Raw genomic sequence first — 576,716 nt, forward strand, 5'->3', positions numbered from 1 at the left:
GGTTTGTTTCTTTGTTGCTTGCCTGGAGGACAAGCATATTGGTCAGTTTGTCTGTCTGTCTGTCTGTAAGCTGTATTGTGGTCACATTTCAAGCATTATTGATATCAAACCATGACCAAATTATTTGCCATGGTCTCTAGTCGACTTAATCAGTTTTTGACAATAGTAGGCCAAAGTACAGCTGAGATTTAGGCCAAAGTTGGGATCAAGCGCCTAATTTGCATATTCAGAAAACGGCTTCTATCTTGAAAACTAAGATGGATATCGACTAACTTTGTATAATCGACTTATAGGAAGTCAGATATGACCTTTCATTTGGTACCAATATTGTTGACCTTGGATGACCTAGAAAGGTCAAATGCAAGGGTATGATTTTCATGATACTCAGTTTTTGCCCATAAATCTCCCAGTTTTGCAGACAGAGAAAAGTGACTAGTACCATGTTATAAAGCGTGAAAAAGTAGGACATAATGTATTTTTTTGTTTTTCCATACCATTTCCTGTTTCAGAGTTGTCGCAGACACAATCGCTATTTCCGGCACTTTTTCTGTATGTAAAATAATGTAAAAATGTAAAAATAATGATGAACAAAAACAAGAAATGTATTGGTTTATAATAGGCTCAAAATGAAACGTGAGTGTTTTACTTTCTGTATGTAAAGTTGGATTAGCTGCAACAGTTACAGCCTCAATATGTACAACATTAATTTACTATATTGTCTGTTAAAAGTAGGCTTGAGTCCCATGCTTTGTTTAAATTCCTACAATTTCACCAAGGGACAATAGTCCATATACATAAATGGAAAGAACCTGAGCAAGGAAGGTGATGTAAATAAAGTAAAAAAATAAATTATAATATACAAAAAAAAAAAAAAAAATCAATACAATTCCGGAAATACAAAATACATTTTAAAAATGTCACAGTTTCACTCATTTTCTTCACTGGTATCCATATACCGCATTGGAAATAATTACTGTTCCTTTGTTAGAAAGTGAAAAGTCAATGTTTGTCTTTGATGTAAAATATGAGACAACAGTCAAGCAAAAGACACGTAAGATGTTTGCTTTAGGAATCTTACCCAAAAAAAACAAACAAACTGTATTTTAATTACAACAAAAATCAAAGAACACCTGATGAAAAGCAATCTAAAAACAAATAATATTCCAAGAACAAGTGGTCTACTAATATTTTCAAAAGTTTAACCAATAACAAAAATTAAGATATTTCCAGTTAGTATATGTTAATAACAATATACAGTGTATACAGTATACACATACAGTTAATATTTATTTATTTATGGATGTACAGAACTGTCTTGTGCTCTGTTTTTGTGTCTTCTGCAATTTGTCATCTTTATTTTTCTGTTGTGAACACTGCACTTTCCTTACGGTGGGATCAATTAAGTTATATCTTTATATTTCATATCTTTGGGAGTTATGTGTATGTATGAATATGTTTGCTCATAATAAATTATATGTATACTTGTATTTATGAAAATGTAACCTTTAAAACGGTCTATTATTGAAACAAGAGAGATATTAACTATTCAAAATATATATTTATTTACATCTATTTTTCTGTTTTTGGGTTTTTTTTTTTTTGGGGGGGGGGGGGTTGTGTGTGTGTGTTTTTTAGTCTTTCCAAATATTTCTGTTTTCTATTTTTTATTCAGTGTTGTGTCTGTAGGTGTGGTTCCATCGTATCGATGCAGAATTTGCCGGTTTCCATAACGTCACTGTCGCAAAGCTCGACTGTCGTGAAACCTGGCCGCCCACTGAAGATGGCGGCGGAGCTGCATCCGCGGAGCGGAAAGCTGATCGGCCTGTCCAACTCGAACCGAACCGCCCGGCGCAACCAGCCAGTCCAGGAGTTCAACCATGGCCTGGTGCTTAGCAAGGAGCCGCTGAGGGACCGGGATGTCTTCACTGTCCGCATCGACAAGAAGGTAAACAACGGCAGCCGGGCCCGCCGCTGCCGCCGCTCGGAGCGGGATGAGGGCAGCGGGAATGCGGGCGCAGCGGCGGTGGGCCGGGCAGGGGGTCTCCGCTCCGTCCGCAGTCAGGGGCTTGTAGCTCCGGGACGGCTCGTGTGTGTTGACAGCGGGTACGGTGTCTGCTGGTCCGGGGAGGTCTGAGAGCGCTGTCAGATGTGTAATGTCACCGTGAACACGAGGGTTTGTTGGACACTGTTGGGTGCAGAAACCGTAAATTGGACACTTAGCTCAACCTGCCCCGGTGCCTCCGTTAGCCGCTACCGGGGCTAACCAGCCGGGCTAGCAGTTCTGGAAGGTGCTGTGTGTGCCTCTGTCGTGTGTTGACCAGAACTGTGTGTTTTTATAGTGTGACAGGAGCTCCGTGAGGCTGGTGGAAGTGTCACAGTGAGTCTTTTGTGTTTCCTTTCTGCTGATGTGTTAATAACACTGCAGTGGCCACACACCAGACAAACACAATACACTGAACTGGGGCGCAGGATGTATTCAAACATATCTGTCGGTCTGGTTGTCTTTTTAAACATCACCACATAGCAGACCTTAGAACAGTCCTATTAGTGTTTGTAATGTGTTAGAAGTTCAACCAGTGACTTATCTCTTCCTATTATCTGTAAACAAGTGGCTTTTGTTGCACTGTGGACTCACTTCACTAGAGGCATTTTAGAAGGAACATGCTTTGGTCTTAGAAGTATTCAGTTCATGTCCTTCTCCAATGCAACTTAACTGTTTGAGTCTATTTATTTTTAGTGTGAGGTGTATTAAATATAACCAAATAACTGCCTAGAATATGCACTTTTTGCCTCATGTTAACAAGCAAGTCCATTAGTGACTGTTGTTTTTCTGGGCTGAATGGCTACACCTCCTCCATATCATATCAGTGCATATGCACAGTGTGATCAGAATCAGACATCCTGCTGACATGTTTTCTCTGCAGTCTGTCACTGACTTTGGGTCCTGTCCTGGTGCCAGTTCCATCACACACCCTCTAAAGGGCCACATGTCAAGTCAAGATAGACACCTGGATTATTTAGAAACTGGAAATGCATGTGTGTACCAGGAAAGCTGGTTTAATAGCACTGTGCCGCTGTATGTTGAAAGCGATTATCCTTATGGGTCTCTCATAAACAGCCTCATCCTCTGTCATGACATGCATTGTCTGTCTGAAAATCAATACCATTCCATCGCAGAGTGCCCAGTTTGGCATGGTTGCCCATCCTGTGTCCTCACATCCACTGAGCTGCAAAGGAGGCCTGGAAATTAAGCCAGTTTATGCAGAGAGCTTCCTGATCTTAAGGGTTATATGCAGGAAATTAATCATTTGCAACTAGTTATAGTTTCAAAGATGATCTGGTGTAGGACTGTGTGATATGAGGATGATGATAGTATGTTCCATGGTTTATTTTGTCATGTCACAAATTTTTCTTTGCTACAACACTTTTGGAGGATGTGACACATTGTAATTTCATTTGCCATTTTGTATAGTAGTTCACCAGTCCTGTGTTTATTACAGTGGCTGCAATTAACAATTATTTGCATTGTTGATTAATCTGTTGACTAATCTTGTCTTGTTGGTTAATGGAGTCATTGTTTCGTTGGTGAAATATAAGAAAATGCTGAAAAAGTATTTTCCAAAGGCTAAGACAAATGTCTCGTTTGAGCACATCCCAAAGATATTCCTGTCACAGAAGAGAAAAGAAATCAGAAAATATTCACATTTAAATGCATCATATTATATGTCATTAGTAACTATTTGCAATATGGGGAAGTTTTGAACCAGAACACATCACCAGCAAAAAAACACACCAAACAGCAAAGTTGCATCACCATCTTAAGAGTATATCCACAAAGTATTTATGGCCAGATTTTAATTCTTTCTGTAGATGCACACTATATCGGGTCCAAATATCGGTTAGATGCTGGTTAATTGATATTATCAGCCGTGTAAAAAAACACACAAACAAAAAAAAAAAATACAAAAAAATTGTGGTTGAGCCTTAACTGTTACAGTTTTCTAAACATCCTTCTTCTTTCAGTGGCATCAAAATAAGGATTAATGTCATCATTCATTCTTTCATTTAACTTTCATTCAATCTCAGACTATATTGAAACTAAGACAGGAAAAAATAAAAACAACGGAAAACAGTGGGGGTAAGAAGAATACATTCAGAAATATTACTAATTTCACTAAAAACAATAGAATTAATGATAATAATGAAAATAATACACTATCATTGAGAATGTAATTGGGCCTCGGCACAAAGGTAGTAGCCTATACTGTGTTTCTTCGCTGTCTGCTGTTTTATCAGCATCAGCTCAAAGCGTATAACAATCATCTTCTTCTACTGTCTCTGTAACGGCAGTTCAGAAGCTGCACAGACAACAACAAAAAGTCAGTGTTAAACCATTTAGCAGAAATTAAATCAACCAAACATTATGCCTAAATAGACTTAAATAGACTAAAAGTACCGTCATACATAAATATTACTCACACTCATGCTTCTAACATAATTTTTATCAGAACACATTTACTCCGCTGTTGTTGAAAAGTGTTTTTTCTTTACCCTTTTGTGTCAGTTCCCTTTTTTTTATATATATGTATTTTTAAGTTACAGGGCTGTGTTGTGATGGAAAAACTGACACTGCAATACATATTTTTTCATTGCAATATTAAAAAATACAGGAAGTTTCATCAGAGGACAGGAAAGAAATGAATTGTTGTATAATCATTAGGATGAGTTGCATGTGCATAAGTGAACCTGCATAGAAAATCTAAAATAATGTCAGTAACATATTAAAAATGAATTGACCTTCCTTAAGAGATTTTGGTCATATCAAACAGCATTATTCACCATTATCTGTTTGATATTATCTGCTGAAGTTACGTTTGTTCTAATTCTAGCTAACATATGACAACCATGAGTTAGTTATTACATTTACTGGCCATGGAATTAGATGTTGTCAGCTGTTTTTATGGTACCTGGGTGGTGTTTTTTTTTTTAATTGTCACTTGAGAAATCAGAATCAGTTTATTTGGCATTTGCAGAAAAGCAGAAAAATGTCACCATTTTAGCTGCCTGCTTATGCAAACCCTCCAATACACAGCTTCTGGAAAAAAAAAAAAAACAGGTGAAATAGAGCAGGTGAGATTGTTAATTTAGTTGCTCCATTATGGAAATGTGCAATAAAAATATGCAATTCTCTGCAAATAAGATGATGTCTGCAGGATTTGGTGCAAAGGCTCCATTATGGCTTGATTTGTTCAGTTATTGATGAAAATGCACGACACTACGTAGAGACTTTCATTTTGCATCTTTTATACATCACTGATTCCTGGTTTCTGCAAATTTAGAGTGACATTTTGGGATGGTAGTTCGATTAGCTGTGCAGCTCCAGTTATTATCAGGATATGAAGTGATTTCCACCACAGTGTGAGGCTTCTCAGGGTGTATGCGGATCCTTAAAATGTCATTAAGGCTTAAATTATCCTTCAAATTGATCATTAATCCTTAAATCTGACACTCATAGGTCTTAAAAATCCCCCAGACACAATAAATAATATTTATGTATTTCTGTATTTGTAAAATTTGTACAGAATTAACCACATATGTAATTAGTCATCATTTTATTGTAACTGAGATGGGAATAAGCGGAGCCTCCAACAATCATATATTTTAGAGTATTTCAGTGTATTTTAGCCTATTTTTTTGTATATATTTAGTGTATTTTTGTATACTTTGGTGCATTTTTTGTGGTTTTTAGTGTAACTATACTATATATGAGAGTCTAGCGCAATATGGGTATGTGCAGTATGTGTGGGTTATGTGATTCCATCTTTGTCTGGTCTGATGCTTCTGTGTTAATTGGCTGCTTCATCTGTGCAGCTCTTGGAGTCAAAGAAAAATTTTCCTAAGAGGGACAATAAAGTGTATCGTATCATATTGTATCATAACTTACTGAAGTGTATTTTTTAATGCATGATGGTACCTCCCACAGTCAGTCATGGGTGGAGTGGTTTAGGTTTGAGCTTTAGCAGCTTGGACGTCAGTAACACAAACATTAGTCATGGACAAATGGAAATGGAATGGTAGTTGGATTGAAACCTGATTAAGACTGGTTCAACACAATAACTATGAGGCCTGTTGGACTGATACTTATGTGAATGGAAGGACTGAAATTTACCAAAAACGACGAGGAAAATGTCTTAAAATGTCAGAAATTTGGCTTCATGGAACCTGCACATGTATTTACTGTATTTTGGTGCATTGTAGTGTATCTTTTGTCTATTTTAGCACATTTTTGTGTATTGTAGCATGTTTTAGTGTATTTTTTGTGTATTTCAGTGTATTGTAAGATATTTTATCGTATTTTAGCTGGATTGAAACAAGGTTAAGACTGGTTCAACACAATAACTGTTGGACTGTTTTGAAAAAACATGAAAGGAAAGGATAATCTGTAAATATATACATATTCATATAATTTAACTTTTTTTTTTTTTTTACACTAAAACAAGGAAAAAATGTGGAATTGTTATTATTTATAGGTTATTATGTTATTATTTTAGAGCTGTGGTCCACTTTAGATCATATGGGTCTGTTTATGGAACCTGAACTAAAATGGTTTTAACACCACTGATTATTAATATCTTCAGTGTAAGTTTTTTATTTAACAAATTCATCCCCCCGCCTGGATTGGATGCTTTGACGGGCCACTTTTTCCCACGGGCAGCATGTTTGACACCTCTGTCTTAAACAGTCATAGATTTGGCTTCTGTAAACCTGCGGATATCCTGGGTTGTGTTTCCGATCATGCTGCCATAGTGGAATATTTCCATGCTGTTATTCAGTAACTTCTGTCCACAGTGGGTGTCAGACGCCCACCTGCAGATGTAACAGAAGTGAATGAGCAGAAGGAGGATGTCTGGCTTCCACACAGCGACCCGGTCAGGCTGAGCTACTACTCAGTCTGTTAACCCAGATCCTCGGACGGTTGTAGCACACTGCCTTACAAAGCAGGGACCAGGAGGGATGGCGCCAGCGAGGGAGGGTTAAAAAATACTTATTGATCTGAGGACGAGGTGTTTTTTAATCTCCTTGGCACAGAGTTAAAACTGCAGAGCCTCATCCAGGATCTGGACAGGCTTCAATGTGACGCTCAAGGTCACTTCAACAGGGTGGACGAGTGCCAACTTCAGCTCCTGAGCGTCAAGGGAGAAAGGAAAACAAAAGTCACTGAAGGTTGAGCTTATTTTTACCAGAGGAGACTGTCAGGTTTTGTTGGATGGGTTCATCAGGGGGCGGCAGGTGGAGGGCGGCAAGCCCAGCGATCACCCCTCAGCGGGATGACGTCGCCCGAGCGATTCCGCGCCGACTGCAGAGGCGGCGCCGTTACAGCTGACACGGCGGAGGTGAAACCAATATGAACAAAATTTAATTTATACCCCAGATGATCAATAAGGTGTCGCATTATTGAGAGCTGATATCCAGGTTAGTGTTTCTGGGAAGAAACTGATATCTGAGGATGGAAGTTATGTGATATGAGCCCAATGTCAGGCAAAGACGTGAGGTTCTGCAGAGAGACAGTTATGGAGCTGAACAAATATGAGGCTTAGTTAAGGCTGTGAGGCGGAAGGGACGACAAACGGAGACAGAGTGGAAGGTGATACAGGACAGAATTAGTATGAACCAGAGGTGAATAATGAGTTAAAATAATGAAGTGATGATGTGGTTTAAACAGGTGATTGTAACAGCAGCATCTAGGAAAAGTCTGGTCCTGAAGAGCTGAGGAGCATCAGTTTGTCAACAAATACAGCATGAAAGAAACTGTACTGAAATGCTAAACACAATGTTCCTCAAAAAAGACTAGAAACTCTGCATTTTTGCATCACTTTGACCTGTGATTATTACAATATTAACAAGAACCAGATGATGTAAGCACTAGTCCACATTTTCCTGTACATACAGCTCCAGTATTTTGATTAATAACCTCAATCGTTGATTCATTTTTGCTGCTGGACTTTTATACCGAACATAAAACATCAGAGTTCAGAAGCTGACGTGACATTTACTCTGAATTTACTCTGAGCTTTTATGAACATCTATGTGATCAGTGAATTAAATGAAGGAAAATGCTGGAATTTCACTGAAAAATGCAAAATGTAAAGGATAATATTATAATGAATTGTGATAAATCCCATGGAGAAAGTTAAATATAGAGAGAAACTCATTTGGAAGTGAGTTCAAAAATAGGTAATTAAGGGTTAAACACAATCGACATGAATCGCAGTTATTTATCATCGACTCATATTTCAGTATTATGATCGCTCTAAACTCTGTGTCTTCATTTCCATTGTCACAAACCCTCCTGTACGTATTTATTTAAGTGTCTCCTGTGCGTTCACTCTGTCCTGTTTTATTTCCAAAGACCAACTATAAATAACACGACGGATCACAGAACAAGGCCCGCTTTGTTTCCGTAGACATGTACCTGCTGTTTTTAGCGCCGTGCTTCACCCTTTTATCACAAACATCTCATCTGAGCTCAGATCTGTCCAAACTCAGTCGACTAACACTCATTTACATGTGTATTTGTTGTTATTGCGGCTGCCGGTGTCTCTGAATTTATGATCTGATTTATGAGTGTAAAATCCAGTTCATTTCATTACAAACTCTGGGCTTTGAGGGTTTGGACTCTTATCAGCTCCTCTGGAGTTTTTATTTAGAACTTCTATCAGTTTGTGAAATGTCATTAATCTCCTATTTCAGCTGTTTATTTGTACAGTTTATTATTTATCTTTGCTTCCCATGTTTCCACCCTGATTAGCTTGTGTCTGGTTCTTTTAGCCCAGTAGTGCCAGTATAATTGTGGTATTTTCAAGGATTATTACAACTCTCTTTTAAGTGTATTTATAGTGATTCTGTCAGTGCTGAAAGAGTTCTGTTGTTACTGGAGTTTCCGGTGTCTCTGAATTTATCATCATCAGTATAAAACCCATTTCATGCCTTTTAAGAGCTGATGGTTTTAGCAAATAACTTTTTCTAGAAGCTGTCAGAAGTCTTTATTTAGGACCTCAAACAGTTTGTTGAATGATGAAGTTTCATATTCAGAGGATTATTAATAGATTCATGTGACTGGTATTTGAATAATTTGGTTAAATGATATAATTGTTCATTTTATGCTGTTAGTGAAGTATAACTTATATTTATACACTAATGTAAACTTAATGAAGAAGCAGTGACATTATTGGCAGTGAGCACAAATAAAAATTGCATTTTCATTTTTTATTTTTAGGTTTTGTATAGTAAGTTCAATATAAAAAACCTATTAGACAGGATTTTATGTTGTCTGGGTTTCAGAAGTTGTTTTATGTTCAATTATCTTTGCTTTTAACCTGCTTTACCCTTATTTTATTTTGGAAGAAACTTGGCAACATTATTCCTATAAATATGGACCCTTCTGCATGTTTTTCAATAATTTGTTTTTCAGACCATTATTAGTGTTGCATATCCAGATCTATGTTCAGCTCTGTTCCAGTGCTGTAGATACAGGATGTCTGCAGATCCTTACAAAGTCTGAAATTAAGGCCTTAATTGTCCTTAAAATTGCAATACATTGTTGGGATTATGTCCACAACGTCTGACGTCTTACTTCTGTTCTATCTTCTATACATCAGGGTTTGTACGGGTGCTTGAAATCCTTGAAAACGCTTGAATTTCAATGTTGTGTTTTCAAGGTCAGAAAAGTGCTTGAATTTTAGTTTAAGTGCTTGAAAGTGCTTGCAATTATAACTCTGTGATGTGATTTATTTGTTTATTTTTAATATTAACTCTGCCAGGTTAGATGCCAAGCCAGAGCTACTTACAGAGAGGTGATACATTTTGAAAAATAAAACTTTGTGTTAAAAGAAAAAAAAGAAGAAGAAAATTGCCAGGGGCTCTCAGCTTGACTCCAGGTACATTTTTATCTTGATCTCTGGCTTGGTGCAAATGTGTCTGAAAAACAGCAAGTGGCTTCCCTGTTTGCTCCAAAAGAAATCTAATAATGGACTGAAACATCTAAACATGGATTTTCATTGCTTTTTGAAAGTGCATTTAAACGCATCAGATCTGATTACTACAGTCATTTAATTACTCCCAATTATCAGATTTTTATGGTCATGTAAACGGGTTCACTGATATTGTAATTCTGATAGTAACTGTGGCACACCTAGTTCGAAGTATTAAGCGCTGTTTGTTCTTTATGACCTCAGGTGAACTCGTGGAGCGGTTCCATCGAGATCGGCGTGACGGCCCTGGACCCCGCGGCGCTGGACTTCCCCAGCAGCGCCACAGGCCTTAAAGGCGGCTCCTGGATTGTGTCGGGCTGCTCGGTGCTCCGGGACGGGCGCTCGGTCCTGGAGGAGTACGGACGCGACCTGGACCAGCTGGCGGAAGGCGACCGGGTGGGCATCCAGCGCAGCTCCAGGGGGGAGCTCCACCTCTGGGTCAACGGCCAGGACTGTGGCGCGGCGGCCAGCGGTCTGCCGCCGAAGCTCTGGGCCGTGGTCGACCTGTACGGAAAGTGCACTCAAGTGACGGTGGTGAGCTGCGAGCCGCCGCCAGCCTCCACTGAAAGAGACACTGTAGAACGGGATGAGGAGGAGGAAGAGGAGGAGGAGGAAGAGGAAGAGGAGGAGGAAGAGGAGGTGGTGGTGTGCGGCGGTCGGGACGACACAGGAATCGCAGCGCTCATGAATGTGGCAGCAATGAATGGAATGATGAACGGAGATGAAGGTAGAGGCTGGTTTGGGTTTGTTTAGCAGGATGTTTTTTGGGTGGTTTTGTGTGTTTTCATCCACTGGGTCTCGTCTTCCTCTCAGTGCCTGAGCTCAGCTGCAGCCACAGCAGACCCGACAAGTTCCCCAACAACCTGGAGACCGACACAGGTGAGTCCACAGCATCCCACCCCTCAGATAAACCAGGGACCCCTTCACTGAGCCTGTTAGTTTAAGACTGAACACTGACACATATTTGAATCTGTGGGTCTGGATATAATAAATGAATCCATTTAATGTAGTTTTCTCCAAAGCCAAATCTTTTCAGAGTTTCAAAGAGGTTAGAAAATCTTTGTTCAACATCAACGTAAATGAAACAACAGACAGCAGAAAATGGACACTGCAAAAATACAATTATTAAAACAGTGGTGGATCCAGAAAAAAATGGAAGGGGGGGGCGGGGTGCAGGAGAATAGTGGGGGGTTCAAGGGGGCGAAGCAAAGCAAAATTAACATTATAAATGCTTCAAATCACATAAAACTGCATATATTTTTTTCAGTCATATACTAATAAAATGAATACAATTTAACCTCACTTATGTGACCACTTTTGGAACCAAAGTAAAAGAGCTGTCTTTAATAAGGACTCAGTAATGGCATTGAATTTCATTGCTTTCCAAATAATTTAAAACTAGAAACAACAGGATAAAGTAAAGGTCTAGGCCTATGTTTGACAACTTTGTGTGATTGACTCAATCACTGGCTGTGTTCAAAGATATTTAATATTCAGTCCATGCAGTTCCTTCTGTGGCTGCCTGTTTGTTTTTCATGCAGACCCAAATGCTGCTTCAATAGACACTTGTCTCTTCATGATTAGACTTTAGTCTAGTTTAGATTTAACTCCCTTTACCATATAGACTGTCATCATAAATGGCACATACCCAGTAGAACCCCCTCCAACACAAGAGATAGGTGAACCTTGGGGCGCATAAATTTGCACTTCAAAGTACATATGGATGGATAGCTCAGTAAGTAACACTACAGTCTACGATCCAGGAGACCAGGGTTTGAATCCCGGCAAGAGGGCTCATATTATTTTCAACATTTTACATTTTTGAAAGGGGGGGCGCAGTGCCGGTAGGTAAATCCGCCATTGTTATACTATAGAAATAAATCGCATTAGCTGTAATTATCAAAACCAAAAGCAAAGCACGGCTTCATTTACAGTTTGAAAATATACAGCTGTAAAACATTCTACAGGTGATGTCCTAATGTTGTAGTGATGTCAGTCTTTTCCAGAGCCCTCATTCCTCTGAAAATCAGTCACTGTTAATTTTTCAAGCAAAATGGAAATGAAAAATAATGGAGATCTTAAATAGGGGTTTGGAGATCCTCCTGCAAGAAATGATTTTCTCTAAAAGCTATAGTTCACACAGTCGAAGACCAGTTCAGTGACCATATATCTATTTTCAAAACTTTAGAAAATCTAAAAGAACATCCAAACAAAATCATAATTAAGTCTTCTGTGGATTTATTGGCTCTGGAAAAAGTTATATAGTTGGTTCTGATTCTTTTCATGTTGATTTTATTTTAATTTGCCTCCTTAAAATGCTCCATCTAAATCTTACAACAGTGGGAAAAACCCACAAAATGCTGCACATTAAGAAAGAATCAGAAGATGAAATGAGACAGAACAGAATCAGACACAGATCAAATAATCTGATCTATTGAAACATTAATGTGTACATGTTGAATCTTTTCAGTACTGACGGAGCACCAGCTCTTCGACGTGTTCAACAATGCCATAGTATCTTTTTATCGCTCTGAGGATGAGGGCGGAGGGGAGGATGGAGGAGGTGGAGGAGGAGAGGGAGGTGGTGGTGGCGGCGGCAGAGGTGGTACAGGAGGAGGCAACGCTGGACCTGAGTCCTCCTCCAGAAACGACAGAGGCAGCAGCAGTGGAGGAGGAGGTGCGGTGAGCAGCGATGGGGGGTCGACAGGAGGAGGGGGCGGAGGACCAGGTGGTGGAGGGGGCGGGGACAGTAGCAGTACTAATAACAGCCCCGCGGGGAACGGAGGGCTGGGGCCTGGAGCCATGACTGGAGCAATGACCACCAATGATGCGCTGCTGTTCCACGAGAAATGTGGAACGCTGATCAAACTGAGCAACAACAACAAGACGGCAGAGCGGCGGAGACCCCTGGACGAGTTCAACAACGGCGTGGTGATGACGAACCGGCCGCTACGACACAACGAGATGTTCGAGGTGATTCATCAACAAGGATTTAACGATGAAATAATGATAATAATAAATAAATAAATAGATAAAAAAGTAATTACGATAAATAAAAGATACATGGGAAAAGAGTGAAGAGGTGCAGTACAAGATAGAATAGAATAGAATAGGCTTTATTGTCATTACATCAGTTGTGCAACAAAATTGCTGGGAAGATGAAGAATAATAATTATGGTGGTGGTTAGATGAGTCTTCAGTCTGGTTTCGAATATGGGGAGAAAGTCACTGTTTTGGATGGATGGTGGAAGGGAGTTCCAAAGCTGGAAGCAGAGCGGCTGAAGGCTCTGCCCCCCATGGTGCTGAGGTGGACAGGGGCAACAGTGAGATGGATGGAGGAGGAAGACCTGAGGGAACAGGCTGGAGTGGGGATATGGAGGAGGTCTGACAGGTACTGAGGAGCAAGATTGTGGATGGTTTTGAAGGTATACAGGAGGAGTTTGAATTCAGTTCTTCATTTATCTGGGAGCCAATTTAGTTCCTGGACGATGGGTGTGATGTGGTGTTAGGAGGGGGTTTTGGTAATGATGTGGGCAGCTGAGTTATGAACTAGTTGCAGCTTATGGAGGGACTTCTGAGGTACACCGAAAAGAAGAGTGTTGCAATAATCAATACAGGAGCTTACTAGACTATGAACAAGAATAGAGGTGGTATGGGTAGAGGCAGTTGGTGTTACGCAAGTGAAAGTATGCAGACTGAGTGACGTTATTAATGTGGGCTTTGAAAGATAGTAGGTCATCGAGGATGACACCCAGACTCTTAACCTGAGGGGAGGGGGAGACTGAGGAGCTGTTGATTTTGAGGGAATAATAGTCGGCTTTGGATAGGATAGAGTGGATTTACTACCAATGAGAAGCATTTCTGTTTTATCACTATTAAGTTTCAGGAAGTTGGAGGTGAACCAGGATTTAATTTTATAGAGGTAGGAGGTGAGTGAGGAGGGCAGGAGTGTGGAGCAAGGTTTGGTGGAGAGGTAGAACTGGGTGTCATCCGTGAGGCAGTGGAAATGGATGTTAAATTTTCTGAAGATATTGCCGACATGGAGGAGGTAGATGATGAATAGAAGGAGCCCCAGGATAGAGCCCCAGGATAGAGCCCCGGGGCGCACCTGAGGTAACTGGGGACGGATCTGACCTGAAGGATTTAAACTGAATGAACTGAGTGCATCCTGATGGACATGAATGAAATGAAACTTCTTAAGAAAAATAAAATTAACAATATTGTGCCTCAGTTTATCTTTTACACATGTACATTACCTTTCTAAAGTGGATGAAATGGGTTCTGTTTGCAGATTCGTATCGATAAGCTGGTGGACAAATGGTCTGGGTCCATAGAGATCGGAGTGACGACACACAACCCTAACAATCTGGACTATCCTGCAACGATGACCAATCTGCGCTCAGGTAAAACACACTCTATGTTTAATGAAGTAACCGGTAAACAAAACAAGAGTGGGTGGTTTTAACAGGGTTCATACGGGTGCTTGAAATCCTTGAAACTGCTTGAATTTCAGTGTTGTGTTTTCAAGGTCTGAAAAGTGCTTGGGTTTTAGTTTAAGTGTTTGAAAATGCTTGCAATTAAAACTCTGTGATGTGATTTATTTATTTATTTTTAATATTAACTCTGCCAGGTTAGAAGCCAAGCCAAAGCTAGTTACAGAGGTGATACATTTAGAAAAATAAAACTTTATGTCAAAAAAGAAAATTAGCAGGTGTTCTCAGGTTGACTCCAGGTACATTTTTATCTTGATCTTTGTCTCGTTGCAGGTGTGTTTGAAGAACGCCAAGTGGCTTCCACTTTTTCGGATAAAACTTTGTGTTCTCCTTTAATTTCTAAACTTTTCGCTATTATGAAACAATTTTAGATTACAATGTACATCATTGTGATAAGTAAAAAAAAAAAAAAAAAATTATGAGTATATGTATTCCTGTAGATATGGATTTTACCCCAGCGACAAGGTGCTGTGCTGGAAAAATGTGAAAATGAGCCTTAAAAGTGCTTGAATTTGACCCTGAATGATGTGTACGAACCCTGTTTTTAAAGTAAATGACACCGCTGTGGTCTGTTCTGCAGGTACAATCATGATGAGTGGCTGTGGGATACTGACCAATGGGAAAGGAACCCGAAGGGAATACTGTGAATTCAGCCTCGACGAACTTCAGGTTTGTGGCCACAGATGTTTGTCTTTCTATGTAGGTTTCAAAGACAGTGCTCAGCTGTGTTTCAATGTTATTATCAAGTTGATAAAGAAAGATGGAGGAGAATTTGTGAATTCAGTGAATAATCTTTGATGTATCATCAGAGGGTGGTGGTACAAATTATAATAAACAAAATATAAGAAGTAGAGATAATGAATCACAGACAAAACTACACTGTTGACCATAAAGTTGGAATACAATATTTTCACCTCCTCTGATGAAATTATTGTGACAATGTGATTTGTTCTTGATAAAGCATAAATGGGACTCTATATAATCATTGCACCAGGTCAAAGGTCATTAAATAGTAGTAAAAAGAGGAATGTATCTGAAAATAAAGATATTCAAACCAATTTCAAACATCAGTCCACATGTACCGGACATCTTTTTACACTTTCTAGGAATATATAGGCAAATGAAGGAATTAGCTGTTTCTTCTTTTCTTTCTCCAGAAGTAGATAGAGCTCATCAGGCAATGTGAAATAAAATCTCTCTGTCAGAATTAATGGAAAAGGTGTTTCCATGTTCCGCGCATTAATTGTTTTTCATGAAACACAAAACCCACCTCAAACTAGAGGTGAGAAACTTCCACCGGCCTTTTCTAACATGACACTAGTCTGGCATATCCAGATGTTTCTCCACACATCAGAGCTGTGATAGTTCTGAAGATCAGGCTGGAACAGTTACTAAACTCTCTGGATCGTCTAGTTTGTATTTCATTAACTGAATCATCATCATCTTTGGCAGCGTGAAGCAACAGGAGCTGCAGGAGCAGTGTAGAGTAGAGTCAGGCGAGGTGTGTTGGTGAGAAATTTTCACTGTGAAAAGTGACTCCTGCTTTTAGAAAAGACTAAATCTCTGCAAAAGGAAAGTATCACTATGAAATGTTTAACTTGAACCCTGTCCTTAAGTAACATACTCTAAAACGTACATTTCACTATGTATGGGATGAGTAATGAAAACTCTCTCTAAATTGGCTCTAAACAGGCCCCAGGGCTAAATAATGGAAAAATAGGACCAATGGCCCTGTAGCTCACCAGCATGTTCTATCAAAAATCAATAAGTTGAATTTGTGAGGTTGCCAGGTTCTGTTCTATGTTAGAGTCCTGTGGTCTTGATGCAAGAGATCAATCTTCCAACAAAAGTGGGTGGTACTTTCACTGAAGGAAACTCAACTAAATAAATGAAATTCCATATGTGACTTCCTATCAGTGCTCAATAGTAACAATATTGATATTTCTAACCATTTACATGTTATAACCCATCAAAATATGGCCTATTATAAGTAGTTTTTCAAAAATGCATCTAAAATTTCAAAAATTTACATTTCTGAAAAGTGTAAACAAACCTTGTGGACATTGTCCCAAAGAAGCTACATAAAAAAATTGAACTTAATCTGACTAGTAGTTTCGGAGAAGATGATTGTTGAAATCTAGACATTGGTGACCTTGAGTTTGACCATTCAAGGTCACTCAAGGTCAAAGGTCATGGACCCAAATGAAAGTCCACATATGACTTCCTGTCAGTGCTCAATAGTTGCTATATTGATATCTGTAACCATTTCTATGTTATAAGCCATGGCCCATTATAAGTAAAGGCAATTTTTTTTAATTTCAAAAATTAATCAAAAAAATCTAAATTTGTCCAAACTGTGAACAAAGTTTGTAGACATTGTCCTAAGAAAGCTACATATAACATGTGAAATTAACCTGACCAGTAGTTTTGTTGGAGAAGATGTTGAAATTGCTAATGAAGATGATGACAGACACAGCGCCTTCATAATAGTTCATGGCCTATCAGCTGGTGAGCTACAAACCACAACACTGACAAGCTCCAAAGTCATCAGTTTTCCAAACAGTACTGGAAACAGAAAAATAGAATAGAATCAGTTTGTGATATGTTCAAAACAATACTTCTAAGATTCTTTACTACTAGATTATTAATGTCATAAATTGGGGGAAAAAAACCACAGCAAATAATTCTGTTTTAATTGGACCTATGACCCTATACCCTATACCCTGAAAAAGAACTGATAAGAACACTGTTAAAATATCGTGTCAGTAAAATGTAAATGACATCTGTCCCGACATTTTCTATTATTGTCACATTTTCAGGAAGGAGATCACATCGGGTTGATGCGTAAAGCAAGTGGAGCGCTACATTTCTACATCAATGGCATTGACCAAGGTGAGACCCCCATGGTGGCAGAGGAGACCCACTGTATGTGTGTGTGTGTGTGTGGGGGGGGGGGTCTGGAGAACATGAGGCTGATTTAATGTCTTCCAACTGACCTTCAAATACTCAGGTTGAATTCTAAAACTTGGCTAACAATCATCTTCTGTCTGTCCCAGGGGTGGCAGCAGCGCAGACTCCTGGTGTGGTCTACGGCGTGGTCGACCTCTACGGTATGGCCGTCAAAGTCACCATCGTCCACAACCACAACCACAGCGACCGCCTCCGACGCAACAACGCCATCATGAGGGCACTGTCTCCTGACGTGGGCCGGCCCAGACCGGCGCTGTCCCTCACGCCGGACCCGGACGGACCCGACCGCCTGCTCTTCCACCCAAACTGTGGACAGAAAGCCGCCATCATCAGCGACGGCAGGACGGCGTTGCGACCACAGTGAGTCAGACGAGATCACAGTCACTTTGGCAGCGGTTTACTTTTGAATCTCAGTGTTCAGCTCCTGATGCCTGGATCAAGCTTCAGTCTGAGCTCCATCTACAAACACTGATTCCTCTCAATGGTTTTGAAGGGTGAAATACTTGGAGTCAAGGCTGTTAGTCTGTAAATGTTTTAATTAATTGTTTTGTGTGTTTCCAAATGCTTTTATTATAAAGTGTAATAATATGACTGTATTACTGCTGTCTTGGCCAGGGCTCCTTTGAAAAAGAAAACAACCATCTCAATAAGACCAACCTGGTTAAATAAACAGGGTTCCCACGGGGTCTGAAAAAGTCTTAAAAGCCTTGAATTTGCAAATCTGCATTTAGAACCTTAAAAAAAGTCTTTAAAAAGTATTAAATTTGATATGGTAGGTCTTCAGTTATGGTGTCATAAACTTGTTGACTGTGTTGTGTTTAAATGTCTGTTAAATGTCCAAGCTGCAAAGAAAGTAACGTTAGTCGACTCAGTTCCACCTGTTCCAACCCGACAATTTATATTGAACTTAGGAACCAATTATCGCTAACTTTGCAGAACATTCAGCCCAACACACGAGTTTCCCTAAATTCTAGGAGTCATTTTTGCCATTATGGCCGTGGAATATGCTGTGAAATGGGCATTAAATCTTTTTCTAAGCAGTCTCAAAAAGGGCTTAAAAAGTCTTAAATTTAACTTGTAGAAACCTGTAGGAACCCTCAATAAAAATTAACTAAAAAATGTTATGGAAAGGTTTAGGGAACAAATAAAATCCTCTCTGTTTTCTAAGCAGCATCGTCCTCATAAAACTGTCTGTTCCCAGTGCGACCGATGACTTTAACCATGGCGTGGTCCTGAGCAGTCGACCGCTGCGCTCCAACGAGGTGTTCCAGGTCCGCATCGACAAAATGGTCGACAAGTGGGCGGGATCCATTGAAATCGGAGTCACAACACACAACCCCGCCTACCTGCAGCTGCCCTCCACCATGACCAACCTGCGCTCAGGTAGAACACAACACAACAAAAGGAAACTGCTGAAAGCTAAGTCGTAAAAGGTAACAGAGGGGGCGTGCACAAGGTTAAAAAATGGTCTATACTGTTCCTGTTTCCAGGGACGTGGATGATGACAGGGAACGGGGTGATGCACAACGGGACGACGATACTGGACGAGTATGGACACAACCTGGACAGACTCAAAGTGAGTGATGGGTCTGTTTAACTTACTCTTATCTTACACTGTATATTTGTGGGTATTGTATGAGTTTCATCAATTCCAAAATGTTGAACCATGGTGAAAGCTAAAAAGGTTTAGCTAAAAAAAATCTGTTTTTGTTTTTCTATGCATTTTAATATTTTTTTTATTCTTTGCCCTTATTAGAAATTCATGTGTTAGCTTGTTTTCTTCCATAAACCACTTATTTATTGGCATTAATTAACTCAATTTTTAAGCTAACGGTAGCTGATGTCTCAAACTGTTGCTGCTGTAGAAGAGAAGATGTTAGGCTTCAGAGAATTTGGGGGTGAACATAGAGTTTTATCCTGTTAAACCGTGGACCGTTACTGGTCGGAATCATTTCAATGTAACACAACATAATGGATTAGCTGATAGCTGAAGCTTCATTTATATAAAACCAAGTTATGATCAGGAAATAGTAAAGGTAAGACAACATTCATGATCATGTCTTTATAATATGACCTTTATTTTTGTTATTCTTTGTTTCCTTCAGTGACTTTTAGTGGTAGCGAAATAATCCTTGTACTGTTGGATCTACTTAGCTTAGCACTGCAACGTTTATCTCATTGGTCTGTTGTTGTATTCAATTATTCATGACATACGTTGGTCTCAGACTGATCGACTGGTTTACATATTTGAGTTGTTTTCTGAAAATAGTTTTTTTTTTTTTTTTTAATTTTAAAAATGTTTTTTTTTAGCATTTAGTTGATCATCTGGGTGCATGGATGTATAGCATGTGTACATTCCTATAAGTGTCATATAGCATTACCATGGCAACACATATGGAACTGGTACTGTAAGAGGCTACAGGAAAAACCAATGCAAGGCCTTAACATAAGTTATTTACTGGGAACCAGGGTTGTCTTGAGGTGTTTTTAGGTGCTGTTTAGGTTTTTCCAATTAATAAACCATTTTAATAAATTTACACAACATCTCCAACAACTAGATTAGATGAAAAAAGCATTCAGAATGTAAAAAAAAATAGAATATGCTGAGGACTGGGGTTTATTTAGCTTCATTAGTTAAGTTTTGATGTTCTCCTTTTATTTCAGTATGTTTAAGTGTTGTGGGGAAAACTCTAGTAACGAAACAACCTCCTCTGATTCATCGTCAATCTGTTGCTTTTCCTTCAAAAGATGAAACCTCAGACTTGACTTTTGAGTCTTGTTTTTTTCCAGTACAGATTAATAAAAGTCATTGTCCTCTTCCCTGCTTCTGTAAAACCTTAAACCTTTCCCTTTTCGTTGCAGGCGGGTGATACAGTGGGCGTTGTGCGGAAAGAAGATGGCAGCCTCCACTTCTTTGTGAACGGCGTGGCTCAGGGCCCGGCGGCGTGGAATGTCCCCCCCAGTGTGTACGCCGTGGTCGACCTCTATGGCCAGGCGGCTCAGGCCACCATCATGGACGACATGGGTGAGACATGGCAGGATAAACAGCTGAATCTGTACATGAGGATCTGTGGGCAGGGCCTAACGGTTTCCCCTTCTCTCCCCAGTCGACCTTCCTCCTCTCCCTGAGGACAGCTCTGAGGGCCCCACGGCCATGTCCCCCGGCAGCCCCTGCTCCATCACTGGGGCCACCTCCACCAACGACCTGCGCTTCCACCACCTGCACGGCACCAACGCCGTCATCACCAACGGGGGGCGCACCGCTCTGCGCCAGAACAGCCGCAGCGAGTTCAACGACGCCATCGTCATTTCCAACAGGTGATGAAACCACATGAACACGTCGTCTGAAACCCCCTCGGCGTAGAGGATCAAACGTAAAACCTGCCTCCATCTTCTTTGTTCGTAGGTGCCTTCGAGACGGAGAACTTTTTGAGATTGTTATTCAGAAGATGGTGGACCGCTGGTCGGGTTCAATAGAAGCAGGTGAGATACTATATCCACATTTACCTCCTTGATTTGTCTATTTCTACTCCTTTTTCTGTCGTATTTTTCACCTAAAAGGCAGAATATCAGTGAATAACAGACGTACTGAGCCTGTTTACGTTCACTGTGAATGTGAGAGCGAATGAATAATGGATCATTAATGTAAAGCACTTTGGGTGTCTTGAAAAGTGCTATAGAAATCTAATCCATTATTATTATTATTATTATTATTATTATTATTATTATTATTACTACTAATACTCTGATCATTATCTTAACAGTATAATCTGATATGTTAGATCGACAACAGCAGTAATTTGATTATGAGAAATCAGATTAACGCATGTTGATTTCTCCCCAATGCTCTGTATTAGTGTAAATTATAGGGACGGTTCTATATAATTAGTAATTATAGCCAATTGTATTTATGGGTTTATATTTAACATATATGTAGAGGAATAAATATATATTGATTTATATATATTGAGTTTGTGTGTTGTTTTGTGATAAAGGGGTTGATTAAATAAGTGTTTACTTCTTCACTCCTTTTCAGATGTGGAAATAACACTACAATTGTATTAAGTATTTGTTTTGTATAATAATAGTATAATTTTCTTGTGCTGTAAATTTGCTTTGGGCATTTGTTGATTTTGTTAGTGCTTGTATTGTCCTTTTTATTTGCCCGAAACAAAACATTCATTCATTCATAAATATTGTATCTGGAATAGGAGAATGAAATCCTCTACAATGTCAATTGGGGATTCTTTTTCTTTGATCCCTCTGAGCTCCTTGGTTTGTCTCTGTTTTTTTAAAAATCTGTTTTCAGTATTCATCTATATGTGTGTTTTTTATATGAAAACACATCGGCCCTGGTGGGAATAGCAAAGTTATTGAAGTCGGATATTCCATTATGAAATGAATGAAAGTGATTGTTGATCTTTTTCTGTTTGCGTCCAGGGGTGACGGCCATCAGACCAGAGGAGCTGGAGTTTCCCAACACTATGACTGACATCGACTATGACACTTGGATGCTCAGGTATTGGACTAAAACAACATGAGCCCTTGTTGTGATATACATTTTGTTGATTTCCACCTTTAAGACAGAAATTCAGGTCCCTCTTCTCGGTTCACTGTCCACAGTGGGACGGCCATCATGCAGGACGGGAACACGATGCGCAACAACTACGGCTGCGACCTGGACTCTCTGACCACGGGGTCTCGGATCGGCATGATGCGCTCGGCCACCGGAGACCTCCACTATTACATCAACGGAGTGGATCAGGGGGTTGCGTGTTCTGGTCTCCCCCCGGGTACGAAAACTGAAACCAGAGCAGGAATGACATCAGTAGAAACCTAAAAAAAAAAAAAAAAAAAAAAAGAAAGGCATAGAGTCTGAGATTGATAATTGTCTGGTCTCACACCCTTTATTTAGATCAGTAAATGTTATTTCTCCTTTACTGGGCTTCAATTGGCTGGAGTGATCAACAGCTTTGAGTTCTGGATCCAAAAAAACAAGATAATAATGTTCACCAAGCAACAAACCATCAGCACATCTACATGACTCAAAAATTTGAAAATAACCCTTAAAAGTGCTTGAATTTGATTTTGAAAAATGTGTTCAAACCCTGTATATAGTACATATTTAGCATGTCCTTTGTGCCTGTTCTTCTCAGAGGTGTACGCCGTCATCGACCTGTATGGACAGTGTGTTCAGGTGTCCATCACCAGCTCCTCAGGACCGTTGGACAACAGCCTCTGTACGAGCAACATCACCGAGAAGAGCTTCCCCATCCAGTCTCCAGGTACACACAAAGGTCTGAGAAACCGCCAACATGCAGCATAGTGGTCGTTTGTAGACACGAGGCTCAATTCAGATCATAGATGTACACTCAAGGGATTTAAAACAGCACCACTCAATTTTGAACTTAAAACATCATAAGAATTATTTTGGGACCAGTTTTTCAATACTCTCACAGTGAGTAAACACAGTGTGCAGATCTTCAACACCAGAAGTTATGTCACGCTTCACTGGTTTTTGGATATAGTCATGAGTGTAAAAACAACAAATGGTGCCAGGCACAACAAACCCTGCTCCTCACACGTATTGTAGTGTATTTTGGCATCGATCCAGCTGATGTCATCATGTCTATGCATGTGCTAATGTCGGCATATCAATTGCCTCTAATATATTCTATATATGTGCCAAGTTTGAAGTAAATTGAAACAAAATTGATGTTTTTATAATCTCACCCATTATAACTAAATGGGAGAAAAAGAGGTAAAAAACTAATACAAAATTTGAACTCTGACCTACTTTCCCCAAAATGTAGTGACAGTTTTTTCCTAGTCACTGGCAATCTATAAACCCAATTTGGTATGAATTCAAGCAATAGTTTTGGTGCGACAGACATTTGAAATTTTGCCCATTATTAGTAAATGGGGAAAAAAAAGATTTGAAAAAGTCATAAAAAATTTGAACTTTGACCTACTGTTCCCAAAATGTAATGACATCTATTCTGGGTCTCTGGCAATCTATAGACCAAATTTGGTATGTATTCAACCAATAGTTTTGCTGCTAGAGTGTTAACAAACAAATAAACTGAACCAAAAACAATACCTTCTGCCTCCTGTTCAGCGGTCAGAGTAATAACTGGACCAGCAGTCAGATTACTGTAATCCAATTGAGTTCAAATGAGCACTGCTGTGTCAAACTGACCCTTCTATCGAAAGGACATGAAATCTTGGTTTAAAATGACTTCTGCAAAAATGCCATGACTGGCACAACAAGACTAAAATGGGGCTGTCGGTCTTCTGGAGGCAGAGCAAACCACCAGACAAGCCACCTTTACTCTGAATGTTCATCATCGCACAGTGGTCCGACTTTGGCAGCACTATGGAGCATATGGAACCACAACAGACCACCCTTGCCCTGGCCAACCACATGTCACCACCTGTTTGTTGTTATTTTATTACATCTTAAATTGGTCCTGGAAAAGTTACAAAAATTTTGCTGGTGCATTTTTAAATCCCTCGAGTTTTTGGTTTTAGTTTTACTCCCATTTGAAGTGAAACGGCGTTCAACAAAGCATCTGTCGTTGTGTTTAGTAGCAGGTGTCGCCCATCGCCTCCACAGTAAACATGGGAAGAATGTGGTGCTGCTTGGTGAAGGTTGGCAGGCCGTCAGGGTCGGAGGTTACTCCCATGGAATCGTGTTCAGCGGCAAAGAGCTGAAAGCAGACGAGCTGTTTGAGGTAAAACCACAGACTCAAGCGTGGGCGTGTCCTAGTGTGTTTAGTCTTTTGTTTTATGTTGACCTCCGCCCCATGTCCGTCTCTGCAGGTGCGCATCGACGTGGTGGACGAGCAGTGGTGCGGTTCGCTGCACATTGGCCTGACCACGCTGGCGCCGCCAGAGCTGCCGTCCTGCCCGCTCTCCGGCCTCTCCCCCTCCCTCCCCCAGCTTCGCACCAAGGTCACCTGGCTGCTGAGCGGCTCCGAAGTCCGTCGGAACGGCGTCCTGCAGCGGCAGAACTACGGCTGTTCATTGGACCGGCTCACGGTAAGCAGCAACCACTCATCCTCCACCGAGCTGTGAAATGAGCTTCACAACAGGCAAACCCACCGTCTGGCAGGTGTTGGAGGAAATCTGTCCATGTTCCAGAGCCTCTTAAACCCTCTGTTCTGATCACAGCTGAACATCTATTGACTGGGTTTCACTGATGCATCACAGTCAGTGTCTCACCATCAAATCAGAATCACTGAACCCATTTATATGACCATAAAAATCCAATAACTGTTTAATTTATTTATAAAATTACTTTAATATTAATATGTTTCTTTTATTAATCATATCTGACACGTTTACATGCACTTCAGAAATGTGATAATCCAAAAATCCTGGTTTGGACATCTAGGCATCTAGGCCACAGCTGACCCCCATACTGATTATACTGTTTACATGATCACTACTAATTGAATAACTCCAGAAATCAGATAATGATCAGAGTATTAGTGTGAATGTCAACTGGATCATCGTGTTAATCTGTGATCTTCTCTTTATGTTGTAATTAATGATAAATAAGACGGTGGTTTTTAATGTATTTGTTGTTCAGGTTGGGAACAGAGTGGGTGTGAAGCGCTGCAGCGACGACACCATGCACATCTTTATTGATGGAGAAGACATGGGACCTGCTGCAACGGCAGTGGCAAAGGTGAAGGCAGATTCAGATGCATATTAAACCTGTAATACCGCCGACGGCCACTAGATGCTGCTCCAAAAAGCCCTGACTACCGTAGACTTACGCTGAACTTCTCTCATAAAAACTAACTTTCCCAGACTCATCCTTCTGGTCTCATTTGTTTAATCTGAAACCTCTAAAAAGTGATCTGATCCATATTTAAGTCATTGCTCTTTTAATCAGATCTAAAGTTGAATAGAAGCGTTGATCTCTGCCATGTCGACCTTTGATTAACAGGAGTGATTGACAGCTTGTTCATGTCACATTTTTTTCCCGACAGTCATCTCCACTGTAGTTGTGATTATTTTTGCTACACAACAACACTGTAAAATGATGATATTATGTCATTTAATGAGGGGTCAGGGTTCAGAGGCTCCATAGTTACCATGGAAACACAGTCATCTTCTACAACATCAATTCACTAGTAAAACCTGTGAAGTTTGATAAATGACAGTGGATGGAGACACTTAGTTTATCTTCAGTTAATGATATATTTTACTAAAAAAAAAATCACGTTTTCTTGAGTTTTTAGGGTTGTTTTTTTTCAGTTTATGCTGTGTACCTGAAGAATCTAGTTCAAGTTTATTTATATACCACATTTACAACAACGCAAAGTGCCCAAAATGCTGTATAACGATATAGGTAAAAAAAAAAAGGTATATTAAAACTAATAAAAATATATAGATATAGAAGATATGATATACCAAATCAGATACACAATAATAGAATAAATATCTACTAGAATATTCATACTTTTACCTACAGTACATCTGTACTTCCTACGAGGTTTACGATTCAATGCATTTGAGGGGATTTATATTTTGTATTTATTTATATTTATAGTTTTACATCATTGTGCATCTTTACATCAAAACCAACTTCTGCCCAAATGGATCAAACAACAAAATGACAAATGACAGTGGTTTTAGACGCTTGTTTTTATGTTCAGTTCATGATATGTTTTACAGAAAAAGTCACTTTTTTTCACTTTTCTCGGTTTTGATATAATAACCTTTGAATTTACTCTGAGCTTTAATGAACATCTACATGATCAGTGACTTAAATATAGAAAAATACATGATTTACACTGAAAAATGTAAAATAGTTAATGGTGATAAATGGATTACAAAGGTTAAATGTGGAGAAATGTTCATTTGAACATCTGACTGCTCTGATCTACAAGAAAAATGTTTCCAGAGTGAAAGCAGTGAAACTTTAAGTCTCTAATGAAAAAAAAAGTTAATTTGCGATTGTTTTCAACATACAGAAATGGGTCAAAATGTGAAATTCTACAAAAAAAAAAAATCACTTTTTCCTTTGTTCGGGTGTAATAACCTTTGAATTTACTCTAAGCTTTTATGAGCATTGACATGATTAGTGAATTAAATATAGGAAAACACATGATTTACACTGAAAAATGCAAAATCCAGAGGATGTTATAATAAAATGGTGATGAATCACTGAGGAAAGGTTGAAAGTAGAGGAGGGTTCATTTGGAGCCACCACATACTGACCTCCAGGTGTTCAAGTGTTAAACCTCATACCTGTGGGCGTGTCCTTCCTCTGGTAGAACGTTTACGCTGTGTTGGACCTGTACGGGAGGATCACGGCCGTGTCCATCGTCAGCTCGTCTTTGATGGAGGACACCGAGAGCGTCAAGGCTCCGTCTCTGTCCTCCGACAGCTGCAGCGAAGGAGAGGACGATCCCAGCCCTGTCCGAGAGGTACTGGTCCGTTTGGATCCCACCGCACATCCATGGGCGGAGTCTGCAGGGTCACGTGACTTGTCTCTGTGTCTGCAGGTGGAGACAGAACCATGTGCTCCGGTTCCCACCGCCATGGCCTTCCTGGAGAACCACGGAAAGAACATCCAGCTGTCCAATCAGAACCTGACGGCAGCCAGGGTGTCCAGTTACAACCAGGGTTTACTGGTCACCGCCCAGCCCCTGGCCCGACAGCAGCTGTACCAGGTCAGAACCAGAACTAGAACTCAAACCAGACTCAGCCCCTAGTCCAACAGTAGCTGTACCAGGTCGGAACCAGAACTTGAACCAGAATCAGCCCCTGACCCAACAGCAGCTGTACCAGGTCAGAACCAGAACTAGAACTCAAACCAGAACCAGGCCCTGGCCCGACAGCAGCTGGACCAGGCATTAAATGTAACGTGCAGGTGGATCCTGTATTTAATATAATACTCACTCTGTTCTGTATTTGCTGATCCGTTTTCTTCTCCTCTGAGTTAATGGATGTTGTTAATTATTTTCTGTGGATTCTTCGTTCATATGAACATATTAAATGTGTAAAATGTTCGGTGTTCCTATCGTTGCCTGCTCCGTCATCATCCTCTGTTGGTTTCCCAGTTTCAGATCGACCGTCTGAACCCGTCGTGGACGTCGTCGCTGTCGTTAGGGGTGATAGGCCACGGCCCCGACCGGCTGAACTTCCCGTCGACGGCGTGCTGTCTGAAGCGGTCCACCTGGCTGCTGCAGAGGGACTCAGTCTTCCACAACTCCCTGAAGGTTGGACCCATCTGAACCATTTCCTGTCGCCTTTTCCTTCCATCGTCTGCTCCCGTAACCGCTCTTCTACTTCCTGTCTTTGTCAGATTTGTGAGAATTACGGTCCGAACCTGGACACGTGTCCGGAGGGGACGGTGTTGGGTCTGCTGGTGGATGCCAACAGCTGCCTCCACCTGTACGTGAATGGCATGGACCAGGGGGTGGCTGCGCAGGACATCCCCTCGCCGTGTTATCCCATCATTGACCTCTACGGCCAGTGTGAACAGGTCCGAGATCACGAAACCCGGAGCACGTTGGAGAGGTGGACGCAAAATGACGCCAAGCGTTAACCGACGTCATGTCATCCCAACAGGTTACCATAGTAGCGAACAACGTGCCGGCTGTGGGCGGGGAGAGTGGAGAGACGCGCTGTCAGGGCGACATGGAGAAGGCGGACATGGTTGACGGTAAACACAATACAGAACAACCAATCCGATCCTGAACAGAAGTCTGGAAAGAGTCTCCAGATGAGTGGGTTCTGATCCAGTCTGAGATGAACCCTCAATACTCAAACAAAAAGCTCATCTGCAAAATGACAAAGAGTTTTCACCTAACTTACCCGGTTAAATAAAGGTTAGATAAATAAAATAAAGAAATCTGCAGCTGAAAACATATGAGGGTCAATATGACTATGAGGTGCCTTTGGTGCCCCCCCCCCCCAGCAGAATTGAACTGTCACCTTGAACACATCTGGGGTTTTATTATAAATGGACAAACACTTGCACATATATCAGTACAATTTTAAACCTCTCGAAATGTGATTTTATTTCTTTATACAATTTTTTGGGGGGAATGTACATGGTTTGTGCATATCCCTCACACTGCCCTTCTAACTTTAGTGAGATTGATAAGTGTTTAAATGGGAAAAAAAAAAAAAGTATATACTTTTTAGATGTCATTATACTCAGCAAGTTTTTCAATAAAACAAGTCATTTTCATAATTTATATTTTATTTTCACAATAATATTTAATATTCTACACACCTTCTTTTAATTGTTGTCCACCCTGTCACTTTAAGGGAACCGCCCCTTTAATAATCTGGTTGATGACATCAATGATGACATCATCCTTATTTTGAGTGTTGAGCTTTGAAACTTGGTAAATAATAGAAAATTAACACAGATTGCGTGGAAGAAACAGGTGTTAACCACTTTGCTGTGGTTCTGTAGTATTGATATTCTAAACTCTGACCAGCAGGGGTCAGTCTGGTACTGGAACACAATTAAAATCAAGACCATCAATGAATCAACTCTATGTATTCTGAATCAGTCAGTGCATAAAGTCTAAACCTCACTGTTTCCACACATCTGTGTTATGGTATCATCAAGTTTTCTTCTTCAGACTCACAGATGTTCCAAATAACACTGTGTCTTATAATGTTCATGTGCTGCATCAGCTGATAGTTTACATTATAGGTCTGTTAGCTTAGCTTTGTTTTCAGACTGAAAACAGCTACAGTAAAACCATAAATCACCTGTTTTCTGTATGGTCTGTGTTGTCAGTAGATGAATTTAAGATCTGTTTGGAATCAAACAAACAAGGTCAGAACTGTCACAGTTTAGTCTGTACCAAAGATGAAAGATAATAACATCCCACAATAACTTTATACTTTCATAAGCCTCAGAATCAAACTCACCTGTGTAGAAGAAACGCTGACATTTCAGCATCAAACTCCATTTGTTACATTTACAGCTGTGTCCAGTGGAGAAAATAACAACTTCTATTTATATCACTTCTTTTCTTTGACTCTAAAAGTTGTTTCTTTCTAGTTCTCATCCTCAACTTGGTCTTGGCTGCCAGAATGACTTACTACCCCCTCTAGTGGTCACATGAATTCACTTCATATCTGCACAATCCAATCACTGGCGTCTTTGGCAGAACTTCACAGCTCTTTATTCTAAACTCTGAGAATTTTAGCTCATTTTTTAAATATTTTAAGGTACAAATACTACATATAGACCTATAAATGCTTCTGGTACATTTTGATGTAAGGTCTTTTTAAGAGTTTTTTTGGTGTGAAGATGCCTGATCTTCTAAACCAGGGGTGTCAAACTCATTTTAGTTCAGGGGGCACATTCAGCCTAATTTGATCTGGAGTGGGCCAGACCAGTAAAATAATAACCTATAAATAATGGCTCCAAATTTTCTTCTTGGTTCAATGTGAAAAAAAAATTACATTCTGCCAATTGATAATCTTTGTTTTAGTGCAAAAAATAACATTAAATTCTGAAAATATTTACATTAACAACCTATTATTTAACAATAAAATGTGAATAACCTGAACAAATATGACCAACACGAAATGTCTAAAGAAAATTTAGTGCATTTTGAACAATATTCTGCCTGTTACTAAATGTTTTGTGCTTTTATAGATCCAATCTGTAATGCACATGTGTAAATGATAAGTTGCATAATATTGTTAAAAGTGCACTTATATTTCTTAAGAAATTTCAGTTTTGTCAGATTATTCACGTTTGTTTGTTTTTTTTGATAATTTGTAAATGTAAATATTTTCAATTTCATTTGTTTTTTTTTAACATTTGTAGGCATAATATAAAGTAATATTTTTTTCACATTACACCAAGAGGAAAATGTGAAGTTATTATGCTATTTTTTATTTTTTTTTGCTAGAGATTGCATTTGGTCTGTATGTAGAACCTGAACTGACACGAGTTCCACATCCTTGACTGTTAATATCTTCAGTGTAATTTTTGCACTTTGTAAATTCATTCTGTGGGCCGGATTGGAACCTTTAGTGGGCCGGTTTTGGCCTATGGGTCGCATGTTTGACACCCCTGTTCTAAACCTTGTTTTTTGTGTTTTTATTCAGGAATTAAAGAGAGTGTGTGCTGGACGCCGCCTCCAGAGGTCAACCCCAACAAGACCTGTGAATACCAGGCACTGTGTTCACGCTTCAAGGACCTGCTCACGTTACCGGGTCAGTTTAAACTCAGCCAGGTTTTCATCTGTCCTCTGGTTTTCGTGCTAAACTGATGTTTGTCTCCTCTGTCAGACGGATACTTCAGTGAAGATGTGAAATACAACCTGTGTTACTGCGAGTCCTGCCATAAGCTCCGAGGTGACGAGGCCTATTATAAGCGAGGGGAACCGCCGCGGGACTACGCCCTGCCGTTCGGATGGTGTCGCTTCGCCCTCAGGTCAGAACACTAGTCATTACAACTAGGGTCAAAGTTCATGAAATCACAGAACAGCACTTTAACATTAACAGATTCCTGGAAAAACCCCTGGTTTACTTTAGTCAACGGTGGATTGAAAACATGACATGGTCTGTAAATATGTAGTGGAAAGAAAGAAAGAACAGCCTGAATAATCTCATATAAAATCAAACTATCTGTTCATTTCCTAAAGATTAACCCTTAAAGACCTGTACCTATTTATGTGGCAACAATTTAACCTAAGTGATTTATTCCCATTTATTATTTTATCCTCTGTATTTTGCATTTTTCAGTGTGAATCATGTATTTTCTTTTTATTTAATTCACTGATCATGTAGATGCTCATTAAAGCTCAGAGTAAATTCAAAGGTTATGATATCAAAACAGAGAAAATTGATTATTTCACATTTTGACCCATTCCTGTATCTTAAAAACAATCACTTTTTTTTTTTTTTTTTTAACTTTTTTTTATTCATTAGACCTAAATTTGCTACTTTCAGTCTTGTAGACCAGAGTAGTAAAACTTCCAACTGAATGTTTCTCTTCATTTAACCTTTTTAATCGGTTTATCACCATTCATTATTTTGCATTTTTCAGTGTAAATCATGTATTTTCCGATATTTAATTCACTGATAATGTAGATGTTTATAAAAGCTCAGAGTAAATTCAAAGGTCATTATATCAAAACAGAGGAAACTGAGGAAAAAGTGACTTTTTCAGTAAAACATACATTAATTGAATATAAAGCATCTAAAACTTTTGTCATTTGTCAAGACTATATCAAACTGAGGTGAAGAACTAGATTAAACCAAAAACAGACATATTTTTCCAACTTTTACTACAATTTCTTTTAAAAATCATCTCTAAAACACTGCAATCTTACCTACAAGTTAAATGGACCATGACTTTTTTTTTTAAGTATTCAATTGAAATCCTAACCTGTAAATACCTACAACTATTTTTGTGGCAAATTCCAAACTATATTTTTCTCTAACATTTAACATTTGTAAGAGATTTTTCACTATGTACTATAATACCTCCTTAATTTAGTTTTTTAGTTTAAATCATGTATTTTCCTATATCTAATTCACTGATCATGTAGATGTTCATAAAAACTAAAAAGTAAATTCAAAGGTTGCTTTATCAGAAACAGAGAAAACGCAAGAAAAAGTGACTTTTTCAGTCAAATCTATCATTAACTGAACATAAAAACAAGTGTCTCCATCCACTGTCATTGATCCAACTCCATGGGTTTTACTGGTGAATTAATGTTGTAGAAGATGACGGTGTTTCCATGGTAACTATGGAGCCTCTGAAAGTCCAAATGGGTCATATCTGATGACCATGATGACAACAACCTGTATTTTACGTATATTGGTTGGATTAGTGGATCAACAGGTATTAAACACAAATATGCACATTAGGGATGTAACGATTACTGGTATAACGATAAACCGCGGTAAAATTGCAGACGGTTAGTATTAACTTTTAAATTCTAATTATCATGATAACTGTGTTTGATTACCGCACTTTTCCAGAGAAAACGCCTATGTAAAGATATGATTTTATGTCAAATATTTGGGTATAGTTTTAAATTATTACAATTAAAATTTTCTATACCTAATATTTGGAACCAATATTCACTTTTAAAGTCTTTGAAAAGGTTCGTTAAGCATCTGTGTGTTATTTATGCAATCAATTATATACATTTTTCATATCGGATTTTATATATATTTTTTGTGTGTTTTCTGTCCTTTTATGTTGATATAGTAGGTTAAAGTGAAAAAATAATAGACAGATGATATAGATGAAGTTGTGCTGAAAAAAAAAAACATCCCAAAAATGGGTATAGTAAACATTTGTTTATATAGTATATAAAGGCAAAATCAAAGGGACTGAAAAACAGACAAAATAGGCTCAGACCACTAAGGGTTAATATTTGAATGTTTCTGCCAACAGAAGGTACATTATGCCATTTATTTTATTTGTTTGTTTTTTTTTAAATACAACTTGGTTACATTATTTCAGTGTGTGTATTAGTACTTTTTGAACATTTTGACTACAATTTCAACAATACCGCAATAATAATGATAACCGTGATAATTTTAGTCACAATAACCGTGATATGAAATTTTCATATCGTTACATCCCTAATGCACATATTCAGTTCCGTAAGTTTTTGGACTTTAATCAAAATATTGCATCAACCGTTGAATTACAACCATTTTAACATAAGTCCTTGAATTAAAGCTGAAAGTGCACACTGCAATCACATTTGGATTGTTTTATTTTGGATCCACTGTGGTTGATAACAGAGGAAAGCCACAAAACGAATGCCATGATGTGACATTCAGTAGCTCAGACGGTAGAAATGTAGAAATAACTGAGCCAAACCTTCTCCCAGAGTCGTACTGATGTGTGTTTGTCCTGGACTAAAGACTGTGTGGACCTGTTGGTTTGTGCAGGATCAAGCCCCACTGTGAGGTTTCCAATGCACTGAAGAAGTGGCACATCGCCTACCACGGCACCAGCGTCGGATCCCTGAGGCGAACACTGGACCACAACCAGCTGCTTCCTGGTACCAGTACATCACAGCCGCAGATATCCATTATTTATGTCATCGATTATTTTGTTCGATTCAATTCAATGATTATTTGAATAGGTGAAAAAAACTAGTGAAAAAGACATGTCTGAAAATGACAGCTTTATTCCAGGACCAGCTGAAACAACAACCACAAAATGAACAGAGGTCAAAGGATATGGGAAAAATATCTATATAGAAATGACAACAGTATTAAAGTATATATAAAAAGTATCTATAAACAAACAAGTTAAATGACAGCTACAAACTATATGTTCACTGGAGTCTTCACCACATTTGGATCCAACTTACAAACAACTTAAGATACAATTTACATACAACTGACAAAAATAAGCCAAATATTTTTAATGTGTGAAAGTGATGGGTCCAATGAAAAAGTGAACATAGACATTTTCTGCTTTTTTTGTCCTCGTCTCTTCTTTTTGTGTTCATCCTGGTGTCATGTGCGTCACAATAAGCGTCTGTGTGAAACACAACTGTGGAACCAATGTTTAGCAGCAGCAAAATTAAGGACAAGAAGCTTCAATTCAGAAAAACTGTAATCAATTTTTTTTTTTTAAACCACTTCTTGTCAATTAATCGATTATTCGTTTGAGCACTAGACTCTAGAGCAGTGGTTCTCAACTGGTCTGGCTTCAGGACCCGCTATCACCCCTCAATGACAAGCCCAGACCCAAATTAATAAAAGCTGAACTTCTCAAAAGTATTTAATCAAAACATGGTTATGGAAGTAAATCTGTCCCATCAGATTTTGAATTATAGAAGCCATTGAATTTCTAGCGCTGATTTTTTTTTTGCATCGAAATTAAGTATCTGAATTTTTTTTTTTTGCACTAAAATTAAGTATCTGAATTTTTTGTCTCTGAATTCAACTATGTACATACATTTAGAATAAAAAAAAATTCAGATGCAAAAAATTCAGATCACACATCCACGCTGACTGTCTTCCTGCATTGGCGTCACTTGACCAACGTAATGTAACTCGACTTGCTGGCTGTCAGTTCGACTTAAGATAGAATCGATTGCTAATGAAATTCTTTTTTTTTTTTTTTTATTTAAAAAATAAAAATAAAATAAATGAAAAAATAAATAAATTAAAAAAAATAAATAAATAAAGAAGAATTGATTGCTTATCCTTGGTGTCCCGGATGTGTGACCTGAATTTTTTGCATCTGATTTTTTTTTACTCTAAATTTATGAATAGTTAAATTGAGAGACAAAAAATTCAGATGCTTAATTTCAGTGCAAAAAAATTTTCAATGCTAGAAATTCAATGGCTTTTATAATTCAAAATCTGATGAGACAGATGTACTTCCATACGTGGTGAGTTTTGAACCTGAGATAATACAGAATATCACAGTATGAAAACACAGAAGATAAGTTTAAGGATAAACCAAACTGACCAGCAGGTGGCGATGCTAAAGAGGGAAATATTCCCTTTAACACTAAATTAGGTGCATTTGAACAAAAACTAAAATGTGTACGGTTAAAAATTATGAGTACATTCAGTCACTTATTCAAGAATTAAACACTGAGGTTTTTGTCCTCAGTGTAAGTAAAATCATATCTGATGTGGTTGTTGTCGTACCTGAGTTTCACCATGATTTTAATTGAAATTTCTGGGTCTGTTATGCTATGAAATGTATGGTGTTAATTAGCTTTACCGCCACCTACTGTTGGGGAGTGTGAATGGAGGGCGCTTCACTCCATTAAAAAAATAAAGCACAGGATTGGTTTATTAACATTATTTTTTACCCAAACAAAGGCCTGCGACCCACGGAAAACAGGTTTATGACCCACTTTTGGGTTGCGACCCACCAGTTGAGAATGCTCTAGAGAAGAGCCAACGCTCACACGTTTATGACTCTTGGGTTGAATATATGAAGGTCAGATCATCTAATCCACGTGTCCACCTGCAGGGACATCGTCCGTCTTCTCAGTGTCTCCCCTGAAGGCCGAGGGACCCAACGGATACAGTGAACCGGAGGAGAACAGCGCCCCCGGCAGGGAGGTCCCCAGGGTGCGGCTGTCACCCACCATGCGCTACTCCGGCCTGGAGACCTTCGCCCCCAAAGTGCAGTAAGTTCATGTGACGCAGAGAAACGCTGACACTGAACAGCCAGATGGGATCAAAAAGTAGAATTCACACACTATCACAGTTCATGTGTTTAGATTATGGTTTGTAGATTCGACAACATTTTATAGAGCTGCATAAGTTTATTGAGTAAGTCATAAGAAACTATATGTCAAAAACTACACTTACCTTAAATTTCACCTCATTTCTAGACACTATTTAGAGACGCAGTGCCCTCTAGTGGAGAGAAGAAGAACTGCTTTTAGAATCAGATCAGTGACTCCAAACATCAGAGCAGAGAATGAAAGGGTTAAAACCTGAGGAGTTTTCATTGTTGATTAATCAGACAGTTGTTTGACTCATAAAATGTCTGAAAATAGAGAAAAGTGTCTTCTCCCAAACAAAATAAACAAAATAAAGATGACGTCCTGAAATTTCAAAAAGGAAAGAACGTTGGAAATAATGACATTCAGGAGGCTGCAATTTATTCACTATTTTAAAAATTGATGAATTTGTTAGAGTGAGTAACTTTTTAGTTGATTAATTTAGTATCAACAAGTAATTGATTAATCATTAAAGTAATGAACCAACTGTTCGGATGTGAAGTGAATAGAAAAAATGTCAGAGGATGTGAAAACCCAATAATTAACTGTTCCCACATTCATGAAAAACTGAAAAAATTAAATTTTCCAAATCAGGAAAAGTCATGAAGTGAAGTTTAATGTAATGAAACGAACAAAATAAGAGATGTTTTTATTTGACTAAAACTATTCATTTTTGAAGTTTTTCAAGTCAAATGTATCAAAGTTATCTCATGACACTTTACATTTAGAGCTGGTCTAAACCAGACGCTTATGCCATGCAGTGTTTTTTAATCAGTGCTAATTAGCTAGCAAGCTAAGCTAATTGTCTTTAATTTTAAGTATCTTTGTAACAGAAGCAAACATTAGCATTAATGACGTAAAAGAAGCAAAAAATATTTAGTGAGTGACCTAGTCACTGGTTTCAGATATACTGAAAATTTTTAAATAGTAATAAAATATTTCTTAGTCAAATTAGCAAACATTAATTAATGAGCTACATGTAGATACTGTAGACGCTAACACTGGTTAGGTAGTTAAGTTTAGTTAATGTGGACTTAAAAGAAGTAAAGATGTAATAAATAGTTGTAAATAAATATTTTTGTACTTTTTTTTCAATCTAATTATACAACATTAGCTACTGAGTTAAATTTAGGTGATGTTAGTTAATGATGCAACACAATTCACAAAATAAAAAAGCCAGTAATTTTCATTTATGGCTAAAATAATTTCATTTTTGCGTAATTTTAAATTATTTTAACAGTTACATCTTATAAAGCTACATGAATTTAGGTTAAAATATTTATATTTTATAAAAAAGATTAAATTGTCTTTTTGACGCTTGTTTGAGGGTTGAACAGAATTTTCATACAATAATTTACTAGAATAAACAAAGAACTTTTGTTATTGATCAATGAAAAGCTGGGTTTTCTTTGTAAATGTGAATTAAAACTCTAAAACTGTAACTGAACGTTTCTTTGTCCGGTGCAGATTTCGAGACCCCCGTTCTCATCGCTGCCACCAGGCCCAGGTGGGCTTCCAGGTCTGTGTACGTCCGGGCTCCTATAAGGTGGGACCCCAGACCCTGGGCCCCAGCGAGACTCTGGACCCTCGCTTCAGCAACTCGGAGATCGAGTGGATCACCAAGGAGCAGGGGGGGACGCTGCTGTACGGGCTGCTGATCCGGGTCGAGTGACGCCGACCGGGGGCAGGGGGTGGGGTGGGGGGGACACCCTTTTACTGAACAAACTCAACCAAATCCAACCCCTGCCTTGAGCGACAGACTCCTCTGGATCAGCTGATCCCACTGTGGATTGTCGAGCATTAATCTTCTTGTTGTTTTGGTTCTTTTTTGTCGTTTGCTCTCAGACTCTGATCGGGCGAAGCTCCGGCAGTTTCAAAGAAGAACAGACAAACAGACACTGCCTGCACTTTATGTTTTGGACACTCGTGGGCGATTTTTAACCTTCTAATCGACACGACACGTTTGTTCATTAGCTACAGTTTTTGGGTTTTTTGTCTCCAGCTTCTTTTCTGGACCTTTTTGGCATTTCTTATTTTAACACTTCTCACCTCGGCTTTTTGTTTTGTTTTTGTTTTTAGGAGGGGGGGTAACTTTTGTTCCACCCCCTGCCAACCTGCACGTTAGCTCACTGATAAAGACTGAAACGCGGGTCAAAAAAAAAAAAAAGTGGTAATGTTTTCACAAAACTATAAAGACACTTGAAGAATGAATCCCAGAGTGTCTTGTGATCGTAAAACTGGAGGAAGAGAAATGTTTACACATGTTCCACTGTTTGTCCTGTTGGTGTCACCGCTTCCACATCGTCAGTCCTGTTGGCATTTTTGTTCAGCCGACGTCTGATCCAAAAGAATAACACTCAGCAAGATGAAGCTGGAACCATTTACAAACACGCACCTTTTCGTTCATTTCCCACCACAAATGGGATGTTTCGGATATGTTCTGTTCTCCTTGTGGGTTGTTGATCCACCTCCTGCTTCTGGTTGAGCATTTACAGCGTCAGGTTTTTTTAAGTGGGATTGTACGAGGTTTTTATCTATTGTTACCGTTTCAACACTTGATTTAATCATGGGTGAAAATGAGGCTTCTTTCAGTTTGACTTTAATCCTATCAGTATTTATAATTATTTATAAGATTTACAGGAAATGGATTTAGTTGCAACAAAAAATGATTCATGTTTATTTTTTAATCAGTGAAATCAACCTCCTGAGCTACTTAGCAGCAAGATAGACTTTGGTTTTAGTAATAAAATATGATCCATTTGTTTTACATCAAATGTTAGCCCACAATAACCGGTGAATAAATTTAGCTCCAGTTGGCTAGCAACACAACAGCCGCTAACAGTAGCTTGCTGTTTAAATTTAGCAAATGTTAGCTTTGGTTGAAAATAAGCAAACATGTTTTTGAGCCAACTATTGGTTTTAGTATTTCCAAAAAACATTTTTTTGGTATTGAGAAATGTTTTTTTCCCCAGTCACATCAGCTAACATTAAACAATGGGCTAAATTTACCTAAAGTAGTGAAGTAACAGCAGATAGTACGTTCACTTTGGCTGATGTTAGTTAAGGATGTAATGCGCTGGCTAATATTTGCTAGCACGTTAAATTTAGCTGACGTTAGCTAAAGATGTACAAGAAACAAACATTATGTAGTGAGTTAATCTTTGGATTTAGCTGTAACAATTCTTTTTTTTTTTTTTTTAAAGTCCAATCATTAGCTAACCAGCTACATTTAATTTTATGATGAACCATACCTGGTGACAAAACCTAAAAGCAGCTGATGTTAGCTAGGGAGTTAAAAATGTTACTTTTGGTTTTAGTCGGAACAGAATGTATTTGATGAAAAGGAATCATGTTTTTAGACAAACTGTTTTGAGGGAAAGTTTACATTAAAATATCAAGAGTTGAGACTTTTGAATGGTGTTACTGTCCAGAGTTTTACTTAAGGAAAACGTGACTAATGTTTCATTAGTGCCACATATTTGACTTTAAACTTTTACATCAGATGTTTCTACTGATACTAAATTTGCTTGTGTTGAACTGCATCTGACGATCCACCTCCAAAAACAAAACTGTATCTGTTCAAGTGTCTAAACTACAGTTCTGTCCTCAGTTTTCCAACTGACTGTGGATCAGTGCCTCATAATCCCACTTAAATAACCCAGACCGTCTTTTCCAGTGTTCTTCCCCATACACTCGTGTCTCCTCCGTCGTTTACGGTCCATCCGTCAGTTTGTCGCCTGGCGCCGGCGTTTACATGTGAATGTTCTTTACTTAGGGCTCTGCTCTTTTACTTTGGACGGACGTCATCGGTTTACATCGACCACCTTTATACAAAAGCTTTTATTTCATCCAAAAACATCCACAGTGATTGATTGTACATGAACAGCTTTCCAAAGCTTTTTTTTTTGTTTTTTCTTGTTGATCCTGTTGCCAATCTGACAAACCCACAACCGTAAAGGAAACCCCCACATTTTTCAACCGCTGTGATCAAACCGACTTGCGGTTTGGCGAAGGAAAACTTCCAATCAAAAAATGTGAAAAATAAACTCTCAATGGGTTATTTACAGCCCAGTGCTGCTTTGTACTATTTAATTTGTACTGTTTGTTTTTTTTTTCTTTCTGTATGTTGCATTGTACAGGCTGTTACATAACAAATCATATCGTCCTGATTTATAAAAAATACAAATAAACTGACAGACAGTATGCACAGAAGGACGGCTGACATTTGGCTTTTTTCAAGTGGTTTCAGATTTTATTTAAAGTAGGAAAAAAGTCCGGTCACTGACATGTTATTGCAGTGTTGCATACTTCCTCAGTCACACCTCAAAACGCTGTAGACTAATATTTACTTATTAAGGCCAATAGTGGGTGTTTTCAGAGTTTGTATAGAAATATCGGCTCCGTCCTGCCATTTAACAGTAAACACATGAATGAACTCAGAAATGCAGTGGCGAACAAAGAGTTACATGAACGACTGTTGGACGAAACAGAAATCTGCTGGATGATCTTTTTTTTTTGTTGCATAGTCAGGTTTCGATATAATTTCATTACTAAGCTTTAAAGCGACGTTTCTGCTTCAGCTTTTAGACCCTGAGTTTCCTCTTTTTGTCTTTTTCTAACATCTGGATTCTAATTGTTTGTTTCCCAGTCGAGTGTCAATTAAACTGAATCTGGGCCACGTTTTGGTTCAACATCATCATCTAAAAAGGTCTGACTTATCTGAATAAATGTCCAAAATTAACATGGTGTAAGCTACAAACTGAAAACCAAAGTGCAGATGGTCAAGGAGTTTGTTTTTACGGGGTCGTATTTAAAGCAGCATCGTGTTCATGTCAACACAAATCAAGTGTTTTTCAAAGAGACTCAGTTAACGACGGTACATTGCGACGTTTTAGGTGAAACTTTTTCTTTTAACGATGTAGGGAAGGACGACGATGGTTCTGAAGGAAAAAAAAACTCAATTTACAAGATAAATGTCAAATTAAAAAGAAATTAGTTATTTACTTTGTAAATGTATGACTAGTCTCAGAATCAGTTTTTTCTCCTTAATTTTTACATTTTGTTTCATTAATTTTCACAGTGTTTCTTAGAAATTTATGATATACTTTTTTACCTGAAAATTTATCACATTAAGTTTTATTTTTTTCACTGGAAAATACAAGATGATCTGAATGTAAATCTATGATGTTTTATCACATTAACCAGTGAGAATCAGCTTTTTCTTGTAGATTTGTGGCTTTAATCTTGAGATACTTTTTTTTCTCAAATTTACAACTTAAATCTCAGATCATTTCAGAGTTTTTTTTAAAATTCATTTTAGATTTTTGTTTCAAATATGACTAACTTAGATTTTTTTTTAATCTACAAGGTTTTTTTCAAAGCACATTTCTAAGTTTAATTTCAGAATATTTAAGTTTTGTTGTAAATTTATCTCTCATCTCAGTATATTTTTCTGAGATGATTTCTGAGAGATTTCAATTTCTTAAAATTTGTCAGTGTCTCAAATTTACTTTAAATTAGTATCAAATATACTATTTTTTTTTCATAAATACATAAAATTTGCAACTTGAAAACTTAATTTTTTCTCTGATCTTAATTGATGACTTTATTCTCAGTATGTCCAAGTTGTCTCAAATTTAATGTGTATATATATATATATATATATATATATATATATATATATATATATATATATATATATATATATATATATTTTTTTTTTTTTTAAGTGCATACATAACTTAAACCTCAGAATGAAAGATTTTTTTTGTTATTTCTTGCTGTATTCCGAACATCGCCTGTAAAAACCTGTTTTGTTTCACCTTACGTCTCGATGCGCCATCGTTTGCCTGAGCTCAGATCAGCTGAAAACAGAAACAAACGGACAAAGACGATGGAAAAGTTTGGTTCAGCTTCATTCAGATATACATTTTAACTTCCACACACACTCACGCATACGTACAGTCTTCCAAGTATGCCCGAAACCAACAAAAAAATCCCACACAATTTAAAAAAATAGCGAAAAGTTCTTTGTACACGTACACATTACAACTGGTAACATGTTTGTCAAACCCTGACGAACAGCATTCACTCCCAACGTAAGGTTGAAGCATCAAGCTACAGTGAGTGCTTTTATAAAAACGCATGATCACAGTAGTTCAAATAAAATATCTCCTTCTGGAATAAATAAATAGTTGAGACAAAACGACCTTCGTTACAAACACTCGGCGCAGGACTTCCACATGTTTTGATTCATCGGAATTAAGAAAAGAAAACGAAAAAGCCTCCAGAAAAGTCGACTACAGCAGCTGTTTTACTTCCAGCTCCGAAATAAATAAAACGGGGATCTACAAACGGACACGGCGAGCCCAGGGAAACCTTAGAAAAGCACGAAGAAGAACCGAAAAACAGGTCGACGCACTCTTCTCTCACAGTAAAACACAAGGATCCCGTGTGGGAAAGTCCTGCGAGCTACCGTACCTTGAATACACGACCCCCACCTCCCTGGAAACCCCGTCCTCCGTGCTCTCTGTCCACTTCTTGACTCGTAAGCGTTGAAACATTTCCCACGTACCGCGGCGATGGGATAATTGGGGAGGGTTTGGCAGTCAGCGAGGAGAAGGACAGTTTGTGAAATGTTTCGGGACGGTGACGATGATGAAGAGAGCACTCGGCGTCCTTTTATTTTCTCAGGGAAACGGAGGCAGAGGTACTAAGTAGAGACAGATGAGGAAAAAAGAAGGGACAGTTCTCCCAGAATTCATTGCGGCTGATCGTGGGAGGAAGGTCGAGGGAGTTTTACAGAGAAAGAGACGAAAGGAGGTCGCGAAGGAGGAAGAAGGAAGGAAGGCGAGCAGCAATTTGATTCGAGATGTTTTTTCTCGTCGTCTACATTACAGAAGTTCTGGTTTGTCCTCCAGTTGAGTGACTTCAGAACTTCTTGGGGCCCCAGGCCGACGTCTGCTTCGGGGCCACGCCCGTCCCGAATGTGGGGAAGTCCTCGGCACTGCTCATGTCTGGAGCCTGAACCAGAAAAACACTTCGATTAACCCATACATACTCAAACAGCAACCAAAAGCAACTACTCATGTAAACTGTTTAATATCTGTTGATCCATTAATCCTATCAAAACATGAAAATAACTGGTGCAAAATGAAGTTTATCCTTTTTTCATAGACATCAGATATGACCCATTTGGACGTTCAGAGGCTCATTAGTGAATGTGACATGAATGTGTCTTGTTTTTCTGTCATTTGTGCAGAACTTTACTTTTATCCATTGACTGTGGAAACCAGTGCAGAGTCATGAGCAGGAACCATCTTTTATCAGTTGTATCTTGTTAATACAGTGAAACTTCTAAGTCATAAGACCAGCATCACTTCTCTGCATCATCAAGGTTTTCCACTGCGAGTAACTAAATATTTGGTGGATCTGATGAAATGTCCTAGAATTATTTTTTATCTATACAGGTTCAATGAGGAACACTGGGTCCCACCTTATTCCCTGCTGCGTTCCAGGGTGCGTCCCGGACCACAAAGCCCTTTGCTGGACCGCCGCTGTCGTCAGCTCCGCCCACTCCACCCGGCCCTCCTCCGTACCGCGACGGAGGCTTCATATAAGCTGCCAACGTCTCCGTCTCTGTCACACTGAGCATCTGAGGAAAAGAAAAGGAAACCAGAAAGCCAAGATTATGACCTCGCTTTCTGCTTTTTCAGAAGGGTCTCATCTATATTCAAGGTCAAGTTTGTTTATATAATACATTTAAAACAACGCAAAGTGCTGAACAAAATAAGTGCAATACGTGCAATTTTAACAGTATTATGCCTCAGTTTGTCATTTACACATGTGCATTACAACTGACAATAGATACACAAAACATTTAGTAAAAGGCTTACACTTCTCTCAAGACATTTCATCTTATTCACATTTTTTATGAAAGAATAGTTTGTAAATATAAAATTTTCATGTAATTTTACTTTTTTACAGCAAAACAAAGAGAACATATTTTTAGTTTAGTTTTACTTTGTAAATGTAAACATTTTCATCATAATTTTTACAAACTATCCTTTGACAATAAAATGTGAATAATCTAATCAACCTGTAATGTCTTAAGAAAAATAAGTGCAATTTTAACAATATTCTGACTGTTCCTAAATGCTTTGTGTATTTGTAGATCCACAATTCTAATGTACGTGTAAATGATAAACACATATTGTTAAAATTGCACATTTACTTTTTTGCACTAAAACAACAAAAAAGCTGTATTTATGTCTTTGTTATGATGCTGTTCTGTTTTTTACTGATCTAAAATGAGTTTGTCTGTGCTCTATATTTGCATGGATGAATGGAGGAGGTTTTATTACAGACTGATACTTATGGCGCGTTTCCACAACGTGGTATCGGCTCGACTCGACCTTTTTGCATTTCCATTACGAAAAAAAGGACCTGGAATCTGGTACCCAGTACTAGTTTTTTGGTGTCACCCCCGCCGAGGTTCCAGCATGGGGGACCAGACACTAAAATGTGACATGTAAACACTGCAGACCACTGATTGGTCAGAGTTGTCTCTGTGACCCGCTGTTTTACAAAAAAACAGATGAGAAAGTTTACAGTAAATATAGCGGTAGGTTAATCCACATGAGGACAGCCTGAAAAACTACACCATTCAGTCAGGAGATTCAGTCTTTGGTGGCCGACGTAAAAATTCAGCATGAGCTTGATGAGACAACATGCAACGAGTGTGTTTATCAGCAACTCTCTGAGCAGGCGACACGGAAGTAACGCACCACATCGCTATGACGTCCAGGTACTGTAAAGTGGGTAGTATTCTGTAATGGAAATGGTCTCCAGGAATAGGACCTGGTACCCAAGTTGAGTCGAGCGGGTTACACTTAGTGGAAATGCGGCAATAGATGAGGGTTATAGACTGACATATTCCTCTTCCAGGTTGAGCAGGTGGTCGATGGCGTTGTCCACGGTCTCTGGAAGCCCCGTCACTGTCACCTTGTCGGGTTCGTCGGAGCCCGGCTGAGGGAACCTGATGTCCACCTGAACCAGAACAGACACCACAACAGGCTGATCAGACAAAGGTCAAATGATGTGACATGATAAACCTGCACTGGGTGTTCCGGTCTGACCTTGAACTCCTCCATCAGTTTGCGGATGGCCTTCCCGCGGGCACCGATGATGCGGGCGTGGGTCCGAGGATCGAGGTGGACGTCCTGGCTCACCATCTCCTGGAGCTCGGCCACCAGCTGCTGGATGGACTGACGCGCCTCCTCCACGTTACGTTCATACCCCGAAATCACGATCAGGTCCTGGAGGAGGTTAAAGAGGGACCACAGTGGGAGGATGTGCATGAAAGTAAAACAGACGATTCTTAGGCAAACTTTATTATTCCACAAGGAAAATTACTGGGTCACAATAGCTCAGCTGCATACAGAAGCGTATTGCATTCACTTGAGAAAAAAAAAAGAAAAAAAAAAGAAAAAAATCGGCTCTTTTTCTCAATTATCTCATTAAGACAGAAAAACAGCCGATTTTTTATTTTTTCATGTCAATGCAATACGCTTCTGTAGTTGCATACTAGCAAAAAAGCAAAAAAAAAAAAAAGAAATTAAGTGTGAAGAGATAAAAGCAATAAATAATATAAATAGAACACACTAATAAGACAGAAAAAAATACAAGATTTGCATATGTACAAATCCACAGGAAATGGAAGTAAATATACACTATATACATGTTTTAAAAAATTCACTGTAACGCCTGAAATGTAAACGTTCATGTATCAGGTGCAGTGTCCGAATATATACAATTATTAAGCCTTCGGGAACCCTGGGGATATTTTTGTCCATTTTTGACATTTTTCTGCTTTCATTTTCTGATCATGATGTCTGTGTTACAGTTTGGTATGAACTTCTGCAGAATGTTTTTTTTTGTTTTTTACATATGTTTTAATCTAATGTCAGTTACTCTTACAGGTCCATTACGTACACGCAAAAAAATGCTATAAAATCATCAACTTTTTTTCTGCTTTGTTTGTGCATAAATATCATAAACTGCTCAAAACAGGATTTTAACCCTTGGATTTAACCCTTGGATATGTGATGCCACTTGTTCTATTAAAAAAAAAAAAAAAAAACAACACAAATATGATATTTTCCACATAATACATGTTGGACGGATGTGTCATTGTTTTATATCTTGGACGTATCAAATATTAATTAATAACACTGATTTCACTGTATCACTAGTTTTTATGTGAGATTAAAAAATGTGGTTTCAATGTAAGTCAATTAGTCTTTTTTTGACATGGGGGTCCTGCACTGAACAAAAACTACTAATGCAATGAAATCAGTGTTATTGTTCATCTTTGACATGTCCAATATCTCCCCACCATGTATTATATGGAAAATCTCATAGTTTGTGGGTTTTTTTTTTTTTTTTTTAATTAAACAAGTGGCATCATGTATTCATACTGGCATTTAAAGTAATAAAATCTTGAAAATTATTGAGCAATTGGTAGTTTTGAGCAGAGCTGAAGTGGTTTAAGAGATTAAGAGTAGAATATTGTTAAAACAAGCGAACTATGCTTTTAGAAAAAATGTGAATAATGGAAACAAATATGAACAACCTGAAGTCTTCAGAGAAATAAGAACAATTTAATAATATTCTGCCTGTTCCTAAATGTTTTGTGTATTTGTAGATCCACTGTGATCTGTAAGTGATAAACTGAGGTAGAATATTGTTACAATTGCACTTATTTTTCTTTTAAAATTTCAGGTTGTTCATATTATTCACTTTTTTTTTAAAGGACAGGAAGTAAATATAAACATCTTCATTCTGTAATTTTACTTTTTCCACTAAAACAGACAAAAGTTTAATGTTGACATTATTTATGGGTCATTATGTTATTATTTTTCTGGTCTGACTCACTTTAGATCATACTAGTCTGAATGTGGAACCTGAATTAATATGATTTTGACACCCATAGTTTAGACGATCAGCCACTTTTCTCATGCTTGTGACACATCATAAAACTGAACCAGACCAGACAGTTTCAGACATAAACTCTGGTCCTGATGTGTGAATGGAATAAAGGATGAGTTCAGTCCAAAGCTCTGACCTGCTGCTCGTCTCCTTTGTCGGGGAACTGGATGCTGACGTCGTGGTCTTTTCTGATCTGAGAAATAACCGCTCCTTTACGACCGATGATCTTCGGATGAAACTTTGGATCCACGGACATGGTCACCTTGAAGCTGCGTAGAGCCTGAGAGGAGACGATGGAGACATGATTATTATGGAACACATCTATACATTGATCTGAAACAAAGGAGGTGATGAGGAGGGACAGGAAATAATACGAATTTAGCGATTCTCATTGGATTATTGAATAAACTGTTGTACAAATAGCTTTGTTTGTATGAACTCTTTAATGTCAAACATCCACTAACATTTATGACTGGAACTAAACCCTGCTTGTCTCTGTCTCATCTTGTCTTTATGTAATGCTAGTATGTTGTCCTTCACTTGTCATGTTCTGTTTTGCATTACTCAATTTAAAAAAAAAAAAAAAAGAAAGAAAAAAGTAAATTACATATAGAAAAATAACAAAAAAAAAGGATTGGAACTAGGGTTATAAAGGGGTAGTTAAAGGAGTGAAATATGAGTAACAGAAAACTAGTTCTTTTATAGTATTCAAGTTAAATATGTTTAAAGTGTACTTAAATTCAGGACTGAAAATGTGTTGTGGAACTATTTCTATTAATGTCAAATATCGTTAGCCTCATGGCATATTTGCCTAAGTCATATTTTTTCAGGTCGTAGCCAATGATGAAAAATGAAGTAGCAGTGTTAGGTAATGTTACATAGATATCACAATTTGGCCAAAAATATGACTTGCTATGAGGCTAATGATATATAGAAATAATATGACATGTAAATTCAGTCCTGATTAATAAAGACAGAAATAAAATAATAAAGACATAAGAAAATGTGAAAAAATAAATGTTTAGCTCAACAAAACACAGAGAAATAAAAAGAAGAGTGGTTAAATGCTTGTGCATGTTGGAGGTATTTAACCCTTTGTCGTAATGGAAGCTCTGCCACTGTCCTAAATGGTCCTAGTGTTGTCGTTACTGGTCAAATACAACCAGACTTTAGAGGAAAAAAAACAAAATACACAAATGACCTGAAGACGCATTTGATTTGGAATCGTTAACCAAACAGACTGACGCTTCCAAGGAACTGGGCTACTAGGATCTTCTGGATTTTCTTGAAAAAAATTATCTATCGTGCATGAGCACTGTATTTGCTTAGAAACTTTAATAGGCATGATTTAGCCTCATTAAAACTATGAAGAGAAAAAAAAGACATCAGTATTTGCAACCAACTGCCAGACAGAGGGAACAGTGAGACAAGGGGGAGGAGATCTAGACAAAAATTTATCAGAAATAGAATATAGACTGAGGGGAGAGATGAGGATTAAAGTAGAGACAGTCAGTTATAATACAGGTCAGATGAGAGGGTGATATTTAATTCCATCAGCGTACCCGGTCCTCCTGCTCGGCCTGCAGCTCCTTAACCCGGTCCAGTAGACCCTGTTTGGCCCGTTCCACGTTGGCCACCAAACCCGTCACCTTTATCACATCCAGCTGCCTCTCAGGCTGCGGAACCCAGATGTTCACCTGCAGGTACGAGACATGAGCCGTTAACTTTTAACAAAGGAAACCATTCATCTACAGCCCGATTCATACAGGTCTAGTACAACCTGAGGAGATCTTGTGGTTTAGACATTAACCCCCCTGGCTGATTCATGAGGTGAAGTGAGTCTGATTTACTGTTATTATTCCACAGTTCATCCTCTTATATTGACAGATGTGATCACCGTCATCGGTTTCCTGTGAATCTGTTGTTGGGTTTAGTTTGAAGTTATGCTGCTGAACTTCAAATCAGTCTTTTTCTGGTGTTTCTGTCTCTTCTCTGAACTCGATGCTTTAAATTTAACCTGTGACTAGTCATTTCTAATTAGAAAGAGGAGGAACAGAAGAAGGAGAGGAGGAAGGAAAGGAAGGAGAAAGCTAAAGAACAAGAGGACTTACGAGGAGGATATCTCCAATGTTGTGTAAAAGTCAGTGCCTACTCTGTGAACCTGGCCTTGGTCCCAGTTGTAGGTTTAACTACAGCGTTAGTCTGTAGACACTGTTCACTCTACAATAACACACCTCCATCTGATGTCTCTGGTCATAAACTTAGTTGTACTTAAATGTCATTTTGCACCTTCTCATTCTGAATATTACAGCTGTTAATATTGCTAATATATAGTCAGGGAAAAAGTTATTAGACCATCAAAAGTCATCAAAAACAATGGTTATGCAATCAGCTACTAATGCCTGTGTGTATTATGTGACTAAAACAGACAGAAAAAAAAATGGAATGTCTAAAAGCACTGTTTTTGTCAGTACAATGCCATAGATACTGAAGTAACAACTTGAGTGATTTTGGTTATTATCAAGAAAACCATGGAAAATGGATAGGTATCAGCTTTGAAATTAAACTATTATGAGCTATTTTTGTTATCATTATATTTGTCCAAACAAATGTACCTTTAGTTGTACCAGGCATTAAAATGAACAAGAAACTGAAGAAAACAAGGGGTGGTTTAATAATTTTTTCCACGACAGTACATAGATATACATACTGTTAATATTGTAAATATAGTGTCTATTCATATTTTATTTTATTCTACCTTTAGTTCTATTGCTATTTTACTTTGTTAAATTCTATATTCTATTTTCTCATTTTACTTTTAGTTTTTCTTTTTTTTTTTTTGGGGGGGGGGGGGTAATACCTGCTCTATTCTTATTTTCTGATGTATTAGGTTTTTTATTGATTGTTTGCACTGACTCAAGACCATAAAGTCTATTCTATTGTTTTGTACTTTACAGTTTTATTCTGCAGCATTACAGTTATTATCTAGGTTCTTTACCCAGATCTTTATTATACTTCTAATTTACTTTGTATAGTGTTTGTTCTTGTGTTCTGTTTTTCACTCTTGTATTCCATTTACAGTACATTGTGTGTCCTGCTGCTACACTGTAATTTCCCAGTTTTGGGATAAATAAAGTCTGTCCGTACGTCTATCTATCCATCTATCTAGTGTCCATGGACTGACCTCGTACTCCTCCATCATCTTCCTGATTCCACTGCCTTTCTGTCCGATGATGTAGCGATGCAGCTCGTACGACACCTTCACGTCCTCCGTTATGGGAACCAGCGCCTGAAGGAGGGACACACAGATCCAGGATCAGTGGAGCAGTGATGCACAAATCCCAAATACTCAACAGACACACGTAGTTAAAGTCACACATATCCATACCAGCAGCGCAGCTTTAGCCACTTCACACTTCTCCGCCCGTCCAGAGATGGTGATGATGTCACACTTGCGGGGGACGAATTCCGCCTCTGGACTGACTTCACCGTTCTCCTGTGGAGGAGCCTCCTGACCTGGAATTTAACCACAGAAGAAGCATGAACATACTAGCATGGTTATAACATCCATGTACACATTCATACAATAGACACTGAAACACTTTAATGACAAGGTATGACGTTTAGTTTTTCTGTTCAATTCCAATGAGTCATTTACAGAGAAAACAGTGTTCACTTCGTATTTTTACTAAACATTTTTTAACATCATGCACATTTTTCTATCTTTAGTGTTTATTTGCCTCACATGATCAAATAAAATCCTAAATATTTCAGCGTTTTGTTGTTTAGAAGAGTTAAAAACCACAAATAACAGTCATTATTTTAATTTTGTTGAAGAAGATCTCTGAATAAAAACTTTTTTTTTTTTTTAATTTAGACAAAACAAGCACAAAATCACATAAGTGTTGTTTTTGTCATATTTTTCTATGTTTTCCTCTTATACAAATAATATAACTGCCTGGTTTCTTAAGTCATCATATTAGAAAGCGAAAAATATTCATTATCTGCTGACGCATCCAAGTTTGATCTTGATGGAACTGAGCATGTGCAGAAGGAGCATGTGGGTTTGGAGAATGGAACAATACTGGGAACAGTTCAGTGACTTCAGATTAAGATTCTTTATTCAATATATCACAAATGCATGTGGTCAATAATCACTGTATTTATTACTTTGACTCAGACCCTGTTTCTAATAAAGTGAACAGTTGATTTCTGTGAGTTTTTCTGTGGATGATACTGGTAGTTTAATGAACACTTCCTGTCTGTCATTAGTTAAACCTCATGCTCTGTTGTGTCGTTTCTCACCTGCGGCGCTGTCGTCTCTCTCGGGGAACTTGATCTGGACCTCGTGTTCTCTGGTGATATGCTGGATCCGACAGCCTTTCGGTCCCATCACAGCGCGGTGGTAACGCTGAGGAATCGCCACCTCCACGCTCACCTGAGACTCCTGATCAATAATAAACAGTCAAAGGAGAGGAGACTGCTAGGTAACCGGGTTCAGGATCACAGCGTCACTAATGCTGATTCTCTAACGCTACATTCACACTGAAGGTTTTAATGCTCAATTCAGATTTTTTGCTGAAATTCAGTATTTTTTTTGCGTGGTTGTTCACATTATGATGCAAATGTGATGCCATCAGACTGCAAATACACTGTGTTTACAGAATTTCATCATTTTTGAAAAAAACAGCTTTTTTGCCCAAATCATCAAATACTCAATTTCCGGTTAAGTTTTTTGTGTTTCCTGAAAAATCTGAAAAAAATGACAATATTTTAGGAAGGTGATGATTTTTTGTTAATTCTTGTTCATTTTATTGAGGCTTTAATACTTAATTTAAAGCTAACTTTGTTTTTCAGTTTATTTTGCTGATTTAATGCTCATTTTGTTTGTTTACAGATTGGATGGTACTTTTAATTCCTACTTGTTACAATGACAAAAGATATTTTATTCTATGCTATTTTAATCTGTAGATTTACTGCTTATTTTGATCACTTTTGTTGATTTAATGGTCACTTTGCTCCATTTTAATAATTTATTTTGTTGATTTAATGCTCATTTTATTTGTTTACTTGCTTATTCCGTGACTTTTTTGCTTAGTTTGGTCATTTTAGTTTGCTTATTTTGTTGATTTAATGCTTATTTAGCTCCTTTTAAATAAGTTGTTTTATTGATTTATTGTTTATTTTGTTGTTTATCAGTGTACATTTTTGTTAATTCTTCAGTTTATTGAGGCTTTAATGCTTCATTTAATACTGACTCTACTGGACCATATGGATCTTCCCAGGTTCCGCCTCCTTCAGTGCAGAATCGTGACATCTGATGAAATGTGACATGACCGTTCAGACTGAAGGACTGAAGACACGTTGCAGAACATCAGATATGAATCTGATTTAGGACCAGATATCAAAGTGTTCTGGGTCTGATTTGTACTGTTCAAACCATCATAAACGTATCAGACATGGGTTACATATGGGTAAAAAGTCAGATTTGCCCATTTTTACCTGCAGTGTGAACGTAAAGTAAGTGTCCATAATTCCTCTGTTTTTCTAACATAATACATGTAAAAACAGCTAAACCTGAGACACATCTAGACCAGTTGCCCGTCTCATTACCAGGTCCTCGATGATCTCCTGGATGCGTTTCTTCGCTGCCTCCACACAGTCCTTGGCTCCCTTCAGAGTCACTTTCTGGCTGTTGGCTCCGGTTCGGGGGAAACTCACGGCCACACCGCCGTATTCCTCTGCCAGCTCCCGCAGCACCTGGCCTCGCCGGCAAACGAAGTGTCGGTGATGACGGACATCTACCACCATGCTGTCCTCCACCACGTCGTCCTGGAGAAACAGTGAGATGAGGATGAGGTTAGAGTCAGGGGTCAAAATGTTTTCAGTGTTGTCACCTATTCCTTTTGTGCAGTTTTGTCCATTTTCTTGTTTAGTTTGTTGTTTATTTTTCCATTTAGTGGTTGTTTTGCTCATTTTATTTTATTAATTTTAACTTTAGCCTTAAAGATCTAAAATTTTTTATGGGGCAACTTCCAAATTAATTTCTCTACATCTAACCAATTACAACTGACTTATCGCCTTTTATTCTAGTATTATTCCAGAGTCATGGTTCATGAAATCACTGAATAACACTGTAATGGTGGCTTTTTTCAGTCAACAATGGATTCCAAACATACATGACCCAGCTGACAAATACGTTGTGGAAAGCAAAAAGTAACAGGCAACTAGAGAGAACCCAAATATTCACATTAAAAACCAAACTGTCACATCATTTCCCAAAGATTAAGGCTTAAAAACCTAGAACTAGTTTTACTGTGACTCCCAAATGACTTTTTCTTGACATTTAACTTTCCCTTAGTGATCCGCCACCATTTATTATATTATCCTCTGTATTTTGCATTTTTCAGTGAAAATCAGGTATTTTCCTATATTTAACTCACTGATCATGTAGATGTTTATTGAAGCTAAGAGTAAATTCAAAGGTTATTTCAAGACAGAGTAAACTGAAGAAAAAGTGACTTTTTCAGCAAAATCTGTCATTAACTGAACATAAACCCAGTGTGTCCATCCACTGTCACTGATCTAACTCCATGGGTTTTACTGGTGAATCAATCAATGTTGTAGAAGATGACGGTGTTTCCACGTTTACTACGGAGCCTCTGAACATTCAGAGAGGTCATATCTGATGACCATGAAAAGATGAGAAACTGCTTTTTACACTAATTATTTACATATATTAATATTATTAGAGGATCAACTGGTATCAAATATTTTATATCAGTAGTTACTTTTGTTTGATGGTGGATGTTTACATCTTTAAGGGTTAATATTCTAAGAGTCAACAAATCCAAATGAAGAAAATAAGTTAAATCTTCATTCTTATATTAAAGGAAACATAAACTGCTCTGATATGTTGGGAAAATGTCTATGTTATGGTAGTTAAAGCAGAATTGTATCATATTTCTCTTTTGCATGATGAGCTGAAGCATCAGAGTTACAATAGATGAGGTTTGTCATTCTTGGACAAAAACTGAAGGTTCTTACCAGGTTTTTGACCAGACTCTCCAGCTCCTTCTGAGCCTGACGAACAGCCTCCTCTTTCCCTACGATGGTGATGAGCTCCTGCTCCGTGTCGTCAGGTGATGGGAAAATGATGCGAGCCCCCGTCCGGTCTCGTACACGGCGGATGTTGGCTCCTCCGCGGCCGATCAGGAACTTATGGTACTCAGGTTTGGCCTGAAGCTCGGCTGTGAAGTTACTGACTTGCTGAAAAGGGAAAAGACAGAAGGAGAGAACGAAAGAGGTAGAGGAAGAAGGAGTGATGAAGTTAAACACCACCTCCTTAGATCATGGTATATGCATTTCAGACACTAAAAGTTAACACTTTTAGGCATGATTTTAACTAAACTGAAGCTTAAAGTTTAGATGAATCCTCATTTTCTTATTCAAGCACAAGTAAGAAACATAAATGTAGTCCTGTGTGATTATTAGAACAACTTAAATCAATATAAATAAAGTATAAGGCAGGGTGTCAAACATACGGCCCATGAGCCAAAACTAGCCCACCAAAAGGTCCGATCCAGCCTGTGGGATGAATTTGTGAAATGCAAAAATTACACTGAAGATGTTAACAATCAAAGATGTTAAAATCATTTTAGTTCAGCTTCCACATACAGACTAATATGACCTAAAGAGGGTCAGACAGGTAAAACACTATCACAACAACCTATAAACAATGATAACTACAATATTTTCTCTTTGTTTTACTTTAAAAACAGTTAAATTACATGAAAATGTTTATAGTTACAAACTATTCTTTCATGAAAAAAAATGTGAGAAACATGAGCAAATCTGAACATGAAACGTCTTAAGAGAAATAAGTGTAATTTTAACAATATTCTGCCTGTTACTAAATGTTTTGTGTATTTATAGATCTACTGTGATCTGTAAGTTGTAATGAACATGTATAAATGACAAACTGAGGCAGAATATTGTTAAAGTTGCACTTATTTTTCTTAAGAAACTGGAAGTTTAATTCAAGAGTGATGGTGAGAAATGGAAATAAATGCTTCATGTTACGTCATGTTCATGTTATTCACATTTTTTAAAGGATAGTTTGTAGATGAAAACATTTTCATAATGTAATTGAACTTTTTTCACTCTAAAACAGAGAAAAGTTTGGAGTTGACATTATTTATGGGTTATTATAATATTATTTTTCTAGTCTGACCCATTTGAGATCATATTGGGTTGAATGTGGAAGCTGAACTAAAATGAGTTTGGCACACCTGGTTTAAAGTATTAGGTTCAGTGGCAGATTGAAGACTAGTATCAGCAACGTGGATTCACACGAACAGAAACAAAATAAATATAACAGGGTTAAATAAAGTCATTCTATGGAACATTCTCCTGTTTACCTTTTCTTCAGCCAGCTGCAGCAGCTGTTTCTTGGCCTTCTCCACCTCCCCCACTGGCCCTCGGATGGTGACCTTATCTGACCCCGAACCCTCTGACGGAAAATGGATGTGGACACCGCCGCAGTCCTCCATGATGGAGCGGACGAGACAACCCTTGGACCCGATCAGAGAGTTGTGGAGCTTGGCTGGGATCGTCACCTCCATCTCCTTAATGTTGGCCTGAGAGGAGAGAAGACGTTTCAGTGGGTTTTTGTCTTTTCATTGATCCATCTGATTATGACGCTCAGTGTTTCTACGTGGTTTTTCTCACCAGTTCTCTCTGGATGGCCAAGATTCGATCTCTTGCTGCCTCACAGTTGCTTTTTTTGCCAGTGATGACGATCATCTCGGAGTTACTGTTTTCTGTAGGTAGGTCAATCTTAGTGTTGGTCTCTTCACGGATCTAGCATCAAAAACAACATATGTCAATTTCTTCTGATGACACCGAAGTACAGCTGTGGCCAAATCATTAGAACACCCGACAGATCTGAAAATAATAACCTTTTTTTGCCTCCAAAACATGATTTTATTTAATAATGTTGACGAAACATGCAGATGGATGCTCTGATGAAGTGAGTCTGACTGTTTTATCCACTTCTACCTTTAATATTAGCTTAATGAGCTGGATACATTCAGCAGTATCACGGCTATGTCCTAAGACTCACCAGCATCAATTGAATCATCACACCTGACAATGATTACACAATCATGTTCCCTCACAGAAGAAGCCAAATTCTAAATAGGCAGAGCTTGTCTTTGGTAGGAAAAAGACCAAAATCTCCTTATTCTATGATCCATGGAGCATAATGATGACTTTGTTGATATTTCATTGTTTAACACTTTCAGTGCCATGGGCCGATTAAATCGGCTTTACGAAAACAACCTGTAAAGTGCCACGGGCCGATCAGATCGGCTTTGGAGAACACGCCATATTTGTGTACAAACAAACCATCCACCCCCATTTCTTTCTCACATTTCGATGACGTTCTTTCTGTGTCCCCCTTTTGAGACCAAGCAGACGGGAATTTGAGGTCACGCGACCGAATAATATTTTTATATCTTTTTAATGTTTCTTATTCTCCGGTGTTTCAACAGAGGGAGCCCTCCATGCCGGGGGGCGGCTGTGGACTCCGGGGGCTGTGGCGCCTTCTCTCACTGGGGTCCGCTCCTTTCTGGTGGGTGGGGGTCCCAGTTGGCCCTCTCCCACTAGTTGGGATGCGGGGCTGTGTTGCTGGTGCCTGGTCGCCGGGGTCGGCGGCTGCCTCCTGGTGCGGATGGCTCCCTGAGACAGCGCCTCCTAAATTGATGTTTTACTTTCACTTGTACATTTTTGTTCTGGTCTACCCGTGCTCAGTCAGTCTTCTTAAGTATGTGTGAGCTTGTGGGTTTGCATGTATATGTGTGTGTGTGTGTGTATGTGTGTGTGTGCGGGTGAGTGGGTGGGTGTGGGTGGGGGGCGGTACTGATTTTTAAACTGATATGTAAAGCACTTTGTGCTACAGTTTTTAATGTATGAAAAGTGCTATATAAATAAAGATTATTATTATTATTATTATTATTATTATTATAAATTATGCAAATTACGATCAATAATGAATCGGCTGCGTCCGGTGCGTTTTGGATCTAATCAGCAATCGGTCGGATGTTACCGAGCGGTTTCCTGCAGGATTCTTCAAATATTATAAAAACGACGCGAAATACTGAAACACAGCCAAATTCTGTGGCACTTTTAAGGCTTATTAGCCCCTTAACTGTCTGGCGCTTAAAGAGTTAATGTAATGGCCAATTTAAAAAACAAAACACAGATACGTTGGGAAAAATGGCCCGTTTACATAACCTGTAAGACAAATTTGTAAACCATTAATTGTAAAAATTGTGTTGTTTGTCTAAGCAATGTGATCTTTGTAACCCTTGGCCTACACAACCTCTTAAATATGTCTTAAATAAGTGCTCTAATATTACAAATGATACTCAACAGCACAAACAAACTGGTAAAATCAGCTTTGTTTTAATTGTCTTCCTTGATTTACTCAGTGGTTATTGTACCAATTCTAATAACATGGCTTTGCAGTATTATATATATTTATTCCTTCCTATTTATATTATCCATAAGTCTTAGTGAAATAGCTTGCACAATATGGGAGCTTTACTAATAAATGTTTTATAAATCATAATTTTTTGTTCAACATTTTTCAGCTTCTATAAAATGTTCATCCTTAACACCTGAAAATTAAAAAAACAAAAATAAACCAAAACTAGTTAATCACTGGAATTAAAATAAAACTGAAACTACTTGTAGCACTTGTAAAACTAATGAAATGAAAATTTAAACAAAAAATGTAACGGAAATTGTAAAACTATAATAACACTGGTTCGTAAGTAAAAAAGCAAACTTTACCAAGTCTGAGTCACTAGTAAATATAAATTCAGTCTAAATGCTGGTTTTCTGTTGTTTCCAAGATACAGTCTTGGGTCAAAAGGTTCAAAGGAGTGTTTGGATAAATGGACATAAACCAATATATATGTGTAATAATACTTTACCACATACATTGAAAATGTCAGATAACCAGCACTTTGGTCTTTGTCTCCAATTCATCTTATTAAAGTATGTAAGATTTAGCATATTTAATCTCCAACGAAGATAATTTGTAAAATATTGTCGACCAGTGTAATTGATTCAAATTATTTTGTGCAACATCTCCTATAATCAAAGCATCTTCCTGTGTTTTTCTTCAAACTCTCACCTTTTTGATGTTAGCGCCACCTTTACCGATGATGTTTTTGTGGAACTGCTTGAAGATGGGAACGGAGAGCGAAAAGCTGTTCTCGATCTACAGGAAAGAAAACAAACCGATGCTGTGAAGTCGTTGGTAATCATATGAATGAGCGAGACATGAAACAAAGAGTTGGGTCCCACCAGGTCAGCGATGATCTTCTGCAGGAACTTGGCACATTTCTCCACCTCGTTCTTGGGGCCTCTGAGCTGGACGATGTCACTCTTCTGCGATGGGTCGGGGAAGTTGATAATGACCTGAGATAAGACCAGGGAATTCGATTAGAACAGATTCAGAACCAATGATACGACAGTAATGACTGTGTTTGATGAAGTAGATTCCAGGGTCACCTCGGGGAACTTGTCTCGAACCTCCTTGATCTTCTCTCCCTTCTGGCCGATGATTGTCCGATGGAACTTCTGCTCCACGATCAGGTCTTTGGTTCGCTCGTTTTCCTGGAAACAGGTAAAATGTGAGTGACGACAGCAACGGGGTTTATCATCGTTTGAAAGCATCAGCTCGAATCCCGTTCTCACCATTCTCTGAACCATCTCGATGAGTTCCCTTCGCGCCAGCTGGACTCCTTTAGGGTCGCCCTCGATCCGGACCAGGCCGCTTCGCTCTGAGTCCTGGGGGATTCGAACTGACACCTTGTACTGCTCCTTAATTCTGTTGACTGAAGGAAGGGGGATGAGGAGGTGAGGAGGAAAATAAGTTCAAAGAAAATCAACATAATAAAATAAACATCTTCATATCAAAATCTAATTGTTAAATGCATCCAGTTTAATGGAAATGTACATTTTTCTGCACAAAACACTTTTATTAGAGTTCATTTTTTTCTGAAGTGCAGCAGCACGCATGTGTGATACCAAAGACATGACTTCCTGTTTCAGTGTCACATGGTTTCTTTAAGCCCCACCCCTTTAGGAGAGGACCTGCAGATCCTTTCCCGGTCATTCCAAAGGCAGATGTGAATGTGATTTACAGATTTCAACTGATTCTTTCACCTTAAAGTAATAATCAGACCCACTTTCCCACAATTTCATCTTTGACATAAAAATGAAATTTTAAAGACACAGATGAGCAGAAAATTAGTTTGAGGTCTGCCTCTGTGCCACCAAATCTCATTAGAAGGAAGTAAAAACAAGCAGGAAGATAAAACAAATGATGATCAATAATGTCAGATATTAATAAATAAAAATGTGATATTAGTGTATTACTATTTTAATCAGACCTCATTAATGTGTTTTCCTCAAGTGACACTTCTAACAACCATCTTTGTAATAAACTATTTATGTGAGGGCTGTATTCTTTTTTTTATCTGTTTACCTGTTAAAGTGATGTTTGGTTTTGATTATATGTTTTCATTTTCTGTCCATATTTTACATTTTATACTCTAATATTTTACATAGAAATCAAAGAAAACTCAATGATCATATTAAAGACTGTAAATGAACTCCAATCTGAGAGGAATCCAATCATATACAAACTGTTACTTAAATTTCTCCAAACTGCTGAATCGTGGTGTGAATAATAAATGTCCAACACCAACATATTGTGTTTTTCATTTTACTCACTGTTTGTTCCGTTCTTTCCGATGAGGTGTCTGTGGAAACGCTGGTCGATGAAGACTTCAGTGTAATCCATCCTCACCAGCTGGACAAATGGAAAAAAACAGAAAATCGTTGGTATCTCAGGGAATAAATGTCTCTAAAAATGGACATCACAGATTTTTCCATGACCTCTCAGAAACAATTTTCAGTCTGTAATTGCAAGTTATTTTTATTTGTCAGAAGAACTAATAAACCAATGAGCTTCTTTCTTTGCAGCTTGGACATTTAACAGACACATTTAAACAACACAGCCAACAAGTTTATGGCAATGTAATCGAAGGCCTACCATATCAAATTGAATACCTTTTAAAGACTTTTTTAAGGTATTAAATGCAGATTTGTAAATTCGAGACTTTTAAGACCCCGCAGGAACCCTGTGTATGTCATACATGTGTGTACTGACCAGGTCTTTGATGATCTCCTGTATCTGGGCCTGAGCTTGTTCCACCTCCTCCGTCGGTCCTTCCAGACTGATGCGCTCCTCCCCATCTGTGAACTCTATGTGAACCTACACACATTGATGAAGATAAAGGAGAATGAAAACACATTTCTGTAAGTCTATTTATGTAGTTTACAACTGTCTGGCAGCCTCTATGTTTGACTGTTTATTTGTTGTGGCATGTTTTGTAAAGTTAAAAAAAAAGTATTAAAAAAAAGGAGTATGAAAACACCCACTGGAGCTAAACTAGTGTTTTTTGCGCTGATGCCATTATTACATTTGTTTGTTTCTGGTACTCAGGGTTATATCAGCGCCCACCCTGAGCCTCTGCTGAACAGCCTTCAACCCAGTGACTCCAATCACCCTGCCACAGTGGGACAGATTTGTGTAGTGTTTTACGTCTCTGACGACTCCACCTTCTCCTCATTCTTACCCGTGGCAGCTGCTGTGTGATCCGGCCGATGTTCTGTCCTTTCTTGCCGATGATGAAGCGATGCAGCCAAGCCGGAGCGGTCACCTCCACCACCATCACACTCTTAGCCTGAATGCACAAAACAGGCCAAGGTGAGCATACTTTATACAAAAACACAGATAGACGACAGAAGGAAAGGCTTAACTTAAAGATACTGACTAAATACTACATGTCATATTCCCACACATTTTAGAACGACCCATAATATAAACTCAATGACTCTTCACAACATTTAAGTACAACTACTTAAGTGAAGTTGTAAAGACTGACAGGCCATTTCCCATATTTGATGTCATTCGAATATGCATCATATTTAAGACCTCCAGCAGGGGCAAAATAACTTTTTGGTCAAGCCCTTGATGTGAACAACTTGGACACGAGGAGGATTTATTATTTGTTGTATTTAGTTAAATATGTAATATTGAGTATGCACGTCACAAGATAAAAAGGTGTGGATATGATGCACGTGGACAGACGCTCATGGGAGTGGGACGTCACGCTGCGTTGGAAGCGTGCCAGAACAGGAGATCCAGTGGAACTGAATCGGTGGATTTAACCTTTTGTTTTTTGGATTAAACTTTTTCCCCATTCCATGTGGATTACTGACTTTCAAGGAGCACTGGAACCAACATGGGCCAAAACCGTGGTGGTGTTGCACAGAGCCGTAAGTAGAGCCTGCGGCTATGCTACTACTGCTTTGCGTTGACTGTTGGCGTGCGTGGACCTTTGGGAACTAAGGGGGGAGGTGTTGAGGGAGGGGTTGAACAGTTTATGATGAAAGCATTATAGTAATTGATTTTTGTTTAATGTGGTGTGTTGGCGAAAAACTTTATATGACTGCCTTGTGGTGTGTTCGTGGTATTTCGGTTTAATTGTGGATGTGCACGAGTGCGGTGTGTGTGTGTGGGTGTGTGTGGGTCGGGGATTCACCTGTTGAAATTAAAAGGCACGTACAGAGCCAAACAAATTTTTGTCTTTGTCTTATTTTCCCCTGCTGACGGTTAATCCACCCGCGTCCTTTAATGCGTGGTAGTGGAGGCGCTTTAGAAATAAGTGAACTGTTACAAAGTTAAGTTAATAACTGTATTAAAAAGAAAAACCATTTTCATTTTCTTCTCAGGGAAACTGTGAAACTAATGAGCCATTGTAATGATGTAGATAAAAACAAAAAAATAGGCCAAAATGCAGTGTGTTTAGTCAGCAAAAAGCCCCTGAGCCCTCATAACACTAAAGAAAACCCTCAGGTCAACCATATTTTTAATATTTCTCTAAAGTGTCTTCATCCAAAGCCAACAGATTCTTCATTATTGGCAAAATTCACAAAATACTTTCAAAATATCTGCTTTAAAATATGGACTTACAGTTGATTTTTACATCGACATAAATGGAATAAAAACAAAACACAATAATTCCGAAATAATTGATTTTCCAAGTAATACAGTTAATTTCATTGCGACATTTGACTTAAACTGACTTTTTCATCTGAATTTCCCTGTTTTGCTGTTTAATCGCTTTTTTTTTTTTTTTTTACATTTATCTCAACTTAGTCACATAGGGGAGTATGCATTATGTAAAAATTTCCATCGGTTTTCTGAATCTGAAAAAAAAAAAAAAACCTTCACAAAAGTCATGCAAGTCAGGTACAGTCATAGTAATAAATAAATGTTTGATGTGTTCATCTCCACCTCTTTAACTGCTTTCATGAAAGTCCAGCGTCACTGTGGACAAAAAAACACCAATTTCATTCATTGTCTGAGACCAGCTTTCTACATGACGTCCACTGCACCAACTTCTAAATGAAACGTTCAAACACAAACACTTCCCTCCTACTGAGGTAAAAGTAGAAAATGAGCTCCAAACTGGTGCGATCTGGACAAAAAAACCTGTGCGTATGTGTGCATTCTGCTGTGAGATGAGTTTGTACAACTCTACAAAGAACAACACTTAAAAAGAGAGATACAGCAAAAGCAATCAATAACCTTCCTCCTATACACTGTGAAATCACTTCACACATCAATGGAAGAGGTTTTCTACTTTATAAGACTCAAACAAACTGAAGACCCAGGAAAACTGATTTCACTGTAGACAGAAAAGGACAGTGTATTAACCTGAACAGACTAAGGATGTGTATCTCCATTACTGAGGGTAACGCAATACGCTTTACAATGTATTGCCAACGGCCCAACGCATTAAATATACATATACAAACGTGATGTAATTCACCTCTACTGAGATGCAGAAAAAGTTGACAGGATTTAAGTCAACACAAAGTGATGCGATGCAGCACAGGAAGAATATGATGCAGTGCAGGTCAATAGATAATTAATAAATCAGATTTTTCTGATTCTTCTGATGATGACAATACATACTAAATGAAATAAAAAGCTTCAGTTTTACTTCACATGTTTGCTTCGCTGGTTCAGCAGCTCAGTTAATCTTATTTCACTTTCAATGCTCTCTAGTCAGTGTTTCTTATTAATGATCCAGACTGTGGTAGACCACTATAGTCCATTTTGATCCACCATGCTCTTATTTAAAGCTGCGTATGACATTTGTCACCAATTTTTCATCAAATCTGTAAAACCCAAGTGATAGGCTAAGTATCACCAATCCGTTAGCCTTTCCGTGATTACACACCTGAATCACTCCCCTCACAGTAAACAACTTGTACTCCATCACAAACAATCCATTTGTTTACATACCAATCTGAAACCTAAACGAAACAGTCACTCAGGTTTTTTCAGAATTTCACACAGCCGCAATAACAAGAGGCAATGAAGCAGCTGTGGCCATAATGTGGCTGTGTGGAATTCTGAAAAAACCCGAGTGAAGGTTTTGTTTAGGTTTTGGTTTGGTATATAAATATAAATTACATTTTACAATATTCACATGTGCATGCATGTACACAAAATGTACAACCAAACCACATCCAGAACCAGCAGCGCCTGAAACCACCAGACCCTTTACCACCAGCATTTGAAACCACCAGAACAGAACCAGACCCTGAACCAGCAACCTCTGAAACCACAAAAGAACCAGATGTCTCTCTGTTTTAGAACAAACAATCCTGTCACAAAAAAATGTGACTAATCTAAAAAAACCTGAAATTGCTTAAGAAAAATAAGTGGAATTTTAAAAATTTTATGTCTCAGTTTACACCTGTGCATTACAACTTACAGATCACAGTGGACCTACAAATACACATTTAATAACATCATATTATTAACATTTTGGAGTTCAGAACTAAAATGATTTTGACACCCTTGATTGTTAATGTTTTCAGTGTCATTTTTGCACTTTGCAAATTCATCCCACGGGCTGGATTGGACACTTTGGTGGGCTGGTTTTGGCCCACAGCCTGTATGATTGACAACCCTGGTCTACAATGTTCTTGCTATGTTTTTTTATGCGAATTGGATTATATGATGTCTTCTTCTACTTTACTGCAGATGGGAAGAGCTGTTTATGTTTTAATAGTGTTAGATTTATGAGTAACTGATCTGAGAAAATTTGTGAGTACTGTTTTGGCTAAAGATGGGAATCGTGTGACTCAGTTCCCTGGAATCGTTAGTCTGCTGCTTAACGATTCCACTTTGTGGTTACACAACGTCATCACATTATCTCCATATTTTGGTTGAGAAGCCTGAAAAGTGTGGTTGCAGGGGGAAATACCTCCAGCTTGCGCGAACATTTAACCACAGCATCCAATTAATCTGGATCTGCATGTCTCTGATTGGCTGCTTAGCAAAGGGGGTGATGACTCAGCAAGAGGTCTTCTGTCTCAGCCGCTAACATTAAACTCCTCCGGGTTCTATTGATGCTGTTAATATTAGCGTCATTTCACTGTGCCAACCTGCTTTACTATTGTTTATGAATAATCTCCATGTCCTAAAATTACATTTAGACAACGACCAGGCTGAGACCTTGGCCTTTTAACCCTTTATGAGGTTTGTTCGATTCGCATGGAAAAACGTTAGTGCATATTTGACATTAAAGAGTTGATGCAAACAAAGCCATTTGTACTATATTTTACTCCCTCTCCAATGATAGAGAATCAAATTGATATCAATAATGGAACTGCAATCACTAAATTCTTATCAATTCCCATCCCTAATTCCAGCTGTGAATCAGGTGCAGTCTTGTGGCAGAACACTGGTCTGTTCTTCCTCTCAAGGCCATGATTTATCCAAGCTCTGTTTTTTTTTCTGTGCATCGTCGCTCTGGGGCTCTATTTATTTAATGCCTGCACCATGGATGTGACCTGTACCGGACTCACCTTGGCGTAGACCTGTGTGAGCGCCGGACCCAGCTTGTCGGGTTCCCCTCTGAGGATGATGGTCTCTGAGCCCGAGTCCAGCGGAGGCATCTCCACCGACACCCCTGTGGCCTCCAGGATCTCCTGCAGGGTGTTGCCTTTGGGACCGATGATGTACTTGTGCTGCGATTTCTTCACTTCTACCGAGATCGTCGTGGTCTTCCTCTTCTGCAGGGTTGGAGAAGAGTCAGCGGTTAAAAAGACGTCCAGTGAGGAAGGAGTACGGGGAAGCGGTGGTGTTGAGGGATAGATATGGACACAACAGGAGACAGAAAGGAATGAAAGGCAGGAAATATGAAGTAGATAAGATTTAACAGAGTGAATAGACGGGTCCAAAAGGTGAGAGGAAAGTAATTGAAGGTGATTGAAAGCAAGAAGGAAGCAGCAAAACAGAAAAGGGAGAAAAAGATATTTGTTTTTGCCTCTTGACAGATATACGCCAAATGACATTAGCATTCTCATCCTGTTGTTCTCTACTCAAATCCAATTTTCTTTCCGCATTATCTCCGGTTCGCCTATCACTAGCGTCAATCAGATGCACACACACTTCTTTTCCATTGTGTTTCACCCATCCACATTTTATTGTTATTTTGTACCTATAAACTTCAATATTTAGAGCTTATTTTGGGCTCTTCATTCGAAATAGAGGAGAGAGCAGAGGACAAGAGAATGACATGAAGTTAAAGGTCAAAGCGAGTAGGAAATCTAGTATCTGATGTGGATATTTTTGGTGTTTTACAGCTGCACCTGAATATTAAATGACCAGAATTAGTTGGTTTTAAGATTAGAAATAAAACTGTACGATGACAGAATAAGGTATTTATGTCTCGATTTCTACCTTAACTGTGTGTATATTTATGTATACAGTTATATAATGTTTACCTGCCAAGTAAAATACACTGCTGAAACACCAAATCATGATCATTAATTTTTTTTTATTTCATTATTAACCCATAAAGGCCCAAAGAGTCACTGGCAACCAAAAGCATCTACTGACCTAAATTGTTTAATACCTGTTGATCCACTAATCCTATAAATACATGTAAATAATTGTTGTATAATACAGTTTGTTGTCTTTTCATGGTCATCAGGTCTGATCCATTTGGATGTTCAGAGGCTCCATCGTGAACGTGGAAACACCGTCATGTTCTACAACATTGATTCACCAGTAAAACCCATGGAGTTGGATCAGTGACAGTAGATGGAGACACTTGGTTTATGTTCAGTTAACGATACTAAACTAAAGAGGATAATAATATAATAAATGGTGATAAATCACTTAAAAAAGGTTAAACATAGAGACAAATTAATTTGGGAACTGCCACAAAAGTAGTACTGGGTCTTTATGGGTTAGTTTAAGACAATTACATTTAAGACTTCACAGACACAGACACCGGACATCAGTCTGTTTGTGACATTGGTTCTGATCAAAGGTTAATCAACTCAGCAATAGTTTTGACCAACTTGTACCTAAATAATGGAGGAAACTTGTGAATCTGTATCCTTTGTAGAGGTGGTCTTCTGGTTTAGTCTAGTTAAATGTACGAGCTTAAACTACACAGAAAAGTGAGCTATATCAGCAACTTTATGCACAGCGTCACAAGACTAAATTCATCAACAACAGTTATATGCAGCATGGTAACATGAGCATAGTATTATATTCTTATGTGTTATATTGTCATAAACAGAAACACAGAGCTGTGTGTAATGTACTGCTGAACCGAGGCCAGTAACACAAACAAGATCGCATTTCAGCCAAGGGTTGGAAGATGCTCACAGCGCATGTCACATCTGTTTACTATCAAGTCCACAAGTGATGACCAGAGGAGATGTAGTGACTTAAGTGTCAAAGAAAACCAAAGCGGCACCAACGTCACCATGATAAAGCTGAAACCATAGACGAGGCAACACGAAAACTCTGCATAACGTTGTGCTGAAACTGATGAAGGCGCTGCTTAATATTTGCATATCCAGACCGATTTCTGCTCTTTATTAGAGCTGGACCAATACAGCGTCTCCTTCTTATTCATTTGTGTTTGTTGTTGTCAAAACACGTTAGAGATGCATTTGTGATACCAAGTGGAGTGGAAGTGTGAAACCCAGTTGGTACTGGTTCAGTCCAGTGTTCGGCTTCATCTCAAATCAAATCAAATTTATTTATACAGCATCACATCATAACAAAACTTATCTCATGACATTTTACATTTAGAGCTGAACTAAACCAGACTCTCAGGCCAATTTAAAGAAACAGAACAGAATCCTCCAGGAGCAAACACTTGGTGACAGTGTCGAGGAAAAATGTCCTTTTAACTTCCCTTTGTCCCCTCTTAGGATGGACAGACAGAGATGGAGGAAGATGGAGAGACACATAGATAGACAGACAGACAGATAGTCTGTGAGTGAGTGAGTGAGAGAGAGAGAGAGAGAGAGAGAGAGAGCGAGAGAGAAAGAGAGAGAGAAAACTGCAAATCACTTTTATTTGCTACAGTTTGTTTTTTCACGTTTTAAAGCAGAGTTTAAAGTCATTGTTTCTTAATACATAGAACAGTGATACTCAAAGTGTGGTCCGCGGACCACCAGTGGTCCATCAGTGCCTCCAAGTGGTCCGCGAAAGAACGTCATAAAAAGTCAAATTTATATCAGTGTTTCTAAAATCATACTCATCTGACTTCCAAAGCAAAGTGATGTTGTTGTTTTCTAAATTAAAAGTGAATCAAATGTAGCCTAAATAAGCCTAAGAGTCAACTTTTATTGAATGTGTCTTTGCAAACCCACATTTTGCGTCACTGTCTCTATACAGTTAGGTTACCTAGGTTGCCTATTGTCATATCAAAGACCTCACGTGACTTGTGAATTGTGGTGGAAATGAAGCAGAATAGCTAACTATTCAGAAACGAAGAGTGAAATGAAGAGTGACTTGAACAGTTCTAAAATACGACAATGGATCGGTGACTGAAGAGAAAAGCTAGAGAAGCAACGAACAATATCAGCAACAACGTGCAAAGACATTCTGTTAGCATTGAGCTGTTAGCGCCATTTGTAATATACTGCAGGGTTAATTTGTAATATACAAAATATAATGATATTGTAATATAGGCTGTTTAAATAGTTGTGGGGGGTTTTTTAGGGTGGGAGTTCAAAACTGGCTGGCTGGTTGTGGTCTGTGATTTTTTTTTTTTTTTTTATGATAAAGTGGTCCTTGGTGTGAAAAAGTTTGAGAATCCCTGACATAGAAAAATGATCCAGTCTCTTCCTACAGAGGGAGGTGTACTGGTTATTGATTAAACACTGGTGCCAGATCAGTGCTCTGGATCGATCAATACCCACAACTATGGAATAAGTATCAGAACTGAAAAAGTCCGATCTCTGCATCCCAAGTCCCCCATTAAACTCAAACGTCTGTCTTTAGAGTCAGCATTTATTTAGTTCTAGGGCCTTTTAGTAGAAACTGAGTCTAATACTGTGCAGTTAAACCCCACACACACTACACACTGGAAAATCAAATACCCAGCAACGGAAAACATTAGTGATGCTGTAAACGTTGTGCCTGCAGAGGAATGCACAGTAACTGAAATTTAAAGAGCACTTAATGTTGACAACTGGAGGAGGAGGAATCACAAGTGGACCCGAGAATTCACAAAATGACTGGAGTCGTGGTTCTGACACCAACAGTATAATCCAAGGGTTTTATGGTCTTAACTGGTATCGACGGACATGGATAAAACAGTCAAATAATAGCTCTAAAACATACAATAATCAAAGATATGAGGTTTGTGTTTTCTATGTTCCTCAAATGTAAAAAAAAATATGTTTCCCTGCAGTGGAGAAATGACATACAGACAGTGAAAACAAAATTAAATTTTCTAGTATTTGTTAAAAATGTTTTTGATCATTCGTAAATTTCTGTCCAACATGATGAAGGCGATGATGAATTTCATTTCGTGACGCCTGCGACAAAGTTGCTGATGTAGTGGAATACATGTATATATTAAACATTTTATATATTGCATTTATATAAACTTATATAGCTGTTATGTATTAAAAAAACAGAATCATATATCGTATATATACAAATTTCCTTATAATTTAAATATAAATTATAGTAGATTGCATATTATATTTACATTGGTTTATATTTAACATATATTTAGTGGATTATGTAGAATTATACATATGATAATTATTCTGATTGATATACAGGGTGGGGAAGCAAAATTTACAATGAACATTTAGTTGTTTTTTCTCAGCAGGCACTATGTCAATTGTTTTGAAACCAAACATATATTGATGTCATAATCATACCTAACACTATTATCCATACCTTTTCAGAAACTTTTGCCCATATGAGTAATCAGGAAAGCAAACGTCAAAGAGTGTGTGATTTGCTGAATGCACTCATCACACCAAAGGAGGTTTCAAAAATAGTTGGAGTGTCCATAAAGACTGTTTATAATAGAAAGAAGAGAATGACTATGAGCAAAACTATTACGAGAAAGTCTGGAAGATACTATTAAAGAAGAATGGGAGAAGTCGTCACCCGAATATTTGAGGAACACTTGCGCAAGTTTCAGGAAGCGTGTGAAGGCAGTTATTGAGAAAGGAGGACACATAGAATAAAAACATTTTCTATTATGTAAATTTTCTTGTGGCAAATAAATTCTCATGACTTTCAATAAACTAATTGGTCATACACTGTCTTTCAATCCCTGCCTCAAAATATTGTAAATTTTGCTTCCCCACCCTGTAGATGTATATACTGTACACGTTGTAAAGTGTGTGTGTGTTGTATTGTAGTAAGGAGTGGATTAAATGAGTGCTTACTTCTTCACACTCCTTTTCAATAAATAACAGTGAATTGTAATAAGCATTTCTTTTGTATTTTTTTTTCTTTTATAGTTATTTTGATTTGGGCATTTGTTGCTTTTGTCAGTGGCTGTATTATGCTTTTCATTATATGTCAGAAATAAAACACTGATTCATTCAATTTGGATTATTCCAAGTTTGAGTTTTGATCCCAGTTAAAACCATGAAACCTGTCATTTACGTGTCAGATTTTGTCACACCGGCGACAAAGTGAAGTAGCTTTGGAGAGAAGCGAAAATAAGGCGAAATGTGTTTTTGTCTGCTCCTACATGAGCCTGTTTGTAAATCAGATATTATTTACTTGTATCAAGAGACTTTGTCAACCCAGAAGAATCTGCAACTCCTAAATCCTTACGATAACGAGAATACACTAGAGAAGAAACAACTCTAAGTGTGAATAGACAAAGAACAGAGTGTATAAGAATGTGAACAAACGAGTGAGACAACAGACAGCGCTGCATGTCTGACTGACGAGTCGGTGTAAAAGAATATGACATCTGTTCATCTTTGGAAATAAAGTCATGAGGACAAAAAGTGAACAATCACGTCTGCAAGTTCCCTCGTTCTTACTCACTTTATTTGATCACCTTTGTTCATTTTTTTTTTTATGTTTCTTGGTTATACATTATTCATTCTTGTTCAATATTCTTGACCATTATATTCATTTTTGCACATTTTCTTGATTATTTTGTTTATTTTATTCATTTTTGTTCATGTTCTTGATCATTTGAACAGTTTCGTTCAATTTCTTCCTCATTCTTTTCATTTTGTCAAATTTTCTTCGATTGTTTTTCATTTTTGTTCATTTTCTTCAGTATTTTGTTCATTTTAGATCATTTTCTAGGTCATTTTGTTCATTCTTGTTCACTTATGTGATTACCTTTGTTCATTTTCTTGATTATTTTCTTTATTTATTGTTAATTTTCTTGGTTATTTTATTCATTCTTGTTCACACAATCGATTTCTTGATTTTATTCATTTTTCATCATTTTCTTGGTCTTTTTGTTCATTTGTGTTCTTTTTCTTAATAATTTGATCAGTCTTGTCTTGACTGTTTGATAGTCTTGATTATTTTGTTTATTTTATTCATTGTTGTTCACTTTCTTGATTATTTGACCAGTTTCGTTCATTTTCTTGATCATTCTTTTCCTTTTTGGCTCATTTTCTTTGGTTATATTCATTTTTGTTCATTTTAGATCACATTCTTGGTCATTTTGTTCATTGTTGTTCACTTATGGGATTATTTGATCACTTTTGTTCATTTCATTATTTTCTTAATTTACTGTTAATTTTCTTAGTTACAATATTCATTCTTGTTCATATTATTTTTTTTATTGATTTTTGTTGATTTTCTTGATCATTTTATTATTTTCATTTTTTATTCTATCCATTTTGTTAAATTTTCTTTGGTTATATTACTCATTTTTGTTCATTTTCGTCATTATTTTGTTCAGTTTAGACTGTTTTCTTGGTCACTTTGTTCATTCTTGTTTATGCTGGTGACCATGATGGACAGGCTCTTGTCTCACCTTGTCGTCGTAAATGGCTCGGATGCGACTGAGTGCCAGTGCCACCGCTTCCTTCTCCCCCGTGATGACGATCTCGTCCTTGGGCAGGCTCGGTGGAGGGATGCTGATGCGAGCGCCGGTCTCCTGGCTCAGCTCCTGCACCAGCCGGTTGTGGGCACCAGCTATGAAGGGGTGAAAGGCCTTCTCCAGGGACAGACGCTCCACGGCTCGCTTGTCCTGGTGGGTGGGTGTCAATGAGGAGGAAGGACAGGGATTCAGCAAACTACAGAAAATCAGAATCAACCCCAGTTTCTGTCTTTTTGACCCTGGGCTGACCTGTTCGGCAGAGATGAGGAGGATCTCGTGGCGAGCCTTCTCGATGCCCTCCTTGGTGCCCGTGATGCGGATGTTGGCGCTGGGGTCATCCGGCCGTGGGATGGCGATCTTTGTGGCCGTTTTCAGCTCCAGCTCCTGCAGTTTCTCCCCGTTTTTACCGATGACAAAACGGTGGTGCTCCTTTGGGATAGCGACCGTCGCTGAAGCCTGTGGGGAAAAGGAGGAAATCTGTGTTAATAAATCTTTGGACAAGTGTGAGCATTTCTTTTCCTCGATCTGTCCATAATTAAATCCAAAATCCAACTTCTGAGCTGCAACTACACACTGAAGATGCAAAGACACACACTATTTTCTTTTATAGGGATTTACTCATGATGTGCTTTCTTATGTTCACACGTTCCACCAAAGCCTCTCGATTTACACCATTTTACCTGAGACCTCACCAAAATAAAAAGCAAAATGTAACCCTTAATCCAGAACGACAGTGGATGGTATCAGACTTACAGCAGAGGAAAACATATTGGGACACCCTTAAACTTTTACACAGTCTCAAATATTATCTTGTAATGTTTGTGGGAAAATCTTTTATGTGTTTCAAAAGGTGCAGCTGCATCAGACACAAACAAATACCAGAGATTTTTTTTTCTTATTGTTAACAAGAAAAAAATGACAGTTTCATCATGTCAAGTCCTGGATGTGTTTCATTATCTTCAGAAACATCCAGTTTTGACCTCAATGAGACTGAGCATGTGCAGAAGAAGCATGTAGGTTTGGAGAATGGAACAATGCTTGGCACAGTTCAATGATTTAAGACTGATGCTTAATGTAATATATCACAAATGCATGGAGTGAAGAAAACTTTTGTCCACCACTGTAGGAACAGACCTGCGACAGTGTTGACAAAGTGTAGACAAAGGTCTTGACAGTGCAGATTACCTCCCCTGAGACAATTTAACCTGTTTAGTGTTAAATTTTCAACATATTCACACAAATCCACGGTTAATGACAGAGTTGCTGCAGTTTCTCATTTACACGACATCAGTGATGAATTTACATTTGCAGCTCTTCACATTTCTAGTTCTTTACCATAAAAAGCAACTATAGCGAAGACTGAGATATCTAAAAGCTCCATTTCCATTCAGTATGTGAACAAAAACATAAGTATTCGACCTTGCGAACAGGACAAAGTGTCTCTCTGCGCTATTGTATCAATAACTGCAGCTCAGCTAAACAGGTGGACCTCAGTGCTCCAGCGGAGGTGGAAATCAGCATGTTTGCTGCTGAAGCTCAGAGGGGCCGCCCTTGGGAGCTGACGGTCATTTTTCAGCTGAACTTTTTGTCCCAAACTGACCTGCTGACACAGCTGTTTATATTTTCTAACAGCACATAATACTAACTTTTCTTTGGGTACATTTAGATTGAGTTTAGATCTAAAATGCTTTTCAAATGCAGATAAAAGTAACAGGATGCAACGATAATGAAACAGTGACAATGTGTTTGACCTGAGGAGTAAAAACTCAAGTGAGTGACCAGTCCAAGTCACTGTTACAGAATAATACCAATGCTATTAATTTAATTAGTACATTTTTAGAGCAGTTATATTATTTGTAGTCCAATGTAAAAGACTATTTCATTTTATTTTTTTCTTATCAAACTCTATGCAACCAAAAACACAACAGAATGTTACTTGTAATCTGACAAAGACAATCTAAGTCCAGGTTTTACGCATTTGTTTTTCCTCAGGTATCAATACAGTAATGCAGACCTAAAAAAGGCACTTTATGAAGATGTTTACTGAGTTAGAACTGCAGAAATGGAACAAGTTCAACAAAACACAAAGTGTACAGAAACTGCACGTTTTGAATGCCACAGCAGGTAAACTAACAAGAAAGACACACGTGTGGATTACATTATTCTTATATAATTATGAGCTACGATTATAGGTTTATAAACCAACATCATTAGGAAATCTGGCGTTAAGCTGCATATTTCATGTATCTGTTTAGTTGATGTGATGGATGACACGAAGTCTTGTGACTCTTACATGGAAGTTAATAATTAGAGAAAATACAGGTGAAAATTCAGACTTGCCTTGATTATTTATTTCATTTTTGATCAATACATTAGTCATTTTATTCATTCTTGTTCATTTCTTGATTATTTGATCAGTTTTGTTCATTGTATTCATTTTTAAATTTTCTTTGGCTGTATTATTGTTTTTTGTTCACATTCTTCAGTATTTTATGTTTTTTATAATTTTCTTGGTCATTTTGCTCATTCTTCTTGAATTTCTTAAATTTATTAATCAGTTTTGTTCATTTTCTTGATTATTTTATTCCTTTTTTGATAATTATCCTGGTTATACAATTAATTTGGGTTCATTTTCTTCTGTATTTTTCATTCATTCACTTGATTATTTTATTCATTTTCTTACAATCACTCCATGTGCATTCAGTATCTGATGAGTGTGTATTCTTCTATCTAGTGATCTGCAGTTAATTTACCTGTGTCTGCAGACGAGCTACTATTTCCTTGCGAGCCTTCATGACAGAGTCCAGTTTTCCGGTGACCATGATAGACAGGCCCTGGTCTTTGGCCAGGGACAGCTCGATGTGGGCTCCTGTTCGCTGCATGATGTCTAAGCACACCTTGGCCTCCTCGCCCTCCCCGAACTGGCTGTTGTCCTTGTATCGACGTTCCTCCAGGGGGACGTGGAACACCTGGACATAGAGAGGGTTAGAGAACGGAGGAGGAGGGAGGTTCACATTCAAGGAAACAGGTTGCAAATCCATCCAAAAACTGACCATATTTACCTGCATCTACAGCGGCCTTACCTGGGTGATGACAGAGGCTTTGATGGGCCTGATCTTGCTCCCCCACGCCGAAGCCGGTTCCCCAGTCTTCTCCCCTGGCGTCCCTTTCTCCGGCAGCGGGGGGAAGGCCTCCAGGTAGGTGGGGATGTAGGCTTCATCCTCCGGGACACACCCTGCTCCAGAGAGGCCGAGATAAAAAAAGGCAACAACATCAGTGTCTCTAATGTGTGATAGGTGTGACAGTGGGGAAGGCTCACTGTCACATTTATAGTTGCAGAAAAAATTATTAGACCACCCTTGTTTTCTTCAATTTCTTGTTCATTTAAATGACATTTCATTCAGTTCATTTAAAAACAACAAAAATAGCTCATAAGAGTTTACTTTCAGAGCTGATATCTGTCCATTTTCCATGGTTTTCTTGATAATAACCAAAATCACTCAAGTTCTTGCATCAATAGCTATGGCATTGTATGGCAAAAACAGTGCTTTTAGGCATTCCATGTTTTCTTTTCTATCTGTTTTAGTCACATGATACACACAGGAGTTAGTACTTGATTCCATTGTTTTTGATGACTTTTGATGGTCTAATAATTATTCCCATGACTGTATTTTGGTGGTGCCCAGTATTAGAATATATTCAAATGGTTCTAAAAAGAATCTAAAATAAAGATCTAACCAGATTATAATGTGTTGCTATTTGTCTATATGGGCAGGACAACAACCCTTCCCTCCCATTGTAAACAGGCCTCAAAACAGGCATAGATAAAACTTTAAAAAAATAAATAAATAAATAAATAAGAATACTGGTTAACTGGAAGTCTTCCTCACCACCTTGTTTTCAGAGATGGCTTAAAGGAATAGTTTCTGTTGACAGGGTGGAAGAAATTTGTTTTGACAAGCAGGTGTCACAAAAGTATTGTAAAAAAAAAAATAAATAAATAAAAAAATCTACAGACCTAAAATGTGTAGTTAGTGCAACCTTTGCTTGACTGTAATAAATGATTTACTTAATTTCCCCCCCAGATTTCTTTGTTTCTTGGTATATATGTTTTTATCTGACAATCTTGTGAGCTGGAAGTACCAAACTGGAATGATAAGGATTATTTGTAGCTCTACAAATTTTTATCCTTCTTTTTTGTTCCTTAATCCAATGTAACAATGTCAGGTACAGTACTTTTAGTGTTCTAGGGTTTTGTATATAAAATTTTTTTTGAATAAAATATATAAATAAATATATAAAAAAGGTAACAACAACCACAGATAAGCAATATTCAAATATGAATGAAGAGAAGAGAATTTAAATGACAGAGTTCTGTAGAAATGAGTCTGAAACCAGGAAATTAATTTTCATGTTACACTTCCAGTTTTTCCAGGGTTTTAAGCCAATGTGTTTCTGTTGAGATGTCTGAAATAAAAATGTCTGATCCATACAACAGGGCTAAAAATGCGCCTTATGACATGTGACACAATAATGACATTGCAGGTGATGATTTATTAGCATAGAAATAACTGTGAATAATGATATAATTGTCATTTTATGCTACTAATATAAAACTAACAATAGTTTATTCATAAATATACAGTTCACATCATGAAGACCCATTTATTGGCACTGAACACATGTACTGCATTTCTGTTTGCTGTTTGGGTTTTGTACAGTGTATTTTACTGAAATTTACAACAACATAACTGACTCCAAAAATAATGAGGAAATAATGATGGAAATGTGATATTTTTGCTATTTCTGAATAGAGACTACTGTTACAAATATGCAAAATCATTGTGGTTAAGTACAATAAGTGCTTGAGATGATTATGTAATAACTGTAACAGGCCATGTTGCACAAACTGTTCTACTCAAAAGCTCAGTGTTTGCCGTTTAATTCTGGGTAATAATTCTACTGTTGTCTCATATCTGTTGCTGTTTGGGTCTTTGAAAGCTGACGTTACAATGTTAAAAGTGTTTTCAAACATTATATAATCACTGCATCTAAAAACATCTTAGTTAAGTTATAGATCAAAAATACGGAGGCACCAACTGTGAAATTTTGGGTTATGTTTAAAATATCAAATTAGCCAACACAGATACCGATGTTATTTTCTGTTCTGCCATTTTCTTTCTCCATTTTATACCAGAGACAGACACCTCCAGGGTTCCCACTCTTTCCCTGAAATTATTTTGCAGGACTTTTCCAGGACATTTTCAGCCACTACAGAGACAAGTTATCACGTCATACACTCATCCATTCCCCCTCATTCTTTGGAAGTGTTCTTTTCTACAGTTGTAACTTGCATTTACCCAGATTGTTTCTATGTTTATTACTCAAACATTTGATGTGCAGTCTATAGCAATAATTTATCTATGAAAAATAACTGTGACAAATGTATCATAGAATAATACAAACACACCCACAGATTACAGCGTAGCACTTGATTAGCCTGACAAACTGGAGTTACAATGTTCAACTGGACAATTCCCAGCTCAAGTTTCTCTTCTCTCTTACTTTCTCTCCTGCATTTCCTCTAAAAATATTTGTATATTTTCTATAAAACACTGAAAAACAACTTCCTTTGTTACATCCCAGTTTAGGCACACAAGGTCACAAGGCAGGTGGAGGATAAATAATTTTCCAGGATAACTTAACCATTTCCAGGACATTTGACCTTTTCTCTAATTTTCCATATGTTTTTCCTGACTGGAAAATTGGTCAATCATTTTCCAGGTTTTCCAGGGTGTGTGGGAACCCTAATCATGAAATCTTTATTAAGAAAAAAGTAATCAAACTGTTGACAGTATTTAAGGCCTTCATCACAATATGAATGAGAACAAACGCATTCATACAAACTTGTTTCCCATTTGGTGAAAGCTGATACTGCCATTGTTTTAGGCAAACTTATTGTATATAGTGTCTACAACCAGCACAAATGTTTTAAAATCAATGTACTTTGAGATTTCAGATATCTATATGATTCATGAAAATGACAATGATCAAATTAATCAAACTAAGTAAAATCAGGGAGTGTCAAAGCTAACGTGGTTGCATATTTTATTCAATCACCAATTGCAACGCGTAATAGAAATCTGAAGTGGCATAAAGGTAGATGGATGTGGCTGCCTCTTATTTGTCAATGCATAAAACTCTGCATAATCTGCATTTAGAAATGTCAACTCAAACATACAAACACTACAAAAACTTTTTAGTTAATACAATATTGGCGTATGACTTTTTCTTTGTATGTTTTAATTAACAATGCAAGTGTCACTAAATCCAAGATATCAAGATATAACAGAAGTTGTGTTTATCTTTTTCCATTTCCAAAAAGAAAAGACACTATTTGGTGGAGCAATAGAGTCGCCTCTGACTGAATCTGATCAGTGATTGGTAGTTACACCTGTCAATCACATATTCAACACTCCCACCTGTCTACAAACAGCTGTGATAACACACGTCTTTGCCATTACAGAGAAGATTTTCACCTCCAGAATTTTTTTTTTCTTCTTAGCAGAATTAATCAATTAACAGATTATGAAAAAGTTGATGTCTACTCAATTAATCATTAGGCTTAAGTCAAAATCCTGTGATTTTTAACCTAATGTCAGTATTTTGGTTATTGTTGACTACATTTAGCTTTAACATCTGTCATTTTCATTTGTGGAGCCTATCATTCTGAACAAAACTTGTAGGTATCATAAACATTTGTTCACCGTGGAGTGTATTTTCTGCTTTAACTGAAAAGCCAACAGTTTTTTTGTTGAAAGAAATAAGAAAAAATAAATAGAACAATAGTAACTTCTGGGTTCATCTACTAAAAAATGTATCATCTCTACAACCAAAGAAATCCTGCACCTCAGAAAGAGGTCTAAAAAAAGAACACTAACAATAATAAAACCAGCTAAGCAGAGAACAGACCAGTATTACCTGTAATCTCCTGGTCCTTGAGGCCACTGCGATGCTCCGCAAAGCTCTCCGGGGTCAACACTGCCACTGAGCTCATGGTTCAAGACTTATTCCGCTATTCCACTGCAAATGAGAGCACACAATTACAGACCACATCAAGCCGTGTAATGTCTGTGAAGGTTATTAGCTGATGTATAAAACTGGGTGACACAACATCTGACAGGATCATTGAGCTGCAAATCAGAAATACAAAAGCTCATTTCAGAGCGTGTCTCCCAATTGTTCTTCTTCTTCTTCTCCCCTGACTGCGCTGTGTGTTTTCTAGATCTGTTTCCAGAAACCCCAGAAGATGGAGCAGCCTCTGTGGCCTCGCTGCACATTACACCTGAGATGCTCCAATTAACACTTTACAAGTCTCAGACAAACACAAGGCGCTACCACGCCTAGGGGGGAGGGTTATGACAAGTCAAACACCGAGGGCTGTCTCCGGCTAAAAACCGAGGCTGACATTCATAGCGCTCGGGAATCACAGGACGAAGCAGAAATCCAAAGGAATACAAGCTCCACCTGAGATGAAAGAACATCCTTGTGGACATAGAGGCAGTTTGGATTTTTTTTTCTCTCTGGTTTTACCATCAAGACACATTCCAAAATAATATAATTATTATGTTTGACAGTCACGATGTTTTCTCATTCCTAAACATGCAAATGCAACCCTCGCCCCACTGTGATGCTTCTGGCTGAGACTGTAATCACCAAATAACAGTGAAATGTTTTGATATGTTCCTACTGCTGAAATGTTTCTCCATCCTCCTGATATGTTTTTTTAAAATCTGTTTCTGTTACTAAAAACACCTACAAGCTCAAGAAATGCATCTCAAAGAATCACACACAGCAAAGTAACATAAAGGAAGCAGCCAGAGATCATCAAACTACAGACTTACCTGCAAAAGGTCAATTGCCAGAGAGTCCGTCCAGTTAGCGGCTACCGTAAGCGCTTCAGTGTGAGTGTGTTTTTCAGCTCCTGGGTGCACAAGAGGGAAAAAAGAAATGCCTGAAAGTGAACACTAAGTCAAAGAGCTTTACTGCACGGAGGCTGGGTTAATACTGTTAACACCCACACTGCACTGCACCTTTTACTGTCTGGATCTGATTCACACCCCCACCCCCCTCCACATCCCTCTGCCCATCCGTCCTCTTTTATCAGACCGAGAATAAAACAGACCAGGAAGTTTCCCATAAACGGGGGAAATACTGGTTTTTTAACGTCTCCCTCTTCAGGAGAGATGTGCAGCGATGAGTAAAATATTTATTTTATTCATTGAAGTGACAATTAAGGCTGCAACTAATGACTATTTTAATAGTTGACTAGTCAGATTATAAAGTGTAAAAAAAAAAATAAAGGGCCTTATTTATATTCACTGCACCAATAAAATACATTTTCTTTCCTTTAACAAGAACATTTGGTGCACAACAATTACAATGGATATTAGAAGCAGCTATAAAATACTTTTTTCCCTTAAACTAAAGTGCATTTTGTGCATAACAATTACAGTACCTAATAAAGTTTGTCTAACAAACAAGTAAATACTCAAGAGTTGTAAACAGCAATAAAATAAATATTTTTCCTTGAACCAAAGTGCATGATGTGACTACTAAATTAGTCATTGACTAATTTTGACATCAATTATTTGTCAACTAGTCATTGCAGCCCTACTGACTATGCGTTCTCTCTTTTTTGTTATTTTGTTGAAGCTGCCAAAGAATAAGGCTGCAATGAACAGAATTTTAAACATCAATCAATCCATTAACTAATTTATAGTTTTGTGTATAACTGCCTTCAGGACATAAAATGAACTATGAAATTGTTTTTATTGAGTCACCAACTGACAAAATATATTACAATACGTGTAATATGTGAATGAATTTTCATTAATAAAATCAAAGAAAAGTATTTGTAAATATTGACATCACCAAAAATGTAAAGGAGACACCTCAGGAGTAATGACAAAACAAGGCAAAACAACAAGTAAAAGATGCAAATGATGGAAAAAAGGACAAACACACACACGTAATAAATCAAAAGCAATGTGAAAGACACAAGATTAAAAAAAAGACAAAGAAAAAAAATACATGTAAATGACAGAAAAGATGCAATATGATGCACACACAGTGAAGCAACATAAAAGACAAAACTGTTGTAAAAGGCACAAAAAGAAGTAAGTGACATAAAGAAAGAAAATATGTTAAAAAAAAAAAAAAAAAAAAAAAAAGCAATAAAACAAAAACACTGTATAAGACAAAAAGATGCAAACAAAATAAAAGACACTAGATGAAAACAGCAGAAAAAGACAAAAAAGATCCAACGTAAATGACATAAAAGACAAAATGAGACAAAAACATACATTTAGTTCAGCAGTGTTTAAGTGACTGATGAATAAAAATGTAGATATCATGGCAACATGCAATACTATTGCGCAAATTTGGTTCCCCAAGAGACATGAAACTATTTTTCGGGACTCTAACTGTAAAATTTTGAAAATCACTGATATATAAAGGCCACAAAAGTATAATTTTTTATTTATTTATTTATTTTTTTTAAATCTGTTCTATTCAGTTTAAAGTCACTGAAAACAGAAAAATACCTAATAAAGAGACATTTCTTTCATTAAAATTTACTCAAACTGTCAATGGAGCAGTGCCACATGGCCCAAAATATTGATATTAATTTTTTTTCTAGTGTTACAGATCAATTTCTATTCATTTATCCCTGTATATGAGGTCATGACACACAAATTGTTTCCTTTACTAAAACTATACAACCAGAGACATATGTTCATACTTGATATGAACTAAGTAAACATGTTCCTTTTGGATTTCTATGTAGCTGCACAAGTTTCCAGAGGAATAATCTCTTGTTTGCGGTTTACTCTATTTTCCTAAATAAAAGGCTTGAGAAGCTCTACAGCCTACTAATGCATGAACTGATTAAGCATTAGATCCCCTGGTTTGTGTCTATGTGTTTATCCATATATTACAGATGTTCTGGGTTCACAAAGGAAACATTGTTCAACTCCACACAGCTTCATTTACATACTAGGAATAAAAGGTGTGTACCATAAAGCTCCTGACTGGGGAAATGACTGCACTTTCATTTCCATCTCAAATAAAAGTCCAGTCATGAAAAGAATGAAGAGCAGTGGCAGCTGAGTTTACTCCCTAAAGTACTGGGCTCAAGTGCAATTTTAAGCCACTCAAACTTTGGTTATTTCCATTTTACGCTACTTTACACTTACACTACACATTTTTGGGGGGGCAAATATTCATCCTCATCTCTGTTTTTATTTATTTCACAATGTGCTGCATTCCCTTACAGATGGAAACTAACTTCATCAACTAAAAAATTAAGACATTAACAATGAAACGACCAATAAATACACAATAGTAAAAAGAACTGCTTAGATACAAGTTAAATTTTGCAAAGAGAGGACAATGATTTATTAATGATATTAAAGCATAATTCAAATATAATGAAAACTATGATATTTTATTTAAGACTGGACATCAAAAGAATAATGAACTATATACCTTTATAATTTGCTAACATAATACTTATCATGCATGTTTAATATACATGCTTCCTTTGGCCTTACTTTATTTTTATTCTCATCTCTTATTAATTTTCTTAATGAATATTTTGATACTGTAACATGCTGAATGAATACCTCTAGAATACTAAGACTACCTAATATTATGTTGAATGAATACCTCTAGATTTGTCAAATATTCACAAACATTTGTCATGTTTTAACCATAAAGAATAATTGAAAGACAAAAAAAACCCAGAGGTTACTTCAACTTTTACTCTCAAATCAATCTTTAAACTTAAAGAAACAATTTATCAGTTATTGTTATACTAATTTCTATGAATTGATATGAATTTATTTATTTTTTTAATCTTTAAGTCCTTATTTCATCAAGTACATGCTCATCATGATTGTTTTATTATCGCCCAACTTGCAGGTCTTCTTTTAATAGACGATGAATGAAATAATGACTTTAATTACATGGTGTACAAGTTAAATATATCTAATTAGTGTGCCTTTTCTCCATATTAAAGAAGCATGGATGAAGTACAGCGGTGAGGAGATTTCAGAAAAATTATGGGCTAAAGACATGCTTTAATATCACTTCAACTTACTCTGTTTAAAGTCATTCTTTGGTTGCATTTTTTATGATCAAACTTCAAACTTAATGAAATCTTCATGTGATACATGTAAGTGAAGTAATGCAACCTTAGAACACCTTCACTGTTCTGGATCCAAAATCAGGAGCTTCTGGTGCAAGATTTTTCATTTGTACAGCAACATAAACAGCTGAACACTGAGTCCTGACAGCTTCAAATACTCTTTAAATCTTTCTCCACCGATGCAACAAACCACTATGTTGTCTTACCCAGAGAGGGGAAATCACTTTCTACTCCATGCTCTAAAAATTGACTGATTATATGGTTTCTTGTCTGTAACTACAAGAAATTCTGTTTACTGATGCCACCATAGCTTTCTCAAGTTCTGCATGGAAAAGGACTGAACATTATGGCTAAAGTATGCAATCAATATAGATAGTTATCCCAGTGAATGTCAAATTATCATTTTTCTCTTGAGGCTGATTTTAGATCTTCAGTTGGTGGTGCAAAAACTAAAAAGATAGCAGTGGATTTAAAATAATTGGAAAAAAAAAGCAACACAACTAAAATTTGTTATTATTGGTTTTATAAACTGATATTTACAGTATGTTCAACACCAAACGGCAAAACATTTCAGGAATCTAGAGGTAGAACATTTCAAATAATCACTATGATTATCAAAAAAGAATTTATTAATTGTTATTTTAAAAGTTAGTAAAGCAACAAAACATTTAAAGATGCACCTAGCAATTATATTCAAGTAATTTTGTTTTTCCACACATCTACTGGTTAATTGTTTGGTTTATAAAATGTAGATCATGATGTCCTCATATGCATTTTAGGTCTTAAACCCAAAAATATTTCGTTTAGTGTCATAGAGAAGGAAACAAATCAGATAGTATGTAGAACAGTCATATTTAAGAAGCTGGGATCTGAAAATTTTGAGTTTCTTCATGAAAAAAAATCATCAGAAGAATTATTGACAACTAAATAGTTTTTGATCAATGTAATAGCTGACAGCTATTTGCTGAATGATTAGAGCATCTTTATTTGGCACAGAAAACAAGGTAAACCCTGTCGTGATTATAGCAATAGTAGCAATTATTAAGGATTTATACCTCCGCAAATATGTGTATTTTTGTACTTAAAGTATTTCCTATTTGTCTTTTTTGTTTGTTTCATTGCCTTCCTCTCTCGTAGAAGAAAAAAAATAATGAAATATATTTTAAAGATATGAATTGTATGGATCTCTGTAGATAATGATCTCTGATAGCCGATAGCCTCCTATTGTTTATCATTACATGCTAACTAATTTAACTAATGCTATCTGCTAACCTCATACTATGAACCGAGAAGCATCAGTGCTTGGAGACAAAATAGAAACAAAGACTTGCAACATGTATTTGAGCTTTAGGCCGTTATCCCGCGGGTGTTATATTGAAGGATGTGAATTATAGACAGATAACGCTTGGATTAATCCCACCGGTCGCCGTACAGGCTAACATCTCGGGTATCCGCATCTCTTTCTGCCCGTCCAGTGTCTGTGTTGCTAGCTTAAGGATGCACTGCATGGTTGGTCCTGCTAGCATCACGGCTACGTTCACCTCTACAAACGCTGGCGACCACAACCTCAGGGTTTCACGAATTTGTTAGCCGGTTGCTGGGCTAGCACACGTTAGCTGTGCTCCGACCTCAGCCAGGGATGATTAGGCGCAAGGACTCTGGTAATCGGCTAAAAAACAAGCCAGGCGGATAGATAACCAGCTCCTGCTCGCTAGCAAAGGGACGCTAACCTCGCTATAACCCTGGCGCTTACTCCTCACGCGCGAACCGGCTTTCACACCTCAACAAATGTATAATAATTTCACCCGCTATGCGCACACTTAGGTGATTAGGTGGGAAATAATAAAAGCATAATTCCTACCTTACAGAGAGAAAATACAGCAGAGGGTGTGTGTTTGACAGGTGATGGTGTAAACACAGATATGATTGGTCTAGGAGCATTTCCTCTACCTGCGGAGGTATACAGACATGCACTGCGACTCACTAAGTATAAAGGAAATGCCGCAGTATCTTTACGCAGCGAGAGCATCCAAGTTAAATAGACCCACCAACTTGACGCTACATCTAACACTGAGCTTATAGTATGCATTCGCTAGAATTTTAAAAACACCATATCAACTAATAAAAGTACTCAACTCGTGTGTTCCGGCTTGTTTCAGAAGATAATGGTTTGACGTGCAAGCCCTCTCACGTCCATCAAACTGACCGGGTCTACTTCTCATTCATAATGGCCTCTTGTATCTGGAGTCAAATCCACATAGAACTTTTACCCAACATGCGTCTCAGGAAAGTTTTAACCAAATGCTCATAATCACAGGCTATTGACTTCAAAAGCAGTAAGAAAACTGGTCTGTTCCAATCTAGGGCACTAGGTGGAAGTAAGAGACAGAAATGAGGAAGATCAGAATCAGAGAATCAGAATCTCTTTATTGTCATTGTACAAGTACAACAAAATTGAGGTAGAGCTCTCCAATTTAGTGCAAGAAAATACAAGGCAAAACAAAAGACAGTAGAAGGCACACTTATTTACATTAGGAAAAATAAAAGATAGAGGTGTAATTAGGAATATTTGTGAAAAAAAAAAAAAGATATATAGAATTTAATAGTGCAAAATATTTTGACAGTAGTGCAAATGGAATTGGAAAAGTGCAAATGACATGGGAATTTAACCCTTTCATGCATGAATTATGAGAAACTTAGTCAATATTTTTTTTTGAGTGTTTTTATTCTTCTTTAGGCATGTAAAAAGCAATGCAATTGAAATTTTTTTTATGAACCTGTTTTTCATTGAGTTACAAAAATGCCCACTCAGCTGGACACCATGCGTTTAATTGTTGAAGCAAGAAATATGTATTTAAAAGTCATCATCAGAAAGTGATAAACTGTGTGAAAACTATGAAATAAAAACATTTTTAACACCGCTAATATGATGTTTTCTCACTTTTTATCATACTCAAATACTAGTTATTACTCATTTCATGGAGATATCCTCCTGAGACCTAGGAAGTTGTCAATTGTAGCTTTTTCACATTAAAAATTTGTCTTGATTGGAAACTGCATAATGCAACAGTTTTTTCAGATACATTTTAAAAAATATTTTTATTTATTGATTGTTTTTTTTTTTTTTTTTTAATGGAATGTCCTTTGTAATGGACAGTATTTTTTTTTAAGTTAAACTGTCCCCTACAGAGGACAAAATGCATTACTGGGTCTCAGGAGGATATGCAAAAAAAAAAAAAAAAAAAAAAAAAAAAAAACTTTTTATTTCAGAAAACTGTTAATTACAGTCTAATAACAATTAGCAATTAATTTACACTAAAATATATTACTAAAGATCAGGTTTATCAAGAGCAGCAATGTTACAGTAATTGTATGAATTGCAGTGTTTGTGATGGTGCATAAGTGTCCACTGTGTTGACTGATATGGAACTAAAACAACAAAACCCCTGAATATATAAGAGAACAGCTGGAGAATAGTTGTCCACTGTAGTGACCAGTATGTATGAAAGGGTTAAATACTGTAGGATGGGAAGAGGAGGATTTATTTCCATCTGTGATCAGGTGTAAATAAATAAATGTGGATCAATGAGAATGAATGTGTGGGCCCATGTGGGACAAGATGACAGTGCTGAAAAACAGACTTACATTTTGATTTTTTTTTTTTTTTTTTTTTTTTTTTAACATTTTCTACATTTTATATTGTCTGAAATGTGTTTTTCAGTCCTTGATCTGTTCATCTTTCATTCCAGTTATACATTAAACCCAGCGTATTTACACAATATTAAATCATCATGCATGAAATAAGCAGTGAAATGACCAAATGAACACTAACTCAATCAAGTAAAGAGAAATAGTTTGAAATCAACAAAAAGAAGGAAAAAGAAATTCAGGTTTCAGAAAATGAATGTAGTAGTCTTTGAAAGGAATAAACTTAAAAAGTGGGCAAACAAAATGGGCAGCAAAATGAACAAAAAAGAAAACAAAAATCAATAAAATTTACCAAAAATGATATAATGAGTTCAAAATCAACAAAGGAATAAATTAACATATAAAATAAAAAAAGAAATTGATTACTAAAATGAACAAAATATTTCATAAACTTAACAAGAAGAAAAGATGAAGAGTTGAATAGCTTGAAATCAACAAAAATTTTAGAAATTACTTTAAAAATTATTTAAATGAATAAACTGATCAATGAAATTAACAAACTACAACAAAGCAATTAACAAAATCGGCAAAGTTGAATAAAATGAGCAAGAAATGAATGAAAATTACCCCAAAAAGAAATAAAATGACCATAAATTGGACTAAATCAACAAAAAAAGAATGAAACAATCAATAAAATAGCTCAGCGTAAACTAAACTAGCAAACTAGTGAACTAGCTCAAAACAAAACAAAAATATGACAAATAGTGAATGAAATAAACAAAAATGTATTAAATTACCCCTAATATCAACAAATATAAACAAATGAACAATTAGAGAAAATGAACAAAATTAACAACATGTGCAAAAAATGACCAAAAATGACCCAAAATTAATAAATTGAGCAAAAACACCAAAATATTCAATAAAATGAACGGAATAAATATTAAATCAATAAAAAGGAAAGAGGTAATCAATGAAATCAGGAAAAAATAACAAATTAGTCACATTTACATATTACATTTTTTGCACAGTAACAAATTAATCTGTAAACTTTAGTTTTTAATATAACCTTCACAGGGCTGACACTAACATTTATATGACAGCAGTGAATGGAAACACATTCTCATTGCAATTTTTGTCGAAATTTCAAAAATATTTGGATGTAAATCTGGTTTTAATCTGCTTGAGCTCATACATTCACTTCAAAATCAGAATATAAAGTATATAAGTAGGTACAGTAGCTACTTAAATAAGAGTAACCTTCTGTTTTTCATCTATTGTATTTTATGGCAGTCATTTGGTTGTAAAATGTAAACACATTTATCGTTCATTATTCCCTGTTGCACATACAGTTTATAATTTCAATGTGGTCAAAACAACCTCAGACCAATTAAACATGATAGTTAAGGAATCATTAACTATATATTGCACTTTAATTTATGGATCTCTTAGTTTCAGGGGTATTATTACCAGTCTGGGAAAGGAAACCATAGATGTGTGAAGTTTACAATAAAACACTGGAAGCCACACACAGCAGCCTTCACAATAAAAGACACAAAATACACAGCAACAACACAAAATACAACCGCTGCGATACATCATACTTCAGTAAATTAATGCATATAGATAACAGTGTCAAATGTATATTTCTCTCATGGGTTTGATGATTTTCACTTATATTCATGGTGGATGATTATGTGAACTCATAAATCAACATGCATGTTTAGAAGCGTTATATTCACATACAGTTAAACTGAAAATAATAGAAATGACGCCTGTCTGATGGCATCACTCACACCTTAAAAAAGCACTATTTACTTATTTGCAGAGCTTCACTCATTGTTGTCTTCTTATTATTTATTATTATCAAGATAAATCCAAAGATTAGGCAGCAGGAGAAGCAAAACACTAAAATACTGCATCATAGATCTTTATGTTGATGTCAACTTTCTCCTCTTTTCTCCTCACAGCTGCCAGCAGTCACAAGCATCTATTGATCTAAACTGTTTAATACCTGTTGATCCACTAATCCTATCAATACATGTAAATATTTGGTGTAAAATGCAGTTTGTCATCTTTTCATGGTCATCAAATATGACCCATTTGGACATTCAAAGGCTCCGTAGCGAACATGGAAACACCATCATCTTCTACAACATTGATTCACCAGTAAAACCCATTGGGTTCGATCAGTGACAGTAGATGAAGACATTTGATTTATGTCCAGTTTTGCTGAAAAAAGTCACATTTTCTTAATTTTTCTGTTTTCATGCAATAATAACTGCTGAATTTACACAGAGCATATGAACATATACATGATCAGAAAATTTAATATTAGGGTTAGGGTTAAGATTAGGAAAATATCTGATTTTCAATGAAAAATTCTGAGGATAATATCGCAAAAAATGAAGTTAGAATTGTTCTAGATCTTTAACACTTTAAAGAGCTAAGTGTCATCTTTCATTTCTTTAATGATTTCTTGGGTATGAATCATGGTACACAATCCAAGGGTCCTTGAGAGTTTTGTACTCAAATTTTTTCTTCAAGGTCTGAATAATACTGTCCCAAAATATTAGCATTTTCATTCATGATCAAAACATATGAGTTAATCATTTATTAAGCCCCTGCAGAGCTACTTTTCATGGATTTTCATCCTTAAACACATATGTCTACAGAAACAACATTCTCTTAGATGTTTCTCAGAAAAATGCAGCAAATAAAAAGAAAGCATTTAGAAAACATTAGATGCTACAGTGTGTTCACAATAGTCACTGAAATGAAAAAAATGTAGACAAAATGGGCATAAAATGAACCAAAAAGAAAACAAAAATCAATAAAAATGGGGAAAAAAAGTATATATATATAAGTACTACATTAACAAAAAAGGAAGAAATTAATTTAGAGAATAAATAAATATATATATATATATATATATATATATATATATATATATATATATATATAAGTACTACATTAACAAAAAAGGGAGAAATTAATTTAGAGAATAAATAAAAATTAAGAAGTTAATAAAGAATTTGGACACATTTGTTTGTGAGTAATGATCCAACTCAGTTTTATTTCAATGTTTAATAATTTATGTTGTGTTTTACAGATATTCCCATCTCTGTGCAAGAACATGGAGAAAAAATAACACAAAATGAAGAAATTTATCAACAAAATTAATGGAAATGAATTAGAAAAATTAAGAAAATTAGCAAAATTACTGAATAGTGCAAAAAATATGGATTAATGAAGAAAATCAATCAACACAAGAGCAAAAATGAAGAAAATAATCAAAATACGACACTGAAGAAATAAATGCATTAAATAATTAAATTAATGGAAATTATCAAAATAATAATAAAAATAAATAAATAAATAAATAAATAAATAAATAAATAAATAAAAGGAAGAAATTTCTCAACAAAGGAGACAAAAATCTACAAAATAATCCACCTCTCGCCTGGTATTTTATTTTGAAAAGCTCATACCGGAAGTGGTCTCCCCAGCCAGTGGCAGTCTGCCGGCTCGGTCCTCCGGGGGCACTGAGCTCCTACCTCCCGTCTTCTCTCCTCTCACAAGCCGCTGGTAACAAAGAACACAACAACAGGGGGATGATGGGCGCACACAGCTCCGTCCTATCACAGAAACAATAAGAAACTCAACCGGCGGCGTACGTTGTGGATTCTATCTGAGGCTCAGTTTATTTTTTTTTACGATAGTTTTAATCTTGTTTCGTCTTCGTGGGTCGATTTAAAAGTTAATGTTAAAACACCAGTTCAGCGTTTGGAACCTGAAGCTTTTTTTTTATTTCTTCATTTTTTGGTCTAAGCTGACGATGCTGGACTGAAAAAGTAAAACCGAAACAACTGAGAGAAACGTCTGAAAAACACAGGTAAGTTTACTTTAATGTAACGTTTTGAAATTAGCTGAATTAGCTCCTTTTTGTCAGTTTAGCCGCTGCGGTTTGGTGCACTCCGGTCTGTACACCTGTTCCCCTGGAAAACCTAAACATGGACATTTAAACCTCTTATAAGACGTATTTATATGTTAAAATAGGCATTTTAACTGTATAATATCATTGCTCTCACATTTTGACACTTATTAACAGTTGATTAAAGTAAAATGCTGGGCTTAAGTAGTAAAAACGGGCACCAGTAATCACTGTAACATCTAAATATGGACATTTACACATTTAATAAGACATATTTATAGAATACAGTATGAATGAAATAACTTCTCTCATATTTAGTAGCAAATCAATATGTAAAAGCAGCAGATTATTGGGCATATATAGTAAAATAGGGCACCAACAATCACTATAAAACCTAAGTATGAGCATTGACTCCTTTTATTTAGATGTATTTACATGTGGAAATGTTTATTTTAACTGTAAGATATCAGTGCGCTCACATTTAGTCACTTATTAGCATGTAAAAGCAGTAGATTAAAGCAAAACATTGGGCTTAAGTGGTAAAATAGGACACCAAGAACCTGCCTGTTCACTGACATCATCCCTATAGGCTATACCATAATCTTAATTTATCACTATTCACATTTAATACCCTAAAAGCATATACTCAGACACATCTATCTATAGATAAGATGCTCCTCTGTCATTAATTTGCTCAATCCATTCCTATATTCCTCTCCCTCCACCTCCTTCAGTGTTTATATGCGTTTTCCTCCCCGACACACCTTTTCCGTCCCCTCTTCCTGGCCAGCGTGGAGCTTCCACACTCACCATCACATGTGCACTGGTTGATTCAAGTGTCAAACGCAGAGTCTTAAAGCACCCCCTACCCATTTGTACCCCAAATACAACTCCGACTGACCCATTAGTCTCCAGAGCAGATGGGATCTAGAGCATGGTGTTAATAGAAGAGGATTGTTCCATCAAGCTGGTCAGATTTAGGGGATCACACTATATCTGACGGGTTTTGGATTGGCCAGGACAAACACGGCGGCGGTGGATGAATGAGTGGCCCACTGACCCAGCCGAGGTCCAGCAGACTGGAGGATGGAGCTATTGAACTAACCAGGTCAATAAAGCAAAAGGGAGACAAAAGAGGTGATGGCGGTGGGGGCCGGTTGAAAGAAAGTTGAGGGTTAAACCTATAATGGTATGTGGGCACAATAACAACGTGTTACCCCCACCGTCCACATGAGTGAACACACCCAACTATTAGTGGTTTATATATCACCCTGTGGACAATGATAATAACCAGGGGGCAAAACTGGAACCTGGAGAGCCCACATTATACCATTACACACCCACTCATGCACACAAAACAATGGTATGATGTCATTATATTAGAACCTGAAGTACTGTGTGATGAAAGCAGTTTGTGGTATATACTGTATCTTTGATATACACTTTTTTTTTTATCTTAATTGTTTATTTTGTCCTCATTGAAAGCTGAAAAACTGAAGAAAAATATTCTAGGATGTTGTTTTACATCATTTTGCTCATTTTTGGTCACGTTCTGACCAAAAATAGTACTTTAAACCACAATGTGTGTCTTGTATTTAGTTTTCATCTCATTGAAAATAAGTCATATTACGCACACTTTATTTATTTTGATGTAATGTTCACTACAGGACTGTTTGTTTTGATCTGTCTGGTTATGTCCTCTATTGTTCATCATACATTGTTTTTGTCTATTTGTATCTTTTATGTCATTTTCCTCTTGTATTTTTTTGTTTGTTTTCATGTTGTTTCATCATTTGTCTTTTACGTCATTTCCATCTTGTTACGCCTTTTTTGTGTTATTGCATCTTTTATACAATTTTTTTTACTTTTTATGTCTTTTTGTGTGTTGTAGAAATTTTTTTAACTTGTTCTGTGTTTTGCATCTGTTACATATTTAATCTTTTTATATAATCCTTGTGTTTTGTGCCTTTTACATCATGTTCATCTTCTTTTGCCTTGTCTATCACGTTGCATCTTACATTGTTTTCATCTTGTTTTGTGTTTTACATTGTTTTCATCCTTTTGTGTCTTTTATGTCATTCCATCTTTTTACATAATTTCATCTTGTTACGTCATCGTTAAGTTTTTGTGCCTTTTACATCACTTTCTTCTTGTTTTGAAGTCACTAAATATAGATGTGACCAAAAGTTTTGGCAGTGGCATAAATTTACTCATTGTATAAATGTGATTTATTTGCCTAAAAAGTCATAAAAATTAATGCCATGCTTATACTTAACTATTCTTCAACGTACCTCAGAAACACAAAGGGGAAAGATGAGTAAAATAAAATCAGTGCCAAAGCCAAAACTTTTGGCCATGACTTCAGGTTAAATTGAGTAACAATCGAAAATGTTTCTGAGAAGTCTTGCTCTAAGAGATAAAAACCAAACACTTTCAATCTAAAGTAGACGGCAAATTTTAGAGGAAAAAGGATGTTTTCGTTGTGATTACAAAAAAAAAAAAAACAGTTTTCATGCAGCGCAGTTTGACTTTATTGAAACATTGTGTAACTCTTTTAATGCAGTGTATTTTTCACCTCTTGTACTCTTTTCCAGTCAGAATGAAACCTGAAACTCTGTCTTTATTATGAGCTTATTGGCAAAGCGACGGGTACATGTGGCTCAAACTGGTCTGACTCGCCGGTGTGCTTTCTCTAACAACCAGCTATCAGCTCTGTGTTATTGACTTTAGTCACAAAAAGTCTCACATGCATCAGAGCTGATGGCTGTTTGGAATACTTTTGGTATTAGGCACTATGGATGATTAAATCCAGTAAAATGTGGTCATTCTGGACAATATGTCAGATTACCGGCACTTCAAAATGAAAGAGGCTCTAATCTTTCAATATGTCACCTTGAAAGTGTACTGTTCAGAATGTCATAAAGATTACACACTTAGAACAGGTTTCACTTTCATATTAATAGTCAAACGCTTGTGTCAAATACCCGTCAGGTTTCAGATCTAATGAGACGAGTTCTGGTTCTTCTAACACTTAACAACCTCACAAATAATAATTTTAGACCCAGTATTTTCCTTTTATGGTTGCACTTTCATCTGTTTTTGCACGTGAAATAAAAAAGAAGAAACTTTGATAGGATTTCTACACCACATTTGTCATCATTACTAACAATATAATTAATTTACCAGACACTTCAGAGTTGTTTTCTGTGAAATGAGGGAAGTTACAATACGGGGCAAAAGTCCTTGTCCAACATTTTATTTGTTGGTTTAGCAAAGCTCTAATGTCCACAGATATGCATTTGTCTGTCTCTGCATTAAATCTGAATATGTGTGAAGTATGTTCAGCAGGAAAAACAAAATGTGTAGTAGTTGTGCAAGTATTTGGTGTAACAAATTGTAAAGAAGAAATCCACATGAAGCAGAAAGGAACAGAAAAAACAACATGATCAAAATAATAAAAATAACAAATTTATCACAAAATTAGTAAAAATGACCAAATAATCAACAAAAACAACAAAATAATCAACAAAGGGAACAAAAAGAAACAAAATAGGTAAAAATTACAGAAGTATTTAACAAAAAAAATGAAAAAAACAAGGTTCAAGGTCACACTAAATAGTGACTTGAACCTTTACAACACATTTAGTTCAGTTTTTTGTGTGTCTTTTAAGGCTATGCACATATTTTCTTGTTGTATCTCAAAAAAAAAGAGAATAAGAAATAAATAGGTGTTATCATGTTAACCCTGCAAAAACAACAAACATAGTTCGATGAAGACAGTACTGTATATTAAATATATGTCAGTTCAGATTTTTGTATTAGTGCAGTCGCCTATTTTAAAAGGTCAAGGGTTAATTTGGACATCAAACTTTTTAATTATAGTTTTTTAAAATGATGTGAAAATGCAGTCTTTGGCAACGTTCAGACAGCAGGTCATAATGCACAATTCGTTTTTTTGGGTGAAATCAGATTTTTTTATGTGCTTGTTCATATTACACATTAAATACGACTTCTGTCAGTTTTGAGTATGAACTGAATGCGACCCTGAAGTGACCTGCATGCACAAGAGGTCCTGATGTGATATGTGACCAGAGATTTGGTTTTAATAATTTTCCAAAAAGCTTCCAAAAACCAAAAGCATAATTCATAATGCCTTTATCAGTCATACCAGTGTGTCCTCATTGCTCCCTGTCGCTGCTGTGCATAATTCAAATTACATGCCACTACATGCTAAATTTACTCCTCGGCTGCACCCGGTCGTGCAGTGACCTCTTCTTCTGGAAGTCTGGTTTCTTCTCTGCATGACTCAGAAGATGACTAACCCTGGTTTGGTTTGGTGTTGCATCAGCTGTCACGGACACAGTTAAAAAAAGAAAAAATAAAACATATGGGCAGCATGATCTGCAGCAGGAACATTTGGTCACAGAACAGAAGTTAGATTTCACGATGTCATCACAAGTCTTTTTATAGAGTTTTACTGTATCGGCAGAAAGAGTCACAGATCCAGTTTTTTCTGTTTGTTTTTTTCATTTGAATACAGTTTGACTTGGAAATTCTCCCATGTCGAATGTCTTTGTGCACAATATTTGCATTGTCAGGCCATTATATTATGGTTTTTATTCAATAAGTGTAATTTTTCAGTGTACAACTGAAATAATAAATGCTTTGGGGTGGTAATTAAACATTAGCTGATTAATGTTATTTTGGGATAATTATCATTGACTGATTATTTCACAGCACTGATCCAACAATACATGAATACAGACACATTCCAAAACACTGGATCAGGAATTTACTTGGACCTTTAAAGCATTTTAACAAAGCCTCTAGAAGAAGCATGTTTTAACAGCAGTGAGGTTCGTATTGGTCCAATTATTGTAGTTTTCTCATGTTGGTTAAAAAAAAATATAGTAAAATCTACCTGTTTTTCTAATGAGAGGGAACAATTTAAAATATACTATGATAATTCCATTTATGAAGTATTTAGAATATGTTGTTTTACTAAAGAGAGGAAATAAAAAGAGTAAGATAATCTGTTACCTCATACATTATTTCATTGCTGTAATGAGTATATAGATTTATTTCTCCATCTCTTTATGAAGATACAGAAATGAAATCTGTACCAAATATATATTAACCCTTATGGATCCCTCTAATGTACTACCCTCAAGCCAAAAAATGTGCATGTAAAAAAACTGCTGTAAAATCATCATATATAAATAATTTTTTCTAATTTTTCTTTTTTTTTCAGCATAAATTTCTTAAACTGATTCAGCTAAATAATTTTAAATAAGTAAATGCCAGTTTGAATACATGATGACACCTGTTTTATTTAAAAAAACAAAAACAAAACACAAATATGAGATATTTGCTATATAATATATGGTGGGGGGATGTGTCATTGTTTTCTATCAGAGTCGTGGACATGTCAAAGATTATCAATAACACTGATTACATTGCAGTAGTATTTTTTTTTTTCAAGCATCTTCTCTAACAAAACTGCTGTTGGATTCATGTAAAATTTTATATGTAGCTTCCTTGGGACAATGTCTGCAAAGTTTGTTCACAGTTTTGAGAAATTTTGATTTTTTAATTTTTGACGAATTTTTGAAATATAACACATTTGCCTTTACTTATAATGGGCCATATTTTGCAGGCTTATAACATGGAAATGGTTACAGATATCAGTATAGTTACTATTGAGCACTGATAGGAAGTCATATATGGACTTTCATTTAATTAGTTGAGTTATCCTGCAGTGAAAGTACCACCCACTTCTATTTAGAGATTGATCTCCTGCATCAAGACCACAGGACTCATCATAGTGGCAGAACTTTACTGATAGAACATGCCGTTGAGCTACAGGGCCGTTGGTCTTATTTTTCAGATATTGACTTACATTGAAAGCACATTTTTGAATCTCACATAAAAACTACCAGTGCTTTGACATCATTGTTAAAACTTGCAGAAATTCATGCCATAAGTCATAAACACTACTATCATCACATCAAAAAACAAAAATGACCGGTCACTTGGGGTTAAACCACACACACACCAAAAAAAAAAAATCAGAACTGAATGGCTTCTATAGCTAAAAATGAATACTAAGTGTGACCTACATTCCCATGAATCACCAAAACAATAAGGAATCCTGGCATGTGTTGAATCAAACCTGCACAACATGAAACAGGAGATTAGTACAGTAAGATAAAATAAACTTAAGCGCTACATTAAACGAAGTGCACACAAGTTACCAAAGTGGAGGGTAGCGTACATTGTTAACAGCATACAAACAGAAATGTGACAGACATGATGCAAATATGGAAGTGCTTAGTGTCTATACATAGATCACATGTTGTTTCTGCACAAAGAAGGCTGGAACTAATGACAACTTCAGGTAATCTCATTCACACTGTGGTGCCCTGAGTCTTCAACCTGAAGGCATAGATGTTCATGGGAGCGTCACACTCATTATTGTAGACTTATAATTCCACCCTATGAATTCCATATCTGTCTCGTTGTGCATGCTGGCTAACTTGTTCTTCAGCTGCTCTCTTAGGTTTCCAAACCACGCTATAATGCTGTATCTGATTATACTTTCCAGGATCGACCAATAAAACATCTAGCTTCTCCACACAGCCTCAGTCGTCTGAGAAAGTGGAGCCTCTGCTGCAGTCTGTACATGTATCATTAGTAAATCTATTATCATCTGCATAGAAGAATTGAAAACGTGTTGAGTGAAAACGGAGATCACACTGAGTCTTGTTACAGAGATTAAGAAAAACCTATGTATAGACCATTTCGATGTTGGTAAACAGTGATAATGTATTTTGTGGGTGGGGCCTAATTGGTGGCAGAAAGTGACAGTTGTGGTGTCAACAGTATATGTTAGGAGCGCGAAAATCAGGAAAGAAACAAAGTAATGGAAGATAGAGAGGCCTCCTTCGATTATTTTAATGGTCTGTCAACAAGAGACAAGGTGTCTTACAAAGATAAGTTGACCATTAGCAGCGGGGTGAGGTTTCCTGAATCGTGATGGTTGGCTCCGATCAAATGGCATAAGCTACAGTGGCTGGACATCTGTTTATATGCTGTTGAAAAACCCAGCGTTTACACAAAAGAAAAGCTCAAGGCAGAGAAACCCCTCCATGCCTATAACTTTAGTGCACTGGACATTTTAAGGGTATGAATACCGTGGTAAGTCGCACAATTCATGGGAGAAAAATCAGATACACAGCCCGTGTCACTCTTTATTAGTGAACGTCCTGTTTGACCCTTTCAGTTTAAGAGTGCAAAGAACACATAACAGGTTGTAATATATAACAAATTTGAACTTTGAGGTCATGTCTAGGATACTGAATACCGAGATTTGTGTGAAGGTATTGGTGTGTTGAGGTCTGACATGCTGCCTAGTCACCAACAAGGGCATAAAATGCAGTTTTACAAGATGTGGCCGATCATGGACAAGTCGTCCAACTCTACACTGACAGCCAACTGCACTTGCATGGCTGGGTAAATGTCGTTTAATGTACATACTGATATGAAATGGGCACTGCAGAGCCCAGAATTCCAGATGATTTCATCAGTCCAGTCCATCCATTTAATGGCTTACAACCATAAGCGTCTACGGTTTGCCTAAAAGGGTGTCTTCATCGGTGGTATTTGGTAAAAGTGAAGGTTGCTTTTTTTTTAGCATTTCTATTCTGACAACCTACAGCACATCAGGACATTTTCCTCCTCTTTTCTCTCTATTCTCTCAGATCTCTCAATTTACCTCTGTTGATATACAGTGTTTTTCTGCCACCAGATTGCGTGTGCAACTGTGGTGACGTAGACTGTGACGTCGACTCCGAAATGGGTTATAGTTGTAACCGACTGCTGTCGATGTCCTAAAACCTGCAGAAAATGCTGTGATTTATGACCTATCTGGCTTATCTATTGAAGAGAATATTGTAAAGTGATACAGACACAGCAATAAAAGGAGCAGTTTAGGTAACTTTTAAGTTTGTCATCCCTATAAAAAGTTTCAGAAACAGTAGTGTAGGCTTTGTTACCTCTCCTTTATTTTAGTTTATACCCCAGTGTAAAATAAGTCAACTTCACACAGAGAGCACAGAATAGATATGAGACAAAGCAGACATAATAGTCCTAAATAAAGGCTCGGGGAAAGTCTATTTAGTTTCACTTTTCAGCATCTCTGTAAAAGTGCTCACATTATCTTGTTTCACACATGAAAGACTATTCGACCTGTAGGGATGGACAGGGTGGAGTGAATATAAATGGTATTTAAACAGTGGTTAACTATTAATTGGATCAAAGCAGCACGTTACGAAACATGTTAATGTCAGCTTTCTGTGCAGCTATAATACAGAAAAGTTTAGTGGATATTACTGATATTACTCTTGTCACTTGCACTGACAATTAAGCTGTAATTCTATAAAAGTTCCACATAGTCTCGTAACCATTCTACAGGTTATTTTCCATGTATGAAATGGAAACCGACACATTCTAGTCTTAAAAGCAGCACATGGATAAACAGTTTGATGAGCTGTTGGTTTCAGAGAAACTCACTATAATAAAATCAGCTGAACCGCAGGATTTCACTTTACTATGTGACTGTAAAATGTGACGGTTGTGGATTCCAGTATCTCAACTGTTTTCTTTCATTACAGTATCGTCTGGTTCTCTAATCCTGTGTTCTCACCAGGAGGGAGTGGGTCCTTACAGCGCAAAGTTCATTGTCCTTCTAAGGCCGTACATGGGAAGTTGGGGGGGTTTGGGTTTAGCAGGGAGCTCAAAGTCTGAGCTGAGGATTATACTGTAATGGAAGTACGAGAATATTTATTACTTTGTTGTAAATCTTTATTGCAGGTATGCACAAGGAAAGATGGGAAATATAATGAATGTATGACCCAGGTAAAGGTGTGTCTTGTGGGGAGATCGATCTCAGTACTTCATTGGAGTATTTCCACTTTTTTTTTTTCTTTCTTCTTTTTATTAGGATTTTCCATGGTTCACATGTTTATTTACATAACAATTCACTATTCTCATCCATTCATCTGTAAATTACAACTGAATTGCACAGCGATACACCCGTGACTCAACAGACAATATAGATAAGGATGATTGGTCCTCCCTCAGCAATACAAAAGATGAAATTTATACAATACAAAATTAAGAACAGGAACCTCCCTAGAACAGGAATGCTGGGTTGCACCTTTGTGATGTTAAAAAATAAAAAAAAATCAATACAAAAGGGTTAAAAAAGGAAAAAAGGGGTGAAATAGACATAAGACATGGTCTTAGATAAACAATGGTTAGATTATTTCCACTTTATACTGTTTGATACTTATATTTCACTACATCTCAGAGGCAAATATTGTTACAGATAAAGTTTTTCATCCCCTTCTACAGGGTGTCCCATAAGTCTCCATACATAGGAGACATAATACATTCCATACATATATGGTTCTAACATGTATTTCTTTATATTTCTTCTTTATAGTTCTTCAGCAGTGGAGGACACGCATTGAAATGTGCTCCCGACAAAATGGCAGTCATATAGAGCATATTATATAAATAAAAATGGTTTATGTCAAGAAACGTTTATTTTTCCTATGTATGGAGACTTATGGGACACCCTGTATTTATCTCCAGTATCTTTGTGATAAATTAAAGGATGAAATATTTCTTTCTCTTCCTTCTGAAGCTAAATCAACCCTTTTAACACCCTCTTGTATTCACCCTAACAAAGCTGGAAACAGGCCTAATTTGAAAATTTGGCAATGTCTTTAATGTAATTAATAAAAATTATGTCATCTTCTGAGCATCGGACATGTCTAGTGAGCTCCACAGCCATAATGATTTGGTTCAGTTTGTTTGTAGACATTAGTACAGATTTATTTAAAGAAGTCAAGCAACCGAAAAAAAAAAAAAAAATTATTTTGTCACCTTTTTATGTCAAAAGATGAATTGGATTGGGTGTCTTAACTTTCATTATCACTTATAAAGTTGTTTCTGTTTTAAAATTTAAGTGAATAACTAAAGTTGAAAGCCAGATTATCATTCAGCTGCAGTTACTAGCATGGCTTTTAAAATTAAAAAACAAAATTGTCCATCAAATATTGTCATTGAAGGTGTATTAACAATTGAATTATCTAAGTTGTGACCATAAATCTTCCTATACTCATACTTCAATGTGTTTTTCTTTTGTTTTCTAAAATATCAGAAGTTTTAACCTCCTGTTTCTGTTCACTCTACTTTCAGGGGAAGATGACATGTTTACACTGACCTTTGCTCTTAAAGCCTGACCACCGATTGGTCAGCGCAAGGATTAAAACACATCATAGTTGAGGACCTGCCATTGCCGCCATGTCTGTTCAGGAAGTATCTCAACGGCCCACGTCGCCTTCATCAGTCAAATCCGAATGCAAACTCAAACCAGAGATCCCCCCGAAGCCGTCACACCAACCAGGCTCCCCTCCTTTGGGGGAGAGAGGCAGCACTTTGAGGCTCTCTGGAGGGAAGGTCAAGAGTATTGTGAACAAGTTTAGCAAACAGGAGGCTGGAAAGAATACAAATGAGGAACAACCAGCCAACGGTACCACAAAACACACCTCAAATAAACGGTTCAAAAGGCCACCCACGATAAAGCCCAAACCAGGCCGCTTCAGTCTGCAGCTCCAGCTTCAGACGGGGGGAGAACAAGCACCTCCGCTGCCCATGAAGAGGAGTCGGATGCTGCAGAAGCAGAGGGAGACCCTTGCGGGAGAGGACGGAGACAGCATCACTGTGGAAGGAGGTCGATCAGGTACAGTCCATATGCATCAGTGGAAACCAGTTTCAGCAAACTCAGGTTCCAAATTCCAGTGGACCAAGAACAGAGCCCTGAGGTACTCCAAACTGAGTTTTACCGGAGAATGTGAAATTGTATATCTTTGATTAAGAAATGTTCAGTTTTGTTGTGGGAGGACCCCTAAACCCCCCAGCGGTGTGGCCTTGATAAACTTAAAATACATGAGAAACAATATGTAGTTTTTATTCAGATTCTATATTATCACATTTTCTTTGGGGATAATAATAAAGCATGTTCAGGCGGTAAATCTAATGCCTGTACATTTTAATATGATTGAAGATGGACCAACAATACACAAAGCAGGACAAGGTTGACTCTAAATATAACTCTTCTATTGGTAAATATTACCCGGCTTGGTCATGTGACATTCAGGAAACAGTGTTAATATGGGTCAGACTTTTACCTTTGGCTTTCATTTAGAACTGGTAGCTCAGTAATTATAGTTCTTTATTACAGCTTCAAGTCAGATGATCAGAAGTTAATCCCATTAAAGGGTAATTCAGGCCAAATTTATAAAGTGCTAAACGGATCCTTTTACATTAAAACATTTGTTAATGGATGTGGCGTCACAGTCTTGTGTGAAGCTGTACAGGTGACTCCACAGTGCATTCTGGGTGTTGTTCAGAGCTCTCCAACAGACAGGTGTGGTGCCGCTGGCGCATGGTAAACAGGTTCTGTAGGTCAGCTGATCACCTGTGTACGTCTCTGTTAGCATAAGGTAGGGTGTTATATGAGTGTGCACAGTCATAAAAGTAAAGTCAATGAAAGCAGGAAGTGAGACACCACATTCTCCTGCAGTGAGATAAAATAAAGTGTAGATACTCCAACGTGTCGAGATTTCAGTGTTGGTATTGATTCCATTGTTGTGTCACGATGATGAGTCAACAACAGAGGAAACGGGGGAAGTGACGCGGTATTGGATATTTGTCACCATATAAATGTTGTTTGTTGCCTCCACAGTTACGCTGAGATCCACTTCTTTGTTTTGGTTCCTGTCAGAACTAAAAGATTATACTCATACTGTCCATACTAATCCAGTGAATGAGAAAAACCTCTTTACCCCTGCAAGTAGTGATAATTTTATATACTATCAGTCAGTCTGTCATACATTTTTTTGTGTGACAGCTGCATTATTATAAGTTTTACAAAGAGATTTCATTAATTAAGTTGTAATGTTATGAATTATGTTGTAAGCCTATAAGAAGTTTCATATAAAGAAAAAGTCGCAATGATACAGAGCAAAATCCAATGGAAAGTCTTAATATGTTGCAATATTAAAAGAAATAGTGTATTATGACTTTATTCCTTCCTTCCTTCATTTTCTAAACCACTAAACATAGCATCTCTTTATCTATTACTAGAGTTGTCAGAATTACAGTCAGATTGACATGCAGCAGTGAGTTGAGCAGAAGATTTAATATTATGTCTTTTTTCTGCAAAATTGCCAGTTTTCCTTGCACATCATAGCATATTCAATATTTCTTTGAACCTACTGAGCTGATTGGAAGCCATCAGAAGGACTGCTCAGGTGATTTTTGTCCTTTTCCGTCATTTTTCTTTTTCGGTTTGCTGATCATTATTTTTGCGTCACAGCTTTTGGAAAATTAATGAACATTTGGTTGTTTTAAGCAGAGGTGAAGTTGCTTGTTAGATTTATGCAGGAAAAACACTCAAAAAATTGATATATGATGATTTTATAGCAGTTTTTTGTGCAAGTAAATTTTTTGGCTTGAGGGTCCTGAGAGGATAGTAAATTAGAAAGATCTGCAAAGACTTTTTAAAAATAATTGTCATCCAAATACTTTGTTGAATGCTACAAAAAAGCCAATAATCTCAATTTTCCTAATAACACATACTAGTATAGAGCTGCGCCTCATTTTGAGCAGGAACTATTATATTTTTCAGTTGTCTGATCAGAACCTTATGAGATTTATTTTCAGTTGCTCCACTAAATTATTTTGGATTCTTATGTAGCATTAATATAATTACAAAATGTGAGTTGTTTTCTGTTTTTTTAAATCTATTTTTTTAGGTGAAACTTTTAATGAAAAACACAGGAATAAAAAAATGTGTTTCTCCCAAAAGTTTTATCGAATTACCAAAATGTAATATATGAATCTGGATACAGACAATTTTCTTTTTTGGCTTTGAAACTTTTTCCAAAACCCACTGAGCCATTAACCTTCAGTTGAGATCCTCCTGTTTTTCTTGCGCTCATTCGATTTCCTTTGGTCAATATTGGATTTTTCTCAATGCAAACCCCCCCGAAAACTTTCCATGAATATTTGAAACCGCACTTAACGCCGTGCAGACGTGCTGTATTTGCATAGTGCTGACTCAGCGCCGGTCCAGTCAGTCCAGTGCAGAGATGTTATGAGGAGGGCAGATGGGAAAAAAAAAGCTTTTAGTGATGGAGTGCTGCCATATCTGGGGATACACATGGAGGAAAGAACTGGACAGGAAATGGCAGGTTCACACCCCGGAGCCTCGTGTTTTAGCCTGAAGGGAAAATTAGCATCAATCTCAAACAACAGGGTTCACTAGTGGTAATTCACATCCTTATGTTAAACAGGCAATCACTTAACCTGAAAATGTTATTTATGACACATATTCCTTCAACTGACTGTGACATATGTTAGCTGCTAAGGCAATTATATTTCTTTCTTTCTATTTATTTGTTTCGAGCAGAAGAAAAGACTAAACTTTTTTGTGCACAAGGAACTAATAGCAGAGCAAATAAATTAATAAATCAAGAACAATAAATAAAGACAATATAGCAATTGCCATGAACACTTGTAATAACAAAATAAATTCAATATGTATTGCTTGAAAAGGAGTGGGAAGAAGAAAACTTATGTCATATATGAAATAAACACACTGAAATGCATAGATGTATTTTTATTTAGCCTTTCACTTTGTCTTTGGATTTCAGTTCAGGTTTAATTTGAGGAATTAACTAGTTTTAGTTTACTTTTTTTATTACGTTTTAGTTTCTCTTGCATTATGAGGAAAATGTTCAGTTACAGAAGATGAAGAAGTGAGATAAAATAATGCATGATATCACTTTTTTTAAAAATGATTTTCCATTTCATAGCTGGTGGCATCTAGCATTAAGGTGCACTACAGTCTGCTACTCTGTTTTGCCATGGACCAGAGTTAATATGTCTTTACTGAAAAGCCCAGAATGGACAAAACAAACACTGGATGTAATGAGCACATTTCAAGTTAGATTCAGTTTTAGTCCTGGTTGTTGTTCATTACAAATAATCTTGAAATGTAATTAGATCAGGACTATTAAATGTCATTTGAGGTAGACATATGTGTAAGTATCTGAAATTGTTTCAGTTTCTAATCCATTTCCTGTATTATTTGCATATTACAGCATGTGTTTGAAAGTAATTGCAAAATTCTTAGCAGATGTGATATTAAAAATTGCTTTTTGTCCAATACCTGATGCCGGTACTGATATTACTTCCTGTTTCTATATATGTTTTGTTTTTTTTGTTTTTTTAATTTATCCTCCTTAACAAAAAAATATTCGTTATAAATATGAAAATAGTTACTGTTTTAAGGCTTTAAGTCCTTCATCACCTTATCTATGAATGAACACAGATTCAGATATACGCATTTAAGAAAAAAACTTTCTGACACTGGCATCAGTGAAAATACATCTTATGTCAATATGAGATGAACAAGTACCAACTGATACCAATTTCCAGCCAATATACTACTGCATTCTTAAATATATGTATTTCTCATGCTTTGTTTTAATCCTCTACCAGTACTAAAAGAAGGTCTGGCTCATTATCATTCTGGACTAAAGGGAGAAAAATTGTCTAGTTTAATGATGTATGTCTTTAAAGAAGTCACAGTTGTGTTAGATGGAGCTAAAGCATGTATGTAGAGACTGAAACCTGGCAAAAAACATGGCAAAATCATGTAAAAGAAAAGGCTGCAAAGATACAGGTTGCCTTATTCTGTGATCCAAAGTCTCAAAACTAGTAGTTAGTCTCCCCGAGAAAAGGCGGCATTAAAAATGGACATGTACATGAAATGGGAGGACAAAGACAGTCCTCCAACATTACATACAGTAGCCAATGTGTTATGTAAGGAAATTCATCGTACTGTATGTGTATTTCATGGTTGTGTGTTTTTGATGCAGCACCTGATGGAAAAGAGGTGGACATCCAGCTGATTGGAGGAGGAGAAGCAGAGGCGGAGCACAGCCCGGACACGCCCCTCAGCCCATGTTGCGACCCCGCCTGCAGCTGTGTGTGTCACCTCCAACGACCTGGCATGAAGCTGATCTGGGTCCCTGTGGACGCCGAGGAGGAGGAGGACAGTCCAGATGAGGATGAGAGCGATGTGGGGGAGGACAAAGGGGAGGACTGGGAGGAGGAGGATGTGGAGGTGGAGAGGGGAGGGGAAGGGGAGAGTGAGGCCGGGGACGAAACAGACAGGACGTCAGTGATGGATGACACTGAGACGCTGAAACAAGAGAAAGCAAAGTTCCACCACTCGTTGGATGTTCTGATTGCTGAGGGTCACAGGAGGAGGTCGGACCCGGGGCCTCACTCTGTCCTCTCGTCCCTCTCTGCCGCTCGCTCCCAGTCTCCGCCCATTCCACCAAAGCGCACTCAGTCACCGCCAAGTCACATGAAACCCACACAAGACGAAGAAGAAAACATCTATGAGGCCACTCTTCCAGTGATTGACCCCACTCCAAAGAGGAGCACGTCTGAGTGTAAGGAACTGGACATACCTTTAATCAGAGTCAAGAAGCCCCCCCGCCGCTCTAAACTGTCCTACAGCACTTCAGACCCTACGTCAGAGTTCCAGACCGATGCGGGTTTGTCCCTAAGCCCAGAGGACGTCCCACCTGCCATCCCACCCCGCGTCCCCTTGAACCCGGACAGCCGCAACCTGACGCCAGTGCACCGAGCCGGCATCCCCCTCCCTCAGCCCACCATGGACGAGTGGCGCTGCCTTCGGCCCCCGTCCCCCAGCAGCTCCACAGCCAGCGGCCTAAGTCCCCAGCGAACCATCACTCCACCTCCCAACAGCCCCCAGCCTCTCAGGCCCCCTCCTCCACCGCCAAAGACAGACCCCCGGAGGCTCAGCAGCGCCTCCCTACAGTCCCTCACACAGAAAAAAGGTTTGTACTCAACAAAGTCAGCCTGTTTTTACTTCACCTGCGGTCTCATCTGACATGTATGTGTATGGTGTTCCATGATTCTTTAACCTGTTGAGCTGTTGTTCTGTTTGTGTTGCCATGGTAATGCTGTGTAACACTTGTAGCAATATGCACATCTCATACATCCAAGTAACCAGAAGAACATCAACTAAAGGCTCAACAAAACCAATCATCAGAAAATAAAACACAATCCAAACAACAAGCACTTTAATGGACAAACCAAACAGTTAAAAGTTAAGTAGAAGTTGTGTGTTTGCCTGTACATTCATTACAGAATTTTATGTTCTTTTAAGGAATTTATAAGGGAATATAATGTAATTTAGCTGTTCTGTGTGTGAGAGTAGCCTATTTGAAATGGGAACTACAACTGTAATGTCAGTTTGTCTATTGAGATTATTGTCGTATCTGAAACATTTACTGTGTTTTCAGAAGAAGAGGAGAATGGAAGGAACGAAGACGAGAAAGAAGACACAGTAGACGAACCGTACGTTTTCCCTTTACATCTCCTCTTCCCTCCTTTACCTCACCATGCACATCATTGTTGGACAGTTTGTGTATTTCATTCTGATCCATTCTTGTCTCTCCTTTGTCATTCTTTACTATTTTAGACGCCCAGTCAGGAGTGGGTCTTTGAAGAGAGAGTCTTCGATCGAGTGGGAGTCCCGGCTGCAGGATGGTGAGTCTTTACATCAGAGTATGTGGAAGGGATTAATGTCGTACTGTCATAAATGTTGCATAAGTTGGATCAGTTTGTAGAGTTTTGGGAATGACACAAATCTTTGTTTAAATGTGATTTAGTTTTCAATAAAAGTCTTTGAAATCTATTTAATGCTTCTGTTGGTCAGTATAAAACTTAGGCAGCAAATGTTGTGAAAAGAAAAACTAGTGTCATTCCCAAAACTTCCGGACACAACTCAGTCTAGTTCAGTTCATAGAAATAATTTCAATTTTATTCTCAGCTGACACCCTCAAATGGTAGAAATATGTCACCAGACATGCCTTCATATATACTTCTGTATTAATCTGCAACATTCTACCTCCACATTTAATCCAGATGTGCTATCAAGTCATCTTCAAGAAGAAACTGAAATTAACACAGATTCAGATTGAAATCAGTGTTGAACACATATGACGTTGAAAGTGAATTTATTGTGAAATTTTGTAATCAATGAAAACCTCACAACATTTATTGTTTATAGCCAACTTAGAATTTGTTATTTGCTAAAACATTTTTTTTTTTGTTTGATGTGAGTACAGTTGCAGGGATTAATGGATAAATCGATTTGTTGAATAAATAATAATTAGTTAAATAAATCAACAGATATTTTGGCTGTTTGATGGAGAAAAAAAAAAACCTTCTTGAATTTGTATTATTTTCAAGTAAATATAATTAACAGTATCTTTGGGTGATGGATTAAAGAAGTTATTTGAGGATGTCAGTTTTGGGTTTTTGAGACAGTCTTTACCAAACAGTTAAATAAGTGATTGAGGAAGTAATTTACAGATTAATGAACAATCCAAATAATGTTGATAGTAATTTCAGTATTAATAAATATCTCTCTTTTGTTTTTTTTGTTTAGTTGCTTTTGTGAATAATGTTATGCTTGAGTGCTTGGTTTTGTCTTCCATGTGGAGTAATATTTAATGAACCAATCATAAATACATTAAGAAAGTGTAATTTCAGTGTTAACGTCAATCACACCAGCAATAATTCTGTTTTTACTTTTAGTAGTACTCCAGTTAACCTTCCTCTTGACTTGTTTGTCCTCAGAGCCTCTGTACCAAACGTACCGGGCCACCGTCATCACCAAGGAGATCCGGCGGCAGACAGTTTGCCGTAACATCAGCAAGACCAGTGTTGACTTCTCCATGGACTGGACCGCCCGCCGCTCTGGTGGTGGGACACCGAGCGTTACCGGGACCGGAAATGGGACGAATAGGAGCAGCCCAGTGCCCACGCCGGGCCAGAGCACCCTGTGGCAGGACCTCCAGGTCATCCGGGACAGCAGAGTACTGGAGAACCTCAGTCCCGAACAGTGCAAGTACCAGGAGGTGAGGGGACTGATGGGACGAGACGAGAGGCGGGAAAGGCTAATGTGTGGAAGAGACATCCCATAAAGACAGATCAATAAGAGCAGGAGAAAGGGGAGATGCTGTATCAAGTGTTAAATCATGTCTTAAAATGATAATGTGACGTCCATTCTGCTTCAGTGCATCACTCACTGCTGTAACGTAATATTAATTCAGCTCAGCCTCAGTTCATGAAAGCTTTTACAGTCAAAATGACTGTGCAGAGAACAAACCACCGAGGGCAGACACTGATGCAGCAGCACAGTGGACCATTTATGCAACAGCAGCTTACATAGAGCCCATTTATATGACCATAAAAATACAGTAACTGTTAGTAATCAGATTATTGTAATAATCTGATCCGACGCGTTTATATACACTTCAGAAATATGATAATCGAAAAACCCTGGTTTAGACATTTTAGTCCATTATTGGATTTCTTTCCGAGTATGTACGTAGGTAACGATGGTAGAACCAAACTGTCATTGTCTTCCACTCACGTTTAACTCACTACAAATACTACTACTACTCACGACTGTGACTCACAACTTTCTCTAGTGGTCACATAAATCCACCGACCCATCACTGGACATACATTTACTTCATATCTGAACAATCCAATACATTGGCATCTTTGGCAGAACTTCACCGCTCTTTATTCTAAACACTAATGATAATTTTAGGTGATGTTTTAATATTTGAGAATAGAAATACCACATATAGCCAGTTTAACAAATTTACCACAAACTATGACTTCACTTGTGACTCTATCTTTTAAAAGACAAATTTGTAAATGATGGAATAATGCAAAACGGATTCTAATTACTTTAATTTCTGTACAATTACGAGTTGTGTGTTTTCACATTTCACACATTTCTGTGATTCCAATGACTCCAACCAACAGGGAATTGTACAGTTTCACTCTAATAAATGCTTATATGATCTAATATCACACCACAAATTTAAGATGAGAGAATCAGTCCAAACATTGAGCCCATTTACATTACCATAAAAATCTAGATAACTGTTAGTAATCAGATAATTGTAATAATCAGATCTGATGCGTTTACATGCACTTCAGAAATGTGATATTTGAAAAACCCTGGTTCAGACGTTTCAGTCCATTATTGGATTTCTTTTGGAGTATGTACATATGTAGTGACGGTAGAATCAAACTCCCTGTTATTGTCTTCCATTTATTATTGGCTGCATCCCCTCTGTTCTTTTTTTTTTTCACATGTGCAGACATCAGAGTATTGGGGAGAAATCACATAATCAGATTACTGCTGTTATCTGATAAAACATATCAGATTATACTGTTTAAATGAATAATCTGATAACTCCATAAATCAAATAATGATCTGAATATTAGTGTGAATGTAAATGGGCTCCTAGACTATTATATATAATATATGTTAAATGAAGTGGGATTTGATTAGGTACTCCATACACCCTGTTCAGATGTGGCTTTAACATGCATTTATCGTCATTTGAACACTATTGTACAGTTCCAAGTACGTGACCCGGCATCAGAATACATCTCCATATCTCTCACTTTCGATCACATCCGAGTCTCCTACAATTTAAGCAAAATAAACATAGTCTAAATAGTTTAAAACATAGCACAAACTTTCATATCCTGCAGGCACAGTGAATGCAGCACATCTGGCAAGTTTAACAGGTTGGGGTTGTAACATTTCTTTGCAACACAAATAAAGACTGTCAGACAAAAGAGCAGTGAATGAAAGGATGGTTTTAGTAGTTAACCTTGTGAGGGGAAGAAAATTTACTGGTAAAAGGCAGCATTTAAGGTGGAATCTTTCTCTTGACTGTTGACATATGAGTTGATCGATGCACCTTAAAAGTCAACGTCAACTTTGACCGTTCCATTTGTTTTATTTGTTTCCCTGATTTTATCTTCAAGCCCTGCATATAATCCAAGCTACCTCTTAAATGGGACCATGAAGGGATATTTTTGTAATAATAACTTTTGTAATATCTGGCTTGAACTTCATCTGACTTTGTCTCACAGAGCATGTTTGAGGTCCTCACGTCGGAGACCTCTTACCTTCGATCTCTGCGAGTTCTGACCGAACATTTCCTGGACAGTCGGGATCTGGTGGAGACGCTGATCATCAGGGACAAGAAGACTCTGTTCTCCAACATCCTGAGAGTCCGCGAGGTCAGCGAGAGGTGAGATCCGGAGAGAAAAAGGGGAAATGGAGATGTGGTTTATGAGCTGAACTGGAACATGAGGTCGGAAGATGAAAGGGAAACACAGGCCGAGAGCTGAACGTAAAGGGTCACGTCTAATATTGAGGAAAACCTTTGCTGTCTGACTCTGCAGGTTCTTAATGGACCTGGAGGACCGCATATTTGAGAACCTGGTCTTCTCAGACATCTGTGACATAATCCACTACCACGCCCAACATAATTTCCCTGCATACATCGACTACGTCCGCAACCAGATCTACCAGGAGAAAACCTACACATCGCTCATGTAAAGAACATCGCTCATTTTCTGTCACTGTTATTGTTCCCTTTGCTGTCTTTAATATCACATTTCAAAGGTTAATAATGAAGTACGTGCTAGAAATGCTCTTTATAATAGTTCAGAACATTGCAGAAGTTAAGTACCAGAGGAAGTATGGATATTCTATTTTTGGAGAAGTAGAATTCATGGCCAAACAATGCCATCTAAACCACCTTTGTTCTTCAAGAGCACCACAGCGTCATCGGTTTTATTCCATTCTTCTGTGCATTTACCGTACTTCACCTGTATTTTCACAGGAAGAACAATGTGCAGTTTGCCACAGTCATTGCTCGTCTGCAGGAGTCTCCTCAGTGTCAGCGGCTGCCCTTCATGTCCTTCTTGCTGCTGCCGTTTCAAAGAATAACACGAATCAAGATGCTCATCGAGGTGAGCACCATTAACGCCTCCTAAAACAGCACTGTGTGATACGACCAGATGTATCATGAGTCCAGTTTTCACACATCACATTCTTTGCAACATTTAAAAGTCTTCCGCCTGGTAATAGTTACTTGTTAAACTTGATATATTTCTGTTATGGACCTTATGTTGCTGCTGTAGATTAACATTAAAGGTTCAGTATGTAAGGTTTAGCATGGGGTTGGTTTTCATTGACGTTCTAAATCAGTGGTTACCAGCCTTTTTTGGCTCATGACCCCATTTTAACATCACAAATTTCTGGCAACCCCGGACATTCAAAACGGAGACATTTTTGCTAAAATTAAATTATTTTTGATCATTTAATAGTTTGGTTTACTATGTTTCAAATAAACGTTAATTTTTTATGATATTTAGTCTATATAATATATATTATTATGGATGGAGGCAGAAAAGCCAGGTGTAGATTACTGCACAAAGTGAGAAGTTTATTTTCCTTGGTCAGGATATGTACAGTCAGTCCAGCTTGGATTTACAAGGCTGACAATTAATACTGAACAAACAATAACTCAAACTATGAAACCAGCCACAATGAACATTTGAAAGAGACCGAAATGGGGGCGTTAGTCTGTATAAGTATCAATATTAAGCAGTAAACTATGTCAATGGTGAATTTCTGTGACCTGCCCCCCGCTCCTCCACAATAACATCACAGCACCCCCCTGTCGTCACCGGTAATGTTTGTCGGGTCTGAGCACAATGACATACCCCCACCCCCCCACCCCACCCCCCGTCGCAAATATTTGTGAGGGGGGGGCAGCAGGAGGCTCAGGATGATGAAAAGGGGCGTTTGCTCAAAAAAGTTTGAGAACATTGTTCTAGTGAAAGACCTTATTCTTCCTCCCGATTCCTTCAGTGCATCTTTTCTGTTCCTCTGCAGTACCAACAGTGAACAGCACTAGATAGTGTAAAAATGGAATTAGCTACTGTCAACATACATACATCTCCCACTACACAACAGACTAAAATATACAAACCACACAATATTCCATATTAAACCTTTAACATGTTCCATTTCTGCATGAATTGTTTTTCTGGATTCACTTTTTGCTACAGTTCAGACTTGCATGTGTTTGGTTTTCTATATCAGGTCTATATTTATATTGTTTATAGTTGCAGTCCCTTAAACCCACCACAGTTCTGTTTGTGTTGCCATGGTAATGCTACACAACACCTGTAGCAAAATACATTACACATTCTAAACATCCACGTAACCAGAAGAACATAAGCTGAAAACTCAACAAAACCAACTGTCAGAAAACCAAACACAACCAAACAACGAGCATTTACATGTAGACAAACATCTAAACCAGTTTAACAGCATTTGTCTTGAATAATTTCATAAAACAACTGAACAATGAGACAAACTTTGCAGCGCTAAGCTAACACTAAGCACATCCAGCAGTACGAGTATTATTTCTCTACTGATAAAACTCACTGAACAAGATAAGGAAGAGCAAACGTAGGGGTGATTTTATGAATATTGTCTTACCATTACTGTTGTCTGATCATAACTTGGTTTTCTATGACTAAAGCTTCTGCTGTCGGCTAATCCATTGTCTTGTGTTACAATAAATGTTCCAAAACAAATGGACCGGGGTTTAACAGGTTAAAGTTTTCTATTATATGCATTAACATTTTATATTTCATCACAAGCTTAGTCAAAAAAAAGCTCAAAGGTTCTTCATAAAATGAGAAAAAGAATCAAATATGAGATCATTCTACCTTTTTTAGCGTAAGTAATCTAAATTTCATCAGAATTTTTATACATAAATGTATGTGTCTGTGTGTATAAACAGTAAAAGAAGAATAAATGTATAAGCTATTCATTGAATTCACATTAAATGTGTGTTACAGTGTGACTTTAGGATGTGAGGATGTTTGGATCATACAGTTGTAAGAATCTGAGTCCAATGGATTCACAGTTCTGACCTGATTTACTGAGAGTCAGATTTCATTCAGGTTTTGTGGTTTGAGGTCTGTGTAGTTTTACTTTTGTTTTCAAGAAGAGAAAAAAAAAAAAAAGTCTCATAAACCCAATCTTCAGTTTGACTACAATACACTTAGTTCTTGTAACCCTTAAATTTTTCCATCCGTGTTTAAACAAAAAATAACACACAAGTCCACGTCCTCATTCCAGACTAATCTTCCTCAGTCAAACTTATCAACACATCTTGACCTACAAGTAAACATACCTCTCCTCAACCTCCTGACCGTTTGCCTTTTAACGGAAAAATGCATCCTGTTGATGCTGTTTGTCCGTTTTAAAAATAGAAAGTTGTGTATTGTTTCAGAACATCCTGAAGAGGACAAAGGAGGGGACAAAAGAGGAGCAGACGGCCTCCAAGGCTTTGGCCTCTGTGTCGAAGGTAAACGTCCTTCACTCATCATCCCCAATCTGCTGACAAATCATCAAAAAAACAAAACAAAAAAAACAAAAAAAACCCAAATAAAAATCACATATATGTCATGTTTTGTCTGAGTGAGACTTTAATGAACTTAAACATACAATATGTTGAATGTCTGTATAAAAACATCTACTAATAAATAGACCCATGTTATGTTCTATTAGTGAAATCCATCTTTTTATTCACTGTCCTGCTTCTTGCATTTGCTTGTCAATGGCGTCATGTTGCCTCTAAGTGCTAACGGTTGAATATTCACATGCAGATCATCGACGAGTGCAACACACAGGTGGGGAAGATGAGGCAAATGGAGGAGCTCATTCATGTCTCTCAGACACTGGAGTTTGACAAACTCAAGGTTGGATTTCAGTCCCTTGGACACTTCTCGTTGTCTTCCATATTCATTCATTTATTTGACCTTTTTCTCTCCGACATCCGCAGGCCATTCCCATCATTTCCCAGACGCGTTATCTAGAGAAGAAGGGCGAGCTCCAGGAAATGTCCAAAGGAGGAACTCTGTTTAACATGAGGGCAAAGTTCACCCCCGTAAACCTCTTCCTCTTCAACGACCTTCTTGTCATTGCTGCCAAGAAGGGGTTAGTCCGAAGTTTTAGCACCGTAATGATTTAAAAAAAAAACAGTAGCACAGCGATAATACACTCGATAACACCAAAGTGCAAAGAGCTGCTACTGGATCTGTACTTTTTATTGACACTGTAAAAGATGGATCGCAGCAGGTTTTATTCCAGATGTGTCAAAATGCCTCCGTAACAAAACAGACTGAACATGTGACTCAATACTTCCTCAAATGTAGTAGGAAGTCGTTTCAAATAAGTCACATTGTATTCAGCACAAGAGTTAATTTTTTACATATGTCACATAAGGGAACTGATGAGAGTGTCACTTTTTTTTTTTTAGGTCAAACCGATTTGCTGCTTGACTTTAGTGTCCATATGCTTTTGTTCTCAACAGGGCAGAGCGTTTCGTGGTACTCGACCATGCTCATCGTTCTCTGGTGCAGGTGCAGGCGGTGGATGAAGGTGGTGCCAGCGGCGGTCCATACGAGCACTGCTTTAACCTCACCCTGCTGGAAAACCACCAGGGACGCATGATGGAGCGACTGATCAAAGCTCCGTCTCAGTACGTACTCGTTAATGATGTTCAGATCAATATGAGGCCATCTTGTTTTTTTATGATGTGCTCACATCGTCTTAAATCATAATGAACCATCCATTCTGGGAACACGATGTCTGAAACCTTGAGGAAACATTGTCCAATTTCACAAACAACAAATGATTAGAGTTGAGTTAGCCTCCTCTGGTTATGTTCCTCTGCAAAAAAAAAAGAAAAAAAGAAAAAAAGATGCATTTCTACCCAAAGAAATACAACTTGGACAGCTGATCGTCTGCGTTTCCACTGTGATGATTACAATTATGTGACTGCTATATATCATGTTTTCATGATGAGAACACACTGACCAGTCCGTACAACTCAGGACAGAGTTTTTTGGGATTAAAATAGCATCCTTAGACCTAAATACCAAAATTCCAATAATTCTTAGTTGCTATTGGAAGTTTCTGTGGTGGACATGTACCTCTTATATATAATTGAAGACAACATGTTTCTCATCTCAGTGAGGGCCTTGATTTCAACAAAACATGCACTTCAATTACAGTCTTCACGACATATGATCTCAACAGACATGGACATAAACTTGATTGGATGGTAGAGTTCTCAAACTGACAGTAACTCTAGTTTAAGATGCAAAAGGTAAGATTTAGGGAGATCTAATTAAACAAATGCAACATTATATGCATAATTATGTTTTCATGAATGTGTACTTAGCACCATTAAAAACACACGGTCCAAACATGTGGCGTAATTTCCAGAAAATGATTTGCTCAGGTGCCTATTTTGTATATGTTGCTCACGAGATGAGTAACACAGTTGACAGCTGTATTTTTTTCATTTCCGACGCGCGCGACATCAGCATTTGGACTAATCCCTTAATTTTGGACGTTGATTTGAATCTCTTGTACAGAGTCACGCTTGACTGGTAACTTTAGGTGTGGTCAATAGCCGATATAAAGGCAGTAAAAGAAAACGCCCAAATGTTTTTGCCAGCTCAAAATACCACCATTTACGATACAACAGAGAGAACGTGCCATTGGCATGTTACAAGCAGGTCTGAGCCATGGTGAGGTTGCTCGTCGTCTGCACTGTCATCGCAGTACAATCAACCGTCTGAGTGCCAGAGAACATGAGACAGGTTTGGACCCCTCAGAACAGGATCATGAGACTTAGTTCCATGCGTCGTCGCTGCACTGCCTGTTTGGAAGCCAGAGGTGGACACACCTAATATTGAATGATGATACTTACAATTTCTGAGGACCTGTATTCAGTGACTGAATAAACATGTTAAGTTGATCACAATTTGTCCACAATTCATTCTGTAATGGCTAATGCTTCCCTCTTTAATATGAAGCTAACCCCAGACCAATTAATTTATCTCCAGATATACAAATTATTCTGACCCGTGCATTTTTTATGGCGCCAAGTATATAATCACCTACAAAAACTCTATTTATCCACCTTCTACCACAGTCGACAGTTACATTTTACACTGAAATGATGAGTTCTCTTAAATTAGTGTTGTGTTCTCCTTATGGAAAGAGCTTTATGTGGGTCAGACCAATACAATGATAACATAATAACCTATAAATGATGACAAATCCCAACTTTTCACTGTTTTAGAGTGAAAAAGTAAAATTACATTATGAAAATGTTTACATTTTCACATTTACATCTTCAGTATAATTATTGCATATCACAAATTCATCCCATGTGCCAGACTGGACCCTTTAGCGGGCCAGTTTTAGCCCAAAGGTCATATATTGTAGTACTCCTGGTATAGAGCACAGAGAAACCAGGATGTCACCATTTGGTTTCTGCTGTATTTGTTATTTAGCCATAGGTATGTAGGGTTTTTGGAGCAAAAAGGGGCGGAGCTACAGAGACGCAAGGAACCATGGTTGAGCTAATGCTAATCGCTAACTTACTGACTCAGAACAATTGTAACTTCATAAAGCGTTATGTAACAGTGTTGTAAATAGAACTTATTAACCACAACTAGAGTCAATCTGACGATCAGGAAATAAAGTGTTTTATGAGATCTGGGGAAACATTATTGACTTGGTTTTTTGGAGACAAGTGCAGTTTAAGTCCATGAAAGTCAGGGCTGTTGGAGCAGCATCTAGTGGCTGTAGGTGGTATTACAACATTAAAGTACTTCCACAAGTAGTTGCCTCTTGTTTGACATCGAACTTTTTGATGTTGCTTTCAACAGGTCTGACATGCACAGGTGGATGGCGGCATTCCCCAACCCGACCAACCCTGATAGAGATGAAGACGAAGTGATTTACGAGGACTGGGGTGAGGACGCAGACATCGTACTGCTTCGTACTTCATAGGGTATTAACAGGTGTAGTGTGTAACGGTCATGTGTTTGTGTAACAGACTGTCCTCAGGTGCAGTGTGTGGAGCAGTACTTGGCTCAGCAGGCAGACGAACTCACCCTGGAGCCCACTGATATCATCAATGTCATCCGCAAAACCAATGAGGGTAAGAACGGTCCCGAGGTTACTACAGTTTATCCTCTGTCGTAGAAACTGGACTAAATGATGAGTCAGCTAATAGGGTTTTTCCACGTTAATCAAAGAGACTGATGACTGATAATCGGAATAATATATAGTTTAGATAAATCATAATAACTCCACAATAATATTTCATTAAATTAATAAATCCTCTTTGCTGATTCACTTATTAAACTTACTCCTAATGTGTAAATCAGACACCAGTTACTCTCACTTCTACTGGTTTTATCATGTCAAATACTCCATCCACATCACATTACCTTTTGATTCAACTTAAAGATCTAGTGTGTGAGATATAGGAAGTTTAGGAAGATATGCAGAATTTTATATTCATTAGAGTCAAATAAAAAATGTAAGGTTATAGAGCCTAAGTCCTGCTCCTACTGGGCACAGTTCAATGACTTAAAGCTATACCTACCGATGTGGCATTTCTCACAGCACTTAGTAAAAGTTTGAACATGAACAACCCGCCTCCCTCCAAAGCCCCGCCCCCTTCCCTCTGCCTGAGCTCTGAGGCTCCTCCTCCTCTCTCCTCCTCTCATCTGATGCGCGATGGAAACGGAGGAGGAAGCAGAGGCGGAGGTCCGGTCCATTTTGGCGTGTCCGCGGACCCCTCCCTCAGTAATCAGATGCATCATCCACCTGCCGCGGGCCCGCAGCTCCTGTTCCATCAGTAGACCTGGTCTGTGCAGTACTGGGTCAGTGTTTTCACTGCAGTGCCCAGGGGATGGGCGCGCACACTGTGAATGTGCGGCCTTCGCGAATTTTCTGTGGACATTTGAAGTTTCATAGTCCATACAATTATCATCCTACATCATCCTACATAGTGTGACACCATGTACATGAACCTGTATGAGTCCCACCGTCATAAAAGCTGAGCTTTATGCAGACCTGTTCAGTCCAGTACAGCTGACTTCTGGACTTTTATCTCCATCCTTCATTCATCAGACTCCCGTTTGTGCCCCTCAGTTGTTGTTTCTGTTCATAAATCTGTTTAATCCCTTCCACATGTGCATGTCAGTTCTATCCAAACACATCCTAGACAGTAGACTGTGGTCAGTGACAGGAGGGGCAGAGCCAGTGAAGTGTCAGATTCAGAGGGACACATATCGGATGTGAGACAGCGATAATGGATTGGATGGTGGACAGCCGTAATGGATGATTGACAGGAGGCTCAGTCAGGTTCGGCCAATTATTTCATTCGGACCGACTAAAATGATTGGTCAGACTTTTATTAGAAATATATGAGAATTAAACATTTTTGAGTTTCAATACCTGGCGGATTTCTTTTACATTTTAGTTTGACACACGCTTATTAGGAGCATTTTAAGATGACAAAAGAAAAGTGTAAAAATGCCACATCATACGGTATAGCTTTAAGAGTGATTCTTAATGTAATATATCACAAATACCAAATAAAAACCTGTGTCCACCACTGGGGTTTCAGACGGTAACAATGATTATGATGAATTTTTTTCTGTTTAGTGTTAATTTGCTTCACACTATCAAGTGAAACTCAAAATATCTCAATGTTTTGTTGTTTAAACCCACAAATAACCATCATTGTTTTCATTTTGTTGAGGGAGATCTCAGACTAAACTTATTTTCTTCATCAAAATTTAGACAAAACAAACATGAAATCACAAAATCAGAAACAACACGTTATATTCATGATAAGTGTAAGTTTTTGACACTTTTTTTCTTTTCTTATGCAAATAATGTAACTGTCTTGTTTCTTAATTCATCATAAGTAAAAAATAGAAGGACCATGTGAATTTGGAGAATTGAAAAATACTGGGAACAGTTCAATGACTTAATGCAAAGTATCACAATTACATGGAGTGTCCAAAACTTTTTTTTCTCTACCTCTGTATGTCTGAATGTGGAGCAGAGTCAATGTGTCCTCACACTGATGAAAAACACCAGAGTAGACAAACAAACCCTAACTCTGGGTGGAGTTTATAGTTGGAAACAATGTGTTGCTTCAGTTATTACTGTAGATGTCACTTGAGTTGTTGGTTCACAGAATTGCATGGAATAACAGAGTGATAAATAAAAATATGAATATCTGATCTGATAATTGGTTGACCTTTATCACTAAAACTCCAAAAACTCTTATCAGTCTCTTCTTTTGTGATATCACTACCTCATTTTTCCATGCGAGTTATCAGAGGACCTAGGCAGACTTTAGAATGTGGTGCAGACAGGATTCCTAATACAACACACTGACATGACTTTGCATTATTAACACACTCCCCCCCTTTGACTCTTGTTTATACACCCTGATCCTCATGACTGCCCCCTCCACCTTAGCAGTTTATTAATTTATTTTGACTTTTCTTGCATGAACGATACAGAAACCTCCCCCTCCCTGTTTGCTCTCCACCCTTCCCCCCGTCCCTCCTCGTCTGTCTTTCTCCTCTGTTCCTCAGGCTGGTACGAGGGGATCCGCCTCCATGACGGACAGAAGGGCTGGTTCCCCATCTGCAACGTCATAGAGATCACCAATGAGCACGTGCGGAGGAGAAACCTACGGGAACGCTACAGGGTTATGCAAGCGGCGAGCGTTGTCGCCAACAGCAAAAGCCGTACTCTTAATTAGAATCAATGGTGTTTACATGTAAAAACTACTAAACTGAGTCAAACACTGCCTAAAGAAACACTGGACGGGGCTCATTCTGGGTGTTGGTTTCTATAAAGAAGGAAATGAAAGACAAAAGGAGAAGGATGACGATCGTGAGGGCCATCATAAAAGACTTGGTCGTTCTACACCATAGGTAAACCACTGGAATGTGTGACACGCTGTCAGTGAACATGACATGAATCTTTAACTACCTGTGCTGCAACATACCTGGTTTGCATGCATGTGTTTACTAAAAGAGGAAAGCACTCTGCAGCTGAAAACTGTTATCCTGCATGGCTCCACTGCCGCAAACCTGCCAATCTGAAATGAAATACCACTTGTTCCAGTCAACACAGGACCTGACTATAAAAATGTCAGACGTGTCAGAGAAAAGACCTGGGTGTTCCCATGTACAGCCTCTTCTGATGCGTTAAATCTCATTCCTTCACGCACAGAAACCTGATATGTGTTATTAAAGCAACAACAATAGATACAACTCCTTTTGTGAAAGAAGAAAAATCACACTTTGACTGAAAGATTGGGCAGTGTTACCATTTATGGAGGAAGTGCCTTTAAATGAACTGAAAAATGAGGTAACACTTGACCCAGATCCCATCGATCAACTTTCTGAACATGCATGTCGGTGTCTAAGCTCCTCTGTAATTGACTACCTTGATAGCTCGTGTCATTAGTCAGTGTAGAACCGCTCCCCCTGCAGGTTAAAGTCAATGTGTGTAAATGTAAATACACTGTAAATAAGGAGTTTTCGAACAGTAGTGATGTTTTTAATTAAAATTTTGTGTTGTTTTAGGTGTTTGTTTTAAAGAGACTCAAATGTGAATCATTTTTAATGAAAACTTACAGTAAAAAAAATACAAGGTGCAATATTCAAAGGCAAACATGTAAAATACTTTGTTTTTCAATGGGAAATAAAGTCTCTCTTAGAAAATATGGCTGTGAATTAGAACTGTGTGCTCTGTCAGAACAATTAGTGCAAAATAAAGAACACAGTGCAAGGAAACATTCACTGAAAAAAACAGTTCCCAACCTCATGTGGTCTAAAAAAAAAAAAAAGTTAACTATTATAATTTACCTGCAGTTATATGCTTCACATTTAGGTTTCTATTACATGTACATGTTGAATGTTAGCTTAAACAATAATCTATATATCCATTTATTAATTTATCATTTTTGCACTTATACAAGGCATTTAGCAGTTTTATCCAAATGTGGATCCTAACACCTTACACCTTGAATAACAAATAATTGGCATTTATTTGTTACTTTTAGCATGTCGTATTTGCTGTTTTTGCATACATATTAAATGCTGCTAATGGTTGGCTAAATTTAACTATACATCTAGCTAAAGTAGCAAATACTACCAAGTGCTGATTATTCAAAGTATAAACTAATTTACATTTTGATAAAACAGTTAAATGTACATGCATATGAGCTGGAATGATAAATGCTAAGATAATTTAAAGTGTGAGCAAACATTTAGCTTTTAAAACTGTTAGCTAACAGTACTGTAGTGCATATGCAAGCTAAAAGTAATGCTAAAAAGTGTTAAAATGGTAAATTCTGTGATTGTAAATGTAAGATATTAGCTACATATTAGCTTGCATCCTGAAATTAGTCTAATCCTTTATTTTAAGATTTCTCTATTACTAATAGCTTAATATATGCACTTACATTTAGCTTATTATTTTTATTTAAATGCTACCATATACCTAACTGAATATTTCAACTTCTTAATTGCTCATGTCTCACATTGGGTGTTATTTACTGGACGTTTACAAAAAATCAGCAGGACATCAGTTTGTAATCCAATTTACTTATTTTTTTAGTCCTGATAATTGCATACGTTTATCGAATGTCTTGTATATAAACCATCAGTAACTGCAGAAGTGTTGGTACGTGTATCTGTGGTTGGGAATCATTTCTCTAAATACACATAAATGAACAAATCAGTGTAGTGTATTCTAACTTCCTGTTCTTCCCAGGCTCAGTAATGCAAACACAGCATGTTTCTCCACCTGTGAGAGCTTCCTTTCCTCCATTAATGACAAATCTCCAAGGTTCCAGATTCCAGCTGGTAAAGATGAATCTAGATGCTGCATGTCTGAAGGATCCACGTAATATTTAACAGGCACATGGTTGAGTTTTGCTGCGTCCTCTTTTCGACTAAAGCAAGATAACAGGGTGTCGGCTGCTTCCATTTCTGTGTCGGACCAGTGTCTTTCCAGCTGGATCTGACTCCTCAAACCACGGTCCAATTCCTCAGAGTCTGCAGGTTCTTGTCGAGGTTCCTCATGATGCAGCTTCAGGAGGTTGGTGATGGCCTGATCCTCCTCCTCAGAAAGCTGGACCACGATCTGATGTGGCCTGGGGTCCCATCCCAGACCGGCGGCGCTGCCCAGGTCTATAGCCGGGTGAAAGCCGGACCTAAACGGGTCTGGACGAGCCGGCGGGGCGACACAGGCAGACATGATCGGCGGCGGAGTGTTGAGCTGGAAGTAATCGAAAACCTGTGGAGATAATTCAGATTAAAAGGACAATAATGGAAGCAATCCTAGAACGAATGTGGGATCAGATCTATGAACCTGGGTCAAAATCTTTAAAGGAATTATATTCTAATTTTTTTAAATGGAATTATGCACTTTAAAACATTTCCCTGTGCTCTATATAAATTGTAAATGCTCTGCTTGGGTCTGAATTCTTCATTAATTCAACTCCACAGGTCCATCTTCAACCCTATTTCTGAGTAATGACACCAGAAAGGTCATTTTGAGCGCTGGCCCTTTAAATGCTCATGAGCCACTTCAGGCCCCGCCCCCTCCAGGTTGTGGACCGAGCTTCTCTGTCCCGTTCAGCCACTTGTGTTCGTTAATACAACCAATAACTGAACATTTTAGGTAATCGGCTCAAAGTTTGGACATATTTTAGGTTATTTTATCAGAAACAGGGAAAACTAATGAAAAGGTTACTTCTTTAGTAAAATCTCTCATTAACTGAACATAAACCAAGTGTGTCCATCCACTGTCATTGATCAAACTCCATGAGTTTTAATGGTGAAGCAATGTTGTAGAAGATGACGAAAAATACGGCACATTATAGACAGAAAATTAACATTTTAGTAAATAAAAAAAACCCAAAAAAACATAAAAACATACATAGAAAATAAAGAATTAAGTAAACTACTAGCTACTTTTATAACTATTCCCAAATGAATTTTCCTCTATTTTTAACTTTTCTTAACTGATTTATCACTATTTATTCTAATATTATGTTCTGTATTTTGCATTTTTAAGTATAACTCATGTATTTTCCTATATTTAATTTACTGATCATGTAGATGTCCATAAAAGTTCAGATTAAAATTGAAGATTATTACATCAAAAACAGAGAAAACTAAAGAAAACGTTACTTTTTTTTTTTGTAAAATCTCTCATTAACTGAGCTTAAAACAAATGTCTCCATCCACTGTCTATGATCTGACTCCATGGGTTTTAATGGTGAATAATGTTATAGAAGATGACAGCGTTACCACGGTAACTATGGAGTCTCTGAACGTCCAAACGTTCTCTTTGTAAATGTATCTGATGACCATGAAAAGATGACAAACTGTATTTTACACCAATTATTTACATGTATTGGTAGAATTAGTGAATCAACAAATATAAAACATTTTAGATCAGTAGATGCTTCTGGGTCTTTAGGGGTTAAATGGAGAACATTAGGATGCATGAACAGACGACACATCTGCTTGAGTTCCAGTTCACGTGCTTTAAAAATGTGGTTTACACAGATACAACCACAAAAATGTGGCTCAACCACCCATTAAAACATCCTCTTCCTTTACTTTCTTTCCGCTCCTTGTTTATTTGGTCAATTGGTTTGTTGGACAAGACCAAGAGAGATGAAGGTCGGAGCTGATGATGACTGACCTCTTGTGCCCTCATGCCTCAATTTCCTCTGAGCCCCCCCTGGTTTAGGGTCTTAACTGTCTGACAGGGCTGAGCCAGTCTCATTAAAGTGGGCTCTCGGTGGTCTGAGCGCCTCCTTACACTTTACAGAATGGAGACTGAGCAGAGTTAGAGGTGATTTATAAAAATACAGGCTTGTGCAAAAGTCTCAGGTTACGGAGATCCAACCAGGACACTGTCACTAGTGATGTACTGATCAATACTGAAATATCGATACCTCCAATATCAGATCTTCACACTCTAGAGCACAGGTGTCAAACATGCGGCCCGGGGGCCAAATTCAGCCCGCTAAAGGATCCAATCCGGCCCACGGGATGAATTTGTGAAATGCAAAAATTACACTAAGATATTAACAATCCTTTTAGTTCAGGTTCCACATTCAGACCAATTCACTCTCAAGTGGGCGGGACCAGTAAAATACTATCATAATAACATATAAATAATGACAAGTCCAAATTTTTCTCTTTGTAAATGTAAATATTTTCAGGTATTTACACTCAAAGTATAATTTTGCAAAAAATATGAATAACCTGAACAAATATGAACAACCTGAAATGCCTTAAGAGTTTTTTTTTGTTTGTTTGTTTTTCCAATTTTAACAATATTCTGTCTGTTATTAAATGTTTTGCATGTTTGTAGATACACTGTGATCTGTAAGTTATAAAGTACATGTGTAAATGATAAACTGAGGCAGAGTATTGTTAAAATTACACTTATTTTTTTCAGTTTGTTCATGTTATTCACGTCTTTTGAAAGGATAGTTTGTAGATGTAAGTCTTTTCATAATGTAAATTTACTTTTTTCACTCTAAAACAGAGAAAAGTTTGGAGTTGACATTATTTATATATTATTTTGTTATTATTTTACTGGTCCAGCCCACTGCAGATCAAATTTAGCTGAATGTGGCCCCTGAACTAAAATGAGTTTGACACCCCTGCTCTAGAGTTTTTCTTTGCTGAGAAGGAGGGTCTAAGGACGAGGGATGCCCGGGACATTAATCCATTTCCTTCATCTACTGTTTCTTGATTGTTGTTTGTTTTCATATCCATCTAATTCTGTAAAGCCCTGTGAGGCAACCTTGTTGTGATATAGGGCTCTACAAATAAAATTGAATTGAATAGAATCGATCCACAAATCAAAATATCAATACTTTTGATACTTTGGTGTTCCCATGGTAACTATAGAGCCCCTGAATGTCCAAATGGGTCATTTATGATGACCATGAAAAGATGACAAACTGTATTTTACACCAATTATTTACACATATTGATAGTTAAATTGAGGAACGCTGTCATCTTCTACAACACTGATTCACCAGTAAAACCCATGGAGTTGGATCAATGACAGTGGATGGACACACTGGATTTATGTTCAGTTAATGATAGATTTGACTGAAAAAGTCCGTTTTTCTTCCCTTTTCTCTGTTTCTGATATAATCCCATAACAAGTAAAAGTCAGGCTGCTATTGGTGATATCAATCCGATACTGATACTTTGTACACATACACTTAATGTCTGGGGGAAAAAAAGTGTATTTCAAATCATAACTTCATCAAGAATACTAGACACGAGAGTATTCATAGTCAAAGAAACCAAGTAAAAACCAACTGAGGATTTTTGGAAGCAAAGATAACAATTTAAACAAAACTACCCTGTGCAATGTAATATTTATCAGAATAATGCATTATTTATTAATTCTGGATGATTGAAATGGCAGGAGCTAGTTAAATTACAGACATTACTTGTTATGTTCAAGGCCAAAAGTAAAGCACTACCAGCTAAATTACAAGAACTGTTTGTCTTTACTTCACAGAAAGAAGAGCATAGAAGGAAAGGTCATTTCAAACACCAGTGTGCACGGACAATTTGGAAGCAGATGTGTGTATCAGTGGTGGGTGTTAAACTCTGGAATTCTCTTTATAATGAGCTGAAGGACTGTAAAAACATATTCCAACTGAAAAAAAGTGTATAAAGACAGAACAATGAGATTATATGAACAGTTACAGTATTTGTTTTGCATCTTGTGACATATTTATTTACTTATTTTGGACTGGTATAATGTTTTTGCATCATTTCATCAGGTATATATTCACCTATATTTTGTACTTTCTGGACATGTAGTTTTGCACTTGGTTTCGTATTCATTTTGGATTATCTTTAGATGTATTTAGTTGGGTTGTCTGACTTTATACAGTATGATTTTATAGCTAACCATTAAGGCTATTATTATTTAGAAGGGGGCAGGAAATATAAGATTTTCTTCATCCTGCTCCTTTTCAAGCATGGGGGTGTACATGTTTGTTTACTTGATGATTATTGAATGTTTACTGACCCCCCACCCCCACCCCCCATAGCCATATTAATTTAAATTGATTCATATAAACTCAAAACAGATAGTAACTGATACAAATACATTGTTACAAATATTCAATTATTTAACTAGTAGTGTTGTGACTGCCTCCGCCGCTACCGCTGCCACAATAATTCAAGCAAATTAGGCTACTGGTACAGGGTGACACAAAAAAACGGGAACTTTTAAACAATCCAATAAAACCAAGAGTGATGGAAGAAAAATATTTTATTCATAGTAATTAAAACCTTAAAACATGCCATTTAAGAAACAATGATGGAATTTTCATTTTTTTTAAATTACAGGGTGACCCAAAAAAATGGGAATTTTTGAAGTGCGTATTCGCAGACATGAGCAAGTGGCAGCACTGCGAGACAGTGACCTTGAGCAAGTAAACACACCCCCATTTTAGTAACCATTGGCGGCTGTGCGAGAATTGTTCGGTAACCGTGTGATCTCAAGATTCGGTAACATTCCCTGGCCCCCTAGATCGCCAGATTTGTCCATTTGTGATTTTTTCTTGTGGGGCTATCTCAAGAGTAAAGTGTACACGACTGGACCAAGAACTCTGGATGAGTTAAAACAGAGAATTCAGGATGAAATTCACAGTATCTCAGCTGAGATGTTGCAGCGGTCAATGAGGAATCTCAACAGCAGATTTCAAGAATGCATTCGTACAGGAGGACGCCATCTACAGGAAGTAATTTTTAAAAAAATGAAAATTCCATCATTGTTTCTTAAATGGCATGGTTTAAGGTTTCAGTTACTATGAATAAAATATTTTTCTTCCATCACTCTTGGTTTTATTGGATTGTTATAAAGTTCCCGTTTTTTTTGTGTCACCCTGTATTATTAAATATTTTTGAATTATTACAACAATTATTATTTTCCCCCTCACTCCCCTCTCTCTTTCTCACTTTCATTTACACCCCCCTCATCCCCTTTTCCCTATCGCCCCTAACCAAGCTATATGGTTTAGTTGCTATTTACATTTATGATCTTTTTCTTTGTAATATGATGTTGCTGTTGTTGTTGTTTGTCAATACTCTGTCATTGTTGTTGTTTTTGGTTTGTTTGTTTATTTGTTTGAGTTTCCCTTTGTTTACGTGTTGTTTTTCTGTCCACATTGTCTTGTTAACCATCACTAATAAAAAAAAAAAAGAATGTTTACTCATGAAATGCACAACCATGAATGAAATAAATAAATGAAATGAAGAATATAAAACTATATTATGAGATTTGTGATTACTGTTTTGTATCCCAGACCCCTGTTACAAAAGGAACACCTGAATTCAACGTGTCCCAATACTTTTGTCCATGTAGTGAACTTCTTTGAGGGCTTGTTTCTCCATCTTACCCTCAGCTCTGTCACCTGGTTCTGGATCCTCCTCCCAGGACCCATGGTGGGGTCACTGTAGAAGAACTCTTCAGGGATGATGGGATGGACTGGGGAGGGAAAGGCATGGGTTTGTCCCTGAAGCTGCTCAGGTGGATGGATGTGGACCTCAGGTGTGTTCAGTACCTGGTTGGCAGTGACAGTCTCTGCCGGTCTCTGTAAACCCCGCGGCCTTGTACAAAGGCATGAAGGAGGGGTGGTGCAGGGTCCGGGTGGAGAAAGGCTGGAGCACCGACACCGTCCGCCTGGGCTTCTGGAAGAGGAAAGAGGAGCACAGGTGTGTTCACAACCTCAGCTGCCTCACAGGTGAGTTTAGGAGAGAACATACGACTGAACACTCACTGAAACACATCCTGCACTGGGGTTCATGCTTCTGGAATTCACTTCTGCAGCCCTGCTGGTCCAAATCGGCCTTTCTTACATGTTTTGGACACAGGAAACAGGTCGAAAACAAATGCACGAGGCTCTGTGCAGCAATACCTGCAGGTGTTGACAACGAGCGCCCCCTGCTGGTCGACCACCTGCATTACTTCCAAAACCAGGCTTCTTTTTATTTATTTTATTTTATTTTATTTTATTTTATTTTATTTTATTTTATTTTATTTTATTTTATTTTATTTTATTTTTTAGTTATTTTTTTGTTTGTTTGTTTGTTTTTTACCTACGTACTGAAGTTATTTAACCCTTTCATGCATAGTGGTCACTACAGTGGACAGCTATTCTACAGCTGTTCTCTTATATATTCATGGATTTTTTTTCTTTTCGCTCCATATCAGCTGACACAGTGGACGGTTATGCACCATCCCATCCACTGCAATTCATACCATTCCTGTAACTTTGCTGTTCTTGATAAACCTGATCTGCAGTAACATATTTGAGTGTAAATCAATTGATAATTGTTATTAAACTGTAAATGACATTTTTTTTCAACTTTTTTTTTCTTTTTGCATATTATCTCCATGAAGTGAGTAATAACTAGTATCAGAATATGTTAAAATGTGAGAAAACATCAGATTAGCAGCATTAAAAATATTTTTATTTCATAGTTTTCACACTTTATATCAGTAAATACATGTTTCTTTGCTTCAAAAATTAAATGCGTGGTGTCCAGCTGAGTGAAATTTTTGCAACTCTATGAAAAATAGGTTCATAAAAAAATTTCAATCACATTGTTTTTTTTTTTGTTTTGTTTTGGTTTTTTTTTTTAGCTTTTTACCTATGTACTGAAGGTATTTAACCCTTTCATGCATAGTGGTCACTACAGTGGACTGCTATTCTACAGCTGTTCTCTTATATATTCATGGATTTTTTTTTTGTTTTAGCTCCATATCAGCTGACACAGTGGACGGTTATGCATCATCCCATACACTGCAGTTCATACCATTCCTGTAACTTTGCTGTTCTTGATTAACCTGATCTGCAGTACCATGTTTGAGAGTAAATCAACTGATAATTGTTATTAGACTGTAAATTACATTTTTTAAAACTTTTTCTTTTTTCTTTTTGCGTATTATCTCCATGAAGTGAGTAATAACTAGTATTAGAGTGTGTTAAAATGTGAGAAAACAGCAGATTAGCAGCATTAAAAATATTTTTGTCATAGTTTTCACACTTTATATCAGTAAATACATTTTTCTTTGCTTCAAAAATTAAATGCATGGTGTCCAGGTGAGTGAAATTTTTGCAACTCTTTGAAAAATAGGTTCATAAAAAAATTTCAATCACATTGTTTTTTGTTTTTTTTTTTTTTCTATGCCTAAAGAGGAATAAAAGCACTCAGGGAAAAATTCTTGATTAAGGTTCTCATAATTCATGCATGAAAGGGTTAAGTACAAATTACTTGCAATCTATTTGAGTATTTTTTTTATTTCTTACAACTTTACTCCTAAATTTCAGAGAAAAAAAGTTGTACATTTAACCTTTCATTTAAATGTCAAGCAAATTGTCATGTTTTTATATTGATAAGTAATGACAGACAGACAGACAGACAGACAGACAGATAGACAGATAGATAGATAGATAGATAGATAGATAGATAGATAGATAGATAGATAGATAGATAGATAGATAGATAGATAGATAGATAGATAGATAGATAGATACTTTATTAATCCAGAGGGAAATTCAAGTATTCAGCAGCTTTGCATACAGCACATGAAGACAAAAAACAGAAAAAACAAAACAGGCGGGTTAGTAACCAGGCTGACATTAAGTTTAGTATATACTCTAGAAAACTTGCAAAAGAACTTACTCTAAAAAACTTCCTGTACAATACTGTCAAGGAAGACTTCCAATTTAAAAATCTGTAGAAAAACTAAATGTCAGTGTACAGTATTTACACATTTACATTTAAAGTGATCATGTTGTTTTTATAACAAATCTTAAATTTGTAATCAATAAGGAAAAAATGCTAAATTAATGTAACTATGTTTTTTTCTATGTGCTTTGTAAATGTATAAATTGTAACACTTTAATATTGGGAATGGACCCCAGGAAGAATAGTTTCTACTTTGGAAGAGACTAATGGGGATCCTGAAATAAATAAATAGTCTGTCAACTTCAGTCCTTTTCAGAAACAGCAGTGGGAAAAATGCTTTGAAATGTTTACACAATGTCAAATGTTATCATGAAATATTTGCTGAAAACTCTTTTTTTGTATGTTTAAAAAAGTGTGGCTGCTTCAGACAGGCACAAACAAATGCAAATGATGTTTTTAATGTTGACAAAAATTTACTAAATAGTTGACAGTTTCAATATGTCATGTCCTGGATGTGTTTCATTATCTGCTGAAACATCCAGTTTTGGCCGTGATGGAACTGAGCACGTGCAGAAGGAGCATGTGGGTTTGGAGAACAATACTTGGCACAGTTCAATGGCTTAACAGTAATTCTTAATGTAGTATAAATGTATGTGGTGAACAAAAAGTTATTTCTACCACTGTACATTTTGCCCCTTCCTGTCCAGCAAAACACTTTGACCTTCAAAGTCCTAAACAACCACCAGCGAAAAAAAATCATCTGCTGATATGAAGTGTTTAATACCTGTTGATCCACTAATCCAGGGGTGGCCAACCCTGGTCCTGAAGAGCTACAGTCCTCCATGTTTTAGATGTTTCCCTCTTCCAACACACCTGGCAGTCGTTATCAGGCTTCTGCAGAGCTTGATGATAGGCTTATCATTTGAATCAGGTATGTTGGAAGAGGGACACATCTAAAACATGCAGGATTGTGGCTCTCCAGGACCAGAGTTGGCCACCCCTGCACTAAGCCTATCAATTCATGTAAATAATTGGTGTAAAATGCAGTGTCATCTCTTCATGGTCATCAGATATGACCCATTTGGACATTCAGAGGCTCCGTAGTTACCATGGAAACACCATCATCTTCTACAACACTGATTCACCAGTAAAACCCATAGTTGGATCAATGACAGTGGATGGACACACTTGGTTTTATGTTTCGTTAATCATATATTTCACTGAAAATATAACATTTTCATCAGTTTTGATATTTTTACTTTTTGAAGTTCAGAATTTACTCTGAACAAAGTTGGTTTATTTACTGAACTAATCTGTTGTTTTACACCAGGTTTCATTAATACACGAGATGTTTCTTATTGTTTGAGCCACTTTTTCTCATGGTAACAGAAACCACTTTGGGAATTTTTAAGATTGTGCACAACATTTCCCTCAATTTTTGTTCTATTTAAAAAAAAGGGGGATTAATGAATAGATATAATGCTCATTGCAACCATGTCAAAACATAACTAAGGTTGACTTCTGCACCGTACTGTACATGTAGCTAAAATAATCTTAATTGCTAACATCCCATTAGATAAGCCTACAATATGGAGTTAGGATTCATATCATAAATTAAAGGCTAATGTATCATTCACAAAGCTGTATAATCTAATGCTGTGCACAATATTCCCTCAATTTTTTCTTGTATTCTAATAGAGACTGAATTGTAGATATTATGGTAATTTCAACAGTGTAAAAACAACATTGCTAAGGGTTGCCTAAAACTTCTGCACAGCATAATACTTTATCTTTGTGTTAAATGAGTTTAACAGGAATATACATGTATGCAACGCAGCACTTTAAGAAAGGTTTATTACATTTAAAATCTAAAACATCATCTTTGCTCAGTTTCTGTGTCATCTTCAGAAGATCCATCAGCTCCTGTGAAAGGACGACACAGTTTAAACAGACTGAAGTCCATGTATTTTTAAAATATGTAATCACACTGAGGTTTTTACCCATGTGATGCCTCTGGATGAAGGATCTGAGCCCTGGATGGACCTTGACGTAGCGAACCGATGAAGGGTGGGCTGGTTTATATGGACCAGCTGTTCTGATTGGTCTGTTGGTTGTTAATACAGTGGGTGTGATGGTGGGACTGTTCAGACCTAAAGCACAGATAGAGCAGGCAGTGCATTATGAAGACTGACTGGGATTTATTTCCAATAGGTTAAGATACTGCACCTGCTTCAGGCTGTAAAGTATGAGTGATGCTGCCAAATCCAGCTGAGTCCGACTCGAAAATCAACGTAGAAAAGAGTCGATGGAGCCCAGACAGAGGGTACGTACACTGTACTATCACCCTGCAGAAGCAGTAGCAACATTTCCACAAAAAGACAAGTGAATTTAAAAGGAAATAAAAGACATGCATTTCCATAATCAGGTTTGGAGCAAATCAACTAGACAAAGTGTTACAAATGACTGACCATTGTTTAGAACAGGGGTGTTAAAATCAATTTAGGTCAGGGGTCAGATCAGTATAATAATAACATAATAACCTATAAATAATATCAACTCCAAACTTGTCTGTGTTTTAAAGTGAAAAAAAAAAAGTAAAATTACATAATGAAAATGTCCACAAACTATCTTTTTAAAAAAATGTGCATAAACAACCTGAAATTTCTTAACAAAAACTAGAAGCACTCGGAGAGCGCAGACCTCTGCCAAGGCTGATCAGTGGCCCCCCCACCCCCGATCACCACCAAAATTTAATCATTTCTTCCTCATCCCATTTCCAACAAACCCTGAAAATTTCATCCAAATCTGTCCATAACTTTTTGTGTTATGTTTCACACTAACGATCAGTGGCCCCCCCCCCGTGGGCCCCCCCACCCCCGATCACCACCAAAATTTAATCATTTCTTCCTCATCCCATTTCCAACAAACCCTGAAAATTTCATCCAAATCTGTCCATAACTTTTTGAGTTATGTTGCACACTAACGGACAGAGAAACAAACAAACAGACAGACAGACAAACAAACAAACAAACAAACAAACCCTGGCAAAAACATAACCTCCTTGGCGGAGGTAATTAAGAGCAATTTTAACAGTATTATGCTTCAGTTTAGCATTTACACATGTACATTAAAACTTACAGATCATAATGGATCTACAAGTACACAAAACCTTTAGTAACAGGCAAAATATTGTTAAAGTTCCACTTCTCTTCAGACATTTCATGTTCATATTTGTGGAAAGAGTTTGTAAATATAAACATTTTCATGTAATACATACAATTTTTACACTAAAACAAAAAGAGAAATCTGTAGTTGTCATTATTTATAGGTATTATGATCCATCTGAGATCAGATTGGTCTGTATATGGAACCTGAACCTGAAATTCATCCCTCGGGCCGAATTACACCATTTGGTGCCTTTTTTTGGCCGACGGGGCCCTTTGTTCGATACCCCTGATTTAGACTATTGAAGAAACATAAGTTGCTTCATATGCATCAGTTGCTGTAAGCACATCTGATTGGTTTACATCAGGGCTTTGTCAAAACACATTTCATTCTTCTCATCACCAATACAATTCACAGTTACATTTTCACTACACCAGAATTTATTCAGAAGAGGTGTTTCCATCTCCAATTATGCAAATTAAACAATCTCAAACAATCATAGCCTTTTTTTGTATAATATTGTATGTTTTCTTAGTTTTCCTAGTTCCGAGTTCAAAATTCACATTATACATTTAGGTTTCCATCCAAATGTATTTCAAATTTTAATGAAAGTTTCTGGAAAAAAACAAACAAACTATAAAAGTAAATACTAATTATTAGGTCTGCATCAGGAGTTGTGGGTGGACTTCTAATATTATTCATCCAGCTAATGAATGGGTGTATTTTAATTGTAGGTCCTCATCCTACAGGAGCCCAGAGTCATCATGATCACAGATATTTGACCCATTCTGTCATAAAAACCTGTTTGTTAAAATCCTGGTAAAATAATAGTTTCTGCAGCTGTTTATTTATTGCATTAATTCAAGTAACATCACAGGCTCCACATTGGCCAGAACATAAATACAAGCATAATTACATTTAGTCATTTATTTGCTGAATCTGATTTCATAGCAGTTATTCACATTCACTTTTATCAATAAAATCATTTTTTCACATTGTTAGCATAAAAACTTTGCTTGCAACATTCTGAGATATTTTCACATTTTTGTAGTTTCCACTCTTTTTTTAATGCAAAAATTGATAACATGAATGAAAATGTACTAAATGAAAGATGAACTGAAGGAACACACCTGTCAGTAGATTCATCAGGAGCAGCTTCACTGTAAAAAATTTCATTTTCATACGTCACGTTTTCGTTATCAAGCTGAAAAGAAGAACAAGACACATCAGCAGCTAATCTGACATGTGAAATACGTCTTGTGTTGTAGATTGGATCCAGTGTTACCTTCACTACGGATCCACAGCTTGAAACTGTAAAAGAGAACAGAGCCCTGGTGTCGTCTGCTTCTCTGGGTCCACAGTTTTTGTCCAGGAGGTTGGTTCTGGCCGGGACCCCTCCACTTGGAATGGCCGAAGACAGGTCAGCGACCACAGTCATCATCCCATCAGTCGAACACACTGCAGAGACATGAGTGGAATGATTACACCAAACCCACCCACACCCCTGTGACACCAACACACAACAGGTTTTACCCACAGTACTGAATTAAATTGGGTCAGAACCCAGAGAACTGATTCCCAAAAAATGGATGGACAAGATGATGAAAAAGTCTGAGAAACATGCAGTAGCACTTTGTGGAAAAATTAAAGTATGCTGGACAGTGAACTAGACCAACAGTTGGTTTGGGCTTTTTTACCCAAATCCAAGAACAGGTAGTGAACAGTCAAAAATGAAAAATTACAGCTGGAAATAAAAACACATCCTTCATCACAATGTTTCTGCCCAAAACTGGTCCAAATCTGAATCATCTTTATTTGCCAAGTACATGAACACATACAAGGAATTCTTTGATGGTAGTTGTCTCTAGTAAATTATAAACACAAGGTTAAATTAAAAAAAGTCAGAAAAGTAAAATAATAATAAAAAAACTATATACATATAAACTGTATTCATAAAGACAGTATGAACTTGTATACAGTAACAGTGCTATTTGTAGAAAATAAGGGAGTAATGCAGGTTCCCATGATACTAAACTGAACTTCCTGTTTATTCTCACCAATGAGCTCTTGTGCAGTGAATGGACACGTCTTGACAGTCGAACTCTGGATATTTGATGTTTCTCGATCTCGCACATGAATCTCAAATGTGCCGTTGAATCCTTCCAAAGTCATATTCTGGAAACAGACACCACAGTTTTATTATGTTCACCTTCACTCATTCCTCAGATCTAACTCTTGTTTTCAGTCGTTCGCCTGTTCTGACCTTGTATTCGTAGCCCTGAGTGAAGAGCGGCGCCTCCAGCAGCAGATCGTTGCTGTCGTTGCTCATGATGTAGCTGTACTGGTTGGCCAGGTCTGATGTCAGAGGGTCTGAGCCAATGACCACCTCCCACTTGTGGTCCAGAGACCGGCGGTCCAGTCTGAAGACAATGCCGGTCTCAGAACAGAATGCATCGAAGGTCGGAGGAGCTGCAAAAGACAGCACCGTGGTCACCTGTGCTCAGCTTAAGACATGTACAGGAACAGTCTGATGTTGAATACTTACTCAAATCAGTCCAAACAGCCACGAAAGAGGCCACGTGGTAAAACGGTTCATCGTCAGGTACAATAGTCAGTGTGTAGTTCACATCCAGCTGATACTGAACAACTGCATCTTCTGTAGAAAACTGAGACACAAAGGAGTTTAGGATCGACTGCATTAAAAAGAGAACCTGTTGACCTCAAACACCGCTCTGTACCTGTTGAATGACACAGGGGTCGTCAAAAGACACCTTCAGGGTGAAGCCATGAGTAGTGTCAGGATGAACCTCTTCTTCCATTTTGCAGGTGCTCGTATTTGTAAAAGGCGCCGTAAACCATTGTCCGTTCAGTTCAAGACCAACCAAATTTACATCTTCAGGGATGTCACCGAGGTAGACGGTGAAGATGCGATCCTCTACAACAGTTCCTGAGATTAGGAGGCATTTACACTATGTTCACACTGCAGGTTAAAGCGGAACAAATCAGACTTTTTACCCATATGTGACCCTTACCAGATTTTTTTTAAGACACTGAGCCTGTTTACATTCACACTAGAACTCCACCCATTATCTAATATCTGGAAGTGTAATGTAAACAGTATAATCTGATATGTTTTGTCAGATAACAGCAGTAATCCTATTATGTGAAATCAGATTAACAACTGAATTTCTCCCCAATACTCCAGTGTCTTCATGCACGTATACCTGTTAATCTGATTTATTTCATTCTTCTGCATGTTAAAAAAAAAAAAAAAAAAAAAAAAAAATTGTAGAAAAAGTAGTGATGTAGTCAAATGTGAGAAGACAATAACAGGAGGTTTAACTCAACCATCACTATGTACATACGTACTCTGAAAGAAATCCAATAATGGACTGAAACATCTAAACCAGGATTTTTTGATTTTCATGTTTCTTAAGTGCACTTAAACACATCAGATCTGATTATTACAATTATCTGACTACTTCCAGTTATTTGATTTTTATAGTCATGTAAACTGACTTAGTCTTAACAGCACAAATCTGACACAGGACACTCATATTTGGTCCTAAATCTGATTTATATCTGATGTTTTTCCAATGTGACCAGTCCGAATGGTCACGTCACATTTGTCACATTTTATATAATTGAAATGCAACAGGCATCACAATTCTGTGCTGGAGGAGGCGGGACCCGGAAAGATCCATATGCACTTCCATAAACACAGTGTGATGTCACAACCATGCAAAAAACCCCAAACAGATTTCAGCAAAAAAAAAAAAATTAAAAATTAGAATTGAGCATTAAGACCTGCAGTGTGATTGTAGCATTAGATTGTGATGAGTGTCCGGATAAAATCAGATATGACTGGACGTACGGTTGTCAGTGACGACAGGGTGCCTCAACAGGTCAGTAGTCAATGTCCTGTGGAGGCGGAGTCTGGTCTCAGCTTCAACCTCATCCACCAAGATTTGCTCCAAATAGAGATGAAAGATGAAGAACTCGAAGAGGTCACCCATCACAACACTCTGCAAAAATAATTGGTTTATGGGTAAATATCAGGGATGTCAAACTCATTTTAGTTCAAAGCCACAAAGAGCTCAATATGGGGCCAGACCAGTAAAATAATAGCATAACTCAATTTTTTTTCTTTTCAAAAGAAAAATTACAGTATGAACATCCCTAAACAAAAAAAGAGTCAATAAGTGGTGCCAGGCACAACAAACCCCACCTCTTGCACGTATTGTAGCTTGTTTTGGCATTGATCCAGCTGATGTCACATGTGCTAATGTAAGCCTATCAGTTGCCTCTAAATATGTGCCAAATTTGAAGTGAATTGAAACAAAATTGATGTTTTTAATAGACATTAGAAATTTCAGCCACTATAACAAAATGGGAGAAGAAAAAAGATTTTAAAAAGTCATAAAAAAATTTAACTTTGACCTACTTTTCCCAAAATGTAACCACATCTATTCTGGGTCACTGGCAATCTATAAACTAAATTTGGTATGAATTTAACCAATAGTTTTGCTGCTACAGACATTTGAAATTTTGCCCATTATAAGTGAATGGGGAAAAAAAAAAAAAAAAAAGATTTAAAAATTCATAAAAAATGTGAACTTTGACCTACTGTTCCCAAAATGTAATGACATCTATTCTCGGTCACTGGCAATTTCCAAACCCAATTTGGTATGAATTCAGCCAATACTTTTGTTACTAGAGTATTAACAAACAAACAAACAAACCGAACCAAAAACAACACCCCTTGTCTCCCCTTCGGGCGGCAGGGTAAGAAACTGAACAAATATGAAGAACTACAAATTTCTTTAAAAAAGTAAGTCAAACTTTAACAATATTACGGCGCAGTTTATCATTCAGACATGTATGTTTGTTACAACTTACAGATGACAGTGGATCTGCAAATACACAAAACATTTAGTAACAGGCATCTGGAACTGAAAAATACAGCATTTAACAGTCGATGTCTTCTGGGTAATTTTTGGACTTTGCAAATTCCAATCTGTGGGCCGAATTGGACCCTTTGGAGGGCTGGTTTTGGCCCACACCCCTGGTACATATGGTCAATCTAAACTGCCCAGAGGTGTCCACAGTCAGCCTCTTACCGTCCTGTGACGTCCTTCTGCGTTGTAGGGGATGCTGATCTGGACTGTGTTGTTGTGTTTCCTTATGATGTAACCCCTGTCCTCTGCAACAGGCTGCTCCATAAGTTCACCACTGAGTCCAACGCTGATCTGTTGGGTGTTCAGTCCAGGGTTTACCGTCTCAGGAGTCTCCCATATCATGTATCCTCCATCCCCATATGAACCTTCATCTGTTTGAGATGATGCAAGGATTATAGGGTCAAATGGTTGATTAAAAAAACAAAACTATGAAAGTAAATAAGGTTTTAATACTGACGCCTTGAACAGGTGAGGACCAGGTCAACCATGAGGACGACCCAGCTCTGTCTGGAGAACATAGAGGCCTGGATGACCTCTACTGGAACATCATTCACCTGCAGAGACGATCAGGTCTAAAATACTCCAAAATGAGGCTATGAAGTTCAGGAGTGGAGACGTGGTTTTACCGTAGTGTTGAAGGCGTCAGGTTGTCCATACGCCGTTCGGAATACAAGCCTTCTATTGGTCACATCAAAAACATAACCCCGCCTCCGGGCTTCCTTTATCGTTATGGGCATCAACCTCTCACCTGCTTTTTGGAACATCACCTGCCAGTCAGAAGTGGTGGATCTGTGAGCCTGCAAGCAGAATATGATGTTTTATTAGCGTTAATCTGGAACATCCCATTTAAATTTTGATTTCCAAAAGTGTTATCCACACCGAAACACCTCCAGATGTAATTAGACAGATTAGACAATTATTGTTGTTAATAATAATAATAATAATAATAAACCATGTCATGTATGAAATCAATGTCTAATCAACGCTTGGGTTTGGAATAGAATAGAATAGAACAGAATATCTTTATTGTCATTGTAACAAGTACAACGAAATTTAAAAGTGCCATCCAATCTGTACATCGTATAAAAATCTACTATAAACATACAAATAAAATCAGCTAAAACAAATAGGATTCAGAGGTTTGTTGTGTTTTGGAGAAAATATACTATCCAGTTTTTTACTCAAAGACTACCCCATATCCGTGGATCAGTGTTTTTTGGGTTCTTTTTTTTTTTTTTTTTTTTTTAAAGAAAAGTAACTCAATTTTCCCCAGTGAAAATATTATGGCACCAACAAACCGGCTAAGATGCAGCATATCGAGTACTGAAAAATACGTGGTATCATTTCATAACAAACTATGCGAAGTGAATCTTGTATCAATATATGTAATACAAAAACAGCTTTTATACATTAGTAATAGGTCAACACCTTCAATTTGTGGTAAACAGACTTTTTTTTGCCTACTTTGAATCTATAAAAATGCACAAAAGTAAACAACGAAAACCTTAATATTTATACAATGATAATCATTATGTTTTAAATGTGAAACTGGAAATCTGCTGATGTAAAATGAAACATATGAGTTCAGATTTGTTTGGTGATAAATTTATGGCTTTAATTTTTTATTCATTTTTTTATCTGGGTAGTTTAACAGTCTTGGTAGTGGACTAATACATCCTGTCATCGTCATCTACATGGGCTGAGTCTGATGTTGGTTTGTTGTTAATTCATCTCATTTTTAAATCTTTGATTTTTAACGTCTTCCATTTGTATTTCTTCTTCTGTTTTAGGTAATTTCCTGTGATTACTCCAAAAGTACACGACCATTAAAAATCCAATAACTGTGATAATCAGATTGTAATGATAGGAGCTGACATGTTAACATGCACTTCAGAAATGCAATCACTGAAAAATCCTAGTTTAGACATTTCAGTCTATTAAGGGGATTTCTTTCGGAGTACGTACACACACAGTGACGGTAGAATCCAATGTCCTGTTATTGTCTTCCACTCACTTTTAACTACGTCACATTCATTTTCTATTATTTCAGTTGTTTTACACTTGTAAAAGAATTAAATAAATCTGATTAATAGGTATACATGCATGAAAACATTGGAGGACTGGGGAGGAATCCAGGTGTGTTAGTCTGATCTGTCATAGGATAATCAGATTATGTTGTTTACAGGATCACTTAAATAATCTGATAACTCCAGAAACCAGAAAATGATCAGTTTTAGTGTGCATGTAAACGGGCTCATTCTCAAAAGTCCTTGGGTTTGATCCGGATTGAGACCTCTGCTTTTAGTCAAATTTAGTCTGTTTGGTCTGAGGGAATCTGATTCTAAATAAAACAGAGTAAATGAGGCAAAGAGATTGAAAACGTACAACTGTAAGAGTGTCCCAGTCGGCCATATTCGCCCCAAATCGACAGGTGAGTTCACTCTGCATAGACACCTGTAGAGAAACCTTATTAGTTACCATAACTAAAAACAGATATTTAACTCTATAAACAAATGTGTACAACCAGACTGACTTCCATGTAGTTTTCCTCACAGGTGACCTCTCTAGGAGACCAGGGCAGAGATGGGGAACAGGTCTTATTCAAAGCATACGTAACTTCCTTTCCATCACGTGTCGCAATGAGGTTGAAGTTGAACGTGAACTCTTTGTCATCCTGAAAGATCCAGTATTACATCATGTTTAAGAGAAACAACATTCCTGTGTTTGTACTTACTTTGTTTTGAGTGTGACAGCTGAAGTAAGATGCTCGTAGCTGTGAAAGGTGCAAACTGATGCTGTATCCACATTTTGCAGCGTATGGCTCAGTGATGGGGAACATGCCTGATTCATCTAGAAGACCAGTCACAATACAAAGACAATCAACTATAAGCATAAAAATCCGTAAAAAATAAATAAGTAAATTAAATTAAATTAAATTATCGACACACTCACGCACACTCACCGACAGCTTCAAAGCGAGGTTCCTCCCCAGATAACAAGAGGTCAAACGCTATCATGAAAAACCGATCACGACACTCCATATGAACTCCTGCACAGATAAAGACTCATATAATGAGGATATATACAATGGATCACCTGTAAATCAATGAAAACATGTGAGCAAACTGTGAGTTACCACTGGGAAGGTCTGCACATTTTGACGTATCCCACAGAAACAGGAGGAAAAACACACTAGAAGAAGTGCAAAAAGTACAAAAAAATCTGAGGACAAATGCAAAAGCTGGTTATAGTTACGGAAAACTAAGGCTAAAAGTAAAGCACAATAGTTTTTGTGGATGAAATAACTGTAAAAATAAATAATAATAATGAACAATGCAACTGCAGGATTAGCAGCTTTGTTGAGAGATTATGGTAAAAATTAAATAGTTGGTTTCATTTGTTCATCCTACCTTTTGTAGCTTCTATAAATCAAGGCTTTCCTGAATAAATCACAACCATTACTAAATCCAAACAAAAGGAAAATCAAGTAACTTAAACCACAGCTTTGGAAATGATTCTTGTTCCATTGTGAGAATGTGACTTAAAAACAATTTAGTTTCTTTGCTGTGCACAACTATGAAACACAAATCTGGCAGAAGACACATGAAAGCAGTGAAAAATAACTTTTCTCAATAACATGTAACATGAATAATTCCAAAAACACAATGCAAAAGCCATGTTGAAGGGCTGTTACATTGAACGAATGCAGAAAATAACAAGTAGTCATAATTTCCAAAGCTGTAAAAGCTAAAAATCTTCCAAATGAACCACTAATAAAACTAACTAAAACTAGGCTTAAATAAATAAATCAATCAATCAACTTAAACACTGAACAAAATTCAATCTAATAACATTTTTAGCCCTTTGGCCCTCACCAGAATGTCTTAACACAGCTTACCCAAGACAGAGCCCTAAAAACATTATGTTTTGGCAGCGTCTAAAGCTAATCTAAAGTAAACTACAACTGCTAAACCTCACAAACACTTATTTTTGGACTTTGTTGCTGTGTCTTTCCTCACTTTCTTCAGCCATTAGGTTAAAATGGTCATGTTCAGCCTGGACGCCTGAGGCCCAGTGATTTGGGTTAATTACTAACAAGCTTCACCTGTGCATTTAACACTAGAGGACTTTTCATTGGTCGTGGAAGACGACGTGTGAGGTTATAAAAGAAAAAGAGAAAAAACCTTTATCAAACATTAGTGTCAGTAGGTTTGGGCAGGAAATAAGCAGTAGTAAAAGTTAGCTTGTTTTGTTTAGCAGCTGTAGTTTGCTAGCACGTAGGGCTAGATTTAGACGCTGCTAAACACGTTATGGCTTTCGGTTTCTGTTTTAGGTATGAAGTGTTGGCAAGATATCACAGCATGTTGCGGTTGCAGCTGAAATAATTACAACATTTTGCCTTTTTTTGTTTCAACAGTGTGGTCTTATATATGTTGTTGGTTGCAACATCAAGTTCATCAACAACCAACGAACCACTTCAACTTCCTGATGGTAAGAACAGAAATACAAGTTGACTTCTTGAGGTTAAATGAAGGTAATGCTGAAGTTAAGCTTTATTATCCCCATAGGGAATTCCAGTCTGCAGTTTACCCATCCCAACACACACAGTATTTGGCAATTAGCATTAGCGATTAGCCATTAGCATTTAGCATTAGCGATTAGCAATTAACATTGCATTAGGAGCAGTGAGCTGCCATTGAAGGTGCTCAGGGACCACATCCAGATCTTCATCAGCACGGTGGTCAAAGCCACTGATAGAACTGATGCATAAAGACATATAGCTACTTTTGTTTCAGCTCCTGAATGATTTTTTTTCTCTGCATATAACATTTCCTCAGTGGTTTATCACCACCTATTGTTATCCTCCTGTATTTTGCACTTTTCAGCGACAAACAAGTATTTTCCTGTTTATTTTAGTAAGTATGTAGATTTTCATAAAAGCTAAGTAAAGTTGAGTCACATAAAAGAACACTCAAGGAAAAAGTTACCTTTTCAGCAAAATATATCAATAATTGAATGTTCTACACTCTCCCAGTATGGGCTCAATAAAGTATATGTATCTAAAACAAAGTGTCTCCATCCACTGTCATTGATCAAACTCCATGGGTTTCACTGGTGAAGCAATGTTGTAGAAGATGACTGTGCTTCCATGTTCATTACGGAGCCTCTGAATGTCTAAATGGATCATATCTGATGACCATGAAAAATGACAAACTGCAGTTTACACCAGTAATTTACATGCATTTATGGGATTAGTGGGTCAACGGGTATTAAACATTTTAGATCAGTAGATGCTTTTGGTTGCCAGTAGTTGTTTGTCTTTGAGGGTTAACCTATATGTACCTGTTTTCTGTTGAGAACCATACTGAAGTCAAATCTGTGTGTCCATGCAGGAGTTTTCCATATGGAGTGTCGTGACCGTTATTTCATGACTGCTGTCGATCTGTCCTTCACTGGGCGGGATCCTCAGTTTGGTGCTGTTGGTAAGCTTTGCGTATCATCATGGCCTGAATAGAAATCTGCAACAACGTGAGACCAAAATTTGAGAAGCTATAGCTTATTTTCAACAGTGTCTGTTCACCCTATTTACATCTAGAGATGCACAATATGTTTGTCAAATGTCCAAAATTTTTTTTTTTGTTCTTTAAAGGTTCAAATTGTGATTTATTTGTGATATTGGCACTGTAACCCTGGGCTCAAATGGTCATTGCAGCTACATGGGTGTCTTTTCCATCTCTTGTTTTCCTTCAGACGGGACAGGTGCGTTTCCTGTCGTTGGACAGTACGCATCAGAATGTGGATACACAGTCACTGTTCTTCCTCTGCAGAACCGTGTGGAGCTCCGAGCCTCGTACTTCAGCTGTCACACCCACAACAAAGTACGCAACTGTTGGTTTACCTACTGTACAACACAAAAACAGGACATTAGGGACAAAGTCATCACACCTGTGTAACACCAAATGATCCATTAAAAACAAACAGATCAGAGATGGTGAACTGAACACAAATGAGTCTCATGAAAATCTACCTAAAAAGAAGCCCCATTGAAAAAATATTGAAGATGATTTAGGCACTATACTGAAGCTCACCCCCAGGGGAAATGGTGATGCTTTACTTCATTTTATGGGGCTATCAATAGCAGGGTTTCTGTGGGTTATTAAAAAACATTAACAATAGTTAAATAGATTTGGTGAAAATTAAGGCCTTAAATGGCATTAAAAAGCATTAAATTTGATGTCCAAAGGCATTAAAAAAATAAATACACTTGATTGGGGGTGGGGGGGCATTGTTCACAATATATTTTGATTACATTCCTGTACAGTTGCTTTGGTGGAAATGAACTATAGACCCAAGTAGACATTCAGTTACTGCGGATTTTCACTTTGGTGTTACTTTTAAGCCCTAGAGCTTAGTCTTTAGGGCTGTCATGGAGTTCATCTATATATACAGTCTATATTGAGGTTTCATTCCTGTAAATTTGGCTTGGCTCGAACTGAAAGGCAAGTATTTCACTGATCAGTGATAAAACTCTCCAGAAGACTGCAATTTGAACTTGGTTTTCCTATTGAATATTTCAGGATGACAAAGTATTCACGTTCAGCTTCTACCTCATTGCGACACACGGACGAAAAAGGGGACAGGAAGTCACTTACACTTTCACCAAAACCTGTTCTCCAGCTCTGCCCTGGTCTCCCAGAGAGGTCACTTGTGAAGAAAACTACATGGAAGTAAGGATGTTGACGGTGGCTCTTTTTATTCAATCATTATCTCTTGTGAGATGCTGACTTGATTGTGTGGGTTTTGTTTTTTTTTTTTCTTGTAGGTGTCTGTGAAGAGTGACGTGACTTGTGGGTTAAAGACAGACTTCTGGAGTACAACTGTCCAATCTGTACGTTTGATTAACTGGAGGACATGGACTCTGACAGAGTCTAGACCATTATTTAGTTCAGGGGCCACATTCAGCCAATATATGAAATGGATTGGACTAGTAGAATAACAGTGTTAAATTGCATCTTGAAAATGTTTAAATCTACAAACTATTCTTTTAAAAAATGTGAATAACATGAACAAACTGAAACTTAAAAAAAAACTTTAACTACTTTATGCCTCTGTTTATCATTTACACATGTGCATTACAGATCAATGGATCCACAAATGCACAAAACATTTAGTAACAGGTAGAATATTGTTAAAATTGCACCAACTTCTCAAGACATTTGAAAGGATGGCTTGTAAATGTAAACATGTTCATGCAATTTTGCCTTTTTACACTAAAATGGTGACAAATTTGGAGTTATTATTTCTAGGTTATTCTATTACTGGTCAGACCCACTTGAGGTCATATTGGTATGAATGTGGAACCTGAGCAAAAATGATTTTGATGCCATAATTTTTTAATGTTTGTGTAATTTTTACATTTTATAAATTCATCCTGTGGTTTATCTTCCAGGCGTATAGATCAGCTTCAGTCTGGACAGTGAGATTCCAGAAGGCAGGGCAGCAGGCGACAACCATGAACCTACAGGAAGCTCGTACCCAGGGTTATGTGTTCAACGTGGCACATGGAAGGATTGTGTTTCGAACGCCCTATGGACAACCTGACTCGGACAGCATCATGGTACACCAGAATCCATTGCAGTTTCAGTTCCAGTCTGTACTGTTGCTTTTAATTGTGAGGCTTTTTTCTGGACCTGATTGTCTCTGCAGGTGAATGATGTTCCAGTAGAGGTCATCCAGGCTACTCTATTCTCCAGACAAAGCTGGGTCGTTCTAATGGTCGACCTGGTCATCGCCTGCTCAATGTGTCAGTATTGACATCTAATTTTCTGTAGTTTGTTGAAGCGATTTGACCCTGTTATTCTGTTTAACCACAAACAGATCAAGGTTCATATGAGGACGGAGGATACATGACATGGGAGACTCCTGAGACACCGTTCCCTGGACTGAATGCCAAACAGATCAGTGTTGGACTCAGTGGTGAACTTATGGAGCAGCCAGTCGCAGAGAGCAGGGGTTACATCATAGAGAAACGCAACAACACAGTCCGGATCGTCATCCCCTACAGCGCAGAAGGACGTCACAGGACGGTAAGAAGGAAACTGAGGTTGACCAGTGTGTAGAAGAAATATGAACAAACAAAATATGAGCTCATACAACCATGGAGTCTTTGTCAAAAACCATGGGCCACACAGCAAGTCGAGCAGTGTTAATTTAAAAGTTAAATTTGAGTCTTGATTTGGCTGTTTGTACACTCCTGTGGTGTTACAGGTCTGGGGGTGGAGCTAATTGCACAGTGTCACTGTTTGAAGTATAGAATAATCATATCTACCTGTAAACCATTATTTCTGCAGAGCGTTATGATCGGTGACCTCTTTGAGTTCTTCATCTTTCATCTCTATATGGAGCAAATCTCAGTGGACAAGGATAAAGTGGAGACCAGACTCCGCCACCACAGGGCATTGACTACTGGCCTGTTGAGACACCCTGTCATCACTGACAACCGTAGGTCCAATCATCCGGACACTCATCACAATCCAACACTGCTCTCACACTACAGGTCTTAATGCTCAACTCGGATTTTTATTTATTTTTTGCTGAATTTTTTTTTTTTTTTTACATGGTTGATCACATAATGTAAACGCGATGCCGTGAGACTCATGTGAACAGTCTACGGTCCTGAAGTGACATTCCACAGTTTATGGAAGTACTGGTACATATGGATCTTTCCAGGTCTGACCGCCTCCAGCGCAGAATGTGACCTTTGTTGCATTTCAATAATGGAAAAGTCTGATGCATATCAGGTTATGCTGATGAAATGAATAGAAATAAATTAGATTGACAGGTATACATGGATGAAGACATTGGAGTATTGGGGAGAAATTGAGTTATGTTAATGTGATTTCACATAATCGGATTACTGCTGTTATCTGATAAAACATATCAGATTATACTGTTTACATTGTAACTCAAGAAATCAGATAATGGGTGGAGGTCTGGTGTGAATGTAAATGGACTCAATGTCATAAAAAAATTAGATATGGGTCACATACGGGTAAAAAATCTGATTTGTTCTGCTTTTACCTGAAGTGTGAACATAGTGTAAATGCCTCTTAATTTCAGGAACTGTTGTAGAGGATCGCATCTTCACCATCTACCTCGGTGACATCCCTGAAGATGTAAATTTGGTTGGTCTTGAACTGAACGGACAACTGTTTACGGCGCCTTTTACAAATACGAGCACCTGTGAAGTGGGAGAAGAGGTTCATCCTGACACCACCCACGGCTTCACTCTGAAGGTGTCGTTTGACGACCCCTGTGTCATTCAACAGGTACAGAACTGTTTGAGGTCAACAGGTTCCCTTTTTAACACTTTCAGTGCCATGGGCCGATTAAATCGGCTTTGGAGAACACGCCACATTTGTGTACAAACAAACCATCCACCCCCATTTCTTTCTCACATTTCGATGACGTTCTTTCTGTGTCCCCCTTTTGAGACCAAGCAGACGGGAATTTGAGGTCACGCGACCGAATAATATTTTTATATCTTTTTAATGTTTCTTATTCTCCGGTGTTTCATCAGAGGGAGCCCTCCATGCCGGGGGGCGGCTGTGGACTCCGGGGGCTGTGGCGCCTTCTCTCACTGGGGTCCGCTCCTTTCTGGTGGGTGGGGGTCCCAGTTGGCCCTCTCCCACTAGTTGGGGTGCGGGGCTGTGTTGCTGGTGCCTGGTCGCCGGGGTCGGCGGCTGCATCCTGGTGCGGATGGCTCCCTGAGACAGCGCCTCCTAAATTAATGTTTTACTTTTACTTGTACATTTTTGTTCTGGTCTACCCGTGCTCAGTCAGTCTTCTTAAGTATGTGTGAGCTTGTGGGTTTGCATGTATATGTGGGTTTGCATGTATATGTGTGGGTGGGGAGCGGTACTGATTTTTAAACTGATATGTAAAGCACTTTGTGCTACAGTTTTTAATGTATGAAAAGTGTTATATAAATAAAGATTATTATTATTATTATTATGAATTATGCAAATTACGATCAATAATGAATCGGCTGCGTCCGGTGCGTTTTGGATCTAATCAGCAATCGGTCGGATGTTACCGAGTGGTTTCCTGCAGGATTCTTCAAATATTATGAAAACGACGTGAAATACTGAAACGGCCAAATTCTTTGGCACTTTTAAGGCTTATTATCCCCTTAACTGTCTGGCACTTAAAGAGTTAATGCAGTTGATCCTAAACTCCTTTGTGTCCCAGTTTTCCACAGAAGATGCAGTTGTTCAGTATCAGCTGGATGTGAACTACACACTGACTATTGTACCTGACGATGAACCGTTTTACCACGTGGCCTCTTTCGTGGCTGTTTGGACTGATTTGAGTAAGTCTTCAACATCAGACTGTTCTTGTACATGTCTGAAGCTGAGCACAGGTGAACCACGGTGCTGTCTTTTGCAGCTCCTCCGGCCTTCGATGCGTTCTGTTCTGAGACCGGCATCGTCTTCAGACTGGACCGCCGGTCTCTGGACCACAAGTGGGAGGTGGTCATCGGCTCAGACCCTCTGACGTCGGACCTGGCCAACCAGTACGGCTACATCATGAGCAACGACGGCAACGATCTGCTGCTGGAGGCGCCGCTCTTCACTCAGGGCTACGAATACAAGGTCAGAACAGACGAATGACTGAAAACAAGAGTTAGATCTGAGGAATGAGTGAAGTTGAACTTAATAAAACTGTGGTGTCTGTTTCCAGAATATAACTTTGGAAGGATTCAATGGCACATTTGAGATTTATGTGCGAGATCGAGAAACGTCAAATATCCAGAGTTCGACTGTCAAGACGTGTCCATTCACTGCAGAAGAGCTCATTGGTGAGAATAAACAGAAGTTAACTTCAGTATCATGGGAACCTGCATTATTCCCTTATTTTCCATAAATGTACACAAATGACACTATTACTGTATATAAGTTGGTACTGTGTCTTGAATATAGCATTTACATGTGTAATTTTCGCCGCAGGGTATAGTCATCAGTTCATCGTCTGTCTGTCCGTATGTGCAAAAACTTTGGTGTGTGCCAGTAGTTCTCAACTGGGGAGGGGGCAATAGATAGTCAATGATAAGGAAACCCTGGCGTGGACTGAAGGCCAAGGGTTTTCAAGTGCGTACATGTTATGTTTTTATCTTACTTTCCTTACATTATATATAATCATATGTTTATAATTTACTAGAGACAACTACTATCAAAGAATTCCTTTTTGTTCACGTACTTGGCAAATAAAGATGATTCTGATTGGACCAGTTTTGGGCAGAAACATTGTGATGAAGGTTGTTTCCATTTCCACCTGTTAATTTTTCATTTTTAACTGTTTACCATCTGTTCTTGGATTTGGTTGAAAAAGCCCAAGCCAACTATTGGTCTAGTTCACTGTCCGGCATTCCCTTTATCCTACTTTAATTTTTCCACAAAGCGCTACTGCAGGTTTCTCAGACTTTTCCATCATCTTGTCCATCAATCTGTTCTCTGGGTTCTGACCCAATTTAGTTTTGGTGTAAATACTTCTGAATGGTTCAGTATTAGAGGTCAAACCTGTTGTGTGGGTAGGTTTGGTGTAATAATTAGACCTATGCCTCTGCAGTGTGTTCAACTGATGGGATGATGACCGTGGTCGCTGACCTGTCTTTGGCCGTTCCAAGTGGAGGGGTCCCGGCCAGTACCAACCTCCTGGACAAAAACTGTGGACCCAGAGAGGCAGACGACACCAGGGCTCTGTTCTCTTTTCCGGTCAACACCTGTGGATCTGTAGTGAAGGTAATAAACATCACCTCAAAGGTTCGCTATGGATTATTTGCTTGTGCTCTTCTACTTGTGTGGTGAACGGTCACTTTCACATTTTGTTAATGTTTTTTTTTTTTTTTTTATTCCATGTCCAAAGAAAAAAGCTATAAAAAATTTGTTCCTGTGGCTATAACATACTTTAATCAGTGGACATATCCAGCTCCAAATAGTGTAATACTTCAACACATTGTAGTTTTTATTGGACAAATTCACAACTCATCATGAATTATACCTGGAACCACTTCATAATTTAGTGTTATGCGAAATTCATTATAGTCAGTTTAGTAGGGACATGACATGTTAACACCCTTGTTTTTCATCTTTTTGAGTTTGTGGAAAAACTTGCCTCTCAAAGACAAAGCATTTCTACTCAATTTACATTTCTAATCCAATGGAGGCTGTCTTAGAAAAGCTGTAAACTCTGAAGTGAGCATAAGGATTGTAGTGGAAAAGCCAAGATGAGTTCTCAACATGGAAATTGGTGTATTGTGGATGTAGAAAACAGACATTCCATAGTAATTAAGTTACTTTCATTGGTGATTGGTTTATTGATTATATTCCTGATGAATTATTTGTTCTAAAAAAGGTGAACGATTGTTTCCCAAAGCCTGAGATGTTGTCTTCAAATGTCCTGTTTGAAGAGCCTTGGGTTTTAGACCAGTTTAGATCGGAGGAGGAAAAACCAGAAAATATTCAAATTTGAGAAGATGGAATCTGAATTTTAACTCAAGCCAGTTGCTGAGTATAAAAAAATTGTTGACTCAGGTAGTTGATGAACAGTTGATCATTGCAGATCTAATAGAATTGCTTAAGTCAATAACAAACACAAAACGAACACAAACTTCACAAACGCAGAATGAATCGCTGCTTCTGTCTGAAATTTCATGCTTTTGTTTTCTCCAGCTCAGCCACGGACATGTGACCTATGAAAATAGGATTCTGTTCGACCCAGAGTTATTGCCTGTTACAACCAACACTAGCACTGATATTGACAGGTGAGTACATGCATATTTATTCAGTTATTCTTTATCTTTATTCTGTCGACTATCAAAAACATGTCTCTCCTGTTTGATAGGGTGACGGTCCAGTGCGCATATCCCATTGCTGATCTTCATCGCCTCTTCTCAATGTTCCGGTTTGAGGCTGATACAACTGTAGTTGGACAAATCAGTCATTCAGCAAAATTGAAAGGTAGGCCTTCAACCATTTCATAAAGCATGTTAGTGTTTTCTATGTAGTATTGATGTTCCAAACTCTGACCAGTAGGGCTCAGTCTGGTACCAGAACACACTTGGGACCAAAACCAACAAAGAATCACCCCCATGTACCCACAGTATCGTTACTGAATAAAGTGTGAAGCTCATTGTTTCTACACGTCTGTATTATGTATCATCGAGTTTTCTTCAAATTAAAACTCCAGTTATTTTAACAGTCGCTCAAAAGGACACTCTTATGTTCATGGGCTGCATCAGCTGATAGTTTACATTATAGCTGTTAGCTTAGCTCTATTTTCAGACAGAAAACTGCCACAGTGAAACCACAAATCACCTCTTCGATTCCAAACAGATCTTTAGTTCAGCTATTGGCAACACAAACCGTACAGAAAAGTCAGAACTGTCAGTTTAGTCTGAACCATGAATCAGCAAATGGCAACTTAGTAAAGCTAATATCCCATAATAACTTTATACCCTCATAAGCCTCATAATCAAACTCACCCAAGCTCCATTCTTTTCATTTACAGCTGAGTCCAGTGGAGAAAACTGCTTCTATTTTTTTCACTACTTTTCTGCTCAGACACTAATAGTTGTTTCTTACTGGTTCTCATCCTCAACTTGGCCTTAGCTGACAGAGGGATTTGCTACTCCCTCTAGTAGTCATATAAATCCCTGGCCATCACTGGAAATAAATGAAAATAAATAAATATATAAAAAAATAAATGGAAGTTCTCATCTCTACAGAAATTCACAGCTTATTTGAAATATTAATGATAATTTGATGTAATTTGTAAAAAATATCCAAAGTTAAATAATTTATTAATATCTGTTTACTCTAATGTAGAGCGAGAGACGACAACAATTGAAGCAGCCATCGAACCAACCACAGCGCTTCATACTCCACTCCCTGCTACTCCACAGACTACAGGACTCATTGCAGTACGAGCTGCTCGTCATCCTCCTGTCCGTTACGTCAAAGTGCTCAGCTCTTTACATAACACTGCAAAGAAAAGTCAGTACTTCAATCGTCAAATAAAAGGTTTTGATTAAAGAGATTTTAATTATTTTCTCTCTTCACAGGGCCAGCAGTCCAGGAAATGCCACTACACTTAGATTCATTTTAGAATAAAATTAATCAAACTTGCAGAAATACAACTAATAGTATCCATAACCAGTGTTGAAACACTAATGTTCAGTCAGGTTGAGGTGTGATCTTCATTACCTGCTTCTGAGAGAAAGTTTATTAGGATTTAACACTTTATGAAGTAGGGGGAAAAAAAAGAACTTGGGAAATGTGCAATTATAGTTGAACTCTAAATGTATTATATATTGTAAAGTCAATTAGCTATTATAAGGCTATAATATATCAAGTGCCTATTTAAAATTTTTTGTTGTCTTGTTAAACTGAAATAAAGGAACAAATGCAATGTTTTTATCCTTCAGTTTGAGTGTTATTTGTTTTCTGATGGGAAATGTGTCCAACAACAATGTCCTTCAACATCAGCTCCTGTAATAAAAGTATTCATTTTCTATGAACCTTCATAATTTCATCTTAAGTGGTCGATCTGACTAATGAGATTTTATGGAAACACAAGGCCTTTTAATGTAAGATTTCTTAATCTTTAATTTACTCAAAGCAAATGTACTGGATCAAACTCAGATAGTAAATGCATGATTCAATTAGATGGCAATTAAGATCTAGTTGAGTAAATGGGTGATTAAAAGGAAAATCTAATTAAATGAAAGACCTTAATATCAGATGAGGTTTTGAGAGACAGAACCATGAAACGCCAAGGAAATACAGGTACAGTGAGGCTATTTACATTTGATAAACAGTGTAATTAAGTCAGTGTGAGAAGTTACTTTTGTTGTGACAGTGAGGTGGTCATCTTATTCCTCATCCCCTCCAGGTTCAGCTCAAAGGATGAACTCCCAATGGGCCCCTTGATGCAGCTGCATGAGCAGGCTGCCCTCCAGAGTTCCCTCCAGTACAAACAGTGGAAATGCCACAGTCTGGATTATCAGGGGATGCTTCTGCAACTCATAGTATTACAGTGACATCTAGTGGTGAAGATAAAACTTTTCCTTAAGTTCTTTTTGCACAATCTTTTTTTTTAAGCAGCAAGTTGAGGTTTTAATTTAAGAGGCAAATGTGTGTGTATGTGGGGGGTGACTGTCATAACTTAATACCAAATTATTAAACCTGTTAAATGGTGAAATTATCTGATTTGGCAGATTCTTTCTGCATCCCGATAGGACACATCTATCAGGTTGATGGAATGTCACGGCAAAGGAGAAGGGCTTGGTAATGCTGATTAAAATTAATGAATGAACAAAATAGACAAATGGATTTGTTGTGCAGTTTTAAATCAGTAATTTGATCCAACAAAAACTAGAATCAAAAAAATATTACATTTTTGTCCATTGTATAGAATAAATAAGCTGTATTTATTTTAATATTTTCCTGATCACTTAAAGCAGGGATCACCAATCCTGGTCCTCGAGGGCCGGTATCCTGCATGTTTTGGATGTATCCCTCTTCCAACACACCTGATTCAAATGATAAGCCTATCATCAAGCTCTGCAGAAGCTTGATAACGACTGTCAGTTGTTCTGGAAGAGGGAAACATTTAAAACACGCAGGATACCAGCCCTCAAGGACCAGATTTGGTGACCCCTGACTTAAAGCGTGTCTAGACCTTGCTCAGTTAATTAACAGAACTACTGACCTCATATACTTAGATTGGACCCCTCTTGGTCAGGCCAACCTGCCTGTTGAAATAAGACATGCAGACTAGGTAACCTCTTTTAAATCAGTTCTTAAAATGCACTTTTATAGGCTGGCTTTCATGTGATTTTAGCATCATATTCTTTTGTTTTTATTTTGCATCAGCACTTTGCATTCCAGTTATTTTATTTACTTGTATATTTCTCATATTTAAGTTTCTTCATTCTAGCTCTTTGTACCTTCCATCGCCTCTATGGTTTTTAACTCCTTCCTTTTCCTGATTTTTATTCCTGTAGTTGTGTAACCACTTCTACTGTTTTCATGTGATGTCATCTCTCTTGTTCCCATTTTCTTTTGTTGCACCCTTATTGGGATTGGGTATTGATTTATTTTCTTAACTTTTAACCGTTTTAAATATTTGTATATTTGCCTATTTTTCTTTGCTGTTGGTATGTGGTAACACATCTTTGAAAGCAATTTGAAAATTGCTGTTTTTAAGTGGCATATAAATAGATTATTAAAATTTTTCTGTTAAGAATTTATAAATTAAGAATGTGACATCAAAAAACAATCTAGAAACATTAACAGAATATCAAAAATCCTCTTCTGGGCTTATTACATTGAATTTCAGGAGATGTAGTAATAGCTTTCAACATTGATAGACCAGGGAGTCCTGGTTTAATTTATTACTAATTAAGTAACAATAAATAAAAGGCATGGTCATGTTCATTAAGCCTCATCTCACTCAGATCTTAGATCTTATGGAGATACAAGATTTAATCCCAACAGGACAGATTTACATTTGTTCCCTCACGGGTTAAGAAGACCGCTGGGTCAAGACGTTTAATGGACACTGACAGTATTTAATGTGTTTACAGCAGGTGGAGGAGGTCGGTGATGAATATGGTCAGAGTAGACGCCGCTGGACGCCTCAGGTCACGACACCAACCTTCACTTAGACCGTGGACCCTGATGTGGGCTGATTAGATAGACTCCTGTGGAGAAGGGGGAAGAGGAAGGGGTACCGCAGTGGAAAAGGTCACCACTATTTAAAACATCAAATGAGTGATTAAATTAGCGGTGGATGAGGTTAAGTCTGATGTATTGAGGTCTATGGAGTCATACAGTACAGTTATTAACAAAAACTACAACGTTCCCTTGTGGCTCAATCTTAAGGGGATCCATGAGGTCACGATATGGAAGCCTATTTATGTCATAATAACATCTTTAACATTCCAAATACATTAACACAATTTTAGGTAATTCTCTTCTACCACCTACTCTCTGTTCTTGGCAAAAGATGTTTTAAGTAATGGTGCAAACGGACAGTAAATTAACTGAAACTTTTAATGTTATGTTTTTCCAAATACTTTAAATATGCTCTTTCCTGAAATATGTACTCTGAAATAGAAACTCCTGCAAAAACACTTGCAGTAAATCCTGAATGTTGAAGCTTTTTCAATATGTGCATCTTCAATAAATATCAAAAGTAGTTTTTATTTATTTTTCTTTTAATGGTTTAAGGTTCAAGGTGACTTTATTGATGCCTGCAGGTAGATTTGTTCTTCAGTTTGGAGAGGGCATCTCAAACATTATACACAAAAAACATTAAAACCACAGGACACATACAGGGCGCAGATTAAAAACGGCACAGACGAAAGACATGGACAGGTACTGCCAGCAGCTCACTGATCCTGGTTAAAACAGACAAAAAATCAATAGACTAAAATGAATAAAAGTAATCAGATATCACTAAAAATGTCATTATAAAACCTGTTAAGAGCATGATTAAAAACATGATATAATACAAGGGACAATGAGTAATAAATGATAAACAATGGTGAAACTTGAGTAATTAAAATAACATTTCAAACCAAATTATTTTAGGTCCTTATTGATTGACTCATTACTGATCGATCCATGTGAAATGACCAGAGGCCTCCAGACTAACCATGTCCAATATTGTTCATACTTCGAAAAAATGTTAATGTACAGAATTTGAGCCCTAGACCTTAATTGTTTTTTGTGTAATTGGGGCTTAATATTAAGTAAAGTATCACATACACCAAAAAAACTTGTAATGTTGCCCAAAATAACACTCTCTTATAATCCTCGTGTTGTATGAGCTGATAGTTTATATTACAGCTCTGTTAGCTTAGCTCTGTTTTTAGACTGAAAACGGCCACAGTAAAACCACAAATCACCTCTGTTTTCTGTATGGTTTGTGTTGTCAATAGCTGAACTAAAGATCTGTTTGGAATTGAACAAACAAGGTCAGAACTGTCACAGTTTAGTCTGAACTGTGGATCAACAAATGGCAACTTAGCAAAGATAAGAACATCCCATAATAACTCTATACCTTCATAAGTCTCATAATCAAACTCACCTAAGCGCCATTCTTTTCATTTACAGCTGTGTACAGTGGAGAAAACAATGACTTTTATTTTTAGCATTTCTTTTCTTTGATGCTATAAGTTGTTGCTTCTTGGTTCTCATCCTCAATTCGGCCTTGGCCTGCAGATTGACTCACCACTCCCTCTAGTGGTCACATAAATCCCCTAGTCCATTGCTGGAAATAAATTTGCTTTATATCTGTAAAATCCAATACATTGGCAGAACTTCAGCTCTTTATTTTAAACACTACTGATAATTTTAAGTCATTTTTGAATATTTGAAAATGGACAATAGCTCTTTAGTCATTATATTTACAATGCTGGTGTCTATATAAAAGCAGAAGAAGCAGTCAGTTTGTGCTTTTTGACCAAACTCTTCTCCAGCCTGTGAAGTAGTCATTTGCTGTAGGTGACATTTCGATGTTATTTTCTTTGTTCATTTTGCACTGACTCAGCCTCATTAACATTTGAGTCACTTTGTGTCATTAACAGCTCTGCCCAGCGTGAGGACGTCCTGCTGAGGCTTCTTCAAAGCAAAGACATGGATGATCTGGACGGACACGAACAAAGCCAGAAGTCATGATTTAGGTTTGAATTTATTATCACATATTTACAATCAGCTGAGTGCACAACAACCATCTGAATAGAAAAATGGGAATTTTTTTTTTGTTGTTGTTGTAGATATCGATAGTTTAATCTGTGTCATGGAGGCAAACATTGACCTTATCTCGTCCACACACACACACACGTCTGTTCACAACCTCCACCACACACCACCTCATCCTTCGCTGCCGACCAATCACATCCTCCTGTCCGCTGGATGATGATGATGATGATGAGGAGGGTCTAAAGTTGAAGAGGCCTATTTATCCACTCCACACACCTCATGTTCATTCCAAACCAACAGTGGCCGTCATCAGTGGATCTGAACTCTGTTTGGGTTTTATGTGGAGATGCTTCAGGTGCAGGTGTTGGCGTTGGCTCTGGTTTCATCTGTTGTTCTGATGGTCAGCGCTGCTCCTCACAGAGCAGACCTCATCTACGACAAAGTAAGTGAACGCCTCATTCTGTCCATATTCACCAAAAGGTAACAGAACATCTCATTCTGTCCATATTCATGAAAAAGTGAGTAAATGCCTAATTTCTGTCTGTTCACAAGAAAGTGAACGCCTCATTCTGTCCATATTCACAAAAAGGTAAGAGAACGCCTCATTCTGTCCATTTTCACAAGAAAGTAAGTGAACGCCTCATTCTGTCCATTTTCACAAAAAAGTAAGAGAACGCCATTCTGTCCATTTTCACAAGAAAGTAAGTGAACGCCTCATTCTGTCCATATTCTCAAAAAGGTAAGAGAACGCCATTATGTCCATTTTCACAAGAAAGTAAGTGAACGTCTCATTCTGTCCATATTCACAAAAAGGTAAGAGAGCGCCTCATTCTGTCCATTTTCACAAGAAAATAAGTGAATGCATCAGTCTGTCCATATTCCTAAGAAACTGAATGCTCCACTGTCCATATTCATGAGAAAGTAAGTGAACGCCTCATTCTGTCCATATTCACAAGAAAGTAAGTGAATGCATCAGCCTGTCTATATTCATAAGAAAGTAAGTGAACACCTCATTCTGTCCATATTCACAAGTAAGTGAACCCCTCATTCTGTCCATATTCACTTACTTTCTTATGAATATGGATCGACTGAGGCATTCTCTTACCTTTTTGTGAACGCCTCATTTCTGTCCTTATTCATGACAAGTTCAGTAAATGCCTCATTCTGTATTTGCTCAGGACATTTAAAGGAGAATTTAAAGGTCTTCTTACAGCACCGGTTTCATGCACTATGATGAATAATACAATACAAAAAACAGGAAGCTCAGAAGATAATGCACAGAAAGTTTAAAACTGAAAGAACAAGGACAAATTAAGTGAAAATATGACGTCTGGATGATCAAATATTGTTAATTTCCAAAGTTCAACAGATGACCTCCACATGTTTTCTGCTCTGTAAAAATAATTTTCATTTTGTGAGGCTTCATATCCCACAATGCAACTGGCTCAGAAATATTTGTGATGGAAGAAATCTGCCCTAAAATCATCTTAAAATGAAAAGTTTCAGAAACGACAATCCTTGCTGCAAAAAAAAAAAGTGAAAAGAATTAAGAGGATAAAGTCTTAAAGGAGTATGTTGCACTTCAACAGTATCTTTTCAGCAGAATGACAAATTCAAAAGCAAATACTTCAAAAAATTAAAAAGGAAATCAACTTGAAAATTGATTCAGAAATTAATGATCTGCTGCTACTTTTAATTTTTGGAGTAAAAACTTGTTTCACAGAAATTTGTAATTTTTTTTCTTTTATGAAAAATACTTGACAGGATTATTTTTTTTCTAAGTAGGCTCATTTTAAGACAATAAATTAACTTTGTCTCTTTAAAACATTCCAGCTTATGTTTTGGTACTGATTTAACCAATAAAACATTAAAACAATGCATTGTAGAAAATGCTGGCAGAGGAACAAGACTGTTTTTCTTATTTTGAGTCACACATCTTTTCAGTTTGAGAACATTAAGTCTGCCTTTGATAAATCTGTTGCTTGTGGTAAGAACTTATTTAACCTTTGAGCATTTTTACAGTTTTGTGTTAATTTATTGTGACTTGAAATTTATTCTAGTTTTAATGAATGTAGCCGTGAAAAATGTTGTCTTGATGGTTTAATCTAACAATTTGCACATATTTGACAATAACTGGGCTTTCTGTAGTTAGTCTGTTTACTGCAGATTTTAAGGGAAAAGAACATTGATATCATTCTCTGTAACTGTTGAACACAGTGAATTTTATTGTCCGAGCTTCATCGTGAAATCACAAACTATCTGCTGTGGAAAACTGTTAAAATGGTCAAAAGCATCACTGTTCTCAAAAACAAAATGTTCAGTATCAGCAGTAAAAGCCTTCTTTCTGGGAAATGAACTATTATTAAACTAGATTTTGCCAGGAATCGACACAACTTGCTTTCATTCTTCAGATTTCTATTGATGTCACTTGAATTTTTCTTTTTCCTGGTACAAGACTATTTACATTTAAGAATACTGTTTTTATGATGCATTAAATTTGTTGTGTATGGCAGCGCTCATCAGTTTTGGGTGGGATTTTCTTTCTCTTTTTGTAGGTGTTTTCATTTGTTGCTCTTTCTATTGTTCATGTTCATAAAATCTGAAAAACAAATTAAAAAAAAAAAATTTGTTGCATAGAGGGAGAGTTTAACATTTCAGCAGCTACAAACAATCATCTATTGCAGTGAAGTGTCTATAAAAGCATCACTGAACTTTCTGAAAACCAGTAAACTACCTCTTGATTACCTTTTTTTTTCTGTCTTTCAGGATCTTGCCCACCGGCTGCTGGTGTCGTTTTTGTCTGAGCTGATGGCATCCAGAGGAGACGAGGTGATGCTGTTGCCAGAGCTGGAGGAGCAGCTGGGAGTCAGGGAGGAGCTGATACGTCGACATGTACCCTTCTCACAACGGGAACGCAAAGCCGGCTGCCGCAACTTCTTCTGGAAGACCTTCACCTCCTGTTAAGACTCCCTAAAAATGACCAAAGCAGCTCTGGTGTCGTCTGGTATTTGACTTTAAAATGCAGTAATATTAAAAACTGACAGGCTGGGATGTACAGAGTGTATAAAATAAATCACTTTAAAGGGAAGTCTGCGCCTTTGTTTGTGTCTTTAAGGAGTATTCAGATCCAAATGATACAAGAATTATTTAAGAAGTATTTAACCTTTTTAAGTGTTTTATCACCATTTATTTTAATATTCTTTATTCAGTGCTTTTTCAGTGTAAATCAAGCATTTTCCTATAATTAATTTACTGATCATGTAGATGTTCATAAAAGCTCAAAGTTGAGGGTTATTATATTAGAAACAGAGAAAACTGAAGAAAAAAATGACTTTTTCAGCATCTGAAGATAAAAACAAGTGTCTCCATCCACTGTCATTGATCCAACTCCATGGGTTTCACTGGTGAATCAGTGTAGAAGATGGTGTTTATACATTCACAACGGAGCCTCTGAATGTCCAAATGGATCATATCTGATGACCATGAAAAGATGACAAATTATTTAACACCAAGTATTTAAATGTATTGATAGGATTAATGGATCAACAGGTATTAAACATTTTAGTATCAGTAGATAGTTTTGGTCAACAGTGGATGTTTGGGTCTTTATGGGGTAAGTATTTGAGATGTGAGAGTAATTAACAATAAAAATCTTCAAAAACCCTAAATTATTTATTTGATCCATATGAGCATGTATTGTCTGTCTAATCAGTCTGGTGAAATAACTGTTCACATCCTTTAAAACTAATACAGCAATGCAAGAACAATCCATTCCAAGTCAAACCCCTGCATGAAAATCACATTACAGTCCAAGTATTAGCAGTGACAGCCCTGGTGTGACTGATATTATTAATGCATCTTCAGATTATTAATAGTGTCTCTGTGTTTTAACTGATTCTCTCTTCTTTGATTTGGAGTGAGACTGGATCATATGAGCATTTATTCAAGTGAACTCAACTGTAAAAACTCCTTTTTGGAGTTGAAAGAAACTCAGATGTGTGAAATGTGAAGTCAACACACACTTTCAGTAATTTGGACAGAAGTTAAAGTAATTTTAATCATGTTGGAAGAACTTTGACACATGTGTTTGTCAGTTTCAAATTTCACTTCACAAGTGAAGAAAGTCACAGGTGAGTTTAATTCTGAGGCTTATAAAGGTATAAAGTTATTATGGGATATTCTCTTTGCTAAGTTGGTGTTTGTTGATCCATAGTCCAGACTAAACTGTGACAGATCTGACTTTGTTTGACTCCAGTCAGGTCTTTAGTTCAGTTACTGACAACACAAACTGTACAGAAAACTGAGGTGATTTGTGGTTTTACTGTGGCTGTTTTCAGTCTAAAAACAGAGCTGAGCGAACAGATCTATAATGTAAACTATCAGCTGATGCAGCACATGAAGATTACAGGACACAGTGTTATTTTGAGTGACTGTTAAAATAAGCTTCTATGAGTTTTAGTTTGAAGAAAACTTGATATCATAATACGGATGTGTGGAAACAATTAGCTTTATACTTAATTAACTGATATAGTCTGTAGATACATAGGGTTGATTCATTGGAGGTTCTGTTCTGGTACCAGACTGACCTCTGCTGGTCAGAGTTTGGAATATCAATATAACAGAACCATTTTAACACAAAACTATCTTTGCTTGAAACCACGACTCTCTTGATTTTTAAAGTTCTCTTTTAAATTTACAAACGTGTAAATGGTGACATTATTAAAACAACAATTAAATGATTTGTTTCTCTCCATTGACTGTTGTTCATGTTTGGACTCATGGGGCACAGCGGAAGGGGCCAGACTCTTAACCCTTTCATGCACGAATAATGAAAACCTTAGTCAAAATTTTTTTTTTTTTTTTAAGTGATTTTATTCCCCTATAGGCATGAAAAAAACAATGCAACTGGAATTTGTTTTTTTATATGAACCTTTTTTTTTTCATGGAGTTACAAAAATATCCACACAGCTGGACACCATACATTTAATTTTTGAAGCAAAGAAAAATGTACTTAAAACCCATCATCAGAAAGTGAAAACTACTCACTTCATGGTGATAATATGCAAAAAAAAAAAAAAAAAAAAAAAAAAAAAAACCTTCTTATTAAAAAAAAACTGTTAATTACAGTCTAATAACAATTAGTGATTGATTTACACTAAAACATGTTTGTGCAGATCAGGTTTATCAAGAACAGCAAGGTTACAGTAATGGTATAAATTGCAGTGTTTGGGATGGTGCATAAGCGTCCACTGTGTTGGCTGATATGCAATTAAAACTACAAAATGCATGAATATATAAGAACAGCTGTAGAATAGCTGACCACTGTAGTGACCACTGTGCATGAAAGGATTAAAAGGCTCAAGGTTCAACTCTTTTCTTCTAATTTAGGGTTCGCCAATTCAGCAAAGCTTTTTTTTTTTTTTTTTTTTTACATCAAGTAATAATTTTTAGAAAATTAAAGATGCTAAAATTTAATATTTCCTTCATCATTATCAGTAACTTTTTAACAGGCATAGTGTGGCCACCTCAGTAGATTTATCTGGGTCCTTCAAAAAGGCGGGCTATTACCGCTACATAAATATGAATATGACTAGCTAGGCTTGGGCTTAATATGTAAATAATGAAGAATGTGGCTGTCACTGAACTGTAGTTTCCAGACAATTAATTATTAATTAATCTAGATCCAGTTTGTGTTCTTTGAGCTCACCTGTGGACACCAGGTAAACTCCACCCCCACGGAGACTCCACACCTGCGGGACACGGGGCTCCACACCCACGGTAAAAGCAAAGAATGAGCTAGCATCTTTTCTTTTTTTTTGTGCTAGCATCTTTTTTACCCTCTGTTCGTGTAATTTTGACGTCATCCTGGTGTCTTTTAGAGAACTTCATTCCATTTTATCTCAGCTAATATGTTAAATACTGTTAAATGTAAGGAAAAAAATGACAAAAATGTCTGAAATCTTTAAATGTGTATTCTTTATTCATGCCCACAAAAATACCATCTGTTCTCGAAAACTAAACAAGGACCTGAATAATCACTGAATGGCATAAACAGAAATGTAAGAAATTATGTCACAAGTCACATTCATCAAACAAATTTTTATTTTGTTTATTTTATTGTATTTTATTTTCTTCGTAGTCTTCTTCATCTTTATTATTTAAATATTTCTCTACATTCTTTATTCTGACACAGACCTGGTTTTGTATCTGATCTTAATTGTGTTTCCAAACTTCAGAACTCAATGTTTTTTATTGGGTCACTCAGTTTGTTATTTTGTTCCTATTTGTCTTTTTTATTTGCCAATATTACCTTTTTTGTCTTTTTTTTTTTAATTTCTTGATCATTTTATTAATTTCTTCATTTTTTTAAAATTCATTTTCATCTGTATTTTGTTAGTTTCATGTTATTTATTTATTTTTTCTTTATTTTGGGTTCATCTTGATTATTTTGTTCATATTATCAATGACTTCATTTTTTTTTTAAATTGTCTTGATTATAATTTTTGTTTCTTTTCATAATTACTTTGCCCATTTTTATATTCTCAATGGCTAATTTGCTACTTTTCACTCATATTAATCCCTTTAGTTGTTAATGTCATGAGTATTTTCTTTTTTTTTTTGTCATTGAGAAAATTTTGTTCATTTTTCTGTGTATTTTCTCAAGTTTTTGTTAATTTTCTTCATTATTTTGTAAATTTTTTTATTCACTTTATTTTCTTGATTCTTATGTTTATTGTTGTCTAACTGAAGTTCAGTCGTCATACTAATAAGTCTTATCTTTTACATTTAAATAGACGTCCAATGTTTGGGAGCTGCAGATCTAGACCCAAATCCAATGGTTCGTTTCCTCGACGTCAGCTGAGCTTCACCTCTGCCATATTGGCGTGAAAGCAGTAGGGACGTATTTGTTCTGCTGCAGGTAATTAAAGCGACTTTTAATATATGTATTGATGTCAAAAGTCCAACATTTGCTGTTGAAATGTAGTGTAGTGAAAGTTAAAAAAAAAATTTATAGGGGATGGAATACTCGGAATACTCATGTACGAGAACAAAGTGACAAACACACCAATGGACATATGGACATTTTAATAATTATATCACTACAACCTGTATTTAGAGAAAATACACCCTTATGTGCACAGTCTCGTTAAAAACCTGTTTGTTCGGTACAAAACAGTGTTGTCTTTCCTTCTTCATGCGCTGCAGAACCACATTCTTCGATTCACAGCAATTTCAATGTAACATATATTTAACAATGAGTAACTGAAAACTGATATGACACAGCGTGGGGTCAGGAGTAAAAAAAAAAAAAAGACATCTGAGCGTGAATTAAATGATTGAGTCGATGAAAAGCAGCTATCACAGTATTTACACCATGAGATAAATTAACAAATGGAGTAGATCGTGGTAAGGTTCACAATTTGACATCTTTGAGGTAAGGCTTTAACATTTCTAGCCCTTGAGAAGTTACACATATACAGGAATCAGGACGGAAAAAGACGGAGGTTAAACTCAAAACAAATACTGGAGTCGAGTGCAAGAATCGATAAAGATAAACTCTGCAGAGATGAGCTTCTTTTGCCCAAAATTTGCAAACTTAACATGTTTTACCTCTAATAAATCATTTCAATCAAGTAAAATCAGTACCCAGTATGGTGTTATAATTAAATTTCACATTATATCATCATTTTGCATGTGCAGGTGTCACTTTTCCCCTTTAAAAATGGCACATAAATCGTACAAAGTCTTCATATGAGGCGAGGCTCAAGCTTTACACATAAGGATGGTTTCAAGCTTTGGAAGTGGCCCAACACCCTGTTTTCCTTTAGACAGAAAGAAAGAAAAGCATTTGACTTCATTGCACCTTCTTCGACGTAACAGTCAAGTATTGACCAACGACAATCATTAAAACAAAAACAAGAAAAGTCAAACAGCAGATTGTTTTTCAGACATTCAAACATGTTATTTTGGACGACTAAAGAGAGAAGAACTGTTGAGAATTGTGCTACAGACGTGAAAAAGCATAACGTGATATTGAGATGGAGTTGAGAGATTTGTTCTAATATTAAAGAAAAGCTAAAGGAAAAAAAAAAAAAGTTGTTTGGATTAAGTCACTACACATTCGGTCTGTCTACATTTCTGGTTCTATGATGCTATTTCACTGCAAAACAGAAAAACTGCACTAAAGGGTACATGTGCCTCACATAGTTTCATCAGTCGAACTAAACCTGCCCATTATGTACACTAACAGTTGCATTATGTGCTTTAAAAGTTCGCATTTTGAGGCAGTTCAACACTTGGATGTTGGTGTTTTATAAACCTATAGCTCCTGTTGTATTACCATCAGATATCCTCAACCTTTGTTCATTATTATCACACCTCATAGTGCTTTACTACGGCATGGTACCAACTCGACCTAACTCCTTTTAATTTTATATTATTAGATATCGTACTTCCCAGTATAGATAAGACAACAAACAAAATTTTTCAACACAACGTAAATGTATGTAACATCTACACCTCCTCATTTTGCAGGTCATATAATATGCAATATAGTTCAATAAATGAATGTAACAGAAATATAATGTAGGTAAGGTAGTTTTGGGAGTGACTGGAAACCAACCTATGCTTATGCCTAGGTGCAAGGTTGTGTTTAGCATGTTTTTGTTGTTACTTCCAGTACATTTCTGTATAGTTATAGTATTTGGCGAGTGTTTATCATGTTCTGATCATAAATAACCACAAATAACCATCTTCAACTTTTACTAAGGACCAAAAACAAGCCTTTTGACAAGACCTGTTACGTAAATGATATCACAATCATCTGAACAAGGTGATTATTTTACAGTATCATGATTACTCTCTCCATTAACTTGTGTTAAAACACATTTTGTCATTGCTTCCACACTGACTCATTGCATACAATTCTGCTGCATTTGAACTGCACTGTTATTTTCATGTTGAATATTGCAGCATTGACTTTGCATATTTGAGTCTGAGTTTTTATCAAATATAAAGAATTTAGCTATTTCAAAATGCTATGTTGATAATGTGTAATATGCATGATTATAATAATGATTTGACATTTATTGTAGTAATTATTGCTATTCTAAAATAAGTATTTTTATTGTAACTTTTTTGTGTAGTCTTGGTTGGTTCAATTTCGTTTCATACAATGACAACACCGTAAGTGTGATTTTGTATGACCTGGCAGTAATCATGTTTTGGTATCGTCTAAACTCATTTGGAGCCTTGACTGAGCGGATACAAAAAAAAAATTAAAAAAAAATCTACATATCAGGTATTCTAAGTACAACTCTTGCCTGATTGGAAAACCAAATAAGGTTGGGTGGAGTGGTCTTGGTACCATGCAGTCCATTACTAACTGTTTTCGCTGGTGGTTTCACCAGTACCGATGTTGGTGAATGGACCCTGAGCTGCCTACAGATCACCCTACTGTCATACTAATACTGAAGTGAAAATGACAAACGGTGAAGCTGAATACCAAAAAAGGACAGATACAGTAGAAAATCTGACTGAAAGCAGACAGAATGAATTACCTCTCTTCTTGCTTTTAGTTGAACCAGTATCAAAGAAAATATCTCCTCTACAGATGAAGTTACTGTTGCAAACCAACAGAGGGAGCTACAGCGATGGTTACCATAGATTGTAGCTCACAACAGAATAAAGCATTGTTTCTTAGGAGCTGAAAGATATGGAAGGTGTTCACCGTTACATTATGAGTCAGATGTTTTCATCACTGAACCCTGTGCTGGTAAAGTGAGGACGATGGGAAGGGGAAGCTTTAGATTCAGAGCTTTGTTAGCAATCGGTGGAGATTTTGGCTGAAAGATCCTGGATTCGACGGGCGCTGCAGCTCTTGCACAAGATGTGGCCGTCCAGCGGGTAACAGCCCCGCCCCTCACCCTCGGACGACAGCAGGAGACCACATTCCTGGGCCACAAACACAGTCCAGTCAGATAAATGCAACACTGGAGCTACGTAGACAATGAATAGGTTTACATCCACAAACAATGAGCTTCTGTTACCATGAAGCTGTTGACTCACCTCACAGACGTAACAGTTGACATGGAAGCTGCGATCCAGAGCAACTATTCTTACTGTTTCCTCTTGTCCCAGTTCAGGCATGATGGGTTCGCCGCACACTGAGCAGCGAGGCGCGTACTTCCTGTCAGGGACAACAAACAACGGGACTGACCAGTTAGTGGATATGACTTGGTAAGGCTCGTTCCTATCGTTCCTTTCAGGATATGAGTCGTACCTGTGGAAGTCCTCTATGCAGTGTATCTGAGAGGTGGCATCCACGGTGAAGGGCACACCGTCCAAGCAACAGTTACACACCACACATGTGAAGCAGCGTGGATGGTAGGCCTTCCCCATGGCACGTAGGATTCGGTCCAGGATTGGCTTGGAACATTTTGAACAACGCTCTAGTGTACTCTGAAAAGGATATGTGAGCAGCACAAGAGGACAACATGACTTCAGCTGTCATAAATAGTATCCGTCACCAAAGAAAAGAAAGTAGGGGTGGTAGATTTGCAGAAACATGGGCTTCACACTGGACCACAACCTCAGAAAACAATCAACTTCAGACAGTTGTAGGTCCAACCATATCTTCCTCTACATGCAAACATCAAGAATAAACGCCTGAGGATAACTCAATCTGCAACAAGCAGCAAAATCAACTCATCATATGCAATTATATCAAATCATCCGATATCCTCAAGACACAATCATCTCCCAAATCACCTACTTTACAAGCACACAACACACAAACTACCTTTATGTGACAGGGCTTGCTAAGAAAAGAGATTCTGCTAATTTGAAAAAGTTAAATTCAAGGCTTTCTAACTAATATCAGTGTAACTTGTGTTCTGTTGTTCTGGAGCTGGACTCTGTTGAGGCTCTTGATATGAATACATTATATTACATAATGGCGCTGTTTACTGGAGGCTTTTACAGCTGTATTTCTAATGTCTTAATTCCTAGGATTCTAAATTGCACAAGCTGCGTCCGGCTTCAACTTCGTCATTTTCAACAGGCTTCAACCAAGCATTTTTCGAGACCTGTCAAACACCACTGAAGACAATTTAAGGCACTGTAGTCAGTAAAGCTGTAAGATATTCAGTCTTCTTCGAGTGTTAATCCTTGTGTTTGTGATTGCTACTTGGCTTCTTTAAGTGTGTAAAAGTGTTGGTTTGTTATGTATGTGTCTAATCTGGCTTTTTTTCTTTTCTTTTCTTTTTTTCCTGTCATCGCAACCAGTCAATGTAGAAGACTGTCCACTGCTAGAAGTTTTAAGGGATTATTCCTTCCCTCTATTGTCAGAATCTTTGTTTTGGGGATTTGTTGTTTTTTTTCCTTTGTATAATATTGTTAAGTCTTGACCGCCTTTTGTAAAATGCCTTCACATAACTCTGAATTGAAGCTATGTCAATAAGACTGATCTGAATTCAACTAAATGATCAATCAATGACAATAAACTAATTGATTCTTAGACTGATCTGAATTCAACTAAATGATCAATCAATGACAATAAACTAATTGATTCTTTCTCAATGGAAACACTTACAATGTAACAGCTCTCACAGTAACTCTTCTTGTCCAGGGCGTAGAACGGTTGCCCTCGGAGACGGGCGTGACAGGTGATGCATGTGAAACACTCCACATGGAAAACCTGCTCCATCGCAATGCACCCGCTGCCGTCACCAACCACATTGTCACCGCAACGAGCACAGCGTCCTAAAAAGTCAGCATAGAGAAAGCATTCAGGTACATTATTTACATTCGCAAACACTAGAACAGTCAGAATTCAGGGTGGCGTCTGTACCGAAGTAGTCCTCGGCAGGTGGGTGGTTCATGTCGTAGACCAGCTTCTTGGTGAGGCGATCCAACTCCTCCTCAGGTCTGGTTGTTACTGCCCCCTAGTGGAGGAAAGAATTCATGAAACACACAAGCCCCTTTTCCACCATAAGAGCTTTACCAGGAACTTTGAAAAACCTGTGTTTTTCCACCAAAATTGCTGGGGTAAAAAAAAAAAAACGTTCCCATGACCCCAAACTTTCTCTGAAAAAAGTTTGAAGTACGGAGGGTGGGACTTTTCAGATTCCCTGGAATTCTTGAGGGGTGGGGCTGTGTGTGTCCTTTTCTACAAGATTCACTTCATTTGTGTTTTGATCATTTCGAAAATGGAGCAAAAGAAGAGAAGCTATGAGAAATGGATAACAACAATCTCCTCTAACCAAATATACTGTTTTGAGTGACAGATGACCGCAACGCAATTGAACAAGCAAGACAAATCTGCTGTAATATGTGGCACAGTATGTTTATATTCAGTAAATTTGCTTAAAAGAGCCTGGACCACATTGAACACATTTGCCAAAAATGCTCTAAAGAAATGACTGGCAACGACCAAGTCTAATTTGAATAAGTTGCCAGGAACTTTGAAGTGGAAACACAATGCATGCATATTACCAGGAATTCTTTAACCCAGGTAAATAAGTTCCTGGTGATAAAAATTCCTGGGTATGTTGGTGGAAGTGGTCTACGAAGATTGACTCAACAGATGTAGGTTTGGGCTGTTACCTTGCTGGTCTGATAAGCCGGACTCTGTGTAGACCCTGATGCATTGCTGTCCAGCCCCCTCTTTGACATAGGGACCTGGTTTACTCTGCCTGCAGACCCTGAGCCGTATCCTGTCTCAATGTGGACCTCCTGAGCTTGCGAGCTGGGATGAGAGGAGTACCAGCCCTGTGGACCCGCCTGAGTCTGGGCTGGGGGGCGGGACACATGCTGGCGTGGAGGGGGCGGGGTGTAGGCCTGCTCAGCCTGCCTCCCCGTCTGAGAGTAGGTGACGGGCTGGGCTGTCTTGACCTGGACACTGAAGCGGGGCCCGGTGGGGGTGGAGGCGGTGGTGTAGGATGCAGGGACCGGCTGAGGGTACGGTTTAGGGGTGGAGGAGGACGATGGGGAGTAGTAGTCCTGCTGGTGCGAGGTGGGGTACTGAGGTGTCTGGTGCTCGCTGGGGTAGGGGGGCGCTGGGTGGTATTGGCTCTGTGGATGGGGGGGGTAGCCCATGGATGTCCGACCCTGAGGAGGGGCTCCGCTGTGGTGTGCAGGCTTATAGTGATCCCCTGAGAGGTACTTGTTGTAAGGCACATTGTCGTATAGCTGTGAAGAGCCAGAGAAGACAAAGTTACACATGAAAAAAATAGTCAAAGTCTGTAGAAATGCAGAATATTAACAGTCATACTTGTGAGCTGGAGTCATGATGGCTGTCAAGATCAGCTAACATACTGGTGAGGGAGTCAATTTCAGCGTCGATTTTGGAGTGATGGCTTGTTGATTTTTCAGGACCACGGTGCTGAAAACACAACACAATTAATTCGTACGCTGCCTCTTGTCCAGTCCAAACAACGGGAAGTGAATCTTTTCAATTATCAACAAATTATTGACCCACCATCAGCTCATAACTGTCCATGTGGGGGCTCCAGTTGCGGTCTTCTTTGGGACCATGGGGAGGGGTGTAATAATGATCGCTAGACGAATGGTGAATGGGACCACCTGCATTAGAAGCATTTGTCAAAGGCCAGTTACACAAAGTTAATCAAAGTCGTGTTAGATATATGTGTGCTGACAGAAGTTTGTGTTGAAGTCTGTAGTCCCTTTTCCACCAACATTCCCAGGAACTTTTATACCAGGAAATTTTCTGACCTGAAAGCTCTACACAGAAATCACTGTAACTAAAACAGTCGCTAGCTTAGAAACTGAGTTATTTACTGTCAATACATGGACAAAACAGACTCCAACACACCTTTAACAAAACTACAAAAGCACATGTGAATCTTCTATTGTGCAAAATGCAAGTGACTCCATGAAATGACTATGTGATTGTCTTACCTGTAGGTCCAGTAGCCAAGTACCGGTTGGCCATCCCCCCTGCTCCTCCTCCTCCACCGTTCTGGTCATATGGACCGACATACTTTGGCCGGAAATCAGAAGTGCCCTTCTTGTTGGGGGCCCGGTAAATTGCTGATGCTGCAGAGTGGGACATCTGGGGGATGGCTCGCTCTGGACTGTCCAGAGTCCTTGGTGGAAGCCAAGTGGGACCGGACATAGCAGGCCTCCGAATCTAAAACCACACAAGGTGAGTCACAAAAAGGGTCTTTACTTGCAGTAACAAAAAGATAATACTGAACTACAAATGCACTACAGCACAAGTATGATGACATCCTCAGTAAAAGTCAGGTAGTATTAACTCTGAAACAGTTCATTGATTGTGCAGGATTATGTTTTCAGCTTTTAATTTGGATTGTATTGACCAGAACTGTAAATGTTTTGTGTATTTATGTCCCAGGTAACCATTGGAAACTAAGGGATGCTTCAGACTTTGTTTTCTATGGCAACGGGGGACACACAGATGGAACAATAGGCCTCTAGTTGTGGAGCAGGAAGAAAACCGCCATTCTGACTCGGGGATTTCCAGCAGGGTCACGCAGCGTCCTGAAGTCAGTGAGTTCGAGACACAAACAGTCCAAGCACACATGCATCACACAGATACACAAACAGGTGCAAATGCGATGCTATGCCACAATAGTCATTGTCTTTGGGTGTTTACATGTTAGGAGCACTAATGATGTAGAGACAAAACAAGGCAGGAAATGTTATGTAATGATATGTGTCTGTACACGTGAACACCTGGGTCATAACAATATATTATCTATTCTCTGTGGGATATATACCAACACTAGAACACACAGCTGAGCTGACAAACTGCTGACTTGCATTTGAAGGGTTTTATCAGGCTACAATACTGGCCCTCTTTAAGGGCGTTATACAAACCCTAATTTGAGAAGAGTTGAGAAATTTTCAAAAATGACATAAAAACTAAAATTGATTGGCTTATTCGTTTATTCTAACAAAACTATTATGAGACAATATTTTCTCTGACCATCTTGATCAAAGGTTGTAAATGTAAACAACTTATAGATTTTGATGCCTGGAACACACTCAGTAAAATTTGGGGCACCAACCTTTAACATTTCTTATACTTTAACTTTATTCCACTGATCTAACTCCACCCACTGAATGATTCTAAAAATGGTTAAAAAGTGGCAAAGAGGCTCAGATGGAGGTGATCAGAGCCTGAATGCCCAGGTGGATGTGAGACAGGAGTAGTTCAAGTACAACATGGCAGCAGAGAATCACAAAACACATTGAACTGTAAGAGGCCATAAGAGAGGCCCACAGAAAAAGTGTGCACTGTATTCAGAATGTGTCTTGCCTGTGTCCAATGAGGTGCTGACTGGGTCTTTATAATATATTGGCCCCATGGGATAAATAAAACTGAATTGATTTGAATACAGTCTGATGCCCTAAAGCCTCTGAATGTACCAGACTCACTGACAAAAAGACCAACTCTGCAGCTTTTAGATTCTACAGCATGTGTTGTAGAGTTACTGTGGCATTTGAATGTTATTTTGGACTTAAACTTAAAAAAATAATTCATACTAGCTCCATGAGGTGAAAATCACTGCTTTTTTGTGACTCTGGGGGTTCAGAATATAGCACTTGTTGGACAATGAGCAAGGTGTGTTAGACTGATTGAACACCTCTGATTGGAAGCTATAACATTCCTTTTTTTTTTTTTAATAAATAAAAATGTCATGACCAACGCTTGTACTCAATATCATAACTTCCAAAAATGAAGTGCTGAGTTGAGCCATTTCCACCTATAAAATTGCAGATTTTTAAATATTTTGTAATTTTTTATGTTTATTATCACCAGTTTTGATGTTTCATCACAATTAAGCCTCATGATTCCATTTACAGCTCAAAATCTTGGACCTAGAAGAGAAAGCTGCACAAATAAGGAGTACATTATCAAATTCTAGTGATTATTTCCTTAAGAATACAACAAAACACACATGAAAACTCAGGCTGAAAGAAAAATGGCTATGACCACTATACCTATCATTTAGTGTTTGTTTTCTGACCTACTGTGCTCAAAATGTGAACATGACTTTGTGCTGCTGTAACCTTGGACCAGACAGATTGCGTACAAATCATCAGAATAGAAAAATTAACAGACCACTCAGACTGATTGTATGTGGGCCGGCGTGTCAGTCACAAATCCCTGTTGTAAGAGGATTATAACCATGATGTAAACAGAGATGAATATAAGTATTTTATCATCCAATACTCTTTTATCATTTTTGTTAATGTGGTTTTTTAGGTATCATTCTAGTATGCACTAGTATGTAGTATCTGTATATACCTCTGGGACATCATACTGAAAGACCACCATCATTAGTGTGACCTGTTTTAATCCCCCTGTCTGATTCCGGATGAATAAAGACTCAAATCCGAGGATGATAGACCAGGAAATTAATCTAAATGCTGTTATCACTCTTTTTTAAGCCAATTGTCGAGTTGTAAGAAAAGCACATGATTATTTGCTTTTTTGTGACTTTCATCTTAAGATTTTTAACTATTACATCTTATGTTTATGCCTTATGCTGTGGTATTTTGTGCTTTTGGTGTTATGTTTCTTGCTTTATTAGTAATATTAGTGTTCTTCATATTATAAGGAACATTTTTCTTACTTTTTTATACTTCTCAGCAAAGCACTTAGTAAAGCTAAGGTGCTGCATTATTAAAATTAACAATATTATCATAATTTCTTCTGTCCGAAGTGCTGACAGTGACATGTGTCAAAACAACGGGTTTTACCTAGAGTGAATATCCGGTCGGATGACATTCAAAATAAGAGCTCACAATATAATTTATTTCTCAAAATTAAAAAAAGTTACGATAGAAAAACGCTCTACCAAGTAGTATATAGAAAACTTTACGTTTTAAATTACATAAATGCGAACTTCGTCAATATTTTCGGATCATGTGTGAGACTTTTGAAAGGCGAGGCTTTTATTTTGAAGGTAACAGTTCGGCTATCCAAAAACGTGTTTGACACATTAGCAAAACTGGGCGATATACTGTTAAATTACTAATTACAAAATGAAAAATATGAGTTATTTGAGTGAATACAAGGTATAAAACATCCATGAATAGTATCGCTGATGAATACTGATAACATGTTGGTATTTCCTACCTTTTGCAGTAGATTTACAGTGACTCTGTTCTTCCTTTGGGTTTCATCTGCAAATAAAGAACAACGTAAAACTGGTTACACGGACATATTCTGAGTTATCACGACTTTAGCGACATTTTTTAGTATTTATAACTGTGGTTGTCTCTCTTTCGGCCACATTCACGTCTCGTACGGATGAATAAAGGCTGAAACTATCCTCTCGTTGTCCAAATGTGCCCTCTGTGTGTAAAACCGTTCCGTTCCGTGCTATAATATCCTATGATGACGGTTGAATCTCTGTGATTAACTTTAATGATCGCCTTGTTTACTTGTTTGTTGGGCTGCTGTGAACTCGAGTAAAGCTCGTGTTTTGCCTGTGGGCTAACTTCAACACAAACACATACACACAAAACCACCGCACACGGACCAACAACCGACACCACGGACCGACAGACACCTACCGCCCGAAGCCGCCGCTCGGTCTGGACCCTCGGCCTCCAGCGGACGAACCGGAGGTCAGTGAAAGTTAACCCGGGACCACTTTCCTTTAGCTTAGCGTCGTTTACTCACTTTGTAGCAAGGCCTTCAGCAGCTCCGCACCGCATTCCCTACGCGTGACGTAGCTGCCGCTTCTGCGCGTGAGCTCAGCGCGTGTCCGTGGACCTCCGCGTGTGTGTGGTCTGTCTGAATAAAGACACAAAATATCATCTGTCCTATTTGTAGAAACGCATGTAGGGTTAGGGATTAGGGTTAAGAGCTTTTTAATTGTAATTTTAATTTTTTATCATGTTATTTTGAAAGAACTCAATAATCACAATAACAAAAGTACAAAAACCAATGAAACGACAAGAATTTCATGAATAAGCTTGTAATGAGGAAATGGTTTTAGTGGTGAACAATAAAAAAGAGAAATTTCACAATTTTTCTCAAAAATTAAACCATAGAATTATAGAGGGCATGATGATATTTGTAATGGCTGTGACATTAACAATGTGCTTATAATGAGATGTTAAATCTGAAGCTACACAAAAAGTAATTATGCACCAAAGTCAGTATTTTGGCAAATTTTGAAATATCCAAGACTGATTAAACAAAACAAACAAAACAGCCCCAAACATTTGCTATATGGAAAATAATTAGTTTTTTGTGTATTTTTCATAACTGATGCCTTCAAGTAATCAAACTGGAAGTTAAAGGGTCAAAAAGTTTTTAAATGCTTGAGTGTTTGGTAGTTCTGAGCAGGGCTGAAGTTGTTTATGCAGAAAAAAATATTAAACTGTTAAGTTTTTATAGCAGTTTTTTGGGAAATGAACATTTTTGTCCTGAATGACCCAAGAGAGTAGTCATTCTTTCTAGTGTTCTGATGATCTATTAGAAAAATTAAAATTAGAAGTTTAACGTTGCCAAGAGAGAGACTTTGGTATAAAAAACTGTGCCATATGCACTAACACAGACTGAATGTTGCAGATGAAGAGGAAAAAAAATGGACATAACTGTCAATAATGATGAATGAGGATTAATTTGATTTGTTTTTCTTTGTTTCTTTCTTAGATCTCTATATTTGGAGCTGCTGTAATGGTGAACTGTCTCTATTGTGGAATCAATAAAGTTTATCTTATAGTTTTTTCAAGACCGGAGAAAAAGATAAAACCTGTTAACTTTCATGTCCCAGGTGAGTGATTGTTCCAAACTGTTCCTGATTTAAGGATCAATAATCCTTAAATCAGACACTTAAAGGTCTTGAAAGTCACACAGACACAATAAATAATATCGCTATATATACTTTGGAAAAAATACCCACAAAATGTGATTTGTAGGAACGCAAGTTGTTTCTTCAGGACCAGAGAAAAAAAATCAAAAATATTCAACTGCAATCCAATCCAATCCAACTTTATTGGTAAAGCACTTTAAAACAACCGCAGTGGACCAAAGTGCTGTGCAGAAGAATAAATAAAACCAGAATAAAAGAATAAAATACGAGAATTGATTAAAAGACATAGAACTGTACAAAAAAAGAAAATAGTGCTTTACAGAAGAATAAATAAAACCTAAATAAAAGAATGAAATACAAAAACATCATGCATCATCAATGAACTTCCATAATGATCCTAGTTAATGATTGACCATCTTAAAATATTAAAAACAAGATTTAACAAGATTTGTCTTGACAAAAATGTGAAAATGAAACAATAAGATGACAATGATGTAAAATATGAAAAAATTAAACGACATGCACATCCAAAAATAGGAGGTGTGCAGGATCCCAAAAAAATTAACCATGAAAAAATAAAGGAACCATAAAAAATATAAAGTAAAAATATAAAAAATAAAGGCACAACCTGTGAGCTCCCAAACCATTTATTCTGTTCCTTTATTTTTTCAATGATGTAAAATATAACATGAAAATGACTCAAAAGACACAAAAAAAATGACATGAGACGAAAAGGTGGCAACTAGATGAGACCAATGTAATTAATACAATAAGAGAAAAAGTATAAGAAAATAAAAATTATGTGGAAAAAAAACAAAACAAAAATGACACAAGATGAACACAAAAATATCATAAAAGATGCAACCAGATGAAAATGTGCATTAAATTCAACACTGTTCCAACAATGGAAATGATGAGTCGACATAGAGCTGATAGTAGTTAGTTTTTTTTTCTGCCAGTGTACAGACGTTGTTTTCGTTGTTGCTTACTGAGGATGAAGGTCATTTTAATATTTTGCGGTTCATTAAATCAGGTCAACTGTCTCCTCCACCCTGTGTTCGCTTTCCCCTGGTGTTTCTTCTTTTGCTGGAGCTGTTTTATGACTTTTTATTTAGCTTGATTTCCCTGTCTCTCGCTGCCAGTGAGCGGATAAACAACGGTGGGCGCTCTCGGGGATATCCCCACTTCCTCCGGCTTCCTCCCATGTCTTTGTCCATATATGTCCATAGCCCTGCGCTCTGCGGAAGGGCCGCTGCAGGCCAGATCTGTGTTATTGTTATAAGAACCATCAACACTTTGGCGGCGACCAAGGGTTGAAGCCAAAGCCACTGCCCATACGTTATCAGATAAACAATGTGTAAGTCTGTCCAGGAAACCGCCCAGCAGGGGAATCCCTGGTTTTCAGAGACTGACAGCTGATAAGAGGGTGTTTATTAGATTAGAGTTCATGTATTCCTTTTTATGTGAAGCATGTAGAGATCAGGCGGGTTTTAATCCTCGTCTGCACTTTATCACATATGTTTAGATATGGAAGAAAAAACATGAGCTCAGCAGATTCAAGTCAGTTTAACCAAGTTTTAAGATTTAACCAATATTTCTGTGGAAATCTGCCAAAAAAAGTTCATTTTTTGTTAGCTATTTTTTTTCATTTGGTTGATTATTGTGCTAATTTCTGTCTATTTTGTTGCTTTTTTTGTTCAATTTATTGATTTTTGTTCAATTTTCTGTTAATGTGTTATAATGAGTTAGTTACTTATTTCTTTCATTGCGTGACTTATTTTCTTCCTTTTACTAATTATATTGGTCATTTTTCTTCATTTTGTTGCTTATGTTATCCATTTTATTGATCATTTTATTATTTTGTGTCTTTATTTTATTGCATAGTCTTTCCATTTTAGCAATTATTTTTCAAATTTTGTTCCTGTTGGTTATTTTGTTAATTTTTCCTCATGTTGTTGCTTATTCTTTTCATTTTGTTATTGATTTTTTTCATTTTGTTGCCTATCTTGCTATTTCTTCTTGCTTATTTTGTGTATTTCTTTTCATTTCTTGATCATTTTGTTGCTCCCTTTTTTCACGTTATTCTTTTTAGTTTCCACAGCAGAGGGAGAAAATACAATGTCCTGTGATGTCAATCTGAGAAGACAAAATTGTATTGAATTATATTGATTAATAACATTATGTATTTACTTTTTTATGTACGCTAGACATTATATGTAAATATGTACGTATCAGATTGTTGGAGATAAATCGTGCCTGTTAACAGAGCCAGTTCTGCATAGTTTTATCACATGTGGAGGCTGATGGACGCCGTCTACGGGTTAACATACAGGAAGTCACTATGAGCGTTGCCCAGCCTCACCAACGGGATAGACTCAATGGCTTCCGCCCATTGCTGAACCTGTTTAGTAATGTTCTCACTTTTCCTCAACCGCCCCCCTCATCCGTTCTTCTCACAATGCCTGGAAGTAGCCGAGACCCACATCTTGCTCTGTTTTTTTACTCGTTGTTTTCCTTTATGCTTTTGTCTTTTTTTTTTTTTTCAGGTTGAGAACAGCACACAATCGATGCGCTCTCCATCCAAACAAATACAAACACAAGGACACACGCACTCTACATCCCAAGCAAACATTTACTTCCGATTCATATTTTCAAAGGACTGATATCCAAACATGGGCATTTTATTTCATGTTTCACCCATAACACATTTGTTTAGTTCCTGCAAACACCATTTTACTGTTTTACTAACTGTAATTAAATATGCAATGAGTAAAACTTAGGAAGATATCTGCATAAATGGACTTTGATATTTGCAATTATATATTATTTAGGTGTATAATCACCTGAAAATAAGAACAGTTGTGTTTTCGTTACCTTTAAATGATCTGTTTAGTTTTACCTACCATGTATGGTGCTACATTACATTATCTACATTCATAATCACTTTTTTCACTTTTTTTTTAAAGTCAGATCAATATCTAACTTGGTAATTAGTTTTAATGCTAATGCAGTAATGCAAATCTGTGTATATACTGATAGCATATAAGGAAAAAAAGTCATGGAGAAAATTTAGATAAATATTGAACTTCTTTTCTTGTTTTCTTCTGCTTTCTTTCAAGTCGGTAGTTTGGGAATTAGCTGTTGACTGTGCTGCCTTTTTGGAATAGGAAGTGATCATATTTGGACAAAAGGTGCTGAGCTGCAGGAGTGTGAGGGATCATGGGTGAGCAAATGCTAAATGCTAGCTTACTGACTTGATATAATGGTAAACTTCATCAGGTGATGAAACCAGCATTTTTCTTAAAATAAAGAGCTTGGAGCATTCACTAAAAATGCAGACAGTAGCACCTATGAAATTATTTTACATTTCTAGCGGCCACCAAAGGGAGGGTGAAGCATGGTGTATTCAGCCGATAGAATTCTGCAGCTTCACAACTAGATATCATTGAGAGATACTGAGATTTTAAGGATCTAGTACGAAAAATTTAGTGTGCATCTGTGCTTTCACCAAGTTTGTGTGTTAGGCTGGTTGTTGACATTAGCCGACTGCATTTCAATGCTAACTGCAACTTTTACACAATGTAGCTGCTATAGAAGAGCAAAAGACTCATTGAAAAACCCAAGAACGAGCGTTAAGATTATAACAAAATTTGCATGAATTTTAGAGATTAGAGGCAGTTGTTAGATTAGAAATGGAAATAGCCGACATCAAAACAGAATCCAACACAAACTTCATATATATACATGAACACACCCATGAGCATGCAGTGTTTCTGACTTTGCTTCCGTTCGCAGCCTTATCAGTGAAAATGAAAAGCCTGTTCACTTCCAGCTTTCTGAAGATCCCTCTCCTCCTTCTTCACGCTCCCCTTCTGTGAAATACTTTGATGTGAAGGAAACACAGTTCATATTTTTCACCTTTTCACTACCTCAATTAACTGTCCAGTGCCTTGTCGCTGAACCAAAGCCTGTCCAGAGGATGAGGTAACTTTCCGCTTGTTTTTTAGTTAATTGTGACCTCCAAGCCCTTCTCTCCTCACTCCTCAACCCCCTCCTTGTCCCCCCTCCCTATCCATTTCTCTCTCCTGCTTGCTTTATTATTGACGGATGTCCTGCGCAGGCGTTTTCATCCTCGTCTCTGAGCAGCTTTGCAGGATGCATTCGACACCGTGTATGTGGGTGTGTAGGGCAGTTCCTGCACATCTGTCGGCTGCATTTCTCTCACTGAGGGAGGGAGGGAGGGGGGTTGTTTTTCACTACCAGTGAGTGGTGTCTCCCATCTCGAACCATCGATTTTGTCTTGCTTCCTTCCTTTCTGGTCCTCATAACACATCCCCTTTGCTCTCCGGCATTGAGCCAGAAGCTTCCGGATAATGTTGTGGAGCGTTTATTAATCCCAGTGTATGTGAACCAGTCAACTCAGCACTGACACAGTTTCTCTTTGCATAGAGCTGCTGTATATCTATGTTTTCATTCAGTGAATTATGGTGAAATTATACATCACAATATGAGAGAGGTATGTTTTTTATGGGGTGCTCATTAAATAATGGACCATGTTGGTTTGATTTGAGACAGAATTGACTGAATATCATTTGTATACTGGATGTTTAGTCTTGTATATCTAGACCTATTGACATGCTTCACATGTCTGGCACTGTAGAACATCATGTTGCAGTAGAGGCAAAAAAACATTTTTAAGAAAACTCATGCTCGTCTTTTGCTGTGCTAGCCACAGGATGTAGTTGTTTTGCAAACAAAAAAGATGTTGGGGGACAATGTGTTTTGATGGAACATTTGCACGTGTTAAAATGACAAAATCGATAGAAAAGAAAACAGCACACAAAAAATCATCCTTAGGCAGGGTACACACATAAGGATTTTCTAAATCTGAAGAGATTCTTTATCTGTTACAGACCCCACACATGAAGATAGAAAAATCAGGCATTGAACAGTTTTGATCGTACTGTGTGTGGTGTGCTTTGTTGAGATTATCGGAGCACGCCATGCAGAGTACGATCAAAACTGTTCAATGCCTGATAACAATTCTGTTCCACCACTGATCTAGAATCTAGTCCTCCAAGCCAGAAATCTCATGTGATCAAACGTGATCTAACAAAAATGAAGAAGATGCATAGCAACAACTGAAAAACACAACATGCAACATGGAAGAGGACATACGAGAGGCGGGAATGATGGTGTTCTTGGGACTATTTTTGACGTGAAAATCCCAAACTCAAAAAAAGAAACAGGTCAGGTTGCCCATGCTTGTTTTTATTTATGCCTGCTTCCTTGTTCCTCAGTCAGCTCGCGTCTTAATTGGCTGCATTCTGTTCCAAGTCACAATTCATGGAGTCATGACTTGGGAGTCATTGGCATTCCTCAAACACGTGAAGATTTTTGGTCGTAAATATTGAAAAAGTTTAATATTTATGATTTTCAGCCCTGACCCGTTTTGGAGCTGATTATTGGGACAAATTCACTCTTAACATACCTCAGACCGTAGGATAATCTTATAGGATAATCTTATAAGACATAAAATAATCTGGCATTTGCTGTCCTTGGTTGGGAAGAGGGAAAATTGGGACAAAAAGCGCGATTATCTTTATATGTGTACACTGCTTTAGTTGTTTTTCTGTCATGGTGCACTGGTGCGTTACTGCTGACCCCTCCTTCAGACTAATTACCATTATCACCTGCTGGCACCGCACCTGGAGCAGGTCTCCATCAGGGCCCCATATACGAAGCTCCTCTGCGCCAGTGCGGTGCCAGATCATTGTCACTCCTCCATAGACTGACCCGGACTCTCATATCATTCCTCACTGCCATTACTTGGACATTCTCACCATCACCCTGATCCTCATCACCCTGTGGACTCTGCAATATCTTCCTATAGGTGTTGTGTTGTTTCTTTATTTTATTTTCTGTTAATAAAACACCTTAGTCCCTTCAGTGCTGTTCATATGAGTCCAGTCATTCACTCTGTAATGATAGTTTTTAAAGTTCAGTTGGACTGGTTTTGTTCTTGAACACATTTTGTCTCATCCAAAAGACTTCATCACTTCTCTGAAGAGTTTTTACTTCTGTTGCAACATGATGTTATATGATAAGTGCTAACTGACTACGTAAAATGGTAAATTTCATCAAGCATTATATAACAAAGTTATTTTAAGTCTTGTTAGTGGAGCTTAGGAACCACAACTACAGTGGAGATGTATGTCAGGAAAAAAATGTGTTTTATCAAGTAAAAAGAAAGTAAACGTCTGGATCAGCAGCGGAGTGAGGTGTTAGTCAAAGCCCAACACAGCAGACATCAAACCTTCTATTGGACCTGAGATCTGATTAATATAAGAAAAAACTAAAGGATTTATTAGATGTTTCAAATAAATCAGCTGAGACCAGAAGGAGTCATGGAAAAAATATAATTATAGTATTAGATCATTATGTATTATCGTATTTTTAAAGAAAAGTCAAAGAACAGTCTATTGGAGCCAGGGCTTTTTGGAGAAGCATTTAGTGCAGGGGTGCCCAACCCTGGTCCTTGAGAGCTACCATCCTGCATGTTTTAGATCAGGGGTGTCCAATCCTGGTCTTGGAGGGCTGGTATCCTTCATGTTTTAGATGTTTCCCTCTTCCAGCACACCTGGCAGTCGTTATCAGGCTTCTGCAGAGCTTGATGATAGGCTTATCATTTGAATCAGGTGTGTTGGAAGAGGGATACATCTAAAACATGCAGGATAGTAGCTCTCGAGGACCAGGGTTGGACACACCTGATTGTGGTATTGTAACTGTAACATTTTCCCAGATTGGTTTCATTTTAGATCTGAGATCCTTGGCCCTTGGTAACAATGTCCCTAAAAACAACCAACCAACGTCCAGTGCAAAACCGACTCTTAACACAAACTTAATTTACACACAAGAACATCTTTACCTTTTAATTGGTGTTATTATTAACAATGGTTGTTAGAATATTATATATTCTATTTTAATTGTATAGACTATAATTTGAATATGGTGAAAAAGAAGTTAGATGACTGACAATCTGCATAGAAAATCAGAATAAAAAGCTTATTTTCAGAATTTGGTAAAACAGACCAACAGATACATTGTATGTATTGTAATTGCATATGAAATTTTTGTGTATTTGAAAGTTTTGTCCTGGTTTCATGTGGGTCATTTGTTACCAATGGCTAACATGTCCAAGCTAACAGTATTTAGTGTTGTTATTGTAAAGGAGCAGAAGAGACATACTAAGGAACAGAAATAACTTTTGGAAAAACAACCCGTTTCCTTCATAGAAATCAGTGAACAGGCTGCTAAAATACTAAGTTAACCAAGGCTGCTGTTAGCTTTGAAACTTAAACATATGCAAATTTTACATATTGAACCTTTAACTTACACAAATTTAACATTACCAAACTAATAAACTATCCTGAGTGCATGATAATTCATAAATTAAACAAATATGAATGTGATATCACAAATAAAATAAACTTAGTGACTTTAAATTGTATGATTTGTCTCAGATTCATATTTGTTTCATGTGTATGTGAATTACCTTAAATGTAGTTTAAGTTAAAATTGTGTAATCCATAAGCTTAATTTTACAACAAAAAGCTAGCTATAAGTGTAGCACAGTTTGTTTATCCAACAATTAGTCTTCTAGCTTCCTCTCAGACAGTTTCCTCTGTCCTGGAGGGTTTAAGGGTAGGAAAGCGTTGGTGGCGGGAGGTTGATGTTCTCTGTACAACCAGGCGTGGACCACGTCTCCCCAAGGGTCCTCATATATATTTTTTCAACACAGCCCAGAGACACACTTTGCTTTCCTGCCATTACTTTACTTCGATCTATGGGGGTTTAGAAAAACTAATAGCCCACTAAAAATACTAGGAGCCCAGGCCAGGGTCTTTCCTGCGCTGCTTCCAGTGTACGCGTGGGCCATTGAGGAAAGAGGAAACAAGCAGCCCTGGTCGAATGGGGGCTTCCTGCACAACATTATAAAGAGGCGTCTTCCTCCTGCTTGGATCACAGTCTGATCGGAGTCACAGGAGGCTGATGGTACAGGCTCTGAACCTTCAGAGGAGACTGAGACCAGGGCTTTGACGCCACTTTGGTGAACGTTACATCTCGTCCCTGCTGGTCGGGGTAAGTTGGGACACGATTTTCTAAGTGTAACGCCTCTAAATGACATGGGATCTTTGATAAGAACTTTGCAAATGGGAGGTGATTTGGTTATTTTTAAGCAGAAATTCTTAAACTTGAACCTCCGCCCTTTTCATAGAATTTAGGATTAGGATTCTAAAAGAAGAAAATGCATGTATTAGACTTAATGTGAAAGGGAACATCTTCAATTTTCTGTTAACGTGGCTAAAAAACAAACTAAACTACTAATGTAACCTGAATCCTTAAATGTGTCCTTGTGGATGTTAAAATGTAAAGATATAACAGTTACATTATAATTCTAGTTAAAAGATTCAAATAAAGGTTAGATTTTTTAAAATATAATTTAGGTTATGTAGCTATTAAATGTCCATAAATACACAAGTGGTTCAATTTATTTCATATCTCGAATATTTTATGTCTTTGTTGTAACTTAGTTTTCTTTCAGATAAAGTTAATAATTCAGTTTTTTTCTTTACACAGGTACGAGTAGGGAGCTGGTCTCACCTAATAGTGTCTGGGACACTCCATCTATTTATTCTACCAGTTACACACAGGTAGGTCACTACTGGACATCAGTAGAAAAATGTCTGTTCATGCAAACATAACATGCAAGTGTATGATCTGTGTGCAAAATGTTATATCTGTTCCCAAGATTTTATTTGTTGAGCCAAGAGAATTAGCATAAAAACCCTCCAATAAGCAGCTTGAGGGGAAAAAGACCTTGTTAGTTCCATCTAAGTGCATTTAATTCATTTCATTAAGTATCTGAACAGTGTATTTTTTTGCAATAATGTGCACAATATGAAGCTGTGATTTATACCTTCTTAAATGGATGGTTTATCTCCTCAAAAATACCTATAATATAATGAGGAACTGGCAGTAAAAGTGGACAGGAAGGTTATTTATGTGCAACTTCACTCTTCTCATGATGCACTATAGGTTATATCTATTGAAACAATGGAAAATACTGGTTTATGAGCATTACTCACCTCTTTTTATCATATTTTTTAATAGTTCTTTCTGTTTGTGCTGACTTAAGATAGCTAATTCTGTTGATTTATTTTATTATTTTTTATCTTGTATTCCTTTCTTGATCCTATTGTAACAAGTTTGCATTTATAATGTATTTTATCTCACTCTTTTGCTGTTTGTTCAGTCTGATTATTGGCTCATCATGCACTTTGACCTGCATGAAGCACTTTATGAAAAAACACAGATCGATAACACTTTTCTCCTTCTCAGATGAGCCTAATGGAGGCAGTGGAAGGATACAGGGTGAGAGCTGGAGCACCGGCTGAAGGATACATAAAGGAGTTCACTCGCCATTCCAATGACGTCCTACTGAACCTGAATGAACTCCGACACAGAAACATCCTGACCGACACCACCCTGCTCATCAGGAACCAACGGCTGCAGGCGCACTGTGCTGTGCTGGTGGCCTGCAGGTTGGTATTCACACAAAGTCTAGACTCTCTAATCGCTCTAATGATCCAACTCATTTTGGTTTCTGATGCAATTTCCACTTGAGATAAGCAGCAGAGGTAGGTGGGAACTAACAGAATAGGACACACAGTTTATACTTTTACTCATTTAACTTTTACTTTCTGCTCCTTATGTTTGCCAAAAAAGTCTCATTGATTTAGTTTTAATGTATTTGAGAGTAATTTTATATTGTGCAAGATACAAATTACATTAAAGACATAACAAAAAAAAAAGATGAAACAAGATGAAAATGAAACAAAAAGATCCAACAAAACTAAAATAACTAACAGAAAAATGACATAATAGATATAACAAGATAAAAAGAATTTGAAACAAGATGAAAATGAAAGTAAAACATGCAACAAAGCTAAAATAAAATCACAAGATGTAAAAAGACAGAAGGGACATAAAATTTCAGCACAACAAAAACAAAATGACCCAAAAGGAGCAACAAAATGCAAACAGGAAATTAAAAAAAACCAGCAAGATGAAAACAAAACAACCTGAAAGATGTAAAACAATGTAAAAGATATGAGTAAAAACTGAAAACACTCTGAAGCAAAGTTAGTATGCATTATTTTCATTGGTTTGCTTCTTATTTGATTTAACATAAGAATAATTTATTTGTCTTCACTTTTTATTAATATGATGGGACATTCAGTTCATCTGCACAAAAACACTAGAAATATTCTCCAAATGACAAATAATGTATGGACTTGTACCACTTCATATTCATATCTTCTTGGTCTCGTCTCTAGTGGGTTCTTCTACTCGCTCTACTCCCGCCATGCTCTGCTTCACGGTGGCGGCAGCAGCGTTGACCAGCCAATGACCGTGTCCCTCCCCAACACCTTGGACCCGTCTAGCGTCTCCCTGCTGCTGGACTTCATGTACACCGCCCGCCTCCCACTGACTCCCAGCATCGTCCCAGGTGTCCTCGCCGTCGCCACCTATCTGCAGATGGACCATGTGGCTGACACCTGCCGGGACTTCATGCAGATGCACTGGTGAGAGAGAAGAAAACCTGCATCAGAGGACGCAGATTAAAACGAAAAGGAATGTGTTTTACAGAGAGGTTTTGTGTTTGATAACTTTGATAACTGGCGATTTTCTTATTTTTTCAGCAGCGACAACATAAACATTAGACGTCCACAGGTGGAGCTGGACTCCAGGGTCTCTGTTTCCTTTGTCGCCCCCAAAGAAGGGGATCTGCCCAAACCAGGACTGAAGGTTTTACTCCCAGTGCCAGGGACGACCAGGTAAAACACAATTCTGTTTACTGAAAACTGTCTTATGAGTGTTTTACTGTCCCTGTGTTGAACATCTGGTAAAAATATTTATATATAATAGCAAATATATTATCAGTCAACATGCATTTTGTATTATGGTCCAGTTCATTTATTTAGAAACACACTGGTAGATGGACAGTTCATTTAAAGGTGATAAATATGTGAGGTTTCCTGATCAATATTGTTATATATATGTGTGTGTGTGTGTGTGTGTGTGAAAAAGGCTAAATATGCAATTTGTTTTTGCATATTTATGTTTCTTCTTCTAAAAAAAAAAAAAAAAAAAGGATCTAGAGACAGTGCCTCCCACCCAAAACGTTCAGTCTGTTCTGATTAGTTGATAATGACATATAGGAAAGTGAAGTCCCACCCCTTCAGCTGTGCACCATATTATCTACAGGAATCAATGGCAATGGCAATGGCGAGAAATGAATAATTTTTGATTCCGCTTTAATTATGCTATCAGTTTGATGAATTTAGAAGATAAGTTTACAAGTCAAGAAAGTCAGTTTGTTATAAAACTGTTGGAGTATCAGACTGTGAAAGTATGCAAATATAAAGTCTACGCATCCAGATGTTTCATAAATGGTGTCATTTTAACTGTCTCTGTCCATGAACTGTTCTGAGTTGCTGAAGATTTCACCACAGCTTCATCATCATGACCAGACTTTTAGTAATTTTCACTTCCTGTAATTCTGTTAAATTTATTGAGGTAATTTCCATTTTGATGTTTGTGGTGTTACTTGAATCACATGCAGTTCAGTATTATTACCACAAAATATGACTTTCATGACTCATAAAATGATCTTTTAAAGTGTCAGATGAATATCATATAACATGAACACATCATAAATCCCCATGGGTCACAACAGAAGAAGTAGGACTTCACTGTGGTATAGGTCCTCATCAGGGGACATAAGAATCTGAGAAACACCTCTGAGTGCAGGATAGTTAAAATAGGTTTTATGGTTTCCAGTAAACTAGGAAAATCATTATATTTACATGTCACCTCTTTGTCATGTTTGAGCCAGAACTTTGGAATTGGTGATAAGTGGCACAAGATATATAAAAACTCTAGAATTTTATTTCATGTGTCTTTAAATAACACACACTAACACACTGAACTGCCTCGACTGCTGTAGTTCTGCTTGTTCTGAATTTATTTCACCGTTTACAGCCTCGGTTTGCGTGTTTGTTTGCTGACAGGTTTAGCTCATTACAGCACTTCCTCTGTTTTTCCTGCAGGGTCCCTGTGGAGGGTGGGGGCTCTCTGAAGCCAGGGGCTTTCCCGACCTGCCAGCCTGGGTCAAAGGAGCTAAAAGGAGAGCCTGACTCCCCCCTCCTGGGCCCCCCCACACCGTCTCCGGACAGTCCTGCTCGCTCCAGCTGCCAACCCAACTCTCCAGCCGAATCCAACACCTGCAACAAGAACCTTATGGTGTGTTTAAGGGCCAGTGGGAACATTAAAAACCAACAGTTAAGTCAAAGTTGTGTTGTTTTTTATGAATCCAAACTCAGTGACCGGGTTTTGTTTGTTTTTTTCAGAGTGAGACCAAACCGACTTTGGACCCAAAAGCCTGCAACTGGAAAAAGTACAAGTACATCGTCCTGAATCCTCTGTTTGCTGCGACTACGGTGAAGGAAGAGGAGGCAGAGGAACCCCAGCGTCACACTGTGACCCCAAAAACTCCCCCAGAGGCGTGGTCTGGAGAAGTGCCTGGTCAGATTGATAGGTAACGTCACATCATGTTTTATAAAACCAGATGATCTCAAACAGCACAGAGTGTTTTCCAACCATTGTGCCTCCATCAGACAGGGGCAGGCCTCCTGCTACGAGGGTTCTGGCCGAGCCCCTCCCCTCGGGCCACCTCCCTCTGTGGACCAACCAACAGTGCCCCCCACTCAGGAGGGAACAGGTAGGTCCAGCCCCGAACCACAGACATTGTATTATTCCAAAGAGGCATGTTCCCATGAGCTAGATATGATTAATTTTTGCTTTTTTACCTCCTTCCTCAGTCTCACCATGCTCCATTTTCCCCAAACTGCTCCCAGCTGATCCAGAAACTCACCTTCAGAACCAGCACATCATCAAAAGAGAAAACTACTTTGTACCGTTTTGCTATTCAGGAAACTCTGGAGGAACCAAGACAGTCTGTTCAGGTGAAACAAAAACTCTCTACTCTCCACTCTAAATAAATACCTTATTACAGTTATTCTCTTGCATGAAAACGGACTAAAATGAAACTCGTGAAAAAATGGTTTCATTTACTGAATAAAACCAAAAACAGGGAACATTTGTTGTTGGCATGTTCCCTTTAAATCAAGATTTTTCTTATAAAACCTGAAAAATGAAAACAATCAGTATCATCTTTCTTTGCCAAGTATGTAAACACATACAAGGAATCCTTTGTCAGTAGATTTTGACTCTTTAGTAAAATGTAATAAAGTAAAATAAGAAAGAAAGACACAGTATCAACTTATGTAAAGTTGTTGTGCAATTGTGGATAATAAAGCAGAGTGGTAACTATGCATTAATGAGACTGCTGTGGGGAAGAAACTAGACAAACAAAAAAAAGTCAATTCTTCAAAATAAGTAACACATCTTATGCATATGCAAAAATAACCAAAAGTAAACTTAAATTTATAAAATAAGTAAATAAGGACCAAAGCTAGTGGGAGCATCAAAAGTATAATTAGAACTATAGTGGCTCCCTTTGTAACTGTGACCTTTGACCTTTCAGGTGACAAACCATACCGCTGTAATGTCTGCGGCGCCCAGTTCAACCGACCGGCAAACCTGAAGACTCACTCTCGCATCCACTCTGGAGAGAAACCCTATCGCTGTGACACTTGTGGAGCCCGGTTTGTTCAGGTGAGATCAAACTCTGGTTTATGGTTAAATGAAACAAACAGCTCTGGATGCAGTAATTAACGCAGGAGAGCTACAATTAGGATTACAGTACACAATTTACCGTGTAATTACCCTTCACAGTAGATGTTTTAGCAGGAAAAACACAATCTATCCTAACAACATTACTGAAAGTTTTCCTTCAGCACACCACAAATGTAAACCTGGAACTGATGCACATACATTAAATGCATCCATTGTGACTCAAAATCATTATTGAGTGTAAATCTCCGTGGTGACAGAGGTTTACCGAGGCCAATGTGTCCAACCTCATCCTGTTTTCTTGCTTTAGGTTGCCCACCTCAGGGCCCACGTCCTGATCCACACTGGGGAGAAACCCTACCCCTGTCACACCTGTGGAACCCGCTTCCGCCACCTGCAGACCCTGAAGAGTCACCTACGCATCCACACTGGAGAAAAGCCATACACCGTGAGTCCACATCGGGTTTAAACCTTTTAACATGCATCATTTACTTGAGGGTCATAAGAGGAGAATAACAATAGTAATATTTAGTATAATGGTAAAAATTCTGACTACGATAACAATAACAACAATGACAAAGCAAACAATTGTTTGCTTGTTGTTAAAAATATTAAAGATAACATCAGTAATAACAATTATGTTGTGAGGCATGATAATAACAATATTATATTAATAATGTTAAAGGTAACAATAATGCTAACAGTTGCGATTATAATAACAATAGTAAGAAAGATTAAAATCTTAATGATAATGAGAAGTTATGTTGATTTTAAACACAAACACTAATGATAGCAATAATAACAAGTAGTTCCAGGCACAACAAACCCCGCCCCTCGCATGTATTGTAGCTTATTTTGGCATCGATCCAGCTGATGTCATCATGTCTATGCATGTGGTGATGTCAGCATATCAGTTGCCTCTATATATGTGCCAAGTTTGAAGTAAATTGAAACAAAATTGATGTTTTCATAGACATTTGAAATTTCGCACATTATAAGTAAATGGGAGGAAAAAAAGATGAAAAAAATTCATTAAAAATGTGAACTTTGACCTACTGTTCCCAAAATGTAATGACATCTATTCTGGGTCACTGGCAATCTATAACCCCAATTTAGTATGAATTCAACCAATAGTTTTGCTGCTACATACATTTGAAATGTCGTCCATTATAAGTAAACGGGGGGGTTAATTCATAAAAAATTTAAACTTTGACCTATTTTTCCCAAAATGTATCGACATTTATTCAAAAACTATCTCTTAGGCATTTTGGAAGCAAAGATAACAATTTAAATCAAATGATCCGATGCAATGCAAAGATATTTATCACTTTATAAAACTACATTATAACATTAGTCATTATTGTTTTATAGCCCAGACCCCTGTTAGAAAAGAAACACCTGAATTCATCCTGTCCCAATACTTTTGTCCACATAGTGTATGTCTGAAAGTGGCTGGTGTCATTATCGTGGTGATGTGGCCTTTAGCAATTTTAAAAATATGTCTTGGTGTGGAGAGGTGAAGTCCTTCAGATGCTACATTCTAGTTCCTGTGTCTGAAATGTTACCTAAACCAGGCTGAACTGTGACCCCAGCCTTTAAATAAGTCAGAACTAAAGCCTCATGTAAAACTCCTAAACTTTGATCCATATTTTCCTCCGTCGGTTCCTCTCTTCTCACCGGTCGTGTCTTTGTTTTTCAGTGTGAGAAGTGTGACCTCCACTTCCGCCATAAGAGCCAGCTGCGTCTCCACCTCCGGCAGAAACACGGGGCCATCACTAACACCAAGATCCGATACAAGATCCTGACCGAGCCCTACCAGCCCCTTCTGCAGGCCTGTTGAGGATGCCTGACCTTTGACCCCTAGGCTGCCACTGGTCTCAGTCATGACAGATGAAAACATGTTGAATGAAGTAGAAATTAACCATGCATTTTCAGTATGAGGGTATTTTAGGAGTTGGTTTAACGGAAGGTTATATAAAAAGTTAAAATGGACGTAAGTTAGATTCAGTATTCTTGAATGATGATGATGAACTGGGTGCAGATTATGTTAAAGGATGTGATTTTAAAGGTTTGTGAAGTGAAAGAAAAGAGGAATGTGAGACATGAGAGACCTTTTAATGTGAGATGTTAGATGGAAATAGAGAATGTGAACATTTTAAAGAAGGATTATGCAGGTTTTATAACGAAGGAGTAGTGGATTTAGAAATAAAGACAGAGGAAGCACTTAACCGGAGTGTAGATTCTAAAGATTGTGTGTAAAGTTTATTTAACTCAGATGTAGTTTAACCTTTGGGCCTGGGGCCTGATTCTGCTTTGACAAACTGAAGATATTTGTGCTTTTAATCCAAGCAGGTGAAGAACTTGGTTGTCTAATACAGAACACAAATGAACATTGTTTCCTGATAAATAAAGCTGTAAGCAATTGGATGGTTGTTAATAATATAAAAAAAAAAAATAGTTGGAGTTAATTTGCTGGACAAAGATGTTTTTCTACATTTTAAATTAAATCTTTTATAATCAATTGGAGTTTGGTGTTTGTTGTGTGGTTTCATTTCATTTTCTGTGTTAAAACGAGGTGAAATTATCCGTAAAAGTCTGTGTTTGCAGATTATCTGATGTTTAGAATCCCGACGCTCCTGCCTCCCTTCCCTCCTCCGGCTTTTCTCTTCCCTCAACTTCCTTCCTGTCATTAACACGATCTTTACCCATGAATCACGTCTTCAGTCAAATTTATCCCGCCGTTTTTTTTTTTTTTTAAAGGTTCTTATTTTTTTTGGAGTTGAAACAATGAGGCGTAGGGCACCTGTTTCCTCGTTAATGGTACGTTCACCACCCGCCGTCAACACGTGCTCCTGCCTCCTGGTGCTTCCTGAGGGGACGAGGTGACTTAATGGGGGGGTGGCAGACCCTGGTGAACTCTCCCACCCTCTGTCGTCCCCTCTTCCTGCTCCCTGAACACTTATTGAGTATTGTCCACACTCTGCAGACAAACGTTGAAAGGTTGACGGGACTTTCCAACATCTTCCACTAAATAAACCTGTGACATAGATCACTGGGTTCAAACATACGGCCCATGGACCAAAACCAGCCCACCAAAGAGTTCAGTCTGGCCTGTGGGATGAATTTGTGAAATGCAAGAAACACTCTGAAGATATTAACAGTCACTGGTGTCAGTTGTAGTCCAGGTTCCACATACAGACCAATATGATCTAAAGTGGGTCAGACCAGTAACATAATAACAATAACTATAAATTTTTCTCTTTGTTTTAGTATAAAAAAAGCAAAATTACATGATGAAAATGTTTACATCTATACACTATCCTTTAAAAAAAATGTGAATTATCTCAACAACCGTAAACAATCTGAAATTTCTTAAGAAAAATGTGGAATTTTAATAATATTCTGCCTGTTGTGTGTAGTTAACTGACCTTCCTCAAATAAGTTCCAATATTATTTTTTCTGCTTTTTTAGGAAACAAAAAAAAACTTAACCAGAAACTGAGTAGATGATTTAGGGAAAAAAAATAATTTTTGTCCAAAAAAATCACTCCAGCAAATGTTTTAGGAAGGTGATGATATTGATGAAACTGCACTTTTTTTTTTTTTAAAGAAATTTCAGGTTTATTTTATTCTTGTTTTTTAAAGGATAGGTTGTTTTCATAATGTAATTTGACTTTTTTCACTCTAAAACGAAGAGAAAAGTTTGGAGTTGACATTATTTACAGATGATTAGATTAGATTAGATTAGATTAAATTAAATTAGATTAAATTAGATTAGATTAGACTTTATTGATCCCACAACAGGGAAATTCAACGGTTAATGTAGCAATAGAATAAAGCGCAAGAAGAAAAGTGTACATGCATAAAGAGAGTGAATAAAAACAAAGAATATAAGATCAAAATTGTAACCAAAAAACGATACAGACTATATACATGTATACAATAGAGTGGAATTATTATTATTATGTTATTATTATTATACTGGTCTGACCCATTTGAGATCATATTGGTCTGAATGTAATCTCTGAACTATGATACAGATGTTTGTACTTCCATTCTGCTCAGAAGTCGTTTCAGGTTTGTCAGAACTGAGGGTTTTCTGGGGAACAGTTTTTAGGAAGTGAATATGACATAGTTATGTCATGAAGTGGATGTTACTGGAAACTTTGCATTTATTCTATAGGAAGTTCAAGAAGTCCTTGACAGCAGCTCAATTCCTTCCGTAAACTGAACTCTCAGGTTGTTTTGAAGAATTATCCCCGTCTTCGTAATGCAGAAAATGAGGAAACCAAACTGTCGTAGAACCAGAAGACACAAGAAACATTTGACCCACTTTCCGGATGACAAAAATAACAGTGGTTTGATCTAATTTTATTGCATATTTTAGTCTTTAATAACATTTTAAACACACAAATGAAAGCAAAAATAATGTACAATACATACAGTCCAGTGTAACAGTCCTATTCAATCTGTATGTTTGTTGTTTTTTAAGGGTTGAAGTGATTATACATATTTATTTCTCTATCTTTTCTTCACATACATCAAGATAATACAGGAAATATGTTCACAGCCTTAAAGGACGCACAAAAAACTGAACTAAATGTGGTGTAAAGGTTAAAATTTATCCTATCTTATCTTGTCCTTTCTAAAAAAAATTAATAGAGCGTCACATTAATGACTAAAAAAATGCATTATTATAAATAGAATAATATATAATTAAAAAAAACATGAGTCACAGTAGTTAATTGAATGTATGAATCTGGATAAAATAGAGAGGAACTAAGAAACTGTTTTACTAAATGAGTGACTGAAAAGATGATGCAGATGTCAGTGTAATGATAAACACTAGATTATACAATCTCTCAATTAATAAAGAATTGTAAAAAAAAAAAAAAAAGACGTTGACCTTTGACCACTAAATCCGTATTAGTTCATCATTGTCCAAATAAATGTCAAATTAGAAAATTCCTATAAGGTATCACTGGGAAAGAAACCATAGATTTTATTTAATTAGTGAACCCTAATTGTGATTGCCATTGTGGTTTGGAAGTGACCATATATGGACAAAAGGGGCGGAGTTGCAATAAGGCAAAGGGTCACAGGCGAGCTAATGCTACATGCTAGCTTACAAGCATTTACATTACAATGTCACTTTATGGTCTTCAAATAATAGGAATATTAACATCCACACAGCTACAGTTGAGTGGTCATTCAGGAATGAAACATGTTTTATTAAATAAACAGAAGCTCAGAAAGCCGATCACACCTGTCAGTCAAATCTCCCATTCCTTTTTGAGCTGATATATGAAGGGTATGTTTATGTATGTTTATGTGTAAATCTTTATATAGACATCTACTCTCACTTGTAATTATTGTACATTCATTATGTTCTTTCGTGTTTTTTCCTTTTTGTGCGTGTGCAAAATAAATGGTCAATTAATCAACCAATCAATCAATTAAAGCCTGTATTCACCTGGAAATTATTATGTATGGAGGAAAAATATACAGATGGACCTGATCACTAATTAGACGACTAGAATAAAAGGAACAAAACCCGAAATGACTCATTGGAAATGACCCGGGGCTGTTTGGAGCAGCACCTAGTGGTCGTCAGCAGTATTACAATTTAAGTGTCTGAGTGAACATAAGGGCCAAAAGTAAACATGTTCCCTGGACGTCACAGCATCCATGACCTTTGACCTTTGATCATCCAAATCATATCAGATAAACCTCAGAAATTACAGTTTAAAGGCAGAATTGTTCTGGAATCATTCAGGTTTCATTTGTTTTATTTTAACTCTTCATTAAGTGATTTTTTTGTCCATCTTTTAATTATTCTCGGAGCAAATTAAAACTGTGCAGTTTCCATTGTGCATTGGTGTTTATTCCAGTTCAATGTTTATTTGGTTTTGTTAATTTAGTCTTTTTTTAATTGCTATTTATTATTATTTCCATTGTTAATCACTTATATATCCTTATTACGACACCTATTACCATATTATTATTTTTTTTTTTTTTTTTTTTTAACTTATTTTATTTACTACTACTATTGTTATTATTTTTTTTTATAATTATTTATTATTGCTGTATTATTTGTTACTACTAGTACTTCTAATGTGTAATTGGAATCTTGAATTTCCCCTTATTGGACAAACAAGGACATATCTTATCTTATCTTATCTTATCTTATCTTATCTTATCTTATCTTAATTGCCTGTTTTTATTGCTGTTTTTATTATTCATTATAGTTATTGTCATGCTTTTTTTCCTTTTTTATTTTCCAATACATCTTTTACCTATATATTCAGTGTTGTGCTGTAAATGGAACCTTAATTTCTTGGAGTGATCAGTAAAGCTCTATCTAATCTAATCTAATCTAATCTAATCTAATCTAAAGCTTCTTTTTATTGACTTAAACATACTTACATACTTTTTATACCCATGTGGCTGTCAGGCCTCGATATAGTCCCAGTTCTGTCCAAAAAGAGTTTAATTCCCTCTACATAAACCTCCTGAAAACTCCATTTCTACTCTTAAATCCTTCCTTCAAATGTGGAAAACATTTACAAGTAGATGGAAAGTCGTGACCCCAGTCTGTGCAGATCCCGAGGCCTCTCACCGTGACCTACAAACCTCTGAAATATTTCCAGTCATTTGACACTTTCAGACCTAGTTTTGGACTCCCTCTAGTGTCCATTTATCTCATGATGCTGCGCATGGTCTGAATAGTTACTGAGCTGTTGAACAAGTTTTAATTAAAGTCATTTGGGTGTGGTGTGGTTGTCGTATTAAATTCATGGTTACACAAGGTTTACGAGTGAATGGTTTCCTCTGGTTGTTTCAGTTTGGGGATTTTGCCAGGATATGTTGTCCAGAAAATAAAGTAAGTGAGAAAGAAAGAAAGAAAGTAAGTAAGTATGTTTATCTATTTATGAGTATATTTGATGGTTTAACCTGTTTTAGCAGCAAATTTTGAGTAATTTACCTAAACCTATCTGTCCCTCTTTAAATATTTTCTATCATTAATGACAATAAACAGCACAAAATGACCTTCTCTTGATATATTTTCAATGCTAAGCTGATTCTAACCTGAATATTTGAAAACTCTACTTAATTTTTGCCCACCTCTGCTCTGTACACATGATAATTAAATGTCCGAACAGTTCAAGGCAGATACGAAATGATTTCTTGTGCGTGAAAGGGAATGATCCTGCAGCAAAAATGACATCCGTAGTGTAGAACAAGGAAGCAGGAAAAGATTTTTTTATATAACAAGTGCATGAGCAACAAGTTACTGCTGAAACTGAGCTTAAAGTAACTTAAAACCTTTAGAAGTGAGAATAAAACCTGTTGAAATAGCACCGTTAACATGAAAATGTGAAAATGAAGACCCTCACTAATGAATGGTATTGTGTTTTTATGTTTTATTTAATATTTGATGTAACTTTTCATTTCTAAAATAACCAATGAATTGAAACCCAGCCTTGCTAGAGCTTTAGTCCAGTTAAACAGAAATTAATTAATAATACAAGCAATAAGATCAAAACCTGGCAATGATAAATGTATATTATTAACTCTGCATTCTTTACTTCTCCTACAACTTCTTTCTTTCTGCACAAAACCTTTTGTCCTCATTAAATCATAAAAAAAAAACAAGACACTCATCAGTCAAAGCCAAATCTCAACAGTGGACCAAACCTTTTCACTTAATTTATTCTTCGAAACATCTATAAATCAACAAGTCAGGTATATTTGGCAACTTTTAGTAAAAGTTATGAGCTTGGACGCTGCTAATTAGGAAAGTTGTGGCCATTAGCCAAATAATCCGAAGGATGTAAATTGTACTAAAAAAAAAAAAAAAAAACCCTCTGTGATGCAGAGAAAACTAGAAGCACTCGGAGAGCGCAGACCTCCGCCAAGGCTGATCAGTGGGCCCCCCCACCCCCGATCACCACCAAAATTTAATCATTTCTTCCTTATCCCATTTTCAACAAACCCTGAAAATTTCATCAAAATCTGTCCATAACTTTTTGAGTTATGTTGCACACTAACGGACAGACAAACAAACCCTGGCAAAAACATAACCTCCTTGGCGGAGGTAAAAATACCAAAGAAGAAGTAAAGATGCTTTGCTACTGATTCTGAAATGTACTTTAACAGAAAAACTAAAACTTTGGACTTTCTCATCTTTGGGCTTTCGTGTTGTTGTTCATATCAATATTGAATTAAAATAAAATATATACAGTTTATCTATAGCAAACACTAAATCGTTAAATCAGAGGATACAACTGTTTTTTGTTTTCTGTCTCTTACATTTTTTTTTTTTTTAACATTTTCTTTTACTTCATTGTATCCAGATTTTTGATTATTTTTGTCTGATATAATTTTTTGTTTTGATGTTTTTACATCATCTACATCCCGTTACATCTTTTATATTATTTTGGACCTCCTTTTATTGTTATTTTGTCTTGTTCTGACTATGGTCAACAGATTGTTTTTTTGTTGTTGTTTTGTTGTTGTTGTTTTTTTTACCTTTTTCATGATTTTTGTGTTATGTCATCTTTTATTTTTTGTAAATCAGCTCTTACATCATTAAATCAAGATGAACAAAAGAAGAAATAACTGGTTTGATTTTGTATTATATATTTTACCCCTTTATTGTGTTTTTATATTTTAGTTACCCTTGTTGTTCATTCTTTTACTTTATTCTTGTAGCTTTTATTTATTTTGTCGTATTATGTCTTTTTTTCTATTATTTTAATTCAATGTTATTATTATCATTATCATCATGCTCTGGTGAACTGCTGCTCCTCCGTGATCTGCGCCTGCGCAGTAGGCTCAGTGTAGATGAACTTTTGCCCCGGTCTCCGAGAACCGGGGCCGCTGTCATCCGCCGTCTACCGCCTTCCAAAGCTCTGAACACCATGTGCTGCTCCACGTAGACCCGAGGTGAGTCCATAACACTTCTATCAGCCGGTGAACCGTTAAAATACCACAGTTTGGTTAAAAGAACCGCCTGTTTTAATCATGTTTTCACTTTGTCTTTATGAAACTGTTAATTTTTCACACATGAATTAACGTTTTACTGCAACGACCACAACGCAAACGCTTTGATGTCATGTACACAGACGCTGTTCTCCGTTCTCTGTTGATATTCGTTAAAATAATCGGTAAAATGTTAGATATGTGCGGCCTTTCGCATATAATGTCCCAGTTTCTGTCATTACAGCTGTGCTCGGCTCCATTGCGCAGGCGCAGTACGCAGCCGACGCCAGGTTCCAGACGGAGCGCGGGCACAACCCTTTGGTGCGCGCTCCCGCCTCTTCGCCTGTCCGGGACCGGTCCGTACAGGTGTGTGGATCCGGGTCAGGTTCTGGGCGGACTGGAGACCATGAGTCCAACTAGGCGGATAAGGGGTTAGACTGGTAAGAGACACGGAAGGGTTAATGCTAATATCATGTATTCTATGCTAGTTTTCACAACATTGAATCAGAATAATGACAATTATTTAACAATGATTGAACACAATTAGGACTAAATCACAGTCAGGCTCTACAGGTGTGTTTCATCTTGTTTTGTCATTTATGTTGTTTTCATCTCATTTTGTTATTCACATTTTAGCCTAATTTTTATATAATTTTAGTCTCATTTTGTCTAATACAATTTTTTTCTCTTATCTTTGCATTGTTTTTGTCTCATTCCATGTTTTATGTTGTTTTTTGCTCATAAGATCTATTATGTTATTTTTAATTCATTTTCTCATTTACGGTTTCATCAATTTTTTTTTTTTTTTTTGTTATTTTTGTCTGATTTTGTCTAATATGAGATTTTCTTTTCATCTTTCAGTGTTTTTGTGTCATTGTCTTTTATTTTAATTTCTTTTTTCTGTCTTTTATGACATTTTCTTCTAATTTTTCTTCTCATTTTTACTTTATGTTGGTTTTGTCTCATTTTTATGTTTTTTATTATTTCATGTGACTGTCTTGAAACAACATTTTTGTCTCATTCTTTGAAATAATTTTCAGCTCTTTTTGTCTTTTCCATCATTTTTGTCTCATTTCGCCTTTTATGTCATTTTCAATTTATTTCATTTCTATGTCATTTTCATGTCGTTACATCTTTTGTCTTATTTTTCTTTTGTCTTTTACACAGTTTCCTTTTCTTGCATCTTTATGAAAAATTGTAAACCAAGTTATCATCTGCTTTCTTCAACTTTTCACTCAGGACCAAAAATCAGCTTTAAAGAAATAGTGATTTAACATTTATTGTGATAAGTTTACACATCAACTTGTATGAAGACATGTATCACAATAACATTTTTTGCTGCTGAGATCAGTGTCATGAAAAGAAAATATAAGACAGTTTTAATGGTCACAAACCAGCTTTTATTGAAATATAAATCAAGTCTTACAACATCTTCTGGTTTGTTTTATGAGAATATAATGACCTACATATGCATTTTACTACATAACAAAATACAACTTGAATGTACAGGAAATATGTGTGACCTTTATATATTATGAATTTGTGCACTAAATCGCATATTTACTGCACTAATAATATGCTATTTTAGACCAAAACATGTCAAACGTTTGATAATGTTTGGCTAAATACTGACTTTTACTGCAGAAGCCATTTAGTTCTTTTTTTTTTTTTTTTTAAATACATATTTAATACATGTTTCCTGTTCTTTCTTGTTGTTGATTGAGTGATTGAGAAATAAATGACATACTTAACTCACTGTCAATCTAAAGTTGTAGACAACCTCGATTAGTCCAAATGTGTCTGTATTTTTATTTTCAGTAAATAATATTTCTGTGAAAAATGGTCTCAGTAGAGCTTCAAACTGTGGACACAGCTGAAGAGCTATAAATATATTGATCATTAAACTGATTTGGTGTCAAATAAAACCTTGTTTGTTCAGGTTTTCATCCTCAGATAGTTGCTTTCTTTGCCTCTAGTAAATTATTGTGTGTTTCAGAGGGTGTTGCAGGGTGCAAATTCCTGTAATTCCTACATGAACAGCATTAGGTTAGAAGTGGATTAGTCAGTCAGTCGTCTTACTTCAGTTCACTATAACTACCTCAGTTTAACCTGCTGTAAATACACAAGAGAAGGAAAAAATCCAATCAGACGCACAGATATTTCACTGATTAACACATTATCAATTTGATCTGAGAAGTTCATAGCTACAGCATAACAAAACCGGACAATATTTAGTTTGGTTTCACAGAAAACCAGCCACATTAGAGTGAACACGCTGAATTTATCGAGCACTGGTTTGTAAATAACACAACAAAAAGCAGAAGTTGGAAGTGTGATGAAGCAGATGATCGAAAGTCAATGAAATAATGGTTTCATTTCTAATGTTGAGAGTGGTTTGTGTCAGTGGAGGAACGGAACATGACATTACCAAAAATCACATGATCACATTTTCATCAATAACCCAACAAAACTGGTGGAGGACTCGCATTTCAACAACAAGCTCAGTAAGAAGTATGTTGGAGTATTTTATTCAGCATATTCTTCTTGTAGTTATGGTTGTTTTTTAGTTTATTTTTTTCTTTCACTTTTTTGTTTAAATCTTTTTCTGTGACTGGAGTCTTATCATGTCTCCACACTGACATACATATTTTTCGTAACAGATATTTTCTTTCTCCATTTTACTAAATATCTCTACACAGTAACACAAAATTAATTCCAAACTGGTCCAAAGTCTCAGACAAACCATAGTTATTGTTGTCCAACCTGTGAACACTATGGATAATACTAGACACAGAGTCTTTAATCCAGGATTCGAATTATATTTTTTCCTCTAAGGGGGTCTCTATCTCCAAAAAAAAAAAAAAAAAGTTTTGCAAGTAGCCTAAATATAATTATACCGACAACTATTAAATTTGGATTTTATAACAAATATGAATTTCTGGTATATGGTTAACATCAAAATAGCTCTTTCCAGCATTAAAATTAAATACAACCAAAGTATTACCCAAAGGTTTTTATAATGTTTTATAACATAACCAACAACATTTATTTATTTTTTTAACAAACCTACACTGTTAGGTCATATAAAGAACCAAGTCCAATCCAATCCAGTATTTGTGGTATGTTATACCTCTTATAAAAAATTAAAAAAAAACTTTTAAAATAAGATTTTAGATATAAAAAAAAGAATAATCAAGCAATTGGGTAACTTAGATTTTACATAGAAAAAAATCAGGTAAGAACTAAAACTTTTATTCTTTGGGCTCTACATTCAGTGTCCATTCAGCTTTCATTCAGCATTCACTCTACATTCAGCTTCACTGCAGGCTGAGTTGTTGTTGAGACTAATTTATTTGAGTTTAGAGAAAACCAGGCACGTTTATATTAGAAGGATGCATTATTTATTTATTTTTCAGATATTTCACTTGATTGTTAATAGTAAAAGATAGTCATAACAAAGCTGATAATTAAGAGAAAATGCTTTAATTTATTTCAGGAAGTTCTTTTATTTTGAAGTCTGTCAAAACAGGAAGTACCTTTAGATTGTGTTGATAAAAAGAAAAAACTTTACATTCAAGATGTGGAGAGCTAGTTACCTGTTCTGTAAGCTGCAGCATGTTTTGTAAATGCTCAGTTTGAGAAGAACCACACTGATGACTCGTGTGAAAACTGGATCAGCCCGATCAGAGTCAACATTTGTGTTTTCTTTTTGTAGTCTTTTATGTCTCATTCATAAATTTGTTAAAAGTTTTTTTTTCTTACTGCTGGGAAAAGCTTCCTGCACACTTCTGTAAAACAACAAAAAAATTATGTTGTCGTATTAGATGCATCTTTTATACCAATATTGTCTTGTTTTGACTTTTACATCATTTAGCATTTAATCAAAACAAACCAAATTAGCAAAGTACACTATAAAATCAGTTTTATTTTCATTTATCATGTACATTTTGCAGCTAAACAGATCAATTACAGACTGTTTTTCTTATTCTTTATTTGTTTTGTTTCACACAATTCTGCACGTTTTTTTTTTTTACTTGTATTCCATTCTTAGTTTTGCAGACATCATTTCGTATCTGAAACATATCAGGAACTCTTCTCAGCTGTTTGTCACTTCTCACCGTTATCTTTTCCCAAATGAAGGTCAACTAGTTAAACAGTCTGGTCATATTACTTGGCAGAAAAAGGCAAATTTACTCTCCTGTGTGAAGTTAATGATTACATCTGTTGACAACCACACAAATGATCTTGTGGACTGAGTCTCCTTTCCTTGAACCTCCTCACTTTGCTCTGATTCACGCTGACTTTGTGTTTTATCACTGACTCTGTTTCAGACATGACCACCCTGAAGGCCAAAGCACAGACCCGGGATGGGTCCGAGGGTCCCGATGGGGGCTGGGGGTGGGTTCTGGTCGGGGCCCTGTTCGTCAGCAGCAGCCTGGTCTTTGGCCTCATGCGGAGTCTGGGGATCTTCTTCGTGGAGTTTGTTCAGTATTTTGGGGAAAGCGCTCAGGCCATTTCCTGGATCTCGTCCACGGGCCTCGCAGCTCAGCAGTTCTTCAGTGAGTCCATATTTGTTCTCAAGTGTTTAATAACCCCTGGAGATCTAATCGTATCTGTATGCTTTAAAAAGTCCAGTAAAGAGGAGTTTCTAAGCGCTACAGTGATATCAGTCCTATCTTATTTGAACATTATCAGTGTTCAAATAAGAGTCGTAAACATGGAAACTCCATCACATTCTGCAGCATTGATTTGTCCTAGTTTCTTTCTTTTAGGCAATAAATTGTTGTAATTTGATTGATAAAAGTTAGATGAAGACAGTACTATTTCTTTTTTTTTTTTTTTTAACTTTATTGCTGTTAGAAAACTTGCAGGCAATTATATAACCACAATAAAGGAAATAAAAGAAAGACACAAACAATCAGTGTTCCCACACGTCCTGGAAAACCTGGAAAATAATTGACCAATTTTCCAGTTTTGGAAAACATATGGAAGATGAGAAAAAAGGTCAGATGTCTTGGAAACGGTTAAGTTATCCTGGAAAATTATTTATCCTCCCCCTGCCTTCTTACCTTGTGTGTCTAAACTGAGATGAAACAAAGGAAATTTTTTTTCAGTGATTTATTGAAAATATACAAATATTTTTAGAGGAAGTACAGGAGAGAAAGTAAGAGAGAAGAGGAAGTTGAGGGCTGCACGATATTAGAAAAAAACTGACATTGCATTTTTTTTTTTAACCCTGCGATATACAGGGGTTGGACAAAATAATGGAAACAGCTTAAAAAATCAACAAAATATAATTTAATATGGTGTAGGTCCGCCTTTTGCGGCAATTACAGCCTCAATTCTCCGAGGTATTGATTCATACAACTTGTGAATTGTTTCCAAAGGAATTTTAAGCCATTCTTCAGTTAGAATACCCTCCAACTCTTTTAGAGACGATGGCGGTGGAAATCGACGTCTTACTTGAATCTCTAAAACTGACCATAAATGCTCAATAATGTTGAGGTCTGGGGACTATGCCGGCCATACGAGATGCTCAACTTCATTAGAATGTTCCTCATGCCATTCTTTAACAATTCTAGCTGTATGGATTGGGGCATTATCATCTTGAGGTGAACGTGTTTCCATTATTTTGTCCAACCCCTGTATATTGTGATATGAAAAACTACTCGGGAGGATACAATAGCTGTGTGGTGCCGATGTAAATGGTCAAACAGATTAGTTGTGTTTCATCTCGTGGCGACACAGAACATGTGCTTCAGTATCATCCTTTTTGTAGCTGAAATAATTCCAGATAACTGAAGTTGCTTTTCTTTTTGGCACCAAGTCTTTGTTTTCAGTGATTTTCTCTTGTTCGTTGCTCATTTTTCAATGTTGTTACCAGCGACTCACTCCATGTGCAGAGGCGTAGTCCGCTTCGGCAAACTGATTAAGAAGGATTGTGATTGGTGGATCGCTGTGTGTGGTGTGAGTCAGGTACCCGGGTTGAAATTAGATGAGAACACATTGAGCTCATTTGCCTCCTACATTGCATGACCTGCGATGTGACTATTGCGCACATGTACATTGCCATGATGGTGAAAGGTTAAAGGTTAAGTAACTTTATCATCCCTGTAGTGTCTGCATTTTACTCTGAATACACACAGTACCTAGCATCAGCATTAGCATGTAGCTGCCACTGAAGGCGCTCAGGGACGAACTCCATCCAGATCTTCATCAGTACATGTTCAAGGACACTATCAGGAGAATAAACTTACATATACCTGTTTTTGATGGTGGGAGGAATTGGAGCTACTCAGAGAAAACAGGAAGCACTGAAAATCTAACTGTCTAGCTGTGAGGTGGAAGTGTAAACCACAACTAGAAACCTGAAACTCACCATGTTGCCTTTGCCTCTGGTTTGACTGCAGATCATTTGTAAAACCCAGACTGACGGTGAGGTGTGTTTCCGTTGCAGGTCCTCTGGGGGCAGCGTTGTGTAATGCCTACGACGCCCGGGCGGTGGTGATGACGGGCGGTTTCCTGGCTGGACTCGGCTTCATTCTGGCGTCTCAGGCCACATGTCTTGTCCACCTCTACCTCACCATGGGAGTCATTTCAGGTAAAAACTGCTGAGATTCATAAAAGTTCATTATCCTGATGAGAAACATCACGTGTCTAGTAAATAATCAGATTTAAACAGATCAGTTATTCATTGATCAAAGAGAATAAAAAGTGAGAATTAATATATGTAATATATTTTTTTAAATTTAGTCCATCACTTTTCTTTTAATTTTAGAGTTTTAGTTAGTTTTGCAAATGTACAAATTTGACCTTTATTTTTAGATTTTAGTGTTACTTTTACTTTTTCAGATTTCATAATTAATATAATTTTAATGTATGATTCGCAAAACCATTATGTATGAAAATTGCATATGTTGCAAAGCAGGTAAAAAATGATTTCAAGCACAATTCTGTTTCATTTCAGTTTGTGTTGATAACTGAAGATCTTTTGTTGTTTTTATGTCACCTTTTAGTTAAATTATTTTTCATTGTTGGTCTTAGTTTTTCTAAGTCCAACATGTGAATTTATGACTATTACCTTTAATAATGTATTAAAAAGAGCGTTTCAACATTAATAACCTAAAGTGCAAGGAACTCGCAATGTTTCTTATTAAGTTAAATAAAATATCTCCAAGATGTTCTATAAAGTATGTACAGTTAATGCTTAAATTTGTAACAAAATTTGATCTAAGCTAAGCAGCAGGTTATGGTGAAAACAACTGATTAAATATAAGATAAAAACATCCAAATGATACAGAAAAATGTAAGGATGCTGAATATCAGATCAGGTCATCTCCTGAGCTGACATTCTGTGGGTCTGTAGTTTAAGTGGAAGTCCCCCCCCACCCCCCCACCCCGTCCTCAGGTTTGGGCTGGGGTCTCATTTTCACCCCCATGGTTGCCACTGTCATGGCCCACTTCACTCGCCGGCGAACCCTGGCACTGGGACTGGCCTTCTCCAGCATCGGCCTGTCGTCTTTTGCCTTCAACCCTCTGTTCCAGCTGCTAGTTGAGATGTACGCCTGGAGGGGGGCCTTGCTCATCCTGGGGGGGCTCAGTCTCAACATCATACCCTGTGGCGCTCTGATCCGTCCTCGGAAACGCTCTGAAAATCCAGCAAAGGTGGGACGTTTTACAGGCAGGTTTAGACGTGGTTATACGTCTCATATAATAATGTTTATTCAAGTGTGATATTACTGCAAATAATGACATATGTGAAGTATTTATCTACTTAAATGTATTTATACTTAGCAGCAGTAAAGCCTAAAGAATCAAAATCACTGACTCGTTCATTTTCATATTTGTTCCATGAAGTTATATTGAATTATTCCCAATAATTTATTCTTTTTATTCAATATCTTTTCTTTTGGTCATTGCTCCCAGTAGTTTATGTTTATGTTAAAGTGTTCGTCCAATCATATTTCACCATCATGTGTTGCCGGGTAAAATAAATTGCCCTCAAGGCTCAGAATCAACAGTGCAACATCTGGAGCAAAAAAATAAATGAAGTTAATATGGTAATTTAACCAATCAGATTTCAAGTGGCCACATGGGGGCGATCTAGCAGGTGTGCAATTACATGGTCATTTTCCCGTCATTTGATTGGACGGTCAAAGAATATAGCAGCTTCAAACCACATCTGTAGTTGTAGGATAAAACATTAGTTTAGATTAGGTTCAGATTTAATATTTGTTTTCAACCTACAATGGTCGACATAAGAAGAAATGGATTGGGTTCAGACTAAAATATAAGCGGTAGTTTTGTTGAGTATGATGTATTTGATGAATATATGTATGTTTTTAAAAAAATTAATTAGACCACCAAAAATTATTAGACCAGCCTTGTTTTCTTCAGTTTCTTGTTGATTTTAATGCCTGGTACAATTAGAGGTACATTTGTTTGGATAAATATAATGATAACAACAATAACTGCTCATAAGAGTTTAATTTCAGAGCTGATATCTATCCATTTTCCATGGTTTTCTTGATAATAACCAAAATCACTTCAGTTCTTACATCAATATCTATGGCATTGTACTGACAAAAACAGTGCTTTTAGGCATTCCATGTTTTCTTTTCTGTCTGTTTTAGTCACATGATACACACAGGAGTTAGTACTGGATTGCAAAACCATTATTTTTGATGACTTTTGATGGTCTAGTAATATTTTCTGCGATTGTACATTTACATGTGTACTAAAAGATTACTACTACCTGTTAAGTATTCTTAAATGTGTACTTTCATAAACTAAAAGTCATACTATGTATTGAACCAGTAAATGTACAAGTACTCTATTACTATTAGTGTTTGTACAACATGAACCCATGACAAATTATCTGGAACACTGAAGCTGCGACAAAGGGGCAATATGTAGTTTTTTTTACTTTCAAATATTTAAAAAATGACCTAAAATTCTCATGAGTATTTAGAATACTGATCAGTGAAGTTCTGCCAAAGATGCCAATGTACTGGACTGTACAGATATGAAGTGGACACTGTATTTATGCGACCACTAGAGGGAGTAGTGAGTCACTCTGCCGGTCTGTGTTGAGATGCAGATGTGTGTTTTGCGTCTTCCAGGTGGACTCAGGGACCAGGTCGTCCTGTTCTTCAGTCCTCCACCGGGTGGCGTCCTACCTGGAGCTGTCTCTGCTCTGTGAGCGTCCTTACCTGACCTACGTCACCGCTGTCAGCCTCCTCAACGTGGGATACTTCGTGCCGTACTTCCACCTGGTGGCCCACAGCCGTCAGGTGGGCTTCTCCGAGTACCAGGCCGCCTTCGTCATGTCAGCCACCGGCGTCACCGACATCCTGGGCCGCGTGGCGTCAGGCTGGTTCTCGGACCTGGGTCGGTTCCGGCTCGTGCACCTGCTGAGCCTGTGGTCGCTGTTGGCCGGGTTCTTCATCATGCTGCTCCCCGTCAGTTCGTTGTCAGGGTCATACCCGGCGCTGATGGCGGTCAGTCTTCTCTACGGGTTCTGCTCCGGAGCGCTGACCTCCGTCGTGTTCTCTGTGGTTCCGATGATCGTGGGTGTAAGCCGCATGATGGGGGCGTTAGGGCTCCTGCAGCTGATCGAGAGCGGGGCTGGGCTCCTGGGAACGCCCCTGTCAGGTACGACCTTTAATATGTTCACACCTTAGTGAATCTCCAACCCCTTTTCCACCAACATTCCCAGGAACTTTCATTACCTGGAATTTATTAACCTGGTAAAAGAATTCCTACTAATCTGTGTGGTTTGCATTTCCACCTCAAAGTTTGGGAAAATTCATTCTAATGGTTGTTTCTTATCAGTGTCTCAAAGTCCTGAATTTCTTTCAAATATGTTCAACAAGGTTCAGGCCGAGCATATTTTCAGAATGGTGGTTGTTCACCTTATAATGTAAATGTGATTGCATCAGACTCATGTCAACAGTCTACGGTCCTGAAGTGGCATCACTGTGTTTATGGAAGTCTGTCACATTTCAGTAACATAAACTCTGATTAAATATGACATGATCACTCAGACTGATCACATATGAATCTGATGTAGGACCAGATTTAAAAGTGTTTCAGTCTTTTCAGACCTTCCTGAAAATCTGATATTGGCAAAAAGTGAGATTTGAGCCACTTTTACCTGCATCAGTTCAATGTTGTTGCAACTTTTATGTTGTTTTCATCTTGTTTTTTCTTAGCATTTTATACTTTACAGATCATTTTAACCCAAAATAACCGTCTTGTTTCATGTCTTAAACTTCACAGGAACAATGATCTTACCGTTACTGATATTAACTTTATTCTCCAGGTTCATGTGTTTGAGTGTTAACACAGACTGCTGCTGAGCTGTTTTTACCTTGTGCAGGAGTATAAGCACTAATTCTGTGAAATATACATAACATACACATGCAAAACATTTAAAATATATTTTTCGTATATTTATATACTTGTCTAGTGTTTTTATATTTTTGTATGACTCGAAGCCAAGGCGATATTTCGTTGAGTCCTGAACGGTAAATGTAAGTGACATATCAAGTCTGAGTGACTGTTTCATTTTTCATTTTTTCCTCAGGACTGCTGAAGGACGTCACCGGCTCCTACGTTGCCTCCTTCGCAGTCGCCGGCTGCTTCGTCGTCCTCGGCTCCTTGACTTTGGCGACTCTGCCGAACTACTTCTCCTGCACGGATCCACCACCACTTCTCAACAAACACCGGGATCCGCAGTCGGAGCTGGGACAGATGAGTAGTTCACCTTCAGACTCTAGTAAGGGGGCGGAAATCGCTCAACTCAACAGTTCACCTTAACCTAAACCTCCATGAGGACGTTGACACAGATCCAGGCCAGTGAGTCCACGTCAGTTACTCAGTACCTGATGTAAAGACTAAACTTTACATTCACCGTGTGCAGAAGGTCAGACTGATGTGACTGATTTACCTGCACATATGAGGAACACCTACATCCTGTAGTTTTATTACATAGGACTCACATCTGTACAAAGAAACTTAAGGCTCTTATTTTAACCCTTTCATACATAGTGGTCACTCCAGTGGACAGCTATTCAGATGCTGTTTTCTTGTATATTCATGGTTTTTGTTGTTTTAATTGCATATCAGCCAACACAGTGGACGCTTGTGCATCATCCCATACATGCCACCTACTGGCCAGTTGTGGAAAGTGCTTTTTTTTTTTTTTTTTTTTTTACTCTTAACCAAGATGGCTGACAGGAAGTCAGAAATGCTGAACATCCCCTGAAGGTCGAAAAATATAGAGGCATCAAGTAACATCTAAGGATTAATATCATTGTTAAAAATTCCAGATATTTATTTTATATCGGAAGACGTTTACAATTAATCGCACGTCCACTAAATTGGATGGCATGCATCACTGGCTGTATTTCAACTGCAATTCATACCAATACTGCAACTTTGCTGTTGTTGATAGATTTCATCTGCAGTAACATGTTTTAGTATAAATCAGTCGGTAGTTGTTATCAGACTGTTTTTTTTTTTTTTTTTTTTTTTAAAAAGGTTGTTTTGTTTCATTTTTATTTTTATTTTGCATATGTCCATAAAGTGAGTAACAACTAATATTCGAATATATTAAAATGTGAGAAAACATCAGATTAGAAGCATTAAAAGTGTTTTTATTTCATAGTTTTCACACAGTATATCACTTTCTGATATTGGTTTGTTAACTACATATTTCTATATTTCAAAAATTATATTCATGGTGTCCAGCTGAGTGGACATTTTTGTAAAAATAGATTCATAAAAAAAAAGAAAAATCAATCACAAGTGGGTTTTTTAATGCCTAAATAGGAATAAAAACACTCAGGAAATAAATCTGGACCAAGGTTCTCATTATTTATACAAAGAAGGGTTAATATAAAAGTAAAACATGGACCCAATTCTGTTTTTTTTATGAGACTTGACTTTAAGCATATCTATAAATGATTATAAACTCCAAAGTTCACAAATGAAGTGTTTTGAGAGCTGGATGATAAGAACAGGTACTGATAAACTCTTCAGATCAGTCGATGTGAATAATTATCAAGATAAATGCCAAATTTCTGTCCAGAGGTTGATTTAAATGATAATTTTTAGTCCTAAGTGAAAAAATTAGGAAGTCAGATGGTTATTTGTGGGATTAAATTATTAGTAAAAGATGCAATAAGATGAAAATTATGTTAAAGATAAAATAAGATGAAAGAAATATGTGGAAACAATTATTTATGCAAAAGACCAGACCAGATGAGAATAAAAGACAAAACAAGTCAAAATACCATGAAAATAATGTAAAAGATGCAACAAGAGGAAAAGAATATAAAAGATGAAAATTACATGAAAAAAGACAAAACGAGATGAAACAAGATGAGTGACGTAAAAGATAAAATAAGATGAAATGACATGAAAAATGGAACAAAAAATGAAAATGGTATAAAAGACAAAACGAGTCAAAATACAATAAAAACAACCTTAGAGATATAAGATGAAAAGAATGTAAAAGATGAAAATTAACAGTGAAAAATGTGACAAGAATGCGATGTAAAAAGATAAATATTACGTGAAAGACGCAACAAGATGAAACGAGGTGAAAACTGTAGGAGATATAAATTTACGGATTTATCGAGATGAAAATGATGTAAAAGAAAATAAGATGAAAAATTTACAGAAAAACTGTAAATTACGTAAAACAAATAAGATAAAAACAGATGTAAAAGATGAAGATGATGAAAATGTACCTGGGGTTTTTGATTTTGTGATTTTATGCTCATGTTTTATGTTTTATTTTTAATGTATTTAAATCGGGTAAATGTTGCCGCAAAAGCCAAAGACAGAAGAAATTTTATATCATAATGACTATAAATATCTGGATATAAACATAGATCCTAATAATGATACTTTTGGTTTTATCAGTGGCCTTCTTTTTCAGGTGATTTAGTCCCTGAATCTTTAAATTATCGTAGGTTTTTTCTGTTATAGTTTTATATCTGTGTTTCATTCAGTCTGTTTTATTTCTGTTGAAGCCAAAATGACGTCAGACTCGGGAATCTCTCTGTCCGTTAAACCTTCATCAGTTATTTGTCTTGTGTTTTTTTCTGATGACAGAGGAGTTGGTTGTCGGACTTTGTACTTAAACCTTAACCCAGTTCTGTCTTTTTGTCCAATGAGCAGCAGGTTTTACTGTTTCACTGTGAAATGTCAGGTTTTAGTTTCATTTAGTTCAGTTAAGCCTTGTTTTAACTGAATATTCCTTTGGATCAAACTGAGTCTTAACATGTTTAGGATTCAACTGGTGAAAAATGGAAGGATAATCTGTGATGCTGAATTCTCAGTCTTGATTAAAAAATTCTGTATTTTGTCTTAATGTGTTTCTAAGTGTTTTAGTTTGTGACAATATTACACAGGTCGATGAAATTTGACTGAAAACACCAGCATTTACTCTGTAAAAACTGAAACTGAGGTGAATTAACACAAATAAATACGACATTTATTTAATAAAACAGACTAAAAGTAGTCTCAGCTAATATTAAATCATTAGTTTTTAAAACAAACTGTAATATTAATTTACATAATTACATGGTAAGAACATTTTCAATTTCTTATGTTGTTGCTATATTTATTAAAGTATTATTACATTTATTTAATTATCATAGTTTACTATATTTCCACACATTTGTTTATTTGTTTTAAATTGATTTACCAAGATGACAGCTACAACAAGATAACAAAATTGGTGTTATTTATATTATTGAATGAATTTAAGTTTCTTCAAAAATGATTAAAATCTGCTATAATTTCTTAACTAAATGAAACTAAAATGTACATTGTCTTTTAAGAAATGTAATATTAGGACATAACATACATTATTTTTGTGAATTATTTTAGTAAATTTAAATTTTTGGACAAATATTTAACAGGTTTGACTCTACTTTCCTTTAAGTTTAGTCAAATATTTAGTTTGCATTAAGTATATTTTGCAACATTTATTTTAATTAATATTTTTTTCTTTATATCTACTCAACAATATCACATATTGCTGTATTTTTTATCCTAAATAAGAAATAACCCGATGTTTTACAGTGTAGGTTGGAATGAGAAATATCTGGCGCCCTCTACTGGACATTCATAAATTTCTGTTAATGCTGAACATTATAAAAACACACCAACACTTTGTTACGCTGGTCTTTTTCTGTTTATTTGATCTTGAAGATGTAACGTACCTCACACACAGTTCAACAGAATAAAAAAGAACAGAATCCAAATGAAACATCAAACCTTTGACATTTGACTCTTTGCTGCAGTTACAAGCATTGTTCTCAAGCGACAAGTAAAAATAAACACTAAAAAAGAACATTAAAACAGCCTGCACTGATTTAAAAAAAAGAAAAAAAAAGGGAGATTTACTGGATTTAATCAGGATGTGTAGACGCCTCACGCTGGTCTCATAAAGATGCTTCACTGTTTCCTATTGTTCTGGTTTGACACGTTCACACAAAGAATTCACTGTTTACAGCCTTCGGCCTTTTCTGAAGTCGACACCAGCTGAGCCATGACACAACACGAGGCAGGAGGCCAAGGAAAACACCCGTCTGTCTGTCTATCTGTCTGATTAACGTTACATTTTGGGGTCTGCGCTTCGGCGTTTCAGCTTCTCCGGGTTGTTTGAAGCCATGTGTGAAAAGTCTCTGAAGATGTCGTGATATGTGTCATCACCTGTAGGAGAACAAAAACAAACCGTCAGCCCGTTGAAGAACCATCTGAGCATGTACAGTCGCGGAAAAAATTATTAGACCATCAAAAGTCATCAAAAACAACGGTTATGCAATCAAGTACTAACTCCTGAGTGTATCATGTGACTAAAACAGACAGAAAAGAAAACATTGAAAGCCTAAAAGCACTGTTTTTGTCAGTACAATGCCATAGATATTGATGTAAGAACTGAATGATTTTGGTTTTTATCAAGAAAACAATGAAAAATGGATAGATATCAGCTCTGCAATTAAACTATTATGAGCTATTTTTGTTGTTTTCATTATATTTGTACAAACAAATGGACCTTTAGTTGGACCAGGCATTAAAACGAATAAGAAATTGAAGAAAACAAGGGTGGTCTAATATTTTTTTCTGCGACTGTATGTACAAATTAAAGCCATCTTTTGTGGATTTCAGTGCATTTTATTGAAAGTCCCTGGTGGGCAGGGTTCGGGCAATGAACATCCTGTTCTAACGTCGCACAGATGTCCATTACAGCCGTAAAATTAATGGGAGTAGAATCACCAGAGGCTGCATTTAACATCCAGAGCATCGGTGGTGATGTTATGGATTCAATGACAATGATTAATGTCTGTCCTCAAATAAAATCCAGGGTTCTAATAAATGAACAAATAAAGGCCTGTTTTTAAATAAAGGCTAAATTGCAAATAACATGGATATAACATCGTCGGTAAAGGTGGACAAATTTTGTTTTCAGCCACATTCTGCTTTTTCTTCCTATTTAATCACCTTTGACCTGGTTGATGATCCTATACTAAGTCCCAGTTACACTTTACGTTTCAAGATTAAATCACATTGTCACCATCATTACATGAGAAGAGGTAAAAAATATTGTTAAATAGTGTTAAATGTGCTGATATTTAATGCATGTCTACTACTTTCTTGAGGAAAAATAAGTGCAATTTTAAAAATATTATGCCTCAGTTTATTATTTACGCATGTGCATTACAACTTACAGATCAGAGGATCTACAAATACACAAAACATTTATTAACAGGCAGAATATTGGTAAAATTATACTTCTCTTAACATTTCGGGTTGTTCATATTTGTTCAGGTTATTTACATTTTTTGCAAAACCATAGTTTATAAATAAACAACTTCATGTATTTTACTTTTTTCCACTAAAAGAGTAAAATTTAGAGTTGTCATTATTATCAGTTATTATGTTATTATTTTACTGGTCTGATCTGCTTTAGGTCGTATTAGTCTGAATGTGGAACCTAAACTAAAATGATTTAACATCCTTGATTGTTAATATCTTAAATGTAATTTTTCCAGTTCACATATTCATCCCACGAGCTGGATTGGACCCTTTCACTCCATATGTTTGACACCCCTGGTCTAGATCATTGGACCACTGCAGGTGTGTGTCATTTGAAGAAATTTACAAGCATCACAGGAAGTGTTTACACAACAAAAGTCTGTTCAATATTCTCTGGTTTCAATCCACTGAAACACTAAAGGTTTTTGTAATTTTATCCTAGTTTCTGTGTTGAAAATTTTAACTGATAAATAATCTGTGAATTCTAATCAATAGCCAAACAAATAGAGTCAAATCACAATTTCATCCACAGTAATTGCAATCAGATTTAAAATGTGTTTTTCTTTTAATTTATTTTTTTATTTTGGTTTTAAATTTCAGCAAAGATTTAGTCTGTTTTACGACAGCAAATGTAATTTTAGTTTTTATTTTATTTGTTTGTTTTTATAACACCCTTGATTTTTGATGTTTTACAAAATCATCATCAAAATTTCATATTATTGAGATATGTAACTTAATTGACTGATTTTTTTTTATTTTTTTTTACTGCAGCTGATGAACTTATGCTAGTTTTAGTTTCAGTCTTAGGTTCAGCTTTAGATAATAACATGATTTGTATGGTGCAGGCTTTGTGTCGATAATTAAATGTTTACGTCAAAGCTGCATTACTTGCACAAACATGTCTCTGAACACATTTCTATTTGTTGCCCTAAAGCATAAAGCATGCACTTGAACAGATAAACACTGAGATGCACATGCACGTTACCTCTGGTTTAGCAGTAGGGGGCAGTAGAGACCAGCCGGACGTCTCAGCAGGCAGAAGGCAAACGCACAGAGACACACAGTGATAAAGCACAGCTCATCAGATACTGACCAGCAGTGATTAAAGCAGACAAAAGCATCACGTCTCCATTCCTTCACGAACGCAACGCACAGAGGCCGACAAAGGCCCGGAGGACGATCATGAAAGAATGGACTCTGCAGCTTGAGAATGAGCCAGATAACACAACGCAAACACAACCCACTTAACCTTAAGCTCAAGGGCTGTGGCACAGACTAATACATGGAACTGTGTAAAAACCATGAGTCACTATTCATAGAATAGGCGGAAAATTGTCCTTGAGAACCAAACCCATTACTGAATGTAGCTTACACAATCAGACTGAAAAAACAGTCCAGTACGAGATGAGATACAACAATGACACGCTATACAACTAACTGTACAAAAATATCCCAAATGTACAAGGGAACACAAGCAACTAGGTCTGTTGTGTTTAAACTGTACATGTTCTGATGCATCTGATATAAAACAGCAAAAACTGGAAACACTCTCTGGAATCGCCTGCTTCTGGACAGTGTTTGGACATTTTGTGGGTCTAAAAGTGCAGGATGGTGTGTGTTTTCATACAAAGTGCAGTGTTTGTCAGAACGTCCCTGCCCTCGATGACCCTTAAATCCATGTTTCTGAAAGTGTGAGACTCTGCTGTTACTGTTCCAACCTGCTCTGGCCGACAGCTCAGTCAACGGAAGCTATATTTTATGTTTCCACAATGAAGGCATTTTTGGAGTTTTTGCATTTTTCTACAGGGTTTGGATAATTTCTCTGCAAAAACCACAGACAAACATGACACAGCAGAACCATCTGAAAGGCTTTTACAATGCAGAGATGTCTTCACAAGCAACAAAACAGCAGAGGAAACCTGATTTGTTCTGTCCATGTGTCAGAATACAGACAGTCTGGGATTTGACTTTACAGCAGTTTATGGGATGGAAATAAAATGGTAAATAAAATCTGGAGTTTTATAGTTAAGAAATACCAGATTATTTTTTGTTTTTTGTAAAGAATGTCCCATATATGGCACTACTGAAACATGAGATTATATTTTTCCATATTAAATAAACACTTGATGTCAAAGCTAACATGGCTAACACTTAGTAACTTAGCATTCCCCGATTCACTGCCCAATCTGCAAACAATTAATATTACTTTAATAATACTTTTGAAATACAACTTTTGTCATACAGAATGTGTTATAAATGGTGATATTGAAACAGTGGATTTTCCTCATTAAATAAATAATCAATTGGGAGGATAACATTAGCTAATATTAGCCAAATAGTGTGACGCTAAGCAGCTAACATGGCTAATAGTCAACAGCAGGAGAAGTGACATTTGTGGATCCTGGTTCTCCGGTTGTGAATAGTTTAAAACACTGAATCTTTTAGGTTTTATAGTGTTTTACAGATAAGTTTAGCTTTGTACTATTTCTTGTGTGTCTCTGGTTTGGATTGGCAAACTGCAGTTAGCTTGCTAGCTAACCTTAACTGGTTTGGGCACAGATTCTCTACCAAATCCGCAAACAACTTGTATTTCTTTACTCATTTTAAATACAACTTTTCTAATAAATAATGTATGATAAATGGTGCTGAAGAAAAAAAAAAAGGTTTTTCCTTATTAAATAAATACTTAGAAGGCAGGTTATCATCAGCTAATATAGCCATAACCAGCCTGCAGGGCTAACTGTCAACAGCAGGAGAACCAATATTTGCAGTTCCTGGTTCTATTTGAGTTTTGTTTGGAATATTTTCTCGAAGTTCTGAATCTTTTAGGGTTTTAACGATTTGCAAATAAGTTCAACTTTGAATAATTTCCTTTAGATTTGCAAGCTGCAGTTAGCTCGCTAGCTAATGTAAACTGTTTTGACTGTATCTCTGCATAAATTTTCACTTCAGTCTATAAAAAAAAGCTTATTTATTTCATACGTATATGGTTGTTCTGGTTTTATAGCTTGAGTTTTATTTACAAACCCAGGATTATGAAGGTTTTTTAATGACACTGAATTTGCTTAATTTCTTATCAGTCTTTTTAGATGTGGTTAGCGTGCTAGCTCGCATTAGCTCCAACTAGCTTATTATCACAGTTTGAATCCAAAAAAAAAATTGATTAAAAAAACCCAAAACATTAAATTTATTAAATATTTAAAAAATGAATTAAAAATTAATCTTCTGTTTCATAACTAGTCAAACATTTTGTGTTTTTCTGCTCTGGGTTTTTTTTAGTTTAGAGGATATTAACTCTTACCAACAGTACAACTTTTAAGAAAGAAGATGTGTGTTACTATAGAAACATGGCAGTGCAACATGGCGGAAACATTACAGCTCTCAATCTTGTGTAATTATGCATTAATAGAAACATAACTGCATCTATTTTACTCTATTTCTATAACTGGATTCTCCTAAATCTCCATAAATTGTACACATTGACCCTTTTAAACCCAGAGTTTCCTGTAAATTTCTTTGCGATGCTGGTGCGTTAGTGTCTGCATTTTGTTCATGGTTCAGATCAGATCAGGTGTCCGATCAGGATCTAACTAATCATTCTGCCCCCCCAAAGCCCAGCCACTTATATGGTTCTTAATAGCCTGGAGGTTCTTCCTTGTGTTGCCCAGCCCACTTCCTGTCAAGCTCAGGAAACCCCCAGACCCCCCATGACCCCCTGATTGACCTGATTGGCCGAATGCTCCGTCCATCTCCCGCATCTCCTTGTTCATTTTGGCGATTCGCAGCCTGTAAGAGAGAAGATGTTTCAGAAATGTTGCCATTTTCCAGTTTACACATGCCGTCAGTGGTTGAAACACCCACAGAGTGACGATGTCGGCGTTGGCGTTGTCCACGGCGATCGTTATAGGGTCTTTCTGGTTCTTGTCTCGGGCGTTGTAGTCGGCTCCTCGCTTCAAGAAGAGACAAACCAACCTGAGGAGGAAAATAAAAGTATATCAAATGCCAGCTTCTCTCTTGCTCTAAGTTAAAACTGTAATTCCTCATTTAAGCCAGAGACCGGTGTGTGTTTGACATGTGTTATATGTTTAAAACAGCGTGTATGACTCTACCCTGTGTGACCCAGGATGGTGGCGTGGTGCAGGGGTCCTCTTCCATTACTGTCCGCTTGGTTGACGTTGGCGCCGTTTTGCAGAAGGAACTCGCAAGCAGCCAGTGCATTCTGGGTAGAAAAGATAAATACGTGAGCTTCTATGATTTTTTACAGTCAGACAACACATGTAACAGTAACAAAACGTCTACACATATGAAGATAAACTACAGTTCATATCTGAAAGTTTAGTCCTAGTTTTAGTCTCTGTTAAGTTATGTTAATATGACAGCCTTGGCGGTCAAAATATGTAATTTTTAGGAAAGAACAGCGTCTTAGAAAATGTTTTTTCATGTTGCTGAAATGTGAGAAATGTTTTAGACAAGGGGTGTCAAAATCAGTTTAGTTCCAAGGCCATATTTAGCCCAATATGATCTAAAGTAACCAGTAAAATAATAACATAACCTATAAATAAAGACAAATCCAAACTTTTCTCTATGTTTTAGAGTGAAAAAGTAAACTTACATGATGAAATATTTATATCTTCACATTTACCGTTACATTTACGTATGTTTGACACTGCTACAGAACTTTATTGAGTTGTGTGACATATTAATGTGTAATTATGAAGGACTCTAGTGAGAGAAGGTGAAAATACAGGAATGAAGCTTCCAAATTTGAACAAACTTGACATTTCATGGTTATTTCTCGTGTTGATGTTTACGTTGTGCGTTTCTGACATGTTAATCCTGATTGTCAGAGCTCTTCGTCTGGTCTGGGTCGATACTCACAGCTGAGACGGCCTGTATCAGCGGCGTGCTAGACTCCTCGGCCGTGTTGATCCAGTTGACGTCAGCTCCGTGGGCCAAAGCGTCGGCCATGACGGGGAAGTTCTGCAGAGCCGCTGATCGGTACAGCAGCGCCCCGGGATGAAGGCCGCTCAGATCCTCCTCTTCCTCCTCAACATCTGCGGACAACAGAGGGTTAAAGTGTCAGTTTGTAAAGGCATAGTGGGGTTTGATACATATTTCTTCTAAGCTCTAAACAGAGGTCTTTGTTTGTTTTAGTCAGCTGATCGGTGTGTACATGTTGGAGTGTTTTATCGTACCTTTATGGAAGACTGAGTTGTTCTTTTGGACAAGGTCACTGGGGCTCAGGCCTGAGTAAACAGAGACAGTGTGAGTGTTTGTGGTTACATGACAGAGGCACAATTACTGGTTTAACCTGCTGACTGACACAAACAGGACACACACATATAAATAAAGCAGCGCAGGCCTTCAGGATTATCCACTTCTGCTGCTTCACCATGTTCGGGGATTCAGTGAGTGTGTGTTCCTGTTTCATTGGTGTCAGCAGAAATAAGCGAATGAACACAACCATCTGAGTTATTAGCCCACAGCTGTTCTGACCAAAGACGACATAAAAGAAGTGGACGTAACCACGGTGACGTCACCTGCTGGTTTGTGGACTGACGTTGTGAAGCCTCGAGGGCATTTGGGACGTCACCACCTCTGTTTTTGGAACCAGATGTGACATTAGCTGTGTCTGAAATTAGTACTCATGGTGTAATTTGTAGCACTGTGTGAATGTACAGTGAACTTGATTACACCCTGTATAGTCTACTCAAAGTATCCCACAATGCAACCCTGTCCAATTTTACACATAGTCCACAGTTGTAAGAAGTGGGAGTGAAAATGGACACAACTGATCTGGACAAAGAGATTAAACCGGCATAGAATGAGTAGGTAAAACTCACTAAGCTAATGCTAACTTACTGAAAACACCAACCATGCTGCTGAACAACAGTGATATGTTAACGCTACTAAGTCTCTAATAAATGTTAACATAATCAGTTTAAGTTTGACAAGACTAATGTTAACTTCACAAAATGTATTAGAGCACAAATTAGTGCTAGCTGCCCTTATTAGCAGGTTGGCTAACAGACTACACAATACAGTACTGAATAAATGCTAACATTAGCTTATTTAGCTACCAAAAGGCCCATTTCTAATTAACAACATGAGGCATTTACTCAACAGTTTTTGTACTATAGAAACCAAAATGTAAATTGATACATGTTTACAAAATCAGTTTTACTTTGACAACTATTATTTTAACTTTACAAATGTATTAAGACACAAATTAGCACTAGCTGCCCTTATTAGCAGGCTGGCTAACAGACCAGATAATACAATAATGAATAAACACTAACATTAGCTAATGTAGCTATGTTTTACCAACAGGCCTGTTCGTAATTAATCAACAAAATAACTAGAGAGACTTTTTTTGTAACAGGCTGTAACCCTGTTTATTTCTACAGTAATGTTGGCTATTTTAACTTGATACTTATAGAGTTTACAATTGATGCAATACAGACTTGACACCAACCAGTAGCAACTTGCAGTACTACAATGAAAAGATCCATTGCAGCCCAAAAAACATTTTCTTCAAAGACTACGACAACAAAAAAGATGTCTGAAAAACTGCTGATGAGACCCAGAACTGAAAAAAAAAAAGATTTTCATCAAAATACCCCAAAATCATGTTGAAAGATCTGCAGGACGTTGTCTGAGCAGCCATTGGTCTGAGTGGGAAGATGTGGGTGGGGTCAGTGGGTGAAGCCCTAGTTCACATGTGCAATTAGCTACATAAGTAAATAAATGGGAGCCAGAAACTTCCTTTGGCTTTGAAACTATTGAGGGTCTTTGTGTTTCTGCATGAACAGGTGCTAGTGTGACATCCTAAATCCAACTCTAACTGCTGCATGCTTTGGACTGCCTCAGCTTTGGAGCCTCACACAGCAGGTTTTATCATTTCCATGTTTGTCATTTTTCAGTTGTTGGTGCATAGTCCTGACTCGTATTCGTCATTGTTTACCTGTGACTCGGGGCAGAGTGGCCCGGTTGGGTTTGGGTTTGAGCGGCGGCCGTTGAACCGTCCGTTCAGTCTGCGTGGTGGATCGGTTCCTCCTGGCGCTGGACCGTCGTAGTGGGGGGTTCCTCCCTGTCTCCGGCAGCTTTTGGATGAACTTTTTCTCCACATACTTGGACTTGATCCACGACTCTTTGTCTCCTCTGAGGCACAAAAATGATAGACCACAAAAGACAGTATGAGAGAAACATGGAGGGACAAAGGTTTGCTTTAAAAGCTTCGCATGCAAGGTTGTGTTTGTCGTTATTTCTGACTCTTCTTGTTCTCAGTTCGGTTGCACAACTTGCTTTTACAGCTGTGGGACAACAGTGTTCAACACATGGGCCTTAGACATTCAGTGTCCTTTAATGAAGCAATAAATTTGATTAGAGTACTTCCTGTCTTCACGATTAGTTATGTCCCAAATCTAAGCTCTGCATAGCTTAGAAAATTCCATTTACAGCAGGGGTGTCAAACAGGCGGCCTGGGGGCCAAAACCAGCCCACCAAAGGGTCCAGTCCGGCCCGCGGGATGGATTAGTGGAACACAAAAATCACACTGAAGATATTAACAATCAAGTATATCAAAATAATTTTAGGTCAATTCCATGTAAAGTGGGTCAGATCAGTAAAATACTATCATAATAAACTATAAATAATGAAAACCACAAATTTTTCTTTGTTTTAGTGTAAAAAAAAAAAAAAAAGTAAAGTTACACAAAAATGTTAACATTTACATACTAGCCTTTTACAAAAAATGCGAAAAACCTGAACAAATATGAACAACCTTAAATGTCTTAAGAGAATTAAGAGTAATTGTACCAATATTCTATCTGTTATTAAATGTTTTGTGTAATTGTAGATCCATTGTGATCTGTAAGTTGTAATGAACTTGTGAAAATGAGAAGCTGAGGCCAAATAATGGCTTAAATTGTTAAAATTGCCCTTTTTTTCTTAATAAATTTCATTTTGGTCATGGTTGTTCATGTTTTTCCACATTTTTTTACAGGATGTAAAAAATTTGATAATATAATTTTACTTTTTTCACTCTAAAACATAGAAATTAGACATACAAATTTTGGAATTGATATTATTTTTGTATTATTGTGTTATTATTTCAATCATCCGGCCCACTGCAGGTTATATTGGGTTGTATGTAGCCCCTGAACTAACATGAGTTTGACACCCCTGATTTAGAGCCACATTTATCAGACAGTTCAGAGGAACGAGAACTGGAGCATTGGAATAATGAGGTTCAGAGTAGAGTGCTGCAGATCACATGCAGCCTCATAACACGTTTCCGGAGAATACTTCATTTAACCAAGTGAATCTGTACCTGTAGCATTTCCTGTCTGCGGCGGTGTAACACAGAAGAGAGAAGAGGAAGTGCAAAAATAAGGTCTGCGATAAAACCATCTGTTCACTGTATAGATCTTTACAGAACCACATTTTATAACACTTAGCTACACAAACCTGTCGACACACAAGAGCTGAATGCAATCCCAGCATGCAGTGGTCAGAAACTCATTCTGAGAGCTATGAGGGCAGATTAGAGTCTTTTGTTGAGAGTATAAATGATGCTGACGTCGACCTGTGTGTAATGAAATAAGCCCCCAGCAGGAGGAGACGAGGCGTGAAGAGACTAGTGAAGAGACATTTACAACCCAGCAGTTTTTAGGAGAAGGTAAATGAACGACGTTAAAAAATGAAAATCAGACTCAATTTGAGGTTGTTTTGATCTACATACATGGTCTCGTCTAAATTCAAGCCAGAACAAAGGACATTTGATAAGTTAGTCAGTGTTTCCTGGTTAAAATGTGTTTTGTTTTGGGTTTTTTTAAGGTCTTTTCAGCTTTACTGCTCAGCTTAAAACACTTACTAGAAAGGTCATCAAATCTAATAAGTGATGTAACTTTGAATAATTCATTCAAATAATTAGATTTCTTACTTTTTTTTAAACACGGTAACTAGTTGTCTGTGTTGGTCTGATGATGATTTCATTGGCTATAATGTACTTCTGTCATACATTCATATATAATATCCTTTTGCTGTTATGTGTGCATATTGCAGTGTTGAGTATTTGTACCTGGGACTAGACGGGTGGGGCTTCTTGATGGTGATCTCATCAATCCGGGCCTCATAGATCCTGTTGATTACGGAGTTTCCTAATTCACACATCAACTAAAACACAAGAAAGCTGTGATTAGTTATTATTTTTCTTGTTGTGTCTTCATAAAGACAAAATAGTGGGTGTAATTTATTACCTTAATGAGCTCAGGTTCCCAGGAGTCCAGAGTAAGGGAGCGGACTTTGGAAAAATGGACACCCAGACTCCTGTAGAGAGGAAAAATCATTAAAGGTCCACAGTAATTAGCCAAGACGTCCACACAGACACAGACAGTGTATTTTGCCTCTTTTGTTTCTCTATAATTACCTCTGCCAAGGAGGTTATGTTTTTGCCAGCGATGGTTTGTCTGTCTGTCCGTGTGCAAGATAACTCAAAAAGTTATGGATGGATTTGGATGTAAATTTCAGGAAATGTTGATACTGAGGCAAGGAACAAATGATAAATTTTGGTGGTGATCGGGGGGGGGCGGCACTGATCTGCCTTGGCAGAGGTCTGCGCTCTACGAGTGCTTCTAGTTTCACATTTAAAGGTCAAAGGTCAACTAACTGTATTATCCCTGTAGGGAAATTCAGTCTCAGTATTTTACCCATAATGCACAAAGCAGCTAGCATTAGCGTAGTAATTAGCTTTAGCAATTCGCATTGGAACCAAAATTCCAAATGGAAAAAAAGTAAAATTACATTCTGAAAATGTTTACATCTACCAAGTGCAAATAACATGAACAACCTGAAAATTCTAAAGAAAAGAAGTCCAATTTTTACAATATTATGCCTTAGTTTATCATTTACTCATGTGCATTACAAGTTACAGGTCACAGTGGATCTACAAATACGCAAAACATTTAGCAACAGGGAGAATACTGGGAAAATCACACTTATGTCTTAAGACATTCCATGTTGTTCATATTTGTTCAGTTTATTCACATTTTGTGATAGGATGGTTTGTAAATGTAAACATTTTCATTTAATTTGACTTTTTTATGCTAAAACAAAGAGAAAAAATTGTATTTGTCATTATTTATAGGTTATTATGATAGTGTTTTATTGGTCTGACCCATTTCAGATCATATTGGTCTATACATGGAACCCTAACTAAAATGATTTTAATATCTTTCATTGTAAATATCACCAGGGTAACTTTTGCTTTTCATCCCATGGGCCAGTTTGGACCCTTTGGTTGGCCAGTTTTGGCCCATGGGCCATATATTTGACACCCCTTTTTTTGAGTTTTGAGCCTGCCTCTAGTGGACATCTTACAAACTACAGGTTTTGTCTCTCATGCTTCATGTTTCCACCTGAGTGGTGTTCACTGAGTGGTGTGTGTTTGTAGTGTTTGTACCTGTGTATTCCAGAACACACGATACACAGTGTGATGCCCAGGTTGATGGAGGCCCAGTCTGGACCGGCTTCTCCACAGTCACAGCACTGCCGGTTCCCCGGGATGGCCTGCACCTCCTCCAGTGCTTTGCAGCCGCTGTTCTCCTGATCCACACCTCCTTCTCCTCCTCCTCCACTACTACTACCTCCCAAACTGCTGACTGACACGGAGCTGCAGCGTTGTCTCTGGTAACAAATACACAAACACAGAAATGAGACCCACGACTTCCTCTGCATTAGTTCACCTGACAAAGGCACACAGTGGAACCCATCAGGAGTGTGTTCTCACCGGGCTGTGTGGGTCTTCTCGGCGCTCCTGGAAGGCTGAGGCGATGCTGTTTTGGACAGCGCTGATCCACGCCTTCTGCTGCCGCTCTGAGTCAGCCTGCAACAAACAGCACCTACACACACAACACAAACACAACAAAGCTCTAACATCAGATTTGCTGCTGCTCATGGAAATATTCACCACACTTCGCTCTATGCAGGTCAGTTTAATCCACAGTTCAACATTCACAGCACAAAAACACTTGTGCACAGATGCATGAACGCGTTGTGCATCCCCACGTATACTAACTTTGACGGAGACACCACTTCAAAGCAGAACCGCCGCTCATTTTCTGTGCTGGGCTTGACTGTGCAAAGACGCAAGTCCTCCACCACAACTGTGGGCTGGTCCTGAGACAGATGGGAAGAACATGAAGAACATGCAGGTCAGAATGTGTTACAGAGAACTGTTCGTTTATGCAGAGCTAAATATGTTTGGCTTATTTAATGACCTGCATATTTGTAACAAGCGCAGACTAAAAATAAAGACATTTTACCTTGAACTTCTTCTGATACACTAGCTGATTTTTCTGAATAGAAAACCAGCGTCTGAGGCAGAGAAAGAAAAAAGTGTCAGTGTGTGATATTTAGTGATATCTAGTGGTGGTTTCAGATTATAAGCAGAAAAATACAATCCCTTCCTCCACTACAAAAAGCCACCAAACATTTATTTATGACCTGAGTAATTTCTGTTGTTTGATGTTTATTGTTACTTTAGGTTTTTTTTTATTACCTCTGCCAAGGAGGTTATGTTTTTGCCAGGGTTTGTTTGTTTGTTTGTCTGTTTGTTTGTCTGTCCGTTAGTGTGCAACATAACTCAAAAAGTTATGGACAGATTTGGATGAAATTTTCAGGGTTTGTTGGAAATGGGATAAGGAAGAAATGATTAAATTTTGGTGGTGATCGGGGGTGGGGGGGCCCACGGGGGGCATCACTGATCAGCCTTGGCAGAGGTCTGCGCTCTCCGAGTGCTTCTAGTTGCTAATTATTATTGTTAATTTTATTATTCTTAGTAGTAGTAGTAGTAATGTAATTGCCTATTTTTACTACTGTTTTTATAGTTATTGTTGTTATTAATCTTATAACTGTACTGTACATACAGTGGTACAGTGCAACCGGAACCTTAATTTCCCAGAGGGATCAGTAAAGTTCTATCTAATCTACTCTAATATAATTTAATCTTATCTAATCTATAATTTTAAAGGTCTTGTGTGCAAGATTTGGGTGGGTTTAACTGCAGAAATCCAATCTAATATTCACAACTATGTTTCATTAATGTATAATCATATGACAACAAATATTAGCATATTTTTCTCACAAGAGAATGAGTCATTTTTATCTACATTAGCACCAAATACACAGAATAATCCTAGATGCCGCTCACTATAAAATGAAAAAAAGAAGAAAAGGAAGCGCGTTCAGAGCTAATGTAGATAAAAATGACTGGTGACAAAAACATGACAATACATTTTTGTGTGATTATACACTAATAAATGTGAATATTAGATTGGATTTCTACACTTATATCCAACTAAATATTTCACACAGGACCTTTAAAATGATCAAATAAACTAAAATAAAGAATTAAAGGTAGAAGTATAAGACAGATTTAGCTGCTGTAGTGCTGTGACAGAGCTCTAATGGGTTAAACTGTACCTGCTCCAGGTCTTGAAGGCGTTGCTTGCTCTCTTGTAGAGGTAACCCTCCATAGCAATTCCATTAGCAGCGTCTGCATTAAAGTCCATGATGGAGTCGTCATAGGACATGTCCTGGAAACGTTTTACAACATACATACATATATGGAGCATGTACAGTAAAGGTCGGTGGTACTTAAGGAGTGTTTGTTTGAGTTAAATTACCTTTTTCTTGATGGCAGCGTGTCTTTGCTCCATGTCCCTCTTCTCTCGGGCTGAGTTCAGGACCAGCTGAGTGTGCTGTGAAGGTCAGAGATACTGATTTTACACCAGATCTGCTGCAAAATTATTCCAACTCATAATAAATGTCACTATGACTTTTTTTCTCTGTCAAACTTTCTTTACACCAGAAAGCCACTGGAGCTCTTATGCACAATTTATGAGGCTTTTCAGTACATTAACTGATTACAGGTTTGTCGTTTTTATTTGGCAATTGCACCGACTGAATGCTTTAAAATAAAGTCTGGTGTTTAGATCGTATTTAACCCATTTCACAAACTTAAATGAAAAGTAAAAATGCCCATTAAAGATGTAGTGCTTGATAGTTTTGTCATTAGTAGCAAAAATTCCATTACCTTTCATTATATTATAATGCGAGTGATGTAACAGGAAACAAGGATTCTATCTAATTCCGTGGACTGTGTTCAAACTGTAAAAAATCTATTTTGTGACAGATTTTGGCCAATCACAGGCATTTTCAGGCAGGTAGGCGGGTTAAAGACATGACAGACAAGTGTAATTACCAATTGCTGATCAGATACATGAATAGAGTATGTTTTCTTTCCCACAGTGGCGTGAGATGATGTCTATCATTATATTTAGTCCTTTCATTTGGACGAAGAGGAGAAAGCTGCAGAAAGAAGGTGTGTGTTTTCAATGTCTGATGTTATTTCCTCATGATTTTTACTCCTGTTGTTTTAAGTTTCAAAACAAAATTTAAAAAATTCTAATTCTATGCAATGTGGCAGCCTGTCTTATTTATTTATTAAAAAGATGGACACAAACAATTTCTAACTAGGGATATATATTTTATTTCTATTTTATTTTAATTAATTAATTTTATTTTATGTATTCATTTTGGATGTGTACGTTTATATATTTTTGTTGGAGTATGAGGTGCATCAGGGTTGGGACTAGAGTGGGGGTACGTAACTATGTTGTTATATTTTATGTACATTCAATTGTATAGTTAGAATTGTTACAAAATAAAAATTCAATATAAAAAAAGTACTTTGTTCAAAACAGAGGACCAGATAAAGCATTCGTCTGGATGTTTGATTTACAATGATTCCAGTTTGTGCATGTGATGTACGTACTGAGGTTTTATTTCTCATTCTTCTGTGTTTGTTATTTAACATATTTAACAGAGGCAGACATAGATCAACAGCTTCAGGATCAGATATCATCCTGCAGACTCACTCCTCAGGAAACAGGATTAAGGAAGCGTAGAGGCCACATGTTGCTTCCTGTGTGGAACTGAGATTGAACGCCGGTGCTTTCTCTAAAACAGAACTCATCCTTGAGCGTCTCTGCAAGTTATCCTTCCCATCATTTCCTGTTGTGGTCTGATTCAGTGAAAGCTGACAAACGCGCTTCCTGTTTAACATTCTTGTCATTAAACAGTCACCGTTTAATGATGCTGACGTGCGCATTTTTTCCACGTTTCCATAGTAAAAGAACAAGAGGACGGACTCGCTGACACACAAACTCACTCAGACATGTGAAATATTTCCTGTTGTTGCTCACTTTTTCCTGTCACAATGTAACTGTGATGTCATCTTGAACTGCCAACTGAATGATACCAAGAAGCGGTCTGATGCAACAAACCAAACGACGTTGCCTGGTGATGTCTGTTTATACCAGTTCACTTATATTCCATCTTTATTCCTCATAATCCGCCTCAAGATGTGTTCTCTATCAGTGGCTCGCCCAAAACCACACACTTTATATGGATCACACAGAGACATGACAGTTGGTAAAAACAACCCGTTATATTTATGTATGTTTTTAGAATTGTTGCTCTTTCACAGCTGCACATTCTGGTCTAGTTACAGACTTACGTAAATCTCTGCAGCTGTGGTTCGGCCACTGCTACGACATGTGTTACTAATAATAATTACCTCGTCGCTCAGCTTTCGTCGATACTCGTCCAGTTCTGACAGAGACTGGTGTCCCTGCTGGAAGAACTGGGCCTGGGCCTCCATTAGTGACAGCATCTGACAGCAAAGAGGAGAAGAAGGAGAAGGAGGAGAAGAAAAAGAAGAGGGAGATGGAAGAGAAGAAGAAGGAGAAGAGGGAGGAGAAGAAAAAGAAGAGGGAGACGGAAGAGAAGAGGGAGGAGAAGAAGAAGGAGGAGAAGAAAAAGAAGGAGAGGGAGGAAAAGAAGGAGAAGGAGGAGAGGGAGGAGAAGAAGAGGGAGACAGAAGAGAAGGAGGAGAAGAAGAAGAAAAAAGAAGAGGGAGAGGGAGGAAAAGAGGGAGGAGAAAAAAAAGAACAGGGAGATGGAAGAAAAGAAGAAGGAGAAGAGGGAGGAGGAGAAGAAAAAAGAAGAGGGAGAAGGAGGAAAAGGAGAGGGAGGAGAAGGAGGAGAAGGAGAGGGAGGAGAAGAAAAAGAACAGGGAGATGGAAGAGAAGAGGGAGGAGAAGGAGGAGAAGAAAAAGAAGAGGAAGAAGGAGGAAAAGAAGGAGAAGGAGAGGGAGAGGGAGGAGAAGAAGAGGGAGAAGGAGGAGGAGAGGGAGGAGAAGAAAAAGAACAGGGAGATGGAAGAAGAATAAGGAGAAGAGGGAGGAGAAGAAGGAGAAGAAGGAGAAGAAAAAAGAAAAGGGCGAAGGAGAGGAAGAAGGAGAGGGAGGAGAAGAAAAAGGAGGAGGAGACAAAGAAGGAGGAGAAGGTGGAGGGAGGAAAAGAAGAAGAAAAAGAAGAGGAAGAAGGACAAGAAGGAGAGTAAAAGAAGAAAAGGACGAAGGAGAAGAAGAGGGAGGAGAAGAAAAAGGAGTTGAAGAAAGAGGAGATGGAGAGGGAGGAGACGAAGGAGGAGAAAAAGAAGGAGAAGGAGGAGATGGAGGACAAGGAGAAGAGGAGGAAGGAGAATAAAAAGAAGAGGGAGGAGAAGGAAAGGGAGAAGGAGAAGAAAAAGAAAAAGGAGAAGAGGAGGTAGGAGAAAAAGGAGAAGTAGAAGAAGAGGGAGGAGAAGAAGAAGGAGGAGAAGGAGAAGAAGTGATGATCAGAACTGTAAAGGTAAAGGCTTTTCCAGCTGCAGACGTCATGTATTTACACAAACAGGGACATAAAGTGTAAATAGGCCGTAGTGAACTCACTGCCATCAGGATGTCTGTCTTCCTCTTGGCCTCAATGACATTAATCTGAAACAAAGTAAAGCCGTGGTTGGAGAAAGTGGTTGTGTTTCCATAAGCAACAAAAAAAAAAGAAAACACTCAGTGGACAGCTAAGCCTCTAGGAGCCCACAACCACAGGGCTGGAGGGAAGCCCCGAGGCAGACCTGTTATCATTCCAAACAGCAGAAGCTCCTCCACAAGCCCAAACCCAGCTGTGCATCTCATCCAGTTTCAGCCACTGGTTTCAGGTCTTACTTTTCCTTCATCATTTCCAGTTTGACTTCTTTTCAGGCATCTTTTCTCACCTCCAGGACATAATCCAGGGCCTCAGACCTGAAGGTTTTGCGTGCGTTGAGTAAAGCGTTACTGGCCTCCTCCACTTCGTGCTGCTTCCCTCGAGGGGCCTGGGCGTTCCTCGCCAGCGCCCCCTCCAGGCCTTCGCTGCTGCGCTCAAACTCTTTGCGCACTTCCTTGAAACGACGCACGTCTCTGGAGGACACAATGAGAAGACATTTGAGGCAGTGGTAGCTTGAGTGTTTAACTTTCAATGTTCCTTAAAGTGTAAGAAACCTCATTTAAGAAGGTTGACTCTAAAACACAGGTGTCAAACAGGCGGCCCGGGGGCCAAATTCGGCCCGCCAAAGGGTCCAATCCGGCCCGCGGGATGAATTTGTGAAATGCAAAAATTACACTGAAGATATTAACAATCAATGGTGTCAAAATCATTTTAATTCAGGTTCCACATACAAAAACATACAGCCTAATTAGATTTCAAGTGGGTCAGACCAGTAAAATATTATCATAATAACCTATAAATAATGACAACCCCAAATTCTCTCTTCGTGTTTTTTGGTGTAAAAAAGTAAAATAACATGAAAATGTTTACATTAACAAATTATACTTTTACAAAAAAACATGAATAACCTGAACAAATATGAACAAACGGAAATGTCTTAAGAAAAGTAAATGCAATTTTGCCAATATTCTGCCTTTTACTAAATGTTTTGTGGAATTGTAATGCACGTGTAAATGATAAACTGATAAACCGAGGCAGAATATTGTTAAAATTGCACTTGTTTTTCTCAAGACAATCCAAGTTGTTCATGTTATTCAGATTTTTAAGGAAGCTATGTAGATGTAAACCTGATCATAATAGAATTTTACTTTTTTCACTGTTATTATTTTACTGGTCCGGCCCACTGGAGATCAAGTTGGGCTGAATGTGGCCCCTGAACTAAAATGAGTTTGACACCCCTGCTCTAAAAGAAAGGCAGTCTCCATAGACTTCAGGTTGAAAATGTCCAACTTTATTACAGAAAGATGCATATTTACAGTCTGTGAGCATAGAGTGAATACTTATGTAACCTAAACTATAATTGGACTAAGGCTTAAAGTTATGTATAGTTCACGTTTTGACACTTTTAGCACTTTAGTTGCTAGATTTATCAACTTTTTTCTAAAAGCATCTAGCAACAAATTTAGCTACTTTTAAAATTTGTTTGGAAACTTTTATTAAGTTTTGAAAAGAGACTCAAACTCTAAAACACACAAATTTCCTGTAAAAGTCAGTGTTTCCAATTCAACCACTTTGTTGGTATATTTAGAGATTTTTCAGACCCTTCTAGAGACTCTTTATCAAAAAAGCGACTTAACTTTTTCTGGTGTGATTGGAGTCTTTTGGAGACTCCGACATGAAAGTACGTATCTTTCTTTGTTTTCTCTATTGACTCTTTTTGGTCCATTTAGATTGTTAATGTAGACTGAATACTGAAAATGTTCTGGTTGAAAATGTTCGTGTTTTACTGTTACTTATTGTAGGCTCATGGGACATTAACTCTTTAAAACCTGATGTGTCATCTCTGACACACCCTGTGCATATACAGTTTGGATGGATGTAACGCTTTCACCGTTTGTGCGATTGGAAAAATTCCATTGGTTTCTGAAATTTGAGATGTTGGACTTTATAGGTTTTATTGGGTCATTACAGTAATTTCACTCACCCCTGTACTAAAAGCTGGAGAAGAAGCCGTTTTGGCAGTATTATAACATGCAGTAAATTGTAAATGACTGCTAGATTTTGAAAGTTCAAAGTACTCTGGAAAAATGGGCAAAAGGACCTTTTTATAGTCAAAATAAGAAAATAAGTCCAGACAGACCATTTCAGGCAGAGTTTAAATTATATAGATAGATATAGATATATAGATTATAGTTCATTTGTAGTTATACACATATTTAGGGTATTTTTATACTAACTTGGGACAATGTCAACAACGTTTGTTCACAGTTTTGAGAAATTTTGATGAATTAATTTCTGAAGTGTTAAAAAATTTCCTTTACTTAAAATGGACCATATTTTGATGGTTTATAACATGGAAATAGTCACAGATATCAATATAGTTACTATTGAGCACTGATAGGAAGTCATATATGGACTTTCATTTGGGTCCATGACCTTTGACCTTGGTTGACCTTGATGGGTCAAACTCAAGGTCACCAATGTCTGGATTTCAACAATCTTATTCTCCGAAACTACTGGTTGAATTAATTTCAAATTTTATATATAACTTCCTTGGGAGAATGTCTACAAAGTTGTTCACAATTTTGAGAAATTTAGATTTTTGAATTTTTGACAAATTTTTTGAAATGTTAAAAATATGCCTTTACTTATAATGGTCCATATTTTGATGGTTTATAACATGCAAATGATTAGAGATATCAATTTAGTTCATATTGAGCACTGATAGGAAGTCATATATGGACTTTCATTTAATTATTAGTTGTGTTCTCCTCCAGTGAAAGTACCACCCACTTCTGTTGGGAGACTGATATGCATCCAGACCACAGGACTCTAACATAGCGGCAGAACCTGACAATTTCACAAATTCAACTTGTTATTGATTCTTGATCAAGGTTATAAGAGTTTTGGATTTTTCATTATAGTTAAGTCTTATTTAGTTTTGACTTTTTTTCTCTAATTCAGTTAGTTTTAATTTGTTTTTAGAGCAGGTTTGCTAGTTTTTATTATTAGTTTTTGTTTTTCTCTAAATTTTTAGTTTTCGTTTAGTTTTAGTTTTTTCATATCTTTTCTCTTCTTTGCCATCGTATTCACATAAATCCATAGAGGACTCTCCTGCTTTAGTCTCCATGTTTCCAGGTACAGTGGGAACCAGAAGACGACTCTAAACCAGGTGACAGACCGTGAAGTACCGTATGGTGCCAACAGCTAAAACTGATGGAGTGAAATATATCAATTTCGTATCAATCTGCCATTGACAAAAACAAAAACAAAGGGAATTTTAGCTATAATTTTATACATTTTAGTTAGTTTTATAAGTACAAATTACAGTTTCAGTTAGTTATCGTTTTTTTTCTTTTAATTATAGTTTTTATTTATTTCAGTTAACGAAAATGTTTTTTCAATTCTAGTTTTCGTCATTTCGTTAGTTTTGGTTAATGATAATAACCTTGTTCTTGATAGAACATGCCAGTGAGATACAGGTCCATTGGTCTTATTTTTAGATGTTGTTCTAAAGCCAAAGAAGGGCAGATTCTATTATAATCCAATTCAAACCTGATGTCGACTCTTTTCATTACTGTTTAGCAGCTGATATCAATCTCAAAACTGGACACGAGTTCAGGCTCAGTTTGGTTCAAATTAAACTCATGCCAGTGTCACATGCCATCTAATATCCTGTTTAATCTACATCATACCCCAGAGTAGCTAAAAAGACAGATCCCTGTGAAAAGAGGGGGATGAGGATGTTTTTAATGTGGTGTGTTAATTGTTGGCAGAGATGTAGGATGGTGACTCTGAGTTTGAAGAATGTGACCAGCTACGTTATGAATTACTGAGAGAAATCTGATGCTTTCCACATAAGGAGATACAAAAGCAAAAGGATTAGACAAAAACGGTCAAAGTGGGTCACTCACTCTTTCACAAAGTTCTGCAGCTTGGATTTGACAGACTTCTGTGTGGTCTCGATCACTTCCTAAAAGGGACATGACAAGAAAAGACAGAGTAAGAGGGTGTGGGGAGGATGGGGGTGGGGGTGAGATCTATTCGAGTGAACACAGACAACTGTTAAATGTCAAATGCAATGTGTACAACAGTGAGCTGCAGCCCAGTATGACCACACACTGCAGAAGATAAGCATCACGACGGCTCTGCAAAGACAGTAAAAGCCCAGAACGATAAGGCAGCGAACACTCACCCCCTGGGCGTCCATGATGTCAGACAGCCTCTTGGAAAATTTGTCCAGACATTCCTGCAGGATAGACAAACCTTCCATGAGTTTTATCAAACACATCAGCGGCTTATATCCTCCACAGCTGTACCTCCTTAGTAGGTAGGAAACAGCCTGTGATCCTCAGTTCACTTCAATCCACTGAGTCTTAAACCTAAGCCTAAACATCCTGAAAATCAGATAAAACTGGCTAAAACAGGGCTAAAGTAGCTACACTTTCCACTTACTGTGGCATTATGACGGAATGAATGTGAAAATGACGGTTGGACTTTTATCTACATCAGAGATAACATGAGTGTATAAATAACTGGTGTCACCTCCATCAGGCTGTCTCTGGAGCAGTGGTGACCCAGCTCCCGGAGGCCGTTGATGAAGCTCTTGCTGGTCTGGCAGTAGACCCTGCCTGCCTCCAGCATGGCCTGGCATTGTTTTACAAGCTGCACGACACAAACAAGCAAAAAACAAGAAAAATAAAGTCACAATTAAACAGTGTTAACATTGAAACATAATGACCGTGCCTTTGCTGCTGCAGCTCCTAAACCTCTCCATATCAGACAGGCCTCCTCTGTTTTTAAATCCCTTCTTAAAAACCATCTTGTCTCCCTGGCTTTTGAAACCATGTGAGATGTTTGAAGGTACTATCTTTATTCTCTTGTTTTTATTTGCTAGTGGCTTATTGTTATTATTTATCCATTTTATTTATTTATTTATTTATTTTGTTGTTTTAATTGTATGGCTTTTAAATCTATTCTTGTATTTTATTATTTTTATTTGGGTTTTATTTATTCTTCTGTATAGCACTTTTTCGTTTTTGTACAGTTTCTATGTCTTTAAATCTATTGTGTTTTATTCCTCTATTTTGGTTTGAATTATTCTTCTGTACAGCACTTTGGTCCACTGCAGTTGTTTTAAAGTGCTTTACAAATAAAGCTGGATTGGATTGGATAATGAAAAGTTAGTATGAGAGGCTGCTTTTTTAAAATATTATTTTAAATGTGATGTTAATTCTTTACAGGTTAGTGGCAAGCAAGATGGCTCTTACATTTTTTAAAAAAATCTGAGTTTATGAGAACATGTAAACACTGGAAACTAAGTTTGTGTTAACCGAATATCCTCGGTAACGCAAAACTATTTTAATTGGATGAAATTCATTAACAAACATGCTACAAACAGAAGGATTTTTTAGATTAGATAAGATAAGACTTTATTTATCCCATCGTGGGGAAATTTCACAGTTACCAGCAGCAACAAACAACAAGAAAGTGCAGAGAAAACGACAGGTAAAAAAAAAAAAAAAAAGAAAGAAAGAAAATATAAATAGACACATTCAGCAAACAAAAGTCTAAGTTTCCTAATCTTTATTCTCCTTTCAGACTTCTCCCCTCTTTGGTTTCAAACAGCTCTTGAGACTTTTGTCAAATACCACATTGTGTTAGCTAGTTAATCAGTAGCTGCCTTTAGCAATCTGCCATTTAGTAATTAGTTAGCATTAGCTAGATGTTCATTCAGATTATGTTTCTATACATACCATATATAGATGCAAACAAGATTATAAGATTTAAATCATTGTAGAGTCAAATTATATCTTTCTAGGTCTTGGTTCTTTTGTTTCCATAAACTAGTGAGAAAAAAATTGGAGGATTTTATGCTGCTGAATGCCCCTGCTGTGTTAGCCCGCTAGTCACAAACTAACTTTAGCTCCCTCCCATTTAGTCATAAGACAGTATTAGCTAAAATGTCCTATTGGATTGAGTTTGTACACATTTAATAAACATACTAACATGTTAAATCATGTTGAAGGCTTGCTCTAGATCCGTTTTTGTTTTCCATGAACTTGTGTTATGCTGGAGATTTTTATGTTTCCAACTTAGCTTTCTAGTTGCTAGCTACATTTTACGATCTACTAACTGTTATGACACTTGACAGTCATTTACCATTATTGATATGATCTCTTGGATTGTGTTTTTCACATTCAATAGATAGGCTTTACATATACACATTAACCCTTGTAGTCATGTTTTAGACTTCACTATTGTACTTTCAGGTCTACTTTAATCTGTCAAATGCTCATACTTTGTTAGCCATGTTATTGATAGCTACCTTTAGCCACGAGGCATTTAGCATTAGTTAGACAGATGTCCTCTCAGATTGTCATTTTGATTAAAAACTGGCTAAAGTATGTATTTTCCAAACATAGAAGTAACACCTAAAGTCTTGCAGAATTAATTGTTGATTGTAAACAATAACGAAAATCATTCTTGATTATGCTAAGATGGTATATCTAGTTAGTAGATATGATGGCTAACAGCTCCAAATGTAAGGGAGATGTTGATACAAATACTCAGTTTTGAGAACTATAGTTTTTTTTTTTTCTAATAAGCTGCTTTTATGAACCAATGATGATTCTGCTCCTGTATATTCAGGTGTCTCACCAATAGGACCAACACTAGGACCCTTAAGAAGGTAACAACAACAACTCAGACAACATCCATTCTTATTATTTACAGCTGAACTTTAATTATTCTCTTAATGTGCCACTTAACTTTTGTCGTAACAAGGCCTGTTGCCACTTGTGAACACTGTTTTTTTAGTACTCCAAGTCTGATATCTCATGTAATCCCCAGCCTAGTGGGAATAAGTCAAAACATGCATGTGGACGTGCAGTTTCTTCTTGTTATGTCTCATGTCATTCCCTCCCACAGATACACCTCAGAATCCATGGCTGATTATAGGGTGTGGATTTATACACCACATATGTTGGACTTAAATAGCGACCATAAAACATGATTATGATGTAATCTTTGGGAATCCGAAAAGTTCCCTTCGTAGAGGAATACATCCTTATAATTTTTTGGTGTATTTTTGAGATACATGATTTAATATGAGTGTTAACATTTTATATATATCCAACTGCAATGTGTAAATGTTAAAATGTGCACATTTATGCACTAGTGAAACAGTACAATCCCTGCATTTTTTGATAGGTTAAGTTCATTTTTCAGATAATACTTGCACACTTTAAGATAAGCAACACAGTAATAGTAGACTGCTACTTGAGCCTTTATATTGTGATATTACTACTTTTACTCCACTAAAACAGTATCGAGGATTAATTTTGGTTGCCTCTTTCGTTAGAAAAAAAAAAAAACAATAGGACCAATGTCCCTGTATCTCACCAGCATGTTCTCTTAAGAATCAATAACAAGTTGAGTTTTCAAGGCTGTCAGGTTCTGCTGCTATGTTAGAGTCCTTTAGTCTTGGCGCAGGAGATCAATGTCCCAAAAGAAGTGGGTGGTACTTTCACTGGAGGATAACTCAACAAATTAAATGAAAGTCCATATATGACTTCTATCAGTGCTCAAGAGTAACAATATTGATATCTCAAACGATTTCCATGTTATAAGCCATGAAAATATGGCCCATTATAAGTAAAGGTTTCGTTGGAGAGGACGTTTGAAGAAATTGGTAATGAAGATGGCGCCGAAAATGATGCCGGACACAGAGCTTTCACGATAGCTCATGGCCTATCGGTTGAGGAGTTAAAAAGGACTTTGGAGTTGTGACACACTGTCATAAATAGAGATCTGTGGATATATGAGATGTCTGCCTTTGATTTAGAAAACATGTTGGCTGCAGAACAGACAAAGCCGGCTTATTTCACTGCATTTCATTTTAAATTCTTGCTCTGTGATTTGTTCTGTTGCTCAGTTTTCAAAGTTTGATGGTAAGAACTGATTGTTTTGCTCAGAGACACTTCAGTAAAAGATAAAAGTTGCCCTAAAGACTTGAAGCCTGCTCATCCAGTTCTTTTAACGTCACTGCTACCGTTGTACGTGACGCTCTGAAACCTGAATTACTGCCTGGTGGTTGCCTGCTTCCTCCAGCCAGAAGGCCTAATGTCACAGGTTAGTCTTCATCAACTGGATTGAATAAAAAGAAGTTCTGTATTGATTCCAGTGAAAAACTTTGTCTTCACCTGAGTCAAATTTGATATTTTATTTGTGACAGTGTTGCTTTGACCATTCATCATTCCAGAAACCCACCTGACATTTATTGTTTAAAGCAAACAACTTTTGTACCTGCACCAAATAAACTTGATAAGCCCACTCATGGACTGTCAGAGTGGGTTTTTAGCTTGTAAACGTGTAAACAGTAAATGTCAGTTGGGTGTTGACAATGATGAATGGTCGACGGTCAATGCAGCACTGCCTCGAATACAGTGTCAATCAAGTTTTCCCTTTTTATCACATGGTTTTTTAATCCACATTAATTTCTTATAATTATTTTGTGTTTCCCTCATCCTTACATTCACATTCACTGTTATGACTGATGAATATTAAATAAGAAAAATGATGAAACATGACTCATCATGACTGTTTTGGTCAGATTAATTTAGAATGAATCAAATTATTTAGTGATTTATCCCTCCATTTCACATTTCTCATTAGTTTTAACTGCTGCCTGCCTTTTAATACCTGTTAATTTTTGTATTTTTCCTCCAATAGAGCTGCACATTATAGCATCATCCAGCATCACCACTGCAATGTGCATGTGAGCAAATGTCCCATAGGATGTTGCGCAATGTCAAGTGAAGTGTTATGTTGCAACTTTTTTGCTGCTTGATACAAAAGGAAAACTGCATAATTTGCAAATTCCCATTTCTAAAATGTCTTTCTAATGGAACCTTATGTATCCATGCAACCTGATTCATGGGTCATGGACTAGTCATTATTAGACCATGACATAAAAGATATACAATCAGTTTATCTACAGTAAAAAACAAAGGCAGTAGTTGTCGATTGTAACCTGAGTAAACAAAGAAAACTCATTAAAGTAAATATGGTCACAAATGGATGAAAGAATCAATAAATTCAAAAATCACTTTACATTCAAGCGGATTTTTGAAGGTATAGTTGATAAAACCATGTGTTATTTGCTATTACATTACTCATAAAAGACACAATGAAATGAAAACTACTAACAGACAAAACAATGAGTATGATCAAAAGATGCAACAAGATTAAGAGACTTAAGAAGATATATCAATATAAAAACAAAGTGATTTTGTGTCTTGGTGCATATTTTAATGTTGAAAAATGTATGGGTTTCACAACACTGAATCAAAATGGATAAAAAGTTACATTAAATAGTTGAAAACATTATCTAACTTTATTACTCTTGTAGGAAAATTCAGTCTCTGCATTTTATCCATCATAACACACACAAGACCTAGCATTAGCATTAGCGATTAGATTACTACTTAGCACATTAGGAGCAGTGAGCTGCCATTAAGGAAACCTATGTACAACTGTTGTTGAGGGTGGGGAAAACCTCAAAACATCCTCATATCATCTTTTGTGAAGCGAGAACAAATAAATTCAACACAGAAGTGGTTTGACAGGGAATTAAACACACAACTGTCTGGTAAGTGCTAACCGCTACGCCACCGTACCGCCACAATGATTCAGTCAGTTCTTAAGATAATTTTTTGTTTTAAGCTGATTTGTATGATAAAAAATTGACAAATCCTTAACAAACATGTCAACAATGTAGAGGAAAAACATACAAAATAATTTTAATGACACAGTTCTTTTCAGAGCAAGTGTAAGATATAAATACATCCTAAAGGCAAACATTTTCATTGCATTATAAAATTAGAGTGTGATAACCGTAACTACTGATCTCTGAGGAAAATTATCACAATATAATATAATAAAAACAACAACATATTAAATATCATCATTGCTTCATCACTAATTGAAAAGCTTGGAAAACAGAGAGGATTATGCTGATTTTTCTTCCCTAAAATCCCTTCTTTAACATTTAACCCATAAAGACCTAAACATCCACCAGCGACCAAAATCATTGACTGGGATAAAATTTTAAATAACTGTTGATAGACTAATCCTATCAATACAAGTAAATAATTGGTGTAAAATACAGTTTGTCATCTTTTCATGGTCATCAGATATGACCCATTTGGACGTTCAGAGGCTCCGTAGTTACCGTGGAAACACCATCATCTTCTACAACACTGATTCACCAGTAAAACTCATGGAGTTGGATCAATGACAGTGGATGGAGATACTTAGTTTATGTTTAGTTAATGATATATTTTGCAGAAAAAAATATGTTTTTCTTCAGTTTTCTCTGTTTCTGATGTAATAACCCTCAACTTTAATCTGAGCATTAATGAACATCCACATAATTATTACATTAAATATAGGAAAATACCTGATTTACACTTCAAAATGCAAAATACAGAGGACAATATTAGAGTAAATAATGATAAATTACTCAAGAAATGTTAAAAATAGAGAAAAATTCATTTGGGAACTGACACAAAAGCAGCACTGGGTCTTTATGGGTTAACAGTCCCATGATTTTAACAAACTGGGGCTAAACTAGAAATACGTGCTTCCCAGAATCAAACGGTTTTCTGGCTCATTCAGTATCATGAAGGAACAGAAACACACTGTTCGAGCTGATGAATAGATCTGAAACTGTAACACCCAAACACAAACGCATGGGAATGACCATTATCGACCCGAAGCAGAACAAAGTGTTGTTCTCTGTGTGATGTGACAATATGATGGGGAAGCAGCACCTACAGATACTTCCTGTTCGACATCAGGTGATAAATACCTGAATGATCTCTCACACACAGGCCTAGGTGGGATGTCAGTGTGGAAACATCAGTGTGTGGTGTCATGTATGGGGGCGTTCACAGTATCTCACCTTTTCTAACCGGGTCTCAAGGTCGCTCACATCGTTTTGGACCACTTCGATCTCAGCTCTGCAGAAAGAAAACACTCACAAAGTCAAGCAGTGTCACTGAAAACAAAATTACAATGATAATAACATCTGTAAATATCCTCAGATCAATATTTGTAATCATAATACTACACATGTTTATGCATTGCAGGATCTTATTTTTAACATCTGCATATGTATGGGAAGAAAAAAAAATAAGGAAACCCTGATTTCTCGACACTGGTAATTATATTGTTTTATATTAATATTATATCGGCATAGGAGTAATAAATATATACCACAAAAACAAAATAAAAAACAGAAAGTAGCATTGGTAATGGCATTGGTTATCAGCCATAATGTCCTTTTGTTATTGGCCACAAAAATTTGGCAATTGGTGCAAAACTTATAAATAACAGATTAATTTCAGTCATTTTCAACTGTATTGACACGATAGATATCTATTTATAATCAATGTCAATGTTTTCTCCATTATAGCAAGGCTTAGGTGCAGCACCCAAGTCAAATACTACAACTATTACTACTACTACCTCTACTACTACTACTACTACTACTACTACCTCTAAACTACTACTACTACTACTACTAATAATAATAATAATAATGATAATTATTATTATTAGTAGCAGTAGTAGTAGTAGTAGTAGTAGTAGTAGTATAAATATGATGTAACAAAAATTCAATGAATTCTGATAACTCAGCGTTTGTTATTATCTTTCCTAGCTCTTCCAGTTCTTTTAATGTTAATTATATTATATTATGGTCTAAAACAAAGTGAAACAAGTGGTGCCAGGGACAACAAACCCCGCCCCTCGCATGTATTGCAACTTATTTTGGCATCGATCCAGCTGATGTTGTCATGTCTATGTGTATGCTGATGTCAGCATATTAATTGCCTCCACATATATGTGCCAAGTTTGAAGTAAATTTAAACTGTAATGGCAAAATTACTTATATCCATATATATTCATATATATTTTCATATATTTCATATCTCATACATACATAAAACTAATGTTTTTATTGACATTTGAAATTTCGTCCATTATAAGTAAATGGGAGAAAAAAAATTTTTAAATTCATAAAAAAATTTTAACTTTGAACTATTTTTCCCCAAATGTAATGACATCTTTTCTGGGTCACTGGCAATCTATAAACCAAATTTGGTATGAATGCAACCAATAGTTTTGCTGCTAGACACATATATTTATTTATTCATAAAGTAGAGATTGATCGATTGATTGATTTGGTTGATAAACCGGCATCAATTTTTTTCAGGGAGGAGGGTGGGTTGATATCGGTCAATTAATTACCCGGTCCTTTACAAATTCAGTATCATGTGGCCTCTCACAGTATATAGAATTAATCTGATTAATCAAGATTTCCTGAAAATGTTGAAAAATACCTAAATCCCGAAGGTAAAAATTGTTCCTCTGCAGACATTTCCTGCTCAACAAAAATTCCTAATTCAACCTGTTTGCTTCTTCTTATAGAGTATATTAAATGTAAATATGTTTCTCCAGCCATATATGACATTTAATGTTAGTAAAGAAAGAGTTAGTTTGAGTCCCAACATACTGAAAAAACATTAAATGTGAAAATACTGCAATTAGGCTGAAAAGCATAATAAAAGTACATCTTAAATACTGTATTATTAAACTCTCAAAGTACATGATATGGACAAAAACATTAGCATCTTGTGTTGGACTTATTATTGCTGTTGATTGGACATATTACCATGATAATAATATTCATGTCAAATCTGTATTTTTTTAAGCTTAAAGGCTGATTTTTCTTCCAGAATGAGAGCTGAAAAAACAGACGACAGATATTTATAGACAGAAGGTGATAAATATTTCAGAAATCTACAGGTAGAACATTGATAAGAGTTATAATGAAAACAAAACTTCAATAGGTAGGATAGTAGAATTGAGTAAAAACACAGAGGCTCTATGTTTTCATAGTTGACAATGTAAACAAAATAACCCTCAAAACAAAATAACGTTCATTGCACTGAAACACCTGAATTCAATCGGAATAATTACAATTTACATCTTATTTTCTTCTGTCCAGCAAAATACATATAACACATACATGCTCAAAAAGTAATTTAAGATGTATTTTACTTGACTGAAACACTGACTACTGTGCAATGTGATATTTGATGACCTGATTATTGCATCAACAGAAGCTTCCTGCATCTTTTTACACACTTAAATTCACTGTTTCTGTGAGTGGAAATGGAAACATGACGTGAGTCTGCAGAAGTAAGACTCTGTAGAAGATAGAGTGAATTTAACGACAGTCAGGTTTTGTTTTGGGTGATAACGGCGTCTCTTTCTGTTGAATGCACTTGAGTCTGTCAGTTTTTGTGACACTCAGTATCTCTTTTTGCCTCTTGTCTCGTTTCAAACCAACAGTTGGGGCATGTGGTTTCCGCTGCCTTCCACCAACAGTACAGAGATGGAGGAAGATGAACAGAGGCGAGACTGACAGAAGACAAGAGACAAGAGGAGGAGGAGGACGGACACAAGGACTGTTTGTGTCTGCGTTTGTTCGTGGACACGCATTTGAGGTCATGCCCTGAGGACCTCGGGTGACCTCTGTGCACTGCGGCCAAAAAACAGAAACAAGACTGTAGGATCATAAAACATCATGTATCTGTCTGAGATGTTGTACTCTCACGAGAAGAAAGTGCTCAAGCGGTTCATTCTCCCCACAGAAAACACACTTCCTGTCTCTTCTGTTGATCACCTCAACATATCTCAACTCACTTCCTGTTCTCCTCCTACCCTGCCGTTACCTAGCAACAGGAAGCAGTGCATTTAACTCACAGCGAAGAGCTGAGCAACTTTGCCGCCATTTTCAACGTAAATTGTTGCACATAAAGCACTACAGTTTGGTCTTTTTTGCTTAATTTTTTTTTGCCTATGCCCCTTGATACTGTCAAAAGGTATAAAATGTATTGTGTGTTCTGTCGTGGCATCAGGATATAAAATCAGAATCATCTTTATTCGCCAAAAAATTAATGCTAGTTGCATCAGTGTTCACCTCTGTATATTTAATTTACTGCTTCTAATATTAGAATCCAGTTGTTTCAAGTTTTGTTGTTCTAGTTTGGTCATCTGAAGTGTTATTGTCTTATTTCAGTCACTGCAGGTGTATGTCTTTCACAGCAAAACTGGTATTTGTAGAAACTGACAATTAGAATCATCTTTATTTGTATGTAAACACATACGAGGATTTCTTCCTTTGCTGGTAGATGTCTAATTAGTAAATTCTAAATACAAGATATAATAAAAAATTTAATAGGAAAATAAGAAAAAAATAAAGTCTACATACATAAGGACACAGTATCAGCGAATAGTTATAGTGCATTTTTTGTGCAATTGTGGATATTAAGGGTGAATTTGCAATAGACAGCAGAAAACTTCACCTCAGCCATGTTGGACTGAAAGGTGTGATCATAACTGCACTGCTTTCAGATCTGGTGTCCTTTCCAAAGCATCAGTTCAGTTCTATCTCCTGCTCTTTTCCTCCAGTTCCTCGGCTTATCTGTCTGATTGACTGTGTTTATACGAGCCTCCCCCTCCTCCTCCTTGCCCTCTTTCCTCTCGCTTCCTCCCCCCTGACACGAGCCCTCACCACTGCAGCTTCCACAACTCAAACTTTCCACCACTGTGCGAGACTCATAAATTTGCTGCACGGGCCACGGTGGGGGTGGGACTCATGGGTAAAATATGCCAAATCAGCTGGACGACACACCCAGCTATGCCAAACGCTCCACTTGCAAAACCCACATCTACTGACACTTCCCTTTTGATTACACCAGATGCTGCTTTTGTGTTGAAAGAAAAATGATCAGAGTTTATGGCTGACGGGCTGCAGAGCCACGTTCACACTTTAATTAGAAACTTTGTGGCATTTAATATAGTTAAATAGACTAGTGAGTAGCTGACAAATGTCTGTTACATAAAACCACAAATACCACAACCTTATACTACAAGTAACAGCTCTGAATATAAGACGATATTTAGTAAATGTATAAGGTACTTATTATGCAAAATGTTATTATTATTAAGTATGATAACATTCTTTATTTCTTAGAAAAACTGTAATTTGTTAATGTGGAGCCAGTTTTAGATCATTTCTGGAGGAAAGATTAGCAACATATATCTTATAATCTATAGAAATGTATGCCATATCATGATTTTCTTTAACGTAAAAAGTACTTACTGATATTACTTTGTGACAAAAATAATTATCATTATTGAAATATATGTTTTTCTTTTTTTCCTTTTGGGTTAAGTTTGTTCACATTCTCAGTCAGAACACTGATACATATTTTGTTGTTTTGCGTCATTTTACTTGTCCATACTTTGATGTTGAGCACACATTTTGACATTATAACTGTTTTAAATGTGCTGCTGCTTAATATTTGAAATGTTCTGCTGCTGAGATGGTTGTTTTGCATATATATATATATATATATATATATATATATATAGATAGATAGATAGATAGATAGATAGATAGATAGATAGATAGATAGATAGATAGATAGATAGATAGATATAGATAGATCATATGTGCTGACACAACCTTAACATTATGACTAAACCAGAGTTTAGATAAATGTGGCTGAATAAAAATTTTAATTCCCTACAATGTGGTGGAGTAGTTATGTTAATATAAGATTTTCTTTTTGGAAGCAGCAGATAGTCAATGGCTGTAATATAAGGTCCTAATGAGAACATTAGCAACAATTTCTTTATTAATTTAATAGACACTTGGCTTCTGGAGCAACGGCTACAAAATATAAAGACAAAAATCTTGTAAATTTTCAAATTAACTTAAACTTCGTGTAATTTCATCACATTTTCTGACTGAAGAGGCAAGTTATGGCTAGTTCACTAACCTAGTATCCTATATTATAAAAGGGAAGTGGACTCTGTCTGTGTGTGTGTGTCTCGGGCATCACACAAAATTCAGAAAGAGGCGACTGCTGCAGTTTGGCATACATATGTATTTTTGGTCAAGGATAAGACTAGTGAAAACGGCAAGTTGATAGGACCAATATTTTGGGAGACATTAGTAATTTTGGAATGCAATAGCCTCCCAATGGCGAATCATGTTGCTATGCCCAGAATCATAGAATCATCATTGAAGTGGGTTACCTAGCAACAGATAAACAATAGGGCCATGTTGCCATGGTGTCAAATTTCATGTGCAGAAACAGACATGCCAGCTGAGAGGTTATTCAACTGAAAATACCAGTGGAATTTACCAAGAAAGTAAAGAAAGTAAAGGGATGAACTGAACACGGATCAATGCGCTAGTTAGCTATGGTTATTCCATAAGCTAATGTTAGATCAGGGGTGGGCAACTCTGGTCCTCGAGGGCCGATATCCTGCATGTTTTAGATATTTCCCTCTTTCAGCACACCTGGTTCAATTAAGGATCAGCTCATCATCCAGCTCTGCAGAAGCTTGATAATGACGTAACGGCTTCCTGGTGTGATGGAAGAGGGAAATATCTGAAGCACACAGGATACCGGCCCTTGAGGACTGGAGGTGCCCACCCGTGTTAGATACTTATAGCTTACTATATTACATTAGCTGCTGTTATTCACTAAATATTTGCTGCAGTTAGTGCATCAGATAATGGTGGCTACAGTTGGACAACATTAGCTACAGTTAGCTCACAGCATGACATTAGCTGCTGTTTGTAACCTTAACAATAGCTGCAGGTAACAAACTACATAATGTTAGCTACAGTTAGATAACATTAGCTACAGTGAGCCTAAATGATATTAGCTACAGTTGGATTTCTAGATAAGCTTAGCTGCTATTAGTTAATTATGTAAAGTGAGCTACAATTAGTTAACTAGATACCTTCAGCGGCTTATTGTATAATCTTAGCTCTCTATAGCTAGTGTTACCAAGTGAGTTAAAGATTTCCAGACAATGTTAGCTATAGTTAGTTCACTGATAACCATAGCTACAGTTAGCTAGCTTTAGCTGCAGTTGGCTCACTAACTTTTGTTAGCAACTGCTAGCTCAATAAATAACACTAGTAATAGTTAGCTTCCTAGATTACATTAGCCACATTTAGCTCATTATATAAAAAAATATCTGTGGTTTGTTTACTGTTAGTTAAATACAAACGTCCTATGTATGTAACAAAAATGACATAATATATTTTTATTTTATTTTTTTTTAATAGCAAGATTATCTGCAGAATTATTATACTGAAAACCACAAAATTGCATTAAATGACATAACAGGAAGTAGCAGCATTTTTACACGTGTAAAAGAAATGAAGTTTTTTGGTGTGATCAGAAATAATAGTGGTTGCATCAGGTTTAACTTTGGTTATTTGTCAGTTCATGAACAGTTTGCATGCAGTTTTCTTACAGATGCTATTAGTTATTTCACCAACAGAGGACAGACAAAAGACAGCATGATGGACATGTGTCTTATTGAGCAGACACAGAGTAAACACCACTGTGTTTAGTCTGATGTATGTCATACATCATGGATGTGTTCATGAAGGGGTGGGTTCTGGTCTGGTCTCATTGGGGGGGGGGGGGGGGGGGGGGGGGGGCGAGGGGGGGGGGGGGCGAGGGGGGGGGGGGGGGGCGAGGGGGGAGGGGGTATCCAACAGGGTCCTCCTCACCCCCCAGGACCCAGAGTCTGTATTTACAGCCTTAGTGGGTTGTCTGTTTACAGTTCCTATCCCTGAATCCAGATCTGACCCCCTTTACAGCCTGTAAATTGGACCAGACACGTGTTGGAGCAGGTCCAGGTGTGAACAGGTGAGTCTTACCTGAACCTAGGGGAGTCTTTCAGACACTCCTCAAAGTCCAGTTTGACAGTCATCTCCTCCTCAGATACTTTCAGACTCTTGTGGATCCTCTGGACGGTAAACTGTGTAAATCCTGTGGGTTTTATGGCTCCACGTAGACAGCCTGGATCATGGTTCGTATCCCCGGTCTGTGGGGCTTGTCCTCGGGGGACACTCGGAGCCTGATCCGGGTCCTGTCACTCCGGATGAATGGATGTCAGCGGCGACAAAAACATGCTCATCCGACGAAGAAAACAACGACAAAGTCTTCCAGGAAAATCAGTATCCTTCACGGACCTAAACGGATCGATAATCCCAGATGAACTGGTCGGATCGGATGCGGATCGGAGTCCGGATGTTTCGTCCCCGGGTTGAGAACCGGACTGAGTGTGTGTGTCTGTGTTTCCGGGTTTTGACTGTGGTTCAGAAGAAGGAAACTGCACCAAATGACAGGTTAGAAACTCACAAATACAAGAAACACTCACATCCTTTACTTTCAACAGGGTCTTCAACTCAGTTTAGTCCAGGGCCCATATAATAATATATAAATAAAACTTTTCTCTATGCTTTAGTGTGAAAAAAGTAAAATTATATTATATTATATTGTATTATATTAACCCATAAAGACCCAGTGTTTCTTCTGTGGCAGTTTCCAAAGATTTTTATATCTATTTATTCATTCTGAATTGATTTATCACCATTTATTATGATATTATTCTCTGTATTTTATGTTTTTGCAGTATAAATAATATTTTTTCCCTATATTTAACCCTTTAATGCATGAATTATGAGCACCTTAGTAAAGATTTTTTCTTGAGTGTTTTTATTCCTCCTTACACATGAAAAAAAAAAAAAAAAAAAGTGATTTTTTTTTTTTTTTTTTTTTCTTGGAGTTACAAAAATGTCCATGCATTTAATTTTTAAAGTAAAGAAACGTGTTTAAAACCCAATATCAGAAATCAAATCAAATTTTATTTATATAGCGCCAAATCATAACAAAAGTTATCTCATGACACTTTACATCAGGGGTGTCAAACTCATTTTAGTTCAGGGGGCCACATTCAGCTAAATTTGATCTGAAGTGGGCCGAACCAGTAAAATAATAACATAATAATATATAAATAATGTCAACTACAAACTTTTCTCTGTTTTACAGTGAAAAAAGTAAATTTACAATATGAAAAGGTTTACATCTGCAAACTACCCTTTCAAAAGATGTGAATAACATGAACAAACTGAAAAAAAGAAGTGTAATTTTAACAGTATTCTGCCTCAGTTTATCATTTACACATGTACTTTATAACTTACAGATCACAGTGGATCTACAAACACACAAAACATTTAGTAACAGGCAGAATCTTGTTAAAATTGTACTTACTTCTCTTAAGATATTTCAGGTTGTTCATATTTGTTCAGGTTATTCACATTTTTTGCGAAATTCTACTTTGTTTTAGTGTAAATACATGAAAATATTAACATTTACAAAGAGACAAATTTGGAGTTGTCATTATTTATATGTTATTATGATAGTATTTACTGGTCCTGCCCACTGGAGATTGAACTGGTCTGAATGTGGAACCTCAAATAAAAGGATCGTTAATGTCTTAGCATAATTTTTGCAGTTCACAAATTCATCCCACGGGCTGGACTGGACCCTTTGACAGGCTGGATTTGGCCCCCGGGCCGCATGTTTGACACTTGTGATGTAGATGTTCATAAAAGCTCAGATTAAAGTTGTGCTTTATTATATCAGACACAGAGAAAACTGATGAAATTGTCACTTTTTCAACAACATATATCATTAATCGAACATAAAACAAGCATTTCCTTTTACTGTTATTGATCCAACTCCATGGGTTTTACTGGTGAGTCAATGTTGTAGAAGATGACGGTGTTTCCATTGTAACTGGAGCCTCTGAACGTCCAAATGGGTCATATCTGATGACCATGAAAAGATGAAAAACTGCATTTTACTCCAATTATTTTCATGTATTGATAGGATCAGTGGATCAACAAGTATTTAACATTTTAGATCAGTAGATGCTTTTGGTCACCAGTGGATGTTTGGGTCTTTATGGGTTATTCTATCATTTAAAAAAATGTGAATAACATGAACAACATGAAATGTTTTGAGAAAAATAAGTGCATTTTTACCAATATTATGCCTCAGTTTATCATTTACACATGTTCATTACAGCTTACAGATCACAGTGGATCTACAAATACACAAAATATTCAGTAACAGGCAGAATATTGGTAAAATTGCGCTTACTTCTCTTAAAACATTTCAGTTTGTTAATTTGTGCAGGCTATTCACACTTTATTGTGAAAGGATAATTTGTTAATGTAAGCATTTTCATGTAATTTGACTTTTTTCACATTAAACCAAGAAATTTGTGGTTGTCTTTTAAAGGTTATCATGATGGTATTTTACTGGTCTGACCAACTTTAGATCATATTGGTCTGAATATGAAACCTAAATGAAAACTATTTTAACATTCTTTATCGTTAATATATTCAGTGTAATTTTTGCATTCCACAAATTCATCCCAGGGGCCGGATTGGACCCTTTGATGAGCCAGTTTTGACACCCCTTAATCAAAGTTTTCACTCTTATGAAATACCATTAAACAAATTCAAATCAAGTGTTTTTTGTTTTTTTATATTGATTTATTTCTGTTTTACAAATCAGAATCAACACATGCACTTGTATTTCATTTATATATATATATATATATATATATATATATATTTTTTTTTTTTTTTTTTTTTTTTTTTTTTTTTTTCCCCCCCTCTATCTTCACCATATTGTCCTGCATGAAAAATCCATCTTAAGTAAAAGTACTTTGGTATAAGCAGCAAAATATTACAAGTAATAACACTCCTTATGCAGAAATACTCCTTTCAAAGCCTCCAGAATAAAAGTAGTGAAACTTCATCCAGTTTGAGTCACTAATAAATGTAAATTCAGTCCAAATGCTGGTTGGCTGTAGTTTCACAGATACAGTGTTGGGCCAAAATGTGAAATAGTGTGGATTAATGATAGAATGGGTTTTGATCCAAATGAATGTTTGTCTCAGAGTAAAACACTGTACATTACAATACATTCACTTTACAGGTTCTTTATACTTGAACATTTATATATCTATTGGATAAATGGACAGAAACTAATACACTATATGGGTTATACAGTAAAAACATCAGCACCAGCACATTGGTCATTTGTTTTCAATTCATCTTATTAAAGTAGGTCAGATTTAGTACATTTAATCTCCAAGGCAAATAATTTCTAAAACAGCATTGTAGACCACTGTTATTCTGTTGTTATCACTGATACGAGGTAGATTAAAGTAAGAGTAGCTTAGTTTTAGCTACAGATTTACATGATTTATCTCAAAATATGACGAGATAAAGACCATATAGGTGTGGGAACACACAAAACAGTGGTGATAAGAGTAATTCATCCAGCAAAAAATAAACACAGATTGGAGAACTACACAAAGAACCCTGGGTCAACAATAGTGATAAGATAATGATGTAATTTTATACTATCTGCATCTCAACATATGATAAACTATAACTGTCAAATGATTAGTTGTTATAAACAGCAACATACACTGAAGTTCCATTATTACTGAATATTCTGTTTTTCTTATTAACAAATATAGTTCAATACAACGTTTTTGTTTGTTTTGTTTGTTTTTTTTAATGAAAACCATACATTCAGTCACATGCATCATAATCTGTTCATACAGTTTCTTCATTTACTGGCATTTATGGACAAATGTGTCATGTGACATCACAGCTACCTTGACCTTTGACCTGTCCGAAATTCTGCATCACTCTGTGAATGATGCCTCTATGTGAACATTTCAAATCCCATCAGAGTGTTCCTGAGATATCTTTCTTTCATGCACATATGAATAAACAAACATGAGATCATGTTGGCCTTGACCTTTGACCCTTGAATCATTTTAGTTCACTCTTAAATTTAAGTGAATTTTTTTCCCCAATTTTGCGACTTTATTTCAAACCATCACAATGCTATCACCTTTTCAACAAAATGGTGCCTGATGGACTGACATTATAGACACATGTATTAAAAATTAGTCAGGATTCTTCATCAGTAGAAAATAATATTATGATGATTCTTTGTCCACAATTATAACGTTATGATGATACAGTGATTCTTGATCTATCATCTACATCATGATGTCTGTGGAGATGGAGAATTAAAAAGGAAAAAAAGAGAGTTATGGTGTTTAGAAGCTGTGTTGTGGTGTTAGTTTAATAGAATTTGACCCCTTTTCTCATATGTAAATGAAACAATTGTGCTGTTCCTCTGTTCTTCTGTATAAGATTGTCTTGACTGATGATTTTTGTGTTATTATTTATGTTTTGCTTGTTCACATATATGTTAAATTTCATTGCCTATTCAGAATAAATCACTAAATAAATCAGAATCACATAAAACAATGTACAAAAACTGTACAATTCAACATCTGTCTTAATGTACATGTGTGTCATCATTCCATCAAATGAGTAAAACGGCAAATGTAAATAAGTAAACTGACTGACCTGAAGCTTCAGCATTGTCACAGGACATCAGGAGGAGGTGAAGTTAATGTAAAAACCCTGAACACCGTGTTTTATTTACAGCAAATCCTCTAATCTGAGCCACAAATCTGTTTAGTTTGTGTTTGAGGGAACTACACACTGCTGTTAATAAAAACACAGTATTATCCACTGTGTCAAATCTGCATCTGAAAAGGAGTTACTTCTGAGATGTAGTGGAGTGAAAAAATAAAACAGCATGAAATTGAACTTAAAGAGTCAAACCGTTCTTTATTGGTTTATGTTAAAGCCCATTGTGCTCAGCTTGAGTTTCAGTCAACTTTACATACAGGCTAAAACTGGGTGTGTATTCCCGTCTGGCAACCTCGCCTGCTTTGTTTCTGTTGTGGTGTAAAAGCAGAGGGAGAGAGCCTCTGTGAAACAACACCCACTGTGGATAAACCCACTCACGCACTAAGGCAAAACAAACCCATTTTCGACGCGTTGGGCAACGTTAAATAAGCGATGTGCACTTTGTCATCACGGCCACAGACTGTAGTTGTCAGACACTCGGAGGCCTGTGGTTCACGACCGAGCCCAGATGTGTAATTACTGAGACTGAGAAGGCTTTAGTCTCATTCTGTCAACATCCATCCATCTGTCCATCTATACCAGGGCTGTCAAACACATTTACCTGTTTTACCTGGTGAAAAAAAGGTTCAACAAGTGGTGCCAGGCACAACAAACCCTGCCCCAGCTGATGTCATCATGTCTATGCATGTGCTGATGTCAGCATGCCAGTTGCCTCTATATATGTGGTCAAGTTTGAAGTAAATTGAAACAAAATTGATATTTTTAGGGACGTATGAAATTTTGCCCATTATAAGTAAATGGAAAAAAAAATATTTAAAAAATTCATAAAAAATTTGAACTTTGACCTACTTTTCCCAAAATGTAATCACGTCTGTTCTGGGTCACTGGCAATCTATAAACCCAATCTGGTATAAATTCAACCAACACTTTTGCTGCTATAGATATGTGAAATTTTGTCCATTATAAGTAAATGGGAAAAAAAAAAAAAAATTCATAAAAAATTTGAACTTTAACCTACTGTTCCCAAAATGTAATGAAATCTATTCTGCGTCACTGACAAATTGAACCAAAAAAAAAAAAAAAAAAAAATTCCTTGCCTTCCTTTCAGGGGGCGGGGTAAAAAAAAGAAAATTACATCCCAGAGGTAATACAGATATGAAAAAACAAACAGAAACATCAATAAGTTAAAAGGGCATCACTAAAAGAAGGTGGATGAGCATTAAAGTACTAAAAATTAAAACAATGTAAAAATTCATGGTTTAAGAAGGTCCAGTTGGTCAAGTAACATCCAGTTTTAATGTAAAATTCAAATTGATTTTATCCCTGAAGACTTCCTCAGATGTAATGTTTCTGTAAAAATAACAAAATCAGTGTTTTTTTCTGACCTTTTTCAATAAATACATAAAACTGCTTCATTTTCATAAACATTTCTTGCATCTCTGGTTCATATATTATATGTTCAAATCCAATTTTTATTCTTTTATAGAAATTATTAGAAATTAATTTTATCCCTGAAAACTTCCTCCGATGTAATGTTTCTGTAGAGGTTGAAAAAGTCTATCTATCTATCTATCTATCTATCTATCTATCTATCTATCTATCTATCTATCTATCTATCTATCTATCTATCTATCTATCTATCTATGATGTTGTATCTGGCTCCCCCTGCCGGTTATAACTAGTCACTGCATCCTCCATTTTTTTTTTTTTTTTTTTTTTTTTTTTTTTTAATATTTTGTCACTTTGCTGCTCTTATTTACTTTGGTCCATGTTTCTGTCTGTGATGCGTTCACTGACCTGCCTCCTTCTGCCTGTGCGTACTGTGGCTCATGTATTTTCTTAGTCTCAGGCTGTTGTTATTCCTAGATCTGCGGTTGCCAGGTTTCTACATCAACATAAACAGTGCAGAGATGTTATCTGATGAGGAAGACATGGGTTTGACATGATGTAACATGGAATAAAACTCTCCTCATGGAAAGAAAACTCCTCTGGTAAAAACACAAGCTGAGTAGAAGATAACTGATGTTTTTTGTTTTTTTTTCTTCAGGAGCGCCAAAAATACTGATAGTGTGTGCGCAAATAACGCAGGCAGAGAGCGCAAACAGTAGAGACAAACAGGCTAAATAGAAGAAGAGTAAAAGTCAACAGAGGACAGTGGTCGGCCGGTGTAGAACTTGGCAGATGTGTAGGTCTGTGTTTGTCTTTGACAGGAGATCCCCTCCGCGCCTGTCCAAGTGTCAAGGCGCACGAGCTCCGACGCAGTATTTCCGGTTCACAATAAAAGTCCAAATAAGAAAAGATGACAGCATACACAGCTCTGGAAAAAAAAAAACAGAGTAAGAGACCACTGCAAAAGGATGACATGCTCTGATTTTACTATTTATATGTATGTGTTTGAGTAAAATTAACGTTTTTGTTTTATTCTCTAAACTACCGACAACATTTCTCCCAAATTCCAAATAAAATCTTGTTATTTATTTCTGTCCTTATCTTTGCAGGGACCCTTGGTATCATGTAATTTTTAACCCTTTCATGTATACATGTCACTACATGGGACAGCTATTCTACAGCTGTTCTCTTGTATGTTCATGGATTTTGTTGTTCTTTTTTTTTTTTTTAAACACATATCTGTATTAAAGCTTTAAGTCACTGCATATCTTTTCTGACATGAATTGGTAACATTATGTAGATCTCCCCTGAGCATAAATCCCCAGAATCACAAGCCCTCCCCATAGTTTTCACACAATTTATCAGTCAATACATGTTTCTGTGGGTCAAAAATTAAATGTGTGGTGTCCAGCTGAGTGGACATTTTTGCAGCTTCATGAAAAATAGGTTCATAAGAATCTTTTTTTCATTATTATTTTTTTTAATGTATTTTTTATTTTATTTTATTTATTTTTATTTATTTTTCAGAAGAAAATTTTCAATCACATTATTTTTTTCATGCCTAAAGAGGAATAAAAACACTCTGGAAAAAATTTTGATTAAGGTTCTCATAATTCGTGCATGAAAGGGTTAATCTACTTTTAATTAAACTTTTAATTTAATTAAACTTTTAATGTTTTAATCTATTCTTGTATTTTGGTCTATTATTTTGCTGTTTATTCTTCTGAATGACACTGTTTTAATTGTACAGCTGTTTTATGTTTTTAATCTATTCTTGTATTTTTCTTTCATTTTTGTTTTCTCCCCTGTATTTTGCTTTGGAAAAAAGTGTCTGCCAAATGCATAAATGTAAATGTAAATAACTGTCTACAAAAAACAGACTATTAATGCAACCATTATGCATCAGACTGTAATCTTTATTTAAATGTCTTTCTTTTTACATGATAAAAGGCAGTCTGTGTGCCCCCTTTTCTTTTCTTTTCTTTTCTTTTTTCTTTTCTTTTCTTTTCTTTTCTGTGTATTTTGTATTATATATTTTTCCTTTTCTCTGAGCCTTTGGGTAGGGGGGTGAGATTTGATGTTTGTGTGTGTTGTTCTGCCTTGGACTAATTCATATGTCCTATGCTGATGTAGATGCTTATTTGAAAACTAAAAAATAAAGTCTTTAAAAAAAAAAAAAAAAAAAGTTATTTAGAGCATGTATTTGCAGAACACGACACATGGTCAAAATAACAAAAAGATGCATTGTTTTCAGACCTCAAATAATGCAAAAAAAAAAGAAAGAAAAAAAGTTCATTTCTAAACAACACAATATTAATGTTGTAACTTGGGAAAAGTTCAGACATCAATATTTGGTGGAATAACCTTGATTTTCAGTGACAACTTTCATGTGTCTTGTCTCTCCTCCATTGCTGTTGGATGACTTTATGCAGCTCCTGGCAGAGAAATTCAAGAAGCTCAGCTATGTTCCATGGCTTTGGACCTTCCATGTTCCTCCAGAAGTTTTGAAAGTGGGTTCAGGTCTGGAGATTGGACTGGCCATGATAGGGTCTTCATCTGGTGGTCCGTCATCCACACCTTTATGGACCTAGCTGAGTCCAGGAGCATTGTTCTGATAGAGTTTGGGAACATTGTCAGAGCAGAAGTCCAGTAGTTTTCAATAGTTATTTGTGGATTCCAACTACCTTTGTGGTACTAATAGCACTGTTTTTGCCTATTGTAAGAAGATAGTGATGGTCACAGTAGTGGTATTTATAATTCTCCTTCTTAAATTAAACATGGATCAGGTGTTTATTCAGCAGAATAAGGTGTGCTTGTGTTGGAATTCAACAGACACAGGAATGGCGTGGCTGTCATACATGCACACATGCTGATTTTACAGGAAATTGCAGCGGTCGCTTAATTTTTTTGCAGAGCTGTACCCATACACATGTAGCTATGGCAGAGCTGGAATAGTCATTTTAATAATAAACACACCAAAATAATTAACAAAGGAAACTACAGGTGCCACATTTAAAACTAATTCTACATAATTTCACCAATTTATCATCAGAATATGCTGAAAAATGTATGTAAAAAAATATCACAGTCTGATATCAGAAAAAAAAGACAAAACTTATAATATTTTCTCATTTATCTCAAGGATTTACTCTTTTAGTGCCATAAAATACATGCAAAATGACATGATTTGTTATATATACTGAGTATATTATAAACCAATTTTTAGTATGTTTTCTGGTCATGTTGAAAACTTATATTGTGTATAACTGCATATTTTGCTGATCATTTTAGGAATTTCAAAGCAAACAGAAGGTAACAATGGATTTTGGCCAAACTGATTAAAATATTGAACAAATCTAACAAAATAAAAGGCCAGTGTTGTAAATAATAAGAGAATGTGATACATGTATGAAAAATGTTAAATATTATTATCATATATCTGTACAGTTTCTTGTGTCTATAAGCAGTATAAAGGTAGAATGTGTTATTATTATTTTACATCTTCTGCATATGTGAATATTTGTTTAACATAACATGAATAAAATATTTAAAGACCTAAAAACCTATCTTAAAGACCTACCTACCTATCTTAAATGCTTCTTTCATTTCAGGTTCATATATTAAAGGTTATCACCACATATGTACAAAAAACTGAACATATGGGAAAAATCCAATCATGTTCAGCAGCATATTTTGATAACATCCAGATTAATTTTAGTTAAATAAGTCATTTAGGCTCCAAAGGAAAACACAAAGAGAAAAAAAAAAAAAAAAAAAAAAAAAAAGGAGAGAAAAGCAAAACTTAGAAACATAAAAATGGAATCAGATGTCCTTTCAAAAAAAAAAAAAAAATAGTGTCTTACATTTAACAATAAATAATAATAATAATAATAATAATAATAATAATAATAATAATAATAATAATAATAATAAAAACAAAAAAGAGAGAGAGAAGCAAAACTTAGAAAAATAAGTGGAAAAATGGTTTCTCAGGTATTATAGGTTCTTTTTTTAAATAATGTCTTAGATTTAACAATAATAAAAAAGAGTGAAAAATAGACAAAAAGAGGAAAAGAAAAGCAAAACTAAAAGAGAAAAATAAGTGAAAAAAGGTATCAGATGTTCTGTTTTATAGCATTAAAAAACAATTTAAAAATGGACAGAAAATGAAGAGAAGAAAAGAATAAGTTGGAGAGAAAATCAGTGTAAAACATTTTCCCATGTATCAGAGTTTCTGTTTTGTAATATCTTAGATTTAACAATAAATAATAAAAGGAAGTGAAAATAAAATGGAAATAGATAAATAAGTCCCAGATGTTGTTCTTGTGCAGGTGTAAAGGCCATGATGATGAAGGTCACCTCTAAAAGAGAAGAAGAGGAGGATGAAGAGGAGGATGAAGAGGAGGATGAAGAGGAGGATGAGGATGTGATGGACCCTGAGGTGGAGTGATTCAGTGAAAAATAGACAAAAGAGGGAGAGAAAAGAAAAACTAAAATAGAAAAATAAGTGAAAAATTGCATCAGATGTTTTGTTTTATAACAGCTTGGATTTATATATATTTTTTAAATGACAGAAAATTAAGTAAAGAAAAGAATAACTTGGAGAGAAAAAAAATGTAAAAACAGAAAAGAGGGAGAGAAAAGCAAAACTAAAATAGAAAAATAAGTGAAAAATGGTATCAGATGATTTGTTTTTTAACAGCTTAGATCTAAAAATAAAAAAGATTTAAAAAAAGGACACAAAATGAAGAGAATAAAAGAATAACTTGGAGAGAACAAATACTTGGAGAGATATAAAATGGAAATAGATAAATAAGTTCCAGATATTGTTCTTGTGCAGGTGTAAAGGCCATGATGATGAAGGTCACCTCTAAAAGAGAAGAAGAGGAGGATGATGATGAGGATGAAGCTGTGATGGACCCTGAGGTGAAGTGTTTTTAGTAAAAAATACACAAAAGAGGGAGAGAAAAGCAAAACTAAAATAGAAAAATGAGTGAAAAATGGTATCAGAGGTTCTGTTTTTTTAACAGCTTAGATCTAATAATAAAAAAGATTAAAAAAAAAAAAAGACAAAATGAAGAGAAAAAAGAAAAACTTGGAGAGAACAAATACTTGGAGAGATAAATTAGCATAAAACATTTTCCCATGTATCAGAGCTTCTCTTTTGTAATATCTTAGATTTAACAACAATAAAAAAGAAAGGAAGTGAAAACAAAATGGAAATAGATAAATAAGTTCCAGATGTTGTTCTTGTGCAGGTGTAAAGGCCATGATGATGAAGGTCACCTCTAAAAGAGAAGAAGAGGAGGATGAAGAGGAGGATGAAGCTGTGATGGACCCTGAGGTGGAGTGTTTTAATAAAAAATAGACTAAAGAGAGAGAGAAAAGCAAAACTAAAATAGAAAAATAAGTGAAAAATGGTATCAGATGTTCTGTTTTTTAACAGCTTAGATCTAATAATAAAAAAGATTAAAAAAAAAAAAAAAGACACAAAATGAAGAGAAAAAAGAAGAACTTGGAGGGAACAAATACTTGGAGAGATAAATCAGTGTAAAACATTTTCCCATGTATCAGAGCTTCTGTTTTGTGATGTCTTAGATTTAACAACAATAAATAAAAAAAGGAAGTGAAAATAAAATGGAAATAGATAAATAAGTTCCAGATGTTGTTCTTGTGCAGGTGTAAAGGCCATGATGATGAAGGTCACCTCTAAAAGAGAAGAAGAGGAGGATGATGAGGAGGATGAAGCTGTGATGGACCCTGAGGTGAAGTGTTTTAATAAAAAATAGACTAAAGAGAGAGAGAAAAGCAAAACTAAAATAGAAAAATAAGTGAAAAATGGTATCAGATGTTCTGTTTTTTTTAACAGCTTAGATCTAATAATAAAAAAGATTAAAAAAAAAAAAAAAAAAAGGACACAAAATGAAGAGAAAAAAAGAAGAACTTGGAGAGTAAAATAAGTGTAAAAACAGTTCCCCATGTATCAGAGCTTCTGTTTTGTAATGTCTTAGATTTAACAACAATAAAAAAGAAAGGAAGTGAAAATAAAATGGAAATAGATAAATAAGTTCCAGATGTTGTTCTTGTGCAGGTGTAAAGGCCATGATGATGAAGGTCACCTCTAAAAGAGAAGAAGAGGAGGATGATGATGAGGATGAAGCTGTGATGGACCCTGAGGTGGAGTGTTTTAATAAAAAATAGACTAAAGAGGGAGAGAAAAGCAAAACTAAAATAGAAAAATAAGTGAAAAATGGTATCAGATGTTCTGTTTTTTAACAGCTTAGATCTAATAATAAAAAAGATTAAAAAAAAAAAAAAAAGACACAAAATGAAGAGAAAAAAGAAGAACTTGGAGGGAACAAATACTTGGAGAGATAAATCAGTGTAAAACATTTTCCCATGTATCAGAGCTTCTGTTTTGTGATGTCTTAGATTTAACAACAATAAATAAAAAAAGGAAGTGAAAATAAAATGGAAATAGATAAATAAGTTCCAGATGTTGTTCTTGTGCAGGTGTAAAGGCCATGATGATGAAGGTCACCTCTAAAAGAGAAGAAGAGGAGGATGATGAGGAGGATGAAGCTGTGATGGACCCTGAGGTGGAGTGTTTTAGTAAAAAATAGACTAAAGAGAGAGAGAAAAGCAAAACTAAAATAGAAAAATAAGTGAAAAATGGTATCAGATGTTTTGTTTTTTTAACAGCTTAGATCTAAAAATAAAAAAGATTAAAAAAAAAAAAAAAAAGGACACAAAATGAAGAGAAAAAAAGAAGAACTTGGAGAGTAAAATAAGTGTAAAAACAGTTCCCCATGTATCAGAGCTTCTGTTTTGTGATGTCTTAGATTTAACAACAATAAATAAAAAAAGGAAGTGAAAATAAAATGGAAATAGATAAATAAGTTCCAGATGATGTTTTTTGTGCAGGTGTAAAGGCCATGATGATGAAGGTCACCTCTAAAAGAGAAGAAGAGGAGGATGAAGAGGAGGATGAAGCTGTGATGGACCCTGAGGTGGAGTGTTTTCTCAGTGTCCAAGGTCACGGCTGAACTTTCCATCAGTGGAAGTGTTGTTCTTTCATCAGTTGCTTGTGTCGGTGCTTTGGTGCCAAACCAAACCTAAAACCGCTGAATCACACATCACCGACGCACAAACTGGAAAATACCTTGACCTACTAACAGTTTGATGAGGTAACCGGGGGCTATACTGGAACAAATCTTTAAAGAAACAGGCCGTGTTTGGGAGGGGGTGGCCAGTGTTTGTCACGGGTCACCTGTTCCGTGCTTTTACGCTGAAGGAAAACCTCCGGCGTGTGCGCGCACACCATCCCGGTCCGCTTGACGCGCCTGGGCTCGGCGTAGTCTCACATCGGAGGTGGAAGCCGCAGAAAAAGCCTTTCCATAATGCGGGCGTGAGGTGGTCCCTGTAGTAAGCGGAGGGGGATCCATCCATCCATCCATCCTATCCGGGGTGGGGGGGAGGGAGGGAGGACACCCGGCTTTTACGCACACGGACAAACCGGAGACGCAGGAAAATGTCGAACCGAAAACACCGGGACAACCAAGAGATCTGCGCCCGCAAGGTCCGGGAGCTGGCCCAGTCTGGAGTAAACAAACACTGCTTCGAGTGTAACCAGCCCGGGGTGACTTACACCGACGTCACCGTGGGCAGCTTCGTGTGCACGTCGTGCTCCGGAATGCTGTGAGTAGAAATAAACCCAAATCAACCCCCCAAAAAAAAAGCACCGCGTCTGCGCTTTAAAGCTTTATTTACTGCAGATTTGACATCAGGAGAGTAAAAGTACCAGGCCTGAGATTGCACCATGCACCACCCAGACAGCATTCAGAGGATTTGTTTGATTGGAACAGGAAGATGTGGTGCAACAGCATCTGATTTTTGTGCGCAAATTAATTTACGCAGTCTCTCTCTTTGCTTCTCTCTCATGCGTATCTCCCCGACAGACCGCTAGTTGGTCATTTTCCAGCTCTGAGTTACGTTTCATTTCGTCATGGTGCAGGTTTGACACTACCTCTCTCTCTCTCCAGGCTCGTTCTCCGGTGTGGGCGTGTGTCTCCGTGTCACATTTTGTTCTGCATGTTCAGTCCCAACACTCCTCCTCCTCAGGAAAACACGGTTCCAGCTCTTAAACTGGCGCGTTATTGCGCAATCTTGCACATCTGACATCCAGTGTTCCCACATTGTGTCACCCCCCCCCCCCCCCTTGCCCACCATCCTTTTTCCCATGTTCCTCCTCTTCACCACCAGCATGGACAAAATAAAGAAGGGGTTCTAGTTACTGAAAACACTCTGTCACAAACGTTTTTTCCCAGATAGTAAATATTTTGGCAGTATTATGGCATACATTTGGCATTTTTGGCTTTCTTTCGGCATTATGACAACCTTTAGGCTTTACTGTGGTATCATTAAGGTTATCGATAATAGATATGGAGGCACCAGCAATATATGGCTGAGTTATGGCATATGTCCGGTTAACCAAAAGACTGAGCAAAGAGCGGGATTAAGTATAGGGATGGTATGGCATGTTCATGGCAAGCCAGAAGATTGACTAAAGAGCGGCAACGTCTTATTCCATATATGGATGTGTTTTGGTTGTGTTTTGGCATATTTCTGTAAAGCCAAAACACTGCACAAAGAGCGGGAATTTCTACCCAGAGGAAAAGCCCACTTCATGATAAACACAAATTTTGGTGAATTTTGGCCTCCTTTTGGCCTCTCCTTGGGTCAGTTTTGGCTACTTTTTGGCTGGATTATGGGGATTTGGGGCTTTTCTGGGACAATTATGGCTATATTTTGGAAGTCCGCAATTAGTTTTTGGTGAATTTTGGCTTCCTTCTGGTTTGATTTTGGCTTGCCTATTTTGGGCCATTTAGGGCCCATACACCCGCCCAGAACTTTGCCAAAATGACATGCCAGTTTTGGGTCAGATTTAAGCCATAATGATTTTGCTATCTGGGTTTTCTTTCTTGTGGCACCTTCCACAGCAGCTCTGTCCTTAATATCACCGTCACATGTCCAACACTGGTTCTCTGTCCCTTTGTGCTGTCCTGCAGGCAACAAAAGACTCCCCATCCCTTGTTTTTTCAGCCTCGTGTTTGCACTCAATTCTGTGTTGTTCTGTGTCCCAGGAGAGGCCTCAATCCTCCCCACAGAGTCAAGTCTATCTCCATGACAACCTTCTCGCAACAGGAAGTGGAGTTTCTCCAAAACCATGGCAATGAGGTGAGTGACGCACCGCTATGGGGTCTTTAGATGGTTTACGATTCAGGATTGGGTGCACCTGGTCATTGGTTTTACACAGGAAAATGGGAGATGAAGTGTGGAGGAAGCACATTTTCATTCTTGATACGAGCATGTGCATTAAACCCATGTGACATAAGGGAATCACATTAATATTACAGTGGATGTACTAAATATGTCCAAACATTGACTTTCATCAATTTTGGACACATAACGTTGTAAACCTTGATCTGACCAACTGAATCAACCCTAGATCATAACACTGCCCCCACATGCTTGTAGGGTAGGCATGAGGCATGATGGGTAATCCGGACCCATCAGACCACATGACCTTTTTCCACTGACACACAGTCCAAACTTTATTCTCTCCCATAAAGACCCAACTATCCATCACCGACCCAAAGCGTCTACTGATCTAAACTGTTTTAAACCTGTTGATCATCTAATCCTATCAATACATGCAAATAATTGGTGTAAAATACATTTTATCATCTTTTCATGGCCATCAAATATGACCCATTTGGACGTTCAGAGGCTCCGTAGTTACCATGAAAACACCGTCATCTCCTACAGCATTGATTCACCTTTAAAACCCATAGAGTTGGATCAATGACAGTGGATGGACACACTTGTTTTATGTTCAATTAATGATAGATTTTACTGAAAAAGTCACTTTTTCTGCAGTTTTCTCTGTTTTTGTTATAATATCCCTCAACATTAATCTGAGCTTTTATGAACATCTACATGATCGGTGAATTAAATATTGGAAAATACCTGATTTACACTGATAAAATACAAAATACACAGGATAACATTATAAACTAGAAAAGCACTTGGAGAGCGCAGACCTCCTCCAAGGCAGGTTGATGCCCCCCACCCCCACCCCCGATCACCACCAAAATTTAATGATTTGTTCCTTGTACCAGTATCAACATTTCCTGAAATTTTCATCCAAATCCGTCCATAACTTTTTGAGTTATCGTGCACACAGACAGACAGACAGACAAACAGACAGACAGACAAACCAACGCCGGCAAAAACATAACCTCCTTGGCGGTGGTAATAAATGGTGGTAAATCATTTAAGAAAGGTTAGATATAAAGTAAATGTCATTTGGGAACTATAAAAGTAGCACTGGGTCTTTATGGGTTCAGTAATGAGAAGCTCCTCATGCATCAATTAAAACAAGAATGTTAAACATACGACCCGTGGGCTAAAACCTGGGCTCCAACAGGGCCAATCCAGCCCACGGGTCTAAGAATTACATGGAAGGCATTAACAGTCAAGGATGGCACTGATAAATAGATAAACTGAGTTAAATACTATATTTTTCAGTTGCAGATGAATGGACAAAAAATGTTCAAGACTAAAAAGTTTCAGTATGGACATTTGTAGTTGTTTCTGATAATGAATATGCTAAATACTTCAAGTCCATTTTTTTCCTTTTTTTGTTCCTAAAACACACTGTTTTAAGCATTTATTATTTATAGTAATGATAATTAACAGCCACATATTGAAAGGTTTCTTCCTGAAAACAAAGATGCAAAAAAATTGATAAAACTAGAGGCACTCGGAGAGCGCAGACCTCTGCCAAGGCTGATCAGTGGGCCCCCCCCGATCACCCCCAAAAGTTAATCATTTCTTCCTTATCCCATTTCCAACAAACCCTGAAAATTTCATCCAAATCTGTCCATAACTTTTTGAGTTATGTTGCACACTAACGGACAGACAAACAAACAGACAGACAGACAGACAGACAGACAAACAAACCCTGGCAAAAACATAACCTCCTTGGCGGAGGTAAAAAGACCATTTCTGGCACTTTTATTGCAAAGAAAACGTGAAGACACCTAGGCGACCTGTTATAATGGTAGTCTTAAAAGGGTTAAAGAGCTGAAACATTATCACTGGTGTAATTATCCAATGGGAGGATCTGACCCTGGATCCATCTGCTCCAACCTGTTAAGTTTCATTGATACCAGTTTGTTTGTACCTGCAGGGTTATTGTTATCATAGTCCCCTGGTTGGGTGTTGGGGGTCATAACCCTCAGATTTGTGGCTGTTTGCTTCAGTTTGGCCTCTGTTTTTGGGTGCTGTGCTGAGAATAACCCAGCGTCGTATTCCCATTATGCATTTCCTCTTCCCTCCAGTCATTGCTAGCTGTGTTCCGTCCCCCAAACACAGGCCTGTCTGACTGCCTGTCGTAACCGGTGTCCCAGCCGTCACAGCTGGCGTACTCACACTGACTCCGACAGCAGCGTTTGATCGAATGTCTGCAGGAGGTCTGAGTGTGAAACATGAGCTCTGTGTGAGGTGTTATCCATGATGTCGTCCTCTGGAGACAGCAGGTCTTCTGTCGGGATCCAGACTCTGATCCATAGGGACGGGGTTATCTGGATCCCATTCAGACCCAAAGAGCTGGATCAGGTATCAGTGGAGATGGCTCTGATCCAAATATCGACCTGTTCCAACGTCCAACAAACAGAAAACAATACAAAGTACAACTCCTCAAATGTCTTACAAAATAAATCCTTATAAATATACTATAAATCTCCTCTAATTCCAGCAACAAAGCGTCTAAACTCTGGAGGGATTTCACACTTACTTAACCAAAAATATTTTTACTAAGTTGTTCATGTATAATTATTTCATTATTTTAATGCATAGTTAATTATGATTTTATTATTTACTGTCTTAAACATATTATCTTAAAAATAAGTAGGATACATTATCCAGTATATCTAATTATTTGTTAAAAGATGAGAAAGTCTGTGTTGGTGATGTATAATCTCAGTCTCTTCCAGAAATCAGTTGGATCAATACTAGCTATTGGTCGATACTCAGATCCTGGGAGTTGGTATCGATATCAGAACTGAAAAAGTCACATCCAAGCATCACTAGTTTATAGGTTGAAGGGTAACTCATTGTATTATTCTTGTAGGGAAATTAGGTCTCTGTATTTTATGCATCCTAATACACACATACAGTTTCTAGCATTAGCATTAGTAATTAACCTTAGCAATTAGCATAAAACTTTTATTTGCTCTTCTGAATTATAAAAAAACCCCTAAGTAGCTAGCTAACATTAGCAGCAACCTTTGTATGGAAAAATTAAAGGTTGATGGTTAACTTCCTTTATTATCCCTTTAAGGAAATTCTGTGCATTTTACTCAAACACACAGTTTCTAGCGTTAGCATTAGCACATTAGAAGCAGTGAGCTGCCTTTGGAGGCATTCAGGGATCCTCATTAGTATTTTCCTCAAGGGCACCAACAGCCTGTTGGCAACAGGAGAATTAATTTAATTAGTAGTAATTAGAATTAACCAGGATGTACCGGCTTTTAATGGTGAGGAGAGAACAGGTAAACTAGAATGTTCTAGTTGTGAGCTGGATGTTTGTTTGTTAAAGGATAGTTTGTAATTATAAACGTGTTCATAATGTTATTTTACTTTTGTGTACTAAACAAAGAGAAATATTTGGAGTTGTCATTATTTCTGGGTTAGTATGTTATTATTTTACTTGTCCAATTTAGATCATATTCATCTGAATGTGGAACCTGAACTAAAATGAGTTTGAAACTTCTGTGTTAAAGGAGTGATATTTTACCTTTTTAAATGGAATTATGCATTTTCAAACATTTCCCTGTGATCTACATAAAGTGTAAATGCTATGCTTGGGTCTGAATTCTTCGTTAATTCAACTCCACAGGTCCATCTTCAACCCTATTTCTGAGTAATGACACCAGAAAGGTTGTTTTGAGCAAATGACCCCACCCCCTCTAGGTTGTTGACTGTGCGCTTTGTCCCGTTCAGCCACTTGAGTTTGTTAATACAACCAACAACTGAACATTTTAGATAATCAGCTCAAAGTTTGGACATATTTTCAGTTTTTACTACAACCGCTGCTGCTGACAAACAATTATCTCATACTCGGAGAAATGTTAATCGGAAGTCTTGACCTTATATGTGCAAATGTCGCAATGTAACTAGTTATAGACATAACAAATTAAGAAGGAATTGAAGTGGGTTGTAGAAATCCATTCAATTTTTGCCAGAATTAATATAAAGATGGCTTTGCAGCACCTGGAGGGTTCAAATTCAAACTTTATGAACTATGAGGGTCCAGAAATACACAAATAAATGAACCAAAGACTAATAAAAGTGGGTTTAGCAAAATATGACCCCTTTAAACAGACACTAAACTGAGACTCTATACAACTTTTTTATTGTTTCATTCCAGTTTTATGAGAATGACATCATAGTGCAATGAATAAAGAAGAAATCCCAGGGTTTTTTTGTTTTGTTTTTTTTTTTGCATTTTTACAGCTATTTATTCTTGTTCATCTACACAGACATGATGTATCTCAGATGATTGTCTTTCAAATGTCACAGAATCCCTGTATCCTAATACCATTATTATCACAGGCAAAATGTCATGATTGTATTGTGAGTTGCTTTGTGATTCCAGTCCCAAATTTCAGATATAAAACTCACTGTATTTTGTGTCAACAGCCTTGGTTAAGAAGCTCCAGCAGCAGGTGTATAAGTAGTTCAGAATGCAGCTCGTCTCCAAATGAAGACAAAACATAGACAGGATCTTAACCAGTTTTTATCACTCTTTATCGTCCACTTGTGAAATATAGGTTATGTTTTAAGTCTTATTGTGTTGGTTTAGTGCTCAGAGCTCTTTTAATCTGGCCCAGTTTAGATTTTATTTCCATTTTTTTCACTCTTACATGCCTGTTTGTCTTTTTCTTGGTACTAGTTCGTTGTTTGAGCTGCTGACTCTGGTTCTGATATGCAATATGAAACGTCCCTTGTGACGACCAGTCGAACCAGTCTTTGTGGTCCGGAAGAATGCGACTTCCCGACTCACACTGTGCCAAAAAAACAAAAGGACCAGTTCTTGTCGTCCCACCCAAACTGCGATCTGTTTCCTCTGCTTTGGTGTAGGAGTTGCTCATATCAGAGGGCGTTGCAGCCTGTCAATATGAGTGGCTTTTTATTCGCATGTCTCTGGTAGGGACTGGTGTAAAGTGAGGAAGAGGCATCCAACTCCTCCTCTCTTATCATCATCATCATCATCATCCTCTCCAAAGTGATCTGGCTGCTCATGATTCATTTATTGGCGGTGATATCTGCAGCATCTGACTCTTACACCGGACATGAATCACTGAGGAGGAAATCTGTTTGTGTTTGTGTGAGATTTTCTTGAATTAATGTCAAATAAAAACCATGAGGGCTGCAACAATGAACTCATGACGACTTAGGTTTGAGACTCACAAAATAACAGTCAAACTCCTTGTATTTTATGCTATTTTAGGTTTTATACCTGCATCTCTTTCCTGGTAAAACAGAAGTTAGGCTAAATAAGAAAATGAGTAACGATATTTTGCATTTGTAATATTAGATTTTCCACCAAATCGTGCAGCTCTAAGCATTGATTGTGGTTTTATTTATTGTCATTTCTACATTTTCAGGTTGGGAGGAGGACTTGGTTATGTGTCTTCGACCCAAAGACAGACGGCTGCTCCGACATGAAGGACTCTCAGAAGTTCAAGGAGTTCCTCCAAGACAAATACGAAAAGAAAAAATGGTGAGGATTTGATCTTAGCTGCAACTTAACAAGGTTGCATAACCACAAGTATAGGCAATAATCGATACAAAACAACAAATATTTTTCGAAAATAAAATAATCTTGAGTATATGATAGCTGTGCCCAAGCTTAATAAATGTGAATTGAATCTCAAAAGGTGTATTTCTCGTTAAATGTATTGAAATTTTACGGAATTTTCAGAAATTTACTCATTTATCTGTCCACTACTGTTATGCAATTATTAAGAGCTGATTGTCTTTGTGGTTTTATTATTTTCCCATTAGATACTATTTCATATTTCAGCTGATAAATGTAAAGCACATGAGTCTTCTTTAGGTTTTGACCCTGAAATTAACCATTGGTCTGGATCATATAAAGGTTAAAGGTCAAAGGTTAACTTGCTATTTTATCCTTGTAGGGATAGTCGGTTTCTGCATTTTAATCATCCTAATACACACAAACGCACACATACTGCCTAGCATTAGCATTAGCAGTTAGCATCAGTACATGTCGCACACATGTGACAGGATTGTTTAATGCTACTTAACAAAGTTTTTATCTGACATTTGTTTCTGGAGCTCTTCACACATGGTGACATTTCACGGCTGTTTACATCTAACATGACATTTGTGGGGGTTTTTCTTGTATTTTTGTTGTAGCCTCACATTGCTCCACACATGCTGATGTATTATCAGCTAAATCTGTTTCCGTTGCACTTAATCTCTGTTACCTTTTATCTGTATACCAACTTTTCCACCATCTCCTAAGCATTAAAAGTGTTTTTGTAATATTTTTTTTAATGCAGTTTTTCCACAAATGGATGGCAACACACCTACTGGTGTTTGCTGCTGCTCTCCTGCCTTAAGCCTTTCATACATCCGTAAAAAGGGAAAACATTTCTTAGACAAAGATGGTTGCAACTAAACGTTATAGTAGTATTCAACAGTTACATGTTGGCTAACATTTACTTGCAGCTTAAGTGATATTTGCTAAAATAACAAATCTAATGCTGACAGTAGTGTAATATTTTTAGATTTTTTGACCCTGTTTTGACTTGAAATCACATATAACTACAACAAAATCAAAAAGTAAATGCATGAATTATTGAACTTTTTTTTTTTTTTTAAGTTGTCTGTCTTCCCACTCCTTTTTGGGCTTTTAGGTATCTACTTTCCTTTGTAAACATTGCACATTCATTATGTTCTTTTGTGGGGTTTTTTTCTTTTGCATATGCTCGAAACAAAAATGATCAATCAATCAATATATGATTGATAATGTGCATATAAGCCACTAAATTTAATGTGCATAAAGTTGGTAATACTTTACCGCATCTGTAAATTGTACAATTTCAACCATCCACAGTATGTCTAATTGTTTACATTCAGAAACCACTTGTTGCAGACATTAATTAAATTTTTCTTTTAGGCACTTTTCCAAAAGTAAGAACCGCAGGGATGTGGAGGGTCCTTGGAGTCCAGGGGTCCAGGCTATGCCCCCTTTAGCAAACCAGGCCCCCTCCCACAACCTGCCCCCCAACGCCAGATCCACGAGGACGCTGGTAAGATACAAACGGGTCTTAATTGTGTATATTTGATTGAGAAAGTGGTGTAGCTGGTGTGTTATAGAATGCCGATAAGAGAGTAGAGATTCGGGGGGGTAGAAGGAGAGTACTAGTTCAAAGTGAAGAGGAGGGGGAGTAGACAGTGAAGACATGACCTGAATTCCCTTCCTCATGGCAGCAGACAGACAGAGACTAATGGGATGGATGAACGGTGAGAGGTCCAGGTAGCCTCCGCATCAAAGCCCATACTTATGAATTATTAAGAAACCATGAAAGAGCTTGGCTTCTTCTGGCTTTGTGTCTGTTTTTCCGCCTCCCATCTGTTTCTTGGTTTTCTCGTCCTCCAGGCTCAGTCCCAGCTGCCGTCGTGGGACCGGGCTCCCGCCATCTCCCCGGCCGACATGAGGACAGACGTGTTCACTGCTCGGCCTTCGCGCTCCCAGAGCTTCAGAGACCCCCCTCTGAAAGGTCAGAGGTTGATTGTTATCGGAGGTGGTGGTATTTGTGGACGGAATCGGATCGATCCCTCACTTGATGTGTCCATTTTTTTCTCTCAGATCCAACGCTTTGTGGAATAGAAAGACAACGTCCAGGCTCCCTGTCATCAGCACTGGGAGCTCAAAGCCACACCCCTTCCTTCCCTGCCCTCCCTCGACCCTCAGGTGTGTTCACAGGTTTCACTTTTAGTCTCTAGATTCAACTTTAATCACACCAAAATCATAGTCTTACAATTGTGCACTATAGGTTAAAGCAGTGAAATGTTTTTGTGTAACAGAACTGATGCTGAAAAACAATATTTTACATGCAAAGATTCGCCACATCATAGTTTTGTATTATATTTAAGCAGTCACAAATAATACTGCAGTTTCATAATCTATCTTCAGCAAATATTAACTGAGACAGAATGTAGCTTATGAGCACACTGCTAATGTTTATATTAGCAACCTGTAGCTGCCTAGTGACGTTATACACCAGTGGCTGAATCTGAAGGACTTTGCACAGCGCTAACATGTGGCTTTCACAACAAAGAAGGCAATAAAGAGAATGAACGAGTAAAATATGCCACTAAAATCAAATACCAGGGGAGCATGACAAATCTGGGAGTGTGCAATATGCTGTTATAATACTGCTAAGCCAGTGTTTCCCAACCTTTTTGAGCCACGGCACATATTTTACGTTAGAAAAATCACAAGGCACACCACCGAAAAAAATGTCACAAAAAGTATATTTATTGAAGTATAATGCAAATCTTGTCTCAGTTTTCTTACTCAGTGTGAAACCTGGACCTGTTTAGTTGAACACAAAGCTGATATTCTTGCAGGAATTTAAGAAAGACACAAAGTTCTTCCTCAACAGCTCTGAGTCTCTCTCTTTTTTCGTCTTTACAGCAGACATGCTTGAACAGCCCACCTCACATAGATAGGTAGAAAAAGGGAACAGAACTGAAATAGCTTTGTTTGCCAGAATGGGGAACTCCGTTTGGAACGAGAAACCTGAGAGGGGTCCGACAGTGACCCCTCGGACGGACACCCCGGCTTACGGATTGAGGTCTGTCGTATCATAGTATAACAGAGGCATATCCCCCCACCCCGCCCCTATCTGTGGGTCCTGCAAGCAACCACTGATCCACGCAACACTAGTGAGGGGGGGCTTTATCAACAGAACGCAGCGCTTCGAGGCTGGTTCACTTTCACTTTCAAAAGGGAAACAGGGGACTGTTTTTGTAGAGTGGATCATTGGTGTATGCAGTCGTACGCATCTATATCTCACCTCTCGCTTATGTACCAATCAGGTGAAACTGGATAATCTTAAGTCATGATAAATGGGAGAAATGGACCATTTTCATTTCAACGTCACATTACTAAAACCAGTTGTTAGTCACAAAGGTTTTTTATGGTCAGTGTATCCCAAATGTCCCTTAAGTTTGTTTTGTATTATACAGAAATCAAACAATAAAAATAAAGTAAAAAGAGATTGGATAATCTTCCACGGCACACCTGATGATTTCTCATGGTACACTTTTGTGGTTGGGAAACACTATGCTAAGCTAGGGTGAACCAAACGGCTAATGGCAAACTGTAAACAAGTACATTATTTTTTATCTCTTTTTGGAAAGTTTGCACATTTTCAGGTGGATAGTTGGTGTGAAGAAGTTAAATGGCTGCTTTTTTAACTCTCAGATTCAACTGTTGAATATTAGCAAACCTAGCGGGCTATTAATGTTACACGCAATTTGCTGAATCTGAATAACTTAGACTCCCACTGCGTACAGAGCTGAAGTCTGGACTCATTTTGGAGAAAGCACCAAACAGATACCATTTAGAGCCAAATCAGACACTGTTTACACAAAGAATCTGTGAGCGGTTAGCAACACACCATTCTGATACTGTTCGGTTTAGAGTAGCTAAAGCTAACACAACAGCTAATGGCTAACTGTTAACATGAGCACACCTTTTAACTCACTCGTCAACAGTCTGTCACATTTTTGGATAGAAAGTTGGAGCTTGTTTGATTCTTTCAGCCATTAGTGTTAACGTCATCAGGCAGCTAAGTTGGTAATGCTAATGGTAGCTAATTCTCACTATTTTCTGAAGACAGAATTAAAATACTGGCAACAACTTATCCTCCACAATACAACAGAGTAAAGAGATCAACAAGTGTCATGCCATTTGCAAAACAGGTCAGGCCAAACCAGACACCTGTCAAACAGAGCAGACCCGTGTTCGCATCAAACACCATTCTGACATTGTTGTTACCTACAACAATAGCTAACAGATTGGATCGAAGTGGTTCAAGTTAAAGTCAAACATTTAAACTCAGTCTGGATCAACAAGTTCTCACACTTGAGGATAAGATAGATAGAGATGAAATGGATTCTGATACTTTTGGATTCAACCACTAGTGCTGATGATGCTAGCCACTTAGCTTGTGTAATGCTACAAGATAGTCCAAGTATTCAAGTAATCACCATTTATTAAGTAAATTGTGATTAATATATTAAGTTTGTATTTACCTTAAGAAATAAGAGCAGCCTATTTTATTAAATGTTCAGTGTGTAAGATTTTTTTTGCTTAAATTAAGCAAAAAATCTTGAATTTTCACTTGTTTCATTGGCATTTTTTTTTTTTTTTGCTTGAATTAAGCAAAAAACCTGCCAATGGAACAAGTGAAAATTATCTTGGTAAGATTTCTTGAAATAAGATTTTCAAGATCTATTATCTAAAAATAAGTTACTCTTTAGGTGATTATGTCATTTTTTAAGTGTAATGAGATATTTTGACTAGAAATGAGAAGAAAAACACTTGGTAAGATTTTAATTTTTGCAGTGTAGAGAGTGAGTGGAAGGATATTTGTGGAAACATCTTAGTTGTTTACATATAAATCAGTGTACAGGCTGACAATTGTCATAGATGTAGGAAATGGAGACGGCCATTAGTTTAGAAATAGAGTTAGCCAACATCAGCAAACATTTGACTTCAAGCACTAAACAGACTCTGACAAACTTCACCAACACATGCACATTTTACACAGTGACTTAATTGTACATCTTTGTTTTCTTAAAATTAGAGTTAAAAACCCCACATATATAATTTTGCTTGTCACAATCCTAACCACTGCCTAATCCTAATCCTAATCCTAAACCTGCCACATTCTTGACTATATGATTATTTGCACATTATTGAGTAGTTTTGTCGACAGAATCCAGTTTTTGCTGTTGATTGTTACTCTATTCGTTAACTCAAACACAAACAGCTTGCATATGAAACTCTCCTTGTTCTGATTTTAGCACATGGGCTGTTTTTTCATGAGTAGCACAAATTCAGCAGAGCGTCTGCAGATGACAGCGGGGAAAACAGTTTCATGTGACGTCAGTGACATTTTCTCCTCTCCTCTGTGTTTCTGTTTATTTCCTTCTCTTCCCGAACCTTGTAGCCAGTAGCTCCTTTAAAAACCACTTCACTTTAGGTAAGACACGGCGCCATCCCATGCATCTGTGTGTGTGCTGAATGCCTGAGATCAATACGCTCTTCTTCTGTGCTATATCATTCATAATAGATGGTTGATCTGTGGGCCGAGCTGCAGCCGACGGTACTTCACACGCATGCGAATTCAGCTTTGCAAGATGCAGAGGTTGAGGACAGACGCGGGTCTCTATAGTCCAGGGGTGTCAAAATCATTTTAGTTCAGGTTCCAGTTCCACATTCAGACCAATATGATCTCAAGTGGATCAGACCAGTAAAATAATAACCAATAAATAATAACAACTCCAAACTTTTGTCTATGTTTTAGAGTAAAAAAAGTAAAATTACATTGTGAAAATGTTTACATCCACAAACTATCTTTTAAAAAATGCGAATAATATGAATAACTACAAACAAGCTGAATTTTATTAAGATACATCAGTCTAATTTTAACAATATTCTGCCTGGTACTAAATGTTTTGTGTGTTTGTGGATCCACTGTGATCTGTAAGTTGTAATGAACATGTGTAAATGATAAACTGAGACATAAAATTGTTAAAATCTGACCTATTTTTTAATGAAATTTCAGGTTGTTCATGTTATTGACATTTTTTTTAAAGAATACTAAACATTTATAGGTTATAATGATAGTATTTTACTGGTCCGACCCACTTCATATTATATCGGTCTGTATGTGGCACATGAACTAAAATGAGTTTGATGAGTCACGGCTGTCGGGTAGCGGTGAGTCGGGTCGATATTTTCCTCCGTCAGTCAGGTTTTCCCACTTCAAAGCCTAGATCTGAAGGCGCTGAGGTCAAGGAGAGGCGTATGCCACCCGCTCCCTCCCAAGAAGAAGAACACGTTAAAAGTGAATCTATTTTTAGGCGTTAGTCGGCCCCGTCAGCAGAGGGCCACTGAGACTTCACAGCTCGCTGTCGTCGAAGCACTCACAACTATGTAGGGCACAGCTGTATTCCCACCACACACTTTAACATCCCAAACAAGTATTCTAGGAAGTCCAGGTATGTCTGCAAAGATAGGTTCACATCCATGAGCTCTGCAGACTCATGGTGTATGATGACACGCTAAAAACATGCACAGCAGCTCCACAAATGTCTCTGAAACTTCTAAAAACGTTCCATGAAAAAAAAAAAGTGAATAACATGAACAACCATGACTAACCTGCAATTTATTATGAAAATTTAAGTGCAATTTTTTACAATAGTATGGCTCAGTGGATCTACAAATACACATGTTGTTCATGGCTGTTTTGTTTATTTTAGTGCATTTTGGGGGATTTTTAGTCTACCATTGTGTATGTCTTGTGCATCTTCGTTTATAATAACTATGAGTCCTGTTGGGCTGTTATTTATGTGAATAGACTGTCTGAAATTTGACCAAAGACACACTGAAAAATGTCCTAAAAAGTCTTTGCCTTCATCAAACCTGCAGATACACTGATTGTATATTTAGCATTTTTTTTGTCTTTTTTTTTTAGTGCATTTTAGTATATTTTTTGTGTATTTTAGTGCATCTTTTTTGTATTTTAGCACATTTTGTGCTGTATTTTAGTGCAATTGTAGTACATTTTAGTGTGCATTTTGCAAAAAAAAATTGCAATTTTTTTCTTTAATTTCCATGAACAATTAGAAGTTTTATATAGGTTTCAAAGAAATTTACTGACAAATAAATCACATTGTGTCTGTCCCAAAACTTTTGGCTGTGAGTGTACATAATGAATGAATGAATGAATGTCTTTATTGTCATTGTACATGTACAATGAAATTGAGAATGCTGTCCCTTTTTTAAAGCACATGAAGAGAACGTAACGTAAATGTAAAAATACGATAAAACCATTAAAAATAAATAAATAAAACCTAAATCAAAATCGTAATAAACAAGGCAAATATACACACATAACACATGTAAGCAGTGATTTTTGTGCTTATTTTGATCATTTATTTATTTTGGTCTCATTTTGTTGGCTGTCGCTGGCTTTTGTGTCATTAAATCACAACAAATAAAATAAGTCCAGTTGTTAAAGAAGATGAAAATACTGAAACATCTTGTCAGGGTTTCAACTAACAATGTGAACAAAAGAAAAAATGCATGTTATAATTATATTTTTCACAGTATTAAATTATATTCTGAGTGAAGAGTGAAAAATCTTGAAAATATACACAAAGCTCCACAGTCTGGGCCGTACTTGAACGCACCATTACAGCTGGTGTCCTCTGTCTGGTCTCAGGTCGGACCGTCTCAGCCTTGGGGGTCACCGGACCCTTCAGAGCCTTCCCCAAATCTCTGAGTGTGGACTTTGGAGGCCTGAGCCACGCCCAGCCCCACTCCCAGCCCCACCCCCAGCTGCAGCAGCCGTCGGCCGGTGCTGGACAGACTCAGCTGCCCACCAGCGGCTCCAGCCAGGACCGCTACGCCGCCGTGTCCCAGCTGGACAGTGTCTTCTTGGAGACATCATCCACCGCAGGTATGAAGACAAGACTAGATACACAAGGGCATCATGGGAAGGCACTTTTATCTCAAATATTACAGATTATACGCAGTATGCACAATTAACCCTTAAAGACCCACAACTATTGTTTGTGGTGACGTCCAAATTCATTTTCCTCTATAATTCACCTTTGCTAAGTGATTTATCACCATTTATTCCAATGCAATCCTCTGCATTTTAAATTGTTTCAGTCAAAATCATGTATTTTCCCATATTTAATTCACTGATCGTGTAGATTTTCATAAAGCGCAGAGTAAATTCAAAGGTACTCATATCAAAATAGAGAAAACTGAAGAAAAAGTGACTTTTTCAGCAAAATATATCATTAAATGAACATAAACCCAGCGTCTCCATTAGGACTGTGTATCGGCAAGAATCTGGCATTACGATACAAATCACAATACTAGGATCATGATATGACATATCATGATATATCATGATACTGTTAAAAAGGCAATTTTTTTTATTTTTTTTTTTTTAAATGATTATTTCCTGGAAGGATTGAATTATACCAGAAATATGTACAAATACTAAACACATTTTTATTTCAGAACAGGATCTAATGCCATATCACAAAATTTTTCTAATTCTCCTAGTTTCCAAAGGAACTACCATCTGCCTCTCAGACAGTAAAAAGTGCTTTTAGGATGCGTAAAAAATAAGCATTATTTAATTAAACAGTGTTAAATAATAATAAATAAGATATAAACAATAAAGAAAACCAAAAAACAAAAATGAACCTCCGCCATATCTTCATTTGAATAAATACTTAAAAAATAACGATACAGTGCTTTTTAATATCAGTACAGTATTGTGAAATGAAATATCGCAATATATTGCAGAACTGATATTTTCTAACACCCCTAGTTTCCATCCACTGTCATTGATCCAACTTCATGGGTTTTACTGGTCAATCGATGTTGTAGAAGATGACGGTGTTTCCACGGTAACTACGGAGCCTCTGAACATCCAAATGGGTCATACCTGATGACCATGAAAAGATTTTACCCCAATTATTTACGTGTATTGACAGAATTAGTGGATCAATGGGTACTAAACATTTTATATCAGTAGATGGTAAATGGTCAGTACTTATATAGCGCTTTTCCACATTTTTATGGTGCCCAAAGCGCTTTACAAAGCCTCACATTCACCCATACACTGCCATGCAAGGCTCTGCCAGACTGTACTGGGAGCAATTTAGGGTTCAGTGTCTTGCCCAAGGACACTTCGACATGTGGACAGTTGGAGGCAGGATTTGAACTGCCGACCCTTTTGGTCATTGGACAACCCGCTCTACCAACTGAGCCATAGCCCAGATGGTTTTGGTCGACAGCGACTAATTAGACCAGGGGTTTTAAACATATGGCCCAGGAACCAAAACCGGCTGCCAGAAGGTCCAGTCTGGCCTGTGGGGTGAATTTGCAAAGTAAAGATATTAACAGTCAATTCAGGTACCACATGCAGACCAATATGAACTAAAGTGGATCAGACCAGTAAAATAATGACATAATAACTTATAAGTAATGACAACTCCAAACTTTTGTCTGTGTTTTAGAGTGAAAAAAGTAAAATTACATTGTGAAAATGTTTACATTTACAAATTATCTTTTAAAAAATGTGAATAATATGAATAACTACGAACAACCTGAAATGTCTCAAAAGAATTAGGTGCAATTTTACCAGTATTCTGCTTGTTACTAAATGTTGTGTGTATTTGTAGATCCACTGTGATCTGTAAGTTGTAATACACATGTGTAAATGATAAACTGAGGTATGATATTGTTAAAATGGCACTTGTTTTTCTTAAGAAATTTCAGGTTTTTGCACCAAAAAAAGACAAAACTATCACAGTTATTCACATTTTTTGTGAAAGGATAGTTTATAAAAAATTAACTTTTTCCTTTGTGTAATTTTACTTTTTACACTAAAACACAGAGAAACATTTGGAGTTGTTGTTATTTATAGGTTATTATTTTATTATTTTACTGGTCTGACCCACTTTAGATCATGTTGTTGTGAATGAGGAACCTGAACTAAAATGAGTTTGACACCTCTGGTTTAGTCTTTAAGGGTTCAGAGATGAAATTTCACTCATCAGCTTCATCCTCTTCTGCTTCTTTATCATCACACCTAAAGCGGTTGAGGTCGGTACACAGGAATGAACACAAATAGGAAATGACGTCAATACTTAACAAGCAAAATGTGTAAAATTGTTTTTTTTAAAGGTAACTAGAGCTGTCAGGTACATGTAGAGGAGTCAAGTACTCTGAGATATGGTCAACTAGACGTAAAAATGCAGCAGAAAATGGAAAAAGGTGAGTGAAAGTCCTTTTGTGTGCTGTTGATTTGTGGGTTTGCAGAGGCAGAAGTAGGTACAAGAGATAGAGGAGCAGTGAGAGTTAGAGTATGTGTGTGATCCAGATTGTCACGGCCGGCTCAGCGAGGTTGCATAACATCCTTACTGCAAATGCCAAGGCTTTTAGCAGCTGAATTATGCTCATTGTGTTTACGGCGGATCACGCATGGTCCGATTGAAAGGACCCTGTTGATACGGCGGGGCCTGATAATCATCAGCTGTGTTTGTCTAATAACCGGGGCGTTGTACGCTCTAATGCTGTAATATTCATGTGAGAAGCCCCTTTCCCCCTCCGTTACAGTCCCCCTCACCCCCACCCACCCACCCACCCAACAGAGTGAGCAGAGTATTGATTTCCTGCCCTGGCTCACTCTGACTCACATCGAGTCCAGCACTGATGCGATATTTTATTCATCTTGTTTGTAATTCCTTTTGTTCTGTGGTGACTTACAAGCTTAAGATCAGCTGTTCAGGCTCTGAGGGGTTCTGTTCACACTCCTGCAGAATAGTACCACTTGATCTATGAAATTAACCCCCATTAAGCCCCCAGGTGATGCTGTGATTTGTGTTAAACCAGAGGTGTCAAACATACGGCCGGTGGACTAAAACCAGCCCATTTAAGGGTCCAAACCGGCCCACGGGATGAATTTATGAAATGCAAAAATTACAAAATAACAAAAAATTATATAAATTATATAACATTTGCAATTGATCTTTTCACACAAATGTAAAAAACCCTGAACAAATATGAACAACTTCAAATCTCTTAATCGAAGAAAGTGTAATTTTATTAATATTCTCTCTGTTATTCAATGTTTTGTGTATTTGTAGATCCACTGTGATCTGTGCGTTGTAATACACATGTTTAAATGATAAACTAAGACATAAAATTGTTAAAATTGCACTTGTTTTTTCTTTTTCTTTTTTTTTTTTTTAAAGATTTGTTTTTATTAACAGATGCTCTTACAAGATGTTTATGGTGTTTAGGAAACATCTACAGTTCATTACAGTGAGATAAGGCTCATTTTACAGAAGGAACATACAGAAATGTATAAACTTACAGATACACCACACAGGCATGATTTTTTTTTTTTACTTTGCACTTGTTTTTCTAAGAAATTTCTGTTTTTTTGCTCCAAAAAAAGTCAAAACTATCACAGTTTAGTCTTAATTTATATGAGATAGTTCTATAAAAATCCACATCCCTGCAACTGCCACAAACTGTCAAGTTATAGAGACTAAAACTGTTTTAATACCAGGTTGTAAATATGTTTTAGATCAGGAATGTCAAACTCATTTAAGTTCAGGTTCCATATTCAGTCCAATGTGATCAAAAATAGATTAAACCTGTTGAATAATAACATAATATCTACAAATAATGTCAACTATAAACTTTTATCTGTGTTTCACCGTAAAAAAAAAAAGTTAAATTATGTTACGAAAATGTTTACAAACTATTCTTTAAAAACATGTGGATATTCTCTCTAGGGAAGTGAACAGCGTGATCCAAATCATAATCAAAGCGTATAAAACAAGAATAATTTCAGCAATCTATCATGGGTTCAACCCACATGACAAAAACTCAACCAGTTATATAAAAGAAAAATGGGAGAAGGAGCTCACTATGGAAATTACCGATCATGATTGGTTTAATATGTGGAAGATACACCAAACATCCACTAGTTCATAGATCTGGAGGGAGTTCTCCTGGAAAAATCTGGTGCGTTTCTTTATTGCATCTAAGAAGAAAAGTAAGCAGTTAAACAGACAGACAGCAGAAATGTTGTAGAATTTGATGTAGATCACACATGTCTTTTGGAAATGTGATAAAATAACTGTGTTTTGGGAGATGGTGTGTGGAGTGCTACAACAAATAATGGGGGATGAGATTCCAGTGTGCTGTGATCTACTGTATTTGTGTATCTTATCTGATGGAAATGTAGTGGGAAATGCCATATACTTGGTTAAGGTACTTTTAGTGGCTTGTAGAAAAGCTATTACAAGGAACTGGGGAAAGACAGAAGTACCAATAAAGGACCGATGGATCACAATTATTGAAGGAATATATACAATGGAAAAAATAACTCACAAACTGCGACTACAAGAAGCACAAATGAACAAAAAATGGAATAAATAGACTGATTACAGAACTCAAATGGTGGAAGGACTGAATAATGCGAATGTAGTGTCATGTAGCATACCCGAGCAAGGTCTGTTTGTTCGTTTTTTGTTGTTTTTGGCGACTGTGTTTATAAAACCTCAATAAAAACTGAAGTGAAAAAAAAACCCCTGGATAACATGAACAGCCTGAAATTTCTTAAGAAAAACAAGTGCAATTTTAACAACATTCTGCCTCAGTTTCATCATTTACACATGTGTGTTATAACATACAGATCACAGTGGATCTACAAATGTACAAATATACAAAACATTTAATAACAGGCAGAATATTGGTGAAATTGCACTTTTTTAAAAGACATTTCAGGTTCAAGTTATTCACATTTTTAAAGGATAGTTTCTAAATATAAACATTTTCATGTAATTGTATTTTTTTTTTTACTCTAAAACATAGACAAACATCTGTTGTTGTCATTATTTATAGGTTATTATGATAGTATTTAACTAGTCTGCTTCACTTTAGATCATATTGGTCTGAATGTGGAAACTGAACTGACGCCCCTGTGTTAAATGTTTGCTTGCAGCTCCCCCTACTGGTCCTCCACAGTACAGCACCATCTTTGGGAACAGGCTCTCGTCCAGTTCAACTCCTGCCAGGTAAGAATTAAAAAAAAAAAAAAAAAAAAAAACCCTCTTGTCAAACCAGCTTTTGAGAGGCACTGCAGTTTTGTTCAATTCCTGCTCTTGGAGGCCTTTAAAGGTCACGTTATGATCGATGCTGTGTTTTTCCGTTTTCCTTCAGCTCCCCTGGTGTCGATACCGTCTCCGGCTCCCAAACATTTACCAGTAGGTACCGAGCACGAACTGCATCGATCTACAGTTGACAGCTGGACTGTACTCACACCTCTCATTCTCAGGCTCACTTTTCCATCCCTTAGGTTACCTTCAGACTGCAGGCAAATGTGGCCCAAATCCCACATTTTTTTGCCCATGTGTGAACTGTATCTGATCTATTACAGACAGATTCAACAGCACAAATCCCATTTTTTCAAATTCCACCCAAGCCACTTTCCTAAGTCCTAAATCCAGTACATATCTGATATTTTGCAATTAGGGATGTAACGATTACCGGTATAATGATGAACCGCGGTAAAACTGCAGATGGTTAGTATTACCGTTTAAATTCTAATTATCATGATAACCATGTTTGATTACCGCACTTTTAGGGAAAAAAACCCTATGTAAAGATCTGCTTTTATGTCAAATAGTTTAGTGTAGTTTCAATTTTTTACAATCTTAATTTTCTGTACCTAATATTTGGAGCCGATATTCACTTTTAAAGTCTTTGAAAAGATTCATTAAGCATCTTTGCGTTATTTATGCAATAAAATATATACATTTTTCAAACCGGATTTCATATATATTTTTTGTGTTTTCTGTCCTTTTATGTTTTTATAGTAGGTTAAAGTGAAACAAATAATAGGCAGATGAGATAGATGAAGTTGTGCTGAAAAAAAAAGATACCAAACATGGGTATAGTAAACATTTGTTTATGTAGTATATAAAGGCAAAATCAAAAGGAGTGAAAAATGGACAAAATAGGCTCAGACCACTAAGGGTTAATATTTGAATGTTTCTGCCAACAGAAAGTACATTGTACCAATTATTGTTTTGTTTTTGTTTTTTTTTTCAAAATACAACTTGGTTAAATTATTTCAGTGTGTGTATTGGTGCTTTTTGAACATTTTGAGCACAATTTCAACAATACCGCGATAATAATGATAACCGTGATAATTTTGGTCACAGTAACCGTGATATGAAATTTTCATATCGTTACATCCCTATTTGCAATGTTACTTCAATCTTCTTCTTCTTCTTCTTCATGTTTTATGGCGGTTGGCATCCAGCTTATTAGTGCATTACCGCCACCTTTTGCTCCAGAGTGTGGGTCAGACAATAGATAACCATTCTTTATCCCTATAATATAAATAATAATTAAAAAAAAACAAACAAACCTGCATTTATTCACCTATAACAACTTCAGTCTGAATGGCCAGGTCGCATTTATCCGATCTTTACGTCTATGAAATGCTACCAACGTCACAATTCTGTGTCGCAGGAGGAGGAGCGGTGGGAAAAACATGTTTACTTCCATAAACACAGTGCGTGCCTACGTGGTCATGCATTACGTCAGGACTTCTTTTGCACATGCGGGTCACTTCAGGGTCGCATTCAATTCATACTCAAAACTGAAAGAAGTCGCATTTAATGTTTAATATGAACGAGCGCTCAAAAAAATCGGAATTCAGCAAAAAAATCCGAATTATGCATTTAGACCTGCTGTCTGAACGTAGCCTAAGTCACCAGTGCAGACAAACAGAATGTGTTCAACGTAAAACCACACAAATATTTAGATTATTTCATGTCTTTGTTGAACACAGTCAATAAACACTCACGTTATTTGCATGTGTATATTATTATTATCTTTATTCCTATTAATCGGATATTTCACCTCATCCTAACACTGGGACAAATTGAGTTAAATGCATATAAGTATTGGTCTGTATAATCAGTTCTAATCAGTTTGGTGGTCTTAAACACTACCCAACACCTCTAATTACCATGAGTGTGATTGAGAGCCCCGTTGCTCTGAATGGTGTGGAATGTACCCTGTTAACCCCCCCTCCCCTTCGCCCCCCTCCCTCCCTGTGTCTCAGATTTCCCCAACCCATTCACCTCCAGCTCCAGCTCCTCTTCCCAGCCGCCCGTCGCCCTCTCCCCCAGTAACCCCTTCAGCGGCGCCTCAGGAGGTGAGACCCTTCACACATAGACCCACCACGACTTCTACAACAGCTCCGACACAGATCAACAGGCCCAGAAAATCAGTTCACTCACAGTCTGGTGCAGATTTACACACTTCAAAATTATTAGACCATCAAAAGTTATCAGAAACAATGGTTATGTAATCAGGTACTAACTCCTGTGTGTATCATGTGAATAAAACAGACAGAAAAGAAAACATGGAATGTCTAAAAGCACTGTTTTTGTCAGTACAATGCCATAGATATTGATGTAAGAACTGGAGTGATTTTGGTTATTATCAAGAAAACCATGAAAAATGGATAGATATCAGCTCTGAAATTAAACTACTATGAGCTATTTTTGTTGTTATTATTATATTTATCCAAACAAATGTACCTTTAGTTGTACCAGGCATTAAAATGAACAAGAAATTGAAGAAAATAAGAGTGGTCTAATAATTTTTCCACGATTGTAGTTCAGATGACGAAGGCTTCACATCTTCATTAATAGGATTTTTTTTTACCATTAAAATGCATCTTTTTAAGCTTTTTTAAGTGTATTCTATCTTTGATTAACACTGAACCCCACAAATGAAGAATTTTCAATTCAGTTATTGCTATTAATGATTATTGATTCAGTTATTGGTCACACCACATGATGAGTTAATGATGTTAAACCTTCATGTTGTTTAGAATAGAATAGAATAGAATAGAATAGAATAGAATAGAATAGAATAGAATAGAATAGAATAGAATAGAATAGAATGCCCTTTATTGTCATTAAACTGAATGTAAAATGAAACTGGAGAGCTTCTCCTTTTTCAGTGCAAACAGATAATTATAGATAAAATATTAAGTGCAAAACATATACAAGATAAGTCCTACAAGACAGTGCAGTTAGCTCTTTATTAGGGGTGTAAGAAAATATCGATTCTGCAATTTATCGCAATATTTCATTTCACAATACTGTATCGATATTAAAAAGTACTGTATCGATATTTTTAGGTATTTATTCAAATGCAGATATTGTGGAGGTTCATTATTGGTTTTTTTTGTTAATATTTTATTTATTATTATTTAACACTCTTATTAAATAATGTTAGTTTCTTTTTTGGGATTGCACAAAAATAATGTCACGATGTTAGTTATGAACCGATAGAATATGAACATTTGAGCAGGATCTTAAACTGTAATGTCTGTAAAACATAATTTAAGTTTTAACACAGGAAAATTTTGTGATATAGCATTAGATCCTGTTGTGATCAAATAAAAATGTGTTTAGTATTTGCGAATATTTCTGGTGTAATTCAATTCTTCAAGGAAATAATCATTTAAAAAAAGAAACAAACAAAAAAATTGCATTTTTAACGGTATCATGATATATCGTGATATATTGTATTGTGATCCTAATATTGTGATTTGTATCGTATTGCCAGATTCTTGCCAAAACACACTCCTACTTTTTATGCAAATATGAAGATAAAAATTAAGAATGTAAAAATGTATCGCACAGGATGGTTGAAAATTGGATAATTATAGTGCACATGGTGATTAATACTCACAGATGAATACATGTTACGTATGATTATTATTATTGCAGCGGATGAATGAATATTGAGGTAGTATTTTGAGCAGCACCACAGCAGCAGTCACAGTGATAGGTATGTTGTACATTGTGTATTATATTAATGGCTGTGGTCGTTACATGTGAGAGTTGAGGGTGGGAACGGCCTTGATGTACCTGTAGCACCTGGCAGAGGGCAACAGGTCAAACAGCTGAGAACCAGGATGTGAAGTGTCCTTGATGATGATCTGAGCTCTGCTGAGGCACCAGGTGGTGTAAATGTAAATGTCCGTCAGGGAGGGGAGGGGGGGCAGCCGACACTCCTCCGACCGTCCTCTGAAGCCTCGCCTAAAAGGGTCATTAAACAATAGATTCTGCACAAAAATTGATTTGTATGCATGTAAACATGTAAAGAAATCTATGTTTATTCACATTTATGTTTTGAATTAAACTGTAATAGAATAGAACAGAACAGAATTAAAATAGAATCGAACACAATAGAACACAGTAAAATAGAACAGAATGATTCAAAATAGCATAGAATAAAATAGAGTAGAAAAGAACAGAATAAAACAGAATAGAACAATTCAAAATAGAATAGAATAAAATAGAGTAGAATAGAACAGAATAGCAGTATAGAATAGAACAGAATAAAACAGAATAGAACAATTCAATATAGAATAGAATACAGTGGAGTAGATCAGAATAGAACACAGTAGATAGAACAGAATAGAACACAATAGAATAGAACAGAATAAATCAGAACAGAATGATTCAAAATAGAATAGAGTACAGTAGAATAGAACAGAACATATTAGAACACAATAGAAAAGAACAGAATAAAAAAGAATAGAATAAAATGATTCAGAATAGAATAGAATAGAATAGAACAGTATAGAATAGAACAGAATAGAATAGAACAGAATAAAACAGAATGATTCAATATAGAATAGAATACAGTGGAATAGAACGCAAAAGAACACAATAGATAGAACAGAGCAGAATAGAACACAATAGAATAGAATAGAACAGATTAAAATAGTATATCTTTATTGTCATTGTAACAAGTACAGTGAAACTAAAAGTGCCGTCTAATCTGTGCATCAACCAAAACCTACTATAAAAATACAAAAGTAAATAAAAGCAGCTTAATTAAGTAGATTGCAGTTAAAATAAATAGGTGAAAAAAACAAGCAGAAACCCATCACTCACACAAGCAAAGATTCTGTCATTGCACCTATCCCTTTAAAACATATTGCACATCAGATGTGACGTGTGTATAATGATGGAAATGAGTGATTTATTGTGTTCACGTCACCTTCAGGCTCCATTAATGCAAAATAAAACACTGTAACAGCAGCGTTTCAGCTCTGTTTTCGTACTTCTTCTTTTCAGGTGACTCCAGTGCATTCGTCACTTCACCCACCTCCATTTTCCCTCCGTCCGTCTCTTTCCCAGCCCCTGCTACCCAGAATGCATTTCCTCATGAGTCAGCCAACAACCAGGAAGCCAATGGTGAGTAGTTACAAATAAAATAATGTCTTCATGAAAAATGTCCATCAAATATGTAAACTAGAAAACAGTCTTGTGTCTGAGAAGATTCATATAACACGCTGTGGCTTTGAGGGAATTTAATTGCACATATTAAGTGTTTTTTTTTTTTTTGGTGAAATGGAACTTATCTCTATAGTATTTTGTTCTTCAAACTAAAACTCAGAGACACTTATTTTAATAGTCGCTCATAATAACACGGTGTCTTAAATGTGCTGCTTCAGCTGATAGTTTACATTATAGCTCTGTTAGCTTAGCTCTGTTTTGACACTGAAAACAACCACAGTAAAACCACAAATCACATCCACTTTCTGTAGAGTTTGTGTTGTCATTAGCTGAACTAAAGATCTGTTTGGAATCAAAGAAACAAGGTCAGAACTGACACACCATGGATCAACAAACGGCAACTTACAAACGATAATAGCATCACATAAAAACTTTAACTTTCCTAAGCCTCAGAATCAAACTCAGCTGTGTAGAGGAAATGCTGACATTTCATCATCAAGCTCTATTTACAGCTGGGGAGAAAACAACGGCTTGTATTTGTATCATATATTTTCTTTGACTTTAAAGATTGTTTCTTAATGGTTCTCATCCACTCTGGTCACTTTCTGATGCTTTGGTTAAAGGGGTTGGTTTTCCACAGTGACTCACTACTCCCTCTAGTGGTCACATAAATCCCCCAGCCTGTAATGGAGATAAATCCACTTCATATTTGTACAACTCAATACATTGGCATTTTTGAAAGAACTTCACAGCTCTTTATTATAAACACTAATTTTAGCCTTTTTTTTAATATTCAAAAGTAGAAATGCTACATATAGACCATTTAAGGTTTGTTTTTCAATCGATAAATTTGTATGATTGAATTCGATCTCATTAAAATACTATGTAATGAAACAAATAAAGTGGAGATAAATAACATTATAGAAATATACATTAAGTGTCGTAATCAGTAATTTTGTCGAGTTTGATTCCAGTTAATTATTTCTAGTGAGAAACATATTTGCACTTACAAGCTATTTACAGAGAGGTGTGGAGTTGAAAAGTGTTTTTACAGTTGCAGAAAAAATTATTAGACCATCAAAAGTCATCAGAAACAATGGTTATGCAATCAAGTACTAACTCCTGTGTGTATCGTGAATAAAACAGACAGAAAAGAAAACATGGAATGTCTAAAAGCATTGTTTTTGTCAGTACAATGCCGTAGATATTGATGTAAGAAATTAAGTGATTTTGGTTATTATCAAGAAAACCATGGAAAATGGATAGATATCAGCTCTGAAATTAAACTACTATGAGCTATTTTTGTTGTTTTCATTATATTTATCCAAACAAATGTACCTTTAGTTGTACCAGGCATTAAAATGAACAAGAAATTGAAGAAAACAAGGGTGGTCTAATAATTTTTTCCGCAACTGTATTTAATATTAAATATCATAGTGATGCTGATCTTTGACTTTCTGGACATATGGTATCACATGAACATTATATCCTGTAACATATTTGTATGAAATATGCAATAGTGACCAAAAAACCTGTCAAAAATCAGTGACTTTCACCCTTTTTACCACCAACTATGATAAACACCCTCATTATGGGAACAAAAACAATGTTCGATAGTCAGTGACAATTACAGACATGATTTACACATGTTTTTTCAATATATGATATGATAAAACAGAAGTAAAAGACTGAAATCCTAACTTTTAAGTCCATCCTTTTTTTTCACCTTCAGAAATTTTCAACATGTGGTGACTTTCACCTCATTTAATGGTGGAACAGAACCAGGTCCATGTTATTGGAAAGTATGGCGAGTCCCTTTTCCACCAACATGGAACTGAAACGTCGTTCCGGTTCATGAACCTAATTTCTAACTGCTCTGAGCATTTCCAGCCAGAACACTGTGTCCCAGAAAGCAGAAACTAGAAGGATTTTCCACAACTTGAAGTGTGAATTGTCTTGTGTTATAGTGAGGATGGACATGAGAATGGAAGAAGAGAAATCAGCAGAATAGAATAGAATAGAACAGAATAGAATAGAAGACAATACAAGACAATACAATACAGTTTATTATCATTGTGTATGCATTGAAATTGAGTGCTCCTCCAATCAGTGCAAGTCGGTGAATAAAAACCCAATATGTAATAAAACAAGAATAGAGCAAATATAAAATTACAAAAACTAAAAAGCAAAATAAGAAATTAGAATATAAAATTTTGCAAAAAGTCAAATAAGAATAGAACTAAAGTAGAACAAAGTAAAGACAGACATTAAATATGAATAGACACAATATTAACAGTATGTATATCTATGAAAAGTCTACAAAAATAGTGCATTAATGTTTGAATATGACCCTTTTGGATGTTCAGAGGCTCCATAGTTACCATGGAAACACCATCATCTTCTACAGCATTGATTCACCAGTAAAACCTATGGAGTTGAATCAATGACAGTGGATGGACACACTTGTTTTTACATTCAGTTAATGATAGATTTGCTGAAAAAGTCACTTTTTCTTCAGTTTTCTTTGTTTTGATGTAATAACCTTTGAATTTCCTTTTTTTTTCATGAGCATCTGAATGAAATACAGGAAATTAAAGACAGAAAAATACACGATTTATAATGGAAACCACAAAGGACAGTGAATAATATAATAATTAATTGTGATAAATCACTTAAGAAAAGTTAAATAGCGAGAAAAATTCATTTGGGAACTGCCACACTTCATGGGTTCATTTTGAAAACGCTTAAACCCAAAATCCAGAATAATACCACTATGACTCTGTGTGTTTTCTTGTTGTTTAATAATTCAGAGTACATACCTGTATGTTCATTCTCATTCTGTACATATCTCTGTGCTCTGCTTGCGTGACTTGTACTGAATGTTCATTGGCTGCAGATCAAGCACACGCTTCTTTACTTCAGCCGTGGACGTCGACAGCACACGAATATCAATTCACAGAGTCCGTATACGTGAGCCGACGTTGGGCTCATCATCTGCCGTTTCTGGTTTCAGGTTTGAAAATGTCAGCTCTGTCCTCACCCAGTATTTTCTGTTTTTCTAAATGTGTGTTGCAGGTTTTGCCTCGTTCGCTGACTCTGACTCTCAGCCCAAAGTCCCTCGGCCGATGTCGGTGAATCCTTTTACCGTGAGTAACGTTTTCTGCCCGGCAACAAGCAGAGGTGGCAACAACACAAGTACAGATACTGTTTTAATGTGTTTAACCCATAAAGACCCAAACATCCACCGATATTAAAGTATTTAGTACCTTTTGATCCACGAATTGTATCAGTTACTGCTTAACATTAGAATTGTTTGGAGGATGTCGGCTGGTGGATGTTTGATCAGCCTTGAAAAAACAGACACCACATCAGAAACTGCATCTTTGATTTTATTAGAAACAGGAAAACTGTTGAATATTTATATCAAAGTAAGTAAATACACTGGATCAAAACAAGACAGTAGCCTTAAAAAGTGCTTAAAAGTCATTTTTTACCCCATCAAGACCCAAATATCCACTGGAGACCAAAACCATCTGCTGATCTAAACTGTTTAATACCTGTTTTGTTTGTTTTTTTCGCAGTTTTTTTTTTTTAATTGAGTTTTTTACAGCAGTAGTGCAAAAAATATCTAAACAATTGTGTTTTTATACAGAACAGAACATATACAAAACACTCATACAACAAAACAAACAAAAAACACAAACAAACAAACAAAAACATCACAAAGCAAGCCACCTATCATCCTGAACAAATGTAACAGTTTGTGAGACGCCAACTTATATTTAAACTGTTGAATATTTATATCAAGTAAGTAAATACACTGGATCAAAACACCATGGTAGCCTTAAAAATTGCTTAAAAGTCTTTTTTTTACCCCATCAAGACCCAAATATCCACTGGAGACCAAAACCATCTACTGATCTAAACTGTTTAATACCTGTTGATCCGCTAATCCTTTCAATACATGTAAATAACTGGTGTAAAATGCAGTTTGTCGTCTTTTCATGGTCATCAGATATGACCCATTTGGACATTCAGAGGTTCTGTAGTTACCATGGAAACACATCTGGAGAAAAATTTGTGTATTGCATCAAGGCTTTTTGACTTTGTCAGGAACCTTTATTTCAACAAAATAATACAAAAAAATTTTTTTTCTCTAAATTATGAAATGCTCCGGTTAAAATCATGACCTTTGTGTTGTTAGGGTCGGTTTCGACCCAGTTATAAAAATAAGATTTTAAAGCAATAATTAGAGCCCAAACTGGAATCATAAGTGCACTGTTAGCCAACACACTGACAGCCAACTCCTCTCCCAGTCATGTGAGCTTTTGGGGATTCTCATTTTGCCTTGTTATCTAGTTTTACCTGCACAAAAACAAAACAAGCACAGATGGGCATGTCCAGACATGTGAGGTCACTTCAGTATTGAGTTGGTGACTTGCAGAGTGCACGTCGAGGGGTATACTAACAAAAACAGGCCCAGAGGCCCACACCAAAAATATTACAACCAATAGTTTCATGGATAAGGAAGCCTAACAAGGTGACCAAGAGATGAGAAACAAATTAGATTATAGATAAATGTTTTTAGTGTATTTTACAGCGGATTTAAGACGTGGGTCAAAACTGACCCGTTAACATTAGAAATGATAACAGAAAACTAACACAAGAGGAAGGTTAAGTGATCATGTGAACAGGATAATCTGATATGCTTTATCAGATAACTACAGTAATCTGATTATGAGAAATCAGATTAAAACACCTGGATTTCTCCCCAGTACTCCGATGTCTTCCTGCATGTATACAGGTTAATCTGATGTAATTTCATTCCATCTGTGCATGCGTTATTAACACAATTAAAATAATACAGAATGGAAGTTACATAGTCAAATGTGAGTGGAAGACAATAACAGGAAGATGAATTCTACCAGCACTACATAGTACGTACTCTGAAAGAAATCCGATAATGGACTGTTGCCTCTAAACCAGAGTGTTTCAATTATTGCATTTCTTAAGTGCATGTAAACGTGTTAAATCTGATTTTTACAATTATCTGATTACTCCCAGTTATCAGACTTTTACAGTCATGTAAACAGGCTCAATGATTCACCAGTAAAACCCATGGAGTTTGATAAATGACAGTGGATAGAGACACTTGGTTTATGTTCAGTTAAACAAAGTCACTTTTTCTTCAGTTTTCTCTGTTTTTGGTATAATAACCCTCAAATGTAATCTCAGCATAATGATTAAAATATATGATCAGTGAATTAAATATGGGAAAATAAAAGATTTCTGGGGAGTCTTTACCCCAAGTGGAAGAGTTTAAGTATCTTGGGGTCTTGTTCACGAGTGAGGGAAGGATGGAGCGTGAGATTGACAGACGGATCGGTGCAGCGTCTGCAGTGATGCGGTTGTTGTATCGGTCTGTCGTGGTGAAGAAGGAGCTGAGCTGAGAGGCGAAGCTCTCGATTTACCGGTCAATCTACGTTCCTACCCTCACCTATGGTCATGAGCTTTGGGTCATGACCGAAAGGACAAGATCCCGGATACAAGCGGTCGAAATGAGTTTCCTCCGCAGGGTGGCTGGGCACACCCTTAGGGACAGGGTGAGGAGCTCAGTCATCAGGGAGGAGCTCGGAGTAGAACTGCTGTTCCTTCACATCGAGAGGGGTCATCTGAGGTGGCTCGGGCATCTGTTTCGGATGCCTCCTGGACACCTCCCTGGGGAGGTGTTCCAGGCATGTCCCGCTGGGAGGAGGCCTCAGGGAAAACCTAGGACACGCTGGAGAGACTATGTCTCTCGGCTGGGCTGGGAACGCCTCAGGGTCCCCCCAGAAGAGCTGGAGGAGGTGTGTGGGGAGAGGGAAGTCTGGGTATTCCTACTTAGACTGTTGCCCCTGGATAAGCAGAAGACAGTGCATAGATGGATAGAAGATTTTCATTAAAAAAAATGCAAAATAGGGAGGATACTACACAGATAAATGTTGATAAAATCACTTAAGAAAGGTTAAAAAGAGAGAAAAATTAATTTGGAAACTGACATAAAAGTAGCACTGGGTCTTTATGGGTTAAGCAGAGAGTGGATTCATGACTTTCACCGTGGATTCAGTCATTTCTTCTGATCAAAAAGACACGCCCTTAGTGAATCTAAGGTGAAGGCAACAAAAAATACATGACAAATTCAGTGCTTCATTTGTTTTTCTTTCTATATGTATATTTTAGGTACTAAACAGATGGGATGATGGGATGGGGAGGGTCCAGGAATTGAACCTCAGTCCTATGTGATCTATGTGTGTTACCACATTATCCACCAGATACTCTTATTTTCATTATTTTTATTGAATGACGGGAAAGTCATTGTGAACAAAACAATCTAATCTAATGTTCATCTTGTTGTTTTATTATTTAGATTAGATTAGATTAGATTAGATTAGATTAGATTAGATTAGATTGAACTTTACTGATCCCTTAGGTAAAACCCTCAGGAAATTAAAGTTCCAGTAACAGCGCAACACTGAATATACACATATAGCAAATATTACAAGAAAAAACACAACAAAAACTATAAAAACAGTCGTGAGAACACAGGCAATTGCACATTAGAAAGTACTAGTAGAGACAACAAATAACAAGTGGTGCCAGGCACAACAAACCCCGCCCCTCCCACATATTTGCCCATTATAAGTAAATGGGAAGATTTTAAAAATTCATAATGTTTTTTTTTACTTTGACCTACTTTTCGCAAAATGTAATGACATCTATTCTGGGTCACTGGTAATCTATAAAACCAATTTGGTATGAATTCAACCATTAGTTTTGCTGCTAGAGTGTTAACAAACAAACAAACAAACAAACAAACAAACCGAACCAGAAAAAATACCCCTTGCCTCCCCTTGGGGTGGTGGGATACAAAGTTTCTGTCTGTCTGTCTATCTGTCTATCTAGTTTAATAATCACAGGATAGAAGTTATAATAAAGTGATAACCGGCAAAAAGCTGTAATAATGATATATAAGTAATATGTAAGTAATAGTAACAACTAGAAAAGCACTCGGAGAGCACAGACCTCCGCCAAGGCAGATCACACCCCCCCCCCCCCAATCACCACCAAAATTTAGTCATTTGGTCTTTGCGCCAGTATCAACATTTCCGGAAAATTTCTTCAAAATCCGTCCATAATTTTTTGAGTTAATTTGCTAACAAACAGACAAACCCCGATGAAAACATAACCTTCTTGGTGGAGGTAAAAAAAATAAGCAGCAAGTGTTCAGAGAACGCAAACCTTCGCCAAGCACCCCGAACAGTGGGCATGTGTGGATCCCCTATTTCTTTTTGAATTGAACGGTTTCCAGGTTGTTCCATACAGCAGAAAAAGTTGACGCTTGGTACCAGTCATGTGTATGTCAAATTATATTAAATTCCAATCAATATTTGTTGAGTTATAATGAAAAATGTGTCATAAATGGGATTTTCAATGTTAAATGCAAATGTCCACAGAGTCCACAATCCACAGTGGATGTGGACAGTTTTGTTCCAGATACAAAATATTGTTATAAGCTACGGGTGGATCAAATTGGAGGCTAATCGGAGTTGTTTTGAATTTTTTAATGAATTTTCAAAAATTGCTCAATGATTAGAGATAGGAAAATTGTAGATTTTGTGACCTTGCTGTGACCTTGAACTTTGGCCTACTTGGTCCAAAATTTAATGGGTACATCCCAGGACCTAGGCCTATCTGTGGGTACAATTTGGTAAAGATGGTTGGAATAATTTTCCTGTAAAGTTGCTAACAAACAAACAAACAAACAAACAAACACACAAAGCAAAGTGATCACAATTAAGAAAAAGAAATTGATCACGACATCAAACAAACATTGCACACTGGGTTCAATAAACAACATATTTAATGGTTTATTCACCTTCACTCATTACCTGTGGTATCTGTTCTACTGCTGTAAAGAATGTGTGTAGTACTGAGTGCTCCTCAGTATCATGAAGGGGGGGGGGGGGGTTAAGGGGGGTCTAATTGGTAGTTTTAGCAGGTTCTGTTTTTTTCTGCAGAGGACAGGAAGTGGAAGTCCTCTGTACTTGTTCTCACTTTGCCTCTTCTGTCTTTTCTGTCTTTCAGGGGAATGTTTACCCGAGTCGAGGGACGTCACGGAATCCTTTTATCTGAACCCCCCCCCACCCCTACCCCCCCGTCCACCCGTCCATTTGGCTTCTCCTTACTTTACCACTCATCCGACTCTGGGAACTGAGGGTGAAGTGAACTTGAGGAGTCGCTGCCATTTCAATGCCCCCCCACCCCCACCCCCACCTGGTCTTTACCTGTTCCGTCTGTGTTTACGTGTCATTGAGGAGGATATTAAAAAAAAAAAGGCGTGAATGTAATTAGAGTTTGTGCGTGTGAGGGCGACGCCTGCCGTGTTTGTGTTCGTGTGCCAGTAGACGCCACCTCAGGGCTCTGTGGGAGTCGCGAGTAAATGACGCCTCTATGATTTTTTTTTTTTTTTGCAGAAAACACACCTAACACACACACACACACGTACGTATATTACACACGTCGCTGCTGCTGCTACTTTGCTTTCATCTCCTGCTTAAAAGTGCAAAAAAACCAGCCCGTCGGTAATCAGTGTTGTCTCCCGCTTTACAAACGATCGAGTTAGCTAGTTCACGAATCACCGGTTGGAGCGTTCATGGCGATGGAGGCGGGCTTTTGCATCGGTCACTGTTTTTTCGTGGAAGGATGATGTGTGTTTTCACTCTCAGGCTGCATGCGCTTCGAGGGCTAAAAGGAGATGCTACTGAATGTAAAAGCAATTACAGAAATACTTAGATGTGTATTAAACATCATCTCGCTTCATGTACCGGACCAAATGTTTCTCACTGTTTGTTTGTTTTTGTTTGTTTGTTTGTTTGTTTGTATTTGGTTCACATGGAGGCGGAGTTTATTTCCTGTTCTTTTGCCAAAAAAGATTCATGTAACAACGTCTTTGTAATGACAAGTATTCATGTTCATAAAATCAGTTTGTTGCTTCTTAAGGGAGTTTCTGTGTTTTCTTTGTGTTGTTTTACTGATGTTGCACTAACAAGAATAATATAAAATTTAAAAAAAAACTGCTTAAATTATCATTTCTATTGTGTTGAAGAAGGAAGATCACATTTAAGCCACTTTTAATCTAATTATATTTCATTCATTTGCTCCCACAGTGACCACAAGATTCAGTTTTTCATCACTTCTTTAATTTAGAAATGTTTCATTGGTTTTTGTTCATTGTGTTGATTATTATGTTTTTATTGTCTTTATTGTGCAAAAATTTTGCTAATTTGTTGATCTAGTGCATTTTTTTCATTTCATTCTTCACTTTAATTTTTTTTTGTTCTTTTTGCCGATTATTCTTTTGTTTTTGCTCATTTTGTCAACCGTTTTCCGAATTTTGTTGATTATATTTTATTTTCATTTTGTTTATTATTTCGCTCTTTTTTAAAAATATTTTTGCCGATTATTTTATTCATTTTATTGTTTACAGTATTCAAGTTTTAGTAATTTTGTCAACTTTTTTCATTTTGTAGTCATTGTCTTGACAACTCATTTTACTCATTTAAAAAATGGTTGATTATTTTGCTTATTTTTGCTGACTGTTGATTTTTTTTTTTTTCTAATTTATCCAACAAGTGTTTTTGTTTTTTGTTTTTTTGCTTACTTTGTTTGACTTCTTCCATTTTTGTGCATTTTCTGGATTTGTTTCTTTTTTGTCAATTTTCCTGACTTCTCTAAAAAAAAACATTCTCATTTTTTCTTATGCTATTGTTAATTTAGTTCATTATTTTTGGTTGTTTTTGCTTTAAAATTTGTTGATTATTTTGTTAATTTTTGTTCATTTGATTTTTTAAAAAAATTTAGGTTCATTGTGTTCTCATTTTTTTTTGCCTTTTATTGATTATTTTATTCTTATGATACTTACTGCCTGTTTTTTTTTTTTTTTTTTTTTTTTTCCTTTTCCATCTTGCTGATTTTGTGCTTATTTTATTCATTTGGATTTAAGGTTGTGAAAGCAATTTTTTGATTAATTAAATGAAAATGAACAAAAATAAGTACAATCTATGTTTTTAGTAAACTTATTTTTGTGTATTTTCTGTTGCAGGAAACACTAATGAGTTAGCAACATGTTTAGCAGAGTTTAGCAGATCTGAGACTTTAGTGATGTGAATAAAGTTAAACATTACATCTACATATATTGTAAATCTATATCCACATTATTTGTTGGGATCACACAAGATGCACCAAAACTTTATATTGTATCTTATTTTATTAATCTTAAAACTCCGATACAACATGTCCCTTTCCAAATGGCTGCCGTTTTAGCTCAACCTGCTCTGAAGCTAAACATGGTCCGAACCATAACTAATAATTATAATAAGTCTAATAATGTAAGAAGTTCAGCTGCACCAACAAAACTCCAACCACAGGTATTTCAGGGAATTATCAGGTAACCTCACTACATTAATTCAACTAACAGCAATTTCACAAAAGACAAGAAATTAGACTTTGTCTGTGGAGCGCTACAGCTAATTAGCTAAATAATGTTTCAGCTAACGCAAGCTAGCAAACAACTTTTACCGTAAATGACTTTAATTTCTCATTTATTGTTGTATTTTTTTTCATGATTGTAGGTTTCAGCTTTGGATACATCTCAAATTTGAGGGTCAAGCCCAATATATCAGGCATTTTGGTGAGTTTTTATGCAAAATGTTTTCCTTTTCAATATTAGTTTATTGTGTTAGGTCAGATTTTTAAAATGGTGAAAACACAAAATGTCTTGGTTTGAAGCCTATTCTTATCAGATACAATGATTCATTGTTTTGACCTAAAACTATTTCTGTGGTGACTTACTGAACCATTCTATTTGATTTCTCACCTATTATGTTATCTGTATTTTTTCCCCCAGTGAAAATCAGGGATTTTTCAATATCTATTTCACTGATCAAGTAGCTAGATGTTTTATTAAAGCTCCGAGTAAAGGTCAAAGGTCATTATATCGAAACAGAAAACTGAAGAAAAATGAATTAGTTATGTTCATTTTTGTCATTTTCTCATATTAAATTAGCCATTCTTTGCTTTACAAATTTTCTTGCAAAGAAGAATAGCTAATTTAATGAAGAAAAAAGTGACTTTTTCAGCAAAACATATATTTAAATGAACATACAACAAGTGTGTCACTGATCCAACTCCATGGGTTTTACTGGTGAATCAATGCTGTAGAAGATGATGGTGTTTCCACAGTAACTACGGGGCCTCTGAATGTCCAAATGGGTCATATCTGATGACCATGAAAAGATGACAAACTATATTTTAAACCAATTATTGACATGGATTGACAGGATTAGTGGATCAACAGGTATTAACCCTTTCATGCATGAATTATAACACACACACACAAAAAAGCTTCATTTCTTAAGGCAGATTTTATTACTCAAAATTAGGCTAAAGTTGAAATGCATTTTGAATTTTTATTTTCATTTTGCTTTATTTTAAATATGGTTTCATTAAGAAGATATTTAACCTCCTGAGACCCAGGAATATACAAGTTTTGGCTTTTTAAAAATTATACATCAGATGCATTTTTTACATTTTTTATGGATTGTCCCTTGCGGTGGACAGATTTTCTTTTTTTTTTTTTTTTGAATAAAGCAGGGAAACTCTTGTCCACGATGGGCTCTATGCACAGCCCCACTACTTCCTGATCTTCAGGTGGGTCCTTTATTTCCTGTCTTTCATTAATGGGCACACTGGTTAATCCAGGTGTGTCTGCTACTTCTTGTTGTGACTACTGTGGTCAGACACACCTGGATTAATTAGTGTGTCCAATAATGAAAGACAGGAAATAAAGGACCCACCTGAAGATCAGGAAGTAGTGGGGCTGTGCATAGAGCCCATTGTGGACAGAAAACCCATTGCTGGGTCTCAGGAGGTTAACTTTATGAGATCACAGAGCAGTCCAAATTCTAAAACTAAGATGATACTTTTTTTTCACTGTATTGTTTAGAGTCTATAGAAATTGCCCCCATGTGGTTTAGACAATATTGCTTTTATAACCCTTTGGAAAGTGAGCTTCAACTGTGTCCACAAATGTGGACGTCATGCATGAAAGGGTTAAACATTTTACATCACCAGATGTTTAGTCCGTTTAGGTCTTCAAGGGTTAAAATCACAGATTTTTTCAAAATCTCTGCATAAAATTTAATGCTTTAAGTATGTGTTTTGTTCAAATTTTGGAACACTTGTTGATATTAATGTCTGTTGCAACAGCAAAACGTACTGGAGTCTGAAGTTATTTTTTTCTGCTGGCTTTAGAATCACACTTTACTAATGCTCAGTTTGATTTCAGTTAATTTTACAAATACATAATGAATCTGGATTCATTATTTTTTTTAAACAATATATTTATTGACATTTTTTCTTATATACACACTTACACTTGTAAATATACACACAATTATAGCAAGTATGTAGACCTGGGCCTCACTAACACCTGCAGAATTACAAATGCTGTAAACAAAAACAACAACAAAAAATTACAAATCGGCTAAAATTTACTTAGGGGGTCAAATGAGTGGCCATTTTTGTCAACTGTAACCCTTATAAGTTGTAAGAAATGCATAGAACTGTGTTGAAATAATGCTAATCCATTTGTGCACAGACTACTGATATTATTTGACAGTGGAAACTATATTTTCAGAAATATAGGATTTGGAATAGCACGTGTATGTGAAAACTTTTGCTGGTGGACGGACGTGACATTACCCATGATGCTCTGGTCAGTACCAGTGCTTTATCAGGAATAAACTTATATACTTACTATTGCTAATTCTCCTCTTATTCATAAATGTTAGTATTGTGGATCTAAAACAATAACAGCTGACACAAAAACACAAAATGTGGCAGTGGACGGATGTGACATGGTTGTTACAGATCCCATCATACTGATGCTCTGCAGCCATGTCACCGTTTACACTAATGATCCCTGTGCAAAAACTAGGATCAGAATTATTTATTGTATAGTTTATCATCATATTAAAGAGTAAATAACAATATAGAATTGTTATTTCATTATAAAAATGCTTATCATTAGAAAACTGTTGATTTAAAAAGTGACGTGTGACATTCTTAATGTATGTATTGGCGTAACATAAGCAGGATGGATCAGCACCATACTCCATATTGAACCTGTAAAAATAAAATGTGATATGTAGGATATAATCTTGTTAGAAAAATTGGGGAATCTAAAAGAATAGAATATTTGTTTTTCAGGTAAATTCAGTTCAAATAGAACTTGGCCATTTGTGACATGAAAATATAGCATTAATTGTGATGAAATTGGACATTTTTGACCTGAAAATATAGTTGATATGACCATCAACATGTTGCAACAGAACTGAAATCCTGTCAATTTGCATAACATTTACCAACACAAAGTTCCTTTGGGGATTCACTTACATTGATTTCTTATGCACAAAGACAGAAATAAGACCTTTAAGCAAATTTTAGCCGAAATAAACAATACACATATAAATCACAAACTCCTCAGCCATAAACATAAATACAAAATTTAATGCCTCATTACAATTAGGGGTATTTGAACTCATTAACCCTGTTATAAGATAGGATTAATTCATTTTAACTCTAGTTTATATTGAACTCTGATTCAAACAAAATGAATCTTCTTTTCTTTCCTGTTTCCACTTCCTGCAGTATCTCTGATCACCAGCAGGTGGCAGGTGGTCTCCAGTTTGCTGTGACCTCGTGCAGAAGGTTACTTTTGGCAGCATATTGCATAACAACATGCATACTGCATAAGCACGCGTACAAAGATAGACATCCTTTGTAGCTATCACACACACTATATATAGATCAGTTTAAATGATTTATGATGGTTTTAAAGAATCCAAATCTATAGATGCAGGATAGAATGTCATTTATGTGATATTTTGTGTGATTTATTCCAGACTGACAGACTGTTCATCCAGACGGAACACCGTGTCATCATGTCTGAGGGTAAAAAAAAAGACAAGTCTGGACATGTTTCCGGATCAATAACAGCATCTTAACACACATTTATCTATCATCAGTCACTGCTTTACTATGTGACTCCATTAAATATAACCTTTAACCTTTTTCACGCTGCATTGAGGCATTTGAGGGTTTAACGCATCAGATAAAAGTGTTTAAATGTGAAACAGGCGCCTGTGGAGTCCGTCCTTTACGTACATATTGAAACGGGACAGAAGGGGATTTCTACAATAAATAGAACAGGATGGACTCATTGAGGAGCCAACACTGAAACAGTACTCCAGAACACTGGTAGTGGCGCCGCGTTCAAGAGCACTGGGGAAAATCGGAACTTACACGACTCACCTAAACATGATGGAAATGAATGAATGAGAAATAACATAAACACGAAAAATGACTCAAAAGTAAATGAATAGAATAATTTTGAAGTAAGACGTTGTTAAAATATTACGTATATGGTGTATGTCCTTGAAGATTTCTTTTGCTTCATGTATTTTTCAATTCTTATTTTTCCATTTATGCAGATCTAAATATGTTCTTTTACATATACACAAAAACAAGCATATCTAAACAGAGAAAATACTTAAACAGATATGAGCAGAGATGCTGAAAGTATGTAGTAAAAACAAAAAGTCCTTATTTTCGTTTTTTACTAAGTTTTAATAAAATAATAGTATAGGTAATTTATGAAGCACTTTTCATTTGCAGAATCTCAAAGGGCAACAGAAAAAAGTAAACAAGAATGAATAAGAATCAAGCATTTGATGATGATTTGATAAAATAGTAAATGGAATAAAATCAGTTGTTTAAACATCACGGTGAGTTTGGAAAAGCCTGTCTGAACAGGAACGTCGAGGTTATATTTTGTTGTTTGTCATGTGTTGTAGGTTGAAATTAGTTTTTATTTTGTGAGGGAATCGGTGGAAAATAGTAATGAACAAATACCCTTGCAATGTGCCAAAACTAAAGCTTATTTTGAGGATTTGAGGAGTACGAAGTATGGATATTAGTGTTAAAATACATAAGAAAAAAGTTAAGTTAAAATAAATGTTAATTAAAGTAGAGGCACTTTAACCCTTTCATGCATGAATTATGAGAACCTTAATCAAGATTTTTTTTCCTGAGTGTTTTTAATCCTTTTAAGGCATGAAAAAACAATGTTATTGAATTTTTTAATTTTTTTATAAAGCTATTTTTCATTGATTAACAAAAATATCCACTCAGCTGGATGCCATGCATTTAATTTTTGAAGCAAAGAAACATTCATTTACTGTCATACTGTATAAAAAATATGAAATAAATGTTTTTTTAATGTCGCTAATCTGATGTTTTCTCACATTTTAACATATTATAATAGTAGTTATTACTCACTCAAATAATATGCAAAAAACAACAAAACACAGCAACTTAAAAAAAACCTGTTAATTACAGTCTAATAACAATTAGCAGTTGATTTACACTCAAATATGTTACTGCAGATCTGGTTTCTCAAGAGCTGCAAAGTTACAGTAACGGTATGAATTGCAGTGTATTATGGGATGGTACATAAGTATCCACTATGTTGGCTGATGTGGAACTAAAACAACAAAACACATGAATACACAAGGGAACAGCTGTAGAATAACTGTCCTCTGCAGGGTTAAACTCTACTGATTTTGATGGGGGGGGGGGGGGGGGGGGGGGGTTAGTTTTATTTGACTGAAATGTGCGCTCAACTTGTTGGCAGCTACAAATTCCGAGCTCCGGCTTGGTCCTTGAACGCCCCATGTTCCGGAGTACTAGTCCAGGCTTGAGTGACAGTCCTGATCCACGGTGGGAGCTCCACGCTACAGACAGCAGCCTCACTTAGAACCCAGCACGGCACGGCACGGCCCGGTCAACAGGATGGTGCACAGTGGATGGAAGTAGCCCCGGCTGAAGCTCCGCGGACGGCCGTAGTGTGGGAGTGGAGGAGGCGGTGGTGGAGGTGGGGGGGAGCTCCGCGTCGATCTGCGCCGCATGTGCTCACCCCGGTGCGCCTGGAAAACTTGGACTGATCGGTGTGTGTGAGCGGAAAACACGCAGGACAGAAGCACGGACGTCTGCTGCACAAAAACAACCCCCCCTCCGGTCCGGTTCAGGCTTCGGATCACAGGGAGCCCGGGTCCGACCCCCACATGCCCGCGTTGAAGTGGGGCAGAAGAGCCGGGGCATGAGTGGACCAGCCACGGAGATACTACACAAACACGAGCGAGTGCAGAAGTTGCGTGTGTTGAAACGAGGAGAGCATGGAGGGCCAACCAGGGGAGCCCCACAGCTACGAGGACGTGCGTAAAAGCGGCTACCTCCGCAAGCAGAAGTCCATGCACCGGCGGTACTTTGTGCTCCGCGCCGCCTCGGAGCGCGGCCCGGCCCGGCTGGAGTACTACGAGAGCGAGAAGAAATTCCGCGGAAAGGCCCCCGTCCCGAAGAAAGCCGTGGCTCTGGAGACATGCTTTAACATCAACAAGCGGGCCGACTCCAAAAACAAGCACATGATCGTGCTCTACACCCGGGCTGAGAGTTTCGCCATCGCCGCTGAGAACGAGGCGGACCAGGACGAGTGGTACCAGGCCATGGTGGACCTGCAGTGCAAAAGTAAGCAGAAAAGTCCACAAACACACACATGCACATACATACATACATATACACACACACGTGCACGGACACAAACACACACTGAGTAGAAGGGGAAACGTGGCAATGCCTGCAGAGTGGAGGTTTTTGCAGCAGAAGCGCACTGCAGATCGGGACATGCCTCATTCCAGTGTTTTGGATCATATGCAGAAGTGATTAGAAAAGCCATTAGAGCAGGGGGGTCAAACGTGCGGCCCGGGGGCCAAATCCGGCTCCCCAAAGGGTTCAATCCGGCCCGTGGGATGAATTTGTGAAATACAAAAATTACACTGAAAATATTAACAGTCATTCATTCATTCATTTTCTGAACCCGCTTTATCCTCACCAGGGTCACGGGGGTCGCTTGGAGCCTATCCCAGCTACATAGGGATACAAAATTGATGTTTTTATAGCCATTTGAAATTTTACCCATTGTAAGTAGATGGAAGAAGAAAATAGTTTGTAAAAAAAAAAAAAAGTCATAAAAAATTGGATATTGGATAAATATCAACAATCAATCAAGGTCAATTAATTCTAAGGGCGGCTCAGGTGGTAGAGCGGGTCGTCCAATAACTGAAGGGTTGGCAGTTCGAATCCCGCTCTATCCTAGTCAGTCCGTTGTGTCCTTGGGCAAGACACTTAACCCTCCTTGCCTCCAGTGTCACTCACACTGGCGTATGAATGCGTATGAATGTGTGGTGGTGGTCAGAGGGGCCGTAGGCACAAATTGGCAGCCACACTTCTGTCAGTCTACCCCAGGGCAGCTGTGGCTACATATGTGGTTTACCACCACCAGAGGGAGAATGTGAGAGTGAATGAATCAATAATGTAAAGCACTTTGGGTGTCTAGAAAAGCGCTATATGAAATCCTATCCATTATTATTATTATTATTATTAATTTATTTATTAAGGTGGATCAGAACAGTAAAATACTATCATAATAAACTATAAATAATGAAAACTGCAAATATGTCTCTTTGTTTTAGTCTAAAAAAAATGTAAAATTACACAAAAATGTTCACATTTACAGACTAGTCTTTTACAAAAAAATGTGAGTATCTGAAATGTCTTAAGAGAAGTACATGGAATTTCAAGAATATTCTCCTTGTTATTTAATGTTTGGTGTATTTGTAGATCAACTGTGATCTCTAAGTTGTGATTCACGTGCATAAATGATAAACTAAGGTGTAATATTGATAACATTGCACTTATTTTACTAAAGAATTTTCAGGTTGTTCATATTTGTTCATGTTATGTTCACGTACAATTCGTAGATGTAAACATTTTAATTACGAAATTTTAAGTGTATTTTTGCATGTATTGTAGGATTTTTGAGCATAATTAAGTGTATTTTTGCGGGTATTGTAGCATATTTAAGCATATTTAAGTGTATTATTTATTTTACGGAATTTACTTTTTTCACTCAAAAGTTCTTATCCTATTGTTTATATTACTTTACTGGTCCGGCCCACTTTATTTCATATTAGGCTGGATGTGGCCCCTGAACTAAAATGAGTTTGACACCCCTGCATTAGAGCGCGCCAAGCCAAGTTTACATTGTGTTGGTGTTGCATGGTGCACTTTAATGACTTTTTTTTTTTTTTTTTTAAAGCTTAGTGACAGTGTGGAATCATCCTGGTTTCAGTCTGGACTGTGTGTGTAAATATGCGCCTGTAATTTGCACATAAAGGCTTATCCTCACCAACACCAGTCCTTATCACGCTGGTGTCAGGTCACATATTTGCCCTCAGTTAAACTCCAACTTTAGGTCTTTCTTTCTGGGGGGGTCTCAGCCTATAACTGTGCGCCTCTATCAGCGTCACCACTGTTTTTTTTTTTTTGCTTTTTTTGTGCCTCAAAAATGCCCTGCCCTCCTGTTTACTTAGCCAGTTTTTCTGCTGATTTTGCAATATCACTTCAGGCATTGATCCCAGAAAATAAAAAAAAACAAGTCAGAGGTGCACATTTGGATGGGTTTGAAGTCATGATTGAGTCACTAGGACAAGGGTGTCAAACTCATTTCAGTTCAGGGACCACATACAGCCTAATATGATATAAAGTGGGCCAGACCAGTAAAATGATATAAATAATAGAATAAGAACTTTAAATAATGTCAACTCCAAGGTTTTCTCTATGTTTTTGAGTGAGAAAAGTACAATTCCATTATGAAAATATTTAAACCTACTTGAACATAACATGAACGAATATGAACAACCTGAAAATTCTAAAGAAAAAAAGTGCAATGTTAACAATATTATGCCTAAGTTGATCATTTATACATGTGAATCAAAACTTAAAGATTTAGTAACAGGCAGAACATTGTTAAAATTCCACATACTTCTCTTAAGACATTTCAGATTGTTCATATTTGTTCAGGTTATTCATATATTTTTTGTAAAAGGATAGTCTGTGAATGTACCTTTTTTTTTAATTCTACTTTTTTTATTCTAAAACAAAGAGGAAAATTTGCACTTTTCATCATTTATAGGTTATTATGATAATATTTTACTGGTCTGATCCACTGTAGATTGAACTGACCTAAAATGATTTTAACATCCTTAACTATTAGTATCTTCAGTATAATTTTTGTATTTCACAAATTCATCCTAGGGGCCACACTGGACCCTTTGGCGGGGTGGTTTTTGGCCCCCAGGCCGCATGTTTGACACCTGTGCACTAGGAGATGCCTCATGGGAACATCCACTGTGGCCTAGACTCAGCTACCCAAAAATCACCATGTAAAATGTCTCAAATGGTGTCTATCAGTTGTGTAAACACAGCTGTCGGTGCAGGAGTGGTGAACACAGCCACTCTGGATCACCTGTTCAGCCTCCGCCAGAGTCCAGACGAGAGCCACAGGGGACGCATGACGCAATCTTGGCAAACGAAGATAGGAGTTCAAGGTGCTTGTCTCACATGACCCGCCACTCTGTTACATAAAGCAACTGATTAGCGGCAGGGCGGTGCTGGAATGAAACACCTGAAGGGGAGAAAACCAGGCCACAGGATGGGATAGGTTTGATTTATCCAAGTGACCATTGGTACAGTACTGCAGGACTAACTTTCTCATTTGTGCACTGCCACAGAACCAATCAGCACCCTGGTTCTATCCTGTGTAGACTGGTAACCTGTCACCCTGCTGCCTCAGTACTGTGCCAATAAGCGCCGCACATGCCATGTGTCTATCCGGTAACAGGAAAAGACTAGGGTAGCAGTGACTGGAGGCTGGTTTGTGCGCCTATTCACGCTTTCAGTTTCAGCATGCAGGCAAACAACATGAAACTGTTTTGGCTCATATGAGAAATTTGTCTGGGTTTTTGATGAATATAAATCAGCCACTGGAACAACCTTAAGAGCCTTCGCTGCAGCCGCCCCCACCCTACGGAACTCACTCCCACAAAACATCAGGAACTCAGACTCAATACAAAACTACAAATCACGACTCAAAACTCACCTGTTCAAACTTGCGTTTTCTTGAGCCCCTTTGTTTTCTTTGTTCTTTTTGTTTTGTTTGTTTGTGAAGCGTCTTTGAGTGTCCAAAAAAGCACTATATAAGTGTGGCGTATTATTATTATTATGATTATTATTAGAGCTGCAACTGATCAATCAACTAGGTGCTTGAAGTCAATGCAAAAAGTCCCAATTCGATTAATCGACTCACATTGATTGAAGGGAGATATTCTATTGCAGTTTTCCTGATTTGAAGCTTCTTTGTGCATCACAATAAGTGTCCGTGTGAAACACAACAGTGGAACCAATGTTTAACAGCAGAGAAATGAAGGAAACAAAGCTTTGATTCAGGAGAATTGTGGTTGAATGATTTTTTTGGATCACTTTGAGTCGATTAATCGGTTGCAGCTCTAATTATTATTATTATTATTATTATTATTATTATTATTATTATTATTATTATTATTATTATTAAGAGTGCAGAATTCAGATATTTGATTGGCTCTGTGGCAATAGACAAACTCATATTTTGTGCCACCGTACTGTGGCAGTAGCCATTGCTTTAAAGCTTTTTAAAAATGGAATTTTGCATTTTCAAACATTTCCCTGTGCTCTACATAAACTGCAAATGCTCTGCTTGGGTCTGAATTCATCATTAATTCAACTCCACAGGTCCATCTTCAACCCTATTTCTGAGTAATGACACCAGAAAGGTAGTTTTGAGCGCTGGCCCTTTAAATGCAAATGAGCCACTTCATGTCCCGCCCCGTCCAGGTTGTTGACCCTGCTTCTCTGTCCCTTTCAGCCACTTGTGTTCGTTAATACAACCAACAACTGAACATTTTAGGTAATCGGCTCGAAGTTTGGACATATTTTCAGTTTTTACTACAACCACTGCTCCTGATAAACAACTATGTTGTACTTGGAGAAATGCTCGTCAGAAGTCTTTACCTTTATATGTACAAATGTCGTGACCTAACTAGTTAAGCAGAAATTAAAACGGGTTGTAGAAATCCACTCTAAAATGAATATATATGCAGCACCTGGAGAGTTCAAATTCATACTTTTGGAACTATTAGGGTCCAAATACACAAATAAATATACCAAAGACTAATAAAAGTGGGTTTAGCTAAATATGACCCCTTTAATTTATTCTAGTTTTTATTTGGGATACATATCGGGCTGCTTCGTGAGCTGGGAGAAGTTGGCGTCTGCCTGTAGGTGCATTATGGGATTGAAGTGTAACCCAGTCAGATTGGAAATGGGTGTAGACATCAGTGCTTTCACACAACCAGGGTGTGTGTGTGTTTTGGTGTGTACAGCCCACTTTTCCCAAGTATTTGTCGAGTTTCTGCCAGACTGAAGAGAGACACCAAAGTGAATAGACAGATGTTGGAGTGGAGATGCAAGCATGGGGGAGTGGAAATCTGCAGACTTCTGACTATTTACCCAAACAGATGCTTGTAAGGCGGTGTTATCTCTGAAGTAAATATTGTACTTTGTACTTACCTCCACCATCTTGAAGAACATCACATCATTATTTGTGTAAAGTTTCAAAGCTGGTTCTTGGTCCTGAGGGAAAGTTGAAGAAATAAGGTGATTATTTGTGGTTTTAAAGCTTTATCAGCGCTTAATAAACACTGGAACATTTAGGAAATCTAGAAAAGAACATTAAAAAACAATTAGAATGATGTTATCTGTTTTCAACATGAAAATATGGACATGTAAAGTTCAGTAAAAACAGCAAGTTGTTGACAATATAATGATAATAATTGCAATTATGGGTCCAACTACTATTATTTGATTTAATTGGTTGATGAAATAGTGAAGAAGTATTCAAGATAATGTATTTTAATGGCTTGTTTGGTTTGTATCCCAAATTTCTTCAGTTTACTGCCTTAAAAGAGGGTAGGGGAGGAAATTATTCACATTTGTGAAGCTGGAATCGAATAACTTTAACTTTTTTCTTTTAAGAAGTTACAGGAACTGGTCATCAGTTCTCATTTCTAATAAAAGCAAATATAGTAACTGCTGATAGTGTCTATTTATTTCCAAGGATTTGTTTGGGTTGGGTGTTATTAGCTAAGTTATACGACCATCATCTTATTCCGCCTCCAAACTCCTGCCATTCTGTCACCTTAAACTGATCGCTGAAGTTTAATCCGGGCGTCCCCAACATTTCAGCCTCACGACGAATCACAAAGAGCTCAGTGTAATGGTTCACATCTCACATGTCTGAGTTATTAGTAACTCCACCAAACAGGGGATTTTCCCTCTGAACGTCTCATTAAATGCTCAAATCGTCTAATATGTCACCAGATATCAAAGATTAGACGAACAGCCCAGAAACTGAAAACAGATTTGGGTAAGGGATCTTTTCTTTTTCTTTTTAATTCAATCATCTCTTGAGCTTTTAGATGAATGTGTCACAAATGCGTAATATAACTGGATATAATAAAGTACGTCAGATGGGACCAAACTTTAACTACATTTTCCTGCTAATTCTGATGTTTTTAGAATTTTCCGTGGAAAACTTTTACTTGTAGTGGATTGGACTTTGCTGTATTGTTGTTTGGCATCTGAATACTTCTTCCGTCACTGGCGTCATGTACGGTTTTAAAAACTGAGGTTCAGCAGGTGAGGAAATAACCGAGACGACCGGCCGTGTCCGCTACCGTCACGCCGTCTTTGAAATTACAGGTTGGTTGTACAGTGCTGATGGCCGTTAGTCGCCCGCTTTTGTTGCTTCTGAGTGTTGGGTTTCTGGTGTAAATCACCCTCGCTGACAATGACAAAGGGCTGCGGCTTGGCTGCTGTGTAAACTCTAACGCTGGCTGGCGTTTTCTTGTGGTATGCGCTGCAGCTCATACACAGTCGCACTTCATATGTTGAGCAAAAAAAAAAAATGAGGCCACACAGACGCATAATCTCAGGCAGAGTTGTGTTCAAAGGGGAGTTGTACAGTAGGGTCACAGCCAATTGCTGCCCAAACCTGCTCGAGCGAAAATAGCTTAATATACACACACATACACACATGCACACACACAGAGTCGTGTTGGGATTCCAGTCTGTAATAAGCCTTCTCTGGTATGTGCAGCTCATACAGTTTCAAGTTTTCAGTGTCTCCGTGTTGATTGAACTCCCTGCCGTCTTCCTGCCTCGACTCCACACACTGTCACTAATCCACTTCAGCCTGTACAGAGGAGTGTTTGTCCCCCCCACTCGTCCCAGTGGGGAGATGGAAGAATTTCCACCCTGCAGCCTGAGAACATGAGGGGCCAGGGGCCAGAAGATGCTGCATTGTCGGTTTTCGCATAGTTTCCGTCCCACCACTCCCTCCACTTGATACCTGCATGGATATCACCTCTGTGGCTGCAGACTAAAGTGGGCCACATCCGCCTTTTTTTTTTTTTTTTTTTCCCCCAGATCCATTAACCTTGAAATATCACAAAGTTTTTACACCTGGGAGACAGTTTATTTTTCTGGAATGTCAATATACAGGGTTCCCACGCAGTCTTAAAAAGTCTTAAAAGTCTTATTTTATTAATTTATATATTTATTTTGAACATGCATGAAACAAAATAAAACAAAACAAAGCAGATTAAGACAAAAATAAAATGACATTTAAATGAACAGAATCTATCTTCATGTATGTGCAAGACTGAAATTTGCAAGGTCGAAAAGGAGTAGGAAGAAGTATAAACGTATAAACTTGAATTTACAAATCTGCATTTTATACCTTTTTAAAGAAGTCTTTAAAGGTATTAAATTTGATAAGTATTGTTGCCATATACTTGTTTGCTGTATGTGTTTGTTAAATGTCCAAGAAAGTAACGTTAGTTGACTCAGTTCTACCTGTTCCAACCTGACAATTTATACTGTAATTAGGAGCCAATTATTGTTAACTTTGCATCCCCCAATGAGAAATGACTCAGAACAATGGGAATCAAGATGTTGGAGTAAATCAATGTATTTTCCTAAATTCTAGTTGTCATGAATTTTTGCCAGTATGGCAGTGAAATGGGCATTAAATTCTGTTCTAAGTTGTCTTAAAAAGTCTTAAATTTAACTTGTAGAAACTTGAAGGAACCATGATATAGTTGTTTGTGTATATGTATGTGAAAATGATATGCAGGGTTAATTGTTTACAGTCTTATGCTGATAGGAAGCTAAAGGATAGACTAGTCATGTGGAGAAGGGGCAGAGTTAAATAAGTTACACTTCCTCCCACTCCTTTTCAAATATGCAAATGAAGTTATATTTTGTTTTCATGTACATGTATAGGTTTTTCATGTTTTCTTGCAATCTTCAACTTCAATTCAGTTTATTTCGAATATACAACAAAACTAACTAAGTAATCCTACCTCACAGTTGGGAGAGTTGGAAAAGTTTGTGTATCGTCATAAAAAGGTAAATACAAATGGAAGCAGACTTGCATTGGGATCGGTTATAATGTCTAATTGGAAGCCCATGACAATCACTTCTTATAAAATGTAGTTGAGTTCTGAGTTTTCTGTAGTTTCTGTAGGGTTTTGGCTGTGTAAAGGCTTTTTGTTGTCGTTATCTGACCAGGACCCCATTCATGACTCGCATTATTACAATATTTTGACATTCTCGAGATGAAGTAAACACAAGTCCACATTTTCATAACTGTACATAGATCTACAACAGCTGCACTGTTTCCATTAATTACACAGACTGTGGCCCTAACTTGTTCTTCAGGAATTTTACAATCAATCATAAATGTTTTTACAGTGTAACATACGTCTAAAACATCTGTATAAATCAGACTCATTGTAGGTCAGAGAAGCTAGACTTCCACTGTCAGAAGTTGATGTTTTTTTTTATCAGTCCGTAGTTCTTCAACGGCAGCAAAACAACAAATTACACCAACTTGTTAACATGGACTAAGACTTAAAGGAGTGATATTTTGCTTTTTTTTAAAAAAAAAAAATGGAATTATGCATTTTAAAACATTTCCCTGTGGTCTACATGAACTGTAAATGCTATACTTGGGTCTGAATTCTTCATTAATTCAACTCCTCAGGTCTATCTTTAACCGTATTTCTGAGTAATGACACCAGTAAGGTCATTTTGAGCGCTGCCCCTTTAAATGCACGTGAGCCACTTAATGCCCCACTCCTTCCAGGTTGTTGGCTGTGCTGCTCTGTCCTGTTCAACCAACAACTGAACATTTTAGGTAATCAGCTGCTGCTGGTAAACAATTATGTCGTACTCGGAGAAATGTTCGTTGGAAGTCTTGACCTTATATGTGCAAATGTTGTGATGTAATTAGTTATAGACGTAACAAATTAAGCAGGAATTACAACAGGTTGTAGAAATACACTCAATTTTTGCCAAAATGAATATATAAAGATAGCTTGGAGGGTTCAAATTCAAACTTTTGGAACTATTAGGGTCCAAATATACAAAAAAATAAATGAACCAAAGACTAATAAAAGTAGGTTTAGCAAAATATGACCCCTTTAAATTGTAAATCACCTACAACATTGGGGGGAAAAAAACTACAAAAACAATACAGATTTTTTTTGGGGAGGGGGCTTTTTTGGCCCATATCGCCCAGCTCTAAATCATGTTCCTTTTTATTGTTGTTCTGTGATTTTCAGCCAAGTGTTGGAAGACAGTGCATGAGAGACAGTAATAAAAAAAAAAAAAGCCTTTTAAAATGTCACTGCCAATGTTTTGGTTTGTTTGGACAAATTTTGAACTATTAGGGTCCCCAAATACACAAATAAATGTCCCAAAGACTAATCAAAGTGTGTTTAGCAAAATATGACCCCTTTGGTAAAGTATAATTTTAGTATTTCTATTCTCAATTATAAAAAAAAATGACCTAAAATTATCATTAGTGTTAAGAATAAAGAGCTGTAAAGTTCTGCCAAAGATGCCAATGTATTGGATTGTACAGATCTGAAGTGAATTTATTTCCAACGATGGGCTGGAGGATTTATGTGACCACTAGAGGGAGTAGTGAGTCACTCTGGAAAACTAACACCTCAGTGCCTTGGACCAAAACTTCAAAAAGTGACCCAATAGGATGAGAAACAACTTTTAGAGTTGAAGAAAAGAAGTGATAAAAATAGAAGCAGTTGTTTTCTCCACTGGATGAAGCTATAATGTAAACTATCAGCTGATGCAGCACCCTGAATTTTATAAGGCACAGTGATATTTTTGAGCAACTGTCAAAGTAAGCGTCTGAGTTTTAGTTTGAAGAAGAAAACTTGATGATTCCTTCATACATATGGAATCAATGAGCGCTATACTTTATTCAGTTCGTGAATACATAGGACTGATTTGTTGGTGGATTTGGTCGTAAATGTGTTTTCATACAAGATTTACCCCCTTTTGGTGAGAGTTTAGAATAACAATGCTACATAGAACCACTGTAAATAGTCACTAATCTAAATCGCATTAATGCAACCACAGTCCTATCCAAGTCATGCAACTTCCACATCGGAGTAAGCATCAACATCTGAATACAAACATGGAACATATCAGTGACAGAGGGAGTCAGTGTAGCCCAGGGAAGTGTTAGACGTCAGAATTATTTGGGGTGACAGTTGGTTTCGTAACCGGCCCGTGTTTTCAAAATGTGCCTCTGTTTGTAACTCGTAAATCAATCTGTAAAATCTGACCTCGGTGTTTACATCCCTTTGAAATAATGTGAACCTTATTACCAAAAAACCTGATCTGAGCGAGCAGTAAATCGGACGTGTCTTGCAGTGTGAACGTAGCCTTTGAGCCCTGCCAGTTGGGAGTGAAGTTCTCAGCTTCATGCCTCAGCTTGAAACAGTTTTGAAGTTTGTGATAATTGCGTTGCTGCGAGGCGGCACAGCAGGACTTCCTCTGCTTACAGAATAGTGAAGCGTACAGTATCCATACAGTGTGGATCCCCATGCCCCATACATCGTCCTTCTGAATCCGCCGTGCTGCGAAGGGAGCCTGGGAAACTCACCTAAAGCGGCCCAGGAACTGTCCAGTACCCCCCCTCTTCCCCCCTCCAGTCTCTCCCCTCAAGCTGGAGGTAATTACACAAACACGAGCCAGCTGCCGTGCGGGGCGATATTAAGATCACAGTTATTTATTCAGCTGAGTCCAGTTAGACCCTTATGGGCAGCGAGTACAGTATCAGGCTGGAGGGCAGCTGTTTGTTCAACGTTTAGGAGTTAGTCGAGTGTGTAAAGGCTTAACCTCAGCTAAAGGTTGAGGTGCGGCCCACAATCATTGTTTACCAGGAAATCTGCCCCGCTGTTCTGGCACCACCTCGGGAATGGTTGACCTCAATAAAACAATACACCAGAGTCCAGACGCTACCTGCAAACACACCCACAGATATGCAGTAGCACGTAGAGGGTTCGCTCAGTTACAGCAGCATCTCATGACTCATTTATTAAGACAGTATCGGCTTCAAACAGTGAGCATGGCATCCCTGAAACTGACAGTTTCCCAGACATGGATAAAAACTAATCTGGGAATTAATAAAAAATAAATAAAATCTCCACTGAAACAAGTTTTATTTCCAAGATTCAATCTGTTTCTGGGAACCTGAACCAGTCTGTGGTAGGGCTGTGATTAATGACTATTTCAGTAGTCAAATAGTTGGTACACAATTCAAAGACTAGTCAAATAGTCAGATTATGTCAGATTAAAAAAAACAAACAATGGCTCTTATTTGTATTTATTGTAGCAATTAACCCTCCGGTATTCCGTCCAGCAGGGCCCTTACTAAGCACCAAGTGTGCCTTTTTGGCACACTTGTGGAATAATGTCAAAAAAAATTTTCATACTGTTTGTTTTTAATTCTACTTTTTTCTATTTCATCAACTTGAGCCATAAATAAAAATACCAAATACTCAATAATTGTCACATTTTTTAACCCTTTAAATGCTGTGTTTGTAATGTAAACAAACCATTTTTTTTTTTGATGCAAAAAACACAAAAAATTATTTTTTTTAATAAACTACATAAAAAGTGGATCACATATTATTTGATTTTTGCAGCCTGGCATATGTCAATGATTAACTCCAACATTGGTTAATTTGCATGATTATTTTTGGCGCTAGGTTAAATGTACAAAAATACTAGCATCTGTCACCAAGCGTGCCAAGAAGGCACACCTATAAATCAAACTATTAAATATTATATATTGATTTAATTTTCTGCTCTAATTTGATTTTATTTTTGTAAATCAAGGTCAGCCCTAATCATACATATCAATCAGTCATTTTAGATTTTTTTAATCCTTTAAACAATCATTTTTCATCATGATGTCACTACATTTTTTGATGCAAAAAACACAAAATATGTTGGTTTTTTTTTTTCAAAATACTACATAAAAATTGGATTACATATTATTTGATTTTTGCAGCCTGGCATATGTCAATGATTAACAGCAACATTAACAACGTTAATAAATTAATTTAGAACCTCACCTCTCAAATGAAGCCCAGATATCAGTTAAAGCATGATTTATGCCTTAATGGCTTTCGGATCAAAAACAGTGGTTGTAATGGAAGAAATAGTGGGTTTTAGGCCCACTTGGGAGACAGATGCTAGTCTTGTAATTTTCTTTTGTTTACAATGTGCAAATTTTAGTTGGTGGCCAGAATTTAAAAGATCATGCACAAATGAACAACTTTTGAATTCTAACCTTATTTAAATTGTGAAAAATAATATGAAGTTTTTTAACACGAAGTGCAAAGTGTGCCTAAAAAGTGCACCCGGTTAACGGAGGGTTAAATACCTTTTTTTTTTTTTTAAGTGTTTTATTTTTGACGATTTTTGTTGATAACATACAAGTACAGACACGACACAGTAGACATGGTCCAAACATAGACCAAAACAAGACAACAAAAATAACCACAAAGACTGCCAGTTCATACAAGATTTCATTAAGTCAGTCCATCAGGTAGTGGAAGTGTTCATTAGGTGTCAGGAGCTGTCAGTGAGTGTCCGAAAGAAGGTTCTAAAGTGCCGTCTATATCCAGAGGCATATCCACAGACATAGCAAGAAAACGAACAGTGGACAGGTACAGTCCAGAATATTTTGATGTGCCTGGGCTTGACACTGTATCTTTGTCTGTGTTGACATAATGAGTAAAAGGACCCCAGATTTGAAGAAATTTGGTGTGGATGTCTGACATTGTGAATCTCAATTCTTCCAGGTATAGACAGGACACCATATCATTCAGCCATTTCTTAAAGCAAGGTGGAGAACTTGATTTCCATTCCCTCAAAATTACCCTTTTTCATAAAATCAAACCAAACATGAGAGTAGGGATGTAACAATTACCGGTATAACGATAAACCGTAGTAAAATTCCTGACGGTTACTATTACTGCTTAAATTCAAATTATCATGATAACCGTGTTTGATTACCACACTTTGAGAGAGAGAGAGAGAGAGAGAGAGAGAGAGAGAGAGAGAGAGAGAGAGAGAGAGAGAGAGAGAGAGAGAGAGAGAGAGAGAGAGAGAGAGAGAGAGAGAGAGAGAGAGAGAGAGAGAGAGAGAGAGAGAGACTATCTATTTATCTATGAAAAAGAAACTAAAACAACTCAAACTTGATATGGAAAATGGTTACACAATGGCTATAAGGTGCCACCTTTAATGCACATTTGTTTGTTTGATTGTTTACATGTTAATATTTGAATGTTTTTGCCAATAGAAAGTACATTATGCCTATTATTTTATTAGTTTTCTGTTTTGTTTTTTCAAAATACCACATGGTTAAATTATTTCAGTGCGTGTATTATTACTTTTTTTACATTTTCAACACATTTCAACAATACTGTGATAATAATGATAACCATGATAATTTTAGTCACAAGAACCGTGATATGAAATTTTCATATCGTTACATCCCTACATGACAGCTTCTTGTACAACTATCAGGAGAGTAATAGAGTAGATGGAGCAATGTAGTATTGCAAATATATCATCTGGCTGTAGTGGCTTATTATATATAACACTGCATGCAATGAAATACATACATATAACAATTACATGCATTATAATGATTGTTAACCAAATATTTAATTCAATATTCCACAAATATTACAGCAGCAATAAAAGACTTTTTTCCGTTTAAACAAAAGTGCATTTTGTACATAACAGTTATAGTGCCAACAAAGTTTGTTAAACAAACAAAATAAACATTTTCAGTTACACAAAAGTGCATAACATCACTAACGACTTGTTGACTAGTTTTGTCGTTGACTATTTCAACTAGTCGACTGGTTGTTGCAGTCTTAGTATTCAGAAATAGATGCTATTAGATTTGTTTTAAATTCATTTTCATGCTTGTGGCATTTGTAGACTAAATAATTAATTGATAAGGGAAGCTAGTGTGTGTTGTGTTGGATAGTTTTATTGTGAGGCATTATATTGTGATGCTTTGTTGCCTGAAACTTCCATCCAACAAAGCATCGAGTAATGGAATTGAACTGAGCTGCACTGCAATAAAATAAATGAACCCTCCAGGATGCTGACGAAAAGATGAAAACGATGTAAAAGACGCAACAATGAAAAAATATAAAAATGTATGATTATGATGTGATTATAAATGTTTAATGATTATTGAGCTTATAAAAATGTCAGTAAAAATAAAGGATGCCAGTCATAAGTCACTAAAACCAAGCTGATGTCAGTAATAATACTATAATATAATCAACATTTAAATATGAAGTAGTGATGATTGCTTGTATTTGGTTAGTTTTCTTTCTTTTTTTCTGAGCTGATGAAGACAGTGAATTTCTCCTTCGGGATCAGCAAAGTTAATCTGTATATTTTTATTTGTATAAATCACTTGTCTTACTTCACCAACTCTTCAAAACCCAAAATGTATGTCATCTACCATCACATATTTAAAAAAAAAACAAATACTAGATACTAGAAAGGGCTCAGCTGAAATGCAGATAGTTGACTGAAAACTCATTTGACCCCATGATTGTTTCAGGTCCAGTGAAAGGCAGTCAGTTAAGTCACTTTTATTTTCTTCAGAACAGTAAAGCTGCATTAAATTTAGTCTCTAAACATTACATCAGAGGCTCTTAGAAACAACATCTGCTTCCAAATAATGATACGCTTTTTCAGGCCAATTCACAAACCTCACTTTTGATTCTTTTCATTTCAATGTTGTGTTTTCGAGGTCTGAAAAGTGCTTTAATTTTAGTTTAAGTGCTTGCCATTATAACCCAGTGATGTGGTTTATTTTTATTTTTTTAAATATTAACTCTGCCAGGTTAGATGCCAAGCCAAAGCTACTCACAGAGAGGTGATACATTTAGAAAAATAAAACTTTTTGTCAAAAAAGTAAATTAGTGAGTGCTCTCAGGTCAGCTCCAGGCACATTTTTATCTTAATTTTTGGCTGTGTGAGTGTGTCTGAAGAACGCCAAGTGTCTTCCCTTTTTTTGGATAAAACTTTGTGTTCTCCTTTAATTTTTGCTATTATGAAACATCATTTTACATGTTTATTGCATAATACAATGTACATCATTGTGATAAAAAGGGAGAAAAATAATCCTGAGTATATGTATTCCTCTACAGTTGCGGAAAAAATTATTAGACCATAAAAAGTCATCAAAAACAATGGTTATGCAATCAAGTTCTGACTCCTGTGTGTATCATGTGACTAAAACAGACAGAAAAGAAAACATGGAATGCCTAAAAGCACTGTTTTTGTCAGTACGATGCCATAGATATTAGTGTAAGAACTGAAGTGATTTTGGTTATTATCAAGAAAACATGGAAAATGGATAGATATCAGCTCTGAAATTAAACTACTATGAGCTTTTTTTTGTTGTTATCATTATATTTGTCCAAACAAATGTACCTTTAGTTGAACCAGGCATTAAAATGAACAAGAAATTGAAGAAAACAAGAGTGGCCTAAGAATTTTTCCCGCGACTGTAGATAGATATGTGTTTTACCCCAGTGATAAGGTGCTGTGCTGAAAAAAATGTGAAAATAACCCTTAAAAGTGCTTGAATTTGACTTTGAAAAACATGTACAAACCCCATTAACTGTCAACTTCATGTAAGACTAAAAATATCTGCATTCATACTATTTATTCATTCATTTATTTATTTATTTATTTATTTATTTCGAACATGCAAAGAAACAAAATAAAACAAAGCAAATTTAAGACCAAAACAAAATAACATTTAAATGAACAGAATCTATCTTCAAGTACGCACAAGTCTGAATTTTCCATGGTCAAAAAGGACTACTATGCTATACTATACTAGCGGTGGTTTGGTGTATTCGCTGCTCCCGAGTCCCTCAGTCGAGTCTCTGTTGGGTATTTTTATCCTGCAGTGTCGTTTGGCAGGCTGCTCTGGCAAATGAGATCTGGATCTAACCAGCGGCCTCGTCCAGTCGCCCGATTAAACGTTAAGCCACATTTAAGCACTGCTCATCTCCCTAATTAGGCGGTAATTATTGTCTCGAGGGTCAGCCGCTGTTGACCCAGTAAAGACTGTATGTTAACGAAGACTACAGGGCTGTCGAGTGTAGAAGATCATCTACCACAGTGGTGTCAAACATACGGCCCGCGGGCTCAAACCGGCCCATCAAAGGGTCCGGTCCGGTCCGGTGAGCTTGCAGAATGCAGAAATTACACTGAAGATATTAGCGATCATTTTAGTTCAGGTTCCACATATAGACCGATATGCAGGGTTTGTACGGGTGCTTGAAATCCTTGAAAATACTTAAATTTAAAGGTCTGAAAAGTGCTTGAATTTTAGTTTAAGTGCTTGCAATTATAACTCAATGATGTGGTTTATTTATTTATTTTTAATATTAACTCTGCCACGTTAGATGCCAAGCCAAAGCTACTTACAGAGGTGATACATTTAGAAAAAATAAAACTTTATGTCAAAAAAGAAAATTACTAAGTGTTCTGAGGTTGACTCCGGGTACATTTTTATCTTAATTTTTGTCTCGGTGTGAGTGTGTCTGAAGAATGCCAAGTGGCTTCCCTTTTTTAATTTCAAGACTTTTTGCTGTTATAAAACATAATTTTAGATGGTTATAGCGTAAAACAATGTACATCGTTGTGATAAAAAGTGAAAAAAAAAAAAATCATGTGTATATTTATTCCTGTAGATATGTATTTTACCCCAGTGATAAGGCACCATGCTGGAAAAGTTTGAAAATGACCTCTAAAAATGCTTGAATTTGACCTTAAAAATTGTGTTCGAACCTTGAAAATGATGTCAAATGGGTCAGACCAGTAAAATAACAGTGCAAGAATTAAAATTACATTATGAAAGTGTTTACATCTACAGACTATCCTTAAAAAATGTTAAGAAGCATGAACAACCTGAAGACAAATACAAGTGCACAGTGTAATTTTAACAATGTTATGTCTCAGTTTATCATTAACACATAAATATACACTCCACAAATACACAAAACATTTAGTAACAGGCTGAATATTGTTAAAATTCTACGTATTTCTTCAGATTTTTCAGGTTGCTCGTAAAGTAAAATAATAGAGATTCAAGATCAAAATATTCAAAGATTATTAGAACCAAATGCAAAGGATATACAGCGTATGCAATTAAGAAAAATAAGTGGGATTTTATCAATATTCTGTTTGTAATGAAATGTTTTGTGTATTTGTAGATCCACTGCGATCTGTAAGGTGTAATATACATGTGTAAATGATAAACTGAAGCATAAGATTGTGAAAATTGCACTTATTTTTCAGGTTGTTAATGATTGTTCATGTTATTTACATTTTTCAAAGTATATTTTGTAGTTGTAAACATTTTCATAATGTAATTTTACTTTTTTCGCTGTTATTATTTTCCTGGTCTGGCCCCTTTGAGATCATATTGGAGTGAAGCTGTTTTTTCTCTATATTTGTGCTCTGGAGTCAGACTTGTTTAAGCTGCTGAAATGTGAGTTGCATGATTAGTTTGCAGTCATTAACATCCGGTCATTCCTCTTTACACGACAAGTGCCCAGCCTGACCTTATCACGAGCAGCTCTTGTTACTTTTTTTTCTTTTTTTTTTTTTTTTTTGCGATGCAGCAGCTGTTAGTATCAGAGTTATTGTAAAACACACTGGGCACGAGTCTGGAGTGCTATTGGCTTCAGCCTGTCAATTAAGAGCCTCACTTTGATTGACAGCAGAGTAAGGCCAGAGGCAACATGATCCATTTAGTCAATGAGCACCCATATGTTGACTGTGATAGAGCCGTGGGGCTTTAAATGCATAATAACCATTTACAGCAGACGCTATTGATTGATGCTGTTTGATCCCGGCCCATTACTGCTGTAGTAGTGAGGTCAGGAAGTTCATGAGCCGGGATTTATACGTTTTATAGGGTCTACATTAGAAATGAGTGCAAAGCCTGTCAGCACCTGCTGTATATTATTGTACTTCCTCTTGGGGGATGTGGTTCCAGCGGCTCCATCGATCAGGGTTTTTCCTGAGGTTTGTGAAGGGGTTAGGGCCTGTTTGACAAAAAAATTCAGGATTTTTAAAATTTGTTTATTAGTTGTTTTTTTTTCTAAAGCAATGTATGATTTTCGTCACCATTTTTTCATCAAATCTGTTAAACCCGAGTCATAGCCTAGGTCAGCGTTTCCCAACCTTTTTGAGCCGCAGCACATATTTTACATTAGAAAAATCACAAGGCACACCACCAAACAAAAATGTCACAAAAAGTGTAGGCTATTTATTGAAATATAACGCAAATCTAGTCTTTCTTTACTTACTCAGTGAGAAACCTGTGCCTGTTTAGTTGAACACAAAGCTGATATTCTTGCAGGAATTGAAGAAAGACGTGGGGCGCTTGGAATGACAAAGTTGACAGGGGTGCATCAGCGACTTCTTAGACAAACCCCAAGCTTACGAACTGAGATCCATATAATCCAGGCATATCCCCCCTGCCGATCCAAGCATCACTAGTGAGGGGGGTTTTATCAACAGAACACACCACATAGGGCCCGGTTCACTTTCATTTTCACTTTGAAAAGGGAAACTGTTGTTGTAAAGTTGATCATTGGCACATACAGTCATTTGTATCTATATCACACTGCTCGCTTACAGTACCAATCAGATAAAATTTATAATCTTCCACGGCACACCTGATGGTTTCCCACAGAACACTTATGTGCCACGGCACAGTGGTTAGGAAACACTGGCCTAGGTATCACGAATCCGTAAGTCTTTCCGTGATTACGCACCTGAATCTCTTCCCTCATGGTGAACAATTTCAAAATGCACTCCACCATTAACAATCCATTTTTTTACAAACGGCATTTTCGGAAATTTGTCCTGACGTGCACTGTGGGAATCTGAGTTCCACAGCGCTGCAGTTGCAACAGGCAATGAAGCCGTTTCCATGTTTGTTGCCGCTGTGGCCATAATGCAGCTGTGTGGAGCTCTGCTGGAATTCTGGAATTCCAGTTCTGGAATAAAGGACGAATTGTTTCTCATTTTCAGACATGTCTTTTTCAGATTTTTACTATTTTTTCCACCAATTCAAATAATCGAATCGAAGAAAATAATTGATAAAGTAATGGATCGATGCTACTCTTCAGCCCAGTTTGATCTTAAGAAGGCCAGACCAGTAAAGTAACAACATAATAACTTATAAATAAGGACAACTCCAAATTTTTCTCTTCATTTTCGTGCAAAGAAGGTAAAAACTAGGCGCACTTTTATGAATATTAATGTCACAGCTCGTTATTACAACTTACAGATTACAGTGGATCTACAAATACACAAAAACATTATTAACATTCACGTGGAGCTGAAAAATATAGCGTTTAATTTCCTGATCAATACAGCTTGTCAGGGCTCAGTGACAGTCTTGGCTTTCAGTGTCTTCAGGGCAAATTCATCCCATGGGCCAGATTGGATTCTCTGGAGGGCTGGTTTTGAGCCACGGGCCATATGTTGGACAGCCATGATTTAGAGCCGAGAAAATATCCAACGAAACACAAAACAGATCTCTGAAATTCATCTCATCTTCAATCTCATCTTCATGCTATGGTGCATTCACTCTGCAGAGTTTTAGTCAAATCTCCCCTTTCCTGCATCTTTGCTCTAGTTTTGGGTTTTATGATCATTGGAAAAACCCTGCATTTATTAAACCAGATGTAACAGTTGTGTCTAGACGGAGGATAATTGAGTAATCACTGCTTCAAGTGTAGGAATCCACTTAGATGTTTTGATCGCTGCATTTTGCTTCTAAGTCAAAGCCGTCAGTGCTTGTTGGAACAAACACTGTACATTTAAGGCGGTCCTTGTGTGTCGCATCACGTCAATATTTTAAATCCAACTCAATGTGGTCCTGGAGGTGGGGTTTTACTGCTGAACATTAAAATAGTTTGGTGGGGGGTGTTTGATCAACAATATGATCGACTCCTTGAAAAAACAGACGCCACATCAGAAACTGCATCTTTGATTTTATCAGAAACTGGAAAACTGTTGAATATTTATATCAGAGTAAGTCAATATACAGGATCAAAACATCAAAGTAGCCTTAAAAATTGCTTAAAAGCCTTTTTTTAACCCATAAAGATCCAAATATCCACCACTGACCAAAAGCATCTTCTGATCTAAAATGTGTAATACCTGTTGATCCACTAATTATATCAATACATTTCAATAATTGGTGTAAAATACAGTTTGTCGTCTTTTCATGGTCATCAGATATGACCCATTTGGACGTTCAGAGGCTCTGTAGTGAACGTGGAAACACTGTCATCTTCTACAACATTGATTCACCAGTAAAACCCATGGAGTTGGATCAATAGTCGCTTTTCCATTGACCCTCAAATTGCATAAATATAACTTGCACATAAAAATGTGCCTAATGAAAAAAACGAGCCAATTCGCCAAAACTCTCATGTTTCGATTAAAAGTTTTTGCGCTGGCAAGAGGTGGTTTTTCGGGCATAGCATGAATGGTAATGCCACAATGGAAAGACGTTTTTCCACAACTAGAGTCACATGAATAAAAACAAAAAAACGGCTGCTGATGTTGATGGACGTTACAACAAGCAAAGAAGAAGAATTTTAAAAGAAACATGTCGCGGTGTGTGTGGCCACACCAGGAAACCCAATCATTTTTTAATTTAGTACAGGATAGAGAGGTTATATATAATAATAATAATGAATATATCTGTAAATCAACACGATATTTACGTTCGTTGCCATGTTTATGGAATGACTTCTTGTGTCATCTTGTGATGATAAATAAATAAATCATTGCATTTGGGATTTAATGGAAAAACTGACATTACGCACTTCTGTTTTTTTGACATTTAGAATACATCAGTAAAGTTTTACGCATCCATCCAATGGAACAGCCACTCCTGACAGTGGATGGAGACACTTGGTTTATGATCAGTTAATGATAGATTTTGCTGAAAAGTCACTTTTTCGTAAGTTTTCTGTGTTTTTGATATAATAACCATCAACTTTAATCTGAGCTTTAATGAACATCTACATGATCAGTGAATTAAATATAGGAAAAATACATGAATTTCACTAAAAAAGGCTAAATACAGAGGATAGTATTATAATAAATGTTGATATATCAATTAAGAAAGGTTAAATAAAGAGAAAAAAAATCAAGTAACTCTGGGTCTTTATGGGTGAAGTTATTATTGTCCACAAATATCAGTAATTCCAGTTGAGAAGCCTGGTTTTAACAGGTGAGTTCTGCTGACACCAGTGGCTTATTCTGTGACTTGTCTTTAGTCAAAACTGAAACCCATTTTCAGGAATTTGATCGTAATCACATTTCAAACTACCCTTAGTTTTGGTCGATTTGTTAATCCACCTGGAGACCAACAAAAGCATTCTGAACCAGAGCTAATGTCTGCTAATCTGGTCTTTTTTTTCCTTGTAATTGCACTAATTTTGAGTTTATCTGATTTAAAGAAATTGCATTACTGTGTTTTTCAACCCCATTTTCACTTCTACAACTCATTTCTTTTTTTCTTTAGAGTTAAATACTATGTTTACTCCGGGAATGCTTCACCAGAACCTTCCACTCGGTTCAGATGATGAATTCAGACGTTGTTTAAGGACTTACCAGCGGCTCCGTGAGCCGCTTTTGCGAGTTCTTAAACTGAGTTTCATAGATTCTTCTCTTGTCCTGTCAGGGGATGGGGAACCTTGGGTGCGTCAGCAGTAATTTCATGCGAGTTTTGTGAGTGTGTGTGTATGTGTGTGTGTATGAATGCGAGTACACTGGAGGCTAACACGAACCACATGTGAAGTTTAACCTTAGGCGGGTGCTGGTGTTGGGGAAGCATTGTGTCCCTCAGTGTGGGCCCAGATGGGGGATTACAGATGTTAGATGGATGAACAGATAGGAAACGGAGGAGTTGAAGAGGAGGAAGATGGGTGCACATGGCAGCCAGAGATTAGACCAACTGTTTTCACTGCTCTCCTCAGCTGTCTCCTATCTGTAAACTGGTATGGCGGTGATAGACTGGACCCAGTAGCTGAAACAGGGGTGGAAACTGGATTTTAGCCCTCGGAGGTGTGTGCAGAGTGTGGGGTAATATGGCGTTACACGGTGTTCTAGGGCAGGGGTGTCAAACGTACAGCCCCTGGGCCAAAACAGAGGTTCCAGTCTGGCCTGCAGGAGGAATTAGCAAAGGGCAGAAATTACACTGAAGATCACTATATGGACAAAAGTATTGGGACATGTTGAATTCAGCTGTTTCTTTTCTAACAGAGGTCTGAGATACAAAACAATAACAAATGTCACAATATAGTTTTATATTGTGATAAGTATTGCATTGCATTGGCTAGTTTTGTGTAAATTAATATCCTTGAAAAATCTCTAATTAAACTTTAAGGAAATATTGATGTTTATAACCTATATGGACAAAAATATTGGGACACATCAAATATCATAACATAGTTTTATATTGTGATGTATATTCAATTCTGTTCTATTCTAGTTTGGTTTAAATTATCTTTGCTTCCAAAATGCCTCGGAGATCATTTTTACTTAATTTCTCTCAGCATTGATTCAGTTTTTTTTTTTCTAATCCATGGCTATGATTTTAAAAGTTCTCCTTCAGAATTTCTAAAATATTTTTTGTGCTCTGACTGTAAATAATAATTTTCTACCACAACTAACCATCTACTTTCTTCACATCTCACTTGGGAGGAAACATCTCCGATTAAAATTAAAGGAAATATTGATGTTTAAATCTCAAATCAGCATGGACAGGACATGTTAGGAGCTGTAGCCATGATGTGTCCCAATATTTTTGTCCCTATTGTTTTTAAACATCAATATTTCCTTAAACTTTAATGAGAGATTTTTCAAGGATAACAATTTATGCAAAACTAACCAATGCAATATTTATCACAATATTAAACTATATTACAATATTTGTTGTTGCTGTTTTGTATCCCAGACCCGTTAGAAAAGAAACACCTGAATTCGACGTGTCCCAATATTTATGTCCATATGGTGTATTAAGGGTGTGAAATTCATTTTTGTTCGAAACTCCAACATTTTAACAATGTTCTGCCTGTTACTAAATGTTTTGTACCTTTTGTAAATCCACTTTGATATGTAAATGATATGTTGAGATTGTTAAAATTGCCCTTTTTAAAAGAATTTTCACATTGTTCTGAAAGTTTTGGAGTTCTCATTATGTATAGGTTATTATTTTACTGGTCCGACCCTCTTGACTTATAACTGTGCTGAATGTGGCCCCTGAACCAAAATGAGTTTGACTCCACCGTTCAAGGGCAATGAGGCCAGAAACTTGAAACGGAACAGAGTACAAGCCAGTCGCTTTATTGCCAGAGGAGCTTTCCTTGATTTACAGGCTGCATTTGCTAACTAAGAAGGGGGATTTAAGTAGAGGAATCTCACTATAAATTAGAATAATTTAAGTTTCTTGTTTCTTTGGCTCTTTCCCAACACGTCTAAACACTTTTCCAGAAATGTATCTGATAATCACTGGCTCACAGCTCCAAGGTGGAAATGCAGAAACAGTAAAGAGCTGTAAGCCCTTATAAACGTTAAAACTAAGTCCTAAACCTACTATAATCTCTCCCAGCGACTCAGCGCTGCAGTAATAATACCCCCGTCATCCCCTTCTCGCTGTGGGTGAGTTGGTATCATCTAAAGGACCCTCTAGACCTCCGTGAAGACCTACTTAACCATAACCATAACAATAATCAGGCTGCTGCTGAGTGAATATCTGTCAATATCGCTGTAAGCATCTGAAAGCCCCAGGGCTAAACATATCATCCCTACCCACCCCCACCCCCCCAAAAAAAACCCAAAACACACACACACACACACACACACAAAAACACCCTCCCTCCTTTCAGTACAACAACATAGGGCTGATAGAACAGTAATATTTCATATGACCAAGTTTCATATCTGTAGACATTTTAACTACATTTAAATGTCATTTCTGCACCTTCATCAAACTGAACATTCCAGTTTATTTTTGCAGCTTAGTTTAAATATCTAGAATTTTTATCCAGGTCTGTTTTTATACATTTAACCCAGTTTTTTTTTTTCAAACAATATAACATTTTGATACTAAGGTTTCAAAAAGCTGGGGCTTAGAAGTAGAGATAAAGTCATACTGTAAATGAGAAAAATATTGGATATGACCCAAAGTTTTTAATGGGAGATAATCTAGTCATCAAATATGCATATTGTGATGTCACAGGGTGGTGGCCATATTGGATTGCATAACTTTTAGTAAAATTTAACTTTGAACATATTTACATGGAAGTTTTCTTTAAATTTTTTTTGTGTTTTGTTTTTTGTTGTCTTATCCTTAAAATGAATAAACTTATACATCTGTAGAAAGTAAAAAGCAGTAGTAGCTTTGTAGCCAAGCAGCAGAGTAGCCAAACTTATCTAGCCAAACTAAAACTAAATAAACTTTACTTACTTACTAAACCAGCTCAGGACCACACCTTTCAAACTGGATTTTCTTCTTCACTTTGAATAGAAACATATAAATAGTGTTAGGCTAGAAGGGGCACATGTCCGCCATCTATTGGTGGGAGGTGGTAACAAGATTTGGCAAAACTGGAGCTATGGTCTATTTCCTGCGGTTATGTTGCTTGTCGCAGTATTGTAACTTTGGCGCTTAAAGGGTTAAGTTAGTATCTATAGTGTATTTGCTCCTATGTGCTATTTTTTTTTTTTTTTTTACCGTTTATCATTTGTGTCTTTTGTGTTCATATTATTTTTTGTCTTGTTCCATCATGTACCTCATTTTGATGTACAATTTTTCCCAAACAACTAAAAACCTGTAGGGAACATCTTTTTCCTTCATCTCCTACATAATACACAATAATTTCTAATTTATTGTGACAGTTGTCTGTATTTCCTGATTTGAATGTTTTTGGCCACGTCGCCTATAGTCCTTCAGCCACAGTACGAAGGCGAGGAGATCCCGGCGCCGCCTCAGTGCCAATAACTCAACTCATATTTGAAATCCCAGCTGAGAAAATTGGGTTAGATTATGGCCTGTTAATATGCAGTCTGTCATCTCAAGGGAGGTAGCACAGGCACAGCAAACAAATTGGCATGAATAGACGGCAGTGTCGGCCGTGGAGGTTGTCATTCTCAAGCCACACATAACCCTGCGAGTCTCATGTGTGGTCGTGGTGAAAGTGGAGTAAACAACTGGTGTGTGAATACTCCAGTGTGACTTGTTTTCAGGTTGCTAAAAAAAGGAAGTAGTGTACAGAAAGTCTGGGATAAATAAAGTCACTTTGTACGAACTTGTCGGGCAGATACGCACATGCTGTCAAGGTTTTATCAAGGTTGACCCAATGTTGTTCTGACCACATCGCCCTTATTCAACCAGCAAGCGTCATTACCTCCAGGTGTGTTTTGCTTTCATGTGCATCCGGCTTTTCATCCTCAGATTCTGCTAATGGTTGTGTTGTGTTTTCTGAGGGTTCATTATGTTGTATAGGGGTTGTGCACAGAAGCTGACCGACTGATAACCTCTTTATGCAAAGTGGGGGGACAAAAAAAAAGATGAAATTACTGCTTTGTCAACAGCCATCCTCGCTCTCAAGAAGCCTAGGAAAGCCTAGGGCAATCTATAATTTATACCAGTCTGTGTAGGATCAACCCCAGCTTTATGTAACCTATGTGGGATACGCTAAGCCGGTGTGCTCCCCTGTACAGGAGGCTTCAGGGAAAACTAGTGTAAGCATTGAGGGCTTTGGAGAGCCCTGAGTGACCCTGAGATCAAGAGCTTTTAAGGGCATGGTCAAGGTTTAAGGCCTGCGGTGTACTCACAACAAACGGCACACTTTTACTCCCCTTAAAAGGGCTCTTGAAAAGGCAAGGATACTCTTCAAGGAATATGTTGCATGGCAATGTCAGTCAATCTCAAGAAGCAACTGATGAAATTTTAATGTAAGAATGAATGAATGATGAAACCTGCGTGTTCTCAACCTTTTGTACAGGAAGTTCTATCTTGACTTAGTTCCGCAAAGTCGACCCTAAGCTGCACGTTAAAACTAGTGGTCGGTAAAAGAACAAGTGAAAATATGGAATGTGATTATTAAGAAAATGAATTTGGAAAATGATAGTAAGATCCTGGTATGGCTTTCCCAGTCAGATAAATTCGCCCCCGCTAAATCTGGTAATAGATTTCTGAGGTGGAGAGAAAAGGGAATAATAATGAAAAATAATAATGAAAAAATAAAAACAACTATATAATTTGGAGGACAAGGATCAGTATGGATATTTACAGGTGAAACATTTTTTTGACGGGGAGATTAAGAGTAACTTACCAGAGGGCAGCGAACTGACTAAGGTCTTTACAGGAGCATACAAACAAACATCTACTAAGATTGTGTCTAAATTATATCAGGGTCTACAAGAATGTAATGGTGTGAATTCATTTTACATTAAATCGAAATGGGAATCAGAATTGAATATTACTCTGTCTGAAAGTGAGTGGCATTCTATGTGTAAAACGCAGCAAAAATCCACCAGCTCTAAAGGCTGGCGAGAATTTGGCTGGAAAAACCTCATTCGCTTTTTTATTACACCAAATATTAAAAGCAAACAATTGGGAGAACAGCAGCAATGCTGGAGAGGATGTGGTCACATGAATGCCAACCACTCGCATATCTTTTGGACATGTGTAAAAATGCAAATGTTTTGGAACCATGTTGTTCAGACAATGGAGAGCATTTAAAATTTTGACCCCCAGACTATCTACCTTGGTCTAATACCTGATGACATAAATAAAAGAGAAGACGCTTACTTATTTAAAATTTTAATTCTTGCCTGCAAAAAGTTAGTCACAAGGAACTGGTTAAAAAGTGACCCTCTTCGACCGCAAAAATGGCTGGACATTATAGAGGAAGTTTATACTATGGAAAAATTAACATTTCAATTAAGGATTAAGATGGGAACTTTTAAGCGAAGATGGGAGAAATGGATCATATTCAAGGACACTAATTCTTGATATCAGATCAGGTACGGAAAAGCAGTCGAATGCATGAGGAACAGCATCCCCCCCCTGTGTTATTGTGTGTGTGTGTTTTTTTTGGTTTTTTTTGCTTTGTTTTGTTACTGCACTGTAAAAGTGATTTAAAACATTAAAAAGTAAAAAAACTAAACAAAAACAAAACAAAAAAAAAACTAGCGGTCAGATATATTGAATGTTTGGGGCAGAAAACGGTGATAGATGGCTGATTAATCAGCCAATATCACTTCAGAGTCAAAGTAATAAAAACATCAAATTAACCATAAGTCTTTATTCTCTGTGAACCCATTATTTTCTCAGTTAATAATGACACTTAATAGCAGCTATTTGTCACAGTCAGAGTCTGGTTCTGCTTTTATTGATCGGTGGTAAAATGCCCCGTCAGAGTTGATTAATTCATCGCAGTCTTGTTGAGACTAGTTTACAGCTAAATCTATGTCAGTGTCTGGTTACCGTGGGGATGTGAGGTTCAGCTAAACTGCATCTGTCCAAACTAACCAAAACATTGAGATTTTGAAAGGCAATACTTTAGTACTGTTTTGTCTCTCATGCATTGTCTTCCAACACTTGGTGGACGTTAATCACAGAACAACAATAAAAAGGAACATGATTTAGAGCTGGGTGATATGGGCCAAAAAAGCCCCACCCCCACCCACCCAAAAAAAATCAATATTGTTTTTGTAGTTTTTTGTTTCCCAAGGTTGTAGGCGATTTACAATTTAAATTATTTTCAAGCCACATGAACTGAAAACAGAGATTGTTTCAAAAATACTCTTTCTTTCCTAAAACTATGCATCACTTATAGCTGGAGATAGCTGGTATTTCTATGACTTCACTTGTGACTTACATGACCTAAGCCATGACTTGACTTGACTCGACTCTAACAAAAATGACTCGGGACTTGCTTGAGACTCGAAGGCTAAGACTTGAGACTTACACATGTGTGACTTACTCCCATCTCTGCCAATTCCATAGTAACATAATGTCTGATTTCCTCAACTTTCACTATGGACTAAAAACCAGCCCTAAAACTGTAATTAATAGTGATCTAACATTTATTGCGATAATTATTGTTATTGACTAAAACAAACATTTTTATTGTGGTTGTATTTTTGCCCACATTGCTGAGTCCTTGTGTGTTGGTGTACTGATGTTAGTTTGTATTCTGTCATAAGGAATTAATGGTGTCATCTGTCACTGAGAATGCACAGCTGGTTTTAAACAGCCGGTATAATTCAGCCCTGCTCATCTGTTACAGAGGACTTTACACCTACTAAGGACTTGGTGTAAGATTTAAGGTGTAACTTAAGCATATATTAGGGCCGTTTCAGCTGGTGTAACCCATGTAAACTATGTCCTAATTTAGAAATTAAACTAGGCTACCGTGGACCTCAGCTGGTGCAACCCACTAGTGTTCTTTTTCTTCCCTAATGGTTGTCTGATATCTCTTACAATCTCCTGCATTCCCTCATTCCCTCATTCCCTCGGTCCACGCTGAAAAATCCCCAAACCATCCCTTCCTGTTGTAAATCTAAATCGAGGAGGCAAACAGGGCTTCTCGAACACACACACAAAAAAGCAGCACATGAAACAGCCATGCATGGCCTTGAATGAGTCATCTAATATAGGGGGAGTGCCTCCACACACACAGCCACTAAGCCACAGCCTCCACGGCGCTCAACAAAACATCTATTCTAAGTCTCTTTCAAGTCTCGAGCGTTCCTTAATTTTGGGGAAGCAAACTGGAAGAAGACTCGGCGAGACACGTCAGACGTCTCTGTCGTCTGCAATCACGAGTAAATGTTTTGGAAAAGGGATCCAGGGAAATGTTGGTCATAACGGAAGCTCTGTTAATATGGCGTCTGGCCTCGTTGTCTACATATGGTTGTCAATGTCAAACTCCGTGCATAATCATGGGAAAGGAGCAAATGCCTGCAGACGTACAAGCATATATCTGTAATGCTGTGGTCAGGGTGCACTGTGATTAGCCTGATTGGGCTGCATTCAATGCTCAAAGCAGAACGCCTCACAGGCCTTCTGAAAATACTCCCCGTCATTCATTTACTTGCCGAGAAAATCTTTCATCCCTTCATAAGTTCAATGTCACAGATGTGGGAGGCTAATGAAGCAGGTGCTAGGCCTCACTTTGCAAAGAACACTCTGTTCTCTTGGTGTGAACAGGTGAAAGCTCGTGCTGTTTGTTTCTTCTGTCTTTTCAGGATAAAGATAAGCGATTGTGTGTTTTTTGACTGATTGTTATCAAATCCAACCTGGCAAACCTAGAGGGGGAATTCTGAAATGTAGAACATGGGAGGAAAGGGTATTTAAGGCACTTTTTAGGGTGTTTCCTTAAAGAATAATGAGATATCCACCCTAAAACATGAGTCACATGATCGCATCATCATATTCCTAATCTTGGCCGTTCATTCAACAGATGTTAAGTCTCCTGTGACTGAAAGTAAAAGAGCTTAGAGTTAAATCTCTGATATGATCTGAAGCAGGCGGTGAGTTACACATAGTGATAGAATTAAGGTAATGGGTTAATGGACACATTTCCTGCTTCCATCTAATAGTTTTACTTCAAACTCTAAACAGGTGGTCACGTATTATGAAGTTAACTAAGTTTGTCATTGTGTGTTTACTATTACCAACAGCTTTTTATTGTTGCGCTCCAGTAATTTCCTAATACAGTGGGTGAATAGGCTGCTTGTACTCTGATAATAGGTGGTTCATCAGATTACAAAGTCAGTTTACTGTCACTTGAGCAGCTCGTTCCAGAAAGTGGCTCTACATGGCCTATGATTTCTGGCTATCTGTTGAAATAGTTTGTTTTGGTTTAGCAGAATATTCACTTGTTAAGCATTTTCCAAGTTGGTTCAAATTAGTTTTTCCACAACCGTTGCTCTTCCTAGGTCATCATCATTTTGTGTAGCGCATCAGTTGTCAACAGTGTTGTTTTTTTCCACACCGGTATGTGTCAGGATGTAGGTGAAGGTGACAAATGAGACCCCATATTTGCAGCCTGCAGGTACAGTTTACCAGTCTCACAAGCTGCTGCATGCTTTACTGGAACTCAGATCTGGTTTAAAATCTATGAAAAACTCAGATTCAGCAAAGCTTACATAATAATGGCACCTTGCCCTCTACAAACGGGTAAATAGTGGTGGTTTCACCTGGTGTTCTCTTGTCAAATGTCAGCACTTTGCTGTTGCAGAGGTTGCAGCCTCTCCTCATTTTTAGTGTCCCTTTTTTTTCTCCTATGCAGTTACATTTTCTGTTTTGTGTTTATTGAATCCACTTTTTCCTTTCCTTTCCTTCCAGGTAAAAACCCGACTGACAGTGGGACAGCAGGGGACTATGGAGTACCAAATCCTGGGCCGGCTTTTAAAGAAGTGTGGCAGGTGAAGGTATGGCCTAAGGGTCTGGGTCAAGCCAAAAACCTGGTGGGCATCTACCGCCTCTGCCTGACTGACAAGACCGTCAACTTTGTCAAGCTGAACTCTGATGCAGCTGCAGTGGTGCTCCAGCTGATGAATGTCAGACGCTGCGGCCACTCAGAAAACTTCTTCTTCGTTGAGGTGGGCCGCTCTGCAGTGACAGGCCCCGGCGAGTTTTGGATGCAGGTGAGTCTGTAATCTGGAGTCCCCTTTATGTTGACAGATTCACCCACCAGCCCATATGTATGTAGAAAGCCTGTAATCAAGACAGTGAAAGAAACTACAAACACCCTAATGCTATGGTTAAGAGCTGAGGTAACCCTATATTATGGACCAATTCGGGTTTTGCAAATGGCAGTCATAAATTGAAAAAAAGTGAGCAGCATCTGAAAAACACTCTTTAAATGTATAATCAAAACCAGATCATGGTTTGCTATGAGAATAAGATGCAATAAACCACAAGAGGTTTTACAGTGATGTGCAAGCTAAGCTTTTTTTTTTTTTTTTTTTTTAAACATTTACTACAAATACCTGGCAATGGTTCATAAAATGAACACTCAGCAACAAACAATGCAATCATTTATTGATGACAAATAATGGCTGAAGCTAAGATATTTACTGTAGCATCTCCCGTTGTTGTAGTTCACTAAAACTGTGGGCATAATTAATATTTATGTCACTGACATGGTTTGGAGTGTGGTCCTTCAGAAGCAGTGGTTGCATCCATGCAATACTCTACCCAGTAAATCACATTAGAATGATTAAAAGTCACATCAGACTGTTTGGTGCAGCAATACCAATGTAATGGTCTCAGGTCCATAAAGACTTCAACTTTGTGTTTTATAAGAGATGTTTTGTTGTAAATTATGTGTAAGTGTAGAATTTGAGTGAATTGTTAAAGGTTTTGTGTTGTTTCTCAGGTGGATGATTCAGTGGTGGCCCAGAACATGCATGAAACCTTGTTAGAAGCAATGAAGGCGCTGAGCGAGGAGTTCCGCCAACGCAGCAAGTCTCAGTCAAACTCTGGTCCTGGAGGAGGTGCCACTGCCTCAAACCCTATCAGTGTTCCATCCCGCCGCCACCACACCAACCCACCTCCCAGCCAGGTGGGATTCACCCGTCGACCCCGAACTGAACCCCCTGGGGGGGCTAACAGTGGAGCGGGGGTCAGCAGTGCCAATGCTTCTCCCACCCCAAGGCATAATTTCCCGAGATCTCGAACAGCGAGTGATGGCGGTAAAGGGGAGGAAAATGTAGCAGGGACCATGCCACACCCAGGACCAAGCTCCAGCCCATCCACTAATGGCTCCTGTTCCACCACCCCAATCCTCAGGTCAAAGTCGGCTCGTTCAGCCTCCACCACAGCAGCGAAGACTCCTGTTGGGCTGATGCGCTCTATCTCCACCCCGACACCATCCCAGACTCCAAACCTATCTTCGAGCTCAGGCCATGGCTCTGAATTTGCAGGTGTAGCATCTTGTTCTGCTCCTGGGCCTGGGTCTGGGGCCTACAGTCGTGTCCCCATGCATCGTGCCTCTGTCTCAGGCTCACCCAGCGACTACGGCTCCTCTGATGAGTATGGCTCTAGTCCTGGGGATCATGCACTCCTGCCCTCCCCTAGCCTCCCTGGAAGCTCTGTTGGAAGTGTTGGCAGCCAGTCGCTAGGGGAGGAGGGAGCCAATTATATCCTCATGGGGCAACGTAGTGGTGGAGGTGGTGGGGGCAACGGCAGCAATCAAGGAACCGTGACATCTAGCTCCATGCCAACACCAGGAACACCAGCTACTAGTTCCCAGTCTCAGACCAGGAGAGTGCTGCGCCGCTCCTCCAGTCGGGAATGTGAGGCTGAACGTAGGTTGCTTAGTAAGCGGGCTTCTTTACCTCCCATGGCCCTTGAGAGGCTGGCCCCACGACAGCGAAGAGGTGAGGAGCCCACCGAAGAAGACTCAGCTGATTATGCAATCATGTCAAGGAGCACCAGCAGGGAATCTTTTACTTCCACCTCCTCTTCCACACAGAGACAGTCTGTCGTGAGTGGTGGGTCTGCAGGTGGAGGTGGAGGAGGTTACTTGGAAGTGGCAGGAGAGTTAAAAAGTGAAGGGGCTGGAGGAGGAAGTGGTAGTATAGATATAGGTGTAGACAATGGGTATATGTCGATGCTGCCTGGCGTCACGCAGCCTCCAGTGTCCCTGTCTCAATCACTGGCCGTCTTTGTCCCGGACTCTGACTCTAAACCTGCTGATGACTACATGGCCATGACCCCTAACAACAGTGTATCCCCTCCACAGCAAATAAGACCTCCACCAACATCTGATGGCTATATGATTATGTCCCCCAACAGCAGCTGCTCCCCAGACCAGCGTGGAGGGACTTGGGTGGGCAGTGGTAGTGCAGATAGCAGGGCAGGCAGTGACTATATGAACATGTCTCCAATCAGTGCACGTTCTATGAATGGCAGCCCCCCACCCCCTGAACACACCGGCCATTTGGAAACCAGTTCTCAACAACAAGCACCCAAGATGGTGTACTCTTATTACTCTCTTCCTCGATCGTACAAACATAACCCCTCAGGACATTTCGATGATGGGCCCGGACGAGGCAGGAGGCCTAACGGGAGTTGTAGTAGGGGAATGGGTGGAGGAAGAACAATGGGAGGGCGTCAGGAGCAACCAGCAGCCGGAAACTCAGCCGTTGGACGCCACTTGTCGCTCTCATCATCTTCATATTCCTCCAGCTCAGCCAGCAGTGAGAGCCTTGGGGAGAGCGAAGACAGAGCTGTCCAGGGGGCCAGCAGCAAGGCTGGGGGGGGTCAGTCCAAAGATGGAAATAAGCTTCAACAGAGGCAGGGCTCTAGTGGATTGTCCAAGCAAGGTAGCCACACTAGAAGCAGACCTGTGAGCCTGTTTGTTGATGTTTCAAAGGCCAACACCCTTCCTCGCGTCCGGGAGAACCCCCTCCCACCAGAACCCAAGAGTCCTGGGGAGTATGTCAGCATTGAGTTCAAGGGGGAAAAGTGCAGCCAGGTTAGAGTGGGTGGAGGACGTGGCAGGGGTCTCAGGCATGGCTTATCCCTTCCTCATGGTTCAACCAGCCAGAATCCTCAAAGTCGGCCAGCATCTTGCTTGGGTAACTTCGTCCCGCTTTCCCGTAGCCCCTCTGCCCCAATTACCCCCCCAGCTGCTTCGGAGTATGTCAACATGGACTTGGGCCCTTGTCCGTCCCCCTCACCTCTTTCACTTACCCCTCTTGTTTTCCCCTCTTTCAACACTCCTCCCACACCTCCGACTCTGGTTCATGCCCCCAAAACCTGTCATGAGGGGACACCTACTTCTCGTGAAGAGGGCGTGGAGGTGACTGAAGCCCCAGTTCGGAAAAGCAGAGAAAGTGTACCCTCAGTGTCTGAATCGGAGTCCCCAACATCCTGTGGCGACTACACGGAGATGGCATTCAGCTTGAATAGCAACACCATCCCGAGGTCATCCTCATCCAGTGTCTCCCCTCAAGCCCCGTCCCCCACCAGGACTGATGCTTCTATTGCAGTTCTGTCTCGAGGTCTTGACTTCCCTCTGGCCAAAACAGGACCCAACCCAGACCACGGAGCGAAAGTTATCCGGGCCGACCCCCAAGGACGCCGACGGCACTGCTCAGAAACCTTTCTTGCTTCTCCCTCCCTCCCTACCTCTACCTCTACATCCTCTTCGTCAACTGCCTCCCTCTTCCCAGAGCACGCCCAGACTGTGGCCCGCCGCCTGGGCTTTGATAGCATGCTATGGGGCAATGGTGCTGTGACTGATACCCCCTCTCAGTTCCCTCTTTCTGGACAGCAGCCCCTTCCCACAAACACTTCATCCACAGAGCAAGGCCTTAACTATATAGACTTGGACTTGGCCAACAAGGAGAGCCCCCATCTAGGCCTGGATTGTCCCTCAGGTAGCCAGGCCCCCTCTCGCCTCTTCTCAGTACTGGGTGGAGGTTCTGGGGTGGGGGGAGTGGGTGCTGCAGTCAGCAACAGCAGCAGCAGCTCCAGCCTCAACACGTACGCCAGCATCGACTTCTACAAATCAGAGGAGCTGAGGACACATCAGAATGGAAACAAGGAGGGAACAGGTAAGAGTCTAAATCTGTCTCACTTGACTCTTTATTTTTCCACCCCTCTCCAAAAAAAAAAAAAAACCCTGTGATGTTTCTGTCATTTTCTCAGTTGTGTCATCTTTTTCCTGTCTTCTGTTCTACTGTCTGTCACTATGTTCACACGGAAGGCTTTCAGCATAATCCAACAGAGCATAACTTCTTGTTCTATCTTTGCTTGTAATCAGACATCACCTGGCGCCAGATTAAAAGACAGACCAGTCTAATTCATGTGACTGTCTGCATAATCCATAACAATAGATACAGATCAACTACTCTGACAATTCGTAAGCAGATCTACAATTCCAGGAGCTTTGTTTACCTCTCTTACCTCACCTGATGTGATTATGTAAGGTGTTGAAGGCCAGACATCCTATTGGAATATCAATGAATATCGGCCTCCTGCAACTGACTATTGATCCCTGTAAGGCGCCTCAAATGTTATGTAAGCATTCTCTGACAATTTAATTTTTGCTTTTGGTTTTGAATGTAAAATACTTACGTGAGTCAAAGGACTATTTCTGATCCAGGCGAGCTATTGTTTTCCATGTAAACATCTTACCACACTGCTGATCTAAAGAAACCATGCAGTCATTCCATTCTATTCCAAGTTTCAATAGGATGAACTCTGACCATTATTTCCAAATAACATGTGGAATTAGTCATATTTTACTCTTTAAGTTATGACTCTAAAATGAAAAAAAAAAAAAACTGAATTGTGTGCAGTGGTTTATGTATTCTTGCCTCCCGGAAAGCTGTGGTTTTTCCCCTTTAGACCACTACTTCTTTTCTTTGTGTATGTTAAGACTAAAATGCGTGTTGTGTATAATAAGGTGTAGGATTTCTACTGCAGCTAAAGGGGTCAAATTGCATATGCTGTATATTGAATACAGTAATTGTATGCTTTTCTACGCAGACGTTCTCTCGTAGGGAGGTCAGTAAGGCCAGATGATGAATTTTCATTGTATTTACATTTTTCCTACTGTGTGAGGCAATTTTGTAGCTGTGGGGGAGCCACCACAGCTAAACAATGCCTCAACTAGGTCACTGTGAGACGTTTCCTCATAGAATAACATTCTCTTTGAGCCACTGTCTGCACTAAATTGGCCCGTTAAGAAATAGACGCCTGCAGTTTTTGCAGCTCGAGCTGCATTTAAATGGAGATGTGGATTTATATGCAACAGTAAAACACTTAGTAGTCTTAACTTAGCCTTCCACAGTGGGGCTCTTGATGAATGCATCCTGCCAAGCGTCACTGTTTATGTAGCCCTGCTAGCTTCAACATGATTTGTACTGTAGGTTGTGTTAGGCTTAAACCTCCTGGGTTTCTGTGGTAAACATCTCATAGCTTGGCTCCACAGTTGGACTTAATGAAGAATTTAAGGCATTAGCAAAAATTCAGCATGGGATCTTGTGGTGAGTGAAGCACGGCTGAGCTCAACAGTTGGGTTTTATAGATTCCACAGATGGAAATGAAGCCTGCGTCCATACGTCGTCGTGTTGGTTTTATTGCGAAATGAAGGGTAGGTCGGTGGAAGCTGGCGGTGTATCTTAAATAGAAATGCTAGCAGGCTTCCACGGCGGGACCATATGGGCTCTGGCTGCCGAGTACGTCAGTGGGCCAGTGTGGGGGAGAATGTTACACATTGGCTGTGAATGTTGAGATGGGGCCAGTGTTTCACTCACACTGCTCTCAAATGCCTCTGTACAGTGTTCCCCCTCCTTTCATCCCTCCATTCGACCTCCCCCTCTTTCCTCCTCCAATAAATGATCCTTTTGTTCGAGTGTTTTTGCCGCGGTGGGCCGGCGGGCCTCAGCAGGGCTGAGCCCCAAGACTCTCCTCAAACTCTTTTCTCTTGCACTCTATAATTTGTGTCTTTTCTACGCCTCTTTCTTCATCCTTTTTCTCACCTTTTTTGGTCCTCATCACTGGCTTTGAATTGGTTCCACGCGATTGTTTTGTTGCTTTTGCACTTATTCATTCTTCTTCACAGTCTTCGTCCTCGTCTGACATGGAGGCTGACAGATTTTTGAAATTCCTCCCCTCCCTTCTGTTCACTACGCATTCTATTGTTAACATGTTTTTTAACTGAAACCTCATCTATAATCTTTGCAAAGACATTCTGCAGAGAAACATTTTTACTTAGAGACATTTTTGAGCACAATGCAGATATGACAAACTAAAAAAAAAAAATTCCAAAAATGCACAAGAACTGAAGTATCTGTTTAAAAAGCGACGGTCTTGTGTGATCGCAGGGAGTTTTCCTCAACAGGCAGTAACTTGTATAGGAACTGTGTGAGTATGTCTCAGGGGTGCTCGGTTTTGGCACAGAGAGCTGAAAGCTAAAACTGAACATCAGTAGTGGGACATGAGCCAAAAACAATCCTATTGGACACTGGTTATGTAATGTGTAATGTGTAAAAATAACCTCTCAGGATTTAGATAATGAGCACAGACACAGTGAGCTTTATTTCACAGAAAATAATGCCTTTTTGAGACTGACTATAATCACATTTGAAGATTGTGCGTGTCATTTTTATGCTTGAAAAAGTGTATTTCAGCATCAGGATGTTGCTTTTTAAGGCTACGAAGTTCAGCCAAAGTGTCACAGACAGTGTGTGTTACTGTTTCCAACATAATGGACAATTGTCATCATGATCTTTAACATGTAGTTTATGAAGCAGAGGTCGTCTTTAGGTCCAAATGTTAATTTATATTAACTCGGACACCGCTTCCACAACGTCATCCAAAAAAACCATGTGACAGGATTACACCGCTGTCCTGCACCAACCATTTGTTTTATTTCTTTACCATATGGCGGGAATGTTGTGCCATTCTCAAAATAACCTGTAGCTCTTTCACATTGCTTGACATTTCTTCATAGAAATACTTTAGAATTGCAACATCCTTCACATAAAATTAATCCAGAGTGTATTTCTTTAATTCTCAGTCATGTGTTGACACTATAATTTTACTTCTCCTTAAAACCAACAAAATTGTTGTGGTTTCAGAAATAAGGCAGCACCTAAAACTGTTAAAATGAGGTGAAATTGCACCAAACTAAGCATCTCAAACTCCACTGACACATTTTCCAGTTGTGTATGAAGGTAATTTTATTGGTAACACTGCAGGGTTCGTGGCCCAGTTGGCAGCTGGTTGGCACATTCCCACCTCCTCAAACTTCCATGTCATGTCGGCCGGGGAAGAAGTAAACATGCTTAAAGTCAGTCACATGGAGCGACCTGGAACACTCATGCTTTAGCGAATCCTGGAAAGCCGAGGCATTTGAGGGCACCGGGAGGAAAGGTCTTCTTTACACAGGGGACTGGAAAATTACCATATTGATCTTTGGATAATCTTAAAGCTGGTTCATCCGATCAATAACCTGACCTTTAGTCTAATATGATCATTTCTAGACAGTTTCTGTTTCCAGATACTGAATCATGATTTTCAGTAGTTGAATCTGTCTGGTGTTGTTTTCACTCGTAATAAGTGATTAAAAAGCATGAGTTTGTTGTCTTTGGTAATTGGTTTGTATTAGGGCTGTCAAAATTAACGCGTTAATGCAGATTAATCCATCATCATGATTAATCTGGTGAAAGTTTTTAACGCAATTAACCCATTTGCAGCAGGGAATGACTCTGAACATCTCTTGCAACGCATTTGGGTAAGTTTGTTCAAGTAGAGTTAGCATTACGCATGAACAAATGGGCAGTTGATCTGGTAGTGACAGGCAGCAGAACCAACCCATAAAGATGGAAGACACTAAACAGCACGTTGGTCCTCTAGATGGAAATATGAGGACAAAAAAACCCAAGACGGAACAGTCAACCAACATAAAGTATTATACACACTCTGCAGGAAGGAGTTGTCTTTTCACCGAAGCACTTCCAGTTTAAAATACAGCATTAACGCAAAGCATACCTTAGTCTGGGATTCTGCTAGCACTTCAGGCAACGCGTCACCCAGCTTGTGACAAACACATTAAGTGCACATATATTCATTTCTTGAGTCTGTTTGCTCATACAAAATGAAACATGATTAATATAGATTAAAAATGAATGATATTTAATCATGATTAATTGAAATTAATCCACAGCAACCCTGTGATTAATCGAATTAAAATTTTTAATCATTTAACAGCATTAGTTTGTATTTAATAACCCCAGAGGCACATGAGTGGCTCAAAAAAAAATCTATCAAATTATGTGTTTTCTTGAATAAATGAATGCGAGGAGACAGTTACAACCAAAACGCTTTGAATTCATATGAACACAAAAAGTAATTTAGCTTTGTAGTTATTGAATGAGAGACAAAACCACACAGAATCAACTGATCACTCTCATGACTATTGTAATCTGTTTTTAAAGTATGAATCAGGTTTGTAAAAATGTATGTTTTGCGTTTATATTACTGCCGCAATTTTAAATTAAAAAGTAAGACTGAATCCACCTGAAAATACCAGAAATATTCCACCATCATGACACTCCATGCTGACTGGACTGTTGAGATATACTGTGTTTTATTGAATATTTCAACCTGTTTTAAGCAGATTTAGTTATTGGTCCTTAAGGGTTGACTTGGCCGACGCATGATATAATACAAAATCATATACTTTATTTTTCCCTTGAAGAAATGTTCCGTGGCCATAGTGTATGCTGCAACCAATATAGGCTACATGAATAGTGTCAAGGTCATGGATAAAAAAAAAAAATACACCAAAAAACAACATCATTGTTGAGAGAAATTAATGTATCAATTTAAACAAAACTAACCAATGCAATGCAAAGATATTTATTACAATATAAACTATATTATGCCATTTGTCTTTATTGTTTTGTATCCCAAACCCGTTAGAAAAGAAAGTGTCCCAATACTTTTGTCCATATAGTGTATTTTACATCTGTTATTAGTCACAAATATGAGTAAAACAGAACCCTGAGTGTGCAATATGTCAGACTGAATAATGTAGTCAGATGACAAATTAAGTGTGCATCTTATGTCACTGAAGACGAATTGTAAAGGCCCACACACACAGTTTTGTGTCGTGCTGACAGGTTTGCTGTGTGTGTAATCCAGGCCGACAGTGCATCGTAGTGTTATGTAAAACACAACCACGTGGACGGGGCATGACCCCGAGGAGGGTGAAGCTCAGGGCAGCCGCTCGGTGTCGGTGTGTGTGTGTTTGTATGTGTGTGTTTTTGCCTTCAGTTGTTTATCGGTTGCGTTTTAACCTCGTTTGTGTGTCGCGCCGGAGGCAGACGGAGCTCCGACCGACTCATAACTCTGCTCATATTTATTCAGAGTGTAAACGCTCGCAGATGTGGAGCTGGAAAAACAGAAGAGACGAGCACGTGGAGGCCGTTTGGAGTCGATGTGAGGCTTATGAGAAGAAAGGCCAGGCCGTAAAACTCAGATGATTTGTGTCATGACACGCTTTTATATTATCTTAGACATCTGTATAGTGATGCGCTTTTATCTGTGTATTTAAGGATTCTTTTTTATACTTTTTAATTCACTGTCTATTTTATAATTTTGAGTTAATACCCTAAATTACACTTATTTATTCTGATTTTACGTTGTATAGTCTGCATCCAAAACAAGCAGTAACTCTTATGGCAATTTCCAAGTTAATTTTTACTACATCTATCCTTTCATAAGTGATTTATCATCATTTATTATAGTATTATCCTCTACGTTTCTCATTTGTCAGTGAAAATCAGGTGTTTGCTATATTTAATTGACTGATCAGGTAGATGTTCGTTAAAGCTCAGAGTAAATTCAAATGTTATAAGATCAATATGATATATTTTGGCAAAAAGTGACTTTTTCGTCAAAATATATCATTACCGGAACACAAACTAAGTGTCTCCATCCACTGTCACTGATCAAGCTCTATGGGTTTTACTGGTGAATCAATGTTGTAGAAGATGACACTGTTTCCATGGTAACTACAGAGCCTCTGAACGTCCAAATGGGTCATATTTGATGACCATGAAAAGATGACAAACTGTATTTTACGCCAATTATTTACATGTATTGATAGGATTAATGGATCAACAGGTATTAAATGTTTTAGATCAGTAGATGGTTTTGGCTGATGGTGGTTGTTTGGGTCTTTGAAGGATAATCAGAAACTACACGTGTGATTTTTATTGTCACATATTTTATTAGTGTTGTTTTTTACATTGTTTACATAGTTTTTGTCTTATGTCAAATATTGTCTATTGCATTTTCTCTTATGTTTTTTAATGTAATTCTGCTCTTCTTTTTTGCCTTTTTGACTTTCTTTGCATCGTGATTTTTCATCTTACTACCTGTTTTATATAATTTTTCTCTTGGTCCATCCTCTTATGTCTTTTTGTACAAATTTTATCATGTTAAATATTGTGGTGTCTGTAGCAAAATTTTCATCTCGTTTCACGTTTTTCGCGTTATATTGCATTTGTTATGCATTTCACAGTTTTTTATCATCTTGTTTCTTCATCTTCTTAATCTTATAGAATTTTATTACATCTTCTTGCGTCTTGTACACAATTTTTGTCTTGTTAAATGGTTTTAACAATAATTTAACCCATGAATAACCCTCTGGATTCTTTAACTTTTCACTTATGACTCAAAATAACCTGCAAAACTTGAAAGAAACAAAGATTTAACATTTATTTCAACTGATGTGAAAATATTACATATGAACTTCTCCTAATGGAAGTCTACTCCAAAGCTTATATTTCACATGCTTTTTTCTTGCCATCTTTTATATATATATGACTTTACATCCACGTTTCAAGGTTAAAGACCAACGGCAATCAATGTAAAAAAAAAAAAAAAAACATCCCAGTGTTAGACATTAACCTCTTTTGTGCTTTGCTGAATGTTGTGTAATGGTATGTTCGTATATGAAGACCAGGACAAGGTGGGAGGTACAGCTCTACATTTATGATTGCATAATCCATATTAAGATGGAAATTAGCCTGAATTTCTCCACACTGCAACCTCAGCTTTCATTCATTAGCCTAATTACTGTATTGCACAACAGATTTTCCCCCTCGGGAGATGCAGAATCTCTCGTCTGTATTCGCCGTCCAGTTTGACTAAACAAACACTGCATTTTTTGTTTTATCTCATAATTTCACCCATGTCCACATACATTTGAGTAAAACCAGAAAGGTCAGAAAGCACAAGGACCTTTTTTTTTTATTTTTGGGGTTTGTTTTTATTAGATTCGGGGACGTTTAGTTCTGTGAAGTCCGGTTTACTTTGTTTGGGTGGTCTGTTCTGGGAGTCACCGAACTCACACCGCACATAGCAACAACTCTGCTCTGTTTGGGTTTTTGTGGAAGTGTTGAAGGTTGTGTGTGTTGTGCGTCTGTCCCGATGTGTATATATTTGAGCTGGAAGGCTGAGGCGTTTTTTGTTTTTTCTCCCACTGACTTCAACCATGTGATGAGGTCATCTGCGTCCTCCACGGCAGCAGGATTTGTCTCATTACAGACCTCTGCTTCTGTCCAATTAGGTGAATCCGAGTTCAACACTAAATAAGCACAGCTCCTCATATACAGCGTCGGGGCGGATCATCACACCGGCGCCTCATTCTGCACAATTCAGCATGACACGGCTGCAAATGGGCAAAGTTTTTCTGCTGTGTTTGAAGCTTTCCACAGCGAAAAAAAAAAAAAAAAAAGAAGTGTGTGTTTTATTACGGGCAATAAAAGTCTGCCGCCTTAGAAAAGAGGACAGTAGCAGTCTGCACAGGCTTTGCAGTGGCATCACAAGTCTCTTTTTAGCCACATATGGAGCCAACATGCACAGCCATTTACTAAATATAAAACTACAAAAAGATACACACAAGGAAAACAGGTGTTTTAGAGCAGCCGTGTACGAGCTTAAATCACAGATGTCAAACATGCAGCCTGTGGACCAAAACCGGCCCGTCAAAGGGTCCAATCCAGCCCATGGGATGAATTTGTGAAATGCAAAAATTATACTAAAGACATTAACAATCAAGGGTTTCAAAATCATTTTACTTTTTTTGTCACTTAAGTTTTTATTGAAATTCACACATTTTTGACAAAACAGCAAAAAACGAAAAATGAGCAAACCAACATTGCTTGGTCGCATCACACATTCCTCAGCACAGCCCTATCCATTCTTTCCATCATTCCCAGCTCTGTAAACAGTCCATTTATTCCACTTTTTGTCCATTTGTGCTTCCTGTTGTCGCAGTCTATGAGTCACCCTTTCCATTGTATATACTCCATCAATAATTTCAATCCATTGGTCCTGTGTTGGTGCTTCTGTCCTTCCCCAGTTCCTTGTAATAACTTTTTTGCAAGCCACCAAAAGTATCTTAACCATGTATATGTTGTTTCCTACTACATTTCTGTCAGATAAGTTACACAAATACAGAACATCACAACACATTGGAATCTCATACCCCATTATTTGTTTTAGTACTTCACATACCATTTCTCAAAACACAGTTATTGTATCACATTTCCAAAAAACATGTGCGTGATCTACATCAAATTCACCACATTCCCTCCAACATTTCTGCTGTCTAACTGCTTACTTTTCTTCTTAGGTAGAAACGTACCAGATTTTTCCAGGAAAACTCCCTCCAGATCTGCGAACTAGTGGATGTTTGACAAAATCATTTTACTTTAGGGACCACAAACAGACCAACTGAATCTCAAGTGGGTCTTGTTTTAATATTAAAACGTAAAATTATATGAAAATTTTTTACATTTACAAACCAAAACATGAATAACTATTATGATATTCTGCCTGTTACTAAATGTTTTGTGTATTTGTAGATCCAGTGTGGTCTGTAAGTTGTAATGCACAAGTATAAATTATAAACTGAGGCATAATATTTTTACCCCACCCCCCAAAGGGGAGGCAAGGGGTATTGTTTTTGGTTCAGTTTGTTTGTTTGTTCACACTGTAGCAGCAAAACTATTGGTTGAATTCATACCAAATTGGGTTTATAAATTGCCAGTGACCCAGAATAGATGTCATTACATTTTGGTAAAAGTAGGTCAAAGTACACATTTTTAATGAATTTTTTAAAATCTTTTTTTTTCTCCCATTTACTTATCATGGGCGAAATTCCACATGTCTATAAAAACATCAATTTTGTTTTAATTTACTTCAGACTTGGCACATATATATATATATATATATATAGGCAATTTATATACTGACATCAGCACACACACAGACATGATATGAGCTGGATCGATGCCAAAATGTACAGTATGTGCGAAGGGCGGGGTTTGTTGTACCTGACACCACTTGTTAAATTTGCACTTTGTTTTCTTAGGAATTTTCATGATTGTGCATATTTGTTCATATAATGTTCAAGTACAGTTTGTAGTGTAAACAGTAGCAAATTGGATTCTTAATTTTTTCACTCTAAATCATAGAGAAAACTTTGGTGTTGACATTATTTACACTAGGTTCTTATCTTATTGTTTATAGTATTTTATTGGTCCGGCCCACTTGACATCATATTAGGCTGCAAGTGGCCCCTGAACTAAAATGAGTTTGACACCCGGGGCTTAAATACACAAAGATCCAGGTTTTTCACACTGACAGGGTGTGTCAGCATGATAAGTCGATTCAGGTGAAGAAACAGGCTTCTTTTCTTTGCTTCCAAGTATTTTGCAGGTGCATGACATGTTTAAAGAGCCTGATGTTCTTCTTGTACAATTTATGACACCCTGAAGGCCTTCACGCTGCAGGAAATTTCTGTGCATTTTTTACTTTAAATGCCAAGACGGTTTATTTATGGACACTAGTTAATTAAAGAGAAATGCAACACCAGTTAATGGTAGTAAATGAACTGCCCCTCTGACATAGTTTTGCAATTTTTCAGTCGTAAAGCCAGGTCACTCAGTTCTCAACTAACTTACGTCAAGGTCAAGTTTAATTCTATAGCACATTAACAACAATGCAAAGTGCTGTACAAGGATATAGGTTAGGTAAAAATACAAGATATAATACAACTAATAAAGAATATATAGATATAGAAGATATGATATACTAAAGCTGATAAAAAAAAAAAAAAATACACAAGATAAATAGTATCTAAAAATACATCATATCTGCTTAAATAAATGTGCAATGAAATAAATAAATAAGGCCTTCATACAGAACTCAAGTTTCACAAGTTGATAAAGTGATGAATAATGTCAGTTTTTCCTGAGTTTCGTGTGGACCTTTTGATTGTTTGTGTTTCTATTAACTACTGTCTTCATAGTTGCCTTGTCTGGTGCTTATTTTATTGGTAAATTGATTCATGGTTTGGTCTAGAGCTGAAACTATTAATCGATTAATCAACTCAAATTGATTAAGAAAATTATTTGTGTACAATTTTCCTGAATCAAAGCTTTGTTTTTTTTCCTGCTGCTGAATATTGGTTCCACTGTTGTTTCACACAGACGCTTATTGTGACGCACATAGTTCTACCTTAAGTTGTGCGTAAGTTGGATACAAATGTGTTGAAGACAATGCACATGTTGTTTGTAGATGTCATTACACTAGTTTGTTGTTATTCATACCTATAGATATTTTTTTCTGTCCTTTACTTTTACACCTTTTGTGGTTGTTTCGTTGGTTCTGAAGTAAAGGACAAATTGTCATTTTCAGACATGTCTGTTTGACATTTTTATTTGTTTTTTTTTGTTTTTTTTGCCCAATCAAATAATCGTTTACTTAAATTGACTTTAACAAAATAATGGACTAATTGATTGCTGCAGCTGTATTTCTTACCAGTTAACAGATACGGTCCAAAATGATAATAAATCTCAAAACTATTTTGGTTTTGATATTAATAAACGAAAAACGGAAAATGACTTGTTTTTTGTTTTAAAATCTAATAATAAGAAGATACTGGCGTTGTCAGCTCTCGGGCTTCTTCTTGTGGAAGAAGAAAGATGTCACAGGCGAAGGCTAAGGAGAAATTGCACTATGCTAACCATGCTAACAGTGTTCACTTCATGGAATAAATGAAGTTCATGGTGCGCAGACAAATGCCCACAAGACAATTGCCCACAACCTTAATGAAAAAAGAGACAAATGCCCACAACTTTATTTCATAATATTTTATTAGCAACAAAAATAACAAAATTATATACATTGTTAGGGTTAGGGTTAGGGGTTAGTATTTGCATACCTCATATACAGGGGTTGGACAAAATAATGGAAACACCTTAAAAAATCAACAAAATATAATTTAATATGGTGTAGGTCCGCCTTTTGCGGCAATTACAGCCTGAATTCTCCGAGGTATTGATTCATACAACTTGTGAATTGTTTCCAAAGGAATTTTAAGCCATTCTTCAGTTAGAATACCCTCCAACTCTTTTAGAGACGATGGCGGTGGAAATCGACATCTTACTTGAATCTCTAAAACTGACCATAAATGCTCAATAATGTTGAGGTCTGGGGACAGTGCCGGCCATACGAGATGCTCAACTTCATTAGAATGTTCCTCATGCCATTCTTTAACAATTCTAGCTGTATGGATTGGGGCATTATCATCTTGAGGTGAAGGTGTTTCCATTATTTTGTCCAACCCCTGTAGTTCCCCCATTGGAATAATACCATACTACAAATTGTGGGCATTTGTCTCTTTTTTCATTAAGGTTGTGGGCATTTGTCTGGTGGGCATTTGTCTTGTGGGCATTTGTCTGGTGGGCATTTGTCATGGAATCGAAGTCCATAGGCAACACTGACTGGCACTCATTCAGATACGATATGAGCAGTGAATGGTCTATTATAGAAGACAGTAATAGAGTGAAGTACCTTGGCATAGCTGTATTCACATGGAAACTTCTCGTTCACTAATTCACTAGTCAAGGGCTATCCCTCCACCAGTCAGACTGGTCCGACTGAACGACTGGTAGTGGCCGATTACACATATTGAATCAGCCGAAAAGCCTGGCGACGGCATTAACAATGGCCGATCGCATGGAACACACCAAACAGACTCATGTCACTGTCCTCGCCAGACTACCCTACAACGTCTGACCGCCGAAATCGGGTTGGTGTGTCTTCGCCTTTACAGATACATACCAGACTATAAATGTACAGTAGCCTACTTGGGACATATATTTTTACTTCCTGAAGGCATCAGGTTGTGTTCTACTGCTGTTGCTGAGGGTCTTTTTGATCCTCTGTTGCTGAAACACCACCGCTGTAAAACACCGCGGGCTGTTGGCATGTTGCTTCAGGTTCTGGTGAGACGAAAAACACAACCTTCTTTGTCTGTTTCACCCATTTAGACTGATCAGTTTACAGTACGACAGTGACGAATGATATAACCTCAACATATAGCACAAAATCAATCAACTGTATCCCCTGGGAAGATCTGTTTCCTGACACAAGATGTGCCTTTTAAGACAGGTCTGTTTTATGTTTGGTAATTTAATATGAAGTGCTTAAAGCCAAGCCACTCCACTGGGAAAGAAGGAACCTGCTTTATAACTTATTGATTAGTGGGATTTATTGGCGTCATTTTACCAAAAACTCGCTGTTTGTGAGTTGATTCAGATGTCGCTTCAGGCCTTTTTCTTCCCAGATTGAGCTTCCATTGACTAGAGGACGACCAGGAAATGGGAGGATTTGCTTTTTTTTTTAGCATGAATAGGGACTAAATCTCAGATATAGCCTACGAGAGTATCCAGGCTATTTTTAACACTTGTTGAACCTTGATCATAACTGAAGTATTACCCTGAACTCAAATCTGTCGGCTGTTTTTTTTTTTTTATCTTTTCAGCCTTAAATGGAAAATTTTCTGAGTTTGTGCATGAGTAATATTTACCATCACTCCTACATATTTGCTTTCATACTATTATTATTTGACATCAAAAGGCCTTTTCATTCTGCCGATCAAACACTGATGCTGTTCATAGCCTTATTTTATGTTTTACAAAAGGGTAAAAAAAAAAAAAGGGCGAGGCTTGGAAAAATGGCAATGGTGAACAAAAACCAAATGTACAGGACAACTGTCTCAAACAAGCAAAAGCTAAATGTATTTAAATACAGTCAATTTACCCTGAAGTGACAAATGTTCGCCTCTTTTACGTCTGATCGTAGGTGTATTTGCGTCATTTGCCTCATTGCCTCTTTCACTGTGAAGATGGTCATCCTTGGTCTGAAGAGCACTTGATTAGCTGAAAGATCAACTCGTCACTAAATCAGTAAATAGAGCTCATACAAGCTGCTGCAATAGCCTTGACTTGTGACGTACCTTGTTATAAACTGAAAGAAAATCTGAAGTGAAAAGCAAGTGCCAGTTGTTTGTTAATGGAACTTGAAAGAAGTGGACATAGCTTCATGACGAACCATTTATTGATGAGGTTGATATTTTGGGATTTTAGAGTTATTAATGATTATATTTAACTATATTTAACAGCAATATTTAACAGCTCCAACACAAAGCCAATTTAAAGTTGTAATACCATTCATGGCCAGTAGGTGCTGCTGCAACAAGCCCCGGTTCCCATAGACTAACAATGAACTTCTCAAAAAAATACAGAATCAGTCATTTTTTACAGGAGTCGTTATGGTTACGCTCATTTTATTTGGAACCGGTTGATAATTTTTCTTACATTGATAAAATCTCAGAGCATCATTTTTGTTGTTTTCACGTTGTTATTTTTGTTTTTAATGTTGTCATGTTATGTTTTGTTACATAATTCTATTTTTTCGTCTTACATTTTAGCAGATCTTCATTGTTTTCAGCTATTCAAAAATTTTTTTTGGCATTTTTGTAGAATATGTGTCTTGTGTTTTTTGTTATACAATTGTGGGTTTTTTTGGTCCTACGTTTTCTAAGATCATTTTTGTTTAATTACCTTTGATCATTTTTCTTCATTGTTCATTTCATTCATTCATCATCTCAGGGTGCAAAGATTGACACTTTCGGAGCTTCTTTTTATTCAATAAAATAATATTTTTCATGACGCACAACTGGACTGTTGCTATGGTTAGTAGGTTCCACTGTCAAGACTGTAAAATGACATTACTACTCAGTGTTAAATGCTAACAGTTTTAGCATTTAGCATAAGCTCACTCACGACATCTCAAAAAATGGCTGTGACACCTTGCAGAATTAGCATTTTCTAGACTTTTCTGTGTCAGAAGTGACCATATTTGGACATTTGGCTCATCACTGAATGATGTTCACCTGTACGTGGTGATCTTCTCTAAAAAAAAAAAAAAAAAGACCCAATGAAATTACTTCTCTTTACTTCCATCAGGTCATCAAACTTAAAATACAGAACTAATGAACTGAAAAACCCCTTGGTCTCTTAAAGGTTCTGTATTTGTTTATCTTTTTTTGTGTTATTGTTGGCGCTGGGTTTGGATTCTATTCTGCTGGCTACACAAAAACATGCCCCTTGGGGATAATAAAGATTTTTTTAACTTGATGGTTGAACTAATGCTAATAATAACTTACTGACATGGGAAAAAAATAAACACCAGATCTGCACAACTGAGCTTTTAGGAAAATAAATTGTTTTTGTTTGTTTTTTTTGTAATTGCTTTCTTGTTTAGTTGATTTTATCTTTTAATTTAGTGTTATTTGTTCGTTTTCTATTAACACGTATTGTTCTTTGCCATCGTTGTTCACCCATTGTTTTTAATCACTACTGTTTTCTCAGTTATTTTGCTAGCGATGTCTTTACTTTTGGGATTAAATTAAGACTGGAAGAATAAATACAACCATGGAAACTCAAAACTCAGTAGATGAAAACTGGTATCAAAATGACACCTGGAACAAAATGTTTGACCTTGTATATTAAGAGAGAAATGGTCAATTCAAGAAACATCTTTTAGTTGTTCGAGGTGTCACCCTTTTACTTAAAAACCACTTTCATTTTCAACTATAACCCAAAATAAAACACATTCATCACCTTTTTCTTGTTTTTGTTTTTTTTTATTTCCTTACTTGCTGACATTTGTTACCTTTTGTGAAACAACTTACGCAGGCGATGGCAGTACTAAACAAATTATTTGTGAGCTTCAATCATTGGAAATAGAAGAAAATGTGCGTCATGCGTTTGTTGCCGTGGTGAGGGGCGGTGAAGAAAACTTCTTCTCTTGTTGCCTCTCTTCTACACTCCCCCGCTCTAACTCTGCTTCACTCCCACCATGTTATCGCTGCCTGCGTTTGTTTTCATTCATCTTCCCGACACCTTGACCAGCCTTTGCTACGCATCTCCCACCACATGCCATTAGTGCACACACACACACAGACACACAACACGGACACACAACGCAGACACACAACCCGTGTCTGTGTCGCTGATGCAGGCAGGAAGTGTGACGTATGTGCACGACTTCACATCCACGAGGCGACAGTGACCTGAGTGGCTTCATTCCTGACATTGCCACGTGATACCACAAGGTATATGTGTGTGTGTGTGTGTGTGTGTGTGTGTGTGTGTGTGAGAGAGAGACGGAGGCGATTGTGTTTAATTCCAGTAATTCCAGACGCTGCATGAGGGTCGGATCTCATTTCCGGATCTACCTGTAACCGATAACAACCATTCTATCCTTAACTTTGTAACGTACAGTCATTCATACTCTTCACTTGTCTTTAATTTCTCCTCTCCTGGTGTTTCCAAAGACAAATACACACTTGTATACACTAAATAACAAAGGTTCATTCGGCAGTGTTTAATAATAAGACGTACTGGAAGGAAGGATTGAGGTTACTTTTTCTTCTCATCCACAGAGCAGGTCTGCTTCACATGTAAAAAAAACGTGAAATTTTCATTAAAGTTTCCTCAGGGTTCAGCATTTACTATTGACTCCCCAGAAATCAATAACGAACTCAATTAAAGCTGCAGGGACAATGATTTAGTTTCCTCGGTTTTCTTGAGATGTGTCAAAAACACAAAAATAGTCTTTATACAGGGTGTCCATAATGTGTTTTTACAGTTTAAAATATTTATTACAAAAGCAATTGATGAGTTATGTGAATTACATTTGTTCTATGTAAAGTTTTTAATCACATTGCATTATTCATCAGATGTTGAGAAAATAAGTTTTGTTAACAAACCCCTTTACAATAGCTGCTCAAGAAAAGGCACAATGTGTATATGTGGTTTATTGAAACTATAAATGTTTAACCCATAAAAACCCAAACACTCACTGACAACCAAAATCATTTACTGATATATTAAGTTAAAGGTAGGGTAGGAGATGTTTTCTTGGAGCATTTTTTACTAATATCCCCTTCACACCGCGATTGCAACCAATTAATTAAATGCTCTAACAAAGAAATAAAAAATGTTGGTCACTTGTGGAACAGACAGGACTGAAAAAACACCGTCCAATCATTTTAACCGGCCATTCGAAATGATTGAATGGTGATATGTCTATCAAACTCAACTGCAATTTGTCTCCCTCCCCCCCCCCCCTTCCTCTGCTAGTACAATCTGGTACTCTGGAGGCGTGGCTTTGGGGGTTTGTACTTTTGAATTGTGTATTTTCAAAATGTAGCTCGCTCGAACCATTTTTCCAGGATCTCCTTCCCTACCTTTAAACAACTGTTGATCCTATCAATACATGTAAATAATTGGTGTGAAATGTAGTTCATCATCTTTTCATGGTCATCAGATATGACCCATTTGGATGTTTAGAGGTTCTGTAGTTACCATGGAAACACCGTCACCTTCTACAACATTGATTCATCAGTAAAACCCATGGAGTTTGATAAGTAACAGTGGATGGCGACATTTGTTTTTATGTTCAGTTAAGGATATATTTACTGAAACAGTCACTTTTTCCATGAATTTCTGTTTTTGATATAATAACCCCCAACTTTAATTTGAGTTTTTATGGACATCGATCATGGTCAGTGAATTAAATGTAGAAAAATACCTGATTTTCACTTAAGAATGGAAAACACTGACCATATTATTAGAATAAATGTCGAAAAGAAAAGTTAAAAAATAGAGAAAAAATCATTTGGGAATGGCCATAAAAGTAGCACTGGGTCTTTATGGGTTAAGATATTGTGTATTGAACAAAATATGTGACATCAATGAATCAGTGACCCAAAGTAAAAGATCACTGATGCCATTGATACCATTGATGAGGCTATGATACAGCCAACATGACTCCAGTACTGTTTTCATGTGCTTCATGCAACTAATGGTGCCCATATAGAGGTGGATTAAATGATATCTGCTTTTCATTTTGTAAGAATTTCCATAGTTTTATCCATTCATTTGCTTTTGTAATAAATGTATTAAATTGTAAAGAGACTTTATGGACACCCTGTATTATTAATGGGAACCAAACCACAGGGAATCCTGTCGTAAATAAAGTAAATACTGCTGTAAAGGTGGCTCACTCAAACTGGTGTTGTACTTAAACAGGGATTCGAGGTATTTGTACTTGCTTTACTGTTGTCATCTTTGTATTACAGAGGTACATATTGTACTTCCTACTCCACTAAATCTATCTGACAGCTTTAGTTCCTCTTCTCATCAGTTTCATCTCCTTCCGTCCACTGAAAACCATGATTCTCTAAGTGTTGAGTAATAAATTATAAACTGAAGCATCAAGTGTTTCCTGTATGGGATGATAAAGTTCACTTCCTCCTTGAGCTAAATAAACTCCTTAAGAACCCTCTTGAACCCTATTTCCATGATATGGAAGAAGTTTTAATGCTCACACGAGTGTTTTTTTTACTCCCCCTTTAATGAAGACTAATGGGAGATGTTTTTTGGAATGAGTTGTGACATAATGAACATTTGAAGGTTAAATATGTAACAGTAGCACCTGTTTGTTGATGTTGGCGACCTCCATTTTTAGGCTAACAGTAGCTGGTGGTGGAGTTGAACAGAGTGAACATTTTTGGAGTTTTGGAGGATTTTTGCTGAAAAATATATGTTCTTCTCATGGAAATTGATAGCATAGGTAGTTAGCATGGATTAGCGTAGAAACAAAGTTGGCTAACCTCAACAAAAAAAGACGTTATACATATGATAATTATATAGATTATGACAATGAAGGGTAATGGGAGATGTTTTTTGGAATGAGTTGTGACATAGTGAACATTTAAAGGCTAAGTATGTAACAGTAGCACCTGTTTGTTGATGTTGGCGACCTCCGTTTTTAAGCTAACAGCAGCCAGTGCTGTTGGAGTTGAACAGAGCGAACATTTTGGAGTTTCAGAGGATTTTTGCTAAAACCAATGTGTTCTTCTCAAAGAAATTGATAGCATAGGCAGTTAGCACGGATTAGCATAGAAAAACATTACAGCTACTCTGACAGAAAACAGTAACAGCAGTTCAGTTTATTGGTTCCAAAACCATTGATTTAAACATCTTTAATTTGCATTTTCTTTAGTTTTATAGAACTGTATTGGATTCACTGGAAAATGCAGTCTGTTCATCTTAGCTCATGAGCAGTTGATTTTTTTAGATGCTGCAAACATATATAATGATCTTATAGATTATGATGATTGATGTAGATAAAGTATTTAACATGATTTCAACCTTTAACATGTAAAATGTAACGTACAGGGTTAAAAATTAACGTTATTGCCCTGTGGGTAAATTCAGTTTCTGCATTTAAGCCCATCCTAATACATACAGAACCTAGCATTAGCACTAGCATTAGCGATTAGCTATAGCACATTAGGAGTTCAAGTACTGCACTGCAAAATTCTGAATCTTACAAAGTGTATTTTTGTCATTTCTAGTCAAAATATCTCATCACACTTAAAATAAGACATAATCACCTAAAGAGTTACTTGTAAGTGAGATATAAGAACTTATTTTTAGTCAATAGATCTGGAAAATCTTATTTCAAGAAATCTTACCAAGGCAATTTTCACTTTTTCCATTGGCAGATTTTTTTGCTTGAATTAAGCAAAAAAAAAAAAAAAAAATCTATTAAGTTAATTATAAGTTACTCTTTAGGTGATTATGTCTTATTTTAAATGTGATGAGATATTTTGACTAGAAATGAGACAAATACACTTGGTAAGATTTAAATTTTTGCAGTGTACCCACTACTTGCCAATATCCAAATGTAAAATGACATTTTGGCCCATATCTGATGTGAACTGTGTCTTTATTTTGGTTTTATATTATTTATCCCCTGCTTAAAAGACAAGTAAAGAAAATTAGTCAAGTCTTTCAATCTTTGGTCAACTTATCTTTGAATAAAACAGACTCAAATATACACGTTTATGAAAAAACCTTTAATGCAACTGGCTAATCATGTAATACGATGACATATATATATGTGCCAATTTAGTCATGTATACAAGAATGGAGCAGTAAAATGAATCCAAAACATCAGTAAAACACTGATGTACTTTGCTTATACTTTTACTAAAGTTTGATTTTGACTGTTTTTCATGTGTTGTTGACTAAAGATCTGAATCCTTCTTCCACGGCCCCGATGCCCTCTAGTCTGGCCCTTTTGCTTTTACTTTGTGTGCGTTTCTGAAGCGCTGCCAGGCCGAGCGAATGGTAATTAGGTAGTAAAACCCTGGCTAATGGCTCAGTACTCTGGTCATGTTTTGACTGACTAGTGCCTTATTCACATGCATTTGGCACTCGCGCACACATAAAAGAACACAGCGGCAGGGGAGTGAATTGTATTGGCAGCCTGGTCAGTCAAAGAGGCGCCGCCGGACAGACTCGCTGTGTGATTGTGTGAATGTGTGTCCATTGAACCTGTCATTGGCAATGACAGGAACTCATTCGATTACAACACCTGTGTACTTTCCTTTCAATCGAGCTGTTTGGTTATGTCTGAAGTCTCCATTAATTTATTTTATCGCACGCACAAACCACACATAGTCTCATAAATCACACTCAAGGCTTGTGGTTGTGTCGCTCTGAATCAGTAAAGCCGACAGAGATCACCCAATCACCTTAGGAAGTGAGGATCAGCCAAAAGCTCCTCTGACGACAGTATTACACACAGTCCAGTTCAGGCTCGGTGTCTTTCTTCCCTTTTATTTTGTTTTAGGTTTTTTTTTCTCTGTCTTTGTGTGTTTTCATAATCACGTCACACAGATTAACCCATAAAGACCCAAACGCCCACATCGACCAAAAACATCTACAGATATAAACAGTTTAATACATGGGTGTCAAACTCGTTTTAGTTCAGGGGCCACATACAGCCTAATATGATCTAAAGTGGGCCAGACCAGTAAAATAATATAAATAACAGGATAAAAACTTATAAATAATGTAAACTCAAAAATATTCTCTGTTTTTGAGTTTAAAAAAAAAAGTCAAATTCCGTAATGAAAATATTTACATCTACGAACTGTACTCAAACATAACATGAACAAATATAAACAACGTGAAAATTCTAAAGAAAAATAAGTGCAATTTTAACAATATTCTGCCTCAGTTTATCATTTACACATATACATTATAACTCACAGATCACAGTGGATCTACAAATGCACCAAACATTTAATACCAGGTGGAATATTATTAAAATTCCACATACTTCTCTTAAGACATTTCAGGTTGTTCATATTTGTTCTGGTTGTTCACATTTTTTGTAAAAGGGACAGTCTAAATGTAAACATTTTTGTGTATTTGACTTTTTTTTTACATTAAAACAAAGAGGAAAATTTGTGTTTTTTATTTATAGGTTATTATGATAGTATTTTACTGGTCTGACCTGCTTTAGGTTGAATTGACCTAAAATGATTTTTATGTCCTTGATTGTTAATATCTGCAGTATAATTTTTGCATTTCACACATTCATCCCATGGGCCGGATTGGACCCTTCGGTAGGCCAGTTTTGGCCCCTGGGCCACATGTTTGACACCTGTGGTTTAATACCTGTTGATCCGCTAATCTTATCAATTCATGTAAATAATTGGTGTAAATTACAGTTTGTCATCTTTTCCTGGTCATCAGATATGACCCATTTGGATGTTCAGAGGCTCAGTTGTGAACATGTTGTCATTTCTCTATAAACTTAGAAGTTTTGGGTCATTTTGGACAGATTTTACTCCAGTATTTCCATTATTCATAGTACAGACTCGTGTAATTCTTCACCATCTGAAGTTGTCATTTCATTTTCATTATTTTCATGTAACTGTACAGGTTAAAGAGGACAAACTGAACACTTTTAATGTTGTGAGACAATAAAAAAAATGTACACGGAGTGAAATAAACTCACTAGCTTAATGATATCCCCCAAAATCATCTACTGATGTGAATTGTTTAATACCTGTTGATCCACTAATCCAATCAATCCATGTAAATAATTACTGTTAAATACAGTTTGTCATCTTTTCATGGTCATCAGATATGACCCATTTGGACGTTCAGAGGCTCTGGAAACACCGTCATCTTCTACAACATTGATTCACCACTAAAACCCATGAAGTTTGATAAATAACACTGTTTTTACATTCAATTCATGATATATTTTGTTTTAAAAAAGTCACTTTTTTTGGTGTTTTTCTGTTCCGATATAGTAACCTCTGAATTTACTCTGAGATTTCTTCAACATCTACATGATCAGTGAATTAAATAAAGATAAATACAATATTTTCACTGAAATATGCAAAATGCAAAGGGTATTATTATAATAAGTCATAATAAATATGATGAACAATAGTCCCCTGTGCCTTGCATTGCAAGCACACGGGGAATAAATGGTGGTAAATCACTTAGAAATGGTTAAATGTAGAGGAAAAATTCATTTGGAAGTGGACACAAGAATGGTTGTACTTTTTTTCCTTAGTAACTTCTGCACAACTGATCCTATCAATCCATGTAAATAATTGCTGTAAAATGTAGTTTGTCATCTTTTCATGGTCATCAGATATGACCCATTTGGACGCTGGAGATGTTTATTTTACATCAGATAATATGTTTGGCTTTTTATTGTTTTTTTTTCTGTTGTGATTTAGTAACCCTTGAATTTACTCTGAGCTATTATGAACATCTACATGATCAGTGAATTAAATGTAGGAAAATACCAGATATTTCACTGGAAAAATGCAAAATCCAGAAGATAATATGATAATAAATGGTGATCACTTAGAAAAGGTTAAATATAGAGGAAAAATTCATTTGAAAGTCACCATAAAAACAGTTGTATGTCTTTCAGGGTTGATGTAGAATCAGTTGAAGGAAGTGCAGTTAAATTGAGGAAGGAGGTTTCAGTTCTTCGACAACATTGATTCACCAGTAAAACCTGTTTAGTTTGATAAATGACAGTTTCTGAGGATAATATTGATGTACATACCGATAAATCACTTAGGAAAGGTTAATGTGGAGAGAAAGTCATTTGGGAGTCGCTACAAAAATAGTTACAGGTATTTAATGGTTAAGGCTTGCATTAAGATTTCAATTTAACCTCCTTAGACACAGCTTTGTGTTTTCTGTGCACGTTTGTGGACAAGAGTTTCACAGCTTGTTACAAAGAAAAACAAAACAAAAAAAGAAAACTGTCCACCACAAAGGCCATTCCATAAAAAAAAAGAAAATGCGTCTGAAAATACTGTTGCATTATGATATTTCAAATGTAGGAAATTATTTAATTAAAAAAAGCCATCACTTGTACTTTCCTAGGTCTCAGGAGGTAAATATTTTTTAAAGGGTGAATAAACAAAAAAAAGTCATGGTCCATTTATGTTGAAGGTAAGATCGCAGTGTTTTAGAGATAATTTAAAAATAAATTACACTAAAAGTTGCAAGAATATATGTCTTTGTTTTTGGGGTTTCCTACTTGTTTACTGTCACGACGGGGGTAAAAGAGAGGACTCAAATGCACGGAACTGAAGGGAAAAGATAAAAGTTTATTTAACAAAAAATGAAAACCCGACAACAAAAAAACCTAACACAAAAACTAAGGCAGAGTCCATAAATGAAAACCAGACAACATACAAAACCTGAATCAGAGTCTGTGGATGAAAATGGATAAATGTCCAGGCTATGGAAAAGAGTGAGGAGAAATGGACCAGCGCTGCATGGCTGCAAACCAAAGCCTTAAATAGGCTAAAGATAATTGGCTGCAGCCACGCAGCGCCAGCAGGTGTGTCTAATGATGATAATGATAAGGAGGAGCTGAGGGTCACACAGGCATGACCAAAAGGGAGGAGCTGAGAGTCACACAGGCACAGATCCTGACAGTTTACATGGGTTTCATGTAGTTTGGCAAATGATTGTGGATGGAGACGCATGTTTTATGTTCAGTCACTTTTTCTTCATTTTAAATTTTTTTATGTAAATCTTTTTATGGGATTTTTTCTACACACACGGCAATATCTGACATGTATAACGTTTCTATGTATTCTAGTTGAAAGGAAGTGGGAAGTTGTCTTTTTCTTCAGTTTTTGATGAAATAACCTTTGAATTCACTCTGATTTTTAATTAACCTCTAACTGATCAGTGAATTAAATGTAGGAAAATACCTGATTTACACTGAAAAATGTAACATGCAGAGGATAATATTATTAGAAATGAAGATAAGTCACTAAAGAAAGACTAAAAAACTGTGTCAAAAATGATTGAGGGTTTTTAAGGGTTAAGGCATGTTCGTCTTGGCCTGTGAGATGCAGAATGAATGCTTGTGGAGTCAAATTAGGTCAAATCCGTCCAATCAGATCTTAAATACAGTAGATGATTGAGTCGACACTGATCCCAGCACAGATTTCAGGTAACCTGCAGGCCATGGGTGTTGGAGATGTGATGGCTGATGGTGTTTTTTTAGGGTAACTGTCACCGCTCCAGTTAAGGCGAGGCCCCCTCTAAAGACATGTACCGAGTTGCATAATGTACCGTACATGATGTGAACATAGACGCCTTTGTGCTCTGATGGATGTACTTTGCGAAGTGTGTTTTCCTGTAGATTAAACAGATAAGTGAACATATACAGGGACTGTAAACGTACAGGTTCAGCGTCCTCAGTGTTCGTCTGTACATCTTGAACCGTTCTGTTTGTTTTGCTGGTTCTCTTGGATGACATACGCTTTAATCCTCAAGTGCGTAAAATAATACATGAATACACTTCTGTGCGATTATGTGAACTGTGAGGGTTACATTTTCTCACAGTGAAAGAAAAGGCAGAGGGTCGTACTGCTGCGTATCATCTTTGAAAATTACAGACATGACTAAAACACTGAGTTAAGTTTTTACTACCCTGACTGTAGAATACTGACTGAACTCCACATCGTAGGATATTTATTTTGTATTTTATGAGGCTCAAAGTATCCTTCAGGATGATAAAAACACACATAAATACAGTTTCCATGAAATACAGTTCAAGGCTGTTAAGATTTGACTTCATGTTGGGGAGTATTGAAGTCGTACAGTCATGAAGTTTTCATGTTTTTATTGTGTGTATTTTTGTGTTGCATTTTAATCTATATTTTTACTTGCCTTCTTTTGGTGGGTAGATCCAGAAGAGTGAGATCAGCACTTTAAAAAAAATTAAATGAGGTTTTATCTTTTATTTGTAAAGTACTTTTCACAAATATGTTGCGCCATAAAGATGATTGCATATTCTATTCTATTCTATTCTATTCTATTCTATTCTATTCTATTCTATTCTATTCTATTCTATTCTATTCTATTCTGTTCTGTTGTATTGTATTGTATTCTGTTGTATTCTATTCTGTTGTATTCTATTCTGTTGTATTCTTTTTTATTCTATTCTATTTTGTTCTCTTCTATTCTCTTCTATTCTATTCTATTCTATTCTATTCTATTCTATTCTATTCTATTCTATTCTATTCAGCTTCAAGTCATATACTACTGGAGGAACACAATCACATTTAATATACTACAATTAAGAACCAGGTTTTTTTTTTTTTAGGTAGAAAGTTCTCCAGTGCGATATTTTTCAAATTTCGTTTTGGAGCTAATTCGACATTTTTCAGGAGTTTCAGAAAGCAAAACCTTGATTAACCAGATTAATAGTAAATATTGCCCATTCCCATTCCTGTATTAAAATACAGTTAATTCACCTAAATATACATATTAAAACACATTTAGAACCATCTGCTTTAACACTGGTTAAATAATGAATGGAATGGCCAAATTGTTGTTTTAAACACTGGTATTGACCCATAATTGTCCCGCAATTCAGGATTCAGTCCAGTAAGTTTAGGGACAATCATTTGTGCACCAGCATCAATAGGACTTCATCACTTAAGCACAGTCACATACAACGATACAGTTGCATCCCCCTGGAAAAAAAATCACTTACTGTCTCAGAAAACAATATAACACCTACTTGAAAATTTGGCAGCCATATTTAGACCATATTGGTATATCTCTTACACCAAGTACTTAATGTATTGACCTTGTGCACTGACTGTTTTTTCCCCTCTTTTTTTTTTTTCTTTTTGTTAGAAGGTTATCCTTCTTGCCTTGTTTATTACCTCCGCCAAGTGAAACGGCGGAGATTATGTTTTCATCAGTATTTGTCTGCCTGTTTGTCTGTTAGGAAGATAACTCAAAAAGTTATAGACCAATTTTCATGAAATTTTCAGGAAATGTTGATACTGGTATATGGAACAAATACATTTTGGTGATTATGGTGGGGGGTGTGTGTGTGTGGGGGGGGGGCTGATCTGTCTTGGTGGAGGTCTGCACTCCCCGAGTGCTTTTCTAGTTACCTCCGCCAGGAAGTATTGTGATCACTTTGTTTTATGTGTTTGTTTGTTTGCGTGTTTGTTTGTTTGTTAGCAACTTTACGGGAAAACTATGACAACTATCTTTACCAAATTGTACTCACAGATAGGCCTAGGCCCTGGGACAAACCCATTAAATTTTGGGCCAAGTAGGCCAAAGTTCAAGGTCACAACCAGGTCACAAAATCTCAAATTTTCCTATCTCTCATCATTGAGCAATTTTCCATAATTCATAAAAAATTCAAAACAACTCTGATTAGCCACCAATTTGATCCACCCATAGCTTATAACAATATTTTGTATCTGGCACAAAATCGTCCACATCCACTGTGGAATGTGGACTCTGTGGACATTTCAATTTAACACTGAAAATCCCTTTTACAACACATTTTTCATTATAACCCAACAAATATTGATTGGAATTTAATATAATTTGACGTACACATGACTGGTACCAAGCTTCAACTTTTTCTGCTGTATGGAACAACCTGGAAACTGTTGAATTTAAAAAGAAATAGTCATGCACACCGTTCAGGGTGCTTGGCGGAGGTTTGCATTCTCTGAACACTTGTTGGTATATTTTATTTGTACATATGGCATACAAAAAAACTGAAAGTGGAATATTTAAAAAAAAAAAAAAAAAAGATACAGTTAGGACAATAAAAATACATTTCCAGGCCTGGTGACCAGATCTGAGCAGAGACAGAGTTTAGATGCATGAATAAAGTGTAAGTGTGTTCCTCCCTGACTCGTAAACAGCTGATCATACCCTTGATAACATACTCCGACTGATATTCAGCCTCACCATCACTATGTGGGTGAAATGCAGTAACTAACAGTGAAACACCAGTGACAAACCGTGTAGAAGTCACACACAGCTGTAGGCACCGTATGGAATCTACCCCAGAGGACTGACATGAGTGAGGCTGAGTTCTGCTCTAATCCCACCAGCGACGGCAGCCCTGGGTACCTCACCGACTAAAAGATCAACCAACCAATCAAAAGCGTAGCCTCGTCAACGTGAGCTCGACTCTTTGTATCATTTCGGTGATGTGTGTTGATGCACACACCTCTGGGCGAGTGTGTGTCCGCTTGGCACCATTCCACCCGTGTGTACAAGTGCGACCCGGGTTACAGAGCGCTGATTGTGCGCTGTGGTATGGGATGTATGCAGGGCCCGGGGATCGCAGAGGAGCCGCCGAAAAGAACCATGCAGCCGCCCACCAACCCACCGGGGTTACTGAGTACACAGGAGGGGGAGGAGGAGGAAGGGGGAGCGTTTCCCTCCTTTTCACACTCCGTCTTATTTGTCTGCTGTTTTTCACCCTCCCTCCTCCGACTCTCTCCCAGGAAAACTTCTCTTTTTGCTTCAAGCTGAGTTTTTTTCCCTGCGTTCTTCACTCCCCATATTTGTTACCCAGCCCCCCCCCTCTATCTATCCATCTCTCTCTCTTTTTTCTCCTCTTCATATAAATTTCCTTCTCCACTCTCTGCCGTCTCTCAGGTGATTGTCTACATGTCAACACCTCGGCCTCTGGGTTTGATCTGTGCGTCTGTCGGAGTCTCGTGGGTTTCTGGGCCGTGGCATCGCTCAGCTGCTCCTTCTCTAACCGGGTTTGTCTGTAAAGAGCTTAGCGCCGGTGGGCGTTGGAGAGCACTAAGCTGATTACCGTCTACTAACGAGCCACTTCTCACACGGAGGGCTTCTGTCGGTCTATTATTCTGTTTGTTTTTGCGACTGCGCGGGCTTTCGCTGCATAATTATCTGCTTTCGGTTGTGTGTTGCGTCCTCAGCTGTGACGAGGCCGGACGGATCAGGTGTGGACGGGGTCGGAGTTGATCCCGGGGTCAGTCAAAGCGCTGACGGTAACAACAGGGTGGGAATCCAGTTAAGACTCCAGCAGAGAGGGTCAAGTTATTCTCAGAGGAGCTGCCCTCAAACCTTTTTTCTCCTCAGCCTCTGACAGTAAATCCTTGATCAGCCTGGACGCAGTGAATTGAGCCCAATTAAGCCGTTTTAGAGCAGACGGATGTTTGAGAGGTGGCCACCGTCCAACTGGGGTTGATACTGATACTGATACTGATAGGGTTTGAAATAACACCTGGATGGAGCTGAGATACAGATACAGAAGTTTATTGAATCCCCAGGAAATTCACTATTTTACAGCAGCTCAATAAAAAGAACAACGGACTAGCAGCGACTAGCTAACAAATAGTCAACAGCAAAATTAGTCATTGACTAATTTAGTCGCTGACAGGTTGTTACTGATGTCATGCACTTTTGTTTCAGGAAAAAATGTTTATTTTATTGCTGATTGCAATGATTGAGTATAGTAATTGTTTAACAAACATTATACATTCTCATTGTTGTCATCCCTTTAACAACAGCAGTCTCACTGGCACTGCATTTTACAGCATTCAAATTACCATAACTCTTGAACTGTTTATGCTATCCACAAACTTCAAACGGCATCAGAAACCTGAGATCCTGAGCTTTCAGACACTATGTGGGTGGACTCATTACAAGTTGAAAGGAACTGTTTCAAAGACTTCCACACAGGCTAAAAACACAGGAAATAAAAAATATGAATTCATAATATGGATATTGAATGTTCAAGACCAAAAAGCATGATTTTTTTTCTCCAAAGTTTTTTTTATTGATTTTTTTTTTATATTGTAACAATCATAACTGTACAATTGAATGTGCATAAAATATAACAACATAGTTATGTACCCCTACTCTAACAGAGTCCCAACCCTGATGCACCTCATACTCCAACAAAAATATCAAAAAGCATCTTTGAGCAGATGTAAAATAGTTGAAAGCTTATTTTTGCAATCTCAAAAAGTTTCATTATGGACATTTGCAGTTGTTTCTGATAATAAATATGCTATAAACTTTAAGTCTGTTTTTTTTTCTTTTCTACTAAAACACACTGTTTTAAGCATTTATTATTTCTAATAATGTTAATTAATGCCCGGATATTGAAAGTTAAGTTCTTCCTGAAAACAAAGGTGCAAAAGAATTGGCAAAAAAGACATTTTCTGTCACTTTTATTGCAAAGAAAACATGAAGGCACCTAAGCGGCCTGTTATAATGGCAGTGTTAAAGGATGAAAAATGTATTTGATTGCTGCACTCAGTATTATATTTTTGCAGTTCATATTCTGATTGATCCACTATTGAAATAGTCATTAGGTGCAGTCCTACTCTATTTATGAGGAATAATGGGTGATGTAGTGTATAGCACCACCTCCTGATGACGCTCCACATCCTAGTTTGTCCTCTTCAGACCAGAGGATGGAAATGCTCATAATTTGCATTTTCCTTAAGTTCCCTTCAGATGGCCTTGGCAGTTTTATGGAAGCGCAGCTAGTAAAGGATGTGTAAAGAGTGAAGAAACAACAGACCGTAGTGGATTCTTTCAGGGTGCTTGCACAAGTTAAGTCTTGAAAAGTCTGGAATTTTGTGTGAAAGCTTTAATATAATATGAAAATATAGTATGGAGTTTGCTTAAAGGCACATAAGATGAGATAAGATAAATACATGAGGAAAACATATAAAAAAAAAACTTGCCGGGATTTCTCTAACTGGTTGGTACTGGAATGATTCGAGTCAAACTTGCTTGTGTGATATCCATGCACTTTTATGATTTTCATATGTTTTGAAAACGTTTCTGTCAGTAAAGTATAATTTACTGCGAATTATGCAGTCATTCATTCATACATTTATTAAAAACTTTTCTACTACACACAACAGGTACAATCTCAACCAAAAAAGTAGGCACGCAAGTATAAAAGTACATAAAGTCAAAGTCTTGGGGGAAAAAAATAAACCTTTTTAAAAAGTCGAAGAAGAATTTTTATTTGGATAAAGAACAAGCACCGTGTTCTCTTCATGTTCATGATTCACCTCAGAGGCTCAGACAGGTAGAAGGCTTGGACTTAAAGGGGTCATATTTATCTAAACCTACTTTTATTAGTCTTTGGTTCATTTATTTGTTTATTTGGACCCTAATAATTCAAAAAGTTTGAATTTGAACCCTCCAGGTGCTGCAAAGCTATCTTTGTATTCATTCCAGCAAAAATCAAGTGGATTTCTACAACCTGTTTTAATTCCTGCTTAATTTGTTACATCTATAACTAGTTACATCACGACATTTGCACATACAGTATAAGGTCAAGACTTCCGACAAATTTCTCCGAGTACAACATAATTGTTTTTCAGCAGCAGCGGTTGTAGTAAAAACTGAAAATATGTCCAAACTTCGAGCTGATTACCTAAAGTGTTCAGTTGTTGGTTGAACGGGACAGAGCAGCACAGCCAACAACCTGGAGGGGGCGGGGCTTGGAGTGGCTCATTTGTATTTAAAGGGCCAGCGCTCAAAAAGACCTTTCTGGTGTCATTACTCAGAAAAAGGTTTGAAGATGGACCTGTGGAGTTGAACTAATGAAGAATTCAGACCCAAGCAGAGCATTTCCAGTTTATGTAGGCCACAGAGAAATGTTTGAAAATGCAAAATTCCATTTAAAAAAGCCAAATATCACTCCTTTAAATCAGTTTAATCCAGTATAACCCAGTTTAAATGGTTCAATCCAATTTAAAACAGTTCAACCTATTTTAAACCTGTTTAACCCAGTTCAACCCAGTTTAAAGGGGTCATATTTTGCTAAACCCACTTTTATTAGTCTTTGGCTCATTTATTTGTTTATTTGGACCCTAATAGTTTTAAAAGTTTGAATTTGAACCCTTCAGGTGCTGCAAAGCTATCTTTATACTCATTTAGGCAAAAATCGAGTGGATTTCTACAGCCTGTTTTAATTCCTGCTTAATTTGTTACGTTTTATAACTAGTTGTGTCACAACATTTGCACATACAAGGTCAAGACTTCTGACAAACATTTCTCCGAGTACAATGTAATTGTTTGTCAGCAGCAGCAGCGGTTGGTGTAAAAACTGAAAATATGTCCAAACTTTGAGCCGATTACCTAAAATGTTCAGTTGTTGGTTGAATGGGATACAGCAGCACAGCCAACAACCAGGAGGGGGCGGGGCTTGGAGTGGCTCATGTACATTTAAAGGGCCAGCACTCAAAACGACCTTTCTGGTGTCATTACTCAGAAATAGGGTTGAAGGTGGACCAGTGGAGTTGAATTAATGAAGAATGCAGACCCAAACATAGCATTTACAGTTTATGTAGACCACAGGGGAATGTTTGAAAATGCAGAATTCCATTTAAAAAAGCTAAATATCACTCCTTTAGTGCAAATGGGCAGTTTTTGGAGATATTTGTGCAAAGGAGATGGGAAATTGTTGCTTCTGATGAGAAACAAAGAGCTATGTATTGTGAGACTGGTGGGTGGGGTGGGGTTTTGGGGAAGAGGGGGGTGGGGGGTGTCTTCAGCTTTATGCATGTTGCGTAACTGCCTGGAGGGAAGCTATAGCCCAAACACACATGGCGTGTTTCGGTTACCTAACCCTGACGCATCGACCGGTGGCTTCCAGAGTTAAAGCAGCCTTGCTCTGTGTTCTCTGGAAGCCTGATTGACAGAATACAGAGAAGAAGTGTGCAGCCCACCTTTGAAGCGCTCACAAAGACAGCTGAAATCTGAGGAAAGCAGAACAAACAGTCCTTCGACCTGCCTTATGTAACTCATCAGCGCAGATCGAATCAAGGAGGGATGTTTGCTCAACGCTGCCATTATTGGCTCGAAAACGGTCATTAACCTTTAGACTGCTGCCTCACCTCTGCGTCACCTCACCATCACCACCGTCACCGGCCTCCGACCGACGCCGTCCCGCACTCCGGAGGACGCTGATTATTAAATTGTCTAAATTGCTGTTGGTGGGTGAATAGGCGTTGTAAGTGGAAACGGTGTTCAAGTCAAACGGACAGCTCGCCTAAAAGAAACACCACTGAAGGTCTACATGTCAGCTGACACAAACCGTATCGAAGTTCAATCAGTTGTCAGTTCTTTTAAGTTTGAAGGCTCATTTTCTTCTTTTTCTGTTTGCAAATTCTTCTGTTTTTTCTGCTTTTACTTGTTGCTGTTTCTTCCTAATCTTTTTCTTCATCTTGTTCTTCTACTTCCACATGTTCTACTTCTCATTTATCTTCCACTTTTCTTTTCCTGTACTTCATCTTCTATTTTTCTACTTCTGCTTCTACTTCATCTATTTCTATACCGTCTGTTCTACTTTTTCTACATCTTCTACTGTTAATATATCGTATTCTACTACTTTTTCTACTTGCTCTTCTACCTAATCTTCATTTTCTCCTTGTTCTTCTAGGCAAGGCAAGGCAAGTTTATTTGTATAGCACATTTCAGCAACAAGGCAATTCAAGGTGCTTCACACAGGACATTGAAATAAAAGAAACACAAAGAAACACATTTAAAACATTATAAAAGAAACATGTAAAAGGTGATTAAAAACAGCAAGTAAGAAAATAACACATAAAATTAAAAATAAATAAATAAATAAATAATAATAATAATAAAATAAAAATAAAAACACACATATTAAAGTAAGAGTTGCTGTGCAGAGTTTCAAAGAGAATATAAAATTTAAAAAGTCAAATCCTTTTCGTCAAAGGCAGCAGTGAACACTACACTGCACTACACTTCTACACTATTTTCTTCTATTTTTTCTATTTGTACTTTTACTCCTCCCACATCTTCTTTTCTTCGTCTTCTTTTTGTTCTGTTTCTTCCTCATCTTTTTCTACATGTTTTTCTACTTCTACATTGTCTGCTTCTTTTACCAATTCTATTTCCATATATTCTACTTCTCATTTATCTTCATTTTTTACCTGTACATCATCATCTTCTATTTTTCTACTTCTGCTTGTGCCTATATTTCACTTCATCTATTTCTACACTTTCTTTACTACTTTTTCTACATGTTCTATTGTTACTATATCGTATTCTCCTACTTTTTCTACTTAATCTTCTACCTAATCTTCATCTTCTCCTTGTTCTTCTATTTCATATTCTATTTGTACTTTTACTCCTCCCGCATCTTCTTCTGTTTTTCTACTTCTACATCGTCTGCTTCTTTTATCACTTCTACTTCCACATGTTCTACTTCTCATTTATCTTTGTTTCTTTCCCTGTACTTCATCATCTTCTATTTTTCTACTTCTGCTAGTACTTCTACATCTATTTCTACACCTTCTGTTCTACTTTTTCTACATCTTCTACTGTTTCTATATCGTCTTCTGCTACTTTTTCTACTTGCTCTTCTACCTAATCATCTTCCTTTCCTTGTTTTTCTTCTATTTATTTTTCTATTTGTACTTTTACTCCTACATCATCTTCTTTTCTTCATCTTCTTGTTCTGGTTCTTCCTCATCTGTTTTCTCCTTTTACTTCCGCTGTTTCATCATCTTCATCAACCACAAAACAAGACAAAGAACATCTAAAAGAATTATAATGAAAAAGATACCTTTTCCTAACACCCATTAAAAAAACAACTGAAATTACTTACGTAGGTTGTGTTTTATTTAACAATATAAATATAGTAAACCTTAAAGACAAATACATTGCAATATGACCATATATCACATTGCCTATGATGGTAAATATTGCAGTACATTTGTCTTTTGGGAGTTTATTTTATTAACATTTAAAGCTAAAACACTTAATGTGTCAGGGTTGTTTTTTTATTCAAACTTTTTTATCATGTTTTGACCATAGATGATATGAGGGAGAGTCAAAAAGTTCTCAGACAAATGTAATAAAAAGTTTATCAAAATAACAAAATTATTTGTCTACATAAGCTCCATTAGATTCTAAACACTTTTGCGATCTGTTTCCATTGGTACATTCTTTCCACAGTTTTGTCTTTGACATTTGTCTGAGAAATTTTTGACTTTCGCTTGTATATGGGTTCTTCAACTTTTGTGTTTTGTCGAAAATCAGCCTTTAAACATAAAAAAAATAAAGATTTTATATTTTTATTATTATTACAATTATGAACATTTTTATCATGCTAATAAGATTTGACCAGACTTTTAACCCTAGGACCTTACAAGATTTTATTACTTTTGTGAAATTTTTCAGAATTGTTTATTATTATGTAGAAAATCATGGTAAATGAAGTTACCATATTTGGTTTCTTACCCATGAGTGGCAAAAAAAAAAAAATCCAAGAAGTATATATAAAACTTACAAGAAAACATATGTAAGATGAAAGGAACATATATTTTAGAACATTAGAACATTTTTAGAACATTAGACCAACGTAAGTGGCAAAAAAAAATAAACATAAAATAAAAAAACACAAGAATTAAGTTCAGTAATTACAAGAAAAACACATGGAAGTTGGAAGGAACATGACTTCTAGATCATTAGACCAACATAAGTGCTGATCCAGACCCTGTCCACATCCACATTATCCCTTTGAACATCATTCCTTACATTAGTACCATTACTTCATGGTACCTAACAAAGCAGGTACACTCACTGTTTGTTTGCTTCAAATATAACATTAAAACCAAACCACAAAAAGATTTATATAAAAAGAAAGGGAAATATTCTAATGCAGATGTGGACCTTGTAGACCCTAAAGACCACATTGGACCCGAGATTGTTGACTCACTGTAACTGCTGCTGTCACTGTCTTGTAATGTATGCGGGAACGACCGAAAACAGTCACTTGCTCGATAAAAGGTTAATTGGTTGTTTTTGATGCTACTCTTTAACACTGGTTTCAATTCTAATAATTTAACAGAACCATCCATTTAGACCAAGAAAACCATTAAGACCATTTCCCACCGCAAAATAAATAAAAGTGAGTCATGTCGATGAATTTACACCACAGTTGCTCGTCACATGTGGTGGATGATCGTTTACTCTGAACGCTGATCAGCTGATGTTCTGTCAAACACTGTCGGTAGTTTAGTAGATCGGTACAAACCTCAGCACACACAGCAGAAAAAAAACATATTCACTTCCTCTGACTGATTATATAAACCATCATTAATGCCAGAGTTAATTTCCTTTGTTTGACAAGCTTCGTGTTCAGGCAAAGGAAGTAAATTTTCATTTGGATTCGGCAGCGACGTTGAGCATTTCCAAGTCGAACCATTTGCCAGGACTTTTTTTTTTTTTTTCCTGATGCCTATGAATTGTGTTGAAACCGCACCCGTTCGGCAAAACCCGGCACTGTGTCTGTAATAATCCAGAACTTTATGAGCGTGAATGGCTGCACATGAGCTAATGCTTAAATGTGGGTTATTCAGTACAAACTCCAACCCTGGGACTGAAACAACATCTTTAATTTTTTATATACGTGCAATGAATATTTACACTTTCCTGGAAATTCTAGTTGTCCTTTATAAGATTTATGGGCATCAGGTTTTTTACAGTTCTTCCACATATGATAGAATGTTATATTAACCCATAAAGACCCAGTGCTACTTTTGTGGCGGTTCCGAAATGAATGTTCCTCTATTTCTACCTTTCTTAACTGATGTATCACCAATATTTTTTACCTCCACCAAGGACGTTATGTTTCCGTCGGCGTTGGTTTGTCTGTTCGTCTGTCTGTCTGTGTGCAAGATAACTCAAAAAGTTATGGATGGATTTGGATGAAAATTTCAGGAAACATTGATACTGGCACAAGGAACAAATGATTAAATTTTCGTGGTGATCGGCCATGGGGGCCCACTGATTTGCCTTGGTGGATATCCACGCTCTACGAGTGCTTCTAGTTTATAATATTATCCTCTGTATTTTGCATTTTTTGGTGTAAGTCATGTATTTTCCTACACTTAGTCCACAGATCATGTAGATGTTCATAAAAACTCATTGTAAATTCAAAGTTAGTTATATCAAAACAGAGAACATTTAAGAGAAAAGTTACTTTTTTGGCAAACTGAATGTAAAAACAAGTGTGTCCATCCACTGTCATTGATCCAACTCTATGGGTTTTACTGGTGAATCAATGTTGTAGAAGATGGCGGTGTTTCCATGGTAACTACGGTGCCTGTGAACGTCCAAATGGGTCATATCTGATGGCCATGAAAAGACGATAAATTGCAATTTACACCAATTATTTACATGGATTAATAGGATTAGTGGATCAACACGTATTAAACAGTTTATATCTGTAGCTGGTTTGTGTCACCGGTGGATGTTTGGGTCTCTATGGGTTAACGTTGAACTGGAAATGAGAAGTAGTAAATGGCTGTTACTTTCATTCTGGTAATAAATTAGGTGTGCTATATGGACAGAAGTATTGAGACATGTTGAATCCAGGTGTTTCTTTTCTAACAGGCATCTGGGATACAAAACAACAATGATAATATAGTCTTACTCCTCCGGTGTCCGGGTGCGCTTTTTAGGCACACTTTGCACATTGTGTTAAAAAACTTCATATTATTTTTCACAATTTATATTAAGGTTAGAATACAAAAGTTGTTCATTTTTGCATGATCTTTAAAATTCTGGCCACCAACTAAAACTTGCACATTGTAAACAAAAGAAAATTACAAGACTAGCATCTGTCTCCCAAGTGTGCCTAAAATGCACTATTTCTTCCATTACAACCACTGTTTTTGATCCGACAGCCATTAAGGCATAAATCATGCTTTAACTGATATCTGGGCTTCATTTGAGTGGTGAGGGTCTAAATTAATTTATTAACGTTGTTAATGTTGCTGTTAATCATTGACTTATGCCAGGCTGCAAAAATCAAATAATATGTAATCCAATTTTTATGTAGTATTTTGAAGAAAAAAAAACGTTTTGTGTTTTTTGCATCAAAAAATGTAGTGAGATCGTTTAAAGGGTTAAAAAAAATCTAAAATGAATGATTATTTGATATGTATGATTAGGGCTGACCTTGATTTACAAAAATAAAAACAAATTTGAGCAGAAAAATAAATCAATATATAATATTTAATAGTTTGATTTATAAGTATGCCTTTTTGGCACACTTGGTGACAGATGCTAGTATTGTTGAACATCTGACCTAACGCCAAAAATAATCATGCAAATTAACCAATGTTGGAGTTAATCATTGACATATGCCAGGCTGCAAAAATCAAATAATATGTGATCCACTTTTTATGTAGTTTATTAAAAAAAATAAATTTTTTGTGTTTTTTTGCATAAAAAAAAAGGTTTGTTTACATTACAAACACGCCATTTAAAAGGTTAAAAAATGTGACAATTATTGAGTATCTGATATTTTTGTTTATGGCTCAAGTTGATGAAATAGAAAAAAAGTGTAAAAGAATTAAAAACAAAGTGTATGAAAAATTTTTTGACATTATTCCACAAGTGTGCCAAAAAGGCACACTTTGTGCTTAGTAAGGGCCTTGCTGGACAGGATACCAGAGGGTTAATATAGCTTTATATTGGGATAAATACCATTGCATTGCATTGGTTATTTTTTTTTTAAAATTGTTATCTTTGCTTCCAAAATGCCTCAGAAATCTAATTTTGTAGTGCAAACAGTGCGGGAGTTACAATAATTTGAATGCTGTAAAGTGCAGAATGTAGCGCTGGTGAGATTTCTGTTGTTAAAGGGTTAAAATACATATAATTTCCATATCATTTTGCCTCCGTGTGCAGTAAAATCCTGCTTCCACACACATCTACACATGGTAAACATGTCTGCATCTTTTCCTCACTTCACTGACCCTTAATGAGTTCACGTCCTCCCTCCTCTTCACACTTGTTGCCCATCCAGTGAACATCCCCGGAGTCTACAATTACACCCCCCACCTCCGACCATTAACACAATGTTCCTGTCGTCTCCACAGCGGGCGTCACAGCCCCGTCCGAAGCATTAAAAGCATCAAATCGGCAGATGAGGGGAAATGAAACGCGCGCAACTCTGCTGTTTTGATATTGAAGTACCTTATGTTCCTGCTGATTTTAACTTTCCATTAATGAAACTGTTTGTATTCATGAGCCGTTGCCATGCGAGGCCAGCTGCAAGACACATGACACATGAGTAATATTTAATGCATTAATTCTTTTTCCGGCTGATTGTGTTGCAGTTTTGTGCGTTCTCCATCGTCATATGCATGCGCGGCGTTTCCTGGTACGTAGACGGTGCATTCGAAGGCTTTCCGAAGTCTGAATATAAATCATCAGCCTGTGCAAACAATACGCGGACACACGTGTGCGTCATCATGCTGCCCGTTTACATGATGCGAGGACCGCATGCCGAGCAATCTGATTGGTTCATGTGTGTCAGGGAGAAGGCGACTGCAGTGAAAAATACCACGTTGTGCTGCTTCATGATGGGTTTATTTGTTCACCTGTTGATGTCATGAATCAGAGTGTAGTGACATGTAACCAGCCGCCGCCGTCGCTTTACTGCACACGCTTATTTCCACACTGTTTGTGGTGGATTGACTCATACGTTACACACAGCGAGGCCTGTTATCGTAGCATCTGATACTTACAGCCACATATGTGTTTACTCCTTTATAGGGCGCTCATAGAAATACTCTGAAAAGTAAAATTTCAACCTTAGTGTGTTATTGTAGGACATAATAAGACTTTATTACTTTTGTGGAAATTTTCGAAATTTTTTATTATTATGTTGAAAATCAAGGTCAGTGAAGTTACTATATTTGGTTCCTTACCCATAAGTGGCAAAAAATAAGCATAAAATTTAAAAAATATGAGAATTAAGTTTAAAAAAATACAAGGAAAACATATGTAAGTTGGAAGGAACATGTATTTTAGAACATTAGAAAATGACTTCTAGAACATTAGACCAACATCAGTGCTGATCCAGACACCTGTCCACATCCACATGATCCCTTTGAACATCAGTACTTACATTAGTACCATTACTTCATGGTACCTGAGGGCGAAGACACACCAACCCGATTTTCAGCATTGGACGTTGTCAGGCAGTCTGGAAAGGTCAGAGACATGAGTCTGTTTGGTGTGTTCCCTGCAATCGCCATTCTTTTCAGGCAATTCAACATGTGTAATCAGCCGTTACGCAGTCGTTCAGTCTGACCAATCTGATTGGTGGAGGGATGGCTCTTGATTAGCGAATCAGTGAACGAGTAGACCGGAATCTTTCTTCTTCAACAAGAAGAAGCCCGAGAACTGACAGCGCCAGTGTCTTCTTATCACTTGCCATCCGTTCAACGAGTACAACAACAATCCTTCTTGACTACTGAACACTCTCTGCTGACAACAATGACTGGCGACGGTGACCTCTGTGTTTTAGTCTAGAGAGACATTCCATCATTGCCGTTTTTTTCGTTTTTTGGGCCACAATACAGATTAGCACAACCTGCTGTTATGGAGACATTACGTCTCGCGCAAGGTCAGAACGTATGCTCAAGTCTGTTCTTGGCACTGTTTTGACTGTGTCGGGGAGACAGGAGCAAACTGATCAGTCAGGCTACCTTTTCTGGTGACGATCGGTAGTCGATTTGGTGTGTCTTCACCTTAACAAAGCAGGTACACTCATTGTTTATGTACAGACCCTGTAGACCACATTGGACCTGAGATTGTTGACTCACTGTCCTCACTAGAGGTGTTGCTGTCACTGTCTTGTAATGTATTCGAAATTACCAAAAATAGTCACTTGCCCAATGAAGGGTTAAGTCTCTCTCTGCTCCTGGTTTTCAACAGATGATTTTCACAATATAAAGCATTAAATTAAAAAAAGATTTGGAATGGGAAGTGCCAACAGCAGACCACCACTTCAGCAGTATTCTTCTGCTTTAAACCTAACATGTTGCGACTTCCTCCTCTTCATATTCTTTTGCATCATCAGGAACCGTTCTGTTTCTTGCTTTTCAGACTTTAACCGATTCTGAGTTCTGCAAACTCTCACCCCACAACCATCTAGAGCTGGTCTCAGTTACTGTGACTTTCTCCTCAGTGGCTTTGTGTTGCTTGTTCAGGTTTCAGACTTGTCTTAAATGTGGAATAATCCACGTCAGCAGAGTTCCGTTAGGAGTAAACAGCTGTTAACGCTATGAAACACAATTAGAACCATAACAGTGTGAACATCTGACATTTGTAAACAGTGGAACTTGTGTTCACCAGCTGCACCGGAGATGAACACCAGTGAAGGGGTTCTCTGCAGTATTGATATTCCAAATTCTTACCAGCAGGGGGCACTAGTACCAGAATACACTTAGAACTGAAACCACCAATGACCCAACCTGATGTATCCACAGACAGTATCAGTCACTGAACGTCTAAAGCTCATTGTTTCCACACATCTGTATTATGGAAACATCAAGTGTTCTTAAAAAAAAATTCATAGATGTTTAAAATAACACTGTCTTATAATGTTCATGTTCTGCATCAGCTGATAGTTTACATTATAGCTTTGTTAGCTTAGCTCTGTTTTTAGACTGAAAACAGCCGAAGTAAAACCACAAGTCACTTCTGTTCTCTGTACGGTTTGTGTTGTTAGTAGCTGAACTAAAGATGTTTGGAATCGAACAAACAAGGTCAGAACTGCCACAGTTTAGTCTGTACCATGGATGAACAAATGGCAACTTGACAAAGATAACATCCCATAACTAGAAAAGCACTTGGAGAACGCAGAATTCCGCCAAGGCAGATCAGTCACACACACAGCCCCCCGCCCAGACCACCACCAAAATGTAATCATTTGTTCCTTGTGCCAGTATCAACATTTCCTGAAAATTTCATCCAAATCCGTCCATAACTTTTTGACTTTACTTGCTAACAGACAAACCCACACTGAAAACATAACCTCCACCGTTCCTTGGTGGAGGTAATAACTTCATAAGCTTCTGAATGAAACTCACTGGTGTAGAAGAAACTGACATTTCTTTTTCTTCATCTTCTTCTTCGTCTTCCTTTTCTTCCTCCTCTTCTTCTTTTTCCTCTTCTTCTTCCTCTTCTTCTTCTTCTCCTCCTTCTTCCTCCTTCTCCTCTGTTCTGTCAGGACTCAATATTTGCGTCTTTTATTATCCTTGTAACGTCTGTGGAATCCTAACATTAACTTAGCTAAAGGGTAGTTTCACTTCTCCTTATTCGGTATTTTTTTATGAACCCTACATCCAATCTGCATTTTTTATACGTCATTAGAAACTGCACATCACCTAGTGTCTGTTTTTAACATGTGACTAAACTACATCAGTCGGCCTGAGTGACCTCATCACCCGGTGGATGTTTGGAGGTCATCTACAGTACTGGAAATATGCGTCAGATGCTACATTTCAGATCCAGCAGTTCAGTAGGAGTGAACACAAAGCAGGATTCTTTCTGTGAGAAGACGGAGGCGGGGGTGGGGGTTTGTGTGTGTGGGGTGGGGGGGTTTGAGGAGGCTAAATTCAATGGTAGAAGGAGAGGATTCTTCACTGATATTTTTCTCCTTCTGTGGAGACGATGTGAGCGTCGCTAGGAGAGTCTCCAGAAGGTTGGTAGATAAATATTTGCGGTGTACGTCGGCCAAGCCTGGCTGTTTCCCCACAGAGCGCTGCCCACATATCCCAGCTCGTATGCATGCACCCCCCCACCCACCCACCCAGGAACACCTCCAACCATGTGCATTCCTGCTCCGTCAGTCTGTCTGTTTGCATACATGCACATATACATTCCCACCCGTATTTATTACCCCCATACGCACAGCAGCAGCCACATGGAGTAACTTAATCTGAAGCCTCTGGTGTGTCCGATGATGGTGGTGGTGGTGGTGGGAGGGGGGGTTGGAGTTGGAGTTGGGGTGGTGGTGGTGGTGGTGGTGGTGGTGTGTGTGGGGGGGGGTGTCTCTATTAATAATTACACAATTGATCACCAGACTGGAGCAGAGGCCATGTTTTGGCATGTGGACACTGACAAACACATGTTGGCATCACTTTCTAAACACACAGGAGGGGATTTCCAAATGTACCCCACACACACACACATGCACGCACACACACACACACATATATACACACACACACCACCCCAGAACAGTCCAAAGGGTGTTTGATTGTCTTCTGCAGCTTCTTCTTCATTTACAGACGAACATGAGACTCAAGAGATACTACAGATGTTTAACTCGGTGTTGGTGTTAAAACAACTCTAACAGGAACATTTGATCAACACCTTCAGATTTCAGCGCCTGCACGTTCCATGTTGATATAATCTGTAAATTTAATCAGTTAAACAGCGTTCATTTGTGTCTGTGCACAGAACAGGTCCATTCCATTCATTATGTTGATTTATTCCTTCATTTTTGTCCATTTTCTTGATTCATTTGTGTTCATTATGTTGATTTTTTTTTTTTTTCCATTTTTTATTTTATTTTCTTCATTAAGTTCTTTTTTCCCCGTTACATTTCCTTTTCTTAATTAATTTTCTTCATTTTTTGTGCATTTTCTTGTTAATATTTTTCATTTTTTTGTGCATTTTGTTGATTCGTTTAGTTGGTTTTCTTACGTTGTTGTTAATTTTTAGTTTCTTCGCTATGTTCATTTTCTGTTCATTCACTTTGATTTTATTTTCCTGATGATTTTCTCCATTTTCTCGATAATATTTATTTTTGTTCATTTTGTTCATTGATTTTTGTAGTTTATTCATTATACTTCATTTTCTTGATTTTCTTCATTATCTGTTCACTTTTGTACATTTTCTGCAACATTTTAAATAATTTTGTTAATAATTTTCCTTTTTTATGTTCATTTTCTTATTATTTTATTCACTATTTTCTTACTTTTTGATCACTTCCTTCATTTTTTGGTTCATTTTGATTTAACGAGAGCATAAAATCAATGAGCGAGCTTATGTCTTATCTTTTACATTTAAAGAGACATAAAAATACGGTCAATCAAAAATGGAGACGTCGTCAATATTCACGATGAGGTTTTTAAAGTTTTGCCTCGTGAAGAAATGTAGAATTTCTGTTATGGTTCTTGATGTAAAAAAGTTTAAAGAGAAATTAATGAAATCAACATTGAAATCAGGATTATTATAATTGTGAAGTTTTTTCGATTAGTATTTATTTTTCTCTAGTACTAGTCAGTTTGAGGATTCACTTGCTTTTTTATTTTTTTGGTTATTATGAGGAAAAGCCTTAAGTCATAGAACCTGAAATGAAATGAGTTTTTTTATGTTTTTGCGGTTTTGCAGAATTTTTACATCAGTTTACTGATGTATTTGTTCGTCCTGGTTGTGTTTTTAGTTGAACGCGGTCTTCAGATGTTTTCGTGTTGACAGATTTCAGAAAGCCGCCACATCGTAACGCCTGTTATTTGAAGTATGCCGATCAGACGCGAAAAAACAACACAAAGACAAATGGCTCAACAGCAATCCTGTCAGCTCACTTTCTACACGATGGTGCAACAGCATCTTGAGTTTCATGCCTTCGACAGATCACGTCGAGGAGCCGGACTGAGCTGCCCAGTGGCCTTCTGGGAAAAGCCGTACTGAGAACTGCCGCCGCCGCATATCAGTGCAGTCAGAGTCCACAACCCTGTGTGTGTGTGTGTGTGTGTGTGTGTCTGTGGAAACCGTCCACTGTGGCAGAAAACAGCAGAACTAATGCAGCGACACCACACTGACTAACAGAAACACAATCAATCACAAAAACAATCAACAAGAGTGTGTATGTGATAACATTCCCCAAAAGCCTTTAGTCCGGTTGGCTTCAGCTCTGGGATTTCTGTCCAGGGACACGACGTCCCATGTCACATTTCAGTCCAGTCGACAGTTTCTGTTGCACAAGGACGCCCACGGTTTAACCCATAAACACCCAGGGCTACATTTGTGGAAGTTTTCAAATGAAGTTTTCTCTCTAGTTAGGGATTTATTAGCATCTGTTATAATATTATCCTCTGTTTCTTTCTTATAATTTAATCATGCTTTTAGATGTAAAGCACTTTGGTCTTCTTCATGTTGTAAAGTTCTGCATAAATAAACTATGACTGATTGATTGATTGATTGATTTTCCAGTGAAAATCAGGCATTTTCTTAGATTTAATTCACTGATTGTATAGATATTCATAGAAGGTCAGATTAAAATTGAGGGTTATTTAAAGCATTTATTAAATATCTTACAAAAACCAACAAACCTAATGTTGGATGTGATTCCTCTCTCATTTTAAACATCTGTCATCTGGGTTTAAAGGTTAAGGAAGTCTAAAGTGACTGATCAGCAACTTTACATATACTGTGTTTCCGAGAATAAAACGGGTACTTTAAAAGTTCATTACTTTAATGTACAAGTTTTAGTGAAAAAGGAACACTGATTATTTTAAAATGAACACCAAACAGGGATTAAACATGTTTTTAAGATGAAATATCTGACCAGCAGTTTTTTTTTAAAAGAAGAAATTAGTTACCAAACCATAGTAGATGCTAATGTTAGTGCAGTCACAGTATTTATATAATGCAGTCAACTAATTAGCATTGCTTGCTAGCATAGCTGAAAAGTGTGAGAGGTTTGTATTTGTGTTCTCATGAAGTTTTTTGGGAGCTCTGTCAAGGGATGATTTCAGTTTCAGGACGATGTGCGTTGAAGCATTTATCTCTCTCGGCCATCTTTTACGACTCGCTATGGCAACCTTGGTAGGACAAATCACTGTTGTATGAGTCAAATTGTGTAAAAGTACAGAGACTTTACCTTACAAGAGTATCTTTCAATTTATATGCCTATGGACAGGTCACATTGACATGCCGGTTGTCGTTGCAGGGACTGACGGTCTGAGGCTGCGACTGCAGTCAGTAGCACAACACTGCTATCGTTAACCGCACAGCTTAAGAGCTAAACAGTAGCCTGCTGCTAATGTTAGCCTGAGAACCTATCCAACTGACAAATGTTTTGATCTAAATCTGGGGGAAACTGAGCGGTGGAAGGTAATCGCACTGCCATAGCGAGTCGTTTGTCTTAGCAAGGTTGTCATAGCGAGTTGTAAAAATGGCCAACAGAGATAAATGCTTCTACGCATGCATGACTCACATCGTTCTGAGACTCAAATCGTCCCTTGACAAGCTGATCATTTGTTGACACTAAGCAACTTAATTATTAAGTTCGCAGTAGCTAGCATCGCACACTGTAGCTGCTGTAGAGGAGCTGAAGAGCTTTGGGGGATATTTTTTATTTTATTTTATTTTTAGGAAAAAATGCCAGGATTTCTTTTTACAAATAAATCAGTTTACAGACTTATATGAATGCAGGCTGAAACTGTAATTAGCTTGGAAATGTACTTGGCTAATGCTAATGAAGAATTACACAAATGTGACGTTACTTTGTTTCACATCTTAACCTTGTAACTCAGAAATAAATCAGTTTACAGACTTATATAATTACTGGCTGAAACAGTAATTAGCTTGGAAATGTACTTGGCTAATGCAAATGAAGAATTACACAAATATGACGTTACTTTGTTTCACATGTTAACCTTGTAGTTCAGAAATACAGTGGTCCCTCGTTTATCGTGGGGGTTACATTCTAAAAATAACCTGCAATAGGCGAAATCTGCGAAGTAGTCAGTTACCCTCCTTCAGCATGTCCAGAAGTCCAACTTTTTGTGCGATGGTTAGCATCTTCCTCTGCCTTTTGGGTGTGACCGCAGGTGCCTTTGTCGGTGCAGAACGTTTCGTTGACATTGTGGGTTTTATCGGGGAGAAAACTTGCAAACATACAGCACTTCAGAGTCACACTGCTAGCAATCGAACATTTAGGTAAATTTGGCAAACCGAACGCATTCTGTACTGTACAGGAGACATGGCACAGAGGAGATTGACTGACAGTGGTCTACAGTCTCTTAGCCAGGGGTGTCAAACTCATTTTAGTTCAGGGGCCATATTCAGCTAAATTTGATCTACAGTGAGCCGGACCAGAAAAATAATAACATAATAACCTATAAATATTGACAACTCCAAATTTTTGTCTTTGTTTTAGTGTAAAAAAAACATTAAATTATGAAAATACTTACTTTTATAAACTATCCAAAAAAAACTGTAAAAACTGAAATTTAAATAAAAAATGTTAGAAAATTTAGTGCAACTTTAACAATATTATTCCTCAACTTCTCATTTGTCCATGTGCATTATGGATCAGATCTACAAAGACACTAAACACTGAGGAACAGGAAGAAAAACTGTTAAAATTGTGCTTAATTTTCTTTAGACATTTCAGGTTGTTCATATTTGTTCAGGTGATTCACATTTTATTGTTACAGCATAGTTTGTAAATGTAAATATTTTCATAATTCAATGTTATATTTTGCACTAAAACAAAGAAAAAAATTTAAGTTGTTAATTCTAGATTTTTTTTTTTTTTTTGCTTAATTCAAGATTTTTTTTTACTTAATTGAAATTTTTTTTGGCTTAATTCAAGATTTTTTTTATTTAATTGAAGATTTTTTTTTGCTTAATTCAAGAATTTTTGCTAAATTTGAGGGGGGTTTTTTGGCTTAATTGAAGATTTTTTTTACTTAATTGAAGATTTTTTTTTTTTTTTTGGCTTAATTCAAGATTTTTTTTCCTTAATTCAAGCAATTTTTTTTTTTTTTTTTTTTTTGCTTAATTCAATTCAAGACTGTGGAATTTTTGCACTTGGCAAAAACATCCCAGGGGCCGAACTGGACCCTTTGGCAGGCCACATTTGGCCCCCGGGCCGCATGTTTGACACCCCTGCCCTTAGCCAATCAGGACGCAGAACACAATGCGTGGGATCTCCCTTAGCCAATCAGGATGCAGAACACAATGCGCATTCAAACGCTGTAAAAAAAAAAAAGCATGCAAAATTGCACTAAAAAAAATCCGCGAAACAGCGAGGCTGCGAAAGGTGAACCACGTTATAGTGAGGGACAACTGTAAATCAGTTTACAGACTTATATGAATGCAGACTGAAACAGTAATTAGCTTGGAAATGTACTTGGCTAATGCTAACGAAGAATTACACGTTAACCTTATAATTCAGCACAAGAATCATCATCTAAACTAATTATCATAGCTTATCTTAACTTGTAGAATAGGCTATGCTCTCATCATACGGTTCACTTCATAAACACTTAGTGCTGCCACACCTTAGTCTTTCTAATGCTGGAAAATCCTGCTTGTAGGTGACAAAAAAAAACACAAGTGTCAATTTTGAGCTCGGCTGCAGCGCCTGCGTTGCTACCGGCTTCTCTTTATATTCTTTCTAATTGCAGAAATCGCAGTCATCTGCCGTTTACAACCTGTTGACAGCGGCGTATGTAAAAGCTGACGCGCCGACCTTGTATCATGACAGGATAATGAATGCAGACGAGAGCCAGCGTTCAGAAAACAGTGGGATGTGGCGTTCGGCGTGGGACAGTGAATGCAGTTTAACCCTTTCCCCCCGTTTCCCTGCACTCAGCTCTTCCTGTCCCCACACATTCCATCTCCTCTGTGTGGCATAACACGCCCACTCAGTCTTTCCCACTGTGTCGCTGCATAATAAAACTCGCCTGCAGCCTCTTCTCATTCTTCTCCCCTTCATCCAGTATACAACGACTTGAAAAACCCTGACAAAACATACAAAAACCGCAACGTTTAATGACTTAAACCTTTTAATATGTCACAGAAAAGTGGCTTTCTCCACTTCTGCCTCTTGAGATTTCATAACACCTTGTCGCTGTTATGTTTGCACATGTAGCTGTAAGCACTTTTCATGCATGTGTGTACGTATGTCGGATTATTTCCAGTCCACTTGTGTCTTTTTTATGTGCAGATGGTATATGTTACACTCTCACACACCTGGATAAATAGCTCAGTGCATGCCGTTTTCACTGTTGCAGCTTTGATTGACAGCGGCGGGGTTAAAAGCAGGACAGAGTGTGTATGAAAGTGCATTCGGCTACGTGCAACCAGCAACACACAACCTGCAAAGCATAATGTATGGAAATTTACAGCTGAGCATAAAGGGAGAAAGTGCAGCGTTCACTGTTCTCACGGTGCTTAAAACAATAAAAAGCTTCCAGGGCGATGATTGTTGTGGTTGTGTCGAGGTGTACAAAGAGTAACACATTAATACGCCATAAAAAGAGATGAGTGTTGACTCAACAGATTCAAATTCATGACAGACTTGGAACGCCGTGTTCACAGAACTGAAACCAGCGATTATTCGTCTACTGTTTACCCGAATAATCCATTAGTAGGTTGTAAAATGTCAGAATGTGGATCAACTTCACATGACTTGGCATTTTCTGTTCCTGGGTCTGAAAAAAAAAAAAAAAAGGAAGGTTAAAGTATGCTGTCTCTTACAACATGAAAATGAAATGAGCAAAGTAAGCATGAAATTTTGAAAAACATGAAGAGTAATTAGCAAAATAATTAAACAGAGTGAGCAAAACTTGGACGTAATTCTCAATAAAATGAGCAAAATTCTACGTAATGAAGAAAAGTCAACGAAATTCAAAACGTTCAACACAATGGAAAACAATAAGCAAAATAATGAATGAAAGTGTTAAATAAATGACTAATAATGAAAAAAATTGACCAAAATTTTCAATAAAAGGAGCAAAAATAAACAGCGAAATGAACAAAAATGACCAGAACAATCAATAGAATGAATTAAAAACATAAAATAAACGAAACTGTTTAATAAAATGATCAAAAATTGGGGGGGGTCAACATAATGAACAAAAAATCCATAAAAAGACTAAAAATTGAATGAAAGTGTTTAATAAATGACTAAACCAACTAGCTTTTACCTCCCAGTGTCACATCTGTCTTTAATTAACACAGAGCAAAAAAAAAAATTACCAAATTTCTCAATAAAATGAGCAAAAATAAACTAAATAAACAAAAAATGACCAGAACAATTAACAGAATGAATAAAAAACATAAAAATACACTAAAGTTTTCAACAAAATTATCAAAAATGAGCAAAAAATCAACATAATGAACAAAAAATGAACAAAATTCTCAAGAAAATGAGTAAAAATCAACAACTAAATGGACAAAAATAACCAGAACAATCAATAGAATGAATAAAAAACATAAAAATAAACTAAACTGTTCAACAAAATTATCCAAAAAATCAACATAATGAACAAAAAATGCATAAATAAGATGAAAAATTGAATGAAAGTGTTCAATAAATGACTACTAAAATAAAAGGAGCAAAAATAAACTAAATGAACAAAAATGACCAGAACAATCAACAGAATGAATAAAAAAAAAAAAAACATTAAATAAACTAAACTGTTCAACAAAATTATCAACAATGTGCAAACAAATCTACATAATGAACAAAAAATGAACAAAATTCTCAAGAAAATGAGCAAAACTCAACAACTAAATGGACAAAAATAACCAGAACAATTAATAGAATGGATAAAAAACATAAAAATAAACTAAACTGTTCATCAACATTAAAAAAAAATCAACTTAATGAACAAAAAATGCATAAAAAAGATGAAAAATTGAACGAAAGTGTTCAATAAATGACTACTAAAATAAAATGAGCAAAAATAAACAACTAAATGAACAAAAATGACCAGAACAATCAACAGAATGAATAAAAACATTAAATAAACTAAACTGTTCAACAAAATTATCAAAAATGCACAAAAAAATCTACATAATGAACAAAAAAATGAACAAAATTCTCAAGAAAATGAGCAAAAATCAACAACTAAATGGACAAAAATAACCAGAACAATCAACAGAATGAATAAAAACATAAAAATAAACTAAACTGTTCAACAGAATTATAAAAAAAAATCAACGTAATGAACAAAAAATGCATAAATAAGATGAAAAATTGAATGAAAGTGTTCAATACACGACTATACTAAAATGAGCAAAAATAAACAACTAAATGCGCAAAAATGACCAGAACCATCAACAGAATGAATAAAAAAACATTAAATAAACTAAACTGTTCAACAAAATTATCAAAAATGCGCAAAAAAAAATCAACATAATGAACAAAAAAATGCATAAAAAAGACAAAAAACTGAATGAAAATGTTCAGTAAATGACTATACTAAGCAGCTTTTACCTCCCACTGTCACATCTGTCTTTAATTTTCCTCTGAAATAACTGAAAATAAAATGGTTCAGCGGTTCAGGTGAAGTCTATTAACTGGACTGAGACCATTTGACTTGTTTTTGTGGAATGACTGGGTGGATTCATGTGACGGCCTCATGTGATGTCATGTAGTAACGGCTGCAGCTCTACATGTTAATAAAGTGGGACGCTCCAACACCGGCTTCACTTACACTGTAAATGCATTGTGTTGCTCTAACGCCCAGAGGGAAATCTGTCCTTCCGTGACTACAGTGGGCTGTAAACAATGAGCCACAAAGAACGACAAAACCGCAGAGTGTACTGTAAGGCTGATCGTCATTCTTTACGTTATTACCGTCAGCCCGGGTTGAGGAAAACCACGACTGAACCACAGATATTTTAATCCTCTGTTAGTAAAAACTGTCTCACAAATGCTCAGATATGACAGATCAACTATGTACGTACGTCATCTTATCTGTTTGCTTTTATCTATAACGGATCAAACAACTGTAGCTGCAAATTAAACCCACTGTTAATGTAAGAAAAGAAAAAACGCAAAGAAATACTGAGTCAGTGTAGTTTTTTCCAGGACATGTGGTTTCTTTTCTGACCCGGGGTCTGTGTTACATGCAGATTTTTGTATGCGCGCAACAAATAAAAATGTGTTATATCTGAAAAATAGTTTCTCTTTTAACTCAGTAAATATTTATTTTTAAAATAAAGTGCTTCCAAACTTGCTTCATAACATTAATCTACATCTTGTTTTGAATTTTTAGCCCCCATGTCCTGCTTTTAGGTACCAGTTTCATAGAAGAACCCATCAACAAAATGAGCATTAAACCAAAGATGTTAAGAAAAAATGGGTGAAATCATCAACAAAATGTACAACAAATGAGCAAAGCTTTAAAAAATCCGCGTAGTAAAAAAAAAATCCAGAATTTTCAGTAATGAATAAAAATTAACAATAATGAAATTAGCATTAAATCAACTCAATTTAGAAAAATGAAAAATAAAAATTCTCAGTAAAAATAACAAAATAAACAACTAAATGGACAAAAATGACCAGAACAATCAAAATGAAATAAATAAATATATATATATTGAACAAAAACGGAAACAAAATGAGCATTAAACCAAAGACATTAAGAAAAATGGGTAAAATCATCAACAAAATGTACTACAAATAAGCAAAGTGTTAAAAAAAATCAGCATAGTTAAAAATTTGTGGAATTTTCAATATTGAACAAAAATTAACAAAATAATGAAATAAGCTTTAAATCAACGAAATTTAGAAAAATGAAAAATAAAAATTCTCAGTAAAAATAACAAAATAAACAACTAAATGGAAAAAAATGACCAGAACAATCAAAATAAAACAAATATTTTTTTAAAAGAAATACTGAATATATTGAACAAAAATGGAAACAAAACAAACATGAAATCAAAGATATTAAGGAAAAATGAACAAAATAACTAAATGAATAAAATATTGATCTAAATGGGTAAAAATTACCAGAACAATGAACTGAATGAACAAAAAAAAAATGACAAAATTTTTCATATAATGAGCAGAAATGAACAAAATTATTCCCAAATGTTCAACAAAATGAACAAAAATTTGCCCAAAAATGTAGTGACATGTAGTGGTGAAGTTGCAGATTCATCCTCTGTCAACGTCAACATTGGTCACAAAAAACAGCTGAAATGGTCCAAATAGATAAAAGTCTGTTTTGAAGTCCTGTAAATCTTATGTTTAAAGGACCTTCAGAGGTTAATCGAATGTTATTGTTGTTTTTTTTTAAATATTTTTATATAAACTGGGTTCTTCAGAGCATTTATATCCGACTACATTAATCACATTCTCACTCTATAAAACCACATCTGAAGATGGATCATCATCATCATCATCATCATTTCCTGCCGTTCCACAAAGACTCTCTCTGAAATCAGATGCATACGCTGTGGTCATTGAGGACATTATATCTTCATGACTGACAGACTTTCTGGCGTCATTGAAGGAAATTAAATGAGGTGACACTGGAGCTATCCCGCTGCTTCGCTCTGCCAGCGTTCATTCCTCGTATCGGCAGCTGCTTCCAGTCCGATCCAGGTTCGGGTTGCACCGTTGGACAGACTATTCAACGGCATTAAGTATAATAACAGCATTGGAGGATTTACACAGGCTAAAGGCGCTGGCATACAAATACCGCTGTCGCTTTGGAAAAACAGTTTGGGCAGATTTATCAGGATTTTCACATCCATTTAATGCTTTAACGGACTCCAGAAGAAACGGCTCTGCTTCTATCAGTAAAACTATAAGCATTAAATAAGCAAAAATCAAGAAAAATGAACAAAATTCTCAATAAAATGAACCAAATTATCAACAAAATCAGCAAAATATTCAACAAAATGGACAAAAATAAGTAAAAAAAAACTGCATTAAGAAATTAACATGAGAAAATTAACAAAATAATCAATGAAATAAAAATGAACATAACTCTCAATAAAAAGAACGAAATAATCAACAAAATGAGCAAAATATTCAACAAAATGAACAAAAATTTACAGAATATCTGACAAAATGGAAAAAGATAAGAAAAAAATCAACATAAAAAAACAACATTTTCAATGAAAGGAAAATAATTAACGAAATGAGTTTTAAATCGAAGAGATTAAGATAAAATGGGTAAAAAAAAAAAAGTTAGCAAAGTATTAGAAATTTACAAAAATGGGAAAATAATATTCAAAAATTTACAAAATAATAACCATTCAATCAATAAAAGTAAGAAAAATAAACAAAAATAAGCCAAAAAAAATCAACAAATTAACAAAGAAACATAGTTCTCAAAATTAACAAAATGATCAACAAAATAAGCATTAAATCAATGAAGTAAGAAAAATGAACAAAATTCTCAATAAAATGAACTAAATAATCAAACAAAATGAGCAAAATGGGCAAAAATAAGTGAAAAAACATCACATTAACAAAGAAATTAACAATTCTAAATAATATTTGCAAAATTCACAAAATAATCAACAAAATAAATCAATTAAATAAAAAAAAAAATGAACAAAATTCTCAATAAAAAGAACCAAATAATCAACAAAGTAAGCAAAATAATCACCAAAATGGACAAAATTGAACAAAGTATACAACAAAATGGAAAAAGATTAGCAAAAAAATTAACAAAATTCTCAATAAAAAGGAACAAAATATTCAACAAAATGAAATTCAAATAGAAGGAATTAAGAAAAAATAGGTAAAAAACAGTTTGCAAAGCATTAAAAAATCCACTTTGCTACAGAATAAGGACTGATTCAACTTGTAGTGATGGACGACTGCAGGACGGTGGTGTCCAGATAACCCTGTCTAACCTCCTGAGTTGAACCGTCTGGGACAGAAAAGGGAACAAAAACACACACCACTGCCGTCGTTATTGCATCAATTGTCTCATAGATGGAGAAACGAGGCAGAAAAATAAAAGGGACCAAAGGGCAAAGCACAGAGGGAGGATGGAGGAGGGAAAAAGGGGAAATAAAAAGGCAATATCTGCTTAAAACCTCTGAACATCCAGGGACCAGGGTTACATTTAATCCAGTCCTGACATGAGTTAACTCATAAAGACCCCAAACCATCTACTGATCTGAACTGGTTAGTACGTGTTGATCCACTAATCCTGTCAATATGTGTAAATAATTGGTGTAAAATTCTCAAAAAAAGAGAGTAAAAGAAGTATTGAATTAGGGATGCACCGATACCACTTGTTTCCAGACCGAGTAAAGTACCAGTACTTACATTTGGTTACTTGCCGATACCGAGTACCGATATGAGTACTTAATAATCCCATTACAGTTCTTAGTTACTTTCGTAAATATGCTTTATTGTCGTTGTCATTAGTCTGACTGGAACAAAGTGCTGATACTGACATTTAATGATTTGGAATGAGCGTTTCTTAATCAATCCACCAGGGGGCGCCACTCTGAATTAAACATACTTGCTAAATATCATGAAGAAGAGTAAATTTTTTGAGATGAAGAACGTGGCGACGACAGAGGAGGTAATACTGATATGGATACTAGGGATGTAACAATGTGAAATTTTCATATCATGGTTATTGTGACCCAAATTATCACGGTTATCATTATTATCACGGTATTGTTGAAATGTGCTCGAAATGTTCAAAAAGTATTTGTCTTATACACAGCCTGACATAATTTAACCAAGTTGTATTTTGGAAAAAAAACAACAAAAAACCAAATAAAATACTAGGTACAATCTACTTCCTGTTGGCAGAAACATTCAAATATTAACATGTAAACTTCAAACATACAAATGTGCATTAAAGATGGCACCTTATAGCCATTGTTTGACCATTTTCCATATCAACTTTGTGTTGAAAGTGCGGTAATCAGACACAGTTATCATGATAATTAGAATTTAAACTGTAATACTAACCGTCTGGAATTTTACCGCAGTTTATTGTTATACGGGTAATCGTTATGTCCCTAGTGGATACTTATGTTGATATTGATGAGGGTAGTTTTCATAAATATGTCAGTAGTTTTTCTCTAACTCACACAGTCGCTCTTTGAACAGATCCGCTACCTCCACAGTTCCCAATGGTACTGCTCCGAATTCTCCATCTGGGTGTGCATCTGCGAGCACCTGGAAAATGGACCGAATTATGTACAGAATGTAGACAGAGGATAGACAGGATGCGCCATGTGTATCCGTCTGTGTCTTTAACGTAACTTTCAGCCACTGTTACTTTTGTCACCGTCATTTATTTTGAAAAATCTCCACACTGTTGACGTTACTCCTCCGTCACGTACCTGCTGCACTTAACTGTGAACGTCACGCTGCTGTAAAGTGGTATCGGTGTGTTTGTATCGGAGCACTTTTACAAGTACAAGTACACGCGCTCAGTATCGGTACCTATACCTGATACTGGTATCGGCATCGGTGCATCCCTACAGTGAATCAACTAAATTAAGGAAAAAGGAAGATCAGTCAGATCAGTAGCGCTGTTGTTTTTCTGTCACTTCTTAAACATTGCCGATTACCTCAGTACATCACTCAAAAAGCGAACTTTTTTTTTTTTTTTTTTTTTTGCAGTTCATGATCTGATTGGTCGACTATTGAAACAGTCAGATTCAGTTCTACTTCCCAGTGATGCTAATACATGTAACGCTAAGTCGGCTAAAATTTACTTAGGGGGTCAAATGAGTGGCCATTTTTGTCAAAAAAAAAAAAAGTTGTAAGAAATGCATAGAACTGTGTTGAAATAATGCTAATCCATTTGTGCACAGACTGCTGATATTATTTGACAGTGGAAGCTCTATTTTCAGAAATATTGGATTTTGAATAGCACGTGTATGTGAAAACTTTTGCTGGTGGACGGACGTGACATTACCCATGATGCTCTGGTCAGTACCAGTACTTTATTAGGAATAAACTTATATACTTACTGTTGCTAATTCTCCTCTTATTCATAAATGTTAGTATTGTGGATCTAAAACAATAACAGCTGACACAAAAACACAAAATGTGTCAGTGGACGGATGTGACATGGTTGTTACAGATCCCATCATACTGATGCTCGGCAGCCATGTCACCGTTTACACTAATGATCCCTGTGCAAAAACTAGGCTCAGAATTATTTATTGTATAGTTTATCATCATACTAAAGAGTAAATAACAATATAGAATTGTTATTTCTTTATAAAAATGCTTATTATTAGAAAACTGTTGATTTAAAAGGTGACGTGTGACATTCTTAATGTATGTATTGGCGTAACATAAGCAGGATGGATCAGCACCATACTCCATATTGCAACCTGTAAAAATAAAACATGATATGTAGGATAGAATCTGGTAAGAAAAATTGGGGAATCTAAAAGAATAGAATATTTGTTTTTCAGGTAAATTCAGTTCAAATATAACTTGACCATTTGTGACATGAAAATACAGCATTAATTGTGATGAAATTGGACATTTTTGACCTGAAAACATAGTTGATATGACCATCAACATGTTGCAACTGAACTGAAATCCTGTAAATTTGCAGAACTTGCATTTACCAACACAAAGTTCCTTTGGGGATTAATTTAGATTGATTTTTTTTATGTACAAAGACATAAATAAGACCTCTAAGCAAATTTTAGCCGTAGTAAAGGTTGATGCTCCGTGGTTCAGTGTTTCTTCCTGTGTGTGTGTAGTCGTACATTTAAGTATTGCACTTCCATCAGGCAGTAGACGGTTGTTTTGTGTCTTTTCCTGTGTAATTCAGCCTGTCTGTTTGGGCAAAGGTCATCATTAAGCCAGTGTTATCTGTATAATTACAGTATCTCGGTCCGTGTGGCTTCCATGTGCATTTGTGTGTCCACGGCGGTCATCGGTGCGCGTCGGCTGTTGTGATTGCTTGTGTTGCTGTTTTGGAGCCGGACGCCCGAACGAGGCCAGCGTCTGTGCTGACGGCGGCTAAATATAGCTCACTGCACCAGGAAGAAGACGAACCAGGGGAGGGAGGGGCGTAAATATAGAGTACCCTCATACAATTAGAGAGTCCAACAGCGCAGGGAAATTTTAGGGAAAGACACGCAGGGGACTCATCTCTCAGCCTGTGCTCTGCATCGGCTGGGAGCGCTGGTTGTTTTGGCCGACGACAACCCGAGTTCCTCTGCTGTGAGTCATCAGATTAACAGAAAATCACCCACAGGAGAAGGGCATGTGACTAAAACCAAACCCACACCTGGAATTAACCTGCATCCTGGGTGATCCGCTACAGGTACAGGTGTGGATGATGAGCCTAAGACACCATCATGAACACACTGACGCTTCAGTGAAAGTATTTGAACAATATAATGAGGGATGATAGTCAGGTATTCAACTATCATAGGTTATAGTTAGTGATGTCCCAATCTGGGTTTGTTTTTGCATCCAATCCCATTTTTTTGGGGATTAGTTTAACTTTTTACAATAAAATTTCGATGTAAATTTTGAGTCATTTATAGGTGATTATGCTATTATTTTACTTGATATCCCAACTGGGCTGAATGTGGAACCTGAACTAAAACAAGTATGACACCGGAAACTCTTAATAACTTCAGTATAATTTTTGCACTTTCCAAATTCATACTGTGGGACAAATTAGAACCTTTGGCAGGTTGGTTGTGGCCCGCGGGGTGTATGTTTGCCACTGCTGTAGCGGGTCTATGAACAGGTCCGTCCAGGTATTATATGGGGGTGCATTCCGTGCCGTTAGTGATGCGGATCAGTGGGTTACTCGTGGGTCGGGTTGGGGTGGTTCAAAAGAATGTCAGTTTATTTGCGGGACAGGTTAGGTCAGGGCAGATAATTCAACAAAAGCCCCCCCCCCCCCCCCCCCCGGCTGAAAAAAACAACAACTCGCGCATCACTACCATACGTACCTCATAATGAGTACGAGCAGAACATAAAGTGTTTTTACACAGCATACTCGAGTCCATACCGTACTTGGATACGTTCACACCTTTCCCGCAGATGTTACATTCACAAGCCCGTGCCCGAGTACGAATGGGTGTTACAGGGCCGAAACAGTAGGTGGCAGTGTGGGAGGAATTCTGTCGCTATCCTACAAACGCGGAAGTCAGAAGAAGACAAACCCTTACCCATCTGTTAGCCTGTTTGAGGCAAAGAGAAGAAGAGCGACCTTCGTAATCCCTGATATATCACTGAGTGGTTCGGTTGATAAGGCGAGCCCGTGCTGCACAGATCTGAGGTTTGTTTAGGAGACAACAGGAGCTCTGTCTATGGTCTCATGGTGATTAACTCACTTCTGTTGTTGGAGTGGTGATTAGGTCACTTCAGGACTCAGGCACAGATCGCATTCACATGGCAATGTACTGTGTTGGAGTCCGGGTAGTCCGGACCCAGGACTACCTTCTCAACTAGACTCAGGCACGGTACTCGAGCACAGAACGGTTCCAGTCACATGAATAAAATTAAGCAGACTTTGGGATCCAGCATACTCAGATACAGACTCAAGTACACTGTGAAAACGCCTGAAGCCTCCTGCTGTTGTAGAGAAAATTTGATATGGAAGTCACCACATAAGTAGTTCCAAGTCTTTGAGCGTTAATGCTCATGTTGGAACGTGGACTTTTAGAACATAAAATTAAAATAAATTAGTGTAATGTAGGTTTTTATCAAGACGATACAAAACAGAAAGTGGATGAAAATGTACACAAATGATAAATAACTGATTTTCACTAAAATACAGAGGATAATGATGGTAAATCCTTTTGGTGAGGTTAAATTTAGAGAAGACAACAAACATATTCCGTTTTATATAAAGTTCCTCCATTTTCAGAGGCTCAAAAGTAATGAGACAAATGACGATTGTTATAAATATGAAGAGTGGTTTTAAGCTTATGTCTGGAACTCATGGACATCAGTAGTTTCCTTCTGGAGATGCTTTTCCAGGCCTTTATTTTTGTGTTTTTGTGCCCTTGGTTCTGTCTTCGACTGCTCTTTTGGGTTCAGATCAGGTGACAGACTTGGCCCCTGACCAACATACTTTCCTTTATCTTTTACATTTATTTGCTTCATTCTCAGCCAACACTTACTCTAACTCGTTCGTCTTGACCCTGCTTTCACTGCCAGGTCTTACATTATTCATCCATTCTTTCTCCGAAACCTTAATTCGCTTTCCGTAACATGCTGTTATCGTAGTCAACACGGGTAGCGTGACATCTCACCGGCTTCTCGGTCTTGCAGGTTCATTGCACATCAGGCTGGGGAATACAGCTGTAATAAAATCTGTGTAATCTGTCGGGCATGTCTAAGTTATTTCACAGTATTTCCAGGTTGATTTATGAACCTGTTTTTTGCTTAATACTTATTGCAGTGATGCCTAATGTCATAAATGAGGCCTCTGGAGCTCCTGTTTGACACTAAATATTAACCATTAACAACACTTGTACCTTTAAAACTGTCGCTGTGTTAAATCTGGGAAAAGGTCAAGACCCAGATTCTCGTTCAGGTCTGTGTCACGGTCTTGATAGAAAAGTTGTCAGTCTTGTGATGTTTCCACCTCCTCTTGCTTCATCTACCTTTCTTCATGTAGTTGCTTTTGTAAGATTGCATCAGTTGTCCTCCACAGATGCACAACAGGCAGCCGTCACAGTCTGATTCTGTTCCTGCTGCTGTTGTTTGATCACAGCGATGGTGGAAACGCATCACGTTTTGATCAAAGACACCTTTTATTAACGTGGGAAACAACAGCAGCTCGAAATGGAAGCTAAAACACACGTATCTTAAGATTTTAGGAGGAGAAATGGAAGGTTAACCCTTTATCGGGCAAGTGACTATTTTTGGTCATTTCTGCATACAAGACAATGACAGTTCCAGAGAAGACAGTGGGTTAATAATCTCAGGTCCAATGTGGTCTACAGGGTTTGTAAGGTCCACCTGTGCAAGAACAGTGAGTGTACCTGCTGTGTTAGGTACCATGAAGTAATGGTACTAATGTACGGAATGATGTTCAGAGGGAGAACGTAGATGTGGACAGGGGCCTGGAGCAGCACTGATGTTGATCTAAGGTTAGAAAAGTGATGTCCTAATGTTCTAAAATACATGTTCCTTTCACCTTACATGTGTTTTTCTTGTATTTTCATATATGCTCCTTGGAATCAGGTTTTTTTTGTTTTGTTTTGTTTTGTTTTTTATCACTTATAGGCAATGAACCAAATATGGTAACTTCATTGACCTCGATTTCCTACATAACAATATGAAATTTTGAAAAGTTTCACCAACAAAGAAATTCTTGTTATATCGTCCAACTGGGGCGTCACTAGCAATTGTGGGCCCTTCATGAAATTCAGTATCTTGTCGATTTGTCAGATTGGGGGGGGGGGGGCTAGAGGCCAAGGTTATAATAGTTTTGGATTTTTAATTACAGTCAAGTTTTTAGTTTTGACTTTTTTTTCTCTATTTTAGTTAGTTTTAATTACTTTTTAGAGCAGGTTTGCTGGTTTTTATTAGTTATCATTTTTTCTGAATGCTTAGTTTTAGTTTAGTTTACTTCTAGTATTAGTTTCAGTTTTTTCATATATTTTATCTTCCTCGCCATCCTATTCAAAGAAATTAGTGAGGTGTGGATCAGTGGGTTACCCTGGTACCCTGGATAGTATTTTGGGGTCGGGTTAGGGCGGCTCATCGACTGAGCAGAGACACAAACACGTACACATGTACAGTACAATGTATAAATTCCCTATAGCAGGTTGGGCGGGGGGGTAATGTAGGGGGGGTGTGATTCATACACAGCGTCACTAACGTGAAAACGAAACTGAAACTTTCCATTCTTTCACCGTTCGTCCCAACTTCTGTACCTCTCTTATACCGTTGATCTTAGACAAAATTTTCACGTTCTATCCTATGTGAACATTGACAAAGACGAAAACTAAGGCAGTTTTATCCATAATTTTTATCCTTTTTAGTTAGTTTTGTAAGCACACAATACAGTTTTAGTTAGTTATCGTTTTTTTCTTTTAATTATAGTTTTTATTTATTTCAGTTAACGAAAATGTTTTTTCAATTCTAGTTTTCGTCATTTCATTATTTTTCGTTAACGATAATGACCTTGGTCCCACCCCTGATGCACCTCATACTCCAACAAAAATATATAAACACACACATCCAAAATGAATATATAAAATATGAAAATAAAATTTAAAAAAACATCTGTTCTTTAACCAACAGTAGACATCACAGTGTCTCCATCCACTCCGTCTATACATTCTATGATCAAAAATCAAAAATATAACCCCATCTTTCTTATAATTGCCAGTCTGCTGTGATATTTCCCTCGTACCTGGGCTGTGTTGTGTGAATATTCTGACATGATTTCTGGATCTGTTTTCCCATGTGCAGACTCACATTCGCCTGCAGCCATAGGTGTCCTCCCTTTTCTCCTTCCCTCTGTTCTCTTTATCACTTTCATCCTGTCTGAATCTGTCTTTTTCCAGCCTGTTCGACTGTATCGGTTATTCCTGTTGTTGGTTTTCGGGTCACAGTGTTCCCGACTCGATAAGCCGACACTGATGTCTTACATTACATGTTATAATGAACCTGATAAGCGTGACGTACTGTTCATACATGTCATAATATTTACTTCTTCGTATCTGAGTCAGTGTTTATTCTTAATCTAACCAAACCTTTCTCTTTCTGTTTTTTCTAGAGTGCTGATGTCAGTGCGTCGTCCTTGTGGAAACAATCTGGTACTACTCAGATTGCCTCAAAGCCCCGCCCCCTACTCCTCTTTTTTTTGGACAGCCAATCAAAACCAGAGAGCAGCTGGATAGGACACACCCCCTTGAAGCACTTTGAGTGATGGAAGATGTGTTGGGTTTTTTTCTCCTTCTTCACTTTCATCTTGTTGGTTGTGGAAAACCAACGGGGATGTGTGCCAAATGACATTCACAAAAAGCTATTTGCTGCTCTCATTCCTGGAGTGAAAACCAATCAGAGAGTGGTACAAAGGACATGGAGATCAGTGTTTTATTTGTTGTATTTTCTTAAAAAAAAAAAAAAAAAAACGAATTGCAAGAATCAATGATTCAATGAGTACGATGATGGCTGATTATTGAGTGTGTAAAATATATAGAGTTATATATCTGCTCAGAAAGTGCCTCATTTTCAGATCGTAGCCATTTTACAACAATCTTTTACTTAGCCTTGACCAGGGATGGGAATCGAGAACCGGTTCTTTTGAGAACTGGATCCCAGTAGCTCGATTTCTTGGAATCATTTGCCTGCCTGCTTAACGATTCTGCTTATCGATTCCGCCTTCGTTGCACATGCGCGATGACGTCACACGTACGCTGCATTGTTTTGGTCAGAGCGTAGCCAACATGGCATTGAGGCGGAAACGGTCTAAAAAGACGACACCAGGTCCACTGGAACACTGTCAAAGCTTCCATGTCTTCAAAAGGGTGGAATTCCTCCAAACATTTGTCCACAGCATGTGATTCATTTACAGGAATGTCATGTCTTTGATACACTACTTAGCGCTTGTGAACCTAGCAGCAGAGTGAACACCAGGTCGTCATCCGGGCCCAAACGTCGTACCCCGTCAAATACAAGTTTCCGAAGGTAGGGGAAAGGAAATGAGGTGCACAACAACGGGAGATGGGCCGAGTCGAACCAGTTCCACGTAGTGGAAATACGGCAATAGAGGAATTAGTAAAGCGTCTTTAGTTTCACTTTCACTGTAGCCCCCCCCCCCCCCCCCCCCCCCCCCCCCCAAAAAAAAAAACGGGCCTGGCGTCATCTGTAATTATTTGTATATATTGTATGTTATATTTTCTGTGCAGAGATGGAAATGTAAAAGACAGTTAATGCAAACACACCTGTTTGTACTCTTTTATTCCCTCACCCAATGAGAATCGATAAGGAATCGGATCGATAAGCAAAATCAATAATGGAATCGGAATCGTTAAATTCTTATCGATTCCCATCCCTGACTAACTAAAGCTTTTGGTTTCTGTAGTTTGGAAACACAGCAGCAGAAAATACAGCTGGATAGCACTGGTGTGGGCTTTCCAAATAACGGTACTAGCAATCTACTGGCTTTCCTGTCGACTTCGACAGATATTAGCATCTGTTAGCAGCTGTTAGCTTTCTGCTTCTTCAAACTTGCGCCGCTTTCTTACTTGTCTCTTTCTTCTACCTTTTTTACTGTTTATTTTCACCATGTAAAGGAGCCATACGCCATAAGTATTAAGACACAAATCCAAACAAAAGGTACTTGTAGCGGTAGGTTGCTGTCTAGCTAAAGCCAGCTAGGTCAGATTAACATATTAGCGTGGTGCCAGGATGTAAATTCAATGTCCTGCTGACTACAGCTCAGGGGAGACCCCTGACATAGAGCCAAGCAATCCCATTAGTGCTATTAGATCCAGACACTTGTGTCTCACTTAATCCCCTTCGTCTCAGGATGCTAAATAACATACGGTACGTACAGCCCAGGATAGAGACCCTATCAATAGCCATGCTAATGCTAGCTCTGCCGAGGCCAGCATTAGCCCATTTAGCAGGAAGCACACTGCTGTCAGCACAAGGAAGCGGGTCATCCTTCAGTTCAGTCAGCAACAACCTCAAGAATAACTTTACTGCTAATTTGCTTTCGCTTAATTTATACAAAGAGGACATTTTAATAAAGTTTTTCCATGTTTTCATTTGTCATCTAATTGGACTGAACGTGGATCAGCCCTGGTTTCTGTCTCCTCTCCTTCCTCCTCTGTCGTTCGCTTGGTTGGCTCTTACTTTAATCTCCGCTATCTATCAGTACTAAGTGCCTGTCTGTCTTACTGGCCCGTCTGTCTCTCTTAGCAGCTAGCACTAATAGGGCTGTCTTAGCAGAATATATCTATTTTTGTGTCTATTTTTTGTCTCTATTGGCTGTACAGTTCTCATAAAATAACCTTGTTTGTGTTGTGTGATGGTGACCTATCGAAAGACTTGACTGACGGCCGTGGTCCCGAGCGGAGGAATTTCAGGCTTCACCGCTTTGGAGGACTTTATCGCAGGCCTGTCTGTGCCAAAACACAACAATAACAACAACAACAACAAAGACTACGCTCCTCAAGAAGCAACCGTCAGCCCTCAAGCCTGGATGTGCTGCTTTGTTTTGTTGTGTTCTCAGTGTAATCTTTGTGGTCGCTGTTTGGCGGCGGCGGTGGGAGAACAGCGCTGACATATCTCGCCTCGCAGTCTGCTTATGTGACGTGGTGATAAAGGTCATCGTGAAGACTCGCGTACGCTTTAACCTTGGATTTGCCTGTGACTTTAAGGATTAAAAAAGATGCATGAAGAGAAAGAAAAAGCCACCGTGGAAAAAAACAAACAAAACCATCTCCTCTCTGCCAACATACATGTCTGCGTCGCTGCAAATTGTACTCGTGTGTTTGTCTGCAGACGTAGGAAGTTCATGAACTCAGTCACATGACACATCGTGGGGTTTAGAGTAAAACAATGTGGCTTTATTACAAGCAGATTGAGGATGTGGGCTGAATTGCGCCTAATTACTAGACTAATGCCGAAGTGGGAAAGAAATAATTGGACTTGAAACCAGATTCGCAGACGAGTGTATGGAAATTACACGTGATGTTTTTTGAGAACGGTGCAAAAACTTGAAGGTAAACTGTGGCGAGCAGATGTCATTATCCTGCCAATGAAAACCCCGTCTAGCTCTGAGCATCTGGTGGACTTTGAGAACGAACTGTGTGGATTTTGTTTTTATGCCCTTAACGAATCTGTTCTTTAAAATGTTTTAATCTGAAGCTTCGTGTTCACAGTCGGACATCATGAAGCTCCTTGAAAAACAGAGTTGGAGAGTCACCGTGGCTGTTTGATTTCACTCAATACATTGTTAGAGATGTTTATAAAATGGGCTGAAAGGTGCTGCTGATGCTCTAAGTTGTTTTATCTCCTCCTCTTGTTCTCCCAAGGGATGGTACTGAATGCGAATATTGTGAGATTTGCCATTGATGTAGACAGTTTTACTTCTGTTGCTTGAGGAAAAAAAATCTGACTAAAAGAAAAAAAAAAGTCAAACAGCAGAAAGACTTGTGTTTTCTTTTGTTTTCTGTGTCTGGGAGCAGAGTTTGTGTTTTGACTGATGTAATGAGGTAATCGACGATGTTTAAGAAGTGACAGAAAAACAACAGCGCTACTGATCTGAGGATGAAAATGAAGATAAAGATGAAGAAGACAAGGCTGCAATTTACAGGCTGAGGCGAGTGTGAACGAGGGCTGTAATTAATGACTATTTCCATAGTCGACCAGTCATCCACTACTTTGATGACTAGTCTGCAAAAAAAACCCTAACACTCTTATTCATATTCTTTGCAGCAATAAAATCCATTTTCTTTCCTTACCAGGAATATTTGCTGCACAACAGTTAGAATGCATAACAAAGATGGTTAAACAAATATTCAATTCTGCAGTGATGCGGTCGTTGTATCAGTCTGTTGTGGTAAAAAACAAGCTGACCCAAAAGGCAAAGCTCTTGATTTACCGGTCAGTCTACATTCCTGCTCTCACCAATGGTCATGAGCTTTGGGTCAGGACCGAAAGGACAAGATCCTGGATACGAGGAGTCGAAAAGAGTTTCCTCTGTAGGGTGGTTGGTTAGGGTGAGGAGCTCAGTCACCAGGGAGGAGTTCGGAGTAGAGAGGCTGCTCCTCCACCTCCAGAGGGATCAGCTGAGGTAACTCGGGCATCTGTCTCAGATGCCTCCTGGACGCCTCCCTGGGGAGGTGTTCCAGGCATGTCCTGCCGGGAGGAGGCCTTAGGGAAGACCTAGGACACATTGGAGAGACTATGTCTCTCAGCTGGCATGGGAACACCTCGGGATCCCCCTGGAGGAGCTAGAGGAGGTGTCTGGGGAGAGGGAAGTCTGGGCACCCCTGCGTAGACTGTTTCCTCCACGACCTGGTCCCAGATAAGCGATAGAAGATGGATGGATGGATGGATATTCAACAGATATTGCAAGAAGCAATAAAATACTTTTTTTCCTTAAATAAAAGTGCATTCTATGCAGAACAATTCCAGTTTCGAATAAAGTTGGTTAAACTAATACTACTAAATACAGCAATAAGCAATAAAATAAACTTAAACCCATAAACAAAAGTGCACTAACAACTATTTGTCCACATGTCCAAATTTTAATATCATGTATCATTTCAATATCGATCCTATACCAAGAAAATACAGGGCCAGTATCGCAAATACCGACACTTTTCACTCGAAATTTCATGATTGTTGAATGATTTTGTGATTTTGCCTTTAATTAGTTGATCATGATTGTGATCATAGTAAAATACAGGACAGAGATTTTACGTAAATAAAAAATAAATTTGAACTAACTCAAGTTGCAAACATGAAAACTGCACCACTGAACATCCTGTTTGTGTTAAACACAGCTACAGTAGAGTTGTTTCAATGGAAAAAGATCTTTTATTCACTAAACAGAAGCTCTGACATCAGTTTAGTGTTAGCTGACACAGGAAACACATTCAGTCAGTGTCTTCAGCTCCTCAGGAATGAAAGTATTTGTCCTAAAAGTTGCTGGCAGTTGCTAAATGATGTCATCACCTAATGTTCATAATTGAAAATGTGCATGCAATTGTAATGAACAAGGTAAGAGAGAAACATTCTTGGAGAGACAAAAAGTGAGTATAAAAACACCCTAAATATGTTTAGAACTACAAAGGAACTATATTCTGTCAATTCTTGTTTATTTTTAATGTTCCATTCCAACCCTCCTCCTTTACTGGGGAGGAGGGTTAGGGAACGGCTAAAGTGACCCAAAAGAGACACTGGAGGAGTTACTAAGGTGAGTTATTTATTGGTTTTTGTTTAGTTTTTAGCTTCATTTACTTCAGTTTGGTTTGGTTTTTAACCTTATGGCCCACTTAGGAACCTACAACATAAAAGTCCTCAGACAACTGAGGACTTGCGAGTTTTGACACTTTTTTCTTTTTCAGCCTTCATAGATGAATAAAAAGAAATGCTTTTTAAAAGCTGAAAAACTGGGTTTTCACATAGGGCCCCCTGACTGAGTTATTCATCAGCCGACTCTTCGTACATTCTTCTGTTTGAGCTTCTGTAATTAAAGGTTTTCTTCCAAATCCTTCATAAAGTAAAGCTGACGGTGTTCACAGAAGTAACCAAACCCACGTTGAACACTATAATAACTCTGCTGTTATCTTGTGTGGGATCCTCTATCATCGTCATCGCCGTCTCGTTCGCAGATGTCAAAGTAACTCAACACCGGCTCCGTAGATGTTAATAGACATGAAAATACAGTAACAAAGCCGGCCTGCACCTGCACAAGTTCTCACTTCCTTTTACTAAGTCAAAATAAGGTAAATGTGGACAAAGACGAGCTGCTGTAGGACAGTAACAACCCCACACCCACTCCTGAAGGGACACACAAACCCGGCTGACCCTGGTTCAGATTCACTCAGCTGTGGTGTTCTTACACTTTAAACTAACTGGACCTGGGGGTTTCGGACCTGGGGGGTTCAGAGCCCACTTCATATTTAGGTTGAGTAGTTTCAACAGATTTACTGTGATCGCCTGAGACATGATTGACAATGATTTATTAACCCTCCGGTATCCGGGTGCGCCTTTTAGGCACACTTTTCACTTCGTTTTAAAAAACTTCATATTTTTCACAATTTAAATAAGGTTAGAATTCAAAAGTTGTTCATTTTTGCATGATCTTTAAAATTTTGGCCACCAACTAAAATGTGCACATTATAAACAAAAGAAAATTACAAGACTAGCATCTGTCTCCCAAGTGTGCCTAAAACGCACTATTTCTTCCATTTGATATGCATGATTAGAGCTGACTTTGATTTACAAAAATAAAATCAAATTAGAGCAGAAAAATAAATCAATATATAATATTTAATAGTTTGATTTATAGGTGTGCATTTTACGCACACTTGGTGACAGATGCTAGTATTTTTGAACATTTGATCTAGCGCCAAAAATAATAATAATGCAAATTAACCAGTGTTGGAGTTAATCACTGACATATGCCAGGCTGCAAAAATCAAATAATATGTGATCCACTTTTTCTGTAGTATATTGAAAAAAAAAATTTTTTGTGTGTGTTTTTTGCATCCCAAAAAAATGGTTTGTTTACATTACAAACACGACATTTAAAGGGTTAAAAAATATGACAATTATTGAGTATTTGGTATTTTTATTTACGGCTCAAGTTGATGAAATAGAAAAAAGTGTAAAAGAATTAAAAACAAACTGTATGATTTTTTTTTTTTGACATTATTCCACAAGTGTGCCAAAACGGTGCACTTGGTACATAGTAAGGGCCTTGCTGGACAGGATACCAGAGGGTTAAACAAGTTATGATGCTAATGTTAGCTCCCAGAACTAATATCATAGGTTATAACAGATATTCATTGGTAGCATGCTAAATTCAGCTAACAGTTAGCAAGGTAGCAGATTCAAATATACTAATTATCCTCATATCCCCTGGGAAAAAATCATCTTTCAGCCATGCTTATTCTAATTACAGATGCATGTAGCTAGAAACAAAACAAAACATTGTACCAGCATCTTGACTAAAGACATCTTCAAGTACAATACTTTTGGCTAACAAGCTAAACTTAAATGCAGGTCAAAAATATCTTTGTGCTCGTAACATGAACTAGTGAGGTAAGATTAACTAGCATTCACTACTAAGGTTACAACAGCTATTATCAGTAAGCTAAATTTAACTACTAGCAAGGTAATAGCAAAAATACAACAATTAAATATGTTTTGTTTTTTTGTTTTTTTTTTGTCTCAAATCAATGACAACAGCAAGATCACATTATCTACTGAGGTGACAGTTGTTAATATTGACTAGAGAGGTATATTTAGCTAATGTTAACCAGAGTGATGCTATCAGCTAACAAGAGCTAGTCAGGTAAGATCAGCTAGCATTCAATACTAAGGTAACAGCTAATATTAGTGAGCTAACATGTAACAATTTGCAAAGTAACAGCAGCAGAAATACTTGGACTAAAGATGGTTTTAGTCAGAAAATCATTTACAACAGAGAGCTAATATTAGCTACTGAGGTAACAGTAGCTAATGTTAGCCAGAGTAATGCTGTCAGCTAACAGGAGCTAGCAAGCTAACTGCAGCTTGACTTAAAAAAAAAAAAAAAAAACATCTATGTCTGGTTAGTTTATTTATTTGTTTATTATATTTTTTAAATATTATTTAAACTAGTTGTGAGGCACTAAATAATGCAAAATAAAAATAATCAGTCGTTCCTCTCAAAAACATAACAAATATTTCTGTCAGGATTAAAAGTAAGAAAAATTAATTCTAAAGTAAATTACAGACACCTGAAAACTTCAGTACAGTCATACCTCAGCTAATTTGAGTGAATTTTAAGAAAATCTGCTAGAAATAAAAGTAAATTATAGTGCATTTATACCCACCGTTGAATAGTAGGAGTAGGTGTATGTTTTAATGTCAATTTGAGTGAAAAGGCTTGATTGAAAAAATTATTAATACCTAATTATTAATAAAAATCTTCAAATTCAACTTCCATTTAGGTGAAACATTTGTTCAAAGAGAGTCCTGGTGAAAACAGAAGCAACATTTTCACATAAAAACCAGCAAAATGTTGAATATATAGAAGCGACATAAGAAAGACCATAAAAGTAAGGTAAGAAAGAGTTAAATAGACCGTAAGGAGGATCTAGTTGCATAAATTAAACCTAATATGAATAATTATGTTTTTAAAATTGTATAATCACACAAACATAAGAAGTGATGTACTTTTATTTTTTTGTTTGCTTTTGTTTACCTTAGAATGAACTGTTTATTGAGTAACTCAGAACAGATTTCCTCGAAAAAGAAAAAGAAAAAAAAACAAGCAAAAAAACACGTATTCCAATGAATCCTATTTTTTAAGGTGTGGTTGGGGAGGTGTTGAGTCGGCTGCAGTTCTGCACCCTCACCACCAGGGGTCCCTGACCGTCCCACCCTGTCGTGTACATCTGCTCATGCTCTGTGTGTCCTCGGTGGCCCTGCTTTCCCAGTGTGTTGGTCTCCAGTGGGAGAGGCAGTGGGTTCAGGGTGTGGATGGAGTCTTGGACGGGGGCCAATAGGTGAACCTGTTGTGTCTGGTCTGCAGCGTCTCATCTGTCGTCCATTGTCTGAGCCGGTGAAAATCAATCCCATCACTGCATCTATTAAAACCCCGGAGGTCGGAACAGTTTGATTCACATTTGACGAATGGGACACAAACAAAAATATGAAACAGTGTGTGGTTTCAGTGGACTGTTGGAGCGCCACAGCATCGTATTTACCCCAGTTTAATCCAGTTTAACCCAGTTTAAAGGGGTCATAATTAGCTAAATCCACTTTTATTAGTCTTTGGTTCATTTATTTGTGTATTTCTGGACCCTAATAGTTTGTAAAGTTTGAATTTGAATCCTCCAGGTGCTGCAAAGCTATCTTTATATTTATTCCGGCAAAAATTGAGTGGACTTCTACAACCTGTTTGAATTCCTGCCTAATTTGTTACGTTTTATAACTAGTTGCGTCACAACATTTGCACAAGACTTCTGACAAACATTTCTCCGAGTACGACATAATTGTTTATCAGCAGCAGCGGTTGTAGTAAAAACTGAAAATATGTCCAAACTTTGAGCTGATTACCTAAAATATTCAATTGTTGCTTGTATTAATGAACACAAGTGGCTGAAAAGGAGAGAAAGCACGGTCAACAACCTGGAGGGGGCGGGGCGTGAAGATTTTTTTTGTTTTGTTTTTTTGGCTTAATTCAAGATTTTTTTTTTTTTTTTTTTTTTACTTAATTGAAGTTTTTTTTTTTTTTTTTTTTTTTTTTTTTTTGGCTTAATTGAAGATTTTTTGCTAAATTTGAGATTTTTTTTTGCTTAATTGAAGTTTTTTTTTTTTTTTTACTTAATTGAAGTTTTTTTTTGTTTAATTCAAGATTTTTTTTTTAACTAATTGAAGATTTTGTTTTTGGTTTAATTCAAGATTTTTTTTTCTTAACTGAAGATTTTTATTTTTTTTTACTTAATTGAAGTTTTTTTTTTTTTTTGCTTAATTCAAGATTTTTTGCTAAATTTGAGATTTTTTGGCTTAATTCAAGATTTTTTTTTAACTTAATTGACAAATTTTTTTGGCTTAATTCAAGATTTTTTTTTTTTTTTACTGAATTCAAGATTTTTTTTTGGCTTAATTCAAGATTTTTTGCTAAATTTGAGATTTTTTTGGCTTAATTCAAGATTTTTTCCTTAATTCAAGCTAAATTTTTTTTTGCTTAATTCAATTCAAGACTGTGGAATTTTTGCACTTGGCAAAAACATCCCAGGGGCCGAATTGGACCCTTTGGCGGGCCGCATTTGGCCCCTGGGCCACATGTTTGACACCCCTGGTTTATGCAGACCACAAGGAAATGTTTGAAAATGCATAATTCCATTTAAAAAAAAGCAAAATATCACTCCTTTAACCCAGTTTAATCTAGTATAACCCAGTTTAAATGATTCAACCCAGTTTAAAACAGTTCAACCCAATTTAAACTGCTTTAATTTAGTATTTTCCTTTATTTTTTCCTACCTTCATGGCTTCATTGACTAATTCCTTAAAACACATGACCCGTTTCAGGTCCTGTTGCTCAATTAAAAAAAAAAACAAAAAAAAACAACCTTAAACGTCATCATTTTCAGTTAATCTTGTTTGGTTTCAGCTTTACTCAACAATGTGGATCCACTCAGATATTTCTCCACACTCACCATCCGTTTAATGAGCTAATCTGCATCAGCAATTCTCTGTTGGATCATGACTAGTCTGGCTCACAGGATGTTCTCTGTTGGAATAATCCTCAGTGGGCGACTTCACTATACGCACCTTTTCCTCCAAAACAACACTGGATACAGTTACAAAGATGTATTTAACCCCAGACTAATTCTTAAATGACAACTGTAATAAAACATAGTACTGAATACCACCACCAAAACACAACATAATGATGCATATTGTATTCCATTTCTGCAGTTAGATCCTCTTAAATCTTACTCACTGGAGGATACAGAGGTTATTTCTAGTATTGATATTCCAAACTCTGACCAGCAGGGGTCACATTTAGGACCAAAACCACCAACGAAACATCCCCATGTATCCACAGACTGTATCAGTCACTGAATAAAGTATAATAAAATATTATTGTTTCCACACATCTGTATTATGGAAGCATCAAGTATTCTTTATTAAACTAAAACTCACAGATGTTTAAAATAACATTCTGTCTTATAATCTTCACGTGCTGCATCAGCTGATAGTTTACATTATAGCTCTGTTAGCTTAGCTCTGTTTTTAGACTGAAAACAGCCACAGTAAAACAACAAATCACCTCTGTTTTCTGTACAGTTTGTGTTGTCACAGTTTAGTCTGAACCGTGGATCAACAAACGGCAATAGGGGTGTGTATTGGCAAGAATCTGGCGATACAATACAAATCACAATACTAGGATCATGATATGATATATCACGATATATCACGATACTGTTAAAAGGCTTTTTTTTTTTTGGTTTGTTTCTTTTTTTAAAATGATTATTTCCTGGAAGAATTGAATTACACCAGAAATATGCACAAATACTAAACACATTTTATTTGATCACAACAGGATCGAATGCTATATCACAAAGTTTATCTGTTAAAACTTAAATTATATTTTACAGACATTACAGATTAAGATCCTGCTCAAATGTTCATATTCTATTAGTTCAAAACTAACATCATAACATTATTTTTGTGCAATCCCAACAAAGGAAATAACATCTGCCGCTCTCAGACAGTAAAAAGTGTGAAACAAAAAGAAAACCAAAAAACCAAAATGAACCTCCACAATATCTACATTTGAATAAATACCTAAAAATATCGATACAGTACTTTTTAATATCGATACAGTATCATGAAATGAAATATTGCGATATATTCCGATATTTTCTTGCCCTCTCAGACAGTAAAAAGTGTTTTTAGGATGCTTCAAATAACCATTATTTAATAAAACAATGTTGACTAATTATAAATAAAGTATAAACAATAAAGAAAAACAAAAAACCAAAAATGAACCTCCGCCATATCTGCATCTGAATAAATACCTAAAAATATCGATACAGTACTTTTCAATATCGATACAGTATCGTCGAATGAAACATCACGATATATTGCAGAACTGATATTTTCTAACAACCCTAAACGGCAACTTAGCAAAGATATTAACATCCCATAATAACGTTATACCATCATAAGCCTCAGAATCAAACTCACTCGTGTTGAAGAAACACTGATATTTCAGCATCAAACTCCATTTGTTTTGTGTATTTGTAGATCCACTGTGATCTCTAAGTTGTGATTCATATGTATAAATGATAAACTAAGGCGTAATATTGTTAACATTGCACTTATTTTACAAAAAAAATTCAGGTTGTTCATATTTGTTCATGTTATGTTCAAGTACAGTTTGTAGACGTAAACATTTTCATTACGGAATTTACTTTTTTCACTCAAAAGTTCTTATCCTATTATTTATATTACTTTACTGGTCCGGCCCACTCTATATCATATTAGGCTGTAAGTGGCCCCTGAACTAAAATGAGTTTGACACCCCTGTATTAGAGTATGTTAAAATGTGACAAAACATCACATTAGCAGCATTTTAAAATATTTTATTCATAGTTTTCACACAGTGTATCAGTAAATACATGTTTATTTGCTTCAAAAATTAAACACATGGTGTCAAGCTGAGTGGATATTTTTGCAATTCCATGAAAAATAGGATCATAAAGAAATTCAATCACAGTGTTTTTTTCATGCCTTAAGAGGAATAAAAATACTCACAAAAAAAAAAAAAATCTTGATTTATGCATGAAAGGGTTAAATGTAATACCACCGACCACCGCTAGAGGCTGCTTTATTCCAGTGATGCTGAGTCACGCATCATTTGGATCCTTTAAGTGTTTTGTTTGTCTTCATGTAAATGAATCCTATTAGGTTTTAGAACTAACAGAAGGGTTAGTCTGCTTTTTTAAAAGCTCATTAACCTGCTGAGATTAACTTGTGTTTAATTGACAAAACTTTACTTAAACCAACAAAACTATCAAAAGTCAGCAGGCTTTCGTTATGTAAATGTTTAATTAAATTTACTGTTAATTGCACATGGGGCTTGTTCGCTTTCCATGGCTGTTAGCCGTTGTTAATTAATTATTGCATTAAGTGGTTTACAGCTAGCAGCTTATTTGCACAAAGTCAGGTTATTTATACGGTGCAAAGACAGTTCAGTGTACTTTACATGCATAAAGGGAAGAACTGGAGGAACATGAGAGTAAATCTGCCCTACACATACATATACATAAAATAAAATAATACATTGGCATGTTTTTATTCCACACAGTAATGATAATTTTGGGTTGTTTTTAACATTTGAAAGTCCAAATATAACATATAGACTAGAGCTGCAACCGATTAATCGACTCAAAGTGATCCAAAAAAATCATTCAACCACAATTCTCCTGAATCAAAGCTTTGTTTCCTTCATTTCTCTGCTGTTAAACATTGGTTCCACTGTTGTGTTTCACACGGACACTTATTGTGACGCACAAAGAAGCTTCAGTTCGGGAAAACTGCAATAGAATATCGCCAATCAATTTGAGGCGATTAATTTAATCAGGAATTTTTGCATTGGCTTCAGGCACCTAGTCGATTAATCGGTTGCAGCTCTAATATAGACACTTACCCACTATTTCAGTTTCTTTTCTTCCCAGTTAACTAGTCTTAACTAGTCCTCAGGTGCTGTTTGTCAGCTCACTACAGTTTAACCTGACATCAGTTCTTCCTTAAACACACATGTACTGTCATGGGAAAAAAATGTTAGACCACCCTTGTTTTGTTTTGGGTTTTTTTCAATTTCTTGTTCATTTTAATGCCTGGTACAAATAAAGGTACATTTGTTTGGACTAATATAATGATAACAAAAATAGCTCCTAATAGTGTAATTTCAGAGCTGATATCTATCCTTTTTCTATGGTTTTCTTGATAATAACCAAAATCCCTGCAGTTCTTACATCAATAGCTATGGCATTATACTGACAAAAACAGTGCTTTTCTGTTTTTTCTGTCTGTTTTAGTCACATGATACACACAGGAGTTAGTACTTGATTGCATAACCATTGTTTTTTGGATGACTCTTGATGGTCTAATATTTTTTTCCACGACTGTATTTGTATTATATTTTTTATTTAACCTTGCCCCTGGTTTGGACTCGTATACATCTGTTAAACCCAGTGTCAACATGTTTCCCAGCAGACGTATAAATCTGCCTTTTACTGTGTATCTTGGCCTGTTTGATCGGGGTGAAAGTGCTTTTTTAATGAGGTTTTACATCATTGAATCTCGCCTCACAGATCATGTAGAGACTGTACACTATGTCAGAGCATGCTGGCAACAATACAGGAAATCTTCCTGTCTTTATGACTTCCTCCATGTCGAGTAGACCACAGGAAGGTCGCTGATTGTGGGACGGAAATAGCTCCTGCTCCCATAGCAGATGTGGGAATGTTAATGTAGGACCTATTCCATCCTTCTAAAATTGCTTCCTTCCCATCATTCACACTTCTTCAAACACATCTCAGAGGGACATAACTTTCACTGTAACAATTTGGCCATAAAGAAACCGCGTAAGTTATGTTACAGGTGTTTTAGTTTAGGTAAATGTTGACGGAGCCAGCAAAGCCCTGGATTATGGTCTGTACACTAAAAGCTGCTTCTGCTAATCGCCTAGACCAGGGGTGTCAAACATGCGGCCCGGGGGCCAAATGCAGCCCGCTAAAGAGTCCAGTTCGGGCCCTGGGATATTTTTGCCAAGTGCAAAAATTCCAGTCTTGAATTGAATTAAGCAAAAAAAAAAAAAATAAAATTATATATATATATATATATATATATATATATATATATATATATATATATATATAGCTTGAATTAAGGAAAAAATCTTGAATTAAGCCAAAAAAAAAACAAAAACTTCATTTAAGTAAAAAAAAAAATCTCAAACTAAGCCAAAAAAAAAATCTTAAGTTAAGTTAGGGCTGCTCGATTATAGAAAAAAAAAAAAATCACGATTATTTTAGCAATAATTGAAATCACGATTATGAAAAACGATTATTTGTTAACCTTAAAGTTGTTTATTTTTGTCTTGCAAAACAATGTAAGATATACTCTTTAAATATAAATAAAGCTTTTAACCATTAAAACAAAGTATGTTCACTTTTGTACGAAACAAAAAAATCTTTGAATGCAAATAAGTGTACTGTAAATTCAAGTATGTTTCCTTTTGTAAACAAATAGTGCACTGGAATTAAACTGCTATAGACTTGCCATAGAACTGGAGCAATAAAAAAAAAACTCACATAAAGTGCAAATTTTTAAATTCAAGTATGTTCAGTGTAGTATGAAACATAGTAAATTCAGTGGCGTGCGGTGAGGTTTCAGTTAGGTTAATACGGGAGTTGCAGCGTAAAGAGATTCGGAGACTGAAGATTGCATTACGGACGAAGTTGTAGATGGAGTTTTTTTTTATGTGTTTTAGTTTTTCATGAGATTATGATAAAGGTGGCGGTGGTTAAACTTTAGATGGTTACAAAGGTTTGCTGTGTTACCGGTCGGTGCGGACACAACTACGAAACACTTTTTGCACGTAATGGGTTTTTGCTCTTCATCAAACCCAAAGTGATTCCATACAATTGTATTTGACTTGCCTTTTTTGTTTACCATGCACTTCTGCTGCGATTCTCCTGCTATTTTTCCAGACCGCTAGGTACAACTTTCCTCTTGGGGTGGACCTGCCGGCTAGCAGGCAGCTGTAGCTTAGAGGGGGGCGGGGCAGAGCAGCTCATGGTAGCTTGCGTGCGCGTGAATTAAACAACTCAAAATTAATAATCGTTTTTTCTCGATTACATAATTTTTGTAAACGTTGCGTGTAATAATCGAAATTGTAATTGAATTTCGATTAATTGCACAGCCCTAAGTTAAGTTAAAAAAAAAATCTTGAATTAAGCCAAAAAAAAAAAAAAAAATCTTCAATTGAGTAAAAAAATCTTGAATTAAGCCAAAAAAATTCTTCAGTTAAGTAAAAATAAAATCTTCAATTAAGCCAAAAAAAAAAAAAAAGCTCCAATTAGGAAAAAATCTTGAATTAAGCAGAAAAAAAAATCTTCAATTAAGTAAAAAAAAAAAAAACTCAAACTAAGCCAAAAAAAATCTTCAGTTAAGTTTAAAAAAAATCTTGAATTAAGCCAAAAAAAAAAAAAAAAAATCTTGAATTAAGTAAAAAAAAAATCTTGAATTAAGCCAAAAAAAAATCTTCAGTTAAGTAAAAAAAAATCTTGAATTAATAAAAAAAAAATTCTTCAATTAAGTTAAAAAAAATCTTCTATTAAGCAAAAAAAAAAATCTTCAATTGAGTAAAAAATCTTGAATTAAGCCAAAAAAAAAACAAAAAAACTAGAATTAACAACTTTTTTTTTCTTTGTTTTAGTGCAAAAAATAACATTGAATTATGAAAATATTTACATTTCCAAACTATCCTGTAACAATAAAATGTGAATAACCTGAACAAATGTCAGCAACCTGAAATGTCTAAAGAAAATTCAGCACAACTTGAACTATTTTTCTTCCTGTTCCTCAGTGTTTAGTGTCTTTGTAGATCTGATCCATAATGCACATGGAGAAATGAGAAGTTGAGGAAAAATATTGTTAAAATTACACTAAATTTTCTTACGTTTTTTAATTTAAATTTCAGTTTTTTCAGGTTTTTATTTTTTTGATAGTTTATAAAACAATTAATCATAATTTAATGTTTTTTTTTTTACACTAAAACAAAGACAGAAATTTGGAGTTGTCATTATTTATATGTTATTATGTTATTATTTTTCTGGTTCGGCCCACTGCAGATCAAATTTAGCTGAATATGGCCCCTGAACTAAAATGAGTTTGACACCCCTGCTCTAGACTCTCCTTTACTTTCCCCCCTCCCAGTCCTTTTATATATGTTCCAGGGCAAACGCCGCAACTTCTGTAGACCCAGTAAAGTGAGTTTACCCGCAGAGTCGTGGTCAAAAACGACTGAATCCAAAGGTCCAGTCGACGTTTGGCATGAGACGTAATCTGATCCACAAATGCAGCGACCGACGCAACCATTCTAATGTATTTCCAGGCCTTCCCTAAACCGCCGCCCCCTCTTTCACATAGTGTACTTAGCCCTAACAAAAAGCCTTTCTCTATCCACACCCCACCCCCCCACCACCACCCACCCCCTTCCACTACCCTCTCGCTCTTCGGCCTCCCGTTTTGGACTCATAAGAGAAATGTTTGCCGCGATTATGGATTTGTCTTTATTACAGGCTGCAAACAAAATTAGTGCTGTTTCTGAGAAAAGATGAGGGCGGGGGGGTGGGGGTGGGGGGTGGGGTGAAAGTGTAAGAAAAGTGGAGGGAGTCAGAAAACGAGGAGGAGGAGGAGGAGGAGGAGGGCATTTTGGGGGAGTGGTAGAGCTAGTGGTGGAAGGATTGTGGGGTTGGGGGTTGAGGGGGGCCAATGTGAGGCCTCTGTGCTTTATTTTCCTTGAGAGCTCCCTGAAAACCGCAGACACATGGTACAGAATTCCCCTCACGCTGGGTAAAGGGGGGGGGGGGGGGGGGCTACAAGAGAACACCACAGCGTCACACTTACACAAACCAGTACATTATAGGCCAGTACACACCAAGGTTATTATCGTTAACGAAAACTAACGAACTGACGAAAACTAGAATTGTAAAAACATTTTCCTAAACCCTCCAGTATCCGGGTGCGCCTTTTAGGCGCACTTTGCACTTCGTTTTAAAAAACTTCATATTATTTTTCACAGTTTAAATAAGGTTAGAATTCAAAAGTTGTTCATTTTTGCATGATCTTTAAAATTCGGGCCATCAACTAAAATTTGCACATTATAAACAAAAGAAAATTACAAGACTAACATCTGTCTCCCAAGTGTGCCTAAAACACACTATTTCTTCCATTTGATATGTATGATTAGGGCTGACCTTGATTTACAAAAATAAAATCAAATTAGAGCAGAAAAATAAATCAATATATGATATTTAATCGTTTGATTTATAGGTGAGCCTTTTATGCACACTTGCTGTCAAATGCTAGGATTTTTGAACATTTGACCTAGCGCCAAAAATAATCACGCAAATTAACCAATGTTGGAGTTAATCATTGACATATGCCAGGCTGCAAAAATCAAACACCCCAAATGACCCCAACTGGTCAAGGCAGACGGCCATCCTTCAGGAGTCTGGGTCTGCTCGAGGTTTCTGCTGTTAAAGGGAAGTTTTTCCTCGCCACTCTCACCAGTCAAAAGTGTTTGCTCCTGGAGGATTCTGTTGGGTTTCTGTAAATTGGCTTAAAATTTGATTTGATTTGATCTATCTCCCCTTTATGTGAAGCGCTTTGTAACATGTTGTTTTAAAAAGTGCTATATAAATTTTTAAAAAATATATGTGATGCACTTTTTATGTAGTATATTGAAAAAAATATTGTTTTTTTGTTTTTTGCATCCAAAAAAATGGTTTGTTTACATTACAAACATGGCATTCAAAAGGTTAAAAAATGTAACAGTTATTGAGTATGTGGTATTTTTATTTACAGCTCAAGTTGATGAAATAGAAAAAAAGTGTAAAAGAATTAAAAACAAACTGTATAAAAATTTTTTTTGACATTCTTCCACAAGTGTGCGAAAAAGGCACACTTGGTGCTTAGTAAGGGCCTTGCTGGACGGGATACCGGAGGGTTAACTGAAATAAATAAAAACTATAATTAAAAGAAAAAAATTATAACTAACTGAAACTGTATTGTGTGCTTACAAGACTAACTAAAACATATAAATTCCCTTTGGTTTTGTCTTTGTCAATGTCGGATTGATACGAAATTGATTTATTTCCCTCAAGCAATTTTATCTGCTGGCACCATATGATATTCAGTCACTTGTGGTTTCCAGTCATCTTCTGGTCCCCACTCTACCTGGAAACATGGAGACAAAAGTTGGGAGAAAGCAGCAGAGTCCTGTCTGGGATTTATTTGAATACAACGGAAAAGAAGATATGAAAAGATATAAAACAAGAAAAACACTCGGAGAGCGCAGACCTTCGGCAAGACAGATCTGCCCCCCCCCCCGATCACCACCAAAATTTCGTCATTTCTTCCTTGTGCCAGTATCAACATTTCCTGAAAATTTCATGAAAATCCATCCATAACTTTTTGACTTGTCTTGTTTACAAACAAACAAACATGCGCGCACGCAAACACACAAAGCAAAGTGATCACAATCCATGTGTTTACATGACAACTTTTATACCTGGTTTAATCTGATCGCAGCCCTTCCATTAGCTTAGCTTAGCCTAGTTTAGCATCATGGCTTCATTCCTATGGTCAGATGTAGCCAGGCTTTTAGAGGTGATTCATAGTATTTTATAAGTGATTTTGTGAAATTCATTCCTCCCTAATCATTACTGTAGTCCGCTGGGGTCAATATGATCACAAATTGAGGCTCAAATCATAGCAATGTGACTTACTGCAGTAAGAAAATCTTGGGAAATAAAAACTAATACAAAGCTAAAACGTTAAAGCAAAACTAATTTAGTGCATGCATCCCTTCCAACAAAAAGATTTTCTAACTTCCGTCAACACAACAGTCCCAAGATTGTATGAGTGTATTTTGTCGCAGATCTAAAGAAATAATTAGGGAGAATCGGATTTCCGAAAATTACTTACAAAAGACAACAAATCACCTTTAAAAAACTGGTTATGTGTGACCATGGGAATGCAGTGACTATGCTAAGCTAAGCTAACAGAAGGGCTGCCAGAACAAGGCAACGTGAGCACTGCAGCGCAAACCCTTTAGCTCACATATCTACCTCATTAATAACTCATGTAAACCTTTATTCGGGTTTAGCATTTCCATGTAAACAGAAGAGAAAATACTTTAGTTCCAAATTTATTTCTTCTGGAAAAATAAAGTTGGATTTAAAAAACATCATGTAACCGTACCCAATACCTCGCGGCGGAGGTAAAAACTAAAACTAAACTAAAACTAAGCATTTAGAAAATAACGAAAACTAATAAAAACCAGCAAACCTGCTCTAAAAACTAATTAAAAGCAACTGAATTAGAGAAAAAAAAAAGTCAAAACTAAATAAAACTAAACTAGGATGAAATATCCATAACTATTATAACCTTGGTACACACACTTGGAAACACAGGGAGTGTGTGAACCAGATGCACAAACACTCAGAAACACAAAAGGCACCACAGAAAAGGGGGCCGGCTTTGAGGACGCCGACAGAACACCGCCCTCTGACAGACATGCCAGCACACGGAAAACCTCAAAACACGCTTAATACCTCGCCGCTCTCAGGGGCTTTTCTCTGGGAAAGTGAACTATTCCACTTTCCACAGGTAGCGGTAGCAGTGGAGGCGGCGGCGGCGGCGGCGGTGGTGCTAATCCCCTGTACAGTGTGTTTAACTTTGACTGACAGCTCCCTCAAAACCCCTCCCACCTCCCACCTCCCCTCCTCTCTTTGGGGGCCCCTGGAGCTGTAGATCAGGATAGAGCATATAGCTGGTATTTCGGTGGAGTTCTACTGACTGGGAAAAGGTGAAAGGTCAGGCCTGGTTGGAGCCGTGAGCTGGGTTTAACGTGGACCCATTGCTCCTGAAACACAACGCCGAGGTGGTCAGAAAATATGACAATGATTTATAATTCCACCCTTTTCAGAGGCAATTTAGACGTTTGTTTGTCATATTTAACCCTTTCATGCATGAGGTATGAGAACCTTAATCAAGATTTTTTTTCCGAAGTGTTTTAATTCCTCTTTAGGCATGAAAAAAACAATGCCATTGAATTTTTTTTTTTTTTTTTTTTTTTTTTATGAACCTATTTTTCATGGAGTTGCAAAAATGTCCACTCAGCTGGACACCATGCATTTAATTTTTGAAGCTAAGAAACATGTATTTACTGACATACTGTGTGAAAACTATGGAATAATCTTTTTTTTTTTTTTTTTTTTTTTTTTTTTACCTGTCTTGTCCAGCATCCTAACAGCAGAATGGTAGTCTGGCTGCCTTTTTCTGCTGAACAAATTTGCTTTACCAAGGGAAACTTCAATGAGGCTCCCCTTGGTATTCTACTGTCTTTATTATCAGTTCTGTTGAATCACATTTTGATGCCGGACCTGACAACAAAACATGTATTTACTGACATACTGTGTGAAAACTATATATATATATATATATTTTTTTTTTAACCCTTTCATGCATGAATTATGAGAACTGTAATCAATATTTTTTTCATGAGTACTTTTATTCCTCTTTAAGCATGACAAAAACAATATGATTGAAAATTATCTTATGAATCTATTTCTCATGGAGTTACAAAAATGTCCACTTAGCTGGACACCATGTGTTAAATTTCTGAAGCAAAGAAACATGTATTTATTGATATAATGTGTGAAAACTATGAAATAAAAACATTTTTAATGCTACTAATCTGATGTTTTCTCACATTTTAACCCTTTCATACATGAATTATGCAAACCTTAATCAAGATATTTTTTCCTGAGTGTTTTTATTCCTCTTGGGGCATGAAAAAAAAGGAAAAAAATTATAAACCTATTTTTCATGGAGTTACAAAAATGTCCACTCAGCTAAATAAGCAAAGAAACATGTATTTACTGATATACTGCATGAAAATTATGAAATAAAAACATGTTTAATGCTGCCAATCTGATGTTTTCTCACATTTTAACATACCTGCATGGAGATAATATGCAAAACAAAACAAAAAAAATTTGTTAAAAAACAAACAAAAAAAAAAAAACAGTTAACGTCCAATAACAAATAGCAATTTTTTTTTTTTTACACTCAAACATGTTAGTGCAGATCAGGTTTATCAAGAACAGCGAAGTTACAGTAATGGTATGAATGTCAGTGTATGGGATGATGCACTGTGTTGGCTGATATGGAACTAAAACAATAAAATCCATGCATATACAATAGAACAGCTGTAGAAGAACTGTCTACTGTAGTGACCAGTATGCATGAAAGGGTTAATAATGGAATAACTCCCACAAAACAGGAGGAAACTCATCATTAGAGTCAGTTTTTACACTTAATTCTAACTTTTATGGGTAAACCATTAAGAACAGATGCAGCATGTGCGTTTTTACTACTTTTTACGACACCAGATTTGACATTTGAACACTGTGTTTCAGTGGCTGCGATGTCTGAAAACACCATGGTTTCATCTTTCATGGGAGGTCATTACGTTTACATCCTGGTGTGACATTGGTTGTTTTGACATTTGAGACCAAATTTGACGTTTGTGACCTGGTGCAACGTTAATTTTTTTGGGTAATCCCCCATGTTTTCACATAGAGCCTACAGACTATAACTATATTCAGACACAGAAGGTAACAGTTTTGTACTTTAACCCTTTAACGGCAGCAATCTCACCGGTGCTACATTTTGCACTTTACTGCATTCAGATTGCTGTAACTCCTGAACCGTTTGAGGTATTCACTAAATTCAAATGTCATTGGAAAGCTGAGATCCTGAGTTTTTACAGCACTGTATAACACTTTATGGTACAGGTGTCAAGCATGCGGCCTGGGGGCCAAATCCGGCCCGCCAAAGGGTCCAATCCCGCCTGCGGGATGAATTTGTGAAATGCAAAAATTACACTGAAGATATTAACAATCAATGATGTTAAAATCATTTTAATTCAGGTTCCATATACAGACACATACAGTCCAATTAGATTTCAAGTGGGTCAGACCAGTAAAATATTATCATAATAACCTATAAATCATGACAACCTCAAATTCTCTTGTTTTTTTGCTGTAAAAAAGTACAATTACATGAAAATGTTTACATTACCAAACTATACTTTTACAAAAAATGTGAATAACCTGAACAATTTTACCAATATTCTGCCTGTTATTAAATATTTTGTGCGATTGTAACGCACATGTGTAAATGATAAACTGATAAACCGACGCAGAATGTTGTTAAAATTGCAATTATTTTTTCTTAGGACAATTCGAGTTGTTCATGTTATTCAGATTTTTAAGGAAACTTTGTAGATGTAAACCTGATCAGGATATAATTTTACTTTTTTCCTGTTTTCATTTTACTGGTTTGGCCCACTGGAGATCAAATTTAGCTGAATGTAGCCCCTGAACTAAAATGAGTTTGACACCCCTGCTTTACGGCAACAATGTTGGACGCTATTATAAGTAGAAAGGTTCACAGATTTCCACACAGGCTAAAAAACACCTGGAAATAGCAAATATTTGAAGCCATAATATGGATACTGAATGTTCAAGACCAAAAAGCATGTTTGAGCAGATGTAAAATAGATGAAAGTTTATTTTTGTAATCTCAAAAAGTTTCATTATGGACATTTACAATTGTTTCTGATAATATGCTAAAAATTTCAAGTCTGTTTTTTTTTCTTTTTTACTAAAACATACTGTTTTAGGCATTTATTATTCAGAGTAATAACAATTAACGGGCAGATATTGAAAGTTAAGTTCTTTCTGAAAACAAAGGTTGCTAACAAATTGGCAAAAAAGACATTTTCTGACACTTTTACTGCAAAGAAAACATGCAGACACCTAAGCGGCCCAGTAAAAGAGTTAACTCTAGATGCTATCTGCTATGAAACGGAGCTACTGTAAAAACATTGGGACACATATTTTCATTTTTATTATATACATTAAATCCTCCTAAATTTTACTCATTGCACCTTTAAGATATTAATGACAGCATCAAATTACTGTAACTCCTGAACTGTTTGAGGTATCCACAAATTTCAAATGTCATTGGAAAGCTGAGATCCAGAGCTTTTACAACACTATATAACAATTTACGGCAACAATATGGGGCTCTATTACAAGTAGAAAGATTCACAGATTTCCACACAGGCTAAAAAACACCTGGAAATAATTAAATATAAGAAGCCTTAATATGGATACTGAATGTTCAAGACCAAAAAGCATGTTTGAGCAGGTGTAAAATAGATGAAAGTTTATTTTTGTAATCTCAAAAAGTTTCATTATGGACATTTACAGTTGTTTCTGATAATATGCTAAAAACTTCAAGTCCGTTTTTCTTTTTCTTTTTTACTAAAACACACTGTTTTCAGCATTTATTATTTGTCATAATGATAATTAACCCTTTCATGCATGAATTATGAGAACCTTAATCAAGATTTTTTTTCCTGAGTGTTTTTATTCCTATTTTGGCATGAAAAAAAACAATGCCATTGAATTTTTTTTTATGGAGTTACAAAAATGTCCACTCAGCTGGACACCATGTGTTAAATTTTTGAAGCAAAGACACATATATTTGAAAGCCATCATCATAAAGTGATAAACTGTGTGAAAACTATGAAATAAAAACATTTTTAATGCAGCTTATCTGATGTTTTTTCACATTTTATCATACTCTAATACTAGTTTTTGCTCATTTCATGGAGATAATACATTAAAAAAAAAAAAAAAAAAAATTGTTTGAGAAAATTAGCTGTTGATTTCCGCTCAAACATGCTAGTGCAGACCAGGTTTATCAAGAACAGCAAAGTTAAAGTAATGGCCTGAATATCAGTGTAGATGATGCATGAGTGTCCACTGTGTTGGTTGATATCCTCCTGAGACCCAGTAAAGTGAAAATCTTTAGCTTTTTTTTTTTTTTTTTTTTTTTACATTAAACAGTCATCTTGATTGGAAACAAAATGCAAGTTTTTTCTGATACATTTTTAAAAATTATTTTCATTTATTTATTTTTTAATGGAATGTCCTTTACAATGAACAGCTTTTTTTTTTTTTTTTAACTGTCAAACTTTAGTCCCCTACAGAGGACAAAAATGCATTGCTGTGTCTCAGGAGGACATGGAATTAAAACTAAACCCATGAATATACAAGAGAACAATATCTATCCACTAATGAAAGGGTTAATGGCCAGATATTGAAAGTTAAGTTCTTTCTGAAAACAAAGGTGCAAAAGAATTGGCAAAAAAAGACATTTTCTGACACTTTTATTGCAAAGAAAACATGCAGACACCTAAGCGTCCTGATAAAAGAGTTAACTCTAGGTGCTATCCGCTATAAAACGGAGCTACTGTAAAAACATTGGGACATTTATTTTCAGTTTTGATTATATTCAATAAATCCTCCTAAATTTTACTCATTGCACCTTTAAGATATTAATGACACTTGTATGAAAAGCTGCTCTTCTCTGCTTTGTCATGATTCATTTTGCTGTTACTAACAGGACACTGCAGCATGTCAAGTACAATGTCCTGTACCTCAGGTCACGTGTGTAAAATGGATCAGTGGCTCCATCTAGTGGAGAAAATGGCAGCTGGTTTTCCTGTAAATGCACAGGCTGCTTCGCTCATCTGTACCATAAAAAAAAAACCACATCTGAGACGACGAGAGAATAGTCAGTTTGAGCGTTTATAACATTTACCATCCCTGTCCAGTGGTTTATTTTTCAGTGTTTGGTCATTGGATGTTTCTCTGAGTTTAATAAGTGAACCAAGCAAACATTATGATATCTAAAAGTGATTTGGAAATGGGGATATTTTCAGATTCCAAATTTAAGGGTTGACGAAGAATGAGAAAATTAAACAAACAAGTTTTTTTACTCAAAATTTTTGCAGAAAAACTACCCACGTTCTCTACATAGAAGTCAGTGTGCAAGCTACTGAAGGTAAACAAATGACAAACGACTTTTAATTAACCCTTTCATGCATGATGTCTACATTCGTGGACACAGTTTAAAGTCACTTTCCAAAGAGATATAAAGGCAATACTCTCCAAACCACATGGGGGCAGTGTCTGTAGACCCTAAGAAATACGGTGAAAATAAGTATCATCTTAGTTTTATCATTTGGACTGCTCTGTGATCTCATAAAGTTAACCTCCTAAGACTCAGCCATGGGTTTTGAGTTTCACAGCTTTATACAAAAACAACAGCAACAACAAAATGTTCACCTCAAAGGACATTCCATAAAATGTTTTAAAAATGCATCTGAAAAAACAGGTGCATCATGATGTTTCCAATCCAATATAGGCAATTATTTGATTTAAAAAAAAAAAAAAAAAGTACTTTCCAAGGTCTTAGGAGCTCAAAAATCTTTTTAAGAAAACCGTGTTCAAAATAAATAAATAAATAAATAAATAAATAAATAATAATAATTCAAAATGCATTTCAACTTTAGCCTAATTTTGAGTAATAAAATCAATTAAAAAAAAAAAAAATCTTGATACTTTTTTCACAATTCATGCATGAAAGGGTTAATGTTATTTTCATTCATGTTTCATGGCACACCTGTGTAATAATCCTGCTGTCTAATCAGTATCTTGACATGCACACCTGTGAGGAGGATGGATTATCTCAGCAAAGAAGTGCTCATTAACACAGCTTTAGACAGATCTGTGAACAATATTTGAAACAGGCCTTTTGTGTACAGAAAAGTCTTAGACCTTTGAGTTCAGCTCATGAAAAATGGGAGCAAAAACAAGAGTTGCATTTATATTTTTGTTCAGTGTATATGTATCATGCTTATTATAATACTATAACTTTTTTACTTAGTATTACAACTTTATTTTTTCTACAAATACTTTCTAATGTACAATTGCCCATTTTTCACCACTGTTTTTATAGTTATTACCATTTTCTTGTAATATTGCTTATATGTCTACATTAGGGCCCAATCCCAAATTACACTGGAAAAAATAAATAAATAAATAAATCTTACCAAGTGTATTTTTCTCATTTCTAGCCAAAATATCTCATCACTTATTTTTAGAAAAACGAGCTTGAAAATCTTATTTCAAAGTTTTTTGCAGGTTTTTTGCTTAATTCAAGGTTGTAGTGTTTTTTTGTTTTGTTTTGTTTTTTGCTTAATTTAAGCAAAAAAATCTGCCAATGGAACAAGTGAAAATCATCTCGGTAAGATTTCTTGAAATAAGATTTTCCAGATCTATTGTCTTAAAATAAGTTCTTGTATCTCACTAAAAAGTTCCTCTTTAGGTGATTGTCTTATTTTAAGGGTGATGAGATATTTTGACCAGAAATGAGAAAAATACACTTGGTAAGATTTGGATTTTTTCCAGTTCACCCCTTGGCCCCTCCCCCTTACCCCTCCCCCTATGCCCTTGCACTTGGCACTACCCCTTGAAACGGGGTTGCAAGGGGCAGGGGTTGAAACATTCCCTATGAAATGGTCCAACCCTTCCAGACCTGTTACATCAGCAGCAGTCATCGATGACACTATTAACAGATGCCAAAACTTTGTTTCCGAAAGAATTCCTCATGCCTTCAGCAGCTGTAACCGTCTCTGTTCCATGGGCTTTGGGCGTCTTTCTGTGGCTATCAACTGTAAACTGCAGAAATGCGATCTATAACACACTGCAACGGCATTAAACGATCAATCAAATGATTAAGTTGTTTATGAAGAAAATACCTACATTTGTGTGTGGATTTTTTTCGTCACACTGCTGCACTTTTTTGCTGTGTTTACCTCCATCATCTTGGCCGATGATTCAAACCCCTCCCCCTTAGCCCCTCCCCTCTGACTCATTGAGAATGGGGACACCCCTACCCCTTCACGTGAACACCCAAAATGGAGCTGTAGGGCTAAGGGGGAGGGCCAACGGGTGAACTGGGGTTGGTCTTAGGTGTTGTGCTGCTGCTGGAACCTTCATTTCCAGAGGGATCTGCCCAAGGGTTCAATAAAGTTCTATCTAATCTAATCTAATCTAATATGATCTAATGTAATCTAATATGATCAAATGTAATCTAAACTAATATGATCTAATGTAATGTAATATGATCTAATGAAATATGATCTAATGTAATCTAATCTTATATGATCTAATGTAATCTAATATGATCTAATCTAATATGATCTAATGTAATCTAATCTGATATAATGTAATCTAATCTAATATGATCTAATGCAATCTAATCTAATCTAATATGATCTAATGTAACCTAATATGATCTAATGTAATCTAATCTAATATGATCTAATCTAATGTAATTAATCTAATCTAATATGATCTAAGGTAATCTAGTCTAATATGATCTAATGTAATCTAATCTAATCTAATATTATAATATAATCTAATATGATCTAATATAATCTAATTTGATCTAATGTAAAATAATCTAATATGATCTAATGTAATCTGATATGATCTAATGTAATTAATCTAATCTAATATGATCTAATGTAATGTAGTCTAATACAATCTAATGTAATCTAATCTAATATGATGTAATGTAATCTAATATGATCTAATGTAATGTAATGTAATCTAATATGATCTAACATAATCTAATCTAATATGATCAATGTAATCTAATCTAATATGATCTAATGTAATTGATATGATCTAATGTTATTAATCTAATCTAATATGATCTAATGTAATGTAGTCTAATATGATCTAATGTAATCTAATCTAATATGATGTAATGTAATATAATCTAATATGATCTAACCTAATCTAATCTAATCTAATCTAATCTAATCTAATCTAATCTAATTTTTGGACCCAGTTTACATCAGTGCCTTTTACAGTTCGGTCTTGTGTTTTTTGCCTCAGGTTTTCTTTTCCTGTTACTGTTCAGTTGTTATTTTAAGCCCTGCACATATGGTGACCTGATTTTATACTATTTCACAAGTAAAAAAGGTTTTGTTTCGAGCATATTCCTGCAGACCTGAATGGTTTAACCCTCATTCTTTCCACTTAGACCAAAACTAAATGCATCTGATTGGCTGCAGTTCTCGTAGCATATGTGAAGAACGCATGATTTACTGCAAACGGTGATTCAGTCGATGATGTACAAGGCGCTCTGCACTTGTTTTCATGACTGTGCCTTAGTAAAAAAAAAAAAAAAAAAAAAAAAAAAACTATAATGGCTTGGCATGATGAGAAAAAGACCTTCTCAGAAAAAGGAATTGAAATGTTCCATTTCATGGCGTGTTAACCCAGAGACCGAACACTGAAACCTCACCATGAGGAGACGGAAAATGTGTGTCAGCTGCTCAAACATCCTCAGCCTGGGAACGAGGACACGACAAATGGGAATATGATCAATTTATGGAAAGCCTCCAGTGTGACCTTCCTCCTCAGACTTGACATTACATTATGCAAATTGTTTGGTAAATGAGGCAGAAGTGAAGCTTAGAGAACCACATTTGAACTCTTAGAGGTTTCCCTGAGTGCATTAGAGCTCAGAGGTTTGTGTTCATCTGACGAGACGAGACGCAGAGGAGCAGAGGTCGTTCTTTATACATGACTTTTAAGGTCAAAGTTGGAAAAAGTCGGATTACAGACATTATTCATGGAACGTTAATCGGTGATTCTCTAGTTTCTGGATGAGTGTTAAACTGGAACAGTTAAGGATGACTTCTTCAGGTTCAGTCTTTGATGTTTGGTGACATCTAGTGGTAAAGTTCTAGATTGCAACAAATTGAGCAAACTTTCCAAGCTTCCATGGGACTGGATCTGATCAGTGATTGGTAAATGCAGCTGTCAATCATTTATTAAACCCTCCTACCTGTGGGAGAGTACTAGCAGTTATTCCAGAGTTTCTACATACAGTCACAGAAAAAATTATTAGACCACCCTTGTTTTCTTCAATTTCTTGTTCATTTTAATGCCTGGTACAACTGAAGGTGCATTAGTTTGGACAAATATAATGATAACAAAAATAGCTCATAGTAGTTTAACCCTTTCATGCATACTGGTCACTCCAGTGGACAGTTCTTCTCCAGCTGTTCTCTTTTATATTCATGTATTTTGTTGTTTTAGTTCCATATCAGCCAAAACAGTGGACGCTTATGCATCATTCTAAACACTGTAATTCATACCATTACTGTAAATTTGCTGTTCTAGATAAACCTGATCTGCACTAACATGTTTGAGTGTAAATTATTGGCTTGTTATTGTTATTAAACTGCAGTTAAAAATGTATTATTATTTTGCATAATATCTCCATGAAGTGAGTAATGAGTAGTATTGGAGTATGTTAAAATATGAGAAAACAACAGATTAGCAGCCTTAAAAATGTTTTTATTTCATAGTTTTCACACAATATATCAGTAAATACATGTTTCTTTGCTTCCAAAATTAAACGCATGGTGTCCAGGTGAGTGGATATTTTTGGAACTGCATGAAAAATAGGTTCATTAAAAAAATGTTCAATTGCATTCTTTTTTTCATGTCTAAAGAATAAAAACACTCAGGAAAAAAATCTTGATTAAGGTTCTCATAATTCATGCATGAAAGGGTTAATTTCAGAGCTGATATCTATCCATTTTCCATGTTTTTTTTTTTTATAATAACCAAAATCACTTCAGTTCTTACATCAATATCTATGGCATTGTACTGACAAAAACAGTTCTTTTAGGCATTCCATGTTTTCTTTTCTATCTGTTTAAGTCACATGATACACACAGGAGTTAGCACTTGATTGTATAACCATTGTTTTTGATGACTTTTGATGGTCTAATCATTTTTTCTGCAACTGTATGTACAGTATGTAGAGATAATCAAATACATTTAATATTTTTTGTGCCACATTGCAATTTTTTAAGTGATGTACACTCACTGTTGCATTAAAAAAAGAGTCTATAGTGCATTTTTAATAAGTTATATACACCAAAATAAAATAAGCCTACACTTTCCTTTCTTGACTTTTGTCCTGTTCTGTCATATTATTAAAAGTGCCTTTAGTGTAGATTTTTCAAAGGGAACATCGCGGTATTTACCATTACAAACTTTGTCAATTATGACCAAAAGAATTACTCCAATATTTCATGGTACTTTACACATGTATGATTACCGATTATAGATGTCATAAATGATGTTGTATTTTTATGTCTGATTCATGTCATTGTGTCAAACCTCTACAACAATAATTAACTCCAAGGAATGGCAGAGGTTATGTTTTCGTTGGGGTTTGTTTGTCTGTTAGCAAGAGAATTCAAAAAGTTATGGATGGATTTGGATGAAATTTTCAAAAAAAATGTTGATACTGGCACAAGGAACAAATTATTAAATTTTGGTGGTGATGGGGGGGGGGGGGGGGGGGTCTGTGCTCTCTGAGTGCGTTTCTAGTTATTAAAGTGACATTTTGAAGCATTTATCAACTTTTCTTTTTAAATCAACATCGCTTCATTTGTTGATTTTATCTTTCATTTTATTATTTGTTTATTGATCATTTTGTTCGTTTGTTAAACACTGATTATTCATTTCACTTATTTTCACATTATGCTTAAAAGAATTACATATTTAAGTTATTTTCATTTTAGATTTTAACCCTTTCATGCATGACGTCCATATTTGTGGACATAGTTGGAGCTCACTTTCAAAAGGGTTATAAAGGCAATATTCTCCAAAGCACAAGGGGGCAGTCTTAATTATTATTTAGACCCTAAACAATACAATGAAAAAAGGATCATCTTAGTTTTAGAATTTGGACTGATCTGTGATCTCTATAAGTTAGCCTCCAAGGACCTAGCTATGGGCTTTCTGACCACGTTTGTAGAAAGGAGTTTCACTGTCAAAACAACCAAAAAAACTGCCCAACGCAAATGACATTCCATAAAAAATGTAAAAACAACAAAAAACAGAAAACTACCCACCACAAAGGACATTCCATAAAAAATGGAAAAACAAAAAACTGTCCACCACAAAGGACATTCCATAAAAAAATGCATAAAAAAAAAAAAAGTTGTATCATGATGCTTCCAAAATAGGCAATTATTTAATTAAAAAAAAAAAAAAAAAAAAGTAAAAACTTGTACTTTCCTGGGTCTTAGGAGGTAAAATATCTTCTAAATAAAATCATATTAAAAAAAAAAAAAAAAAAAAGCTTTAACCTAATTTTGAGTAACAAAATCAATCTAAAAAAAAAAAAAAAAAAAAAAAATCTTGATAATTTTTTTATAATTTGTGCATGAAAGGGTTAAATCAATTAACTTTCAGATAAAATTAGATTTACTTCAACAATAGTAGATTTTAATCATTTCTATACATTTTAGTATTTATTGGATAATACTCGGTTTCATTTTGTTACAGTGTCAGTTTATTTTCACTTTTTTGCATTTCATTCACAACATTTACATAAACGTATAAATAGCTCATAATAAATTAACACAATGAGGATGTTTTTACAAATACTTTTCAATTTTTAACGGAGTTCGTTGTGGTTTGACGCACTCTTTACCGAGTTTTATTTTCCAGATTCATCGATGTGAAGGAGACGTTTCCTGCTGGTTTTCATAGCTAATCGAGATCCAACAAATCATCCCTCAGACTTTCTTTGTTTTCAGGCAAAGTCAAATCTCTTCCACTTCCTTCACTATTGACGAAGGAATCAGATGTTTTCAACCAACTCTCAACGTCGTCTTTTCCTCTAAAATCCGTCTCATTTTTCTCAACACTTGTGAAATCTCCCAGACTTCCTTTGTCTTTTTGCTCAGTTGTAGGCGTTTCGTTTTCCTTATCGTCTTCCATTGACATCTCCGTTGTGGGACCGACTCTGTTGAACGATGCACTTCCAGCAATGTCGGCATACGCGATAGCTTTGATTACGATGGGTGGTTTTTGTGGCATCCTGATGATGACCGGACCTCCAACGCTACTGAAAGAAGTCGTCCATCCACGAGATTTCTTGGTTTTTCCCGTTACTCGTGTTCCTCTCACTGTGCTGCTGGTGCGAGAGTTTAATACGAGTGTTTCCTTTAGTTCAGGAAGTCTGGTTGTCCGAGGCTGGAGGTCCATGTTAAGATCTCCGGTTGGTCTTAAAAGAGGGGAATTTAGAACATGAGTTTGTGACACTATTGTTGGATTTTCTTCTACAAAATTTGAGCGAATTTTGGTGGAAGTATCTCCAATCCCGTTATCAAGAAGGTAGTTTTTGTACTTTTTAGCCATTAATTTTTCATCATTTCCTGCAGACATTAACAGATCTTTAACCTCATTTTCCGCGCTTTTGACCTCTGGTTGATAGATTCTGCCGCTTTGGGGAAATTCGAGACCTTGCTGGACCGTTTCAGACTTTGCCAATTCTACACCTTCACCTCTTTCCACTTCGAAGTTGCCAAATTGTGGAGATTGAAATCCTTGGAGTCGATATACTTGCTTGTAGCTTTGGAAGTTTGTAGCGCTGTTCCCTGACAGCCTTGGATGGGCTTCTATTGGAGCTGATGTCTTCAGAATCGTAGTTCGAAGTTCAGCAGAAGCTGTGGAAGAAGCGGTTGGAGGTGTTGGTAAAGTGAAAGATATTTTTCTTTGGCTAAACAAAGATGAATACAGATTTTTTAGTCCATTTCCCTTTGCTTTATAGTTGGTCCTGTCGAAAGAACGAACGGTTTGCTCACTGTTCTCCTTCGAAGGTTGCCAATGAGAACTTTTAAACCCTTTGAATCTGTGGATGCTGTTGACAGATGGTCCAAAATTTTCAACATCATTGGCAGAGTTGGCCTTGAAATCAAGAGGCATGGGGTTGAAATATTTCATGGTTTGGGCTGACGATTTCTCTAAAGAGCCCCGATATCTGACGTTATGAGGTTCACTGAAAGAGTTTTCCTGAGCTTTAGGGGTTTTAAGAGTCTGGGGATTCTTGAGCAGATTCAGTTGGACCCTTATGAAGTTGGGTTTCTTCTGTGAGAACGAACCAAGAAAGGAATCTTTGATGGATGATTCCTCTGGGCTTGGGTTGTGTTCAAGAACAGTCGAGTCTAAGCCGTCGCTGACTGATGAGGCGCGACTTGAGAAGATGTGGAATTCGCCTGATGGGATCCCATTAGATCCGCCTGAAAGCTCATTTGTCTCTTTATGGCCTCCTGAATGTGGCAGCGAACTCCAGAATCTGCCAGTTCTGAATGAAAAAGCAGCGTCAGGGGCAGATTTAGCCTCAGATCGGTGGTCAGTTGTGCTTGAGAAGCCTCGATTTGGAGTTTTATCTCCTTTGTATGATTTCCGAGCATCTTTAATCATCTGAACTTTTTGAAGACTGGATGTCTGGTGGAAGGGGTCTGGGTTTGATTGTTTTCTAATGATTGGTGGGTGAGAATAAAGATGGTTTCCAGTTTTGGCTGTGTTGTGAAATGCACTGGACCTGAAGAAATGACCATTTGGAGCGTCACCGTTTGGTTTCTGCTGGTGGTTTACTCTGGATCGCAGTCCTTCTGAACTCGGCTGAGATCGACCGGGGGAAATGTTGCTTGTTGGCTTCATTCCACGTCCGCGATACTGCCAGTTATCTGGACTGTTCTGACCGGAACCAGAGCTCCTTTCGGTGAGCAGCAGAGGACTTGATTGACGGTAAATGATTGACGAGGCCACTATATCAACTTCAGGTAACAATTGACCAGTGGAGGGGGGAAGATGTTGGCTGGAGGTCTTGGAAACTGGACGCACCAGGTTTCGCTTCAGTCCATTTTCCACTGAAAACAGGAAAATGAGTAATTTTAATGGTTTTTAAGGTATAGAATTGTCTGGACAGTGATGGTTACTGTTAAACCAGAGGGAAAAAAAAACAACAAAAAAAACACCTTTGATTCAAGTCCAACATAAATTCTTCTCAGAGGTCCCGCATAATAAAATAATCGGATAGTTTAAATATGCGAGTTTTTGTGAAATCTATCTGTGAAGTTTCAGATTCCAAGCAGTTAAACTGCCCCACCCTTTGTTCTGTCTATTCTAGGTTTTTATTTAAGGGGATATGAACCCTGAATAACACCAATGAATTGGGGGGGGGGGGGGGGGTGTAATTACTCTGATCTATTTAGAAACATTCTGTGAAATATAACAGTGCCTCAAAATATAAAAAGCTTGTTCTAAGATGAACAGTAAACGTATACATTTTTGCATTATAGCGTCCTAAATTTAACACGCTGAACTTTAAAATAAGTATCTTTTTGTAAAATATTCTTAATTTCTATTAAATGCACCCATTTTCATAATTTACAAACAACTATAAATACTAAATAAATAACTTCAGGTCAAAAAGTATTTGAGAATTGAACTGTGTTCTCCAGAGGAAATTAAAATGAAATCATTAAAATCATGAAAATTGTTATGTAAAGGTTCAACATCTGCGATTTGCTCAAGTGTGTAAGTGATGTTTGTGTTGCAGTCATTTGTTAACATTATCCAACTCCATTTCTAAGCTGAAGTAGCTAATGTTCCTCTAACTGTACTGCAGAGGAACACAAGAGAAAGAATGAAATGAAACATTTGCAAATTTGAAACAATCTTTAAAAAAAAAAAGAAAAAAAGAGAAAAAGATAAAAGATGAAAATGAGTGGCATAAAAATGACCATCTGAATAGTGCTTTTCCATGAACTGGTTTGCAGTGAATATTCTAGGTCACATTGTGTTGTCAGCAGGTGGCGCTGCAGGTTATGTTACACATGGATTTGTTTCCATCTAAAATGGCTTTGAGGTCTTTTCCCAAACATTAGTGGAAAAATGTAGTCCTCTCTTTCTTTTTGTTTTTGTTCAAGTATTCTATCTCTACCATATACTTGTTATTGGTTGCATTTCTGTAAAATACCAAATAAGGGTTGTCAAATAAAAGATGCAGATTAGTCTGTTTTCATCTAAAACGTGTCCTATTTCCATGGATGAGACAAAAAAATAAATGATTTTCTTCATCAGAACCTGTTCTACCAGACAGGTTTTATACTTTAGCAGATTATCTGGAGGAGTATTGTTAATACTGATTTTAATGTTTAATGATGACCATAAGTTTTCTTTTCCTGGCTCCTCACAACTGTTAGTTTGTCAGACACCTGTGTCCTTCAAAACATGAATGTTTCTCTCAGTCAGCTTCTCAATTCTGCATATTGTATGCTACTTTATCTCTAAAGATAGCACAACTTACAGTTTGACCTTTTAGCCCATAGCAGAGCATGAGCTCTCTCAGTTCTGGAATTCAACAAAGAGTTACTTTCCCTAACTTCCCAGAATGACTCCAAGGTCTTACATTCTGTCCTGTGTCCATCTGACATTCTTTCTTTTACTTAGCAACAGCATCATACGTCACATTTTATATTAACCAATCCCATGTAAGCTTAGCACAGCCTCTATAAGTTAGACTGATTTTCTGTATTAGGTAGAACTGACTTCTGACAGAGGGCGAAGCTTCGTTTGTCAGTTTCTCACTTGTGCACAATAAAGGAAGGCCTGACTGACAACCAATCCATTCTCCACGAATTTCTTTGTCGTTTACGCCTCCACAACAGTATCACATAAGTTAAATGTTACCAGAATTTATATGAAAAAGACAACTTCCATTTGGGTGCTTCTATGAAACTGGGTTCATTTTGGTATGTGGCACTTTTCCAGCTTTTTAGACCCAATAATAAAAAGGTAAGTTTAGACACATTTCCCCCCAGGATGTACCTAATGATGACCTCGGATAAATGCAATTTAAAAAATTGTAGTCTTGCTCTGAGCCATCCCAAAAATAATGAATCTAATAAAATGTTGGGGCCAAAAATAAGACCAAAATTGGAACATGAAAAGCGACCTAGGTGTCAGTGCATTTGATCTGAAAACATGGCTGTAAATGGTCTCATATCACTATAAATAAAGACACTGTGTTAAATTTGATGATCCTAGTGGTTTTTCTAAACCAGACATACGAGTTTCATGAATCTCAGTCTCATTCCAGGTTTCATATGAAGCCCATCGTGTCCACTCATATTATATACAGAACCTGCCCATTTAAACACATAAATCTCAAGTGATTTTGCAACAGTGGCAATTTTTGTTAAACACTCTGCCTTGCATAATTAGTTCGATTCCCAAAATGTATCTGTGAGAGAATAAAGATATTCGAAAAAAATAGTAACACAATTTTTGTGTCCTTTTTAGTGTGTTACATGTGGATTTTTGTATACAAAGAATACAAAAATGTGTTTTATCTGAAAAATTGTTTCTCCTTTATCTCATTCATTCATTTTCTTAACCCACTTTATCCTCACTAGGGTCACGGGGGTCGCTTGGAGCCTATCCCAGCTACATAGGGGCGAAGGCGGGGTACACCCTTGACAAGTCGCCAGTTCATCGCAGGGCTGACACAGAGACAAACAGTCACTCTCACATTCACACTAATATCTCAGTTAAAAAAAAAAAAAAAAATTATATATATATATATATATATATATATATATATATATATATATATATATATATATATATATATATATATATATATATATATATAATTTTTTTTTATTTTATTTTTAAAATAAACCCAAAGTACTTCCAAAGTTGCTTCACAACATTAGTCTACATCTGGTTTGAATTTTCAGCCCCATATCCTGTTTTTAGGACCAGTTTCATAGAAGCACCTATTTCACTTATCCATGTTTACCTCAAGAGAGTGAAAAAGTTTTTTTTTTGCAAAATTTTCATTAAATCCATTTATTAAACACCTATTGCAGAAGTTGGGAACAGGTATAAGGATTTTCAGGCTGTTATCATGGATGCAAAAACCAAAACAATAGAACAGTACACACGTGAACAATTATATTAACCTAGAGATGAGGTTAGCCAACATTAAGACACGAACAGTCAGAAATCATACATACTGAACCTTCAATTAGCAGTTTTTTTCACTATTAATCATATCTGAAGTCATTTACAGAAGCACATGTTAATTATACATTAAACCACCTTAAACTGAGAACCCTTCGTTGAAGTTAATTATAGCTTAAAATGATCAAAGTCTTGCTCATGGACACTTCAGCAAAATCAGGAGCCTGGATGGAACTGGTTTATGCATGACCTGCAAAAATACCATCGTAAATATAGATGTAGTCGTCCATACTTTCCACTGCTGTATATGACGTCATGTGTTATCAGTGGCCTGATGCAGATACTGTCATTCACTAGGTTCAACAGTCGAGTCAGATAAAACAGCAGAAAGTTTACTTTTACTGTCAGAATCACAGCTTAGCTTTAAATATTTATGGGTTATGGGGACTGTAGGAGTGGATAACATACCCTCAAAAATCTAACTTTTTTAACCCATAATGACCCGAACATCCACTGGTGACCAAAATTATTTACTGATATAAAAAAGTTAAATAACTCCTAATCCACTAATCCTATCAATACATGTAAATAATTGGTATAAAATACAGTTTGTCGTCTTTTCGTGGTCATCAGATATGACCCATTTGTACGTTCAGAGGCTCTGTAGTTGCCATGGAAACACCGTCATTTTCTGTAAAACTGATTCACCAGTAAAACACAGAGTTGGATCAATGACAGGGAATGGGAATGAAGACACTTGTTGTTATGTTCAGTTAATGATATTTTACGGCAAAAGTCACTTTTTCCTCCATTTTCTCTGTTTTTGATATAACCCTCAACTTTAATATGAGCTTTAATGGACACCAATCAAGATCAGTGAATTAAATGTAAAAAAAATATCTGATTGTCACTAAAGAATGCCAAATACTGAGCATAATATTAGAATAAATGGTGATACAGCACTTGAGAAAAGTTTAAAATAGAGAAAAAATTATTTGGGAACTGACACAAAAGTTGCACTGGGCCTTTATGGGTTAAATATATAAAATATAAGTACACTACAATGTTACAACAAATATGGAATTGATTCATGCCCGTTTTATGAGCTGTAAAATAACGCACATTTACAGTTTTTGTTCTACAGTACACAGAATATTTAACAGTTGTCAGCACGCACAAAGCACAATTTCACATTTATTGGATTACTTTGGCCCTGAATCTGTAGTTTAATGTCTGTAAAAAGGTCATTTCTCATTATTAATCACAATATTTCAGAAACATCTTGACAGAATTTCTGCACAAAAGTTCACTCTGAGAATGAATCAAAGACGTTTGTGACAAAAGGTCAAAGGTTAAAGTTGCCACGACCTCACAAGATATGCATTTGGCCCTAGTTTTGGTTAAAGCTGCAGTATGTAGGAATTCTGTTCTAAGTAATTGTAAAATTGCCTTGACTGTCACCAGACATGAAGGAATCATGTCCATTTCAAATCCTGATCTCACTGACAGTAATAGTCCAGCCAGAATATTTGCATTTGAACAGCTCAGTGTCAGCCCTGAAATGATGTTTATATTGACATTGTGTGTTTTGGTCTGAGGCTCCGCCCATCACCTGTCTGCCAATCACAGAGTCAGAAGCCTTTCAGCTCCAGGTTGCCAGTTCCCAGTGGGCTGCAGCTGGAACATTTCTGATCACAAATGTCTGACGTTATTAAACCTAAAAGGACTCTTGTTATTCCCAAATACATCGTGACAAAGTGAGAAATAAAACAAGGAGATGTATAGGAGATGATTTAGAAACATGGAGACGACTGAAAGAGGAGAAGGATTTGAAGACTGACGCCGGCCCTGCCTCAGTCTGACCACCGGTAAGAACCACTGAGAGCCGGGGTCGCGGCCTCTTCACCTGGTCCCTTGTCCCGGGGCCGGGCAGCAGTCTCTTCTCCTGGCCCCGGTGAAGAGACTGCCGGTCCGGGACTGGTGAACAGACCGGGTACTGGTGTAGGACTTGTCTCTTGCCATGGTAGCTCCTTTTAGTTCAGTGTTTTCTGTGGAAGTGACCTGTTCATTTAGCGGTGTGTTATCCGAACGAGGGGGGGGTGTTTGGTCCGTGGTTCGGTCGGGGGGGTTCGGTAGCTCGGCGTCCGTGATTCGGTCGGGGGGGGGGGGGGGGGGCGTCGGTAGTCCGATGTCTGTGGTTAGGGGGGGGGGTGTCGGTTGGTAGTTCGGCGTCTGTGGTTGGGGGGGGGTGTCGGTTGGTAGTTCGGCGTCTGTGGTTGGGGCGGGCGTCCGTAGTTCGGCGTCTGTGGTTCGCGGGTGGGGGGGATCGGTAGTCCGGAAGGGGGGGGGGGGGGGGTTCTGTAGTCCGGTGTCCGTGGTTCGGTGGGGGGGTCGGTAGTCCGGAAGGGGGGGGGGGGGGGGGGTTCTGTAGTCCAGTGTCCGTGGTTCGGTCGGGGGGGGGGGGCGGCAGGATTGGGTCGGTAGTTCGGCGTCCGTGGTTCGGTGGTGGTGGTGGGGGGTTAGAGCGATCGTGCGGCGGGTAGTAAAAGTGAAATCTAATGCTCATTTCTTCAATCTTCGCAAACTTTCATTTGAGTGTGCAGGACGTTTGTCCTGGCCTTTTATATGTTAGACTTATGTAGAATAAGTCTGGTGATGATTTTTTTGTATGAAATTTATGGTGTGGTGGCAAGGATTAGAGGAAACACTAGTAGTAGATGCTCATGCGGGATCTGGCAACCCCTAGCCTGGGGGGAGGAGGAGAGGATACCACGTTCTACAGTTTTTCGAGTGTGATTGCAGTACTAGTTTTGGCCACAATCCTACATACTGCAGCTTTAAGAATGAAATATTTTGGTAGTTCAGATGAAAAAGTGAGAACAAAAATCAGTAACATTAACACGTATACTTGCATGAAGACTGAGTGTTGGGGAGAAATCTAGGTATTACTCCGGTTTCTCATAATCAGATTACTGCTGTTATCTGATAAAACAGAGCAGATTAGGCTGTTTATATAATCACTTGAATAATCTGATGTTAAACTGATCCAGTCGTGAAGGAAATGATCAGAAGGAAGGACTCTGGTCTGGTGTATGAAGGGAAAGGAAGGATCCTGAGATAGAGAAATGGCCTATTTATTAAGTACACAGTGTGAGAAGGGCTGTAAAACCATTGAAACTAACACTATCTTTGTATAAATAACATCCTTATTGCTGTGCTTGATTTTACGCCAGTTGCACAAACAAGATGGATATCTCCCATTTTATGACTTTCTCCAAACAGAATCGATCAAAACAAACGTGATAAAATGATTTAACCCATAAAGACCCAAACATCCACTGGCAACCAAAATCATTTACTGATATAAAAAGTTAAATCACTGTTGATCCACTAATCTTATCAATACATGTAAATAATTGGTGTAAAATACAGTTCATCATCTTTTCATGGCCATCAAATATGACCCATTTGGACGTTCAGAGGCTCCGTAGTTACCGTGGAAACACCGTCATCTTCTACAACACTGATTCACCAGTTAAACCCATGGAGTTGGATCAATGACAGTGGATGGAAATATTTGTTTTTGTGTTCAATTAGTGATAGATTTTTTTACCGAAAAAGTCACTTTTTCTTCATTTTTTGCCTGTTTTTGATATAATAACCCTTAACTTTAATGTGTGCTTTTATGAGGATTTACATGATCGATAAATTGAATAGAGGGAAATACCTGATTTTCACTTCAGAATACAAAATGCAGAGGATAAAATTAGAATAAATGTTGATAAATCACTTAAAAGGTTAACCCATAATGTGACTTTTGTGTCAATTCCCAAATTATTTTTTCTCTCTATTTAACCTTAAGTGATTTATTGCCATTCATTTTAATATTATAGTCTGAATTTTGCATTTTTCCCAGTAAAAATCATATATTTTCCTTTGTTTAATTCACTGATCATGTAAATGTCCATAAAAGCTCAGAGTTAAGTCAAAGGTCACAATATCAAAACAGAAAAAAGAAAAAGGGACTTTTTCCAGTTGAATTTATCATTAACTGAACATAAACCCAGCGTGTCCATCCACTGTCATTGATCCAACTCCATGGGTTTTACTGGTGAATCAATGTTGTTGAAGATGACTGTGTTTCCGCGGTAACTACGGAGCCTCTGAATGTCGAAATAGGTCATATCTGATGACCATGAAAAGATGATAAACTGTATTTTACTCCAATTATTTACATGTATTGATAGGATTAGTGGATCAACGTGTATTAAACAGTTTAGATCAGTTGATGGTTTTGGTCGATGGTGTGTGTTTGGGTCTCTATGGGTTAAATTCGTCGTGTGTTTTCATACTGTGATATTCTGTATTATCTCAGGTTCAAAACAAACCATCTTTTTATTAACCCATACAGACCCAGAGCTACTTTTGTGGCACTTTCCAAATTAATTTTTCTCTATTTTAACTTTTTTTCCAAGTGATTTATCGCCATTTTTTAAATAATATTATCCTCTGTATTTTGTATTTTTTCAGTGAAAATCATGTATTTTCCTATATTTAATTCACTGATCATGTAGTTGTTCATAAAAGCTCAGATTAAAGTTGAGGGTTATTATATCAGAAACAGAGAAAACTCAAGAAAAAGTGACTTTTTCGCAAAGATATCAATAACAGAATCTAAAAACAAGCAACTCCATCCACTGTCATTGATCTAACTCCATGGGTTTTACTGGTGAATCAATGTTCTAGAAGATGACTGTGTTTCCACGGTAACTACGGCGCCTCTGAACATCCAAATAGGTCATATCTGATGACCATGAAAAGACGACAAACTGTATTTTACACCAATTATTTACATGTATTGATAGGATTAATGGATGACAAGTTTAGATCATTTGATGCTTTTGGTTCTTTATGGGATAAATATAGAGAAAAAATTATTTGGGAAATGCCACAAATGTAGTACTGGGTCTTTATGGGTTAAATAAAGCCAATATGAAAGATCAGCGTCAGAGTTGGGGTCAGATCTTACCTCCTGTCAACTCCGAACACACGACGAAGGATGTGAAGGCAGCACAAACAAAGACAAACAGGAGTCTGCAGGTAAAAAAAACCAAAAAACCATGTTGTTTCCTGTGCTGTGGTTGTTTGTGCAGGATTTCTGCTTTAAAATGAGTGTTTTACCTTGGAAACAGGATGCAATGACCCGACATGACCCACATCTTCCAACCAGTTCAGACGAACAATAGAAATAAAATGTGTGTAACTGATACCTGTTGGACTAATATGTCATGTGACTGTGATTGGAGGAAATGTTCTTCACCTGGAAACCAGCGACAGGTTGAACAATCACAGATGGAGTTGTTTTTTTTTTTTTTTTTTTTATATTTAACCTTCATAATTCATATTTCAGAAGTCTTTTTAACCCATAAAGACCCAAACATCCACTGGAGACCAAAACCATCCACTGATCTAAATTGTAGATCCACTAATCTTATCAATCCATGTAAATAATTGGTGTAAAATACAGTTTATCATCTTTTCATGGTTGTCAGATATGACCCATTTGGATGTTCAGAGGCTCCTTATTGAATGTGGAAACACCGTCATCTTCTACAACATTGATTCACCAGTAAAACCCATGGAATTGGATCAGTAACAGTGGATGGACACACTGGATTATGTTTAGTTAATGACATATTTAATTGAAAAAGTCACTTTTCCTTCATTTTTTTCTGTTTTGATATAATAACCTTCGAATTTACTCTGAGCCTTTATGAACGTCTACATGATCAATCAGTTAAACAGAGCAAAATAGATGATTTTTGCAGGAAAAAATGCAAAATTCAAAGGATAATATTATAATAAATGGTGATAAATCACTAAGGAAAGGTTAAATTGAGTGAAAAATTCATTTGGGACTACCACAATAGTCACACTGGGTCCTTATTGATTAAAAATCAAGCTCACTTTTATCTTATGAATAAAACATCACTCATTTAAACAAGTCATTTATTTATTCATAAAAAATATAACAACATTTCTGGAATAAATATACATTCAACTATAAATATGCTATATATTAGTGCATTCACAGTTTTAAATAAGTCACATTCATAAGTTACACATGTTTTCAGCAGTTTCAATAATCACGGTGCTACAAGGTGAGTTAAAAACTGCAGCTGATTCTCATTCTGAATTCAGGTCATATGCTGCCTTCAGGTGATATGAGAATAATGGTAAATTCTAGTTACAAACGGGAAAATTGGACATGAATGCCCCTCATGTTGAATTTTCCACTTTTTCTTTTTCTTCCCAAGCTGCAAAGATGAAAGTAACCTTCAGAGGGAAATGAAGGTTTAGTCGTGAATGATAAAAATTGCTTTTATTAACGTTCTGCTGCTGTTAGCTGATGATTTTGTACATTTATAGCATACACCATGTGCAAAAAAATAAATAAGTGCTGTAGCAGCTGAATTAACACGTCCAAAATCCTCCATTTGTCATTTCGCTATGACAACAAAAGCACTTGAACACAACACACTTGCAATTTCGAATTCACAAGTGGAAACGTTCATTTTCCCGACAGCACCTGAAGGCAGCATTGGCCTCAAACAGGTTTTATGTCAAGACTAAGTTTCTGGTTCAGTTTCTCTTCTTCTTCTTTAACCATCTCACTCTCAGTCATGACATCCATGTCGTGGTCTTCATGATCTTGCCTCTGCTTTAGGTGGTCGTCATAGCAACACCAGCCGATCATCTCGTCTCGCCAGCGAGGCCGTCGACGTCGGCGGTCCACGAGGTCTCATTATCCAGGATGTTTGAGGCTGGATTTGGGTCAGAACATGTAGGCAGCCATCAGGGCGAAGTTCCTCATGTCGTCACTGGTCACGTCTGAATGAAACACATTAGAAAAGATGATGTCAGGTTTAATTATCGGAGTTTGGTTTGTTTGAGTTGACCTTTGACCTGTTCAGTAAAGAGAAAAACTCTTGTTTCTACTAAAGTCTGAGCAAACTTAGGACGGATCAGATAATAAGACAACAGTTTATGTTTTCTATTGTGTTTATTCTTGTCATGAGTTCCAACTTTATGATTCACTTAATTTAGACTCATTTATGCAGCTAATTAGTATTTTCCTCTTAGTAATGTTTCGGAAGTTTACCTCAAATTTCCTTAATATTTTACTGTAGTAGTTTGTTTATTCTAACCATATTTCTCTTAAACAACTAATGAACTATTTCCAAAAAGATCATAGGAAACATCCCTAATGTGTGTGTCAATGTGTGTGTTTTCCATGGAAATATTGTTTTTGCTTTACATTATTTACAAAGTTTTGTTTATTTTGATATAGATACTGAATCAAGTTATATTCTATTACCATGAACACTGGCTTTTTTCAATTTAATGTAGTTTTAGAGCTTATTTATTTACTTAAGTCATAGCTGTTCTAGTCTGTATGGTTCTTTATCCTCCTAAGAACCAGCTATGGGTTTTCTGTCCACATCTGTGGACAAGAGTTTCACAACTTTTTACCAAAAAAAAAAAAAAAAAAAAAAAGAAAAGAAAACTGTCCACTACAAAGGACATTCCATAAAAATTTTAAAAACTTCATCTGAAAAAACTGGCATCATGATATTTCCAATTTAGGCACTTATTTAATAAAAAACAAGCAACAAAAAAAGCTTGAACTTTGCTGACATTCCTTGGGTCTTAGGAGGTTAACTCCTTAAACCTGTTAGATCAGGGGTCTCAAACATGCAGCCCAGGGGCCAAATGCAGCCCGCCAAAGGTTCCAATGCAGCCCCTGGGATGAATTTGCAAAGTCAAAAATTCCAATGTCTTGAATTGAATTAAGCAAAAAAAAAAAAAAAAAAAAATTAGCTTGAATTAAGGAAAAAATGTTGAATTAAATGAAAAAAAAATAATTCAATGAAGTAAAAAAAAAATCTTCAATTAAGCCAAAAAAAATCTTGAATTAAGCAAAAAAAAAAAAAAAAAAATCTTGAATTAAGAAAAAAAAAAAATCTTAAATTTAGCAAAAAATGTATAATTCCTCAAAAAATCTTGAATTAACAACTTCAAATTTTTGTCTTTGTTTTAGTGCAGAAAATAACATTAAATTATGAAAATATTTACATTTACAGATTATCGTGTAACAATAAAATTTGAATAACCTGAACAAATATGAACAACCTGAAATGTCTAAAGAAAATTCAGCACAATTTGAACTCTTTTCTTCCTGTTCCTCAGTGTTTAGTGTCTTTGTAGATCTGATCCATAATGCACATGGACAAATGAGAAGTTGAAGCACAATGTTGTTAAAATTGCACTTATTTTTCTTAAGAAATTTCAGTTTTTTCAGGTTATTCACATCTTTCTTGTCTGGATAGTTTCTAAAAGTAAGTATTTTCATAATTTATTTATTTATTTTTTCTTTACTCTAAAACAAAGACATAAACTTGGAGTTGTCATTATTTATATAATATTAGATTATATTTCAGATCACATTTATCTGACAGTCCTGGTCTAAACCCCTGCTCCAGGACTCACCCATGCGTCCTCTCCGTGCGCTCTTGCCGCTGATCTTCCTCCAGACGCGGATCCAGGACCTCCGGATCCTGCCTCCACTGGTCACCGCTGAGGAGTCCCCGTCCTCGGATGAGCTCTGAGGATCCGGCCCTTCCTGATCCTGGTCCTGGCACTGGTCCTGCTCGTCCCCGCTGTCCCCCTCCGGGTCCAGGAACAGGACCCGGGTCTCCACCAGCTGCTCCAGGACGCACTCATCCACCCTCAGCGCGGCTCGGACGCCCCCTACTCCGGGGATGGGGGTGGTGTATCGGCACAGGGGGCACACGATGGCCCGGGTCGGATCGGTTTCGGTCCTATGGTTCTGGTTGTGGTTCTGGGGCCGGGCCAGGATCTGCAGGCAGTTCTCGCAGAAGCTGTGTCCGCACCGGAGCCGCCGAGGACACCGGAGACCCGCATTAAAGACCAGGTAACAAATGCCGCACTCCAGGTCTGAGCACATGCCGGTCTGGGTCTGGGTCTGATCTGGACTGATTCACCCTCAGGTCTGGTGGCCCCGGGGATCTGCCTGGACTTATACTGTCTGGAGGAGGAGGAGGAGGAGGAGGAGGAGGAGGAGGAGCTCCACTCCTCTCACCGGTAACGGTTTGAAATACCATCTGAGTCACTGAGCTCAGAAAGTGATTCAACCCACAACCCACGCACTGTGAACCTGTCCTTCCCACTTCCAGTCCTACAGACACGGACACATGTGGACAGTAAACACCAGTGTTGATCTGACACTGAACCAGAACTGCAGCACACACTCCAAAAAATAATCAAGCCAAAAATGTTGACTTTATGTATTTTAATTACATGTAAATTTTCCATGTAATTTTATTACATAAGTTTAATGTAAAGAGTTGCATTTAATACAATGTTTTTTCTATCATATTGAGTCAATATGAATAAATTAAATACCTTCAGTCAGATTTGCTTTAGTTAATGCAAACTTTTACATAAACTGTGTTTGACTGTGACGCTCAGCCTTTTTATGTGATCTAGTAAATAAAGTTTATTTTACTTGTTTAGATTCACTTTATACTAAGCATATTCACATTATGTTTGACTTTTTCGGATAAATAAACTTTAAATTTCATATATTTCAGTTACATTTTACTTTAAAATATTATTTCATGTTTATTAGAGGCAAGAATAATGTTTTTTGAGTGCAGTCACAACAGCAGGTGGCCATCAGACTGAAGAGCAGGAGGTCAAACTGCTTTTAGTTCAGGGGTCAGTTTGATCTCAAGTGGGCCAGACCAGTAAAATAATGACTGAATAACCTATAAATAATGACAACTCCAAGTTTTTCTTATTGTTTTAGTACAAAAAACCCCCAATTAAATTCTGAAAATATTTACATTTTACAAAAAAGATGTGAATAACCTGAAAAAAACAGAAATTTCATTTGAAAAATTAGTGCAAGTTGAACAATATTATACTTCGACTTATTATTTATGCATGTACAGGGTGGGGAAGCAAAATTTACAATATTTTGAGGCAGGGATTGAAAGACAGTGTATGACCAATTAGTTTATTGAAAGTCATGAGAATTTATTTGCCACAAGAAAATGTACATAATAGAAAATGTTTTTATTCTATGTGTCCTCCTTCTTTCTCAATAACTGCCTTCACACGCTTCCTGAAACTTGCACAAGTGTTCCTCAAATATTCGGGTGACAACTTCTCCCATTCTTCTTTAATAGTATCTTCCAGACTTTCTCGTAATAGTTTTGCTCATACTCATTCTCTTCTTTCCATTATAAACAGTCTTTATGGACACTCCGACTATTTTTGAAATCTCCTTTGGTGTGACGAGTGCATTCAGCAAATCACACACTCTTTGACGTTTGCTTTCCTGATTACTCATATGGGCAAAAGTTTCTGAAAAGGTATGGATAATAGTGTTAGGTATGATTATGACATCAATATATGTTTGCTTTCAAAACAATTGACACAGTGCCTGCTGAGAAAAAACAACTAAATGTTCATTGTAAATTTTGCTTCCCCACCCTGTACAGTACACACAATGTTATATAAACATTTATTCAAATATTAACCAAAACAATCAATAAGATAAAAGTGACATGAAAAGGGAACATGAAAACAGTGTAAACATAAGGAAAGTGATGTAACAGAGGAAATAATAGGAACAAAAATGAGAATAAGAAGAAAAGGATATAAAGAAAAAGGACAAAAACTACAAGGGAACAAGATAAACAAGATCAGGAACAAGATGAAAAGGACATAAAAAGGGAACAAAATGAAAATAATGTGAAAATTGGGGGTAAATAAAGCAGAAACAATTGAGAACAAGATAAAAACGACAAACAGGAACAAACAGGGATAAAAATGGGAACAAGATGAAAACAATTTAAAGATAAAAATGACGTAACAACGATGAAAAGATAAATACGACTTAAACAGGGAATATTAACCAAAGCAATCAATAAGATAAAAATTACATGAAAAGGGAACATGAAAACAGTGTAAACGTAAGGAAACAGGAAACAGTGAGAACAAAAATGAGAATAAGAAGAAAAGGATGTAAAGGAAAAGAACAAAAACAAAAGGGAACAAGATAAACATGATCAAGAACAAGATAAAAAGGACATAAAAAGGGAACAAAATGAAAATAATGTGATAATTGGGGGGAAATAAAGCAGAAACGACTGAGAACATGATAAAAATGACATAAACAGGAACAAACAGGGATAAAAATGGGAACAAAATGAAAACAATTTAAAGATAAAAATGATGTAACAACGGTGAAAGATAAATACGACTTAAAAAGATAAAAACGACCTGAAAAGGGAACATGAAAACAGTGTTAACATAAGAAAAGTGACAGAAAAAAGGGAACAAAATGAAACTGATCATGTAAAGGTAAAGTCTGTTTTTTTTCCTTCTCCAGAAACTTTTGTTCTACTTTTATTCTTGGTTTAATTCTTCGTTTGTCGGTGTGATTCTGCTTCTGTACTGTTCCCGTCACCACTTCAGTGTCTCATCATGCTTCTGTGTTTGGAATAGCTGGAGTTCAACACTTCCTGTCCTCAGTGACTCTCAGAGGGTGTGCTGGAGGTGACGTAACCCCCACCCCTCCCTCGTGGTAAGTCCCAAACAGCCTGAGTGCATTCATGGTCATATCCGCCTGGTTCTACGCCAACAATCACAAACACTGTAGTAGTTTATTGTCTGTTTTCCCCGTTAGTGAAAGGTTCGCGACATAAAAGACAATTTATAAGAGGAACTAAAGAGCAGATTTCACGGACAATGAGTGTGTTACAGGAAAACCTAGTATCTATGAATGTCAGAGTGACAGGGGTTCTGCTCTGACACAACAGTCCTTTGGATTAAAACCTGTTCTCATATTAATTCTCAGTTTGACATTTTGACCCCAGGCTGTATCTGGGAAACTCCATCTAACCAGCATTTGGACTGAATTTATATTTAGTAATAATGACTCAAACTCTGCCAAGTTTCACCACGTTTATTCTGGAGGTTTTTTAATTATAGACGCAGTGGTATTAGTGATAATGAACAACAAACACTGACAAAACTGGACTGAATTAGTAATCAGTAATTATATATACATATACTTAAACATAATACATAAACATATACATAAACATATAAATAGACATTTACATAAACATAGACATATTCATAAACATATACGTATACAGGACACATACATAAACATAGACATATACATTTACATAAACATATAAATACATATAAACATAGACATATTCATAAACATATACGTATACATGACACATACATATAAATAGACATATACATAAACATAGACATATTCATAAACATATACATAGACACATACATTTACATAAACATAAATAGACATACGTAAATATAGACACATACATTTACATAAACATATAAATAGACATATAGATACACATAGACATATTCATAAACATATACATAGACACATACATAAACATAGACACATACATAAACATAGACACATACATAAACAAAGCCATATACATTTACATAAACATATAAATAGACATATACATAAACATAAACATATAAATAAACATATACATAAACACATAGTCATAGACATAAATATATACATAAACATACATATGGATAAACATATACGTGTGTGTGTGTGTGTAATAACTATATCACATACACTGAAAACATCCAATTACCAGCACTTTGGCCTTTGTTTTCAACTCATTTTAATCAAATATGTCAGATTTAGCACATTTAATCTCTGAGGCAGATAACTAATAAAACCCTGTGTACCAGTGTGTTGAATATCCAGTGTACCTATTAAATGAATTACTGAACATGTTGTACTGAAAAGTAACTAAATAAACCAGAAGAGGCTATATTTACTGTAAATCCATTCACCGCTGTAAGTGCTTGAGGTAAAGTAACTCACACTAAAACCTCAAGAAATTTTATTACATTACCACTGACATCATTTCATACACACCAAAGACCAAAACAAAGCTCCTGATCAGGTGTTTAGTTTATATCGACAGGGAAGTTTATGAAAATATCAAGCCTTTTTGTTCCCTTTGACTGGAATGATCTTTTTTTTAATGCTTCCTGCTATTTAAATAGTGATTATTTACATGTACAGGAATAGATTTAAAAGTCATATTTATACCAAAGGACACACCCTGGTCATGTTCATGTTCACACCTAGAACCCGTCGTACACAACACAACACAACACAACAATCCACAACAGTGTAATCTGGTAACCATGCGACCTTTTGTTATCTTGCAATGAAATGACTTTGCGGTGGGAGGGGAAACCGCACAGGCTGAACGAGGAATCCCCTTTTCACTGGAAGTACGTGGGACCTGTCCACACACATCCCACCGAGAAAAACAGTGGAGTGGGTACGAGACAAGTCTTAACAGGACACCGCGGTTACATGGACGTCCCAGCAGGGTTTGACTCACAGAAGTAGATTTATCTGTTAATAACTGACATGTTTACACTGTGGAACGATATGCTCTCTGTTCTGAACACACACTCTTTAACTGTCCTGTCACTGAAACTTAATTACCGCCATTTATTTTTACACCATGATGCAACAAGAAACCAAAAACAATTTCAACTCCGATAAGGAGATAAGGAACACTGTGTCTATTACAGATAGTGAAAGGAGATGTGGTTAAATATGTTACAGCCACGTTTTCGTATCAGTCCAAGTCAATAATAAATGGCAAAATGAAGTTTAAAGGAGTGATATTTAGCTTTTTTAAATGGAATTATGCATTTTAGATCATTTCCCTGTGGTCTACATAAACTGTAAATGCTATGTTTGGGTCTGAATTCTTCATTAATTCAACCGCACACGGTAAAAAAATGCAGTGTCAGTATTTCAGGGTCAAACTATTTTAACCCTTTCATGCATAGTGGTCACTACAGTGGACAGCTATTCTACAGCTGTTCTCTTGTATATTCATGGATTTTGTTGTTCTTTCCATTGTTTTTGTTATTATTATTATTATTTTTATTTTTTTTACACATATCTTTATTAAAGTTTTAAGACACTACATATTTTTCTGGCATGAATTAGTAACATTATGTAGATCTCTCCTGAGCATGAAGCCCCAGAATCACAAGCCCTCTCCATAGTTTTCACACAATTTATCAGTAAATACATATTTCTGTGTGTCAAAAATTAAACGTGTGGTGTCCAGCTGAGTGGATATTTTTGCAACTCCATGAAAAATAAAATAGAAAAAAATAAGAATAAGAAAAAGAAATAATAAAAATAAAATAATAATATTAAAAAAAAAATCAATCACATAGTTTTTTTTTTTTTTTATGCCTAAAGAGGAATAAAAACACTTGGGGGGGGGGGGGGGGTGATTCAATTAAGTTGCTCATAATTCATGCATGAAAGGGTTAAGTAGAATTAACTGAAAATTTGACACTAGCCATAGAGTAAATTTTATTCTAATTTTGAGTGGGACCAAATGTTATCTGAAACAAAGTTAAATTCAATTCTCTAAGAGTTAAATTGACGCTGTTTTTTACTGTGTATTTCTGTCTAATGACAGCAGGAAGGTCATTCTGAGCGCTGGATCTTTAAATGCAAATGAGCCACTTCACGCCCCGCCCCCTCCAGGTTGTTGGCTGTGCTGTTCTGTCCCATTCAACCACGTGTGTTTGTTAATTCAACCAACAACTGAACATTTTAGGTAATCGGGTCAAAGTTTAGACATATTTTCTGTTTTTACTACAACAACAACAACAAGAAGGAATTAAAACAGGTTGTAGAAATCCACTGGATTTTTGCCAAAATGAATATAAAGATAGCTTTGCAGCACCTGGAGGGTTCAAATTCAAACTTTATGAACTATTAGGGTCCAAATACACAAATAAATGTACCAAAAAGTAATAAAAGTGGGTTAAGCTAAATATGGCCCCTTTAAAGGTTATGTTTTGGTCCTGAGCTAAGAGCTAAGTGGAAGAAAAAAGAGTGATATTTAGGGTTTTTAACTTATTTGTAAAAATCCATGGGTTTTACTGGTGAATCAATGTTGTAGAAGATGACGGTGTTTCCACGGTAACTACGTAGCCTCAGAACATCCAAATGGGTCATATCTGATGACCATGAAAAGATGACAAACTGTATTTTACACCAATTATTGACATGTATTGATAGGATTAATGGATCAACAGGTATGAAACAGTTTAGATCAGTGGATGCTTTTGGTCACCAGTGGCTGTTTGGGTCTGTATGGGTTAAATCCAGTAGAGTCCTGTTTTCTCCACTGAGACACTGAGCTGAAGTCTTATGATAAACCAGCCCAAAATAGAGTGAAATGAAGTGTCCACAGATGCCTGAAAGACTTGACAGATGTAATTACAGGGGCAGTTGTAGTATTTTAAAGCCCTACATGCTGACTCAGTACAAGTATAATAACATAATATGTGAGTACAGTAGGAGCTGTCAGGATCACGGTGCTCTAATCTGTCATTTTGTGCGTTGTGTGTCTTGGTTACCGTCACATCACCTAGGGTTTAATTAACGTGAGCAAACCACAGCGATGCCTCATGGGGGATCCACCAGTAAAACCAGGTGAGACGGAGTGAAAACAGGGAACAGAGCGGCTCAGACCAGTCAAAGAGGGGATGAGATCTGCACCGACATGAGGGGAAGTGGACATACTGGGACTGGAGAGGTGGATGTATGCTGAGTAAGTCCACTGCATACTATCATATTATATTACAACATAATACACTACTTATTATTATTATTATTATTACTTTGCCACTTGTTTCTACTAGTACTTTCCAATGTGCAATGGCAATTTTTCACTACTGTTTTTTATAGTTATTGTGTTGCTTTTTTCTTGTGTGTATATTTGGTGTTGTGCTGTTTTCCTGTCATTCATGTACACTGTCCCTAACAACCAACTAGGGATGTAACGTTATGAAAATTTCATATCACGGTTATTGTGACCAAAATTATCACGGTTATCATTATTATCACGGTATTATTGAAATTGTGCTCAAAATGTTCAAAAAGTATTTATATACACACTGAAATAATTTAACCAAGTTGTATTTTGGAAAAAAACAAAAACAAAAAAAACAAATAAAATAATTGGCACAATGTACTTTCTGTTGCAGAAAGATTCAAATATTAACCCCTAGTGGTCTGAGCCTATTTTTGTTTTTCAGTCCTTTTGATTTTGCCTTTATGTACAATATAAACAAATGTTTACTATACCCATGTTTGGGATCTGTTTTTCTATATCATCTGTCTATTATTTTTTCACTTTAACCTACTATAAAAACATAAAAAGACAAAAAACAAAACAAAAAAAATATATAAAATCTGATTTGAAAAATGTATATAATTTATTGCATAAATAACACACAGATACTTAACAAACCTTTTCAAAGACTTTAAAAATGAATATTGGTTCCAAATATTAGGTACAGAAAATTAAAATTGTAATAAATTAAAACTATACTCAAATATTTAACATAAAAGCAGGTCTTTACATAGGCGTTTTTTCCCCTGAAAGTGCGGTAATCAAACACTGTTATCATGATAATTACAATTTAAACGGTAATACTAACCGTCTGCAATTTTACCATAGTTTATCGTTATACTGGTAATCGTTACATCCCTACAACCAACTAACCATCCCACATATATATATATATATATATATATATATAAACTAAAAACATACAAACTGCAAAAAGACAAAAATGTAATTTATACAATATATGAGAAAAAAATGGTTAAAATGTTAGTTTGCAATTGTCCCTTATTCCATTGTTTTGATATAATAAGATTTGAATTTACGCTGAGCTTTTATGAACAGCTACATGATCAGTGAATTAAATATAGGAAAATACATGATTTTCACTCAAAAATACAAAATGTAGAGGATATTCAAAGTTCATATTGAAAAATTATTTAGAAATGTTCAGTGTAGTGAAAAAAAATCACACAAAAATAGTTCAACTTCTTTAAGGGTTAACGTTGGTATTAAGATTTCAAATTAATACGTTTTTAAAAGGTGAATAAACAAAAGGAGTCATGTCCACTGAACTTGTGGGTAATATCACAGTGTTTTAGAGATGGTTGTTAAAGGAAAGGCTCTGCCCTAAAAATCAGTAAAGTTCTATCTAATCTAATCTAATCTAATCTAATCTAATCTAATCTAATATAATATAATATAATATAATATAATATAATATAATTATCTTTTTTTTTAACCTAAGATGAAGAAACTGCGCTGATACTTCCCTACCACTCTGGGAAGAAACTAGACTTTGTGGAAATAAAATTATTTTTTTAAACCCCCATATTCTGATCTGCTCTAATTTGACCCATTTTACACCAAAACAGCCAATGGTGAACAAAAACATCCACTGTTCTAATCAAAAATATTGCATTAGCTATTTAGTAATTTCAATAATTTCAACTGTAACTGATTAAGAAGCAAAACTACAAACTAGGTCTCACCGTCAAAAACTTATGGACCTGACAGTATGATGTCAAACAGTTTTCGTCATTTAATTCACACTAAATATGAAGTCATTGCATTTGTCATCACAAAAGCATGCACTGATGTAACACGTTTAATACCTGTTGATCCACTAATCTTAGCAATACATGTAAATGATTGATGTGAATTGCAGTTTGTCATCTTTTCATGGTCATCAGATATGATCCATTTGGATGTTCAGAGGCTCTGTAGTTACCATGGAAACACTGTTGTCTTCTACAACATTGACTGGATCAATGACAGTGGATGGAGACATTTGTTTTATAATCAAATAGTGAAATATTTTACTGAGGAAGTTCAGTTTTTCTTTGTTTTTTTTTTCAAGATAAGTGAATTAAATATAGGAAAATACCAGATTTCACCGAAAAATACAAAATACAGGGAATAATATTATTATAAATGTTAACAAAATCACCAAGGAAAGAAGAACCGTAAAGAAAAAATGATCTGAAAATCACCAAAAAGAAAGAAAAAGGTTGTTTAAGGGTCTTTGGGGTTATTAGACACACTCCACTTTATTTGCATGTACTAAGGCTGTACATGACGTGTGCAAAACACAAAAAAACTTTGTTGAAGATCAGATAAAAAAACCTGAGTTACAAGCACTTCCTGTTTGCTGTGTTGCCACGGTAATGACCTCAATCTTGACGTGTGTTCAGGCTGGATCTAAAACCACCACTATCAGATTTGGAGCAGATTGGACAAAGTACCTGTTATACTTACAAAAACTTCCTGTGTCATGATGAAACGTCAGAATACACACAACATGGCAAAACTCATATCACCATGGCAACAATCTCACACAGCATTATAGTGTAGATTGCTGATAGTGACCGAACTTTAAAACATGTGAGTAAAACGTGACGGTGGTGTTGGTTCGATTACGATGTTAGTGTAGAGAGCTGAAGCCCCGCCCCTTCCTCCATGGCCCATGTGACCTAATTCTGGAAAAAAAATAAATAAATCAGTGAAGAGAGACAAGATATATAGCTGATCCTATTTTAATTGTGTCTTTAGTTACACATGATATTTATTAATTTAGAAGATAATTTTACAAGTCAAGAAAGTCACAGTTTGTGGTGAAGAAACATTTAGATTGGCTCAAATTTACTTAGGGGGTCAAATGAGTGGCCATTTTTGTCAAAAAAAAAAAAACAGTTGTAAGAAATGCATACAACTGCGTTGAAATAATGCTAATCCATTTGTGCACAGACTACTGATATTATTTGACAGTGGAAGCTCTATTTTCAGAAATATTGGATTTTGAATAGCACGTGTATGTGAAAACTTTTGCTGGTGGACGGACGTGACATTACCCATGATGCTCTGGTCAGTACCAGTACTTTATTTGTAATAAACTTATATACTTACTATTGCTAATTCTCCTCTTATTCATAAATGTTAGTATTGTGGATCTAAAACAATAACAGCTGACACAAAAACACAAAATGTGGCAGTGGACGGATGTGACATGGTTGTTACAGATCCCATCATACTGATGCTCTGCAGCCATGTCACCGTTTACACTAATGATCCCTGTGCAAAAACTAGGATCAGAATTATTTATTGTATAGTTTATCATCATACTAAAGAGGAAATAACAATATAGAGTTGTTATTTCTTTATAGAAATGCTTATTATTAGAAAACTGTTGATTTAAAAAGTGACGTGTGACATTCTTAATGTATGTATTGGTGTAACATAAGCAGGATGGATCAGCACCATACTCCATATAGAACCTGTAAAAATAAAACATGTGATATGTAGGATAGAATCTGGTAAGAAAATTTGGGGAATCTAAAAGAAAAGAATATTTGTTTTTCAGGTAAATTCAGTTCAAATATAACTTGGCCATTTGTGACATGAAAATCTAGCATTAATTGTGATGAAATTGGACATTTTTGAGCTGAAAAGATAGTTCATATGAGCATCAACATGTTGAACAGAACTGAAATCCTGTAAATTTGCATAACTTGCATTTACCAACACAAAGTTCCTTTGGGGATTCACTTCTATTGATTTCTTATGCACAAAGACAGAAATAAGACCTCTAAGCAAATTTTAGCCGAGTTTAGTGTGAATCAGCTCAATGGCCACTGTCAAGGGACTATTTGAGTCTCTGGACGATGTGAGTCATGCATGCGTAGTAGCATTTATCTCTGTCGGCCATCTTTTATGACTCACTACTGCAACCTCACCAGGACAAATCACTGTTGTATGAGTCAAATTATGCAAAAGTACAGAGACTTTACCTTCAAGGAGTGTCTGTCTAGGGATCAGAAGTGATTTCGAGAGTCAGTTTCTATGTCTACTTTCAGTTTCTTTCACAGCTGACAAACGTTTTGATCTAAATCTGGGGAAACTGAGCAGTGGGGGGGAATTGCGGCTCTATGCCAATGATGCGATCTTTGCGAGGTTGCTGTAGCGAGTTGTAAAAGATGGCTGACAGAGATAAATGCTTCTACGTATGTGCAATTCACATCGTCCGGAGACTCAGATCATCCCTTGACAGCCCCATTAGCATTAGCATATGTTAGCTCAATATTGGAGATTGAGGTAAAAAAAGTAGTGAAGAGGTTTAGTGGTTCCAGTCTGGTCATGTTGAGCTTCAGAAACATCTTCTTCCAGGATTTTCAGGTGTGTCATCTTGATATTTATATCGTTTCAAAATCTGATACTTCAACTGTTTTACAACAAATTCACTTTGAAAATTATCTGTTAAACTGACAAACATCATAGGTGTCAATAATGAAATTACACAAACAGGATCAAAAATTACTTGACTGAAATACATTATTATTATTATTATTATTATTATTATTATTATTAATAATAATAATAATAATAATTTATTTTTCTCTTTATTTATTTATTTATGTTTTTATTTATTTATTTTAAATACAACTCTCTATTCAGCGAGGTATAGTATACAGTCAATATATACAACAAGGGAAAATAACATCAAATTTTCCAGGAGGAAGGTTTATACAGTTATAATACAATGTCTAAATGAAAACAAATATTGCTGTTTTTTGTATAGCCTTTTTGTTTCCAGATTTATCTAAACTCTTTAAATAATGTTCAACATCTTTCAAAAAGTAAATAAAATTTGGTTTTGCGTTACAGAACTTACACTTGTGAATGAAGAATTTAGCAAATTAGAGAAATAAATTATATATAATTAAAAAAAGTGGTTTTCTTCCTTTTTGGGGTATCTGTAAAAACAAAATAAAACATTTTTCCAAGCCATGACAACGTCTCTGAAAACATGGTGGATAATAAATCTGTTGAAGCCCTTTCACAGTTTCTTGACTGAAATACATTATTTTCCTGAAATAAGATTCCACGCGACCTAACAAGAAGGGGTGGGACGTCCTGTTGAGTTGATGTCATGTGACCAGGTCAGTTTTTTGACGGGTCTTGATGTCACAGACTTGTTTTAAGTTTCATACATGGATGTGAAATGTGCCGTTCATTGAGATGGAGCATTAGGAAACCCCAGAACTAACATTTTTGCTATTTTTTGCCTGATCACCCATAAATTCCAGAAAGTTTTCACCATACCTGACAACTTTTGTGAATTTTTGAGTATGTTTATGCTTCTAAATTTACCGTTTTTTTTTTTTTTTTTTTTGGCAGAATCATAACGGTCAGGCCTCAATTACATTTCTTAAGCTTGAAACTTAGTGACGAAAATTAATACATTAAAAAACTGTTAAAAAGAAAAGTTCTCTGTGCACATTGAGGCTGATTCAGGTAAAAATGGTCCATATCTGATGATCTGATTTTTAATCATTTTCAATCCTTCAGATCCAGAATCTTCTTGCTATATGTTCAGTTTTAATAATAGTCAAAAAAATCAAACATGGTGTTGCACAATAGTAGATATTAAATACCTGGTATAAAACCTACAATTGAATCTCCATACACTCAGAAACTTTAATTAAGGATTCATTTATTAATTAATGTGAGAGTTAATACGATTACTATTATGAAAGTGTTGAAAGTGAATTATATGTTGTTGTATGTGTAATATTCATGGAAGTGCTATTGAAGAGCATTACGTTAAGCCTTGTTATAAACTCCCCAGGTCCAAAATTATGCCAAAAAATGCCTCATTCTTATAGCAATGAAAGCCCTGACAGTGTTTAAGCCTCAGATAAAGCTGAGAAAACCCTGAAAACCCTCAGATCTATTGGGTCTCCTGCCTCAGAGGAGACCCCATCTGCTAAGCAACAACACCCCCCCGAGACTCCACTGTGGTTGGTTTGTTGTCGTCCCATGTGAACGATGCAACACAGTGGAGAAAAACAACGTCAAAGCAAATATAAAGTGTGATAAATCACAGCAGGAAATCATCTGAATGTGTGTGAAAGTAAAAAATGAGAGAAAATTGGAGCGTTTTTTAAAGCCGGCAAAGTCTTCAATGATCCAGAGACTTTAATTTCACCACAAACTGGAGCAAAATGAGAGAGCAAACCTCCACCGAGGAGTTAATTCTGCAGAAACGTCGGTGTTAATGTCAGGGTGGATGCAAGAGATTCACAAACCCCTCAAAATTGATCAGCTACGGCCTTAAATCAGCCCAAAAAATAGATATATGACATGATTTAAAGGTACAGAAGGTTGGTCAGAGATAACAAAGTTAGAAAAACTGATGAGATACCAAAGAAAATGACCAAAAAATTAAAAAAAATAAGAAAGAAAATGGACAAAAAGAGATCAGCATAGTAATAGAATTCACAAAACAATGAAAAAATAAGATAAACACAAAAAAGAAGAAAAGAAGAATAGGTGAAAATGAACAGAAAATACTTAATTTTTTAAAATCACAAAAATATTTATAAAAGGATAAATAGTATTCATATACATAAATATTATCAGTAAATTGAACCAAAATATAGGTAAAAAGGCTGTAACGATACACAAAATTTTCGGTTCGGTCCGTTTTTGGTTTTCAAAGCCACGGTTCGTTTTTTTTTGGTTCGGTACGGGAAGAAAGAAAACCCCTCAAAATATCTATTAATGCATTTAGGAATTTTTTAAAAAACCCCCCCCCCCCAGTTTTTGGAGACAATAGAATATAGAAAAACAGGAATAATATAATTCTGCTGCTACAAATCAAATAGAAAATAAAATTAATTATTAATATTACTACATGTATTTTAAACATTAGTATTGCACTTTTCCCTGAAAGGTAGTTTTAAACAAACAAGAAAAATCTGATCACAGTTCTGTCAGTTCACATTCTGCAGAAAAATAACAAAAAAATTTCACATGAAGTGCAACATTAACAAGAGGGTAAACTGGTATTCTGTTGAAACAAACTGAAGAGAAACACTGACAACACAATGAACCAAATTATTTATTTTAGGACAGAGAACAAACTGTGTTTTGTGCCTGTGTGCACGGGGGATTTTTTTTTTTTTTTTTTTTTGTCGGAGCCGGGGGTAGGGGGTGCGGTCCATAAATAACGTAACGAATGCTGTCGTGAAACGAAAGTGAAACTTTACATACTTTCAACGTTCTATTTATTACTCTGTTATACAGCATGTGTGATAGACAGACAGACAGACAGACAGACAGACAGACAGACGGAGCTAGTGTAAGTGTTTTAGAACTACCGTAGTTCCTAGGGGCCAAACAACGTCCGTTTTAACACCGTCTCTTTCTTCGTTGTTGTCTTTCACCTGAACCTGAACTGATCCAGACTGGACTGGACTGATGGTGGAGGGTCTTCAGTCTCTTCCTTCCAGGTTCACATCATATTTGTTGTTGTTTTTTTTAACCTTATATCAGCTGCTATTTCATATTTTGGGTCAATGTGTGCGTCCTTCCATATGTCCGTGTGAAAGTTGCGCGGATTTAAATTTCCGCATCGAACGACGTCTTTCATTCCTTTTTCTTTTTCTCATCATACTGTGCTGTTTCGGTACAGCTGTGTACTGAACAGGTGTGTACCGAAACGGTTCGGTTCGGTACGTGTACCGTTACAGGCCTAATAGGTAATAAGCAACAAAAATATAAGAAATAATCAAAATAATGATAACAGTTCACACAAAAACATTGTGACAATATTGACAAAAACTAAAGTTATAAAGATTTATGAGATATATAAGAAAATGACCAAAAATTAAGAAAATGAGAAGTAAAATGGACAGAAAATAATCCAAATATTTTTCAAAATAACACAAAATGAATAAAATGATAAATATCATAGCGTTAAGCAACATATTGATGAAAATAATCAATAAAATGAACAATGATGATCAACATAATAATAATATTCACAAAAAATAACAACAATTCATCAGATATACAACATAAAAAGGAGAAAATCTGAAACTAAATGAGCCAAACAAAACAAAACAAAACAAAACAAAAAATCAATTTAGTAATAGAATTCACAAAACAATGAACTAAATGTAAAAAAAAAAAAAAAAGAATGACATAACAGCAAACTAAACAAAAGTAAAGGTAATTAGTAACCAAATGACAAGAAATTATCAAAATATTAGTCAAAATTCACAAAAAACTGAACAAAAACGTGGTGATAATATTAAGAAAAGCTTATCTTGGGGGTCCTCTAGTGGCCACAGGGTGTCATAGCAGGTCAGATAAGTTCGACTGCTAAAAAAAAAAAGCATACATATGTATTATTTAAGTTGCATTTAAGCTACTATGTTGTGGAATACATGTTTATATCATACATTTTATATATTTATATGAACTGATATAGTTGTGGGTTACTTAAAAACATAATTGAGATAATCATATGTAGTATAAATTACAAGGAAAATTTTGTAGAATTCTAAATTATAGTCAGTTTATATGGGTTTATACTGTGTTTACCACATATGTATTGGAGTATATAGAATCATATGTATATATATGATAATTATTATATTGATTGATATAAATGTACATACAGGTTGTTTTAATATATATTTATATAGTTTGTGTGTTGTATCGTAATAAAGTGGTGGATTGAATAAGTGTTTGTTTCTTCCCACTCTTTTTCAGTAAATAACACTTGATAGAATAGAATAGAATAGAATAGATAATAATAATAATAATAATAATAATAATAATAATAATAATAATAATAATAATAATAATAATAATAATAGTAGAATAATCTTTATTGTCATTGTAACAAGTACAATGAAATTTTTAAAAAAAAGTGCCATCCATTATGTGCGTCATATAAAACCTGCCATAAAAATACAAATATAAATAAAAGCAGTTTAAATAAATAGGAATAAATAATAATAAGTAAAGAAATAATACAAAAAATTTGCATTTAGCATTTCTTTTGCATAATAGGAAACATTTATTTGTTGTTAATATGGGCATTGATGCAATGTTTTCTGAAATATATGTATCCCACTCAAAATAATCCAATGCATGAAAGAATTAAATAAGGTTTTTAATGCAGGACCTTTTTGTATCTTTGAGTATTTTCACAGTATTTGTACTTTAACACAAGTGAAGGCTCTGCTTCCTGCTCAGTGTTGTCAGTCCAGCACACATTAAGTTGAGTGGATTTGTTGGGGGGGGGTGAATTGTGGATGTCTATGACTCAGGCTCTGTGGAATCTGTTCATAAAACTGAGAAAAAACAAAGCTGCATCCCTGGAGGGGGTGGGGGTGGAGTGTAGACCCTGGCATTTACCACATAACCTTTTGGAGTTTTCTCAGACTTAAATTAACTCTTTCATGCATGAATTATGAGAACCTTAATCAAAATTTTTTCCTGAGTGTTTTTATTCCTCTTTAGGCATGAAAAAAAAAAAAAAATGCGATTAAAAATTTTCTTCTGAAAAATAAATAATAATAATTTGAAAAATAACAATAATAATTAAAAAAAAATTTTTTTTAAAATATATTTTTAAAAAAAGTAATAATGAAAAAAAAAAAAATTTCTTGTGAACCTATTTTCATGAAGTTGCAAAGATGTCCACTCAGCTGGACACCACATGTTTAATTTGTGACACACAGAAAATGTGTTTACTGATAAATTGTGTGAAAACTATGGGGAGGGCTTGTGATTCTGGGGCTTTATGCTCAGGAGAGATCTACATAATGTTACCAATTCATGCCAGAAAAGATATGTAGTGTCTTAAAACTTTAATAAAGATATGTGTAAAAAAAACCAACAACAACAACAACAACAACGAAAAGAACAACAAAATCCATGAATATACAAGAGAACAGCTGTAGAATAGCTGTCCACTGTAGTGACCTGTGTGCATGAAAGGGTTAAAGTAACTCCACTGGTGTTGGGGTATATGTACAAACAACTCTGTCCACTGGTGTTTTCATGCATGAATCATTATAAAACTGAGTGGGATCATATTAGTCGACTGTTTACTTAAACACAACTTAAATGATGAGTTTAGGGATAGTGTCCAAAAGCCCCACACACAATGTATTAAAGAAAACGTCATCTAAAATGTAACTGTAGTAGACGATACACATAAATGGTAATATCAGTTTATAAAAATATTAATTAGTCAAACAATCCATGTTGTAATTTTGTTTTTTTACTTTGGATTATTGCAGATAGATAGATAGATAGATAGATAGATAGATAGATAGATAGATAGATAGATAGATAGATAGATAGATAGATAGATAGATAGATAGATAGATAGATAGATAGATAGATAGATACTTTATTGATCCTGAGGGAAATTCAAGTTTAAATATTATAGTTTTAACTGAAACTTAAATAACACCATTCATGAACAGCTTGTAGATTCCACCATCTTCTTTTTTAAAAATGTAATTTAATTTTGACATCCACAACAAGGTGAACTGAAAACACACAGAACAGAGGAAATCCCCAACATATGTCCACCGTCCCAAAAAAACAAATAAAACAAAGTTCAACAACGAGAGACAGAAAATCCAGCAGGTTTTTAGGACGTTAATACACGTCAAACCTCTGTTTACAGGGATTTATTTATTAACCTTTATTTAATCAGGAAAAAGACTCTTTTTCATGAGCGTCCTGGCCAAGACAACAGCAGCAGAAGTTAAACAAAATAGAAATGTCATCAATACATCCACTCTAAAAACATACACAAAAACACTATACTCATACCATACATATAAAACACCATCAATGAATGAAAAGATACGAAAAGTTTACAGCGATGTTCCTAAAAACCATCTCAAAGCAGAACATGCAGCTCTATTCATCTCCTGAAACCAAACATGATCTGTCACATTATTATATGGTGTTCTTGAATGTATTCATGGTTTCCACCCACATGTCCTGAACTTGACAAAAGTCATCAAAAACAGTGGTTATGCAATCCAGTCCTAACTCCTGTGTGCATCATGTGACTAAAACAGACAGAAGAGAAAACATGGAATGCCTAAAAGCACTGTTTTTATCAGTACAATGCCATAGATATTGACGTAAGAACTGAAGTGATTTTGGTTATTATCAAGAAAACATGGAAAAAGGATAGATATCAGCTCTGAAATTAAACTACTATGAGCTATTTTTGTTGTTATCATTATATTCATCCAAACAAATGTACCTTTAGTTGTACCAGGCATTAAAATGAACAAGAAACTGAAGAAAACAAGGGTGGTCTAATACTTTTTTCCACAACTGTATATAAACCTACTGTGTTTCAGTGATGCTGTGACGGGGGGGGTCCCACACCCTGCATCACACTGTGGACGCCCTGAGACTCTACACCCCCAGTACAAGAAGGAGCCATACCACAGGTCCCCACACAGTACAGTCCCCAACCCCCCCCCCCCCATATCACAGTATGTGCATCTATACTGTAAATATGTACATATTATGTAAATCTATATTTATATAAATAGCAGATTTCTGTTTTCTGTTTATATTTCACATTTCACACCTGTATAATTTCAGCCTATTTTCTGTCCTCCCTGTACTTTATCTTATCTTATTGTATGAATGTTTTATGATGCAATGGAAAGTTTTTCTTTAACTTAATTTAACTTAACTTACCTTAACTTAACTTATTTTATTTTATCTTGTCTTTAACTTAATTCAACTTTACTTAACTTAACCTATCTTATCTTTTCGTAACTTAACTTAACCTAACTAAACTTATCTTATCTTATCTTATCTTATCGTAACTTAACCTAACTAAACTTAACTTAAATTATCGGAACTTAACCTAACTTTCTTATCTTAACTTATTCTTAACTTAACTTATCTTGTCTCATCTTATCGTAACTTAACTTATCTTAACATAACTTAACTTATTGCAACTTAACTTATCTTGTCTTATCTTTTCAAGCATAACTTAACTTAACCTAACTTAACTTAACCTAACTTAACTTATCATAACTTAATTTATCGTCACTTAACTTAACTTCTCATAACTTAACTTATAATAAAACTTAACTTAACCTAACTTAACTTCTCATAACTTAACTTAACTTAACCTAACTTAACTTAACTTATCATAACTTAACTTATCATCACATAACTTAACTTATCATAACTTAACTTAACTTTTCTTATCCCTTCCTATCTCATCTCATCAGCAGTACCCACATCCTCTTAGCTGTAGTAACTCTACCATCTTCTGAAACCCACTCCCACCATGACCAGGGGGGCTGTCCCAGCTGTGCCCCCCAGCCCCAGTCCCACCCCTGGGGAGCACACGGACGTGGAGTGTCCCATCTGCTACCAGGAGTACAACCAGTTCACCAAAGCCCCCCGGATGCTGGAGTGTCTCCACGTCTTCTGCTCCGAGTGCCTCCAGCGGATCCAGCTGTGTCCCTGTGACCCCCGCGGACCCCCGGCCATCCCCTGTCCCCTCTGCCGCCACCTCACCCCCCTGGAGACCGGGGACGCCCTCTCCCTGCCCTGCAACTCCCGCATCCTGTCCAGGCTGCCCCGGTGGCCTTCCGCCTGCCCGTCACCATGGCGACACGCCTGGCCACGGTCACGCAGAGGGTGGTGCTGTCCCTGGAGGGAGACGGCACCGACGCCCGCTTCATCATCCTGCCCACCGTCAGCCTGCGAGTGCAGCAGATGCACCCGGACAGGCCGTACGGGGCCGCGCCGGGGCTGATGGGAGAGGAGGAGGTCATCCAGCAGAGCAAGAGGACGCTGCTGTGTGTGCAGGTGCTGGCCGTCGTCTTCTGGGTCATGTTTGTGGTTGTCTGTGTGATAGGGGTTGTGTTTGGACCGCACATCCTAAACAGGAAAGTCTAACAGGAAAAACATGTTTTATCTCTATTTCTAACATTTATCATTATAGTCATGATTAACCCTTTCATGCATACACTGTAAGTCCGGACTTTGTATTTACTAAAATGCTTTAATTACAATGTACTTAAATGATTTCAGTTTTATGACATTACTATAAAATGTTAAGTACAGGGTGGGGAAGCAAAATTTACAATGAACATTTAGTTGTTTTTTCTCAGCAGGCACTACGTCAGTTGTTTTGAAACCAAACATATATTGATGTCATAATCATACCTAACACTATTATCCATACCTTTTCAGAAACTTTTGCCCATATGAGTAATCAGGAAAGCAAACGTCAAAGAGTGTGTGATTTGCTGAATGCACTCGTCACACCAAAGGAGATTTCAAAAATAGTTGGAGTGTCCATAAAGACTGTTTATAATGGAAAGAAGAGAATGACTATGAGCAAAACTATTACCAGAAAGTCTGGAAGATACTATTAAAGAAGAATGGGAGAAGTTGTCACCCGAATATTTGAGGAACACTTGTGCAAGTTTCAGGAAGCGTGTGAAGGCAGTTATTGAGAAAGAAGGAGGACACATAGAATAAAAACATTTTCTATTATGTACATTTTCTTGTGGCAAATAAATTCTCATGACTTTCAATAAACTAATTGGTCATACACTGTCTTTCAATCCCTGCCTCAAAATATTGTAAATTTTGCTTCCCCACCCTGTATATTCTACTAATTTGTAGACGTAGTCAAAAGTACAAAAACAGTTTAAGTTGAATGGATTTAAATCACTAAGTTTTAGTCATGACCACTTTTTTTTAATGTAAATCTTTATGCCTTGCCAAATTAAAAGCACTTCCTGTACTGGTAAATTATATTAAACTAACTCCCTGCCTAATTTCCATCCATGCTACGATATATTAAGTTTAATAATTATGCAAAGCAATTTATATTGCAGAAGATTTTATTTTAAAGCAACTTGGGATTGAGTCCAATGACCTGATGATTTTAAGTTATAGATTATACAAAGCAACTGACATTGGAACAAATTTAAGTTAAATTAACTTGGCATTTATTGTGTTGGACTTAAATAGCAATTCCCTTCAAATCGAGCATTTAGGTTTAATACACTCAAGTTTTCATTACTCATTACTTAAATTTTTTAAGGCAACGGGTTTAGAGTTACATTACTTAAAAATTTCAGTGTAATCAGTTTCAACTATTTTTTGAGTTAAATTAAATTATTGGGGTTTACAGTGTAGTGATTACTCCAGTATACAGTTATTCTACAGCTGTTCTCTTGTATATTCATGGATTTTGTTGTTTTAGTTTCATATCAGCCAACACAGTACACAATAAATTGCAACTGATAACATTACTGTAACTTGGCTGTTCTTGATAAACCAAATCTAACATGTCTGAATGTAAATCAATTGCTTGTTATTGTTAATAGACTGTAATTAACCATTTTTCTTAATTTTTTCTTTTTTTTTCTTTCATTTTTCTTTTTTTTTTTGCATATTATCTCCGTAAAGTGAGTAATAACGAATATAAGAGTATGTTAAAATGTGACAAAATACCAGATTAGCAGCATTAAAAAAATCTATTTCATAGTTTTCACACAGTGTATCAATAAATACATGTTTCTTTGCTTCAAAAATTAAATGCATGATGTCCAGCTGAGTGGATATTTTTGCAACTCCATGAAAAATAGGTTCATAAAAATTTTTTCAATCACATTGTTTTTTTCATGCCTAAAGAGGAATAAAAACACTCTGAAAAAATATATTGATCAGGGCCAAAACACGGTAATCAAAATCTCTCTGATGGCACATTTCAGAGACAATGTGACCCACATTTTTGTTATTTTGTTGTCGTTATTAGACTGTAATTAACAACAAAAGTTTTTTTTTTTTTTTTTTGGCATATTATCTCCATGAAATGACTAAACATTGGAGTTCATTACAAACAAAAAGTTAAGGATTTTTCTTTTTTTTTTTTGGTCATTTTTTTTTTTTTGGTCATTTTTGTCATTTGTAAATAAAACTGTGTCCGGTCATTTAAAAAATGTTTTTCAATTCAATTCACACACACAAAAAAAAAAAAAAAAAAAAAAAAAAAGTTGTGAAAAAATCCCAACTGAGAAAAATAGCCCCAAAATTTTAAATATCCATACCTGTTTGTTTGTAGTGTATATTAAAATGTGAGAAAACATCAAATTAGCAGCATTAAATGTTTTTATTTCATAGTTTTCACACAGTAGATAAATAAATACATGTTTTGTTGCTTTAAAAATTAAACACACATATTTGCAACTCTGTGAAAAATAGTTTCATAAAAAAAAATAATAATCTCATTGTTTTTTTAAATGCCTAAAGAGGAATAAAGAAAAAAAATCTTGATGAATGTTCTCATAATTCATGCATGAAAGGGTTAAGCAGCAACTGAATGTAGAGTTTAGAGGCAACAAAATCAACAGAAAATAATTCAAATGTATTTAAAAATCACAAAAAAATAAAAAAATAAAATGATAAATGTCACTGAGGTAAGCAACACTTTGAGGAAAATTCTTAATAAAATGAACAAAAATGCAGAACAAAAACATAGTAGAAATATTCACAAAACAATGAACTAAATGTTAAAAATGAATGAAATGAACAAAAAAACAAAGAAAATAATGAACAAAAAAATAAAGGTATGGCTGAACGTAGTGCTTTACACTAGATTAAATGTTGTGCAGTTCTATTTCATAGTATAAAATGAGCTAAAATTAGTAACTGAGTACAAATATTTTAGTAGAGTTTCCAGGTTTCTGTGTTTTTTGCTGAATATTTATTTTTCTGAAAACTTTTACTTTCACTCCCTACATTTTACCATAAATATGAATACTTTCCACCTCTTTCATTTTCAGAACAGAATTTAGATTTAATGCATTTTAGGAGAATTATTTTAATTTTGATCATTATCATTAGGGCACATCTTCCCAAAATTAAGACTAGTAAAATACATAGTAAATAAATACATATTTGGAGTAAAACTGGTTAAATAATCTGCACGGCTGAGGCCACATTTTACTTTTATACTTAATATACTGAGTCCTTTTTCCTTTTTACTGCAGTAAATTCATTTTATCTGCTCTTTTACTGGAATAAATTCATTGTGTACATTTACCACATCTTCTACATTCATGAATATTTAGTATATTTACTGTTTATTGTCTACAAATCCTCACTAAACTGCATCTTTTCTGCTCCTGTGGCCATTATAAACTGGTGAAGAGCTCCCTCTAGTGGTTAATTTGGATATTGACCTTTTAACCTTCATGTTTTTATGGAGCTGTGAACTTTGGCTCAGGGTTAGAGTAAGAATTATGAAACTAAAATACATATATTAGACTTTAATTAGAGGGGAGCGGCTTCTATTTTATGTTTAACATGTGGCTAAGACACTTATTAATCTATATCAGCTCAAATATGTCTTAAATTTAACCCTTAAATATGTGGATTTTAAGAGATAACAGCTCAACTCTAGTATTTGCATATTTTTTCTGATCACACAGTGAAGCTATTTATGCAAATTCTCAACTCTATCAAACAAAAACTCATACTAAACCAGCAATACATTAAATATTTCATGCAAATTGCTGCAAAATAGTCAAACTCTGAGTGTTTGTCCCAATAAAATATACACAAACCATCAGCAAGGAGTGCAAATTATGCAGTGAAATGTGTGCAAAGCATAGCAGATCACACTAAAGTTTTATTATGCGTGAAGTAAACACACCTACATGAGAAGGTTTCCAAATATGGATGTGTATTAAGAAACACAGAAACAAATGAGGGGAAAAGAACAATAAAAATGCAGCAGAAGTAAATAAAAATGTCTGTGCAGGAAGAAAAAAATTGAAAAAAAAAAAAAAATGCAAACCTCAACTTCTTCCATCACACACAATGAGTGGAAAACAGTGAAATGTGTTTATGATTTTGTAAAAAAAATGTGTCATAAGTGTATAAAATGTGTGTAAAATCAATTTGGGACACTTGGTAAATGCATTGGCTTCAGAGATAGCACTTTAAGAACCAGCTTTATTGTTTTGAAGTTCAGAAAATAACTATAAAAATTGGAGCTGCTCTGGGGTTTTTCTCTCATTTACATTCTTTTCTCTGTGGTTGTTTGATAACGTCATTATAGGAAACATTGAATGAACCTGCCTTTCATTTGTGCCTGATGTGTGCGAATATAAAAAATGATAGAAAACTGGTAAATAAAGCAGTTTTTTCCCTTAAATCTGTGTGTTTAACCTCAATGATTAAACTCTGCGCAGTGTTCCCTTTTCCTACATCTTATTTATGTACAATTTCATGGACAAGGCATTTTATTTCCTTATCGTACAAACTGTTTACAGGATATGCAACTTAATTTTAGGAGAAGAACAATTGCTTTCAATGCCAATAACCTGGTTTTGGCAGCCGGTGAGATGCAATAACCAAATTTAATCATTAGTTTTAATGGTTTTAATGATAGTGATTAATTGAATAATGAAACACAAATAACAGTAAATGTTTCCTGGTGTAGTTTTCTTTTTTCTCAGAGGTCAAATGTAATGAAGGAATTTTTTTTGAAGTAAAAATAAAAGGTTGTAGGTGAAATTCAGAGAAATTAAGGAAATAATCATCTAATTCAGCAAATATGATCAGCATGGTAAGAGTTAACAAAAATGAGCAAAATTCTAAAAAATAAATGAGATAACAAAAAGAAGAAAATAAACAAAAATGATCAAAAATAGTTATTAAATTTACACTAAAGTGGACAAATAGACAAAAATGACCAAAATAAACAGCCAAATTAACATATAATTATAAAAAAAAAAAAAAAAAAAAAAAAATCACTAAAAAATAAATAAAATTATAACTATTACCGAAACAGGCAACGTGATAAGCAACATAAATGATCAATATAATAACAACATTCACAAAACTTAACCCTTTCATGCATACTGGTTGCTCCAGTGGACAGCTGTTCTCCTGTATATTCATGGGTTTTGTTGTTTTAGTTCCATATCAGCCAACACAGTGGACACTTATGCGTCATCATATACACTGACATTCATACCGTTAGTGTAAATTTGCTGTTCTTTATACACCTAATCTGCAGTGATATGTTTAAGTGTAAAAAATTGCTTGATATCGTTATTAGACTGTAATTAACAGTCTTTTTTTTTTTTAACAAAAAGGTGTTTTTTTTGCATATTATCTCCATGAAGTGAATAATAACTAATATTAAAGTATGTTAAAATGTGACAAAACATTGGATTAGCAGCATTAAACATGTTTTTATTACATAGTTTTCACACAGTACATCAGTAAATACATGTTTCTTTGCTTCAAAAATTAAATGCATGGTGTCCAGCTGAGTGGACATTTTTGCAACTCCATGAAAAATAAGTTCATACTGTTTTTTTTTTCAATTGCATTTTTTTTAAATGCCTAAAGAGGAATAAAAACACTCAGGAAAAAAATCTTAAGGTTCTCATAATTCATGCATGAAAGAGTTAAAGTTAACTTAACATTTTATGAGATGTATGACAAAAGGAGAAACAAATAAGAAAATAAGAAAAAAATGACGAAAAAAATGAACAAAATGAACAAAAAATAAAAGTAGCAAGCCGCAAAGAGAATGAAATAATCATCAAAATAGTATTAAAATTCAGACAAAAATTAACTAAACATTGTAATAGTATTCATAAAAACTTTACAAAGTCATACAAAAAGAAGAGGAGGAAGAGGAAGAAGAAGACGAAAAAGAAGAAGAGGAAGAAGAAAATCAACAAAACAGGAATAAATAAATAAATAATAAATAAATAAATGAATAAATAAATAAATCAATATTCTGATCACATCTTTGGGTTAATTGGTGTATTTTATTAATTTTACACTGAAATAAATTGGAAAATAAGTTGAAATTCCGTTTCTCTCAGATTTGTTAAAAACTCACTTAAATTTGTTCGTAAATCTGAACATACGTAAAACACCTCGAGGGGGAAAAGAGGGGGTGGGCACGAGGGGGGTAACGTAACCAGAAAAGGGGCTTACGTATGACGTCACACGCCGCGTTGGCTCGCAGAAAGTGCAGAAAAAGTTCCAGACCCCCCCCCCCCCCCCCCCCCTCCGTATGTTTTTGTTGGGGGAAAAGTTGTCGGTAGTTCGGTCGTGTGAATGTAGCGTGTCGGTCGGTTTTCGCCCCTCGGTTCCAGGGGGAATGAGATTTTTGTGCATTCGGGTGAAGTCGGACACGGGTTTTTGAGAAGACTTTCACCGCCTTCCGACCTCCGGCTCGGACTGAAAACCTTGGCGGCCGTCACCGTCTCACCTCCGCCGTTAGCCACCTAGCTAGCTCCGCTGCACCGCTAGCTAACAGCCCGACAAAGTGAACGCTACCTCGCCTCGCGCAAGTGGGCTTCCTCTGGTAACCTCCGGCTACAAGGAGCAAAAAAAACTACCGCAGAGATGGCGGAAACCAAAATAATCTATCACATCGACGAAGAGGAGACGCCGTATTTGGTGAAGATTCCCATTGCTGCCGAAAATATAACTTTGCTGGATTTTAAACAAGTCTTGAACAAACCAAACTACAAGTTCTTCTTCAAGTCTATGGACCAGGACTTCGGGTGAGCTGCACTGATTTTTTTTCCCTTCTTCACCAGACAGAGAAGATTAAGAACAACTGATAAAGACTGTTGAGTGCAATGAAAAGTTAGGAAAAATAGATTAAGAGTGGCTACAACAACAAAACAGCTGAGTTAAACGGTGTTTGCATGTACCAATCACAGCTTTAATGAAATGCATGCCTGTTGTCATGCAATCCTATCTTGTGACCGACTTAGAATATTTGTCATAAGGAATAAGGGGTGTTAAGGAGAATAAAGTTGACTAAAACCAGCCAGTTAAGTCTCTATCCAAGCACAGGAACTTCTAATGGGCAGTGATGAATAATAACCAAGTGGTTCTATAAATACTAAGGTATGTAGGCTAGGACATTTCTTAGGAAACATCATCATTACAATGGGAGGCATTCCCTGTCCCTGCTGCTTTTCTTTACTCTAATCCTCATCCCTCCCTCCCTCCTTCAGTCCATCATCTTGTGAGATCCTCGCCTTTTCTTTCTTTTGGGACTGAAGCCAGGGTTTTGTCTCCTCTCTTTAACACTTTAGCCTGTCTGCCATCCTTTCATTCCCCTCGCCTTCCTCCCTTCCCTCTCCTTTTCTCCCACTCCACTCCCACTAGAAAAAGCTGTCTCCTCTCCTCTATCAATTAATCTACTTCTTTTTTCTCTCTCTCATGGCCGCTGCTGTGCTTTTTCCTGCACAGGAATGTGTGTTCGTGGTTTATTCACCCAGCGAGACCCTTGGGGCTTTCTGCTAAATGAATTGTAGTCTTGGATGAGTATTAAGGCTGGGCGATTTGCCTCTTTTTCCTCTTTGGATGGCACCATGGAAGCTTGTGCCAAGAAGGCTGCAATGTCAACTCCAGCACCCCCATGAAAGGGATAAGATGGCTTTTCATCAGCCTGACAGAGCTGGGGGCAGAGGCTGTCCCTCAAATGCACACCATTAGAATGATAATCAGCAACAGCATCAATAACTGCCTTGCGCTGATTTTTCTTTCTGCAACTGACCACCTTCGGTTGGTGGTCAGTTTGTTCTGCCACAGACTTTACAGCAGTTTGATCATATATTTACCGCTTGAATTATCAACAGTTTACTTAAATGCAGTTAAGAGTTTGTTTTGCATTTGGGAACTTTAATAATGAGTGTTGTCTGCATCATGTACATAATTTAGCATTTTTTTTTGCCTGTATTTCAGGAAAAACAACCCAGCTCTGGTAGCATTTATGCAACTAATCTTCTCATTCAGATTGATGATCATTATATGAGTCCATCTCTGCACAGACACACACTCGTAGGCTGGATTTTCCTTAAAAAAAAAAAAAAAAAAAAAAAAGGATTAATATCTTCGTTTTGCAGCGTCAGGGTTGTTATTTCCCTTTCCTTCTACTATCTGTATCTTATTACATTGACAGTCCTCATCATTGCATGAAAGAACAACATTTAGGGACTTTTTGTAGTTTTTTTTTAGCTACATTGTGCTTCCTCGTGTGCACATGTTCCACCAAAACAACTTGTCTCCTGACTCAGTTTTGTGTATTCGCCTCACCATAGCATCATCCTGCATTCAACACAAGAACCAGCCAAACAACCCAGAGCACTTTTACCTCTATTCCAGAATGATTGTCGATGTGTCAGATCTATCTACAGTACAGACACAGAGATAACAAAGTGTAGAAATAAGTCTGGAAGTACTTAAAAGTATCTTAATGCAGAGATTGGACATCAAGCTGTTATTACTGGCAGATCTTGGCTCCTGTAGAGGCTGATGACTGATATTAGGCTCCTCAAATGGAGTTACTGACTTTAGAGAAAAAAATTATAGCTAGAAATTCAATTGTGCCTAAAATTGCCTACATTTCAATGATTAATTTGATGTTAAGTGATCCAGATTCATTTATTTATTTGATTTATTCATTTATTTTGGTATTCACTACTTTATCTTCAGTTCAGTAGTCTCAAATGAAGTAAAAAATGGGGAATTCCCAACGTCACTGAATATTTTTCAAGGGGCACTGACATCAACTTTTTCCTGTTATAGTGAAGTATTATTATTTAGGATGGCTCCTTGTACATTTCATAGCATTCTTACTCTTTTATATCCATCAACAATTGGTACTGAATTGAATCAAATTGGGACCTTGTGAACTGAAATTGAATCAATTTGGGAAATCAGTTGTGATGTTCCTGCTAAGATGATTACATGGGTAATCAAACAGAGTATTCCACTAATATACACACAGACTCAGACTAACATTTATTGTCTAAATATATGTTAAACTGGCCTGTGTCGCTCATTTTGTTTTGCCTCTTTTTGTAAAAATAGTGTTTTTTCCACCCGTGATGGAGCTGTTTAATCATTTAATTAATCGACCACTGACTTGAGAAGGTCAGCAGCAGATGTTTGTACATATTCACAATCCTGTCGATATCCAAGTCTTTCTTAACCTAGTATGTCAGTATGAAAAACCACTGGATTGTTGGTTTATGTACGACTTACAAATACTCAGAGGGTGTGTGTCACAAACCGGCAAAGATGTAGACCAAGACACATTATCTCTTGTGCTGTCCATTTCCAAAAGTTCCTAAAACCTGAATAATATTGATATTATTGTTCATGTCTTGATCAGAAAATGCTCCATTCATCCTAATTTGGCATATCCCTATTAAATATGCTATTTACTGTCTGTGATCTCTATCAAACTCTTTCATATAGTCATGTTTGGAGAAGTAATGGAATTGTAAATGTAGTGAGTGATACAGATTTTTCTGAGTTCAGTTCAATAGAAACACATTTTAGCACTCCCAAGAGAAGCTAAACAGGAAGATGTCAATGAAAGCAGGATTGTTCCTTTAGACTGCAATAATTTCAATTTAACAAACCTGTAACTAAGTGTTTGGCTGGTTTTCTGCAAGACAACTCTTATTTTTTCCACTTTAATAGCCTCTGTTAATAAGCGTTTGTGACCTAGCCTTACCACAGCTAAGGTTAGCCTTTAAATTAGGAGCTTGTTCCTGTTAAACCGTTATTACTTGCGGCCGTGAGCACAATGTTAGCATTTTTCCAAAACTCAGAAAGAGCCATCTATGCCAAACTCTCATAGGATGGAGGGAAAGTTTTTCAAAGAGAATATGGCAGAGAGAAAGAAGTGGAATTGTGTGTCGACGCTGCCTGGCATCGTGCTCCCTCATCTGAATATCTCCAACTGAGTTCAGATGAAACATTTCAAACATAGCTCTGGGTCAGCTGTCCAATCAAAGCAGGGACCTTTTCCCCCTCTCCACCCAGGAGAGGACTCTGTAATAGTGTGTGTTTTCATTTGGCCTGGTACGAGGCCAGCTGTCGGGCTAAGCTGTGTGTGGCTGCCTGAGAAGGGGGGATGGAGGTGTGTGTGGGGGGGTCCACGACGGAGCTGTGGAGGCCAGGGCCGACGCTGGGAACCCGGGGCTGGACACTGGCCATTTGCTGGGTGTCTGAACGTCTGTAGAATAAAAAAAAAAAAAAAGAGTTACTGGATATTCTGATGGGGCAACTGGGAGTAGTGTAAGTATGATGAATTGTTCTAGAGGAGATGCTGCGTTGGGTGTGAGGGATTCAGTGTAAGCAAAGCGAAAAAGGGAAGTGGGGGAGAGCAAATCCTCCAGGACTCACATATTTCAGGCTGGTTCGCGCATTATTCAAGGCATTTTAGAGTGTGTGTGAATTGAGTCTCGCCTGCGGTCGCCTATTTGTTTGCACGGCCGAGGAATGAAGACAATTAGACTCCGAGGGGAAGAATGTTGCCTCTGCAGTGCTACGTTAGAGTGGAAAAGTTCAATAAATCAGACCGAGGAAAGTTTTCTTTGCTAACTAACATTCAGTAGCTCTCGTAAGCTGCAGCAGTTCCCCACCAGAGCCCACAACAATCCGGCCGTATGCTTACACTCGGCCACAAAACCAGCTCTCAACAGCTGCTTACGAAAGCCCAGTGGAGCCTGACCAGCTCTCACACACATTAGAGGAGGAAGAGGAGGAGGAGGAGGAGGAGGCATGAGTAGCTGGAAACAGAAAACTCTTAGGGCTCTGGAACGTTCAAGTGTCCTGTACGCTGCACTCATGCCCCACTCCTGTCTGGGTAAATGACTGTAATAACATACCGGCGCTCTGCTGGGGGGGAATTACGCAGCTCGTGGTGAATGTTTGTCTTTGTCACAAACATAGACGATGAAGAACCATCCAGAGAAGGTGTAGACAATGAGTTCTGACCTTGTGCTGTGTGTTTCTCAGTGGTCCAGTGTAGTGACGCGGACCAGGTCTGGGTCACATATTTAGTTCACCAGGTTGTGTAATGGACAAGGAGCCACTAAAGCACTGTGGGAAATTCCATGGTGTCTCTCAGTTGTCAGAGGGAACAGCGATGGCTTGTCGTCACATTACGATGGTCTGTATGGTTTAGAGATGGAGGTATATGACTAGAGCTGAAACCATTAATTGACTTGAATTAATAAAAAAAACAGATTCGAGTACAGTTTTCCTGAATCAAAGCTTAATTTCCTTAAATTTGATGCCAAAATTAAACATTGGTGCCACTGTTGTGTTTCACACAAACTCTTATTATAACACACATGACACCAGGATCAACACAAACAGAAGAGATGAGGACAAAAAGGCAGAAAATTTCTATATGTTCATTTTTCTTCAATGGAACTATCACTTACTCATTCTGTCACTTCTTTATGCAAACATTAAAAATATTTGTTTTTATTTTTGTCAGTTGTATCTTAGTTCCATTTTAAGTTGTTACTAAGTTGTATACAAATGTGTTGAAGACTGCAGTGCATATATAGTTTGTAGATGTCATTTGACTTGTTTGTTGTTGTTTAAATCTAATGATATTTTTTATAAGCCTCATCACTTAATTGATTTAAGTAATATTTTTTTCAGGATGGCGCCAGTGATGCAAATTGAAGCAGCAGTATTAGGAGAGTAGTTACAGATATCACAATTTGGCCAAAAAATTACATATATGCTGTTATTACCCCGCCCCCGATGGGGAGGCAAGGGGTAGGCCCTACTGATTTTGGTTACGTTTGTTTGTTTGTTTGTTCTACACACTCTAGCAGCAAAACTATTAGTTGAATTCATACCAAATGGGGTTTATAGATTACCAGTGACCCAGAATAGATGTGGTTACCTTTTGGGAAAAGTAGGTCAAAGTTAAAATTTTTTTAATGAATTAAAAAAAAAAAAATTCCCCATTTACTTGTAATGGGTGAAATTTCACATCTATAAAAATATCAATTTTGTTTCAATTTACTCCACACTTGACACATATATAGAGGCAGTTCATATGCTGACATCAGCACATACATAGACATGATGACATTAGCTGGATCGATGCCAAAATAAGCTACAATACATGTGAAGGGTGGGGTTTGTTGTGCCTGGGACCACTTGTTCTTATAATGATAATGTTAAACTTTATTTTGAACATAAGTAGGTATAAAATGTAAAGGTGAACAAAAGGTGAAAAAAGAAATAAGAAATTTAAACAATATAATTCTTATAATAAAGTTCTTATATTGAAAATGTGTATGTATCCTTTTACTTGGATACTTTTTGTGTTTGTTTCAGCTGGTTCCTGAATAAAGGATAAGTTGTCATTTTCAGACATGTCTTTTTCACATTTATTTTTCACCTATTCAAATAATCGTTTATTTAAATTGAACAAAATAATCAATACATTAATCAGTTATAAAAAAAATAATTAATAGCTGCAGCTTGGTATAGAATGGGATCAGCAGACTTTGGCTCCGGCAGTCACTGGTGGCTAATATTAGCATTCTTATCTGGAGTTACCGACGTTAAGGGAACTCTTTCACAGTTCTGTGTGGACAGCAGTGATGCACTGACTGGAGAAATTCTTGGCCAATAGTGATGTTTCCATCAGTTTATTTTGGTGTTCCTTCTTATTATAGTTGTGTACTAGGGATTAAATAGTCCAATAGTTGACATCTTTTTGCGATGTGTGCAGAGTGAAGAGGTCGTTGTACTTCATAAAAATGTAGAACTAATATTTATGGGAGTGTTTTTGATTAAATTTCAAGTGTTTTAAGAAAATGAAATTATATTTGTGAATCAACTTCACCTTGATTGGTCTGTATTTTCTAATTACTGACATAAACTCAGTTGATTTTTCAACTCAAAAAAGTAATTAAAATGTCCATCCCTGGGTCTTATTTATATTCTCTGTTTTAGAAATCTTCATTATACATTGTCCCACCAGTGTAGAACCTAAACCACATTCACATACGATCAATGTGAGCATCAAAATGATCTGTTTTCCCCCCCATTTTCTTAGATCTAATGCTCTTTATCAAGTTTTATATTTTAGCTTTTAAGATGCTTGTCAAACGTTTAGACACATTATGATAAAAATGGTACAAAATGATGTGAAATTATTTTTTATTAAATAGTATAAAGTTTTTTTTTGCAGAAGGACCTCTGTACACCCCAACTATCTTCTACAAACTTAGTGAAAATGAACCCAAACAGCATTTAAATCTACTGAAATCCATGTTTTAAAATCTAAATACAGCCTGTTTGTCTTGATATATGTAATATATTTATTCTTAATTTAGAATTATTTTGACTTTTTAAAACATACTGCACATTGACATCCATACAAAGGGTTGTTGTTGGTGTTTGATACAGCATAAAGAAAACTCATTTTGATTAATATATCTGGAAAAGTAGTTGACAATCATTCATAGTGCTATAAAAAATAATAGTATTTTAAGCTGCATCACCCACCCCTATTAATATTTTTTTTAGACTGTAGGATGGTGATAAGTTGTTGTTTTATTGATTTATTTCTTTGAGTTTAATGTTCAGGGATCTAAATTGAATTATTTCAGAATCTGTCACATTGATTACTTGTAATTTAGCTCATCATAGTTAATTTGCAAGTATTTCATTCTGTTGTTTACTCATCTGCCCTTATTTGTTTTATTGTATCCCAAACCACATTCTTCATGGTTTTATGTGTGGATGCTGTTGAGCGTTCCTCCACTCGCTACAGATGTAGACAGGAAATTTGCATGAAGGCAACACAAACAAACATGGAGGAACACGAACGTGACCCAGGACGGGAAACTCTGAACCGGAGACTCTAAAAAACGAAGACAAACACAGAGGTTTTACCTTAAAACAAGGAGCAACGTGGTTTAGAGTTTGGAAAGGCTTAAATGGGACTATTTTCCTCCTTTGACAGTAAACTGAACATCTGTTTTAACCTTTTTTTTTTTTTTTTTTTTTTAAGCTCAAATAAAGTCTATTCAAATCTATTAATTGAAAAATAATTGGCAACAAAAATAATCATTAGCTGCAGCCATAGTTTAATTGGTGTTGATTTGGTGACGACTGCAATGTTAGTTTGTTATCTGTCATCTAAAGTAATCGTCATTATATCAGATATCGGCTAACATCTTAAAACACAATTAGAACAGCGATTTGTACAGTATGTACTAGACAAATATTATCAATATGATAATTAACCTGAGTGTGAGTAGATTATGCACACTTTGCATTTAATGCAATAAAAGGTCATTATTTTTCACAATTTTTATTAGGTTAGAATTTAGAAGTTTTTCATTTTTGCATCATTTTTAAAATTCTGACCCAAAAATCAGCACGTTGTAAACCATGGACAACTACTACACCAGCACCTTTCTCCGAAGTGAGTAAAAAATGTGCATTGACACATTTTAGCATCTAACCTTTGACCTAACAGAAAAAACAATAATCTATTTTGACCAATGTTGCTGTTTTTGATTTAGATATGTCAGGCTGCAAAAATAAAACTGGGATTAGGCTACTTGTTTTTTTTTTTTTTGTGTAGTACACTAAAAAAACAGAGAAGAAAGTTCTTTTAAATATGTTTTGCATCAAAGCCAAAATAGGGTTTGTTTACATTACACACATGGCATTTAAAGGGTTTCATTTATGACAGTTATTGATTATTTGATATTTTTGTTTATGGCTCGAGTTGATGAAATACAAAAAAATATGTAAAAACAAAAGTTTACAAACTGTATGAATAAAATTCTGACAAAACTGCACATATTACACAGTTTTATACATTAAGAAGAGCCTCTCTGGGCGGAATACCACAGGTTTAAAAGAAATATACACAATATACAAGAAGTGTGCACAAATATTGTTGCGTGTAATGAAAATGATGTGGTTAAATGATTATATATTGTCACATGCTGCAGATTTTCTTCATATCTCACACGCTGACACATGACGACTCTACAATCCTCTGTTTTCCAGCTCAGCCTGTCTTTGTTTGACTGTTTTACAGCTGTATGATGAAAAGATTACGGACAAAACAGCCCCCTGAAATGCACCATAAACTATTCAGTAAGCCTGTATAGTACCATATGTGTGATAAGCATCACTGCACACATGTCATGAAACTCACTGTGTAATGTTATAAATATGGACACGTTTTAGAAATTCACCCTCAGAGAAAGACTGGTTCTGTTTGGTCGGTTTGCGCAACATGTAGCTTCAACTGTCACCGACTCTTATGGTTGACTCCTGTTGTGAAAATAATAGTTGGAAGACACTTTAAAAGCTTTTTCTTCCCTTTAACCCTACAGCTGCGTTTCCATAAATGTATTAAATGCACATTTTGACATTTTGCATCAGTAAATGTTGATGGAAATTCAATTTCCAGTATATTTTCCAGTATATTTTGCTTGCTTGAGTTAATTTTTGCCATGTTTTACCAAAAAGTAAATGCAGATAGAGGAAACTAGTGAAAGTTTTTCTCAACTGTTTGCGTCATCTTCCCAGACTTCCGAAAAAAGTGTAAAACATCTGAGGGAACCAAACATTAACAAATATCTTATCCATAAAAGATAAGTCATTTTAGATGTAAAAGAGCAAAAGAACACTGTGAGTCTTCTACTGTGTCAACATTGGTCTATGTTTTTTTTTTTTTTTTTTTTTTTTTTTTTTAAGTGAATGATCTTCTTCAGGTCAAATGTGTTAAATCTTACATATTTTATCAAGATAAATTGAAAACAAATGACCAAAGTGCTGGTTGTCTGATTTTTTCAATGTATTTGTGTTAATTTCATTCATTATTCTCTTCATTTTGTTCATTATTTTCTGCCGTTATGAGTTTTTCTAAGACTGATGCTGATTTTTAAAAATTTGGTCAGCCGATGGCCGATATCTACAGCTGATTTTTGAGGCTGATATTTAAGGCTGCTTTCTAAAAATTGTTTTTAAAAGTACATTGACCATAAAATACAATTGAAACATTCAGATAATTAAGACTTTTATGTAGCAATATAAATGAAATGAATACATGTACACATAGTACTCTTTTATTTATTAAACTTAAAGTGCTGCCCACACAGGTGCCTGATCAAATATCTTATAACATTTTTAATAATCAAATATTGGTTTTCCAAAAAAAAAAAAAAAAAAAAAGGGTGATTGCTGATATTGGAAAAAAAATTTAACCCAAAGCAATATAAGCTGCAGACAAGTCACTAATGATTACATCCCTGCAATGGCTTCGTAGCCAAGTCTAGTTAGCGAGCACTAGCCCGCTACCTAGACTTGTTATGGCTAGAGACTAGCAAGCTATATCTTCAACCAGCTCCGGTTACAGCCTATCAAACTAGTGTTGTATGTATTAGTTCCAGTCAATGATAGGTAACGTTAGTCTGGTGCCCTGATAAACAGAGTTGGGTAAAAACATTATAATTACGACAATAGTGTCTAACTAGCTAGCGGGCTAAAGTAATGGCAACGTATAGGCTATCTTAAGCTAGGTTTGCATTATGTTACCAGTGGCCACAGCAGCCCCATTTGCCCAAAACATAGTGCGCTGTGGGATTTTGGCCATTTTTTTTTTCTCCATATTCAAGTTTTGTTACATAAACGGTGCACTATTTTTCAGCCAGACGGGGCTGCCGTGGCCACCGGAAACATCATGTAAACCTCGCTTTAAAAATCTGGCCTGGCATCCGAAGCCTCAGCCATGCTGCTCTGTTACACTACACAGTGTGCGGGCATGCCTCAATACTAACGTGCTTAAGACCCAACGAATCGACTGCTGAATTCATTGCCAACTCTTTAAAGAATCAATTTGAATCGATTCGTTGTTGCACCACTAATCTACATGTTTACTAAATTAAGTGTAGGAAAATACCTGATTTACACTGAAAAGCCTCAAAATACAGAGGGTAATTATTATAATAAATGGTGATAAAACATTAAAAAAAGGTTCAGTGTAGAGGAAAAAATATTTTGGTGGTGCCACAAAAGTTGCACTGGGTCTTTAGGGGTTAATTTGATAAAGTAGGTAATAAGCAGTAAACGCTGACACATACTGTGCTGCAAAATTTTTAAACAAAAGTGTAATTTTCATGTGATTTAAGCTCATGTAAAGCACTACCTACGTTTCTACAGTGTTAAATAATATATGCTGCGTTTCATCTTTGGATCTGCCCCAGTTTTATGACAATCTCACAACCTAACATTATGATTGATCTCAGTTTGTCATATGGTCTGCTCATCATGGCATTAAAAAGATACATAACAGCACTGTCACAACTTTGCTACTCGGCTAACTTGTTTTTAATGGTCTGTTTATCAGCATATTTACAGTAGTTTACAGCATGAATGTCACTAACACATGTTGCCAGGCTAGTGAGTTTATTTCAGTCCGTTTATAACAACACTTGAGCATCTGCCCACGCTAAAGGATTTGGTTTTAACCCACATTATCCTTCAGAGTTTGTGTAATGTGTTGTTTTGCTGCTTCTGAAGAAATAACGATGATGAATTACTGTATGTGTGTCAGCTGTGGGTCTGAACTCTTATTGACACAGATGCCTCAGAATTATGTTGCGAAATGAGTAAAAGCATTTTTGATTCATCATAAAGTGCAGCTGGATAAATTAGGTTAGAGTGTAATTAACCCGACGCTGCGTTTTGCACTTTACAGCATTCATATTACTGTAACTCCTGAATCATTTGTGCTATCCACAAAATTCAAATGGCTTCGAGAAGCTGAGATCCTGACCTTTCCGACACCATATAACACTTTACAGCAGCAATGTTGCACTGTATTAACAAGTGGAAAGTTTCAGAGACTTCAACACAGGCTAAAAAACACCTGAAAATAACAAAACATATGAGGCCATAATATGGATACTGAATGTTCAAGACCAAAAAGCATGTTTGAACATGTGTAAAATAGTTGAAAGGTTATTTCGACAATCTGAAAAACTTTTGTTATGGACATTTATAGTTGTTTCTGGTGGTAAAGATGCTAAAAACTTCAAGTCCGTGTTTTTTTTTTTTTTTTTTTTTTAAACACTGTTTTAAGCATATATTATTTATTATAATGATAATTATTGGCCAAATATTGAAAGTTAAGTTCTTCCTGAAAACAAAGGTGCAAATGAATTGGCAAAAAAGACATTTTCTAACACTTTTATTGCAAAGAAAACATGAAGACACCCAGGCGGCCTGTATAATGACAGTAGTTGCTTTTCCATTGGACATCTGCGCAAAACTTTACCAATATTTACTAAATGTAGAAAAAAACAGAAATGTGTAATGTCGATTTTTCCATTAAATCACAAATGCAATGATTTATTATTGCGAGATGTCATGAGAAGTCATTCAATAAACATGGCAACGAACATAAATATGTTGTTTTGAATCTAGACTGCTCGTTACCCCTCTATCCTGTTGTGAATATACAAATGATTCGATTTCTATGTGTCCACACATACCACGCAATGTTTGTTTTAAAACTCTTCTTCTTTGCTTGTTGTAACATCCATCAACATCTGTTTTTTTTTTTTTGTTCACGTGACTCTAGTTGTGCAAAAAGGTCTTACCATTGCAGTTTTGTGCGATATAGGCTACCGATTTCACTACGTCTGAAAAACCACCTCTTGCCAGCACAAAAACTTTTTATCAAAAAACAAGAGTTTTGGGTGAAATTGTCATTTTTTTCCATTAGGCAGTTATATTCACACAATTTGAGGGTCAATGGAAAAGCGACGAGTCTTAAAAGGGCTAATTAACACAAACAGTAGCTCTATATGTGGGAAAAAAGTGGACCAGTGTTGGCTGTATTTAGATGTTGTCAGTATTGTAGTAATGTTGGTTCAAAATGATGCTAAAATACAGCGTTCTAGTCAGATGCAGCAGCAAAATGCCATTATACAGTGTGGGGAAGCAAAATTTACAATATTTTGAGGCAGGGATTGAAAGACAGTGTATGACCAATTAGTTTATTGAAAGTCATGAGAATTTATTTGCCACAAGAAAATGTACATAATAGAAAATGTTTTTATTCTATGTGTCCTCCTTCTTTCTCAATAACTGCCTTCACACCCTTCCTGAAACTTGCGCAAGTGTTCCTCAAATATTGGGGTGACAACTTCTCCCATTCTTCTTTAATAGTATCTTCCAGACTTTCTCGTAATAGTTTTGCTCATAGTCATTCTCTTCTTTCCATTCTAAACAGTCTTTATGGACACTCCAACTATTTTTGAAATCTCCTTTGGTGTGACGAGTGCATTCAGCAAATCACACACTCTTTGACGTTTGCTTTCCTGATTACTCATATGGGCAAAAGTTTCTGAAAAGGTATGGTAATAGTGTTTGTTATGATTATAACATCAATATATGTTTGGTTTCAAAACAACTGACGTAGTGCCTGCTGAGAAAAAACAACTAAATGTTCATTGTAAATTTTGCTTCCCCACCCTGTACACATCCTAAACCTTCAGAAATCAGAGGGAAAATATCATTTATGAAGTGAGAAAACTGTGATTCAGTCATATCATGTGCAGTGTATGTCCTGCAAAACACACTTTGACAGTTATTTACACTGTAACTGCAGAAATTGTTGTAATGCTTGAATATCGCATGCATCCATAGGGTTGTTTTTGGACTAGATTTGTGCTTTTGGCAGTGAAATGATCACTTACATACTTTTTAACACATGTAATAGATAAAAAGCAAGAGAACCAACTTGTCCAAACATATTTTACACTAATCTGTTGGAATTAAGCCTTGCATTTGATTCAGGGCGGCTGTGTTTTTGTTGTAGTCCAGTATGTGTTGGTAATGTAAACCTTTTAGTTCCACAGCAGTCAGACTTTTTTTCTTTATGACTAAGCTAAAGCCACGTTGATGTTTTCAGCCCTCGCTTCACTCAGCTGTACCGTCCACAAACCACACAAACTGCTGCGATGTTATGAAAGAAGAACAATTTATGCCTCTGGAGGCTCACTCGTCCTCTGTGTGTTTCAGGGTGGTGAAAGAGGAGATCTCCGACGACGGTGCCAAGTTACCATGTTTCAACGGCCGAGTGGTGTCATGGGTAAGAGACAATGACCTACGCTGCATATTTGGAATGAAAGTGGGAGCGAGTTTCCCATATTTTACTGCTGACCACTGCTCTGATTATACATGACTCCGGTTTAGTAATTTCCTGCTCAGACATCTCAGGCTTTTGTATTAAAAGATGGCCAACGTTATGATGAGAACCCACTTTTCCTCTTCCCTCAGACTAATGATTTAAACCAGAGGTGTCAAACATATGGCCCGCGGCCTGAAACCGGCCCGCCAAGGGGTCCAATCTGGCCAGTGGGATGAATGTTAAATGCTAAAATTACACTTAAGATATTAACAATCAAGGATGTTAAAATCATTTTAGTTAAGGTTCCACATACAGACCAATATGATCTAAAGTGGGTCAGACCAGTAAAATGCTATCATAATGACCTGTAAATAATGACGACTAAAAGTGAGTATCTTTTAGTGTGAAAAAGTAAAATTGCAGAATGTTTACACAGAGTTCGTACAGGTACTTGAAATCCTAGAAAATGCTTGAATTTAATGTTGTGCTTGAAAGTGCTTGGAATTTTAACTCTGATATGATTTATTTACTTTTAATATTAACTCTCCCAGGTTAGATGCCAAGCAAAAGCTACTTACAGAGAGGTTATAACATTTTGAAAAATATATCTTTATGTCAAAAAAGAAAATTACCAGGTGTTCTCAGGTCGACTCCAGGTACATTTTTATTTTAATCTTTGTTTTGGTATGAGTGTCTGAAGAACACCAAGTGGCTTCCCTTTTTTTTGGATAAAACTTCGTCTTCTTCTTTAATTTTTGAACTTTTTGCTTGTATGAAACATAATCTTATATGTTTATAGCATAATATAATGTATATCATTGTGATAAAAAGTGAAATAATTAATCATGAGTATATGTATTCCTGTAGGCATGGATTTTAGTGATAAGGTACTGTGCTGCAAAAATCTGAAAATGACCCTTAGGCTATGTTCAGACACCAGCTTTTAATGCACAATTTAGATTTTTTTGGTTAAGTTCGATTCTTTAATGTGCTTCTTCATATTACACATTAAAGGTCCCGTATTATGCTATTTTTCAGTCACGTCATATAGGTCTCAGAAGCCCAAAAACATAGTATTTAAGTTGGTTCGCCCCAAAATCATCTTTTGTTCGGAGTTTCAGCGGTCAAAAAAGTCCCTCTCACCAGCCCTCCTCAGAACAGGCTGTTTCTGGGCCTGCTTCCAGGTATGCAAATGAACGCATCTGTCCACGCCCACTCCCCCTCCCCTCTCTGGGAGAGGACGCGGCTTATGCTAGCGGTACTACTTATCTGTTCTGAATACACAAGTCACCTGTCTGAAATGCCCCTCTCTCGTCTACAATACACATGTCTCAGACAGAACGTCTTTCCAAACGCTGGCTTTCTTTGCCTTGAGGCGTGATTGAGCCCCGACGGAAAACGGCGGTGTTGTGTCGGGTTCGTGGACCTGACACGGAAAGACGCCTGCCGCCACTAATGCAGGCAGCTACTGACAAGCTTGATGCTAACTATACTGATGCCAACCACAAAAGTCCCGTGTTCAAAGTAGTTATGTTGAATGTCTCTTGATATTATCAGCTCTTGCATGTTAACGGGGACGCAAACGTTAGCAGCAGTAACCGAGCTATGTTAGCTGCCATGCTAACGTTAGACGTACACATCAACAACCACCAGCCTATCCGTAATGTAGGGTTATGCAGTAAAGATACAAAAAAATGATAAGAACTTACATCTCCCACACTTGTACTTGGGTCACGAAGCGTTGGTACTATGTCCTTCTTGATTCGGAGTCTTTGTGCTAAGCCGGAGCTGTATGGGCCCATGTTAAAAAAACACTCGTCCGTGAAATGCCGGGCACACACATACAAGCGTTTGGGAATGTTGTTTGGTACATGACCTTCAAAGATATAATCCAGCCACTTTTTACGGAGAGGCTCGAAAGTGGGGAGCAAAAATAAACTATCGTGTTGGCGTGTGCAGCCAACAACACCACAACTTGCGTGTCTCGCCTTCGCCATGTTTGTTGTCCAAGAGGTACTTTGCCAGGGCGGGGCTTGCTTTGCCAGGGTGGGGGCACAGTCAGGGGGAGGAGTTAAATCCGCTTATGTCGTCATAAGCGGACCCAACTCAAACTCGGCCGTTTGAGCAGGCATTTTAACAAAATGTGGTGTAGCAAGGCAGGGAGGAAACAGACAGTTTTCAAATTCGAACCTCATAATGAGGCTATTGCAACACACACTACTATATGAAAACTTTCACAAAGTGAGATTTGCATAATATGGGACCTTTTAAACCACATATGAAAGTGGCCTGGGTCAGGTTTGAAGAATGGAATTTGTGCTGTTCAAACTGTCTTTAACAGATCGGATGCAGGTCACATATAGGTAAAAAAATCGGATTTGGGCCTCATTTGCCTGCAGTCTGAATGTAGCCATAAAAGTGCTTGGAAAGTACTTTAATTTGAGCTTGAAAAATGTGTACGAACCCTGTTACATTTACAAACTATCCTTGAACAAATATGAACAACATGAAATGTCTTAAGAGAAATAAGTACTTTTTTTTAAAATCAATATTCTGACGGTTATTAAATGTTTTGTGTATTTGTAGATCCACTGTGATCCGTAAGTTGTATTGCACATGTGTAAATGGTAAACTGAGGCATAATGTTGTTAAAATTGCACTTAACTTTTTTTTTTTGAGAAATTTCAGCTTCCCATTTTTTTAAAGGATAGTTTATAGATATAAATATTTTCATAATGTAATTTTACTTTTTTCACACTAAGTGTAGAGAAAAGCTGTAACTTGTCATCATTTCTAAGTTATTATGTTATTATTTTACTGGTCTGACCTACTTGAGATCATATTGGGCTTAATGTGGAACTTGACACCCCTGATCCTGACTAAAAAGGCAATAAATAGTTTAACTTGATGAGAATGAAAAGTTGGGTAACCTAGGAAAAATAACAAGAAAAATCCACCTCAGATCCTTAGAACCAGTGGCAAATAAAAACATATTTTTGAGCGGCGGTCACAGTTTTGCACAGATGTTTGCTGAAATAGAGATGCATTGAATGTTAAGATTATGCCATTTTAAAATGACAAGTGTAAAAATAGTTCTGTATAAGTGTAAAAATTAGACTGGCGTCTTGGTAATTAATGAGAAGCACCATGCTCATGTTACATTACACCACCAATAAGCAGCGTTATTAGATCTTTGCACAAACAGATGTACTTGTTAAACATTGAGATTTAGTTCTGAATTACAAAACATTTTTATTGCTCTGTTCAGGGTTCACAGAGTCATGAAAAACCTGAAAAAGTCATAATTTTCAAATCTAATTTTCCAGGTCTGGAGAATGAGATTAAAAATCATGAATACTCACATGATCTAGTTTTGTCCTCTAATGAAATTTGAAGAGTATGAGCCTCAAAATGTTAGAGTAGTTTAGCTGTGAAGTTCTGTCAGTGTATTGGATTGAACAGACAGGAGGTGAATTTATTTCCAGGGATGGGCCAGGGGATTTATGATTTATGTGACCACTAGAGGGAGTAATGAGCCACTCCAAAGCATTAGAAAGTGACTAGATGGGATGAGAACCATTAAGAAACAACTTTTAGTCAAAAAAAAAAGAAGTGATAAAAATAGAAGCTGTTGTTTTCTCCACTGGACACAGCTTTAAATGGAAAGAATGAAGTTTGATGGTGGAATATCAGTGTTTCTTCTACACGGATGAGTTTGATTCCGAGGCTTATGAAGGTGTAAAGTTACTATGGGATGTTATTATCTTTGCTAAGTAGCTGTTTGTTGATCCATGGTTCAGACTAAACTGTGACAGTTCTGACCTTGTTTGTTTGCGGCTACTGACAACGCAAACTGTACAGCAAACCGAGGTGATTTGTGGTTTTACTGTGGCTGTTTTCAGTCTAAAAACAGAGCTAAGCTAACAGAGCTATAATGTAAACTATCAGCTGATTCAGCACGTGAACACTGTAAGACTGTTATTTTTAGCGACTGTTAAATTAAGCGTCTATGAGTTTTAGTTTTTGAATAAAACTTGATATTACCATAATACAGATGTGTGGAAACAATGAGCTTTATACTGTATTCAGTAACTGATATAGTCTGTGGATACATAGGGATGATTTGTTGTGATGATGTATTCTGGAACCAGACTGACCCCTGGTGGTGAGAGTTTGGTATATCAATACTACAGTTGTGGAAAAAATTATTAGACCACCCTTGTTTTCTTCAATTTCTTGTTCATTTTAATGCCTGGTGCAACTAAAGGTACATTTATTTGGACAAATATAATATTAAAAACAAAACTAACTCATAAGAGTTTAATTCAAGAGCTGATATCTATCCATTTTCCATGGTTTTGTCGATAATAACCAAAATCACTTCAGTTCTTCCATCAATATCTATGGCATTGTACTGTCAAAAACAGTGCTTTTAGGCATTCCATGTTTTCTTTTCTGTCTGTTTTAGTCACATGATACACACAGGAGTTAGTACTTGATTGCATAACCATTGTTTTTGATGAGTTTTGATGGTCTAATAAGTTTTTCTGCGACTGTATATAGAACCACTTTAATCTATAAAGACCCAAACATCCACCATCGACCAAAAGCATCTACTGATCTAAACTGCTGATCCATTAATCCTATCAATGCATTTAAATAATTGGTGTAAAATTCAGTTTGTCATCTTTTCATGGTCATCAGATATGACCCATTTGGACGTTCAGAGACTCCATAGTGAACGTGGAAGCACCGTCATCTTCTACAACACTGATTCACCAATAAAACCCATGGAGTTGGATCAATGACAGTGGATTGAAACATTTAAATTATGTTCAGTAAATGATAGATTTTACTGAAAAAGTTACTTTTTCTTCAGTTTTTTTCTGTTTTGATACAATAATGGTTGACTTTACACTGAGCTTTTATGAACACGATCGGTCAATTTAACATTGGAAAAAAGATGATTTTCACCAGAAAAAATGCAAAATACAGAGGATAATTTTGTAATAAATGGTGATAGATCACTGAGGAAAGATTAAATAGAGAGAAAAATTCATTTGGGAATTGCCGTCAAAGTCACACTGGGTCCTTATGGGTTAGAGGCTGTCAGTGATCATGGAATTTACGCTATTGATCTTTCAGAAAGTCATGGTAAGGTTTAGAAATGTTAGAATGTGTGGGAAAGGTGTGCGTAACTACGGAAACTGAGCAGTGCCATAAACATATCGAAGTTCGGTGCCCAGCCCGAGATGCATTACATCATCTGCCAAATCACAACCTCTCAATTATTATCAGAAGGTGGAGTGTGGAAGGGGAATTGTTTTGCTAAACAAAGAACAAGAAAGGCAGTGGTTTCACTCTGCAGGTAGAATTTCACTGTGTTAATTGACCCATAAGCCTTTTAGCTATAAGCAGTTACTGTACAGCGAGTTGCCAGTTACAGTTTCCATACTTTCAGTTTCTCCCAAAGGCCCAGCTGTACCCCACCCTGCAGGTTACATGTGAATAGAGACAAAAAAGCAGCAGGACTTGGCCCAGATAAGCAGGTTTGAGGCCGAAGCATCTGTTAAGTGCATAAGGACGAGGGAAAGGCATTAAAAGAAGGGGGGGAACAAAGCGAGCGGACCAGAGGGACTGATATGTGATCTGCATGCCAAGACTGATGGAGGGATCCCAGAAGACGACGGTTTCAGAGACACTCGGCCATTAGCGGGGACGGGCAAGTCTGGAGGGTGGGCGTCAGTCTGAGGAGGACGTCAACTGTGTTTATCTGAAGTCGTCGAATGCAGTAAATGTACAGGATTCAAACAGGCCGAGAGCGAAACTAGGGATTTAACCAAAAATCTCAGCGCGTTGTGTTCCCTTTTTGGTGTTTCATTGCCTTCCTCCGTATGTTTCCCTGGTTGGGGTAATCGGACACTAAACAGCATTCAGCCTAATTGTCCATGTGTGTTACTTTGTATGCGTGTGTGCATTTGCGGCCACTTTTGTTGTATGATGAGGAGAGACAGGTTAAGTGTAGGATAACGTTTCAGTACACCCCTGAGACGCCCATATGAAAAGACTACAGTGTTTGTGTGTCACAGTAATTGACATCTTAGCCGTTTTCTCCCCCTTTCCAAACCCTCAACCTCCGCCCTCTTCGTGCCTCTCCCTTCCCCACTCCCCCCTTCACTTGATTTGTCCCCCTCTCATCGCATCAACATACATATTTTCTTTTTCTTTTTTTTTTTTTTTTTTGCTCTCCATGTCATTTACCCTCTTTTTCTTTCTTCTGCAGTTGGTATCGTCAGATGCCCCGGCAGCAGAGGCTCCGGTGGCTGTGGTTCCGCCTGTGGAAACGCCCCCCCCAGCCTTCGCCCCCACCGCCGCCCCTGCCGCCCCCGCCCGCTGAGAGAACCGGGGGTATCGGAGACTCCAGACCGCCCTCTTTCCAGTAAGCAAAACCAGTCACCCCGAACGTTTAGCGTCCATCTTCCTTATTCCGACAAAATGATGGAATACAGTCGTAACCTCCACCCATGCGTCTGCTATAGTCATCATATACTTACTGTATCCTTTTCTGATTATCTCATACACTCCCAGCATTGAGTTACTTCAAGAATAGCAGGAATACTGCAGCCCACTTGAACCTGATCTCAGCTCGAGCCGCCCTTGTTATTAACTGCTCCTCATACATTGCTCCTAGTATTAAAGGGCTTTTTCAGTGTTATTTCATTTACCTTAGTTGATCTGAGGTTTTAATGGGCAAGTTCATCTGAAATATAGATACACTGGCTCCTTGATAAGCTGTAAATGACCTATCAAGAGAATAAAAAGCAGGGCTTTCTCTACTGTTTTAGCCACACCAGAGTCAGTTTAATGTAAAATCAATGTGGACTGAAATGAAACGGACCCTTCCCAAGTATAATGGTTGGAGACTGCTCTGAGTAGACCTGTTGAAAAGGTTCCCACGGTCATGAAAAACCTGGAAAAGGCATGGAATTCAATTTTACTGTTGAGTGTCATTAACAAAACAGCGAAAGAAAGACACATTTGGACAAGGACAATGAAGAAATATACCTAATTGTAAAGCAGACATTAGGGGTTTAGCAGGTGCCACAAAGCAGTTTTTGTTATTTAATTAAAAATGGCATTGTTTTTTATCATTTTGACCTATATTACTGGTACAAAAAAATCAGTTCATCCTAAAATACTAGACAACTGCCACAAAAACCCCCAAACTGATTTCCAGAAAATAAAACACTGTTTACAGGGTTTTCTCTGTCATTATCAGGCCAAACCATTTTAGAACAAGTGGCGCCAGGCACAACAAACTCTGCCCCTTGCACATATTGTAGCTTGTTTTGGCATCGATCCAGCTGATGTCATCATGTTTATGCATGTGCTGATGTCAGCATATCAGTTGCCTCTATATATGTGCCAAGTTTGAAGTAAATTGAAACAAAATTGATGTTTTTATAGATATGTAAAATTTCGCCCATTATAAGTAAATGGGGGAAAAAAAGGTTTTAAAACTTCATAAAAAATATGAACTTTGGTCTACTTTTCCCAAAATGTAATCAGATCTTTTCTGGGTCACTGGCAATCTCTAAACCCAATTTGGTATGAATTCAACCAAGAGTTTTGCTGCTAGAGTGTTAACAAACAAACAAACCGAACCAAAAACAATACCCCTTGCCTCCCCTTTGGGGGGTGGGGTAGAAATAATCTTGAGTGTATGTATTCCTGTAGATATGTATTTTGCCCCAGTGATAAGGTATTGTGCTGGAAAAACTTGAAAATGACCCTTAAAAGTGCTTGAATTTGACCTTGAAAAAATTGTACAAACCCTGTGTTTACTTCATGTAGATATTGTCAGTATTGTAATAATTTTGATCCAAAATGATGCAAAAATGCAGAGTTTCTTGTCAGATACAACCACAAAAACCGTCACACACATACTAAACCTTCAGAACCAAGAGAAAGGTAGTTGTAACTCATCCATGTTTAAGAAGAGCTTTAAAAAACTGTGTCTTAAATCATGGATAGTGATTCTATACCACATCACATCTATGAAAATGATGTGAAATACTATTGTTTGTGCTGTATTGAAAAGAATGTAGTTGTTCTTGTCTTGTTGATTCTCCTAAATCTTCTAAAATCATAGAGAAGATGCTGGAACCCAGGCAGAAGCAAAGCCTTCTGAAGCTTCAGGAAAATCCCCGGTCTGTTTGAGCTAGTAATTATCTCCTCTGTCAGAACAGGAGAGAAATCTGACCAAACTCTGAGTCTGGTGTCCAAGCCATAATGGATGAAAAGGTCAAAGTGAATGTGTGACTGTCAAGTTTTCATCCACTGACTAACTTAAGTCCACAAATATTCATCAACTTGAATATTGTGCATGTTTATATCATCAGTCTTGGTTAAAACTGAACCAAAACAGTAAAGTTGTGAGCTGTAAAAACCAAAACAAGGAGCTTAAGGAGTCGAACAGAAGGAACACACAGATGCTGTATCAAAATAAAGATAATTGAAGCTTCTGCAGACACTGATGTTTTCAGGCTGTAATCTTCTGTATCCTCGACTGTCTGTTATATCCATGTTAACCTTCTAAATGTGAGGAAACCGTCACAGTATCCGAACCACTCCAACACAAACGCAGATTGTTCATTTTAATGCTATCTTATTTCCTGTTGAAGTACGTCGTCTGGAGGTTGGTTTGAGGGTCAGCTGGAGTTCACTTCATTCATTCGTTTGTCTTCTAATGCTTACTAAATGTGTGGTTTGCAGTCAGAGGGGGATTAAACAAGTCTGATATTACTTTCCATGCTGTGTTTGGAGCTTTGACAACCCTATTGCTCATATATGAATATTAACTGTAGTTCTGTAACTGTTCAATGAAGACAGGTCTTATTTTTGTAACAATCAGTAATTACGTGAGCACTATATGGACAAAAGTATTGGGGCACATTGAATTCAGGTGTTTCTTTTCTTACAGGGGTCTGGGATACAAAAGAATAATAAGATAAGAAAACCTTTATTTGTCCCACAGTGGGGAAATTGCAGCGTTACAGCAGCAGAGTACAAGAACAGCAGTGGAATACAAGATCACAAGATCAAGAGTATTTAAGAAAAGTAGACTAAAAAATATAAGAAATATAAAAATAAACATAGCGTACGCATCTACTGATCTGGAACTCGACAATATAACTAAAAATAATCTCTTAACAAGTCCCGACAAACATCATAATATAGTTTTATAGTGTGATAAATATCATTACATAGTTAGCTTTGTTTAAATTATTATTTTTGCTTTCAAAATGCCCTAGAGATGGTTTTTACTTAATTTCTCTCAACATCGGGCATGTTCTGCCTCTAAATTTCAAAAATCTTTTTCATGTTCTGACTGCAGATAATAATTTTGTACCACAACAAACCATCTACTTTCTTCACACCTCACTTAGGAATTAAAATCTCCCTTTAAACTTTAAGGAAATATTGATGCTTATAAACTATATAGACAAAAATATTGAGCCATATCATGGCTACAGCTGTAAGATGTCCTGTTCACACTGATTTGAGATATAAACATCAATATTTCCTTAAAGGTTAATGTTTCAAAGTTCAGTATGAAGCTATATTATGACATCTGTTATTATTGTTTTGTATCTCAGACCCCTGTTAGGAAAGAAACACCCGAATTCAATGTGTCCCAATACTTTTGTCCATATAGTGTATATTGTTATGCATATCCACAGTGTCCATGGATTTCTCTGGTTTAACTAAACGGGCTGTATTTTTAGTGTTTGCTCTGTGGTGATCAGATACTTTGACAGCATTGAATGCTATGTTTCAGGATGCACCAACTGTCCATTTGTAAACTAGGAACATGCACATGACAAATAACATCATCTGAAGTCATCATTCGGTACATCCTGGGGGGAAATATGTCTAAATTTGTCTTTTATTATTGGGTCTAAAAAGCTGGTAAAGTGCTAGGTACTAAAATGAACCCAGTTTCATGGAAAGACCCATTTATCATATACATTATAAAGACACTGATTTATTGAGTACAAAGGTTGGAAATAAGAAAACCCAGCTGACATCGTCTCTGTATACGCTTGACTTTTGTTGCATGGTTTCTTCTGCTGTTGAAATTCATGCTCTAATTCCAGTTGTGATCTCTCCTTCTTTTTCAGTCCCAACGCTACAGGCAGTGTGGAGACCTTGGATGACCAGACTGAAACCGAATCAGTGGTTTCCTTCAGGAGGGAAAGGCCTCGGCACAGGGAGAGCATGGAGCAGCACGGTGAGGAGACCAACAACCCATTTCCCCCTAGACAGTGAACGCATCATAATGAAAACAGAATGACAGCAGGCCAGGAATGTCTGTGATCTGGCTGCAAGTGTAAACACAGATCGAGCTGCAGCTATTAAATTTGTTTAATTTAGTGATTATTTTCTGTGATTTGGTTTAATGAGTATTTGAATGGGTGAAAAAAACTGTAAAAATGTGACACGGACATTTTTGAAAATGACGAACCACCAGCTGAAATAACAACCACAAAAAGTTTATAAAAATAAAGGGTATGTAAAAAAAACAACAACATTGGAATTGAATATTTTTTTAACTGATTGGAGTAGATTAATTGATTAGTGGCTTCAGCTCTGGACACAGACTTGAACAAACCTGTAAAGTGTGACTGACTGTGTTTCTGCGTCTCCCAGGGCCTCGGATGAACGGTCAGAGCCGTCTGGAGCGTCACCTGGCAGGATACGAGAGTTCCAGTACGGTGATGAGCAGTGAACTGGAAACCACCAGCTTCTGCGACTCTGAGGACGACGACACCATGAGCAGGTGAGAGACGACTGGGACTGAACTCGAACCTGATACCCACACAGGCTGTAGGACGTTTAACTGGTCACCCTTTGCTTTAGGATTCTGTGCATCTCTGTTCATTTTCTTGATTATTTATGTATTTAATTTATTTCCCCGGTAACATATCCCTGTCCGTTTGTCTCAGATTTTTATCGGCAGACAAAGTACAATTGGATTGCAGGGTTCCCGCGGAGTCTTAAAAAGTCGTAAAAGTTTTGAATTTACCAATCTTCATTTAATACCTTAAAAAAGACTTTAAAATGTATTAAATTTTATATGGTAGGTCTGAAGTTATGTTACCATAAACTTGTTTGTTGTATTGTGTTTAAATGTATCTGTTAAATGTCCAAGCTGCAAAGAGAGTATTGTTAGTCGACTCAGTTCCACCCATTCCAACTTTACAATTTATATTGAAATGAGGAACCAGTTACGTTATGGCTAACTTTGGAGCCCTAGTGAGAAATGGCTCGGAATGGTGGGAATAAAGGCGCTGGAGTAAATAAATACATATTTCTAAAGGAGTCAGAAATTTTTGCCAGTATGTCAGCGAAATAGGCTGTGAAATGGGCATTAAATTCTGTTCTATGTAGTCTTAAAATGTCTTAAATTTAACTTGTAGAAACCTGTAGGAACTCTGAGATTGAAAGTTAAGACTTGAGCAGAATAATGTCTGTCTTGGACAGTAATTTGGTTTCATCTAGTTTATAAGAATCTTTAATTCAAAATGAATCCCTGACTAGGCAGAGTATCAGTGAACAAGAAGGGGTGAAGTGTTTAAGGGTATCCTTAAGCTCCACCTACTTTTTTCCTCTTGTTTTCTTCAATTTGTTGATTTATTGCTTATTTTTCACATTTTGAGTTAATTTCATGAATGAGAGCATACATTCACTCACGTTCAATTTTCATTCTTTTACCACTTTTACATTTAAAGGGATAAATTCTCTGACATATGGATTTATTTTCAGTAAATATGGAGATGTTATAACATTTTTTGAAGCTCGGGTCCTAAGGAGACTCCACGTTTGGGTTTTACTGATGTGTATGTTGCTGTGAGAAGGGGGAGGTGAATTGTATTCATCCCACAGAGGAGAGGGTATTTGTTTATGGAAACATCAAACATATAATTGCAGATGACTTCATTAGAGAATCTGATTGGTTTTCCTGTGGTTCTCCATTAACCCTAACTTCATGTGTTATTGTAGGTTCAGCAGTGCCACAGAGCAGAGCACGGCCTCTAGGCTTCTCAAACGACACCGCCGACGCAGGAAACAGCGTCCGCCACGTCTAGAGAGGGTACGTAATGACCCCTCTGCAGGGCTCTTATGGGTGCTTGAAATCCTTGAAAATGCTTGAATTTCATTGTTTTCAAGGTCTGAAAAGTGCTTAAATTTTAATTTAAGAGCTTGAAAGTACTTGCAATTATAACTCTGATGTGATTGATTTATTTATTTTTAATGTTAACTCAAGCCAAAGCTACTTACAGAGGTGATACATTTTGAAAAATAAAAGTTTACGTCAAAAAAGAACAATACCAGGGTCTCTCAGGTTGACTCCAGGTACAGGTTTTTATATTAATGTTTGTCTCGGTGTGAGTCTGTCTGAGGAACGCTGAGTGGCTTCCCCTTTTTTTTTTTGATAAAACTTGGTGTTCTCCTTGAATTTCTCAACCTTTTTTTACACTTAGTGTCGATGCCCTGATTGGTTTTTTTCAATTTAGTCATAAGGAAAGAAAGATGAACATGATTTATGGAAGACTTGGAGCACATGTGTATAACGAATCACAGCCTTTTACATAGAAATAGATTATCCACCGATGCCCATAAAGTTGGAATAATTCTGGTTTCAGACACATTCTCTTTATTCCTATTCACACACATCAGTAATGATTACATGCTGAATCCCAGGTGCACTCTATCAAGAATAAAACACATTGGCATAATCATTTCATGAGAAGAGGGAAAACATTTAGTTCCATCTTCATGGACAACAGTGTATATACTACATGGACAGGCATGATGATCTTACCTGGACTCAGACCAGCTCACAGGAGACAATGAAGTGGTTCCAAATGATGAATAAGAAAAGAAAAGATCGGTGAACAGTTTATTGACCTAATAATTGGGCCACAACAGTTAAAACCAGGGCTCAATCTGACTGAATCTAATCAGCGATCAGTAATTCCAGCGGTCAAGCACAAATTTAACCCCCATAAGCAGCCGTGTATATTTAACTGACATTTAACTCACAAAATATACTAATAGGTAATGGTTTACTTCTTGCACAGTGATGCCAGAACACTTTCATGCACCTCTGGTTTAACTCCGTGGTGACTCTGATGAACATTTAATCTGGATGAAATGGCTGTGGTTGGAAAACTGCGCCACTTACACATCCTTCTGTATTCCAGAAACTTACCCACATTACACCCAACAATGTAAAACCTGGGCTCAAAAACTGAAGTCACAACATAATCCCACAGATGAAAGTCATGCAACCAAGCACATGGATGTATTAAGAGATTATGTTATGTGGAACGTACAAAATCTAATGTCACGATGGAACCATGACTGTTGAAATCACTGACAAATTATCCTGAATTTATGAATGTATTCAGCACATTTCCAACATCAACTGTTGTTTTTTCTTTTCATAATGTCATACCTGCTATTGTAGTCGCTGTTGTCAAGTCTTTGTGTAAATCTTGTGTTTTTTAGGCATCGTCCTTCAGCAGCGTGACCGACTCAACAATGTCCTTGAACATTATCACCGTCACTCTCAACATGGGTCTGTAAATTCTGAACAATAAGGCATTAATAACAGGGCTGCACCTAATAACTGTTTCAATGGACATTTCAAGAAACAAAAACAATGGCTCATATTTATTACAACAATAGAATACAATTTCTTTCCTTTTTTTCCAATTTGGTGCACAACATTTATTATTATTATTATTATTATTATTATTATTATTATTATTATTATTATTATTATTATTATTATTATTATTGTTATTATTAACCTTTGTCTTGAATGTTCAATGTATGTGTTGTTGTAATGCCAAGGCAATCACCTAGACTGCAAAACAAATCTTGACCTTGACCTTTATTTGACCAGGAAAAATCCCATTGAGGTTACAGACCTTTCTAACACGGGAGTCCTGGCCAAGACAGGCAGCAGCAAATACAAAACTGTTAAAACACAAATGACACAAATGCGCGTAATCTGCGCAGCACCATAGTCAAAATCTTTTTTTATATAGTTTGTTTTTAACTTTTTAATCCCATAAACTACAAGTGGTGCCAGACACAACAAACCCCGCCCCTTGTACGTATTGCATCTTATTTTGGCATCGATCCAGCTGATGTCATCATGTATATCCGTGTGCTGATGTCACTGTATCAATTGCCTCTATATAAGGTAAATGAGGTAAATGGAAACAAAATTGATGTTTTTATAGACATCTGAAATCTTGCCCATTATAAGGGAGAAAAAAAAAGATGTAAAAAAAATTCATGAAAAATTTGAACTTTGACCTACTGTTCCCAAAATTTAATCAGATCTGTTCTGGGTCACTGGTAATCTATAAGCCCAATTTGGTATGAATTCAACCAATAGTTTTGCTGCTAGAGTGTTAACAAACAAACCGAACCAAAAACAATACCCCTTCCCTCCCCTTTGGGGGACGAGATAAAAAATACTGTCAGTGCAGAACAGTTTGCTAAACAAATATTCAATTCAATATTCAGCAAATATTGCAGGAGCAATAAAATAAACATTTTTCCTTAAACAAAAGTGCATGATGTCACTAAGGACTTGTCAACTACATAATTAGTCATTAACTGATTTTGCTGTTGACTGTTTGTCAACTAGTCGTTGCAGCCCTAATTAATAAACACTTAATATTTAAGCTAATATAACCCTTTGTGCAATCATGTCTTCATTGTTCAGTTGCCTAAAATCAAGTTTCACACTGTTCACTGTTTAATAACTATGTTATAATTATAATTATTTAATAATACAGAGAAATACAACTTCCTGGGCATCAGCATCGTGGGCCAGAGCAATGAAAGAGGGGACGGTGGCATCTACATCGGCTCCATCATGAAGGGCGGTGCCGTGGCTGCAGACGGACGCATTGAGCCTGGAGACATGCTGCTGCAGGTGAGGATGTGGGCGGGGCTGTAGTTATTGTATGTATATAGATATACCAGGAATTCCATCCTAGATTTTTACCCATTTCTTGAAGAGTATTTACCTGATGCTTTTCAAATTCGACACATGTTCTTTACCACTAGGAGAGGTGCACTGCACAGTTTGATGGCTGAATTTTCATTTTAAAAATGTGGTGGTGTTTTTTTTTTGCAAATGTTTGAAAATTTCAACTCAGATAATTTGTTCAAGCGATTTTTCTGATGTTATTCACCAGATTCTTTTCAAATTTGACACACGTGTTCTATTCATTTCTTGAAATTTTTGTTTACATTTTTTTTTCTTTTTACAAATTTTTGAAAACCTTGAAAGTTAAGACTCAAAATGAATCCCTGGGTCAGCAGGGTATCAGTGAACAGGAGAGGCAGGGGTATTAGTAAAGTCCCCTTCCTTTTTACTTCTGTTTGTTACTTCCAGACCCATGTTTATACGACTGTTTTCTTGTGTTGTCGTGTAATCGTTCTCTGCTCTAATGTCTCCTCAGGTCAACGACATAAACTTCGAGAATATGAGTAACGACGATGCAGTCCGAGTGCTGAGGGAGATCGTACATAAACCAGGGTGAGTCATTGTTCACGTTTAGTATCACACAGTGGTTTTAAAGGTTTGTCTGACCTGATGATTAAAACTGTGTGTTTTCCAGGCCCATTATCCTCACAGTGGCCAAGTGCTGGGATCCTTCTCCTCAGGGTTACTTTACTCTGCCACGCAGTAAGTTTGTGTCCCTTCATTACATCAGACACAGACTATGTTTTTGTCACTTACCCTTGTTCTGAAGAAAACAATTCTTTTAAAATTTTAGAATTGTTGCATGATTATTTCCTTATGACTGCTCCACACACTCCCCTATTTGGGTGTAGGCGAAATGGACGGATCACAATCTGCCATAAAACCCAGATGGAGAAGCATATTCTGAATGTGTTGGTGTTTTGAGAGTGTAGGAGCTCCAGTCCATTAGGTGATCCACCTCTAATATACCACAAATAAATGCTAGATAATGAGAAGTCAGAGTGAAGCATCAACATGTCCAGTGCTGCACTTGTAAAGTTAAAGCAGCGCTGTGATCAGTTTTTTTTTTTTTTTTTTAACTTATTTACACATTACTTAATCTGGGTTTTCTGGCTTCAGCTGTAAGTCCAATTTGATACTAAATTTGTTCCAAGATCCTGTCAAAAAACACATGAACTTCATCGCTTATAGAAGTAAGATGCACCAGTTACAGTCCTGTGTAGAAGTCGCCTGTTATTTTAGCAAGATTACGACCACACATACATTATATAGACAAAAGTATTGGGACACGTTGAATTCATGCGTTTCTTTTTTAATGGGTCTGGGATGCAAAACAATAATGACAAATGTCATAAATAAATAATAATACAAGTAATGATAATGTTATAATATGCACAATATATGTATTATATATATATATATATATATATATATATATATATATATATATATATATATATTATTCTATTTCATGATAACAGAAATAAAGTGATAGTAGTTGAAATGATAAATAAGTAATATGAATATGTTCAGAATAATAATAATAAGACTCCAATTGCCAAGAAAAAAATGTGTCACACAAACCACATGAATTAACACTGTCTTATGTGATTAAGTACAAAGATGTTGCAGTAAGACTTGTTTTAACTTAATGATCATATTGATGCAGTCGCAGAAAAAATTATTAGACCATCAAAAGTCATCAAAAACAATAATTATGCAATTAAGTACTAACTCCTGTGTGTATCATGTGACTAAAACAGACAGAAAAGAAAACATGGAATGCCTAAAAGCACTGTTTTTGTCAGTACAATGCCATAGATATTGATGGAAGAACTGAAGTGATTTTGGTTATTATCAAGAAAACATGGAAAATGGATAGATATCAGCTCTGAAATTAAACTCTTACGAGCTATTTTTGTTGTTATCATTATATTTGTCCAAACAAATGTACCTTTAGTTGCACCACGCATTAAAATGAACAAGAAAATGAAGAAAACAAGGGTGGTCTAATAATTTTTTCTGGGACTGTAAGTGTGATTTCAGCCAGTTTGTGTAAATCAGACTAAACTCTCACCAATTCTAAATGGATTCCACACAAAGTCAGAATAAACTGGAGAGGCCTAATTCAGAACATCCAAATAAACTGCATCGTCGGTCAGATTCAGGATGTAAAGGTTTGAACAGCTGTGCAGATCCATGACCATGATCCTCCTCACGTACAGATGAACCGATCCGACCCATCGACCCGGCAGCGTGGGTCAGCCACTCGGTGGCCATGACCGGGGCCTACCCTCCATACCCAGGCAGCTCCTCCCTCAGCACCATCACCTCCTCCTCCTCCGTCACAGAGACTGAACGTAAGACTCATTTTCACCACTTTACTGCATTATTTCTACATTTTAAGGCAGGGGTGTCGAGGGCCACATTCACAATATGATCTGAAATTGGCCGGATCAGTAAAATAATAACAAAATAATCTATAAATAATGTCAACTCCAAACTTTCCTCTTTGCTTCAGAGAGAAGAAATTAAAATTACATTATGAAAATATTAACATCTACAAATTATCCTTTAAAAAAATGTGAATAACATGAACAAAGGGAAATTTATTCAGAAAAATAAGTGCAATTTAAGTCTCTCAGCTTGTCATTTGCGCATGTACTTTACAACTTATAGATCACAGTGGGTCTATAAATACAAAATCCACTTAGTAACAGACAGAATATTGTTAAAATTGCACCTATTCTTCTTAAGATGTTTCAGGTTGGTCATATTTGTTCAGGTTATTCATTTTTTATTTGAAAGTATAGTTTGTATATGTAAACATTTCAAGTAACTTCTTTCTTTTTTTTTTTTTTTAAACAAGGAGAAATACTTGAAGTTTCCAGTATTTATAGGCTATTATAATAATATTTTACTGATCTAACCCACATGAGATCGAACTAAAATAATTTTTAATATCTTAAGTGTCATTTTTGCACAAATTCATCCCATGGGCTGGATTGGACCTTTTGGCGGGCTAGTTCTGGCCCACGAGCCATATGTTTAACACTCATGTTGTGTGGGAGCCCCAGACTGTGAGACTCCTTGTCAGCTTTAATGTTTTATTATTTTTCTTGCTTTATATTTGTATTTTTTATAGATTTTAAGGGTTGAGAATCAGACTGAGCCCCATTTCATTGTTTTTAATCACATCGTTCTCTTCCTAATATAATCACCTTTTTTGCATGAATCCTCAAATACTCAATTTCTGATGAAGTTTTTTGTTTTCTGAAAAATGACTCGTTTTAAGAAGGTGACGATGTGTGTAGTTGAAGGTGAGACTCCCTCCCAGCTCTTTTGTTTGTTGTTATTCAGCCTTTTTCCTTCATAATTGTTCGATCCTCTGCTTCTTAAACCTGAGCTGGTCTTTTTGTCCGTCTGTGACGTCCGTTACTGCTCTTAACTCCAGTCTCTTTCCATCCAGCGACACTGGCACCGATATCGTCTTCCACATCTGTCTTTGTGCTTTTGTCTCCGCTGCTGCTGCTGTATGATGTGATAAATGATTTCTACTGCTTTTGATCCGTTCCACAAAGTCCCAGCCTCTTGTTCTTCTTTCATCTCCCTCATTCTTTTATTTATTCTGGCGCTTTTCCTCTCCAGCGTCCCTAATCTCCTCTTCCTCCTCTTCTTTCTTGTCTTTTTTTCTAGGTTTTGACGATTTTAATCTATCGCTCCACTCCGACATGGCCTCTGTCGCCAAGGCCATGGCCTCTCCAGAGTCGGGTCTGGAAGTCAGGGACCGCATGTGGCTAAAAATCACCATCCCCAACGCTTTTCTTGGTAAGACAAAATTGCAGTAACAAGGGAAAAAACGGGACATTAGGCTCATGAACTTTCCTCGCAGGGCTTTACAGGGCAGGCATTATGTTCTCGGAATTAAAACCGTGTGACTTGTGGGAGGGAAAAAAACCCCAAAGAACTTAAGCGAGTGCCTGTTCTGACTGAAAACATCTGTTAAATTGGAGTCACCTGTGACTGAATCACGAAGAGTAATTATGTAACTGACAAGTCAGAATAGAAAAGATTAGTTTGTTGTTGAGTTCTGAGTTTGGTTGTAAATGTGTGAACTTAGTCCTGTGTACATGCAGACACAGACATTAACCCTCTGGTAGCCCGCCCACAGAGGCCCCTCCTAAACAACAAATGTGCGTAATCTGCACAGCGCCATAGTCAAAATCTTTTTATTTTTTTATACAGTTTGTTTTTAACTTTTTAATCCCATAAATAACAAGAGATGCCAGGCACAACAAACCCCGCCCCTTTCATGTATTGTATCTTATTTTGGCATCAATCCAGCTGATGTCATCATGTCTGTGTGTGATGATGTCAGCGTATCAATTGCCTCTATATATGTGCCAAGTTTGAAGTAAATTGAAACAAAATTGATGTTTATAGATGTTTGAAATTTCGCCCATTATAGGTAAATGGGAGAAAACAGATTTTAAAAATTCATGAAAAATTTAAACTTTGACCTACTTTTCCCAAAACGTAATGAGATCTATTCTTTGTCACTCACAATCTATAAACCCAATTTAGTATGAATTCACCCAATAGTTTTGCTGCTAGAGTGTTAAAAAACCAAACCAAACCAAAAACAATACCCCTCGATGGGGTAAAAATACCAAATACTCAATAACTTTAAATTCCATGTTTGTAATGTAAACAAACCATATTTTTGATGCAAAAAACATTTTTTCCCCCCAATATCCTTCTGAGACCCAGTAAGTAAAAGTTTTTACATTAATTAATCACCTTGATTGGAAACAGCATCATGCAACAGTTTTCTCAGACACAATATTTATTTATTTATTTATGGAATGTCCTTTGCAGTGGACCTTTTTTTGTTTTTTTTTTTAAAGTAAAACTTTGACAGTCTTGTCCACTACAGAGGACAAGCATGCATTGCTTGGTCTCAGGAGGATATACAGCATAAAAACTGGATGACTTTTTTTTTTTTATTATTATTATTTTTGCAGCCTGGCATATGTCAAGAAGGGGAGGGTGCTGGTGTAGTAGTTTCCTATTGTTTACGATGTGCTGATTTTAGTGACTGGGTTTGAATTTTTATGATCATGTAAAAATGAACAACTTTTGAATTCTGACCTAATACAAATTGGGAAAAATAATATGACCTTTTATAACATGAAATGCAATGTGTGCATAATATACTCAGCTGTATAATGGAAGGTTTAATTATACTGTTGTTATTGTTACTGTTATTTCAATATAGATATTTATATATACTTGTATACGTTTTGTGGTTGTGGTTTCAGCCGGTGTTGTGTAATATGCTCACCTAGATACTGGAGGGTTAAAGCACATGTTTTTTTCATGCTCTGCTTTCGTTCCCAGGTTCAGACGTAGTGGAGTGGCTCTTCCACCACATCGAGGGATTCCAGGACCGCCGCGAAGCCAGGAAGTACGCCAGCAACCTGTTGAAGGCCGGCTTTATTCGACACACCGTCAACAAGATCACCTTCTCCGAACAATGCTACTATGTCTTTGGAGACCTGAGCGACTGTGAGAACTGTGAGTCGATGGAAACATTCACATCAAAGCCCCACTCGGATCAATCTGTTATGTCTAATCACATTTTGTACACAGGCTTCTGGAGTTTCCAAGGAATGTTTAGGAATGTCTTTTGTGTCCTGCCATCCTCTGTTAGAATCTCATAATGATGTAAAACAGTCGTCGCATGAACAGATTGTTGGTGTTTGAGAAACGACTGCGCTTTTATTTGAAGATGACGGACTCTAATAGACGTCTTTGGCTCTTTTTAGTTTTACTTTCTACTCAGATCCTGAATGTATGAAGAATGCAGTAGTCATGTCGTGCTTTACTGCATCCCAGTAGTACACAGTCATATACACCTTTAGCACCTTTACACCATACGGACAAAAGTATTGGGACATGTTGAAATCAGGTGTTTCTTTCCTAACAGGGGTCTGGGATATAAAATAATGACAAATATTATAATATAGTTTTATATTCTGACAAATATCATTGCATTGGTTAATTTTAGAAAATGAAATATTGATGTTTTTATCGTAAATCAGCATGAACAGGACAGCTTGCAGCTGTAGCCATGATGTATCCCAATATTTTTGTCCATGCAGTTTATAAACATCACCATTTCTTTCAAGTTTAATGGGAGATGTGAAGAAAGTAGATGGTTCATTGTGGTAGAAAATGATTGCTTGGAGTTAGAGCATGAAAAATATTTTAGAAATTTAGAGGCAGTAGGCAACATTTAAAGTCATAGTCATGGATAAATAAAACTAAATCAATGTTGAAAGAATTTAAGTAAAAACCATCTCTGAGGCATTTTGGAAGAAGAAATGACAATTTGAATAAAACTAATGCAATATGATATTCATCACAATCTAAAACTATATTATAACATTTGTCATTGTTTTGTATCCCAGACCCCTGTTAGAAAAGAAACACCTGAATTCAACATGTCCCAATACTTTTGTCCAGATAGTGCTTTTGCAGTGGCATTGTTTTTTAATCTTATACAGCTTCAACCCCAGATCATACACAACACTGCCCCCACAGGCTTTTACTATAGGCACCAGGCATGATGGGTAATGACCTCATGAAGTGAGATGAACGTCAGTCGTCTCTGGTTTTATCTGTTAGACCTTTACTGCAGATGTTAGTTAGTTTGTAATTTATTCATCCATTTAACAGAACATGATAAATACATACAGTTTGGATTTCTGTATTAAACATGGGTGAAAAGGCACAGGCTGAAGCAACAGCTTATGTATGCCTACCCTGTTTACAAGAAGGAAAGTTGCAGAAACAATACAAGATAACCAGATGGCACAGTTTTAAACAATAATATAAATTAAATGAATAATATAATCTAAGCAAAATCTTAGATTTATACTGATAATTGGAATAATTTATCCCAATATTTTATATTTATTGAATACCTTAGTTTTAAACTTCCTTTTAAATGTAGTGACTGATGTTATTGTTTTTAATTCTTTGTCAAGGTTATTCCATAATTTTGCTCCAATTACAGATATACATTTGCCTTTTGTGTTGGACTTTACCTTTGATTTATTGAATGTACAGTTTCCCCCTAAGGTTGTACTGGGACTCTCTCCTGTATGCAGGGTGTGAAGTCAGACTGTGGTTCATTTTCAGGTGGATTTTATTTGAACATAAATCTCTTCTTCCACTGAGCTGCAGTGTTTGTTTCAGGGTGAAGGTCCTAAAACCTGCAGCACTTTTAAATAAAATGGAAGTAGTCAGTGTTTAATGGAAAATTCAACCTTTTTATTCATCAAAGAAATGCTAGAAGTGAGTTATGGCCATTCTGTACACCTTCCTCAACCAGTTACTGCTTTATACAAGAAACAAAGACCACATATATGTACATGACACGCTTTTTAAAAGGCTTTACACTTGAATAAATCTGTCTTTCCTTCATATCCTTCTTACTGTTTTTGCCAGTATTCATATGAAATGGTTCTTAAACTGGATTCATTGTTGTTTAAGAACTTTACCAATAGGTGTTAAATGTATCCCCTGTTCTAAGACCTTCTCCCTGAGATTCGTTTCAGGGTTTGGACCTTTAACGTCATGTACTGCTTAAAGAAAATGCCAGTATTTGGTGTTTTTACAGTTATAAATTTGATTTTTCCATTAAAGAAATCATAGAAGTGGGTGATACTGTCAGTTTTAGTGCTTGGAAAGAAAACCACAAGGTCAGACTTGGGTTAAAACCTGCTCTACATATAACACCACTGATCACATGTTCGCTGTTGGAGGTGTTTGTATTGAATGTATGTTCAGATGTTTGACCCCTAACACTCACCTCCTGCCTCCTCCAGACATGGCCAACCTGTCCCTGAACGACAACGACGGCTCCAGCGGGGCCTCGGACCAGGACACCCTGGCCCCCCTGCCCCTCCCTGGAGCCTCCCCGTGGCCCATGATGCACACCTTCCCCTACCAGCCCTACCCCACACACCCCTACTCCAGCCAGCCCCCGCCCTACCACGAACTGACCAGCTACAGCTACGCCCCGGGCAGCACCGGCAGCCAGCACAGCGAAGGTAAGGAGGACCAGGACCAGACCCGGACCCCTGTCACAACCCAAACCTGGACCCAGACCCCAGACCAGATCCACACCGGACCCAGTCACAACCCAGACCCAAACCCCCACCACAAAGACACACCAAACCCCTGTGAGAACCAGCACCAGACCCCCATCACAACCAACACTTGACCCACACCCAGAACCCCATCACAACCAACACCCAACACAGACCAGTCCCATGTCAGAACCAACACCAGACTCAGACCTCCGTCACATCCCAGACCCCCACCACAAAGAAACACTAGACCCAGACCCCCATCACAAAGAAACACCAGATCCACACCCAGACCCCCACCACAAAAAAACATTAGACCCAGACCCACACCCCCATCACAACCAACACCAGATCCAGACCCCTGTACAGACCCAGACCCCCACCACAAAGAAGCACCAGACCCACAGCCCTGACCAGACCCAGACCCCTGAATGGACCCAAACCCAGACCCCCACCACAAAGAAACACCAGATCCAGACCCCTGTCACAACCCAGACCCCCTCATGTTTGAGGACGTTTTGATCTGAAGTATACTTCTGCTTTTTTTTATTAATTTCTGTTTATCTATTATATTCTTCTGTATATTCTCTATTATATCAGTTTATTATATCTGTCAGGGTTCACATGCACAGATTTAGGTCAGAAAAAGTATTGCATAATGTCAAAATAATCTCAAATGGGACTTTTCCCATGATGCCAAGCGTGGACAGATTGGAAATTCAGATACATGACTTGCTGCCCTCTGCTGGTGAAACACTGACACAGCTACAAAATATCCACCCAAAATACTAGAGAGAAATAATAGAACAAAGGTTACATATAAACATGTTTCTCTCTAACTATTTTTTTTTTTTAAAAAGAAACACATTTTCTGTTAAATATATTTTGTTTTTAATTTATATCAGTCAAAGATTCCATTGTTTTTAGGTTTTTGTTGATGCATTTTCATAAACCCTGAAGCTTTGTACACATGAAACGCTGAATTAAATAAAGATCAGAGGTTTTATAATGAAATGCCAAAAGTCTTAAACTGACCAGCTGTTAGGAATCAAACCACATACAACAAAAAAATAAATAATGATGCTGCATTTCTTCACAATATTACAAAGTGCTTTATATAAGAAAAAACCCCCAGATATGTGCAGGTTAAGCTGTTTGTAGCTTTAGGTGTAAAGACATCACATTTGCACGACTATTCATATCCTTCATGCTTTTTTGCAACTGTGGATATGAAATGAATTGAACTGAATGAAATAAATGAAGTAGAATAAAATAAAAACAGACTTAGAGTCACTTCCACATGTCCATGTCATTGGACAGATCACAGTGGATCCACAAATAAACAGTAACAGGCGTCTGGAACTGAAAAACACAGTGTTCGAGTCTTAACAACTTGTTTTGATTGTAGTTTTTGACATCCTTGACCGTCTCCTGTGTAATTTTTGGTCTTCATAAATTCCTCCCATGGGCCAAATTGGACCCTTTGGTGGCCCGGTTCTGGCCCACAGGCCGTATGTGTACCACCGCTGCTCTAACTGGTCTTTTCGTCCTCAGGGAGTCGGAGCAGTGGGTCGACCCGGAGCGAGGGCGAGCGGCGTCGCAGCAGTAAAGGCCCCGGCAGCACCATCGGTGGGGGAGAGAAATCCCCCTCTGGCGGCCCTGGAGAAGGGGGCGGGGCCGACTCACGCTCCGGCAGTGGTAGCGAATCGGAATACTCGACTCGCAGCAGCCTGCGGCGCGGCCACGGTTCGGCTGCCCCCAGTGAGCACAGCCACACCTCCCAGCGCTCACACCACCACCGCATGCCCCAGCCCCCCCACATGTCCCCCTACCCCCCGGGGATCCTGCCTTACAACCCCATGATGGTCATGATGGTCCCCCAGCACCCCCACCCCCATCCCGCCATGGCCACCGCCCACGCCCTCCCGCACACGCAGCAGCTGCCCACGGCGCCCATGCACCCAGCCCTACCCCCGCCCCCTTCCTCCACTCCGGGGGGGCCTCCCGGAGCTCCGCCCACCCGTGACCTGGGTTCCGTACCCCCAGAACTGACGGCCTCCCGCCAGTCCTTCCACCTGGCCATGGGAAACCCCAGCGAGTTTTTTGTGGACGTCATGTAGTGCCCGCGGCGACCGTGGACACCACCTCGGTTTGGACCGCGGCGGAGGCGGTTGGAGAACACAAGGGCCGATTGGGTTGAAGGCACTTGTTAAAAGATGTTAGAAATTTGGTGAGAACAGGGTTAAACATCGACTAAAGAATCAAAACACAATCACTGTGGGATAAGATCTGGACGATTGTGTCGACGAAATTTCTCTGGCATTCACTACAAAACACACAGTCACTTTTCCAGTGGTTTTTCTACCTTTAGTTTTAGACGAGAGCGGCAGAAAACTGTGGAGCTACGTCACCAAAACAAGCCAACGGACTGGAATTCACCATCAAATACAGGGCGGTTTGACAGTAAACGACTCACACCACACACTACAGTCAAACACTCCAGCACATCCTGCAAGTACAGAAATATATTCCGACTCAAACTGATAATGTCACAGTGACTTTTAGCTCAACGTCTCTACTGTTTGTGCTGATGAAGTGTGTAGTTCTGCCAGAATGCTTCCTCTTTTACCTTCATTTACAGACATTCTAATACAACCCACTTTTAATTTAAACGGTTTTATCTTATTACCGCTCAAAGCTGATAGGTAACAGTTGTACATTCATAGATGCTCAGGGATACTTGACTGGTCTGTAAACACAAGTAAACTGTTTTTTTAATTTGTTTTTAAACATAGAAGCCACTACAATATTGACATTTCTAAGCTGATTTAAATCAAATGTTTTTATTGGCTTTTTATTATCCGTGTGGAGGAATAACGTACAAAATTTTTAGACCTAAACATGACTCATTATGTCATCTCAGAATTTTTATAAAGAATTTTTGTCCATAAAAAAAAAAGAAAAACGCAGATTGACCCTATTCCTGTATATGTTCACGGGTCCTTAACTGTGTACTATTTTTATCCTGACTGAATTATTGCATCTTTTCCACATATATTTGTCAATTTAAAGATGCTTTTCCGAGCGAATAAAGTGTGAGTGAAAATCCCTAAATCTAAAGACTACACATCATCATAGACGAGCAATATCTGAAACTGCCTTTCCAAACTTAGCATCAGCTGTTTTTATTGTATGTATGATATGTGAATTCATGTTTCTAATTAAAACAGACAGCTATAAATGTTAATATCACCAAAGATGCAGGAAAAAAACATAAGAGGACAAAGATGAAAATGAAGCAAAATTATTCTGTCCTAAAAGACACAAATTACCTAAACAACATAAATGTCACAATATATAAATGACACAACAGGTAAATTAGAGAAAAGATGCAACAAAAATGCAAAAAAAAAAAAAGTAAAAGGTACAAGATAAAAATAACACAATGTGAAAATGATGTAAAAGATGCAACATGAAAGACAAAAAGTGTCTCCTGATTCATTTTCACTTCTTTAATACATTTTCATCTCAATCTAGACGTTTGAGGTCAAATGTTCTGAGATGGCGTCCATTTTGGTGTTGACGACGTCGATCACGTGTCTCACACAATTCATTCAGCTAATACGTAACTAGATGTTTCTTTACTGTCTTTACCACAAAATACTAGTTTCTTAATTGAAAAAAAAAAAAAAATTACCTTAGAATTGGCAAGTGTGTGTAAATGGAGATTTGATAGATATTTTTCTCACTTGTTATTGATTTATTTTATTCTTTTAGGTCCCAAACGTCGTATTTACACAGATTTATCATCAAACTTAATGAGCATCATGTAGATTTTACGAGCAGTGTCAACCTAAAACAGACCTAAATACACTGTGCTTCTCCTTTATAATGTCTGAAAATAAACTATAAAGGGGTGCAATACTTGGCAGAGCTTATGAATTGGTTCAGAGCGCCACCTGCTGTCAAGGAGGTCAAATGACTCAGAACATGTGAGGAAAGTATCAGCACAAATAATAGGATTGAACCAAAAACCACCTTTTATGGGTCTTTGTTTGCTTTATATTTTTGTACTTCTTATTTATTTCTGAACTGTCGCATTTGTTGGACTGGTACATTTCATTTTTCTCAAACCACACTGTGTTTCTTAGTGAATTATAGGATGTTTGATTAAGATATGGGTGTCAAACATACGGCTCGCTGGATGAAATTATGAAATGCAATAATTACACTTAAGATATTAATCATTTTAGTTCAATCTCAGTGGGTTAGATCAGTAAAATACTATTATAATACCCTATAATTACTGACAACTTCAAGTATTTGTCTTCGTTTTAGTGTAAAAAAAAAAAAAGTAAAATGACAGGGAAATGTTTACATATACAAAATATACTTTCACAAAAAAAGTGAATAACCTCGACAAGTATGAACAACCTGAAATGACTTTAAAAAAAAAGTGTGCAATTTTAACAATATTCTGTTTGTTACAAAATGTTTTTTGTATTTATAGATCAGCTGTGATCGGTATGTTATAAAATACATGCGCAAATGAGAAGCTGAGACTTAAATTATATTATTATGAACTTAAATCGCACTTATTTTTTTAAAAATAAATTTCAGTTTATCCGTGTTATTCACATTTTTTTAAAGGATAGTTTGTAGATGTAAACATTTTCATAATGTAATTTTACTTTTCTTCACTCTGCAACATAGAGAAAAGTTTGGAGTTGACATTATTTATATTTGATTGTGTTGTTATTGCACTGGCCCCGCCCACTTCAGATGTGGCCAATGAACTAAAATGAGTTGAATCCGTTTTAAATCTGCTCCGAAATCTCAGTACAACATGTTTTAAGTGCCTGTCAAAGCTGCTCAGCACACTGATGTTTTTTTTTTTAAATTTTTTATCAGAAGCGCAGACGAACGCCGACACTAATAGGATTGGATCCTGCCTACGATCGTCACGGCGGCAGACGTGTATATCGAGTGCCTTACACTTTTACATTTTAGACATTTTTACACTCCAGGTACATACGAAAACTCATCTTGTTTGACAATGAAACTCTGTGTATATATCTACTACTATTAAACCTACAGAACAGACTATAATGTGAAAACAGAATAGGTCCAAACATGTCAGGTGAACATGTGTGTGTGTCTAGTGATCCTTGTCTAGGTGGAAGTGTCCGATATCTGGGGTTTTGGTTTAATGGTACATGTAGGCGACCACATAAAGAGGCTGAACGCGGTACTTTCTGATTACGAACATTAAGTAACTGTGACCCAAACACCCCAGCTCCCCCCATGCTTATTTTTATGTTACTGACTCGCATTATTCACCCATTTTCATTTTTGTATGAGTGACTATATAAATCCTGTATAACCGAACTACTAAGGTGCTAAATGAAGAGTCAACGGTTCAGAAAGAATGACATTGACGGTGTCACATTGTTTGATTTCATATTGCCACCTTTGTTTGTGTATTTGAGAATAAATTTGATACAAACAAACTGTTCGGACCTCTTTTTTTAAAAAAACAAAACAGGGATTAATTTGTGAATAAATTAAAATAAATACATTCAAAGGAGTCGTTTTAGTCAGAAAAACGAGAAAAACAACTAAAGTTTTGACAAAAATAGTGAATTAAAGGTCCAATATTTACCTGTGAGAAAAAGTGGACTCATTATTAAGCAGTATGACACATTAGAATAGTCTTTATTTCCCAAAATTAGAATAAAAGTTTCGTTTCTGTTCATCTGTGATTCTGCTCAATTTATTATAACTCCACATTTTTTTTATATGGCTATTTTTTTCCCCCTCCTGCTGGAAATAAAGTCTGAATAAGAAATCAGATTGCACTTATGAATAATTATCATCAATGTAATGAAATTACAACAGTGCTAAATAAAAAATGAATAAAATCAAGGAAATGGTAGAAAGAAAAGATCAAACAAGAAAATATTCAACAAAATGAATGAAGATTTAAAAAATAAAAATGAATAGAAATTAGAATTATTAAATTAAGGATAAATCAACAAAATGTCAAACAGTAAAGTTGAGTAAAATAAAAAATCTAAACAAAATGATCAAAATAGAAGAAAGTATCTGGACTCATCATCGAAACAGTCCAATATTTATTCTCTCTATCAAACGGTAATGTTTTTCCAATTATGATACGTAAACATTTCTCCAACCACTGCTATTTGTCTATTGTATTTTGTTTTATTAGTGAATCTATGTTGTAGAAAATTATACTTTTGCATTTTATTATTTACAAGGATTTGTAGGATTAGTGGATCAACAGGTATTAAACATTATAGAACAGCTAATAATCAGTTTATTATTATTATTATTATTATTATTATTATTATTATTATTGGTACGTCGACCACAACGGGAACGCCCACCAACGTCACATCCGGTAAGAGCCGCGGGGAAAACAAACCGGTTTCCGCCATTAGCAATCATGCTAAAGAGTTACTGTGTGCCTTTTAGCACAGCAGATAAACAAAAAAAAAACACCTATTAAAGTTTTACATTTTACCAAATAGTAAAACGGAAACATAAAGGAGGACAAAATGGCTTCAAGCTATCAGAAAAGAGGACTTTGGCAGATTATGGACCCAACAACCAAACGTGTATGTCTGCAGTCAGCACTTCATTTAGGTAAGTCTAATGAAATGTGCACCATTTACAAACACACGTATCAGGAATATTAGTATTATTATATTAATATATTAGGCTACTCAGTAAAAAAGTTGTGCTAAAGTGCATATCCCCGCTCAGAATGTTTTCTCCTGGCCTCGGGAGCATAATTTAGGCTTTTTATCTAATAATTCTGTCTTTTTACCTCATAAATTCGAGATTTATCTAATAATTATTACCTTTTATCTCAAAATTATGACTTTCTTATCTCGTAATTATGACTTTTTAGCTCATGATTTCGACTTTTATCTTTTAATTATGAGTTTTTAGCTCATAATTTTGACTTTTATCTTTTAATTATGAGTTTTTAGCTCATAATTTCGACTTTTATCTTTTAATTATGAGTTTTTAGCTCATAATTTCGACTTTTATCTTTTAATTATGACTTTTTAGCTCATGATTTCGACTTTTATCTTTTAATTATGAGTTTTTAGCTCATAATTTCGACTTTTATCTTTTAATTATGAGTTTTTAGCTCATAATTTCGACTTTTATCTTTTAATTATGACTTTTTAGCTCATAATTTCGACTTTTATCTTTTAATTATGCGTTTTTCGCTCATAATTTTGAGTTTTATCTCTTAATTATGAGTTTTTAGCTCATAATTTCGACTTTTATCTCATAATTATGACTTTATCTCATAATTATGACTTTTTAGCTCATAATTTTGACATTTATCATAATTATGACTATTTACCTCATAATTTCGACTTTTATCTCATACCTATGACTTTATCTCATAATTATGACTTTTTAGCTAATAATTTTGACTTTTATCTCATAATTACGACTTTCTTATCTCATAATTAGGACTTTTTACCTCATGATTTCAACTTTTAATCCCATAATTATAACTTCCTGTCTCATATTTTGACTATTGTCTCATAATTATGACCCTTGTCTCATAATTATGACTTTTTATGTCATAATTATGGCTTTCTTATCTCATAATGACCTCATAATTTCCACTTTTATCTCCTAATTATGAAGTTGTATCATAATTTTGACTTTTTACCTCCTAATTATTACTTTTTTATATCTCGTAATTATGACTCTTGTCTCATAATTATAACTTTTTATGTCATAATTATGACTTACCATGGGATATTTTTTTCAGTGATAGCAGCCGACTTTTTATGTATGGAAGTCGTAATTGTAAGATAAAAAGTCAAAATTCTGCTCCCGCAGCCATTGGAAACATTTCTGAGCAGGGATACATATCTCCGCACAACACCTTTAATCAGTACTTCTACTTTTACCAGACTTTTGTACACAAGTACCTGTACTTTTACTCAGGAGTCCGATCAAGCAAAAGTGAATATCAACATGAAAAGTAAATTTGTACACATCATTTATCAAATGGGCTTTAGCTAAAGATCTGTATTTTATGGAACTTTTATCCTTTTTGAAATACGACTTGTAGAAAAAAAGTTACAATTGATTTTATCAATTGTACTTTTTACACCACAGCTGTAGCTCAAATTTGACGCAAAAAGTTATATCTAATTTTTTTTTTTAACATTTATTCAATCTGTTGATTATATAGATGATTGTTCAGTTTCAAGTATTTAATTTTCATTATTTTGTGAATATTATTGATATTTATGAGTATGAACATTTGTGAGTTGCTTAAAAGGCCCTGTCCATGTGTTACCACAAAAATACCACATTTTTAATTTTCAAGTTACTTATAATTCAGATATTTGAGTGAAACTTTCAGAAAGTAATGATCTTTTGATACATTTTGGGTGATGCACACAATGGTAAAGAGTTGTCCACCTGCATTCGGCGTGCTATACATGAAGGAAGGAATTAAAGCAGGTTGTAGAAATCCACTCAGTTTATGCCAAAATGAATATAAAGGTAACTTTCCAGCACCTGGAGGGTTCAAAGTCAAACTTTGTGAACTATTAGGGTCCAAGTACACAAATAAATGAACCGAAGACTAATAAAAGTGGGTTTAGCAAAATATGACCCCTTTAAACAAATCTAATACTTCATCCTGTTCACTCTTAAATGTCTGTCTGCTGCAAACATCCAGAAATATGGTCTTTCCTTTCATTCTGTCCTTTTCAAGGACATCACTTTGTGCCTTATTCCACCTTAATTTGTGTTTTGGCTAGAGCCGTCTTCCAAAATAACATGCTGGAAGACATTATGGCAGTGTTTTTCAACTGTGGGGTCGCCTGGAATTTCTAGTAATTGATAAAAAAAAAAAAGTGAAATTACTAATAAAAAATATATGGTGAGTTGAGAGAGACAATCCTAATCCATAAAAGACATGGCAAACTGTGAAGCTGAAACTGAAGCACTGTGGTTCTGTTTATCTGTCAAATGTTCGTTGTGGTCAGTTTCAGATGCTGCAGCTCTTTCATAATTCATAGTTTGAGTTATTGTTTGTTCAGTATTAATTGTCAGCCTTGTAAATCCAAGCTGGACTGACTGTACATATCCTGACCAAGGAAAATAAAATTCTCACTTTGTGCTGTAATCTACACCTGGCTTTTCTGCCTCCTTCCATAATAATAAATATTATATAGCCTAAATGTCATCTAAAATTAAGATTTATTTGCAACATAGTATAGCAAACTATTACATGATCAAAAACAAATTAATTTTAGCAAAACAAAGAGTCTCTGTTTTGAATGTCTGGTGTCTCCAGAAATTTGTGATGTTAAAATGGGGTCACAAACCAAAGAAGGTTGGAAACCACTGTACTATGGTGGTATTTTGTACTGTTGGTTACTTTCCAACAGCTCCAACTCTACCCGAAAAAGCAACTGCAACTTGCAAAAAGTGACTCTAAAAAAGGTACATATATCTTGTTTTATCCATTTGTTTTACTATTGACATTATTTCAGAAGATAAGAGTTAGACTGTATTGTCTTTATCAACACCAGTAGAGCTGCAACCGATTAATCGACTCAGAGTGATCCAAAAAAATCATTCAACCACAATTCTCCTGAACCAAAGCTTTGTTTCCTTCATTTCTCTGCTGTTAAACATTGGTTCCACTGTTGTGTTTCTCACTGACGCTTATTGTGACGCACAAAGAAGCTTCAATTCAGGAAAACTACAATAGAATATCTCCCTTCAATCAATTTGAGTCGATTAATCGAATCGGGACTTTTTGCATTGACTTTGCATTGGCCCAAAGATCAGATGATGATCGTTTGAAGCAAAATCACGATCCATGATCTGAGTCTTAGTTTTCTCAGTTCTTAAAAAATGTGGGTAAGTTCCAACCAAAATGCAAGTTTTCTTCTTGTTTTTTTTGGCCTTTGATGGATTTTGTTGTTGTGTTCGACTAGACTTTTATTTTTGCATCACCTTGTCGCATATACAGTTGCGGAAAAAATTCTTAAACCACCCTTGTTTTCTTCCATGTCTTGTTCATTTAATGCCTGGTACAACTAAAAGTACATTTGTTCGGACAAATATAATGATGACAACAAAAATAGCTCATAATGGTTTAATTTCAGAGCTGATATCGATCCATTTTCCATGTTTTTTTTTTTTTACAATAACCAAAATCACTTCAGTTCTTACATCGATATCTATGGCATTGTACTGACAAAAACAGTGCTTTTAGACATTCCATGTTTTCTTTTCTGTCTGTTTTAGTCACATGATACACACAGGAGTTAGGACTTGATTGCATAACTATTGTTTTTGATGACTTCTGATGGTCTAATAATTTTTCCCACAACTGTATTTTACTGAACAAGTCTTTTTCTTCAGTTTTGATATAATAACATTTGAATTTACTGCAGCTTGTAGCTTTTATGAACATCTACATGATCAGTAAAATGAAAAAGTACCTGATTTTCACTGAAATATTTAGAATCCATAATGATTTAATGTTAAAAAAAAGTGAATTCATTTGAAAATTAGCACAAAAACTGGGCCAGACTAATCAGAATATGTTGGTTGTGTGACAGAAGTTCAGAACATTGTCAGAAAAACAGTGGAATATTAATGTGCATGTAAACACTTTATAAATTTCACATGTGTAAAGTCAGTGGGAGAGAATTTTTATTTATTTATTTTTTGCTCAGAATGTCATGTTCAGACTTATTTCTCCATAAATTGAATAATATAGCAGATAGGGATGTAACGATTATCGGTATAACGATAAACCGCTGTAAAATTGCACAGTTAGTATTACTGTTTAAATTCTAATTATCATGATAACCGTGTTTAATTACCACACTTTTAGGGGAAAAAACACCTATGTAAAGCTATGCTTTTATGTCAAATATTTGAGTCTAGTTTTAATTTATTACAATTTTGATTTTCTATACCTAATATTTGGAACCAATATTCACTTTTAAAGTCTTTGAAAAGGTTCATTAAGCATCTTTGTGTTATTTATGCAATAAAGTATATACATTTTTCAAATCAGATTTTATTTTTTATTTTTTTGTGTTTTGGGCCTTTTGTGTTGATATAGTAGGTTAAAGTGAAAAAAATAATAGACAGATGATATAAATGAAGTTGTGCTGAAAAAAAAGATCCCAAACATGGGTATAGTAAACATTTGTTTATATAGTATATAAAGGTAAAATCGAAAGGACTGAAAAATGGACAAAATAGACTCAGACCACTAAGGGTTAATATTTGAATGTTTCTGCAACAGAAAGTACATTGTGCCGATTATTTTATTTTATTATTATTATTTTTAAATACAACTTGGTTAAATTATTTCAGTGTGTGTATCAGTACTTTTTGAACATTTTGAGCACAATTTCAATAATACCACATAATAATGATAACTGTGATAGTTTTGGTCACAATAACTGTGATATGAAATTTTCATATTGTTACATCCCTAGTTCAGACTAATTAGAATATTTTGGTTGTGTGAGAAAAGTTCTGAATATTATCAGAAAAACAGTGGAATATTAATGTGCGTGTAAACACTTTATAGCTTTCAGATGTCGAAAAGCCAGTGGGACAGAAATTTTATTTATTTATTTTTTGCTCAGAATGTCATGTTCAGACTTATTTCTCCATAAATTGAATAATATAGCAGATAGGGATGTAACGATTACCGGTATAACGATAAACCGCTGTAAAATTGCAGATAGTTAATATTACCGTTTAAATTCCAATTATCATGATAACCATGTTTGATTACCACACTTTTAGGGGAAAAAACCCTATGTAAAGCTATGCTTTTGTGTCAAATATTTGAGTCTAGTTTTAATTTATTACAATTTTGATTTTATATACCTAATATTTGGAACCAATATTCACTTTTAAAGTCTTTGAAAAGGTTCGTTAAGCATCTGTGTGTTATTTATGCAATAAATTATATACATTTTTCAAATTGGATTTGATATTTTTTTGTGTTTTGGGCCTTTTGTGTTGATGTAGTAGGTTAAAGTGAAAAAAAATAATAGACAGATAATATAAATGAAGTTGTGCTGAAAAAAAAGATCCCAAACATGGGTATAGTAAACATTTGTTTATATAGTATATAAAGGTAAAATCAAAAGGACTGAAAAACGGACAAAATGGGCTCAGACCACTAAGGGTTAATATTTGAATGTTTCTGCCAACAGAAAGTACATTGTGCCAATTATTTTATTTTATTATTATTATTTTTTTTAAAAAATACAACTTGGTTAAATTATTTCAGTGTGTGTATCAGTACTTTTTGAACATTTTGAGCACAATTTCAATAATACCACAATAATAATGATAACCGTGATAATTTTGGTCACGATAACCGTGATATGAAATTTTCATATTGTTACATCCCTAGTTCAGACTAATTAGAATATTTTGGTTGTGTGAGAAAAGTTCTGAATATGATCAGAAAAACAGTGGAATATTAATGTGCGTGTAAACACTTTATAGCTTTCAGATGTCGAAAAGCCAGTGGGACAGAAATTTTATTTATTTATTTTTTGCTCAGAATGTCATGTTCAGACTTATTTCTCCATAAACTGAATAATATAACAGAGTGCATACATGTTTACTGTTAAATTAAACCCATAATGCATTGCCTTCACTGCTCAGTCTTCAGTGTTTCCACATGCAGTTCCCTCTGTGGCCACTAGATGACAGTGTTACCCTTCTGTGTTGCACACATGGAGCATTTTTTTTCCCCCTCTTTTGTAGACGAGAGGAAAGAGATGATTCATTTGCTCACATTGCAGTCCAAACAGATCCAGAAAGCACAAAATAATTTTCTGTATTTCTTTGTAGTAATCATGTCATTTGGTAATACAGTTAGACCGAAATAAGGTGGAAATGTCAACGATGGAGGATATAAGGATAGTAGAAGAAGAAGGATGACACATAAACACGGCTTTAACAGTCAAAGTGTTTGGCAGGAGTACTGCAGTTTAACCCTGTTTCTATCACAAACACCTGTTTGACTTGGATGCTTGACAAACGCATCGTATCTTCTACGTTTTCCCTCCTTTTTTTGTTCATATTCATGTTAAAAAAAAAAATACTGGACAAAGAGAACATGAGGCGTTCAATGCCACTCCCAACTTAAACAACTTTACCCGCTAACTTAAATTACACCCTCTCACCTGTCATTGTGGCGTTTTTCCCTGTAATTTATTCCAAAGCTGCGTTGTTCCTGCGTAAACTATTACATGCAGATTTAGAAGCAAACAGCTCTCTACCCTTCAAACCCCAAGGGAGAGAAGAAAATGTACGATAAGAAGCCAGTTGCCTCCTGGGTATTTGCATATAAAAGGGTTATTTCACGGGGAGGAACGAGGGTGGGTGGGTTAAATGCGTCATTCTCTCTGTATTTATGTGCAGGTATCTTTGTGCTCATTGATAATTTCAAGAGGAAAGAGTCCACTTTGGGGGGAAAAAAGGCTACAACGACATGGAAGTGCTCGTGGTGTCTGTGATCGGCGGGTATTTATGTGTCATTTTACCGCGAGCAGAACGCCAATTATGATTTGATACCAGCGCATAAATGGCTCTCCGGGCTAACAGAGTAGGCAGGGAAATGGATCGACGGAGGTGAGATGTCATTGTTGCGATGAGAGAGCAATTTCGGAATCCAAATTACCCGATGATCCGTGTGAAAATATTCGGGTGTGATGCCGCGACGAAAGTCAAAAACAAGGTTATGCGAAAAGTTCTTGAGCGCATCGGTTAGTGTGATGAACAGTCAGAAAAACCACCGCTCATTTCAGTGAGTAATACTTAAAAAAAAAAAAAACAACATAATTGTCCTCCAAATATTAACTTCTAGAACACTCTACACTGCAAAAATCCAAATCTTACCAAGTGTATTTTTCTTATTTCTAGTCCAAATATCTCATCACACTTAAAATAAGACATAATCACCTGAAGAGTAACTTTTCAGTGAGATATAAGAACTTCTTTTTAGACAATAGATCTGGAAAATCTTATTTTAAGAAATATTACCAAGATATTTTTCGCTTGTTCCATTGGCAGATTTTTTTGCTTAATTCAAGGTTTTTTTTTGTGTAATTCAAGCAATTAACAAATAAATAATTAATCTGAGCAAGATTAAGTCTCGATAAGTAAGTAAATAAATAAAAAAAAAAAAAAGATATTTCAAGATAAATGTTCCAAATTCAAGTCAGTTTATCGAAGTCAGATTTTACTTTTTTTGCAGTGCAAGTGTCACTGTTTTCCAGGCTAGACTGTAGCAGTTAATACTAGTGCCAGCTGTTGTAAATATACACTTCTCACTACTTTGGAGAAGTTAAAATGTGATTTCCATGGCAGTGGTAAACATTGTAGTTGTTACAGTGGCCCCTAAGGACAAAACACACAAAGTGTTGAGGAGACAAACACTGGCAGGAACCTGCTTTGTGCCTGAAACACTAAAGCACAAGCAGAAAAAATAAATATATTAAGGGTGGAACCACTCTGAATGCACAATGCACGTCCAAAAAAAAGTCTGAACTCAAAGGATGGGGTTGTCAACTTCAGTCTGATGGTCCAACACTTACACTGCAAAAAAGACCTGTACAAAAATAAGAAAATTAAACTCATTATTGGGTTAACATGTCTTATTTCAAGTAAAAATATCTGCAAGTGCAGTAAGAAAACTGCACATATTAAGTTTTTTTTTAAATTAGAAAAATAAGAAAATATTATCTTAGGATTATAGAATGCTAAACTTCTTATTTTAAGCACAATATACATTTTTAAAAATCTATGTACACTGAAAAAATCAAAATCTTTCTAAGTGCATTTTTCTCATTTCTAGTCAAAATATCTCATCACACTTAAAATAAGATATAATCACCTAAAAAAGAACTTTTCAGTGAGATATAAGAACTTATTTTTATGTTTATGTTTATGTTTACGCATTTGGCAGACGCTTTTTTCCAAAGCGACTTACAGGGGAAACCAATTAAATCACTCAATCAATCAAATTTTATTTATATAGCGCCAGATCACAAAGTTATCTCTTGACATTTTATATATCGAGTTGGTCAAAACCAGACTCTAAGTCAATTCTACAGAAACCCAACAGAATCCAGAATCCTTATTTTTAAACAATAGATCTTGAAAATCTTATTTCAAAAAATCTTACCAAGATAATTTTCACTTGTTCCATTAGCAGATTTTTTTTTTGCTTGAATTAAGTGAAAAAAAATCTTGAATTAAACAAAAAAAAAAAAAAAAAAAAAAAAAAAAATCTGCCAATGGAACAAGTTAAAATTATCTTGTTAAGATTTAGATTTTTGCAGTGTAGTAGGTATTTAATCTACTTGATCTCCAAACTTGACTCCTCTCTTTGCTCTTGTAGTTGAACTATAGACTCCTTGTTGCAATAAAGACTTTGTAAATTGACTTTAATTAATTCTGCTTCCATTGTGTTCATCAGGTATTATTATGGAGTGCTGAAAATGCACATTCAAACAAAACCCAATAAAGTTCACAGATAAAAACGCTGTAGGATGGTTTTCATTCACTTCAGTATGTACAGTATTGGGCAAACTTCTGAGGACACCTTTAGCTTTTTCAGATTTAATGACTCAATAGATATGACTCGTAGGCCATGTCCACGCGAAACCACATATTTTCCTATCCGATCTTTTTCTTTGTTGTTTTCAAAAAACTGCTTTGTAAACATGGAGTCGTTTGAGGAAATATCTGCGTCCACACGAAACCACTGAAAATGATGTTGTACAAATGCCAGGCCTGTAGGTGGCGTAATGCTCTCACAAAAAAAATGAAGAAGAAGACGTGGAGCATGTGCATAAAGTTTGAACACTGCATACAAACCATAGACTACAGAAAGAGAAGAACTCTCCGCTGTAGATCCAAGAGCATGTAATGAGTATTGTTAGCTATGGTTGTTTGTTGCTCATTATAATGAAAAGTGATGAAAGTGTTTTTGCCTGAAATCCATTTTTTTTCCGAAAACTGAGCATATGTTCCAGTAAACTAAACGTGTCTGGCTCATTTCCGCCTGGTAGCCGGAAAATTATGCATAAATCGCTCCGAAAGTGTAAATTATGTTTATTTGGGTCTGTCTCATGGGTGCAGCCATATTGCTTTCTTCTCCATTCGTCTTGACCAACTAGATGCTCATTTACAACGCAGAACTTGTATTGACAGCTCTGATTGGTCCGTTGATGACACGTGGTCCGTTTCGCGTCTCTGGAGACAAGATGGCAGTTTCGCTTTGAGTATTTTACCGCCAATGTATTTCGTCTAAATATTCTGTGAAATCATGTCAGAATTCATTGTCCTTCAGCGTGGGGACGAACTGAAGTGTGAGGCAGGAATCAAAAATAAGTTCAAGTGGTCCTGGCTCGAGGAAACTGATAGAAATGGCGATTTTCTGTCACAGTATGTCCAGAAGACAAGCAAACCAGGTTTGTTACTCATTGGTAACAAACCAGGTTTTTACTCCCAAAATGCACCAGAATGCACCTAAGAGCTTGCAGAATGAAATGCTCAGAAAAGTTCAGGGTTTTTTTTCTTTCCTGACGTTGATCACTGAATGAAAGAGTAGCCAAAGATTTTGATTCAATATTTCCAATAACTTCAATAGCTGTTGTAGCACGACCCCTACTCCGTAGTCCGCCGTTGTTGTTGTTGTGAAGTGGCGTCTTGCTTCCGGGGTGAAAGGTTAGAGAGGTGGGGCTGTGACATCATCGTTTTAGAAAAGTTGTAGTTTGGTTGTACAGATGAAGATGTTAGACCTGCATTTTCAAATTTATCCACTGTGGGACCCAGTTTCAAAAAGCTGTGGCATCAGTGAGTGAAAGCGCCGGTTTTGTGTGGACGAAAGGTCTATCTGATAAAAAACTTTTGCGGATACAACCGAAATGGTCTTCGTATGGACAGGGCCTTGGTCAGGTCTCCCTCGAAGAACAGATTTTATCTCAAGGAACTGAATAAGACAAGTAAAAATGTCTTAGGGGTGAACAGTTTCTACGTCCTCCATACTCATCCCCCAACAATGTAGCTTGTTTTGTTCTAAATATTGCGTAAAATTAGTTGTAATATCTAAGTGGGGTAGGTCAAGGTGAAAATTCTTGGAACAAATCAAATTATCTGAACAAGATTAAGTCTCAATAAGTAGATAAATCTAAAAAATGATCTTTCACAATAAATATTCCAAATTCAAGTCAGTTTATTGAAGTCTGATATTCCTTTTTCGCAGTGTACATTCAGAATAAAACCCAAAAAACCCCAATACTTTCAGGGTGTTTTATCTTTGCTGGTCCTTGTAAGTATCGAGTCTGGAAAACCTGTTGGTCCCAGATGAAACTCTAGATGCTACTGTTGCACCGGAGGGAAACAAATGCAGATGTCATTTAAGAAAGAGCACACATTCTGTTGCACAAATAAAGTAATTCTCTTCAAATTTCCTCCGTAGCTGGAAATTAAATTGAACTAACAGCTCATACTGACAGGCAATAAATAACTGGCTACTTCTGTACGACTAAATGAATTGATTTCCTCAAGCAATGACTCATCGGACACATTTATTTCCTTCAGGTTTCAGACGGTGTTCGCCAAAGTAGAGGAAGTGATGCCAACTGTTTTGATTAAATACCAGATCTGTTTTTATTGTTTCACCTGTTATTACCGTGCCTGTAGGGATAGAAATGTGAGTTATTTCTGATGATGCAACCTGGCGACGCTGTGTACGTTTGCGTGGTGGCGTTTCCATGGCGTAGAACTTAAACCACGGGAACGACTGGGGTTGAATTGAAGAAAATGACAGTAGTTGTTGTTATCAAGGCAGAGGTTCATTTCTGGGCCAGTTGGTGAAAGGTTTGCATTTGTTATTTGCTTTTTAGTTCCGCGTTAAAGGACTGATTTTAACCCATAAAGACCCAAACAGCCACTGGCAACCAAAACCATCTACTGATCTACAATGTTTGATAACTAATAAACCACTAAACTTATATATATATACAGAAATAATTGGTGTAAAATGCAGTTTGTCATCTTTTCATGGTCATCAGATATGACCCATTTGGACGTTCAGAGGCTCCGTAGTTACCATGGAAACACCGTCATCTTCTAAAACACTGATTCACCAGTAAAATCCATGGAGTTGGATCAATGACAGTGGATGGAAACACTTGGTTTATGTTCCGTTATTAATAACTTTTTCATCAGGTTTCTCTGTTCAATATAACATCCCTCAACCATAAACTGAGCTTTTGTGAATATTTATATGATCTGTGAATTAAATATAAGAAAATACCAGATTTTCACTGAAAAACCACAAAATGCAGGGGATAATATTATAATAGATGGTGATAAATCTCTTAAGAAATGGTAAATATAGAGTAAAAACTATTTTAGAACAGCCACAAAAGTAGCACTGGATCTTTCTGGGTTAAATAAAGTTATTTATTGCATTAACATTAATGAACACAACCGGCCCAGAAATGGATTTAGCATTAGCTTAGCTTCTGCATTCACAAAATACAGAGGATAATAATAAAATAAATGTTGATACATTGCATAGGTAAAGTCAAATATAAAGAAACATTTAAGTACGAAGTGCCACAAAAGTAGCTCTGGGTTTTTATGAGTTAATGTGGACTTCTGGGGTCTGCGTTAGAATGAGGATGTATTTTTGTAGCTTTATTTCACTTTATGTCTGTAATGTCCTTTGATATATTATTTATATTTGAAAAAAAAAAGATTTTTAAAACAATTTTGATGATATCTTTGATATTGTCCGATTTTCCCCCTGGCCAATTTGCACAGAGGAAAACAGTTTTATTGCGTGAGGATTGAGCCCCTCACTGAATTTTTATGGCCAGTTGCAGATTACCTCGGGACATAGTACAAGAGCTAGTGGGGAGATTTAGTGGGAGTCCTTATGGTGTGAGTGTCAACAATTCCAGTGGTTCTAACAGTAGGATATTCAAGCGACACAGTAGTGCAGAGGTTAGCAAGAAGGCCTCACAGCAAGAAGGTCCTGAGTTCGATTCCAACACCAGTTTGCATGTTTTGCTTGAGTTTGTGGAGGTTCTCTCCGGGTACTCCGGCTTCCTCTCACCATCCAAAGACATGCACTAATTGCTTAATTGGTGTGAATGTGTAAGTGATTGGTTGTTCGTCTCCATATGTCCAGGTCTTATTGAAAATGAGAATCGGTTCTCAACTAACTTCCCTGGTTAAGAAAAGGTAGAAGGTAAAATAAAAATAAAATGAAGCATTGCTAGCCATCGTTCATTAAAAAATTTGTTGCATTAACAAACGCAACTGGCCCAGAAATGGGTTTAGCGTTTGTTTAGCTTCTGCGTTTGGTATACAACCGTTAGCCTGCAAATTGTGTTAAAAGTTGTGTTAACTCTTTAAGACCTGATGTGTCAGCACGGACACACCCTGCAGTTGCAGTTTGGATGACAGCAACTCTTGGACTGTAACGGTTTCTGAAACCTGAGATGTTGTGCTTTATAGGTTTTATTGGGTCAGTATAATCATTTCATTCACACCTGTACTAGAAGCTGGAGAAGCAGCCGTTTTACAGTATTAGCCTATAACATGCAGTGAATTTTAAATGACTGCTAGATTTGGAAAAAAATCTGAAAAAAAGTGTTCTGGAAAAAGGGGTAAATGGACTCATTCGCAGCATATTTTCTAACCTTTTTATAGTCAAAATAATAATAAAAAAAGTCCAGGCGGACCACTTTAGACTTAGGGTTTAAAGGGTAAAGTTGCGCTCTCAAGTTAGCCCAGAAACACTGCCCAGCTGTGTTATGCATCTGTTCACTGTTCACTTCCTTTTCACGGATAAACGTTGGCCTTTTTCATCCTCCGAGGTTCCGTACGAGCCTGGCAGAACCTTTTCTTTTAAAACATGAAGTGCGCGATTGTAGGTTTAGAGTTATTCGAATGAGAAACGCTCCCCATTTTTAGTCACACTCCACAATCCCTGAAACAGAGTCCAACATTTGATATTCCACTCCAGTGTAGTATCTGCATTTTCAGTCACATTCCCCCTCCTTCACTGACTTCTGACATTTGACTTTCAGATTCCGTGCGCGGCGTCTCTGCATGGGTTTTTCCTCCCCTCAACCTCTGGGTCTGCATTCAAATGGTGCATTAATACCATCAAACAACCATTGAAATTCTGGCGGGCAGAGCGGCCAAGCCAATAAAGCCAAATACTTTTGAAGGATATCCAGAGACATGGAGCCGGATGGATGACCCTGCACAATCAAATCAGCATAATCAAATGAAATATCACAATATTACATCAAAGCCCACTCCCACCGCGACGGCAGCTGCAACATGATCAACAAGCACAGTCCTGCGGGTATCGCTGCCCCCCCACTGCACCACCACCACTGAAATATCCCACTTAACATACGCCGTCTATTTTAAAACTCCATATACAGTCGGTTTCAGGCAAATCTGTGAAACGTGCATCTAATCTGGGGTCAGTAAACATGAATCCCCCCCCCATTTGGATATAATCTATAAGGCTCCACACATTTAGCACTCCTTTGAGACTTAAGGGTGCACCTAGGATAAAATATTTCTACATCAGTAACAAGAATAAATAAATAAAACAACTCTGAAGCTTATCTGAGTCTAAAAACTAAAAAAAAAAAATACAGCTTTCATGTCAGATAAATAGAAATAATTCCCACTGAGATACCACTAACCACAGTGGGAATTTAACTCTAGGGAATATTACTGATATGATAATGTCTGATAAAAGAAATGAGTTAGAATATTAAAAATGATTAATAAAAAATATTAATTCTTGCTCTTTTTTTCTAGCCTGCACGAACTCAGGGCTCAAACATTCTTTTATTTTATCAAAACTACACTATATATATTTGACTGTGATGAATAATAAGTAAAAACTGGTGTGATCATGGATTTTTGCAGAGGAAGCACTGATCTCCAATTGATTTAGGTGTTTTGAATGTTTTTCATGAAGCAAAAACTTGATTAATGAAATTAATTTGATACATTGTCGCTCTTAAGTGTGTGTTCTAAACATGGAAAAAAACATGAAAATATGAGATTTTCACTTTTCAAGCTGGTAAAAATCCACTCTGGGTCGACCTTTAATGTACGTTATGTGTAAAGGTAACACTGATTAACAAAGATTTATCTTAACAATGACAAGAAAGCATAATAACTCAAAACTGTGACGTGTGTTATTACAACATGAAGGAAAAAAGACTGATTTGATTTAAATAATGTACGGTGATTCCAAATATGGAATCAAAATTTGGACTCAATTATGTTATTTTTTTGCATTCTTGTTGTCTTATTATGAGGTTTTTGTAGAGTTTCTTCTTTAAAACCACAATAAATGTCTCAGATCCAGTAATCAGCCATTAAACTGCAAGTAATTTTTCATTTTAATAATTAATATCCACTTATTGTTTAACCTTCAGGTGTCCTGCCCACAGAGGCCCTTCCTAATCACCAAAGGCTCATAATCAGTGCTGTGGTAGTGTCGGAATGTTTTTCAGACAGTTTCTTTTAAAGTTTTTCTGCATATTTTTTGTATTTTATCAACTTGAGCCATAAACAAAAATACCAAATCCTCAACAATATCATATTTAAAAAAAAAAAAACCCTTTAATTAACCATGTTTGTAAGGTAAACAAACTATATTTTTTGATGCAAAAAACCCTTTTTTTCCCAATTTACTCCATAACAAGTAGTGCCAAGCACAACAAACCCCACCCCTTGCATGTGTTGTAGCTTATTTTGGCATTGATCCAGCTGATGTCATCATGTCTATGCATGTGCTGATGTCAACATATCAACTGCCTCTATAGATGTGTGAAGTTTGAAGTAAATTGAAACAAAATTGATGTTTTTAAAGACATGCGAAATTTCGTCCATTATATATAAATGGGAGAAATTAATTTTTTTTTATTTTAAATTCATAAAAATTTGAACTTTAACCTACTGTTCCCAAAATGTAATCACATCTATTCTGGGTCACTGGCAATCTATAAACCCAATTTGGTATGAATTCAACCAATTGTTTTGCTGGTAGAGTGTTAACTAAGAAACAAACAAACCAAACCAAAAGCAATACCCCCTTTCTCCCCTTTGGGGGCCGGGCAAAAAGTTGATGACTTGTTTTCAATTTTTGCAGCCTGGCATATGTCAATGGTTAACAGCTACACTGGTTAATATGCATTATTATTTTTGTGCTAGGTCAAATGTTAAATGCTAAAATATGCCAATGTGCATTTTTCGTCACTTCAGAAAACTGTGCCAGTGTAGTAACATTCCATGCTGATTTTAGTGGCTGGGTCAGAATTAAGAAAATTTTGGAAAAAATTAACTTCTTAATCCTAGCCTGACACAAAACGTAAAAAATACAAACTTTCTAACATAACGTGCAAAGTGTGCATAATATACTCACTCAGATACGTTATTTTATTATTAACAATATGCCTTCACACATATGGATTCTCACCCATTGTAGCACTAAATATAGAGGTTTTTGTTTTTTTACTAAGTGAAATGTGTAATATAAACTGTGAATCCATTCTGTATCCGCTTTCCTTAAGCTAATCACACTTGCTGTGAAAGTAGGCTTTAAACAGCTGTATGGTTATAGTCCCAGCTGTCCTATGAACAGCAATGGACCACCGAAGTGTCCCCCAGACAGATGATGGATCACTGCATCCAGCCCTGAGAACTCCCACTTTTATGATACTAGGTGAAGACTACACCATTTGTGCCGAGGTTGGAAGACATTGAACTGTCAAATCCTAGTGGGGTGCCATTTATTTATTTTTATTTGGATGATTTATTTCCCACAGAAGCACAAAAGGACTGAGCCAAGTAAATTACTTTTGTCAAAGTTGTGATAAAACTGTCAAATTGCTTCCCACCACCAGCTGGCAAGCAATTGTATTACATAAGTAATTGTCAAAAGGAATGTCAAGAGAGGAGTATATTGCTTGGTGAGTTTCTGTCTGTCGTCGCAGCAGGGTTTTACGCTCCATGCCTTGGTTTAATGGCCTTGTCTTGTGTTTTAACTACTTACCGCAGTATGGAGCTCTCTACAGTTAAAGTATAGTGTAACTACAAGAGTTAAAATTACTCTAAACTCCTTTTTTTCTCTTCATTCCCTCCCTGAATCATTCTATTTTATGTATTTATTTGTAGATTCACCTCTGATTGATGGTTTGTAACTTTAATGCAACAAAACAGAGAAGCATACATATATAGAATTATTTGTTTTCGATGCTTAGTGTTGCACAATAGGAATGAGTCATATGATCGACAAACCTAGCGACACAAAAGCCCCCTTCGCACACACACCCCCACCTCAAATACCGTCCTCCTCTTCATCACTTCATACAGCGTGAATGCTGTGCTAATTTCAGCTGCATTTCCTGACAGTCAATTAACCAGACGCTGTCTATTTGATGCTTTCCATCTGTTATGTACACTGGTTATTTCCAGAACATAGTTTGTAACCACTGTGGACCGGAGTTCAATTAGTCAACGGAAAGGATAAGAAAGAAAGAAAATGGAAAACTACAGTGAACTATGCAAACAAAAACAAAATAGAGTTATAATTTAAAATCAGCTAATAGACTTTAATTCACCCAAAGTTTTTACACATCTTTGCACAGAGACAAAATGGAAGCAACCCAAGAAGAGGTTTAGAAATAAATGTCAACTGACCTGGTGAAGTTCCATACAGGGGTCTTAAAAGGTTTTAAAAGTCTTGAATTTACAAATCTGCATTTAATAGCTTAGACATTTTTTTAAAGGTATTAAATTTGATATGGTAGGTCCTAAGTTATGTTGCCAAAAACTTGTTTGCTGTGTTGTGTTAAAATGTGTCATGTCATGAGTAACGTTAGTTAACTAGTTCCACCCGACAATTTATACTGAAAGTTGGAACCAATTATTGTAACTTTGCAGCGCCTGGTGAGACATGACTCAAAACAGTGGGAATCAAGGCGTTGGAGTAAATAAATAAATTTTCCTAAATTCAAGGAGTCACAAATTTTTGCCAGTATGGCTGTGAAATGGGTGTTAAATTCTCTTCTAAGTAGTTTTAAAAAGGTCTTAAAAAATCTTAAATCTAACTTGTAGAAACCTGTAGGAACAGCCCTTTCTGTTGGCTTGTCAAAAGTGTTAAATCATAAAATTTGAATCTGAAGACTTGCTAGCGTCAGTTTTTATGAACATACTGTCAAGTGGTTTTGAATTTACCTCTAAAGCACAAATAAATATGTACAAAAAGAAGGTTTTACATCTGGTTCACTCACTTTAACCAAAGGGGTACCTCAAGGGTTGGTCCTAGGACCATTTCTATTCATTCTCTACATAAATAATACTGATTTTACTGCTTTGCTAAAAATATTATAACATATAGCTCAGCATCCAGGCCCCACCTGGCGCTCTCTCCACTGCAGCTTGTTTTTTATACAGACCAAACAAATACTGGTAGAATTAAAAGTAATTTGAAATGCTGATGAAACCAAGCCTAAGTCAAATTTTCCGAACCTACCTTCAGTCACCTTCTACTCCTTGTTGTTTAGGGATGTAACGGTGCACTCATTTGTAACAAACTGTTTCGGGGGGTAAACATAACAACAGAGAGTATAAACAGATTCACAGAAGCTGAGTTGGACGTTCGAAGCATGTTAAAGTCCCCCACAGAGTTGAGTGTACTGGACTCTGTGGACTCAAAGTGGACGTCTGCCGAACACGTCCGTGCAAAGTTCAATTTTTAGGAACGCACAGACTCTGCATACGTGTACTTGGTGTTACACAATGTAGGATGATGTAAATGTAGCAAAGTGTCACGAGAAATGTAGGAAATTGGTACACTTGACTATGAAACCTCAAACGTCTGCGGACAGTGTGCGTGGAATCTGCGGCGCTCACAGTACGTGCACGGTGCACCCGACTATGTGGGTGCCTTAAGTTTCACTTTTGGTTTTCGGTAGTTACAGAGCGCACCACCCCATAACCCCCCCGGTCTCCTTCACTGTACCGAAAACGTATTGAAAATGTGTCAAACTGAAGACCACTGTACCAAAAACGTACTGAACTGAAATTTCTCTGTACCATTACACCCTTATTGTTGTTGGTTTATTGCAGTGCTTCCCAACCTTTTTGGTCTCGTGACCCCATTTTAACATCACAAATTTCTGGCGACCCCAGACATTTTTTTGCTAAAATTAATTTGTTTTTGATCATGTAATAGTTTGCTATACTATGTTGCAAATAAACATTAATTTTAGATGACATTTGGTCTATATAATGTATACTATTATGGACGGAGGCAGAAAAGCCAGGTGTAGATTACTGCACAAAGTGAGAATTTTATTTTCCTTGGTCAGGATATGTACAGTCAGTCCAACTTGGATTTACAAGGCTGACAATTAATACTGAACAAACAAGAACTCAAACTATGAATTATGAAAGAGCTGCAGCATCTGAAACCGACCACAATGAACATTTGACAGATAAACAGAACCACAGTGCTTCAGTTTCAGACTCGCAGTTTGTCATGTCTTTTATGTATTATGATTGTCTCTCTCATCTCACCATATATTTTTATTAATAAGGTTTTTTTTGTAATTTTTTATCAATTACTAGAAATTTCAGGTGACCCCATTTGAATTCCAGGCGACCCCACATGGGGTCCTGACCCCAAGGTTGAAAAACACTGGTTTATCGTGTCAGATGGTCTACCTTATCTATACTTAAACTAAACACTGGCATCTTTTTTGCATTTATCATTGTATACCTGCCTTGTTTGTATACACTATATTTCTGATTGGTTTCTCTCCTGTTCGTGCTGATTAATTGTTAATTTTTAATCTCAGTGACTCTTTTCCAGTTAAATAAAATCAAAAAAAACTACAGACTACTAGTTGTACCCAAACTAAAACCTTCTATGATTAAATCAGTGTTTTTCAACCTTGGGGTCGGGACCCCACGTGGGGTCACATGGAATTCAAATGGGGTTACCTGAAATGTCTAGTAATTGATAAAAAAAAAAAGACCATAAAAAACTTACTTATAAAAATATATGGCAAGTTGAGAGAGACATAAAAGACAAACTCTGAGGCTGAAACTGAAACACTGAATTGATAAAAAAAAAATCCAAAAAAATGTAAAACTTACTAATAAAAATGTACATTATATAGCCTAAATGTCGTCTAAAATTAACATTTATTTGCAACATATTATAGCAAACTATTACATGATCAAAAAAAAAAAGATTTTAGCAAAAAAAAAAAAAAGTCTCAATTTTGAATGTCTGGGGTCGCCAGAAATTTGTGATGTTAAAATGGGGTCTCGAGCCAAAAAAGGTTGGGAACCACTGGATCCAGAGATATTCCAGCTAATCAGTTAATAAGTTAAATAAGTCTTTCTGTGCGGTACATGTGCATAATCACTGTGACCTTCACTGTCACTGTTTTCCTTCTTTGGTTAATGACGGCTCTTTTTCTTTAATTAATGACTCTCTGAAGTCATGCTTCTGAAAGCCAAGCCGTCATATATGTGTTAGCGTCGAGCATCGTACGGACAGATGCTAAAATGTCACTCTTGATACGTACCTCAGCAGGAGCAGGTGTTGCTGGGCATGCTGGGAGGAGGCCAGGTGGAGGTTGGTCTTCGTACCGTTCACAAGTATCTAAAGTTCTGGAGCGTCGCCTGCACAGCCTGAATGAAGCTGTAAGTTTGCAAACAGCACACATGAACATTTCCACTCATTTCCCCGATGTCTTCTGCAAATAATTCAGTGGAAAATGACGCTGGTGTATGTATTTATTACAAATGAGAGACGCAGACATTCACTGCAGCGTTGATGAGCCCAAATGTCAAATGTACCGTTTGTGTGTTACGAGCATCGGAAATGAACTATTTGTTTGTCAGAGGCTAAATAGTTTAACACACTTATAATGATTTCTGCAGAATTAATCAAGGTGAGTTTGGAACGACACTAACATTAATCAACATTCCCCAGCAATTCACTTTCATCTGGTCCAACCCAAACTAATCAGGAACCCCCTTAAGACCACACAATTGAGCTTTTTCCTGCAAAGATTAATTAATTATCACTTTGCGCAATTAAAGGTCATACAGAAGTGATGAGTCACTTAAAAAAATCAACATTCAACAAGCAGAAGATCCATCATGAGTCATGGTGTATATTCACGATAAAGGTCTGCCCATTCTAATATTGATAACCTAACCTCAACCTGGTCCGAGGTGACTCATTCGTCACAGAATTAATGATCTGTCATAAAAGAGCAATCAGTGTTGTGCATGTGACTGATGGCGGTGGCTTACGACACGTCGGCGGTGATGTAGTACATGTCTGATTGGAGCAGGTCTGCTGTTTGTGGTCCGGGGAGGGGGGTGTGTCTTTGTTTTGTCTGTTTCCTGGAGGTAAACAAACAACATCCTGCCACTGAAGATTACACTTAACCTTCACCAAAAGACTTTATTTAGTTTCAAAACGGGAAGTAACTTTGGAAGTACTTTGTTGGGTCATATATTGAACTAATCGTTAAAGTTTGGTCAGTTTCCAGTTTTTAACCAGTCAGGATGGTTTAACCCAAAAAGACCCAGTGCTACTTTTGTGGCAGTTCCAAATTATTTTTTTCTGTATATTTGACGGATTCATCACAATTTATTAAGCATTTTTGTCCTCTGTAGTGGACAAGAGTTTCACAGTTGTACTTTTTTTTTTATTTTTCTAGATGTCCACTAAAAAGGACATTATATATGTATAAGAAAAAATAAAAATGTATCTGAAAAAACTGTTGCATTATGCTGTTTCCAATTAAGGCAATTGTTTAATGTAAAATGTGGAAGATGTTTACTTACTGGGTCTCAGGAGGATGTTATCCTCTATATTTTGTGTTTTTTCAGGTAAAATCATGTATTTTCTTATGTTTAATTTACTGATAAAATAAGTGTTCATAAAAGCTTAGATTAAAGTTGATGGTTATTTTATCAGAAACAGAGAAAACTTGTTTCTTCTATTTTTTATTTGTTGGATAGATTTTTTATTGCCACTTATAGGTAAAAAACCAAATATGATAACTTCATTGACCTTGATTTTCTACATGATATTAAAATTTTGGAGGAAAATTTCACAAAAGTAATAACGTCTTATGTCCTCCAATAACACACTAAGGTTGAAAATTTGAGTTTCATAGTATTTCCATGAGTGCCCAATAAAGGGTTACGTATATCAAGTAATGTATAATTAAATGTACTCAAGTAATGAAAGTAAAATTACAAGTAAATGTTAATAACCAAAAGCAGTCAGAAATTAGAATATTACAAACTTTATCCAGGATTTTAAAACATGGTACCGTTTATTATAGTATTATCATCTATATTTTGCTTTTTTTCAGTGAAAATTAGGTATTTTCCTATATTTAATTTACTGATCATATAGGTGTTCATAAAATCTCAGATTAAAGTTGATGGTTATTCTATCAGAAACAGCGAAAACGCAAGAAAAAGTGACTTTTTCAGTCAAAACTATCATTAACCAAACATAAACCCAGTGTCTCCATCCACTGTCATTGATCCAACTCCATGGGTTTTAATGGTGAATCAATGTTGTAGAAGATGATGGTGTTTCCACGGTAACTACACAGCTTCTGAACGTCCAAATGGGTCATATCTGATGACCATGAAAAGATGACAAACTGCATTTTATAGCATTTATTCAAATATGTTCATGGGATTAGTGGATGAACAGGTATTAAATATTTTAGATCAGTAGATGCTTTTGGATGCCACTGGCTGTTTGGGTCTTTATGGTTTAAGTTTGATTTATACAAACTAGCTGAACAAACATTTTTGATGGCGTCATAAATATGCCAAAAGTTCAAGTCTGTTTTTTTTTTTCTCTTTTTTACTAAAACACTGATTTAAGCATTTATTATTTATAATAATGATAATTAATGGCCAGATATTGAAAGTTAAGTTCTTCCTGAAAACAAAGATGCAAAGGAATTGGCAAAAAAAAAGACATTTTCTGTCACTTTAATTTCAAAGAAAACATGAAGACACTTCGGCGGCTTGTTCTAATGACAGTCTTAAGAGTCTGATATGTCCAGTATTATCCACGGTGTCCACACGTTGAAGTCCACAAACAATGGTCTGTCTGGGTGTTTGGACCAGTTTGTCTGCATTTGTGTGGTCAGAGATATTCTTTAAATCAAAGGTTGAGGGGACAGACTGTTTTTTTACCCTTGGCCACACTGGCTGCAGGGTATTGTCACCAGTTGGTTGTCCATCCATCTGTCCAAAAACTTTGGGATGCACTGATAAGTCAGGCCACTGGGGACAGCAGCGCGACTGATAAGTCAGGCCAAGGGTTTTCAAGTGCGCGCACATTATGTTTCTTCAAATGGAGGAGGAAAATATCTTTTTTAAGAAAATGTCCATGTTAGGGTGGACGGGGCATAAACTGTACGGATGACCCAGTCTTCTCATTGAGTTATAATGTTATTATGAATGTAAGCAGATGATGGTTAATTCAATAAGTAAACTCAAAAATGACCAGATCTAGGTTTGTAGATTTGCACACATAATTTATGGGTTTATCCTTTCCTTTCCTTTCCTTTCCTTTCCTTTCCTTTCCTTTCCTTTTTTTTTTTTTTTTTTACTATTTTGATATAATTATGTTAGTCATGGATTCATATTGAAATACATTAACACATGTGACTGACTGGTGTTGCTATAATAATAATAATAATAATAATAATAATAATAATAATAATAATAATAATAATAATAACAACCATCATAATAATCATCATAATTTTACATTTACATTTATGCATTTGGCGGACACTTTTTTCCAAAGCGTCTTACAGGGGAAAACCAATCAAATCAATCAAATTTTATTTATATAGTGCCAAATCACAACAAAAGTTATCTCATGACACTTTACATATGGAGTTGGTCAAAATCAGACTCTAAGCCAATTTACAGAAACCCAACAGAATCATATTAAGAATAAAATCTTATTTGCAATGCACTTTTCATTCAGTGAATCTCAGAATGCTACAATAGAAAAGGACAGATCCCCTGAAAAACAGAAACATCAACAATTACAAGCCTTTTTAAATAGGTACATTTTCAGTCTAGTCCTATAGACTCTATTTAGACCTATTTGTGTTCATACCTTTGCAATGAACTCACATTTTATATTGTCCGTGTTTATATCCTGCATTAAATAACACAATGATAATCCATTTTTGTAGTTTATCTTCAGACCATTGTTGTTTTACCACATATGCAGCTATTGTGAACGTCTTTTAATTCCAACAGCGCTGCAGAGTTTTAAACAAATTCCCCTTTTACATCATTCTTTGATCTCGTGATGTAAATAAGACGTCAAAAATGACCTGTTTAATTTTCCTCTAAGGTCGAGGAAAGCTAAATAGAAGGTAATTTTTGGGACTTTTCAGACCCAGCCATGGGCTTTGGTAGTCTCATTTCTTTTCTTTTCCTAATTAAAGGTGTGACGCTCCGTGGTAAAATCCATCATACCTGTTTGGTCTAGCATCTGGCTTCATATCAAACCATTTAGAAACATTTTACACCAAACCAACTCTACTACCTGATGTATTTGATTTATTGCGGGATACAGTAAATGACTACATTACAAAAAACACTATTTTTAGAGGCACATTTTCTTTGACATTTCTCTTCTTCTAGAATTTCAAAATGCACAGTGCACAAAGAAAGAATCTACCAATGGAAACACAGATCACAAAAGTGTTTAAACTCTAATGGAGCTTATGGCGAAAAATAATTGTCATTTTGATGAATAAACTTTTTATTTAAATTTGTTGGAGAACTTTTTGACTGTACAGAAATAAGAAAGTTAAACTCATTATCGGGTTAAATTGTCTTATTTTCAAGTAAAATTATCTACCAGTGCAGTAAGAAAATTGCACTTATCAAGATTTCTTACAATATACTTGTTTCAAGTCTTCATAGTAAGATTTTTTTTAATCTATGGTAGATCTATGGTATATATATATATATATATATATATATATATATATATATATATATATATATATATATATATACATACATACATACATACACACACACACACACACACACACACACACACACACACACACACACACAGGGTGGGGAAGCAAAATTTACAATGAATATTTAGTTGTTTTTTCTCAGCAGGCACTATGTCAATTGTTTTGAAACCAAACATATATTGATGTCATAATCATACCTAACACTATTATCCATACCTTTTCAGAAACTTTTGCCCATATGAGTAATCAGGAAAGCAAACGTTAGAGTGTGTGATTTGCTGAATGCACTCGTCACACCAAAGGAGATTTCAAAAATAGTTGGAGTGTCCATAAAGACTGTTTAGAATGGAAAGAAGAGAATGACTATGAGCAAAACTATTACGAGAAAGTCTGGAAGATACTATTAAAGAAGAATGGGAGAAGTTGTCACCCGAATATTTGAGGAACACTTGCACAAGTTTCAGGAAGCGTGTGAAGGCAGTTATTGAGAAAGGAGGAGGACACATAGAATAAAAACATTTTCTATTATGTACATTTTCTTGTGGCAAATAAATTCTCATGACTTTCAATAAACTAGTTGGTCATACACTGTCTTTCAATCCCTGCCTCAAAATATTGTAAATTTTGCTTCCCCACCCTGTGTGTGTGTGTGTGTGTGTGTATGTATATATATATATATATATATATATATATATATATATGAAAAGTAATAGATCCATATTCCTATTACAAATTTATTGAAACAAATTTATTGAAAGAAATGATACATGTTCTTTATTACATGGGAAAATTTTTAAAGAAGAAACTCTACAGAAACCTCAATTAAAGACAAGAATGAAAAAACACCTGTTGCCTCTGATTTTCTTTTGTTCATTTTCTTAAATACAATGAAATTTATCACACTTCAACAGACAATTTTCTGCCTGTTAAAGGGAAGTTTTTCCTCGCCACTGTCACCAGTCACAAGTGTTTGCTCCTGGAGGATTCTGTTGGGTTTCTGTAAATTGGCTTAGAGTCTGGTTTTGACCAACTCTATATATAAAGTGTCATGAGATAACTTTTTTGTTGTGATCTGGCGCTGTATAAATAAAATTTCATTGATTGAGTGATTTGATTGGTTTTCCCCTGTAAGTCGCTTTGGGAAAAAAGCGTCTGCTAAATGCATAAACATAAACAATTTTAACCCATAAAGACCCAAACAGCCACTACTACTGATCTAAAATGTTTAATAACATCTGAACCACTAAACCTATTAATGTGGTGAAAAAATTGTTGTAAAATACAGTTTATCATCTTTTCATGGTCATCAGATATGACCCATTTGGACGTTCAGAGGTTCCAGAGTTACCGTGGAAACACCAACATCTTCTACAACATTGATTTACCAGCAAAACCCATGGAGTTGGATCAATGACAGTGGATGGAGACACTGGGTTTATGTTCAGTTATTGATATATTTGCCGACAAAGTCACTTTTTCTTCAGTTTTCTCTGTTTTTGATATAATAACCCTCAACTTCAAACTGACATTTTGTGAACATCTGCATGATGAGTAAATTAATTATAGGAAAAAACCTGATTTTCACTGAAAAATAGAGCAATATTTAGAGGATAATAGTATAGTAAATGGTGCCATGTTTTAAAATCCTGGATAAACTTTATAATATTCCAAACTCTGACTGCCTTTGGTTACTATTAACATTTACTTGTACTTTTAGTTTCATTACTTGAGTACCTTTAATTGTAGATTACTTGACATACTTAACCCTTTATAGTTCACTCATGGAAATACTATGAAATTCAAATTTTCAACCTTAGTGTGTTATTGGAGGACAGAACAAGACTTAATTACTTTTGTGAAATTTCCCCCCCAAATTTTATTGTCATGTAGAATATCATGGTCAAGGAAGTTACCATATTTGGTTCCTTGCCAATAAGTGGCACAAAAAAATATATTCAACAATTAAAAAAATAGAAGAAAAACACATGTGAGGTGAAAAGAACATGTATTTTAGAACCTTAGACCAACAGACCCCTGTCCACATCCACATTCTCCCTTTGAACATCATTCCTTACATTAGTACCATTACTTCATGGTACTGAACAAAGCAGGTACACTCACTATTCATGCTGTAATGTGTGCAGAAATGACCAAAAATAGTAATTTGCCTGATAACGGGTTATGTACAGTAAATACTAGATACTTAACCCTTTCATGCATGAATTACGAGAGTCTTCATCTAGTTTTTTTTTCCCTAATTGTTTTTATTCCTCTTTAGGCATGAAAAAAAAAAAAAAAAGCAATTGAAATTTTTTTTTTATGAACCTATTTTTCATGGAGTTGCAAAAATGTCCACTTGGCTGGACACCATGCGTTTCATTTTTGAAGCAAAGAAACATGCATTTACAGATACACTGTGTAAAATCAATGAGATAAAGAAGATTTTAATGCTGTTAATTAGGGATGTCCGATAATATATTCTTTGCACAGACAGTGTTTACATTTTGAAAGCCTTGTTGCATTTGAGAATGCATCCAATGGGGCATCACAATAAAATTAGGCATGATGTGTTAATTCCATGACAGGAGATATTAGGGCTGCTCGATTATAGAAAAAAAATAATAATCACGATTATTTTAGCAATAATTGAAATCACGATTATTAAAAACGATTATTTGTTAACCTTAAAGTTGTTTATTTTTTTCTTGCAAAACAATGTAAAATATACTCTTTAAACATAAATAAAGCTTTTAACCACTAAAACAAAGTATGTTCACTTTTGTACGAAACAAAAAAATCTTTGAATGCAAATAAGTGTACTGTAAATTCAAGTATGTTTCCTTTTGTAAATAAATAGTGCACTGTAATTAAACTGCTATACACTTGCCATAGAACTGTAGCAATTAAAAAAAAAAAAAGCTCACGTAAAGTGCAAATTATAAATTCAAGTATGTTCAATGTAGTATGAAACATAATAAATTCAGTGGCGTGCCGTGAGGTTTCAGTTAAGGCCTTCTGTATACATCAGCTATCTAGAAAACGTACGTTAGGGTTATACAGGTTAGGTTAATACGGGAGTTGCAGCGTAAAGAGATTCGGAAACTGAAGATTGCATTGCGGACGAAGTTGTAGATGGAGTTGTTTTTATGTGTTTTAGTTTTTCATAAGATTATGATAAAGGTGGCGGTGGTTAAACTTTAGATGGTTACAAAGGTTTGTTGTGTTAGCGGTCGGTGCGGACACAACTACGAAACACTTGTTGCACGTGATGTGTTTTTGCTCTTCGTCTTCTTCATCAAACCCAAAGTGATTCCATACAGTTGAATTTGACTTGCCTTTTTTGTTTACCAAGCACTTCTGCTGTGATTCTCCTGCTGTTTTTCCAGACCGCTAGGTACAACTTTCCTCTTGGGGTGGACCTGCCGGCTAGCTGGCAGCAGTAGCTTAGAGGGGGGCGGGGCAGAGCAGCTCATGGTAGCTTGCGTGTGCGTGAATTAAAACAACTAAAAATTAATAATCGTTTTTTCTCGATTACATAATTTTTGTAATCGTTGCGTGTAATAACCAAAATCGTAATTGAATTTTGATTAATTGCACAGCCCTAGGAGATATGTGATGTTACCTAAAATTAGTTTAATATCCCACATATATCGGTAGCGGCATCGGTAGATATCGGAATCGGAAATTAAGCGTTGGACAATATCGGCATATCGGTTTTTGGCAAAAAAGCCAATATCAGACATCCCTACTGTTAATCTGATGTTTTCCCACATTTTAACATACTCTAATACTAGTCATTACTCACTTCATCGAGATAATATGCAAAAAATCCCCAAAAAACAAAAACTTTTTGGTTTAAAAAAAAAACAACCAAAAAAACCTGTTAATTACAGTCTAATAACAATAACAAGGTCAAGGTTTATTTATATAGCACACTTAAAAACAGACTACTGTCCCAAAGTGCTGTATATAATGTATATAATAATGAAACAGAATAGGAGTAAAAGACATTGAATAGAATAAAACAATACTGGCATGTGCATTAAAAACAAGGAATTGATTTCCATTCAAACATGTTCAGGTTTATCAAAAACAGCAAAGTGACAGTAGCAGTATGAATGTCAGTGTATGGGATGGTGCATGAGCGTCCACTGTGTCGGCTGATATGGAACTAAAACAACAGAACACATGAATATATAAGAGAACAGCTGGAGAATACATGTCCACTGGAGTGACCAGTTTGCATGAAAGGGTTAAAGACTTTAACTCTAGTATTTCAGTTGGTTGAACTTCTGCCAAAGTCATTTTTTGCTAGCGTACCTGTACTTCTATTCAAGTGTGACTTTCCCAGTACTTTATACAATACTGGGGTTGAAGGTTGCAAAAGGTGCACATTTGAAGCCACTGCACTGAAAACCTAGAAGTGAGTGAAGGTTTGATGTGGATTTAACCAGGATTTGGCAGCTTTTTAAAAGTTGTGAAGTTTGCAGTAAATCAGGTAGAGCTGCAGAGTTTCCTCCTTTCCCCGAAAAAAAAAAAAAAAAAAAAAAAGCTGTCGGAGCAAAACATGCTGTACTTCTGGTTGAGTTAAAAAATGAGTTCACTCTGTTTATTATGTATTTGTAAGAAGTGGTAACAGCCGCGTTGGATCCTTTTATCCGAGCCTTATCATCCTTAACACCGGACTCATTACGCCGGTGCAGAGACGGCGTAATAAAACGTGACTTAATCAAGGGCGAGCAGGCCTTCAGACTAATGGGTCCCAACAGCGGAATCCGGTACGCGGAACAATCGGACCGGGCCGACTGTTGCACTTAACCTCATCAAAGTCCTCATTTAGGTGATGGAGGACACACATGCTGAAGCCAGAGGGCTGTTTGTTATTTTCACTTTCATTTACGCTTGATTAAATGAGTCAGCGGTTTACATGCAGGACGCTTAATTACAACAGTGCATTTATTACATGATGAAGGCTTACGCTCAAACAGTCTTAACCTTTTATCGGAAAAGTGACTATTTTTGGTCACTTCCACATACATAAGACAGTGACAGTTCCAGTGAGGACAGTGAGTCAACCATCTCAGGTCCAGTGTGGTCTCCAGGGTCTGTAATGTCCACCTCTGCATGAACAGTGAGTGGACCTGCTGTGTTAGGTACCATGAAGTAATGGTACTAATGTAAGGAATGATGTTCAAAGGGAGAACGTGGATGTGGACAGGGGTCTGGAGCAGCACTGATGTGGGTCTAATGTTAGAAAAGGGATGTTCTAATGTTCTAAAATACATGTTCTAATGTTCTAAAAGGGATTTTGTAATGTTCTAAAATACATGTTCTAATGTTCTAAAGTACATGTTCTAATTTTCTAAAAGTGAAATTCAAATGTTCTAAAATACATGTTGTAATGTTCTAAAATACATGTTCTAATGTTCTAAAAGGGATTTTGTAATGTTCTAAAATACATGTTCTAATGTTCTAAAGTACATGTTCTAATTTTCTAAAAGTGAAATTCAAATGTTCTAAAATACATGTTGTAATGTTCTAAAAGGGATTTTGTAATGTTCTAAAATACATATTCTAATGTTCTAAAATACATGTTCTAATGTTCTAAAATACATGTTCTAATGTTCTAAAAGTGATTTTGTAATGTTCTAAAATACATGTTCTAATGTTCTAAAATACATGTTCTAATTTTCTAAAAGTAAAATTCAAATGTTCTAAAATACATGTTCTAATGTTCTAAAATACATGTTGTAATGTTCTAAAATACGTGTTCTAAATTTCTAAAAGTGAAGTTCAAATGTTCTAAAATACATGTTCTAATGTTCTAGAAGTGATATTGTAATGTTGTAAAATACATGTTTTAATGTTCTAAAAGTGAAGTTCATATGTTCTAAAATACATGTTCTAATGTTCTAAAAGTGATATTGTAATGTTCTAAAATACACCCTCTAATGTTCTAAAATACAAGTTCTAATGTTCTTGAAGTCATGTTCTAATGTTCTAAAAGTGATATTGTAATGTTCTAAAATACATGTTCTAATGTTCTAAAAGTGATGTTCTAATGTTCTAAAGTACATGTTCTAATGTTCTTAAAGTCATGTTCTAATGTTCTAAAAGTGATATTCTAATTTTGTAAAATACATGTTCTAATGTTCTAAAATACGTGTTCTAGTGTTCTAAAATACATGTTAAAATGTTCTAAAATACATGTTCTAATGTTCTAAAAGTGATATTCCAATGTTCTAAAATACATGTTCTAATGTTCTAGAAGTGATATTGTAATGTTGTAAAATACATGTTCTAATGTTGTAAAAGTGAAGTTCATATGTTCTAAAATACATGTTCTAATGTTCTAAAAGTGATATTGTAATGTTCTAAAATACACCCTCTAATGTTCTAAAATACAAGTTCTAATGTTCTTGAAGTCATGTTCTAATGTTCTAAAAGTGATATTCTAATGTTCTAAAAAACATGTTCTAATGTTCTAAAAGTCATGTTCTAATGTTCTAAAATACATGTTCTAATGTTCTTAAAGTCATGTTCTAAAGTTCTAAAAGTGATATTCTAATTTTGTAAAATACATCTTCTAAAATTCTAAAATACGTGTTCTAGTGTTCTAAAATACATGTTAAAATGTTCTAAAATACATGTTCTAATGTTCTAAAAGTGATATTCCAATATTCTAAAATACATGTTCTAATGTTCTAAAATACATGTTCTAATGTTCTAAAATACATGTTCTAATGTTCTAAAAGTGAAGTTCGAATGTTCTAAAATACATGTTCAAATGTTCTAAAATACATGTTCTAATGTTCTAAAAGTGATATTCTAATGTTCTAAAATACATGTTTTAATGTTCTAAAAGTGATATTCTAATGCTCTAAAATACATGTTTTAATGTTCTAAAAGTGAAGTTCGAATGTTCTAAAATACATGTTCTAATGTTCTAAAAGTGATATTCTACTAGTAAATGTTAAAAACGGCCAAAGGCATTCTATTCTATTCTATTCTATTCTATTCTATTCTATTCTATTCTGTTCTTAGAAGCTCTTTCCTCTGTAAATCCTCATTCCCATGTGTTCTGGAAAACCTGAGATAAAGCAGAACAATTTTCACCCCATGGAAAAGTACATTTTTTTTGTTTTTCCGGAAAATTCTTTCTCTTATTCTCCTGTTAGGATTGTATTTGTGTGTTATCTGTGCTCGTGCAGCAATGGTTAATTCATAAGAAAAAAGGGATTCAGGTTATAAATGAATAATAAAGATATATGTCCTTGCATACACTTACATACAGGAGATTTATAAAAAATACAAGGACGGTGTCGTCTGAAAAAAACACAATAATACTCTTAAAACAGATAGAAAATAAGAAAATAGAATATATATTGTCCTTGCATACACTTACTTACATACAGGAGATTTATAAAAAGTACAAGGACGGTGTAGTCTGAAAAATAACAATAATAATCTTAAAACAGATAGAAAATAAGAAAAGAGAAAAAAAAAATAGATATATTGTGCATATACTGTATATATTATTACTTTCCTATTTATTTCTACTAGTACTTTCCAATGTGCAATTGCAATTTTTCACTACTGTTTTTTATAGTTATTGTGGTGTTTTTTTTTCTTGTGGTATTTCTCACGTGTATATTCAGTGTTTGTGCTGCTTTTAGAACCTCACTCTAATCTAATCTAATCTAATCTAATCTAATCTAATCTAATGTGTTGTAATGTGACGTAATGTAATGTAATGCAATCTAATCTAACCTAATGTATTGTAATGTAATCTAACCTAAAGTAATGTAATGCAATCTAATCTAACCTAATGTAATGTATTGTAATGTAATGTAATGCAATCTAATCTAATGTATTGCAATGTAATGTAATGCAATCTAATCTAATCTAACCTAACGTAATGTAATATAATGTAATGTATTGTAATGTAATGTCATGCAATCTAATCTAATCTAACCTAATGTATTGTAATGCAATGTAATGTAATGCAATCTAATCTAACGTAACGTAACATAATGTATTGTAATATAATGTAATGCATTGTAATGTAATGTAATGCAATCTAATGTAATCTAATGTATTGTAATGTGATGTAATGTAATGCAATCTAATCTAACCTAATTTAATGTATTGTAATGTAATGTAATGCAATCTAATCTAATCTAACCTAAGGTAATGTAATATAATGTAATGTATTGTAATGTAATGTAATGCAATCTAATCTAATCTAACGTAATATAATGTAATGCAATCTAATCTAATCTAAACTAATGTAATGTAATGCAATCTAATCTAATCATTGTAATGTAATGTAATGTAGTGAAATCTAATCTAACCTAACGTAATGTAATATAATGTAATGTAATGTAATGCAGTCTAATGTATTGTAATGTAATGCAATCTAATCTAACGTAACGTAATGTATTGTAATGTAATACAATCTAATCTAACCTAACGTAATGTATTGTAATGTAATGTAATGCAATCTAATCTAACCTAATGTAATGTAATCTAATAATCTAATCTAATTTTATCTAATCTAATCTAACCTAATGTAATGTAATCTAATAATCTAATCTAACTTTATCTAATCTAACCTAATGTAATGTAATCTAATAATCTAATCTAATGTAATATAATGGTTAGTTTCTCCTTACTTCTCCGTATCTCAGAGGTGATTTCATGGATAAGTTACAGTCCTTTTAATCCACACTGAGCAGTGTATTAGTGTGATCCCTGTCTGTCGTACCAGCTGCATCATCACTGAAACAGTCCTGGAAAAAGATCCTAGAAAAGAGTGTGAACCCTGAAAATAAATCTGTTCATAAAACTAGACGGTGTTAATGATGCACAGGAAACCAAAAAAACCAGCCTCCTGACACATCCTTGTACAGGTAATGGAAGACTCAGGTTTAAAGTTTAAGCAGTTGTTTTTTAGCCGAAAGCTTTTCCAAAGTGATGTGTATGTGTCGGTTTCTGTAATGGGCTATGCCATGGGAACGTTTCCATGGCAACGTGGCAAAGGCACAAGTACAGCTCAATGCTGATCTCCGGGGAGTATCTGGGGAGCTTCTGCTTAGTGGGAAATGACGATAATAGCGCAGAGTGTTGGATAAAACTCAACTGGGGAAGACTAACCCCTTCATATTGCAGGGAAAGGAGACGGCGTTCATCTTCTTTTGCGGTCTTCTGCTGCTGTTTTTACATTTACACTTTCTCTACTTACCCCTGTATAGGATGTTCTATATTCATTGCCTTCAGTTTTGTAATTTCAGCAGATGTATTGCACCCAACAGAGGCTATAAGGAAGGATTTGGAGGCTGATCTAGTGTAATTTGTCTATAACAGAACATATGGCTCCCAGCTTATTGTAAATACTGTTCAGACTTGGCTCTTTTACATACATTTTCTGTACTTATTTATTACCCACTCCCCAAAGGGAGGCAAGGGCTATTGTTTTTGGTTCCGTTTGCTTGTTTCTTTGTTTGTTTGTTAACACTCTAGCAGCAAAACTGTTGGCTGAATTCATACCAAACTGGGTTTATAAATTGCCAGTGACCCAGAATAGATCTGATTACATTTTGGGAAAAGTAGATCAAAGTTCAATTTTTTTTAATGAATTTTTAAAACTAGCGCGATTATTCCTGTGATGCCATTGTACAATAGCGCCCTCCCGTGGTGCAACAGCGGTATTGCACCCGTACTCCCTCCCATGCTGCAACATTGGGACACGCGTCAGACAAACATACGTCGGACACAGAAACGTCTATTATAGTAGGATGATGACCAACGGCTGCACTTTAAAAAGAAATCTAACTATTTACGATCCTCTAAACAAACTTTTAAAATTTACCCGTATTATCTTAGCTTAGCTCATCTTAATGTGTCTTGTATTGTCGTGTCTTGCTATACTTTATTGTGTTTTATTTGGTCTTATCCCATCTTATTTGGTCTTATCTTAGCTTAGCCTATCTGATCTTTTATATTTTCTTATCTTATTGTATCTTGTCTTTTCTTATATTAGATGGTCTTATCTTGTTTCATGTCTTTCATGTCTTTTGTGTCTTGTCCCGCTATATTTTGTCACATCTTGTTTCATCTTGTCTAAGGTTGTTTGGTCTTAGCTTAGCTTATCTGATTTTGTCTTGTCGTGTCTTGGCATATTTTGTTGTATCTTAACTTAGCCTAGCCTAGCCTAGCCTACCTGATCTTTTCTTATATTTTCTTGTCTTATTGTGTCTTGTCTTTTCTTATGTTAGCTGGTCTTATCTTATGTCATGTCATGTCATGTCATATCTTTCGTGTCTTAATTTTCATCTCATTTTCTCGTATTTTGTCATCTTGTCTTAGCTAATTTTTGCCTTTTTGTCTTGTCTGATTTTGTCTTGTTGTGTCTTGCCATAATTTGTCGTGTCTTATCTTAGCTTAGCTTAGCCTAGCCTTGCCTAGCCTACCTGATTTTCTCTTATATTTTCTTGTCTTATTGTGTCTCGTCTTTTCTTATATTAGCTAGTCTTATCTTGTGTCATGTCTTTTGTGTCTTAATTTTCATGTCATATTTTGTCGTATTTTGTGTCATTTTGTTTTTGCTAATTTTTGCCTTAGCCCAGCCTATCTTATCTTATCTTATCTTATCTTATCTTATCTTATCTTATCTTATCTTATCTTATCTTATCTTATCTTATCTTGTTATAAACATGTCTCTTGCTGTATGTTACATATTAAATATCCATACATCTTCATCTAAATCTGAAATATCCACCCATAGTTGCTCCTCCGTCGTCTCAGAAATCTCTCGACGAGCCTATTTGACCCTGTGATGACGAACCTCCGGTCCAATCAGATACCTGTTTATATCCCGCCGGCTCTCAGTTGCTCTTTTCTTGCCGCTTATCCACGCCAACACGTGCATGTTGCGCAGGGTTAGATGTGGGATTCCAGCAGCTTATAAAACACGGCTTTGTATTAGATCACAACGGTGCATAAATTACATTCACAGCGAGTATTAGGCGTGGAGAAATAACTGAAGACTGGGACTGTTTGGAGTTGAAAATATCACATTAATTTCAAACACATTACCCCCTGCTGGCAGACTTAATGAAGAAGGCCATTAGAATGTCATACCTGCTTACATGTGAATTTTGCAGAAAGTTTATTCTGTTCGTCTGAGTCAGTTTCCCAGAGTCTTTGTGATAAGGAACTGCTCAGCGGACCTGAACAACCAGTTCTACTCGGAGAGCAGAGAAAAACTTGGATGTTTTATTCACGGCTGTGCTTTGAATAATTTCCAGGCAGAAATTCTTATTTGGCAAAGGCACTCTATTTTCCCCCTGCCAGCTTAAAGGTTTTGTCCTTGACGTCACTTTGCAAAGTGTGTGCAAATGATACGGAATAAAGACTTAAAGATTTGTTGTAAGAGGAGCTTCGTCGGAGGCAGAAATACAGCAGAGTAATGGTCTCATGACTTCTCAGCAGAACAAAAGACAGTTTCCACTTATCTCTTGAGCCAGCTTTTCTGTTTTTACTCATTTGATTCAGTGCTGCAGCTTTTTCTCCGGCTTCATTTAACCGTCCATTCATTCTTGTATCTGTGTATGTAAAGAAGGAAACAGGGCTGATGCTGATTATTACCAGTAAGAACCGATCGACAGTTATAGGACAAATAAACCCTTCACTATATGGACGAAAGTATTGGGACACATCATGGCTAAAACAGGTTTCACACATAAGGATTTTCTAAATCTGAAGAGATTTTAACCTCTGAAGGGGACACAAGGGGTATTGTTTTTGGTTTGGTTTATATGTTTGCTTGTTTGTTAACACTCTAGCAGCAAAATTATTGGTTGAATTCATACCAAATTTGGTTTGTAGATTGACAGTAACCCAGAATAGATCTGATTACATTTTGGGAAAAATAAGTCCAAGTTTCAATTTTTGGGAATTTTTTAAATCTTTTTTTTTTTTTCCTATTTACTTATGATGGGCGGAATTTTACATGTCTGTAGCAGCAAAAGTCTAGGTTGAATTCATAGTAAATTTAGTTTGTAGAAATATAAATATAATGTAAGAATATACAGAGGAAAATGTGTGTAAACAAAGCAAAGGAAGCAGATCCAGTTTGATGATTAGTTTGTAAAAAGGGGGTGGGAGTCAATAAGTTATATTTCTTCCCACTCCTTTTCGAGCGCAGAAAAATTTTATTTATTTATTTATTTTTGACCATGTTGTATGATTCTTTGTTATCTGATGAGTCTATGTGGTCGAAATAAACTATTACTACTAAAAAAATGGTGAAAAGAAATGGACAAAATAATGGGCATTAATTAACAATATTAATTGATTTGTTTGTTGCTTATATGAACTGAAGATCAAACATGATTCAACAGTATTCTTTCTTTCTAAAAGTGTTTATAAAACAATATATGCCTAGAAAAACACATTCATGTAAGAAGTTAATAACTAATTGCCCCCCCCCCCCCAAAGGAGAGGCAAGGGGTATTGTTTTTGGTTCGGTTTGTTTGATTGGTAACACTCTAGCAGCAAAACTATTGATTGAATTCATACCAAATTTGGTTTATAAATTGCCAGTGACCCAGAATAGATGTGATTACATTTTGGGAAAAGTAGGTCAAAGTTCAAAATTTTTATGAATTTTTAAAATCTTTTTTTTTTCCCCTTTTACTTATAATGGGCAAAATTTTGCATGTCTGTAGCAGCAAAACTATTGGTTGAATTCATACCAAATTGGGTTTATAGGTTGCAAGACACACAAAATAGATGTCATTACATTTTGGGAAAAGTAGGTTAAAGTAAAAAATTTTTTAATGAATTTTTAAAATCTTTTTTTTTCCTCCCATTTACTTATAATGAGCGAAATTTCACAAGTCTATAAAAACATCAGTTTTGTTTCAATTCACTTCAAACTTGCACCATATATATATATATATATATATATATATATATATATATATCTTTCTATGTGACTTCCCCACTGCTGTATTTTAATACATTTTAGTGTATTTTTTTTAAGTGTATTTTAATTTCTTCTTTTGTTTGTTTTCTGTCCATGTTTGGTATATAATAGCTGTGAATAAATTGTCTGAAATTAGAGCAAAGACACCTTGAAAAGTGTCTTAATTTTGGCTTTCTCAAACCTGTAGATACTCTGATTGTGCAGCATTTTTTTGTGAGTATTTTAGTGCATTTTAGTGTATTTTTTGTTTATCTTAGTGTATTTCTTGTGTATTTTGGTGCAATTTTTTATGTATTTTTGCATATTTTAGTGTATTTTAACAATTTTTGTGTATGAGTTCATTTATGCATGATTTATGTGTATTTGAGCATATTTTATGTGCATTTTAGTGTATTTCAGAACATTTTTGGATATTTAAGTGCATTTTGGGGTGTTTTAGTTTATTTAGGTGTATTTTTTTCCTGTATATTGGTGTATAATAACTATGAGGCCCATGTTACTTTTAATTGTGTGAATGAAATTTGAGCAAAGATACCATGAAAAATGTCTTCATAGTCATAAATGTGGCTTCATCAAACCTGCAGATACACTGTTTATAACAGCTTGTGACCTTCTTAACATGTGAAATTGTCTTTTAAACTGATGTCATGTCTCCCTGAGACCCAGGAAAGTAAAAATGTTGGCTTTTTTGCATTAAATAATGACCTGGATTGGAAACAGCATGATGAACAGTTTTTTTCAGATCCATTTTTATATTTATTTATTTATTTAGTTTTGTATGGAATGTCCTTTGCAGTGGACAGCTTTTTTTTTTTTAGTGAAGCTATGAAACTCTTGTCCCCTACAGAGGACAAAAATGCATTGCTGGGTCTCAAGAGAATATGTTTAAATGATGACAGGATGAAAAAAATAGCCTACCACTGACTGTAACATAGGTCTTTATTTTTATTTTATTTACTGAAATAAGAGAAAGAAGCAGAAGGACAAAATGTATTAAATATGAATAAGGTATGATCCAAAATGTAATTTCTGAGTGATCGTTTTATTTCAGCTAGTTGTTTATTGAATATATAGAAAATGTACTGGATGTAGATGTAAAATTGTCTGTACTGATACTGTACACAGACCTGTTCGGCCTGTGTACAGTATCCTGAATAAAACATCGGTATCATATGATTTTGTACAGTATTGAGTTGTTGTGACAAGTGGCCTAGTTGTGTTTAAGCTCTGTCGCAGTCATTTTTATTTGTCAGCATTCCGGCGGTGGAGTTTGTCTCTGTGGACGTGGAGTGTTTCATGTCCTCCTCAGACACATTTGGGGGAGCGTGGGGACAAACGCCGGATGAGCGACTGCGAAAACAATTCCCCCGGATACGCCTGTTGTCGCCTCTTCCTCTCCCTCTTTCTGCGTCTCCTCAGGGTTGAATCACATTTCCCTCACTTCCCTCCGATGTGTCTGTGTCATATATAGGTACATGGGTGCATGCTTTCGTACATTTACACCGACGTGCACACACAAACATTCTGACAAACCCCCACTTCTGACAAAAAGACCATAAAATACACAAGAAATACACTAAACATACAATCAGGATATCTGCAGCTTTGAAGCCAAATTTAAGACTCTTAAGACATTTTTCAAGGGATCTTTGCTTAAATTTCATTCACATAATGAAGTCACATGGGCTTCACTGTTAGTATACACCCATATGCAGGAAAAAATACACTGAAATAGACTAAAAAAACCCAAAATGCACTTGAATATACAAAAATGTTCGGAAATACACTAAAATGCACATTAAATAGGCTCAAATACACATAAATAATGCTTAAATGCACTCAAATACATAATTTAAAAAAACACTAAAATATAATAAAATACACAAAAATTTCACCAAAATACACAAGTAATACAATAAGATAAACAACAAAAAAAAGCTGCACAATCAGGGTTGTACATACCCTGATTGTGCTTGATTGGTTTGATGAAGCCAAATTTAAGACTTTTTAAGACATTTTTAAGGCGTCTTAGCTCTAATTTCAGACATTTTATTCATATAAATAACAGACCAACAGGCCTCATAGTTGTTATACACCAACATGCACAAAAAATAAACTAAAGTACACTGAAAAAAACCCACAAAATACGCACTAAAAATACAAAAATGTGCTAATAAAGACTAAAATACACATCAAATATGCTAAAATACACTAAATATACATAAAATATGCTTAAATACACTCAAATATGCAAAAATACAGAAAAAAATACATTGACATGCACTAAAATACACAAAAAAATTTGCTACATATACAGTCATTGTATCTGCAGGTTGGATGAACCCAAGTTTACGAGTTTTTAAGACATTTTCCAATGTGTCTTTGGTCAAATTTCAGAATTTCCATTCACATAAATAACAGACCAATAGGCCTCATAGTTAATTTACACCAACATGCAAAAATACACTAAATTACATTTTTAACCCCCCCCCAAAAAATACATTAAGATGCACATAAAATATGCTAAAATACTCTTAAATGCATATAAATATGCTAAAATGCACAATAAAAAGCACCAAAATACACATAAATGCACCAAAATACACCATAAGTACACTAAATTACACAAAAATACATTGAAATTTGCTAAAATGCACATAAAATATGATATGCACTACAATACACAGAGGTGTCAGGTCAAATTTCAGACCTTTCATTCATATAAATAACAGACCAACAGGCCACATTACACATTAAGTTAGTATACACTAACGTGCACAAAAAATACAGCAGAGTCCCCTTAAAAAAAATAAAAAAACGCACTACTATATACAAAAATGTGCTAAAAATACACTAAAATGCACATAAAATATGCTAAAATACATTATAATACACGAAAGTATGCTAAAACACACAAAAATGCACCAAAATGTACAAAAAATACATTAAAATGCACTAAGATACACAAAAATATGCTAAAATCCACTAAAACATGCTGCAACACATAAAAAACGCTCTACAATATACAAAAATCAGCTAAAACACACTAAAATGCGCATAAAATATGCTAAAATACACTATAATACACTATAGCATGCTAAAACACAAAAAATGCACCAAAATGTAGAAAAGAATACATTAACATGCACTAAGATACACAAAAATGTCCTAAAATATGCTAAAATACACAAAAATGTCCTAAAATATGCTAAAATACACAAAAAATGTGCTAAAATACACACAAAGAAACCCCAAAAATGCTAAAATACACTAAAATATGCTCAAACACAACAAATAATCCGCAATATACACTAAAATACACATAAAATATGCTAAAATACACTATAATACACTATAGTATGCTAAAACACACCAAAAAATGCACCAAAATGTACAAAAAAAATACATTAAAATGCACTAAGATACACAAAAATGTACTAAAATATGCTAAAATACACCAAAAATGCACTACAGTATACAGAAATGTGCTAAAATACATGCAAATATGCTTAAATACACACAAAACACCCCCCCAAAAATGCTAACATACACTAAAATACGCTATACCACACAACAATACACTACAATATACACTAAAATACACTAAAATGCAGTGAAATACACAAATAAATCTGCGACACATACAGTCAGGGTATCTGCAGGTTTGATGAAGCTGAATTTCTGACTTTTTAAGATATTTTTTTACGGCGTCTTTGAGACACATTGGGGGACATACACCGGATGAGTGATGACGAAAACAATTCCCCCGGATACGCCTGTTGTCGCCTCTTCCTCCTCCTCCTTTTCCTCCATCTTCGTTTCCTCAGGGTTGAATCACATTTCCGTGTCTTCCCTTGGTTGCGTCTGTATCATATATAGGTACATGGGTGCATGCATTCGTACACTCTCCAGTTCCTAGGACACACACACAAACATTCTGACAAATCCCCCTTTTCTGCCAAAAAGTCGATAAATAAATGCATTGTCTCTTCACTTTCTGCTGTTGGCATCGGCCTGTCTAAATTGTCTGAGAAGGCAGTGGAGTGTGAAATTGAGTTCAGAACTGTACTCCGTGTGAAGGGGCACCAGATGAGCGTATGTTTGCTTATTTATTCATATTGCAGCGGCTTTCAGCAGCACTTTTGCAAAGGAAGGGGTCAGTTAAACACATTGCAGTGTTGTTGATGGAAATTTGACAAGTGTAAAAGAAGAGGTTTAAGCGGCGCTGTCCGACCCTCGCTACAGCTCCGATAGGTGATTCATCTGGGGGGTAAATGAAGCTTTAAAGTGAAATGGTGCAGTTCCAGTGAGTCCAGTACGCCTGGTGTTTCAGCACTGAACCGTGGTAGACTCTTTTAGACGCAGTGATTGTCAACTGGTGGGTCACGGCCCAAAAGTAGGTCACAACCCTGTTTTCAGTGGGTTCAGTGGACCTTTGGGTGAAAAATCATGTTAATAAACCAATCCTGCGATTTATTTTTTATGGAACGGAGCGCTGTCCAGTCACACTCCCCAACAGTAGGGGGCAGTAATGCACTGTAATGATAATTAACACCAGATATTTCACAGCATAAAAGGAGACATGAAAGATTTTATTCATATAGATAGGTCAGTAGATAGATACTTTATTCATCCCAGAGGGAGATTTACAGGTTCCAGCAGTATCCACAAACTCAAATAAAAAAACTTAAACACAATAGCAAGAAAACACTTTAAACACAATCGTAAAAACACTTTAAACACAATAGTAAAAAACACAAAGAGTCAGTGCAAAGGAGATTGATGCGTTAAGAGAGTCTGTGCAAAGGATATAGTGTGATGTAAAAAGTGTACATTATGAACTGTGTGTGTGTGTGTGTGTGTGTCGTACAGTCCAGGAACATAATAATGGATTAGATTTATATAGCGCTTTTCTATGAATGCATACTCAAAGCGCGTACAGAGGATCCATTATTCATTCGCTCTCACATTCTCCCTCTGGTGGTGGTAAACTACACTAGTCAACATTTGCTAGGGATCAGGACTGTAACTTTGCTAGTTTCGGGGGTGTAATTCTGGAAACTTGAAAATTTACTTTCCCAGTGGAGTACAGCCTGCGGATGCGGATGGTGGCCACACACATTATTGACATCACACCGTATGTGTTTCAGAACATTCTGAGTGGTTTCAGTGAAAACAAAATTGGAAGAGTAATTGTTGTGAACTCTAATTTCTAGGGTTGTATCACCCTTTTGCCAGAAAGTGCAATAAAAATTTATGTTTTTCTACCTTTTGGTCCATTTTTCTTTACGGGACTGGCCAAAGTACACACATAATATATGAAGTCACCCAAAATATTATACAGCATCAATTATTGTGCAAATATAAAACTGATCCCTAGCAAATGTTGACTAGTATACATATGTATCCACAGCTGTCCTGGGGCAGACTGAAGCATGGCTACCAATTCGCGCCTACGGCCCCTCCGACCACCACCAAACATTCACACACATTCATACACCAGTGCGAGTAGCAGCACTGGAGGCAAGGAGGGTGAAGTGTCTTGCCCAAGGACGCAACAGCACATGGACTGAGTGGGATTCGAACCGTGAACCCTTCTGTTATTGGACGACCCACTCTACCATCTGAGCCATGGCTGCCCCCGAGCCATGAGGAGTGTTTGTAATGTATGCTAGTAATGTAGGATATAGGTGGAAGAAAACTGTCACGACCTGCCTGTTATTTCAGTTGGTTGGTTGTAGGGCTGCATGATTAATCGATTTTAAATTGAAATCAGAATTTTTAATTAGGACAATTTTTAAAAAAGGGAAATTGTGAAATCGATTTCATCTTTCTCGTGCCTCCGGGCCACGCGCCTGCGGGCTACCGTACCAGGGCTCAAAATTAACTTTTTGACCTAGGAGCACTGTGCTCCTAACCCTAAAAAGTTAGGAGCACAGGCTAAAATCTAGGCGCACTACTATTATATAAAAAATTTGGAGAACAAGCAAAACTCTTGGCCATACCAAGTAATATTCCTATATGTATTTAAGCAATGTTAACAACCTAGAATAAAGTATTTGAATAGAGTATGAAAGAAAAAGCTTACATTGACACAGGTGCAAAACAATTGTCAATGTGTGGTATATACTTTAGTTGGTTCTTGGAGAAGAAAGACGAATCTTTTGAAACAGAAGCCATCAAAAAATAATCCGAAATGGAGCGCTTCATCTTCCCTGTTTACACAAACAACGCCCACAGGCTCGCAGAAACTTTTGACGAATCATGTACACGTCTGGATACCGCTTGTTGTTTATTCATTAGCCCCTCGATTCGCTGGTTACGGTCAGCTGATCGTGTAGCAAGTTGATTCACGCAACATGATCATCTGACTTGCAGGATACATTACGTCATGGGAAAATACTTGGAACAACGCCAGCGCTACTAACCGGGTTTGGCAGGAGATTGTTTCAAACGTCGGTGGAGTTATTTGATCCCTTTGTTTATGCCGCCTGCGCACGCGAGGGGGCGGGGACTAGATTTTCCGCTTCAGTCAGCGGGGCGTGGAGCTTGTTTATTTTCAGCTGACGAGTTACTTCTGCAGCCATTATTCTAGGCGCACGTATTAATTTTCGCTCATTTTTTTATTGGCGCACCGTGCGATCGTAATCTCAAAAACAGTCGCACTACAGAAATTCTCAGGCGCATGCAACCGTAATTCAGTCGCAGTCATGAGCCCTGCGTACATTATTTTTTTTAAATAATTAATTTAGTTCTCTTACTTGCTAAATTTTTCATTCACAAATGTAAGTTCTGTAACACAAAACCAAATATTTATTTTTTGAAAGATGTTGAACTTTATTTAAAGCTGTTTGATAAATTTGGAAGCAAAAAGGCTATAAAAACCGTCAGTATTTACTCTGATTTGGACATTGTATTGTAGTGTATTTCCCCTGGCAAACTTGTTATGTTATTTTCTTGTTGTATACATTGTTTGTACACTCCATTTAATAAAGATTTAATGAAGAAAAAAAAAACTTCTGTAGGTTCATCACATAATACCATCACAGATTTGAGGTCGGAGCAGTGCCTTGTATTGTGGGCTGCTCACGAAAATGACATGCTGACTTCTGTTTTTGTTTTTGCTTTTGTAGTTTTACCCAAAAATCAAAATCGAAAATCGAGTTTTTAGAGGAAAAAATCTGGATTTTATTTTTTGCCAAAATCATGCAACCCTAGTTGGTTGTCCCCCTCGTGGATGAAATTCATTGAGCAGAAGTACGGATGTAAAAACCAGAGGAAGGGTTGATTCCTCCCCACCCTCCCCCCCAACAAATCGTACCCTAAGCGTTGCCACCTGCTGGTCAGTTTGGTTCATCATTAAACTTGTCCTCTGTGTTTTCATACTGCAATGTTTTGCTTTATCTCAGGTTCAAAACACCCCATCTGTTAATGAAATAAATTTGACAGTTCTAACTGTTTTTAATTTGGGTCTTGTCATTGAAGGGTGACAGTGGGTCCTGAATCCAGACCAGCGGAGAACCGCTGTTGTAGACGGTCACTGTCATTGTTCTAAGTGCCAACTGCGCTGAAGCTCAGGACTTGCATACAAAGCAAAAAGGTAATTTTCCTTGAATCACTAGGTAGTGATTGAATAACTTCACAGTGATTTGCTTTCTCCTATTTCTGAAAAGATGAATTTTTTTTTCCCAAAGCCGAAGAGTTCATGCGAGAATAATAGCACCTGCCCACACTAATTTGCCAAGAACAAATGATTTTGCTTGAGAATGTAACTTTTGTGCCGCTTTCTCCAGATTTAATCAGAGGTATTACGCAAACCTTCCTCTCCTCAGCTCTTTTCTTGCTGTTCTGTGATGAATGTGTTGTTACCGGATGATGTATGTTTATAGATTGCCGGGGATAACTGCTGTTTTGAAGAGTTATAGCTTCCCCTCACATCACACAAAAGCGCCTCGATGCGAAAATCATTCAGGGATTTCAGGTTTGTCTCTCAATTTCACTGAGCACAACACATGATAAATGTGCATTTGTTTAAAAACGCCGTCTCTAAACTTTGTTTCCAGACTTTTATTTATTTATTTTTTTTCCGACAAGGCTGTGTGAATGTCAGAGCCTGGCAGACGGCGGAAAATGTTTCTGTTTTTTCTTTTTTTTAACCCTTTAACAACGGCAATCTCACCGGTGCTACATTTTGCACTTTGCAGCATTCAAATTACTGTAACTCCTGAACCGTTTACGCTATCCATAAAATTCAAATGGCATCGGAAAGCTGAGATCCTGAGCTTTCTGACACCATATACCACTTTATGGTTTCAATGTGGGACTGTATTACAAGTAGAAAGCTTCAGAGACTTCCACACAGGCTAAAAAATGCCTGGAAATAACCAAACATATGGAGCTATAATATGGATACTGAATATTCAAGAGCAAAAAGCATGTTTGAGCAGATGTAAAATAGTTGAAAGTTTATTGCTGCAATCTGAAAAAGTTTTGTTATAGACATTTACAGTTGTTTTTGCTAATAAATATGCTAAAGTCTTCAAGTCTGTTTTTTTTTTTCTTTTTTACTAAAATACAGTGTTAAACATTTATTATTTATAACAATGATAAATATAGTGATGTTCCGATCTGGATTTTTTTGCTCAGGATTAGTTTTGCCATTGCCAATCCGATACCAACTTTTTACAATGAAATTTTGATATAAATTTGGAGTCATTATTTATAGGTTGTGCTATTATTTTACTGTAGATCACAATTGGACTGAATGTGGAACCTGAACTAAAACAACTATGACGCCTTTGACTCTTGATAACTGTAGTATAATTTTCGCACTTTTCAAATTCATACTGTCAGACAAATTAGAACCTTTGGCGGGCTGGTTTTGGCCTGCGGGCCGTATGTTTGTCACTGCTGTAGCCATCTATGGATAGGTCTGTTCTGGTTTTATATGGGGGTGCATTCCGTGCCATATATTACTGATGTGCGGATCAGTGGGTTACTTGTGGATCGGCTCAGAAGAATGTCAGTTTTTTTGCGGAATGGAATTGGTCGGGTCAAATAATTCCACAAAAGCCTGTGGGTTGAAAAAATCCCGACTCATGCATCACTACCGAACCACAAAGTGAAAGTGAAACTTATAGATGTTTTACTAATTCCTCTAAACTTCCCGCTGTTGTGCAGCTAATTTTCCTTTTCCTTACCTTCGGAAACTTTAATTTGAGGGGGCAGGACATGTGATTACCTCCCCCCAGAACCATCATGTCCATGTCCATCATGTGTATGTGCAATCACTGTGGAAATATGTAAATATCTCAATGGAAATTTCCTGGTTACTATGGAAATATGTAAATATTATACAACTGTTAAATTTCCCCATGATGGGATCAGTAAAGTCTTATCTTTCGCCCATGTTTAATATAGAAATCCAAATTTTATGTACTAGCGGCATTGTACCCGTGGCTAAAACACCCTCCTGCGGTGCAACAGCAGCATTGCACCCAAACGCCCTCCCGTGTTCCAACAACGATCGGACGGACGGACGGACATCGATGGGACGATGATTGCATAAACATTGTTTTTGATGACTTTTAATGGTCTAATAATTTTTTCCGCAACTGTGGGTTCTTTATCTCGATGGAATTTTCCTGATTAACCTTCCAGTACCCGGGTGAGCATATTATGCACACTTTGTACGTCATGTTATAGAAGCTCATATTATTTTTCACAATTTGTCTTTGGTTAGAATTCAAAAATTGTTCATTTTTGCATGATTAAAAAAAAAAAAAATCGGCCAAGAATCAACTGCAAAAAGACCGGAAACTAGGTTCTTAATCTCAGTGGAAATTTCTTGGTTACTATGGAAATCTGTAAGTATCTTAAAATTTTATACTTAAACATTCTTAAAGTACAAAAATTTATTTCTACCTGCCTTTCTTTTGCACTGGTGTGTTGCATATTGCTGCAGTAAACTGTTAAATTTCCCCATGGTGGGATCAATAAAGTCTCATCTTATCTTATCTTTCGCCCATGTTTAATATAGAAATCCAAATTGTATGTACTAGCGGCATTGTACCCATGGCTAAAACGCCCTCCTGTGGTGCAACAGCGGCATTGCACCCAAACGCCCTCCCGTGTCCCGTGTTGCAACATCGATCGGACAGACGGACATCGACGGGATGGACACGGGGCGGGGCTGAAACGTGCATTATATAGTAGGATGTATATAATACGTTCTGTTAAATGGATGAATACATTACTAACAAACTAAATAAAGGTGTATATACAGTGGCATTTATGGACTGACAGTCCGTGTTTAATTCTATTGTTCTCATAATGCATACTTTACTATAATGTAGCTACCAGTTTAAAGACCAGAAGATATTCCTTTATCTTATCAAATTGTATCGTATTGTATTGTATCTTTATTTATCTTAAATCCGATCCGATCTTCTAAAAAAGACCAGATCGGTAGCTGATACCGATCTTTAGATTGGATTGGGACATCCCTAATAATGTATCCCCAGATATTGAAGGTTAAGTTCTCCTGAAAACAAAAGTGCAAACAAATTGGCAAAAAAAGAGACATTTTCTGACACTTTTATTGCAAACAAAACATGAAGACATGTAGGCGGCGGTCTTAAAAGAGTTAAAGATTAGCCGCAGTGGTCCTTCACTGTCGCCAGAATCACCGGTATGGAGGTCAAACTCAGAGACGTTTTCCTTTAGAGTGACAGAAATTGTAATCCCATCAAAGTCTTCTGCATTCTCAGCATGACCTGTAAGAACTGCCCTCAGCTGATAGCGGAGCCGTCATTTCTGCAGAGCTCGTACATCCATCTGTGACACTTGGGAATAATGCATTTCATTTAGAAATTCAAGAAACACAACGGCGGATAATGACCACTCTGTTTCCTCCCCGTTCGTCTTGAATTATATGCTGCGAAAATAAACCATACACTGTAGTATTTTCTGAACATCTTATACTTTATTCAACTCCAGCATAAAAATGTAATAAGAATATAAAATATGAAGGTATAGCTTATGTTCCACTGCTGTCAGACTAAAATAACTAGTGTTAAATAAATGATACAAGACATGAAATGGATCTTTTTGGACAGGGGTGTAATGTGGACGTTCGATTATCATCATCGGCTTACAAATGCATATGACTAAACACGCTTCAAAGTTTAATTTCTATCGAAGCCTCAGTCATAAATAACCCCGAGATAAAAATCTGATAAAAATGTGTGACCATGCCTGAACGACGCGGGGAAAAAAAGCTCGTTTTTCACTTTATGCAAATGCACTACCTTAAGGAAATATTGTTCTATTATCTACTTTTAAGCATCTGCAGTCATTAACCGAGTAAATACACAATTACTGTCACACTAATTACAATGTCATTTGACTCTGTCTTTAATTTTCTACTATCTCCTATTGCACTGTTACTATGACAGGTTGCTCTTTGTGCTATGTAAGATGTTTGCCCTTTTCTCAAATGCAGTCGTTTTAACATGGTTAATGATGTAATTAGTCATTCTTGGTGGGAAAAAAAAATACTCTCCACACCCATCCATGCTTCTAATGCCTAATGTACACATTTGATTTGAAGTGTCATGTTGAATGGAGGGTGTATTCATGTCCACCTCCTGCAGGCCTTCGTCTGACGCATAAACCTGAAAACACAAAGCTGGGATTATACCATGTTTTTGACACCAGTTGTATAATGTAGGCTATATTTTCACTGATCTAATGTGTTTAGCAAACATCGATGGAAATGTCATGAATGTGGCGCCAAAGTCCTTCCTGGAAATGTCACACACACACTTTAAAACAGCAAAAAATAGAAGGAATAACAGTGGTTTACGTAACCTTCTGGGATCCAGATGAGCATATTATGCACACTTTGTATGTCATATTATAAAAGCTTGTATTATTTTTTATAATTTGTATTAGGTTAGAATTCAAAAGTTGCTTATTTTTGCGTGATTTAAAAAAAAATTGGCAAAGAATCAGCTGCAAAAAGATTGGAAACTACAGTTGCGGAAAAAATTACTAGACCACCCTTGTTTTCTTTAATTTCTTGTTCATTTTAATGCCTGGTACAACTAAAGGTACATTGGTTTGGACAAATATAATAACAACAAAAATAGCTCATAGTAGTTTAATTTCAGAGCTGATATCTATCCATTTTCCATGGTTTTCTTGATAATAACCAAAATCACTGAAGTTCTTACATCAATATCTATGGCATTGTACTGATAAAAACAGTGCTTTTAGGCATTCCATGTTTTCTTTTCTGTCTGTTTTAGTCACATGATACACACAGGAGTTAGGACTGGATTGCATAACCATTGTTTTTGATGACTTTTGATGGTCTAATAATTTTTTCCGCAACTGTAGGTTCTTAATCTCAGTGGAATTTTCCTGGTTAACCTTCCATTATCTGGGTGAGCATATTATGCACACTTTGTACGTCATGTTATAAAAGCTCATGTTATTTTTCGCAATTTGTATTGGGTTAGAATTTAAAAGTTGTTCATTTTTGCTTGATTTAAAAAAAAATGTCAAAGAATCAGCTGCATAAAAACTGGAAACTAGGTTTTTAATCTCAATGGAATTTTCCTGCTTCACCTTCCAGTATCCATGTGAGCATATTATGTACACTTTGCTCTTCATGTTATAAAAGGTCATATCATTTTGGTTGATTTTTATTAGGTTAGAATTCAAATGTAGTTAATTTTTGCATGATTTTTTTTAACATTCTGACCCGGCCACTAAAATCAGCACATTGTAAATGATAGAAAATTTCATTCCCTAAAAAAAAAAACAAAAGGAATAACAGTAGTTTATTTAACCTTCCGCTATGCACACTTTGCACTTCATATCATAAAAGGTCATATCATTTTGTAGAATTTGTATTAGATTAGATTTCAAAAGTTGTTCATTTTTGCATGATTTTAAAAATTCTGACCCAGCCACTAAAATCAGCGCATTGTAAACAATAGAAAATTCCATTCTCTAAAACAATAAAAGCCAGAAGGAATAACAGTGGTGTATTTAACCTTCCGCTATCCAGGTGAGCATATTATGCACACTTTGTACGTCATGTTGTAAAAGCTCATATTATTTTTCACAATTTGTATTAGGTTAGAATTCAAAAGTTGTTTATTTTTGCATGATTTAAAAAAAAATTGTCAAAGAATCATCTGCATAAAAACCGGAAACTAGGTTTTTAATCTCAAAGGAAGTTTCCTGCTTAACTTTCCGGTATCCATGTGAGCATATTATGCACACTTTGCACTTCATGTTATAAAAGGTCATATCATTTTGTAGAATTTGCATTAAGTTAGAATTCAAAAGCTGTTCATTTTTGCATGATTTTTAAAATTCTGACTGAGCCACTAAAATCAACACACTGGAAACAATTGAAAATTACGACGCTAGCACCCGTCTTCCAAGTGAGTAAAAATACGCATTGACACATTTTAGCATTTAAAGCTATACCTACCGGACTTGCATGCCGCACAGCACTCAGAAAAAATTTGAATATGAACGTCATGAAAGTCCCACCCGCTTCCCCCTGCCTCACCTCTGACACTTATCTATTACTTGAGAAGTCTTCTGGCAATGTGCTGAAGTAGCTCTGGCAACCCCGAAGTTGCGTTTCAGAACAGGGTTAATGACAACTTCATAATAAACACTGAGGCTGCTACAAATGCTAACGCTAACACCGATAACACTGTCCATTATGCTACAGCTAAATCTAAAGCAACCGCTAAAGCCACATGCTTGGCTTATTTACACTAACGGTGAAGTTAACGCTGATGCTAATGCTAATGCTAATCTTCATTGTACAAATAACATAACATGACAGAATTATAGTAACTGATAGCAGCTGGATGCTACGTCATCACATGTAATGTAGTGTTCTATGATTAGACAAACATAAAGTACCTGTCCAGCAAAAACTCCGCAACCATCTCGTCACTTTTCAGCTCTGTTAGAAGCCGTTTTAGCCTCTGCCATTGCTCGAAGCAGACCTGATGTACAAACAGGTCTTGTCTCTTGCCGAATCAAGAATTCTCTTTTGGGCAACTTTTTCTGCTCCAGTCTTTTTGTGCTTCTTATTCTCTGTGTGAGCAGATGGGGGTGGAAGTGGCAGCTCGCCTTGTTTGGTCATTGAAAGTTCTTTGCCGTTCCTTGATATGTTTCAAAGACCGCTCTGCCACAAAGGCGTGTGACTCACAAGCAGTGACAGCGGGAGGCAACTGAAGGGGGACGTGGCCACGGATGACAGACAGGAAGCTCGGCCATTCATTTTATTCAGACCGAATAAAATGAATGGTAAGACTTTTATCAGATATATATGAGAATTTAAGATTTTTGAGTTTCAAAACCTAGTGGATTTCTTTTACATTTTAGTTTGCGACACGTTTATCAAGAGCATTTTAAGATTACAAAAGAAAAGTGTAAAAATGCCAGATAGTACAGTATAGCTTTAATATTTGACCTAGCACAAAAAATAATAATGCACCCATGTTGCCGTTAATCATTGACATATACCAGGCTGCAAAAATTTTAAAAATGAGTTACTTAATTCTTATGTCGTATATTGAAAAAAAAAAAGCAAAAGATAAAAAAAGAAATGTTTGCTTATACTACAAACATGACATTTAAAGGGTTGAAAAATATGACAGTTATTGAGTATTTGGTATTTTTGTTTGGCTTAAGTTGATGAAATACAACAAAATGTAAAAAAAAAAAAAAGGCAGATTATGCACTTTTGATGATTTGGGAGGACCTCTCGGGGTGGGATACCGGACCCTTTTGTTTCTTTGCTTAAAATGTTGTGATAATTTAAAAAATAAATAAAATAAATTAAAATCTTGCGGTGTGACCACAGGATAAGAACATTTACTGGTACTACATACCGGTATTCTATTAAAACACACTCTTGAAATGGATTCCTCGGCATATTTGACTTTACTTGGACGTAGGAGTGTGTTCTAAGTCTATGCACATGATTCCTAGGAGGATGTTCTTCCTTGTAAGACGTTTGGATATGAACGTACATACACGGGTTATGTTGCCATTCAAGGATGATACATTGGTAGATGGGTCGATTGGGTCTGTTGCAATCTGCTGCAGCTCTTACTCATATTTGACAAAATCAAGAGTGAAAATGCCAGAACTGGAACATATACACTTCATGCTGCAGCTTTTTCCTCTTAGATTGACCAAATATAATAAATACAGATGAATAACACCGTTTCATATACTGTCACGTACACTATATGGACAAAAGTATGGGACACATTGAATTCAGGTGTTTCATTCTTATATTGTGATAAATATTATTGCATTGGTTAGTATGGTTTAATTTATTATCTTTGCTTCCTTTGCCTCAGAGATGGTTTTTACTTGATTTCTCTCAACATTGAATTTTTTTTTTTATCCATGACTATGATTTTAAATGTTCTACCTCTAAATTTCTAAAAATATCTTTTTGTGCTCTGACTATAAATAATTTTCTACCACAACTAACCATCTACTTTCTTCACATCTCACTGAGGAAGAAAAAAATCTCCCATTAAACTTTAAGGAAATATCAATGTTTATTAACTATGTGGACAAAAATATTGGGACACATTATGGCTACAGCTATAAGATGTTCTGGTCATGATGATTTGAGATATAAACATCAATATTTCCTGATGTGAACGTAGATTTATATAATGGAAAAATCAGACCTCATTCTGTTCATGGTACCCATAGATTCAGGGAATTACGTGGCAAAGTTGTTGTGTAGAATAGAATCAAGTAGAATAGAATAGAACAGAATAGAATAGAATAGAATAGAGAGATTGTATGTAAAAACCACCACACAGAAACTATACTGAAAATATATACTGAAAAATCTTGACAATGTACAAAACTGCAAAGAAATACTAAAAAATATACAAAAGGCAAAAGAAATATGTACAACACATAAAGTTAAAAAAAAAGCAAGGTGTTCTATCCTAGTTACCTCTGCCAGGAGGTATTGTGATCGCTTTGCTTTGTGTGTGTGCATGTTTGTTTGTTTGTCTGTTAGCAAGATAACTCAATAAGTTATGGATGGATTTTCATGAAATTTTCAGGAAATGTTGATACTGGCACAAGAAAGAAATGATTAAATTTTGGGGGTGATGGGGTGGGGTGGGGTGGGGGTTGGTCCAATCAGAAGGAGTGGACTCACATCATGAACACAAATGAAGGAAAAAATAAGGAAGAAATGAACAAAATGCACACAAGTGATGAAAATACAAAAATTAAATGAACACAAATAAAGAAAATAATGAACAAAATGCACAAAAATGAAGAAAATATAAATATTGAACAAAATTAAGAAAAATGAATATAAAAACACAATGAATAAAAATAATGAAGGAAATGAGGAAAAATGAAGAAAATATAAAAACAAAATGAAGAAAATGAAGAAAACAATGAACAAAATGAAGAAAAATGAAGAAAATCTAAAAACAAAATGAAGAAAAATGAAGAAAAAATAAAAACAAAATGAAGAAAATAATGAACAAAATGAAGAAAATTGAAGAAAATATAAAAACAAAATGAAAAATGAAGAAAATAGTGAAAACAATGAACAAAAATGAATATAAAACAAAATGAAGAAAAATGAAGAAAATATAAAAACAAAATGAAGAAAAATGAAGAAAATAATGAACAAAATGAAGAAAAATGAAGAAAATAATGAACAAAATGAAGGGGTGGGGCAGATCTCTCTTGGCGGAGGTCTGAGTGCTTTTCTTGTTTCACATGGATTGCGATCCCCCGTTTTTCCTTATATTTATGTACTTAGACCTGAGTGTGCAGAGCAGTTCTAATGGAGGCACGTGTCGGAGTGTTACCTGTCACCTAAATTGCCAAATCTAAAGTCCAATCCATACTTTTTCTCGTTTCTTTGAGTCCTCCAGAAGCCATCAGCTCTGTAGATACTTTCCAATTACACCAGCGCTCCTGAAGTTTACTCCAATCAATATTTTAGCGCTGAATGGCAAGTTCACCCTTAAACAAAAATAATTTTCCTTGACAGCCTGAACATGCGTTAAGACAGTCGGAGAAGGTTTGGCCTCCTCTGAGCCCATTAAAAGGGTTTTAATGAGGGGAGAGTGGTCTGTAGCCGCAGACCCCCCACCAGCTTTTGATACAATGCACTGTCATCTCATTAAATCCTGATGACTGTCAGCGGTGTTCCAGGACAGTTGTGAGACCTGTGTGCGCTCTTTAGACACTCCGTCGCCATGGGTGGGAGGGGAGGTTGATTTGGAGGGGGAGGGGTGGGGGGGGTAGTGCCAGGGGGCTGCAGGCACCAGCTGGACCTGGCACCACAGCACAGCCCCAGACAGTCATAATGGCCTCCTGGCTTCTTGTTCACGTCTCATGCTTTGTCACCTTAAACTGGGCTGTAATGGCCTTTATGAGCTGCCATGAATTGTGCAATAAAGAGCAGCGTGGGGGCAACACGGACAGAATAGCAAGTCTGAGGAGCTGGCTCGTGAGGCCTGTGTAGTTTTATAAGAGGCTGATCTCAGGAAGTCAACGGGTTTCCAACATTTCAACTGCTTCTTAACCCTTTAACAACGGCTATCTCACGGTGCTGCATTTTATACTTTAGGGTGATTCTCTGAATTCTGTGCCATTTTGTTACGGGGTTGAATGTTACGGGGTTGATGATTTTAGCTGAAAGTAGCCACAAATCTCCATCAGCTGGGAAATGGGACACCACATGGCATGAGGAAAACAAGAATGTAATATATTTTACCAACATTATCATTAGATTTTTCCAAAACAATATTAAATATCATTCATTAGGCCCGTAACAGTACACGTACCGAACCAAACTGTTTCAGTGCACACCTGTTTGGTTCGGTACACAGCTGTACTTCAATCTTCAATTACGTAAAAAATCTTCAATTAAGCCAAAAAAATCTCAAATTTTGCAAAGTCTTGAATTAAGCAAAAAAAAAAAAATCTTCAATTAGGTTTAAAAAAAAATCTTGAATTAAGCCAAAAAAACAAATCTTCAATGAAGTAAAAAAAAAAAAAAAAAAAAATCTTCAATTAAGCAAAAAAAATCTTCAATTAAGTAAAAAAAAAAAAATCTTCAATTAAGCAAAAAAAAAATCTTCAATTAAGTAAAAAAAATCTTGAATTAAGCAAAAAAAAAAATCTTCAATTAAGTAAAAAAAATCTTGAATTAAACAAAAAAAATCTTCAAATAAGTAAAAAAAAATCTTGAATTAAGCAAAAAAAAAATCTTCAATTAAGTAAAAAAATCTTGAAGTAAGCAAAAAAAAATCTTCAATTAAGTAAAAAAAAAATCTTGAATTAAACCACAGAAAATCTTCAATTAAGTAAAAAAAAAAAAATCTTGAATTAAGCAAAAAAAAACCCAAATCTTCAATTAAGTTAAAAAAAAATCTTCAATTAAGCAAAAAAAAGAAAAATCTTCAATTAAGGTGAAAAATCTTGAATTAAGCCAAAATAAAAAAATCTTCAATTAAATTAAAAAAAAAAAAAATCTGGAATTAAGCCAAAAAAAATCTAGAATTAACAACTTAATTTTTTCCCCTTCATTTTAGTGCAAAAAATAACATTAAATTATGAAAATATTTACATTTACAAACTATCCTGTAACACTAAAATATGAATAACCTGAACAAATATGAACCTGAAATATCTAAAGAAAATTCAGCACAGTTTAACAGTTTTTCTTCCTGTTCCTCAGTGTTTAGTGTCTTTGTAGATCTGATCCATAATGCACATGGAGAAATTATAAATTGAGGAATAATATTGTTAAAATTGCACTAAATTTTCTTACGTTTTTTAATTTAAATTTCTTAAATTTTTTTCAGGTTTTTTTTTTTTTGGATAGTTTATAAAAGTAAGTATTTTCATAATTTAATGTTTTTTTTTACACTAAAACAAAGACAAAAATTTGGAGTTGTCATTATTTGTAGGTCATTATGTTAATATTTTTCTGGTCCGGCCCACTTCAGATCAAATTTAGCTGAATGTGGCTCCTGAACTAAAATCAGTTTGACACCCCTGATCTAAACGCAGAAAATAAAGCCATAATAACTCTTAGAAAGTCAAACATTTAGTTTTCTAGGGAGAAGATGCAGTTCTTTGTCATTTAGAACCATTTTTTTCCCATTTATATCTTTATACATTGGCTTCAGTTTGTTTTTTGTCGTCGCCTCCTGATGTTTTTATACCCGTGTGAAGACAATATAGACCTGATACAACTCTGATCTCACTACACTTGTTATTTCATGTTGTTTACTCATGAAATTACACTCATAGGAGCTCCAACATTGTCCTATTTAAGCGTGGGCTGTTACATTCAGGAAATTCTCGAGGCTTGATTCAGATGTGTCGAGCTCTACTGTGAGGATGATGGACTTTTAAGTAGTCGGTCAAACATGACGCTAACTGTCGATTGTTAGATTCTCGCAAACAGTATGAGGCGTGTTCATGCATCAGATCATGTGACAGTAGGAGGTTGTGCATCATCGGACATCACACATTATCATTCAAGCTTTAAAAACTCAACTCAACTTCCAGTAACAGGTATAAATGAATAGACATTTTTCTTGTTTTGCTACATAATAATATCACATCCTGCCACGTCTGGGGAAAAAAAAAAGCATTTTATATGTGTACACAAATAAGAAATATAAGATAAGAAAACAAAAGTGATAAGAGTAATAGTAGTTGTAAAAAAGATGTATAACTAAGTAATAAGTGTGTAAATAAGAGTAATAATTATAATCAGTAATTCTAACAACAAACAAACATCACACAATATTATTTGCTAAATTTGTAATTTTTTTTTTTTTTGAAGTTTTAAATGCGTATGTTCATTTCTAAATTATAAAAGAAATGGTTCATTTACCATGTTTGTTGATTATTTTGTTGTTTTTATTCAGTTTGTTGATTATTTTGTAATTTTTTTTGTTCATTTTGTTGATTATTATGTTAGTTTTGATGATTATTTTGGTCATATTTATTCATTTTGTTGATTTTGTTAAATTTTTGATTATTTTGTTTGTTTTTATTCAGTTTGATGATTATTTTTTCAATTATTTTCTTCGTTTTGTTGATTATTTTGTTAGTTTTGTTTAATTTGGTAATTTTTATTCATTTTGTTGATTTTGTTTTGATTTTTCAATTTGTTGATGATTTTGTTCATTTTGTTCAATTTGGTGATTATTTTGTACAATTTTTTTGTTAATTTGGTTGATTATTTTGTTAGTTTTATTTATTTTTGGTAATTTTTATTCATTTTGTTGATTTTGTTTTGATTTTTAAATTTGTTGATTTTGTTCATTTTGTTCAATTTGGTGATTATTTTGTACAATTTTTTTGTTAATTTCGTTGATTATTTTGTTAGTTTTATTTATTTTTGGTAATTTTTATTCATTTTGTTGATTTTGTTTTGATTTTGCAGTTTGTTGATTATTTTGTGAATTTTGTTCAATTTGTTGATTATTTTATTGTTTTCATTCAGTTCGTTGATTATTTTGTAAACTTTTTTTGTTAATTTTGCTGATTATTTTGTTAGTTTTGTTGATTGTTTTGACAATTTTTTAAATTAATTTTGGTGAATTTGTTTTTGTTTTCAATTTGTTGGTTACTTTTTTTTAAATTTAGTTTGTTGATTACTTTGTACATTTTTTTTTGATCATTTTGTTTATTATTTTGTTAGTTTTGTTGATTATTTTGGTCTTTTTTATTCATTTTGTTGATTTTTTTTTTTTCCAATTTGTTGATTATTTTGTTCATTTTGTTCAATTTGTTGATTATTTTATTCTTTTTGGTGAAAAGCAGTAAATCTAACTTTTTCCTACTCTGATTTAATTTTTTTTGGAGTGATTTTTAGGTTCAGTGTGTGAAAACAACATGTCTAATGACAAAAATAACTGTGAAGTCACACAGGGGATGATGTGCTGAGACAAATGACACCAAAGAAGGCCTGGTAAACAGTTTTATAATGAGAAATACAAAGACAAAATCAAAAGTATTAAAAAAAACACTCCTAAGGGTTACGTATTATGAACAGTATAATATTATTTTGTTTTTTTTTTTCCAGCTCGTCTAATTAAGAGGTTCTCGACTCGAAGCGAAGCCATTGCTTGAGCAAATCGCGTCACCGTTGCAAGCCGATATTGTCTTTCAATTTGAATTAGTGCCTAAATGAAGCATTATGATCCATGCACACAACCTCTTGGTTTATTATTCCTGCCTTTTCTGCTGTTGGTGTTATTGTAATCACATTGAACCATGGTTTAACCACAATAATAAAACCAACGGGGAAGCTAATTTTAACAGCTTTCATTTTTCATTTGCTTCTATACCAGGAGTCTATTTGAAGGCAGGTTTTTTTTTTTTTTTTTTCCTTTCTTTTCGGTGTCTCTATGCATGTTAAATACTGTCATCCTGAATGTCTGCAGACACTCGGGGCTTAGCGGCGTCGCTCTATAGACATAATAGAAATGAAATGGAATCTATCTTCAGCCGTCGCAGCGCCAACGTTTCAGGACGAGGATAACATATCAGCTGTTTGTCTTTGTAGTTTCACACAGCCCCAGGTACATGAGAATATCATAATGAGATACCCAGATACCAAGAAATGGAAACACGGGGGCAATATATCATTATTTACCCAGGCACAAAGAGGGACACTCTCCCCTTGTTCTGTCTTATCGTACATTAGTTGAATTGTGCATTGTGGGAAGTCGGAGCATCCCCCAGGAAGCAAAAACCTCCAGTTGTTTTAGAGATAGAGAAGAAGAAATCTGTGTTCCACCCTGCATTGGGGGGGGGGGGGGGTTATTCTGGTGAAGGGTTTGGCTTATTTCAGATATGGACAAAAGTATTGGGACTCGATGAATTCAAGGGTCTGGGTAGGGCTGTGTAATTAATCGAAATTCCATTACGATTTCGATTATGACACGCAACGATTACAAAAATTATGTAATCGAGAAAAAACGATTATTAATTTTGAGTCGTTTTAATTCACACGCACGCAAGCTACCATGAGCTGCTCTGCCCCGCCCCCCTCTAAGCTACAGCTGCCAGCTAACCGGCAGGTCCACCCCAAGAGGAAAGTTGTACCTAGCGGTCTGGAAAAATGGCAGGAGAATCACAGCAGAAGTGCTTGGTAAACAAAAAAGGCAAGTCAGATTCAATTGTATGGAATCACTTTGGGTTTGATGAAGAAGACGAAGAGCAAAAACACATCACGTGCAAAAAGTGTTTCGTAGTTGTGTCCGCACCGACCGGTAACACAACAAACCTTTGTAACCATCTAAAGTTTAACCACCGCCATCGTTATCATAATCTTATGAAAAACTAAAACACATAAAAACAACTTCGTCCGCAATGCAATCTTCAGTCTCCGAATCTCTTTACGCTGCAACTCCCGTATTAACCTAACCCTAACCCGTATAACCCTAACGTACGTATTCTAGATGGCTGATGTATACAGAAGGCCTTAACTGGAACCTCATGGCACACCACTGAATTTACTGTGTTTCATACTACATTGAACATACTTGAATTTATAATTTGCACTTTACTTGAGTTTTTTTTTTTATTGCTACAGTTCTATGCCAAGTCTATAGCAGTTTAATCACAGTGCACTATTTATTTACAAAAGGAAACATACTTGAATTTACAGTACACTTATTTGCATTCAAAAATTTTGTTTTGTACAAAAGTGAACATACTTTGTTTTAGTGGTTAAAAGCTTTATTTATGTTTAAAGAGTATATTTTACATTGTTTTGCAAGAAAAAAATAAACAACTTTAAGGTTAACAAATAATCATTTTTAATAATACTGATTTCAATTATTGCTAAAATAATCGTGATAATTTTTTTTTCCTATAATCGAGCAGCCCTAGGTCTGGGCTACAAAATAATAACGTTTATGACAGATCCGAACAGAAACACATGCATCCTTGATTTTTTAAAAAATTCTTTGGTTTACATATTAACGCATAAAGACCCAGTGCTACTTTTGCAGTTCCCAAATGAATTTTTCTCTCTCTTTAACCCTATTACACTGGGTTACAAAAAAATGTTTTTTGCAAGTTGTCTAGGTTTTTTCAACTGAATTAGGACCATTTTGCACCGCTAAATCCAAAAATGACATCTGTTTTTCTCAATCAGGTCAGATTTTTTTTTTGCTAATTTGATTTTGAAAAATTTGATCTTCTCACAAAATTGATTACATTTTTGTGACTTTATCAGTTGATTTTTTTTATATAGTTCTCACCCAAAATAGGTTTTAAGAGAAAATAAATCATTTTCTAACACCATTGTTAGGTACAATGGTGTATTCACTGCAGATGTAGCAGAATACGTCAGGCTTATTTTTTCAAGATCTTCTAGTCGAAGCCATTTCATTCACCTGTAATATTAAAAAAAACATTAATCATAAATTGGCAAAAGTAAAATCTTCAGAACTCGTTTATTGCAAGAAATATGAAAGAATTTTGTATCATATGATGTGAAAATGCCCATAAATGTAAGCAAAAATGTTAAAAAGCCAATATGTAGCGTAGTTCAGAAAGTTGACCTGATTGAGCAAAATTAATGTGATTTTTGGACTCAGCACACCAAAATTATCCTAAATCAGCTCAAAAAATTGAAACAATAAATTTGTTGTTGACCAGTGTTATTATCCACTCTATTTTGCATTTTTTTCAGTGAAAATCATGTATTTTCCTACATTTATTTTACTGATTATCTACTTTAATCATCATGCTGAGATTACATTTGAGGGTTATCATTCCAAAACATTTACATTTACACTTACATTTACATTTATGCATTTGGCAGACACTTTTTTCCAAAGCGACTTACAGGGGAAAAACCAAAAAATGAAAGAAAAATACAAGAACAGATTAAAAACATAAAAACAGTACAATTAAAACCCTGTTGTACAGAAGAATAAAA

General features: G+C 36.6%; 15 protein-coding genes across 25 annotated transcripts; 10 read left to right on the forward strand and 5 right to left on the reverse strand.

Annotated features, from left to right (window-relative positions):
* The first annotated feature begins 1,780 nt into the window (after positions 1 to 1,780).
* On the forward strand, positions 1,781 to 40,837 carry neurl4 (neuralized E3 ubiquitin protein ligase 4). 4 transcript variants are annotated; one of them, XM_030161833.1, is made up of 29 exons: positions 1,781 to 1,945; positions 10,236 to 10,758; positions 10,845 to 10,910; positions 12,502 to 13,004; positions 14,323 to 14,434; positions 15,105 to 15,193; positions 17,344 to 17,416; positions 17,581 to 17,854; positions 18,696 to 18,877; positions 18,985 to 19,070; positions 20,357 to 20,519; positions 20,602 to 20,812; positions 20,901 to 20,977; positions 21,935 to 22,013; positions 22,118 to 22,287; positions 22,651 to 22,791; positions 24,083 to 24,228; positions 24,317 to 24,535; positions 25,089 to 25,187; positions 26,785 to 26,937; positions 27,016 to 27,183; positions 27,574 to 27,732; positions 27,819 to 27,998; positions 28,085 to 28,178; positions 30,602 to 30,709; positions 30,785 to 30,929; positions 33,413 to 33,525; positions 35,469 to 35,628; positions 37,195 to 40,837. In XM_030161833.1, the coding sequence occupies exons 1-29, from the start codon at positions 1,781 to 1,783 to the stop codon at positions 37,397 to 37,399; spliced, it is 4,863 nt and encodes a 1,620-aa protein (XP_030017693.1). In that variant the 3' UTR covers positions 37,400 to 40,837. The 4 variants fall into 4 exon arrangements, with proteins under 4 accessions (XP_030017693.1, XP_030017694.1, XP_030017695.1 ...); XM_030161834.1 differs by having other exon boundaries at positions 24,086 to 24,228; XM_030161835.1 differs by having other exon boundaries at positions 22,651 to 22,779.
* Positions 40,838 to 41,620: 783 nt separating this feature from the next.
* Positions 41,621 to 84,423, reverse strand: hdlbpb (high density lipoprotein binding protein b). The gene is made up of 28 exons (XM_030161839.1): positions 84,317 to 84,423; positions 79,151 to 79,230; positions 78,228 to 78,329; positions 74,330 to 74,481; positions 74,000 to 74,215; positions 71,496 to 71,702; positions 71,181 to 71,396; positions 64,750 to 64,956; positions 60,435 to 60,542; positions 59,966 to 60,070; positions 59,527 to 59,605; positions 58,486 to 58,625; positions 58,300 to 58,404; positions 58,093 to 58,206; positions 57,920 to 58,006; positions 55,447 to 55,578; positions 55,137 to 55,355; positions 53,764 to 53,985; positions 52,330 to 52,548; positions 51,022 to 51,163; positions 50,105 to 50,232; positions 49,901 to 50,005; positions 48,279 to 48,413; positions 46,853 to 46,996; positions 44,865 to 45,044; positions 44,659 to 44,775; positions 43,223 to 43,381; positions 41,621 to 42,750 (listed from the first exon to the last, which is right to left on the reverse strand). Exons 3-28 carry the CDS (start codon positions 78,301 to 78,303, stop codon positions 42,658 to 42,660), a joined length of 3,807 nt encoding a protein of 1,268 aa, XP_030017699.1. The 5' UTR covers positions 78,304 to 78,329; positions 79,151 to 79,230; positions 84,317 to 84,423; the 3' UTR covers positions 41,621 to 42,657.
* A 5,236-nt stretch (positions 84,424 to 89,659) lies between these two features.
* On the forward strand, positions 89,660 to 120,758 carry arhgef15b (Rho guanine nucleotide exchange factor 15b). Of its 2 annotated transcripts, none has more exons than XM_030161840.1 (16): positions 89,660 to 89,998; positions 100,304 to 100,847; positions 105,055 to 106,047; positions 106,516 to 106,570; positions 106,695 to 106,762; positions 107,858 to 108,138; positions 110,189 to 110,349; positions 110,504 to 110,656; positions 110,947 to 111,076; positions 113,419 to 113,493; positions 113,795 to 113,887; positions 113,971 to 114,125; positions 114,502 to 114,669; positions 116,876 to 116,961; positions 117,046 to 117,150; positions 119,615 to 120,758. In XM_030161840.1, the coding sequence occupies exons 2-16, from the start codon at positions 100,409 to 100,411 to the stop codon at positions 119,782 to 119,784; spliced, it is 3,132 nt and encodes a 1,043-aa protein (XP_030017700.1). In that variant the 5' UTR covers positions 89,660 to 89,998; positions 100,304 to 100,408; the 3' UTR covers positions 119,785 to 120,758. The 2 variants fall into 2 exon arrangements, with proteins under 2 accessions (XP_030017700.1, XP_030017701.1); XM_030161841.1 differs by having other exon boundaries at positions 106,519 to 106,570.
* A 10,911-nt stretch (positions 120,759 to 131,669) lies between these two features.
* zpax4 (zona pellucida protein AX 4) lies at positions 131,670 to 140,957 on the reverse strand. The gene is made up of 17 exons (XM_030161917.1): positions 140,879 to 140,957; positions 140,651 to 140,766; positions 140,450 to 140,590; positions 140,302 to 140,370; positions 138,543 to 138,713; positions 138,374 to 138,470; positions 138,079 to 138,287; positions 136,833 to 136,983; positions 135,697 to 135,905; positions 135,504 to 135,624; positions 135,222 to 135,427; positions 135,016 to 135,133; positions 134,244 to 134,416; positions 134,089 to 134,162; positions 132,020 to 132,138; positions 131,794 to 131,943; positions 131,670 to 131,716 (listed from the first exon to the last, which is right to left on the reverse strand). Exons 1-17 carry the CDS (start codon positions 140,955 to 140,957, stop codon positions 131,670 to 131,672), a joined length of 2,250 nt encoding a protein of 749 aa, XP_030017777.1.
* Positions 140,958 to 142,363: 1,406 nt separating this feature from the next.
* LOC115438343 (uncharacterized) lies at positions 142,364 to 156,662 on the forward strand. Its single transcript, XM_030161918.1, has 19 exons — positions 142,364 to 142,407; positions 143,310 to 143,399; positions 143,668 to 143,795; positions 144,495 to 144,644; positions 144,740 to 144,805; positions 145,367 to 145,534; positions 145,624 to 145,720; positions 145,795 to 146,003; positions 146,268 to 146,418; positions 147,037 to 147,245; positions 148,168 to 148,288; positions 148,366 to 148,571; positions 148,660 to 148,777; positions 149,545 to 149,717; positions 150,648 to 150,739; positions 150,820 to 150,935; positions 151,803 to 151,974; positions 152,869 to 153,012; positions 156,572 to 156,662. The coding sequence occupies exons 2-19, from the start codon at positions 143,321 to 143,323 to the stop codon at positions 156,660 to 156,662; spliced, it is 2,490 nt and encodes an 829-aa protein (XP_030017778.1). The 5' UTR covers positions 142,364 to 142,407; positions 143,310 to 143,320.
* Positions 156,663 to 156,947: 285 nt separating this feature from the next.
* sst5 (somatostatin 5) lies at positions 156,948 to 159,774 on the forward strand. The gene is made up of 2 exons (XM_030162477.1): positions 156,948 to 157,128; positions 159,453 to 159,774. The coding sequence occupies exons 1-2, from the start codon at positions 157,033 to 157,035 to the stop codon at positions 159,648 to 159,650; spliced, it is 294 nt and encodes a 97-aa protein (XP_030018337.1). The 5' UTR covers positions 156,948 to 157,032; the 3' UTR covers positions 159,651 to 159,774.
* A 3,983-nt stretch (positions 159,775 to 163,757) lies between these two features.
* Positions 163,758 to 174,429, reverse strand: trip6 (thyroid hormone receptor interactor 6). The gene is made up of 11 exons (XM_030162003.1): positions 174,258 to 174,429; positions 173,818 to 173,864; positions 170,607 to 170,838; positions 170,167 to 170,270; positions 169,960 to 170,070; positions 169,293 to 169,877; positions 168,538 to 168,631; positions 168,280 to 168,449; positions 166,969 to 167,147; positions 166,755 to 166,875; positions 163,758 to 166,640 (listed from the first exon to the last, which is right to left on the reverse strand). The coding sequence occupies exons 3-11, from the start codon at positions 170,821 to 170,823 to the stop codon at positions 166,509 to 166,511; spliced, it is 1,713 nt and encodes a 570-aa protein (XP_030017863.1). The 5' UTR covers positions 170,824 to 170,838; positions 173,818 to 173,864; positions 174,258 to 174,429; the 3' UTR covers positions 163,758 to 166,508.
* A 9,087-nt stretch (positions 174,430 to 183,516) lies between these two features.
* On the forward strand, positions 183,517 to 191,854 carry bcl6b (BCL6B transcription repressor). Of its 2 annotated transcripts, none has more exons than XM_030162004.1 (12): positions 183,517 to 183,649; positions 184,148 to 184,221; positions 184,910 to 185,112; positions 185,908 to 186,156; positions 186,274 to 186,408; positions 187,684 to 187,876; positions 187,984 to 188,171; positions 188,251 to 188,354; positions 188,455 to 188,598; positions 189,180 to 189,310; positions 189,639 to 189,776; positions 191,028 to 191,854. In XM_030162004.1, the coding sequence occupies exons 3-12, from the start codon at positions 184,910 to 184,912 to the stop codon at positions 191,166 to 191,168; spliced, it is 1,626 nt and encodes a 541-aa protein (XP_030017864.1). In that variant the 5' UTR covers positions 183,517 to 183,649; positions 184,148 to 184,221; the 3' UTR covers positions 191,169 to 191,854. The 2 variants fall into 2 exon arrangements, with proteins under 2 accessions (XP_030017864.1, XP_030017865.1); XM_030162005.1 differs by having other exon boundaries at positions 188,491 to 188,598.
* A 6,292-nt stretch (positions 191,855 to 198,146) lies between these two features.
* On the forward strand, positions 198,147 to 209,820 carry slc16a13 (solute carrier family 16 member 13). 3 transcript variants are annotated; one of them, XM_030162011.1, is made up of 7 exons: positions 198,147 to 198,276; positions 198,580 to 198,752; positions 202,644 to 202,871; positions 204,770 to 204,913; positions 205,721 to 205,977; positions 207,435 to 207,966; positions 208,901 to 209,820. In XM_030162011.1, the coding sequence occupies exons 3-7, from the start codon at positions 202,646 to 202,648 to the stop codon at positions 209,131 to 209,133; spliced, it is 1,392 nt and encodes a 463-aa protein (XP_030017871.1). In that variant the 5' UTR covers positions 198,147 to 198,276; positions 198,580 to 198,752; positions 202,644 to 202,645; the 3' UTR covers positions 209,134 to 209,820. The 3 variants fall into 3 exon arrangements, with proteins under 3 accessions (XP_030017871.1, XP_030017870.1, XP_030017872.1); XM_030162010.1 differs by having other exon boundaries at positions 198,161 to 198,276; positions 198,557 to 198,752; XM_030162012.1 differs by lacking the exons at positions 198,147 to 198,276; positions 198,580 to 198,752 and having other exon boundaries at positions 202,539 to 202,871.
* A 2,691-nt stretch (positions 209,821 to 212,511) lies between these two features.
* Positions 212,512 to 248,279, reverse strand: acap1 (ArfGAP with coiled-coil, ankyrin repeat and PH domains 1). The gene is made up of 23 exons (XM_030162000.1): positions 247,853 to 248,279; positions 240,989 to 241,046; positions 234,568 to 234,687; positions 234,218 to 234,271; positions 233,937 to 233,995; positions 230,312 to 230,495; positions 229,989 to 230,033; positions 228,791 to 228,886; positions 226,836 to 226,910; positions 226,633 to 226,745; positions 225,474 to 225,525; positions 225,227 to 225,327; positions 224,939 to 225,050; positions 224,612 to 224,835; positions 223,410 to 223,479; positions 223,232 to 223,326; positions 221,114 to 221,310; positions 219,345 to 219,395; positions 219,028 to 219,203; positions 218,259 to 218,368; positions 218,011 to 218,121; positions 217,874 to 217,935; positions 212,512 to 213,045 (listed from the first exon to the last, which is right to left on the reverse strand). Exons 1-23 carry the CDS (start codon positions 247,903 to 247,905, stop codon positions 212,948 to 212,950), a joined length of 2,316 nt encoding a protein of 771 aa, XP_030017860.1. The 5' UTR covers positions 247,906 to 248,279; the 3' UTR covers positions 212,512 to 212,947.
* A 12,715-nt stretch (positions 248,280 to 260,994) lies between these two features.
* On the forward strand, positions 260,995 to 296,229 carry agfg2 (ArfGAP with FG repeats 2). Of its 4 annotated transcripts, XM_030162009.1 has the most exons (15): positions 261,504 to 261,604; positions 261,865 to 261,920; positions 263,050 to 263,143; positions 268,642 to 268,757; positions 270,183 to 270,315; positions 270,666 to 270,786; positions 270,876 to 270,980; positions 274,252 to 274,284; positions 276,532 to 276,768; positions 281,854 to 281,926; positions 282,072 to 282,115; positions 283,987 to 284,079; positions 287,030 to 287,149; positions 290,267 to 290,337; positions 295,316 to 296,229. In XM_030162009.1, the coding sequence occupies exons 3-15, from the start codon at positions 263,090 to 263,092 to the stop codon at positions 295,361 to 295,363; spliced, it is 1,248 nt and encodes a 415-aa protein (XP_030017869.1). In that variant the 5' UTR covers positions 261,504 to 261,604; positions 261,865 to 261,920; positions 263,050 to 263,089; the 3' UTR covers positions 295,364 to 296,229. The 4 variants fall into 4 exon arrangements, with proteins under 4 accessions (XP_030017868.1, XP_030017866.1, XP_030017867.1 ...); XM_030162006.1 differs by lacking the exon at positions 261,865 to 261,920 and having other exon boundaries at positions 261,001 to 261,604; XM_030162008.1 differs by lacking the exons at positions 261,865 to 261,920; positions 283,987 to 284,079 and having other exon boundaries at positions 260,995 to 261,604.
* A 6,801-nt stretch (positions 296,230 to 303,030) lies between these two features.
* LOC115438402 (insulin receptor substrate 1-B) lies at positions 303,031 to 399,620 on the forward strand. Its single transcript, XM_030161999.1, has 4 exons — positions 303,031 to 303,874; positions 334,179 to 334,480; positions 335,215 to 338,401; positions 399,241 to 399,620. The coding sequence occupies exons 1-4, from the start codon at positions 303,526 to 303,528 to the stop codon at positions 399,246 to 399,248; spliced, it is 3,846 nt and encodes a 1,281-aa protein (XP_030017859.1). The 5' UTR covers positions 303,031 to 303,525; the 3' UTR covers positions 399,249 to 399,620.
* A 42,669-nt stretch (positions 399,621 to 442,289) lies between these two features.
* Positions 442,290 to 445,381, reverse strand: si:ch73-335l21.4 (RING finger protein 227). The gene is made up of 2 exons (XM_030162014.1): positions 444,848 to 445,381; positions 442,290 to 443,188 (listed from the first exon to the last, which is right to left on the reverse strand). Exons 1-2 carry the CDS (start codon positions 445,323 to 445,325, stop codon positions 443,133 to 443,135), a joined length of 534 nt encoding a protein of 177 aa, XP_030017874.1. The 5' UTR covers positions 445,326 to 445,381; the 3' UTR covers positions 442,290 to 443,132.
* Positions 445,382 to 451,887: 6,506 nt separating this feature from the next.
* Positions 451,888 to 465,186, forward strand: LOC115438410 (E3 ubiquitin-protein ligase RNF152). The gene is given in 4 exon segments (XM_075353533.1): positions 451,888 to 452,073; positions 463,560 to 463,652; positions 464,457 to 464,810; positions 464,813 to 465,186. Coding segments are annotated over 2 exon segments (615 nt in total). The 5' UTR covers positions 451,888 to 452,073; positions 463,560 to 463,652; positions 464,457 to 464,512; the 3' UTR covers positions 465,130 to 465,186.
* A 6,088-nt stretch (positions 465,187 to 471,274) lies between these two features.
* On the forward strand, positions 471,275 to 513,984 carry dvl2 (dishevelled segment polarity protein 2). Its single transcript, XM_030162002.1, is given in 16 exon segments — positions 471,275 to 471,788; positions 485,128 to 485,197; positions 491,520 to 491,584; positions 491,586 to 491,675; positions 495,421 to 495,530; positions 495,950 to 496,079; positions 497,303 to 497,393; positions 498,815 to 498,884; positions 500,122 to 500,261; positions 500,794 to 500,870; positions 500,953 to 501,020; positions 502,544 to 502,678; positions 504,015 to 504,146; positions 505,719 to 505,895; positions 508,214 to 508,438; positions 510,032 to 513,984. Coding segments are annotated over 16 exon segments (2,307 nt in total). The 5' UTR covers positions 471,275 to 471,627; the 3' UTR covers positions 510,598 to 513,984.
* The last annotated feature ends 62,732 nt before the right edge of the window (positions 513,985 to 576,716 follow it).

The sequence above is a fragment of the Sphaeramia orbicularis genome, chromosome 18, assembly GCF_902148855.1.
Source record: "Sphaeramia orbicularis chromosome 18, fSphaOr1.1, whole genome shotgun sequence".
Taxonomy (NCBI): Eukaryota; Metazoa; Chordata; class Actinopteri; order Kurtiformes; family Apogonidae; genus Sphaeramia; species Sphaeramia orbicularis.

Coding starts and splice junctions, on each gene's coding strand:
- hdlbpb (XM_030161839.1), bottom strand. CDS start 78,303: ATGAGCTCAGTGGCAGTGTTGACCCCGGAGAGCTTTGCGGAGCATCGC. Junction 71,397..71,495: donor TCCTCATCTCTGCCGAACAG/GTCAGCCCAGGG, acceptor CCCACCCACCAG/GACAAGCGAGCCGTGGAGCG. Junction 43,382..44,658: donor TCAACCTGGAAGAGGAATAT/GTCAGTCTATAA, acceptor TCTTTTCCTCAG/ATGCTCAGTGTGACAGAGAC.
- acap1 (XM_030162000.1), bottom strand. CDS start 247,905: ATGACTGTCAAACTGGACTTTGAGGAGTGTCTGAAAGACTCCCCTAGG. Junction 234,688..240,988: donor TTGAGACCCGGTTAGAAAAG/GTGAGATACTGT, acceptor TGTGTCGTGCAG/CTTGTAAAACAATGCCAGGC. Junction 223,480..224,611: donor GTGTGTTCTGGAATACACAG/GTACAAACACTA, acceptor TCCTCTCTACAG/GAGTCTGGGTGTCCATTTTT.
- agfg2 (XM_030162006.1), top strand. CDS start 261,438: ATGTCGAACCGAAAACACCGGGACAACCAAGAGATCTGCGCCCGCAAG. Junction 268,758..270,182: donor AAATACGAAAAGAAAAAATG/GTGAGGATTTGA, acceptor TTTTTCTTTTAG/GCACTTTTCCAAAAGTAAGA. Junction 270,981..274,251: donor TGCCCTCCCTCGACCCTCAG/GTGTGTTCACAG, acceptor CGAACCTTGTAG/CCAGTAGCTCCTTTAAAAAC.
- LOC115438402 (XM_030161999.1), top strand. CDS start 303,526: ATGGAGGGCCAACCAGGGGAGCCCCACAGCTACGAGGACGTGCGTAAA. Junction 303,875..334,178: donor GGTGGACCTGCAGTGCAAAA/GTAAGCAGAAAA, acceptor CTTTCCTTCCAG/GTAAAAACCCGACTGACAGT. Junction 334,481..335,214: donor CCGGCGAGTTTTGGATGCAG/GTGAGTCTGTAA, acceptor GTTGTTTCTCAG/GTGGATGATTCAGTGGTGGC.
- arhgef15b (XM_030161840.1), top strand. CDS start 100,409: ATGTCTGTTCAGGAAGTATCTCAACGGCCCACGTCGCCTTCATCAGTC. Junction 108,139..110,188: donor AACAGTGCAAGTACCAGGAG/GTGAGGGGACTG, acceptor TTTGTCTCACAG/AGCATGTTTGAGGTCCTCAC. Junction 113,494..113,794: donor CTTTGGCCTCTGTGTCGAAG/GTAAACGTCCTT, acceptor ATTCACATGCAG/ATCATCGACGAGTGCAACAC.
- sst5 (XM_030162477.1), top strand. CDS start 157,033: ATGCTTCAGGTGCAGGTGTTGGCGTTGGCTCTGGTTTCATCTGTTGTT. Junction 157,129..159,452: donor CAGACCTCATCTACGACAAA/GTAAGTGAACGC, acceptor TCTGTCTTTCAG/GATCTTGCCCACCGGCTGCT.
- zpax4 (XM_030161917.1), bottom strand. CDS start 140,957: ATGGAGTGTCGTGATCGGTTTTTCATGATAGCGTTTGACCTCTTGTTA. Junction 136,984..138,078: donor CAGAAGGACGTCACAGGACG/GTAAGAGGCTGA, acceptor TTATTTTTGCAG/AGTGTTGTGATGGGTGACCT. Junction 135,906..136,832: donor CCCTGTCGTCACTGACAACC/GTACGTCCAGTC, acceptor TCCTAATCTCAG/GAACTGTTGTAGAGGATCGC.
- LOC115438343 (XM_030161918.1), top strand. CDS start 143,321: ATGGAGTGTCGTGACCGTTATTTCATGACTGCTGTCGATCTGTCCTTC. Junction 145,721..145,794: donor GGTCATCGCCTGCTCAATGT/GTCAGTATTGAC, acceptor AACCACAAACAG/ATCAAGGTTCATATGAGGAC. Junction 148,778..149,544: donor CACTGCAGAAGAGCTCATTG/GTGAGAATAAAC, acceptor ATGCCTCTGCAG/TGTGTTCAACTGATGGGATG.
- si:ch73-335l21.4 (XM_030162014.1), bottom strand. CDS start 445,325: ATGTGCTCAGACCTGGAGTGCGGCATTTGTTACCTGGTCTTTAATGCG. Junction 443,189..444,847: donor CGCACGGAGAGGACGCATGG/GTGAGTCCTGGA, acceptor TGTTTCATTCAG/ACGTGACCAGTGACGACATG.
- neurl4 (XM_030161833.1), top strand. CDS start 1,781: ATGGCGGCGGAGCTGCATCCGCGGAGCGGAAAGCTGATCGGCCTGTCC. Junction 22,014..22,117: donor TATGACACTTGGATGCTCAG/GTATTGGACTAA, acceptor CACTGTCCACAG/TGGGACGGCCATCATGCAGG. Junction 27,999..28,084: donor TCTACGGCCAGTGTGAACAG/GTCCGAGATCAC, acceptor TCATCCCAACAG/GTTACCATAGTAGCGAACAA.
- bcl6b (XM_030162004.1), top strand. CDS start 184,910: ATGAGCCTAATGGAGGCAGTGGAAGGATACAGGGTGAGAGCTGGAGCA. Junction 188,355..188,454: donor CCCCACTCAGGAGGGAACAG/GTAGGTCCAGCC, acceptor CTCCTTCCTCAG/TCTCACCATGCTCCATTTTC. Junction 189,311..189,638: donor GTGGAGCCCGGTTTGTTCAG/GTGAGATCAAAC, acceptor TTCTTGCTTTAG/GTTGCCCACCTCAGGGCCCA.
- slc16a13 (XM_030162011.1), top strand. CDS start 202,646: ATGACCACCCTGAAGGCCAAAGCACAGACCCGGGATGGGTCCGAGGGT. Junction 204,914..205,720: donor CACCATGGGAGTCATTTCAG/GTAAAAACTGCT, acceptor CCCCGTCCTCAG/GTTTGGGCTGGGGTCTCATT. Junction 207,967..208,900: donor CCTGGGAACGCCCCTGTCAG/GTACGACCTTTA, acceptor TTTTTTCCTCAG/GACTGCTGAAGGACGTCACC.
- trip6 (XM_030162003.1), bottom strand. CDS start 170,823: ATGTCCGGTCCCACTTGGCTTCCACCAAGGACTCTGGACAGTCCAGAG. Junction 168,632..169,292: donor CGGCTTATCAGACCAGCAAG/GTAACAGCCCAA, acceptor TTCCTCCACTAG/GGGGCAGTAACAACCAGACC. Junction 167,148..168,279: donor ACTGTGAGAGCTGTTACATT/GTAAGTGTTTCC, acceptor TATCCTTTTCAG/AGTACACTAGAGCGTTGTTC.